At 40.6% G+C, this 527,360-nt stretch overlaps 35 protein-coding genes and 5 long non-coding RNA genes across 80 annotated transcripts in view; 26 read left to right on the top strand and 14 right to left on the bottom strand.

Moving 5' to 3' along the window:
* Positions 1-1,632: 1,632 nt before the first annotated feature.
* Positions 1,633-2,992, top strand: LOC110989070 (fatty acid-binding protein-like). Its single transcript, XM_022253179.2, has one exon. It carries the CDS (start codon positions 1,867-1,869, stop codon positions 2,281-2,283), a length of 417 nt encoding a protein of 138 aa, XP_022108871.2. The 5' UTR covers positions 1,633-1,866; the 3' UTR covers positions 2,284-2,992.
* A 1,130-nt stretch (positions 2,993-4,122) lies between these two features.
* On the top strand, positions 4,123-12,711 carry LOC110989058 (uncharacterized). Of its 3 annotated transcripts, none has more exons than XM_087141534.1 (6): positions 4,123-4,425; positions 5,948-6,048; positions 7,153-7,267; positions 7,743-9,055; positions 9,652-9,733; positions 10,846-12,711. In XM_087141534.1, exons 2-6 carry the CDS (start codon positions 5,964-5,966, stop codon positions 10,934-10,936), a joined length of 1,686 nt encoding a protein of 561 aa, XP_086997660.1. In that variant the 5' UTR covers positions 4,123-4,425; positions 5,948-5,963; the 3' UTR covers positions 10,937-12,711. The 3 variants fall into 3 exon arrangements, with proteins under 3 accessions (XP_086997660.1, XP_022108852.2, XP_022108850.2); XM_022253160.2 differs by having other exon boundaries at positions 5,934-6,048; XM_022253158.2 differs by having other exon boundaries at positions 5,923-6,048.
* Positions 11,248-25,144, bottom strand: stn1 (STN1 subunit of CST complex). Of its 3 annotated transcripts, none has more exons than XM_087141535.1 (10): positions 25,009-25,144; positions 23,631-24,176; positions 17,176-17,271; positions 16,764-16,829; positions 16,474-16,635; positions 16,132-16,292; positions 15,621-15,767; positions 15,179-15,298; positions 14,920-14,998; positions 11,248-14,581 (listed from the first exon to the last, which is right to left on the bottom strand). In XM_087141535.1, the coding sequence occupies exons 2-10, from the start codon at positions 24,142-24,144 to the stop codon at positions 14,421-14,423; spliced, it is 1,506 nt and encodes a 501-aa protein (XP_086997661.1). In that variant the 5' UTR covers positions 24,145-24,176; positions 25,009-25,144; the 3' UTR covers positions 11,248-14,420. The 3 variants fall into 3 exon arrangements, with proteins under 3 accessions (XP_086997661.1, XP_022108854.2, XP_086997662.1); XM_087141536.1 differs by having other exon boundaries at positions 14,441-14,581; positions 15,202-15,298; XM_022253162.2 differs by lacking the exons at positions 23,631-24,176; positions 25,009-25,144 and adding an exon at positions 17,891-18,210.
* On the top strand, positions 18,483-38,317 carry LOC110989057 (serine/threonine-protein kinase 36-like). 2 transcript variants are annotated; one of them, XM_022253157.2, is made up of 32 exons: positions 18,483-18,626; positions 19,621-19,856; positions 20,349-20,489; positions 20,637-20,714; positions 21,068-21,247; positions 21,571-21,729; positions 22,161-22,202; positions 22,479-22,572; positions 26,216-26,382; positions 26,767-27,084; positions 27,358-27,581; positions 27,666-27,765; positions 28,014-28,105; positions 28,218-28,323; positions 28,456-28,606; positions 28,793-28,926; positions 29,422-29,529; positions 29,642-29,740; positions 30,044-30,138; positions 30,435-30,498; positions 31,001-31,111; positions 31,465-31,601; positions 31,703-31,868; positions 32,107-32,210; positions 32,592-32,797; positions 33,379-33,452; positions 33,706-33,847; positions 34,228-34,412; positions 34,749-34,878; positions 35,078-35,150; positions 35,283-35,379; positions 35,850-38,317. In XM_022253157.2, the coding sequence occupies exons 2-32, from the start codon at positions 19,773-19,775 to the stop codon at positions 36,108-36,110; spliced, it is 4,122 nt and encodes a 1,373-aa protein (XP_022108849.2). In that variant the 5' UTR covers positions 18,483-18,626; positions 19,621-19,772; the 3' UTR covers positions 36,111-38,317. The 2 variants fall into 2 exon arrangements, with proteins under 2 accessions (XP_022108849.2, XP_022108847.2); XM_022253155.2 differs by having other exon boundaries at positions 18,491-18,647.
* On the bottom strand, positions 37,099-42,062 carry gosr1 (golgi SNAP receptor complex member 1). Of its 2 annotated transcripts, none has more exons than XM_022253166.2 (7): positions 41,582-42,062; positions 40,323-40,428; positions 39,686-39,776; positions 39,029-39,300; positions 38,878-38,907; positions 38,551-38,633; positions 37,099-38,099 (listed from the first exon to the last, which is right to left on the bottom strand). In XM_022253166.2, exons 1-7 carry the CDS (start codon positions 41,727-41,729, stop codon positions 37,975-37,977), a joined length of 855 nt encoding a protein of 284 aa, XP_022108858.2. In that variant the 5' UTR covers positions 41,730-42,062; the 3' UTR covers positions 37,099-37,974. The 2 variants fall into 2 exon arrangements, with proteins under 2 accessions (XP_022108858.2, XP_022108859.1); XM_022253167.2 differs by having other exon boundaries at positions 41,616-41,688.
* A 137-nt stretch (positions 42,063-42,199) lies between these two features.
* LOC110989083 (protein rolling stone-like) lies at positions 42,200-46,530 on the bottom strand. The gene is made up of 3 exons (XM_022253204.2): positions 46,166-46,530; positions 45,649-45,880; positions 42,200-45,447 (listed from the first exon to the last, which is right to left on the bottom strand). Exons 1-3 carry the CDS (start codon positions 46,250-46,252, stop codon positions 44,966-44,968), a joined length of 801 nt encoding a protein of 266 aa, XP_022108896.1. The 5' UTR covers positions 46,253-46,530; the 3' UTR covers positions 42,200-44,965.
* On the bottom strand, positions 42,874-43,269 carry LOC147798063 (C-type lectin domain family 4 member M-like). Its single transcript, XM_087141145.1, has one exon. It carries the CDS (start codon positions 43,267-43,269, stop codon positions 42,874-42,876), a length of 396 nt encoding a protein of 131 aa, XP_086997271.1.
* On the top strand, positions 45,265-58,843 carry LOC110989082 (glutathione hydrolase 1 proenzyme-like). 3 transcript variants are annotated; one of them, XM_022253202.2, is made up of 11 exons: positions 45,265-45,388; positions 51,516-51,734; positions 53,156-53,379; positions 53,605-53,797; positions 54,172-54,332; positions 54,420-54,566; positions 54,892-55,028; positions 55,232-55,416; positions 55,756-55,996; positions 56,265-56,378; positions 56,573-58,843. In XM_022253202.2, exons 1-11 carry the CDS (start codon positions 45,375-45,377, stop codon positions 56,717-56,719), a joined length of 1,782 nt encoding a protein of 593 aa, XP_022108894.2. In that variant the 5' UTR covers positions 45,265-45,374; the 3' UTR covers positions 56,720-58,843. The 3 variants fall into 3 exon arrangements, with proteins under 3 accessions (XP_022108894.2, XP_022108895.2, XP_022108893.2); XM_022253201.2 differs by lacking the exon at positions 45,265-45,388 and adding an exon at positions 48,633-49,146; XM_022253203.2 differs by lacking the exons at positions 45,265-45,388; positions 56,265-56,378 and adding an exon at positions 48,616-49,146.
* LOC110989081 (glutathione hydrolase 1 proenzyme-like) lies at positions 57,498-70,596 on the top strand. Of its 2 annotated transcripts, none has more exons than XM_087141533.1 (12): positions 57,498-57,584; positions 60,623-60,711; positions 62,418-62,636; positions 63,719-63,942; positions 64,184-64,376; positions 64,640-64,800; positions 64,970-65,116; positions 65,608-65,744; positions 66,053-66,237; positions 66,470-66,710; positions 67,601-67,714; positions 67,990-70,596. In XM_087141533.1, exons 2-12 carry the CDS (start codon positions 60,623-60,625, stop codon positions 68,134-68,136), a joined length of 1,857 nt encoding a protein of 618 aa, XP_086997659.1. In that variant the 5' UTR covers positions 57,498-57,584; the 3' UTR covers positions 68,137-70,596. The 2 variants fall into 2 exon arrangements, with proteins under 2 accessions (XP_086997659.1, XP_022108892.2); XM_022253200.2 differs by lacking the exon at positions 57,498-57,584 and adding an exon at positions 57,630-57,762.
* A 3,331-nt stretch (positions 70,597-73,927) lies between these two features.
* On the top strand, positions 73,928-81,462 carry LOC110989080 (glutathione hydrolase 1 proenzyme-like). Its single transcript, XM_022253194.2, has 11 exons — positions 73,928-74,347; positions 75,635-75,853; positions 76,302-76,525; positions 76,798-76,990; positions 77,267-77,427; positions 77,594-77,740; positions 78,268-78,404; positions 78,849-79,033; positions 79,249-79,489; positions 80,386-80,499; positions 80,894-81,462. Exons 1-11 carry the CDS (start codon positions 74,277-74,279, stop codon positions 81,038-81,040), a joined length of 1,839 nt encoding a protein of 612 aa, XP_022108886.2. The 5' UTR covers positions 73,928-74,276; the 3' UTR covers positions 81,041-81,462.
* Positions 81,463-81,608: 146 nt separating this feature from the next.
* Positions 81,609-88,034, top strand: LOC147798062 (uncharacterized). Of its 2 annotated transcripts, none has more exons than XM_087140916.1 (3): positions 81,609-82,306; positions 85,407-85,501; positions 87,637-88,034. In XM_087140916.1, the coding sequence occupies exons 1-3, from the start codon at positions 82,212-82,214 to the stop codon at positions 87,939-87,941; spliced, it is 495 nt and encodes a 164-aa protein (XP_086997042.1). In that variant the 5' UTR covers positions 81,609-82,211; the 3' UTR covers positions 87,942-88,034. The 2 variants fall into 2 exon arrangements, with proteins under 2 accessions (XP_086997042.1, XP_086997041.1); XM_087140915.1 differs by having other exon boundaries at positions 85,404-85,501.
* A 23,457-nt stretch (positions 88,035-111,491) lies between these two features.
* On the bottom strand, positions 111,492-158,489 carry LOC110976968 (uncharacterized). 6 transcript variants are annotated; one of them, XR_015426342.1, is made up of 12 exons: positions 158,413-158,489; positions 154,553-154,625; positions 153,080-153,189; positions 150,003-150,098; positions 143,264-143,455; positions 142,510-142,585; positions 138,170-138,239; positions 137,693-137,833; positions 135,376-135,536; positions 134,486-134,579; positions 124,850-124,909; positions 111,492-113,941 (listed from the first exon to the last, which is right to left on the bottom strand). It is a non-coding gene; the product is annotated as an uncharacterized LOC110976968 (long non-coding RNA). The 6 variants fall into 6 exon arrangements; XR_015426340.1 differs by having other exon boundaries at positions 143,264-143,413; XR_015426343.1 differs by having other exon boundaries at positions 137,715-137,833; positions 143,264-143,413.
* Positions 158,490-162,649: 4,160 nt separating this feature from the next.
* Positions 162,650-174,285, top strand: LOC110976947 (glutathione hydrolase 1 proenzyme-like). The gene is made up of 11 exons (XM_087140914.1): positions 162,650-162,890; positions 166,955-167,173; positions 167,607-167,830; positions 168,088-168,280; positions 168,555-168,715; positions 168,881-169,027; positions 169,508-169,644; positions 170,106-170,290; positions 170,490-170,730; positions 171,872-171,985; positions 172,242-174,285. Exons 1-11 carry the CDS (start codon positions 162,826-162,828, stop codon positions 172,386-172,388), a joined length of 1,833 nt encoding a protein of 610 aa, XP_086997040.1. The 5' UTR covers positions 162,650-162,825; the 3' UTR covers positions 172,389-174,285.
* A 1,398-nt stretch (positions 174,286-175,683) lies between these two features.
* On the top strand, positions 175,684-190,996 carry LOC110977001 (glutathione hydrolase 1 proenzyme-like). Of its 2 annotated transcripts, XM_087141557.1 has the most exons (12): positions 175,684-175,918; positions 178,542-178,626; positions 183,185-183,403; positions 185,263-185,486; positions 185,751-185,943; positions 186,222-186,382; positions 186,541-186,687; positions 187,105-187,241; positions 187,458-187,642; positions 187,793-188,033; positions 188,491-188,604; positions 188,819-190,996. In XM_087141557.1, exons 2-12 carry the CDS (start codon positions 178,562-178,564, stop codon positions 188,963-188,965), a joined length of 1,833 nt encoding a protein of 610 aa, XP_086997683.1. In that variant the 5' UTR covers positions 175,684-175,918; positions 178,542-178,561; the 3' UTR covers positions 188,966-190,996. The 2 variants fall into 2 exon arrangements, with proteins under 2 accessions (XP_086997683.1, XP_022086450.2); XM_022230758.2 differs by lacking the exons at positions 175,684-175,918; positions 178,542-178,626 and adding an exon at positions 180,278-180,434.
* A 2,760-nt stretch (positions 190,997-193,756) lies between these two features.
* On the top strand, positions 193,757-196,688 carry LOC110976924 (uncharacterized). 2 transcript variants are annotated; one of them, XM_087141561.1, is made up of 4 exons: positions 193,757-193,854; positions 194,666-194,737; positions 195,123-195,268; positions 195,476-196,688. In XM_087141561.1, exons 2-4 carry the CDS (start codon positions 194,701-194,703, stop codon positions 195,695-195,697), a joined length of 405 nt encoding a protein of 134 aa, XP_086997687.1. In that variant the 5' UTR covers positions 193,757-193,854; positions 194,666-194,700; the 3' UTR covers positions 195,698-196,688. The 2 variants fall into 2 exon arrangements, with proteins under 2 accessions (XP_086997687.1, XP_086997688.1); XM_087141562.1 differs by lacking the exon at positions 193,757-193,854 and having other exon boundaries at positions 194,614-194,737.
* A 1,702-nt stretch (positions 196,689-198,390) lies between these two features.
* On the top strand, positions 198,391-218,801 carry svop (SV2 related protein). Of its 2 annotated transcripts, none has more exons than XM_022230581.2 (17): positions 198,391-198,637; positions 200,916-201,015; positions 201,879-202,087; positions 203,357-203,442; positions 203,734-203,904; positions 210,221-210,345; positions 210,779-210,842; positions 211,240-211,365; positions 211,859-211,990; positions 212,149-212,225; positions 212,786-212,862; positions 213,455-213,559; positions 214,674-214,785; positions 215,478-215,559; positions 216,106-216,195; positions 216,508-216,621; positions 217,002-218,801. In XM_022230581.2, the coding sequence occupies exons 2-17, from the start codon at positions 200,963-200,965 to the stop codon at positions 217,056-217,058; spliced, it is 1,680 nt and encodes a 559-aa protein (XP_022086273.2). In that variant the 5' UTR covers positions 198,391-198,637; positions 200,916-200,962; the 3' UTR covers positions 217,059-218,801. The 2 variants fall into 2 exon arrangements, with proteins under 2 accessions (XP_022086273.2, XP_022086272.2); XM_022230580.2 differs by having other exon boundaries at positions 198,392-198,637; positions 200,961-201,015.
* A 209-nt stretch (positions 218,802-219,010) lies between these two features.
* LOC110976827 (putative transporter SVOPL) lies at positions 219,011-230,551 on the top strand. The gene is made up of 15 exons (XM_087141558.1): positions 219,011-220,887; positions 221,326-221,560; positions 221,715-221,923; positions 223,121-223,219; positions 223,565-223,636; positions 224,880-225,071; positions 226,393-226,518; positions 226,835-226,972; positions 227,340-227,413; positions 227,846-228,062; positions 228,214-228,346; positions 228,817-228,928; positions 229,205-229,376; positions 229,635-229,748; positions 229,951-230,551. The coding sequence occupies exons 2-15, from the start codon at positions 221,500-221,502 to the stop codon at positions 229,957-229,959; spliced, it is 1,728 nt and encodes a 575-aa protein (XP_086997684.1). The 5' UTR covers positions 219,011-220,887; positions 221,326-221,499; the 3' UTR covers positions 229,960-230,551.
* Positions 230,552-230,912: 361 nt separating this feature from the next.
* rad1 (RAD1 checkpoint DNA exonuclease) lies at positions 230,913-238,558 on the top strand. 3 transcript variants are annotated; one of them, XM_022230579.2, is made up of 8 exons: positions 230,913-231,128; positions 234,700-234,855; positions 235,290-235,381; positions 235,822-235,933; positions 236,047-236,169; positions 236,290-236,354; positions 236,548-236,692; positions 237,240-238,558. In XM_022230579.2, exons 1-8 carry the CDS (start codon positions 231,009-231,011, stop codon positions 237,273-237,275), a joined length of 849 nt encoding a protein of 282 aa, XP_022086271.2. In that variant the 5' UTR covers positions 230,913-231,008; the 3' UTR covers positions 237,276-238,558. The 3 variants fall into 3 exon arrangements, with proteins under 3 accessions (XP_022086271.2, XP_086997685.1, XP_086997686.1); XM_087141559.1 differs by having other exon boundaries at positions 230,915-231,128; positions 236,548-238,558; XM_087141560.1 differs by lacking the exon at positions 234,700-234,855 and having other exon boundaries at positions 230,915-231,128; positions 236,548-238,558.
* Positions 236,368-241,654, bottom strand: sgf29 (SAGA complex associated factor 29). 2 transcript variants are annotated; one of them, XM_022230576.2, is made up of 8 exons: positions 241,528-241,654; positions 240,860-241,059; positions 239,849-240,078; positions 239,296-239,490; positions 238,814-238,996; positions 238,570-238,663; positions 238,158-238,226; positions 236,368-237,727 (listed from the first exon to the last, which is right to left on the bottom strand). In XM_022230576.2, the coding sequence occupies exons 2-8, from the start codon at positions 241,025-241,027 to the stop codon at positions 237,611-237,613; spliced, it is 1,056 nt and encodes a 351-aa protein (XP_022086268.1). In that variant the 5' UTR covers positions 241,028-241,059; positions 241,528-241,654; the 3' UTR covers positions 236,368-237,610. The 2 variants fall into 2 exon arrangements, with proteins under 2 accessions (XP_022086268.1, XP_022086269.1); XM_022230577.2 differs by having other exon boundaries at positions 241,449-241,588.
* A 97-nt stretch (positions 241,655-241,751) lies between these two features.
* On the top strand, positions 241,752-256,499 carry LOC110976886 (TLC domain-containing protein 3A-like). The gene is made up of 5 exons (XM_022230578.2): positions 241,752-242,107; positions 245,731-245,817; positions 248,530-248,734; positions 248,887-248,982; positions 249,553-256,499. The coding sequence occupies exons 1-5, from the start codon at positions 241,941-241,943 to the stop codon at positions 249,862-249,864; spliced, it is 867 nt and encodes a 288-aa protein (XP_022086270.1). The 5' UTR covers positions 241,752-241,940; the 3' UTR covers positions 249,865-256,499.
* A 379-nt stretch (positions 256,500-256,878) lies between these two features.
* Positions 256,879-266,688, top strand: LOC110976999 (protein-lysine N-methyltransferase SMYD4-like). Of its 3 annotated transcripts, XM_087141381.1 has the most exons (18): positions 256,879-257,062; positions 258,046-258,202; positions 258,561-258,674; positions 258,870-258,993; positions 259,135-259,194; positions 259,368-259,419; positions 259,626-259,758; positions 260,412-260,536; positions 261,727-261,832; positions 261,943-262,185; positions 262,425-263,077; positions 263,294-263,367; positions 263,879-264,017; positions 264,304-264,412; positions 264,857-264,923; positions 265,080-265,193; positions 265,607-265,730; positions 266,200-266,688. In XM_087141381.1, exons 1-18 carry the CDS (start codon positions 256,926-256,928, stop codon positions 266,324-266,326), a joined length of 2,658 nt encoding a protein of 885 aa, XP_086997507.1. In that variant the 5' UTR covers positions 256,879-256,925; the 3' UTR covers positions 266,327-266,688. The 3 variants fall into 3 exon arrangements, 2 of the variants coding, with proteins under 2 accessions (XP_086997507.1, XP_086997508.1); XR_015426477.1 differs by lacking the exon at positions 264,304-264,412; XM_087141382.1 differs by lacking the exon at positions 258,046-258,202 and having other exon boundaries at positions 256,922-257,062.
* LOC147798061 (uncharacterized) lies at positions 258,971-266,679 on the bottom strand. The gene is made up of 3 exons (XR_015426478.1): positions 266,589-266,679; positions 262,399-262,545; positions 258,971-262,197 (listed from the first exon to the last, which is right to left on the bottom strand). It is a non-coding gene; the product is annotated as an uncharacterized LOC147798061 (long non-coding RNA).
* Positions 266,689-268,620: 1,932 nt separating the features above from the next.
* Positions 268,621-335,042, top strand: ttc28 (tetratricopeptide repeat domain 28). 4 transcript variants are annotated; one of them, XM_087140832.1, is made up of 17 exons: positions 268,621-268,812; positions 280,006-280,347; positions 304,823-304,970; positions 305,539-305,685; positions 314,461-314,586; positions 316,337-316,495; positions 318,394-321,210; positions 323,015-323,599; positions 323,786-324,024; positions 324,493-324,713; positions 325,100-325,466; positions 325,696-325,857; positions 326,371-326,605; positions 327,561-327,637; positions 328,607-328,718; positions 329,353-329,460; positions 330,433-335,042. In XM_087140832.1, exons 1-17 carry the CDS (start codon positions 268,780-268,782, stop codon positions 332,676-332,678), a joined length of 8,124 nt encoding a protein of 2,707 aa, XP_086996958.1. In that variant the 5' UTR covers positions 268,621-268,779; the 3' UTR covers positions 332,679-335,042. The 4 variants fall into 4 exon arrangements, with proteins under 4 accessions (XP_086996958.1, XP_022086206.2, XP_022086207.2 ...); XM_022230514.2 differs by having other exon boundaries at positions 268,622-268,812; positions 280,003-280,347; XM_022230515.2 differs by lacking the exons at positions 268,621-268,812; positions 280,006-280,347 and adding an exon at positions 287,222-287,630.
* An 8,497-nt stretch (positions 335,043-343,539) lies between these two features.
* On the bottom strand, positions 343,540-347,210 carry LOC147798060 (protein-tyrosine sulfotransferase 1-like). Of its 2 annotated transcripts, none has more exons than XM_087141430.1 (3): positions 347,069-347,210; positions 346,671-346,733; positions 343,540-345,401 (listed from the first exon to the last, which is right to left on the bottom strand). In XM_087141430.1, the coding sequence occupies exons 2-3, from the start codon at positions 346,703-346,705 to the stop codon at positions 345,095-345,097; spliced, it is 342 nt and encodes a 113-aa protein (XP_086997556.1). In that variant the 5' UTR covers positions 346,706-346,733; positions 347,069-347,210; the 3' UTR covers positions 343,540-345,094. The 2 variants fall into 2 exon arrangements, with proteins under 2 accessions (XP_086997556.1, XP_086997555.1); XM_087141429.1 differs by lacking the exons at positions 346,671-346,733; positions 347,069-347,210 and adding an exon at positions 345,578-346,645 and having other exon boundaries at positions 343,540-344,707; positions 345,073-345,401.
* A 154-nt stretch (positions 347,211-347,364) lies between these two features.
* LOC110976847 (lysosomal dipeptide transporter MFSD1-like) lies at positions 347,365-396,738 on the bottom strand. 4 transcript variants are annotated; one of them, XM_022230483.2, is made up of 13 exons: positions 396,516-396,738; positions 390,608-390,708; positions 367,124-367,233; positions 366,634-366,689; positions 359,343-359,486; positions 358,915-359,000; positions 358,428-358,583; positions 358,086-358,219; positions 357,499-357,613; positions 356,812-356,949; positions 356,331-356,473; positions 355,968-356,082; positions 347,365-350,098 (listed from the first exon to the last, which is right to left on the bottom strand). In XM_022230483.2, the coding sequence occupies exons 1-13, from the start codon at positions 396,529-396,531 to the stop codon at positions 349,934-349,936; spliced, it is 1,479 nt and encodes a 492-aa protein (XP_022086175.2). In that variant the 5' UTR covers positions 396,532-396,738; the 3' UTR covers positions 347,365-349,933. The 4 variants fall into 4 exon arrangements, 3 of the variants coding, with proteins under 3 accessions (XP_022086175.2, XP_022086173.2, XP_022086176.2); XM_022230481.2 differs by lacking the exon at positions 396,516-396,738 and adding an exon at positions 391,229-391,658; XM_022230484.2 differs by lacking the exons at positions 347,365-350,098; positions 396,516-396,738 and adding exons at positions 350,113-350,949; positions 391,229-391,661.
* Positions 396,739-397,964: 1,226 nt separating this feature from the next.
* LOC110976848 (lysosomal dipeptide transporter MFSD1-like) lies at positions 397,965-414,251 on the bottom strand. 3 transcript variants are annotated; one of them, XM_087140990.1, is made up of 14 exons: positions 411,247-414,251; positions 409,166-409,274; positions 407,934-408,034; positions 405,691-405,800; positions 404,810-404,865; positions 404,436-404,579; positions 404,084-404,169; positions 403,565-403,720; positions 403,236-403,369; positions 402,646-402,760; positions 401,978-402,115; positions 401,464-401,606; positions 401,102-401,216; positions 397,965-400,533 (listed from the first exon to the last, which is right to left on the bottom strand). In XM_087140990.1, the coding sequence occupies exons 2-14, from the start codon at positions 409,179-409,181 to the stop codon at positions 400,369-400,371; spliced, it is 1,479 nt and encodes a 492-aa protein (XP_086997116.1). In that variant the 5' UTR covers positions 409,182-409,274; positions 411,247-414,251; the 3' UTR covers positions 397,965-400,368. The 3 variants fall into 3 exon arrangements, 2 of the variants coding, with proteins under 2 accessions (XP_086997116.1, XP_022086177.2); XM_022230485.2 differs by lacking the exon at positions 411,247-414,251 and adding an exon at positions 411,105-411,240; XR_015426365.1 differs by lacking the exons at positions 397,965-400,533; positions 411,247-414,251 and adding an exon at positions 411,105-411,240 and having other exon boundaries at positions 401,464-401,578.
* A 144-nt stretch (positions 414,252-414,395) lies between these two features.
* On the bottom strand, positions 414,396-424,772 carry LOC147798059 (lysosomal dipeptide transporter MFSD1-like). Its single transcript, XM_087140989.1, has 13 exons — positions 424,584-424,772; positions 423,792-423,892; positions 421,062-421,171; positions 420,078-420,133; positions 419,700-419,843; positions 419,255-419,340; positions 418,508-418,663; positions 418,156-418,289; positions 417,515-417,629; positions 416,959-417,096; positions 416,501-416,643; positions 416,143-416,257; positions 414,396-415,646 (listed from the first exon to the last, which is right to left on the bottom strand). The coding sequence occupies exons 1-13, from the start codon at positions 424,597-424,599 to the stop codon at positions 415,464-415,466; spliced, it is 1,497 nt and encodes a 498-aa protein (XP_086997115.1). The 5' UTR covers positions 424,600-424,772; the 3' UTR covers positions 414,396-415,463.
* Positions 424,773-424,835: 63 nt separating this feature from the next.
* Positions 424,836-430,728, top strand: LOC147798058 (FAS-associated death domain protein-like). The gene is made up of 5 exons (XM_087140991.1): positions 424,836-424,974; positions 425,821-426,107; positions 426,758-426,820; positions 427,178-427,441; positions 427,916-430,728. Exons 2-5 carry the CDS (start codon positions 425,837-425,839, stop codon positions 427,924-427,926), a joined length of 609 nt encoding a protein of 202 aa, XP_086997117.1. The 5' UTR covers positions 424,836-424,974; positions 425,821-425,836; the 3' UTR covers positions 427,927-430,728.
* Positions 430,729-431,218: 490 nt separating this feature from the next.
* LOC110976849 (uncharacterized) lies at positions 431,219-438,727 on the top strand. Its single transcript, XM_022230488.2, has 5 exons — positions 431,219-431,351; positions 434,368-434,731; positions 435,268-435,327; positions 435,763-436,023; positions 437,290-438,727. The coding sequence occupies exons 2-5, from the start codon at positions 434,383-434,385 to the stop codon at positions 437,310-437,312; spliced, it is 693 nt and encodes a 230-aa protein (XP_022086180.2). The 5' UTR covers positions 431,219-431,351; positions 434,368-434,382; the 3' UTR covers positions 437,313-438,727.
* A 912-nt stretch (positions 438,728-439,639) lies between these two features.
* On the top strand, positions 439,640-451,780 carry LOC110976941 (uncharacterized). Of its 4 annotated transcripts, XM_022230668.2 has the most exons (6): positions 439,640-439,746; positions 441,329-441,378; positions 441,910-442,116; positions 444,025-444,096; positions 444,504-444,583; positions 445,180-451,780. In XM_022230668.2, the coding sequence occupies exons 4-6, from the start codon at positions 444,084-444,086 to the stop codon at positions 449,398-449,400; spliced, it is 4,314 nt and encodes a 1,437-aa protein (XP_022086360.2). In that variant the 5' UTR covers positions 439,640-439,746; positions 441,329-441,378; positions 441,910-442,116; positions 444,025-444,083; the 3' UTR covers positions 449,401-451,780. The 4 variants fall into 4 exon arrangements, with proteins under 4 accessions (XP_022086360.2, XP_022086362.2, XP_022086361.2 ...); XM_022230670.2 differs by lacking the exon at positions 441,329-441,378; XM_022230669.2 differs by lacking the exon at positions 441,910-442,116.
* Positions 451,781-452,100: 320 nt separating this feature from the next.
* mrm3 (mitochondrial rRNA methyltransferase 3) lies at positions 452,101-455,220 on the top strand. Its single transcript, XM_022230729.2, has 4 exons — positions 452,101-452,471; positions 452,829-453,070; positions 453,719-453,877; positions 454,385-455,220. The coding sequence occupies exons 1-4, from the start codon at positions 452,107-452,109 to the stop codon at positions 454,885-454,887; spliced, it is 1,269 nt and encodes a 422-aa protein (XP_022086421.2). The 5' UTR covers positions 452,101-452,106; the 3' UTR covers positions 454,888-455,220.
* Positions 455,221-455,528: 308 nt separating this feature from the next.
* LOC110976983 (fructose-bisphosphate aldolase C-like) lies at positions 455,529-467,636 on the top strand. Of its 2 annotated transcripts, none has more exons than XM_022230730.2 (8): positions 455,529-455,637; positions 462,136-462,283; positions 462,850-463,061; positions 463,532-463,750; positions 463,904-463,987; positions 464,287-464,461; positions 464,752-464,951; positions 465,730-467,636. In XM_022230730.2, exons 2-8 carry the CDS (start codon positions 462,181-462,183, stop codon positions 465,820-465,822), a joined length of 1,086 nt encoding a protein of 361 aa, XP_022086422.1. In that variant the 5' UTR covers positions 455,529-455,637; positions 462,136-462,180; the 3' UTR covers positions 465,823-467,636. The 2 variants fall into 2 exon arrangements, with proteins under 2 accessions (XP_022086422.1, XP_022086423.1); XM_022230731.2 differs by lacking the exon at positions 455,529-455,637 and adding an exon at positions 460,527-460,681.
* Positions 467,637-467,639: 3 nt separating this feature from the next.
* On the bottom strand, positions 467,640-470,757 carry LOC110976985 (macrophage migration inhibitory factor-like). Its single transcript, XM_022230737.2, has 4 exons — positions 469,691-470,757; positions 469,338-469,464; positions 468,859-469,040; positions 467,640-468,513 (listed from the first exon to the last, which is right to left on the bottom strand). The coding sequence occupies exons 2-4, from the start codon at positions 469,443-469,445 to the stop codon at positions 468,432-468,434; spliced, it is 372 nt and encodes a 123-aa protein (XP_022086429.2). The 5' UTR covers positions 469,446-469,464; positions 469,691-470,757; the 3' UTR covers positions 467,640-468,431.
* A 140-nt stretch (positions 470,758-470,897) lies between these two features.
* Positions 470,898-473,033, bottom strand: LOC110976984 (macrophage migration inhibitory factor-like). Its single transcript, XM_022230736.2, has 4 exons — positions 472,875-473,033; positions 472,512-472,638; positions 471,969-472,150; positions 470,898-471,374 (listed from the first exon to the last, which is right to left on the bottom strand). Exons 2-4 carry the CDS (start codon positions 472,617-472,619, stop codon positions 471,293-471,295), a joined length of 372 nt encoding a protein of 123 aa, XP_022086428.2. The 5' UTR covers positions 472,620-472,638; positions 472,875-473,033; the 3' UTR covers positions 470,898-471,292.
* A 498-nt stretch (positions 473,034-473,531) lies between these two features.
* On the top strand, positions 473,532-485,729 carry pisd (phosphatidylserine decarboxylase). Of its 4 annotated transcripts, none has more exons than XM_022230725.2 (8): positions 473,532-473,582; positions 474,926-475,028; positions 475,988-476,184; positions 480,651-480,887; positions 481,746-481,886; positions 482,415-482,559; positions 483,131-483,291; positions 483,780-485,729. In XM_022230725.2, the coding sequence occupies exons 1-8, from the start codon at positions 473,535-473,537 to the stop codon at positions 484,008-484,010; spliced, it is 1,263 nt and encodes a 420-aa protein (XP_022086417.2). In that variant the 5' UTR covers positions 473,532-473,534; the 3' UTR covers positions 484,011-485,729. The 4 variants fall into 4 exon arrangements, with proteins under 4 accessions (XP_022086417.2, XP_022086416.2, XP_022086419.2 ...); XM_022230724.2 differs by lacking the exon at positions 473,532-473,582 and adding an exon at positions 473,884-474,236; XM_022230727.2 differs by lacking the exon at positions 473,532-473,582 and adding an exon at positions 474,648-474,804.
* An 18,143-nt stretch (positions 485,730-503,872) lies between these two features.
* On the top strand, positions 503,873-505,829 carry LOC147798057 (uncharacterized). The gene is made up of 3 exons (XR_015426522.1): positions 503,873-503,949; positions 504,347-504,407; positions 505,207-505,829. It is a non-coding gene; the product is annotated as an uncharacterized LOC147798057 (long non-coding RNA).
* A 180-nt stretch (positions 505,830-506,009) lies between these two features.
* Positions 506,010-513,180, top strand: LOC147798056 (uncharacterized). The gene is made up of 5 exons (XR_015426577.1): positions 506,010-506,351; positions 506,721-506,786; positions 512,763-512,831; positions 512,952-513,019; positions 513,129-513,180. It is a non-coding gene; the product is annotated as an uncharacterized LOC147798056 (long non-coding RNA).
* A 1,763-nt stretch (positions 513,181-514,943) lies between these two features.
* On the top strand, positions 514,944-517,985 carry LOC147798055 (uncharacterized). 2 transcript variants are annotated; one of them, XR_015426560.1, is made up of 4 exons: positions 514,944-515,030; positions 515,422-515,493; positions 515,898-516,048; positions 516,409-517,985. It is a non-coding gene; the product is annotated as an uncharacterized LOC147798055 (long non-coding RNA). The 2 variants fall into 2 exon arrangements; XR_015426559.1 differs by having other exon boundaries at positions 516,404-517,985.
* Positions 517,986-518,884: 899 nt separating this feature from the next.
* On the top strand, positions 518,885-524,375 carry LOC147798054 (uncharacterized). The gene is made up of 3 exons (XM_087141550.1): positions 518,885-519,101; positions 519,505-519,642; positions 521,510-524,375. Exons 1-3 carry the CDS (start codon positions 518,938-518,940, stop codon positions 522,405-522,407), a joined length of 1,200 nt encoding a protein of 399 aa, XP_086997676.1. The 5' UTR covers positions 518,885-518,937; the 3' UTR covers positions 522,408-524,375.
* A 2,611-nt stretch (positions 524,376-526,986) lies between these two features.
* LOC110976870 (clathrin heavy chain 2-like) overlaps positions 526,987-527,360 on the bottom strand; it is a 25,639-nt gene continuing 25,265 nt past the window's right edge. Inside the window, exon 8 of the mRNA XM_022230525.2 lies at positions 526,987-527,360. This exon is cut by the window's right edge and continues 6,835 nt beyond it. The gene's annotated coding sequence lies outside the window, so the exon portion shown is untranslated.

Below are 527,360 nucleotides of genomic sequence, written 5' to 3'. Positions count from 1 at the left end.
AGCAACATGTAACCCTCATAGCACATTTTTCTTAGAGACTTACGTGTAGCACTAAGATAAGTAGGGTGCTTAGTTGTTTTGTGAATCTCAAGTTGAGAACCCCACTTAAGTTAGTTGGAGGCTTAGTGTTTATTTGCAACTTAAGTTTTTCTTAAGTTTAGGTTTTGTGAATACGGGCCCAGGTTTACAGCTTAGAATCCTGCTGCAGTTAACCTTTAGTGTCGCTCACCCAGTCTTCGGATTTGGGATGAGCTCATCAGATGAAATTAAATTCCTGTCAACAGGAAGTTAATTACAAGAAAAACTACATATCTATCATCTGAAGATTTATCATGGAAACTTTTATGACTTTTTTGTAATATCAACAAAATGGTAACGGTTCTGATAATGGCTTTGCTATGTTTTATGTGTTAAATGTTTTCGAAATTTGTTCCGTAGGGTTTCAAGTCATAGTTTGTCTGTAAATATTATGTACATGCATACACAATAAATCAGTGTTTCAAAAACATTCTCACTTGTTATTATCCTGAATTTTTTGTTCAACAGTCTCAGTATTTCTAAATTCTGCATAAAGCAACTTATTTTTTGTACATTTTATAACACTTACTAGTGTTTGACCCTTGTCCCCTGGCAGTGATCGAGGTCACTGAAGCACTACTTGATATAAATTAATTATCGGCCAATATGCTTTCTGTTGCTAATTTAGGGATCATTAAGTCTGGATTAGTGGACCATAATCCATTTACAACATGTTAACTACAGATAAGAAGGTGTTAAGTGTGTCTCTCTGTCCCCATAAATGTCGCATTGTTAATGAACGATCATACTTCATGACCTCTAACCCAGTGAACAAGAGATGGTCGCAGATCACCCCCCAGCACTTTTTAGCACGCGAAAAGTACGAAAGCTAGAAAGGCAATTGTTTATATTGCTTATTGTTGTAGATACTCAGAAATACACCGCATGAGCATAACAGTGGGCTGGGGCCAAGAACACTTTCCACGGAAGCACCAAATCGTCACTTGATGCGCTTGACCGTTTGCCTGACAAACGACCATCCCAATGTTCCATTGAGAACCGGATTTTTGTCGACGTAAGCAGGCTTTTAAGCATAGAACAAGGGAACAAGCATCCGTGCTCTCATGAGTGGTTGAGTGTACAATCAACAGTTCTGATTGACGAATTCTTGATAAATTGGTTACGGTAGGAAGAAAAGTTTGTGGTGTTGATTCTATCTAAGGTAGATAGCTCCTGCTAAAATATCTTCAAAAGTACACCAAAGCAGCCTTGGACAGTTTGTTGAAATAATATTCCAAATCAATTTTGTACAGCCGGTGAATGAGTCCTTTGTCAAAGGTAAAAAGAGAGATGAGTAGAATCAGAATGGGAGACTTGCATACGTCTTCAAAGTAGTGTTTTTAGCGCGAGTTACAAGGGAAATGTACCCATCCTGTGGGCCCATGTATCCTGTAAAACATATTTTCGGAGTCAGAAACAGATTTATGTGTCTGTGGTCAGAAACTTAGACAGTGTAACGTCATAATTTTGTATCCAACCTGTACAAGTACCGTTACTAGCAGACTGGTACAAGTTTAAGGGTGTGACCCGCGCAGATGCAGGTGAAAGGTACCACGGTCTTAATGGTTGGGTGCATCCATTCGGGTGCGACAAAACGATCACGACGTTAATGTTTACACAGCAAAATTGCATAACTGCTGCAAACTGTGGACTTTGCACATGTACATAGACACAACGTATATAAAAATAAGTCGATCGACCGCCAGGAGGCTCATTTTTCGTGTGTCAGACAGCTAAACCTGTACATTGTCGAATACACGATTCGCATCGAGTTAAAAATTATAAATCATGGCACCCATTGACCTGAACGGGACATGGAAACTCGTCAAAAACGAGAATCTTGATGCTTTTCTCAAGGCGATGAACCTCAACTTTGCCCTCCGTAAGATGGCAGCTGCCGCTACTCCGGTCCTGGAAATCACTCAAGATGGAGATGTCTTCAAAGTCGTCACCAAGGGAGTCAGGACAATTGAAGCTAATTTCACCGTGGGCCAGGAGTTCACTGAGAAGAACCCGCTCAACGAGAAGGAAATGAGCACCTATATGCCAGTTTGGGAGGGAAACAAACTACGAATCGATAACAAGAGCAACCCTGAGGCTATCGATGTTGTCCGTGAGTTGATTGATGGTCAACTTGTGCAGACACAAACCATCGGCACTGGAGACAAAGCTGTGGTTAGCAAGAGGATCTTCGCTAAGAAGTAGACGCTGGATGCAGCCGCTAAGGAAAGGTGCCGTTACAAGGGAGGAAATGGAACTACGATACAAGATTCAACCTCTTATGACTCACCAGTGCTGTCCCACAATCAATATCAATATAAATACACTGGCATGTAATACTTACTTGGCTGAAACGAAGGACTCATTTATCACAATGGTTTTCAGTTCATTTGATTTTACTCGTGTAGAATATTATATGGTCACAATCCAGGGCACGAGGTGTTATCAGGTTTACGTTACAATATACGGGTAGAGTTCCACATTCCCTGGCCCAATGACCCTCTTTGGTCGACGCGGTTAGCTCCACTGCGTTTTAACTTGTAATTAAAGACATTCGTTGTTCTGTTCGGTCCTGATGAAGCTCTTGTTGTGGTCTTTCACTGACAATTAGGTTATCCACAAGTATTCATACACCGACTGTACGGGGATGCTGCAGCATATTCCCTAGCCCATTTCATCATCAAATAAGCCTGTTCCTCTATTTACATCTCTTATTTTGCGTATTTGTACGATGTGAAATGCTTTTTTCTTAAGAATGAAGTTGATCTGTAGTGCGTAAGTTGCGAACTCTTGAACTTGTACTTATAGTACTGCTAACAGCTAAATGATGTCAAGTTTTAAATCTATGGGAAAACATGAAATAACAATGTAGAAGTAATTAAACATATTTCGATTAAATGTGAAAACCTTTAAACGTTATAGTATCAGCGTGTCATTGGTTGAAGTATCACGCGCTAAAAGTTATAACATAACTTTAAAGAGCGATACATGTACGTAGGAAAACAGGTGCGCGGTCCCTTATGCCACCTCCAATATTTACTTTGCAGTTTGGTGAAACGACCAATTCAAGGGGAATATCAATTGTGTGAAGACGTAGCAAGGATTTGGTGTCTTATATGTGTCAAGGACAAAGCCCCTCGCTTTAGAAAGCGTCGGACTCGGATCTGTCATCCCGCCCCTGAAAGATCCCGACCAATGGCTTATCAATCAGTCTTCTTAACCCCTTGAGAATCCCCCCCCGGAAAACAAGATTAATATCCCCCATGGTGGAAAGTTTCACACTTCGACGGTGTGGCCCAAAAAGTCTTATTTAATTATCCATAAAAACTTCACCAATCAAGACTTTTAGGGCCACACTGTAGAAGTTGTTTGTGTTCCAGTTCAGTTTCGTGGGTGGTGTTTTGACAGATGGATATACATCGAATCTGGTCTAAAGTTCCTTCCAACCGCTGCGAAGATGAAGACGGCAACCGTTTAGTTTGAGTTCCGGGAAAGGCGGTTGTAGACGCAATCCGCCTTGATTGAACATAAGCACCCCTCATCGGTTGGAAATTGCTACTGTACTTGGTCTGCAGTGTTCATTTTGTTGGTAGAAACGCGACCGCAACGCGTGCATTTCCAAAACTTTGGTGAACCTGCAAGTCAGTTCGTCCGACCTGCAGTGGTTCCGACCAAAATAGCCTCTGTTGCTAAGAAAATGCGCCCTCTCTTGGTCCAGCTTTGGGTTGATTGGACTGAAGGGGGTAGATGCCACTGAATTTTTTGTTTAAAAAATGTAGTGGGCCTATGCTTTATGTACACGAAACAGCAGCTTTTTCTTTATTTCCCCGACTCAACAGCAGAGCCTCCATCTTCAGCATTTTGGGCGGGCGGAGGGGGGGGGCGTTAGTGAAAGTTTATGTGGCAAACTCAAAAAAAAGGTATCCGACTGGGCCACACCCACTTTGCACTTAAACAAAACGCGCAGAGACTGAGGAGCGCCCTCTTGCTCGTTGATGTTGCAACATTAATGTTCTGCTACTAGTTGACATTTGGTTTGTTTTGACATAATCTGAAGGAGGCGGGTACCATACACAAACTTTGAACTGCTTTCGTAGTTTCAGGGCCCATCGAGCGAAACTGCAGCTCAGAATGATCTGGTACATGATCAAAGCCTCCATAGCTCTGCTTGTTGCCTTTTCTGAGGAATTCTGATTCTGTAAGCGAAGACAAGTTGAGTATTTTTGCCGAAACAAAAATAGATGGGCAACGGAGTGACAGGTAGCCTAGATGTTCTATATTTCACGGGAGAAAATATGAAATATTAGCATGGCGCCATCGGATATGAAATGCCATCTGGTGATATAGGTGAGTTACAGTACATATCTGGTACATATGCAGTATGTTCTTTGCCATATAACTAAACAGAACTGACTAGTATAGCCTGCCTACATGAAGGCCCCCTAAGGCTATTTGTATTCTAGTTATAACGTCAACAAAAGAGGTTGACAAGTTCGATTCCTGTTATTATAGATGCAAAAAGGGCTCAACGTTTATGACCTACTGTCGCACTTCTGCGGCATAGTGGCAACGTACATGTACATGTTTGTACTGAGTTCTGTGTAATAATGAAGAGCATAAACGACATCTCTGTTATGATGCTATCCACAACATCACTAATTTTCACAATGAAGAAATGCAATAGTATACATGTACTGTACCAGCCTCTATTTAAGATGGTAAACACAGAGATCATGTAGGCTCTAATGTTAGTAAGATTGTATGTAGTGGCTGTAAATGTCTCTGATGCAATATTATGTACAAGAAATTGATAATTTCAAACATACTGCATTTTACTTGATACATGTATTTACACCCAAAAGCTGAATAACATAAAGTATCATACTTGTAGATTTGGCATATCAATATCCTTTCTTTCCTTTAAAAACTTTGTTAGTCTGCCAAATTTATTTGATATTGACATGTTCTGGAAAATCTGCCCACAGTGCCTTAGTTATGTAGACAACTGTCAATGTGTTGCTTATGCCTTCCCAAAAGACAGTTTTAATCTCCTGCTTTGACATGATCCGTGGCAACTAGCTTTTTCACACCTTAATTTCATGAAGTATGTCACCATTGAAGACTAGCAGATGGGATTTGTGTTCATGAAATAAATTACTAGATTTATTTTGATTACAGTAACTTTTTCATAATTTGTACTTACCAAGAGAGTCTATGCTAAAGATAAGTCAAGAAGTTCAATATTCTATTAATCCAATCACAATCAAGTTTACTAAGTTTGAATGTATTCCCCTAAGCAGGAACTCTCTTACTTTGCTAAAAGGTATCTAAAATTAACAGAAACTGTACCTCTTTTTAAGCATGTTGCATTTGGAGGGTCTGACATTTCGATCCTAGCCGAATCTTTCTCAAAGGCAAAGGCCTTTGCCTTTGAGAAAGATCTAGGATCGAAACATCAGGCCCTCCATATTTTGTGATTTGTAATTTAGGCCACTGTAGTCAGCAAGCAGTTTGTAGCAGTTTTGTATTACACATCATGTTAGTATTTGTGACACTCAAAAAGTGTGATGGTCGAATAATGCAATTCTTCATTTTCCAAAATAAGTTTTTTAAGTACTGCAAAATCAACAGACATTCTTTGTTTTCTTTTGTTTCCTTTTTTATTTTTGATGCAAAATGAATAGGCGAATGAGAAACAAATGTAGATGGTTTAGTCACCAGAGCAAAAGATCAAAGTCTACACAGTTTTGTAATTTAAAGCCAACCTTGAAAGCTGACATGATGTTACACATAATAGGGGTGATGCTATTACATTTCTGCCTTCAAGTTAAGTTTACCTTCCAGTTCTTTAACAGTGATAACTTTCTAGACATCCAAACAGCAAGATGAATCAGTTTGGATGGGTCCCCAGCTTTGCAACACTTGTCATTACTGCCCTTCTACCAGTGCTGAATGCTGTCAATATCTCAGGTTGGTTAATAAAGTTCTGCTTCATAGAAAACCATGTATTTTGCTACATCTGTTAAATTTCACAAATGTCATTCACTGATGATGCGGGTAGAAGATTCAGAATCACTGAAGTGAGGCTTAACGAATGGGTCCATGATAAACTTAGATAGATTTCTGAGGGGAAAACAAAATTTTAGAAGAGATGGGAAACATGGCAAAATATAAAAATTTGCTCCATATTTGGAGATAAATGTAAAATACTGACCACTGTTCTGATGATTAAAGTCCAAATGACATAGCCTTTGAATCATTAGCATTTCTTCTAACCACAAGCATGATGATAACACATGCTTTACTAAGCATATGCAGACCTGCCAACCTAGCAGTACTCCTTCGTGAGGTCAGGCATTACCACACAATAGATTAAAAGGTATTTAAATAAGCCTTCACTTCATTGAAAATTTTAATTTATTGTGTGGTAATGCCTGACCTCAGGAAGGAATACGGCATGCTAATTGGCAGGTTAGATAGTATGCTTCCCCAGGCAAGACCAGTCTCTAACTTAACGCTTCTATTAAAGACTCAATTATGTCCCTACTAAGTCATCCAAAACAAAGAAGTTGCAAACCTGACACAGTGAAATTGGCATTAATTAATTAAAACCCTCCTTTGCTGAAACAGTCACAGCCAAAATTCCTTTCACTTGTCGCTCCTCAGTAACTAGACATATCGTAATGTTGTTTGACTGATTTTGACTGATATGACAACTTGGTGCAGATTGCATCTTTGGTAATAGGATATTAAATTCAGTATTACCTCCATATTACAAGATTATAGGGGATTTGTGGCCCATGTAAAATGTGAAAATTGATCAATTTACAGGTGCAGGGGAGGTACATGTATATAGCCAGAGGGAGGTAAAAGGTAAAGGGTTGGGAGAGGTTTGGGTAAGACGGACAGGATGGGGGAGCAGGTGGGAACAGGTTGAGGATCATTAATTTAGAAAGAAACCAGTTCATTAGCAACTTTTTATTTTCTAAATGTTTGACCGTGAAAAATGCTTGTAAACTTGCTAGTCTCAGGAAACATTCTGTAAACTTCAATCAACATCAACCTTTTGAACAGAACCAAATCGGACAACACAACTCTATGGACAAGATTTTCTAGTTGCTGTACCACTAACCACTGGTTTACCAGAAGAGGGGTCTTTCCTTCAAATCGCTTGTATTTCTTGTCTAAGGTAGGAAGCTATCATGTTTTTTATGAAAAGTATTTAGTTATTCTCTCGTTTTGAAATTTCAGAAATCAGTTTTGTAAAAAGGATTCAGACATGGAACACAAGTCACTCTAAATAAATTTCAAAAAAGGAATTTATTTCACAAAATGTCACCCAACCGGGGGTGAGATTAGAAGAAAATGTTAAATATTCATGAAATAATTACCAGAGGCTTAGAGGGCCCCAAAGCAGTGTAGAGTCTATGATATAAATTTGTGTTTGCTTCGAGACGCCCCTTAAAATATGAGTTTCTTACATTGTATTTCACTTTTTACATGTAAAAATGTCTCAATCGTATATTCAAGACTTTCAAGATGTTAGAAAAAATCCTGAAATTAGGAAACATCATGACAGATCCCAACCCTTCTAACTTACTATATGGCACTTTCACACATATTGACATATTGATAATATTTGATCATTTCTTTCATACTTCCAGTTCAACAACCACAGGAACCGGTACCATCAATCTTCTATCAGGAAACTTTTCGGACAGTTTCACCCTTGATGCTGCACCTCCAATCATTTCTCTTTCGCTACACATTTCTGCACTTGAACCTTTAGCAACTAACACCACTCCAGCTATATTCAACATCACTGCAGATGTCAACATAACGGTGTCAGTTATTGTCAAGGTCGGCGGAAGTCTGAGTGCCTTTACAGCAATCCCTAGTGCATCACTTGACAAGTATTATCTAGTAACTTCGCCGTATATGCACGAGGATCATTTGTCAGAGCTTACTGTTGTGGCTATTCAACCAGACACATCCTTTCAGTTTAGGCCAAACATTAATGTCACCGTTCGTGATCATGAGGATATTCCAGTGGACGCAAACTTCCACTTAGGAACTGGAGGATGGTTGGAGTACCAGACAAGAAGAAGCTTCATGGGGGGTCATTTCCATTCAGAAATGCCGATGCTAGGCATTGTGGGGACACATCTCACATCACATGAGCTTAGCTGGGTGCAGTCATTAGATCAGATGTTCCCCTTACCATCTTTGGGAACAAGATATACCGCAGTGCCTCTTAACTCCATGGACATCGGAAACATTTTCCTTGTAGTTGCTATCTGGAAAAACACTGACATTACTTGGTATTCAGGACGACACTCCACAGGAAACTATCAACATGGAAATACCACTCTCAACAATGGCCAGATTTATGAAATTGCTATTGGCAAGAACCAAATAGGATACATCTGGGGATCCAAACCATTTCTTTTGCTTCACTACATTGAACTAGGAAGCATTGTTTTAGACACTGCTCTGGTGACAGTGCCACCAGCAGAGCAGTTCACAAAACAGGCTTTTATATTCTCCACTATGTACACAAACTCTCCTGAAGTCAGCAACTACATCAGTGTAATGGCACCTTGTGAGTATTTTGATGAGATTTTACTTACACCAATACCCACCAAAGGTTCTGCTTTGAAATTTGCGGAACGACCTGCAATCATTGATGGAGACTTGTGTGGAGCCATCAGGCCCCTTGAATCTGGGGAATACATGATCCGACCAAGTCCAGATTTCCCAGATGCTGTTTACTCAGCTATATTATATGGCAACTCAGACCGTGGTGTCTTCTCTTACATTCTTGCCTCTGAACTTTACCAAGTCACCTGTAGTGTCAACAACTCACAGGTTCACCTATGTACTGAAGTGATCCGACCTTCTTTGACAACAACTGCTGCATCTACTATCGAGACTTCAACAGCGCCTAACAAAGACAAGAACATTAGCAGTGGTACAGGTATATTTTGTAGATATTCAAATCAATTGTAGAAAAAAAAACTGCACTCAATGGTTAAAAAATGAAAATGTCACTGTTATGACTGAACACTTAAATATAATTTCCATTCCAATGCTGGACAAGCATCATGGGTTCTCCTGACAGAGTGCACTTTACAAAGAATACTAAACACTTTCCACTAATGGAGAACAGTTGCTGAAATGTACTTCAATGTTTGCAGTGTTCATCTGAGTGGAACACACACCTGGGCTGTTTACAGTAAACTGAGCATTGATTAGACATACCGTATGGTCTACACCTTTCACACACATACATTAAAACTCTCATGAGACTGCTGAAATGTACCATCCAAAGTTCAACAAGCAGTGTGTTGGGGATTCTCTGTGACATTGGATTTTATAATACCCAGCCAACAATTAGTTTGTTGGCTGGGTATTTCATCTTTTACTCGTATTCTTCCTTGTAATTCAGGAGAAGCAATATGACTCACCAAGTGAGGTGCGTCTAACGTACAAAGCACAGATTAATTGTCAGGACAGCTGAGAAAAATCCTTGTGATTAAATAGAATTGTTTGAATCTTTTGTCATTTCTCTAGTAATAGGAGCCGTTCTTGCAGCACTCAGTGTCACAGTTGGATTGGCTATTGTTGGTTACTGTGTGTATCGCTACTTAAGAGTGTGAGTACTACTTATCAGCAAGTACTGTAACTGTATGCAGCTGCAGGTACATGTATAAATAATGGACAACCCTAAAATGTGATTCAGACAGTGACATTTCATTCCTTGCTTCAAACTTTGGTTTTCTCTTCACTTGTTCATATTAAAATATGAAGTCAACTTATCAGATTAGCCAATAAATTCAAATTAAAATGCAAGGTGCTTGAAGGAGATTAAGTTTGGAACACACCTTTGTGGTACAACTGACATATTTTCGTGAAACCTCCCCAAAAGTCAAGGCACATGTACATGTACACACATACATGTACATGTACTTGTTTCACTAGAATGGACAAAATTTGTCCTGTGGGTAAGAAACTCTGGGAAAATGCTCCCTTTTTTCCAACCATGATAACCACTTCAGACTGAATATTCCATGATTTTCTGGACTGTTCCTCTTCATGCTACCACAGATAACCTTGACCCAAAATGCCTCTGAAGCAAGCTGTTTTCAGGGTAGGGAAAATATTGTGTGGGCATGTGAAAGCCCACACAACATCATCTAACTCTACATGAGTAGATTCCTTTGTGCAAAGGCCCACTTTAGTTATATCATGAGGCACATCTATACAACCAGCCAATCTGAAGTGAGTGTAAACACAGTGTGAAGAGATGCACCTGTGCTGGATTTGTACAGTGAGAAGTGATATGGGAAGAATAACTCTAATCCCCTTTGAGTCTCAAATCAAAACCAGGCATCACTACGAACATCTAACAAAAGAAACACAGTTCACTAACAATGAACATCCATTGTCATTGCACCGTACCATGCTTCTTTTGTTAGATCTTTGTAGTGCATGCCTCATCTGGCAAGGTTACATTCTTTACAAAGCTAGTTTAGTCGACAGTATTTCTTAAAAACTTTCCACTTGACAGCATGTACCGCTAAACGTATTCTACACTTGAAAATAATGATCTTTTCATACAAAAGGTACTATAATTACTTGACATGGAGGTGTGTTATATTTTCCTCAGTTTGAAATAACAACTACATGTACATGTTACATTTGGCACAGACATGGTGAATAATTCTTGATTACTGACAATTTTTGTTGTTTTCTTCTTACTTTCAGTCACCATTGGAGACGCTTAGATGAATCAGAGTACATGGAGGACAATCCTCTTCGGATGCAGTCAATAACTGATGGTCAGTCTACCTTTTGAATCCAATTTCATCAGTAAGCATTTCTGGACTGAGTAACGAATGTTCCTGTATAGTTTATTTTAATTTTTAAACTCTCATAACTTTGGACTTTTAAAGTGTTCATTTTTAAGGAATTTGAGGAAAAACACCCAACGAGGTCTTTAACCCACATCTTTTCTCAAAAAGCCGACACTGTGCCATTGAATTTTTAAAAACATTTTTGGAGGGGGGCTGGGAGAGGTGGGTATGAGCTACACAGATCTTTGCCTCGGTGGAAACAAAATCATCTGAAAATTTGCAATTGAAAAGAAAGACTGGAGGAAATTTGGAATGTTGTCCAAGTGATTTATTTGTCAAAAGGTGGAAGTCCAGATATAAATCTTGAAAGATGAGCATAATGAGCTGTCCAACTTCACTGATGTCATATTATGCAGATGTTACTTCTACTCAGAGTTACGATTGATAGGAGTGATGTTCATTTGTTTTAGCATTTACAAACTGCTTCATCATTGATGATTGATGCATAATTGGTGTTTGATATGTGTAATTTGCTGTGTCTTTCTCTTTATTTAGCTTTTTATGCAAAAAGAATTTAGAATTTTTGCTTTTATTACAATTACAAATTATTGTCGCAACTGAAATGCTAATAGAGTGTTGACAAACAGAAATATTACTTTTGACTTGCCGTAACTTTAGGTATAGTATGCCTCATGGCTATTTCAGACTTTGAATGTATTTATTTTCAGTCTTTTTATGTCTTTCTATTCTGATGTTGACTTGTTAAATCTCAAATTTGTCAATTTTATATGGACAGTACTTTCCAAGGTGTTTTTAACGTCATGTTTTGTCTTTACTGTCATTTGTGCACTGTGCTATACAAAGTTGATACATGTATGTAAATTATACTTATATACGTGTACGTACTGTACTGTACATCCCACCAATGTTTATTATGCAAGAAGTGCACTGATATGCAATAATACTGATGATTTTTCTTTTAAAAAAATTATATATATGCTGATAAATAAATGAAATAGTTAACCTTTCTAAATATTTTAATTATAGGCAAAATAGGTTTATGGACTGCATGCAAGCATTGGTTTAATTACATTTTTAGTTGAGTGGAACTATTTGTCAATTCTATGACAGAAAAAAATACATGTATCCTTCATCCTACAAATACATCTGCAGTATTAACCATGAAACCAGTCATGCATTATTTAATATCTGGATGACAGCGACGGCAAAATGAAATTATTTCCTGGTGGATCAGTGAAGCAAGTCCATTTCTGCATTTTCCAAGTCACTGTGTGGTCTGGCATTCATGGCAGTAGTAATGATTAACAGCTGGGCTTGTCTAAGTTCATTATGAACACTGATGGTAGAAAACCACATGAGCTTGTTGTATGCACCATGATTTCAATAGGATCAGTACTTTACACAAAATAAATTAACTTGCAGCAATAATGGGCAGTCATTACATATTCATGACTACATTAAAGGTTGGATCCATATATGTAGCCAAGGGTTTGATTTTATTCTAGTAAATAAAATTGTAAACATTAAATTACACATGTACATGCATGTATATAGGTTTTACACTAAGCAGATTTCCAGTTTATACTTTTCCTGCATTGTCTTTTATTTCTCTTTCTCAAAGCATGATGCATTAACTACCATTTACACGTACTTCTGCAGTAAAGTCATGAAATAAACCATCCTTTGAAATTTGTAATATAACATAGAGATCATTGGGAAAGGAAGCTTGAAAATAAATCATGTTTGAAACAGGAAACCTGAGACAGGGAAAGTCCCTTTTTACCACCATCCACATGAAGATACGTGTGGGTCGAATATCAAGACCCAACCAAGGATGCTTCCAGGAAGGACTAATCTTAAAGTAAAGCTAGACACTGTCTCTCTGCTGGAAATTTGAAATGACAAATTTCTTCATGAAATCCGTTGTCCTGTTTAACCAGAGAAGCCCCAGGAGTTCTTCTCTAGCTTGGCCAAACATAACACAGCTTTGGATGCAAACTCTGCATCAAGAACCAACACTTAAGCCAACCACTTCAAAGAAGTTTGACTTTACAGCACAAAAAAAAAAGGTAACTGTGCCATATAAAACATTCTTTATGTGATTTCTTGTTGAACAGATCAGTTACCACACATACATGTACCATGATGAATATTGTTTATTTATACTGCATATGTAATTTGAACATTCACTGTATGCATAAATTTAACAGAATTCTAATTTCTTAACTTGGACCCAAAGCAAGCAGTACAGCTCGGTAAAAAGTGATAAATGTAACAAGTACATGCAATACACTTTTGTAGACATGATTGTTTAACATGATTGTTTAAACCACATGTTACCGGGAGATCAAACATAAAAGGAATGACATGTCTGTGTACATGTGTGGTTACTTTAAATCTATTGTATGTACATGCTCATTAACTCACAAGCAGTGTGCTCTCAAGTTTCTCATATATTTTTTCCTGAATTCAACATTAGCATTTCCTCTTCCTGAATCCTTATCTAAACTGTGCCATATGCGTGGCTATTTGTGACAATGTTACAGTGTTACACATTCCATCTAGCCCAGCTTCTGAAAATCAAGCTGTAATTCATTGCCTTGGAGTATATAATGTGTAAACACAATAAACATGATTGATTGCCTATTGCCTTACTGCATTGCCTTGAGGGGGCGATTCATGAGCCTTGTCAATGCGCCGTTCATACAGTACATGTAACTTTAGGAGTAATGTTCCAACCATGGTACATTGACACCGGAGTAGTGTGTAGCGGTGACATGTATTTGAAAATAGAGTGTCCAATAAAGTGAAAAACCAGGATGTCAAAGCTCGTTAGGATTTATGCATTTGTGTTTGAAACAAAAAATTTAAGATGTCAAAGATGGTGTAAGGTGTGTCCAAGAGACCGCTAGACCCCCACCTGCTTAAAACATTGACCCTTACTGCCCACTTGAAATACACTGCAATAGTGTGTAATGCATAAGTTACTCAAACACATGTTAACATTGCTTGATGACCTGTACAGCACAATCCTATCCAGGGTGGTGGTGGAAAGCACATAAATATTTTGAATAGAAATCGTTCCAAATTTGCAGGTTGTAAGAGAAAGCTAATCCTCTACGGAATAAACTTAAATAAACTTGATGTTTTGTACTCAGCACTGCACTACCAACAATCTACAGATAATTTCAAGGGTATTCCTATGGTCAAAAGTAGCAGGATTTTTTTAATGTGTCATATTATTTAAATTGTTTTGAATTGCACTAACCTCTTGATCTGGATGCTGACCAGGGTCAAATGACCATGATGAAGCATTCAGATGTGTTCTGACTTCACTCTGTGTGCTGTCCTCACTGTGTTAGTTACACTGACCCTTGGCCTTGTTGCTGACTTAGTTCAGAAGATCTCTTGACCTTGATTACTGACCAGAATCAACTGACTGCTTGACCTCGATGTTGACCTTGGTCAGTTGACCGGTATGAAATGTTTGGATGTTGCACTGATAACATCACTGTGTTCTTCCAGCCTCAACAAAGCCATTCGGACAGTATCCACCGAGACATTTTGGAAGTCACTATATTCATGTAGTCTGTCCATAACATGCATGTAATGACAGCCTCCTTCATCTGGGAATTAAGACATGAAATTGCAGTTTACAGTGCCTCTTCAAAACAAATGCACCTTCCCATGCACATATCAATTCCAAAATACAAATTTACACCCAACTACTGCGATATCAACTCTCACAAAACCTCTCAATGAATTTTCTTGTTTACCTTTTGCAAAACTATTCTGAAAAGCATGCAATGGAATGTGCGAATACAGGGTGTATGCTTCAAAAGCATGCCTCTTAAAGGTGACTCAGTTTCAAAAGAAAATTTCCAGGACAAAAATATAATAATTTTCATGAAACACATTGGTAAATAATGATGCTAAATGAAGACAAAAAATCATTCCATCTTACATCTGGAAAGATGACAGTCACTCCTCAAGATCTGTAGAATTGTTTTGTCCAGTCTTGAAGGTAAGTTGGTCCTTACCACCTGGAAATTTGAATAATTCAAACACCAAACTAGATTTTAGTACCATTACATATTACATTTGTTAATTATATCACAACTTTTTTGTGGACAGTGCCCACCTTGGTGACTTTAACGTATTTGTTCCAATGTTAAATCTAAGTCATATTGGTCATTTGAAGAGACATCTATTTGTGTTTCTACCTCGTACATATCATGAATCATACCACTCCGGTATACAGTGCCCTCTCTCTCCAACCTCAGCACTGCTTGCTTGATGATGTTACGGATTTGTTTGATAGGGGCGGAGCCACTGCCACCCTCCTAATGAGAAAACACATACAGCAAGGAACTGATCTTAAAACAAAAGTAGGAAAAACTTACTACAAGTGTATGTATCAAAAAGTTATGGTAAACTTTCCTCAACCGATGGAAAAGCAAAATTCATTATTCACACCAACCAAGGATCTCTACAGGAAAAGCTGAAGGTCCTATACTCTATATGACACTCACAGTCCAATTTGTTTGGCCTTGAAACAAGCAGTAAATGGCATCCCTGAATGTAACTAAGAGGTTGCTATCTGTCGATTTGCATGCCAATCAGGACAAGTCTGCAATCTGTGCTCTGTCCACAACATATACTCACATTTTTATATTCCAGGCATTGACATGAAGCTATAGCCATTACATCATCCAAAGTCTCCAATTCATTCAGATGAAAATTCTTTATTCCTGTGTGTCTGTCAGCAAGGTGATTTTGAAGATAATTTTGTAATCTGTCGATCAGTTGAGCCTGAAAAAAAGATAATAAAATTTATATTCATACTTCCAATATGGAAATGACCTCAGAGTTTAGTACACTTACACTGTATGGCAAGATCTAACAACAAAGTTATGAGAAAGCAAATAGCTCTAGAGTTTTAAAATCAAGTCATTTTTTCACGACAGAGTCCAACAGGATGAAAACTTTTCAGTGGTGGCTCATTAGGGATTTACGAAAGTTGCAAAGTAGTTTGAAAAAAGCTAGAACAGTTTTGTTACCAGCGAACCAACAGTTATTCAGAAACTAAAGGTGTTCAGTCACAATTGATTCAAGTTGGATTAGAACCCTAGTCCATTTGACTCTCAGACAGGGTTACTTACTGACTGTGACTTACCTCTCTCGTCAGTCCAGTCCTTTCTTCCTCATTTTGAACTTTCAACTCTTGCATCACATGGCTTGGAAGAACAAATGGAGGGTCATAGACATTCTCATAGATGTTTGGTAATTCTTCCATTCGATGGATCTCAATCCTGCAACATGGATCATCAATCTTTCCTGCAAACAAATTCAGAAAGTTACAGGTAAATTCAAAAGAAGTTTTCCTGACAACAATGGTAAAAGTACATGAAGTTTTTGTTTGAATGTTTTTAACTTTGATATCAACCATGTCAACAATAAATACTGAAAGAAGTGTGGATGTGTTTACCAACTTTTAAAGGAATAACTCTGAACTCACTGTAATAGGAAGCTGACACTTCCAGTCTATTGCGATAGCACTTCAAACGACCCCTGACATGAATCACATCACCCAGTTCAAGACATGACTCCTGAGTGTCATACTTGTATACTTTACTGAGGACGATATCACTCAATGATGTGCCATCACCATTCAGCATACCTGAATTCAATAAAATCACAAAAAAAAACCTGACCGTGCATAATTAAATTTTAATAATTAAATTTTAAAGAAAATAAAGTTTAGTGCATTCCATTAAAAGATAATTTGTTTTAACACCTGCAACTTACTTCTAGGTTCCCCGTTATTCTTTGATTTCCAACAGCAGCAGTTGATCACCCCTGTACCATCATCAACTGAGAGAGAAGAAAAGCATGTACATTGTACACAATAGTGCTTAAAATTCAAAGTTATCAACGACAGAATACAACTTGGTCACTGTTGTTGTCTGCCATTCTGGTCAAAATGAGTATATTTCTGTATTTTTACTTTTTTTGACAAATTTATGGGAAGTGAGGTACATGGACTGTTTGTTTTGAAAGCAAGCAACAAATTTGAACCACTGTTAAAAATGTATGTTGGCTTTTTTCTTTGGGTTAATAGAAAATGCACACTGTCTATGTGTGGGTGATATATATCAGGGGGGAGAAGGGAGCCTAAATAAAGTCCTGAAGAACAATGCTTGATACTTTATGAACTCACCTCCATAATAAAACATACTCGGTCGTTCCTCTACTCTTACCAACCATCCAATAACGTCAACTCTGTTTATAGGATGATTCTGGTATGCAAATGCCCCTACAAGTAGCAAACAGACAACGTGGCAAGAGAAAAATTAAATTTGCAGTTCACAATGAAATTATATAAGAAGTCAGTCGGAATAAAACTATTATCAATTTCCAATACTTCAGCAGTAAGCAGTTTAGGCTAGGATCAGAGTTACTGAAGCAAAAAGTTTATTATGTCAGGTGTGAGCTGCATAAACTTCGGGAAGGTTGAGAAATTTTCTACAGAGATTGGCCAACAATAGTTGGGCAGTACAGTATTTGGGCCTATAGTTGGGACAGACGCTATAGTTGGGGCGTAACAAATAGATGTAGCTAGCCTAACGTTACTTCGGAGAAAAGAAAATCACACTTACACCTAGCTCTATCTACTAAGTCGAGCGTTAGTATTCTTCTTTTTCGATTTTGGACGATCCCGTCCAAAATCGAAAAAGAGGATGACCGATCCCGTCCAAAATCGAAAAAGAGGAATAGGCCCTACAATTAACGCTCCACTTAGAGAGCTAACTTACACCATACAGTCAGTAACAACCAACAGAAAAGGCCAATAAACATCATCACAACGGGAATGATAATGGCGGTGATATGAACCAAAAATAGTTTCACAATCAATACAACTGAATGGAAACAACCTTCGTCAGTCGAATAATGCTTCAACTGCAGAATATCCGCAATGTACAGCTTGGCATACGATCGGTACACGGGATCCAAATGCCAAAATTGCTTGGGAAGAAATTCCACAACTCCACTTGAATCTGAACCCATTTGTCACACTTTTCCAACTTGAGTACTGTCTGTGTCTGGATAACATAAGGCAGCTTTTTGAAATATTATTTTTGTCCATCAAAAAAAAAACCAAAAGTGTCTTTTCACACGATCAGACTTAAGCTATAAAACGAACTTTCGCACTGCATGCGGAGATCAGAAATCATCATGATCGATCATGCATGCACAGAGGTCAGTCAGTGTTTTGATTTTCCCGCGAGGGTTATCCTCGATCGCAAAACAAAAAAAGAGATATGACATTATTTTCCTGCAAAAAGTTCTTTTTCATTTCAAATATAAAAAAAGAATTCAAAAAACGTGAATTTTTGTATTTTGTGCATTTCTTCAGTTATTGCAAAAGTTTCGTTGGACAAAATAATTTATATTTTTAGATGATTTCCGTAGTCTGGTTCTTTACTTACTCTAACGCTGAAAGAATCTATGTACGTGTAGTTACAGCCTTTGGTTACAGCAGTTAGGCGACAGACTAATTCCTGATTTGCTGGAGCGATGGCGCTAATGTTGCCGTTTTCGAAAGGACACATTCATGGCATTAGCTATTTCTCCAAAATTTGGTCTCCTGTCACTTTCAGCATGGTTGTGGTAAACGCTTTGATAAAAATTGTAATTATTTGCTTTCCAGTTTATTGGAGTATGCCCTGAAATTATCTAGAAAAATCAATAATGTGAATTGTTTTTAATTAAATTCGCCCACCATGTCCACTTTCCGGACAGTGCTGTGTCGTTACCATGATTACCCCCACAACTACCCACAGAACTGTAAGGTTTACACAAACCTTACCATGCTTACAGCATGTACAGATAGCATTGTACACCAGTTTGTAAAAATAGTGAAGAAAAGGCCAAACATGGCATACAATACTCAATACTACTACTACTACTACTAGGCCTACGCCTACCCCCAGATACTGTGGGGTCTGACGTCCATCCCGCTCCCACTAACCATTGCGGGAGCGGGGCAAACCTAGTAGTGGGGTGGACATCAGACCCCACAGTTCTGGGGGTAGACCTAGGGCCTACAACAAGCTTCATAATGGGTGTGATTGTCCAATCTGCACAGTCGCCTGATCGTTCTGTGCGATTGTTGAATTCTGCATGAAATCTCTGACTAGGCCTAGGCCTAACTTTACTTCCCTTTTTAGAAAAATCTTTCACAACCGCGTCGTGCAAAGATTGGGCGATTGATCATGCATATTACTTATTAGTGTTCAAGCCTAACAGATTAGCCCCATGAGTGTGGTCTCATTCATGCCATTGGCAGGTCTCCTGGCCAAACTCATCATCCTGCTCATCATTGGGCTAACATAAAATAGCATAGGCCCAAGGGCCTACAGTAGCCTAGGCTACATCATTAATTTGTCATATTTATTGTACTTTTGTAGGTTACCATAAACCTCGGTAAGTTTGATCATGAAGATTTAGGCCTAACATGCACAGTGCTCATCAGTAAAAGTCCTCAGATACACAGGTATGAGGGAATTGATTATGTTGATTTTGTCAGGTGTCTACTTGTAACATTTTTTCCTTCCTCTTCTTTATTTTATTGTGATATATTTGATGTTTTCTTATTTATCAGGACCATTTGTATCAAGCCAAGGCCTCAGGCTAAATATCAGATAACCAGCTGTCGTCACATCTGAGATCAGAAGCCACATCAGGCGGCCCTGCAAAAGTTGACTTCTTGGCAAATCTAGAGAAACGTCCGTCTGTTCCTCCGTTTTATAAAAGATGGATAACTACCATGTGCTTGAGATGATTGGAGAAGGCTCCTTTGGTAAAGTGTACAAAGGCAGAAAGAAATACACAGGCAAGGTACGTGTATGTTAACAGGTGCTATAGTCAACCAATGTAAGTGAATTACCACTCACTTAGTGTGCAATGCATATATTCTCATCTTATGATTTAAATTGCATTGGACCATTTCTGCAGCATGACACTAAAGAACACGCTTGTCGGCACTTTGATTGGGCATTGTAATCAAATAGAATATCATCAAGTTATCTATTCAGACTGTATTTAGTATTACATGTAATTGGACTGAACAGGTATCATGTATTTAGTTCTTAAAATGGAAAAAAACCTTATTTCTAGAAATGACGGTATGCTTTTGGGGAATAATTGTTTTAATTATAAGTTTCAATAGGAAGTCATCAGTGAAATAATTTAATAAAATTATCCACAACAGTCAGAAACTAAGCACATGTACGTAGGTCCATCTTATTTGGAGACTGTATGACATGTGAAGGCATCTAATATTTCATTAATCCAGCCAGTGCTGTAAACTAATCTTTCTTCTCGGAGTAGGTTGTAGCTTTAAAATTCATCCCCAAGCTGGGACGTAGTGAGAAGGACCTTGAGAATCTACGGAGAGAGATTGAGATAATGAGAGAGTTGCACAATGAAAATATCATTGAGATGTTGGACAGCTTTGAGACTGAAAAAGAGGTAAGTTTCAACCTGTACTAGTTTGCTTGTTATGTACATGTATATTAGGCAACATTGTCAATGCTTAGAATCACCTTCCTGCTCATAGGCAGTACAGCAGGAGATAGATTTTCAGTTATTATTCAGTTTGTTTATTTTCTATTTTAGGTGGTTGCTGTTACTGACTATGCTGAGGGAGAACTCTTTCAGATTCTTGAAGATGATGGCAGTTTACCAGAGCACCAGGTCAAATGATTGGCTATTGTTCTGTTCTACTTAATAAAAAAATGTAGCATCACATAGACTTTAGTTTGAAAAGGTTATTCTGAAATATTTAGTGGTGACTGGCTTTTGAAAGAGGGACTACAAACATGGTAATTTGAAGTGTGGGATTTATGATATTTTTGAGTAGAGCAAACACATACTTTTTTAATGGCACATGACTCTTTTGGTGTCAATTTGTTGTAAAAAATTGCCATTTTTTAGAAATGTTGCGATTTTCAAAGCTCTTGATATGAAAATTGTGCTGCTTTTTAAGGCAGTAAAGAAAGTTTCAAATCTACATCAAATGTCTAACCCCTTTTTGTCATCTTCAACAGGTACAAACGATTGCTGCACAGTTAGTATCTGCCTTACATTACTTGCATTCGCATAGAATCCTTCATCGAGACATGAAACCACAAAACATACTGCTAGGTAAAGGGGGCGTGGCTAAACTCTGTGATTTTGGCTTTGCACGAGCCATGAGCATCAACACATTGGTGCTTACATCCATCAAGGTAGGTCAATTATTGCTTTTGCAGAATTCAGTCTTGCCACTGGTGAATAATTGAGTGACACAGAGAAGTGATATAGTCCAGAGAATATTTGTAGTGATTTCTCCCAACTCAACATCAGCAATCTTAACCAACAAAACATATCTTAACTCCTCTGTAGACAACATACGACAGTCAAAGGTTATATAGATTTTCTGTTATTTGTTTTTAGATTAAGTCAACTCAAAAAACTATTTCTTTGATTAAACCACTTTGTTTTATTAACAAATACGCTCTTTCACAAATCAGATGACTTTGATGATGTGGAATCATCAATTATTTCACAGGGGACGCCATTGTACATGGCACCAGAATTAGTAGAGGAAAAACCCTATGACCACACAGCAGACCTCTGGTCCCTTGGCTGCATCCTCTATGAGTTGTTTGTTGGAACACCCCCATTCTACACAAATAGTATCTTCCAACTGGTCAGCCTGATCATTAAAGTAAGTTTGACATTGAAATGGAATGCCATAACATACTTTCATTGTGTCCACTTACTGGAAACTCATAGAAACCTTATTATATCAAAATATTCCACTGTGCAGGAAACCAATGGCAATGGTTTATGTATAAAATGAAAACATTCACAACTATGTGAGATATTTAACGGTCCATCAATACTCTGTGAAGTTAGGCTAAGATTAGAATAATATTTCTCCAGTTCAGTTAAGATCAATGTTTATATAAATGATAATGTAAAAGTAGCAAAGCTTGTTGATTATGAAATATATACAACAGTCAAATGCAACAAGTGTGATTATCATTTTATGGGACATATATGTATGTAATTACTATGTGAGGAATGCATTTTAAAGAAAAGATCCAAATCAATTATTTCAAATTCTTGGAACTAACAAACCAGTTATTTTTCTAGGATCCAGTAAAATGGCCAAAGAATATGAGTCCAGAATTCAAGGTTAGTATTCAGTCAATACATATCTAAAATACTTCATGAGATTGTTTTACTTTCGCAAAGTATCCGAGCACGTATTGGTACTTAATTTCTCTAACATCAAGCTCTATTCATGCTTAATAAGTGTTTCATGAGTTTATGACTTAACAGAGATTAATTATTACAGAGAAGTATTTTTGTGCTTTATTATGCAACACAGTACTAACTACATTTTGCACTTTACGATTGAGAAAAGTTTTTTCCTACATGTATGTCTAAGTTTTGCATATCTTTGTCCAGGATTTCCTGCAAGGTTTGCTGACTAAGAACCCAAGAGCTCGCTTATCCTGGCCACACCTCCTCCACCATCCATTTATAGCAGACAAAGTCCAAGGTAGGTGGATACTAAGGAAGACAGCATCCGTTTAATGGGTCATTAATTAAAATAACAAATTTGCAAGTAGGCTTTCCTGTCATGGTAAGTGGTGACATTCATGATACATGACAACCTTGAGAGCCAAGAATGTTTTAAGAGGAGAAGGTATTGTGTATGTGCTTGCTTACAAACATCATTGGTACTTTTGGTAGCACAGAACTCAGAGAATGCCTTGTTCCAAGGAGGACTGTAGTTCAGATAGATAAGTAGCTCAAAAGGTTTAAGAAAATTATCTTGTAATGCTAAATGAACTGTACATGTTGAAGTATTGATATGATATGAGGCTTAATTTGAAATGATTATTTAGTAAAATAACCGCTGGAATAAAACAAACAGTAACACAAAGAGAAGGAGCGTTTGATATTGTGTACTTGTGCAAAGTGTTTTGCAAAGCCGTCCACATCTTTGCAATATTGATTCATTTCCAACAGACAGTCTCCCTAGCAACCTTTGATCCTCTGCCAGACCCAGGATAGCCAACTTGTCAGACACTCTTTGTGGTTGTCTCTTAGTCAGTTCTTTGACATTGTGTAAAAGTTGCTTCTTGAGATTCAGAATCTCATAGCAGCTAGCTTGGGTCATACGTTGGTCAACTTCATCAAGTTTCTGTTCCATCAGAGTCACCTCTTTGCTGTTTGTAGCTTCGGCAGTTTTAAATGCCTTGAATCTGTCCTCATAAGCCTTCTTCAACTCTTGTTTCAGTTCTTGTGCTTCGTTCTTTATTTCCCAAATTTGGGCACCAGCCTTTCTGTCAATCTCTTTTCTTGTGTCATCAAACATTGCATCCAATTTCTTTCCTGATTTATCATTTTGTTGTATGGCTTTGTCAAGTTCTGCCTTGTTCTGTTCAGCCTTTGCAACCAGTTTTGCTACTTCTTGTTTACATTTCTCTAAAGCCTTTGGTAGATCAACCAGCACATGTGTTTTACTTCCATGGTCAAGAACAGAGCAAGTTGTGCATACCAACTGCTCACATGTGTCACAGTAGAAACTAAGGTTCTGATCGGGATGCTTACCACATTTTGGAACTTGTTCCCTCAGTTTACTCTTGTAAGCAACTTCACCTGTTTGCAGCTGAGCTAGCATATCAGTGTGGTGAGATTTCATGACTGTCATACGTTCATGTGCCCTGTGGCAGTCAGGACAAAGAAAATGATCACAATTCCTGCAGACTGAGATGGCTCCATTACCCTCATCACAACCTTGACATTTGATCTCTGACCCTTGACCCTCGTTAATGAGCCGTTCCATCATTGTGACCTCCTCTACCAGGGCAGTCAGTGTGAAGTTTGTTGGCAGGTCATCAAGAATTTTTCCCTTTAGCAAAGTCCCCTGCCGGCAGAGAGGGCAGTCAAGCGTCAGTCCACATTGCTTCTGTCCCTTCAACATGTCTTGTAGGCATGGCAAGCAAAAATTATGCAAACAGTCCAGAACTCTGGGCTGCTTGAAGCGAAGGGTACAAATGGAGCATTCTAAGTGATTCCCACTTATTTTCTCCAATAATGATTGAACTGTAACACTAGTAGCCATCTTGACAGAAACTAGTCGACAAACTTCACCACCTACAGAAAAAAGGAAAAAATTGACATGTTTACATTGGAATCTGCAGTGTTGGGAATGATGTCTCATGGTTTGTTTTCCAATTTAAATAAATTTTGGAAATATGTAAAAGCAAAACAAAAACAAGGCATAATGGCTAACTCATTGTTTAAGATATTACTTTGCGCAACTTGCATGAAGTTTTTCCAATATCATGAAGGAAATCCTGCCAAGAGATTGTGAATTTTCAATCGTTCAACTTTTGTTCATGGAACAAAACTGAGTACCTACAGCTGCAAACACCTCATAAAAAGTCATTGAAATGTACACTAAATGTACACTAAAATGCCTCGGTCTTCAAAATCCTTTGGACTTTCAAAAGAATGATTACTACTAATAATAACAATTCGAAATTTATAATGCACCATTTCCATAAAAATAATCAACGGCGCGGTACAGGAATAACTTAAGGAAATTAATGGATATTTAATTCAGTACTGAATGAATGTCACCACTCTAGTACCCAAACTGCTGTATGGGGATACGTCTGTCCTGCCAATGGGAAGAATTTTACCTAGACCTAATCCTGTTGGCATGGTGATGTCTCAATCTTTCCAGAGGACTAAACACCTCTAACCCTACCTGTGTTATAAAAGAGGTACATGTAATTACCAGACACATTGACACTAAAAATTACGAAAGCACAGCTAAACCTACATTAAACCTAAAAATAATAAACCTACTGGATGAAAACATTCCTCATTTCGACCAAGCTTGTGTCCTTTTCCATGACCTTGCTTGGTGGATTGTTTGTCGTAATATTCCTTATTTCCTCAGAGTGCTTGCTTAACTCACCTGAAATCTTGTGTTGCCCTCTGTGTGGAGGGGACTTGAGTGAATAATCATAAATTGTGTTAAAATGTACATTGTCACTGCTGTCGATGCCTTATGCAAGAACTTACAGGAATTGATCGCAGACTGTACATTCCCATTTCTATTTTTATCTAACAGGGTCAAAGGTCGGTCAGGCAGTATACATGGTTTATAGTCTCTGAAGAATGTATGAATTCAATGGACTGTGGTCAGAGTCCGTGCAGTGTGCAATGTTGCGTGTGACTTTTTGTTCCTTTTTTTGTTCATGCAACAAAAAATTGTTGGCACTTTAGTATATATGGACTCAGCACAGTTGGGGAAAGCTGTCTAGGTTGAGAAATGTGGTGGAGAGATACTGAAACCCCATTCTCAAACAAAAGAACTTTTTGGTGATCACATTCACGATTTGTCCATCCTTCTGCGTGATTACAGAATGAATGAAATCATTCAAATTAAGACAGTGGTGTTGGTAATTGTGTTTATTACTAGTGAAGCTAATTCACTTTTATAATTTGCCTTTACTATAGTATCACCCCCCACCCCCGTTGTAATACTTGTCATTAGCAAGCAAAAATCTAATGTTTGGAGGTAAATGAACCACTGGAATTTACTCTCAGAATCTGACTTTATATGCCAGGTAGAACTGTATCCTCACATGTGAAGAAGGGAAACATTGCAAAGCTGTATAATTAATTATAAAGATGAGCAAAGAAATTGACTGGAGCGGGATTTGAACCTGCGACTTCTGGATACCGTACTGGTGCTCTACCAACTGAACTATCCAGCCCTATTTTGGTGGCTCTTCCCATTTGTCAATATCTTTGTTCGGGGGCACTAGCCAGAAGCCATTAAACCTGAAACACCATGTAGCCAGGGATCACACCCCAGTAACACGATACAACCTAGGAAGTGGTGAACAGGGATCACTCGAAGAGGATATGGCTTTTTGAACATAAATTACGAAGCAAGCTTATTTAGGGAAACTGACTAGGTGCTAAAAAATGATTATAAAGATGAACAAAGAGATTGACTGGAACAGGATTTGAAGCTGCAACCTCCGGAATACCGTACTGGTGCTGTGTATAATTACATATATATCATTGCTTGATCTTTTCAAATGAATCTTAAATTCATTCTTTGTTGCGGTATACCAATGTATTTCCATGATCTACATTTGATTTTCTTCTAGTTTCTCCATCCTCAAGTTCGGAGCTTCCTGAGCAGCCATTTACTGAAGAACCAACTCCTCAGCAAAAAGCTGCCAGAGACAAAGCTTCTCGACAGAAGGCCAGTAATCTACCACCTGGGACTACCATCATGCGTAAACTGAAAGGAAGAGAACCACAGAAAGAAGAGGTACCCAGCCTGGCTTGTTATCTTGGTTTTACATCTGATTAAAGTTCAAGAGAAACTTGCTTTTACCCCAAAGTCATATTTGGATTGGTGTAGTTCAGTTGTTTTGTCATCATTTTATTTGAAGATGAGTAAAATATTGATAAATGGAATGTTACCATTTAGAATGATTGGCACAAGTCAAAAAGAGTAAGCTTGCAAGGATTAAACACCAAAACACACGTACATTAAAGGATTTATGCTACGCGATCTTGTACATAATCTTGTTTTTCTGGTCTGAAATAACACAGAAAATTGTCGGCGTATTAAATGCAAAACTAGAAGAAACTTTAGGAAATATGTAAAGGTTGGATTCAATTATAGTAATATTCAATTAATTTCCTGAAGTCTCCTCAAAAGCCTGAAGCCTGGACAAACAAGAAAACTGCTAGCAAGCCCAGCAAGGATTCTACCCCAGGTGCAGCAGGCAAGAGTGAACCATGGAATAGTCTTAAGGAGGTTGAACCTACACCTCGAGAGGATCGCATCACCAGGGACTATGCTCAGGAGTTCCCTAGCGTAGAGGTGGAGAGTAGAAAAGTGCTACGAAGGGAGGGTGGGGCTAAAGGCCAGGAGGGCGGAGCTAAAGGCCAGGAGGGCGGAGCTAAAGGCCAGGAGGGCGGTGTAAGGAAGAGCATTGAGCAGGTCAAGCTCACTGAGGAGGAGGTAATGCTCTAAAATGTCTTCTAGAGAATCTCCAGAGATTCCAACACCTTGCTGAGAAAATCAAAATACACAGAAAATTTCACTTGAAATATCATTGTTTGTGTTGAGTAATTCATGCTGTAACGTTGTTTAATCCAATGGGAAACTTTGTTAATAGGCATGGCAGGCACAGAAAAATCTATGACATTGATAAATTAATTTTTAAGTGGTTGATCATAAACTGGCCACCATTCTAAGATTTAATGAATTTATTATTTATTGAACTTTAATTAGGAATTGGATAGTGAAGACGAATGGGATACGTTGTGTGATGCAACAACTCCCGAGTCATGTGACCCAGACTCCGTCGCAGCCCTCCTACGAGATGAAGTATTTGTCTCAAAAGTCGCAGCTCGGCTGAAAGACACGTCAGAGCAAGTATTGGAAGGAATGCTTGAAGGTGCATCTCGACTGCGTCTGGTGTACCGAGTTGTCACTAATATACTGGAGTTCAGAGGGTAAGTTGCCTCTCCACAGTGTTGGTGTGAACTCTATTTAATGTTTAGAGTTGGTATATTTCAACATATCTGTCTGTTATACAGGGATCTGAATCTGTTGTCAGCTTTCTGTTCTGCCATTGATGTTCCTCATGGGCCTGTCAAGTTGTTGAGTCAGTTAAAGGACAAGCCAAATGTGAAAAAGGTATTTATCTGGGTGTATTTGTTAACTAGGGTGGTTGTTTGTTAAATAATGGATGACAAAAACATGATTCCAATTAATTTTGCAGTTTTTTCTTGCTTGTGCTCAAAATGCTTTTAGTGAAGGGTTCTTATAATGTGGTTTGTCAAAGGCAAATATTTCTGTAGACAAAATACCCTTGATTATCAGTAAATGACAACATTTTCTGCATTTATCTGTAATAGATAGATCTGTGCATGTATTTCTTTCAGCAACCTTGGTGTGTTCAAATCCTGATGGATTTGACAACTTCCATCACAGCATTCATGGTGTCAGAAGTTGGAACCAACCTGACGATAGACAGGTGAGTCATAGGTATACCATCAATTAACTGTCTGTCATTGTCAGTCAATCTTGTGGCATTCATTTTAAATTTGTGTCAATCAATAACATGTTAACAATGATTTTTGAAACAGGACAAAGAGCCTGATGGAAGTAGCTTTGTCTTACGCTGATTTGTTGCCATGGTTACTGCATGTTAAACAGGATGATACGCTTCAACTAAGAGCTCAAACAATTGTCGTAAGTACCCCAGCTCTTATAACTTTACAGTGGACATAGTACCCTCGTTTTAAAAACAAAATGTGTGAGTGTTTAAAAAATGTCCTTCCCGAAATCCTCAAGGAGTGTTAGCATTTTCTACTCTCTTCTCAGTGTTTCATCTACCAATGTGAAGCATTTGACCGAAGTCCTGCTGAATTCTCCACTGGGTTCTACAACAGTCTTGCCTCAGCTCATGCAGACATTGTCCCAGCACTGGTAGCTTGCTTGATGGAAGACGCTGTAGTCATGAAGAGACTACAAGGTAAAAACCAATCAGAACGGAGGATCAGACAGATGGAGATCTTCTTGAATTAAATTATTAGATTTTTGCCTGCAGAATTACAATTTATAATCGCCAGTTGCTACCTGACATTAACGAGTCCATTTATCTTCTTTGTAATTCTAAAATCCCCCTCAGTATGTATTACCATGTCTCACCCTCTGTCAGGGAGCCTACCTGATAGTAGATCAGATGAGGTAGCAGCCCGATGGGAGGAGTTATGTGGTATGGCTGTGGGAGGCTTAGCTGAATTGGTATTCCTGCCTCTAGGAGTTGACTGCTGTGTGCAAGGCAAGCGACAGGTACGTGATGGTCCGGAGTCATGGGTTAAATTCCTGCCCTAGTAATTCTGCAGCAGCTGCAGGGTTTGCAGCAACGGTAAGAGCAGCTGAAGAAATGGTAGGATAATGAGCAACAGTCAACAGCAACAGCAGCCAAAATGGCAAGCCAGCTTGGAAATAATGCACAGCCTTAGCAGCAACAAAAGTTGGATCCCAATAGCATCCTCTCCACACCTCACCGCTTGCAGACAAGACACACTATAAGCAGCTTCAACATTGAAACCTCTGCAGTCTCTTGACGACGGACAGAGGATACCGTCCTAAAACATTGAGTACCCTCGGGTACCACACATTACTCAAAGAGATATCCTAGCATGGTGCTACTGCAACCTCTGTAACACTTGCTACCTTCACTATGAAAAGCTTCAAAGCTCTGCAAAAATCTGTTTTCCTCAAGAAGCAAACGAATGAGTGTCCCCCTTACATAATCCCTGTTACTTGATGTCTGACTTTCAGATGGCAAAGTGTGTGGGAGCTCAGTTGTCTCTTACTAAACACAAGGAGTTAACACATAACTACATGAAGTTCCTGACAAGCCCTACCCTCTGTGAGAACGCACTGAAGGTACAGCTCCACCATTTGATATTAAGTAACCCATGTTTGACAAAGTTACTATCAATTTCCCGTTAACAGATTAATCAATATTGTCCTTGATATTGTCCCTCACACCTTGCAGACTGTTTACTTCACCTGCCAGGTCTCCAAGGAATTCTGTGAATATCTTGCTCTCAATCAGGATTACATCACCATCCTTCTCTGGATTCTACAAGGAAAGGTACCAACTATTCTGTTTTGACTGTCCAGGATCCTTGATGAACATTGTACAACTTTGTATTGGATCATGGCTATTGGATTTATGCATATACTATTGAGGGCAGTGTTTGCCTGAATTATGATTGTTAGGCAAGATTGATTCCTCGACTCCAAGCCCATGGACTTGATATTGTGACCTGAATATGCACTGGTTGTGTGCCTTTTTACAAATTCGTATCGTGTTTTTCTCCAGGATTGTTCATTTTTGTGATATATTCTGATTTCCATAACTTTAGTTGTTAATTATGGCATATCATAATTGCAGGTTGACATAGAAGACATGTATCAGAACACTGTCTACGAGATGACACTACAGACACTTGCTGTTATAATCACACAGTTGGGAGACATACCTCAGTGGTAAGTTATGCATTGAATGAATTCTGACACCATCTATAAGATACTGCTGTCCACAATCATATCATTGCTTGTGGTTGCCTTCCAAGACAAGCTTTTCTCACACAGGTCAAAATTGATTTTCAGGTTAGAACAAAGAGTTTCATGCTTGAGTTCATTTTGAAAAACTACTGAGATTGAGTTGGAAGATCTGAATTTTTCCTAGCAGTGAGTGCAAGAGGAAATAATTTTGAATTTACACAAATCCAAGTCTAGATGCTACGATGATGATATGTCTATTTTCTCAATTCTCTTGACAGCATGGTTCAGAGCAGCGTCATATTTGCTGCCATCCTTTTGGATTCTCAAGTTGCAAGTCAGACGGTAAAGACGTGTTTTTGTTTTTTCAGAACTTTGAGTAGCGTTTTGTAGAGTAAGGATTTCATTGTGATGTTGGGTTTTTCTAACGAATTAATTGTACTTTTTTCTACTTTGAAGTAATCATGAAAATGTGTCTAGTACTTTTGTAACCAGCGCTGTACGGTGCGACCAAAACAGTCGCATTTGCACCTAAAATGTACATGTATGTACAAAAATCAACCTGGCACCTGACTTTCTTTTCTAAGAGCCAGTGGCTCCTCATTTAGTTTTCTCCGTGCAGCACTTTTCATAACTACTGGTAATCCAAACCAGCCGGAGACAGCTTTATCAGAACTAGCTCTGGATTATTTAGACACTACCTCACTCTCTTGCCCCAAAAGAGAGCTGTAATACCAAACCAATAGCTACAGTACATAGTATGACACCAACTATTTTCTGAAAGTCGCTCAAAGACATATCTGCTAAAGTGATAGTCTTTTTTGTTTTCTGTTCTTTTTTACTTCAGACAGCTGCAGCTTTGCTAGTTAGCCAGCTGCTATACCATGGTATATCCATCGAGATGCCAACCAATGACTTGTTGGCTGCCGTACATTCAGCACTTACAGATCTCAGTCAGGTCAGTCCTCATCAGAGTGGACAGGTTTAATAATGATTTGTCCTTGTAAAAGTCTGTTGAAAGGAAGAATTACTGGAAGGACAGCTAGTTACCTTAAAAAAATGGAACAAATTCAAACTTTGCACAGAGGAACATAAATAATTTTCCAACAGGTTGCCTTAATGCAGGCAGAAACTTACATAATTATTTTGATGTGAATTCCCTGTTCTGCTTTCTAAAACTTTCTTGGCTGCTGCACAAAATTCTTCCATCCCTGCTCTTCTTGCAGGCCGAACTCTTGTTTCATCATGCATGAGAGACAATATTGAGAGGTAGTTCTTCAACCATTGACTGTTGCCTGTCTGTTGATCTAGATCTGTGTACGCTGCCCTTTTGACTACGGGGTACTAGACGGACTACTTCTCCTCTTATGCCAATTTCTTAGCGTAGGTCCCAGTGCTGTCAGCCGTCTGCTGATAGAGTCTGGTGTCTGGCAAATGCTGTGGCAGAGGTGAGTTTATAACTTTCAAAACATCCCTCCAAAACTTCATAAAGGCTGTTACCCGACAACTTTTCAAAATGAAACCTGATTTTTGTCTCTTTTTTTTTCAGACTCTTACAGACCTTAGGAGCCCTGCCATCCGATGATCTTCCTGTTGAAGATATGGAAGATGAGTTAGCAGACTGTGGACCTATTACCTCACAACCACAGTGGAATCTTGTCTCACCATCTGGTGTCATGGCTGCTTTGCAGATTGTCACCATAGTCTTCACACAGGTACAGTACAAGAACTTTGAAGGTTGTAAATTTTTAGATGTGTCCTTTAAAGTCCAGGTACTTCAGACAAATTCTTGTAAGAACTAGAATTTAGGCTCCATAAAAAGGTTAAAAGGGGCATTGTAAAACTTAAGCAATCTAGGTATTATGCTGCCCGTTTCTCTATAGTACTGAATATCTCTTGAAGTCGCTACATTTTTCAATACATCTCCTAAAAATTTTCCCCTTATTCTTTTAGGAGCCTTATCAGTGCGTTCCACTGCTCTGTAATGCTGATGGTGTTGTCATGCTAAGTCTGACTACACTTCTCTCCAGAGACTTCCTAGCCTCTCTGGCTGCAAGGTCAGTTTTCCAGACATTTTAACTTTAGTTATCAAATTTGAATAATATTCTAATATTACTCAGTACATGGAGTAAGGAGACCACTCGGTGACAAACGAACTTTGTGTTTTGATCGATTGTAAGCCATCAAATGGAGTCATGGTGACACTCCCTCTGTCACCCCTTCCAAACCCATACCAGGGGTGTCAAAAGAACCATGTCACATCTTGAGATCATTCAGGAAATCTCTGGCCAGGTGGATGTACATTTAGAGTGAATGACTTTGGGAGCCTACATGTAGGTGAATCATGTGGAATTGGAAGTGTAAAATAAAGACGGAGTGTAACCAACGTCTGAGCTGGGCATGTCAATTCCATTCTTGTATTTTGATTTGTTTTTCAGTGAGAGCAGTGAGCAGGACTTATCTTCAATGATCATAGACATCATTCTCAACGTATCCCAACTCCTTTGCTTCCCATTTGCATTGGACACTCATGAAATGTTAATGGAAGCCATTCAGTCTAGCTTACAGCAAAGCCACGTCTTGACAAGGCTCATCAACGCTTGTATGTTGTACCTCAAACCTGACGAGATGGAAGTACCATTAGGTGGGATATGCATTAACCTTAGCCTTTTAAAGCAATCAAAATCAAATGCCTGAGTTTAATAGCGTTTGTTGGATTCAGGACTGTAGCACAACCCAGCCAATACTGCCTTACATTACTACCTCCACTACTATTGACTCACACTGTTGCCTCGTAGTATTACCCTGCATAGTATAAGTCCACACAAGATTATGTTGTCTGGTTATATTGTACACAGTGTTGGATAGTGGTGGATTCCTGAAGGTTATGCATTATGAAGTCATTCAAATATCACCCCATGAAGCCATCAAGACGATTGGAATAAGTCCCTTGCCTTCTGTGATAGATTTCTTGTATTCTTTGAAAGGCAGTTATCCAAGACAAGGGACGAATGACTCCAGGTGTAATTAACCCTAACACTCCTCAGTCCTCCAACAGGTGAAGGATTGAGGAGGGTTAGGGTTTAGAAAGGTTTCAATTCAGTTGTTGAACTAAAGACCTTTGTATGTCCTGGTGAAATATTAAAGTCTTTAGTTGTTTCAGTTGGAATTCCTTGCCTTAACTGCAGTGTCAAACTATGTTTCGTTTGTTGTTTTGGCCCTCAGGACTATTGTCACGATTTGTTCTGAGCCATGACACCTTTGTCCTAGAGTTTGCAGGAGCAGTTACCCAGTTAAAGGTGAGTTTTTTTTGCCAGGAATAGCATTTATTTCAGTCTGAAATCTCACCTCAAAATCTCAGGCTAGAATACACAGGATATTCAAAGTGAATGTTTATAAGAGACCTGCAAAGAATTCAGAGCACCTGAATATTGTCCACTATCACTCCAATCAGGTTTTTGGTTCACAGTTTGAGTCTAGTCTTGAATCCTGTCAATCCCAGCAGACTATCCTACTCTTGTAAATCATCAACTTAAATCCCACAACCTGCAGGTTGCACCCTTCCTGAACTCCTTACTGGCCCCCGACAGTCCCCCTCAAGTCCAAGGTGATCTTCTTAGTATCTGCAGTCATCTTGCCAGGAGTTCAGCGGTGCATCTTATGATGTTGAAGCAGGTGCTCCAGGGAAATAAAGGTAGATTGTTACTCAATCACCAAGCATGATAACACAGAGAGGACTTTCAGTCCTTGGCCTTATTTCTGGGATCTTTCCATAAAGTTGTATTGATTTCAGCACATGCATAGTGTAACTAGTCTTATACACCAGAGCATTGGATTTACAATTAATATTGATCAATTGCTGCACATTGTTTTAAATGTCTTAGCTGGAAACTGCTCTAAAAATCTTCTTGGGGGGGGATATTTCCAACTTTGAAAATGTATTAAATAGCTGCTTTACTACACGTCAGAAATAAGACTTTTTTTCTCCTTTAAGCCACGAATACCAAGAATTTTGTTACATTACATTTTTAAGAAGTTGTGAGTGACCATTACCTGTCTTGATTTGGCTGGTAGGTGATTATGCTTATCTTCAGTATTTGCTAAGTAGCAAAGACATGACGGTACAGGCCCGTGCCTGTGGCATGCTGGGTAATCTCATGAGACATTCCAACGGGTTCTATGCTGTTCTTAAAAAGAGGGAAGAACTAGTGACTTCATTACTGGGGTGCTTGAGCAGCCAAGATACTGATGTCAAAAAGGTAAGCAATTCATTTCATGCTCACGACACAACTATATGTTGAAACCATTCCTTAAAAAGCGCCCTCTACAGGTCATGAACTATACATGTACCATTACTCAGAATTGCACCTGCTAGCTGGGAATCATTTTATGCATTACGGCAGACCTTTAGGTTATTTTCCTCTTCCACCGAGCAATAATTGTCCAGTCTTCAGCTGAGTGGTTCACCAACTCGTCTCACTCATATTAAAGTCTCAGAGCAAATCACGAGTTAATAGACTTGACTCGCAGGCTTACTCAGTTTGAGTCCAAGTCATGCACATGACTCTCTTGAGTTTTCCTGTTCTTGTCATCAGGCTGCCAGCTATGCAGTGGGCAATGCAGCATATCACAGTGCTGAGCTGTATGGCTCATTAGCTGATGGTATTCCATCCCTTGTCCAACTGCTCATGGATCCTCAAGGACGAACACGATGCAATGCAGCTGGTATGTCACCATTATCGGTAGTTTTCTCTTTTCTCAAAACTTTGCTCCGCTCTGTGGGATAGCTTGATCCCATGGGCCTTGTTAACATCACTAGATGTACCTGTCACACAGTCATTTTTCCAGCAACACAATTCATCGAATTCATGGCTTAGTATTATTTTCCCATTTTATCCAACATCTTCTACTTTCCTATCATCAGGTGCACTGGGCAACCTTGCCAGACATTCCTCCAAACTGTGCCCAGTACTCGCCAAGCACAAAGCACCAGAAAGGTATTCAAGTCACCTGACTTATTCAGAACTGACTTCATGCTTCATGCAACCAGCTTGTATCTGACATATTCCTGATCAATAATGGTCCTCTGTAGCTTCTTATCTGTTCTGCATTTTGGTTACTTTCTTCAGTTTGTTGGAGATAGCCTGCCATGACAATCAACACAGTGTGCAAGAGGTGTGTTTGCTGTCTCTACGCTCAATGGCCAGACATTCACAGCTTACACAGGTAGGAAATAGGGAAAAGAACACAACTCATGGAATGGGAACTAAAGTTATTGAATGCCCTTGTAGGATGTATCTTGAAAGGAGTAATGATTTGGAGAGTGGCAGTATTTCTTGTTGCCTTATGTGAGGTCAGTGTGTTCATCTTAACATCTTGGCTGAAACCTGTCCACCCCATGAGAGGCTCAGGAAGCGAGTAAGCCATGCTTCTTGTAATCAGTGCTATTTCAAGGGTCTTGGGTTCATGTTTGTCAAGTTCAACTTCAGTGAAGTTTAACTTGGGTATTTATTCAAATTCACATAATGAAATACAAATTTTAATTCATGTTTAAACTCGTACATGTATGTATAATTGGGTGGGTAGCGCACTTGAGTGATTGTCTAAGGGTCTTGGGTGCCACTCCAGTTCCAGCCAGATTTCGTTGCATGTTAAAAATGCACAATTGTCCTTTTTATCATCTTCACGCTGGCTAGGGTCTTATCAAGCAGCACGCTATTGAAAAACTGACCCATTTATCAGAGGAGATCCAGTCTGCCGGTCCCACAACACCAGGAAGCCTATCCTCAGCAAGGAGTGATAGACAGAACAGTGCCAGACTGCACAGCGCACGACAACAAAGTGCTCGACAAAACAGTGCAAGACAGAACAGTGCTAGGGGGAACAGTGCCTCTGTCATAGCACATCACTGCAACAAGTTGATTATGATGCTGAAGAGATCGGGGAGTGCCTTGTAGAAGGGGTGGGGGATTGCCGAGACTCTGCCCTCTTGTAGGCAGAAGTAACATACACCCTGTCTTAAGGATAGGCAAGGTATGATGGAGAAATGCCAAGTGAAACCGTGCTAGGCATGTAAGACAAGACTACAGGTAGCTGGTTGTAAAACTAGCTCCTCAGTCATAGCATATCACTGCAGTCTAGTTGTAATGATAAAGTGGTCAGGTATGGGTAAAGCATGAGAGGAGAGGGGGCGTGGCTCATGGGGGAGGGGAGTAGTGGGTCTGGAACAAGAGGTCAATATTTCTCCGGAAAACACACACATACAAGCAGGATTCCTGCTGGCAAATTTGAAACAGCAGCCAAAGTTCCAGCTAAATGTGCATTTTTGCAGCCACTTGCTCTTTTCCATGGAGTGCTAAAATAAACCTTTATTTGTCAACTGCTCAAATATTGCCAACAATTTTAAATGTTTGCCATATTGTGATAATGCCTACTGACAACTGAAACCCTGAAAAAGGGATCTTAGTGTGGCAGACATTTTAGCAAAGCCACACCTTGGCCTAAAAATTGCCAGCAGGTCCTGCATTCTCAAAAGTTTGCCAAAAGTCCAAAACGGAAAAAACTTCAAGCCAATCTTAGATAAGCTGATTGCGACAGTACTTATGCCTTGAGATAATGTAAATAATTACTGCAGTAGCTGCCTGATTGTATTTGTAAACTTGTGTGTGAGCTGTATTTTAATTTATTTACAGAAAGTCATTGTAATTGATTGTCTTCAGATAATCACCTTGTACTTTCCATTTTTTAAAAGTGCTTGGTATTGATAGAAAATATGTTTGTACTAACTTTTGTAAATATTCGCGTTAATGAAAAAGACTGTGAAGTGTATGTTATTTGTGACTCACATGGAATGATGATTTGCACAACATGATGATGTCACTTAAATCTACACAAGGGACTTGTGTTCGGATGAAACGATATCAAAGATGCAGATAGACACTCGTATAGAATGTATGCATGTAGTTCTTTTTTTGCCCAATACCTTACTTTTTACAAACATAATTACACTATGATTTCTGGTGATGTTGCATTTAGTAAATACACATGATCTTGCAACAAAATAACGGATAAATGTGTACAAGTTACTTTATTTACAATGATGACAATGACACTAACTGAATCGTGGAAATTGCTTTTTTAGCTTTTCATTCTTGTGAAGGGATAGTCCCTGAAATTCCCTCCAAGTACTGAAGTCTGGTGAGTTGAGTCAAGAGTATTGAGTCCGATGGAATATTTAGAAAATCTTAAGAAAACAATCGTCTCAATTGACACAATAAATGTGAATTATTTACATCTCTAGCAATAGCTATTGGTGAGTGGCATTCAGTTAGATGTTAAGAGGCAGGATTTGCTCTTACAAGTATATAACACATAAACTATGCTATACATGTAAATGATGATGGTTTTGCTGAAGATGTACCTCCAATGGTCAGGCTCATGCCAAACAGCTTATGGTTAATAGTCCAATGTGACTGCTAAACCAATTCTATGAGAAAATATGTCAAGCTATAACTTTTTCTGCCTTTTCTGCTGTTTTGAACGCTTTCAAACTTTACACCATGGAAAGCCTGAGCCTTTGCAGGTGCACACCCAATAAGAACTTGAAATCTGGAAATCAATTACATGTAAGTGTATCATAATTGCATGACACTGGCAGAATGGGAAACAGTGCAGAAGGCCAATGTGGTTATTTTCAATGAGTCCTTGCAGGCCACAGTCTGTTTATACCTTTCACCAAGACAAGACGTCTAGATCATACAGAAGCCTTCCTGAACCTCAAGATAGCTTTCAGTAGTTAGGTAAGAGTGTATGCTGCTCCATTTAACGGAATGCAAACCACAGAATAAATATGATACACACAGCAATGACGCCGGCTAGGATGAGGGAATCTCTTCTCTTCTTGAGGTTTATTCTTTGAACTAGGCTGTTGATAACTGGGAATCGATCTGGTTAAAAAAGGTTAAAGAAGGTGGCCAGTGGAGTAATTCTTGCCAGAAATTGGGGGGGGGGATGAAAATTTGAAAAGGGGAGGGTTTGACACCATATGACTCCATATAGAGGTTGATGTTCATGATATTGATGTACATTTGTAATACGTATTCAGAATGGTATACTTACAGTTAATTAAATGTTTTCCCAGTTTTGAGACTTGAGTGATATTGAATGCATTTTAGTTCATAGTCTGAAAAATTCTTCACAATCTGATTTAATTTTTTCTCACCACAAACGAAATGGGGGGGGGGTGATTCAATAGCCCCTCCTCATCCTCCAAGAGTATTTGGGGGGTATATTACCCCTTTTCCCCCTGGGATTTACGCCCACGAAGATAGCCACTAGAATTGGTAATCATATTTCTCCAGTGCTCAGAAGTAGTGGTTGCAATATTTCAAAGGATACTGGCCATGTTGGTCACACCGGTGGAGATTTTCTTCAGTGTACCTCGCTGTGACATCAGATTTTCCTTTGTTGCTATGGCAACTCTGAAAATACAAAATTCTCATATCTTGTTACAGGAATGGAGCTCTGGTTTACAGTCAAGTGTCAAATGATTGGTCTTCATATATTCAGAGGTAGGAGATAGCTACTGTACGTGTTTTGCTGTCACGTTAACATTGTTTCTTAGGAGCGACGTGTTTGCCCATGAAATCTGCATGAGATGTAGTAACAATGTTTATTGAAACAAAACAGACATGTATTTTTAAAAATACACTTTTTCAAACTTACCCTATTGTCTCATCTGCAATTCTGTCAGCACTAAAAACAAAATACAAAAAGAGGTTATTTCATTATTTATTCAGTATTAATAAAAAATTTATCATACTGAGAAGCTTGTTACAAACTTTCTGGACAGATGATGTCATCAGGCTCAACTCACTTTCTTATATGTTCGTTCTCTTTGAGGTACAGATCTGTTCTGCGGTTCAGACCCGATGAGTTCTTGTAGGAGTCAATCTCTCTTCGGACTGACCCAAGGAGATCTTCTCGTTCCCGGCAAGCCGAGATGTTGGCTTGGGTCTTCTTAAACTCATGACTGTAATCCTGTAGGATGTCTCGATGTCGTTGTAAGGTATGTAAGAGGGCTGCACTGGGGGCAGTGGATGACACATTGGTAGCATAGTCTGCCATTTTGTCATTGATGTCAGACAACTGTGGTTGAACAGAAAATATTAACCATAAAGATACAGCATATTTGCTTTCATCAGCCTTGTGTTGGTAATCTGTGATTGCTAACTGTTCACTTCAAATGTCACAATGAGTGTGGACTACAACCTGACTATAAGACCTGATAATGGCCTCGCAACTCTCGGTTTTTATTGGTTGAAATTTGCCATGGCATTTCTTTCCAGTAATTGACATGATGACTTTGTTAGAAATGCCATTCCTAACACATGTAAAATCCTGCATAATTCCACCTTACTGGAAATACGCAGTGCAATAGATTTTGGAACAGACAACCTATTGCTGGGTCAACCCGTCAAGGCAACAGCAGGATTTATGGGGGGGGGAGTAGTTGACAAAGTGATCCACTCACCCTTGACAGTAACCTCTCTATCTCCATGGCCATAGTATCAAACATTCTCTCACTGTTGGAAGCATTTAGAAGTGGTGAAGTGTCCGATGAGCTGTGCACGTGTAGGCAAAACTTATCAATTAGAGTTAATTATAAAAACAAAACATTATGTTTATAATGTCAAAAGGTTAAAAATCCATACATAAAGAGTTAATTTGGTGATGTGTTTTTTTTGTCTGATTGATGTCTGAATCCCAACCAGACATATGGGCGTAAGTCCTGACTTAATTTTTCAGCTTTTTCCAGGAAGACTACAGCAGGGTTTTCCTCACACAGTTTTTCATTAGCCTTGCAACTACATATTATGATAGACCTGTATGTACGGTTTTTGCATTTCTTATGCCTTAATGAGGAACCCTTGGTTCTGTAACCAGTAACTAAAAAACTTGTTTACAAATATGCATGTATAGTATTGTTAATCATATCTGGTAATGACACCAGAGGATTCCTCAAAAGTGCCCAAGGACTGTAGCTCATGAGCCTGAAGAAACCTGTAGAGAAGAGACAATAAGAGGAAGTAACTACTTCAGAGGTGGAAGGAAAATCCTAGAGGAATATTCTGGATAAAACCCAAGGACAATCCCTTTTTATAGTTTACCTCAGGTCTCTATCACTATGGGCACTGAAACTCGTTCCAAGTTTACTGAAAGACACCAACTTCAAGTCAATTTCATTTTCCACTTGTCTTGCCTGCTTACGCAGATCTGAAAAATGAAATTGAAAACCAGAAAAGTAATTTATTAGTTGATTAGTGTCAACGGATCATAGAAACTGGCCGCCATGACAATTTGGTTTAGCAATCCTAACTCCTTGAATTGAGCATTTATATGGTAATAGATCAGAGAGTCATTAGTGTCAGCTGCAGGCTGTTGAACAGAAAGTAATGTGTGATCGAATGACAATACATGCACTTTATTCCAAAAAATCACCTTATTTTAGTGTGTGAAGAAAATGCTAACAACTTCAAAAACATGATATCCATGGCATGTTTTTCCACAACAAATGTCACACCATCAGTCACTCATATCATTAGGGGTTTTCATCACTAAGGTCCCAACTTTCTCTGCAGACAAAACAAAGACTAAGATCCCTGCCCATGAAAAAGTGCCCTAGTAAGTACCTAGGCACACGCTGACAATAGAAATGCATGACAAGCTAGCCCAGGCTCTGGAAGCCTGAATTCGGATGCAGCCCAGGCCTAGTATGGACCACTCTCATTTTGCCCACAATTTGTAGAACTAGAAGTAGGCCCTAACGAATATGAAAAACTATCACCATGATTGGTCACCATTCAGGCATGTTGAGACCCAAAAATTGAAATTTGCCAATACCAAATTAACTACAATAGTGAAACAGAGACGTAGGCCCAGTTTTTTTGTCTACATCAGATTCTTTTTTTTTATATAGACTGATAGGCCGAGGCTACCGTGATAAAAGGCCTGTGTCGTGTGTGTAGCACCTTCCAGATTTAGGCTAATGACAATGAATGCACAAAAGGTTTACTTGAGCCTATCCTTGAGGAGGGAAGAAATACACTCTGAGATAGGCTCGAGTAAACCTTTTGTGCATTCATTGTCATTAAATCCAAATAACAAAATATGTCCTCAGGGAGGGCGCTCCTGGCAGGCCGTCTGTACCGTATACGGTACGGTCACGCACATTCCTGTGTCGTGTGCTGGTACTGGTAGGCCTAGTTGCGTGTACCTTCATGTCAACTTAAGTTCAAGACTTAACGTTAAGTCATTTACAGTTTTGCGAGAACCATTGAAACACCTTTCTGAAAATATAAGTACTGTATGTTCTACATAACCTAGGTAAACGTCATACAGCTGTGAAATTCAAAAGAACATTCCAAACCAGAACAGAAAGCGAAGTTCCAACGTGTCTTTACCTTCCCACTGATTGCCCGTCGCCATCTTGTTATAAATGTGCCGCCCTCTATCGGCTCCTGTGCATGCAGCGCGTTTTCAATAAATGTCGGCAGTGTTCCATGCTGTACACCCATCGTCTATCATTCCCATTTTAAAAAATGACGTGCGCGCAAAACGGACTTGTATTAAATTTAGCATTGAGAACTACTGTTATCAGACTTTGTGAAGGAATTTGTTCAAACCTGTTTTAAAACGACATATAAAAGAGTGTTGTTAGAGATTCCCCTCAAATTGAAAACACTTTTAAGGAAGTGATGACATTGAAGTTTTGCATTCAAGCAGCAACTTGAAGAATGTAAGAAATTTCATTCAATGTACATTGCATGGTCGTAGGAGACTAATTACCCCCACCCCTAAAAGAAAAGGAAACAAGTTCCTAGACTAAAAGTGAAACTTCAAATAAGCTGATATCTGTGATAACTGGTTTTCCCGCACATGTTCAAACTTTTTACGTCCAAAATCATATTGGTTTTAACTCCAAATTTGTTTCAAGAAGAAACGCGCGAATGCTGCAAGGAATTGAGGCATTGGTCATTTCAAGTGATTAGAGGTCAGTGTTTTTCAACATTTATCCATTTAATTTCGTCAAATTTCAAACAGATTTGTCTCACCCAATGATCATGTTTGTAATGTAAGGGTTGAATTAGTCTTTATTCGATCAATTTGAAAAATGTTTCAATCTTTTTTTCATCGCATGATGTACGTTTGTTTGTCGAAAGCCCACTGGATAGAGAACATTTGAACAATATATTTGACTTTTCATAATACGTAGGCCTACTTATTTCTTGCAAGAAATAAACAGTACATTCGTATACCGTTTCGTTTGCCTGTTTATGGACATTATTTCTTCCACTTGTTGTAGCGTATAATTGTCCGAGAAAAGAGCAGTAAATGTGAGACATAGAAAGAAAGCTTTTGATACTCACAAATATGAAGATTATGCATTATTTATCTCCGAAGGTCTTTTAAAATAAAAATTACGCAGTGTCTGCTCTGACATTGAAATTGCAAATTTACTTGAATAACATGATGATATAGTGTTAATTTTTAAGTTCACTTTTCACTTGTTTGTCATTGCGACACATGTTCCAATAGGTATTTACACATCTGTGGATGTATTTCTCAATGTCGATGAACATTCAGCAAAACACTGTTCTAAAGAAATGACCTGTCATTATGATATTCACTATTTGGCATCTCCAAGCGACAGTTTTAAGTTCAATTCAGCAAGTGCAGACCCGGTTGAATGGTCAGACACAGAGAAGGTAACGACCGAGCGCACCTAACGTCCCCCCAGCGACCCCTTTTGTTTATCATGACACAGTCTTCATCTACTCCTTGTTGCTCAGCATTCGGTTCGCTGTTTGCCCACATCCTGAAATGAGATTCCTCCTTTCCGACACTGCATTTCCACGAACCTTCATCTTCTGTGTCGCTACAGTTGATCCAAGCCAGCTTCTCTCCCCTTGCTTGTAAGATTCCGGCCATGAATTCATCTTCTTCTTTCGACCGTGGTGCAGCCAGCACACCGCCCATCTTACGGCAAGCCTCGTAGGCTCCAAACCAGTCGGATTGCTCGCTGGTGAGCAAGTAACATGAACCTCCCCATGACATCCAACCAGAGAGACATGCATTCTTGCCAGTAACCCCATGGACAGAAGGATAGCAAATCTTCATCTGACATTCAACAGTGAGAATAATGCTGATCAAAAAGAACAACGTTTGGCAAAGCATAATCAACGATATTATGTCCACTATATTCTGCAGTGACTCAACAGCAATACGTTCTTGAGATATGAAATAAATCTTTTTTGGAAGAGATGTGGTTCTTAGAAGAACCGGTGAGAGTTAACGCGACGTTTTGATACGGAGTTCTCTTCTGTCGTAGTTCAAAGCGCCAGGAAATACAGCTCGTTTAATTTTATCTTATAACCGGAACCCCAAGGAGTAACTCAGGATGAACTCGTTCAATTGTCACAATGTCTCTGCGTTGACGAGTTGACTATTCTCCATTATCACCAGCTTTCTCATCAGCATCCAGTATTTCCACTCTTCTTTCTCTTCAACTTATTCTGTTTTCGCTCTCGTCTCCCTTTCGTGAAGTGAAAAGCCAGTGGCTCTCCGTGTTCCAGCTATTCTCCGAGTGAGCATATTAATTATCCATTCCCTGGTGGTCACGGTTAAACAGACAATTCCCCCCCCCCCACGTTTAATATTTTATTTGAGCAAAGTGCTTGCTGAGTGGTTATTGTCAACCCTACACCTCCGCAAGGTTTACATTCAAGCACGAGCCGTAAAAGCTTCGCTGTTCCCGAGTAAACAGTGACTGATATTGTTGTGCCGTAATGAGCGCAGTTTTGAAAAGCTTGTTTTCAGACAGCGATCCTTGGGGTTTTATTACCACCTTGACAGGAGTACGGTAAATTTAGTGAGTTTCCACGCGATATCCCCAGGCAACCTCAATGGATGATAAAAGACCAATTCTCACAAAGGTCAATCCTATAGGCTGCTTTACACTGAGTTCGTGATTCTAATTAATGAGACTGAATTTAGTCAGTTGCCTGCATGACGTGTGGTGTGTTTTGTTATGCTATGGTTATGCTGAGAATTCATAATGGACGAATATTATGCAACGAAGTATCCATTTATTGATCACAAAATGGCAATCATTAAAAATGTTCACAAAAGTTATCGATTAATTCAGGCGACAAATATTGAGAAGATGTCTTGCCTATTCAAATAATTTCGTGTGTCGAGCCAAAATCTACGGAGATCTGGAGGTGCCGTCCAACGTGTTGAGTTCCTGACAGTATCATTCTAAGGATGACAACAGTCATGTTACAGGCAGGTTGTCAACATCCCTGAAGTAGGAAATTTACATCTTTTTTCACAGTCTTACCATGGTGACAACGTGACTAATGAAGACAGTTTCCTTGGTGATATCCTCAGAGTAGGATGTCGACACCCAAAGATAATGTATCGCTTACTTTCAGGATGTGTAAATTATCTACGGATGTCGATATCACATTGGCAGGATGTCACCACTCCGTGTTACATTACTTCAGAATGCCGTCATCCTGCGGTATATTATCTCACGATGTCGTCAGTTTACTTTCAGGATGTCGTTATTCCAGGATGTTGTCATCTAGCCTGCGACATGTTGTCATGTCATGAGAAATCATGTTTCAGACTCAAGCTTGAGAAATCGGACGACACTTCCAGAGCCCCGTAAAACTCAGCTCGGGGCCCAAAAGTAGTAATGCGATGTTTCAGCTTTGCTGAGGCCATATTGTGTGCTTTTCCACTTGTCTTACATGGGAGTGTCTATTATGCTTAGTTCGTCTGAGATCTGATCACCCCTACATTTCGTCCATACCCACACCCGGAATTTGTAAATGCACCAAAAGGCGCAATGCACGACAAAACCGAGGGCAATAGCCCCACAAATACCCCCTGCAGCAAGGCCAGGATCGTCGTCGTAATCTAAGAAAGGATAGATTGGCCCGGAGGGCGTCCTTCCCCCAGCTGCCCAGAAGATGAGAGTCATGACGATGTAGGAAATGGCGAAACCCAAAGGGTAGATGAAGTGAAGGAACCGCACAGGAATCGCCGTCAAGAACAGATCCAGTGTCGTGATGATGGCAGGTGTAGCATGGACGTTGAAGTTGCGAAAGCTTGGTGGATTCTGCTCTGGACTGTACAAGAAGCTCCAGTAAAGGATGGTGACAATGAGGTTGGTATCGATGGTTACATTGAAGAAAAACCACTGGATCTTGTGTCTTATGGCCATCACTGTCGGGAAAATAGTATTGATGCAAAACTTGATTTGAGACTGTGTCTTGTAAACTCTGATTCTATGAAAACGCATTATGGGTAAATGGAACTTCCATTGTCATAACCATTCAATTGTCTGATGCTCTTGTTACATTATTACAGTTGTGAATTTGGAAGGTTTTTAAAAACAAGTGTAAAACAAAATATAGACGTTGATACCTTCATGGTTTCGTGCACGCAAGATGATGCCATCGAGCCAAGCAACAAAGCCAGCAACCATTAGATAGATGAAGACAACTATAAATGCCAGCATGGTCAGATAAACAAAGGATTGACCTCCACGTAGTCTGACGTCATGGACCAGAACCATGATAAAGATACCCAGCACATAGAGAGCTACCAGGATACGGTACAACACGAACACGTAATGGAATCGGGGCCATTTTGTCCACTGCAAAAGATTGGTGATATGGAGTAAAACGGTGAATTCCTGGCAAAATAAATACCAGTTTGATCCATTGTGTAAAATCTCTTGAAGAACTTTTCTGGTACCTGCAGCAACAACTTGTACGAATGATTTTGGCTATGAGATACTCATAAGCCATCAAAACCTTCCATCTTGTCAACGACCTATACACGTAGTATTTTATCGTGTCATGGTGTTCTAGAGCAGCCTAATCTCCATCCTACAACCGATCATAGCTCATTGAAGGGACATAAAACCTCGTAAACTCACCTGCGCGGAGTAAAACACACTGGAATCCTTGGTCGTTAACCCAAAATCAGCGAGCTTCGGTCTATAACATCGATAGCCTATCGCCATTTTTATTGGTCTAATTAATTGAAGCTTCAACTAAAACTGCTCAAATGACAATGCAGACCAGTCCTTCACCTGACTTGATGTTTGCAGAAATCAGCCGCAATTTTGTTGGAACTTACCGTTGTACCGCACTGCAAAAATCTTGCATGCACAGAATTAACTCACGGTCAAGTAGACAGATAAACAACAATTACTGAAACATTAATAGAAATTTTTGACCCATATAAGCACGCTATGATATACTTTGATTGCTTGAATACAAGGCTTTTTTGGTGGCCAATCGTTAAATCCTTGATAGGAAAATCATTAAGATTGGAAAGATTGATGTTTACTTGCTACTTATCACAGCTGGGAATTGAACTTCGCTCATACCGTATCCACGCCCTTTGTGCCTGTTCATGAAATACCGGTGCCGCCGACGCATGCGATGCGAACCCGCCAGTACTATGATTACCCCCTCATGCGTCATGTTACAGTAATTTAACGTTGCCCCGAGCATCGAAAATATATCTGCCCTGCAAATTTGACTCGGAACGACCAGTTGACCCAGGCAAGCTGGATGGTCGACTGGTTTACGTCTGTATTACTAAGTAGGAGATCATGGGATCGAGTACCACGCGAGTATAGCTTGTGGGTTTTTCGCAAGCTTTTGGACAAACTAGTGTTATGAATATACGTCGGTGTACTATGTAAAATGTGTTAATTTTAAAAAAATCTAAAGAAAAGGATGTAACCATTCTTTTTAATGATATAAACATGGAAGGTCTTGGACAACGTCAGAATATCGCTCTCTGGACAGGTATAACTTGGTTTTTATGCATTTTGTAAACGTCCGATGAGTTTAAGACCGTTACCAGGAAAAGTAGGACAAACGACTGGAGTACGCGCGCGTGTTGGTTCACATCCTGCACTAATGTATGGAACTCTATATCTGCCGTCGCCCGTCGTGTGTCTTGCGTCGCCCGTCGTGCGTTGTCCGTCGCCCGTCGTGTGTCGCCCGTCGTCCGTGGTTTTTTTTTGTTACGATTGCGCAGTGGTATTGACCCTTGATCGTTTCACATGTACATGTCCTTGTTCGATCGATCCACCATGCACGACTGTTATTTTAGCAATAGAACTAGAAGATGTACATGTATTCAATTTTGCAGTTGAGCCAAACTCCAATTGAAAGAAGAAATAACATCCTGACATCGGTTAAGTGACGTGTATATGAAATAATACCATTTTTATTACATAAATAAACAAAATAGACTTTTGTTAGGATAGATTGTTTTTCTCGATAACTTAGTTATTCATAACTTTACTCATTAACGGTCTGACTTTAGGTCTATAGCCTATGTAACATTTCTGTCTGTCCCTGCACGATATCACACCGAACAGAATGTAAATAATAGATTATTTACAATGTTTGATTCCTTAATAGTTTTCATAAGAGACGAACTGATTCAACGTTATTTTGAGGGCGGGTATATCTATGATGAAATCTGCTGTATACTCCAATTTAGACATGACTTGAGTTGCAGGTAGGCTCACAGAAGTCTTTTAAACAGTAATGTTTCTTGTTAGCCCCATAAATAATGCTGATATGCTGGACAACTTGTTCTCATTGGTCTATCCATCATGACATACACACCCACAAAACCAACACGTCACATTTTCTGAAACTTAAACCAAGTGATAATTGCCCCCGAACAATACATTTAGTAAACGATTTGTTATCCATAGCACTGTCTAGTATTTCTGTATTTAAGGTGAAATTGAGAGGGCAAAATGGAATATGTGTATCGGTTGGCAGATTTCTTTCTAGAATTTGATGAAAACAAGTTGGCACATTTTTACAGTATGCAAATTAGAATTAGACTGTGGATAAGTTGGCCTGAACATTTTTGCTGAAAATGTTTTTCCCCAAAAAAACACTTGGTTGAATTCTCAGAAAGGAGACATTTTCTTGTCAAGGGGCAGGGGTAGTCTAGCATTATTGGCATTAATTATGGGACTAGTACTCAGTGCAGGTGGGATTTGTACTTGCCTTATTGGGAAAAGATCATTAAAAGTGAATGGAATCATCACATTGTTAATTCAATAATTGTGTTGAACCCTGGCTTTTGCAGGTCCTATGCAACCCATTTGTTGGGCGACGCACGACGGGCGACGGAAAATGGCATGTTTTGAACTGGTAAATGGCAGAATTGGGACACAACAAAAAGCAAAAGACGACGGGCGACGGCAGATATGGAATTCCATACTAATGCCTTTTACCCTCGTAGTAATGTGTACGTGACTTATTCACTTTGGAACTCACCGTGTACGCTAAGGGCTAGAAATGAGCCAAAGCTCAACTATGAGCTTTTATTGCAAAGATAATGTAGAGTGCGCTTTTGCAACCCTGACCCAGACACACATGGATCAAGTGTGTTGACTGTACATGTCATTGTAAACCGTATTAGGTGAAAAAAAATAAGAAAGGTGTGAATGGGATGACCTCCGCCGAGATTTTAACTTTTTATTATTGACTGAACAACACTGATAAACAACACATAGGCCTACAACGCTTGCTGTAAAACGGGGCTGTGGCCTCGTTGTGTTGACTGACGTCACGCTCACGCCCGAATAAGTCTGTCTTGGACCAAGCACTGCACAGCGTTACTGACTTCACATCTGGAGAACCTATTCCAGTGTCATCAGGTCCTTGGTAAAAGTGCATTTTTATTAATACCCAGCCTGGTTATTAATTCGCTCCTGGAACCAACTGGTGGTTGCAGTCGCGCAGCAGTACATTTGAGATTTGTTTCTCGATAAGTGAACTGCACAGTGTGCAATTGATCGAAGATGCCAGACGGTACCAGCTCGACCCAGCAGTTAGCCACTTTGGACATGGAACAGGTGCACATTAAAGAGTAAGAGAGACCACTCTTTGAGCAATTAATATGATACATTCGTGATGTTGTAACAAGTGAGATTCGAGACTTTGCATGATGTAGTCTATACCATGAGAGGTTTTTCGCGCACACCATGTGGAATCAATCTCTTCTAAATTAATGTGTTGGTTATAAAAAGAACCGATGAATGTGCTTGCAGGTTGTTTACAAGTCCGAGCAAGTCCAGAGTTCACCTAGATCTAAGAGAGCCGAGTCAGTTCAGTACTGTAGGATTTCAAAATCTGGTCAGCTCATATCATTGTCATACAATACCAGAATGAGGCTATTATTTCTCTTTTAAAAATCCGTCCCACCAGGATTTCGTTGCTTATCTTTGCGGCGGGGAAGGAGACTTTTTCAGATCAATTTAAACTTCAACTTATGGCCAGTCCACCGTTCTTACGATTATCAGCTAGATTATACAACGTAAACAGTGTTGATCACTCACTCCCACATACTTTCAGGGTATAGAGACAACTTCACAGAGGCAGGATAACGGGCGTTCGTGCACCGATTTCAGCCATTAAAACTGGAATATGTGGTCTCATAACTTCCCAAAATTAAATTCAATTAAGTCTATAAAAAATCAACGTGTGTTGAGAAAACTATAGTCATATCACACTAAATGTATGGGTCAAGTGATAGCGATAATTGTTCACTGCGTGGTCCGGCACTGAACAGTAACAAAATATCCCAGTATCAATAAAGTTGCTGCTCAAAATTCTGGTACACATTACCTATTAGCTGAAGACCCGAATTCAGGTGGCTGAACTGTTTAGCTTATAGGAATACTTGATCTATTAAATCCGTTATTCATTGCAATGATCTTGGTACATTAGAGTAGATGTGAGAGTTATTATGGTTCTGTAGGTTGTCCATGGGGATCGTCGTAGTGTGCATAAGCAGTGTTTAAATGCTGACTCTTACTTGAGTACGGTATTAACACAGCGCCGAAAGTCTACATTATCGTGGTGTCATAATGTTCCAGAAGTATTCCCAAATTTCCTTTAATTGCAGCGGAAATTCGTCTCCGCTAAATGGCTTTGCGTCCACTGACAAAATAATATTGTATTATGTTTTAAAATATTCAAACAAGCAAATAAATTCGAAGGTCACTAGAAGACCATCAACACTTCTTAAAGCACATGCACAAATACTTTTCCCACTGGCATCAAGTGGGAAGTTGAGTACTTGTTCTCACTCCGTTGGCGCTATATAAAGTGAAATTACGATCAAAGAAGAAACCATAGAAAGGCATTAAGTAATTGTCAAGTTCCACGAGTTTGCAGAAATTTTCTTGTTCATATTTATAAAGGAGAGTAGAAGCCTACCAAAAGTAAGTCGAGTACGACTATAAACATAAACACTACCAACCTGTTTTCTGCCACGTATTCCTTTTGTATGGATACCTACACCAATTCTTTACAAAAGCCATTCACCTATTCAACCAACAAAGGGCGTTGGAGGGTACTACTATTACTAAGGTTTCAGGCACTAACTTTTCCGCAAGGACGCGCGATAAGGCACAGGATGAATGGGTTTGTGGGTTACTGAGCAATGAACGGGGAATTCACGTTTAGCACAACACCGGAGTTCACCCAAACAATAGGAGGCTGTTTGTGGAAGGTCGAACTGCGGATTTGAGTTAAACAACTCAGGTTCTTTCTTACCATGCATGGCGTTTGTGCCATAGACGCTCTTATTTCTCTTGGCAAAAGAAAAGAAAATTACTGCATTGTACTTATTGACTGACACAGTGAATTATGAATTAAATAGGCTACACTAGGCTTGAAGGTTTATAGACATGTATATTGTAGCGTGTCCTACTGATCAGGGTTCGACGCTGGTATAGAATGACACACATCTCGCTGTTTTGGTCACGAAATCTCTGTTTTATTGCTGTAGCGTACACCACAATGTGCTCTTCAGGGACTGCGCAGGCGCGAGGCGGGAAAACCGCGGGCCGTTCGCATACCAGCGCGGGCAGCCAGCCAACTCCATGCGGGTCCGAGCTGGCGCCCCCACTGGCCGGACCCGCCGGCACTACAATATCACGGTCATGCATTGATCTTAATTTACACGCTCATCTGTCATAATTAAGGTCAGTTTATACTTCGGGCGAAAGCAAAAACAAACGCGACTTTGTGAGGGCAGATCAAAATATTCCCGTTGCAAATTTGTAAAAGTTGAACACATTTCAACTCGAGTGAAGTTTGATGCAAATTTTGTTGCGTCAAAGTCGCTTTAGTTTCGCATTCGCTTGAAGTATAAACTACCTTTTAAGAATTCCGAGACTGGCAGGGAAAAGTCTACAAATATGCGATTAATTCTTTCTGATTTTGTCTCAGAAAATCCAAGGTTTGGATCTGGCAAGTGGCCTTTGCCTTGTTGCTGATAGTGGCCGTGGGTGTCGGTGTGACCATGGGGTTATTGTATTATTACAAGGATGACAACGCTGTAACAGTCACTCCACAGCCATCACAACCACCTCCACAACCAACCGGCGAGTACCAATACGCCAAGGCTGCCGTGGCTGCTGATGCTGGCGAGTGCTCAGAGATTGGCCGGTGAGTCGGCTGGTGAACTGTCCTGTGTATACCTGTAGAAAAGCAGAGTGATGACGACGTGGATGTGACTTGGTTTCCCCGCGCATTTTCATACGTTTTCTGTTCAAATTCATTAGCGGTCATTTTCAAATTTGTCTCTAATATTCATGATCGCTCACATCCCTTTTTTGAATTTTGTCTCTGGTAGCACATGTTTGATCTTTATTCAAACGATGTCATGCACGTAGCACATGTTTGAACTTTATTCAAACGATGTCATGCACGAAGCACATGTTTGAACTTTATTCAAACGATGTCATGCACGTAGCACATGTTTGAACTTTATTCAAACGATGTCATGCACGAAGCACATGTTTGAACTTTATTCAAACGATGTCATGTACGTAGCACATGTTTGAACTTTATTCAAACGATGCCATACACGTACCACGCTTTTTCGTGAAAGATAATAGGATTTAGTCGTCCTCAGCTGCCAAATGAACAACAGAAGAAAGACTTCTGTCATGTCGGGCTTTCAATTTCATTTAAATTTCATTCAAATTAGTCGCCCGATTGTATATTTGCCTTTTTTACATTTCCATGTGTTCACTTATTTTTGAAACATATTTTTAGTTTACTTGCATTTAAGTTTTTAAGGTATGTCTTTTCCATACTTATTTCTATGTCCATTTTGTTCGACAATTTTATGCGCCAAGAAATAAGGGCTATGCAAACGCAAATGAAACTGTATTCTCTGTATTTCCATTTCATGAGAGAATAGAACAAAGGAGATAGATAATTGATCTTTGGAGTGACTAAATTCGTTGTAGCACGTTCTAGACGGCTTTGAAATTAACTGTTTATGAATTGGAAGGAAAAGAAGTTGAATATCATGCTCCTATGTTGAAACATGCGTGACGCGTTTAGCCAGTAAAATGGATGCTTCCAATGGAGGCATCATTTCAAAATTCTTATCGGGTGAGTATCGGACAGGGCTATCCGACCAATAAATAGTGGACCAATAACCACCCGATCACATTTCATTGTAGTCATCGGGTGGCTTATAGGATGGAATGAAGGGGGGTGGATTACTTTGGGGCCGGGAGGACAAGTGGCTAATCGGCGTTGACAGATGACAGCAGGTAGTACCCATTAGCCTGGTTTGGGTTTTAGGGAGTCTAGTAGGTTACTTTTCTTTTACAACTTGCTCCACTGAAACCACACAGCCTTGGGAGCAATACAATGTATCAGTCTAGGTATCGGATAGAATTGGCCACTTGAGAACAATTATCCCCATAGGCAACCGATAACGATACGAATTTTGAAATGGTGCCGGAGACCAGTTGAAGGAAAAAGTCTCATGTGGTAATGTGCTCAATATTTGGTTTTTCTCAGGACCTTTTTTCACAGAGCCAGCAATCATTGTTTTGTTTTGTTTTCAGAGATATCATGACTAGAGGAGGCTCAGCAGTAGACGCAGCTATTGCAGCCTTGCTGTGTGTCAGTCTTCATAACTGCCAAAGTATGGGCGTTGGAGGTGGATTTTTCATGGTACATTACAACGCTAGGACAGGAAACGCAGATGTGCTTGATGCAAGGGAGAGAGCTCCACTCGCTGCCTTCGAAACTCTGTATGAAAATGAAACAGACGATGCGTCTACCCTAGGTAAAGGCACACTTTCAATGTTTTTATTTCCAACAAAAACTGTCAGAGGCATTTAATGGGCAAAACAAAACGTTGAAATGTTATATAGTACATGCAGTACCCGGTAGTGCTCCTCACAGGATATATTTGAGGCTCGAAGTTTGAGTTGACCTATGTGTAGAACGTGCCATATATACTTAAACCCTTCTTGAGAGTGGGACAAAATGTCTTCGTTTCTGACTTCAGGTGGCTTAGCCATTGCTGTTCCTGGGGAGATAGCAGGTTACTGGACCGCTCATCAACGATACGGTGTGCTACCCTGGAGTGATTTATTTCAACCTTCCATCAAATTGGCGGAGGAGGGTCTGGTTGTAGGCGCGGCATTGGCTAGAGCTATAAGCGCTCGTGAAAGTGTTATCAAGGCGGATCCAAGCTTGAGGTGAGGCTAACTAATCGAGCTTCCAATTGATATCAATAATGCTAAGCATACGTTATCCTCTGTACATTGAACATTGGTATGGAATGAATAAGGAAATTAAGGTTTTTCTGGTTGCTCCATTGCGTGTTCATGAAGGGCGGAGCGGGGAAACGCAGGTCATACTTTATTGAGGAATAATGACAAAGCCAATTTGCACTTCCTACCCTTCTAAAAGCATGTAAAAAGGCCCCAAATGTAGCCTCGCTTCTCATAAAGGCAGTTAGGTTACGTGAAAATATTCTACACCCCCCAGCTGGATCAATACGGCCGCTGATGATAATAAAGTGGTGCAAAATGATTGATGTGCAGAGTTGCACTGATATTTAAAATTTCAGCGAAATACTTTTAAAATCAAACGGGGAGATACTACGAGAAGGAGACAGGATGACCAACCTCAAACTGGCCGAGACATTTAAGAAACTAGCAGAGGGTGGAGAAGATGTCTTCTATCGAGGAGATCTTGGTGATGACATCGTTGCCGACATCGCTGATAGAGGTGGGTGATTTATGTAATGTGTAGAACCTGACCTGACCTCGGGAAAATTCTAATCAATTGAACTAACTAATGTCTGACATAAAACAGGCGGTATCATTACAAAAGAAGATCTGAAGGAGTACAAAGTGAGACGAAAGGAACCTTTGATGGTTGAAATTGGCGATCTGAAGGTTTACACCCCTCCACCACCGTCTAGCGGCGCTGTTTATTCACTCATCATGAATATTCTGGAGGGTAAGTGAGCATATTGCTTCAGGTTGTATTTCAAATCGGACTTCATCTTGAATCTGCTTGACCTGAAAGTTCCAATGCTCAGGTTCGGACCTTTTCTTATGTAAAATAATAATCGCATGATCTCTTTTGCACCTTTGATAATTCTCGTCTGTTCCTATCGTGTGAATTTGTCTCACTGTGCTCCTATTTTTTGTCGATGAATAAGGGATCTTAAGTGACAGGTTTTTTTTCTTTTGGGACATAAACAAGAAGGCAAAGAAGCCAAATAACGCAAATACAACTTTAAATCTAAAGAGCCTAATCTTGCCATATTCTTTGATTCTAGGTTATGGCATTGGTCCAGATAGCATTGCTACCACTGAAGCTGAAATCTTGACAACTCATCGTATGGTAGAGGCTTTCAAGTTCGCGTATGCAGGTCGATCATTCCTTGGAGATGAAGACTACGTCGACGTCAGAGAAGTGAGTAGCGTTTGTGCATATATAGATCTGACGAAAATAATGCTTCGGCTAAAAACATACAGACTGACCATCCGTAGGCCTATATTTCGCTCTCGTATAGCTTTTACTCTTTGGTAATCCACCTCTGTGATTTTTTTACTTTATTGCCAAAATAATCTCACAAGCTTTTTCTCTTAAAAATTTATTGGTTTCTTGTGTCAAAGATCGTTGCCAACATGACGTTACAGTCTTATGCAGACTCCTTACGAGCCGCTATTAGCGACAACGAGTCTCACGATCCTTCTTACTATACTGCGTACTACAATCAGCCTGATAGCGGCACATCTCACCTGTCGGTCGTTGATACACATGGCAATGCTGTAGCTGTAACAAGTACCATAAACCTCTTGTAAGTACACATAAACACGACATGAAACTCCATTTAAACATACCACTAGTCATAAAGGCGCCGACCCCTGCTACATGTTTCCCTTCTACCTTCATCCAGGTACTGTTTGCTGTACTGACTGATCCGTCTTTCCTACTCGCTTAGTTTACGCCCTGTGCTTTATCAATATAGCTTTTGCGGGTTTGAATAATTGATTGATCCACTGATTGTGTGACAAACTTCATCATCCGTTGAATGGATTACCCAACCGACTGAACGACGAACAGATAAAACCCCCAATCACTAACACCTTTGACGTTGGCTTTGGTCTCTGCCACTATTTCGTTGCCCTTAATGCAGTTTTGGATCCAAAATTCGTGGAAATCGTACAGGAATTATCTTCAACAACGAGATGGATGATTTCTCCAGACCTGGTCAGCCGAACTTCTTTGGTTTTCCGCCGTCTGTGAGCAACTTCATCCGGCCAGGAAAACGACCAATGTCTTCCATGACTCCCACCATAGCAGTGGATCGTGACGGTGGAGTTAGACTGGTGGTGGGTGCATCAGGGGGTTCACGGATACCAAGTGGCATAGTCCAGGTATAAAAATCGGTGTAAAGTAGTTGTCTTCAGACATATATTGGTGTTGTGCAAGACAGGAAACTAGTCTATATATTTTTGTTGGTAAATTGTGCAGTGCCCTCTGTTGTTTGCTTATGGCGTTCAAAGTACGTTCGGGAAAAGTCAGTTCTTCGATGTGTGTAAAGTGTTACAAAGGTGAGAAATTGATGGAAAAGTTTGCCCTTTGAAAACAGTTCCAGGCATTACCCAAGATTCACAGATGTCCTTTTGATATTTGTGTCTGTAGATATCTGCGGATGCTTTGTGGTATGGACGGAATATTAAAGAATCAATCCAACGTAGGCGCATTCATCATCAATTTATCCCCAACAACGTCACCTATGAGCCAGGTTATGATCAGGTCAGAACGACTTCTAACTTGCTTTGGGGTGTAGTATGAAAACTGCATGAATTTCTTTGTTTTAAAGCCTGAAAGCCTTAAATTTGAGTTCTTAATTTTTGAAGGAAAGTGTTATTGTTCTAATCCTCCATCTTGCTAGCACCATTTTTGTGTTTTTTGTTAATAAGCCTAAAACCTTTTTTTTCTTTACTCAGGCAATTATCGACGGCTTGAGAGCAAAAGGAAACTACCCATACGAATCTACCCGTGGCTGTGTCGTACAAGGCATACTACGTGACAACCAGGGATTTTTGAACGCTTACAGTGACGACCGGAAAGGAGGCTACCCAGCTGGCATTTAGATTAGAATTTTATTGAGACCAACCTACCCTCTCCCCACCTAAAATGAGCAACAGTGCCACAAGTAGCTGTTCGTTCTTCCCAGATACAGGCCGTGTCCGTATCAGGATTCCAGAGCTACGGCTAGGTGTATTGTCTGCGCCTCTTCACGTACTTTCAATAGAGTGAAGACCTAGACCTAGCTCTAGACAACAGATTCGGATGCAGCCATAGTTTAAAAGGCAACAATGACCCCAGCATGTATTTAGAGTAAAAAAATTACGGTGGTTTACCTGTATTTGTTTAAGTTTGTTTTTCTAAGACGTTTCTGTGTTGGTACACGCTCGTGCCATAGTTCATGCACGGGTGATACGTACGCGTATCGCGCGTCGTCAACCATTGGCAGACGTTGAGACGTTTGGTTGATGGTGACAAACTGTTGTCTGTGTTATCTACCCCGAGCTGAAGTGCACCCCCAATCAGCGAAAGAAAGGCTGGTGATTACAAGCAGGTTCTTGCACGCGTCATACACGCGGACGCGCCACGATTTGCACGTCCCCGTGGATGATCGCTGAAGTTGTTCGTTACCTTCCGGTTTCATAGTTCCATGTAAAAGACGATCAATACGCATGTGCAGTGGGCGTGGTTTAAACTCAAGTGACGTCACACTTACGAACCGGATAGGCTTGTATACACGCACTGTCTTTTCATGACGTCGGTGGTTGTGGCTGGCCCAATGCATATGGCGGGGCTTTAGAGCTATATATATTTTGATAAAGCTATATACATGTACATGTATCGCTCTATGATATGTACGTATTAGTTTGGTGCCAACCATTATGTCTCTTTGGCTTTGTCTACTGATTATCTGTTTCCTGCGAAGGCTTGGTACGTCAGGCTTGTATTAACCTCTGTATATTTTCTTGACTGTAGGTCCACATGCTCCTTACGAATCATTCTAGCAGAGTAGAAGTAGACTAAGTGTATAAAGGTGAGAATTAGTTGGTCACTGCTTTTGTCCAGCAAGTACAAAAAAATCCACATAGACTGTTGTATAGTTCGACAGGTAAGTCTTTGTGAGTTTGTTTTAGTTTTGTCTTGTTTTTGTATTGTTTTGTTTCTATATGTGTTTAATTTCAAGTTTAAGTTTTCATGGAGGCTTCCCATTGACGTGATTGCTACACTGTATAAATATTGCACTGTTATGTCAAATATCTTGTCAGGGAAATTTGACTAGAATAATACGAATGTTTGCTGTAAACATATGAACCGAAATCTTGCAGACATTTTGTACTATATAGCCTGTACTAACTTAAAATGTAAGAGTAACTTGACACAAATCTTTTTTTACTTAATTGTTATTATTATTATAGGTGGTTTATTTCAAACACTTTTATTGTATCCCGGAGGATAAATTGCCATAGTACACTCAGCTTAACTATTCAATAAATAAAAAACAGAGCATTTAAAATTTAAAGTAGGCGCATCTCATCTAAACTAAGCACAAAACAACAATCAGAAAATGAAAATCAGTTAAGATGCAAACAGAAAATTGTACTGTTATAACCAATGCCCACAAAAACACAATCAATTGAAACTAACCCTTAACAGATTAATGATTCACCAGACATACAAAATATTGGATGGGACTATTCTTGTCACGGTTGGTCTTACATGCGAATGTGGGCAGTTTTATGGTATTAAGGGGAAAATTATTGTATGAATTTACAAATATATTTTCTAAAAACATTCTGAACCCACTAAATATTACTTCAGATTCTTTTCTTGGCCAGTTGTTCAAAGCTCCTAGGCGTTTTAGACCATTAGCATGTACTAACCAATATACATGTAGTTATTTTCAGTCTACCTACTTTGTTTTCTGTCCGCATTTGATGTTACCGACTGAATGCATTGACGCGTTCTTAGTTCGTGAGAAGCAGTGTTGGAGCGAAGGCTTCGATCCTGAACACAAAGCCTCTGACCCTAAAGGCCAAGGTTTGGACCCTCAAACGTTAACCCTCACTGTAATAAAACTTGGCCTCCAAAGAAGCCTAGCACAAAATAACATTTATTTTCTCCCAAATTACTAGAAGAATTGTTGTTTTGTTATCCGGTGGAAACTTAAACTAAAGAAACCCATAATTTGACCTACATTGTGATTAGAAAAAATCATTTCCGTGTGTGGGGAAGTATACTGCGAAGGCGATTGGCAGTCTTCAACAGATGTTTAATGTACGTGTATTCCATATAATTTAATTGGAAGTTAAAAATAATCTTATAGGCCTTATGGACGCAAGCACAATTATAATTATAATATATTATGTAAAGTGACTTCAGCTTTATTTGGGGGAAGCAGCAAAATGTTCTTTTAACCGTTCATATTGTAAATGCACAAGTGAACGAATTTAGGACGTTTCCCTTCTCGATGGCAAAACACGATTATCTTAAATACTGCAAAGCTGGCCCTAAGGTGTACACGTATGTTTGCAGAACAGCAGAATGTCAAACAAATTTACCTGGAAATTTAATAATTAGGGGGGTTTTAAGAGTAAGGCTCTAAAATTACAAGGCAATGATCCCTTAAGGCCAAGGCCCAGAAATCAAGCCTACGGCGGCCATAAGACCGAGGTTCAGCATTAAGGCACTATATCATTGGTGATATGTATCTTTCAGTGATCAAACTGCAAAGGATGAGCTTCAGTCAATCCGCCCCGAGCGGGACCAGAAAGGGCGCGTTTTTTTCTAGCAACGGATTGAGACTCTTGGGTGGGAGTTATTGGTCTCAATAATGAAGTTTAACACAATGGAGAGCAAAGGTGGGAACTGCATATCGCTGGTTAAAAGACGACTAGGATCACGGTGACGGCTTACGGTCACATAAAAATTCAGGATAGGAAATGGGCCTAAATGTTTTAAATCCATCATTAATGTGCAAACGAATTAGGATTAAGGTTTTCTTCTTGAGATGAAATCACAGCTTTGCTATTAATATGGAACTCCGCGCCAAACAAAGAAAAGTACACTTGAAAACAATGAAAAAATTGAAATGAAGTTAACCGAGACACAGCGGTGCATTGTAAGCTTTGTATTGAAACAAACTCAATGCAGTGACCCTTTATAACGATTGCCACGCCCTTTAGTGGTGCCATTATAGGCATGCGAAACTCACGTTCAGTAAGCAGCGCTCTAGTAATTCCGTTTCTGCTGTGGTTTTTGCACTCGACTCAATCAACATTCTGATTGAAGTTGAGTTGAGTTTTGCACACTCTGTTGCATTTCAGGCATGGGCGTGAATCCTGGGAGATTTACCCCTCCCCCCTTTGGAGGGGGGATGTGGGAACTGAATCACCCCCGCCCCACACACACACCCACACCCATACCTGTTTTACATACAAAGTGTGGACATTCCTTTGTTCTCCTGTGGTCCACACTACGCCATCGCACGCTACATTATGTGGACTCCTTTTGTGCAGATAGAAGTCCACACTATGTATGCCATGCCTGCACACCCACACTTTTTGTGGTGAGCAAAAAAATAAAAGCGGATGGCAAATTTTTTCAGACTTCCAACGACTACAATGCATTCAGTATCACTCAAAGAGGGCGAACATTATTTAAAAGCCATAAATATGGCATTCTGAATACATGTACATATTGCAGATGTACATTAATATCATGAACTTCGACCTCTATATACGTCAGAGTCATATTGTGCCACCCCTCCACCTGCTTTCACAGTTTCATGTCATGTCCCCTCCCCCACCTCTCCCCTTCTCCCATCCACCCACCCCCCTTAATTTCCAGCACAGATTTACATCACTGATTTCAGGTTATACTCGAGCTCTCTGTTGTGGGCTTCAAGGAAAGTCTAGTTAATCCGTGTACAGTGCAAACGGAAGTTGAATTGAGTGATCTTCATTTTATAGATGGGAAACGATTTCAACTTCAAGACATTCTCCAACCAAGAAAACGACAAATTAACCCTGGAGCTGACAGAAGAAGCGAACCTCAAAGGGTAAGATGGGTCACATAGCGTAATGACAGTCTGATTATCGTTTTCAATGAGTACACTTAGGCAGAGTATAACTGCCCTGGAAGTAATAGTGTGTATTTGAGATACAGAGTACTTTCAATAATATTTTCCGCACTCGAAAAGATACCAACAATTAATGAGGAGCCATGCAGGAGATTATCCGTTGTTCATCTAGTGAGTCGACAGAACAGACGACTAGTTGCAGCTCTTCATGCAGCTATCGAAAACTCTTGCAAACTATTTTGAAAGCATATAAACTGAAATTTTCTTAGACACAATTTCGGACACTTTTCAGTTTTAGAAAACTCTTTGCCACTCGTAGTTGGATGCATTGAAAAAAGTATTTTTAAACACTCACAATTATCCATGCTTTCCTTTCCCCTCTCCATGAAATTTGTTGCACAATATATTTTGAATGTTTCATGTTTGCATGAGTATGTGGATCCAACTCCGACGGCAGGTTTTGGGGACAAGGTACAATGAAATAATAAATTGAAAGCCGTTCCGCTTCCTTTTCCAAGTAAACATCACCGTTGGCCCTCGCTCGGAATGACGATATGATAGTTGCAGAGCGCCAATGGTTTTACTATACCAGAACAACCTTCAAAGTTAGACACACAAATTTAGATGCGTGGACTCAGGACAGAAACCGTTGAGATTGACCAGTGAATTTACGGAGTTCATATTGTAAAAGGATGATGTGTGATGAATAACCGAACCCAATTTGTTTGAATCATGGTTAGTCCACCATACTCGTAAATGCCCAATATAATTCACCCAGAAAGTCATGAGTTCTAGTCAGCCAGTAAATAGTATTAGTGGTATTTATTACACAGGGTCTATTTTGAGAATTAGGCTATGTGTAGTCCTAACTTGAGAAACAACGAGCCACACGAATGACTTAGGGGAAATCGGCAGTGAAAAACAGCCAGATGAGCGTGAAAGCGTTCTTATACTCCAATAATAGGCTTCTGCGTCAAAACGTTATGACGTCATTGAATCTCTTCCAATTTAGGCAGGTTGTCATGGTAGCAGTTTTCATTTTCCAACTTTGGCTAGATCAAAAATATGGATCTGTTTTTTTATTGCATTTATCATAAAGCTTTAAATCCCATTTGAAATCTTCGACGCGATGAAAACAAAATTGTATTCCTTCTTTGTTGAACTTGCATAGAAAATACCAAATTTGAAAATATTTAAACATTTCAAACATGCAAAGAACTCATTAGGGTAGTAAGGGAACCTGTCAATTTAAAGAATATGTCAATATTTAGACAGAAAGAAAAAAGTCGATAAAATGGAAGGAAGATGATTAAATAACAAGAAACAGATGAAACGTTTAGACCTACGAGAAAGGAATAATAGCAACTACGAAAATGAGAAGAGAATGAGCAAATGAGCAATGGAAACGGGTAAATAACTAACGTGGAATTAAACCCTTGGGCAGCCTTAATTGGGAACTGCCAATATTGTTGGCAAAGTTTTCACCTTCGGCTGTTGAAAACGTCTGCAAAAATATAATAAAACATAAATTTGTTAATGAAACATAAAATTTTGCTAGTGCTAGTAGTTGGTGGGTGAAACAACGGATAATGTGCTTTAAAGGGTCAAGAAGGTCGCCCCAAAATCAGCAACTTAACCGATTTTTTTGTGTGTTCTAAGTTGTCCATTTTCATATTTTGCTCTAGAAAAACCCAGGTTTTGAGATGGCAAGTGGTCTTTGCCTTGCTGCTGATAGTGGCCGTGGCTGTCAGTTTGATCATGGGGTTATTGTATTATTACAAGGATGGCAACGCTGTAACAGTCACTCCACAGCCATCACAACCACCTCCACAACCAACTGGCGAGTACCAATACGCCAAGGCTGCTGTGGCTGCTGATGCTGGCGAGTGCTCAGAGATCGGCCGGTGAGTCGGCTGGTGAACTGACCTTTTATTAACTAGTTTGTGTTCACCGTGGTACAGTACGTACATCTTAATACCTATGAAATTAACAACAGTTCGCTCGAAAGTCTTCAGATTTTCAGCAATAACTTACTGAACATGTGCAAAGTGATTAGAGTTTGTAAAGATGTTGACGGAGGCTTCTTGACGAAAGTGTTGAAAGAGAAGGCCATAAAATTGTGCAGTTTCCGCAAATGATAGATAAAAGCTCACCATACTTTGGACTCTTTTATTACACAAGAAGCTACCTGTTTTTATAGATGAGGACCCTAGACATACCGGTAAGATACAATGGGGGAGAAGTGCCATATACTATGGGAAAAATGTGTACATGGTCGGTCTTGAAAGTGCGTTTAAGACCGGTTCGGGAGAATGAACGCAGATAATGCCCTCGCCAGCGGCTCAGGCATCAGTCACGTCCGTTTCCTGATATGAGCCGGTCTGAAAACGATAGTTTAACAAGCACGTACTTATTCCCCTAAATACCACTTTAGTCTGAAACAAAGAAAACAATTGAAAGTTGTCTCGTATCCAGTGTCTGTGAGTGACTAGGAGAGGGTCCTATTTCCCAAGACCGAAGGAAATAGGACCCTCCTCTTGTCACTTACCGGTCAGAGTTTGGCCTGTCCATTATGTGTTTCCACTATCAATAGATTTTCAAAAATTCCACAAAACTGAGGGTTCATTGTAGTATCCCTTGACACAGTCTAATTTTGAGTTGCTATCCTCAACAAGGAAAAGAATTCTTGCAACAACGTTTTAAAATGTGTCGTAGAAACCTCCAGAGGGCATAACAACCAGTCAAACATTTTCAAGACTACTGACAGTACTGGCATAGTAACAGGCACTCGTCCCTGGTATTGATGCGCGCGTGCCGGGGAGAGAGGTATGTTGTAACGAATGTTATAATGTACGATCACGTACGTGTTGTGCGTGTTTGAATGGGGAAACTATCCGAGGTATTAAACCCCTGATAAGTGGACTTTTAAACTGCATCAATAACCGATCGTTACTTTTGGTATCCTGATAATGTTGAATATTTCAAGGGATATGCTGGCAAAGGGAGGCACTGCTGTAGACGCTGCGATAGCAGCGTATCTGTGTATTGGTCTTTATAACTACCAGAGTACTGGCATTGGCGGAGGCTTCATCATGTTATACTACAACGCCAAGACTAAAACCACTGAAGTGTTGGATGCAAAAGAGAAAGCGCCACTCGCTGCCTTCGAAACAATGTACGAACATGAGACAGAAGACGCCTCCATTACAGGTAAATAAGCTGTGTTGTAACTTCATCTATTTGATACTTGTAACTCATCCTTGTGGTCGCAAGTGATGATTTCACTGTTGGGAATGCATCTCAACAAACTTATGTCAACAGGAAATAATTATTGTATGCAGCTCACATACTTTTTAATTTTTTATTAATTTAACGGTGAAATTACAGAGCAATAGTTTGTCACAACTAATTCGTTCCATGTAACAGAGAAAATGGTTTCCCCTGACTTTAGGTGGCTTAGCCATTGCAGTTCCCGGGCAGCTAGCTGGTTACTGGACCGCTCATCAACGGTACGGTATGCTGCCCTGGAGTGATTTATTTCAACCTTCGATCAAATTGGCCGAGGAGGGAATAGTAGTTAGCAGAGAGCTGGCTCATATCATTAAAAAGAGAGAGATCTACATGAAGAACGATCCAAGTTTAGGGTAAGAGTCACCCGACATGAAAATTTTTTCCTTCAATTGTTTTTAGCAAGTCTGAATATTTTGATTATAGTTCAAACTGAATACACGTTCCTTTCAGGACCGTCTTCCATATGCACTTGGTTTTTGGAAAGCATATACTCAACAAGTACAGTATACTATATCTTGACTTTCTTTAGTGAATGTAAATTACCTAATAGCATTTTCATCCCCGATTTGCATCTTAGCGATTTAAAATTCAATTTTATGCCACTTTTTCTCCCCAGGGAAATATTTCTGAACTCAAAAGGGGAGATTTTAAAGGAAGGAGATACACTGGTCGATACGAAACTGGCTGACACTTACAAGAAACTAGCAGAGGGTGGAGAGAATGCTTTCTATAAAGGAGATCTTGCCGATGACATCGTGGCCGACATTGCCGATAGAGGTGACTAATGCAATCTGGAATAGGGCCCATGACTCTGGTCGTATGAATTGCTGTTCATTAAATTTGGAGTCATCATTTGAACAACCTGTATTCAAAACTGGACTCTGATCATTCCAATTTATCATTGTATGAGCAAACATCTGTGGTTTTACTGAACATTTCTTCCCAGGTGGTATCATCACAAAGGCAGATCTAGAAAGTTATCAAGTAAGACGGAGGGAACCTCTAATGTTTGAATTGGATGGTATGAAGGTGTACTCGCCTCCCCCACCAGGCAGTGGTGCCGTGTATGCACTCATAATGAACATTCTTGAGGGTAAATCCATTGATTTCGACGCCGAATTATCATAGTCCTGTCGAGTTATTCTGTTCAAATATCTCATATCAATCACATTCTCGATCTTATCTGCTACATCTCTTGTCATGATTAATCATTTCTTCGCAACTGTTCGTATGAGTCTTGTTTCGTTTCGTAACAAATATACACTAATATATATAATATGTCCTGTCCATTCTATCCCATTAAAATGTTGATGTGCGTTGTCCTTGTCTATCATACTGCTGTAACTTTTTGCCTTGTTTTTTGGCTCATCTCGTTTCTTCTTTTTAACGATCGTCATTGTTCGTTTTGTGTTATATCAAATTTCTTTAGTTGTACAATTTTGTTCTTTTCCGCTTATTTTGCAGCAATACCAATTACTTTCTCTTTTCAAGTGACACAACGTGCCTTTTCGTTTCGTCCGGACTCATTTTGATTCGAATTGGAATCGTGAAAACCATGAATTATGTGTAATCACATTTCTCTAGGTTATGGTATTGGTCCAGATAGCATTGCTACCACTGAAGCTGAGACCTTGACAACTCATCGTATGATAGAGGCCTTCAAATTCGCTTATGCAGGTCGATCATTACTTGGAGACGAAGACTACGTCGACGTCAAAGAAGTGAGTTACGGAAGTACTGAAGTGGGGTAGGAGTTTAACAAAATTGTGAAATCGAGTAAGGAACTAAAGTGCTTTACAGTGGCCAATTCGCGTATACATACTTTGGTGAAAGTGCACAACCTCTGAGAATCCTAAATCGGGGAATCTGAACAGGATTAGGCCTATCGCTGGCAGAATGTAATGTGATTTTTTTTCAAGGAGAATAACTTACCATACATTAATTAAATTTGACAGCTGTAGCTGCGTCAACAACGATCGCAATAATTGTAAGAATGATTCTGTAGCTTGTGGATCTCCTTCGTCTGCAGATTATTGCAAATATGACGTCACAGTCTTATGCAGACGCCTTACGAGCCGCTATTGATGACAACCAAACTAACGATCCCTCTTACTATACTGCCTACTACTATCAACCTGATGGCGGTACATCCCACCTGTCGATCGTTGATACACACGGCAATGCTGTTTCAGCTACGAGCTCCATTAACCTTTAGTAAGTATGAATACAGAAAAATTACCAAAATAGTTACATGTACCTATATGTAAATTACAATTATATATTAATTAATATACAATTACTTACAGATAATACATAATAATCTGCTCTAACTTTGGTTAGTTCCGCAAATAGTCACCAATTATAAGCAGTGAATACTAAAGTATGCTGGATCATTAGAATCAACTTGACCTGCCACTGACCCCCGACCTCTTACCCTTTTGTCCAGTTTTGGATCCAAAGTTCGTGGCAATCGGACAGGAATCCTCTTCAACGATGCCATGGATGATTTCTCAAAGCCCGGAGTACCAAACTCTTTCTGCCTTCCGCCGTCTGTTTCAAACTTCATCCGGCCAGGAAAACGACCAATGTCCTCCATGACACCAACCATAATGGTGGATCATGACGGTAAAATTAAACTTGTAGTTGGCGCGTCAGGAGCTACACATATCACCACCGGTGTGGCGCAGGTACACAAATCTAATAGCAATTTGTTTCAATCTAATTTTTTACTGAATGTCAAGGATCTTTTTAACGGCCTGCTAGCTTAAAAGCAAGATAAACTGAACGCTGATGTGCCATACTACTCAATAAGGCAGTGTAATATCGTGCAACGTGCTGATGTCAACATGAAGACCTTGGGAGTCACGAGGGGGTAGAGTCGCCTACCCCGGCAACAGAAAACATTAAAACATGCAAAAGAACGAGGGCCTTATGTTTTAATCTTTCTCAAAGGCAATAACCATTGAGAAAGATTCTGCTAGGATCGAAACGTCAGACCCTCCTTCTATTGTGGTTTGCATTTTCAGTCACTCTAGCCAGCAAGCAGTTTGCAGTAGTTTGTATCACAACGTGTACGTTCTGAAAGACAAAAAAAGGGAGGCGAGACATAAGAAAGAAGGTTAAAATAATCAGTTTGTTAAATAAAATCAAAATTAGTCTCTTGTGTTTATCATTTTGGCTGATGAGTGCTTTGTACACGCACGCGAAGAGTTTTCCCTTGAAAAAATTGGTATATCCGCCCCACCCCAAATCCCTGCGACGCTCATATTCAACAGTCATTCAATTCGACAGGTGAAGTGATTACTAGGGATAGATCGATGCATAATCACAGTACATGCTCGTAGCGGTGTTATGCATGAGGGAGTCGACATTTGGAGGAGTATCAACATAAATATGAATGTTTTAAATACTCAGTAATGTTAAAATCTAGAAATATGCCAACTGCCAAAGTATTGTAACAGCGGGAATTAAAATATATTGCATCCATCGTCAGCAGGTGTATTTAATGTTCCAGTGGTTTTAACGTCGACAAATGTTAATCGTCAAAACTGTCCTCTCATTGATTTTGTGTCAACAGGTAACCGTGGATACATTGTGGTATGGTGACAGCATAAAAAATGCGATCCAACGCAGGCGTTTTCATCATCAATTATTTCCAAATAACGTCACTTATGAAGCGGGTTTTAATCAGGTAAGGACGCCCTCAACAATCTATATATGATTTTTCGAAGTTGTACTTGGGCACATATGGAGCACATATTTTTTATTTTTGGTTTTTGTCTTTGTTTTTACCCTTTGGGGGGGTAGAGTAACTTTGTCTCTAGTTCTTTCGTTTCGTTTTAGTTTCTGATTTTGTTTTTTCATAAATATAGGTCACTGTAAAATTCTTTCGCTTATCTTTCAAACTGGTACGCTCCAAGCGTTTCTTTGCTATCATGATAATAATGTATTGGTGCCTGTTTTCAGGACGTCATCGATGGTTTGAGTGCAAAAGGCCACTATTCCAACGAGACCAAGAGAGTCTGCGTGGTGCAAGGCATAATGCGAGACGCACAGGGATTCTGGAGTGCCTACTGTGACAACCGGAAAGGAGGCTATCCAGCTGGTATATAAAGTTGACTTGGCACGACGAGGCCGCGCCACAGCAACAATTTTGATATTGATTGACAGAAAAAGTTGTTGGGGGTTGTTAATCTCGGTAGAGGGAACGGCCTCTTTTGGCGGGATTGGAGCTAATTAACGTTTAATTTTTTTTTCGTCCAAATGCAACGACTATTTATCGTATCCTACCCCTGTAGTACATGCTGAAAAACCTGCTTTAGTCACTTTACAGACAGGGCCTTCCCAGCCAGAAAATTTTTTTAAAAAGCCAGCCGGTCTCCAGCCAGCCTCCAGCCAATTCCCATAGGACTGTGTGCTAAGTGCCCCCTTGTGTACAATCTAATGGATTGTTTACAAAATGGTGCCTGGGGCAGACAGTGGAATGTTTCTTATCAGTGACAGCTGTCTGGAACTTGTCAGAGGCCTCTTTCGGCTGTCTCTGAAGTGTTATTTTGGTGGGGGGTGATGTGGTGGTGGTATGGCTTGGCTGGCGCGTGACGAGCCCCCCCCCCTCAAATAGGGATAGCCTGGGAAAACGCCCCCCACGGTACTGTGATGTACTTTTGGTGGTTTGTTAGAGCTGTAGAGGCTAGGGACAACCACTGAAGCATTAACATACCTTTAGGACGGACTCAGGGCTCTGCAACCCTGAAAAATGAAACGGACTCAACTGGCGAGTCCGCTCCCGAAACTTTGTGAGAAAAAATTCATACTGCGTCGCAGGGTTTTAAGGTATTAAAAAAAAAGGTATTATAAAAATACTTCCTAATTTTCGAGAACGTACGAAAAATATTGGTTTGAAAGAGAGATTATTATTATCATTGTTTTTTTTTGAAGTTTTTTCAAACTTTTTTCACTCGGAATCAACTGATGAATGAAGATCGGATTCCCAAAAAGATAAAGCAAGGGTTGTGGTTTTGCTGTGTCCTGGGACCACCTCCCACAACCTTCTGTCGGGGCACACGCCATGCCAGACACCCCCTCCCCGACACACCCCAGCGTGCTACTTCATGATGATAACTGTTCTGAATAAAAAATATCCGCCTCCGTACGGGCCAGTATAAAAAGAGGTTTAACATTATTAATCATATCAGGCTTTCCGTAACTTAAAGGTAAATCAGTATATCGTGCAGTTACTAGAAGATGCTAGTAACAAGTTAGAAGTAATAATGAAATCCTCAGGCTACAAGTGAATACCTCAGCTATGGAGAGTGGGTTAAGCAACATTGGTCCAACGAGCAAGCCATTTCTGTCCGCCCTAATGGATACATAGGGGCTCTACGTACCCAAGTCTTGTATCATGGAGAAATAAGGAACTGATGAGCAACCCGAGGGTTCTATAGATGGAAATTGGTTGGGTCCTTGCAAGTGGATAAATTTGCTGCGGGGACGTCCGGTCTTTGGGCGGCAAGCCTTATTTGCTATGGGCAGAGGCTACCGAGCAGGTACACATATATAGTGTAATCACGGTGCTGGGTGGATTGAACATAGCCTCAGTCCCCAAATGACGTTTACTGTCAAGATAATTGTAGGTCCAAACGAGATTTGGTTTCTTGACAGATTTGGTCAAATCTTCAGGCTGCCTGTGTTTGGTGACAGGGCCATCGGCTCCTGGCAGCTGTACGAGTAAAGTCATGAAAACCCACCGAGTTCCCAGATGATCAAAGGGATTGCCATATCTCCAGCAGGGAACGTGTGGGCAATATGGTTTATTCACAAAGTGAGCCGAAAAGCTGGCAAAGATGGCTCAATATCCGAATGGATCCAGGACGATGACCGGCTGGACTTGACAGATATTTCGGCGGGAAAGATTGGAGTTTACTATCGATCAGGAACGTACCGTGATGAGTATGAAACAACTTGGCTCACTGGTTTCTGGGATCATTTAAATCATCCTCAGACGTTTTGTTTCACTTTATATAAACTTTGAAGGTATTTAAGACCAGGGCCTTTACATATTATTTAGGGTGCAATTGTCCATTTATGTATGGATTAACGGAGTGTCGACTGAGCAAATCAAAATGCGCTGAAAGTCAATTTTCAAAGAACTTAATTTACACCATTTAGCGCCAAAACTCTCATCCTACCTTGAAACGTCTGATTGCTATGGAGGTGAAGGGATTTTTAAGGCTTACGTGAAAGACTTAAGGAAACAAATAGACTAGAATCTTAGACGCATCTACTTCAATGTAATAATTTAAGGGAAAAGACTTGGATACTGCTTTTGTAATTCAGTTCTAATTACGACAGTGGAACACGAGTACGACTTTCTATTAGTTTAAGTAAAAAGGGAAAATGTATTCTGTGGTGTTGTAATTAACTTGATGTTGTAATTAACAGGTATCAGTTATTGGAGTTTTGGAGAATCTAAACGCAAAAAGGGAATTGGAAGTAAAAAAAATGGATTGAGGGATTTTTCAACAAACTCTGTCGTTGATCGGTGTCTTATTAAAGGATAAGAGAAATTGAAAATATTTAGTTTACGTGAAGTATTTAAAAAAGATAAATGCGTTGCCATTTCAAAAATGATGTAAATTAATGTTAACACCATTATTTCTGACCCCAAAATGAATAAAAAGATCCTGTGTTAGTGGGGGATTGTCTGGCACACTTTGACCTTTGACTTAGAAATCGGAAAAGGCGCGGCAACTCTTATACTTCTGTGGCCAAATGAATTGCGAACACTTATTTGCTTGAGTAAGTTCAACTAACGTTTAGTTTTTATAAATGTCTTCATTTTTTGCAAGGGCCAGCAAAGCCTCCTTCTTGCAACCATAGTAAGCCGAACGCAAGACCGTTAGCGTGTGGCGTGTGCGCGCCCTCTCTAGTTCAGTACGGAAGAATTAAGTCAGACCTATGTCCTATCCCGACACACCGCAGCGCCGCCTACAGTCCATTGTCTAGGGATTATCTCGTATGACGCTCACTTGCGGACCTCGCAGTGGGCCAGTCAGTATTTTATTTAACTCATCGTCTATTTTTATCTTATTTCATTCTGTTGTGCAATAATTCCATAGGAAAGGTCAAACTGCCTGACTTTCCGACCCTACGATATTTCCATTCATCTTGTACCATAAATTTTAAACCCTACACCTCATTTTTATTCATGATCATAATTGTTATGCTTGTGCATATTCATGACCTTTTCCTATTTCTAGGTCAAAGGTAAAAGTGTGCCAGACAGTCCCCCCACTAATAACGCAGGATCTTTTTATTCATCCTGGGGTCACAATTAATGGCGTAATTATTAAATTTACCATGCTTTTGAAATGGTTACGTATTTATTATTTTGAAATACTTCATACGAACTAAATGTTTTCAATTTCTGTTACCCCATGAAGTTTAAATTCCTATATGTATCGGTCTCTCTGGTATTATAGCTCCTGAGGCCTGGGGTGCACCAAACGTGATCAACGCAAACGCAGGGGACGTATAATGGAGATCATAGACGCAACCAACCAAAACATACAACATGTGTGCGCTGCGCGTTCTAGATGTCTATTTCACTAGCCTCGCGCACATTGAGCAAGGTCACATGCTTGAGAACAAATAATTGACGTATATTAACAACTATAATACAGTTAGTGCTCTTATCTATCTTCTTGCCAGTTCTTATGCTCCTAACATTTTTATTGTTAAATAATTTACGTACATATTTTCAAACCTCGACTCCATGGGCTGCTTGCGCGTTCCTTCATAACCCCTGGTTGTGTAGAAAATGGCTATTCAGAATGAATAATATTTCATAAACGTGAAGTCCGTTGCACACGTATTACATGTAGTAACAAAAATTAACTTCACATAATTTTGTGAGTTCTCGTGCTCTATAAACTTTGTTTAATCAATGTTGTTATACAAATTGCACTCCATACCACGTGACCCACTTTTTAACTGTACATTCGTGCTTCAGTTCCAACTAATGGAACAGTCCAGTTTGGCGTAATGGTGTTTAAAAGCCCCATGGAGGAATCAAGTACTTGTTTCATATGCTAAATATACCATTGTTGAAATAATCCTTATTCTTGACAACCCTCTTCAGCCTACGAGGACTGAAGCTCAATAAGCTGAATGGTCATTTGTTATTGCCTTGCACCAAAATTTCGGGTCATTTCATACGTGGAGCAGTTCTTCCATTTTATGCTGGTTTCTTCGAGGCTGTTCGAGTTCGACAGGTAAGACTTTATGGTTTGGTTCTTTGGGTTTAAGTTTCAATTCGATTCTACCCATGGACGTGGGTCACCCAGGTGTTTTAGACTATGTATTTAGCCCGTACTAACCGACTTAGTTATTTTGCGGGCATGCATGTACCTAATTTGCTTTGTGTCCACATTTTTATGTTACTGACTACAGATGTGTTGTTGGTTTATGAGAAGTGTCTTTATACAAACGGTAAGTCCCCAATTCTTTTGAATGAGGCTTTCAAAGGTCAGTGATTTTTTAGACATAATGCTGAAAATTAGGAATACTTGATAGACTCGAATATAAAGCAACTGTAGAGTAGGCAAGAAAGTTTGACACTTTGACAGTGATCACAGTTTTGAGAAAATCTATTAAAGGGACATTGCATTGAATTGGTTCAATCCGCCCCGAATGGAAGTGCACCCCCAAGCGGCAAAAGAAAGACAGGAGGTTGTACCGTAGTCTGGATACCATATCCTTTGATTGTGACTACTCAATGAATCAAGGGTCCGGTATCACCCAATGTCCACGCCGGAGATGGCCGAAATATTCCGAAGTCTTCCCGTCTATATTGGTATGTTCGGATGTTTGCCATGGGCGCCGCCATCTTGTCTTTACAGGTTGCACTACACCAAATACGCGCCCATAAAAAAACAGTGCAAAGTCAGACCAAAATAGCGCCGCCTGTTGACTCTAGTGAAGAGTTTGGCCTCCGTTTTTACTGGAAATTCAAGATTATGGCCAGTAGATCACTTTTAGTTTCAATTTTCGTGGCTAACCCTAACAGTAAAGATTACAGCTACATATCACAGGAATGTACAACTTGTGTCTTTGGATAGGAGCTTATTGACTATTCTATCCTATAATAACTGGAAAATGGCCTGAAATTACCCCATTTTTGTAAAAAAAAAAAAAGAAGTTTTCTCCGGTCTCCGGGGTACAGAAGTTAGAAAGTTCCACTCCATGATCCCGTCCTTTCCTCCTCTTTCTGGTAACTTTTCTTTTTTGTGTCTTTGATTTTTCCTTTTGTTTACGGAATAAGATTGTCATTGCGCACAAACAGTTCCGCATTCAGTGGCAACAGACAAACTGTATTATCCTTCTTCAGAAAAACAAGAAAGTGAATTTAGTGTTTGGAATTGGATTCTCCGTGAAACGGTTATGTTAGTGGGCAAGTTGAAATACAGGCGAAAAAACACTCTTTCGATCAAATTAAACAGTTGCCACACCCTTCATTGTTCGGGAGCAACATTTAATAATTAGGTCGAGTTCTTGACACGGGTTTCGTGTTGTCGCGCTCGAGCGGCGGGATCACAACCTAAGAACACTGTCCTCGTCACAGGTTCACACACCACCCCCTCGTCTGGGTTTTACACGAACACATGGAAAAACTCGTAAGATTTGATTTTTGAAAAGCTGCAAAAATTATCGAAATGGCTGACAAAGCTGGAGAAAGTTTTGCAAAATTAACATTAATAATTTTCCATGACAGAAATTATTTTTTATGGAAAAGAAATTAGCCCAGTTATCTAAACATTAACTCTTGAAGAATGCACAAGGACGCCGCCATGTTGCATGTTGATTGCCACAAAATAACACGTAGCGATAACCCGGTTTTATGTTCCCGGCGTTCGGGCGGCCTACCGATGAACACCTACGTTAACAAGCTGCGCGAACTCCGGCTTGTAGAGCCATTGGGCATGCGAACCTCGCGTTCAGTAGGCGGCGCTCTATTAATTCCGGTTCTGCTGTGGTTTTTGCACAAAACTATTACATTCTGATACTGTTCGAAGTTGAGCTACGAGTTAGACACCGTGTTGCATTTCAGGTTTATCTCGAGCTCTCATCTGTTGTGGGCTTCAAGGAAGGCCAATAGTTAGTTTGTGTGCAGTGCAACAGACAAGTTGAATCCAGTGATTTTCATTGAAAGGGGAAACGTTTTGTACATCAAGACATTCTCCAACCAAGCTGAAATGGAAAACTGCAAATCAACGCTGGAGCTGACGGGCCCTGATGTAGAAAAAGCAAACGTGACCATCAAAGGGTAAGATGGGTCGCATAGCGTAATGTCTGATTATCGTTTTCAGTAAGTACGGTAAGGCAAAGTGCAACCGTCCTGGAAGTTGGAGATAATCTACAGAAACAGTGTGTAATTGAGGTACAGAGTACATTCAATCACACACTCGAAAAGGTGCCAACAGTTAATGAGGAGCCATGCAGGAGATAAGTGTTGATGTTCATCTAGTGAGTCAACAAAACAGAAGTCTAGTTGTAGATCTTCATGCAGCTACCGCAAACGCTTGTAAACTATTGTGAAAGCATAAAAGCATGTGAACGAACTTCTTTCGATATTTATTTCTATATTTGTTAAAGTCAAAATTTGCTACTGACAAGAAACAGGTGTGCTACTACTTTCCCAAATAGAATGAACAGAAATGCTGCAACTGCAGTTGACAAACACACCTTGAAAGACTCTGGAAGCATCATCGACAAGAAATTGCATTGACAGACCCAGCGGCGTATCCAGCGCTTGGTGTCGGGGGGGAATTCAAAAGCGAATGCGGCTTCAGGCTTATTCATCGCAATGTTGAGGGAGAAAAAAAATATCAAAAGCCTTACTCAAATATTGTTCAGGGACACCCCTGCTGACCTCTCCACTGCTGATGCGAATAAACAACAATGAATCAGCAGAGAATAGGAAAATGTGGGTTATTTTGTGAATAAATTTCCATTCTAAAATTGAGGCTTTCTTCCTGGGATGACATCTCAGTTTTACTTATGTTTATGGAAATACACGTACTCTTTAGGATAAAAACCAACAAGACGGTAAAATGCCCTTTGAAATAGTGAAACAGGAGTTGAAAATAAGGTTCATTTTGTGTAAAAACAAATTGATTGCAGCTACCCTAAAGAGATAAAGTTCAAGTGTGATTTGCAGAACTTTACTAAGGTGTCCAACAATTGCTATTACCGATTTGCTTGCCGTTTCTCAAGTTAGGACTACATCATTTTCAAAGTAGACCCAGTGTGATAAATACCACTTCCACACCATTGGATCAACTAGGCCTACTACCTCTTGGTGAATTCTATGGGGATTTACGAGTATTTTAGTGGTTGAACTGAGTGTATGGCAAGGGTTCAACACAAATTAAGTTTCTCTGTTAAGACATAAACTTCAAGTTTAATAGTAAACTTTTCGGTTACTGTACACTACTTTGTGTGGTGGTTGAAACAATGGGTGGGTACTTTAGAGTGTCAAAAACTAGGTCACCAAATGTCTGCATCGAATTTCTTGTTGTCGTAAGAAGTCCATTTTTATGTTTTGCTCTAGAAAATCCAAGGTTTTGAGATGGCAAGTGGCCTTTGCCTTGCTGCTGATAGTGGCCGTGGCTGCCAGTGTGACCATGGGGTTATTGTATTATTACAAGGATGACAACGCTGTAACAGTCACTCCACAGCCATCACAACCACCTCCACAGCCAACTGGCGAGTACCAATACGCCAAGGCTGCCGTGGCTGCTGATGCTGGCGAGTGCTCAGAGATTGGCCGGTGAGTTAGGTAGTGAACTGGACTCTCATATAGGCCTACTACCGTAGTTGCTGTTGAACCCCTCTCATGAAAAAAGTAGATACATCTTAATATCTGTGAAATAAGTAGTGACGGTGGTTTTTGACTTTGAATGGCCCTAATAATTAAAGAACATCTGAAAATAGTTATAGTTTGTATACTTTTTGCCAAAAATTTTTTGCAAGTGCTAATGAAAGAGAAGGGCAATCACATCGTGCAGTTTTCCCCAAATGATGGAGGAAAGCCCACCATACTTCGGGCTATTTACGGACACAAGAAGTTACCTATATTGCTATTGATGAAGACCTGAAACGTACTGGTGAGATGCTTTGAGGGCTACATCATATTCTTCTTGGTAAATTGGACTTATACTGCATCAATAACCGGTTATAATTTCTTTTGTTATTCTGATAATGTTGAATATTTTCAGGGATATGCTGGAAAAGGGAGGCACAGCCGTAGACGCAGCGATAGCAGCATTTCTTTGCGTTGGTCTTTATAACTACCACAGTGCCGGCATTGGCGGAGGCTTCTTCCTGTTATTCTACAACGCCAAGACTAAAACCATTGAAATGTTGGATGCGAGAGAGACAGCGCCACTCGCTGCCTTCGAAAAAATGTACGAAAATGAGACAGAAGACGCCTCCACTTCAGGTAAATGAGTTGTCTATAACGTTGTCCATTTTAGAGTATTTAGATCGTGGGCACTGTCTTCATTGTTCATATTGTTACGTGATTTCCATTTAGACCATAGCTAAGTACACTGAGTATGTGTGGACAATACTTCTAAACAAATTCATGTCAACAGGAAATATTGCATGTGATCGGCTCACATATCAGTTAATTTACGGTGAAAGTACCGAGCAACATTAATCACATTTTGTTTAGTTACATTAAAGAGAGAAAACGGCTTCCCCTGACTTTAGGTGGCTTATCCATTGCTGTTCCTGGGGAGATAGCAGGTTACTGGACCGCTCATCAACGATACGGTGTGCTACCCTGGAGTGATTTATTTCAACCTTCGATCAAATTGGCCGAGGAGGGAATATTGGTTAGCAGAGAGCTGGCTCGTGTCATTAAAATCAGAGAGAGTTACATGAAGAACGATCCAAGTTTAGGGTAAGACTCACAATATGGACAGGTTGTTTCCTACAGTTGTTTTAACTAGTCTAAATATTTTGACCATAGTTTCAAACTTGGTACAGGTTCCCTTAAAGGACCCTCTTTCATGTGTACTTGGTTTTGAAAAGCTTGTATTCTCAAGTACGTTGTACCATAAGGTGACTTTCTTCAGAGAACGGAAATTACCTCATAGCGTTTTTCATCCTCCTATTACCAATATCTACATAATTTCTTAAGCGGTTTAGATTTAATTTTATTCCACTTTTCCCCAAGGGAAATTTTTCTGAACTCAGAAGGGGAGATTCTGAAGGAAGGAGATACACTGGTCGACATCAAACTGGCTGAAACTTATAAGAAACTAGCAGAGGGTGGAGAGAATGCTTTCTATAAAGGAGATCTTGCCGATGACATCGTGGCCGACATTGCCGATAGAGGTGACTAATGCAATCTGGAGAAGGGCCATTGACACTGATTTTGTGTGAATTGTTATTCATGTGGAGTCGACATTTTGAACGACCTGCATTCAAATCCGGACCCTGTTCGTTAGAATTTATCATTGTTTCCGAAAACGACTGTGATTTTACTGAACTTTCTTCCTAGGTGGTATCATCACAAAGGCAGATCTAGAAAGTTATCAAGTAAGACGGAGGGAACCTCTAATGATTGAGTTGGATGGTATGAAGGTGTACTCGCCTCCCCCACCAGGCAGTGGTGCCGTGTATGCACTCATAATGAACATCCTCCAGGGTAAATATATCGATTTAGGCCTCGAATTATCATAGTGCTGTGATGTTATTGTATTGAAATTTAATATTAATTGTTAATCAATATCTTCTGTTGTTAAACAATATCTTCAAGTATCACATTTTACATCTTGTCTGCTGTATCTCTTGTCTCGGTTTATCATTTCGGTTCATCTGTTCATGTGTGTCTTGTTTCGTTGCATTAAAATGTACGTTTTTTAAATTTAAATCTCAAATAAATGTGTAAGTTTCCATTTCATCTCATTGAAATGTTGATGTGCGCTGTCCTCGTCTATCACACTGCTGTAACTTTTGGCCTTGTTTTTTGCCTCATCTCGTTTCTACTTTTTAACCATCGTCGTTGTTCGTTTTGTGTTATTTCAAATTTCTTTAAATGTACAATTTTGTTATTTTTCGCTCAATTTGCAGCAATACCAAGTACTTTCTCTTTTCGAGTGACACAAAGTGCCTTTTCGTTTCGTTTGGACTCATTTTAATTCGTATTGTAACCAATAATTATGCACTTTCTAGGTTATGGCATTGGTCCAGATAGCATTGCTACCACTGAAGCTGAAATCTTGACAACTCATCGTATGGTAGAGGCTTTCAAGTTCGGGTATGCAGGTCGATCATTTCTTGGGGATGAAGACTACGTTGATGTCAAAGAAGTGAGTTGCCATGGCGTAAAAAGATATGGGTGTAATCCAGTAAGGAACTGAAGTACTGACAAGAACTTTACTGACTTCTTATCCACCTTGAGCAAAAGCACCCCTCATTGGTTGAAAAGAAGTCGGTAATGATGCAACTGTAACGCGTGCATTCGTGAACCAGCGAAGTGCAGTTTGCACCACTGGAGCCTCTATCGGTAAAAGAAATTGCGCCTTCTCTTAGTCCAGTTCGTGGCCGGGGCTCATAGGCTATGAGAATCATAAAAAACAGGGAATCTGAAGTGGATTATTGGTGGCAAAGTGTGATTTAAGTTTCTTCCCAGGGCCGAGAATTACTGTATATTAATAAGATTTGACATGTACCTGAATCAACAATGGTAGCCCTGTTTGTTAGAACTCCTGCAAGCCATTAAACATTGGAGCTTCGGTTCCTGTGGTCTTCAGATCGTTGCAAACATGACGTCACAGTCTTATGCAGACTCCTTACGAGCCGCTATTGATGACAACATGTCTCACGATCCGTCTTACTATACTGCCTACTACAATCAGCCTGATGGCGGCACATCTCACCTGTCGGTCGTTGATACATACGGCAATGCTGTAGCTGCAACGAGCACCATAAACCTTTAGTAAGCATTTTAAAAACTATGAAAATAATTATATGTAGATTACAAATAATATTTATATATAATCACATGTAGAACAAAGTGAAATTACATGTTTAACCCTTTCGTTAGTTTGACAAATATTCACCGATTGTAAGCAGTGAAAACTAAAGGATACAGGATGATTAAAATCAACTTGACCTATGACTGACCCCCCGACCCCTGACCCTTTTATCCAGTTTTGGATCCAAAGTTCGTGGCAATCGGACAGGAATCCTCTTCAATGACGAGATGGATGATTTCTCAAAGCCCGGAGAACCAAACGCTTTCGGTGTCCCGCCGTCTGTTTCAAACTTCATCCGGCCAGGAAAACGACCAATGTCCTCCATGACACCCACCATAGTGGTGGATCGTGACGGCAAAGTGAAACTCCTGGTTGGTGCGTCAGGAGGTACGCGCATTACCACCGGTGTGGCGCAGGTACACAAATCTAATAGTGTTATCCACAGCCACGCAAGTACGATTCCACCTAGTTGACGCTGTATTATGGATCTTTTTACCTGGCATACTAGTATTAAAACAACATGAACTGAACGCTGAAATGTCGTGCACCACGTCGATGTTAACTTCAAAAGCATGGGTGTTGCAAGGGGGATAGGGTATGGGTGTAGGCGCTTGTTATCGCCCCTATCAGGAAAAAAATGAAAAAGGAAACAAAAGAAGGAGAGTCTTACGTTTCCATCCAAGCAGAATCTTTCTCAAAGGCAAACACGTGCTGAAAAATTCCCTTTTTACCTTTGAGAAAGAGTGTGGTAGGATCGAAACATCAGGCCCTCCATATTTTGTGATTTATATTTTAGGCCACTGTAGCTAGCAAGCAGTTTGCAGCAGTTTCGCATCACATACGTTCTGAAAGAAAAAAACGGGAAGCAAAGATATGAGAAAATAGGAAAGAGGATGAAAATCATCAATTGGCTAAGAAAAAAATCAAACTTAACCTCCTGTGTTTATCATTTTGGCTGATGAGTGCTTTGTACACGTATGCCGAAAGTTCCCCTGAAAAAATGGTATACCCCCCAAAAAAAGGCTCTGCGACGCTCATATTCACTAATCATTCACTTCAACAGGTGAAGTGACCACAAGGCGTGGATGCATAATCACAGTACATGCTCGTATCGCTGTTATGCATAAGGCAGTCGACTTCTGGAGGGGTATTGTTAAAATCTAGAAATATGTTAATTGCCAACGTATTGTAACAGCAGGAATTAAAATGTATTGCATCCATCGTCAGTAGGTGTATTTAATATCCAAGTGGTTTTAACTTCGACAAATGTAAATCGTCAAAACTGTCCTCTCATTGACTTTGTGGTCAACAGGTAACCGTGGATACATTGTGGTATGGTGACAGCATAAAAAATGCGATCCAACGCAGGCGTTTTCATCATCAGTTAGTTCCAAATAATGTCACTTATGAAGCAGGTTTTAAACAGGTAAGGACGCCCTCAACAATCTACGTATGATTTCTTGAAGTTGCACTTAGTGCATATAAGGAACACATATTGTTTTATTTTTGTTTTGTTTTTCTTTGTTTTCTGTTTTTGTTTGTTTGTTGGTTTGTTAGGGGTTGTTTGTTTGTTTTTTTGTTTGTTTGTTTGTTTGTTTGTTTGTTTGTTTGTTTGTTGGGTTGGTGGGTGTTTGTTTGTCTGTTTTTTAGAGTGGGGTAGGGTAAGTTTGTCTCTGGTTCGTTTGGTGTGTTTCGTTTTAATTTCTAATTTGATTGTTTTAAATATATTCCCCTGTAAAATTCTTTGGCTTATCTTTTAAACTGCCCCAAGCGTTTCTTTTTCATCACAATTATAATAATGTAATCTTGCTTGTGTTCAGGACGTCATTAATGGTTTGAGAGCAAAAGGCCATTATCCTTACGAGTCTACGAGAGGCTGCGTGGTGCAAGGCATAATGCGAGACGCACAGGGATTCTGGAGCGCTTACAGTGACGACCGGAAAGGAGGCTCTTCAGCTGGTATATAAAGTTGACTTGGGACGATGAGACCGCTCTATAGCAACAATTTTTATGTTTCAGTGATTTGACAAAGTTGATTGACATGTGAAACAGTTGTTGAGAACTTGTTATTCAACTGATTTTGCATAAAGAATAGTTCATATTTTTCGAAAAAGATCAGAAAAATAAATATGAATATTATTATCATTATTTTTTGCAGGTTTTTTTGTTTATTTTTTCACTCAAAATCAACTGATGAATGGGGTCAAATTATTTCCTGAAAGATAAAGCCAGTGTTCAAAGTGGTTTTGCTGTATCCTGGGATCACCTCCCAAAAATGCTGTCGGGGCACACACCATGCTAGACACGCCACTGCATTATGATAAATTTTTCTTCCTCTGTATAGGCCAGTAATTAAAACAGGTTTGAGTTGGTAACCAGTGAAAACAAATATGGATGAAGGAATTTCCAACAAGCGTCTTTTGTTACAATTGACTTATAAAATCGAAATCTCGATAAACATATGGTGTATGTGTGGTTACCGTTGGATGTAGTGCGCATCTATCGACATCATCAATCATTTTACATGATTTATCCGGCAATCGAGTAATCCATTACAAAAGATTCTACGCAAAAATAAAACATTCACTCTTCATCAGCCAGGTGCGGTCATTCCGCACATCTTCATTCAATGTAATAATCTTAAGAGATCGAAATTGCTGGGATACTGCTTTGGAATGCAGTTCTTTTTACAACAGTGGAACAACAGTCCCAATGAAAAACTTTCTGTTAATTCCAGGAAAAGCGGAAAATGTTGTATTCGATCAAAAGAGGGCGCTATTACATTTTCATTTACATGCTTTTGTTCATTAGAGGGCGCTATTCATTTTTTTACCAGAGTGCGCTAAATATTGATTCAAGAGAGGGCGCCATAATATTTTTCAATAGAGGGCGCAAAATATTTGTTACAGCGCCTACGCGCATAGTCTTGGTTTCAAGACGTTAGTGCTTGATATAGCGGACACAGTGCATAGTGCGCCCCCTAACGACTCAAGTGCGCCAGAGTAAGTAAAAACTAGTTGTGCGAGGGCGCTCTTCAACAGAAATAAAACATTTACTGATCACGGACGTCTTTGGCCAAGACTACTACGCGCAGCGCGCAAACGGAAAAAGAAATGTGGCGCTGGTGTACGTGTACACATGTGCATGCAATGCGCCGTGCCACCCTACCAGAAAACGAGACATGCGCGGCCGGCAATACAGTTGGGACGGGGCAAGAAGCTTGACAGCATGAGGTAAGCGCTCGTCTCTCTGTCTGACATGTCTGAATTTGAATTTGGCTTGTCTGTAAACATGGAAAATATACCCAAATCAGAAAGGGTCGATGCTCAGGGATTAGGCTATGTAAAAATTGGCGTACATGACTTTCTTATGTTGGCCTTTATCATCATGTGTTTTATTCCCCCGTGACGGTTGCAACAACGCGCATGATTGGCGCAATTAGCTAGCTTGTTCTTCCAGGTGGTGAGCAAACTTCATAAAAATGATAAACTGACTTAAAAACTCAGGCACATTTGCCTTGTAAGTAATCATCTTGTAAATTCTAGTTTGTCTAGCATTTCCATTGGTTGTAAGTGGTGGCAATGATCACAAATGTACATGTATTTATTTATTTATTTATTTTTTGATGACCAACAGCGGTTACGCCCAACTTACAGGCATCTGTAGCCCCCCTTATGCCCCTAACTGTTTTTGTGCCAATCATTTCTCATGTTTCTTGGAATTATTTTTTGTAAATTGTTGCTGATGGCCATCAACTATTTGGGGGTGGTGTTGCACTAAGCATATTGCTTTCAGCAAAAGGTGACTGAATCTGCATGCGTCAACATGTACATGTGCACATGGCACTGGTGCACGTAACATGTCGATCAAATGCATTGATTATGCCTAGTCCGAGTAACTTGGACTCTACAAATCGCCTTTTATAACATTTACCCTAACCCTACATAATACTACAAATTACTAGATGTAGTAAAATGTAGTATTCAACCCTGTCGCTTGTAAGAGGACATGACCTTATTGTTCTCTGAAGCCATAAGATACAATAGATACGACCATGTACATGTACCATACTGTGCTGTGGCACTATGAATGCATGGCTTTATTGTTCTCTTTACAAGTAATAATGGAAGTAACCGAGCCAGAAGTAGTAATTTGTAGTGTTAGGTCTTTCAGGCTCAGACTACTACTTGGTATTTTGTAATACGCTTAGCGGTTAGGGTTAAGACATAGTTTGGCAAAACATGTGGAGTCTAAATAACAGGACAATGTACCAGTAATATGTAGAAATGGATTATGGGAAGGCAAGACTCATGATTTGTCAAGATGGCTCGTGAGTTGATCATACACACGACGCAAGAATAAATGTGATTGTTGTTGATTGTAATTAATGAACCTCCCCAGATGTCTGTCATTCCCCACATCACCATCCAAACCTGTAGTGACGGTACGCATTGTTACCTTTCTTATCGGTTGTTGAATACATATCACTCAAAGTGTCGCTCATGCGCTGTTGTACCCGAATCAAAATCCTCCAAATTCACCTCCAAATGCCCCTGGCCTAGGATTAAGCGAGAATCGGAGATTCTAATAATGATGGTAATGTTTGCTCACGTTTGAGAAGAAAAGAGAATTTTTCCCTTCAAATCGGAAATACTCTTGTCTTTATCCGTGTCTTTTGTCATCTTCATGTAGCAATTCAAACTGTATGCTTATTAATGTATCTGAAGATTACGTCACGACCAAAGATGGTCACTATGCACTGGCCATGCGCCAAGCCAGCTGACAATTCACAAAGCAGTGTTGGTACACTCTGAATTGCGAAATGTCCGCTGTCCACTGAGGAATAACATTAAATGTCCTTTCATTGTTTTTAGAGAGAAGGAAGAAGTTTGAAAATCCAAACAACAGAAAGACGGACAAAAAATGAAGAAAATGGAAGTCTATCCCTTCTTTTATTTTTGGTTTTATTTCTTTAATAAAGTCACTGGTCTGTTCTCATTGCTAAAGTCAACTGTTAGATGAGAGATGGGTTTGCAGGTACACCATGGAATCAATCTCTTTCGGCAAGGTGTGGTTTTTAAAAGAAACGGTGAGTGTTAACTCGACATTTTAGACACGTGTGCTGTAGCCGTCCTCCAGAGAGAGAGTGCTGGACTGGAGTGGATAGCTGGTTATAAAGGTAATCCGGAAGCGGTGGAGCGTGGTAAGTGATTCGTGGGTTGAGTGACTCAGTGTGTGCGCTGTTGCATGAAGGTGTTGGATCCTGGAATTGGAGGGAAACCTTGGGTTTGGGTACAGGGGACCCTTACTCCGGGGGGGGGGGGAGATGGGGGTGGGTTCATGTGGAGAAGACCCTAACACCTGGGGTGGGGGCATGAGTTTTGGGTATAGGGGACCCTACTGCCCAGGAGTGGGTGTCTGCTTGGGTGCTAGTAGTGGGCACCAGATGTCGCTGAGCTTAAAACCGATTTCTTGGGGTACGATGTTGTGCTTGAAAATGGCTTCTTGGATTGTCCTTGGAAGCCAGTTCTGGATGGAAGTGAGGAGTTCTGCTTTGCTCCATTCGATGTGGTGGTCCGTGGAGTGTGCATGTTTAATGATGGCCGACTTGCCATATTCTCCTCGTCGGCCATGTGAGCGGTGTTCTTGGACTCTGGTGGGGAGGTCCCCTCCGCTTTCCCTGATGTATACTTGGCCGCGTTCACATGGAATGCGATATACACCTGGGCAACTACTGCGTGTGGGTGCTCGTCCTTGCAAGATTTTCCGGCACAACACCGTACCCCAAGACATCGGTTTTAAGCTCAGCGACATCTGGCGCCCACTACTAGCACCCAAGCAGACACCCACTCCTGGGCAGTAGAGTCCCCGAAACCCATGCCCCCCCACCCCAGGTGTTAGGATCTTCTCCACCCAAAGCCACCCCCGTCCTCTCCCCTTGGCATAAGGGTCCCCTATACCCGAACCCAAGGTTTCCCTCCAATTCCAGGATCCAACACCTTCATGCAACAGTGCACACACTGAGTCACTCAACCTGTGAATCCCGTTCCAAGCTCCACCGCTTCCAGATTACCTTTATAACCAGCTACATGTATCCACTCTAGTCCGGCTTATTACTCTCCAGAGGACGGCCTGAGCACACTGGCCAAAACGTCGAGTTAACACTCACCGGTTCTTTTAAGAACCGCACCTCGCCCAAAAGAGGTTGATTCCATGGTGTACCCACAAACCCATTTCTCATAACTCTTCCACTATGCAAAGCTTCAAATCTTACTCAACTGTCAGAGTTAGAAGTGAAAATTTTTTGGTCTCATTTTTGTTCTTCCAAAGAAGCCAGCACAAGAGAGACTCAAGTTCCAGTAAGGACTGTAGTGATGGCGCCTCTGACAGTGATGAGGAACAAGAGCAGTGGATGGAGACAACAGCAGGTAGACAAGCTGCCACTTTTCAGTCATGTTTGTTTAGAAATAAAATTTTCACTGATACCTTTGGCCCTTGCACTTCTTAACGTCGTAACCCTAAAAGAGCTGGGTTGTTTTAGACCATCACAACCAAGGGAAGGGGAAGGGTAATGCCCTTGAACTGGACTGTCCAGTTCCTGTCTGAGGTGGGCTTTCCTTCCCCCATCTCAAGAACTGGACTGTCCAGTTCCTGTCTGAGGTGGGCTTTCCTTCCCCCATCTCAAGAACTGGACTGTCCAGTTCCTGTCTGAGGTGCCCTGTTTAGGGCACTATCATGAGGTCTCCTTAATCTGAAAATAACCTAAGTGTGCATCATGTAACCACACTGTATTTGTCTCCTTCCTTCGAGATATCATTCATTTTACCGACATCAGCCCTACCATAAAGTGATTAACGACATAACGAAACATGGTGTCAGAATTTATGCGGACTTCCACGCAATCCACGGTTTGCTGGTCCCTTTATGCAGCATGTTTGAGGTCACTGACCCGACCTCACGACCTCAACGCGTTCTACCTCGACTCATGTACACATGGTGCCTGTTCACATGCAACTGCAATCGTCTATAAACTGGATGCTCTATCATTGGAACTGTCTTCCGTCGACTGCCTTCATAGATACTGTCAGAGCTTTCGTTTGCAAATTTACAACCGGACATTCACGCTCATTTCCTGTGCATTCCTACTCATTACCCGCACACTGTCGTAAAAGTTGGTACCTTAATCCTGCCCTAACTTACTCTTTATAATGGGTTTTGCGGTTTTTTGCCCTAAACGAGATCTGGGGGGGTTGGGTTGCAGGCTGTACATGGGCAGTAACCCACGTTATTTGCGGTCAGGTAATCGCCACTGTTGATTGGTTAACAAAGTGAAATGGGTACAGCAGCAGTGACCGGTCAATACAGAATGTTGTAAAGTCACCTCCATAGGATTGACGCAGCATTTCCTGGGGGCGGGCCTTAGACTAAAGTAATGTTGGAAAGTACTGTTGCCAATAATTTATTTTTCTCATTAACACAAATCCTGAGGGGGTAGGGTATGTATCTCCCCACCTTTTTGTGATAAGCAAAAAAGTTGATTTGTGAAACGATTTCAACAGGCCATTCTAGTGTACGATTTTGACGATTTTATGTACAATGTTTATCATGAACATTGCCCATAGTACATGGAGTGGCATTGATTTATAACACATACTCTTTCAAGACATGGTCAGTTTTCCTTTATAAACTGCTTTCCCTTTTCTCTTTGGCAACCGTTTAATAACAAACATCAACAATCGTACTGATACAAGATCGGATTCACTAATTAGCCTTGGATGACTGGTTGATAATACAATCGTGCCTGGTATTAATTTTGTTGATTAACTGCAAAACATGTTTCCTGTGTTGGCGAGTTGTACATGTGATAAATTCCAAATATTACTACGCAAAGAAAGAAATTAATTTAAACGAAGAAAGAAATATTTGACAGGAAACAGACTTTTAAAATAACCGTCTATCTACCGGTACATTGCACAGAAAAATCAAAATCAAACCCACATCTCATGAATTTGAATATAAGTGAAATTTTTCTTGTATCAATTATCTGAAAACCTGCAAAAGGCCGTCTAAAGGGTCTTTTTCCGTGGTACCCAAATATTTGAAATCTGTTGTGGACATAAATTCTATAAAGCTGTCTGGGCCTCAGTTATTCGTCCCCCAACTACATGTATGTATTGTATAGTAGGATATTTTAATGAAGTGTTCTGAATTAAGAGGGACTTATTTTATTCACAGAGCTACAAGAAAATCATTCCATTAGGATCTTGCAATAACGATTGAAGACTGTAATTACAAATTTGTTACATTTGTTACGTTTCTCAGGCTCTCATTCATCCTATGGTTTTCCCTATTGTACATCTCGTGATATTTGGTTTCCATTCATTCCAAAGACCTTATTTATGCAATCCATATGGGATTTTTCTTGCAAAACAATGTTCCGAAATTTATATTTGAAATAGGACTCAGTTGACAGAGTCACCAATTTTGATCTATGTGCAGAAATTGAGTCTTGCTTGAATTGTGGACAGTTTTAAGCCACGTTTTCCGTTTAATTGTGTTGAAGCATGGTTGCCGGTGAAAAAAGGGGATGCAAGTGGGCTGAGAAAGGGATCTGAATTGCCTCGCCGGATTGACCGTGTCAGACTGGGCTGGTTGCCGGTGAAAAAAGGGGATGCGAGTGGGCTGAGAAAGGGATGCGAAATGCCTCGCCGGATTGACCGTGTCAGAGGGGGCCGGTTGGCGGTGAAAAAAGGGGATGCGAGTAGGCTGAGAAAGGGATGCAAATTGCCTCGCCGGATTGACCGTGTCAGACAAAGCTGGTTGCCGGTGAAAAAAAGGGGATGTGAGTGGGCTGAGAAAGAGATCTGAATTGCCTCGCCGGATTAACCATGTCAGACAGAGCTGGTTACCGGTGAAAAGGGGGATGCGAGTGGGCTGAGAAAGGGATGCGAATTGCCTTGCTGGATGGACTGTGTCAGACAGAGCTGGTTGCCGGTGAAAAAGGGGACGCAAGTTTGGGGTGGAATTAGAACTACATGTACATGTAGGTATACGTGTGTCCTGAAACCTTCATAATCTATTCTTATCTCAATGGGAATCTATTCTTTATTTGTGATTAACCATACAACATGGTAAGCCAGTTTGCATTTTAGTTAAGTGAAAGAAATTTCTTATTATTGATAAAACATTCTGTCAATAGAAACAGTTTTTGAATTTTCATTCTATTTAGGGAGCGCATGTCTAATATGAGGTGACAATTCAGTTGAACCTATGGAACTACCCTTTTCGTCGTAAATATATCATTTCTACACATGAAAAATAATACTAAATATACCTCTGATATAAAGGAGATTTTGTGACGCTGCTGTAACATCTTAGATAAGAAGATGGTTTCAAAATGTCTGTAGTTGTAATCGCCAGCATGCACTTCAATGTTGTTACTGGGAAAACGATTTAATAAACTTTACTTAAAGTTTACCTTTGCCAAATACTGAAAATTATTGGTAACTGTTCCATCAATATAGAACAGTAAAAGTGAACACCTTAAACATTACGTTTTTATTTAATTTACATTTCCAAACTAAATTAAAAATTAAACAGAGTTTAAATTGATATTGCAATGAAAGTTAGCTAATTGTTTAACGTACAGTTCAGCTGATTTTTCTGTCACGGTCAACATTGTTAAATTATTTGTGATCTTTCAGATTCAAAATAAATGAAACTACCCTCCAGATAAATGAAATAGGAAATTGTCAGATTTGGAGATACAGTTGTGACATTTCATATAAATGACATGCAAAAACTTTCCAACGATAGCTGCACTGTGCTAACATCCCTGTTTTGTATTGGTCTTAAAAGTCCGTTCTTTTGATGACCATGCTTGAACTGCTAAATACGTGTAACATAATCATTGAACAATGACAGCAATGTTCATTTATGCTGTCTTTTTCACGTCTCTTACATCTTAGCTTGTGATTCAATTGTTACATGCGTACTGATATTCATACTTTTATTATCCTGCGTTGTTTTACAGGCTTAGCATATTTTTATTTCCGACAAGGAATTGTTGTAGTGTGTCCTATCAATACTCAACCCTCCAATCAGTACATGAGTTTGAAACAAGATGCAACACTACCTCTGTTTCTCTACCTATATTACAGGCGTCTCCAAAAAAAATGCCAAAATTCTTGTTCTCTCAACCAGTGATAGAAGTAAAGAAGACAATGCCAAAGCTCGTGTGGAGATGTAGACATACCCGTGGCTGTTCGCTTTGGATGAAGAATAGCTAACTCTGCATTCATCTCAGCTTTCACAGTGGCTGTTTGTCTTCTAGGGGCAAAGAAACCAAGCAATAGTTGTCGGAGATGCTCGATTATTCCCGTTGGGTTTTTCTTGTCCAACATGAAGCATTTCATAAGTGGAAACATGGAAATGCCGTGCAGAGTTAATCTTGACAATGTTATCATACAGAGAAAATCCATCTCTCGATTCTATCATCTTCAAGATAGAAATTATGTCGCCTTTCGTGAAGGCCATTCCAAGCAGCCACGTTTTCATTTGTTTCCCCTTTCTGCAGGCTACAGTCAGAAGGCTACGTAGTAAAAAATATTCTTTCTCACCAAAATTAATGTCGCGTGCAATGCCCATGACACTCTTTCTCTGCTGCCGTATTCTTTTGGCAATTTCTCTGGATCGACAGTCACAGTTTCGGGGATTGGGGTTGTTACATCTTTTTTTCAATACCGGTAACTGTCTTATGCAATGACTTAATTGCTTTTCCTCTCTGTGCCTCGCTTTCTGGTGTGATGTGGAAGTGCACCATTTCCAACTTGGAACTCTGTAGCTGTCAAGAATGGCTGGATTATGTTCTATTTCTGCAGGGGGATTGTTGTCGGAGAATTGTCTTGCAGGCTGCTCACCGTCATGTGCTTCTCCTGTCTGGAGGTGACTAGCTGCTCTTGCTGGCTGATCGCTGGCTACCTTCTTGTTGCTCGTTTTGTGTGTTAGGCGTAGTGTAATTTTCGGCTGGTCTATATATCATCCATAGGCCTGTCTCGTGGTCGCTATTAAAGTCTCTATCTGCTGGCTCATTTGAAAATGAAAGACGACTTATACATCTTGATTTTACAGCATTTCTACGTTGTTTAACGTCTTCTGACTCTGCAGCTCTGCTATCATTCCGGAGGGAATTACCTCCAAACAATAAAGTTAGAAAGGCTGCCGGCAAAATTGCTCGTCTTTGGTGTTCTTCTTGACTAAATAAAAATGTTCCCTTGCAACAAATCCTTGATTCTCAAAGTGTCAAATGGTTCCATCCTTGCTTTGCGTCGTGTTAGATCTTGATCAAAGAATGTGAGTGTGGATCCATTTATAGGCTCGGCATTGAAATTACTACACCAGTAATTCCAGTCGTCAAGGGAAAAGTAATGACATTTTCAAACAATTATGCCCATTGATCCGCTATAGGTTTTTCCCAGCTGAACTCAGTAACACGGACGACAGTCATTGTCGCAAACTAACCCTTTCCGAAGTGAGTGAATTCCACAAAGGAAACAGCTTTTGTTGAAGCATAAAGTATACAACATAATGAGATAAGGAACTAATAAAGTTGTCGTTATAATGTTCATAAATTTCTGTGATCACAGTTCGTAAATTTATAAATACAACCCAAAGAAAACAAACAGGATGAGTTGTGACAAACAAGATTTGGGCAATCAAACTGGTGAAAATGTCGGCAAAAAAACCCCACTGCATGAAGTTTATTTAACAGTAACTGTCCACACCCATGACGAAACATCATGCATTTACATTTTTTTGTAACCGACAGAAAACTGGAAGGTTAATGAGGAGAGGTTGAAACAGCTTTCTGATACCATCCTGGTCACCGACATAACTAATGTGCACTGTGAGCATGCATAAACACATGTACTGTATAGTGTGTTCAGCATACCCTGCGGTTTCAGCAGTCGCTGACTCCGAACTCCCCTGTGGCTGCCGAGTTAATTGAATGTGGTTTGGAGTAGATACTTGGGGTCTGACAGGGTTTGTGCACAAACCCCTTGTGCAAGGGGTGTTGGTGTAGAAGTACATTTATTAAGGTACCAACTTCTACGACAGTGTGCTGGTAATGTGTCTTTAGCCAACTGTAATTCCATACATTGTCACTGTATATTGTCACTGAAAAGGCGTGCAGGTACTTCAGTTATTAGCCGTGTTAGTTGTAATACTTACACTGTTGATGCTACAGATTGAGTGTCATTTTGAAGTTTCTTAACTCTAACATTGAAGTTTGCTGTATATTGACAAGTTTAGAACTGGCACTTTATCCGGAGGATGGCAACTCGCTCTAGATCTAAAGTGCCACTATCATGGCCATTAAATTTGCAAACAGATAACCTAAAATCAAGTTGAGAAAAATCAAACAATTTTGGGTCAGCTACAAGATTATAACTGGATTAGATGAGGAGACTGATACAGTACGTATAGCGCATTTTATCACTGCACTTGGTAGCAATGCCCTAGCTACATGCATCCATAATGGCCTTCACTACAAGAGTGATGATGACAAAAAAAGTTCAGTGTGATCCTTGATCGCTGGGAAAAGTACTGTGTTGGTCAGACAAATATTACTTGTGAACGATACAAATTCAATACACGTGTTCAGCAAAGTGAGTCGTTTAACAACTACTATGTATGCTTATGCAAACTGGCAGCGACATGTGGCTTTGGTCCACTTATGGATGACCTTGTCCGGGACCGAATTGTCTGTGACTTGACTGATAATGCCACCAAGAAAAAATTGCTTCAAGAAGCAAATTTGACTCTGTCAAAATGTCTGGACATATGTCACGCTGCCGAAGCCTCCAACTTAAGGCAACTTAAGGCAAAGTCAAACAACCACACTGCTGATGATCAAGTTCATAGTGTCAATAAAAAGAAAGTGTACAAACCAAAAAAAACCCTACAGAGACTAGTAACTGTCGCCACTGTAGACAGAGGCATGAATGGATCAAATCAAAGAGCCATGCTTTTGGAAAGAGTTTTGCAAAGTGTGGTAAATCTAATCATTTTGCTGAGAAATGTTGACAAAATAACTTAAGACAAGGAAAGTCAAGTAAAAAATGTGGATACAAATATAGATCAAAGGGCAGTGCACATGTTGTAAAAAGTGAAAGCTCATCTGAAGAGGAGTATGTTTGGCTCACCATGATTGATACCTGCACTCAGTGACAAAGTGATGTATCCGAATGAGAGTGCAAAACCGCAGCATGCACGCAAGGTATTCGCTCTGATGAAAATTAAAGGAAACTGTCAGGTGATTCCAATGCAAGTGGATTCAGATACCAAATGTGGTACCAGAGGTTTGTTGGCCCTCAGGTACTGAAATAAATAAAACTGGACAGAGGCTTGCCATGTACAACAGGGACACTATGTACCTGTTGTAGGTACTTGCAAACTGCACATACATGTGAGAAATCCTAAAAAATAGAATGAAACTTTCTTGTCCCATTCGTGGTTGTTAAAGGTGACAAACATCACCATTGCTAGGTTCAAGCACAGCACAGCAAATGAAGCTGATAGCAGTGAAGCATGAGAACATAGCAGTTGCTGATTCACATTCTTTCAAGACATGTATTCCGCCTACTGTGCACGTGACACAGACCGAACAATTCCATTCAAGAACTATGCATCAGTGGTCAAAGGATTGGGACACATGCCTGGCCAGGTATATCAACAGGTTGAGGCTGGTTCCCAGCCAGTAGTGATGGCTCCACATTGCATTCCTATCACTATTAAGCCTAAGCTTAAGCAAGAACTTGACAGACTCGAGGAACTTGTGCTGAAGAAGATCATAGGACCTACAGACTGGGTTTCAGCTTGGTAAATGTAGCCAAACCAAGTGGAAATCTTTGTGTCTGTATAAACCCACAGCACTTGAATACAGCTCTTAAACGCAAGCACTATCCCTTGCTAGTTATTGATGATGTTCTTCCAAAACTGGCAAAGGCCAAGATTTTCAGCAAAGCAGACTGCAAAGAAGGATTCCTGCAATGTGAGTTGGATAAGGAATCGTCTCATTTAACAACCTTCCAAACACCTTGGGGCAGATACCGGTGGTGTTGACTACCATTCTGACTCTCACCATTTCCTGAACTATTCCAGATGAGATTAGATCAATGCCTCGAAGGTCTCGCAGGCATTCACACTATATATCGCTGATGACATATTGACCACAGGCCAAGGTAGCACAGTTCATGACAGGAACATGACACAGTTTCTTGATGGCTGCAAACAAATGAAAATGAAAACTGAACAAAGCCAAGTTTGAATGCAAGTGCAATGAGGTGACAATCATTGGACACCGTCTCACATGCTCAGGACTTACATGTAAGCCAGATCCTAATAAGGTTGAGGCTATTATCCACATGGAACAGCCAACAGATGTGGAAGGAGTGCAGAGATTTGTGGGAATGGTAAAATACATGTATCTTGCCAAATTCCTACCGGATCTCTCTGACATCAGCGAGCCACTCAGACCACTAACACATTCATGTAAGGATGTGAAGTGGTGTTGGACTGAGGAACAATCCCAGGCGTTCATACCATAAACAGCGCCTGATAGCAGCACCAGTGCTCACATACATGTACTTCGACCCAAAGTAGCCACAGAGGGCCAAGGAGATGCTTCGGAGAGAGGATTCAGGTTTGTCTTACTCCAGAATGGCAAACCAATCACATATGCCAGCCAGAGCATTAACGCTGGCCAAAACCTGCTTATTCTCAGATTGAGAAAGAACTCCTCGCGCAAGTATTTTGACTGGAATGCAATCACGAGTATGTTTATGGTCGACAGATAATATTGTGGACTGACCATAAACCGTTGGTCTCCATATTGCGCAAACCACTCGCAAATGCTCCAAAACATGTTCAGTGCCTACTTCTCAGATTGCAGAGATTCACTGTTGACATCCGCTACAAACCTGGAAAAGACATGCATCTTGCCGACACTCTCTTGTGAGCATATCTTAAGAACACCAATCGTTCAGCCATTGAGGAAGAAGTCGAGAGTGTTCACTCAATCAACACGCTCTTGATTACTCACAAACCCATCAGCTAATCAAGCAAGCTACAGCTGAGGATGAGAGCCTGCAAACTGTCATACATTGCATCCTCAGTGGGTAGCCAGACAACAAGCAGTAAATTAAATACCCTTGACGGCACATGCATACTACAGTGTGAAGGATGAACTCTCATTCCAAGATGAAATCATCTTCTGTGGAGAATGTTGTGTGTTCCCAAGGCAGTACGACAACGTGTCTGCAAAAGACTGCATAGAGCACATACAGGCATCCAAGGAACATTGCGCATGGCAGGAGACACTGTGTGCAGGCGTAGCACATAGTGTGGACCTGTGCACAAAAGAAGTCCACATAATGTAGGGTGCGATGGCATAGCGTGGACTCGCACATGTCCACACAATGTTTCCCCCTCTGAAAAACAGTTTCAGAGGCATTTTGGGGTCAAGGTTATCCGTGGCAAAACGAAAAGGGACAGTCCAGGAAATCATCAAAAATCCAGCTCGAAGGAGTATCCTAGTTGGAGAAAAAGGAGCATTTTCCTCAATTTTCCTTAACCACATGTATGTAAAATGTGTGTGTGTACTGGCTGGGTATGATAAGCGATCTCACAGATTTCATCGCTGTTTGTGAGACATGCAACATACCAGGCTGAGCACACAAAAGAGACACTCATCAGTCACAACACACCCAAGTGACCCAACTACCCCTGGGAAAAGATTGGATTAGATCTGTTCACCCAGGACTCCAAGGATTATCTCCAAGCATTAAAACAGCTTGCCACATAGGAAACACCTGTCACAAAACCTACTGAGACAATCAGACGCAGTAACAGGGAGCGCAGACTACCAGGATATCTCAAAGACTACATTTACATGTATGTTAGATGTACATGTACTCATTGTGTACTATAAACAGAACTGGATGAGGACACTTTTCATTTGTTATACTGTCTAAGTGAATTTCTTTAGCTCATGGAACCCATAAACAATTTCGGCCACATGTTAGTTAAGTGTTGTTGATCATTGCTGTGTTAATCTACACGTACATTATGTACATGTATAAGGTTTTCACTCATACGTGTAGAAACTAATCTTTCTAAAGAAGAAAAGGTGTTATGATAGGGCCCTCTTTTGTTTTGTTAAGGGCAGTCGTTCTTGAGGTCTCTTTGTACAATGTAAGTCTGCATCATGTAATCAAACTGTATTTGTGTCCTTCCTTTGTCTGTGATGTTCATTTTACAAACATCAGCCCTACTTTACAGTGATTAACGACATAACTAAACAAGAAGGACCAAAAGGGTTACTGTCGTGATATCAGAATACATAAAAATGTTGAAGTCCCCCACCCCGGCTCCTTTAAGATGGAGTTGATCTATGCGAGGTTCTTCTAGAAATCCCTACTCATATGGTCACAGATTTCACTATTTGTACAAAATATATAGAAAGGAGTTACTGGGTACCATCTTTTGTTTGTGCATTTGCCAACTGGCTTAAGATAAACCAATCAACTGGCTTAGGCTGAGAGTAGTTCATAAGTGTGTGAGAAATGACTGCAGCCGCTTGCTTGTGGCTCTATAGTTATTGCCCTTACTTTTAGCCACAGCCGTACCTTTTGGACATTGGCATTTTCAAGAGGCAGTTCCCCAGAACATGTGTTTGCCAATTCAGACAGATTAGAACGACCTCTTTTTATCTTGACCAGGCACCAGATCTGGCATCACCTGCTAGAGTGAGGCGTTAGCAGTGTGGTTGGTCCCCTGCATGTGGGCTTATCTTCTGGCATCACTGCCCTGATAGAGTAAGGCGATAGCAGCGTGGTTGGTCCCCTGCCTGTGAGCTCATCTTCTGGCATCACTGCCCTGATACAGTAAGCTGTTTGTTTCCCAGCAGAATTATACTAAACATGATTTTGGTGTTCATGTTGATTTGATGAACCCATTTGTTCTTGTACATGGGCAATCTTGGAAAAAAGTTGGCCCGTAAATTCCCGAAATAAGTCATGGAAATCAGGAATACGCAACCTTGGGTTAATTTTGATGGGTTTACGGAATAATGATAAATAAAGGCTGTCCTTGTCAGTCCGTAGTAGTGGCTATAATAATAATAATAATGATGACATTTATAAAGCGCAAGGCTACAATGCCCTGGGAAAAAGCAACTGCAGGAAAGTAAACCAGGTGCTAAGACAAAATTAGCGGGAGCAAATGACCAAAACCTAGAGTGGAAACAGATGAGATTTAAGTGTACATTTGAACTGTTGTAGGGAGTTGCAGTTACGAATACCAAGAGGTAATGAGTTCCTGCATCTGGGTCCAGCAACAGAAAAAGGCCCTGTCTCCTACCTTTTTTAATGCACGTGGTATTTTTAGGTTGTGTTTTGAGCGGAAGTTACTTCAGTTAGGTTTGCTGAGATCAAGAGAGTTGATTGTGTATTAAGGATGTGTGCCAGTTAGAGCTTTATATACGTTGACGGCTGTTTTGAAGATTATGCGTTTTTGAACAGGTAACCAGTGTAGTTGTTGAAGTGGTGACAAATAGCAGTGTTGGGTTGTGTGAATATAATCCGGGCAATGTTGTTTTGAAGTTTCTGTAAACGACTAACGTCAGATTGCTTCATTCCATTAAAAGAGAGTTGCAGTGGTCAAGTCGTGACAGGACTAAGGCTCTGGCAGCAGCATGACACGTTTCTTGGTCAATATATTTCCGAATCTTAGATATATTTCGTATGTGGTAGTTGATGGATTTGGATATGGTGTTTACGTGGGGTGTCATTGACATTATACTGTCGAATGTGAGGCCTAGATTTCTTACTAATGGGGATGGTTTAATTGTACTGTTGTTGACAGTGAGGGTCAGGTGGTTCAAACGCTTGTGATGGTAAGCGGATGAGGCTATTGAGAATTCAGTTTTGTCATTGTTAAGTTGAAGTTTGTTTACAATCATCCAGGATTGAACATCTCTGATGCAGTTTGACAACGTAAACTGAGTGCATGTTGCATCATCAGGAGTCATCGGATCAAATTCCAAATAAATCTGAATGTTGTCAGCATAAATGTGATAATGGATGTCATGTTGACGTAAAATATTACTGACTGGGCTGATGTACATGGTAAACGCCAAAGAGCCAATGACTGAGCTCTGGGGGACTCCTAACAGGAGTATCCTTTCGTCAGAATCAACCCCAGCAACATGTACATAAGCCCGTCTTTCTTGGAAATAAGAAGCAAACAATTTAAGTGCTGTACCATTAATGCCAAACCTATGCTGAAAAGGACTCAGCATGATGTTGTGGTCAAGTGTGTCAGATGCAGCCGACAAATCTAACAGAATTAAGAGCACAGCTTTGTTACAATCTAGTGAGTGTAGTATATCATTGTGTACACACTGAAGTGCCGTCTCAGTACTATGCCCAGCCTTATATGCAGATTGGAAGGGATCAGCAAGGTGATGGTGGCTGATATGGTCGTTCAGCTGCTTGCACACAACTTTTTCAGTTAGCTTAGCCAAATAACGGAGATTTGAGATAAGACGATAGTTGTTGAGCTTATCTTTCTTTAGGGAGAGCTTCTTCAGGATGGGCGTAATCACACTGATGCGTAGTGACTCAGGGAAATGACCAGATGACAAAATGACATTGACAATCTCAGTTAGTTAAGGAAGAAAAACATGTCGGTGTTGTTTAAGCAACCAGGTTGGAACTGGGTCAAGCAGACACGATTTGGTGGCTGATTTTTGTATTATTTCAAGGAGATCAGTCTCAGCAATACGGTGAAATTCGGACAGGTGACAGTCGTGGTGTAACATTGTTCTTGTCTCCAAAGAATTGGCTGAAGTTGTTAGCAAGGGAGGATACCGAGTTGGATATTGAAAGGTATTTGCTTTAGGGCTGTTGTTAGTTCCTTGACGACTTTGAAGGCATCCTTGGTGTTGCAGTTCGCAAGGGAATCTCTGAAAAATTTATATTTGGCTTTAAGCAGTGCGTCACACATTGACCTTTTTGTAGCATTGTAAGCAGTACGGTCTGCTGGAGATTTTGTCTTGCGCCATTTATGCTCCGCACGTCGACGTTGGCATCTTGCGTCTTGGAACGATCCATTATACCACTTCGGCTTACAGCATCTGACTTTCTTTGTAACGGTCCAAGGGGCATGTACATGTATTACAACGACATCTGTGACAGCAGTATCATCAATGCCAATGATGAATTTTTCAATATTACATCCACCATAATTGTCATGAAGCAATTCTGAGTAAGGAACCACAAGTATGTAGGTGAAGGTCGTGGTCAATTAAGGAGGAAACTGGGCTCAGGAAAAGGTTGTAAAAATGAAATCTAAGGGACTGGAAGTGGTCAGGGCTGACCACACTATATCCTGGACTGACCACACTAACCGTCTGGAACTGCACAGATATTTTCTTAGAAATGAGATGGGAATAAGATGGGATATAAAGAGGAGGAGAGAGAGGGGAAGAGGGTCTTCGAGATTTTGACTTGCAATGTATCACATCTGCTAGCACTACTGTAGAAATAAATAAGTATACATATAGGTTAGCAGAGAAGCGTGATTGTGTGAGTTTGTCTGAAGTACAACGGTTTCGTCGTAAAGAAGATGAAACTACATTAAAATAATGAATATTCGAAAGTTTAGTGGACAGGTCACCTGCGACAGTTTCATGATCAGTGTTGCGGTAGTTTCGATATTTCGACGTCATAATTGAGGGTTCTGGCTTATCGAGTTGCAATGAGGCGGAAACAACACCATGATCAGATATGTCATTCATGTGGACATTGTGTGAGATAAGTAGTCCGTCCTCATCACACCTTATGATAAGCCAGTCTAGCATGTCTATGGTAGTCGTTCATACTGCCAAACAACTTTTCTCTGCAAAATGGCATGAAATGTCGAGGAAATTGTATTCTAGTCCTGAAAAATCCTGAAAAGGTTACTGAATTTGGTTTTTCAATTTCTGTGGGAAATCTTCTTGTGGCAGTCAGACCCCACCCAGCCTGGTACTCCCTGCACTGCCAAGCACTGTTTGATTTTTATGGATTTAACAGCGACCAAATGTGACAGGCTTTGCAAAAATGGCCCTTGAGCTTACATGTATGTGGGACAAAGTGATTTTAAGTGATGTCCATGGAACAAGAGGCATTTTAATAAGGATTAAATTTGTGTAGTTTTGACCTCTGACTCGCACTCTATTTCCAAGTAAAATTTAGAATATCTCTGGCAGCTGTATGGAATGGTCTTGCAGCTGTAGGGAGTGGTCTGGCAGCTGTAGGGAATGGTCTGGAATGGTCAGCGGATGAGGCTATTGAGAATTCAGTTTTGTCATTGTTAAGTTGAAGTTTGTTTATAATCATCCAGGATTGAACATCTCTGATGCAGTTTGACAACGTAAACTGAGTGCATGTTGCATCATCAGGAGTCATCGGATCAAATTCCAAATAAATCTGAATGTTGTCAGCATAAATGTGATAATGGATGTCATGTTGACGTAAAATATTACAGACTGGGCTGATGTACATGGTAAACGCCAAAGAGCCAATGACTGAGCTCTGGGGGACTCCTAACAGGAGTATCCTTTCGTCAGAATCAACCCCAGCAACATGTACATAAGCCCATCTTTCTTGGAAATAAGAAGCAAACAATTTAAGTGCTGTACCATTAATGCCAAACCTATGCTGGAAAGGACTCAGCATGATGTTGTGGTCAAGCAGCCGACAAATCTAACAGAATTAAGAGCACAGCTTTGTTACGATCTAGTGAGTGTAGTATATCATTGTGTACACACTGAAGTGCAGTCTCAGTACTATGCCCAGCCTTATATGCAGATTGGAAGGGATCGGCAAGGTGATGGTGGGTGATATGGTCGTTCAGCTGCTTGCACGCAACTTTTTCAGTTAGCTTAGCCAAATAACGGAGGTTTGAGATAAGACGATAGTTGTTGAGCTTATCTTTCTTTAGGGAGAGCTTCTTCAGGATGGGCGTAATCACACTGATGCCTAGTGACTCAGGGAAATGGCCAGATGACAAAATGACATTGACAATCTCAGTCAGTTAAGGAAGAAAAACATGTCGGTGTTGTTTAAGCAACCAGGTTGGAACTGGGTCAAGCAGACACGATTTGGTGGCTGATTTTTGTATTATTTCAAGGAGATCAGTCTCAGCAATACGGTGAAATTCGGACAGGGGACATTGTTTTTGTCTCCAAAGAATTGGCTGAAGTTGTTAGCAAGGGAGGATACTGAGTTGGATATTGAAAGGTATTTGCTTTAGGGCTGTTGTTAGTTCCTTGACGACTTTGAAGGCATCCTTGGTGTTGCAGTTCGCAAGGGAATCTCTGAAAAATTTATATTTGGCTTTAAGCAGTGCGTCACACATTGACCTTTTTGTAGCATTGTAAGTGGTACGGTCTGCTGGAGATTTTGTCTTGCGCCATTTATGCTCCGCACGTCGACGTTGGCATCTTGCGTCTTGGAACGATCCATTATACCACTTCGGCTTACAGCATCTGACTTTCTTTGTAACAGTCCAAGGGGCATGTACATGTATTACAACGACATCTGTGACAGCAGTATCATCAATGCCAATGATGAATTTTTCAATATTACATCCACCATAATTGTCATGAAGCAATTCTGAGTAAGGAACCACAAGTATGTAGGGGAAGGTCGTGGTCAATTAAGGAGGAAACTGGGCTCAGGAAAAGGTTGTAAAAATGAAATCTAAGGGACTGGAAGTGGTCAGGGCTGACCACACTATATCCTGGACTGACCACACTAACCTTCTGGAACTGCACAGATATTTTCTTAGAAATGAGATGGGAATAAGATGGGTAATAAAGAGGAGGAGAGAGAGGGGAAGAGGGTCTTTGAGATTTGACTTGCTGTGTATCACATCTGCTAGCACTACTGTAGAAATAAATAAGTATACATGTAGTTTAGCAGAGAAGTGTGATCGTGTGAGTTTGTCTGAAGTACAACGGTTTCGTCGTAAAGAAGACGAAACTACATTAAAATAATGAATATTCGAAAGTTTAGTGGACAGGTCACCTGCGACAGTTTCATGATCAGTGTTGCGGTAGTTTCGATATTTCGACGTCATAGTAATTGAGGGTTCTGGCTTATCGAGTTGCAATGAGGCGGAAACAACACCATGATCAGATATGTCATTCATGTGGACATTGTGTGAGATAAGTAGTCGGTCCTCATCACACCTTATGATAAGCCAGTCTAGCATGTCTATGGTAGTCGTTCATACTGCCAAACAACTTTTCTCTGCAAAATGGCATGAAATGTCGAGGAAATTGTATTCTAGTCCTGAAAAATCCTGAAAAGGTTACTGAATTTGGTTTTTCAATTTCTGTGGGAAATCTTCTTGTGGCAGTCAGACCCCACCCAGCCTGGTACTCCCTGCACTGCCAAGCACTGTTTGATTTTTATGGATTTAACAGCGACCAAATGTGACAGGCTTTGCAAAAATGGCCCTTGAGCTTACATGTATGTGGGACAAAGTGATTTTAAGTGATGTCCATGGAACAAGAGGCATTTTAATAAGGATTAAATTTGTGTAGTTTTGACCTCTGACTCGCACTCTATTTCCAAGTAAAATTTAGAATATCTCTGGCAGCTGTATGGAATGGTCTTGCAGCTGTAGGGAATGGTCGGGCAGCTGTAGGGAGTGGTCTGGCAGCTGTAGGGAATGGTCAGACAGCTGTATGGAATGGTCTGGCAGCTGTATGGAATGGTCTGGCAGCTGCATGGAATGGTCGGGCAGCTGTAGGGAATGGTCTGGCAGCTGTAGGGAATAGTCTGGCAGCTGTAGGGAATGGTCGGGCAGCTGTAGGGAATGGTCTGACAGCTGTAGGGAATGGTCTGACAGCTGTAGGGAATGGTCTGGCAGCTCTATGGAATAGTCTGGCAGCTCTATGGAATGGTCGGGCAGCTGTAGGGAATGGTCTGGCAGCTGTAGGGAATGGTCTGGCAGCTGTAGGGAATGGTCTGGCAGCTGTAGGGAATGGTCTGGCAGCTCTAGGGAATGGTCTGGCAGCTGTAGGGAATGGTCTGACAGCTGTAGGGAATGGTCTGGCAGCTGTAGGGAATGGTCTGGCAGCTGTAGGGAATGGTCTGGCAGCTGTAGGGAGTGGTCGGGCAGCTCTATGGAATGGTCTGGCAGCTGTAGGGAATGGTCTGGCAGCTGTAGGGAGTGGTCGGGCAGCTCTATGGAATGGTCTGGCAGCTGTAGGGAATGGTCTGGCAGCTGTAGGGAATGGTCTGGCAGCTGTAGGGAGTGGTCGGGCAGCTCTATGGAATGGTCTGGCAGCTGTAGGGAGTGGTCGGGCAGCTCTAGGGAATGGTCTGGCAGCTATTTGGAATGGTCTGGCAGCTGTAGGGAATGGTCTGGCAGCTGTAGGGAATGGTCTGACAGCTGTAGGGAATGGTCTGGCAGCTGTAGGGAATGGTCTGGCAGCTGTAGGGAATGGTCTGGCAGCTGTAGGGAATGGTCTGGCAGCTGTAGGGAATGGTCTGACAGCTGTAGGGAATGGTCTGGCAGCTGTAGGGAATGGTCTGGCAGCTGTAGGGAATGGTCTGGCAGCTGTAGGGAGTGGTCGGGCAGCTCTATGGAATGGTCTGGCAGCTGTAGGGAATGGTCTGGCAGCTGTAGGGAATGGTCTGGCAGCTGTAGGGAATGGTCTGGCAGCTCTAGGGAATGGTCTGGCAGCTGTAGGGAATGGTCTGACAGCTGTAGGGAATGGTCTGGCAGCTGTAGGGAGTGGTCTGGCAGCTGTATGGAATGGTCTGGCAGCTGTAGGGAATGGTCTGACAGCTGTAGGGAATGGTCTGGCAGCTGTAGGGAATGGTCTGGCAGCTGCATGGAATGGTCTGGCAGCTGTAGGGAATGGTCTGGCAGCTGTAGGGAATGGTCGGGCAGCTCTATGGAATGGTCTGGCAGCTGTAGGGAATGGTCTGGCAGCTGTAGGGAATGGTCTGGCAGCTGTAGGGAATGGTCTGGCAGCTGTAGGGAATGGTCTGGCAGCTGTAGGGAATGGTCTGGCAGCTGTAGGGAATGGTCTGGCAGCTGTAGGGAATGGTCTGTTACCTACAGATGTATAGCATGACTGCAAGGGCCTTTTTGTACAGAGTGGGTCAGATGCTAATGGACTGAAATCTGGATGATTTGCTCACTTTGACAAAGCATACCCTCTACTCTGTGATTGAAATACCTTAAAGGTAACCTTTTCATGTTTTTTTTCCTTCTTAGATATGGAAAGACCTTGTCGCCCGTTGAAGGTTTTGCAATAGCTGCCTACGTTGACACCGGCTAACGTATCCCGCATCATGGTGTGAGTTGAAGGACCAGTGATGCATAGCTGCAGACATAAGTTATGTCATCAGTAGCACAGGTAAGAGTCATGTGCTGTATGTGATGGCTTTCAAAAAGGTTGTATCTGGGAAAGGGGGCTATGCCCCCCCCCAAAAAAGTCAGCCAAGAGGTAATGAAGTTTCCTTTTAAATAGCCCAATATGTTGCCAAACCCATCAAAAAAATTCAAAAGCAAAACAAATCCGGTCCCCTCTCTGAAATTTGGGTCCGGGATCTCCCTTTGGCTTTTGGTTAGCATAAAAACAATTCTTACACGGGGCAACCCTGACCTTGGGATGGCTGTGTATCCTAGCAAGACGGTAGGGACGAGATTCGCTCGTCACCCAGTGCCCAAACGACGCTGGGAAGGGCTCATGGCTTTGCACTGTGATTGGTTACATTGTGCATGACCTGTGACCACAAGGTTATCACTTCCTGTTATTGAAGCATTAAATTTTTTGGTTCAGGCAAAAGTGTCGGCTATATGATAAAAACAAGGCCTTGGTACAATCACAGTGTGGTATTGAAGTATCACTGATCACATGTCCTTTGGCAATATTTTTCAAATTGTTATCTTGATCAATTTTTGGATGAACGAATAAAGTGTAGTAAAAATATTTTCAGCAGTGAGGAAAAAAATAAAAAAATATTGAACTGACAACTGTCGCTTGTATTTCAATGCGCCTGGCAGAAATCTACCCACAATGCTCTGCATGTTGTTAGCTGTGATCCCGTGTGACATATTTCCTTCACTCAAATCTGTGCAAGGCCCTGAGCCCTTCCCAGCGCCCTGTTCGGGTGCTGAGTGACAAGCAAAGGGTCAAGATAAAGATTCAACTCTTGTAACCAGGGCAAGCTCATTGAATGCACCAACTGGACTGGAATTGTTCTCATTTCCTGGCCTAAGTTTCCTTTTCCTTGCTGTTTCATTACAAATTACCAAAGATCAATGGTCAGCATTTCCTGAGAAATGTTCAAGGAGTAAATTTGGGTTTCAGAGTTTTGATAAAAAACTCCTAAATGAAGCATCTTCCCCGTTGGCAGAATGAATTGCCAAAAGATTGAGGTTACAGCACCCTCAGTTGTCCAGAAAGGCATGGTGTCACTTTTTAATTCACTTCATCCAAAAGCAAAGTTAAAATTTTCAAAATTACGATGTGCAGTGTTAGTTTAGTCCATCAGAAGTCTTATGAGTAACAGAGTCTTTACTTCATGGTTCATTTTCTGACTAGAAAATGGTTGAAAAAAATGATAGACTTAGAGGAACTTAGGTCGAGTTCGGGTGGCCTACTCTTAATACCAGGCAGCCTGTTCTTGTCCTCGTGCTCAAACGGCAGGAACGGGACCCAAGAATACTGTTCTCAGAACAGGATCATACACCACCACTTCATAGGGTTGGCTGATTTAAATCACCTTGTTTAAATCACTACATGTAATTTTAAGTGCAATTAAATTGAATGATTTTTTTAAAAATCACTGATTTAAATCAACATGTTTATTTTTTTAAGGCAAAAATGTTTCAGTTTGTAAGTTCTTTTCGACTGATTGGTTTCTTTATGCAGGTTTAGCACATTTTAAAAAACAAATTCCTCCCTCTGTGAGCCTTTCAGTTCCCATTATTGATAAAAATTATGAATGCACATGTGTTACTCACAGTTACTCACACCATGCTGAACCCAACAAGGTTATGCAGGATTTACATGTAAAATACCGTACACTTACAGTGTACTCACTTTTACACATGTATCTTGATGCTGAAACAGTAATTCAGAGGATAAACGTTTTATTGGATGGACAAAAACTGAAAGTGAATGCCTAGAGAATGTGGCATATGCTCATGCTGATATTATGCAACAAGCAGAGTTCATTTAGGCTGCCCTCTTGTTTCAGTGCCTCACAGTCTTCAAAACATAGCATCTGTGTGTGTTCAGTACACCCCAGCCCTGTTAAGGGTCTAACCAGGCAGAGTTCATTTAGGCTGCCCTCGTGTTTCAGTGCCTCACAGTCTGCATGACATTGCATCTGATTGTGTTCAGTACACCCCAGCCCAGTTAAGGGTCTAACCAGGCAGAGTTCATTTAGGCTGCCCTCGTGTTTCAGTGCCTCACAGTCTGCATCACATTGCATCTGATTGCGTTCAGCACACCCTAGCCCAGTTAAGGGTGTAACACTGCTCATACTGGTGGAACCTTGCATTTGTAGTTGGTTACTCGCGTTACATGGTGACGTAATTTGCGTTACACTTTTTGACATGTTTGATGACATTTTTTTAAACTGAAGACACTGTTTATTTTGGCAAATATCTTGTTTACAGAATCAAGGTCTGATAAGTTTAGAAAATTATCAAAGGCAACAAATTACTTGTCGTAATTTATTCAGAATGAGAAAAATTTGTTGTTTTGGTAACACGCGATATGACCAAAATGCTTAATTCTTTGTGTGATGATGAAATATTTTGGGAGGTGATGTGGAAATTTCCTCTGAAGAGACTGAAGTGCATGTACGTGCAGACCCGATTTGCTTCTCTAAATTGAATTAATAGAAGTGCTAGCATTTTATTTCTACGTCAGAAATACAAATTTAGTTAAGCATATATTTTAGCAGTTTGGATGTCTAAAAACACCTGTTCAGCGTTTATAGCTGTATTTCAATGGTCTCCAGGGGGTTTGGGTTAATAAAGAGATTAATATAGAGGCATATATGTAGCCTTTTGGTGCAGAATGGGTCACAAATATTATCGTACTGAGAGTACAGTTGTTAATGGACTGAGATCTGGATGATGGAGAGTATGAAAACATACTCTGTGATTTAAAAACCTTAAAGGTAACCTTTTCTCGTTATTTTTTGTCATTTTTTCCTTCATAGATTTGGGAAGACCTTGTCTCCAGTTGAAGGTGGTGCAATATAGCTGCCTACATTGAAAGTGGTTAATGTGTCCCGCATCATGGTGTGAGTTGAAGGACCAGTGATGCATAGCTGCAGACATAAGTTATGTCATCAGTAGCACAGGTAAGAGTCATGTGTTGCATATGATGGCTTTTAGCAAGGGTGTATCTGGGAAAGGGGGCTATGCCCCCCCCCAAACAAGGCAGCCAAGAGGTAATGAAGTTTCCTTTCAAACTGTGTATAAATAGCCCAATATGTTGTCAAACTGCTCAAAAAAATTTCAAAAGCAAACAAATCCACTCCCCACTCTGGATCCCCCCTTGGCTTTTGGTTAGCAAAAACAATTCTTACATGAGGCAACCGTGACCTTGGGATGGCTGTGTATGTGCTTTGTCAAGCAAGGTGGTGGGGACGAGATTCGCTCGTTACCCAGCACCTGAACAGGGTGCCAGGAAGGGCTGATGGCTTTACACTGTGATTGGCAACATTGTGCAATAACGTTACCACGTGGTTATATTATTTAGTTCGGGCAAAAGTGTCAGCTATATGATAAAAGCAAGGCCTTGGTATAATCACAGAGTGGTATTGAAGTATCATCGATCACATGTCTTTTGCAAATCGTTATCTTGATCAATTTTGGGTGAACGAATAAAGTGTAGTGAAAATATTTTCAGCAATGAGGAAGAAAAAGAAAAAAGTATTGAATTGATAAACTGTCACTCGTATTCCAACACATTGAACGAGCTCACATGCCTGGCTGAAATTTACCCAAAATACTCTGCATGTCATTAGATCCCGTGTGACATATTTCCTTCACTAAAATCTGTGCAAGGCTATGAGCCCTTCCCAGCACTCTGTTTGGGCACTAGGCGACGAGCAAAGGGACAAGATAAAGATTGAACCCTTGTAACTAGGGCAAGCTTGTTGAATGCACCCACTTTACTGGAATTGTTCTCATTTCCTGGCCTCAGTTTCCTTTTCCTGGCTGTTTCATCACAAATTACCAAAGATCAATGGTCAACATTTCCTGAGAAATATTCAAGGAGTAAATTTGGGTTTTAGAGTTTTGATAGAAAAACTCATCAAAGAAGCATCTTCCCTGTTGGCATAATTAATTGCCTACATCACAGAGATTACAGCACCCTCAGTTGTCCAGAAAGGCACAATGTCACTTTTCAATTCACTTCATCCAAAAGGAATGTTGAAGTTTTCAAGTTTACAATGTGCAGTGTTAATTTAGTCCGTCCGGAGTCTTATAATGAGTAACAGAGTCGTTGCTTCATGGTTCATTTTCTGACTAGAAATGGTTGAAAAAACTGATAGATTTTGAGGAACTGACATGTAGGTCGAGTTCAGGCGGCCTACTCTTGATGGGCAACCTGCTGTTATTCTCGTGCTCGAACGGCAGGAATACAATGCGAGAATACTGTTCCCAGAACAGGATCATCATACACCACCTCCGTGCAGGGTTTGCTGATTTAAATCACTGATTTTACTCGGGATTTAAATCAAATGATTTTTTAAAAGATCACTGATTTAAATCGACATATTCTTCTTCTTTTTTTAAGACAAAAATGTTTCAATTTTTAAATTCTTTTCAACTGATTGGTTTCTTTGTGCAGGTGTTGCACATTTTAAACAATAAATCCCCCCTCAGTGAGCCTTTCAGTTCCCAGTATTGATAAAAATTATGAATGCACATGTGTTACACACAGTCTGGGTTGGCAGGAGTTTTTGTTTAATTCAATCTATTTGTTTTGATTTAAATCAGCTTTTTGGATTCAGTGAATGAAGGATTTATAATCATGATTTAATTTCACCCACTGCAGAGTTTGACACGATGAAATATCAGTGTGCATCACGTACATCACCATTTTGTTTCAGCATGTACACGCATTTTGAGATTAGAAACGTTTGGTCATTATGCAGTAAAACTAAAATCAGTAATAACTTGCTCTTAATAAAGTGATTTTTTAATCAAGCGTAAGCCATTGCTCTATTGATCACAAAGGAGCTGGATCATATGCTTCATATCAGAGCAAAGTAAAATACCAGAATTTTGTACCTACATGTACACGTACATATAGCATGGAAAATAAATACATGTTCATGTGGTTGATGGCATGTTTGTCACTTACATGTTGTTATTTGATTACATGTACCCTGTAAAGAAATTTTTGTGAACTCTAGTTTTGTCAAAACTAATAGAGTTCAGTTTACAACCTGGTTATCCTTGGTGCATATACCATACCTGTACCATACCTGAAGGAAGTGTCTTTAGCAGGTACATGCACCTGCACTGGTAGGTGCAACACGTGTACTGCATGCATTGCACTGGGTTTAGAAAATATTCATGGTGGTTTGTGAATTTAGTCAATTACTTGATTAACATTTCTTAATTCAAATCCAAATTTGTTTAATTTGGTAGCAAAAGAGATAAATGATTGAAAATTAATACACATGCAGCTAAATTTCTTGCTTTGGAAAAGATAATTTAGCCAACTTGTCTCCAGTTTTCATAAAAATAGAAAGAATCTGACTGAAATAAAAAAGTCATAAAAATCCAATTTTAAAGTTTTTGTCAAAAAATAAAATCCCCATTCCTGCAGGCTCCTCATCCGGGTTTTACAGGAACGGACGAAAAAACTCCTGAGAGTTTGGTTTTTGAACTATCGCACAAAACAGCGAGATGGCTTACAAAGCCGCAGACAATGGAAAGTTTTGCAAAATTAACATTACTAATTTTCCATGAGACAGAAATGAATGTTTCTTTTTCAAAAGAAAAAATTCAAGACAGTTATCCATACATTAACCATCGGAGAACCTACATGGACGCCGCCATGGTGTACATGTATGTTGCTTACCACTAACTACCAGCAATAATCGGTTGTGTGTTCCCCTGCGTTCGAGCGGACAAGCCGCGAACAACAAATCAAGCTGTTTGTGAACATATGAGAGCAATCCGCTTGAACTCGGCCTAGTAGGCAGACTAGTACTGTTTTGTATGAAATGAGGTGTAAAATTAAGGACTGTACAAAGATACTTGAATGTTTTTGCTGTAACTCATTCTTTTGTGTTTAATTTCATCCCAGACATTGTTGGCATGGCAGCTGTGCGTAAGAACCAGATCTACAGTGCCAATGAGAAGAGCACCCTCGCCTCCTTCAACAAGGACCCGGCGAAGCAAGATGGAAGACAAAATCCAATAGGATTTCCTAGAGATGATCCACAAGCATGTCAAGGGGAGAGTAGATGCCGGTTCTCACCTCAATGAAGAGGAAGAGTTTCTAAGACTGCGTGAGGGATCCTCGTCGGAATCCTAGGCATTGATTCACAAAAAGGCAAGGAAAAGGACTCGATCTTCTCAGACATGTCAGAGATGTACATGTAGTTCTTTGCTTCCACCGTAGTTCTTGATGGAGCAAGTCTGTCTGCATTTGTACACTACTCAAAAGGATCAAAGAATCAGAATTTTAAAAAAAGGATTCACATTTTAACAAATATGAGTTTCCTTTAATTTGGTTAAGTTCTGGCAACAAAAGTCTAATGCCAATTTCTCTACAGAGAACTGATGTCCCATGACATTGAAAACACTTTGGTCAGCACCTTGTCGAGGTCTCCTACACAGCCCTAAAAATGATGAGAGTGGAGTTTTTGGAGAATTAGAATTTAAGAATTAGGATGATGTCCTGATAATTTGAGGGCACTATTTATGATTCAGAATGATATACTGGTAATTTGAGGGCGCTATTTGTAATTTAAAATGATATATTGATAAGGTGAGGGCACTATTTATGAGTTGGAATGATATCCCGATCGAGTGAGGGCGCTATTTTTGATTTAGAATGATGTACTGAAAATTTGAGGGCGCTATTTGTAATTTAGAATGATATACTGATAAGGTGAGGGCGCTATTTATGAGTTGGAATGATATCCTGATAATGTGAGGGCGCTATTTATGAGTTGGAATGATATCCTGATAATGTGAGGGCGCTATTTATGAGTTGGAATGATGTCCTGATAATGTGAGGGCGCTATTTGTGATTTAGAATGATATACTGATAATTTGAGGGCGCTATTTATGAATTGGAATATCCTGATAATGTGAGGGCGCTGTGTATGAGTTAGAATGATATCCTGATAATATGAGGGCGCTATTTGTGATTTAGAATGATATACTAATAATGTGAGGGTGCTGTGTATGAGTTGGAATGATACCCTGATAATATGAGGGTGCTATTTGTAATTTAAAATGATATCCTGATAATGTGAGGGCGCTATTTGTGATTTAGAATGATATCCTGATAATATGAGGGCCCTGTATTTCATTCTGAAATTAATACAACTGAGAAATGAAGCACTTCCAAGATAAGATATGCATCGCAATGTATCACATGCAAATGTATAAAACATTTTTCAATTACTTACAAAAAGAACGACTAATATATTTCCTAGTTATTTGTGAACCAAAGCAGTTCATTTCTGACCAATGGACCCTCCGTTGCCGATAAAATGGCGCTCTCTTTTGGTCAAGCTCGGGGCTTAGTGGACTCTGAAACACATGATGCATTATCTCTCATTGTACCAATGAAGTAAACACCAGGCTGAAACTTTAGGAGACAAAAAATGTCTGATCCTTTAAATTGTTTTGAGTAGTGTATCGGTAAGCAGTACAATGCCACTGTAGTGAACAAGGCAGGTCCATACACAATGCTTGGTGTAGCATACCTCCCCAACTGTTCTGATTTAATTGCGTAAATATTTCAAAGGCCTAAAAATTGATCTCTCTGTAAAAAAGGAGAAAAAAAATTCCCTTGCAAGAGGGCGCTGCTTGCTGTGTCGTAAAAATGGCAGTTCTAATTTTCAGTGTCGAATCTTAGCTTTCTAGTCATCACCATCAGTCTTAAATTTGCTTCTTTAATTTTAAAGCAATTTTCAATGTTCAGTAAAAGTGCATGGAAAATTTGGGAGCCAAGGGCCCTGGTCTGTATGTCCAATTGTTCAGCACAGTGGCATTGTACTGTATTCATGACATCAGGGGTACTTTTGTACATTCAGTTTGGTCAGACACAGTCGATCAGATTGCTTTGAAACAAAAACTACTGTGCACAAATTAGTTTATATCTTTAATGTATCGTAATGCATCTACTTTGTATTCACGCACATTTAAAACATGTGTACGTAGGTTTTTAAGATGCTCTTCTCCAAAAATTCCTATGATGTATTTGAAAGGGACTATCATCAGTGTATGAAACTATTCCAATTGAATTCTTTTAAAAATTGAAAGGTAAATTATTCACATCTGTTTCCCATCCAGGCAGCCAAAATACTGGCACTGTTCAGTCAACCTAGTTGCCATTCTGAACCTCACTTTAACAAGTTTTTCCTTTGACAAAACTCTATGTGCATTATGTACATGTAGTTTCCAAGTTGCACATGCACATTGTCCGAGCACTGGAAAAAGTCTTTTACTTGAAATTATCACAAAACTGCAAGTCACAGATTGTTGGCTCAGTGCTAAAAGTCATTTTACTGTCAAAATGTAATTTTTGAAAATACGGCCTTACTCTCGACATAAAAAAATTTAACATTTAGTCATAAAACTAGTTTTCCTTGCAGCTGACATATGTAAATTTCAACCAATTTTCATTCTCAAATTGATGTTTACAACAGTATTTTTCACAAAGTACTTTTCAGCACTGACACAAAATTTGTTTCGTTTGAAAATATTGCCCTCCAAAAATGCCTTTGTATGTGAAATAGTCGCCACTCACTGCTGTAACCAGTTAATTTCTATTTGCAAGTGAAATAAATGTTTATTTATTTAAACTAACAGAACAAGTTTTGTTTGTATAATCGTTTCTGAAATGTATTGCTTTGCCACTTAATCATTCCCCAGTCTCAACCATTTCACATTGCCAGAGTTACATCTGTTTCCCATCTTTAGATTTTACATTACAGCTTCATCCTAAGCCCTGCCAGTCTTAAACATCTTCCAAGCTCCTTATAAAGTTCCCCCTTAGAGCCTTTTAGTCTTAGTCCCACAAGGGCTACAATAAACCAACTGGCAATATGGAACATTAAGAAGCTATGTCCTTCATAAACCCTATGAGATCCTTGGAGCTTTAATACTGATAGTCCCAAGCCCTCAGCTATCCACTCTACCCTTCCTATCAGCTCTCAGACTTCCAGCCCCTAGGCCTTCCACCCTTGCCCATCTCCAGTACAGAGTTTGGCTGAAAAATATTCTAAGTCCAAACAATGGAAGGTTTAACATTTAGAAACGAACACATTTCTTCAAGAAAGTGCCGTGGCATAGCGGTTAAGGACACTAACTGCAATGCACAAGGACCTGGGTTCAATCCCAGGTGGGCATGCACAATTTTGTTAAAAAACTTAGTATATAAAAAAAAAAAAAAAAAAAACCTCCTTTTCCGGGAACCCCGGGATTTGAACCGGGGTCCCCTGGCCTGGCAGCCAGCAAGCTAACCACCAGGCCGTAGGCCTCTTGATAGAAATAAATTCGGAACTTATATTTAAAGGTTAGGATTGCGCAATTTCAAAAAAGGTCAGAGGGCACAGCTCATTTGCATGTATTTGAATAACAAAGGCAGAATATTTGAATATACCAAAAGACAGAATACACAAAATATTCAGGATCTGCATATTCATCAGTATTAGTCATAGATTCGTAATATATTTACAAGCCTTCCTATATTCAAACCTCTTCAAAATATCCATTTCTACATGTAAAATATGTTTTTCACAACAAATTCAACTATTTGAGATTCTGCTATGGCTGAAATTTCAGGGTGTCAAAGTTTGGTTTTTTTTTACTTTTTTCAGCATTGGTAGCAAGCCTCCAAGTCTATCTTGCTAGATACTTTCTAGGAACATGATGGGCATTACAAGTACATGTACCTGCTTATTTTGAATAAGAAGTTCCTACAATCCAATGAAAATTATGCATAAAATCTTGAAAATTTGGGAAAAAATAAAAAGCAATAAATGGTACAAAATCAGTTAATTCCTCCAGGGTTCTCAAGAATTTTGGAGTCCTATTTCACTTCTTAATTAGCGATTACTTTTTGCAATCATGAACAGTACGTATGATGGACATTTTCAAATGTCTCCACTTGAGTGAACAATTTGTCTTATGCTTTGTAATTTTTATTTATTCAGATATGACATTAAGAAAAAGTAACTTAAAATATGCTTGATTTCTTTCTCTCTAGACAAAAACACAACCTGTAAAGTAGTTCTAAAATATGGGTTTGTTGTGTAAAAAAAGTTGTACATGTTCAACTAAAAAAATCTACTCATATTCCCTGCTCCAAAAAGCCTAAAACTGTTCCTAACACGACAAAAAGCCTGAAACTATGTTTACCATCCAAAGATAATCTCTACACTTTTTTTCTGAAAATCTAATCCTTGAGCGTTGTAGCATCTGGTCTGTGCTGTCTAGGATTGTCGAGGGATGCCCCGGCTAAGACCACAGCAGACGGGAACCACTTCGGCCTCGCTTCTGATTTTTGCCTACAGGAACAAGAAAAAAAGAAAGAGTGTGTCAGGATGTATTACATACATGTAGGCCAGTGGATGTTTAGTCGTCGGCAAATTTAACTAACAGTATTAAGTAGGCTACGAGTAGACAGCGCCCTCTGTCCTACATAATTAAGCCCATAAAGATCATCAGATTATCACAAAATTCAAACTATGTTTGGTAGTCTGGTGAATAGCATGCACATCTAAAACCACAACATACACTCCCAGCTGGCTGAGTGCAATCCAAAGCTGTCATCCTTTCTCATCCCAGAAAATGAAGAATGTTTATGGTTATTTTTAAATTGACTCCAACATTTCAGAACAGAGTGTTACTTTTTCATGTTACTATTTGTAGCTTTGGAAATGTTTTTTAATAAAGGGAAAGAAAACTGAAATTATGAGAAGTCACAATGATTTTGTTCGTGCAGACCCATGTGTGAATTTTTATGTCAGGAAAAAAAGATACTGTGCATGTGTCCAGCAAAATTATTTTAGTAACATTTGCCAACGGCTACATTCCACTGTCATTACATTAGATTATTGAGAAAACTGAATGACAAGATTAAGGAATCGCTGAAATGTTTTTCAATAAAGTGCTCCCACCTCATTAAAGGTAGCTGCAATCAATTTCTTTGAATGCACCTTTGTGTCTCAGGTAATCTTCTCAATTTTAATTTTACTATTTCACAGGGTATTTTACCACCTATTTTGGTTTTTATGCTAATGACGAGTATCTCTATATTAACCCTAACAGTTCCAAATCCTCCAATTTCAATACGATTTTACATACACCCTAGGGGGTTAGGGTTAATGAGCAGAACTGTGATATCATCACAGGATGAAAACCTAAATGCTTTGTACACAAATCCTGCAATTTTGTAGATGTTACTGGACTCCATTTTCCCTTCTTTGTCGATTTATTGTTTATGTGCATAGCAACAAGGAAGTATAAATCCTTTCGCCTCAGAAAAGTTTTCAGTGGGTAAACTCTGCATCCACAGTTTGAAACACCTACATGTATGTGTTCTGTAGATGACTTCAAGCAACAGCACCCTCAGTTGTCGAGGGAAACATGAATAACTTCAACCATTAGGCCGTCAGCTGAGACTTAGGAACAGGCTGTAAAAATGGATTCCGTTTCAGCAATGCTGGGAATACTTTCTGAATGCATAAATGTGAGGTTCTGTACATCCCAAACGTTATTCAAAAGTTCTCCAAAAAATCCTGCAGTTTTTTTTAGTAATACCATTTCAAAGTTTGCCATAGTCTTGTGCATGTATGCTAAAATCCTCCCCCACATAAGTGTGGATTGGGTCTCTTAGTGATAGTTACTCAATGATAATTTCTCATGTGCCTATTACAATTCGCTGAAAAGACTTGATTATGCATGCTGCCCCCTGACCCACCACAATGCAATGTGGTCCTGCTGCCATGTTCAACCTTCTTTTTGAAGTGGAGAAGTTCCCGGGAGTCAAAGTGGGGAAGGATGGGCGGGAGCAGCTGGAAAAAGTAAGTATCACTAGGAGACCTGACCCACACTTATGTGGGGGAGGAGTCGATCTCCTGCGTTCACATAACCCTGTCCAGCCTACATACGCAGAGTAGCACCGTACCTCGGAGGACGGTCAGCGACGGGAGAGTAATTACAAGAGAACATAGGCGGGCGCTACTCAAGCGAACACTCACTATTTTAGAGCAAAGGAATAGCATCTACGATAAGGAATTCTTTGTTCGGTGAGGGACAGCACTGGATGCTGTCCCAATCACTGAGCGTAGGGTTGCTGCGCCGTGAGTCGTCTCACTCCGCAGGACATCCTTCAGGTAGCACTCGGTGAAGGTGGAAGGAGATTTCCAACAAGCCTCCTTGCAAATGTCCGCCAAGGAGAAACCTCTGAAGAACGACCAGGACGCAGAGGCGGCCCGAACATCATGGGCTCTGTGTCCTTCGCCGCTGGATGAAAGGGTTTTGTGGTTGTGATGAAAAGTCTGGAACCAGTCTCACAGGAAAGCTTGGTCCTCGCGAGATACCATTTAAGGGTACAAACCAGACACCATTTCTTGTTGGAGCTATCTGCCAAAAGAGAGGTTATGTCAGGGACGAAAATGTCCGGAGGCCAGAAGACAGGCGTCTGGTTCTTTGTCAGGAATTTGATGGCTCGGATAAGACAAACTCCGTGCGGCTCCCAGCGTATGTTACCTTCAGCAGTTGACAGGGCATACAGTTCACTGCCACGTCTGGAGGTAACGACCACCAGGAGGAATGCCAGCTTGATGCAAAGATGGAGATCAGATGCATCGGACAGCGGTTCGAGAACGGGCAAGACGTTGCCAAGGTCCCAGGAAAGAACAAGGCGTTTGACGTGAGGACGCTCGACAAACATTCCCCGAAGTAGATGGTGGATGGCAGTGATAAATTGTTGATCCATCGTTGAACCCTGAATAAACAGCTGCCAGGGCCGACCGGTAGTTGCGGATAGTAGTAGATCTGGAGGCCCCGAATCAAAGAGATACATGAAAAAGTCTGCAACTGAGCTTACAGAAGCTTCGGTCGGAGAAACATCGTGGTCGTCACACCATCTAGCAAAATGGTGTATTCATCTGGTGTAAATTTTGCATGTTGAGAGTTGTCGGCCCCGTGCCGCCATGGACGCAGCATCTGCAGAAAGGCCTGACGTTCTGAGTGATCATTGGACAACACGTCAAGTGAAGATCGTTCGGGGCTGGATGGAGGATTCCTGACCTGGGTTGACAAAGAATATCCTGCCTGTGAGGAAGGATCAGTGGTCAACAAACCAGGAGCCTTGTGAGTCTCGGGAACCACGGTTGTCAAGGCCAGAACGGGGCAATGAGGAGAATCCGGTATGGTTCTTGTTCTTGGATAAGACTTGGGGAATGAGGGATATTGGAGGAAAGGCGAACACCAGACGGCCGGACCAATTCACCTGAAGAGCATCCGTCGCCCAAGCTTGTGGGTGTGGAAACCTGGAGCAAACATCGCTGATGCGAAGAGGTTGACATGGGGGCACTTGATCTCTGTGAAGATTTGGGTGACCAGACTCGGATGTAGAGTCCACTCCGTAGGGTGGACAGCACCCCGAGAGAGAGTGTCTGCTATGTTGTTGGACATTCACAGTATGTGAACGGTCTGGAGAGTGATCCCTTGATCGATTGCCCACATGAAGATCTGCCACGTAAGGACACACAGCTGGGAGGAGCGAGTAGCACCTTGGTGGGTTTATGTCCGCTACCACTGTGGAGTTGTTGCTCTGGATTCAAATCCAGAGACCCACTAAGTCCTGCTGGAAGTGACGAAGGGCATTGAATACTGCCTGAAGTTCCAGCAGAAGATGTGTTTGTTGCGGAAAAATACAGACATCGCGCTGTCGTAAGTAGGCGGCAAGAGTCTTCATGATCCTGGTGAAAACCCTTGGTGATGTTGAGAGACCGAAAGAAAGGGCCCGAAACTGAAAGGTTTGGTCGCAGTACTTGAGGCGGAGATACTTGCGGTGTTGCTTGTGTATCGGGATATGAAGATATGCATCCTGTAGATCTATTGAGGTGGCCCAGCACAGAACAGGTAGAGAGGGTAGGACCACTCTCAGAGTCTCCATTCAAAACCGCCTTGGCCTCATGAACTTATTGAGTGGTTTCAGGTTGATTATTGGTCGCCATTTTCTCCGGGTCTTTTTTGGGTGCGAGGAAAAAGGACGAAAGGAAGCCAGTGGATAGCTGGTTCGGATGCACCAGTGTGACGGCTCATTTGCGTACAACGCTGCAATCTCCTCCCCCAGAGCCAGGCACTTGAGTGTGTCACATGGAGGAGGTGTGGAGTGGAAGACCATCCTGGACGGCGGGGAGCTTGTGAACTCGACAGAGTAGCCATGAGCAATGGTGGAGAGGACCCAGCTGTCCGCGGTGATTTCCCGCCAGAACCCGATGAATTGCCCAGGCGGCCGCCGACGGGTTTGGGATCGGCGGCCGCCAAAGGCAAACGAAGTAGTCACCGACGCCGTCCCCCGATAGGACCGGAGAACTTCATGAAGAACCCCGGTCGGGAGGGCACGGCTAAAAACTTTTGGGAGTCGATGTAGGAGGGGCTCGCTGCGGGGCTGATGAATGAGTAGCCATCCAGAGTGGACGGCAAAAGGGACGAGCAGCCGGTGGTGCCTGATTCGCTCATCTTCTTGGCCACGGTGGAGGCTGACGGTGCTGGAGGTGCAGGTTCAGGAAGTGAGATTTTCTTAGCAGTCTCCATACGTTTTACCTCTGACTCAAGGACTTCGGTGAACTTCCCAGCAAAGAGATCGTCCCCCAGAAGGGGGAGGCCCATAAGCCTATTCTTGACGGACCCATAGGGGATATCCATGGCGTCTACCGCGTTGGATCTGCGGGTACAAGAGGCCAGAATGGAAATGCGAGTGAACTGTTTGAAGATCAAATTAAGTTCCTCATCAAGGCCTCGTAAAGCTAGGGCCGCAAATCTGGAGAGACTGGAGAGTCTTCTTCACAGGCCTAGGCAATATACTCTGACAGAAGGACAAGAAAGGCCGAACATCAGAAGCCAAAGCAGGACGCCATATCAACGCAACAGAGGGACAGGTGAAGGGTAGCTTTGTCCTTATCCCAGAAGGTTTTTGCCTTGCTAAACTCAAACGAGATCTTGTCTCTGGCAGCGTCAGGAATATCTGGGGTTGACAGGAAGCGAGAGACATCCTCCCGAGGAAACCGGTAATAAGATGAAGCTCTGGGCAGGAATGCGTCCCAGCGTTTATTCTTCACCAGGGCAGTCATCATTTCCACACAAGAACGGTCCAGGGAATCTCTGGAAAGACAGCTCAGCTGACTCAAGGCATGAAGGGTGGCACTAGAATGAAGTTTTTTATCTGTCAGCATAGGATCCGATGACGGGAGCCCAAGAACATGGATCATGTCACATTGAAGGAGGCAGACGCGGCCTTCCGATTGAGTCAGACCAGCCACTGAGTCGATGTCATCATCCTCAGAAGAGTAGGGTTGAAAGCCAAGTTCGGAGGGAGGCAGATCGCCTTGAGTCTAGGCTTGGTTCGGCACCGGAACTTGTTGGGGAGACAGATCTGGACGGACAGAAGTCACCCCGGACTCAGAAGGAGGCAGAACGGCTGGGAGAGGATCCGGATCAGGCGCCGTCGCTGCTGGCTGAGGCTTAGAGTCTATCTTACGGGTGAGTGACGAGAAGGCCTCCAAAAGAGACTGGAGAATCGCCATCCATGGAGGCGGATCCGGCTGGGAATGGCGTCTCTTCTTGACCTTGGACGAGGAAGGCCTCCAAAAGAGACTGGAGAGTCGCCATCCATGGAGGCGGATCCGGCTGGGAATGGCATCTCTTCTTCCGAGCAGATGTCGCCCGGTGAAAGGCCCGGGGCAGATGGCAGACCGTCGCCCCGCAGGCCCTGAAGAGCCATCGGTCAGTAGAGCCGTCCAGGGATGCAGTAGGTAGGAATGCCCGGAACCTGAAGCATAAAAGGGACGGCTCATTTCTCCCAACGATAGTGATCAAAGTCATTGAAGCTCAACCTGATGAATAGGTGTAGCCTCGGGGCCCGCCACCTCGGGCCCCTGGAGTGCTTGGCCGTGCCACCGGGAGTGGGTATAGAAGACGATGCAAGAAGACCAGCAGGCTTGGCTCGGTGGTGGGTAGGTGGGTGGTAGTCATCAGTGATCAAGGGCTTTATTACGGAACCACACCCTCAGCCCGATCAATCCTGGTAGTGGTCATCAGAGATCAAAGGCTTCGCGGTACTTCGGTCCGCCTGATCTATAGAGGCTGCTTTGATCCAGGAGTTGCAGTACTCTGGTTCTCTCTAGTCAAGGAGGTTATCTGATCAGGTTTCGCGGTACTCCTGATCGTGACAATTCAGGCCCGGGGTGCCTCAGCCCCGGCCTACTCGGGTGTCTCCTGGTCAAGGCCGCTAATCGGAAAACGCAAAACCGCACCACAGGGAAGCGGGCAGCTCACCAAGCCCCGCTCTGTGTCCACACCTGAACTGCATTGGGCCATTATTGTTTGAACGCACGCACCACATAGTGAGCAAAGGGCCCTCCAACCCTTTAATGGCCATACCCACATAACACATCACGGTAGGTCACAACCCAACCAATATATGATGCACAAAGAAGGGGAACAGAAAAGACCGCAAGAAAACATAGCATGTAAGAAACGAAATAAGAAAATAAGCACTGTTACCAACAGACAAGAAAACACTCTTTATTTCATAACAGGAATCAAGTCAATTCAATAGCACGAAAGGTATTTGAGGAGTCATAAAAGACACATCCGTAAACTAAAGGCACTGAGAAAAGAAGGATGAACATGGCGGCGGGCCCGCATTGCATTGTGGGGGGTCAGGGGGCAGCATGCATAATCAAGTCTTTTCAGCGAATTGTAATAGGCACATGGGAAATTTGCATATGTAGGCTGGAAGGGGTAGGCTTTGTTTGGGCTCTTCCAACTTCAAAATTAGAGAACTGCGATTATGTCAATCCTTCACTGTTATAAATTTTGATTTGTATTATGAATATATGCGACAAATTAAGAAAAGACAGCTCATGATTTTTGTCAGGTGACACCACAGAAAGACTTTATTATCTTTTTCCCAAATATTTTTGATCTGGTAGACAACACCATTGTTCTTCTGGTCTCAAAATATTTCACAATCTGGGCTGTTTTCCAACACTCAACTTCGTCTCCGTCTCAGGCTTTGTGCCTGAAACCAATCCCCGATTGTGAGCCTGAAGCATTTAAATCAAATTGGATTGCAAGTTATTGCTCTCTTGCATCTTATAGTGTTTTGTACCACTATTAGACTAATTGGTGCGTTTACAGCTTCAAAGTCAGGTAGTAAAAAAAACAGTTGAAGCCTGAGACAGAGCCGAAGTTGAGTATTGGAAAACGGCCCTGGCTTACTAGAATAAAAAAATAAAATACCAAAGGAGAGTTAGTTTTGTTCAATACAGATACCGGTGGGCTATGATATCCAACATGGAGAAGAAAATGTAATAAGTTGCTGACAGCAGTGGAAATGTATGCACTGAACTTCACTCAATGTACTCATAATGCAATTAAGTTTCTGAGGCCCCGTTTGTTAGAGCCAAACATTCTGTGCTAAAAATGACATCCAATTCCAAATCAAATGACTAATTCAGACTTTGGTGTGATTATCTGGAACGGGCCATACTATGAAACAAGGAATTTAGAAAAATGTCCCAAAAAGGTTAATCTCACTGGTTAGTTAAATTGAGTATCAAAAGAGCACATTTAATTTAGATGTAATGCTATTTTTATAAATAAAATTGCACAATGCAAAGGTAAAGGAAACAACTCTAATGATGAACAGGACAGCTACGAAATCTAGATGCTTTGTGCTTCCTTGAAAAGACAGCACTGAAGAGAGCTGCAAATTGGAACCTGGAGCATTTTCTCATTACTATCAATCAAAAATCATCAAGTACAGAGTCATTTTGTCCTTAAACAGTGTATGAAGAGGTGGGAGCATCTGTACCAGTTTCCAAGTCAGACGTGTCGGTTCATGAATCATTTTCTGAAGTGTCCAGAGATTCGGCCACACCTCTTGATGACAATGTGGAGGAGTTGACAATCTCACACTTGTTTCCCCAGAAAATTTGTCGGAGCTCAGGATAATCTCTTTTTAGCCACTTCTGTATTAGAAAAATAGTTAAAATTAGGTGGGTGAATATTTGAAGAAAACAAGAGTTACTATGGAATGACTGGAGCAGAAGAAAGAATGAATTGATGAGATAGATCATGCTCATTTTAACTTCTATTGATGTCCATGTATAAATATTCTTAGCTTAAGAGTAGGCATCAGACACTGCCTATGCAACACCTTCTCTTTACAAATGCAATATCAATACATGTACAGTAGTTGTTGATTTGAACATTTTATAAAGAGTCAATTTTGTGAGCACTGGGCAATTTGAATATTGTCAACCAATCATACCGGTGCGATTGAAGGTCAGTTTCGTCATGCTTCTTGATCACTGTCCCAAAACAGAGTTTTGAATGAAATATAACAATGATTTCCTTCACTATTGTCAGCATTATTCACCAGAATTACGAACACGACCTTCATTTTTAAAGGAGCCTATCATTATGATAATGGGCACTGAAAGACACGAGGCCAAAATTGTTTCATTTTCCCCCAAATAAAGGAGATATTTTAACCCAAGTAAAAATAGGAACACACATCAATCAAATATTGTCTACGGCTTACCCTTCAGGGTCCTTGCTTTTCCTTGTCAGGAACTGAGTGTATGATTTGTAACAAGAGGTGCGATATTGAACCTCCAGAGCGACAATCTTTGTCCCACATGTGTATCAAAACATTCTCGTCTCTTTTGCTCTCTACTGCTTGACGAAGCATTCCTGGAAAAGAAAGTAAAGAGAAATTTGAACCATCTTGCTTGTGCGCTTTTTCTTATAATCATTTTGTTAAATGCTATTTGTTGCCAGACATTTTTGGAATGATTGTCTGCGCTGTCTCAGTTATCAGTCCAAATAAAGGCTGCTGCTTAATGTGGATCCTTCATCAGGGCTCTTTGTGTACTCTGTCAATGCTCGAGTCCTGGATGAATATATAAAACAGCTTTCAAATTTTCAAAAGTTTCACCCACTGACATCCGCTACATTTCATGAGCTGAATTCCACCAGCACGTTCATCACCTGTGGGACCAGCCATTCCAAGGACGCCATTTCAAAGGAATTTGCGGGTGTCAGTGGGTGAAGCTTTTTCTATATACGTATCCATATCCAGGAGGGGCCTTGTTTATGGGTCTACTGCTTCATGCTGCCAGCTCTGGAGAGATTGAGTCACACTTCAGCATGGGGATTTGTATTGTTATGTCAGTAGATTTATAGCAACTTTGCAAACCTGTGGCAGTAATGTGCATGCTCTTGCCTTATTTGCATATTTCACGGGAAAGGTCCACTCGTTGAGTCCAAGTTACTAGGAATAGCTTCAACGGTGACCATGATTGGCTCAAATTAAAATACTAACATAGACCTACATTTGTAAATTACTATTAAATTTCGAGAACTACTTCAATCCACATGCCCTTGCCTGATTTTTTGTAATGCAGCTTACCTCCACCAGAAATTTCTGCCTGTAACAGCTTATCCTTGACACGTTTCCCACGTCGAGTGACGAACTGCTCAACTTTCCTCCGTGATACATTTACGTTAACATACAAGCAACACGCCAGACATGCCAGAGTCATGAGAGTCTTGAAGATCTTCCAGAAGAAAAATCTTGATCCAGCCCAGAGTTTTTTAGGGCAAGAAGATGAAGCTTCAGAGGGGGAATCTTCATGTAACTTTTGTTTTCTAGCAGCATTCAGGTGATTTAAACAACTCCGGTAGCGTGTCTCATGAAAACCAATGTACATGTCCCTTGCACGCGGTTGGTTCGGTGATTTCGCGATCTCTGCCTTATAAATCAAGCCACTCTTTGGCACACGAAGTGAACTTTCTCCATGGGATATTTGTAAGTGCTTTTACTTTTTCAAATGTGACCGATTCTACATGCAATAGACACCTGAAATTCATCAATGTTGACGTTGAGGCACATGCCATCCGCATCACGGGACGTCTCCATGTTTACGGCTTTGTGTCACGACCCATGACCTTCGTTCTGGTCTTGGATTGGACAATTTGCATCATGTGGTCAGATTACATCATTCACGAACAATTTTTAAACGTGGCGAATTTTGTACATAGAGCTTCCCCAATGGCTAAACAGTTCGCTCTTTCAACCCAAATTATTTTTAAAAACTGCAGGATAACATGTGGAGAACTTTTACAATTGTCACTGCTAGTTATTTGTGCACTCGATTCTGTTCAGAAAATCTATTCCCCCAGTTGCTGGAATGAAATAAAAGAATCTAAGGGTTCAGCTAACGGCTATTTTTAAAAACAAGTTGTTTTCAATATATTTGATAAATAGAATTGCAGAGGGGTTTTCTTACAATTAAAGAAGATACAAAGGTGTAGAAAATTTGTGTTTAAGAAAAATTCATCGTAGCTATGCATTTAAAAAGAGGTCCTTGGGACTTGGCCGATTACCTTGTATTATCGGGAGAGAACACAGGATGGGGACCTAACAATTCCCTTGTTATATTAAAGACAAAATTTGTATTGACTGTGTAGTCATGACTGAGGTTGGACTAATTTGTCTGAACCCAAACAGCTCCGGGGGGGGGGGGGCAGTTAGAATCTGCCCCTCCTTATCTTCCAATATCCTCACAGTGCATTTTTAAAACACCAAACCTTAAGGAAATTTTCTAGTAATATCTTTTAGTCATTTTGATCCCAATTTGGTTAATATCAGACATGTTCCTTTCTCGTGCTACACCTATTTTTTCAAAAGAGCTCATCAGCCCAAAATGCCAACTTTTCCAAATGATGTGAATGCAAGCTGAAACAAACATGGCCTTAAATGACAGCAACAATAAAGCCATACCTCGGATGAAATTGACATTTCCTCTCTCTCTTCTGATCATAATGAACGTGTCTACATGCATGTCAAGTCGAAGAAAGATCGGCCATAGAAAGCCGAGTTCAAAATGGGAAGTGGGGATGAAATGGTCTGAAAAAATGTTCTGTTCAATTGTCTGGGGAAAAACAGCTATTTTAGGGCTAAATAATTTTTTCAATTGCCCAATTTTTCGAAAGATTTTCTCACAGCACCTTTGCCTATGAATTCAGTGTTGCTCATTTCTCTATTAAAACACATCAGAAGAAATAAAAAACCAACATAAAAGTCCCAACATACATGTAAAATATGCAATCTGTTCATTACTTCTGACATATTCCCGAGGTTTGTGAAAGAATCTATCACTACTTACCCACACATCTTCATCAAGAAAATTGATTCTTCAAGATGGCGGATCTTTGTGATTGCAGCACTGAAAGAAGGGAATAACAAATTTTGTAAAATCTTCAGCAATTTGATGCAATGATTTGATGTTTGTAAGTAACTCCAGAAACACGACACATGGCTCACACAAACATCTTCCAATTTACCCTGCTGTGTGTGACTACTATGCATGATATAACTGAGACTAGAATTAGGATTGGTCCCTCCCCCCCTGGATGGTGGCAGGCTCATGCCCATCTGCTTCTTTTGTAACTAGAGCCAGAGCTAGGATTAAGCCTGGATGGTGTCAGGCTCAAGATAAACTCAAGCCTGGTAAGAGGCTCAAGAGCCAGGACTGGTCACTCAAGCCTGGATGGTGTCAGGCTCAAGATAAACTCAAGCCTGGTAAGAGGCTCAAGAGCCAGGACTGGGTCACTCAAGCCTGGATGGTGTCAGGCTCAAGTTAAACTCAAGCCTGGTAAGAGGCTCAAGAGCCAAGACTGGTCACTCAAGCCTGGATGGTGTCAGGCTCAAGATAAACTCAAGCCTGGTAAGAGGCTCAAGAGCCAGGACTGGGTCACTCAAGCCTGGATGGTGTCAGGCTCAAGATAAACTCAAGCCTGGTAAGAGGCTCAAGAGCCAGGACTGGTCACTCAAGCCTGGATGGTGTCAGGCTCAAGATAAACTCAAGCCTGGTAAGAGGCTCAACAGCTAGGATTGGTCACTCAAGCCCTGATGGTGTCAGACTCAAGATAAACTCAACCCTAGTAAGAGGCTCAAGAGCCAGGACTGGTCACTCAAGCCTGGATGGTGTCAGGCTCAAGATAAACTCAAGCCTGGTAAGAGGCTCAAGAGCCAGGACTGGTCACTCAAGCCTGGATGGTGTCAGGCTCAAGATAAACTCAAGCCTGGTAAGAGGCTCAAGAGCCAGGACTGGGTCACTCAAGCCTGGATGGTGTCAGGCTCAAGTTAAACTCAAGCCTGGCAAGAGGCTCAAGAGCCAGGACTGGTCACTCAAGCCAGGATGGCTTCAGGCTCAAGATAAACTCAAGCCTGGTAGGAGGCTCAAGAGCCAGGACTGGTCACTCAAGCCTGGATGGTGTCAGGCTCAAGATAAACTCAACCCTAGTAAGAGGCTCAACAGCTAGGACTGGTCACTCAAGCCCTGATGGTGTCAGGCTCAAGATAAACTCAAGCCTGGTAAGAGGTTTAAGAACTAGGACAGGTCACTCAAGCCTGGATGGTGTCAGGCTCAAGATAAATTCAAGCCTGGTAAGAGGCTCAAGAGCTAGGACTGGTCACTCAAGCCTTGACGGTGTCAGGCTCAAGATAAACTCAAGCCTGGTAAGAGGCTCAACAGCTAGGACTGGTCACTCAAGCCAGGACGGTGTCAAGCTCAAGATAAACTCAACCCTAGTAAGAGGCTCAACAGCTAGGACTGGTCACTCAAGCCTGGACGGTGTTAGGCTCAAGATAAACTCAAGCCTGGTAAGAGGCTCAAGAACTAGGACTGGTCACTCAAGCCAGGATGGCGTCAGGCTCAAGATAAACTCAAGCCTGGTAGGAGGCTCAAGAGCCAGGACTGGTCACTCAAGCCTGGATGGCGTCAGGCTGAAGATAAACTCAACCCTAGTAAGAGGCTCAACAGCTAGGACTGGTCACTCAAGCCCTGATGGTGTCAGGCTCAAGATAAACTCAAGCCTGGTAGGAGGCTCAAGAGCCAGGACTGGTCACTCAAACCTGGATGGTGTCAGGCTCAAGATAAACTCAAGCCTAGTAAGAGGCTCAACACCTAGGACTGGTCACTCAAGCCTTGATGGTGTCAGGCTCAAGATAAACTCAAGCCTGGTAAGAGGCTCAACAGCTAGGACTGGTCACTCAAGCCAGGACGGTGTCAGGCTCAAGATAAACTCAACCCTAGTAAGAGGCTCAAGAACAAGGACTGGTCACTCAAGCCCTGATGGTGTCAGGCTCAAGATAAACTCAAGCCTGGTAAGAGGCTCAACAGCTAGGACTGGTCACTCAAGCCCTGATGGTGTCAGGCTCAAGATAAACTCAAGCCTGGTAAATAAGAGGCTTAAGAACTAGGACTGGTCACTCATCAAGCCTGGATGGTGTCAGGCTCAAGTTAAACTCAAGCCTGGCAAGAGGCTCAAGAGCCAGGACTGGTCACTCAAGCCAGGATGGCGTCAGGCTCAAGATAAAATCAAGCCCAGTAGGAGGCTCAAGAGCCAGGACTGGTCACTCAAGCCTGGACGGTGTCAGGCTCAAGATAAACTCAACCCTAGTAAGTGGCTCAAGAGCTAGGACTGGTCACTCAAGCCTTGATGGTGTCAGGCTCAAGATAAATTCAAGCCTGGTAAGAGGCTCAAGAGCCAGGACTGGTCACTCAAGCCTGGATGGCGTCAGGCTGAAGATAAACTCAACCCTAGTAAGAGGCTCAAGAACAAGGACTGGTCACTCAAGCCAGGATGGTGTCAGGCTCAAGATAAACTCAACCCTAGTAAGAGGCTCAACAGCTAGGACTGGTCACTCAAGCCCTGATGGTGTCAGGCTCAAGTTAAACTCAAGCCTGGTAAGAGGCTCAAGAGCCAGGACTGGTCACTCAAGCCTTGACGGTGTCAGGCTCAAGATAAACTCAAGCCTGGTAAGAGGCTCAAGAGCCAGGACTGGTCACTCAAGCCTGGATGGTGTCAGGCTCAAGTTAAACTCAAGCCTGGTAAGAGGCTCAAGAGCCAGGACTGGTCACTCAAGCCTGGACGGTGTCAGGCTCAAGATAAACTCAACCCTAGTAAGTGGCTCAAGAGCTAGGACTGGTCACTCAAGCCTTGATGGTGTCAGGCTCAAGATAAATTCAAGCCTGGTAAGAGGCTCAAGAGCCAGGACTGGTCACTCAAGCCTGGATGGCGTCAGCCTGAAGATAAACTCAAGCCTGGTAAGAGGCTCAAGAACAAGGACTGGTCACTCAAGCCAGGATGGTGTCAGGCTCAAGATAAACTCAACCCTAGTAAGAGGCTCAACAGCTAGGACTGGTCACTCAAGCCCTGATGGTGTCAGGCTCAAGATAAACTCAAGCCTGGTAAGAGGTTTAAGAACTAGGACTGGTCACTCAAGCCTGGATGGTGTCAGGCTCTAGATAAACTCAAGCCTGGTAAGAGGCTCAAGAGCCAGGACTGGGTCACTCAAGCCTGGATGGTGTCAGGCTCAAGATAAACTCAAGCCTGGTAAGAGGCTCAAGAGCCAGGACTGGTCACTCAAGCCTGGATGGTGTCAGGCTCAAGATAAACTCAAGCCTGGTAAGAGGCTCAACAGCTAGGATTGGTCACTCAAGCCCTGATGGTTTCACGCTCAAGATAAACTCAACCCTAGTAAGTGGCTCAACAGCTAGGATTGGTCACTCAAGCCCTGATGGTGTCAGACTCAAGATAAACTCAAGCCTGGTAAGAGGCTCAAGAGCCAGGACTGGTCACTCAAGCCCTGATGGTGTCAGGCTCAAGATAAACTCAAGCCTAGTAAGAGGCTCAACACCTAGGACTGGTCACTCAAGCCTTGATGGTGTCAGGCTCAAGATAAACTCAAGCCTGGTAAGAGGCTCAACAGCTAGGACTGGTCACTCAAGCCAGGACGGTGTCAGGCTCAAGATAAACTCAACCCTAGTAAGAGGCTCAAGAACAAGGACTGGTCACTCAAGCCCTGATGGTGTCAGGCTCAAGATAAACTCAAGCCTGGTAAGAGGCTCAACAGCTAGGACTGGTCACTCAAGCCCTGATGGTGTCAGGCTCAAGATAAACTCAAGCCTGGTAAATAAGAGGCTTAAGAACTAGGACTGGTCACTCATCAAGCCTGGATGGTGTCAGGCTCAAGTTAAACTCAAGCCTGGCAAGAGGCTCAAGAGCCAGGACTGGTCACTCAAGCCAGGATGGCGTCAGGCTCAAGATAAAATCAAGCCCAGTAGGAGGCTCAAGAGCCAGGACTGGTCACTCAAGCCTGGACGGTGTCAGGCTCAAGATAAACTCAACCCTAGTAAGTGGCTCAAGAGCTAGGACTGGTCACTCAAGCCTTGATGGTGTCAGGCTCAAGATAAATTCAAGCCTGGTAAGAGGCTCAAGAGCCAGGACTGGTCACTCAAGCCTGGATGGCGTCAGGCTGAAGATAAACTCAACCCTAGTAAGAGGCTCAAGAACAAGGACTGGTCACTCAAGCCAGGATGGTGTCAGGCTCAAGATAAACTCAACCCTAGTAAGAGGCTCAACAGCTAGGACTGGTCACTCAAGCCCTGATGGTGTCAGGCTCAAGTTAAACTCAAGCCTGGTAAGAGGCTCAAGAGCCAGGACTGGTCACTCAAGCCTTGACGGTGTCAGGCTCAAGATAAACTCAAGCCTGGTAAGAGGCTCAAGAGCCAGGACTGGTCACTCAAGCCTGGATGGTGTCAGGCTCAAGTTAAACTCAAGCCTGGTAAGAGGCTCAAGAGCCAGGATTGGTCACTCAAGCCTGGACGGTGTCAGGCTCAAGATAAACTCAACCCTAGTAAGTGGCTCAAGAGCTAGGACTGGTCACTCAAGCCTTGATGGTGTCAGGCTCAAGATAAATTCAAGCCTGGTAAGAGGCTCAAGAGCCAGGACTGGTCACTCAAGCCTGGATGGCGTCAGGCTGAAGATAAACTCAACCCTAGTAAGAGGCTCAAGAACAAGGACTGGTCACTCAAGCCAGGATGGTGTCAGGCTCAAGATAAACTCAACCCTAGTAAGAGGCTCAACAGCTAGGACTGGTCACTCAAGCCCTGATGGTGTCAGGCTCAAGATAAACTCAAGCCTGGTAAGAGGTTTAAGAACTAGGACTGGTCACTCAAGCCTGGATGGTGTCAGGCTCTAGATAAACTCAAGCCTGGTAAGAGGCTCAAGAGCCAGGACTGGGTCACTCAAGCCTGGATGGTGTCAGGCTCAAGATAAACTCAAGCCTGGTAAGAGGCTCAAGAGCCAGGACTGGTCACTCAAGCCTGGATGGTGTCAGGCTCAAGATAAACTCAAGCCTGGTAAGAGGCTCAACAGCTAGGATTGGTCACTCAAGCCCTGATGGTGTCAGACTCAAGATAAACTCAAGCCTGGTAAGAGGCTCAAGAGCCAGGACTGGTCACTCAAGCCCTGATGGTGTCAGGCTCAAGATAAACTCAAGCCTGGTAAGAGGCTCAAGAGCCAGGACTGGTCACTCAAGCCTGGATGGTGTCAGGCTCAAGATAAACTCAAGCCTGGTAAGAGGCTCAAGAGCCAGGACTGGTCACTCAAGCCCGGACGGTGTCAGGCTCAAGTTAAACTCAAGCCTGGTAAGAGGCTCAAGAGCCAGGACTGGTCACTCAAGCCTGGATGGTGTCAGGCTCAAGATAAACTCAACCCTGGTAAGAGGCTCAAGAGCTAGGACTGGTCACTCAAGACTTGATGGTGTCAGGCTCAAGATAAACTCAAGCCTGGTAAGAGGCTCAACAGCTAGGACTGGTCACTCAAGCCAGGACGGTGTCAGGCTCAAGATAAACTCAAGCCTGGTAAGAGGCTCAAGAGCTAGGACTGGTCACTCAAGCCCTGATGGTGTCAGGCTCAAGATAAACTCAAGCCTGGTAAGAGGCTCAAGAGCCAGGACTGGTCACTCAAGCCTGGATGGTGTCAGGCTCAAGTTAAACTCAAGCCTGGTAAGAGGCTCAAGAGCCAGGACTGGTCACTCAAGCCTTGACGGTGTCAGGCTCAAGATAAACTCAAGCCTGGTAAGAGGCTCAAGAGCCAGGACTGGTCACTCAAGCCTGGATGGTGTCAGGCTCAAGTTAAACTCAAGCCTGGTAAGAGGCTCAAGAGCCAGGACTGGTCACTCAAGCCTTGACGGTGTCAGGCTCAAGATAAACTCAAGCCTGGTAAGAGGCTCAAGAGCCAGGACTGGTCACTCAAGCCTGGATGGTGTCAGGCTCAAGTTAAACTCAAGCCTGGTAAGAGGCTCAAGAGCCAGGACTGGTCACTCAAGCCTGGACGGTGTCAGGCTCAAGATAAACTCAACCCTAGTAAGTGGCTCAAGAGCTAGGACTGGTCACTCAAGCCTTGATGGTGTCAGGCTCAAGATAAATTCAAGCCTGGTAAGAGGCTCAAGAGCCAGGACTGGTCACTCAAGCCTGGATGGTGTCAGGCTCAAGTTAAACTCAAGCCTGGTAAGAGGCTCAAGAGCCAGGACTGGTCACTCAAGCCTGGACGGTGTCAGGCTCAAGATAAACTCAACCCTAGTAAGTGGCTCAAGAGCTAGGACTGGTCACTCAAGCCTTGATGGTGTCAGGCTCAAGATAAATTCAAGCCTGGTAAGAGGCTCAAGAGCCAGGACTGGTCACTCAAGCCTGGATGGCGTCAGGCTGAAGATAAACTCAACCCTAGTAAGAGGCTCAAGAACAAGGACTGGTCACTCAAGCCAGGATGGTGTCAGGCTCAAGATAAACTCAACCCTAGTAAGAGGCTCAACAGCTAGGACTGGTCACTCAAGCCCTGATGGTGTCAGGCTCAAGTTAAACTCAAGCCTGGTAAGAGGCTCAAGAGCCAGGACTGGTCACTCAAGCCTTGACGGTGTCAGGCTCAAGATAAACTCAAGCCTGGTAAGAGGCTCAAGAGCCAGGACTGGTCACTCAAGCCTGGATGGTGTCAGGCTCAAGTTAAACTCAAGCCTGGTAAGAGGCTCAAGAGCCAGGACTGGTCACTCAAGCCTGGACGGTGTCAGGCTCAAGATAAACTCAACCCTAGTAAGTGGCTCAAGAGCTAGGACTGGTCACTCAAGCCTTGATGGTGTTAGGCTCAAGATAAATTCAAGCCTGGTAAGAGGCTCAAGAGCCAGGACTGGTCACTCAAGCCTGGATGGCGTCAGGCTGAAGATAAACTCAACCCTAGTAAGAGGCTCAAGAACAAGGACTGGTCACTCAAGCCAGGATGGTGTCAGGCTCAAGATAAACTCAACCCTAGTAAGAGGCTCAACAGCTAGGACTGGTCACTCAAGCCCTGATGGTGTCAGGCTCAAGATAAACTCAAGCCTGGTAAGAGGTTTAAGAACTAGGACTGGTCACTCAAGCCTGGATAGTGTCAGGCTCTAGATAAACTCAAGCCTGGTAGGAGGCTCAAGAGCCAGGACTGGTCACTCAAGCCTGGATGGTGTCAGACTCAAGATAAACTCAAGCCTGGTAAGAGGCTCCAGAACTGGGACTTGTCACTCAAGCCAGGATGGCATCAGGCTCAAGATAAACTCAAGCCTGGTAGGAGGCTCAAGAGCCAGGACTGGTCACTCAAACCTGGATGGTGTAAGGCTCAAGATAAACGCAAGCCTAGTAAGAGGCTCAACACCTAGGACTGGTCACTCAAGCCTTGACGGTGTCAGGCTCAAGATAAACTCAAGCCTGGTAAGAGGCTCAACAGCTAGGACTGGTCACTCAAGCCAGGACGGTGTCAGACTCAAGATAAACTCAACCCTAGTAAGAGGCTCAAGAACAAGGACTGGTCACTCAAGCCCTGATGGTGTCAGGCTCAAGATAAACTCAAGCCTGGTAAGAGGCTCAACAGCTAGGACTGGTCACTCAAGCCCTGATGGTGTCAGGCTCAAGATAAACTCAAGCCTGGTAAATGAGAGGCTTAAGAACTAGGACTGGTCACTCATCAAGCCTGGATGGTGTCAGGCTCAAGTTAAACTCAAGCCTGGCAAGAGGCTCAAGAGCCAGGACTGGTCACTCAAGCCTGGATGGTGTCAGGCTCAAGATAAACTCAAGCCTGGTAAGAGGCTCAAGAACTAGGACTGGTCACTCAAACCTGGATGGTGTCAGGCTCGATGAGCAAGTTCCGCCTGGTAAGAGGCTCTTTAAGGCTTACACCTAAAGAGAGTCACAAGCTAGGACTGGTCACTGAAGCCTGGATGGTTTGAGGCTCAAGTCAACCTGCTTGTTCATGTTGATGAGACCAGAGCAAGAATTGGCTACTCAATCCTCAATCCTTTCAGGCTTATGTCTACCTGCTTCTTTTGTTGCTAGAGCCAGAACTAGGATTGGTCACTCAAGCCTGTTTGGTTAGATGCTCACATTCACTTGCTGGTTCATGTTTCTGAGACCAAAGCAAGGATTGGTTGCAGCCTGGGTGGTTTGAAGCTCAAGTCCATCAGCTGGTTCATGCTGACAAGCTCAGACCAAGCATTGGTCACTCAATTCTAGCAGGTTCGAGGCCCAAGTCCGGCCACCGGCTGGTTCACATTGCTGAGAGAAGACCCAGGCTTAGTCATTCAAGCCTGAACAGTCTGAGGATGAAGTCCAGCAGTTTCTGAAATTAGAGCTAGAGTTGGTCACTCAATCCTGGACAGTTTGAAGCTCAAGTCTACCTGCTTGTTCATTTTGCTCTGACTGAAGCAAGGATTGGTCACTCAATCCTAGATGGTTTGAGGCTCAAGTCCACCTGCTGTTTCATGTTGCTGAGACTAACACAAGGGTTGGTCACTCAAGCAGGATTGTTTGAGGCTCAAATTCACTTAAGCAGCTCAAGAGCTCGGACTAGTCACTCAAGTCTTAATTGTGTGAGGCTGAAATCCAGCCATTACCAAGATTAGAAATCTCAAACTCTCAAAGTGGTGATAATCCAGCGTTGTTTTGAAACCGTATACCAGGGTTTGGGGCATTGAGAGCAAGCAGATTACCACCGGGGACAAAAGCGCTCCACCACCGCAGCGACGAGCCACACAGCACCGCTGCACACTAATCTGGCCCCCATCGAAAACAGGTTAGCAGTGCACTAAGCCAGGTTCGTGAACAAAAGACAGTTATACAACACTCCACAATCTGGGCTCTGTTTACAAAGCTGCTGGCCTGGCTGAAATACTTGGGCGTCAATGAAGGTCACCTGTCAACTTAGAGTGGTGCCTAAAGATTACTTGGTGCAGCTATAAACAACCATTAAATAAAATAATGAATTTTTGAAGGATTTTGAAAACGGAAAAAACGACAGTCATGCCGGCCCAGCATCATCAACATTGAAAAATGCCCCGGCATGAAGTGGTTAAAAGCACCCGGCAGCATGTGGTTAAAGTTTGACGCTCATGTCCACCCACTGGTTTACACTGGATCCATGAACAAGCTTGCCTCAATCCAAGCTTGTATTGAAAGTGGAATGGATGGGGCTTTTTACTGCAATACTAACAGAAATGTAACATACAGTGTACATGTACAATGTAGATGATCACTCTTCTATTCAGAGATTCATGATAACTTGAAATAAAAAACAGAACCTCAAAAAGCAACAACAGTGAACCCTGGTTCAGGAAGATGAATGTGGAATACAACACTTTGCTGTAAAACAACCAGATAAAATGTGCCAGAAATATTGAAATACAACTTCAGCAGTGAAAGATCGAGCTCATCTTCTTCTTTGACTGAAACATGTCAGTATCTCTCTGGTTTTGAATTCAATGAGGTCAAAATGTTTTAACATTGCCAACCTTTTTTACACTCTCAAATAAACCAGTTTAAGATCTGAAATGCACACCTAACTTCCTTATGGTTTAAAGATGTAGGCTAAGGTGGGTACACTTTAGGACAAGTTGGAGTGATGACTTTGGTTAACGATAGCTTAATCAACATCACCTGAATGATGGATGGTTTGGAACATCTAGTCAATGAACTGATCTGCGTACGAAATCCAAGACTTCGATGCCCCTTCCAAAAGTTTTCCATAACCCTGAATTGGAAAGAAAAGATCAGGATATAATATTTTTACTAGTGACAGCAAAAGGATCAATAGATATTTCTATAGGATCAATCAACTGATAGCAGAACAGGATGGAACAATCGCACAGATCCATCAATCACACCAAAACAATGTCTGTCCATGTACAAGACGCTGGTGCAATCAGACGAGGCCTCCGAAAAATAAAATCACAAAACGTGAGACAGTGCAGTGGTTGACATCCAAGAATCGGATATTCCCTAACTCAAGACTCATTTTTGCTCATAGTCTCCAGTAGAGTGCGTGAGAAGAAAGCAAGCTAGGGTTGATGCAGAAGTGGTCTTTTGACAACCCAAAGGCTGCTTCATGTACTTCAGGTGAATGCAATAGCAAAGTAAATTAGACACCAAAAACAGAGGCATTTGCCCCCCCCCCAAAAAAGATATCGAGAAAGAAAAAAAGATTAGACTTGGTCAGTGTTAACCACTTGCTGCCGGGGAGCCCGTATTCTTGAAATGCACAGCTGGGGTGCCCAAAATCGGACAAACGGACGTAGGCCTTGTTACAAAAGACCGTACCCGTAACAAAAGACCAGGCTGCTGAAAATTTTTAAATTTTGAAAACAGAAAAAAATGAACAATACTCCATCCCAGCAGAATCAATATTTACAAATGCCCCCGGCCCAAAGTGGTTAGCTATGACCAAACCCTACTGAGTGTTCTCCACTGGAAAATGAGGGCATCCAAAGTGCCCCCCCCCCACAAAGTGAAACCCACCGACGAAAGTAAGTAAAAGTGAAAATTCTCACCCTAGCTGTTACCCTCAATTAACTTCCAGGGTGCATTTCAGTGATGTGTTGTGATATCAACAGGTGCCATAGGGTGTCAGCATCAGGACATTCACTAGTACTGCAGGCAGAGAGACGAGTCAGGATACTCAATCATGTCACACTACAGTCAGGCATCAGCGCTGTGAATGTAACAAAAAATTCAACATGATTAACCATTGCTGAATAGAACAATCATACTGAGCCTGGTATTACCGAGGCTCAAGATATCCTACGAAGTCAAATCTCCCTAAGTGACTCTGACTGGAGAGACAGGAAAGCTAGATGCTGCCGTTTTGTGGAACACATTGTGAATGTTGCCTCAAGAGTGCCTGAAATTTGAAGTACATTTGTATAAGCATCTTGGAGGGGTCACTCTGCAGCCAGCAAGAACTTGAACAAATCTGCACAAATCTGGAGCATGGTTGGTACATGAACTACGCGTAGCACTACAGTTGCATCAGTGAAGATGAAGAACAATGGTGGTGCTCTCTCAAGTGTGAAATTACAAATTCCCACATGTATGTACATACTGCACCTGCCGCTAGAGGACTGGTGAGGGGAAAGATGTGTGCAGGGCTTCCTCGGCCGCTTCAAATGTAAAGCATCCTATCTCACTGGTCTTAATGACTATGTACATGTACCCACCGGTATGGCCAATACATATGTGACCAGGCACTTTTAGTGCACTGCCCCTTTATTATTTAGGTCACCACTGGTTGCCCTAACGACAGCCCCCGACTGAGGGTCTTGGGTCCACCAGTGTGGTCTGTGTAATGAACCTTGAGCCACTTTCCCGCTCTTCCAGTTCCTGTGCAGCCTCATCATTTGTAGCAATTTCCCCATCCTTGTGAAGTACTAAATTCCCCTTTTCTTTTCCTCGTTGCCGGTCTGCATCTTACAAGCGTGTCCTTTAATTACTTTATTACTTGAGAATGATTTGTATTGTGTATGTTTATTGCCGAGGCAAATTTGACCGTCATAATCTTGACATTCCCAAAAGCTTTCTTTGAAACTACTGGGCCCAGCCCACTTAGGATCCAAAAGATTTTGTGAGAGAGTTCAGTTAATTGTATTTTGTTAATTTCTTGTTTCTCAAATGATTCCTCATTGTTAGTTTAGCTTGCTACTTCTAATCTATGCTGCTAGACTTGGTTTAACTTTACTTACTTGTTTGTAGTTCTCCATCTTTATTTGTGTATTTATCTACAGGCAGTTCAAATGCATAGCGGACTCTATTATTGACAGAATATGAGTGCTCATGTCAATTACTTTGCCTGATGTTTTAGCCAACTTGGAAACTTTCCTGTAAGATATGTACTGTGTATATAGTAGGTTGACCACACTTCAGGCTCCTTGCATAGTGGTTTCCTTGGAATATGTGATAAGACCACACTGTAGGTACACCAGCCAGTACAGTCATGAGGACCGGCCAGGAATGTGGTTGAGTGTAAGTGTAGCTGGTATGTCAGTAATTGACTTAGCCACATCACACCACTCTGTGGAAGTTTATTGATATGATGCTGTGTGAGAAGGACTGTGTACAGCTTCAGTAATCACTAAGATGTGATCAGTGCACCAACCATACACCAACCTACACATACCAATGTCCTCTGGTGGGGCTATTCCCTAGATCATTAGTATGTTTAGGATTTTGGCCTACTATTTATTGTTCAGGACACTGGCCAGCAATCTTACTGCTCTGCTTTGACTGCTGCGAATATTTAATCAGGTGGATTAGGAAGCAAGTTACCCTTGAGGAAGTGTTCTTTACTCTGTTAGTTTAGTTCCCTGACTAGGAATCTGTATTCTTGACAAAAGAATTTGAGAAGTTTCAGGACTTGATTTAAGGGTTTATTTAGTTCAACTTGACTGAATTTTGTGTTTAATAGTTTCCTTTTTAGCTTTTGCTTGTTTCCACATACTATCTAGGTAATTTGACATTTACTTATTAATTTTACTTCTGTGTTTTTGTTGTAGCTTGCCCATCAACCCTTTTTTTCCATCAAATAAACTTGTAAAGGAACTCCTGCATCACACTTACAAAATTTAAAAGCAGAAATTTAAAAGGGAAAATTGATATCCCCATTCTGAGGCACTCATGGAATGGTTCTGTTTCGCACTGTCCTGAGTGGCAAAGAAGGTCACAAAATGCAAGATTTAAGGAAATGAAATTTGAGTGAATGTTCAAAGAGTGAAAAAAGAAATTATTTCCAGTCACTTTGATCATAGTAATTCATCTTTTTTTTTCACAAGTTAAAACAATATTGGGCCAGAAATAAAGGAAAGACAAGCTTGCCTTGGGCTTGACTTGAACTGACTTGGATGGAGCTCCTTGATGTCGGAGAGGTTAACATCCTGGTGGTCACAAAAGGGAAGGGTGGTTGTTGGAGAGATGAATTGGATGGCTCCATCAAGGTAGACCTATGGACATCTTGTCCTGTGTATTGACAAAGCACAGGAAATATAAGGTGAAAGTTATGAGTTGAAGACAAAGCAACTTTGGGGCATTCCACCCACTTCCCAACTCAAATGAAACTACGAAGCAAGTTCTTTGAACTTTTAAAGTCATTTTTGCTTGTTTAATATCTGAGAATCAATCATTTCATAAAAATTTAAGATTAATGAAGATAAAATCCTAAAAACCCTATCGAACTCTTCTAAAATGAAATTCCAGCAGTTCAGTTCTGTGGAAATCTTCTCTCCCATTCCAAGCGAAGTTACAAATTGGACAAGTCATCTCTTTGTTATTATTAATATTTTCATTTGCAACTACATGTCTTTTGGTAATAGACACCTCAAAAATGCCCAAGGCACTGCACTGTAGCTCGCAAGTCTGGAGAAACCTGTAGAGAGGAGACAATAAGAAGCAGTTACAGGTCTAGAGGTGGAAGGAAAACCCCAGAGGAATTTTTTCGGGTAAACCCATGGAATCAGCTAGGGACTGAAAACCCAATCCACATGTGGATCAAGCCTGGAATCGAACCCGGACTGCAGAGGTAGAAGGCGAGGAAAGAACTTGACAATTCACCATTTATATTTTCTCTGATAAATGTATGTCAGCTCGTTATCATAATCAGAATGACTTATCACATTACGAATTTCTCCCATTTAAACGAATCCGAGTTAGACCTCTCTAACTCGGAAAGAACACATCCATTCTGAAATGACAGCTTTCCCCAGTGGACAATTTTTATTGCCCCCTTGTGGTGATAAACCAGTGGTCCTATGCTTTTGACCTCTGCCAAAGGTACCAGTCCTTGGTACAAAGTGAATGACAGATTTATGTCATCCTTTGCTGGTTGTGGTCATTCATTGCTGGATTGATCGCTGGCTTGATGCTCAGTCAGTGCGTAGTGATATGAAAATCAAAAAATAAGAATTTAGAGTTCATTGTTTGGTGCACGTATAAAAAAGCAATTTGTAACAAAGTAATCATTTGCAGTCAGAAAATCAACGAGATAATTGTGTCATCAGTTAAAATGAAACATTTTGAGGCCTTTTTTCCTTTCATGATGGAGTCTCCAAGAGTAAATTGGCTGCCATATAAGGGCCAGGTTAAGGTGATTTCCTCATCTTCATCATCCATCATTATACTGCTTTGGTGCAGTTCTCAAAATGTTCAGTTTCTAAAGAAGGCAAAATGACAGGAAAATTCTCAGTTGGAAGTCGCGTCCAGGCATTCGATGAGTTGGGAAGATGGTGTGCAGCTAAAGTAGTCAAAGATGAAGAATGGTCATACCTAGCGAGTTTTATTGGATATACTGGGCATGATATCTGGGTGGATGAACATTCCGTAAGACATCCAGTACCTCCCTATGAAGAGTATCATCAGAGACGTAAGTAACATGCTCATCTTCCATTTTAACATTCAGTTGTTGGTCTACCGGTACATCCGAAAGAAATATGATTTAAAAATTAATATGTGTTTCCAAAAGATACCGGTACTTGTACAAAGAATTAATGAATAAATAACAAATTTGTTATTTCCTTGTAAATGCACTGTACATGTTTCTGAAAAAAACCCACTTAGGAAGGATTAGTAAATCGGAATATTTGCGGTAGGCAAGTTTTCTGTGGTACATGTAAAAAATTGTTACCTGTTGATGTAATGAAAGGCCATAAAACCCTAGAAAGATATTTGAAAAGTCGTCCCGTCTTCATAAATCACAGACTTCTACCTTTGAATATTTTACAGTTTCACATGGGTGAGCATTACAGCCAACAAATATCATATATCTTTGTTACAGAAAACCGCAGGCAAGCCACAAAAAAAATCACTGTCACAAAAGTGTAAAAGGAAGCAGTACACTTTTTGAGAGCAAGGGGACCAGGTTGAAACAAGTGATGGACACAATGGCACTATTCTAACAGTGGATCCCTTCAAAAGGACCTTTGTCCTGCAAGATGGAACTGCAGTAAACCTTGAAAACATTTCCTTTTTCAGGTAAAGATTACTCAGATAAATGTTTTAGGGTTTCCTACATACATCTTGGTCATGCATTTTTTAAGCTTCTCATTCCTAAAAAATCCTGGAAAAGTCATGAAATGTAGTTTTCTGTGGAAACCCAGTTTTCACAACCAGGAGAGCAATTTGATAACAAGGTGACTCTAGTGTTTGATTTAATTTAACTATTTGGATATGTTTTCTGTTATCTTTATATTAGGCCTAGTTAACGAAATCTGTTTGGACTCTATACACAGAAGTAATCTGCAAATGCATTTTTAATACATTTAAAAACTCAGAATGCAATTTGTTGTTGATTTTTGTCATGACTCCTAAATATTGACTAGTTTGTTGATGTTTATATTGTGTTTTGGGATTTCCTTTAACAGAAAGTACTGATTCCAATGAACAACCAATGAAAAAGAGGAAAACGAAAAAGCAACATAAAAAAGTATTATGAGATTAATGTAGAGAAAATATAAGTCTTAAAGTGCTGTTGACTGTACAGGATATTGAAAGAAACGTGCATTCATCTACATGTATTTGCTAATAAGTCATATAAATATGGTTTTACTTTAAGAGTGAAGAAACAAATGGTTCCCCAGTCGTCCTGCCACTATCCCATGATGAACCACCCACACTAAGGGCCAGGCAATATAAAGTACCATATCCTTGTCAACGAACAAGCAGTAATCAATTCAAAGAAAATGCCAGATATTATAAGAGAGGCCATACACCAGAGATATCCAGTTATGGAATAGAACTTACTAAACTTAACAAACTATTCGGGAAAAATTAATCAGCAACCAACATATTGTGACAAACACTTCAGTAAAAAAATTCCGTATGACAAGCCTCAGTAAAAAAACAGAGAAGGATAAAAGGTAAATCAGGACAATCTGTTAAAATGCTCAATATTATGCATTATGTGTGACAGTGATTGTCATCCGAACTACCTCAGATTGGTTATGGTTATATAACTTGTTTGTTCTAGTATTAATTAAGATAATTCAGGTGTGTTGTTTGTGTATTGTGCTTCAATTTTGTATAGCCATGTTCTTTTTTTGTCAGTTTTTGTTAGTTGAAGGCGCTATATAAAACTGGTTATTATTATTATGTTCTCGTGTTTCTTGATTAATTATACTGATGTGCTACAGAAACTGTTTCTGTGACAAAATTTTTAATAGTTCACCAATTTATATACATCTTACAAAGACAACACACTTTGTTTTCTTAAACTGGTATTACTATAGTAGTAAAAGTGTTCGGAGTCTTTTGTCAGTTCTACATGCCTAAACAGTGGCGTAACTACAGGGGGGCACAGGGGTGCACGTCCCCCCCCCAACAGAGGCCCGTGCTCCGGGTGCAACCCCCCCTTTGAAGTTTTGAAATAAATAATATATATACCTAGTTCAATTATTTTCAGTGCCCCCTGAAAAAAATTGTGCACCCCCAGGTGCCCCCTCAGCTGTGGCACCCTAGTTACGCCACTGTAACTAAATGAAGTTCATTATTCCCTAGTTGTAATTTATTTCCAATTTGGTAAAACTGTCAAATAGGACTCACATTTGCTGTATGGTTTTGCATCCTCAATTAAGTGTGTTTATATCACATCTCTGATTTTGTAAATATTAGTGAAGCTATACTACCCACTTTTATTCTTTCAAAATAAAAAAAATTAGTTGAATTTGAGTAAAATACTTGTTTATTTTGTGGTTTTATGGAGTCGAATCAACATTGGTGTGTTATTCGAAAAATGCAGCATCAAAAATCTATACAAACATGAAAGAATTGTTGAGACCATTTGAAATATACAAGGGCAAATGAACACCATCCCACTCCATCCCCACAAACACCTTGAATAAAATAGATTATTGAAAGTGTAAATACAAAGGAAAAGGAACATGTTCATACCTTGTAGAAACCTATAAACTTGTACATAATAGACCTATATTTTTCAGAACCCAGCAAAAAGTACTTGGGACAATGTATGTAGCATCCCTACTCGAGATGGGATCCCAGAACACACAGGCAGTACTTCTACAAAGTGTATTTGCATTGTACATGTACATGTACAATGTACGTGTATTTCCACAAGTGTTGTGTACACATGTACTGGTAAACTCTTTTACTGTGTACATGTAAATGTAGGCCACTTTTTCCCCCTTATTATAATTTTCTGTGACCAGTTTGTGTAAAATACTCCCAGAGGAGCCATTCACTGCAGCTAGAACTTATCTGGCCCATGGTTGACCTGTGGTTCTGTGGCATAGTCATTGGTGGGGCAATGCCAAGTCAATAGACTGACCACCTGTACAGGCAAGTCTGGATTGGTTAGATGTTGAGTGATTGGATAGATACCTATATCCCCAAGGAGACATGCTGTCATTAATCTTTTCTTCGAAAAGGATGTGGAGATTTGAAAGATTTTTAAATGGGAGAAATTCGTAATGATACTTCTGGTGTATAGTCTAGTTTGGCTTGTATCACTATGCATGAATGCCATCGGTGTGCTGAAAGTACTAACTCAGAGATGCCAAAAGGTCTGCTACCAAAAAAAATCTTTTAATCCTGGAAAATAGCATCAAAGCGCACAACTGCGTGCAGTGAGCGGAGTGCATTAAACAACAAGGGTCATTTCCATTACAACTGTGTCAAGTTCCACTTACCTTTCACGTTTGATTCGAAGGCTTTAAGCTGACTGTTCTGTCTAAAATTCTACATATTTCCATATTTTGACAAAATCTGTTGAATGAAGCACAGGTATGTCATGAAAGTTTTAACTCCAAATTGTGTACGGTTACGTTGTACCATGGTTGTAGACATCAATTGACAGTGACTGCGCAGCCTGCAAAAACACACGTGCACGACCTTGGTGTAGTTGGTTCCCGACTTTTGTACATGTACAATATTCCTATTCATACAACCACTGTGATCAGGAACCACTGACTGACATGATAGACTTGAATTCAAGGCCGTGTGATAAATGTGCTAAATGCCCACAAAAGGTGCACAGGGCAGTGCAGTGAAGCAAGCACAAATCGACTCACGCCCTCACAAGGTGTGTGTTCAGACAGTTCACTGCGCTGGGCTGGGCTGGGCTGGGTACGCATGGCACTGCTGAATCACCAGTCGTTTCGAGGATCATGCAGACAAAGGCACAACCATGTATTTAAGGCTACTACAGGACAAGAGCTGTACACATGCATTGCGTGTGTGACCATCATTGAAATGGAATTTATAGGTGAACATCAACACATTCCCATAAGTTTGTGTTTTCTTTTCTGTTTTGAGTCAGAAGGGAAATTTTCGGAGGTCTATTTAAAAAAAGGGAAATCCTGACAAAACCAGAAAAGTGGCATCTCTGACAATTACATCATCAATTCTGCTAATCTGCAAACGCCTACAAAGAGAATGACGTACCACTGTACCGGTGTCGGCAGACCCTAGTCATGCAGTATTCTGTGCACGGCTGATTCTGCAGCCCCTGGGGTGGTTCCTACACAGCCTTGTTCTCAGGTCAACTGTATCATCAGCCTGGGATGAGCTCCATGCACATCCCTTCTTCAGTTTCTGGGCAAGGAAACACCAGGGAAATTTTTCCTACCAGGGTTGCTATGGGAAACCAATCAATGCCATCTTTCAGTCAACTTTATTCAATGAAAAAATGAACACAAAGTCTTAACGACACACCTATGATTGTTATCATACTTGAAAGTCATTAGTTCAAGTAATATCCCATGATCTCTTGCTGGCTTGAGTGTCTATATATATAAAATGTTCAATTTCTGTTTCCTGACATTTTTGCCTTTTTTTTTTTGCAAAATTTGCATGTTAAGGTCAAAAGACAAAACGGTCTCCGGTTTCTGGTCAGGGGCTGGCTCAAAAGTGGTGGGACAACACCTTTTTAGGCCCTCATGTTTTCCTAGAAATGGTGTACATGTATGAGCAACAAATAAAGTGCGACTGCATGCACAGGTACTGTCACTACCAACAATGAAATAGCAGAGGTGGCAGCAAGTCATTTTTTGCAAGTCCAAGTCATTAGGTCCAGTCACAAGTCATTAGGTCCAGTCACAAGTCATAAAGTCCAGTCACAAGTCATTAGGTCCAGTCACAAGTCATTAGGTCCAGTCACAAGTCATTAGGGTCCAGTCACAAGTCAAGTCACAAGTCTCTTTGTCTAAGTACAAGTCAGCTGCACATTTTGTTGTCCAGCTGTAAGTGTGTCAGCGTGCCACTTCCTAAAGCTGTGGATACGGCACAAGTTCACCATGCATTTTGAACAGCCAAACGTCTGCACTGCGTGACCGCCTTCTGTTGTTCTCCTCTGTTGTTTACACACATATGCGTTTTCTGTCTCCAAACTGCACAAGATATATAGTGGCCAGGGTACGCATCTTTGGCAATAACCATTGTGATGGGTGGTTTCAAGTTGAGTCCAACTGATGTTCTCTTACGTGACGTGTGGCCATCAACCAACTGGTGGACTATCGCCAGCTTGAAGGCCTTCAGCGACCACGTACGTCTCTGCTTGTTGAGAGGTCTAGTTGATAACTCCCACAGAATGTAGGCATTCACAAGTGCCTGTATAATAAGCCCGGTACTGGTTGCTGTGGTCTACTCCACCATATTTTAATTGTAGCTGGTAACAACTTATGGAATGCTGATTATCTCATCTTTACAGAACTTTGTTCATGGCTTCTGGATATCCTGACCATCCAGGCCGCGACAAATCACCTGTCCAATAGCCCAGGGCAATCAAACTTTCCTTTAGGCAATTAAAATTCTACCTAGGTGTGCCCGTTAGGGCAACTCTAGAAAAGCTGATGTCCTTCTGTCTTCACAAAATATCTTTCAATAACTTTTTCTCGGGTTAAAATGCTTGTTTTTGTATGTCTTGCACTAACATTTGCAATTTTTGGAAAGAAACTTACATTATTTTCACAAGTTGTCATTTACGTTTCACTGTCACAGAGGTGAAAACACGTACCCACAGCTCAATGCATTAAAACGAAGCTGCTCTGGTTCCCGCCACGCCGCACCCATGCAAAGAAATGACCAGAACCAGTCTATACATGTACTGTACGTTCCGGTCAATTACTCTACATTGGCCATACATGCCCGCAACCCTAAAGCCATCGTTAAAAAAAATTGATGTTGCAAGAAGTTTTCTGTCAGTTCCTTCACAGAACTTGGTCTCTTATTTATGTACATGTATGTATTTTCTGTGTTCATGAGTTTAATTTGAGTTTGTTTTGCTCATACTTGAAGCGAGCGTCTTTCAACAAATTTCCTGCCGCGGCACAAGGTTTTTTGCCCACTGGTTTGGATGCCTCACGCACACTTACCACATGATGCACGCAGAGTGCGCCTGGAAACTTCTAGACAGGACTCTGCACAGGAGCGGTACCAGTGTCATGGCTATTGTCAGGTGGGCCAGGGAACAAACACCTCCTTTGTGTCCTGCTGGTGTGACCGGGCAGCCTTGTTAGGAAAGCACTCTCCGCCATCAAATGATGGGAGGACCTATCAAAGCTTGTTCCCTCAACACCTGACCAGGTTACCGCACCTGGTGAAGGCACTTCCCTCTGTGGCAGAAAAATCTGAGAAACACTAATCTTTGGATCGTGGAACGTTTGGACATTGACCGATATACTAGCCTCCCAGACAGCGATTTTAGACCCCCCCCCGTGAATAGCTGTCATTGCACAAGGACTCGGAAGATACAACATTGATGTCACTGCACTATTAAGCGAAACAAGGCTTCTTGGCGAGGGATCTCTAGTCGCAAATGACGGAGGGTACACCTTCCTCTGGAAGGGGTTGCCAACTGGGTCCTGGAGGATGTAGGGGGGTTGGTTTTGCTGTTAAATCCTCTCTGCTTTGTCAATTCTCTGAGACACCTGTTGGTGCTAAAGAATGACTCATGATGCTCTGCATCCCACTGTCCATGGCAAACCACATGACCATCATCAGTGTCTATGTGCCTACCCTGTTAGCCAGTGATGAAGCGAAGGATGAATTCTATGGATCCCTGGTCCACATTCTTCGCTCTATCCCACACGCCGACAAGATCCTTCTGATGATGGGGGACTTCAATGCCCACGTTGGCTCCAAATCCGAAGTCTAATCGACTCATTGGAAACCATGGCACTGGGAACATGAGCGAAAATGGCCTACGCCTGCCGACAATGTGCACAGAGCACCAACTATGCATCACCAATACATTGTTTCAACTACCTTACATGTATAAAGGCACATGGATGCATCCTTGATCTTGTCAATGGCATACACTGGACTACGTTATCGTACGTCATAGAGACTGTCCAGATGTTCAGCTCACCAAGGTATTGCGCGGAGCTGAATGCTGGACGGACCACCGCTTGCTCCATTTCAAGATGGAGGTTACATTACATCACCTGCACCAAAAGACCAAAGCGCTCAGCAAAATCAGTGTTGCAGCTTTCCAAGACCCTGTAAAGAAACGGAAGTTTCAGAACACACTTTCTCAACACTTTAGTGTCCCAATATTGGACGCCAACCTCGACCACCTCAGCCAAGACCACACTGACCAATCTTGGAACCGATCCATCTCCTTGATATATTCATCTGCCCTAAAATGCTTGGTTAAGACCTCTCACTGCAAACATGACTGGCTTGACGAATCAGCAGCCACTATTCAGCCACTGCTGTCCAGAAATATTGCTGCTCATAACTCGTATCTCTCCTATCTGACTCCCCAATGACACCGTGCCTGAAAAGATCTGCAAACAAAGGCTCAACATGCTTTGTGAAAGATTAAGAATGACTGGTGGATGAAAAAGGCTGCAAAAATTCAATCTTCAACGATGCCATTGAATCCATTCATGGTCCGCATTCAGCCTCGTGGCCCCTGTTTGTTCTTCAGAACTCATCTGTGACACCAAGGGTTTCTGTGATAAATGGGAGAGCACTGTAAAGAGCTATTAAACTGCTCTTGGCCTGTGGATGAAAGTCTCCTGAATCAACTTCCTTCACTCCCAACTATCCCTGAGCTGGATGATGTCCTGTTACTGCCAGAGGTCAGGCACTCTGTCAAGCATTTGAAGAACAGGAAATCACCTGGATCACATGGGGTGCCTGGTGAAGCTTTTCAAGTATGGTGGTGAGCAGCTTTTACGTCGTCTTCACCAATTCCTCCAACAATGCTGACTGAATATTCCCCGACGATGGAAATATGCAAATATATAAACGATCTACAAAAGAAAGGGTGACAGATCAATCCGTGGAAATAGCCATGACATCTCCCTGCTGGACACCATGATCATGCTATCCAGACTCCTTCATGAATTTGTTGGACGGATGCTGCCTGAAGCACAAAGTGGCTTTCAAGCAAACAGAAGCAGTACTGACATGATTTCTGTCTCACAACTCTTCCTTGAAAAGTGCAGGGAGCAACAAAACAAACTTTATGTTGCATTTATCGACGTAGCCAAGGCTTTTGATACCATTTATCAGTCTCTCCTGTGGAGAGTTCTGGAGAAATTTAGCTGTCCCCCAAACCTATCTCTCCATCCTCCAACAACTCCATGATGGTATGGTGGCATGGATCTTGATTGGTGGTGGAGTCTCCGAGCCCTCTGAAGTGAATGCTGGTGTCAAACCGGGATGCATTTTGGCCCCTGTCATCTTCAATATCTTCCACACTGGGGTAACTCTCCTAGTCATGCAGCAAGATAAACCACGAGGATGGCATAGCGATCCAACGCTGACCCAATGATGGGCTCTTCAACCGGAGAAGTAATCCACCGTGTGTGTTTAGATACTACAAAACTTTTTCCCAAATGTAAGCTTTGAATTTGAAACTCACAGGATCGACTGGAGTGACAAAAATGCTTTTCCTGTTGGTTCTGATGCTAGATCAGTTTTAAGCAATTCCCAATGGCGCAAGAAACGTTTTCACAAATAAACAGTAACCACGCAAGAGATTCATTCCTTTGCCAGAACTATTATAACAAGCTGATATTACCATGAAGTATTTCTTGATTTTGGGAAAAAATAGGTCATATATCAGAATTTCAGTAAATTAAATCACCACCAGCTGTCAACATGTAACAATCGGGGTGCTCCCTAATTCATAGAGGTATGGCCCCACTACAAATTGGTACCACCAGCCATGAAAGGACGCACATGTGGGGAAAGTAATGGAGGGTGGATGTCGTCGTCTGTCAAGACAGACTGCCACACACATTATTCAACCGTAACCGATCGAAAACACATTAAAATTATGCAGTAGCAAGTTTGGCAGCTTTTGGACTTTGTATTATACCAAATAAAAAACTTTTCCTTTTGCCGATGCACAGGTCTACGGTGACATGGGCGCTGACCAGAAACCAAAGATTTGGGGGGGGGGCGTAAGGGGAGTTTCCTGACAACAAATGCCTGGAGAGAGCCAGTCACAATAGCAGGTTTTCCCCAATGGTTGCATATTTCTGTATTTCAGCACTCGCAACATTTATGTACATACATGTACACTGGCATGCAGGTTGTAGCTTGAACATAACAGGAGAGCACTTCACATGTGCATGTACAGTACACGTCTTTACAAAGTTGTTGGTCCCCTCTGCAGTCAGAATTTACCAGTCAGTTAATTTAGGCTGAGAGAAGGTTTACAGGTACACCATGTGTGGAATCAGTAAAAACCGGGTGGTTCTGACACTATACACGCACCCACACACACCACAGGCAAGCCACGTGCTCGCGCTTATGAATGAGTCTGAACATGGCATCGGAAGAGATCGACAATTTTTTTCCATCATAAAGGTAGAACAATCTAAACAAGCTTTATGCTGATTATTGACAATAACAATGATTACGTGTAGGTCAACCCTTACATACCTTCAAGCAGAAATCTGTTATGTTTAGTTTCATTCTGGATGATATCGTGAGCAAGCAGGGCAAGCCCCAAAACGATTATACATCAACCTCACCCCCATGAACTACCTCGTGCAAGAGTGGGTGCAATATGGCGGCTAACGATCACCATGGGAACGAGGTTGATTACATGTATGATCGATCGCTGGTGAACAAGTATGGCTCCTTGTGTGCATTTTGTTACAAGTTGATAGCTACGGTGCTGTAGTTCATTATTTATAAGTAAGGGAACCTGCCTGCTGGCGTTGATACGTTCCGAACCGTAGCCCCAGCGTGTACTTTACTGCAGTGTATTTTCTATTTTAGAATGGTTTATGGGGGAAAAGACTGAATTTTAGCTCAGACTTTACTGTCACACATTTCTCGGGATCTAGATTACACAAGTGATGAATTAAGTAATGCAAAGCTTGATTTGCACCGCCAGGCCGTGCTTGAAAAAATGGGTTGGGATTTCAGAAAACGGGCCGTTCAAAACATGGCTGCACAGCTAACTAGCTACATTAAAACGCTGGTGGGTACACCATGTGTAGAATCAATCTGTTCTATAAGAACGGCGGTTCTGACAGAGAGAAGGTTTGTGGGTACACCATGAGTAGAATCGATCTCTTCTAAAACGGTGGTTCTTGCTGAGAGAATATGCGGGTAAACCATGAGTTAAATAAATTTCTTCTATAGAGGTTCAGCACGGTACCCATCTTTCTGATAACTGCTTGTCTTACAGAGAGACAGTACAAAAGGTCTACTTGTGTGTATCCCTGTGGAACAAAAGCTCTTACCAGAAAAATGGCTGCCGTGCAAAATCTCTATAAGAGTGATGGTACTGAGAATTTCTGAGTATGAACTTGATGTTTCCACCAGGATGCTCTTGTTGTCTCCCCTTAGGAGTTCCCACTCACTGGTCCTTGTTAGAACCCGCCACTCCTATAGAAGAGATTGATTCCACATGGTATACCCACAAACCTAATTCTCTCAGCCTAGCCTCCGTCACGCAAAGTTTCAAATCTTACAGTCAGAATTGCTCTCTGATGGTCTTCACAGACTCCATACTGGCATTCACGAAGAACAGAATGTTGAGAATTCAAGGCATGGCAGAAATGCAAAACCATCATGGAAACACTGCAAACGTGACAGGAACTTACTGGGCACTTTAATACTGACCATAGTTATCTCTTCCGTATCACAAAGACAAATTGCATTTAATCCTGAATAATCAACGTCATCTTCAATGCTTGAAAAGACAACTTACAGTCACTGCAGAAGTTTGACTTCTCCTGGACGGACAGCACATGTTCCTTCCCCTCTCACTACCATCTCTGCTTCTTTCCACTTGCCAACAAGTGCCCTAACAATAAAATAGGCCTGTGCCGGTTACCCGGGTACCCACACGTCGCTTTCAAAACCCGGTTCCATTTTTCCGGGCCGGGTACCCGTAAAAAAGTAAATAAATTAGGAACAAACATTCATGTATAAAATGTCTGTGAAATTTCTTACTGAAGGACAGACTTCATGGAAAACCACCGTGCCAATGAAAACCCAGTCCCGCGGTCATAAATGAAACTTGAATTCGGAGATCGACAGCTAATTTTGTTACCCACTCCGCCCATTGTACCGCAAGTCATTTCCCTAGTTCCGGAATTTCCTAGTTCACAATAGCGAAAAAAAAAATTCATCGGCGATAGGTCACTCGCTACGTGTGATTTTAAATATTTCTTTCAATTGAACAGTCATATAAACCTTTGCAACTAATGTCTGCTTAATCAAAATGACTTTTTTAGAGTTTCCGTTTTGTTAATTTACCGAAAACTGCAAGCTTTTCCCCCACTCTCAGATCGCGCGGCGTTACCACGCAAAGTCGATGCGAACTCAACTACACGAGCGCAGCAGAAATGTATGTGATGTAATGGGTTCGTCAACTGTGCCACGCGGGGAGGGTAACGTTGATAGCTCACTGTACAGTTGAAAAGTCGAGTCAAACCTTACGCAATTTCTACCTTTTTAATTCATTGGAATTCTTATTTTTCATCTAATTTTCTCAAAATTTAAAAGATTCTCTATTAGAAAAGCAACTTTTTACAATGGTTTTGGCTGAAAATGGATTTTTCGTTTGATAACTTTTAATTTGTGAAGACATTTTTGTCTCGATCCTAAACCGATCCAGAACTAGAAAAGGTGTCATTGTCACTTTCGTTGATCGATCCTGTGAGTCCAAATATAAAAGCTTAGATTAAAAAAAATTGAAGTATATCCAAAACACAAAGTTGACTTCTGACCATATTTCACTCGAATTTGAGGATTTTTTAGCCGCAGTCTTACTGAATAATTTTCGCGATCCGGAACTAGGAAAATGACTGTACCAAACCTATATGAACAAGAGACCAAAGGAGTTTTGTCTTATGAGGGGGAAACGCTGTTGATGTACACTTGCATGACTGTATTTGTAACTATCAAACCCTGTTGGTCTGAATAACTTTTGTGCAGAATAAGTAGTGCTTACTTTTTGAATTAAGAGTATTTTTGTCAAATAAAACAACATGAATGAAAATTACATGTACTTTATGTCGGGATTGACGACGAAGCAAGAGCGGACTGTGTAATATTCCAGCGGTAATGGGACTCCACACGGCGTGCAGTAAGTAGTGATCACGCACAAATTGTGCGGTTGATCGGCCTCTTTTTATAATCAAAGCACTTAAATGTGCGCTACAAACCCAAAGAGTCAGAGAACCAGTTTAGTTGACTTTTATACCAAGAAATATTCCATTTCAAAATTATTTTTAAATTACAGCAACTTGAATTTCCTCAGTGATTCAGCGGAACTCAGTGTGGATGAGGAATTGACCAAGAAAGCTGGAATGATGTTTTCTGTATGTACTAAAGCATTTCAAATTCAAACATTTTTTCATTCGAAAAAAGGAAATGTTGACAGGTGCAAGTCATAATACAGTCAGCCAATCAAATGTCACTTGTCGAAGTACTTATACATTAAAATCTCGACAACTGAACCTCAGGGGAATGGAGTTATCCTGAAAAAGTATTCATTAAACTAAACCACTTCATCGTGGTACGTACCTTCGTGTGGCAAAACTTTCGTATCGCTTAGTCATTTAACAACGTGAAGCGCTGCTATTTTTTTCACTTGGGCTTCCCTATGTGTACTCACATGACCTTTCTTTTTTACGGTCACATGGCCGCTGCAGTGTCAGCGATTGAACTACCTGAAGGGGACTACAATTGGGCCCGCATTGCAATGAGGTTAGTTTCAGCATCTTGAAAGCCAGGATTACACAGTTGCAGCTACGTTGAGTTATGCAACCTCGTCAGAAAAGAAATGAACTCGCGATGACTCCTAACCCTATATAGACTTCCGATACTTTCAACGCCATTTGAAGCATTTTGGTGGCATTTTTTTTGAATCAGAAACTTCAAAATAAGTGGATATAATGGTGTGGGCATTGTTCGAGTTACGGTGGTATTTTTGTACATAAAACTTTAAGCCTTTTAACGTGTGACGTACATAGCACTGATCTGCTCTGCACGTGACATGACCAGCGCGCACCATTTGTGCACGCCACATGCGTCCGCGTGTACGTGGTCATGCAGCATCCGGGACATTTCCTTTGAGCGTTTGCAGGTGTGTATATCATGTAGGTGGTTTGCAGCTCTGTTCTCTTTTCTGACGTTCCCCGTGAAGATTTGTCTTTCTGTTTCATACACCCACAAAAAATTTGCAAACTGAAGGTAACAATTTCGTTTGATAAAAAGGTAGGAGAAATTAGCTCCGACGTTTAGAACAATGTTCTGCTTGCTTCGTATGCACCAAAAAGAACCGTGTTTTGGGTACATGATCCACCGGGTCGCACACAATGCCATTTGTTATTAGGCGATCTCTTTTCCGGTTACCCGATGTTAACAAAAAACGGGTACCCGGTTCTAAAAATACCCGCAAATGCACACCCCTACAATTAAAAAGGAAAATTGGACTGGAGAAATAGAAAGACCCATTTCTATCAATTAGCAGGAGTGATTCCAAAGCAGTTATTACATAATTAAAACAAGCACAATATTAACTAGAAACCCTGCCAGACACATCATCAGACTGCATCATTTGTCAAAGTGGCTTGCCTGCCCAGTGTAACAAGATCCAACAGGCATGACAGGTCAACTCTCCCCAAGGTCAAACAGTCTGGGAGTATGTGGTTGCCAGTCACCACAAGATCCAACAGTGGCACTGTTCAATGGGACTAGCTCCCACTTTCTCAAAATGGCCAGTGCATCTGGCAGAGTTAGGGTTAAGTTCAGTGTACGCAAAGTGATGGTTTTTACCTTTTTTCTGTCTTTTTCCCATTCTGGAGGATATAAGATGCAGGCCCTTTGGATTCCACAATGTGACTGTCATCTTGCCTGGTCCTTCATCAATGCTCCAAGGGGGGGTACTATTATGGCAACAAGGGGATTGGTGTGTGGAGAAGAAATAATCATAAAATGGTTAAAATAATAATAACATTAATTATGAAAAACCATCTTTGTGCAAAACAAATATTTGGTTTCATTCCTAATATTTTTAAGGAGCTGGGTATAAACACTTTTCAAACTGAAGCTAATTTTGGCTTTCATTGGTAACCCCAAGACAGGATTACTGTCGGTTATGTTCTCAGCCAGAAAACAATTGTCATCATGTCTACAAAATGTATAACATCCGTCACTGTGCAATGTGTCTTTAATGTTTAGTTCAATTCTCTAAACCACAACAGATATAAGTCTTTCACAAGCTAAATTTGAATAAAATCTGGCACACTGAGTTCTTTAAATTCACATGAACATAACAATTTGAATTGTCCATACTTAAGTCACTGTTACTATACCTCGTGATTCGGGGCAAGCTTTTCCTTAATTTAGAGATGGCTTGCAACAATAACTGTTATCGATGGACAAGAAGGGCACAAAGGAACCAGTCCATTCCAGAGACAGTGGTCGTTATGTGAAAGTTTGCTCTGAATCACGAGGTATAGCAACAGCGTCTTTAGTCTGGGGAATTCAAATTATGTTAATGTGCAATCAGATAACTCAGCGTACCAGATTTTATTCAAATTTAACTCGCAAATGGCTTATTAACACAGAACCATACAATTTTTGACTGGTTGCACCAAGTATATGTAGCAACTTCAACTTTTGTTTAAATACAGAAAGGTATTCAATTTAGGCCCATGCCTGATCTTCCTGACCCAAGTGGGGTGGAGAAAGGCTACTTCCCCCTCCCCAACACACACACAATGATAAGATTCCTGCTTGCCATCCCATGCAGCCCCCCTCCCCTTATGCCTGACCCTCCTGACCCAAGAGGGGTAGGGAAAGGTTATTGCCCCTCTCAACCACCACACACAATGATAAGATTCCCACTTGACACCCCATGCAGCCCCCCCTCCCCTTATGCCTGACCCTCCTGACCCAAGAGGGGTAGGGAAAGGTTATTGCCCCTCTCAACCACCACACACAATGATAAGATTCCTGCTTGCCATCCCATGCAGCCCCCCTCCCCTTATGCCTGACCTTCCTGACCCAAGAGCGGTAGGGAAAGGTTATTGCCCCTCTCAACCACCACACACAATGACAAGATTCCCACTTGACACCCCATGCAGCCTCCCTCCCCCTCTTTTTTCCCTTTCATGGGTGAAGCGTGAAGCCACCACAGCTGCCTCGTTGCAATTAAATAAGAAGGGTTAGCAGGTGTCAAGTATGTGTCCTCAGCCTCATATCATGTCTCGACTTACATGCCTCCATCATCTAGTCATGTCTTACCTTAATGAGACGTATGTTCATTACACAGCTGCAAGTTCTGTGCACAGGTGGAGTCCACCATCAATGTTTGCCTCTGTGCAGAAAAAGTATATGATGTTTTCAATTATCAAATGTAAACTCCAAGAATGGCACGCTACGAAGGAAAAGAAACTTAAACTAAATAAAGAATCTTCAAGGGAAAAGTTGCAAAGACCTGAATTATTCAGGACTCGGACACCATTTCTATATCAAAACCAAAACTATTATCAACACCCCCCCAGAAAAAAACAAGGCGTAAACCGAAAAATTGAAACAGGCCAGAAAACCAAGCACAACAAATTCTAACTACAAGTTAAACCATAAAAAGAGCGGGGGGGGGCTGTGGAATCTCCCTACAACATATTTTCCAGTTTCTCTGCCATGGTTTTTTTTACAAGCTGAACCTTTAGGCATTTTTCAGTAACTCTTTGTGGTCATTTTGAAATCAATTCTGTGAATATCAAACATGCTGTACTTGGGCAGTGCCCACATTTCCAAGACAGCTAGATTAGCTCAAAATTTAAACTTCTCCACTACCATGCTCAATGCAAGAGGCCAGCACATACATATATATGGTCTTGAACATCAAATAACCACAACAACAAAACCATATCTGTACACTGAATTGAGTTCATGCAGTTTTAAAATAAATGCGGTGTGCATTAATTAACATTCTCTGAGATCACCACAGCTGCTGGTGCATGGATTTGTAATGTGTTCATTACCAGTAAAGATCTTGAGCAAATCACTGTAGAATGGTATCGAGATGACAAATTTTTAAATAATTCACCAACATGTGGCATGTGGTCAGAGAATTTCAGTTTGGGCAAATGAATTAACATGATAAACTGCAGGGTGAATTAATCAAAAAGGCAATTAAAAAATGTGTGTATGTTGCTCATACCATTCACAGCCGGGGAGGTTTTTGTCAAATGTTTAATTTTTAAGCCTTTCTCCTTTGAGTAAAAACGACTGCGGTTACACCATGGATCAATATCTTTCTTGAGTATGTGTGGTTCTGAGAAGAACCGGGGAGCAAATCACTGTAGAACGGTGTCGAGATGACAAATCCCTGGTTCTTCTCAAAACCGCACATATGAGATTGATCCATGGTTTAACTGCAATCGTTTTTTACTCATATAGTTCTTTAACCATGAAAACCTTCAAGTCTTATCTTCCTCTTCTTGTTTCCAGTTTTGGAGTAGGGCCAAGGATACAAAGGTACACGTACCAATAGTCCACTAGACTGGCTCTAGTAGAGTGCACTTGTAAGTTGTGTCCTGAACACTCGTACGTGTCATTAAAAATTATCCCTTTATATTGCATCGGAATATTATCATTAAAGATTTTTAAACTGGTAATTTTAACTTCATGGAAGCACACCATTTATGGGAAAAGATTATCAATCTACTTAGCCTGCCGGCTTTCGATTTTTAAGTTTTTATAGAAGTGACCATGAGTTCTAAAATGCTTATTTGACAAAAAAGAAACTCAGTGCATTTAGCTTTATTTTCAAGCTGCCAAAAATGTACTGAATAAATATTTATTTCCTTTAAGTCCCCAAAAAGTGACCTTATTCCACAGACGATGAACTATTACAGTTTTCTCAATCTTTCGATTGTAAATTCCATCAAAAATTGGACTACTTTCACCCGCACAGAACCACTTGTGCCTATTTGTGCAATTGTTGATGAACATTCCAAAAGCTACATTCTTCCTAAGTGTATGACTGCTACCAGCCTCAACACATGGCCATTAGTCTTGTTCTAAGGCGCAGATGGAAAATTTTGAGAATTGCTCTTTTGACCTTCAATTCACTCAGCAGGTTGAGTAGAATTTCTTTCCAATATGGAAAAAATGAAGGATGAAAAGTAGTCAAAGATTTGTGTTTGGCAGAGTGAATAACGGTTATTATGGTGCGTATCTCACAGACTCGAACATGAAGCATCCACAAAGAAATGCTTGCAATCGGCCCACAAGCCACATGTCCGTGCACCAACAGAGAGCAGTGGATGCATGCAGGACTATTAGAAACATGCACGAACACTGATTTCCACCCCGACCATCCTAGCTGATGCCATTGCCAATCTCGCCAGCTTCTCTTTCTTATGAATGGTTTAAGTTTAGTTGGCAAACCCTGGAAATTTTTAACTTTAAATAACTTTAGATCGCTGGTTTTACGGGAGATTACACTGCCAAGCTTTGTGGGATTTGGGGAATTTTCCAAAGCTGGCATCATTGAAAAATTTTTAAATGCTTGGACAATTACTTGCATTTCCAGTTTTTCATTTATATAACGGGTTTTGCCCTTACCCAATGTATATTAATAAGCACTGTATGCTCAGTGCTTATCCGAGAGCTTGCGGAAAAACCTCACAAGATTACTTGGGTGGGACTCAAACCCACGACCTCCTGCATACATACAGTGCTTATTAATATACGTTGGGTAAGGGCAAAACCTGTTGTATAAATTAACATCTCCCCAATGCAAAAATACATCTTGAAAATAGTTCACGGTACCCGCTACTTCACCTGACTCGGACCGGCCAGCCGACCCAAGCAAGCTCAACGGTCGAGTGGTAAGACATCTGCACTAGTAAGCAGGAGGTCGTGGGTTCGAGTCCCACCCGAGTAAGCTTGTGAGGTTTTTTCTGCAAGCTCTCGGACACGCACTGAGCATACAGTGCTTATTAATATATACGTTGGGTAAGGGCAAACCCGTTATATAAATTAACATCTCCCCAATGCAAAAATACATCTTGAAAACTGTTTTTATTGTAAAGGAAGAATTAATGTCGGGCTAAAGGCTGCATTATTTAGTTTTTTTTTTCCAGTTCTGAACAAATTTTTGTAACATGTGACAAAGTAGGAGGACTTTTCCCCCACAGTTTGCTTCGATTCTTGAAGATTAAACCTGGTCCAACGAAAGATTTTTTTTTTTGGAAGAAATAAATGCTTCAAGGAATGAGTTTCTAACATTTGTCAATCCTTCCGATGTTACAATTGAGTTTCCAAAAAAGAATACAGGGTAATCAGTGACAAGAAATTTCATTGCAAGGAATTTGGCTTGCAGGAAAACTCAGTATAGTGTGGGACTGGGAAATAATCATAGCACACAAGCAGTGAAATTTTGAGCATGCTTGATGGAAAGGTTGCAAGGTTGCGAGTTTTGTCAAAAAGTAAGAATTTCCCACAGACCACTGCACTACTTTTGCCCCTTTGAGTTTCGAATGTGAAATACAGAATAGCCACCAATTGACCAATCAGAGAGATGAATCAAGGCTCACATGACTCAGTGACATCATCCAAACCACGAGAATGTACTATGTAGGCCTTGGCCTATAAGCCTTATCGTAAATACTGCATGGGTGATTTTGCACAATAGAATGGCATTGCGGGAAGGAAAAAGGGGCAAAGTTTGCTGCATGCAGTATTTGCGATAAGGCTTATACTTATATACTAGGCACGGGCCAATGAAAGGTTGTGTTGAAATTTCAGATATTGTGAAATTTGACAAACTGCAGGTCTAAAATTGCTTTAAGTTAGTGAAACAGCGGACGACAAATCAAAATGCGCCACGTTAGGGTGGGTAGGGCCTACATATAATATGGTGCAAGGATGGGGCTATCAAATGCAACATGTTCAACTAAGCTTCAGCAAGCATGCTTAGGCCCCTAGGTCCAGTTCGAACTTGCTCGTTCAGATTCGAGGTGAACAAAATACCCAACAGAAGTAAAGAAATGCTAAAACTAACAGTAATCTCTCGTATCGTGCATTGAACAAACACTGGGCACAAATTTTGAATGAACTGTCTCCTTATTTAACACAAAAGATGAAGTTACCTTTCATTTGCTGGCTGTACTTTGCACGCACGTGGGCATCATCACGCGAGCGCGAATGTTAAGCAATATCAGTTATGGCGCCCGCTATGGTTGCACTACATCAAGTACGCGCCCGGCCCATAGGGGTCAAGACCAGTAAATAAGTTGCTACAGACAACAGTGATAAATATCCCCATTTCAGAAAATCAGGAAAAATACAAGTTTCACAGGTGTTCAAGACACGTATCAAATTAAAGCTCACTTCCTCATCTTTCATTTTCCTTTCAAGTTTTAGTGGCTTTACCAGAGAAAATCACCCCTCAAAACAGTCAGGAGGCCCATCGCCATTTTAGAAATTGATGCCTACACTCCATGGCAAAATAGGGCAATTTGGAGGGCCCTGTTTGATCCAATACTTTCAGAAATACAAGCTGATAGTCCTGCCCCTGCATTTCATCTACATTCTTAACAAGCCAACCTGTCCACGTGCCACGAAAGGCTCTAATAGCAGAGAATTTGGCAGCCTACAAATCGTGATTCGGTCCGCGCATGGCAATTTTGGACCTATTTACTGGCCTGCAACCATAATACAGAAAACAGTGCAAAATCGGACTGAAATAGTGCCGCCTGTTGACTCTCGTGAAGAGGTTGTTTTTTTTCACTGGAAATTCAAGATTATGGCTGGAAGATTTTTTTTTCTTATCAATTTTATGGGGGTTAGCCACAAGTTTTTTTATTCGTTTTTCCCCAAAGATACCCCAAAATAACAGTAAAACTATGCGCCCATCAGCTCTGAATGTAGCCAAAATAGGCCCGCAAAGTTGGGGCTTCAGTTGTGAAAGAAATACCCCGAACTGGAAACTATCAGTCCCAAATTTGGGATTTATCGAAATATTTTCATGATCCCTCCTGATTATGGTATGGGATCACAAAATATTAATGAACTCCCCTGCAAAAATACAACCACATCATGGTGGAATTAATGCACCACCGTGATGATGACTGCACACACTGATCTCCATTATAATGGAGATCAATGATGGGTGCACTTCAGCGCGCACTCGCCTTTGTGGTGTATAAAACTGGATCTCGAGATTTCTACGCTCGAGCTCACTGTTTTGTGGACTCTGGGTGGGAGTATTTACAGTACGAGCTGCCATAATCGGGACGGATCATATAAATAACTATTCAAATCACAAATTTGGGAAATACTGTAACTTCCAAATTGGGTTATTTTGCTAAACGGCAACACCTACAACTTTTGGGCCTATTTTGCACAGATTTCGGGCGGGCGCTAAATGAGCGCATAAATTGACTAAAAATTTGGAGTATATTTGGGAAAGGGGAATAAAGACATAGATTTTTTTTAATGTGGCTGACACTTTTTAAAGTTGAGAAGAAAACCGCAAATGAACATCAGGTGGTCAGAAAGTACAAAACCAACCAAACAACAACTCAGTAGTCAATGTGCATGTACATGTATATGTACAATGTGCATGTACATGTATATGCCGTGTAAATGCATGCTGAAGTATAATACGGCCTGCCTTTGTCTGGTACAGTCAACAGATATCCAAGGTGGGAAAGGGTTGAACGCATGTACAACGTGTAGGGGACTGACATAATCTGGAATTTCGGTGAAAAACCGGAGCACAACCTCTTCCTGAGATTCACCAGAGGGCGCCATTTCGATCTGATTTTGCACTGTTTTCAATAGGTGGGTATTGGTGTGGTGCAACCCACAGATTGGTGACCTTTGGCCTGCCTTGTAAAACGACAAGAATATAATATCAAATCGGTGCTCTGAAATATGTGATTGCCGCAAGCTTTCGGTAACTGAGTACCTTCTTCAGGGCAAGCATATTCAGTTAGCACTGATTTGATAGTATTCTTGTCGTTATTCTGATCACGGTGTTCCGCAGCCCCTTCCATATTTCTCTCAGCATGACGGTTCGTAAGTGACTTCGTCACAAAAGCGCACGCGCCACAATTTTCAGGCTTCCATTGGACGATCGTTGAATACGCGCGTTAACCACGCCCACTGGACACTCACTGCACATAGAGCTACATGCGTTGATCTCCGTTTACATGGAGCCGTGGAACCGGCCGTTATCGTGCAACTTTAGGATCGACCAATTGGAGCCTGCAAATCCTGGTGCGTCCGCCTTTGTGACAAAGTCACCTACGAACCGGATGAGCAGTGCTCATGCAGTGGGCGTGGTTTAAACTGAAGAGACGTCACGCTTACGAACCACGTAGTCGCCGTTGCTGCAGTTGCAGTGCGCACTGTACATGTACGCACAGCTCTAAGAATACAATGTATTTCAGATTTGATTAATTCTGGATTAGTCCTGTTTTTAGTAACATAGTATATCATTACAACCTTTGTATTGTTTCGGCAGGCCATTCATAGCTTCCGATACCAGTTGGCCTGCACATTCATATTCTGGCTAATTCTTGGAGAATTGCCTGTTAGTAAGCCATTGAACGGTTCCAATTACATGTAATAATGTATTATGATTGTATAAATTATCACTGCGTGTAATTTTTTATAAATAATTGATATGCAATACGTATACATTTACTTCTCTGTTTTTGCAAGGTTTTTTAAAGTTAATTTTCAGGCTGGAATGAACTGGAAAATAAAAGGGTCGAATCTCGAGCCAGTGTCCTTGTTACTATTGCTGTGTCCCGGGATCACCTCCCACAACTTGCTGTCCAGGCACACGCCGGACACCTCCAGGGCACTCCCCCCCCCGTGTGCCGCTACATAATAATTACTTGATAGACTCGAAAATAAAGCAACTGTAAAGTAGGTAAGGAATTTTGACACAGTTTTGAGTTTACACTGAACTTATTAATTTGATCGTGTTCAACTTGCCCGCTAACCTTAAATCGAACCATTTGATTTTAGCAAACACAGTGCTAGCAGGTGCTTGGAAAATCCCAATAGATTGGTGAGTCGGTTGTTAAATCGGGTAATTCTTGTAAGTCAGTACATGTACATAAATTGCCAAAGCTGATGAAAACGTGATACTAAGTTTTAAGTAAATTAACTGAACAACAGAGAGCGCTGTTGCTGTGATGTTGCTCAGGGAAGCCGCGGGGCTGAGTTCGCGCGGCTTGTTCTTGTATGTTCACGAACAGGAACGATTTGTTGTTCGTGGGCCGGCCGCTCAAATGTTGGGGCTGGTAGTTAGTGGCAAGCAACATGCAACATGGCGGCGGCCGTACTTCATTCCTCAGTTATTGTTTGGATAACTGGGCTGAATTCCTTTCAATTTAAATAGGAACATTCATTCCTCTGTTATGGAATTTAAAAATAATTAATGTTAATTTTGCAAAACTGCCCATTGTCTGTGGCTTTGGCAGCCATCTGTCTACTTTTTGCATCTATTCAAAAATCAAAATCTTACGAGTTTTCCGTGTGTTCCTGTAAAACCCTGACAAGGAGGTGGTGTGTAATCTCTTTCCGAGAACAGTGTTCTTGAATCGTGTTCCCGCTGATCGAGCGTGAGAACAAGAAACCCGTGTCAAGAACAGGCCGCCCGAACTCAACCGCTTCAGCCAATACGCACCGACTGGGACCAAGAAAGGGCCCAATTTTCTAGCAACGGATGCTCATTTAGATCTCCACCAATGAAGTCTTATGAAATGCAGATAAAAGGTACAACTGTACTTCGCTGGTTCACAAATGATAACGAAGTGAATGCGTTTGCGATGGCGTCGTTTACAACGAACACGCCCCAACCAACATGGCTCTTCTCAACCGATGCGGGGATGCTTTTGCTCGAGGCAGGTAGACCTTTCGGTCAACAAGAGTGAGAAATTATTGCTCGTTGGATCATTGCTATGTACTTACACATTATTGAACCACCATAGAAAAGAAAATTTAGGACAGCAAATAGGCCCAAATATTTAAAATCCATCATTAATGTGCAAACGAATGAATGTTACGGTTTTCCTCTTCAGATGAAATCACAGCTTTGCTTTAATATGGAACTACTGAGCCAAAACAACAAAATATACACGTGAAAATAGTGAAACAAAAATTGAAATGAATTTAAGTGAGACACAACGGTGCATTGTAAAGGTTTATATTGAAACAAATTCAATGCAGTAACCCTTTAAAACGGTTGCCACGCCCTTCGTACTTGATAAGCACCATTTAGTGGTGCCATTGTAGGCATGCGCACCTCGCGTTCAGTGGGTGGCGCTCTTGTATCCGTGGTTCTGCTGTGGTTTTTGCACTCGACTGAATTAACATTTTGATACTGTTTGAAGTTGGCTGTGTTAAACCTCCTGTTGCAGTTCAGGTTATACTTTTCTCGAGCTCTGTATTGTGGGCTTCAAGGAAGACCTAGTTAGTCCGTTTACAGCGTGTACAGCATCAAAAACATTTTGTATATCAAGACATTCTCCTACCAAGCTGAAATGGAAAACGGCAAATCAACGCTGGAGCTGACAGGCCTTGATGTAGAAAAATCAAACGTGAAAGGGTAAGATGGGTCGCATAGCCCAAAAATAGTTTGATTGTCGTTTTCAGTAAGCACAGTAAGGCAAAGTGCAACCGTCCTGGAAGTTGGAGTTAATCTACAGAAACAGTGTGTAATTGAAGTACAGAGAGTACAGAGTACATTCAATCATGAAAATGCCGCACTCGAAAAGATACCAACAGTTAATGAGGAGCCATGCAGGAGATTAGAAGTGGTTCATCTAGTGAGTCAACAGAACAGAGAACTAATTGTTGTAGGTCTTCATGCAGCTTTCGAAAACCTTTGCTAACTATTCTGAAAGCATATAAACGTGCCAAGGGTCTTCTTTTAATAGTTATTCCTATTCCTCTCAAAACTCAAACTAGCTGCTGCAACAGTACAGTATTGTAATTGACAAGAAACAGGTGTGCTACTACTTTCCCAAATAGAATGAACAGAAATGCTGCAACTGCAGTTGACAAAACACACCTTGAAAGACTCTGGAAGCATCATCGACAAGAAATTGCATTGACAGACCCAGCGGCGTATCCAGCGCTTGGTGTCGGGGGGAGGGGGCAATTTAAAAGCGAATGCGGCTTCAGGCTCTTTCATCGTAATGTTTGGGGAGAAACATTTTTAGTGGTTAACTTCATTCAAACAAACTGGGTGTATGCAAGGGTCATTCATCATACATCCAGTCCCTCTTTTACGACATAAACTCAACGTTTTACTGGTCAAGCGTTACGGTTTCCGTTCTATCTGAATCCACTTTGTGTATGCCTTTGGTTTGTTCTGGGAAGAGTAAAAACCAGTGGCGCTCTGCGGCAACTGTAATATGGCCATACCGTGCGAAGGCTAACAGTGATGTTTAGTTGGAAAAGGAAGCAAAACGGCTTTAAATTTCTTACTTCATTGTATCTTGTCACAAAAACCTGTCCTTCCAGTGAACGAATGGCGTCAAAGTTGTATCCACATCCAATACAAATATTCTTCAAACATATATACTGCATAACAAATGTTATGAAAAAGCAAGATTGATGAGGGTAGGCAAGCGGGGCAGTTTTGCATCAATTACTTCGTCGTCGATGAATACCCTTTCACTTCCAGACACTCATTAGGAACTTGGAAATAAAGTGCAAACTATCTAAACCACCTTCGCAGCAAATTGACGTTTACAGCCATAACGTGATAGATGATACAGTTTTGAATTACAGGAGAGTCATTACACGAACATTGGATCACTTTGTGGCGTATTAAGTTTTGAGTACAATCAGGATTGGTAATTGCATAACCTTAATTTCATGGGTTTACGACGGATTGTTGTCTTAAGCAGTCTGTTGTTGATATTCAGGCCCTTGAAAAACTACATAAAGCAGCATCTGGATGACTTATCTTGTCTAACTGTAAAGGCCTGGATGAATGCGATTTTCTGATTTGTGTATCATTAGATATCGACATTTGAACTTTTGACAAGCCAATATTTACATACATACCAGAAGGTTGAAAGAAATGCGTTGGGTATACGTTGTGTTGACCTCATACCCTTAAAGGGCTGGGATTCCACCCTCACCCCCGAATTAGGCCACCCCATGCCCGATTTTTTTTTTAAACTTGGCAAAAGTAGCAAATATGGAGTTTCAACTCAATCAGTCATTATGGTTTTATCATTAAAAGCCTCATGCGTGCCCACCTGCGTACATTCATTACCACCATGGAAAAAAATACACATGTTTAAGCGTAAAAAATAAGACAGCGTAATACTGTGGCCCATCCGACGAAGGTGAGGGCGCCCTCCTCCTCGAGGGGCGGCGCGACGGACATCACGTACCGGAGAGTCCCTGAGCGGCTAGGGACAAATCCATTGGGACCGAAGCATACCGTCCCCCAAGAAAGTTCAATGATCTCTGGTCTTCGTTGAGATGATGCCTAATCTGATTGGCCGAAACTTAATGACGTAACCAGGACAGACCTGACTTTAAATAAGCTTCGCCTGGACACCTGACTTATATACAACAATCAAAGTGGCTGGTTGATTCATCAATACTCCTTCAATCACACTTAACCAATACACCGGTACAGGGCGTTCTCAATGGGAAGACTGTGTGACTAGACCTTGCCCGGAGCAATGATCCCCACGATAACCCGTGTGCATCCAGTGCCACCGGGACCTGAATAAGTCAATGGCTGAGTTCGGGCGGCTTGTTCCCGTTTGTTCACGAACAGGGTTTGTAGCTCTATGGTTATTCGTGGGTCGGCCGCTCGAACGCCGGGAAGAAACAAACAACATGCAACATGGCGGCGTCCATGTACGTTTCTCGAGAGTTAAGTTTTGGATGGGTTGAATTCTTTTCTATATGAACAGGAACATTCCTTTCTGTGTTTGGGAAAATAAGTAACGTTAATGTTGCAAAACTTCCCATTGTCTACATGGTCAATGGCTTTGGAAGCCCCCTCTCCACTTTTGCAGCTGTTCAAAAATCAAAATCTCACGAGTTTTTCCGTGTATTCCTGTAAAGCCCTGACGAGGAGATGGTGTATGATCCTGTTCCGAGAACAGTGTTCTTAAGTCGTGTTCCCGCCGTTTGAGCGCGAGAACAAGAAACCCGTGTCAAGAACAGACCGCCCTAACTCGACCACAAGGGCTATCTCAGGGCTAGTACACCACTCACAACTTGCGCTGCGAGATAGCAATCCACCGTTAATCGCGCGGCTCAGTTGTTCTGCTCAAACCACATTCCAGTTTGTTGTAGAAGGACGAAACCAAATTTAAGGTTCTGCCATATCGTGCTCCCGTCGCGCCTTATATAGCCTTCGCGCTGCTGTGACCACGCCCGCGTACGCGCTCACGTGACCAAGCAGTGACTTTCGCTGCTCTATCGCACTATGCACAAGGCGCAGCCTATGCGCCGCGCTCGCTTAATATACAGTTCTAGTTATGCGCGCCTAGCATCTGCCTCTGTTACTGGGCAGAGTGCCATCTATAATTTCCGCTGTGCGCCATGCCTAGCACCCTCTGTCGCGTCACAATACTTACAAATAGGGCAATTGGCGGGAAAATGTACCAACCTCATAACATAAGGCCCCTTAATTTAAGCCCCTTTTCGAATAATCTAATTGGATTATTTTAAGAGTCCCTTACTAAGGTATTTTATTCTTTTTATGCTAAAAGTAATAATCAGTTAATAGCTTCATCATGAAAGTCAAATTCAACCTGGTGTTTAAGCATTACTCTGTTCAGCGTCTTGTTTACTTCCATGCCGCTATTACTTTTTATTCAAGATTTTCATAACAATCATGTACTTTCCACTTGTTGAAACAGATTTGCCTGACCGCCCAGAAAGTCTTCCTATTTGCTTTCTCATTGTTTTTTTATCCATACTCCTGTCCATATTTGTCACTCCACTTCTTACTGGTGGCTTCTCAAGCCTTTTTAAAACTAAGCTAGATGAATGGCATTGTCATCTAAAAATGGACTCTTCTTCATCCGACAAAATTATTATCCTCTGCTTCTATATCGAATTCCAAATCACAATCTCCCAGATCCTGTTATTTTCATCAATGAAGCATAAATTCATCTTTATACTCATAGATTCCCGATTAAAATCTCTGTTTTTGAAATCTGGTTCAGAATTATCCACGTCAGCATTTTCAGAGTGAACTTCTTCCTGATCATCATCGAATTCGTTCATCTGAGATTTGTCTTGTGCGTGTGTATTTTCTACATGCCTCATAACGTTACATCTGTGCCTAAAGCTTTTGCCACACCACTACGATAAAATAAGCAATAAAATTAGCAAAATAGCATTAGAAAATGAGAAGCAACTGAGCACTGGAAAAAACAACGAATCAGCAAATCTCAACCCTCTGATAGCCTTTCAAGTTGGGAACTTATTGTAAAATATTTATTATCAAAGTTTCCACTTGTGGGCTTGAACACCTCTGAAAACAACGACATGAAACTTGGCCAACACTGGTAGTTGATAGTCGAAACAATGGATGGGTGCTTTGGAGTGTCAAAAACTTGGTCAAGGCATGTCTGCATCGAATTTTCTGTTGCTCTAAGAAGTCCATTTTTATGTTTGCTCTAGAAAATCCAAGGTTTTGAGATGGCAAGTGGCATTTGCCTTGCTGCTGATAGTGGCCGTGGCTGTCAGTGTGACCATGGGGTTATTGTATTATTACAAGGATGGCAACGCTGTAACAGTCACTCCACTGCCATCACAACCACCTCCACAACCAACTGGCGAGTACCAATACGCCAAGGCTGCTGTGGCTGCTGATGCTGGCGAGTGCTCAGAGATTGGCCGGTGAGTTAGGTAGTGAACTGGACTTTCATAAACTACTTGGTGTTAATCATGAAACAAAGTAGGTACATCTTAATATCTGTGAAATAAGTAGTAGTGGTTTTCACCAGTAACTATAAATGGCACTCGTAATGAACATGTGAAAAATAAGTATAGTTTGTATACGGTTTGGCGAAAATTTCTTGTAAGTTCAGACAGAGAAGGGCCATCAAATCGTGTACCGGTAGTTTCCCCAAATGATGGAGGAAAGCCCACCATACTTCAGGCTATTTAAGGACACAAGAAGTTACCTATATTGCTATTGGTGAAGACCTGAAACGTACTGGTGAGATGCTTTGAGGGCTACATCATATTCTTCTTGATAAATTGGACTTATACTGCATCAATAACCGGTTATTATTTCTTTTGTTATTCTGATATTGTTGAATATTTTCAGGGATATGTTGGAAAAGGGAGGCACAGCCGTAGACGCTGCGATAGCAGCATTTCTGTGCGTTGGTCTTTATAACTACCACAGTGCCGGCATTGGCGGAGGCTTCTTCCTGTTATTCTACAACGCCAAGACTAAAACCATTGAAATGTTGGATGCGAGAGAGAAAGCGCCACTCGCTGCCTTCGAAAAAATGTACGAAAATGAGACAGAAGACGCCTCCACTTCAGGTAAATGAGTTGTCTATAACGTTGTCCATTTTGAGAGTATTTAGATCGTGGGCACTGTCTTCATTGTTCGTGCTGTTTCGTGATTTCCATTTAGACCATAGCTAAGTACACTGAGTATGCGTGGACAATACTTCTAACAAATTCATGTCAACAGGAAATACTGCATGTGATCGGCTCACATAGCAGTTAATTTACGGTGAAAGTACTGAGCAACATCAATCACATTAAACAGAGAAAACGGCTTCCCCTGACTTTAGGTGGCTTATCCATTGCTGTTCCTGGGGAGATTGCAGGTTACTGGACCGCTCATCAACGATACGGTGTGCTACCCTGGAGTGATTTATTTCAACCTTCGATCAAATTGGCCGAGGAGGGAATATTGGTTAGCAGAGAGCTGGCTCGTGTCATTAAAATCAGAGAGAGTTACATGAAGAACGATCCAAGTTTAGGGTAAGACTCACAATATGGACAGGTTGTTTCCTACAGTTGTTTTTAGCAAGTCAAAATATCTTGAAGATTGTTTCAAACAGAATACAGGTTCTCTTTCAGGGCCCTCTTTCATGTGCTCTTGGATTGAAAAGCATGAACTCTAAAGTACAGTGTACCAAAAAGTGACTTTCTCCAGTACACGTAAATCACCTCATAACATTTTCATCCCCGTTTACCAATTTCAACATAATTTCCTAAGCGGTTCAATTCAACTTTTATTCCACTTTTTCTCAAGGGAAATTTTTCTGAACTCAGAAGGGGAGATTCTGAAGGAAGGAGATACACTGGTCGACATCAAACTGGCTGAAACTTATAAGAAACTAGCAGAGGGTGGAGAGAATGCTTTCTATAAAGGAGATCTTGCCGATGACATCGTGGCCGACATTGCCGATAGAGGTGACTAATGCAATCTGGAGTAGAGCCCTTGACACTGATTTTGTATGGATTGTTATTCATTTGTAGTCGATGTTTGAACAACCTGTGTTCAAATCCGGACCCTGATCGTTAAAATTTATCATTGTATCTGAAAACGACTGTGATTTTACTGAACTTTCTTCCTAGGTGGTATCATTACAAAGGCAGATCTAGAAAATTATCAAGTACGACGGAAGGAACCATTGATGTTTGAGTTGGATGGTATGAAGGTGTACTCGCCTCCCCCACCAGGCAGTGGTGCCGTGTATGCACTCATAATGAACATCCTCCAGGGTAAATCTATTGGTTTAGGCGTCAAATTATCATAGACCAGTCACGTTATTCTGTTAAAATTTCTCCTAATTAATTAATGTTATTCAATATCTTCAAGTGTAACCTTCTCTATCTTGTTTACTATATCTCTTTTCTCGATTTATCATTTCTTCTCAACTGTTCATATGTCTTGTTTCTTTTTATGTAAGTCTCAAGTAATGTGCAGTTTTCCATTTCATCTCATTGAGATGTTGATGTGTCATCGTCTATCACACTGCTGTAACTTTTGGCCTTGTTTTGTGCCTCATATTGTTTCTACTTTTTAACTAACGTCACTCTCCGTTTCGTGTTATTTCAAACTTGTGTAAGTATACAGTCTTTTTTTCGCTCAAGTTGCAGCAATACCAATTACTTTCTCTTTTCGAGTGACACAAAGTGCCTTTTCGTTTCGTTTGGACTCATTTTAATTTGTATTGTAACCAATATTTATGCATTTTCTAGGTTATGGCATTGGTCCAGATAGCATTACTACAACTGAAGCTGAAATCTTGACAACTCATCGTATGGTAGAGGCTTTCAAGTTCGCGTATGCAGGTCGATCATTTCTTGGAGATGAGGACTACGTTGATGTCAAAGAAGTGAGTTGCCATGGTGTAAAAAGATATGGGTGAAGTAGAGTATACAAAGTGTGGTACAGTTGCCAAAAAGGGTACATCCTAACTTTATTAATTTTTTATCCGCCTTGAACAGAAGCACCCGTCATCAGCTGAAAAGAGGTTGGTATGATGCAACTATAACGCGTGCAGAGTCATTCGTGAACCAGCGAAGTGCAGTTCACACCATTGGAGCCTGTGTCGCTAAAAGAAATTGCGCCTTCTCCTGGTCCAGCTTGGGGCTCATAGGCTACGAGAATCATAAAAAAACAGGGAATCTGAAGAGGATTATTGGTGGCAAAGTGTGATATGAGTTTCTTCCCAGGGCCGAGAATTACCGTATATTAATAAGATTTGACATGTACCTGAATCAACAATGGTCGCCCTGTTTGATAGAATTCCTGTAAGCCATTAAACGTTGGAGCTTCGGTTTCTTTGGTCTCCAGGTCGTTGCAAACATGACGTCACAGTCTTATGCAGACTCCTTACGAGCCGCTATTGATGACAACATGTCTCACGATCCTTCTTACTATACTGCCTACTACAATCAGCCTGATGGCGGCACATCTCACCTGTCGGTCGTTGATACATACGGCAATGCTGTAGCTGCGACAAGCACCATAAACCTTTAGTAAGTAAAAAAAACAATATGTAAATTACAAAGAATATATATTTATATGCAATCACATTTGGAACAAAGGGAAATTACATCTGTGTATACCTTTCGTTACTTCGCCAAATAGTCACGGATTATAAGCTGTGAAAACTAAAGAATACTAGATCATTAGAATCAATTTGACCTATCACTGACCCCTGACCATTTTGTCCAGTTTTGGATCCAAAGTTCGTGGCAATCGGACAGGAATCCTCTTCAACGATCTAATGGATGATTTCTCAAAGCCCGGAGAACCGAACGCTTTCGGCGTCCCGCCCTCCGTTTCAAATTTCATCCGGCCAGGAAAACGACCAATGTCCTCCATGACACCCACCATAGTTTTGGATCATGAAGGCAAAGTTAAACTTGTGGTTGGTGCATCCGGAGGTACACGCATTACCACTGGTGTGGCGCAGGTACACAAATTTATCTTCCATAATTCCGCGAGTGCGATTTCACAGAGTTTACTACATAAACCTTTTCCCAGTGATGTCACGATCGTGCTGGACTAATGATGTGTTATGATGGTAATGAGTGCATAGTGTTGTGATAGTAAGCTACTTAATAGATTTATTTAAACTAGTCTAAGCATGCGGTATTCGCACGTGCGCTTGCACGTGGTTGAAGCTGCCCATAGGAATATATGCGATCACCGTGGCCGAGGCGGTCCACACGTGGTGGTATTGTTTACATTTAGCGCAATCTAGGTGAAAAGGGTCTGTAGTGTGGAACTTTTTACCTGCCATAGGCTTGCTAGTTTCAAAGCGTCATGAACTGAACGCTAAAATGTCGTGCACCACGCCGATGTTAACTTCAAAAGCATGGGTGTCGTGAGGGAGGTGGGGTGTAGGCGCTTGCTCACCCCTTAAAAATGGGGGAAACGGAACAAAAACAAAAGAAGTAAATCCTGACGTTTTGATCTCAGCAAAATCTTTCGCAAGGCAAAACCGTGCCGAAGTCCCTTTTTTTTTTGCCTTTGAGAAAGAGTGTGCTGAGTTCATACCTTAAAGTCCTCCTTCTTCTGTGATTTCAATTTTTAGGCCACTGTAGCCAGCAAGCAGTTTGCAGCAGTTTTGAATCACATATGTTTTGAAAGGAAAAAGTAAGCAACAGATGACAAAAATGAGAAAGAAGGTGAAAAACACCAATTTGTTGAATAAGATCAAAACTAACATCCTATGTTTATCACGCGGAAAGTTTCCCCTTGAAAAAATTGGTATACCCTCCCAAAGTCCCTGTGATGCTCATATTCAATAGTCATTAACTTCAACAGGAGAAGTGACCACAATGATGGATGCATAATCACAGTACATGCTCTTACCAGTGTTATGCATAAAGCAGTAGACTTTTGCAGTGGTATTAACAGAAATATGAATATTATTAGATACTATGTAATGCTAAAATCTAGTGAATATGTTAACAGCTAACGTTCTGTAACAGCAGGAATTAGAATATATTGTATCCATTGTCAGCAGATGTATTTAAGTGTCCCTGTGGTTTTAACATCTGTAAACATTAAGTGTTAATATTGTCTTCGAAATCCCTTTCGGTCAACAGGTATCCGTAGATGCATTGTGGTATGGTGACAGCATAAAAGATGCGATCCAACGCAGGCGTTTCCATCATCAGTTGGTTCCAAATAATGTCACCTATGAAGCAGGTTTTAATCAGGTAAGGACGCCCTCAACAATCTATTCATGATTTTAGGCGAATCACACTTATGAAGCATGAATTTTGTTTGTTTTTTGTTTGTTTGTTGGGTTGTTTTGATTTATATATATAGGCCTATAGGCCTATATATATATATATTTTTTGTTACGGTAACTCTACAATCTTTCATGTTAATAACAGAGCAATATCTTTCAAGTTGTACGCTCCAAAGTTTTCTTTGCCATCATGATAATAAAGTGATCTCGCCTGTGTTCAGGACGTCATCGATGGTTTGAGAGCAAAAGGTCATTACCCTTACGAGTCTACCAGAGGCTGCGTGGTACAAGGCATAATGCGAGACGCGCATGGATTCTGGAGAGCTTACAGTGACGACCGGAAAGGAGGCTACCCAGCCGGGATTTGAAAATCGATCCGGGACGACGAGACTGCATGCGACATGGCAACAATTAGTTTGTATGTTTCAGATGTTTGACATAGTTGACTGACAGGAAAAAAGAAACCTCCAATAAAGCTGTTGGGGGTTTGTTAATCAAATTTTACCTTTAAAACAAATCTGTTCCGAAAAATTACAAAATTTGAAGCAGCAGAAATATAAATGGTTGGAAACATGATAACCAATGACAATATCGAATAAACACTTCCAGGAACAGATCTGGGACGGTGGGGGTAGATCCCCCTCCCCCACTCCGCTCTGAAACCAAAAGAAAAGGTGGAAATGAAGAAAAGAATAATAAAAAAAACTGAAGTAAGTACACAATAAATTGTAAACAATGCATGTCATGTATAATGTTTCATCATCGTTTCCGCTTGTTCTCATATGTTGATACATTTAATTAATAAAATCTCCGGCCTGGCCCTACCCTGGAAAAATTCCCAGATCCGCCCCTTCAGCAATCTTCTTGAGTGTCTCGCTTTTGTAGACTTTAAATTTCAATAAAATCTGGTACTCTGACATACGTTTTTTAAATTCACGTGAACACAAGAATTTGAATTGGCACTGTTGCTATACCGCATGATTCGGACAAGCCTTTGCTTAGTTACATAAGAGACGCCTTGCCTTCATACACTGTTCTCAATGATAAGAAGGGCACAAAGGAACCAGTCCATTCCAGAGATTTTGGTCGCTAAGCAAAAGCTTGCCCCGAATCACGAGGTATAGCAACAGTGTCATTAGTCTGGGGAATTCCAATTGTTATGTTTATGTACAATCAGATAGCTCAGGTATCAGATTATATTCAAATTTAACTCGCATGAAAGGCTTATTGGGCGTGTCTGCTGTATGCCCAAACTGTATAAAGATTATAAGCACTAATAAATAATGCATTATTCCTGATAAATGTATATTTATAATACCATTGTCTGGTCTTTTATTTCGTTTGAGCGTTCATTTGGGTTTTCTCATGAACCTTGGAGTCATGTGACTTAAGCCGCGGATTTTCAAACTAAAGATACCGTTTATCTGTTGGAAAGACCGTAAGTTTGAGTTTACTGTTTTATACGATATGTGTCATTTTGTTTACTAAATAGCAGCTACATTAGCTCCTTATTTGTCCTGATAAGACCATTACAAGCATTAAAAAAACGAATACTGATTTAATTACTGGCGTTGATGCATTGATCTGAGATTAGGATTCGTTTGGGATACTTCTAGAACTGTAACGTTTATTTTACTTAATTAAAAATATCAATGTACAACATTCTATAGTTTTTTATTGTGCCACCTATCTCTGCCATCACAGCTATTTGTGCAAGAAAATTTCATACATGCCATCTTAATGACGTTCGATATCATTTGGGGAGGTTCATGCACCTTATAGCCTCATGAAAATGGTGAAATTCATGAGTATTTTGCCTATCCACACTACAGAAAATCAGCAGCATGCATGTACTCTCAATAACTGTCAGATGTGTGACAGCTTGATCAATCGCAACTCAGCTCCCATCTTTCCTTTTGTTTTTCTGACCCCAACAAAAAGAAAGCTGAGGTAAGATTGGACAACAGAATGGATGCAATTTGGGCCAATCACAGTGCGGCTGTCATCTCTGGGTGACAAGTAATTCTTCGAGTTCATTTTTGGATTGTTTTGCTCAGATTGCTGGATTAGTGGCTAAATTCGATTACAAAGAGACTTTAATTAACAGACCAATTTCATCTCTTAGATCAGTCAGTGGAATTTAACTTCAAGTTCATTCATTCTAATTTAACAGTGTTCATTGTGTAAATAATTGTAGATGCTTTTGTCAATAATATCTTTAAATATTTAAGAAGAAAGAGGATGCATTAAATACGTTGGAAATAACTTCTGACAGATCCTGGCATAAATTATTGAAGTGTTTAAGACGTTTCAGGTGGGGAAAACCAATTCCCCAACAACTACCCCTGTATCCTGGGGAAACTGTGTCATTTTGGGGACCGTTTGGGAAAAGATTTTTCCGTTTCGTACCCAGCTTTGTAATTCATGAAACGGATCCTTTCATTGTAATTTAAAATTTATTCGCACTTCATTTGACAAGTTTTTGATAGGCCTATAAACTTGCTCTCTGGCCATGTAGGGTAGGTATTCGTTGGAGTTGCATAGGAGACGGCTGTTGGTTCGAGACTTGGTCCATCGGCGCAAGGTCTCCGATCCGTGCAAGGCCTTCCGCGTTCTTTTGTGTTAAAGCAGCCACTGTGTCCACGCTGCTGCCGAACGCTCAGTGTCGCTGACGCGTACCACCGTACACCATGCGTCCTTTAGTTGCCACTTGGCCGCGTCTGTTGTGACTCGTCCCTCTGGACAAGCCGTTGGACAAGTCTGGCTGAAGTCTTGTGGCAGCAGACAAGCCTGCTTGGTGAGTAACAGCGATATTTCGAGCTCACAAACAGCAGAATGGCTGAGTGTCAACCATCAAAAACGATTGCTAAGTATATTTCAAAAGTTGTTATACGTCGGATAATGCGAATGTTTTTGGCTCAATCCATGCAGTGGTTCACCTTTGCGCTCAAAATTTTTTACCCCAGATTGTCACGAATTTCGAGAACCATTATGACTTGCTCTCTGTTTTGGTCTCTTTCTACATCTTTTTGCAGAAAACTTGAACTATAGCATGGTGGCACAAGCGTAATGTAGGGGCGACGCCACACAAAGTTTATCTCACAATTACATCCTTATAAACGCATAGACCTCCAGGTCCTATTCAAAACTACAAGGGTTTTTCTTGATCTCGGCGGCACCCGACTATAATCAAACCTATGGGCAAATTTACTCCTCGGTATAGGGAATTTACGCACAGTTGAAGAATTCCAGTCATAAAATTGTACGAAGCCATTTTTCGATTGTATAAGAAATCCTCTCTTTACTTAATATGTTCCTCCGGGTTTCGAAACAATGAGGTTGCAACATTTGAATAGAAGATATAGTAATACTGAAGAGCAAAAAAGTGAACGTATTTTGGGAGCACATAAAAACATTATTACTGGCAATGTAAGTGCGTTGCGCGTAATGCGCAATGAACGCGCTGTCATCTACCGTTTCGCCCATTGTTTGCCCATACTTTTCACAATTACGGTTATACGCGCAGGACAATACGGGCGTTTCATAATAGTGCGCTACCAAGAGTTTGCAACGCGTTGGCCAATCACAATGCACGAAATCTGTCAAGCCCTGCAATGCGCGTTTAGCCTGTTAGAAAGGCGCACTATTATGAATCACCCATATTGTGTTAACAACTTGTGCACCGCCATTATTGCTGTACTGGCGCTATGCGATCTTTGATGCTGCCCCTGTGTCTACGGACATCAACATCCTGCTCATCGTGGTCACGGCACCGGTCACTTTGGCGTTTGGCAGTATTTTCTATCCATGTTTCAACTTGCTGTCCAACACAAATTGAACCATTTGCTTTGAGCGACGAGAGTACTACCATCTGCAGGCGCTTTGAAAATCCCTATAGGTTGGTGAGCTAGTTGTTAAACCGCGAAATTTGCGTAAACTCCCCCTTTCTCTGGGCCACAGGTGCACACCGCATCTACCAAGTGATTGGTGTACTACTGAATGGATAAAGCTGGCCCATTCAACTTCATTTAAGAGTAGCAGCAGTGAAAATTATTGTAAACAGACTTTTTCTACAAGCAACTTCATTGTCTTATGCCATTTATGAGAACTGTTTGGCTGAGTTCGGGCGGCTTGTTATCGTATGTTCACGAACAGCTGGATTTGTTGTTCGTGGGTCGGCCGCTCGAACACCGCGAACAAACAACCGGTTATTGGTGGTAATTAGAGGCAAGCAACGTTATTCGAGAGTTGATGTTTGAATGGACCGAATTCTTTTCTATTGAAACAGGAACATTCATTGATGTGGTATGGAAAGTAATAATGTTAATTTGGCAAAACTTCCCATTGCCTGCGGCTTTGGAAGCCCTCTCTCTACTTTTTGCAGCTGTCCAAAATTCAAATCTCACGAGTTTCTCCGTGTTTCCAGTAAAACCCTGACGAGGAGGTGGTGTGTGATCCTATTCCTAGAACAGTTATTTATGTGTCGTGTTCCCGCCGTTCGAACGCGAGAACAAGAAACCCGTGTCCAGAACAGGCCGCCCGAACTTGACCTTTAAGGTTAGGTTAAGTATAAGGCTAAGTGTCTGAACAACTGAGGGCGCTTTACTGTGATGTTAGAGGAAGAGTAGCACGGAATTGTCTAGTTGGGTAAAAATACTCACCTGCCATATCATTAGAATTATATGGGAGAAGAGACTCACTTTGTATTATTGTCCTACATTATATTGTCTAAATCTCCCTGAAGAAAAAATAGAGCGTTCTTCCCCTGTTAAAATATCAACGAACCCCATTACACCTTCAGCCTATAGAAATAAAATATGCTTTGTGTGGTCAACAAAGCGTATAGTCACTGAAAACATTTCTCTGAAAGTATTGCTGGCTGAATAATTGCTATGCATGCACCCATAAGGCAGTGAATCACTATAAAACCAAGCAGGCAATCATTTTTCAACATCACTTATGCTCAAACGAATGAATATTAAGGTTTTTTCACAGCTCGGCTCATTTATAAGGAAACAAAGTCCAAAAAGTGCACTTGAAAAGGAGGTTAAGCGAGACACAGAGGGCATTTGTGAAAGTTTGTATTTAAAAACATTCATTGCAGTTACCCTTTAAAGACCGTGTATATAGGATTTGCAAGATCCCAAAAACGGGACAGTTGATTATCTTGAAATTTCTTAGTGTGAAGTAAGTACATAATAATGTCAGATAATCTGTGAATCTTTCCGCCAGGAATGCTGTCATTTTCAAGAAAAGAGAAATTTCATATTTTTTTTCCAAAGTTTGTCCGTCCTGTGGCAAATACAATTCGTTCAAGTTTAACGGGCGCAACAAAAATTGAACTTTTGGAAGAGTCTATTTTCTCGGATAAGGTACAAGCTGCCAACGCGCCTTCGGTACGCCTAAACAGCGTTATTAACTAATAAAATAAATATGTAACCATAACTAACAGCCTAAAAGAGAATTTGGAATGGTATGAAATTTGAGTTTGTTTATGAAACTGTGGAATTTACCTCACGTGAATATATCATCGTGACATAACCCCTTAAGATGATGGTACGGTCCAAATAGATCATGGTCGCTCCTTCAGAGCTCCCCGGTTTTCTCGAACAAAATGTCCAACTTTGAGACATTTAGCTTTCTGTTTTCCAATCACAGTAACTCTCATGCCCAAATGCAAGGATAGTTGCCACATTTGTTGATTTATAAAGTGTCTATGATGGGCACTGACGGTATGTGGCAGGCTACGTGTGAAGAACCATGGAGGAAGAAACACAAAAAGCGAACAACCCGGTCGATCGTTCTGTGCATAGTACGTTTTGGTCGCGCAGTGACCTGTGGTTACTGCAGTCAACTCACTGCACGGTGACATTGTGTTTATTCGACAAAATTTTCAGCGTTGCATTGCTGAAGAAGGAACACAAAGTTGAAGCTAAATTTGCAAACCACTGTCACTGCTCAATGCCATTGAAAAAAATGCATTTTTGAGGGCCACAGTCTGTTTTCTCCAGATCGACTTCGCCTGTGCACTATCATGGTACCCAGGAACGCCCTGTGGCCCATGGAGTTTTGCGAGACAAATTTCCCGAGCTGGGCTTCGAGTGTTAAAAATTAACAGCATTTTTTTCAATTTTCCTCAAAGCCGTGAACTCCAAAAATAAAACGGGTCCTTGAAATAATACACGAAGTAAATCATAAACCCCCAAATTGGTAAATTTTGACTAATTGCACTACATGCAAATCCTATACAGTGCTTGCCGCACCCTTTGTGGGCAAAGTAAAGCCATTGGGCAGTGTTCACCTGTCCTTCTGTATAGGTGACGCTCTGGTAGCGTTTTTGCACTCGACTGATTAAATATCCCAGCACTGTTAGAAATTGAGCTACGGGTTAGTCACCGTGTTGCATTTTGGGTTACTCTTCTCGAGCGCCCTGTTGTGGACTGTAAAGAGCAATTAAGTTAGTTCGTGTACAGTCCAAAAGATTGGCTGAATCAGTGATCTTTTTTGTTTTGTATATCAAGACATTGTCCAGTCAGCTGAAATGGAAAACGGCAAATCAACCCAGGAGCTGACAGGCCTTGACGTGGAAGAAGCAACCATCAAAGGGTAAGATCGGTCACATAGCGTAATATAGTTTGATTATCGTTTTCAGTAAGCCTAGGCCTACGCTCAGGGAAAGTGTCTTGATACTAGTAGCTTAATCTGTAATCTATAGAAACGGTAAATTTTGAGGTAGGCTCTACGGAGTATTCTAAGTCTTTTTAAAAATGGGGGAAAATACGCATTTGAAAAGATATCAGCAGTTAATGAGGAGTTATTGGAAGATTCGTAAGTTGTTCATCTAGTGAGTTAACAGAACGTCAACAGAATAAAAAGCCATTTCTGAACTCTTAATGCTGAAAAGATATACTAAAGATGCCATGGATCTTATTTCAATACTCATTCCTATGCCGTTGGAAGGAATTACACAACAGCTGTGAAAACAGTACTGTATTTGACCAAAAAACAGATATGCCGTGACATTCGCAAAAGGAATGAATGGAAATTCTCTCTCATTTTTATTGTAGTCCTTTTACAGTTAACAGCGGCCAATAATCTGTCCATCAACTATTGGTTGTCGGAAATGTTCTCCCATGGCCACGCAACACGAATCCTATTTCCGTTGTCCAGTATTTATTGTTTCTCTCTGGTGAAATATTTTATGTAGATATTTGTCCCTTCATACTAAGTCAGATAACAAGACACCTTGAAAGACCCTGGATGCATCATCGACAGACCTATTATTCACACAAAATACTTAAGAGCAGAATTTCAGGTATGATTTGTAAGCTTCACTTCCAACAGGTGTCACCGTCATCCATTATAAAAGTCTTCGTTAAATGCAGCTACGCGTTCACGCTCAAGTTATGATAACACGTCATTCTCAGGCTACAAATAGACCCAGTTGAGAATACTTCCAGTTTTATTGGGTAATGAATGCTACTTTCAGACTATTTTATAGGCTAGCTACTACTTGTTACTTTCTTGATGAGTTCTATAGGACCGATTTATGAGTACTATTGTTTAATCATTCCAACAAAGAGGGTGTATGTCGCAAGTGGTGCAAGTCACTTATCCAATCCCCTTTTACAATATAAACCCCCGTTTTGCAAAGTCAGACTTCATGGTTTCCACAGTCTGAATCTATTTGTATTTGTCTAACTTTGTGTAGACCTATTCAAGGATTTTTTCTGAGTGTAGTAAAAAAAGGGGGGGAAGTGGCGCCCTGCAGCTATAATATGACCTGTGGTAAATTCCTCTCACCTTTCTAAATCGTTCATGTTGGGAATCAGGTCATGAAAACCCTTGCCAAAGGAACCAAATTGAACTTTGAAATGACCTCTCCTAACTTTTTTCCAATCTGATACTTCACAAATTTGCAGGTGGTTTTCCACTTGTTACTAAGTAACCTTTCCCCATACAGTTTAGAGCTTTTCAGCTGAAGGCTTAACCTATAGGACCAGATCTCTCTCCCTACGATAAGCTGTTTCCTAAACTGTTCCACTCAACAGCCTGCGACTCGTTTATTACTTGTCCAACTTCCTGCTTTTTGTCATTGCGTCGGTGTATTTGAGTACTGACAGTGGTTATTAGAGAGTTGAACAATATTTAAACAGCATACAACAATTGCTGTTGGTGGCGATATTTAGTGAAAGATCGTGTCTCTATGCCAACGACCGATAATTGGACTCTGTTCTCACAGATCAGATATTGCAGACGATTGCACAATTCAACAAGATCCTAATAAACCTCAGGCTGATTGATTCAGGTTTGCAAAAGATGTCTAAGTTAGAGTATAACAGCGACTTGGAGACTGGGGCCAGAGAAAACGATTATCTCATCTTTTCTGAAGAGAAACGCGAAGTTACTACCTTGTAAGTTCTTAACTTTAGGGTCACAGTAAAGACAAGTCTTTTATAATTTGAACAATGTATACATGTATATGTATTTGTCAGTGTGAAAAATTGCAGCGTGCCAGCATTGGCTTGGTCAATGACGCTGCTGTTCCAAATTGAACCTTGTACCTGAGTACTCAAAAGCCTGTTCAAACACGAACTGAAATAACATTTTAGCGCGTGAACTGTGCATGGGCCTGTGAAATTCAAACCATGATTTTCAATTTATGTCAATATGATCAAAACGCTGAGTCACCGTGATTCGCATAAAATAATAACCTGGGTTGAGCGAAATGCGTGGTGGTTGAATGTCGGCGATCGTAGCCAGTCACGTTTTCAGTCGTTGGTCATTGGCTGAATATTTAAACAAGTTGGTTTAACGAGCAGCTGTGGTCATGGATTCTGATCTTGGCTTTGACTTCAGAAACATTATGTGGACTAAAAGACTCCACAGTAGCTGAATGTAATCTCCCCAGTGTATCTCCCAGTTGGGGTCATGTCAAGCGAAGAAACGGCTGCTATTTGTGCGCACACTGTGGTTTATACACAATGGTTATGCAGCACGACAGTATAGGCTAGAGGATTTCTGGATGAAAAGAGGATTACTGGGTGTATATTGTACAGAGATTAGAAATACGAGTTTATTTATTATTGTGATAAACACGGTGTGGTGGGGTGATTACATACTGAAAGTACTAAGGTTTATTTCTTTATCATCTCTTACTGATGGTCCTATTATGATGGTACAGAACAGTACAACCCGTAAGCACTTTTCACGTCCTTGCACTCCTGAAGATGACCAGAGCACACTGGTCGAAACGTCGAGTACACACTCACGGGTTCTTTTCAGAACCATGCCTCTTCCAAAAAGAGATCTGTTCACACACAAGCCCTCTCTCTATACAGTTCACATCATGCAAATGTTTTAAACATTTTTAAAGAGATCGTTTCAATATTCCCGTAATATTGAGAAAATGTTCTCAAAGAATGGTATTGTTATCGTTAAAATTGTTATTAGGCCATACAGGAGAAAAAGTGCCGGAAAAAGAGTTAAAGTGGCGGATGACCCTCTTACGCACCCGCCCATTGTTTCACCCACCAAACCAGCGCTGGCCAAGGTTTCGTGTCGATGTTTATGACGTGGAAACTTGCTACAGATATTTTACAATTACTAAAATTTCTTAAAGCTGCTCGAGGGTTGGAATTAAGATTTGAAGTCGCTTATTTATCCATTCCTTGCTCTTTTCAACATTCATTTGCTAGCTTATCCGCCACCATTACAAAAGCTGAAAAGACACTTGTAGTTATGGTTATGAAAAAGGCTCATGTGCTGGAGGGATTATGATTAATGTTCTCCTGTGGTCAATTTTAGCTTAAATTTTAAGTTTCAAGTATTTCACTATTTCCTAGCCATTCAAAGGTTTTAAAAATCGTATTAGATTTCTGTGAAAGGACGGTGAAGTACTTTTCTCATATATCCACGTCCACTGCTTGAATCAAGCAATGGGGTAGCACTTCCCGTTAGCAAACAAATTTGGTTTTGAAAATATGGTAAAAAAATCAGAATAAAAACAATACCTGGACAGTTGCTGCGATAATGTTTTCTAGCCAACATACTGTTGGGCCAAATCACTGCATTAATTAATAAATATGGCTTGACAAACGACAACAGAGTCTTCAAGCAGGGAGCTTGAATCATATCGTAGGTACATTCAAAGTAATTTGAAGATTGCGAGGAACCATGCATCAACACGGTGACTGTCGCCATCCCGACTCGATCAGGTTGCTTTCATTCATTCATAATTCCTCCACCGTCCACGAAGTAAAAACATTAAATTTGTAAAGAATCTGCTTTTAATTTAATGAACAGTATTCAAAAACACTTCGAATTTTTTTACAATTCGAAACAGTCATTGCATGTCAAAAACTTTATGGTTTCAACAAAGAATCAACTAATAATGCCCAATTAAAAAAATCCCAAGGAAAATATTTATTCATAGTGGTGGCAGCCGAATCTCTTTTTATTTAACTCAACACGTAGTAGCGACATAACATTATTCAGCTTTTCTCAAAACAAAGCAAATCAGGTATGGGGAAACGAGGGGATCGGCCAACATTAATTCTATGAGGTCACAGAGTTTTGATGCATGAAATTAATGTATACCCAACACATCGTTGGCTAATAGCGTGATTTCTTTCAATCTTATCGGATATATGTAAATATTGGCTAGTCAGAAGTTCACCTTTAAGGTTGGGCACTTGACACAGGCCTTTCAAAGAAATTTGTTGTGCCGAATATTTTGGAATTTTATGTTTGTATGTGTGATGTTGATCCACTGTGAAGCCATGCGTTTACTGAATTGGCAGGTTTTTGTGACAAAGTACACGGACAATGTAGTATGAAAAGTCGTTCCTCTTCCTCTTCTGAGAAAACATCAACAACAATGAAGTAATGGATTCAAAGCCGTTTCCATTTTCCATTGTAAACCTCATTGCTGGTCTTTGCATGGAAAAATGCCCGGTCGGGGGGAGTTGCCCCCCCCCCGCTGGATAGGCCATTGGTATTACGTTTGTATGATGTAAGTTTTTCGAATGTTAAATAAGCATACTTCAAAGTTTAAAGCCTTTGATAAGAAAAGTGTTTGTACTATGTTTTATAAACATCCCTAAAATATTTTTAAGATGTTTTGTAAACTTGTTATATGATCTTTCAATTATTTTTGCTCTAGAAAATCCAAGGTTTTGAGATGGCAAGTGGCCTTTGCCTTGCTGCTGATAGTGGCCGTGGCTGCCAGTGTGACCATGGGGTTATTGTATTATTACAAGGATGACAACGATGTAACAGTCACACCACAGCCATCACAACCACCTCCACAACCAAGTGGCCAGTACCAATACGCCAAGGCTGCCGTGGCTGCTGATGCTGGCAAGTGCTCGGAGATTGGCCGGTGAGTCGGCTAGTGTACTGGCCTTTCTCGAGCTAAGTGATGTTAACCATTATGAAGTAGGCCTAAATACAACTAAATATCCGTGACATAAATGTGTTGGCCCCGAAGAGTTCGGAAGAGAATAAAAATATGCTTGGTCGTTCTTAAACCTGCGTTTAAGACCGGCTCAGGAAAATTGACAAGACTAATGCTCTCGCCTGCGGCTTGGACATTTTCGGTGTTCGTTCGCCTGAGCACTGGCCAAGCACATATTTATTCCGATTTATAAATACCTTTTTATTCAGAGCGTCAAAAGAAGTCAAAATATGATTAAATTCCAACGGTTTTGTTCTAAAACTTTACTTTCATTTTCCCGAACACCCCCGGCCATTTTATGGTATATTCCTAGTGAAAGTTGTCCAATGGAATCCTGTCGATGAACTTGGCGCGCGCGTTGTGCGTCACGTGCATACAGAGTCCTAACCAATCCTAACCAGCGTGTGATTTACGCAGCAGGCAGTATCACTTGTCAGCTGGCATTATCAAATGTTTATACACGTATACGGTCACGTGACGCGTTTCCACCAATAGGAAGAGAAAAAATTATGAATGAAGGGAATAAATATGTGCTTGGTCGGTCTTAAACTTGCGTTTCAGACCGGCTCAGGAGAATGGACACGACTAAGGCCGCAGGCGAGGTTCGCACAAATTGCCTTGGCGGCAAGAGCCATTGAAAATGTACAGCGGTGTGATTTTGATCATTTTTCTCAGGTTTTCTGCCTTTGTTCAGTTTTGCACTCAGTTTCTAATCTAAGTGGGATTTTTAGTGCTATGTTAAAAGACTGTACAATCGTGATTTTTTTCTGTGCGCAAGAGATTAGATTAGAAACTAATAGCAAAACGATTTAAATGGGGTTGTTTGAAGAGAAATTTGAACAAAGCCAGAAAACCTGAGAGAATATGATTAAAATTGCCCCCCTGTACATTTTCAATGGCCCTTGCCGCCAAGACCATTTGTGCGCATATGTGCACAATTATGCACTTATTAGTGAAAAGGTCTTTTATCAGCATTCTCATTCACAAATATCGTTTTGGTCAGAGAGTTAAAGGAAGTCAGTATATCATAAATTTCCAAAGATTTTGCTCAAGAATTTTACTTCCACCCCAGTCCATTTTATGGTATATTCCTTGTGCAAGTAGTCCTGAAGAATCTTCTTTTATGGGCATGGCGTACGCGTGGCTAGTTCTACGTGACGCAGCGCACAGAGACTCTTGACCAATAGGAATGGACGAAACTGTCTCGTATCCAGGTGCCCAAGTGTTTTTACGAGCGTTTCTACGCAGCCGGCATTATCAAAGCGGGAATTATCAGATTTTTACGTTTCGTGACCACGTTTCATGTTGTTTAAAAAGGGAAACTGTCTAAGGTAGTCATGCATAGTTTCTGATGAACGTGTTAAAGATAATTGTAGCGAACCAGCGTGCCCCGGGAATCCTAAAAAGTATCCTCTTTATGTTAATTACCTCCGAGACGCGTATTGGAAGGATGAGGGCGCCCTTACTCAGGTACGGTTCCCTACATTTATTGTGTGTAAAAATTCTTAGCGTTTTTGTAAAGGTTTTGGCGGAAGTTTCTTTCAAATGTTGTAAGAGAAGGGCAATAAAATCGTGTATCCCCCCCCCATGATTGATAAAAGCCCACCATATGGTGCTCCATTTAAGTACACAAGAAATTACACAGTAACTTCGAGGAAGACCTAAGACATCAGATGCGATGAGGGAGACATCATCAACTTCCTGTTGAGTTGGGCTTAAATTAAACTGCATCAATAACCAATTTTTCTGTCTTTGATGATCCTAATAATGTTGATTATTTCCAGGGATATGCTGGAAAAGGGAGGCACAGCCGTAGACGCTGCGATAGCAGCATTTCTGTGCGTTGGTCTTTATAACTGCCACAGTGCCGGCATTGGCGGAGGCTTCTTCCTGTTATTCTACAACGCTAAGGCCGGTACTGTAGAAATGTTGGATGCGAGAGAGACAGCGCCACTCGCTGCCTTCGAAAAAATGTACGAAAATGAGACAGAAGACGCCTCCACTTCAGGTATCCATGTCTTTAGCGTTGTCCATTTGAGAGTATTTAGATTGTGGGCACTGTCTTCACTGTTGACGCGTGAATTTCATTTGACATTGGGCAAGTAAATTGATCCTGTGTAAACAAATACTTCTCAGCACACTCGTGTCATCGTGAAATATTGCTTGCGATCTGCCCACAGTTTATTTTGATTGACAATAAAGATGCTCAACGACCTTTTCTCGCAGCTAAGTGACATTTAACTATAAAAACAACCTTTCCCCGTAATTTTAGGTGGCTTATCCATTGCTGTTCCTGGGGAGATAGCAGGTTACTGGACCGCTCATCAACGATACGGTGTGCTACCCTGGACTGATTTATTTCAACCTTCGATCAAGTTGGCTGAGGAGGGAATAGTGGTTAGCAGTGCGCTCGCTTATGCAATTAAAGTCAGAGAGAGCTACATGAAGAACGATCCAAGCTTAGGGTGAGACTCGTAATATGAACTTTTTTCCATCAGTTGTGTTTAGCAAGTCTGAATATTTTGACCATAGTTTCAAACTGGGTACAGGTTCCCTTTCAGGACCCTCTTTCATGTGCACTTGGTTTTGAAAAGCTTGTATTCTCAAGTACGTTGTACAATAAAGTGACTTTTTTCAGTGAACGGAAATTACGTCATAACATTTTTCACCACCCCCCGATTACCAATATCTACATAATTTCCTAAGCGGTTCAGATTCAATTTTATTCCACTTTTTTTTCAAGGGAAATTTTTCTGAACTCAGAAGGGGAGATTCTGAAGGAAGGAGATACACTGGTCAATATCAAACTGGCGGAAACTTACAAGAAACTAGCAGAGGGTGGAGAGAATGCTTTCTATAAAGGAGATCTTGCCGATGACATCGTGGCCGACATTGCCGATAGAGGTGACTAATGCAATCTGGAGTAGAGCCCTTGACACTGATTTTGTATGGATTGTTATTCATTTGTAGTCGATGTTTGAACAACCTGTGTTCAAAACTAATTGTCGAATTTATCATTGTGTCTTAAAACGACTGTGGTTTTACCGAACATTTCCTCTCAGGTGGTATCATCACAAAGGCAGATCTGGAAAATTATCTGGTAAAACGGAAGGAACCTCTAATGATTGAGTTGGATGGTATGAAGGTGTACTCGCCTCCCCCACCAGGCAGTGGTGCTGTGTCTTCGCTGATATTGAACATAGTCGATGGTAAATCTATTGATTTAGGCGTCGAGTTATCATAGTGCTGTCGTGATATTCCGTCGAAATTTTTTGTATTAATGTTATGCAACATCTCCAATTATCACATTATCCATCTTCTCTGCTATGTCTCTCGCCTTGATTAATCATTTTCCTCAACTGTTCATATGAGTCTTGTTTCGTTTTGTAAAAAAAGATACATTCTGACCTTTCATCTTAATCTCAAATGTGTAGTTTTCCATTTCATCTCATTCAAATTTTGATGTCTATCCACTTTTTAAGTGTCGTTGATCCTCGTTTCATTTAATTCTAGCTTCTTTGTAAGTAGCAGAGTCTTGTTCTTTTCCATTCATATTTAGCTATTATAATACTCATTACCGTACAGTAATCGTTAAACCAATAATTATGTATAATGACATTTTCTAGGATATGGCATTGGTCCAGATAGCATTGCAACCATTGACGCTGAAATCTTGACAACTCATCGTATGGTAGAGGCTTTCAAGTTCGCGTATGCAGGTCGATCGTTTCTTGGAGATGAAGACTACGTTGATGTCAAAGAAGTGAGTTGCCATGGTGTAAAAAGATTGGGTGAAGTAGAGTAAGGAACTGAAGTGCGCCATTGTTGCCAAAACACTGAATTTCTTTCCAGGGATTACACTAAGTAAATTTGACATTCCTCGGGATGTCCCTGCATCAACCTTTTACTGTTGGGTCGCCTTTGTGATTGTTGGTATCCCCGTAAGCCATTAAACAAATAGGACTTCTCTCGTCTTCAGATTGTTGCCAACATGACGTCACAGGCTTATGCAGACTCCTTACGAGCCGCTATTGATGACAACATGTCTCACGATCCCTCTTACTATACTGCTTACTACAATCAGCCTGATAGCGGCACATCCCACCTGTCGGTCGTTGATACACACGGCAATGCAGTAGCTGCTACGAGCACCATTAATCTTTAGTAAGCAATTTTGATAGATAAAACAAATTGAAATTAGATCCGTTCAATTACACCTTATTTTTTTCACCAATTATAAGCAGTAAAAACTAAAGGGTACTGAATCACCAGAATCAACTTGACTTACCACTGACCCCTGACCCATTTGTCCAGTTTTGGAGCCAAAGTTCGTGGCAATCGTACAGGAATCCTCTTCAACGACGAGATGGATGACTTCTCAAAGCCCGGAGAACCAAACGCTTATGGCCTCCCACCGTCTGTTTCAAACTTCATCCGGCCAGGAAAACGACCAATGTCCTCCATGACACCCACCATAGTGGTGGATCGTGACGGCAAAGTGAAACTCGTGGTTGGTGCATCAGGAGGCTCACGAATAACCACCGGTGTGGCGCAGGTAAAAAAAAAATGAATTATTTGCAAACTAAACGTGTAAATGATATGTTATGGCCATATTATGATACTTTACTCTTGCGTGTGGATCTTTGATACCTGGCCTATCAGTTTCCAAAGCAACGTGAACAAAAACGCTGAAATGTCAACCTCATGCACTACTCTGATATTAATTTCAAACGCATGGGTGTCGCCAAGGGGTAAAGAGTGCTCCCCCCAGAGAACTTTAATACATAAATAGGAAAAGAAGCGAGAGTTAAGAAAAAAGACAGGAAAGGGGGTGAAAATCATCACTTTGCTTGAAAAAAAAATTAACTTAACCTCTTCAAGCAGATACTTGTTTATTTTTATTAATTATTCATCAGTTCGTATTCGCCGTCAGATGTATAGTAAAAAGTTTCATCGGTTTTAACGTCAATAAATTTAGAAAATTGTCCCTGCATTGACTTTGTGGTCAACAGGTAACCGTGGATACATTGTGGTATGGTGACAGCATAAAAGATGCGATCCAACGCAGGCGTTTTCATCATCAGTTAGTTCCCAATAATGTCACCTATGAAGCAGGTTTTAATCAGGTAAGGACGCCTTCAACGATCTGCTCATGCTTCTTTCACGAAGTTTTAAGGAGTAGGCCTAACACAATTGTATTTTTGTTTTGCTTATTGTTGTTGTATGGCGCACTCTGAAATTCTTTCTCGTACTTAAGAGTAAACAGCTTTCAGGCTGTAGGCTTACGCCCCAAGCGTTTCTTTAACACCATAATAACAATGTGTTCTTGCCTGTGTTCAGGACGTTATTGATGGTTTGAAAGCAAAAGGCCACTATCCTTACGAGTCTACTGGTAACTGCGTAGTGCAAGGAATACTGCGAGACGCACAGGGTTTCTGGAGCGCTTACAGTGACGACCGGAAAGGAGGCCATCCAGCTGGCATTTAAAATGTTGATATGCGGTGCTAAGCACAGCGAGACGATGGCATAACAACTATTTCATGTCAGTGTTTGATAATTTGTATGTGATCCCAAGTCACTCAGATTTTCGTCATAATGAACTTAGGCATGGCCACATCGCATCAAAGGGAAAGTTAATCCACGCTGAATAGAGGTTTTAGGGGCCTATTCTATGGTTTAAACAAATAAAATTTTAATGTCACGCTGTTGTTGGCACGGTAAAGCAGCTTTTGAAACAAACGGCGAACGATAAACTTGGAAAGTTGTTTTTTAAACAGATGACGTTTTGAAACTCGTAGATGATACAGGGTGAGGATTTATTCCAATAACACATTGAGTAAATTCAGAATTTATTAATAGATTCACAAAAGCAAATACATGTAACGAAAGTTTCACATTTGTTGATTAGAACGAATATTTTCTTGGAAATATTTTCTTAGTATTGCACTTGCAATCATTATTAATTAACAATTGTTGACCACTGTGGTGTGGGATATGACGTTTCGAACACCTTCGGGCACGCATAGCGGGGCGCTATGTGTCCATCGGGTGTTCAAAAATGTCATATTTCACAACACAGCGTTTAACAGTTGTTAAATTTCGCCCTGTCATGTGATCGTTCTGAGTCAATAAACGGACAGCATCCAAGACAGAGGTATGACAATGTAAACTGTTGCACATTATATCCTATATAGGCCTATTAGCAGTATATTGCTTAACTGACCGTTTCGAAAGTTGTGAATCTTTTTTCAGCGAAGTGGTATGTTAACCTAGGGAGGCTAGTCCTGTTGTTTGCGAGTTCACCATGAAAGTCATCTTTTTAAAAAGATATTTTGGCACGTAATAGCCAGTGGTGAAGAAGGTCCTCAGTTTTGAACAGTAGTGCTGTCAAGTTCGTCTTTATGAACTGTTCCTTGAAAAGGAATCCGCCCATAATTTTTTCTGTTCTGTTTTCCAGCTGAGAGTGACAGCGAAATGCAACAGAAACTCCTCGAAATCGAATGTTACCTCATACTTTGTTGTTTTAACAAATGTCTTCTTGTCCGAAGTGCCTCTTTTCACAAGTGCCTTTTACTGATGTCATGCCGATGTAACTACTTATGCCTCCTGCAAAAGTGCCGCCTGTTGTCTAACACTGTCCTCCTTGGGTACATATTTAAGTCCACACCCAAAATACGACCTTTCTGTGACACTGTTGGGGATAATATGAATGTCGGAGGAGCGATTACTCCATTTTGTGTCCTACTGTCTGGACTTTTGTTGCAGTCCTCTTTACAGACTTGTATCACCGAGATAGGCATAGTAGAGAGTGTGAAAACTCTGGCGTCCGATTGGTGACCTCTAACGTGATGTTATTCATCCTTGATGAGCTGCACTGGCGAGCAGTTCGACAACATATTCACCGAAAGCTTGCTCTTTTGGCGTTCAAGGTAGTCCGTAATAAATGATGGCACCAACACACATCTCTGAACGTTTACAGGGCCATAAACCCAATCGTGCACGATGCTCATTTTATCACCTTCTCGGTCAATCCAGTCTAAGTAGGACCATCTTCTATGGCGACGATTTTTCGCGGAATTGTCAATGATACAGCACACTTTACCTGTAAACATTCGATACACAGGTTTTAATCTTTCTACGAAAGCTTAAAGACCCATCTTTTTAAACCAATATTTGAAAATACAGCATGACACTGTCAGTTTAGTATATTTATTTTGGCGAATTATCTTGTGTCCGTCGGTTGGTCGGTCAGCTCAGGCGGCCTGTAGGTCTTTTAGTCAGCGGCTCTTTTCTCCGTTTTGGCTGTGTTGGGTAGGTTGAATATAATAATTATTACTATTCTGGCGTTTTTTCTGAAAGTATGATTTGGATGTAGTTAGTATATTAATTTAAAGCATTGATTTTGTAATCATATCCGGCTTGCAAATTTAACCTTCTTTTACATTACGTTGCTTATATATGTAAACTATTTGTGTAAAGAGCCTTGTGATTTAATAAATTAATATAAGGCGATATAAACTGACTTTTCTGGGTCTTAATTTTAACCCTTCATTCGGGTGCACAGCCTTCGATCGATTCACCATCAGGCACAGTTTTGTCATTCATGCAGTCGGCAGTAGCGTTGGATTCTGCACGCTCTCGTCACTGGATTTGACTGTGTATTATTGCAGATAGTCATACCAATTAGAAAACATTGTTATTGTTGTTATTGACCACACAAATGATGATCACTGATCTTAATATTTTTGTTACATGGATATAAAGTAGGGTTGGAACGCTCACCAACTATTACGGAATATTTCGTTTGGAAAATAGCAACACTGGAATTCTACATGAGAAGTACTGAGCGGTAAGTTTGAGTTTCATTAATTCAGTTATTTATCTGTTTCTTAAAATCTTCTGAACTGTGGGAATTTATGATAAAATTAAAGACGGTTCCAATTAGATATGACGATTTGAAAAATATACAAAGTGAAATGAAAAGCGAAATCGAAAGAGAAAATGTGAAATTCAATGAATATCATTGCAAAGCAAATTTGAAAATACAAGAAGCAAAGACATATATGAAATTAATAAGATATAAAAAATGCGAATAAAAATGTAAGTAAAACTAATTAATAATGAAAAAGAGACCAAAAGATTTTGAAAGGAGTTATTTTTTTCCATTTTACTTGACAAAGGTTGATATCATAGAATTTTTTAAAGAGAGCCGCAGAATATAAGGTTGATTGCGTAGCGATGAAAAAAAAAGAACTTATACTCGTTAATGACTAGACTTTTTCAACTCAGGCGGCTGACGCTATTACATGTAACTTGTTTTCAGGAGATGTTCATAATACCTGTGGATTTGAAGAAAGTTTTCATCAGAGAATTTCTGTACTTCAGTGAATATAGAATGACTTCACATACGTAATTTGAGAAGGATTAGTACAAGCAATGATTATCCACAGTTCTTATAGTGGTCGTGGTTGGTGTTAGACTACGTCAATGTTGCAGGAGCGGATCCCAGGGGTGGGAGCTGGGGGTAAAAACCCCCTCCCCGCTCGGAGACCCCAAAAACAGGTAAACAAAATGGGGGAAATAATTTTTAAACAATTACTGAAGTAAATTTAAAATCAAGAGAGCATTCTGCAGGTTCTTCTTATGTGCACAAGGTGAATTTTACAAATAGGAGACTTTTTAGTCTGAATCTCCTGCCAGCCCGCCCCCCCCCATATTCCTAAATCCGCCCCTGCAGTTGGTAATAGAACAATGCTGACTTTCGAACTTTATTAACGCTATAGTGTTCCGGTGTTCACCCCAGTTGCTATGGCACACAAGTAGTTTTTGTACTTTGGACTTGTACTGTCCTTCAACTCGTGACTGATAAATACTGAACATCGTGTTGGCAAAGATACTTCAAGAGCTCTCTATCTGCTGACACAGCTCGTGAACCATTGATATTTACCCAGACTTCAGGGTTTTTCAGCTCCATTTGGATTAATATGTTTCCATAAAATATCGCAATTGGACGGAGATTTAAAAATTACATTCTGTATATTTCGGCTATATTCGTCAACAGTTTGTATTTTTTTTCTTAAAATGATTCCTTCCAAATGAGCGAAATAATTACGTCACTCTATTTTATTCACTCTCCTTTTGAGAACCACTTCCACAGCATTAAGACATCCACTATGTAGTCTACTCTCGTTAGAACAGAGCTGTATCAAACACTTTACTTTGTCATAAGAGGAATCACAAACAACGAAAAACATAACAATTAAAGGAAGCGTGATTCTCGAAATCTGTTCTTTATAATAGTATTTGTTATAACAGTGTCCTTTCAGTTTCGAGAAGAACGATTTCATTTTATTTTTGAAGCCGCGAATGAGTCAGCGAGAATGTGCAATTATTTCAGGTGCTGATCAGTGTGTGAGTAATATTTGGAGAGAATTTGACTCCCTTCAGGCACAGTTTCATCTCGCCCCTTTTTAAACCAACAATTTGCTTTTTACCTTCTTTCAGAAGGGTAGATTATTTATGATATCCACTGAACTAAAACCTTGTCAATGTATAAAGCGCCGCATACTTTATCTTTACGGTCTTAAAGTTTTTAAAATCTGACCCTGAAGATATACTAATCTGTATCTTCAAACGTCTAAACCTTAAATCGCTACCCCGACATTCAGCAAGAGTGGCACTTCTGAATTTCATGAAACTGATATCAAAATATGCGTCAAACATGTCCACAGACTCACACCGAAACGTTTTTTTGTGTGTGTGTGTAGATTTTTGAATAATGAGCTGCTCAACCCAAGGTGTATGTAAGAACCCACTTACAGTGAGCTGTGAATGATGTTTCGCGTACTAAAAAGATTGAATGTAGTCCCATAAACAGATATCAGAGAAAATAGGTTATCAACGAATCCGAAAACCAAACGAAAATAGAATTGGACAGTTCTTTTGTTAGTTGTGGAAAAGAGGAGCCTAAAAGATTCTCTTGCCGTATTCAGAATCTCCTGGTCTGGGAACCAGACATTATTCCAACAAGCAAGCGCCGCTCGATGTGCATTTTAACTTAAAATCACATTCCTACGCCGTGCCGTGGCGATTTGACGATGAGAACACGCAAAACAAATCATTAAGTTTATCACCGTGCTATAATTTCAATAGGCTATAAACGTTAAATGGGCGTTACTATTATGCATAAATGAACAACGCTTCATGGTACTGATTTGTTTGGCTCTGTGGTCACGTGTTCCCAGAGATCTGATTGAATTTGGGTTCGATAGGGCGTATATTTTATACCCGTACCGGTAGTTCGAGTCGTTGGTCTGTACAGACAAAGGCGAGCTGCAGAGAGACCAGGTTTTGACGAGTTCTCACCGTTATTGGAGCGGGTAGGCCTGTTGATTTATTAAACGAATATTCGTTTAAATTCATTGAGGAAATTGTCAAGTTTGTTTCGGGAATTCGGATTTGTTTTTGGCGTATGCAAACTCAATGAAGGATTTCTCCTATTGTTTTTAGCAAGTATTTTGTATTCAAGTAAACGCTGAAATTTGATGTCGATCTTCAATGACTACATGGGACTCTCATTAAAGAGAACACAACTCCAATACGAGAAGAGTGTTTTAACCTAAAAATGTATGCGGGGAAATTTCAAAGATTAACTACAGCAAAAAATCATCAATTATATGGTTTACATGGTGGACATAGCAATGAGACGAACGTCTGTTGTAGCACCATTTGAGTCTCTTTTGTGAGTGGTGAGATTCTTAGGAGAAATAGTGGACTAATTGAACGTATTTGACAGCGAAGAACTAAGCATCCTGCCTGAAACGTTAGGTCCAAACTATGAAGATGGAAACTGCTTTTGGTTCTCAGATTTTTTCCTTCTAGTCTGTGTGCTGTAGTGCTCGTACTCGTATTTGAGTATTTTTCTGCACTCTCTGCACTCGTACTATAGGAACTCATGGAAAAGTACTCGTACTGATCTTTCTCGTCATTCGAGTCAACAACAAAAAGCTAATAGAATAGTTTATCAACTGAGTCTGCACTGTTTAGTTTCAAAGTGTGTCTATTTTGTGCCATGAGCCGGTGGGGCTATTTGTAGTAATTACTTATCAGTTCTTCGTTTTACTTTGATATCATCAAGGTATAGCGTCTCGGTTCCTACTGCATACCTGACGCTGTATTCTTTTTAATAGTGGTATTGACGATACAAAGGAGCGAAAACCACAATGAAGTCTTTATTCTTGCTGATCGTTCTCCTAAGTGGTAAGTTATAATGTTGCTACTGTTTGGTTTTGGGCAAGAAAAATCCTATCCGTGCTTTGCTTTCTCTCTTACAGGCAAACAGAAGTGGCCGGCAAATTCCGATATTGGAAAATGATACAAAGAAATATACAGTAGTTCGAATACATCCGGTAGAGATTTGATAATGAAAAGATCGATATTGTCCCTTTTTCACTGTCAAGGCAAACCTTTCATGGACTCTCTTCAATTTATACATGTCTTCCATTCCACATGTTGCCACCTTTTCAGTTAAATTCTGGTTTTCCTCCCGAGCGCCTTTAATGCCACTCTGTGAGTTTATTCAACTGGAAATCGAACTTGTTTTAGATAAAAAAAAATCTACCTAGCTTCCGTTTGATGCATTCAGTTTGCACCCACATCGCCTTTGGTGCGGTCAAGTGCTACATATGCACCCCTTCACAAGACGGTTGTACGGGCACCAAGGAAAAGCCGTTCGACGGAGCCGCTCACGCTGACTGGCTGAAGTCATGTACCAGCGGACAAACCTGCTTGGTGAATACCAGCGATGTTTAAGCTTACATACAGCAAAATGGTTTAGTTTCTACCAAGGGTATATGCAAACGTTTTGGGCTTTAACCATGTAGTCGTTCAAACCTAAGTTTGAAATTCTTTACTGCCAATTGCCAGGCATTTTGATAACACAGCAGAACCATTTGTGACTTATACTTTGTCTTGGTGTCTTTCTACATCTTTTTGCAGAAAACCTTGGACAACAATAACCAGGTGACACGAGCTTGTAATAATAAGGACAAATGTAGGGACGACGCCACTCAAAGTTACTATCACAGTTGTTTTAACAACGTCTGCACCACCGAATATTGCTGTACTGGCGAGGGTTGTAATGCTGCCCCTATGTCTACGGACATCAACATCCTGCTCATCTTCGTCACGGCACTGCTCACTTGGGCGTTCGGCAAATAAACGACAAATTTCGCCAGCTTCTTTTCCTTTCAGTGAAAAGTTAACATTGCAATTCACTAACCGCACTGCATTCCCAGTCCACTAATTATTTTCAATGTAAATGCTAATTTCCCACTCACAAAAACGGGAAACAAAAATGTCTTGTTTTTCGTGGTGAAATGATTGATTTGAAAACTAGGACGTTTATTATTTACAAAACATTTTTTGTCGCCTGCTACACTTACGTTTGTTATGTATGTTTGTTACAAACACAACATTTAGCTATTACCAAGATGCTTAAACTCCAAAGAAAGTTGATACGTGCTTGAATCAAGAAGCCTGATAATAACCCTGTGAAGGTTGCATGTCAGGAGGACATTTTGCAAAAATATACACACTCAGGTAAACGCGGAGTAGCTTTTAAATTATGATCAAACGAATGCAAGAAGTATTTAGGGAAGCCCATGTGGAGCAGTTTCATCAAAGAAAACGTTAGCATTCTGTATAAAATTATTTCCTGACATTTCCACAAGCAGATAGCATTCAAATTACCATGTAATTCCTTTGCCTGTATCGTTGAACATAAATAAATTATTACTTTGTTAAAGTCGAACTGGCAGCCGTTATGTGTTGTCAGAATGAAGACTTCTGGTCATAAAAAAATCTATATTGGACTTCAACCATTCATTAATTTCATAGCAAATAGCGAAGGACGGATCAAGTGGATTTGGCAGAGCAGTTTTTGTACGCGGGAAGCAAAAAATTGAGAATTTCTATGTTACTGGGGGGTCTGTTCTGAGTTGTAATGCTGTATATTTGGGACTTTTCGCATACTTTGTAAGAAAAGGAATTATAATTTTAATGCAAAATCTTAAATTACATTCAGCTTCATTGTAAAGATATCGCAGGCAGTTCCCATCGGTTTTAACACGTTGACCAACTGAATATTTTTTTTAAATGTTTTGTTTCGTGACATGAAAAAATAGAATAATAATTTCATTGGAAAAAACGAGGAAGTGGATGAAAAAGTACCCATTTGCTTGAAAGCATCTTGGAATTACCCCTTTCCCACTTCCACTGTGAATGGTTTGTTCATCTGTTGCTGATGAGTGCCCCCACCTTTCCATCCAAGGGAAAAGTCAAAGCAACGGCCACGCCTCCTTTCTCTTCCCCCTCCAAAAATTAGTCGTCACTGTGTACCATAACGTACAATAACTGAGAAGACGCGAAGTCGTGTATATGGGCATGCACTCATTCAAATTACCCCGAACAATTTTTAGAAAAACGATGATTTTTTTAGAGTGAAGACAATAACTGTAAATGTCAGGGATATTATTATTCGGGTGCATCGCATCAAGCAGCTATGTGTTTTGTGGTGCAAAGGTTGCAGGTCGATAATTAGCCCGTTACAATCTCCCCCCAAAAGTCCTACAAATAGGTTTTTAACGCTGAAAGTAGACGGGCACTGTACGTGCGATGAGAATTGTCAAGAGAGGTGATATGACGGTTTTGTTTGCTTGTTTGTTTGGAATAAAACTTTGTGCTCATTAGCATGGTCGCATGACTGACTGGCATTTCATGTTCGCTCATAGTTCAAGTGTGGCAACCGGTAATCTTGAGAGCAAGCCGGGTGTTGTTAATCTAATCTTTACATTACAATCAAAGTTGTTGACTGTTGTTTTCGTTTGACTTTAGAGCTCTAAATATAGATGTTATGACGGAGAATAAGTCGAGACAAGTGTTTACGACAGTTAGTTATAAAAAACATTTCATATTTCTGTATCGTTTCTGTATTCGGCAAACATCCATCTTCGATCAACTTCGCCGAATTCACATTCGCGACGTCAACATTGAACGCCAAACATTGACCGTTCCACCGTCATATAAAAGCAGAATCGGGAATCAAATCAAATCAACCATCAAGCTAGTGCTCATCAAATATTGCTTCAGTAGATCATAAAACAACCTTTTCCACGCAATCATAGATGCAGAATTCAATGAGGCTGGTGCATTCAAAATTGTATAAATGTCAAACTCTTCAGTGTCATCTGAGGTCTGAAATGACATCCGCTGTCCATGTAAAAGTCGAAAGGCCAATCTTAAGTGTCTCTCAAATCAGGTGTCATGCACAGATTTGGGCGGGTGCGTGCGTGGAGTGTGATAACCGGGCTCCCATAATTCCTGAACAGTCACTCTTGGATGTTGCAAGTGACAATGACCTCCCCGATGATGGTGGTGATGAGAAAGAGGAAGATCGAAACTTAAGTTTGGTTCCTTGACTGTGAAAGTAAAGCGAGGAGCAGACATCACCTTTAAGTGTGATTGAAATATTTTGAAAAATGAATTCACTTCAATTTCCGTATAAAAATTATTCCCTCCCAAAGATTTTAAGAGTGGTTAGTTTACCGTTTGAGCCGATGTTCATGCGTACATTTTCAAGTTATCCAACGGGCGTCTTTAATGATCCATACCAACAAACTTTATAAAATTTGGAGATGCAAACACAAACAAATTTGACCTCTCCACCCTAAAAGCTATAAGAATAAACGGAGTTTGCTTCGTTCTTAGTTTCATACCGCAAAAAAACAATCTGAGGCACTTTCAAGGGCACGCGCAATCGGAAATAAAAAAGGATTCGGGCAGCAGCACCCCTCCTCTGAAAATGGAATGCGCCGTCTCATAAGAATATCGAACTATTGGAGCGCAAATCGCATCCAATAGTGTGCACAAAACGGCACCGCCGAGACCCGCCGCGGTTGATGGGTGCTAGGCTATGTAGCTTCTGCATACAGTCCTTTCCCCCGCTTGACATTGTGACATTTCTAATTTCGAATGCCTTCCATGCAAATGGCATTATTTCTAGATTTGAACATGTAGACTTCATGGCTTTAGATTCGGATCTTCTTGTAAAGTGGAACACCGATTAAGACAAGGACTGGAAGATCTGATGATATGGTGTCGGTGAGTGTAATTGATTAGGTTACTAATTTAAATATTCGTCTGGTTTTACAGTGACGGCTCCATGAGGATCGCTTCCGTGTGTCATTTCGTCGTTTCTGGTGTATTACCTCAACCAAAAAAAATGTTGTGCTTATTTGAAAATTATTGATTGTTCGTGCAGTTAGATTATAAACTATAAAGCATCAAGCGTCTTGACATTTTGGTTTTACATTCGGTCTATTGCTTGTTTTGCTTTCAAAGATGATTACGTTTGCTTTACTGTCGCTCGACTTACTTGTCAATCGTAAACAACATCACCAACATTTATCGTCATTATGATAGCTGGCAGGTCTCAAAATTCCAGGGTCGTTGTACTTTATTTGATATACCCTTATTTGAAAACTAGACAGGCATTTTAACTTCTTTCCTTTGAAATTACACTGTACCCCGCTATAATTAAAGAAGGTTGATATTTATCCAATTCAAGTGCTTGTTCAGTATAGTACGCTGGCTACCTGACACATTCATTAGTGCTCCGACCAGAAAATGGCGACTGTCGTGAGTGTTGTATGTGCAGGGCAGGTAACGAGTAATCACCCGCGGCTAAGTGAGACATTTATTATGCACGCCTCGCTAATGTTATTAATTTACTGCACGCATTTCTAGTGGGTGTAATTTAAAGGTGGCGAGCACCGTTTGCATTTGCTGTAATTCGTAAAAATTGGCCGATTTGGGAGTTTGCCATTTTGGGTAACACTCTGTTGACTTGTTTCTTTTCTTTCTTTCTTTTTTTTCTTCTTTTTTTTTTTTTTGTGTTCACTGCTTCGAGAAAAATCAAGAGAAATGCTGACTGTTTAAACACTAAAAGCGCAGCTGTCCGTGTAATATGTCTTGAAAATACCAATGGACCATAAGATGTTCCTAAGCAGGCCCTGCAGTTATGCATACGCGATCTGCAAATGAAAGATGCCCCCAAGATAAAGTGCTTTTTTACACGGCTTTGAGCACCCGTGGTCGGCAAATCTACCTCCACGTTTGTGTCCTTTTCCTTCAACAATGAAACACACTGGATTCGTCGAACCATATCGCACAGCAAAGTGATCACATCATGGCGCGGGGACTTGGGTGCAAACAGCACCGTGACGCGCATGACATGTCTCGTTCACGTCACATTAACGTCGATAAATATAAATAGTGTCAACATGTACGCCGACGGTGCACATCATAATAAACACTTTGTCTACGGATATGGAGTAACAGCCTTTGCATTGTGGGTAAAAAAGTTAAGAAAAACGGGAATAAAGGTTTCGTTACGGAGTTTCTGCAGGGGAGAGGCCGTTATTGCCGAGTATAATAGGTTTGGGACCTACCATTATCTGAAGGGTGACGGTGAAATGATGATATTTTCGCACGATTTAAAAAACTCCGTTTTCATGACAAGAATTTAACTTCAAACCAATCCAAATTCTGATTTAGCCTATCAATTGCAGTTTTATATCTATTTGTAAGTTGATGTGTTCGGGCTTACCGACGGCATGAATGATGAATTCGAGAGTGGTGATTTTTGTTTCTGTTTGTTTGTTTGTTTGTTTGTTGGGTTGTTTGTTTGTTTGTTTGTTTAAATTTTTATCTGTTTGTTTGTTTGCTGGTTGGGTTGTTAGGGTGCTTGTTTGTTTTATTTTTTGTTTGTTTGTTTGTTTGTTTGTTTGTTTGTTTGTTTGTTTGTTTGTTTGTTTTTTATATGCTACCTTAAACTACTGGATCAATAGGTCATTTAGCCTTTATATTTGTTAACAGTTAATATCTAAGCCGAGTCAACTAGCTGCTGTGAATAAGTAATGAGATACACTGGAATTTCCTCCTTTTTGACTCCACGGTTATGTAATTTTAATTGTTTGAAAGTTTCGTTTGTTTAAAATAGCTTCCAAAACTGACCGTTGAAACGTGTAATGCTGTTGAATCGCCGGCGGGAAAAATGGGTGGGCACGCGTACGTGTTAGGATCTCTATGACCCCTTTACCCCCCCCCCCGCCACACAACCACACCTCTCGAAGAATGATATCTGCACCAACTTGATTCCTTTTTTTATTTGCCCCAAATTTAATCCTGAAATGGCCATAACATATTTTGCTTTTATTGTCCATTAAAAAAATGTTTCCACCCCAGATACCACAGGGAATTTCTCCTCAGATTATTTCCAGCGCGATGAGTACATTACTAAATATATGCAGGCCTGGTTATTTGTCCATGCTGGGGGGGGTGCCTGAACTTTTACTGTATTCACCACGATGTATTCCAGGGCTCTTGAGACTTTTTGCTGTTTTCCTCTTACATGGTTTAACAGACATGAGTACTTCCGTCGACGACAGCAGTGAGATACGACACGCTGGTGGCGAACCGTAAGCTGTTTTTGATTTGTTTTATTTATTTTCCTTGCTTTAACTCGATTTTAGCTCTTGTTTTCAACTTTGTATTTATAATGTTTTGCAGGTTTAACAGATTACTTTTGAAGATAATATGTGACCCACCATCCCAAAACCAGGCTGAAATCCGTATTTGTGATGTTGGACAATTTCTCTCCTTCAGGTTTTTTTAGACCTTAAAGTGATTCATCTTAAATTGAAATTTCTGTCTGCATTAAACTTCTTAAGTGACGGGTAGTGATAGCTGTAAAACTCCCATGAAAATCTGAAGAGTGGAAGTTCCACCATTTTAGGGTTATGAAGTTACCTACTTCAGCCTGGTTTTGGGATGGTGGGTCACATATTTCCATTTTACAATGATCACCCCAGCTGTAAAGCTCATCGCCAATTTGAAAAGTGATGCAGATACGCCAATGCAAAATAGAGCCACTATTAAAGCTCCGTTTTATCCAACTTTGTCAGAAATACAAGCCAGCAGTCCTGTTGGTTGTTTCCACCCCACTATTTTACAACCAAAACATACTATAAAAGTGGCATACCGCCCTCATGTGAACTGGCCATCTGTACCGTTATCTTGCTCTAACGGCGGCTGTTAGGCACTTTCCGTAGATGCAATGCTATTGTGTTTTTTTCACGCGCACGCGCACGGACATATTTCACACACAAAGTCATAGTACCAGTACTAATAGTAGGCCTAGGCTATGAGGTGTCTAGAGATACGTCAAGAAATGCCATTTTCTGAGGTGCCAAAATGAAATTGAACCATAAAAGGACAAGGTCCATTATGTTTTGGATCATATTTGCCACTGTGTAAAATCAGTCATGAATTTCATCGGCAGAGTGGTGAAATTTCGCCGTGGAGCATCGGGTGCTAGTGATGGCGGCACAGATCGGGAAAGTTACGAAGATGTTGACCTTGGCACCGCAGGAACGGATAGTGGCTCAACGGGGAGATCGCGCCAACATACGGCCGAGCTGGCAGGCGGATTCGGTAGCATTGTTGGTGGAGTTGGAGAGGTGGATGTGGACGCTTTGGGGTTATGTGAAGGTTGGTGATTTTTTTGGCGGTATAACGCGTGATGATATGGAAAGAATTCCATTTACACGGACACTGTTTTATGTTTGACAACCTGTGTAGGCCTTTGCAAAAAGGCCAAGTTGCAACTTGACATGTTAGAAGACTGACTGGTCAGAAAAACTTGTGAAGTATTTTGTAGTTGAATTGCTCCGCATTCCCCAGTTAAGTTAGACTTCTTAGAATATTTTATTGCTTTAAGATGGCTAGTAAGTTTACTGCAGGGAAAATACACTACACGTACATGTACACTTACTTAGCCCAGGTTGGACGTTGTAACGTAGTACATGTATCGTCAGGGAGTCCACCTGGGCTAATGTTCACTTTGCGAATATGACAGGAAATATGCTTGCTCTTTGATTCCATAGACTACAATGAAAATCCTGATTTTACTTTTTACATTACATGCAAGATGACAAACGACGTGTTCTTGCTTAGTGTATGCTTGCTACATGTACAGTGTGCTAGGGTTGTAGAATTTCAAGAATTGTCTTCATCACAACTAGAGCTGTCCTCTTCAATGTCTGACAGTCATGACCTTGGCTCCACAGCTTTGTTTTCCTCTGTCGATCATTTCACCCACACTTTTTGTTGGTTTCATGACAAATACCACAAATGAAATTTGAGAAATTCACGTAGCCTTTTATGATCACAAAAGAAATCCGTGTCCCATGCCAAAACTTTCTGTATTTTAATTAGCAGAATAATCCATTACTGTCATCAGATATGGAAACTGAATTATGATGCAACAGTATAAATAAATACTGTACATGTACATGTACTACTTGATTAATCTACTGCCTTGCCGTGACACATGTAACTACAGTAGTTGTGTGTTGCTGTGCTCGCAGCTTGGGCATTGTGCACTAAAATCGAGTAATCATGCATAGATCGGGTAATTGTGCAAACCTGTATCGACCGATTGTGTCCAACGTACATGTACATGCATTATCAGTGTGATGCTTTGGAGCAACATATTTAATATTGATAAAGCTTTTTTTTTGGCCAGTCATACCTTCCTTCTTAGCATGTAATTTAAATCCATACAGAAATGCACTCAGTAAGGTCCAAATCATGTCAGTTTTCATATGGCAAGGCTGTAGCCACTTGCTGTGTCTAGTCTCTTTACAAGAAAGACAAGCCAGGGAAAATATTAAAACTTTCGGAAAAATTACATGTAGAATGGATGGAGAGGTTTAGTATGGTATCCTGACTCATGTGATATCATTTGTTGAACCCTAGATGAGTTCACTGTGGAGCAGGCAGTAGAAGCCATTGGTTTTGGATGGTTCCAGGTTAAACTCTCAGCACTTGTTGGATTCTGCTGGGTATGTGGTCAGATTTCATTCAACCTTCGTTCACTAATACATGTACATTCATGCTTTAATTATATTTTCTCTTTCTTTTCCAATGAAGTACATTCACACTTTCAAGCACAAATAAGGGGTTAATTCATTTGGAAATGGATTTATGTTATGCGGTTTATATCTTTCAGAATCAAACATCAATTTTTTCTTTGAGGATTCTCAGAGAAAGTTATTGATTTTCTGCATAGAGTTCCTAAGATGGTGAATTGTTAGACTGATTTGTGTGAGAAATGAACTTGAATATTTCTGTAGATGGCCGATGCAATCGAGATGATGTTGTTGAGTATCATTTCTCCGGAGCTGAGATGTTTGTGGCATCTTGAGCGTTGGCAGGAAGCGCTAATCACGACTGTGGTCTTCATTGGGATGTTCACTAGTTCCACACTGTGGGGAAAGATGTGTGACAAGTACGGTAGAAGAACCGTAAGTACACACTGTATGCTCCTTATCTGTGTGTAGGTTCTTTTTCTACCTTCAGGGAAAATCGGGGGAATTTTGATTCCATCCTGGGGTGTTTGAAATACTCGGCGGAATGATTGGAGGAGGTGCATGTAGTTTGGAAGGCAACATTTATGTTTTGGTGCTTGTTTGTAAGAGTGCTGATCTAATAAAACGAGAAGGTATTTGAGCACTTTTAGAATAAAATACCAGTGGAGAAGTGCCTCTCGGATAAATTCCTACAGAATGACAGCCTGGTGGCCTTTCCGTAACCCTTTTTCATTTGCACAGTGATGTCATCAAGCGACCCATTCATGTATGTGCAGGCTGTGCAGTGTGTATACTTCTACACCATTTTGTAAAACTTTTTATGCTGTATTTTATAGGTAAAAATCAATTTTGAAATATTGATCCATCTTCAAGGCTAGAAATGTTGAATCACTGCAAAGTATGGCACACAATGTAATATTCAAAATGCATTGTGCATTACTGATGAGTATCTTTTGTGATTGGGGACGTAAGCATTCCTTAGTAGCAAACTGAATATCTAATAATGGTGGAATGGGTCAATTCTTAGATCTATATTTTCAAACAGCTTGGCGATTTCATCTCTTTTCCTCAATTTTATTCCTGTGGCTTTTGTCTTCTTTTTCCCTCTAAATATTTCATATTTCTCCCTTTTTTAGGGTGGGGCAGTTGCCCCCCTCCTTCCTAGTACTCACCCCTACAGACGGAGGTCTGTAGGGGTGGAGTGGTACTTCTTATTCAGTACAAAACAGAACCAGTATTTTCCACGCTGTCAGGGCTACAAGATTTTCATCATCCGAACCAAAACCAAATTAAGCAATTTTGAAGCCAACCAGGCTTCTTCATAGTGCAGCTTAAGTGAAAAATTGTTTAACCTTTAAAAACTTGCTTGACAAATCAGGTTACCAGCCAAAACTTCTTGTAATTTATATTGTTTTGGAATGGTATTTACCTGTCTTTTGGTTAGCATGACAATCACACAGAGTTGGAGCTGGTAACCATTGTTTATTAAGCAAGGTTTTTTGTGCTTAAGCAAATTCTGTGCTCAAGCAGCTCTATGAAATTTGCCCCAGTCCAGACTTACAAGCTTTGTGGGGGAATGATGTTGACTTTGGCATACGATTTAATTAAGCAGAAACTACGAAATCACTGCAGTCTGTCATACAAAAAAAGAGTTGTTTTTCCACATTTGAAAAGCTCAGCATGCAGAGTGCAATGATGCATGCAGCTGTCTAGACATGTTCATGGATGTATTGCGTATAATTGCAGCATGTACAGTACCACCAAAATCTTTCAGACGGGAATGTTTTGGTACTTAACCCTAACCCCCCAAGGGTTGCTGGCCTTAACCTTCCCCATTCACACAAAGGGGTTTCTTCACAGAGGACGTTGGACTTAAATGTAGTTTTTCTGAGGTATGCCAAACGCAATACAAAAGCCAGCTGTCTGGGCCTACCAGACCTATCCCCACCGAATTAAACACTTTACTACTGTTTAATTCTGTGTGGTTGGGGAAGGATAGGGTTAAAATCTGTTGTGCATACGTGTACATGTACATGTGCGTACATCTACATGTACATGTACATGATTTGATTTCCACAATGAGCAGGTGCAATGAGCAGGTGCATGTACATAGGAATGAAAGCCTTGACATAACATGGTGCAAGTATTCACCTACATGTAGGTGGTCTGGATATAGGCACAGTAACAGAGGCAAACAGTGTTTTCAAGAAATCAATATTTCAGTCTCAGTGAATTATTTATTCCAAAATTTTGGACGCGAGATTTGCCGTGCAGCAAATGCATTTAGGTTTGTGTGACAAAAAAATGTATTGTGTAGCAGTCCGTTAGTTTTGTACAGCAACTTTCAACTTCAGATTTAAAACTCTTCATTTTTCTGTTTTGTTCGTACATGTAGGTAGTAGCCTATATGAATTGACCCAAAGTATTGAAAAGTGACAAGATACATGTATTAGCCATGATTACCACTAAATCTACAAATCAAGTTAACAGGCACACTGTCATCTAAAACTGGCATCCTGTGTATTTTATTTCAGTTGTCTATAAACGGTCTATTCACAAATGCAAAGTTTGTTGAGTAGCATGATTGACTAATAAATATACCATTACTGCAATAAGCAATCAATTTTTATGAATGATAAATTATAGTAAATAATAAACTACCGCTAGTAAGCTTAACACAAATCAAATGTTAGAAAGAATTTCACTGATCTTTTCGATGATTGCATCAAAAAGTTACATTTTTGTTGTAACCAGATGTTCAACTGTATCTTTTAAATTGAATCTGGCACTGCACAGTGTCGTTCAAAGTTAACACTCTAATAACCTGTGGCCGATTCTCGATTAAAAATAATTATCAATTATTTTTGTGATATGCCCCCCCCCAGTTGATAGTGTTCCCCCCCCCCCCCACCCAAAGCTGGTGACAGGCTGGTAAAAGATACGGGATTGAAAAAGAAATTAAAGAGGATGAAACTCACCAAAGTGCTTGAAAGAACTTCAGAACTTGCCTTCTTCAACCGTTCAATTGGTCCTATTCCACTGCTCATCATGTTTTTGCTTCTGCTGCTTGCTTTCCCCTTCGCCAAAGTCCCCTCCCCCCTTAATCCTGGCAACACCTGTAATTGAAAGTGTCAACTTTGTGTCTGCTGAACTCTGGGTACATTGAAGCAGATTATCCTCTTCTCTTTACAGGTGGTTCTTATTTTTCCAGCAAATACATGTAATATTACAAAAACTTGAGAGCTGTCAAAACTTTGTTTTATACCAGAAATCATTGTCTCATTTTGAATCTTGGAGGCGAAATTTTGCTTTGGAAGTAAGAGTGATGAATGAAAATATTTAACATTTAAATGGTCACTTTGTTGGACTAGAGAAAATTAATGGAGATTATACGAAGCTTGAAAGAAAAGTGTAAAATTAATTTTTGTCACCAAAGTCTCGCCTTCATTGAGACTGTTTCTATTCAATCACTAAATGGAGAGTTCACAATTCTGTGGAGATTATAGATTGTGAAATATATCGGTTGAAAAGTCTTGGACCCTAGCCTTTCATCTATCAGGGATTTGGCCAAGCAGGAAAGTTGCCATGGTAACTGGAAAGTTGCCATGGTAACTGAAAGTTGCCATGGTAACTGAAATTGAAGATAAAGGTTGTGGGATTAGATGGTCAGCCTTGACTTCACTTGGTTAATGATGACTGTTGGCATGCATTATGATAATTATAAGTGTGATGTGGTTTCTTTAGTACAGTGTTCACGAGATGATCAATGAATTTCATGCGACGAACATTGCTGATAAACAGAAATGATCCCATCAGCAGGATGTATCTTTTGCAAATCACTTTTTATGGAGTTCAATTATTGAAATGATTGTATCATTTTACAATCAAAGTAGTTGCACATGTGTGTATCTGGTCAAATTGACTCAATTTTCCACTGGTTATGAATATTAATGAAAGTGCTTGAGTTCCTTAAATACATCCATGAATATCTTCAAAGATTTTCAAACAAATGTTATTTCTCTGTTGTGAAATAATTTGTCAGTGTAAATTATCTTTGTTCCTTTGTGAACATCTGTTTTGACCAACTTTCAGTTCACATGACTTTTTGTTCAGGGTGAAGAACCTTTGAAAAGCTAAAAAAAATACTAGCATCTGACATGGCCCCGGAAACACACACCCAAGTACTGTATATTTATACATGTACACATCGCTCACGTCTGCCTCTATGTCATCATATCAGCCATGCAGCATGTGTTAGATCTTACCGACTGCTGTTGGATGGTGTTAGTTACAGATATACATGTAAATTTATCTCTTCATTGAGCTTTTATTTTTAATTCAAATAAAACATGGTTGATATGGGAATTACAAGAATCAGTCATATTTTATTCAATGTTTATCAAAAGATCCCAGTAACACTGTTTTCGAAATGAATTCTAATTAATTACGTTTGCAAATCATTTTTCACAGAGCAAGCACAAATTGAGGAATCATTTTATCAAAATTAACATCAATGGCTCTGCTCAAATGTTGACTTGTGTTATACAATGCTTTTAGTTGTCTGGTTGCAATACTGTAATGGGCTCCTTTTTTAAACTGTAGTCACAGCTACAAGTATTTCATAATGTGCATTCCAAAGCTAAAATACATTATTCCTTCACTAGTTTACAAACTATATGAACTATATATTATACTTACTGTGGTTATATAAATTATGCTAAGCAATATTGGTAAGCTCAATGTCATTATTGAATCCTAATATGTGCATTATTCCGGTATGCATTGCGAACTTAATAAACTGAATAAGACTAGCGCAGGAATATTGCGTTCATGTGGAGTACACACTGGAATGCATTAGGCATTTACTATGCTCTCGTCTGTCATCGCATCTACTTATAATACAGGAAGTGGTGTCTATCCACCCAGTGACTGCCTGCTAAGGAATTTTTGTGAGCTGGACCATGGGTCATGCCAGAGACCATTACAATAATGTGACAAGTCTTGATTTATTGGACTTTCTTTCAAAGAGAACTCTTCAATGCAGGTGGATTTGGAAAATTTTTTTTTTACTGCAGGTGAAGACACAGAGTTTTTGCGAGGACTGTTTTTAGAATTGCATTACAGCAGTGCAATGAGCGCTTGTAATTCAGATTCAATTTTATTTAACAAGATTTTACTGGTAGCAAGCTTCACATATTGCAGTTTTGTGAGCCATGAATCTCATTTATGTATACATGTAGGTATGTTTAGTTAATGTGCATTGAAAAAAATTATTGCCAGAATTTTCTGAGTAGAAAATTAGGGTGAGACATTTACACATTTAAATGTTTAAATGAAAAAGTTCCAAATCAGTTTACAGATTTTCCCAAACGTTTAAACAGAACCGCCCCGTTTAGAGGTTTGATGTTTTGATTTGACGTTATTAATGTAAACCATGTCTGTGAAATATCATCCGATTTTTAGAGCACTTTACTACTCAGTCATATCAAAAGAATACCATGATATTCATCAACGGAACTTTGTTTCAACTATTTACATTCTATACAATTTGTTGTGTTTAAAGTTTTCAATGACATCGTAGTGAGGGTGGGACATTTCACGTTTTGCCAGTTAACCTTGGATTTTCTCACCCGAAAATGTTGGGGCAAATTCTTCAACCTTCCAATTGTGTTTTGACCCAACAAAACATGAAACCTTAATGACAGAAAGAATTCTTAAACAAGTGCACAGGTCCTGCCTGGAACAAATAAGGCAAATGAGGTGTGTGTGTACACGTCATCCAGCATCAAGTGGTTACACGTTTAAACAGTATGATAAAGTTTTCTTAACATTTTTCAAATTAATCGTAGACTCCCTGCCTTAGTAGAAAACATCTAGATATTCAAAAAATATATGAATTTCATCTTCACTCATAATTGTTCAGTAATACTGAAACTAGCTCAGCATTGTCTGTACTTGGTTTTAGTGACACACACAAATGCATACGGATGTGTTGATCCCTGCATTATAGTTTCCAAAACACACTTTTACACTTCAGCTATTTTCACATAAAGACCAGCGGCAGGTTTTTATGGCATGCCTGTACTGCAAGAGTTGCAGGTGGGGTTGGTCTGATGAATTTTTTAATTTGAAGCAGAGAACATTGTGGTCGAATTGAAAACTTCATTAATAAAGCCTAGTAGTTAAGATGAATTTCTGGGTCATTCCATGAGGTTAGAGCACAATTTGTGACGGTGTCAATTGTTACATGGTCTCCGTAAATATGAACAGTTATTTCCCTTCATGTGGATTCCACATTGACATTGTTATACATGTACATCTTGCTAGGCTGAATACAGAGGTGTGTGTTATTATTCCAAAGTAAATGACCTACTCTACAGGTCATGACAGGTGGTGAAAGCTACCAATGTAACAAGGACACTGTCACAAATTGTGCCCCAACCTAATGGAATGACCCATATTAACTATGTACATGTACCTTTGACATTTCTGTGCCTTAGAACAGATTGTGCTGTAAGCCATACATGTATACTGAGTTTTGTCGTAAAGGAAACCAGGCTCAGGAATGAACTTTGATCAGATCCTTGAAGAGAATGAGATGGAATTCAAATCAACAGATATTAAAAGATTGATCGATTTTCTTACCTGTCTTTTTATTGAAATGTCTGTGCGACTCAAGTTATGTAATAATGAATATCAAATTCTAATTATTTTAATTAAACAATTTTTCTGTTTGTTTTCTTTTGTTAAGGGCCTGATTTTCTGTACTTTGTGGCTGTTCTATCACGGTTTATTGAGCAGCTTTTCTCCTACTTACGTATGGATTCTCATCTTAAGATGTTTGGTTGGCTTTGGTATCGGCGGTGTCCCTCAGTCGTAAGTCTTACAACGATAGCACTTCAAACAAGATTAGTCTTAATTCAAGACCATTTTTGTTGCTTACTGTTGGCTTTTCTTTTACTGTTAATAATCTACACTTAGTATATGAACTCTGTGGAGATATTTTTGCATTGGTGAAAAATATGAAACATGCTTTTATTTCACTGCTTTGGAGTGATTGGTCTGCACTGAACTATCAGTTGACAGAGAGTGCCTGTAAACTCAGTATTATATTAAGTCACAAATATTTCCAGTTTGGCATTCCATACCTTTCCATCACTGAGTACATTAATATTTTAAGTCTCAAATATTTCTAGTTTGGCATTCCATACCTTTCCATCACTGAGTACTTTGTAAGTGATCTTTTCTCATACTCTCTGATACAGTGCCGAGTTAAAGAGTTCAGACTTGCTTGGTTTTTTCCCAACAGAATAACACTATATACGGAGTTTCTGCCCTCCAAAACCAGAGGCATGTGTGTGGTGTTCACTGCTGTAAGTTACTCATATTTCACCTGTCTTTTGTCCATCAAATGTTTCAAACAACAGAGTTTTGGACTTTCACTAAACATTTGGACTTGCTTCACTGAAATAGTGTCCTTGGAGACTTGCAAGAAGCCACTGATGAATGTAATGGCAGCAAAAACGTTAAAGTCGAGTTGATCCTGAGTCAAACTTTTTACAGATAATTTTAGGTTTTAAATTAAGGACAAAATCTGCTGGGTCTTGGACTATGAAACGTGTCGAAAAGACCTGGCTTGAAGAGTCATTCCAGAGTTTGCAAAGTATCATGAAACTGGATTTCAGGACTTGGTTAATTCTTTGAAAAAGAAAGCAGAGTACCTTTATCTTGAACTAGGATCCATTTCATCTTTTTTCTCCACACCTTCAGGTTTTTTGGGCATTGGGGACTGTACTAGAGGTCCTCCTGGCTCTTGTTGTCATGCCAACACTTGGATGGAATTATCTTCTCCTTTTCTCGGCCATTCCTGTTTTAATCTTCGTGTTGAGTTGTAAGGTATGATACACTACTTGATTTTGGTCAAACTGTTTCATGATCATAAATGACAGCTAAAATGTCATAGGCTTCATGTTTTGAAAACTGTGACCGGCTCCAAAATGAGTTACATACACATTTGAATTGGTTACATTATAAGCTTTAACTTCGTGTAGGTTTGAACCCTGTGGCATTTTGCAATCCGGAGATATACTGATTTTTGCATAATCATATCATACACATTAACAGAAGTGCTCTCAGAGATAAAGCCCTTTAAACCTCAGGAAGTGGAAAGAGAAATCAGCCAAGAAGAAAGTCTCTTGAATGTCCATAGCAACAGTTATGTTTCTCATATGAATCGTGAAAGTATTGATATAATAGAAGTCAGTGAACCAAGAAGTAAAAACCACCCTCTCCACATAGAAAAGCTCTTAGCGTGGAATAGCACAGCGTCCCTTAATACCAGTTTTTGCAGAGCGGGTCACAGTTGGGCTTTTTGATTTCATCATTTTAGTGGTTACCGGAGAGCGCCCGGTACTACGTAGCATGTGGTAACCAGCAGAAGGCACATGATATTCTCAAAGCGATAGCCGTAGCAAATAATAAGCCCATGCCACTAGGTAAACTCAAGATTGAAGATGTTCCGGTAAGTATACAAAGATGAATTTTTTTTTCCTCTGAAATGATTTTAGTTTATTCCAACCCAAGAATTTGGGTGAGATGCCTATATGCAGGTTTTACAGCCTTATGGAGGTTTTCTTTTAACTTAACACAATTTTTTACAAATCATAATTTCTCCATCAGGTCAGTAGAGGTTCCTACGCTGATCTGTTCAAAAACAAGGAGATGGGAATTACGACGATTCTCCTTCTCTTCATATGGTTTGTTTTATTATGTCGCATCACTCTCGTCTTGAGAATATAAAAATCTAAAGACTTAAAAGCAGAATGAGAATTGAAAAATGCTGAAAAGCTGAAACTAGATTGCAGCTTGGTTGAACATACAATGTGGTTGTGGTTAGCATGATGCATCACGGGCCAAGCGCTTTATATTTCAGCACGCACCAAATTCGCCTTTTTCTTCACCCAAAGTTCTTGATTGATTTTACATATTCATAAGAACAGGTGCAGTGATGTTTCCATGTGTTTCATCATTGTCTTGTGGCAGAAGAGAAGTTGGAATGGTACCGTACAGGATGTTAGAAATTTGATTGAATTTCCTTTTTTATCATTTTCTTTCCTATAATTTCCTGCATTTTCAACAGTCCATACTGTGGTCATACAATTTGGGGCCTGCAGGGAACATTTTCCAGTTTTCTTTAAAGGTCAGATATCTTATCCGATACATGTACATCTACATCAAGCCAAGTTACCTTGAACCCCATCTGTGTGTGGTGTTTGTTGTCTAGCTATAATTTCCATTTTTTCCCTCCATTGCTCAGGTTTGCCAATGCCTTTGCCTACTACGGGATTGTCCTGCTAAGCACAGAGCTCTTTGCATCAGGAAGCACATGTTCTTGTAAGTTCAAAGGAATTTTTTCGCCCCAGAATTGTTTCTTACACACTAATGACAAACTAGTTAGACAACTGTAAATATAAATTCTTGTTATTTTGTCTGTATTGTAAATACGTGTGTATGTTTGTTTTTAATTGATTTTATGAAACCAAACCTGTAAATGGCCATTTGCTCGCTGATGGTCTTGTTAGAAGTAAATAAATTTAACTGGAGACTTTAACCATCTCAGAGTCATGTGTTTGGTTGGCAAATACAGTCAAACCTCGTTAATAAGAGGTCCTTCAGACTTTTCAGATTACCTTGTTATAAGAGGAACATTGTATTATCAATAATGTAAACAATAAAGAACAAATGATTAGGACGTAAAAATGTCATTGTTATAAGCAGAATGTCGCACTAACAGGGCTCTTCTTAACGAGGTTTGACTGTAATTGTGTATATCTTAAATGTCTCTTCCTCATTCCCAGCCAAGAGAATTCAAGTTATACAGTGCACATGTGTTTTGGGATCCAGATACTTTGATCGAAGCATAATCAATTTGTTCGTTCATTGACAGGGTTTTCAATAATGATTTATCTTCTTACGTATCTCTCAGTTGGAAGCCCTTCCCAGAGTCAGTTGGAATGCTATGATGCTTGTCAATCTCTTACCACCAGTGACTATGTACTTCTCTTATGGACTACGTTTGCTGAGTTTCCAGGTGGGTCTTTGTTCTGTCAACTCTACAACTTGTCTTCATTGAGATCTTGTGATGGCAGGGAGGCTACAAATGTAACATAGTTTGAGGGTGAATGGTCAACTTTGGCTCACCAAGGCATCAAAAGTGGACAAATTACGAATTCCCAGTACCTTGGGGAGCTAATATCAACTACCCACCCAAAATAAACAATGTTTATTTTTTTATTTTATCTTACCTTAGACGTATTGCTATTAATATTTCAAGAGCAAAGGAAACGCATCATGCACGCTTGCCATCATCTGTTAACCAAATGCTGCCAGGTCTAAATTGGAGTTGCATGACGAGTTCCCATGGGATTTTCAAGATTTTCCGTTTAGTCAAAATTTTCAAAACTTCATTTACTGGATGTTTAAACCCATATGAATGACTGTCTGGTGGCTATTCTAATCTGACAGACAACATCTATTGATGCCCGAGTATTTTAGCCAGGCCAGCCACCTTGTAAAGAGAGCCCAGGTTGTGTGGTGTTGCGTAATTTTCTTTTGTTCCTGAAACTGGCCCAGTACATTCCTGGTATCGTTTCAAATGTGACCAGATTAGCATGCAGCGGTATTGTATCGCTCATCCGCTCGCACTGAATGCCACAAATAGTGGTATACTGTTTCAAAACAATGACAAATTACGTCCGTTATTGACAATTGAAAAAATGTTGGCAATTCCCAGCAGGCCTGGTCTTTTGTTTGGAGTATGGTCTTTTGCACAAGGCCCAGCGCCTTTGTCCAATTTTGTGCACCTCTGCTATGGGTACAAACCTAAGGTCTCCAGTACCGGGCATCCTGGTGCAAAGTGGTTCATATGCTGTGTGCATATGACCTAGCTAAGGAATGTACAGTTCAAGCACTTATTTGACTGGTAACCAGATCCTTGTAAGCATGTAGATTAACAGCAAAAGTAACAACTTGTAACATTGAATGGTCCAATGAGAGTTCAGCTCTAGCTCATGACTATGCATAAGGTAGGGCAATGTACTATCCTGTCAACTGTATTGTCAAATTTAAGGTGCCGATATTGTTTCTTCTGTTGAATTTTTTTCATTGTTTCATCCTTCACAGTTTTTCCCTTGCTCTCGTTACAGGTATTATTCTCACATTTGTCATCATCGAGAAACTTGGCAGGAAGAAAACAATGGGAATTGAATTCCTTTGCTTTGCCATTTTCATGTTCCTCCTGTTTATTTGTACATCAACGTAAGTTGGACAACTATTTGTATAACTGAGATTATATTACATCCTGAACTGCTTGTTAAGTTTACCTGCAGTCTTCCTGAATGTTTTGAATCCACCAGCATGCAGTAATCCAATGGTACATTCTCTGAATTCGTTCAGAGTATTGAGTCCCAAATGAGAACATAGATGGTTTCTACCAAACACTGTCAGTTGAGTTTAGATTGAGGATAGGTCAAACTGTCTGTGAAGCTAAATTGTGCATAACTCTCAACCCGTAGGGTTTGTGAAAAGTAATGATTGAATGGAACTGACAGGATAAAAGTACATTTGTGTGGAACGTCTCATGATAAATTCCTTTAGCCTTCACTGATTACCTTGTTGTCAGGAACCATGTCATGGATGGAAATGAAAAATATAAAGACTAAGGACCTGAAAGATTTCCTTTTGATTGTTAGCAGGATGTTGTATTGAAAGTGTTTTATTCTCAGGATTTGATAGTTCAGTTGTATTCAGCTTCTCAGGGTTAACCCTAACCCCTAGGATGTATGTAAAATCACATTGAAATTGGAGTACTCGGGACTGTTAGGGCTATCCCAGCTGTCCTATATCCTTCAAATTCCTTCATGTCCAACTATCCTAGAGGATTAAGGGTAACTCTGTCAGTGTGTGGTCCGACCTCTTAATACCTCAGTGATTTCATTTTTTGTTTGAAGGACGTTACTGACTGTCTTCCTGTTTGCAGCAAGAGGATTTATATCCGGTGCATTCCAGGCAGCTTATGTCTACACACCTGAGGTAATTGATTGACCTGCAGACTGGGAGGGGTGACATTTCCTGCCCAACCACTCCCCCCTCCCCCCCTCTTCCCCCTCCCCTCAAATAACCCTTACAATGTCCCCTGCTTTCAGTTTTATTCGGAGATATGAACATTAATCCTTGAAATTGGGGAAAACCTGGATATAATTTTTGTTTTTTCCTCTTAAGGAAAAGTTAAGAACTTTGATGGGCCTAAAAGAGAAAGTGGTCAGCCTGTTATATATTTTGACTTATGGCTCAACAGTGTCTCTACTGGATGATGGGCTATGGTGACTTTGTAAACGTGTCAACTGGAAATAGGTAGAGCTAATTATCCCTGAATTCTGAAAATTCATCAGTGAAGAATCAGAGAAAAGGTTGTTTTCATGAAATCCTGGAAACTCTGAATAATTGGGAAAAGATAATTTTCCTTTTTTAAATTCTTGAGTCGTATGGGATATACGACTGCTATTCTCTCTGCGGAAGAGATCAGAAAGAGACCTGCCCTTGGGAGGAGATTTTAGATTTGTTGTTGTTGCCTTGTAGGTTTATCCAACTGCTACAAGAGCTCTAGGTGTTGGCTCATGTAGTGCCATGGCTCGGATTGGAGCTCTGCTGACTCCATTTGTTGCTCAGGTAAGCCTTGTTAACATCACTTGACCTTTGCAATAGAGTATTCAGGAAGTGGTCTTATCGTTGGGTTGGGTTTGGTTTAGTTTTGGTTTTAGTTCTGGTTCAATTCCACTCTTTTTTTTTCTTGAAATGGAATGTTCCTTCTGTGTCTTTCACTTCATGAAATCATTCTTGTCAATGAAGCCAAAAACATTCCGATAAAAATATGATTTGTTCTATGGTGTCAAACTGGATAACGGTTTACTTTGGACTCCTTAGAAAACCCCTCTAAGGCCTCAGTCTGTATTGACTAGTGCCCTCTCTCGTTGATTGTAGGTCATGCTGGGTGTGTCTCCTCGTCTAGCCCTCTCCTTTTATGGGGGTGTGGCTCTTGTTGCAGTGTTGGCCTGTTTGCTGCTTCCAATCGAGACCAAAGGAAGAGAAATGCAGGTAAGGAAGAAATAATAGCTTAGCATTGAAGCTATGTATTAAGTTGTTGTAACCATAAACCATAAACTCTGAGTACAGCCTAGACGGTGCATATCACATAATGCACATTCTCCTGCACTCAGAATGGTATACATTGTAATACACATGCATAAACACTATTGACGGATTCCAAGGGGACTAAACATGCACAAAATGGGCATTGCTTTTTTATTTGAGCGGAATAAGTAGCTTGTGTTGAGTCCAGGACTTATTTAGATGTGCATGGATATACCCTGAAGAAACTGGAGAGCGCCCTCTGGTGGTCTAATTGAGATTAAGGTTACAGGGGAAACAATGTAACTATCACTAAAAAAAAATCACTGCCTTTCCTTGTTTTTCAGACCGTTGTCACCAAATCCAAACCAACGAATACAACCGAAGCAGGTGTGGCAAGGTGATGCTTTGTGCAATAAAAAAATCATCTGTGTGTCAGTTCAGGACAAGTCCTTCCCAGTTGTCCAAGATAAGGTTCTATACTGACTTTGGTGTCAAAGAAGTCATGTTTTCAGGAATACTAACAGCCTGAACGGATAACAAATCTTTGGGTCATGACCAATTTGTCCTATGAATTAGATTTTATTGGTTACTTTTCCAAAAGGGACACTCTTGTGTTCCCAAAGTATTAATGCCGAGTTTTAGAGTTGTTGTCTGAGGAAGTCAGAACTTAGAAGTGCTGCCATCTTGGGCCAGTATTCCAACTGCTTTGGTGAATTGGTACAGCTGTTGCCTGTATTATTGCTGTCTTTCTGATTTTATTACATTTATTCATATGAGACTGTGTTTAAATCATATTTGTGGCTATGCTTCTACCATGGACACAATTTATGATAAGCCAGTTTGGAGTATTACCATATTTGGAAGGCCTATTACGTCACAAAGTTTGTGCGTTCTGACCAATCACAAGGCTTGTTCTAGCAGCTTGCAATAGATTGTATAGGTGTTTCCATGTTACGGGTAGCTTTTCTTAAACGTTGCAGCATATGGAACAAAAAAACTAATGAAAAATTCCAATTGCAAAAATTTGATTGCCTGTGCAAAAACCTGACAAACTAAAAGTTCTTAAACACGTTTGTATGCATTGGATTTAAAATTTGTTGTTGCCAACTTGAGATATTTAAAGTTGAATTCGGACAATAATTGCCGCAGTAGTAGGGATGGGCTTTATGCCCATTATGTGGTAATACTCCAGACTGATCATGTCTCAGTGCATTACTCGTTACAAATAAACTGTATTGCACGAGACTCTAGAAATCTCTGTAAAAGTTGAGTCTTGTTTTCTTTTCTGTAACAATCCATGATGAGATTTTGCACTGGAGGTTGATACATTCCTTATTTAAGCTCCCTTAGTGTGTAAAATCGAAGCATTTAGGAACTTAATTAGGTTTTTTGTAAGTGCAATATTATTGTGTCATTAGGGTGTCTAGTATTGGCTATCATTAATGAATATTGTTTATGTACTTAGTAATAAACTAATATGAAACATGAATAAGGTACAGGGATATTACTTTTAAAATGAAATGAAGTGGTGTAAATATGAATATTTAAGGTTATAATTGCAAGGTAGAATGTGTATGGTATATATTTGTACGTTAAATTGAGCTTGGAATGGCTTCCTTACGATAATATTCACATTGACGAGCTTCTTTCAAGTAATAATTCCACAATTTTATTTATCTGTTTCTGTCTTTCATTAACAGTTGCTGACTGTTCAGGCTTACCCTTGTAGTTCCCTTTACAGTAAATTGGCCAATGCATTTGTCAATAACTTCTCAAGCCCAGAATAGACACCTTGTGCAGAAAATTTTAAATTCACCATTGTTGTTTTTATCATTAAAATTTTAGTTGTCATGTACCAAATACTGGGGAAATCTGAGTCTTATAACTCAATTATTTTTAAATGCCCTAAGAATTAATAATTACACTGACAGGCAGTCTAAATGTATTGAGTTAATGCATTATTTTTTTTTGCCACAAAGAATTTCAGTTATCAGCTTCTATAGTACCAGTATATTTTTGATACTTGACAGGCTTCAGATCTGTTTTAATTAATCCGCCTTACCAAATGTGATTTTGTTAATGTACTCCTTTGCTGATTTCTTTGAAGTGTCCACAATAAACAATTTAGATTGTTTGTCACAAAACCTTATCTCAATTTTTTGGATTTTCTTCAGTGGATGCAAAGAAGTGCATGTACTTGTTTTTTTTATGTCAGAAAGCTTTGGTAGTGTTTTTATTTTGCCCATTGATTTTTTGGCAATTATCAGTGAAAGTTGAGTGAGAAATTTCTGTTGTTGATTAAATGTAATTTAATGTTCCGAAGCTTTGATACTAACATATTTTTCCACAGAGCTCTATTCTAGGACCACTGCTGTTTTCTATTTATGTTAATTTTAGGCCTTCATCGGTTAGGAACAGTATGGGCATGTTAGCAGACAATACAACTCTCACAGTTAATGGGCAAATAACTCTAGAAGTCGAACAAAGTTATCTGTTGCCTTGATACAGATTTCTGGTTGATTGAAGGCAAATCATCATTTTAAATTAAGATAAAATTAATTTGATGATCACAGAATCTATGTTCTTAAAACAATTTATAAAACTAATCGTCAGAATATAATGATGAGATCAAATGAGATCTGTAGACAATTGCAAGGTGGTGAGTGACAAATTCAATTGGATATGATCTGTGGGTGAAACCTTATATCTTGGCTGACTGTCGTATTACATTACAGTGTATTTATCTTACCTCACTTTGATTACTGTTGGCACATTTGATCTTAAAAGATTCAGCCTGCACACAGGCAAGTCGTACAAACTTCAAAACATGCTTTCTGGTTAATTCTTAGTATGATATCCCTTCAATTATATTTGAGTACGCTTGGCTGGATGCCACTACCAAAACAATTTGTTACCTACAAGTCGTCGTTTAATGCACAAATGTATCAACAATCTTGCTACTACAATCTAACAAAAAAATTCCATCATAAAACGTGTATCTGACATGTATCATTGCTCCATCATACAAGCAACTTAGGATGCCCTGTTCATTACTAATTACATATCACTGTCCTTTTGTTGGGACTACTTTCTGGAATATCGTAGATAAACCAGATCAGCATCAATAGATCGTTTGTAAATCAGTGTTGAAAGGAACTTTTATAAATTTAGACATGGTCACTGGCATGACTGACTTGATTGTTTCAGACGACAGTTCCACATCAGACGGCACTGACAAACTTCATGTCTACTGACATGAATGTAGGACTTGGCTATGAAGTAGACCATCTGGCATCATAATGCTGAAGATGATACATTCAACTTCAACTGTAGTCAGTTTTTTTCATCTATTACAGAGTCAGTTAAATTAATTTCCAGTGTGATTCTTTGATGCTCTTTTATAGTTATTTCTTGCTCAAAGAAATCACGAAATTAAGATTTTAAGATTGTCTTTACTAGTGTGGAAAAATTAACAATTCCAAGTGTATGAATATGATATTCCTCGGAGTTTGCCAAATTTAAAAAGTTACATGTAGGTACGTGTATATTTAAATTTGTTAAATTTGATACCACTTCATTGTCAAGCAGCCCATTATTAGTAAGCCAGTAGCTGCACTTTTGGTCATGACAGAAAATAACCACTGCGCCATCCTTGCTTTGAATATAAGCTTGTTTGCTGGTTATGTCTGACATCCCTGGTGTTTTTGCTGGTACTCTGCTCACTCTCATGCTGTGGTGACCGATGTGTAAATATGCTGGTAGGACTCAACCGCATTGGAGAGATTATCTCCTCATATGGCAAGCCAATAAGATTCGGTCAGTCAATGCCATCTAGTCAGATAGGTTTCTGTGTATCCTGTAATCAGTCATGACTGTCGATTATCATTAATTCAAACCAAACAATTATCTGCAGATGACATTGAAATTTTGTTTGCAGCTTGTGTATAAATATATGCAGTCACGTCGATGAAATATTCTGTTCGAATGAATGACCATATGCTGCAGCATTGAATTGCCTAGACTATATCACATGATCATTTTGCATTTGTAAGTAGTTAGTACACGTAGTACTCTTACAACTTCTAGTGCTTTGTATACTACGATGAAAACACTCGATATCAAGTGTATCGTCCATAGGCTCTCGGTGTCAGCAGTTTTTGGGATCTAAATGAGATGTGATTGATTGTGACCGAAGTCATCATAGGATATACTAAACACTTAGAGCACAGGGTAAGTTGAAGTAATAATCTATCATTTTCTAAACGTTAACAAGCAATTATTGTAAAAAGGTCAATTGGTCCATGCAATCTGCACCTTTTTTGCACGTTGAAGGCTGAGTGAACTAGGTTTCTAGTCAAATAAGTTTCTCTCTCTCTGTGGTCGCTTTGTTAAATTGTGTGAAGTGAACAGCAGAATTAGGACCTCTGAGTCCTTCATGTTCTTTGTAATTTCCTTGTTAACTAATATGGCTAATGTCAGCTTAACGTTCTATATTGTCCATGCTGAATCACTATAGGTGTAATTTATTAGATTATAGAAGTGGATGAGACATGAATACCCAAGAAATGTCAAATGATCACATTACTACGTAGGACGAAAGCCAGTATTAAGCATCTGCAAAGCACCTGTAAATTTTGCAATGGAATGTACATTCATTCTTTCCTACAGGTGAAACTGCATGGATTGTATTAGACTCTGCCTCCAGATATAGCTTAATGCAGCCTGAGAGCCGTGAACTCCTCTCATCAGTTGTAGTTGTGCTTTGTTTACAACACAAATGCATCAGACTTTCTTGCTCAAAGTGGCTTGAATTGAGGCTACATATAAGTTTGTGTTCATACCATGGCCAGTGAATCATCAGCAAGATTAAGAGGAAAAAAAGATGAGAAAGTACCTCTGAAAAGTAAGACAAGTTGTAGAAATTGAAATGAATGATATATGATTTTATTCTTAGCTATGGATTCATGACTATGATTACGATTGATAAAGAAAGTACAGATTTGAAAAAGATCTGTTAAGCTTGGTCAGACTTGATATAAAAACTTATCAAAATACAGAATCAACCGCCACTACCCCGAGTCTGGCTGGTCCGTTGGAAGAGGCAGAAACAGCCTTAGGCATGCTGGAATATGGGTCAAATTCAACACCCAAGACGGCCACAGAAACAGAGACTGATTCTGGAGACTACTCCGTTAATGATGCCATTGATGCTATAGGAGTTGGCTGTTTACAAATCACAATTCTCATCACATCTTTTCTTGCTATGGTAGGTGAGCTCTAATGCTTAGAATATAATAAAATGTCAGCGTAGAACCATTATTTTATTTGAATTTTTTCCAAGGCAGACCTTTCATGTGACCCCCACAAAACCACTTTCATTCCCCTTCCACAACCTGTATTGATTTTTACTAATCTTCATTACAAAATATTCAAATTGTCTGACAGAGAGGTCTTCAATAAGGAACATTTTGTGCATACAGTATATTAAAGTCTTCCATCGAGCCACACCCAACCTGGTTTGATGTGTTCATTCAAGCATCACAGTGACCATACGTTTGGTAACTGTATATGTCAGCCTGCCGAGGATAACAGGATTTTGCATTTAATTTACATAGAAATTGAAATATGTGTAAATTTCTGGGAAATTATAGGGAATGTTTAATCATTCACACAAATATTGAGTGGCACAGAGACAACTGAAGGAATCGCTCCTTAAAATCTTGACTTTTCTATGTCACTTGGCTTTGCTTTGTGAAATGGAAAAGTCCAGCTTTTACCCTGCATTCATATTTCTCCCGTTCATAATTTAAAGCCACTCAAAATTTGTTTCATGTAACTGACATGCAGATCCTATCATTCGATTTTTAAAAATTAATCTATTATGATTTCAAATCACTCAAAGATTTAGAACTAATTTGAGTTTTATTCAATTTAAATAAACTTAATGTTTTGAGTACTCCTCAAACTCGTGGAACCAAAAATGGTTTTCCACGGCAACAGTTATAATCGACAGGTTTTGGCTGTCACACCTTTAACTTTATGCCCTTTAATTTGTGAAAGTAAATGTCCTTTATGTGTCAATGTTGTACCTGGGAAAGTCATGTCAGCATGCATGCATATGACACACCGAATAAGAATCCTTTGAATGATATGATAAAACTATAGAATGGTAAATTCCATTCGCTATGAGTGAATGGGTTTTTAAGCCCAGGCTTGAATGGCAACAAATATGCCTGTCATGTGAGATGAGTTCCACTAATCATATGACAAGGATCTGTGTGTCAGTAATATTAAATGTAATAGAGTAAATTCTCTTAAAATAAAAGCTGGAAAAAAGTAAGTTTCATTATCACTGTTGGAAGAACATGTGGGATTGGTTTGGACAAATTTTGCTTAATAGCAGAAGGAAGAACATCTTATCAATGTTTAGGTTTTCAATTTTCTTCCCCTTTTTGCTCAACAGCTTGCTGTGTTTGCGCAGATACTCCTGTCTACAACAATTAATGAAATCTTAAGGTGTACTCTGAAATTAAGCGATGATAAAGTTGCACTTATCTCAACAGTAAGTCTATTTTTACAGTTGCTTCAATATACGTGTATATCTGCTTGCAATTGGAACATTTTACTATACTAAACTATCTGTATAAAGGGCCTCAAAGTTAAGGAAAAAAGGACCAGAAAGTGGCCAATTGGCCGCATTGACACTAGTTTACACTCCCGGTTGACTTATGTTGAATTTGGGAAGTTTGAAAGTTTGCATTAGAAATTACTCTTTGCTTTTTAAGCAAACAAAATTAGTCAGAATTTCTCACCCTGTGATCTTCAATTCAGTTAATGTATTTTAAAGCTGTCAACATTTTGTTTTGAATGCTGACTTTTTTTTGCAAATGCTGATTTTTCTGACTAGATGCTGTTTGTTGGTGAGCTACTTGGTACATACCCGATCAGCAAATTCCTGGATCACTTTGGAAGGAGACCAGTAAGTCAACCCAGCATGATGAAGATTTTCCTGAGGTTTAAATTAATTTATGTTTATGCATGTGGATGCCTCCCTATTGGATCTGCCGATAGCTTAATGGGCCTTTAGCTTAATGCCTCGCCCCCAAGAGTGCATCACCAACCTATGTTTAGCAACAAAGATTTTTGCAGCTTACATGCTGTTAATATTCCTCTCATCTACAGGGGTTGATCTTGATCACCAGCTTATTGTTGTTAATATTCCTCTCATCTACAGGGGTTGATCTTGATAACCAGCTTATTGTTGTTAATATTCCTCTCATCTACAGGGGTTGATCTTGATAACCAGCTTATTGTTGTTAATATTCCTCTCATCCACAGGGGTTGATCTTGATAACCAGCTTATTGTTGTTAATATTCCTCTCATCTACAGAGGTTGATCTTGATAACCAGCTTATTGTTGTTAATATTCCTCTCATCTACAGAGGTTGATCTTGATCACCAGCTTATTGTTGTTAATATTCCTCTCATCCACAGGGGTTAATCTTGATAACCAGCTTATTGTTGTTAATATTCCTCTCATCCACAGGGGTTGATCTTGATCACCAGCTTATTGTTGTTAATATTCCTCTCATCTACAGGGGTTGATCTTGATAACCAGCTTATTGTTGTTAATATTCCTCTCATCCACAGGGGTTGATCTTGATCACCAGCTTATTGTTGTTAATATTCCTCTCATCCACAGGGGTTGATCTTGATCACCAGCTTATTGTTGTTAATATTCCTCTCATCTACAGGGGTTGATCTTGATAACCAGCTTATTGTTGTTAATATTCCTCTCATCTACAGGGGTTGATCTTGATCACCAGCTTATTGTTGTTAATATTCCTCTCATCTACAGGGGTTGATCTTGATAACCAGCTTATTGTTGTTAATATTCCTCTCATCCACAGGGGTTGATCTTGATCACCAGCTTATTGTTGTTAATATTCCTCTCATCCACAGGGGTTGATCTTGATAACCAGCTTATTGTTGTTAATATTCCTCTCATCCACAGGGGTTGATCTTGATCACCAGCTTATTGTTGTTAATATTCCTCTCATCTACAGGGGTTGATCTTGATAACCAGCTTATTGTTGTTAATATTCCTCTCATCCACAGGGGTTGATCTTGATAACCAGCTTATTGTTGTTAATATTCCTCTCATCTACAGGGGTTGATCTTGATCACCAGCTTATTGTTGTTAATATTCCTCTCATCTACAGGGGTTGATCTTGATAACCAGCTTATTGTTGTTCTACTCATCAATCCTCTCAGTCGCACCAAACTACGTCTGGGTCTTAATACTTCGGTTAATCACTGGAATGTTTGTTGTTGGTGTTCAGTCTTCCTTTATGCTGTATCTAGGAGAGATTGCACCTTCTAGCTTTAGAGCACTCTTCGTTCTTGGACAAGTGGTAAGAATTGGATAGAAAGTCCTTAAATAAAGAGATTGAAACATTTAAACAAATAACTTTTATTTTGATTTCCAGGAAGGCATAGGTAAAGTCAAGCACACAACGGGGGACTCAAATCATAGAAAGTCATGTTTAACATTAACAATTTACCACTTAAAAGCTGCATTTTTTTGTTAATTTGAAAAGGCTTGAATTTTCATCAATATAAAAAAGCAAAGTGTTTTAGTGACAAAAATACTTGCTAGTATTGAGGTAGTATTGTTTCTAATAACATCAATAGAGTTTGTTGTGAACAACATTGGAAAAAATGTCAGTAAAGATAAAATGTTTGACATAGAACATGGTAGTCATAAACCTCAGTGACTTTTTTTCTAGACAAGTTTTTTCAGAACATGTTTATAGAACTAGGTATTGCAATGGTATCTTTTGTGGGCATGCTGGGTTATGTGTTTTATCTGCAGACAAAATGCATCACAAAGGCAAAGCGTCAACACACCTGTGTACATCTGTGCAGATTCTTCCTATTTTCATAATTTATGTCAGTTTATTCCAAATGCTTGGAATGATGCATGTATCTGGTCTTTGTGGATTGTAAAAATAAATGGCCCATGACTTAACAGTCATGCAGGTCCTGCATATAGGCAGTTTGGATGGACAGATATGTCAGTGTACCAAATGAAAGATTCTGTGAACAGGACCTTTGACACAGTTCTCAGTGCTTGTAAGAAGACCCAAAATATATATTTGGATTATTCTATGAATATGGTGTCAGGTGATTTTGTGTCCCTCTCACATCTGGCATATGGTTTTTATCTTGCATTATCAAATCTGATTGGTCGATTCATGACAACAAACAGTGTGATACATAACACAGTCCATGTCAAACCATGCAATGCACTGTTCTAACTCCATGACATGCACTATTTTTATGCTAAAAGCAAAAAGCACAACTGCAAAATTTACTGTAACATCTGTACTGTGCATCATGTTTGCTTGAAGATAAATTCATTATCACGCTTGCACTTCTGGAACACAGAATAATGTAGAGCTACTTTCTTTCATTCAACTTAATCATAAATTGAAATCTCTCTTTCACACACAGTCATCCAAATAATAGCTGATAAATAACCATCAAAACTAACAATTTACAAGCTTTAAATCAATCTGTTTCTTTGTGTCTCTCTTCCAAACTAAATATTTTCTCTTAATATCTTTTTTTTTGAGCTTTCGTGCTTTTGGTACTTGTAATCATCCGTTGTCTCATTAGCAGAAATGAATGGTATCTCAGAGTCATTTTACCCTTGGTTTTTCTTCTGGACAGCTTTTCTTTGGTATCGGCAGTGTCTATATTGCCACGTTAGGTTATCTTGTTCTCCCAGCTCTGGGTTGGAGAGTCCAATGTCTCTTTGCTGCTCTGCCAATCCTACCAGTCATGATTGCATCCTGGGTAAGTTATATCTGAAATCCTCATTCCCTTTGTTCCATTCTTTATTGGATCATACATAAGTCTTTATAATTTAATTTTCACAAATGATAACTCTTTTTAATATGATATCTCTTAAAGAATGGATGAAATGCATTTCTGACTTAATAATTTGGAATATTTCTGTAAACATAAGGACCATGAAAAATTGACTTAAGACAAAGTCATAGAAATACTTCTCATGGGTTTTTTAAAGGTGTTATTTCGTGTGTGTGTTTTTTCTTTTTGGAGATGGGAAGAGAGCGCAGCAGAAATGCAATGTGATATGTTTTCTCTACAGTATTTTCCGGAATCTCCGCGATATTTTGCCTTGACTGGCAGCATAAAATCAGCCGTTGAAACCATGAAGAAAATTGCAGCTGGAAACAAGAAAGAATTACCTGAAGGGAAGTTGATACAAGCCACTATCAGTGACAAGGTGAGTGGTAGATAGAGTGACACATTGGAAGATACATGAAGATGAGAAACAAAAAAAGAATGAAAATTAATAATAATAAATACAGCATTTATGATGCGCACATCTGGAAAGTACCTTTCAAAGGCACAGGTCTGGGAAAGTTAAAGATGGAAAGCAAGATTGAAAAGATGTGTTTCGAATGGAGCTTGAAGTGTGAGGGATTCGTTTCATCCCTCAAGTCTTCTGACAAGGAATTCCAGAGATAAAATTCACCTATAAACGGCAGGTTTGACGTAATTTAACATTATGACAGTTGTTTGCATCCACACTGATAAAGAACTCTTTTTGAAGGGTAATAAATTAGAATTTGTTTCCCCACAATTTTTAGGAGGAGAGAAGTTCTGTTTTTCAGCTTTTGAGCCCAGAACTGAGCAGACAGACTCTGATGTTATGGTTGATATGGTAAGAGAGTCTCATAGCATGGCTGTTAATAGGGGTAACCGAGTGATTATTTATTGTTAGAGATCACAGTATAAAGCATGGCTTTGCAACGGAACTGTGACCATAGGATGGATTGAAAATGACTGGATTTCTATATTATGTCTGGCATGTTGTTTTTACCAGGAAAGTATTCAGACAAGGAAAGATACATACATGAAATTAGTTATCTGTGCATTTAACATATGCAGTGTTTATATAAAACATGCTTTGTTTTTGTTAGCAGCTGAACATCATGTAACTTGTTAAAGGTCAATTGAGCCACCTACCTTGATACTGAGAGCCACAATATAAACTGTTTATCATAGCAAGTGTCCTAATTATTGCAACAAAACTATGAAACAGACATCAGCAACTCTTACATATCTCATTGTTCCTTTTATTAACTTGCTTCAGGTTCTGTGTGTATTTCTGCTACCTGGGCATCGCTTTATCCAGCGGCCGATTGATTCGTATCACCTCCCCACTTCCACCCAGCGCAGAAAACGAGTCGTTAGCTCATGATCTCAACCTCAATCGAAACTCAACACTCTTTATTCCACCCGAGTCAGCAGATGATAGCACCGACAATTCTGAGACTGATATCGCTGCACTTAATGTTGAAGATACTTTGGTAACAGAATTGGACGTTACTGTCTGATATTACTTAATAATAAAAAAATCAAAAAGCATCTGTTCTTTTTATGTTTTCCTCAAAAACATCAAGTTTGTATTTTGCTTTTAATAGAGGACTTTGTGACATGAGTTATCTTGGTTTTATTTAGCTGGATCCCTCTCATCCACAAATGACTTCCCCGACTTGTGCTGAGGAGGACATGGAACCAGTCGAATGTGAAGTGGTTGTGTCAAACTCAGAATATATTGATTCTGTGGTTGCTTCCATCGGGGACTTCATGGGTAGGATGCTAAATTTATGTTTTTTCATGTCATTCTTTACTAAAAATTTGATTTAAATTAACCATTTTATCTTTTTTCTCTTTCAGTAGCATGAATTTGTCTCATCAATTATCATCCTTTATCGCTACCGTGCTACATGTAAAATTTATCCTGTTTTCCACGTTTATATTACCCACTAATCAACTTTGAACTATGACTCAACATTGATCAAGTTGAAAGAAATATGGAAGGGCTGCTTACCCTGAAGAGGGTACTCAGTTACTGAAAGCTCGGCAATCACATATTCCAGAGCACTGATGTTATATTATATTCTTGTCAATATATTCATCAAGTTGATATACTTACTGATATATAAAATTGCAAATTGATACATAAAATTTTATTATGACACATATGAGTACTTTTCACCTACAATCAGGTTGACATTATTCCTAGATCTGATTTCTGTTCCATTTTATTTCCTTGTCCAGGGGCGCCTTGTATTGTGGTCCTTGTTTACACTTTTGGTCGGAAGGGAGGCATGAGCATTTCTCTCATTCTTGCCGCTTCCTTCATGCTCTGCATTATCGTCACTCTCGGCCAGTAAGTCCAACATTTCTTTGCACATTAATCAGAGGGCTGTGCTTTTATCCATCCCACTCAATGTCTATTTTAAACAGGATGCTAAATGAGTCAGGCATCAAAACAAAGACCTCAATTGGTTTTCTCTAATTCAAACTGAAAAAAAGGTCTGACAAAGACTTCTTTTATGTGATCCACTTATATACATGTATCTTAATATCTTTCCCAGTATAAAGCACCAGGGGTGTGTTAGAAATTGTAATAAGTTGTATCAGTAAAGTTTCCTTTATCTGTTAGGATTCCACCTTTAGCTTTCCTCTTTCTGGCTCGTGCTTTGACCATGGGAACATATGGTGGATTGTTTCTCTATACATTGGAGGCTTATCCAACATCTACCAGATCCATTGCCTTGGCAACTGGACAATTCTTTGCCAAAGTGGCTGGTGCACTTACGCCTTTTGTGGCAGAGGTGAGCAAGTTGAATATTTATACAAGACAAATTGCAAAAACAGAATTTTTAATTATGAATTCCATATCAATGAATGCTGTCATAAAATGGAAGAGTAATGTCCAAATACTTTAGAAGTATCAGGAAATTTTAAAGTATTCCCTTCCACCATAACTCCATCTTCAGGAAATAATTCTCATTGAAGATACTCTTCTTGTAAGCTTTAAAATGAACTTTTTCTTGAATTTGTTGATTTTGTTTTATTTTTGTTCGTTTCAGAGCCTCATCAAGCGATATCCTGTTGATGCCATTCTTATCTATTTCTTTGTCTGCATCACTGGGTCCATTACATTGTGCTTACTCCCTCTGGAAACACAAGGCATGGGGTTAAAGGTCAGATGTTTTCACAGTTGTTCTATTTGTTCAGATTACAATAAAACGTGGTGGATAAAAAGATAAAAGCAAAAACATAATTCAATCAAACGATATGATTTATTTTGGTACAGGACATTTAGTTTTCAAAATGGTATTTCTAACAGTAGTTTAGTTTTTTTATTTGCATATTCATTCACAGTGCCGTCTCTTTTTTCCACAGGATTCTTGACGAACAAGGAAACAAATGCAGAGAAATGTCTTCGTTTTGTGTCATTTATTATAGAAGCCATTTGAATGAAGTTTTGCTTGGCTTGTTATATAATAAACAATAAGCACAAAAACAGCAACATTTGAAGGATCTAGAAATTTCTGTGCACAAATCAGTGCAACGTTGAAATATTGCAGGATGTAAGAAGCGTAAGTAGTGAAGTATTTACTGCAAGACAAATGAATCTGTAAGTGACAACATTGAAAGCAATTTGTAATCCTTTGCTTGTACGATTTAAGAAGTATTTGTAGCTTGCATATTCAGAGTATTTGGAAAATTAAATTAACATATTTTTGAAGATATTTTGTAATTTGTAGGTGATTTTGTTTTTAAGAGGTATGTCTGGTTGTGAGCATGCTGTAATTAATAAATGCACAATTGATATATTTTAAAGGTTTAAAAAAGTATCCAGTAAAGTTTTAATAGACAGATCTATATGCAGATCCTGTTTGGAACTGAAATGAAAAAGAATTAATGTTTTGTTGCACCAAATATTATATATTTAGGGTCATACGGAACAAATTATAATAAATATGTTCATTCTGAAAACAAATTACTTGTATTGGGAATTTGTTGAGTCCAAGTATAGTACTGGTATATGGGCACACAGTAAAATGGCCAAAAAACATCAAATCAAGAACATCTTGGGAAAATCTTCAAGTTAAAAATTTGATCAGTCTTTTCCATGTTTCATGATAGTGAAGTTTTTGTTTAGGTTGGGACAGAGATGCATTTTTTTACTTTCCTTTTTGGTTGTAGTTGGGTGAGAGTTAAATACTAATCCTGAAAAACTTAAAGGTCAAAATATATCTGGTTTGATGTCAACCGCAACATAACATAGCAGGTCCGCTGAATTCCAAACTTTTAACCAATCAATGCAATATCTTGAAGCTGCTCATTCAGATGTGAGCGGCGCCCTCTGTTGAGCAAGGAAAACAAAATGGCAGCTCCCGTAAGATAAGAGCGCGTATTTAAATCATCGTCTGAACGTAACAAAATTGAGGGCTTGAATGATGACTTTATCAACGCAGCAAAGTGAAGAGGATTCGCAGTTTATTCTTGTGGCGAAGGCAGACAATGCAAGGAATGTGTCAAACGTCCTAAAGGCGGTTCATTTTAAGGATAAAGAGGTACATACATGTATTTAGCACTGCATAGGCCTAACCTACATACGTTGTACTAAATCATGGAGCGTTGACCGATCCCGTCCAAAATCGAAAAAGTGGAATACTAATGCTCCACTGATCTACCTCCATGCTCCACTTAATTAATTAATTGAGCTAGGCCTAACGTAACTTAGCTACTTTTTCCACCTTGTCCGTATCAACTGTGGACATTGTGCAGTGACTGATGCACTGAGTCTAAGTCATCATCAGATCATAAGACCGATTAAAATTAATTCCTTGTTTATCAATATCATCACTCAAAGGTATATTTTGGGGCCAGGAGGACCTTTGATATTCCATATTCCAATGCAGAATAAATTGCAGAATACCCGCCACCCCACATGATCAACCTCATAGTCATAGCCAGGTACAAGTCAAAGTGTTACACTCTTCTTAATTAATTAAGGGATTTTTACCTTGTATCCACGTAACCAGTCATTCCAGGGGTCGTTTTTTGGAGTGGTGAGATATTCTGCAATTACTCCTCAATATTTGATATTTCAAACTAGTATTTTCCTGTATGTCCAGACTTTTCAGTAAACTAAAACTTTGCTAACATCCTTTAGGCCCCTACACATGTACATTACTTGGTTCCGATATTATTGCGGTATTGGAAATTTTGAATTTTGCATTGCCAGTGAGTTTATAATCGGCAACATTCACCCAAGACATACTATGGCCTGAGGATAAGTTTTATGAAAACAGAGAAAAATTCTGCATGTTTCCTTAAATTTTGATAATTTCAATAAAACTAAAAGATGTGAATTTTCCGAAATTTATAAATCCTCCTTGACCATGTCTGTCATTACATGTACTTAATGTCTGTCTCTTTAACAGTTATTTCTAATGCCACCCTGCCCTTGCTGGGTTCCTATGTCAATTTCAAAATGGCCAAAGGTGTCTAAATCCTGTAAAGGAAAATTTAACTGCAAAAATGCCCATTTTTTTCAGAGTCAAAATAAGGGCTTCCGCGTTGAAACACCTTTACTTTTTGCATGCGTAAAGTGCGTGCCCCAACTCCATTACAATAGACTTGTATCAATCATACTTTTACCCTCCACGCCCAAGGCATTGAGCGAATAATTACATCGGCATTATTGTTGCAGTTTTTTGCTTTTCTTATACAATTTGAAGAATTTTGCAACGGATATTAAGAATTTGTAGCATAAATTTTGAATAAAATAGTTCAGGTTTAATGAGATGGTTATAACTCTCGGAGAATTAGAACTAAGAAAGGAGATGTCTTTAACAATTGTTTCAGACATCGATAAGAGAATGAGTCCTCCAAGAAAATGAAATCTGTAATACCCACATATTTATTATTCCTTTGGTAAAACACCAATTTAAGTAATAAGATGAATGTCAAAGTTGTTGCTACATTTAAAAAATGAAGTCATTCCTTTCCGGATGAATAAGGGAATGATGACAAAATGCAATTGTTCCCATCTTGTTCTCTCAGCATTGGGCATCTTGAAGGAGAAGACTGGAAAAATGGAGTCAATTACATGGAAAATGGAACATTATCACAAAATGAGGCTAATTTGTTTCCTCTGAAAAAAAATCATTCTTTTTATCTTTATTTATTCATAAACAAAGGCCATCATAGAAATTATTTTTCTTGATACTGACATAATTCAGACTACACCTGTACTTGCATACGGTGTTCATACAGATTTTCTGAGCCATCGTAGAGGAAAAGAAATTGAACCACAAACAAGATGTTATGAATCAAGTTAAAAAGTAAGAGTTTAAAACAATAGCAAGGATAGGATAATTCAGGAAGATGAGCAAGCAATCTTTATTTTAGTTCGGAAATGTGACAACTACTGCAGTAATACAGTAACCCATCCTACCTACAATTTTGTAATACTTGAGTGTTCCGTAACAGCATGTTCAGATCAATCAGTCATGGTTGAGGACAAGACTAGAGAATTAAACAACAAAAACACGACCATTTCTGTGGTGCAGACACATCTGCAAAGTTGAAAAGGGCCGGAAATTTGTTTAAAAATTGGAAATATCAAAAGAAGTCGGGGCGGTAAGGAAAATCCAGTCAGGCAGTGATGCTAAACAAGGAATTAATTCTTCTTGGCCTAACATTGGCACAGCACCCCATACTCCTTCTAGTGGGTATGTCATGTTCCCAGTTTCAAAAGAAACAAAGAGTTTTTTTTTAGCCGTCATCCCGTCACACAGTACTTCTTGTTGGCACTAAATTTAATACCATATTAGGGAGGCTGAAAAATTTTCAATTATTTTTTCTGTTTTATTTGTGAAGTTTATTTATAGTGAAGAGGGTGTCATAAGAAGTCTTTTGATATAAATGTGGATTCCATCGGACTCTGCAAAGCAAAGAAAAACCAATTTGAAGCGGGAATGTTTTGAGATGTTTTTTGTACACATGTAATGCAAAGCAAACTGTGATTATTTTGTACACAAAATGAGAGTGGATTTTAAGTCATAAGCTCAAAATTCATACTTCTGTAAAATCTTTGTTCTTATTTGTGCCTGATTTCAATGAATCAAATGCTGGCTTCTCTTCAAATTTCAAAACATTTGCTATTGGAAATTGAATAGAGAAGCTACAGCATGCAAAAAACATGCATTTTAATCAAGATTTTTTTCCCAAATAAACAGCGCCCTCATTAATTTATTCATGTCCCTAACCATATTCTTGAAAAAATGTGCCAGAGTCACACATTACAAAAAGAACATGAACAAAGAACTGAAGTGACATATTGTGCAATTTAATTTGAAATTTGGTTCAGAACATCTAAGGACTGTTTTAGATAGGGAAAAAAATTGTAATTTGACAGTGTAGCCTGGCTGGAAGTCTGTACTGCAATCACGTGCTCTCTTCGCTTATCATCCAGTGAGGGAGAGTGGCAGATGATGCTCTCAAGGCCAGCTCAGTAACCACTGAGCCCTGTGCTCACTCGATTTCAGTGGGGGAATAGAGAAATTAGATAATGTTGTTTAGTGCTGGCTGGTTAAATGAAGTTAAGTTAAATTGAAATACAATTAAAAAACAAGCAATAAGAACAAGAAATTTATTTCAAACTTTTTATAACACCTCACCCACAGATTTTGTATCTTCGATGTCCAAAGTGTGTCATGTGGCGCTGGCTACATGTAGTTTTGCTATTTTTGTACCACCATTTCAAAAAGACTATACATATGAAGCCTTCCTCTGAAAAAGGACTGTACCTGTAGCAACCAAAGAACTATACCCGTAGCAACCAAAGAACTATATCCACAGCAACCAAAGAACTACAGGAACGAAACCATGAATAGTACCCAGGCATGTATTCTGGCTCACAGCATGAACCTGTGGGTGAAGTTTGATAAAAGAAATACTGACTGCTTCATCTCTTGGTACAGTAAAATTAGTCTGCCTTGGTGTTCCAGAGAGTGTTCTGTTTTCCTTCGGCTTCGCCTGGGGAAAAAAGAATGCTCCATGGATCTCCTTGGGAGGCTAGTTCAACTGTACATCTTGAAGCAGTCAATATTTTTATACCATATTTTACTGAACCAGCTAGCAACAGTCTTTGCCAGTGAAAATGGACTCAAAGTGACTGTGGAGGATTCCAAGAGTGTTCAGGCAAATGCTTTCATTCAAGCTGGAATCTTCCAGGAATACGTCATCCAAGAGCAGTCTGCTACATTCATGGTCAACCTCACAATCTTACTGGTAAGAAAACTGATACTAGTGAAAGGATATGCAGATGTGTGATCTTTTTTTTAAAACCTAACTCTGAACCACTAACCCCTGTCTGCCTTACCAGATATTTTTCTTGAGTCATTAAAATGCAAAAGTTTGCATTAAGCCAGTGGCACTTTCTTTAATGCTGGTAAGGACTGCAGGATGCCAGCTGTGTGCAATAGAAGTAGCTACATGTATATTCATTGACCTCCAGGCTTTGAAAATGTGCTGTTGGGGTTTAGTTGAAACTGTTAGCAATCCATGTATGTGATGTACAATCCAGCTAAGAACACCCTGCACCATTGCCAGTGGTTTTTGACTTACACTTGTATCACCTGTCTGAGATGTACATGGAGAAAATGGATCATTCTCTTTTTTGGACCAGCCAATCGATTGTATTTCCTGTTCATCTTTTTTAACAGGAATGTTTGACCATATTTGGAACAGGAACACCTGGAGTGACTCCTGCATTGAAGATGTGTTACGGTGGCTATGGCACGCCATTACTTCTCTTGTAAGGCATTGAGAGAAACCAAGTCGTTGATGGTCACATTTGAATATTATACATAGCACTATGCTCAATAATGTGAATAATGAATCCTATTTGTGGTGGTAGACCCTTGGAGTTTGTATGCTTAAATTGTTTTTTGAAAGTTTTATACATTTGAAGACAGTAGTCGTGGTTTAATTCTCAATAGTGGCACAAAGATTTTCTGAAGTAGTCTTTCTGAAGCACAGAGATTCTTGGAAATTGCTGTTGATGTAAATGGTTGTGTAACGTCACCTCAGGTCAGCTTTTCTCTTTAAAATTCCAGTGTCCTTAATAATACTGAGAAGATTCCTGTGAGCAACTGCTCTCTGATTATCTTACAAACAGCTACCATTGAATACTGATAGAAGGTGGTTGTCATGGAAATTTCCTATTTCTCGTGTTGCTTTTGATCTCAATCTTAGATTGGAAGAGAATGGAGTGGTGACTGATTGTAGCATCAAAACCTTGGAACCGGAGGAAACGCTAGACTTCAACTTCAGCGGCGCAAATGTCATCAATAAAATTATCATGAAGGTAGGAGCAAGATGTCAGAATACCTTCGTCAGAACTGGTGGAAATCCATAACATGGCTGTCACTGGAAGATATTTTTCCTAATGATGGAGATTAAATGCATGCTTTTTTTCAGTCGGAGTGTTTGAAGGACGCTTTCCAGGAATTAGACATGACTAGTGAGGTCCTAGAGATTCTGATGTCACCTGACAAGCCTTACTTCAGACTCTCGACATTTGGTAACGCGGGCAGTGCCCATGTAAGTTTCTTTAGTCAGTATTTAAGGAAGATACACATTTATCTCATCATTGGTAGCTTGGTAATCCTTGTGTAAGATTTATCAATTATTCACAGTTTTGTTCTCTTTTTTTCATTTCAGTCAGATTTCCCCAAAGACTCTGACCTTGTGGAATCCTTCCAATGTACACAGACACAATCAAACAGGTGAAGTTGAAAATGAGTAATAAAAGTGTTCATTTATTGTACATTTAGGACAATTTACAAGGTTTTAAATGACTTCTGATTCCGGCTATTGAAACAAGTTACATTTGATATTCCCGAACAGACCAAATACTGCCCTCTACAACTCATGCATGAAGCCATTGGCCATAATATTTGCTTGCCTTCCATTTGATAGGTACAAGTTAGTCCTGCTCAAACCAACAATTAAAGCCCTCATGTCATCAACCAAGGTCTCCATCAGAACAGATAATCGTGGTTTCCTGTCTCTGCAATACATGATCCGTAACGAGGATGGCCAGATATGTTTTGTAGAATATTATGTAAGTAGGCTTGGTCAGAGACTGGCTAGAGCTGAACGTCCACTTGATCCAAATTTTTTCCAAGCAGTGTTGTATACGATCCCTTTCAGTTTCAAAGAGTTTACACATAAGCAAGTCAAAGATTTTACACACCTGGGATATTTTGGGTACACGTCAGAAGGGTTGAATGATACAACTTCCAGATACATACTGATTCATTATAGCCTCCGAGAGTTCAACATGAAATGGCTTACATACTGAACAGTGCTGTTTTTTTTCATTAAGGTCTTGAGAAGATCAGTATGTCCAGTCAGTGATGACACCCATTAGTCACACTGCCTTTGGCTGTTGCTAGCTTCAAAACATTTTGAACCACTTAGCCAGGCACTCACTGTTGTTCTATATTTGTGGCTTTGATACAAACACAAAAAGAACACTGATCTAGTCACAGCCTCCTATAACCACCAGTGGCATATCACAATGAATCCAGAACCTAGGAATTCCAAAGTGGCAACAACGATTTTTTTCATTTCTTGACTTGATATTTGTGATTGTTTTTCTTCTCTAGTGTGCCCCTGATGAAGAACAAGAGGACTACGACTGAGACTTTGATATCTTCCTCATTGCCTTCATCTTGGTCAAAATGGCTTAGTAATTGGCCTTGTCTACTGGTCACAAGGTTAATTACATGTATACTTTGATGGTTGTCTGTACGTGAGAGGAGATGCGACCTTCAAGTACTGCAGTGGTCAAGCAACTTGGTGGTCAGAGTTCACATGCACAATTGACCACAACAGAAGAGTGACCATTCTAAATGGTGGCCGGAGTCCAGGTGTACAAATGTCCACTGGTCACCACTGGTACCACCTTCAGCTAAGTTGCCATTGTCGAAGTTGTAGCACTTGACAGGCATTTTGTCCAGACGTGGGTCAGCATTATTCATCGCCGTCGTGGTTCTTTGACCTGTACAACATACCGTTGGGCCACTTTGAGGGCAGGTGAATAGCCATCAGCATAGGAGTTATCCTCAAACAACACGTTGTAATCATCCATGGGCTGAAATAAAGACATACAGTTAACCATCACTGTACATCAAAGCAGTGCAATCATGCCTGTTTAGATAGTTTTACTTAAGTCCAAATACCGTCAATAGCCTGTGTTTCTGGATACCATGAGCTGGCTACGGAAGATTTCAGAAATTGGAATGCTAGAAACATTCTGCAGAAAATGCCACCTGCTCCGAATAGAAACACTGATTACTCCTAGCAAGCACAGCCTAGGAGCACCTGTTCTACCATAAGACCCAATAGGAACTCCACCGGTTTCCAGTCTGAATGAATCTTCTTTAAATGAAATGTTTACAGACTACTGAAATTCATGCTGTGCTTGGAGGTGCCAAATGCATTCTTTCCTAAAAGACCGACTTTTCTGAATTCGTCCCTATTTGTCATCATTTCAATGAGTTTTCTACCATACTAATGCTTACCCCTTCGGGGGGTGCATCAATGAGCGCTCTGTAGAAGCATGTCGTTTGTGGATACAGGGCCATCACCAACTAGAAGAAGAAAACAAATCAGACATTCATGTTATCAATCAACGTGCAATTCCTGAAACCCAGACAGATTATGAAGTTTGCTACTCAACTTAAAGATTGAGATTTCAGATTTCTCGTATGTTTCAGAGTACTCAAAGTGAGGTGGAGTGAATCCTTTATTCACGTTTAATGACTGAACTGTTGGCTAGAGATGGTATCAGGGCATTTATTAGGTACAATGTAAATCAAAGTTAAGATGGGAAGTCATCAAAATTTTCTCTGTTTTAACATTATTTTCAAGTGCCAATAAAACATTTCTAAGAGGAAAACTTGCTTGCAGTTCTGAGTTCAAATTGGAACCCACCGTGCCCTTCTTGAAAAGTGCCTCAGGGTTGGTCTCTGGGTTTGCTTTCATCAGCGGCAACGGAACAATCCTCCTCTTGGACAACAAGTGACGTCTGGGAGTAAAAGTACATTGAAGATTACCAAGAACATATTAATGAACCTCAGTAATGGTTGATTACGACAAATTAAAACCCTCCCCCCAAAATAAAAAGTCGATAGTTCTCCATCTTGAAATTGTGCCCTTAGAAAGTCCCACTTCTTACTCTTTTCCTTCTTCATCGATGTCATCCACTTCATATTTATTGGTAGCAGGGTTGAATGATACCACTTCAGCTAGAATCCAGTTCTCATCACCATCGATACCTTTGACCCGAGCAGCAACCTTGTCCCCAGGTTTGGCGAGGTAGTTATTCTCTGCTGGGACGGCACCACACAGTGCTGGTGGACTGCAGGGATGGCAAATATGAAAAATAATCGAAATTACCTCCCAAATTGACAGTATTTGCAAGTATTTACAACCACTGATGTTGCAATACAAATGCTTACAAAATGCCGTCTATAAAAGACAACAATTATTGGAATAAGCAGTAAAAGAAAACGTTAAAGATTTATATCAAAGAAAGGCTTAAGAACATGGTCCACACTTCAGTGTTATCTGTAACATCCACAGCCAATAAATTCTGAGATGTAGTCTGTAGATTTCTCAGGCTCAAGACCTCTTATGACCATGTGGTAATGTATCTACCTTTCCCCTGGTCGACCAATCCACAACGGTAATGTTAAAGCTGCTTGTTGTAACATAGTCATCAGTACTCCTCTTCTCATCGTCTTCCTCGGCCCATCAGCGTCTGTATACAATCCAGCATTCTTGGCCTGTAGACGCTGCTCATTTCGTACCGCTTTGATGTCGGCTATTTTTTTCAAGGCCTTTCGAAGTATCCTGTGATTTGATGAATAAAAAACTGGCTGAACCGATTTTGGAAAATAGTACAAAATTGGAAGTTCAGCTTTGACAGTTTAAACTCGTTTTCAAATGGAAAACTTTGAATCAGAATGGTTCAAACAGAAGACAATTTTTTCTTTGGAATAATCGTCAAACAGAAATACTAGTTCTATTCTTGAGTGAAAGATGTTTGAATTTAGGATCAACTCATTTAATGATTTTGCACAGCATTAATTGATCCTGGTTGTAGCAAAAGGTGGTATTTTTGTCAAGGGCTATAGACAGTCACAAGTATGAACAGGTGGCAAGAATGTCCTAGCCATAGCCGTAATGTCAGAGTCGAACAAAGCCATACTCTGCCTCGCTCTCTGCCTCTGTTACAGCCGACTGATACAACGTTCTCAGTTTGGACTTGAAATATGGCGAGATCTTCCCCTCCGAGTGCATGCGCTCATGAGTCTTGTTGATGGTCTGAAGTGTCTGTTCGCTTTTCGCCCTCTCCATTTGAGTTTCTTTGACCAATCGGTGTAGTTCTTTCAGCATGTCTTGGATAGAGGCACCTGCATCTGTGATAGCCGCATGGGCCTGCAATTCACAGCAAATTCAAATCATGTTTAGTTGAGCTGAACCTAGCAAGATGTCACACTGACCCAATCCTATGAACCTGTTGATCTTGGCAGAGAACGAAAGACCTTTTGTCCAAAATGCTGCGTACTACTACAATAAGTAGGCTTCATGGATAGATTAAAGTTCTTGGATGAAAATAGCAATAGCAAAACATTTCATTTCTCCTAACTCTACAACACCATGCACTACTTTTGAAGAACCTCGGCACCAAGGTCATGGTGGTATGGTGTTGAGTAACTAATGCCCATCTACAGCACTGTCCCAACTATAGTTGGGCTGGACCCAGCTACATATATGTATATACATAGAGTTGACACTGATACTATAGCTGGGATGTAATAAGTGCACTGTGTCGCAGTCAGATGTCAGTGATCAGGCATGCAACTTGGACTTTGACAAAAAATGAGGAAATTCCAATCTTCACAAGGCTTTGAACAATGTTTTTCAATTTTCAACTGCATGAGTGTGAAGTGAAAAATGAGAAAATCAGCTGCTCCGAGGAAAAGTTGCATGCTTGATTGACTTGGCATTCTAACACCACAACAAAAGGTAACGAGACAGTACTCCCAGAACTGTTGAGCTCGACATCTGCCCTGCTTGTGGGAGCAGAACGGACGTTGGACTCCACAGTTCTGAGGGGTACAGACACAGTGGATTGGTCAGGATCACAGATTGTCTTGTTTCATTATCTTCATCCCAACATCTTGTCTTCTTGTATCATTCTCCATGCTGTCCTTACTTGAGCAGCAGGTGATGCAGCAGCACCCTGTGCAGACCCTGTCGTCTTCTCTGCTGCAGCTGCTGTTGTTGTTGCAGATGTCATATTCTTGTCAGCAGAGCTTGATGCAGGAGCAGTACTAGTAGATCCTCCGGAGGTAGTAGATGGAGCAGACTTGGCACGCCTCATGCCTATCTATATGATCTGCTGCCGACTGATTCCTGAATGGATACAAATTTGTCTGTAGGCCCAATGTGTGTGACCATACAGTCGCCAGGTCCCTAATTTCACCACTTGTCAAGTCTGATTGGTTTTTGCAGTAGGCCTAGGTCTAAGACTTACATGGAAAAATAAGGGACCTAGCGACTATCACGTTATTTCAAAAATAGCAAAAATGTTTTAAAATTGTCCACACATTATGATAACATGCATATGACATAATGAAAATATTTTTGAAGCGCATTATACTGCAACTTAAACTCAAAGTTGCAAACCAAAAACTAAAACACATATGGCGCATCAATTAATTTAGTAAAATTCCTCAACAATGCAGAGCATTGCCACTGATTGCTGACCACTTGGAATTTTTATTTTTAATGAAAACAATTACCCCATAAAGCGTTGCCACTGTAACAACAGATCTGATACTGGGTCTATAAATAAACTGGTAAATGGGAAAAAAAGCTCACCAGTCGACAAATGGTTTAAAATTTCAAAATGACGGAAATTAAGGCCTGTGCTTTTCCATTCTTTGTTTAGATGATGATCAGCACTATACGCATGAAGTGCATGTAGACAGATAACCAGTTGCTATCGTATAACTCCCGTATGACAGATACGTTCAGATAGACAAAAACGAGTCCAGGTACTCGATGCCTGAATATTTTCAACCTCGTAAGAAAGCGAACGATTTCACGATGGATTTACTCAGTAAACACAATTTCCTGTAGTAAACGTCGACAATTGCATTACTGGGGACGAGATTCATGTGGTCCAACATTAACTAAGTGTCGTTAACTCGCTAAGCGCTTTGCGCGTTCGCAAAATTTCTTGTTGAATTCTTATTTCCTGACCTATCCGTGCAGCACTTCCCCATATCCAAATGCACGTGAACGACGACATTCGGGTAACATTCAAGATGGGGCTGCTACTAGCAAGTGTTGGCTCCGCGTTTTTCCCGCTTGTTTACTTCACTTTACGGCAAGTTCTGAAGAAACGGACAGCGCATCTTGCCAATTCTGCTGAACTGGTTTCTGTGGTGGCGATGAGGTTGGTTATTGACTGGATTTGGGGGGATGATTTGGGGGTGAAACAGTGAAAGGGGGGAACGCTGAATTGCCGTTGCAGAAGTGTAGACTAGATAGAATGTGAGCACGGGAGTTCGTGAGCTTTACATGCATGATGCCTGGATGTTCATGGTTGACGAGGAAGGATCCAGAACTAAGTATTTTATGGGGGGGGGCAAACATGGCAAACATTTTGAGAATTTGTAAAATGTAACCTTGCCATACCTGCTGAGCACCACGGGCTGTTATCTTAATGTTTGCTACCTCTCTCTGCCTACGCATGATGGACAAAAGTGCCTAGGATACTGTTTTACCATTAATGTTTTAACAAATTGTTGGGTGGGCATGGTGGGTGTCATTTCATTCATGTCAGTATTTTGTATGTTAATTTTTTAATTTTTTATTTCAGATTTGTTTGCCCCCCAAATTGCATGTTTTTCCATTTTTCTGTGTAGGTGCTTTCTGTGATTTTCTGTGCATGTCTACAGACCTACATGCACTTCTCCATTTGTTATGCTTGTACATGTAATGATGTACATGTTGCCTAACGTCCGTTACCGTCAGACCGTGTAGCTGCCAGGTTCCTTACATGTATTTTGCCATTTACTACGAAAACCAATCAGAATTGACAATAAGTGGTAAAATTGGGCACCTGGTAACTACAGTATATGGTCAGGGACGGCAGAGATCTTTCAAGTAAACCCAGTCCCCCGTTGTGACGTTCTTTCTAACGTTTTTGTATTTCCAATCTTTAAGGTCATGATAATTTTGTTACAGATACATTGTTGGTACATGTGCATTTTATTTTGAAAAGGACGGACACAAAGAGGAAAACAATGTTAGTAAAATATTTTGATGTACCGGTTGTCACACACATCAGTTTTGTTCGAGCGGAGATCTAATTTTTAAAATTTATGTCGGTGATTTAACCCATTTTGCAAGTACTAGCTAAAAGTTAATATGAGTTGAGTGAAGAAAAAGGAATACATGTGTGCATTCCCTGCCGTGGAAACAGTTTATGAACTTTATCAGACATATACATGAATTGGTTAAAAATATAAAATCCGTATTATATTGCGTTTGCCACATATTTTGGTGGTGCAACACAGGTACATCATGTAGTTCCGTTAAGGGTAAAATTACAAATCAAATACATGTAGTATTACTTTTGTGCATCAGGTTTCATGTCTAGAATTCATGATGTTTATGCGCAGCGCCTTTCTTCTAAACATGGATCGTTTTGATTTGATGTGTTGATAATCATGCTCAATGATTAAAGATTGAAGAATGTACATGTAATAGGTGAGCAGTTTTGCACTCTTTTCTTCATTGGTTCGATAAATGAAAATCACCTCTCAGTTATTGATGATTTATAAACAACAGCATAAGGAAATTACTGGAGTTAGAACAAAGTATACACATATTGACAGGGTTTTAAAATTGTGTCTATGTCGAGGTTATTATTAATTCATAAACCTTACGAGACTGAACACTGATAGTCACGTCCATTCTGCTAAGCCGGTCTTAAACATTGACTCCCTTATTAATGCTAACAGTCCCAAATCCTCTAATTTCAATATGATTTTACATACACCCTAGGGAATTAGGGTTCAAGCTCAGGGTGGGTATGTTGCATTGGATGATGATGATAGGGTGTTTTCATCACAAGGTGCCTGCGTACGGTGCATGACACGTGTGGATGCACGCAAGTCAAATCGTCTCGTGTTTGCTTAAAATTGTAAAATCATTTCTACCGTACATGCATGACTGTGCAAATTTGAAAAGAGAGACATGTACGACCCTCAATATGACAAGTATATGTACACTATACATGTACATGTGTCTTTAGTGTTTATTAATGATGTTTTTTTCTGATATACATGTAAGCCATACTCCTTTTCAAAAGTATTGCTTGCCAGCAATTTTGGACTAACTATGCATTGTTCAGCTTTTCCTTCCCTTTCCCCCAAGAGTCTACTCAATATTAAAACAAAAGTCACTTCATTATCAACTTCACAGAAAATAATGTCAGTAGACCGTATTCACAGCTTCCCCAATTTCTGTTGTATTCCTGAACGTACAGTATAAATTTTAAACCTGTAATGGGATGGTACCAGGTTATTTGGGGTTCGGAATGAAATCGTAGAATATAATCTGATTCTTTGAATATAACGTTTTCCAATAAATACACTTCCTTGGGGAATTCGACTGAAATTGGGGCACGCCGTGAATACAGTCAATTGCGCCCATTCTTTCATTTTTTTGAATGGGACAGGTTTCACAGTGAATTGAATTGTCTTTAAGCATGCAAGGAACAGTAACATACAATGCGAGTAGAGTGTCCCATGAAAAGAATAGAAACAGAAATTTGTGAATATTGGTTTAGTTTGGTTTCCTTTTGTTGGATGTACAGTACATGTACATGTAAGTCAACCCTCTGTGTATGCACACATGACCTTTCGCTCCAGGAAATACCAATTTCATTTATACATGTACATTGTACATACATGTACATTTGGGATGGTGTGTGGTGATGAGGTGAGTTTGCATTCACATGTGCACCCTGTCCACACTTACATGTAATTTAAAGAATAATTAACCTTAACCCTGACCCTCCTCAATCCTTCACCTGTTGGAGGACTGAGGAGTGTTAGGGTTAATATTCCTGAATCCTCCTGTTTTGATATGATTTTGCACTCACCCTAAGGAGTTAGGGTTAATGAGTACAGTGAAAGACTTAAAAGTGTTTGAACATGTAATGTACATGTACTGGAAATATGTACTGTACCTGTTGCTGTTTCTAATTGACTGTGCATGTCGAGATAGTCTGGTACCGTGTTAAGCAACTTCTTGCCTGGAATTTAGAGTGCCCTGTGTGATGCTGTTTTCTTAGGATCATGGACAAATATTTCATGGGCTGAAAAAAATGGTCAGTGGGCATGTGAAACCATACCCATGATCCTCGGACACAAAACTGGGGTGAAACCCCCATGTGACCATCGACTGGGACTTATGTTTTCATGAGTTTGTGTTTAACCCTACCCGCCAAGCATATCATTTGGCTTACAGTACTCAGTGCTACAAAATACTAAGTAATAACCTTAGCCTGAAGGACCTAGTGCTACAGATTACTACTTCTGGCTAGGTTGCTTCCATTGTTACTTGTACAGAGAACATTAAAGCCATGCATTCATAGTGCCACAGCACAATATAGTACATTGTCCTATCCATTGTATTTATGGCTTCAGAGAACAATAAGGTCATGTCCTCTTACAAGCGACAGCGCTGATTACTACATTTTACTACAAATAGTAATTTGTAGTATTATGTAGGGTTAGGGTTAAACTGCGTGTACATGTCACACAGTTGCTTTTATGGGAGTCTTTTACAACTAAAATTCCCAAACAATACTTGTACTTGTCTTTCCTGTTGGTTTATAATAAAGACAAACCAGCCCTTCCATGATGACAAATTCAACAGCAATCAGAAAAACATATGCTATGCAGACACCTGCCTTACGAAAGCATATCAAGGAATTCACACATTTTACAATACACTATCTGGTCACAAAGCTGACATAATATTGATTTATTGATTATTTATTAGGTTGACATCGTTGCTGCAAGCGGTGATGTCATCTCTGGCTGGCTTCATAGCTATTTGCTCATGCAACACTGACCTGGTAAATGATAGGTAAGTACAACCTTTAATCTGAGTAAAAGTCTTCATTTCAGCAGAGTAGAGCTGACAAAAATTCCTCTTGGTTTTCACAAAGTAAACCCAGGCAGATGTACATATGTATGTCACAGAAAAATTCAGGTCATTTGCATGATTGATAAGCCTACTAGTACACATGTACATTATGTCAAATTGCTCTATTTTTGGCATCTTCTCCTGTTGCTCATAGATTCAAGATGGGAATCAATGAGCCGGTTCAGAATTTTAAAAGCCAAGGTCTTTCGGGAACAAAGTACATGTGTGAGTCAGCATATCACTGTCCTGATAGGACAGACTACTGTGCGCGTGTAGCTGTTCCCGAATAGCCTTGTACTGGGCATGTGCTATTGGAATACCCAACTGCCACATTGTCATTTATCTTTCATGGTTATGGTCACATGCTGGTCCCTGATTAAGTTTCCTGGAAGGACTCCCCAAAAGTTCAAGGTTCATACATTGATTCACTTACACTAGGCTCTTTGTCAGCTCATTCCTATTTGTCCTTTGTGGCATACACAATACATGATGTTGTGACCCTACCTACTGTAGGACCTGGGAGACTTTAGTCTTAAACTGAAATGGATCAGAAAGTAGAAACTGGCTTCACATGACCGCCAGGAATAACAGGAATAGTGGAATGACTACATGTACCGGTAATTCCCCCCCCCTAAAAAAAGTTATGTCTTTTAAATAATAATTCCAATGCATAATTGTAGGAAAGAATATTCAACTTAAATATAAACTTCCCCAAACTGAAATGTTTTACACTTGCACTTTGAAAGACTTACATGTTCATGCGTAATTTTGGGTGTGCACCATTTTTGTTCCATTCTGTCTTGGGACCTTGTAGTCAGAGATGTATAATCTAAACATGACCCCTCATCTAAATCCAACCCATCCATTTTGGTATTTACATGTGAGGACACTACATGTACAGTCAAGTATGAAAGGTCAAGTGTATTTCTGTCAAGCACTGAGGGAGATGTGAAGCTTGTACACACGTAATTCTTTGGCTCCGGTGAAGACAAGAGTCAGAAATTCTGTTGCAACCAAACCAACCCACACAGTTTTGCATTTTCAATGCTCCCTTTACAATTAAATTATGCAGGTGGTGCATAACAGTACCGCCAGCAGCACTGCAGCATCATTATTTCATAAGGCCTGGGGGTAAAATGTGTGTGGCCACTCATCCACAGTACTGAGATGTACTAGCTCAGTGTGCTGCATCATTGAAGCACAGAGGCCGTTGGACTTCTACTTAATTGTCCCATTCTGACCTTTGTTGGAACTCGAGAGACTTACACATACTGGAGATACGGACATGTACTTTGACAAATGAATGAATGTGCTTTCAACTACCGTACATCTGTCCAAGTTAATGAACTTTGTGAATTCACAAAACAGACCAGGGATACATCATGTATGTGTCTGATATTATTTATGAAATTGTGGTTTGCGAGAAAAACAATTGAAGTTTTCGTTTTTTTCGGTAGTTGCACCAAGCAAAGTCACTAGTTGTAGAAATGTGTTAGTCATATTTTTCTATTTTGCCTGGGATTCCAAAAGACGTCATTTTCCTGTTTTACTTTTCCCCTCTACGATGACATCATGTGGAAATACTTTTGGGACAGAATTTGTCATGTGTGTACCGTTCGTTCGTTTTGACTTATCTGATAAATATGTTGTTACTCTGATACTGCCTTCTACTAAATCTACTTTTATTTCCTCTGAACTCCTTCAATAAAATAAGTCCCTGGTGACTACTGCATCCACATTGCTCATCCCAGTTTCCATGACGCCCAAGACTTTTTTCTTAGAGAGTAATCAGTCTCCCTGCTGAGTCAGACACCTATCATTCATCACATACTGCCAATGTAGGGCATGATTCATGGACGGTGGCGGACGCCTGCCTAATGTACTGTACATGGTGGCTCTATATATTAATGAATCACCTACCGTACTTCCCCATCAGTAGAGGCATGAAATTTAACAATATGCCCTGAAAATCATCATATTATGTACCACCTGACACTAATGCACCATCTTGTCTAATGTATGTTTTCCTCCGGGCTGAACTTTGTAAGTTCAGTGAAATACCGATATGTACAACAGGGTTTGGATTTACAATGTAGGAACACTTGGGTCCTTTTGTGGCAGTCCAAAAAAAATAATTCTTCTTGGTGTTTAGCAGGCCAGACTAAATTGATTGATTACTTTTCTTTTGTGAGCATTGTCTGATCAAAGCCCGGGACAATTGCTGCATTTCCTCTTTGCTGGACAGTTGATGGAGAGGTGAACCCTTTGTGCCTGACTCAGACGAGCCAACATGGCCAAGGAGATGTTAATGAAGCTTGTCTGTAGGTTCACTAAAACAATGGCAGTTGGAAAGCGGCATATCTGTTATATCCATTGCCTTCCCGAAACATTGAGTCTCACTTACAAAACAGATCTTTGACACATTCATGCATCAATTATCATTTCAAATATTTTAATATTTCTCAGCATTTGAAATGCATTGCAAAGTGTTTATTTCACGACCGAGGATGGGTACCCAAAAAAATCAAAAGATGGAAGTAATTGAAATTGACGAATGTTTTATCGACATTTCTCCTAACTTGAACGTACTAGACTTAAATTTAAATTGAAAAGAATTTAAATTTGTTATTTTTGTTCTCTTTATGTACACAGACACTGGATTATCAATGCCTACACTCACTTCGGCCTGCCCTACATGCTCTATGACATCGTGGCAATGTGTGAGGCCTTCCGTCAAGAGAACAAACATCTTTTACAATCATCACTCCTTACGGCAGTTGTGGAATTTGTGAAAGATCACTGGCTGATGATACTTCATCACTTAGGTCTTGCCTGTATATGTCTACCCATTCTCCTGGTGAGTCATTTCAATTACGTGTAGTTTGTTTATTGTTGAATTGAAAAATGTTTAACAATATGGGAATACTTGTATAATTGCCCAATGCATTTTTAATGAAGTCAACTTTGGATAGAAAGTCAAACCAAAATGCCTCCTCTGTTCCTTTGCAGTTTTTCCGTAATGACAAAGGCGATTTTTTCATTGGCTGTATGTTTATGACTGAAGTCAGCACACCCTTTGTCAGCTTAAGGGCAATTATGAGAAAGGTAAGCTGCTTATCTAGGAAAAATACTGTTTTAGGCTTTTATGTACAGTGTAAGATACATCTAAGTCACACTGAAGTTGGTCTAAAGTAGTGGAGATCTGTCTTTCTACTCTTGAGTCCTGGCTATTTTGTTGTTGACATTAATATAAAGGTTTTGGGATTTTTCTATTGGGAATTTAATGAAAAGACACCCTGAATCCACAAGTGCACCTCTGGTGTAACCGACTTAACCCTGACCATGCTGAAGCCAATAAGATTATGCAGGATTTCAATGGTCCCTAAGGGGTTAACCATGCTGAACCCAACAAGGTTATGCAGGATTTCAATGGTCCCTAGGGGGTTAACCATGCTGAAGCCAACAAGGTTATGCAGGATTTCAATGGTCCCTAGGGGGTTAACCATGCTGAAGCCAACAAGGTTATGCAGGATTTCAATGGTCCCTAGGGGGTTAACCATGCTGAACCCAACAAGGTTAACCGACTTTCATGTTGCTGTTGAATTATGTTCACTTAGCAGGAATCAGGTGTTAAGGGATCTCACCTTTTTGGTTTTCTGTGTTTTTCTTTGACAGATCAAATGGGACAAGCAGTACCCCAATTTGTTCCTCTTTGTCAGCGTGATGCTTCTGGTGACGTTCTTTGTGTTCCGTATCCTAAACTTCCCTTTCATGTACTGGATCTACGGCCGTTCCATCGGCGTGTCCGTCTGGGAGGTTCCTGGGCGGATATTTGTCAAATGTAACGTCATCTCGGGACTCATCTTCCTCTTCCAGTGTTACTGGTTCTTGCTGATTCTGCAAGCAGGCGGAAGGATGTTGAGCAAGATGTCAAGCAAACCGCCCAGTCATCTGGAGACCAACGGCGTGATGCACAAAGCACACTGAGATCCATCAGCAGTGCAGGCGTGTTATAGTGTCAGTTCTTACAGGGTGAGTGCCGTGCATCTTGCCAACTGTTTCACTTCACAAGCTGCAGCTAAAGTGTATGAATGTTTCCTGTTCCCACTGGTTTCATGTAAACTTGTAAAATTTGCCTCAAAGGAAAGTACTTGGCTTTCCAACTTTGATCTGCTCATGCCAGACCAGTCTGTCAGCACACAGTTATTGCAACATCCTATGAGAGCAGTTACGTTGTAATATAGGGGGTTTCTGTACTAGTTTTTATGTCTCAGCTGAGAGGTCTGCTTTAATGGCTCGGTCAACATTGTACTTTCTGGTGGTAAGAGGGAGAAAGTTACTGTAGGGGGAGGGCATGTCATGTCCATGCCTTTTAGGTACACATTCTTGTTGATGTGCAAGTGAACCTGTTAACATAAACCAATATCATTCAGCTCTCTGAACTGGTCTCTCAAAAGGCCCCTTAACAGCCCATTATTGGCTATTTTGATTCCGCAAACAGCTTTTGAATTTTGAAAAGGAGCTTGACAACATCCTTGATAACCAGATGCTAATCAAGCCGCTTTATTTTACGTCAGTTGCAATCAGGACATTAGTGATTTTCACCAGTGATCCCTTAATCACATTCGTTGTCAATTCCTGCACTTGTAAGATCTTAGACACCAGTTCCAAAGTTCGTTGACTGCACATGTCATCAGCATCAGATGCCAGTGATTAGTACATTGACCCACGAAAATGTATATTCTTAAAAGCATGGTATTACATTTGGGAAGCTTTTCCAGTCATTTGAGGAAGATCGCAATATTACATGTGTGTGGATTTGTTTATGCAAATAAAGTAGCGTTTACCATAGCAGGGCCATTTACTGTTAACGAATTGTAAGTTTCAATCCTTGTTCTATTGACAAGGAGGAGAGACTACTGTCCAAGTCTGGTCGCATGATGCCAGCATGCCTGATGGGAATTTTGCTTGACCTACACCGGTACATGTAGAGACATCACTTGTCATCAGACTGATAAGAATTTGTTGGGGGAGGGGCTTTTATCACCTGCATACATGTGTTGGACAACTGTATTAAAAAGAAGAGGTGTTAATATGTGGACACATTATGGCTGTCAGTGCAAGAGCACCCTTCTTCCTGTGAGACTGTGAAAGGTTCTATTTTTGGAAAACACAGACATTATATGAAAACAAAGTCACAAAGAACGTTTTTTAAAAAACACTAATATATTGCACATGTGAATTGTCACCTGTTGAACGACGGTAAGTTGAAATGGTTTCTTCATTTTGTGTTCTTGATACTACTTGTGCCAAGTTGTGTGTGTATTTCAGTGTATCTGAGATACTTCCTTTATTCTTCTCTTTCTATTGCTAAAATAATAGAGAAAGGATATCCCTTTTTTTTCCCTCAGTAAATATCCTCTTCTTCCTTTTGGTTGTAAATTGAATCCAAGAGGTGAGACCATGGAGAACAAACAGAAGACTTACAATAAAAACATTGCATGTGGTGCATTGTTGGTACACCTGCAATGATTGCATGTGGTGCATTGTTGGTACACCTGCAATGATTTTTACATAGGGGTACATGTAATTCCAGAAATTAGGGAACCAAAAGTGTGACATTTTTGTGTCCTTGTTACATCTGACCTTTGTTAATTGACATGGAAATGTCACTGAAATTGATTTCAAACTATTACTATTTTTTTTGCAGGTAATTTGCATTAATTCATCACTCTTGGTAATTAGACAATGTGTTTAGAACTTACAAAATCAAGTCAGATGTAACAGGGACATGAAAAAAATGGATCCCTTATTTCTGGAATTCCCCATAGATGTGGTTTTCGTGTTTTCCTCTGTTTCCCCACATTTTTCATAGATCAGGAATATACATGTACTTGTAGTTTCATTCTTTACCCCATATGTGTATTTGTACATTTGATCCACGTTCATGTCTCTTGAATCAATTGTTAAAAAGTGTGTAATGCACACTCCTTAGGGGTGGATCCAGGAATTTTTCTAGGGGGGAGGGGTTCAGGCTGTCGATTTTCTTATAATGTCTCATTCTTTGCTGACAAGCAGAACAATGATGAGACATATGATGTTATATGATATTGTTTACAATGGTATTGTTGCATTTAGTGGTACTTCAGTTATTTTGCATTATTTTCCCCATTTTTTTCTTTTGTTGTTTTTTTTTAAGAGGGGTTTTTATTTTCCCCTGATGGCTTCCCCAACCGGATGGTTTGATGGCTTTAGTATTTTACATCCAGGCTTTGATGGCTGAGTTTTGTTCTATACAGAGAATGTGTCCTTGAGTTGATTGTGTTGCATTTGGCAGAATGTCCATGATGACATGTACATGTAGAAGTAAGAACCGTATGTTACAATAATTTGTGCTGGAAAATGAAACATTTCTGAACTTTGGTCAGGTTTTGTTTAATCAACGTCTTATCAAGGGAGGTTTTCATGGCCAAAAGAGCATGTTAAATTACTAAACAAAATAGATAATAATAAGGCTGTGCCGAATAACCGAATATTTGATCTATTATCGAATATTATTTTTTGAATTTGACTATTCAAATGCAAAACTCATGAAAAGGAAGGGAGAATTTCCTTTTGTTTTAAATGAGAAAAATTGCACAATGGAGGCATGTTTCAAGCAGATTCAAATGAAGAGTGACAGAAACCTTACAATGATTCAAAAATTATTTATTAAAAAATTTAAAAGGAATATACATTTTCAACAGGACAAGAAGTATTGTCCGTCTCTTAAAATTTGCTAAATCGTGGCTGGAGATACTTCTAGATGTGAGAAGCTCTTAAAGTGATTATAATGTACAATTAACAATTGTGTGCATTATTGCAGCTGATTTTGTATGTGGTTTGTTCCTCAACAAATTGCCAGTCGGTACGACTGAATATTCGGATATTCGATCAAATTGAAGATCGAATATTCGAATATCAAATTATCTGAAATGACTCAGTCCTAGCTAATAATCCATTAGTGAGCACATATAGGATCTCCACAGTTGAGACAGAAACAGAAAGCGAAGGTACCAGTTGAAAGAGATAACATTTTTTTTGGGGGGGAAGGATTAGGTACATTATCTGAGTGCTGAAGTACTTATGCAAGTATGGCTTACACAGTCCAGTGTGGTTTTGTTCAGAATGTATCATCAAGTCAACCAAGAAAACTTTTTAGCAACTTACCCTGGAGACATATCTTGATGTACATTAAAGGATAAAAAGCATTTTAAGTAATTTCATTTCTCATTCAAAAGATTTTGCGTCTCGCATATTTGTTTTTGTTTTTTGGGGTTTTTTTTAATTCTTTCGTGAACAAATCTGAAGTGCGGATTGCCGTTAGAGATAAGGCATTATTGGCTAAGCCAGAGGCATTTTTAATATCAAATTTGATTTAACTCAATTGGAAAGAAAATAAAGTAGAAATCAATCCAATAAACATGCGCATAGAGTCACCTTATATCATTGCATTCCATGTCCATCATGCTTTGTAAAGTATGCAAAACAACCACATCACAACATCTTTCACTCTTTGCATGTCTGTATGGCATACTCACTGATGGTTTTAATGTTTGGCTTGCTGTTACATTTTGTAAGACATCATTTGCTGGTGCTAGCAAACTAGCAAACGTAAACTGGAAGGTCAGGTTCCATGGAGATATTTTGTTAAAATTACAACCTTTAAAATTGACTCTCATTGAGCAACCTTTATCTCTCTGCCTGCGTCAGTTAACATCCCAAACATGATTCAGGCAGATGTCTTGTTTAGTGGGGGGAAATTTCTATTCCAGTTCTGAGTACAATTTTGTGACTTGAGAAATCTCAGTAAAGAGACATGGGCCCAGTTGAGATAGGATTCTTGTGAAAGGGACACACATGGTTACTGTCACATTCTTGAGTATCTACCCAGAATTTTTTTGTAATATTTAAGACTTTCATATTAGCTAGAAGCCATTGTTCTTGGATGCAAAGTCGGTGTGCTTTGACATTTGGACTTGTATGAAATCCATCGTCTTACAAGAACTCACCTACATGTACATATAAATTTCATATTGCATTCTCTTTTTCCTGTATTCTGAGAATAATCGGCATTTATTTAACATTAGACCAATTGTGCCCGCTAAGTCACATGACCTACATGTATAGAGAGTATTTAATATCAAGAAACGCGTCATCCACTGAAAGCAAAGTGTTTCATAAGTATCATTTACCAAAAATAAAGCCGACGGTAGATACCATACTCAGACTACTGATGTGCTGGGCACTACACCATAAATCAGCTTATATTGTTGGTAAACAACACTCAAACGTACTTTCTGTGGAAGTGATACCCACTGAAGAAATCAGTTTAATAGTGGTAATTTCAGTTATAGACATTTATGAAAGATGTCCCTGCATAGTTTGGGAAACGGAAATCTGGGCAAAAATCTTGGCTTCCAAAGTAATACAGAACTTACCAATAGTAATTCTTCTGATGCATGGATTGTATCTCATGGATATTGACAGTATTGAAGGCACTTTTGGTCAGGTATTTATTCAGAAGTCTGAAATGTTGCATTGTACCTTAGGGTTTCATCTCGGATTGAAATATATGCCAGTCTCTTCCCAGCCGGATTTAAAAACTACTGGTACTCTCCTGAAATCCCTTGGTGGTATCTGAGGAAAAAATGTCCTCTGCACCCAGTCTTTTGGAAGGAAATGTGTAAATGAAGGGAAGCAAATGTAAAAAATGGGGGTTGTAAATTTTGAGCAAGTAAAAACCACCTGACCAAATTGGTGTTTGCTTGTCCTCAGGATACTGAGACACTGTTTCACCTCAGAGAGTGTAAAATTGAAGAAAGCTAACCCAGTTTGCCTTCTACTACAAACTGAGTCATATTTTCACCCTCATATTTACTCACTGAATGGACATTGTAAAGATACTGGAAGGCTCAGGCTAACTGCTTCCAGGTTGAAGCATATTCAACTTACAAGTTTCTTAATAAATTAAAGCCTTACCTGGGATACATGTACCTCATTTTGTGGACCTAGTTGGTACATTTTTATAATTTGCACCAATCAAACTAAAAATACAACTGACACATTCACATAATTAGAGGAAATTATTACTTTTTGCATTATTTTTGTAAGATACCGGTATTTAAAAGCTTTTACTCAGTATTTATAGGACGTGTTAATATGTATGCAGTGTATTTTGTTATTATGAGCAGATGTAATTAGTAGTTTATTTATGTGGTCACTCTTCATTTTTTTTAGAAGAAAAAGTAAACCAAAAGGTTTTAAGATTTATGTAAAATTCTTCCTGTTTCAATATAGGTTGTTAGCTTTACATTAGCCTTAATCCTTGCCTACAAAATACTGGTTTTTATTTTCCAGTGAGTGATAGCTTTGAACGAGAGCTCAAATACATGTCAAGTTTATTCTTTTTAATGATGAACTTGTTAATATTTGAAATCGATACCAGGAAATTTGTTTTGATTAAAGCCAACATGTACATTATATCATATCTCAATTTGTAATCTTTATTCACTCCTGAGTTTTTTGGTTATCACACTGTCTACTTTAATAGCTGATATTTAATCAACTCTTCCTATGTGATAACTACATGTAAATGCCTTTTGTCAAACATGCTGTGACACTTCATAATTTTATTCCCTCTTGCATATTGATAGACATTTTCCTTGGATGTTCTCAGATTAATCAAGTGTAAGATATTGATCCCAGATGGGTGGAAACATTCAGCCTTGATTTGAAGGGCTTATTGAAATCCTGGCCAACGATTTCCTCCAGTTCTTTGACAATTATTCAAGGGTCAATTCTTATGTCTGAATTCTTTAAAACTTGTAATAGACACAAAGTTCATTTCTTGTGCACTTTAATATTTTTGTCTTCAAGACTGTCTTTAGTTAGTCACTAGGAGGACATCATTTAGAGAACTTTTGAGCTAAAAGCTGCTTTGGGCCTACCATATCCTATGAACAAATTAACTATCAAATATCATGCACTGTAAATAATTCAAATGTAGTTGCGATTCCTGGCAGGTTGTATGATTCTTAACGGTTACCATGTCAACCATAAATCTTTCATTGTGCACCTATGGTAGTTGAAAATGCCTGCTGGCTCAGGCTTCATTTAATGTGCTAATTCATAGAAAGCCGTGTCTAAATGTCAAGGCTGTGGCTTTAAGTAACACATGCTTCTATTAGAAGCCACTGACTAATGGCAGTCGCCACTTTTCATCAACAAATACCACTCTTAGCCATAGGCACAGTCAAATTTACTTATGGTGTGATTGTTATTGCTTGCTAAGCTAAGTCACATATTAGCTCTGTGTTGTAATCAGCAAATTGGCATCTGATGAGCCACATGTTAAGTGGTTAACAGTAATTTAATTTGTTCAATCTTTAGTTCCTAAGTTTTATATACTTGAAGGTGAAATGTCTAAAGTTAATGTGGCTTGACTAGCTGCCCTCAAATAATGTGTCACTCCACTGTTGAATGAAATGTTTTGAAAATTGCAGACTTTTTGAAAGTTTCCCTTTTGTAATTGTCTGTATTCTCAGAAAGCAAATAAAACAGTGAGCAGTGAAATCTCTAAATTGTTGCCCATTGTAATGATTTTGGAGCACAGTATTTGGCAAAATGTTGACAGATTAAAACGCAAATTGTTTTTACCCACAGTTCGTTCTGTCGTTGAAGGGCATGCTGCTGGTATCTTTATGAATCTTGTGCCTACATGTAGGTAAAGGGACTGGATCATGATTATTGCAAACAATCCCTGGTAAACTTGCTAAATTTGATGTGGCACAGGGTGGGACACTAACAAGTTATGAAAAGAGATCTGAAAAAAAAACCCTCCCCCCAAATGGGATGGTCTGGTACGTGTATTCTTGTGGAAACTCCTATTCTTTGAGTACCCCCGCCCCCCCCCATCCCACGAGAAAGCTTTGTGGCGCCCTCTATTGATTAACACTGAAACGTAAATATGGCCAAATTCCTTGGGAAGACTACATCATTTGGACGGGATGGAAACTTTTGAATGGGAAAACTTTCTGAAAGTGGCTTACAGGGATTGGTGTAATGTGCAGTCCTTGAATAAATTTAGACGAGCTCCTTCAAATGCAGAACGTGTATCGTTGTGCATTGGACTTGCAATTTGGAGGTAGGCCCAAGTCAGTTTCCTAGGCCTAATGTGTTGTTACTCCACTGCAGTGATTTGAACTGCATGTGTTTCGTGAAGAAAATGGAGAAATCATCGGACAGATTAACTTTTGAAAGAATTTCACAAACGAACTCCGCTTTAGATCCTTTGCACAAATCCTACAAGACTTGTCCGAAAACTTCCTAGTGTATTCTGAGTGAATGCTTCAATCTTTTCAGTACTAATTTTGACTGAGGCCTAATTTGACGGCATTTTATTGGTAATTTATTCATGACTTTTAAGTTCTGGCATTGTCAGACATGCATCTGCAGATGGCCAATTACAAATGATGTCACTTCCTACATACAGGCTACAGATTGCCGCATTCATCGGCCATTTTTTACTCCAGTTTTCTTCGGTTGCCCCGTACTTCCAGCATATTTGGATCAGCACCTGCATGTGCACGAGTTTAGAATATTTTGCACACTGCGTATACAGGCACCTGATAGCATTGTATACGCGGTTGCAATTTGCCAACAAAGATGGCGTCCAATGATAGAGATCTACAGTCATAAGTTACCATGGTCACTTCAGAGAAAAACTTGTGGCATCTGTATGGGGAATTCTTTCCAAAACTTTAGTCATTGACCTTAGTTTTGTTTACAAACATTGATTACGGAAACGTTGTATCCTGACTAAGCGGTTGTGAATGAAGCCTGAAATGGCGCTTGTGACAAAGCAGCAGAAAGGTCCGTTAAATATGAGTCCTTCACCCAAAATTTAATAAGAATTTTTCTCCTCAGTGAGTTCAGGAGTGCAGGGGGAGAATGGGACATACCTGTATTCGTCTTTATTATGAGAAAGAAATTTCAATCTAGATAACCCCAAATTAACATGTCCAACTACCACTAGCATCTCCCTGGCCTTTTTCATATTCTCCTGGTCAATCATGGCACTCATTCTCATGAAGCTTTTCAATGTGGTAATGCCTGTGGCTTTTCTAGTGATAAGAATGTGTGCAGGTTGATCAAGAGATGTGTTGAGCAGAGCTACATGGAGACAAGTGGCAAGTCGGATGAAGTGAGCAGATCATGGAGAGAAAAGGGAAATGAATTGTTTAAAGAGAGACATTATAATGAAGCTCTTTTGTGTTACACCCAGGTAAGGACATAGAATAAATCCTTTCCCCACCAGTTTCTTAACAATTACATGTACATGTATTTTCAACATCAACGACAATGAATTTTGAAAAATGGGAGAGCTTTGAAAAATGTTTTGCCCTTGAAAGTTGTCACAAGCACCAAGCCTAATAGTTTGAGTAACTGCAATCGTAATGCTTATTGCATCCTAAAAAATTCATGGTCACCATCTTGCCAGGTCAACTGACTAGTTAAATTTAGATATAGATACAGTTAGATGCCCAGTGTATGAAATTTATCACAATTTTCACATCTTTTCGATGGAATTCATCAAATGGTCTGAAGTCTGGTTGAGATTGTTTTCATATATTTCCTCCTAGAGTGTTTTGACAGCGTCATGCAACATTGACAATGCTGATACATCCAACCGTGTAGAGTTGGCGATGGCATTTGGAAACCGTTCTGCTACCCTGTATCATCTAGACCAATATGAGGTAGGTTGATGTAGGATGAGGGAGTCGAGTCCATTCATAATGATGCTTTCTGTCATTAAAATGTGATTGTGATGAATACAATCTACTACGTCAAGCAACATCAGGATTGGGATTTGGGGAGATTTTAGATTTCGATAATGGAAGAGACTTTAATAACTGAGTGGATGATGTAAGGCTATTTGTATTTTGTCATAGTTGGCCCTTCAAGAGTGTGACCAAGCCATAAGTCATGGCTATCCTAGAGCTTCACTCCATAAGCTTCTACAGAGGAAAGGACTATGTCTCATGGAAATGGGTCAGCAACACTTAGCTACAATAGGTACAATTTATTACATTTGAGTCATCTGAAAACTTGACATAGTAAAAGGTCCAAACACCCTTATTGATGTCTTGTAATTTTTCAAAGAAAGTTTCTGAGAAAACTTGAATTGACCGTTGCCTTCTTCATTTTGTTTTGTAGTTTTGAGAGAAGCACTCTTGGCCTTGGATGAAGCAGTCAATTTGAGCTTAGAGAGGAAAGGTTAGTGTATGGTGTGTTTGTCAGTCTTGCTACATGTATCTGTCCGTTTGTCTGTTCAGCGACACATTATTAGTTGTCACAAATACATTTAACTAAAGTTCACCTTAGATGATTTGTTTTTGTCTACAACATCTCTCAGTTAGGATAATGAATTTGCTAATCTTTCTTTTCAGAATCACTGAAGTCTGAAATAGAGAAACTTCTTAACAACTGCACTCATCCAAGGTAGAGTGCAAATCTTGTGATTGTCAAACGCAAACATTTTCCCCAATTTTTGCAACTTTCCATTCTCTTTGAAAATTTTAATTAATTAATTAATTGTGCAATACTTTTAGACATTTTAAAAAACCTCAAGTCACTTTTAGAAATTCAGTTCCTCAAACATGTCTTCCAAAATTTCATACAAGTGAATGAGATATCCTTTGTTTCAGTGTAAGTGAGAATACAAGTGTCTCCATCAAACCTACTAAGCCAGAAGACCTGAGACAGTCATCAGACAAACTAGCTAGTGCATCAAGGTCTCTAGGACTACGGTTTAACCTGGACAGAGGCAGGTACTTGGTGGTAAGAATCTATCTGGTTGCTTTTCTTCTGATGAATCTGGAGTTAAGACTTATCTAAATATGGAATCATACCCTTCATTTCCATGTTGATCATGTTCAGTTCTAAGGAGAAAAGTGCTAAGCCAGGTACCAAGTTTATTTCCAAATAATGAACTTGTTTGGAGTGGAGTCAAGTTCTAAGGGGAAAAGTGCTGAGCTAAGTACCAAGTTTATTGCCAAATAATGAACTTGTTTGGAGTGGAGTCAATTTCGAGGAGAAGAGTGCTGAGCTATTGCCAAACAATGAACTTAATTTGAGTGAACAAAGTTCAAGAACATGGATTCATTGGAAGGTACATTCATAAAGGTAAGATTACAAAAAAATTCAGACTGTCGCATGTTGCATAAAATATTAAGGTTTTAAGACAAAAGTATTTAAAAATAAATTGGCTGAGTACATTTCCTCCTTTATATAGAACTTAATATTTTAGTCAAAGGTATTTGGCAATGACACTTGATAGAGAGCAGCGTGCATTCTCAATTTGAACTGATAGCACTCCTAATCAAAGGCTCCTCACATTCCAAGATTCTCCTGGATTGAATCAGACATGTTTGAAACTTTGAAATCTCACCACTGATCATACCCATTGTGGAATCTTTTCTTTTTCTGGTCAGGCAGATTTGCCGGTCAATGCAGGTGAACTACTCATCAAGGAGATCCCATATGCAGTCATCCTGTTACCAGAATACCGTAAAACCCATTGCCATTACTGCTGTAGAAGAACGCTCAACCCTGTACCGTAAGTTGTCTCTGGTTAGATCAAGGTAGAAGAACGCTCAACCCTGTACCGTAAGTTGTCTCTGGTTAGATCAAGGTAGAAGAATGCTCAACCCTGTACTGTAAGTTGTCTCTGGTTAGATCAAGGTAGAAGAACGCTCAACCCTGTACCGTAAGTTGTCTCTGGTTAGATCAAGGTAGAAGAACGCTCAACCCTGTACCGTAAGTTGTCTCTGGTTAGATCAAGGTAGAAGAATGCTCAGCCCTGTACTGTAAGTTGTCTCTGGTTAGATCAAGGTAGAAGAACGCTCAACCCTGTACCGTAAGTTGTCTCTGGTTAGATCAAGGTAGAAGAACGTTCAACCCTGTACCGTAAGTTGTCTCTGGTTAGATCAAGGTAGAAGAATGCTCAACCCTGTACCGTAAGTTGTCTCTGGTTAGATCAAGGTAGAAGAATGCTCAACCCTGTACCGTAAGTTGTCTCTGGTTAGATCAAGGTAGAAGAATGCTCAACCCTGTACCGTAAGTTGTCTCTGGTTAGATCAAGGTAGAAGAATGCTCAACCCTGTACTGTAAGTTGTCTCTGGTTAGATCAAGGTAGAAGAACGTTCAACCCTGTACCGTAAGTTGTCTCTGGTTAGATCAAGGTAGAAGAATGCTCAACCCTGTACTGTAAGTTGTCTCTGGTTAGATCAAGGTAGAAGAACGTTCAACCCTGTACCGTAAGTTGTCTCTGGTTAGATCAAGGTAGAAGAATGCTCAACCCTGTACCGTAAGTTGTCTCTGGTTAGATCAAGGTAGAAGAATGCTCAACCCTGTACCGTAAGTTGTCTCTGGTTAGATCAAGGTAGAAGAATGCTCAACCCTGTACCGTAAGTTGTCTCTGGTTAGATCAAGGTAGAAGAATGCTCAACCCTGTACCGTAAGTTGTCTCTGGTTAGATCAAGGTCCATCCCTAAGGAAGGGATTTTTAGGTGTAGGAACCCTGTTTAGTACTGTGGTCCCTCATGCCCAAAGCTGGCAACAGGGCTGGTTAGATCAGCTGTTTTGTTCAATATTATTTATCTTGGATATGATAGACTGACTTTCTTAAGCTAGAAACTCCAAGCTGTATTAACCATATGCTTCCATGGAGCCCAGTCTGGGGCACTTAGGCTTTATACAGTTGAAAAACGCCATAGCATCTACAGAAATGCCTATTCATTATTTCAGCTGTCCACAGTGTACTGATGTCCAGTACTGTAGTGACCAGTGCATGCGGTCAGCCCAGGAATCACACCACTGGCTGGAGTGTGGTCTTTGGGATGGCCTGAACATGGTGAGTATAGCTAAAGTTTGCTCTCCGATATGACAAAGCTGATAATTGGGTGACCTACGTAGTTGGTCAGTCAAAAAATGCATACCCCTTCTTTTTCTTTGGTCCTGCAGTTGGGCACCCAAGCTTGGCTGAGCCTGCGTCTGCTGCTTCAAGCAAAGTCCTGGCATAATGCCAAGTACATTGCAGAAATGGCTTCATCTAGGGTGTATGAGAATGAAGTAGAGAGGACTGATGGATCCTCGCCCGCAGGGTGTGGTCAAGATGGCTGCTATCACGGTGACTACCAAGCAGTCTATCACCTTGTGCCTCATGCCAAGAACCACTCGGAAGAGCAGTTATTCAACATGACAATGGTATGTTTACATCTGCAACAAATTAATAGTCACCAACCATCAGCAAAAGACATCACATCTTTTCAACCCAAACAGTGCTTACGACTAGTCATATTGGTTTGAGTACACCTTGGTATAGGGAGGCAGGGCAGATTGAAAGGGCTCAAATGTCCACTGGTTTCCATGAGGAAACAAATATACAAAATCCTCTGTTCAGTTCACAGTGATTATTACCAATTCATCTCCCCCCATGTCCGTAGACCGCCCTCCTGCTTTCAAAATGTATCCAGAAGAAGTTGGATCACTCCAGAGAATGGATGCAACACACTGACACCAGCCAAGTGTCATCAACAGTCACAGCATTCCGTGAACTAGGAAACACTGAGGAGAACAAGCCAACCGATGTCAACGAATCACAGAATGAAGAAAGTGCAAAACATTTATCATCATGTTGCAAACAGTCCAAGCTTAGCAAAGATTCTCAAGACTGTATGTGTAAAAGGGAAGAGAAATGTGCTTGTGGTAATCCTAGCCATAATTGGCTTAATGAACAAGATCCATCAATGGTTCATGTGATCGCTGCATTTCTTTTGAGACACTTGCAACAGTTGACGTGTAATTCACATGCAGTAACGACCATCCAGAAAACAGAAGATCTGAACTCTCTCTCAAACATGGACAAAGAGCTGAAACCAACCAACTCAAGACTCAGAAACTCTCATGCCAGTGTCCGTTCTGGAACAACAAATCGATCAGTGGAAGTTGACCCACCAGTAAACACAAGGGTGGACAAATGGTGTGATAGAGAGCAAGACACCATGGTAGATACAACCAAGCAGGCTCGACTGGCGACTGCCGTGTATCCGACGGCTAGCCTACTGAATCATTCCTGTCAACCCAATACTATAGCAAGGTGAATTGTCCTCTCCTTGCCGCATTTTGTTCATATTTGTTGAAGCTGCAAGTTCCTGTACAATTCTCTAGAATCTTAATAATTTTAAGTAGCTAATAGATTTCATGTAGGACCTGCTATTGCTGATGAATGCATGCGCACAAGTTCCAGGCAAGGGCACGATAATCAGATCTTTCTGCGCTATATCTGTTGATATATTTTTTTTTCATTTGATAGCTTTGATGGTGCCATCTTGACCATGAGGGCCACAAGAGACATCCAGCCAGGAGAAGAGATTCTCCATTGCTATGGTAACAGCATCAACACATCTGCCACATCTTGTTTCAAAATACATTCTCACCTATCCTTGTCTCAAAAGTCTTTTTGTGGAATTTGTTCTCGATGAAATGGTCAAAACCCTCATGAAAATGTTAAATCATAAGTAATCAAATACATTAGAGATGAAAGTATTTTAATACTAGTTTATATCCTTCTCCGATACAATGTTATCTGAGTTTGCTCAGTACTTTCCAGGAATTCTTGTGAAAAAAACTCCAGGAGATTATCCAGATTGGACTTGAATTCTCAGAATTCTCATTGGACTTGAATTCTCAGAATTCTCATTGGACTTGAATTCTCAGAATTCTCATTGGACTTGAATTCTCAGAATTCTCATTGGACTTGAATTCTCAGAATTCTCATTGGACTTGAATTCTCATTTCTGAGTGCCGATATCATACCATTCTACTACCTGGAAAGAAAATTACACATGCCAAAGCATGAGTTGTAGTAACTCACAGATATTTTGTATTTCCTCATTAGGACCACATGCCAAGCACATGAGCAGAGACGAGAGACAGAAGGCTTTGCAAGAGCAATATTTCTTTACTTGCACCTGCCATGCATGCACTGTGACACCTGTAGATGAAATGGAGACATGTGACTGGTCCAACTCATTTGCGTTAGTACTCATGCTCAATTAATCACCATACATTTATTTTACTTGCACTATTTCAGGTCTGCTGTTCTCAAAAGGGAAATTGATTTCTATTTTTAGGTCAGCTGTAGTAGCCAGCAAGCAGTTTGCAGCAGTTTTGTATCACAAAAGAAATATTTAGTGGTTTCGCCCCATGCATGCAACCTCCAGATCCAGTTAAGCAGAAGGGACCACTTTGTTGTTCTCATACCCAGTAGTTAGGCCCCACGAATTTCAATAATTGTGTGAAGTGTTTTTTACCTGAAAACAGGTGTTGCAAGTGTAGCCATCCCTTAATGCAACGAGAAGGCAAAAGAAAAGTTGGTGTTTGCATCAACCCAGACTGCAGACATAAACAGAGCCTGAGAGACGTATTAAAGGTTGGATACGGTCCCATTATAGACTTTTTAATTTCGTAAGAGCAGTGGCGTAGCTAGGGCTAAATCTCCGGAGGACCCCATTGTTGTAATGAGTCACTAAATTTGATGACTCGAGTCGAGTCATTTTGATATTGTGACTCGAGTCATTAGGTCAAGAAGTTGAGTCAAATCACTTTGTGTAGTAGAGTCAAGTCAAGTACTGAACTCGAGTCAATTTGAGTCACAAATTTTTGAACAAAATACATTAAAAACACAACTACATGTAAGTCACTTTTGGTATTTTTATTGTCATTTAGACATACTGAAAAAATTTAGGATGACAGGTATCTAGCCTGAAATTGCATGACACTTTGGTTTTTAAGGACAGTGTTGAAACAACCATTGTGTAGGTTTCTACCATGACTTTATTATGTTCGACCCTTTCACTTTTCACTTGTTGAACAGGAGAAAGAGAGGGCAGGCAACTTGTTCAAATTATCTCAGCATTTCCTGGAATGTAAACATATTGAAGGTGAGTGACTTGCAGAAAGCATCTTCCAAAGTGTTGTTGGGTGAGATGAGTGTGAACTCTCCAACTGAAAATGCTCACAAAATTGAGCGTGTGAATGAGTTCTGTTTTACACTGATTATGTTGGCTGATAACCATTCAATTTCTTTTGATGGATAGAGTGTCTTGGCATCTTACATCAGTGTTACAATGTCCAACGAGATATTCTGTACAAGCATCACAAGGCATTGGCTGAGACTCAGGATTTCCTGGCAAAATGTTACTCTTGTATGGGTAGGTAGATGGAATGTGGATTGTCTTTGATAAAATCACATTCTGACACCCATAATTGTCCAATTGATAGTGAGTGGGGTTTGGAAACAACACTATTGTCATTATTTTCCTAATTAACAGTAGCTCGGTGGCTGTTTCATCAAAATTTGAAAAAGAAAGTGACACTGTGTCATTGTGTTTTCACGTCATGTGTGGCGCACGCACTGCAGAATTATGGACAGTTAGTTTACAAGATTTTTTAAAACTTTACCAAGTTACACTGTCAAAAAGGTCCGAACAAATTCCCCTATCCTGTTTTTGTGAGGTAGGTAACTTGTTTTCTCTTCACGGCCACTGGCACATTTTCTAAGATGAATCATGAGCTTCTCCCATTTTTTTACAGTCAACAAATCTTTTCTTTTTCAAACTTACAGGTGATTATAAAACAGCAGGAAAGTATCTGCGATTGAGCATAGCGACCGTGGAGAAGCAGTACGGGCAAGACAGCATTGAATTGGCCAATGAATTGCATAAACTAGCTCAGGTTTTATTCAATGGGTATGTGTGGATATCATCCAAGATGAAGTATCCTTCCCATTGTTGCCAAGTATTTTTGTCCATATACCCAGCAAGAAATGAGACCGAGGGGTACCCCCCCAACATGTCCAATCCCTATACACATTCCAGACTATTGTTACTTAACACATCCCCCAAGATGTCTGAAAGGAATTCCCCAGATTCCTGCGAGACAATGACCAACACAAAGCAGGGGGGGGTTCTCTCCGTCTCATACCTTGCTGCATATGTTTGTCCAAGTGTATAGTGAGAGTGGTTTTTCTTCACTTCTGGTGTCAATTGTAGTCTGATTGCTTTCCATTTTTATTTTTAACTGATACTAAAGCTATTTCTTGAAAGACAAATACCAATGAATCTATTTGAGTACATTTGGAAACTTTCCTCAATTTTTAGTCTTTAAGAGTAAAAGGAATCCAGTCCAAACAAACAGTGTATTGGTTTTCCATTACAGAGGTGAGGTACAAGACACCCTTGTTATCTTGGATCGTGCCATCAAGCTCTTAGTGCTGCACTATGGACCAAACCACCGTGATGTGCAAGAATTGAGTCGAATGAAAACTTGTTTACCATCCCTTTGAACATTGCTCAACTGTCGGAAACTTGAGGAGGTGGAGACAATATTTATCCACCACTACACTATTAATTTCAAAAAAAATTGTATTAAATCCAACTATTTTAGCTATTGTGGTTGTGACCTAATCAGAGTTATCCAAAACTGACTTCAAATTGAAATTATGTCAAGCAGGTATTTAATTCACATTTTTTTAATGGCACTCCTGTACACTTTAAATATATCACATTGTGTTTATTAAGCTATCCAAGTTTTGATTTTCAACTTACATGATTGTTCTTCAGTGGAAACTGAGATGGAATGTTAAAGTTTGTTTTGAAGACCAAATAAACACATTTTGGACTTGCCATTGAGGCCCTGTGAATGAAATTTCTGACGGTGTATAACTTTATTTCTGATACAATATGCTTATGCTTATTTTTGTTTTAATATATTGTGACGTGACAGAGGGCGCTAGTCACTAGGCGCGGTGCAAAATTATAGATGGCGCTCTGCCCAGTAACGTAACGGAGGCAGACGATAGGCGCTCATAGCTGTGTGTTAAGCAAGCGCGGCGCATAGGCTCCGCCTTGTGCGTTGTGCGATAGGGCAGTGGAAGTCACTGCTTAGTCACGTGAGCGCGAGCATGGGCGTGGTCAGAGCAGCGCGAAAAGCTAAAGGCGCGCGTAGGCTAGGCTAGGCCGCGCCTAGTCGTCCTGATCAAGGTCTGATCCTGAGTTAAGGGTCGAGAATCCTGTGCAAGGGTTAAAGTCACCTAGTACCTAGCCTAGTGTGACTCGACTGTGCCTGAGTCCCAGTGGTGCGTGTGCCGTTGAGGGGCTCGCTCGGTAGGTTGAGGGGCTGATTGGTGGTGCGGGTATAGTTCCTGATAGGACCTTGCGGTCGATGCAAGGGCGGATTGCTATCTCGTGATGTGAATTGCGTGTAGCGCAGCCCTGACAATAAGCCCCGTAGACTTGCTGAAAGTCCCTGATTCGACACTGGATGCCCACAATTAATTGTGGTGTTCGCTGCTCTGGGCGAAGTCCGGTCACGTATAATCACGCAGTCTCCCCGTCAATAGCGCCCTCTACTGGTGTATTGGTTGAGTGTACGTGTGTTGATGAATAAACCAGACGCTTGTTAATTGCTGTATATAAGTCAGGGGTCCAGGCGAAGTTTATTTCAAGTCATGTCTGTCTGGGTTACGTCATTAAGTTTCGACCAATCAGATTAGCCATCATCTCGACGAAGACCAACTTTTTGGGGGACAGTATACTTCGGTCCCAACGGACTCGTCCCTAGCCCTTGCCGCGTGCCGTCCGACGCAGCGCGCCTCGAGGAGGAGGGTGCCCTCGCCTTCGTCGGAGGGGCGCAGCGCCACAATATTTGCAATGCGAAACACAGTAATGAAGAACTGGATGGATCCATGTTATTGAATGTTGTTCTGTTCAGTCTTCCCCCAACCCTAACTGATGAAGCATAAAAACACAAATGGCAATTTGTATGGGTGTAGAATTACTGCAGATTTTGACACACTTGCCATGATCTTGTAGGTCATGTCAAGCTAAAAAGGTTAACCTCCATCAAAGTCTAATATGTAATAAAATAAAAATATGTTAAAATACAATAAAATCTAATAAAAATACACTTAAAAAGATGAGAATTTTTTTATATTTTGTATGACTTGTCTTGAAAAACATTTCTTTGGATGATTTTTTTTATTTTTCGGGGGGGGTCTGTTTTTCATGTATTTTTCCCTCTTTTCCCGTTCTGCTGAGCATTAAAATGACGCCCGTTTTGATACTTTCTGATTTTCTGCACAGCTGATTGGTTATAGTTTCCAACCGTTTGTTTTCATTGGTTATTGCACAAATCTTTGGGGAAAAAATCCCAAATGACACTTGACTGTTCGATCTAGTGATGAGATAAAGTTATGCAGTTGTTTACTAACTTTTCATTCTTGTTTGCATGGGTCAGGGCCTATCTGGCTGGAATAGCGGATTTTGGGAATAGCGCCCCTTGTAGCCCGCATTCAACACCTTTGTGTACAGGTGTTGCATTCAACACGGCAGACGCTTTCACTTGACACAACGCTTCGGTAGTCACTTCTACCGGAATACCAATAGCTACTTTCAGTTAATGGTTATCTGTGCATTTAAAGATTGCTTGAAGGAATGCAAATTTGTGATATTACGCACAACTGTGCAGATTTTTCAAGAAACAGGGGTATGATACATATTTGCAATCGAAAATTTCACCAAGAAAGGGTTTGAAAGCGTAAAAAGTTTTCGGTTCCGGAGGGGGGAAGGTTGCGCTACCAAAACCGGCTGTTCCATTCTGTGAGCAAAATGGCGGCGGGTTTGACGCATTTCAGGCGGATTATACGGCGCAATTTCTGCGGATTTACTATCAATGTGGTGCCTGCATGCGGATGCTGAAAGAGAAAACTAGGAGTGGTACTCTGCTGGAAGAAGTACCATGGAGAAGTCGGTTGGCAAGGGGAAGGATAAGGTAGGTTTGGTGGCCGAATTTGTCAAGAAGTCGAGGGCAAATTTTGACTTGACAACTGCATAGGCCGTCAATGCGTGTGGTGGCGGTTGGTAGCGTGTTGTGTACACAGCACGCTGTATTGTGGTGCGTGTTATCGTTTACTGGTGTTATCTGCTGTCGTTGGAATGGTATCGTGCTAAAACCGCACTTATTGATACCGGCTCTGTCCTTATTTATTTGATTTCAAAATGTTGAAAATTTGTTCCAGTGTTTGTTCTGCAAATTAGGTCTAGGCCTAATTGTTTTTATTGGTAAAATTCGCTGCAAAAAATTACGCAAAATTGATTTAGCCGACTTGTCTGGAAAAAATTTTGAAGGTAGTTAACTAGCTTCAAAAGAGTAGGCCTAAGGCCGTGTAATAAAATATGGGGTTATCACAGTATCCAATAATTTGTGATAAGAACCTTGACACAAATTCAAGACTGAATGTGCAGTTGGGAGGAAAACATTTTTACTAAAACGAAAATTCAAGATTTTTACTCAGTTGAACCATGGAGGTTGGAAGGCCTAGGCAAGGCAACTTTTGTTCACATCCACCAAAGTGACAACTGACAGAAAACTGGTCGAAGGTTATGGTCAGAACAAGTAACATTTGTTTTCTAGTGCATGTGCAGGTTTAACTCCACAGCCAGATATTTGACAACTTGTATTAGTTGTTGCAACAGACATGAATCTAGAGTATGTATGTGTCATACAGCGTATTGCAGTGCTTTCCAGATCCTTGACACCAGTCATGCCGGTACTCGGTGTTTTTCTTTCTTCTGAGACACAAATCACTTAAACACAAACAAGAGTGTCTCTGTCATCATTTACGTGTATCTTTTAGGGAGTGTACATAGTTAATTCTATGGTTTTGGTTTTTGGCTGACTCTCTTTTGGGGCTCTGACTGAGGAAAGAAAAAAGATGTTTTTGTGCCACCGACCCTGTCTGGAATTTCCCACCAAAGAAAAAAAGATAATCTGAAGAAATTTGCCAGGAAAGCAAGAAATGTTTTATCCACTTTTTCTCCTGACCATGTGAACCTTCCTCAGAGGTCAGAAAAATATGAGAACCCTCTAGAATGAATGTATGGATGCCTTCAGCAGGATTCAAAATAAAGTACCAAAATACCATTGGCATCTGTAATTGGTATGGTAGATCTGGCCTGGTGCTGGATATAGAGAATCTTACGAGCCACAGCAAAATTTAGAGAAGTATGCGTGTGGTCGTGCTTTAGGCCTGTACATTTTAATCAATTGTTTTGGTTTAATTTTAATTCCCTCTTTTGTGAATCACTCTAAAATTCACGTCCACTCAGATGTTATCCTTTTGACATTCTCTGAAGTCCTGAATTTTTGTTTGGGGGGGATGGGAGGAGGGGTAATCTCATCGAGGCATCCAGTACAGACCTCTCGTTTTATACACTTGTACTGGGCGATCGCAGTACAGTGAGCCTATATACATGTAAGACTGAGATACAGTATCATTTTTATGGCTTTGGGTCTGGATCCTGGTACACTGAAAAGCCATTGAGTAATTTGTCACAGATGCTTGACTAACTCATGACGGGGTTATGTTTGGACTTTCGGAATCATTTAATGCACATGTCAGTGTTTGTGATGGTTATTGTGTTACGTAAAAGCAACAGATGCAGAAGCCTTGCAAAGCTTTCCCTCCTATGAAGGATAAAAACCTCTCTTTTTCCAGACCTTTCCATACATGTACATGTTGAACAGGCTCACATGGAAGCTCCTTGTACTCTTACATGTACTTGCTTGAAATTAAAAAAAATCAATCAGATCCCCATGCCCATTGATTAAACCGCCCTTTACCCCCAACAAGAACTTCCAAATCCCCCAAATATCCTTGTTTCAACCCCAAACATTCCTTCACATTTCCAAATTCCCTTTTAAACCCTGTCCCTTTTTTCACCCTGTCCCTGCACAAAAGGCTCTCAGCCTGTTAAGCATTAGCTGTATTTATTTCCTAGCCGTTGTCATTGTGTTTGACCACAAGGTTTTCAGTTCAGGGATAATAGGATGGTTTAGAGTGATATTTTGTCTTGGCAGCAACCGTTGGGACCTTTTGTTTGGCCCAAGCAGCTTTCTGTCTGTGGGGTGAATAATCCGGCTTCGACCCAGGCACGGCGGTACCAGTTTTTGTTGTGTCAATATTTTACAAATGAAAGGAACTTCAGAGGGGATTGGACATTGCTGTTGGCAGACAACCTTGGTCAGTTTCTGAAATACTTCGACACTAATAGGGTTAAGTCTGACTGGTGAACTACATGTACTAAAATACCAGTAGGGTAAATATCTACATTTAAATTATTTGTTGGTTTTGAAAAGACACACTGGATCTAAGATTTGAAAAAAATTCTTTGAAAAAAAGAGATATAAAAGTCAAAGAACCTTTTGAACTTTGAAAATTTTCTTTGCATGTGTATATTAAATAGTGGCAGTCCTATTATCCTGGAAGACACAATACTGAAAGTGAAAGAATTCCAATTTTTTGGTTTTACCATCCATACTGTAAGGTACATGTACTTATGCCCTTGCATACACTTGTACTGTGCATACTTAACCAGTGCTCCACCTTTCAAATTCATTCCTTTTCATTCCTTTTTCTGTTGTGATGTCATCAAAGCATTTTCAACCCAGCTACATGTAGTTGTGTGTTATATAGAAAAGGAATTTGTACACCGTACTGGTACTTCCGTGCCAGTCGGCACCGACCTACAAAAATTAACTTTTATGAGAATTGTAACCATAATGACAGATGAACCAATGGAGAAGTGCACGCTCACAATATTCCCCTCCCATTGCTTTTCAAGTCTGGCTCTCTACCACACCAATTACTGTCCTGACCTATAGTCCATACAGACACACAAAGAACAACTTGCATGCCCTCAGAGCCTCTTCCAAGCGTGAAAATAGCAAAGCTGTCACAAAAGTTCCAAGAGGTTAGCCATCTTTGCATAGGGTGAGAGAATTGTACTCCTCAGGTGTTTTCAATTACTGTCTATTCAGCTGGAAAACAAAAATGTCTGCTTACTATGGAGGCCAAGTTTCACCAGCAATTATTTGTTGACCACTTAATAAGTTTCCATGGTAGCTTAAAGTTGCATGAAATATATCCTAAATACTAGGCCAAAGTGACCAATAGTTGACCTGAATGGTCTGTGATCCAAGTTGGAGTGCAAAGAGAAAATCCACAGGGGCAGAATATCCTATGGCCCATTTCAGATCATGGTCATGAGCATAAAATGCTATCTTGTAGAAAGCAAGTTAGAAATCCAGCACCTTGCTCAAGCAAACAGAACCTGATGATTTTTTTGTCAGATTTTGGAGTGGCCCCTAGGCAGATTCAAATCAAGGCAATTAATCAACAGCTTACATGTACAAGTTTTTCTCATGTCCATCCTTGACCACAGTGCTTCATAATGAAACACCTGCATTCCACCTGTAGTCTGTGATAAGGACACTTGTTAGCTGTGATTAATAACATGTCATAGTTTGACAGGCAGAGACATCTTGGAATGGGGGAGGGGAGTTGAGCCATCTTGATTAATTTGAGATCATGGTCATTAGATTTCACTCATGTGCATACCGGTATGAAGGAAACGTTGCTCAGATAACCCATGCATGAGTTCCTTCCTCCATGGATAATGCCAATGACACTGAAAATAAAACCAAACCAAGATTGACAACATACGGTACATGTACATTCCTCTGTAACTTCTATTCTGTTACCCATCTACAGGCTAGTGTAGTGTCAGTGTAACGAATACACATCCATTTCTTTGGATCAGTCTACAGCGAGTGAGTACATGTATCCTCTGCTGTGCAGCTACAATGTATTTTGCTTGTCGGTAGTGAGTAAGTTTCATATTTCCCACTTGTCAAGTTTGTTTAAATTTGAAGGGAATGGTAAGAGTGTTTTGAATGGTGAATATGTGACTTCTCTCATTTCATGTCATGACCTCTGCTGGTAGCAGTGCTGATATCATGACTGATATCATGATACCGATAGCTCTGGGATGTGAATGCTGCTTTATGAGGTTTGTTCCAATACTGTACAGCAATTCTTGACTGAAAACAGCACTTGCAAGTCATACTTTGTACACCTAAAATTTTGGTGTTTATTCTCGGGGCATCTTCGTACCATTTTTGTCAGGTTAATGTTCCCATGCTCTGGGTGTCATTTGTGTCATTTCTCTCTGATCATTTGAGCAGGTTCTTCCTCGCTTTTTCACAATTTCTTGAGATTGTTTGAAGGCCAGTCAATCATGAACACCAGATGGAGCAATAAACATCCCTCATTAAAACAGCCATCCAGTCATAACATTGTCTGCCACCTCTGATCACAGTATGAATGCCCTCAATGCCAGTTCACATGTGGTCAGTGTTGCAAACATGTTGGATAGTTTCCTCTCAAGTCTACTGTTGGCATTTCGACCCAGTCTGTGTCCACACCAACCTGGTCTCTTGAATGAGCACAGGAGGCTGCTTCAACTTCAGCATGAATGGTTATGATTCATCCATTAACTGAGGAATTGTAATGTTGTAAAGTACATGTACAGTGTACATGTAGTTCACCTGACAGCTTGGGTGTGTAATGTGGATCAAGATTGTTGACACTGGTCCCTCCATTATCTCAAGGGTAGAGCGCTGTATTTGCTACAATTACTGGTAAGTAGTCTGTGGACAGGGTAAAAGATCCCTTCCATGGATTATGTCTTTTGTGTGAAAAGTGACACTGGTACAAGCCAAACATTTTTGTTTGCCAAATAATGATGCCAAGTCTTGCAAAGGAAAGCTGATTTCCCATAAAATCCTCCATTGGTGGATTGTTTGTACAAATGTATTTAGAAGTGTAATTTGCTGTGTACTTGTAAAAAAAAATCACAGTGTGCAGCGAATGTGACAGGGTGCATGTTAAGTACCGGTAACAGTAGCTCAGTTGGTTCTACCATCCTAAATTCATCAGAATTCTGCAAAATAGATTTATATATATTTTAGATTCAGGGTAATTATATTCAGTTACGTTGTACTTATGTACGTAATGTACATGTACATGTGCCTTTTGAGTGTGAATTAAAGCTGTGAACTATGGAACACATTGTTCAAATGTAGAAGAAGAAAATTTCCTGAGCAACCTGTTATAATCATTTCATAGCAACCACAGGTGCTTAACCTATTGAGATTACTGAATGATTATGTTCAAAAGTTCAAAGAATTTTAGTATCAGTTAATGTTTTATGTACATGTTAGGGATCATTCTCATTCCCATTTTGTCCTTGATATAATTAACTTTAATTCCATATTAATAACTTATTACATGTGTATCGAGTGGGAACACATAGAAGAGGACAAAAATGTAAGAAACATTGTGTAAAAAAGAAACTTTGTTGCCAGCAGGATTGGCTGTGAGTTGACAATGGTGTCAAATATTTGCATTTGTGTATTTTTTTGCTTGTAAGATACATACTTCAATGTTGATATGGCTGCTTCACCACACAACCTATATACACTCCAAATGCCTGTGACACCACAGTTAATGTTTAACACAAATCGCACCTGAGCCTATTTGAATTGTGTAATTTGTGTATTACAAATTGTTGAGCTACATTTTTGGCTCTCTTTTTGACAGGTGATGGGTCCTTCAACCCAGTTTAGTTTCCATGCAAGTATATCTGTACTCTGTACCTATTCAGTCCTGTTGCTCTCCTGCGTTAGTGGCACTGTTGTTTTTGCCCTTGAAGTGCTCTGGCCAATGAGTGTTTTCACAGCTTCCTCATTGCATAAGCTGATAAAACATCCAGCAATCCAGCCACTGAATTGACAGGGTTCCAACCCTTTTTCTTCTCTCACTTTGCTGACAGGGAGGACTGTATTTTGATTGGGTCAACTTTTTAAGTGACGAAAGATTGCTGTCACATTATAATGTGACAGATGCAACATAGATGTACATGTAGGTCCAAACCAGCTCTGTGATCGTAGATCACAGCTGGTAAGACGTATTTTCATGGAAAATTGAGGACGATATTTGCCACATTGAAATGTACATGAAGTCATTATTTTACACTTTCTACTCGCCAACATAAGTATTACAAGATAATGTTGGAAAAAATCTTAAAAGCTTTAAATCACACCCCACAATATAAAACTTTCAAAAGTAATCCAAAACCAGAATAAAAGAAATAAGCCAGTGAGTTGCTAGTGATAAATTGTTTAATCATGGTATAAGTGACATGCAGTTGTAAATTTTCAGCGCATTTTCATAAACCAGTCTTGTTTTAGAAATACAATTTTTGCTTGTTTCCCCTACTTAAGTACTAGTCTCCTCTCCAGCAGCCCTCCACAGCCTTTGTTTTCTCCTCAGCTCCAGACATGTCACATCTCACCTCATAAATTTATCAAGCTGGGTGTAGGGGACACAGCAGGAAGCCAGGAACACTGAAAAATGTGGGCCTACAGCCATACCAATGCTACATGTACATGTATACTACAACTTACCACCTACATGTACATGCACATTTATGTATACCTGTTGGTTGTGTGCAAATTGTGGTTGCATGGCCTGGGGACATATGTTCTGGTAGGTAGACATGTAGTCATATGGTATGTGATGCCCTTCCCAGTCAGACCCAATCCAGCAAGTGAAATAATACATTGTTGTTGACCAGCATTTACACATCACTAAGCCCTGTGGTATGTTCATTGTCACGTTTTTCTGCCTAGCGTACTTGCACTCCATACAGAATAGGTATGCAGTGTGCCCATTCCCAACCATTTGTGCCTGATATCTCCCAGTGATGGATCATTTGTGTTCAGAAATCTGACACATGCAGTACTGTAGTTTTTTCAGTGTCCACCCAGATGTCTTTCAACTGTACAGATCCAGTGGATTTATTGAACCATGTGCACCGGCACAGCCCATTGACAATTTCAATGTGGTAGGCATGACCTCTTTAGCAGTCTAGTCTTACATGCAGTTTGATTTAAGAATTTCAATCTTGGCAGATTTTTAAGAGATGTGACACCAGAGGACCATATTTAAGTACACGCACTGAGTTCATTATCATGACAGACAATAAAATTGTCCTGTTTAATGAAGATTAGCCATGTACAGTACAATGTTGAATACACATGTACTGTATAAGTGTACAATGTACATGTATAACTTACATGTCGATATGTGTTAAGTACAGTGTACATGTACAAGAAAATCCTACACAAAATAGCAGTTATTGAGTCTGTTTTAAAGTCAAGTTCAGGCTCAGAGCCTGTGTAAAATTATGGAACATGTAGATACATCAGTCGAAGAAATAAGTTGAAAGAAGTTCTGAGTCCTGTCACAAAAGAGTTTACAGCACTCTGGTCACAAGAACCAGCACTGTTTACAACATACGTGTAGGTTTCTAACTGACACCATGTACTTAGGGTGCCCCTACTCCCCTAGAGATTAGTCTGAATTATTCCACTGAAGTGGAAACTTGAAAAGCACAGAGGGGTAGCATTTCTGGCTGGCAGCACAGCTACCTCTGATCCTCAGTCCCATGAGGACTTTCTGTTTATACTTCCCAAGCAGCTGACATTGGTAATCTGCTCCAAATTACTCAAACATTCCAAAAAATTGGTCTTGGTGATAATTTGCTTTGTGACATGTGTCTCCATTAGTGTAGAATGAGCTACATGTAGTATGATCATGAAATGTGTATGGGTTTGAATTCGTTCGAATGACTACAAAAGTTTTCTCAATTCTTATAGCAAAGATTGGTTTTTCCAGGGAAGTACTTTGTTGTGATAATGGGCATTGGTCTGGCTTCTTGAGGCATGTCATTTAAGCTTAGAGTAAAACCATACTACTTCCTGGAGCATTCTTGTTGAGGAATTCCATCCATAGTTGCTCATATGAACTAAAGAAGATTTGACAAAGATGATTCCGCTATGACGGCTTCAATTTTCATCATGTCTGAAGGTGGAGCACCAGTCAGAGGTTAATAACCAAAAGATTCCATATTGCTATCCTCCCACTAGGACATAACCCGGTCAGTGGCCCCCATTCGACAAGAGGTTCAAGGTTATCCAGGGAGATTTTTCTGTTGGTTAGTCATGCGGGAATGACAAATTTATCGTCAGATGAAATTCCTGAATCAGCTTCTTGGTGGTGGGATTTGTTTGAAGACTGCTTTTTACAGCTCATGGTTTGGCTTGAGGTCATCAACTGTGTTGGTCCTTACAGTACATCTGTGGGGTTCTGTGATTCACCTGTTGTACAGGTGTATTGTTTTTTATTTCACCAAGCCCCCAAAATCTTTTCTTTCTAGAAATTCTGTTTAAATTTCCAAGGCTCAAAATAACCAGTTGTAGAAGGCACTGTCTGCAAAAGAAAACCAACAGACCCTGGCAACAGAAAAATCCGATAAGTTCTTGAATCCAACAGAAGGTAACAAGAATCCTGCCCAGCCTAGTAGCTTTTTTTCAAAAGAAAATGTCTTTTCTTTGCTCAGATGAAGCAAATTTTATCCCGTGTGAATTTTTTTATTTTTATTTATTTATAACCAAACTCTCGCAACCAGTTTAAGTCGTCGAATTGTGGTTTGATTTACATATTAAAAAAATTGGAAATATAAAATCATAGGCCTTGATTGAAAGAAAGAAAAAAAATGAAAAAGGAAAATTTTAAAAAGACTGAAAAAAGAAGAAAAAGGAATGAACATTAAAACAGAGAATGCACTATAACGTAAAAAAATTTACAATAAATCAAGTTGAGCCCTGAGTTATTTCTTTTTACAAATCTGCTGTACTCCACAATAACAATATAAATACTTCAAATAGGATGATAAAGTGAATTTGAAAGCAAGTGGATTTGAATAGTTTTCCTATCAAATACTCCTATTTTTTCCTATTGAAAAACACTGGATGTGAACCTCACCCCCCACCTCCACAAACACCCACAGAAATGGCCCACCATTTGTTATTGTCCAGCTCAGCTGAGTTAAATTAAGTATCAATCAATAAACATTTTCTTAGTGCGCTTTGCATCTTTAAGTTTCCTGCCTGTATTAAAGAGATAAGTTGGTATTTTGGTAAAATAAAGAAGAAGACTTACAAGAGTTGGCATGTTTCCTACATTGACAGGCATGTGGGATATTAGCATTGCGTCCTTAATCATTCTATCCATCTCATGTTTTTACTGTTAGCCTGCTCATGTCATTGCCTTCTTTTTAAGCCATAAACCTCAAGTATTCCTGAAAGAGCACACCCCCCATCCTCCCATTGAAACAGTTTTTAGTCCTCCTTTCAGCCCCTTACATAAGAGTGACAGTTAAGTGTCTGCACCCAAACAGGTCCTATTGAAAACCAGGACAAAACCTTTATTGACAAGGCCGATTCATTTACATGAATACAGGGAGGGTCAGAAGCCTAGTGGTGACAAGTGAGGGAGTATGGTTAAGCTTATCAGTAGTGGGGGGGGGTACTTGAATGTTCCAGGGGTTTGTCATGTTGGCAAACAGAATGCTGAGCTACTTTGGCAAAGCTGCCTCCAGACCATATTAAGTTTGGCTGAGACAAGGCTAAGTTTGGCAGAAAAGTTACTGGATGTAGAGGTTCTGCATGGCAGCCATATTCCTGGGAACTGCTTTTGGTTCATAGGGATAGTAAAAAAGGTCTGCTCATGTATATCCCTGTAGAACAAAAGCTCTTACCGAAAAATGGCTGCCATGCAGAACTTTTATAATGTACTGTAGCACAAACTACAAAGGTAGTGGTTAAGCGTTGGTGTACAATGTAAACAGCACAAAGCTACAGGCAGCATACTGTACATGTACATGTACTCGCATTTATTTTCTAAGTGCGTGATTCAGGAAACTAAAAGGCAATGCAAGGACAATTCCATGGAAAGTCGAGGCGTCATTGTCAAACAGGATAAAAGATATTTGACTGCTTTGAAACCAGAAATGTAACTGCTGTGTTCCTACTGGTACGGCAGTACTGAATAATTCCAATAGCAAGGACTGCCATTCTGCTATGAGGTTCTGACCGACATTTACTTTGTGAGCAAGGATTCTTTGGTATGAAAATAGGTTAATGAAGGCTGGTAGACCAACAAGAAACCAGTAAAATGGGACAATACCGGGTACCTATTTTTAACTCCGTGGCCAAATGTATCAAGAACTTTAAATCCCACCAGAGCACTGTTTATAAGAAGAATAATAAAAATGTTTGTTTAAAAACCGCTTTCCATACTGAGTATCTCAAAGTGCTTGATACAGTATGGATTGAAAGCAAAATAGAAAAATCAATACATACTACCCAATTATATCAGCAGTTTAAACCTAGTTAAAATACTGATTGAAAGTTTTCAGGTGCCTTGTAAAACCATTGTTTGATTCACACTGAAAAGTTGTCTTTAGTAGTTTTCTTGAAATTACCAAATTATTCAAAAAGTCAGGCCAAAGCCTTTGAAAGCTTTTTTTTTTATTTGTTCAACAAAACATAAGCTTTAATAACTGCTGTTGGGGGGGAGGGAATAAAACCTGCGTACATGCAGAATGCGAAACCAAAAAAAATTGAAAATTGTGGTTATTGTACTATTTGCAGACACTGGGGTGAAAGAATGTATTGCCTTGGGGTTTGTTCACCTTTCATAGGAGCAGTCGTGGTTTGGTGACCCTCTGTTCAGGTGAAAAGGGCCAACTTGATGTCACGGAGAAGTTTGAAATTAAAAACGTCGTATTCTATTTTATTCCTGTTACGACATACTCGTTTTTACGCTGTGTGTCTATGCATCACTGGATTTGAGTCTGCTGGTCTCTGTGGTATTGTGTGTGGAATGCATCCAAATTGGCACTGAGGTTTTGAGGGAAAGTTAAACTTGCATGATCTTTGAAGGGGGGGGTTAACAAAGAGTGGTACCAGTACATGTAGGCCTACATAATTCAAGAGGTTGAATCTTACAATATACAGTACATGCACCATTGTACATGTACTTTGAACTGTTGACTTACATGCAGGAAACTTTTTTGGGCAAAGACAGAAGCTCAAGTAAATGCTCTGACAGTGAAAAGAAAAATATGAAGCAAACACTTTGGCTTGTGTCTGTGTACCAGTACATATACATGTAGTTAATGCAGTAAATTTATTTGTCTTCTCTTCACACAGAAGCCCCCTGTGAAAGATTCCTACTTCAGTGGACAGGCCACCAGAAGTAAAGAATCCACCACCCTACCGGTGGGTTCCAATCCCACTAGTGCCACAACAGGAGATGCAATGCCCCTGGAAGACAAGCGTCAGCTCTTCCAAGAGAAGGTTCGACTCAGCAATGAAGCATGCCAGAACTCGGACTTTGAGCGAGCGATTCGTCTCTACACAGAAGCGTTGGTCTTGGATCCAGCCAATCATATTCTGTACAGCAATCGGTCAGCAGCACATATGAAACTGAAGCAATATGAGAAAGCATTACACGATGCTGCTAAGGCCAGAGAACTCAACCCAAAGTGGTCTAAGGTGAGTTTTGTGCCCGACAAATTTCCTTTTTTATTTATTTTGTGAATCGATTTGTAAAATTGAGCAAGTTCTAGTATGGCCTCCGCTGTCATTTAGGTTAAGGCATAGAGCAGATCTGGAAAGTCACATTAACACAAGCCTGAATGAATTATTGTCCAATAAAATAAAAGCTCACCAAGAAACTGATCCACAAAATGAATTTTGTCAGGTTACTCCTCAGGCTAGACAGGCTAGCTGCTTACCAGTAGAACAGACTGGTCATGTGTAGCCTGTGTTAACTGTTAAATTGACATAGAAGTTGGAGTGTGTCACTGAACAGAATGTACAATTACATGTAGAGTAAGCATAGTTTTGTCACCCATTATTGTTTGTACATTTGCACCCTTCACCGATTGAATCTCCATTTTCACGTTGGAATTCTCAACTTACATGCCACGGAATTCCCCTAAGAAAAGTCTCCAATAGAACATGCACTACACTTTTGACCTCATGTTTTATGTGCATGGCTGGATTAGCATCAACACCCTAACTAGAGATGGAGAAAAAACATTTCCCCATGTGGTCTTGGAACCAGGAAAGAAGGAAAAAACCCAAAGTTATTCTTGTACACTTTATTTGACCTTCAGAGACTCAGGATGGTCCATTGTCAAAAAAATGAGTGACTTTTCAGGTAGTTGAAGCCTGTGGTTTTTCATTAGAATGCTCCAGCAACTGCTTTGAAAAGACCTTTTGCAAAAGCAGCTTGGGTCCACCTGTCAAAAGCTGTTTATCCTATGGGATTCAGGTCAGCGTGGATGGTTTTTTTTTTTCGCAATTTGGGATTTGCTGTGAACTTTGATTCAGAGTGTGCCCCTTCCTTTTGCGTTCCATTCCAGTGTAGTGACTTCTCTTGTATTGTGTTGTATTGTTACGTTCTCCAAAGTGCCTATAACATGATTAAAATTACGAGTTGGTATGAGGAATGCGACTGTTTTTCCAACCTGTACCTGTTTACATAGTGGACTACTCTGTCTGTTTTGGTATTTAACATCAGAATCTCATGGTTAAAATGTGGTAAATTTCATAGAAGTGGTCTTTAAAATAATTCAGTTGTGATACCCATAAATGTTCTTGACAAAAATATAGAGTATACATGTATATGAATTAAAATTGTGAAAATTTGGGTAAAATGGTTATTAGAAATGAAATAAAGCATGGCATGCCAGTGCCGTGTATGTTTAATGCCTTTTGGGGGTCAGTTGAAGGTTTCAAAAATAACCAATGCCATCTTTCTGCCCTTTTCTAACAACCAGCATGCATGCAAACATGTGCACAAATGATGTGCATTCATGCTGTATTGCACGTACACCAGGCTCATTCTAAGGGTGTTAAGGGTTGTTTAGTTCAAACCAGTAATAAATTTTGATAATATTATAAGATCACCACCGGTACAAATGCCACTTTCTAAAAGGGTCACCGGCAAGATCAGTTTCAAGTGCAAATCATCTTGTTTGCACATAGCCTCACCCCAGTAATGCACTTACCCCATCATGTGCACCTTTCTGTAGTGGATGTTTATCAGGGTAGGTATACTGTATATGTGCTATCGTTGTGTTCCTACTTTTACTCATTCAGGAGAAATCTTGCACATGTACCGGTACCTATAGTCCATACATGTTCAAGCCCTTTCACTGTCATCCAAGCAACTCATTTCCACTGCTTGTCATTCAGTTTACTTTTTTTTTCTAGATTTGTGCGTGCTGTTAACCGTTGGAAACATTTCCATCTCATTGGGTGTTTCTGTTAGGAACTGTTCCAAATTCTCCAAACCTGTACAGACAACCAACAGGACAATTTTCCCTGTACATGTCTGTACAATGTACCTAAACTTATGGGAATCATGCCCAGTGTAAAGTTATAGCGGCTTGACCCTTGTGGTACTTTTCTCAGTCTTGCAAATTCCTCCAAACCCTAGAGTGCTTTGTGACAATTAGGGTGTAAGAACCATGTAAAATTCTATTTCATATTGGAAGCCAACAAATTCTCATAATTGATGCTTGGCCGCTGACACCAATTCCAAGTCAGAATTGTTTGTATGGTAGGCATTTATTTCAGCTTGTATTTGGAATCCAAACCCTTCTGAATTCAGGCTCCATGGCATGGATATTACCTGGTAGTATTACACAAGCAACCCTGGAACTTATAATTTATTCATTTCTTCATTTGATTGTAAAAACATGTTTGGTCTGATCCACTGATAAGTTCACAGAGAAAATATACCGTCTCACTAACAAAACTGCAAGACATGTTTTCGTGGGGATATGAACACAAATTCTCATTCGACAAAACAAATTAATACACACATGTACTTGTTTCTATTCTGTGTTTTTAATTTTCCAACATATTTTTTTCTTTAGTACCAGTAAATTGTTTTGTTTGATTTTTTTGTGCACCATATCATTTTGAAAAAAAACCCAAAACAGAATTAGAATTGGTTGCTACATGTAGCTTGAGTCACATCTCCAGGAAAGAAAAAACAGATGGTGGCCTTTTGAATGTGCGTAAGCTGAGTTTTAGATCCAAGGACCAGACAGCTCCATTCAGCCTTGATGGTAGTGTAAAGTAAAGTCCTGCTTGAACTAATCCCATAAATGCTATGTTTTATTCCTACTGTATACATGTATGATGACATAACCAGTGGAACTTCTTTCCTTGAGGCGAGTGTTTCTTTTTCTGGTAGGCTTGGTGTGTGCCATGAAAGAAGTTACTTATACTTATTCACTCAGACAATTGGTGCACTCCCAGGAAATGTTTCCTAATCAGGTGGGCCACTGTAGTCATTGTATTCAGCTGTGATGTTTGCTGCCCAAGGACCATTTTTCCCAAGAATTTCTCTATTAGTTACAAAATATTACTGATAAATTAGTCAATACCTTTTTTCTATTTTTCACACCTGTACATGTAACTGATGTCAATGAATGTGACTGATTGCTCATTCCACAAGCACCTTACACATGTACAAGTACCATAGGAAGAATACACCAATACTTGTCGCATCTACTGTACATGTACATGTGTACTTTGTCTCACATGCACATTGCACTGTTCTATATGAATGTACTTATGCAGCCAACAAAAATGATTTTCGTTTTGGTGAAAGGGTTCATGTGTAGATGTAATCATGCTCATTTTCTTTTAAAAGAAACAGTTTCATGTACATGCACAGTACCGCAATGTACGTATTATTGAGCTTCTGTATTACACAATAAATAAATAAATCTTTAATCTCAAACCACCAGTATACTTGCAGATTCTTGAAATATCTTAGAGATAAAACCCAGGCTACTTTCAAAAAATCTTGATCAGTTTAAGGTACATGTACATGTAGTTGAATTTACTCGATCCCCATGACTTTCCTTATTTCAGAAGTCCTGAACCAGTGATATTTACTGGTATTTATCCAGTGACCTTGTTCAAACCCTTGTTCCTTCAACCATTTGGCCCCATCCCAATAAATCGAAGTGGTCATAGCAGTGGGAATGATTTGACAGGCTTCCCATATAGCATTGGAGCTCATGATATATGATATGTAGCTTAGGACTGGTGTAATTTATAGCTTTCAGTTCAACCTTGTGTGCCTTCAGTGAGCCTGGAGTTTGCTGCTCACTGCCTCATAATTGTACCAAGGAACTCTTGCCCAGGTGATTTGGGAAGTTGGCTTTAGTTTGTCAACTGAGGGCCTCCTAACTGTTCATTGTGAAAAGCAACTTTGGAGTCTGCAGGGTGCAGTGTCCCAATTCAAGGAAAATTCTCCACCAGGCTGAGGTGCACAAAAAGTACCCCCCAGGGATTGTTTCGAAAAGACGGGTCTGTTTGGGCCCAGAAATGGTAGAATTGTGTCAGTATGGCCCAGGATCCTCTCTGTAGATTCAGGGGCACCCATCTGGGGGCAAAGCAGACAAAAATAGGATTGAAAATTAGTCAGAAGAGCCCCAGGAAGGTGGAGGATGTCATTTGAAAAATGGCTGCTGGGAGGGCTTGGCAACATTCACTTTTGGGGGGGTGAGTTTGTTTTGGGCGGATAATTAAAAAATTTATTGGTTAACCAACTAAAAATTGAAAATCAAATGAAATATGAAGGACCAAACAACACATTGTTTTTTGTTTGAAAGGCCTCAGGGACTTCAGTTGCCTGCCATGGGGCTCCAAACTTGGTTGATTTTACTCTAATTTCAATGGAGCTTGAATTGGTTCAGTGCACCCTGCAATTGCTGCATTGTGTGGTTGTAGATGAACTTGAATTTCTGCTTCTTGGTCAATAAAACATCACAGTGTCATACCATGATACTGTTATAAACATGCTTGTGTGGAGGGATGTTTCCAATATCAAGGGCATTACCATTCTGCATGTATAATAACTTCAAACGCAACGAAAGTGGAATGAAACATTGTCAGAGTTTTCTAAATGCATTCATGCATTCCTGTGTACAGAAGACTGTTTTCTCTACATGTATATTGCTAGAGAAAGTTATTGGCTCAGAATATTTGGGTTTAAGGAATTTTTCCCCCACCCAAAGTGCTTTATGGATAATTGTCTAGTTTTAATACAAGGAAGTCAGTGTTTCTGCGTTTAAAATGAGCGACTGCCCAACTGGACCCAAAAACGAAATATCTCTTGTGTGTTGATCAACACTTCCACAATAACCCAGCAGTTCCCACCCTGCAGCCAACTAATCTACTTTTCACATTAACACCTTGTTACTCCATTCACTGATTAGGTGTTAATCTGATTGATCAGCCCAGGGCTTGAGTCAAGTAATTGGGGGTAATGGAGTCAAGTTAACTGTTATGTGTTAAGTGTTGGCTGGCTGACACTATCAGCCCCCAGGCCCAAGATCAGGATGGAGTATACTATACTAGAGAAACTGTCAGGTGTTGTTTGCCTATTGCTGGATTACTAGGTTGGTTTGTCTGATGGTCTGATCATGGTCTGATGAAGTCTTGGGCTTGTTCTTTGAACTTTGATGGATGCTATTATTTATGATAATGGTCACAAGTTTTGTTTTGTCAGAGTTAGTCTTCAAGTTTATTGTGTGCTCTTCACCTTTTCACCATCTTCCCCCTTCCAAAATATTTTCCTGTGTGATTATATACATGTACTTTTCTGTTTCATGTCCGTTCTAATTTCTTGTTTAGGTGTCCTCTCATATTAAGAATGCTTGTAACGGTAACTTTCTGCAGGAATTAAGTTTGGCATAGCCATTAACAGGCGTAAAAGTTTTGTTGTCCAGAGGTAAGAAGGGAGTCCCTCGAAGCTCCACATCTGCCATCCGAAATTAATTAACTTCCTTTTCTGTATGTTTGCAGATCTTCTGTAACGTTTGTACCCCCTTCCTATTGAGCCTAACTGCTTGTAATCAGTTTATATACACAGCACAGCCTTTTTTTCAGACACCTTTGTGTTGCAATTGTTTGCTGAGTGTCAGTAACCAGATTTTGTATATTTTGCCTGAGTGTGCTAAAAGGTGCCGCTGGCTCTGCATTGTGCACCTGAGAAAACTCAGCCCATTATAGGATCTTGCAAAGGGTGGTGTTTCCAGTTCCAGTGGATATGTCCGGTCAGATATCATGCATGAAGGAAAAATGGTCATAATACAAGAACCTTGAAGGAGCAGACGTTGCTCCCAAGCTCTCTTGTCACTAGCCACTGGCGAGTAAAGTCTACTTGAATTTTGGGCAATGTTGTTCAGGAGTTTGCTCTACATACTTACGAGAAAACTGAGATCTCAGAGATTGAGGGAACTTTTTTTCTGTTGTTTTGAACTTTTGAATGCTCTTTTATTGTATTTTACTGGATTGCCTGCAGTTGTGGGCAACACAAACAGGGTATTTTTTTCTCGCTTGAAGCATTTCCAACTTGGCACTGTGCCAGTAATATTACCATCAAGTGTCTACAGCAACATGTCTCCCTTCCGCCAACTTTCCTAGTCTACCAGAATTCAGCTTTCATGCTTGAATTGGAATTCTAGTGATGTGCATTTCTAATTTTATGGTTGATTTGAAACTGCAGATGTATGAATGTTGATGGTGTCTTCATTAATGAGGACATGATTGTTTGGCCTAGCATATGTTTTGAACACTGCATCATTTTGCATGTATACTTGTATGTACATGTACTGTAGAGCCAGTGTCTGTTTTTATGCAGCAAGCATGAATGAAACGTTGCGAATCTCAGACATACTTGTACATGTACCTGTAGACTGATCTCAGGGGTAGGTCCTGAGAACCAGGAGATCAAACCCTTAAATAACCAGACAGGTCAAGCCATGTTACTGGCTCTTGACCCTCTCCTTTCCCCCTCTGCCCAGTCTCTGTTTCCCTTGCATAAACATTTATCCAACTTGGAATAATATGAAAACAGGTGATATTGCTAACTCACCATGATTTAGTAAGCTGATGATACAATTATTACCTTAATTCAAAACTTTTTGTGCAGTTAGTGAATTTAGAGTAGACATTTGACCAACAAAACCAATTTTTAATATGCCGATGTTTAAAGGCACACACACCCGTGCTCTAGAAATTGCAGGATTAATTTAATAAAGGCATACCTTAGCTCTTCACCGTTACACATTTCAGTCATGGAAACAAAATATTTCAATCATCTTTGTTAGAAGGTTGATTGCTGATTTTCAAAGCAGCATATCCTGTGACTCCTGTCGCTTGACCCTGCTATTATGGAAGAAAAAATCACTCTTCAACCGCAGAAGTAAATATGTTTACAGTGGTACTAGACTCCAACAGCTCATGTTGACTCAATCTTATGCTGCAATCAACCCGGACTTGATCCGCAGTGAGATTAGCATGACAAATACCACGGCCATGCTCGTCAAAAGTCCACTTGTACCAGGAGTCTATCATGGCGGCTCAACAAACCCTTTTGTTTCTGCACTCTGATCGACATCACATCTCATCTAAACTGAACGAAGTTGTCGACAGGAAGTGGAAATGTGCTGTAGTGCATCGCTGCATGGGACTAATTTTTGGTGGAAGTTCATGAGCGCACGCATTTTGCGGATGAAAGTTTAATTATGCCAGTAATTCTATCCCTTGGAGTCAATTGGGGCATGGTGTACACAGTTACTGAAGGCTAATGTTACCCTGCCATGGCAGCCAGTGATGTGAAGAGTGGTATGGAGAGACAGACTAATCCCTCTGGAGAGACTTCAAGAGGTACGCCATGCCAAGAACAAGACCAAGAAGATTACCTGGCAATCTTCAGACCATTTATCGAGAAAGGAAAGGTTGGTTCATCTTTTGTAATCTAAAGTGAAGTTTCAGTTTCAACTTTCACCAATGCTGTTTCCTTTCGATTCCTTCCCAATGCAACTTTACACGAGACATTTTTCACTGGCTTCCAGCAGGCAACCTAAATCACTAAAAAGGGAACAGTACAATTTTTGGACGGTTCTGTGCTTGGGAACTACACTCCTCATATCATGTATTGATAGCTTCCCCCCCCTTCTGTTGGAGTCAGTCACCTAGCAATGCGTTGGCAGGTTTAGCACGAGCATTGCTTCACGTGTTGGGTGATAAATGGTTAAGAGGAATATTTTTAGAAGGGGAAATTGACTGTGAATGTGTTCATCCAGGGTTTGTATATATAAAGTCTGTGACATTTAAAGCCACAATAACAGTAGCGCGTTTCTGCTTTAAACATGTACCGGTACCTACTTTGAAGTATTCTCAATTGCCATGATGTCTTTTATCAGAATTTCTAATCTAATGATTTAATGATTCCATATGCAACCTGACATGAAGCAGTTCATAGAAAAATTCCACTAATATGTTGAAACTAAATATTTGTGTGATTGTAAAAAATCTGAGTTTTATTACAGTCTTATTAACCCTAACAGTCCCAAATCCTCCAATTTCAATACGATTTTACTTACATCTTAGGGGGTTAGGGGTAAAATGGAAAATGTTTGTATGGTCCTCCAAGTTTTCTTGATACAGAATGCTAATGAGGTGATAAACCTTGCTAAGAATTCTACAAGTGTACATGTAACTGGCTGTTCTTGCTGGCATTCAGCAGAAATGATTTGTGTTACGCTTCAGTTTTTTTCTTCTGTTTCGTTTTGTTCGGATGGTGTCCTTAATACTAGCAAAGGCATTCCATTGGTTAGATAAACATGAACATTAATCAAGACTCCCTTTTTGAGATGTACTGATTTATCATGTCTGTAGTCTGCATTGAGGACCAAAGGCATTGGTCTGTTGTACTTTGCCCCAGAGCACCTACCATGGATCAACATGACAACATCACTCTGTCAACCACTGCTGTTTTCACATGCTATTGAAATAACAGGTGTCTCGTTTGCTTTGCTTTTTTCATGAACTGGTGTAATAGCTCTCAACCTAATTTTGTGCGTGGTGGTCATCATATTTGGCTCATATAAAATACAGGCCATCCCTTGATCACCATAACAACATTGGATGACTTAGAACTGGCCAAGTGCCTACAGCTTTGACCTTTACAACTCTTCAGCATGTTTTCAAATCTTGCTGTGTTACCAGATTCTTGGATAGAGATAAGAAATTAGATCAGTCTATAAATTTTATGACCATGGCATCCTGATTTGCTCTGCATGAAGTCATTTATTTGGAGGTGTAGTGATTGTAAAGCATTTTTTGGATGTGTGTAATTAGAGCATGACCCTGTTTGCAGTAATGGAGGTTTGGTAGAAACCCCTGTAAGGCTCGCACCTGTGCAAATGATACCATAATTTATTGATTTTAGGAGTCAAATTTCTGAATGTTCATTCACTATTTTGTCACATATCATGATTAACCCTAACCCCCTAGGCTCCTGCAGTAGAAAGCATACTGAACCTCACAAAATCCAACAGGTTCATGTACTTGTCTATGTACTTGTACATGCAGGTTACTGTACAAAACCTGATAAACTCCAACAGAATGAGCCAGTTGGAGTTTGAGTGATATGGTGTGGATGGGTCTATGCAGTATAGGATGACTTGAACTGAACAGTACCAAACCTGACAAAATCAAGCATAGTCCAACAATTGGTACAGCAAGCCAGACACTGCACACAGTGACCCATGTGCGTCCCAACTCACGCAGAATTCAACACCATCTCCCTGGGCCTTTCATCCCAAGTCTCACAAAATTCAACAAGTTCCTCAGGTACGGTACCAAACCTGCCAAAACCTCACAAAACCTGCTGTTGGAGTATGGCAGGTTTTGGGCAGTTAGGGTTAAAAAGTAAAATGTACCTGTGTACCTGTGTTATGTGCAGGTTAGGTTTGGACAGGGGACGTTTTGCATATTCCAACCATTTACGTAAATAAACAATTGGTGACAGTCAGCACCTGATCCAAACGCGATGATGTCTAAGATAAAAAGCAGAGTTTGCATTTAATTCTCTCCTCTGAAGTCAGGGCCCAGTCATTGCCATACATGAATACTTGTCAATGTGACACTTTGTTTCGTAAAGATGCCATTTCTACAATCTACCTAGGTAACAAGCAGTATACCCATTTTATCTGGGGGGACATTGTTTGTAAAGATCGTACACATCTTATCAATATGAAGATATTACGTGTACATGTGGTGAACTTGTCAAGGAGTTTTTAATTTAGCTGTGGTCACAATTATTCCCCCTCCCCCTAAAAAAAGTTCTGATCTCTGCTTCAAAATTTAAGTAATTTTGACTAAATTATAGGTACTGTGGGCCTGCACTTAATACAATGTACATGTAGGTACTGTGGGCCTGCACTTGCCCAGTTTAAGTTTGACTAAATAGGTACTGTGGGCCTGCACTTGCCTGGTTAAGTTTGACTAAATAGGTACTGTGGGCCTGCACTTGCCTGGTTAAGTTTGACTAAATAGGTACTGTGGCCCTCTCACTTTTTACCATCAAGAATTTTAAATGAGGGAAGATTATCTGCAATTATCTTGAGTACAGTAAGATAATGATAATGTGATGATAGAAAGCTTCCCATTGAAATGTTAAGTATGTAATACATGTAGGGAATATTATGTAATAATTACCTTGACAAGGACAAATGCCATTAGCTCACCACAGTGATCCCAGCTGTTGGGGATGGATATGCAGCATGATGGCGTGTGAGTTTGTTTGAATAGGTACTGCCTGTCCATACTCTTTGTACTTTGCAGTGGGCCTGCTGTACCCAATCAAACAAAATCACACAGGTAAAGACCTGTTGGAGTTTGTGTGATTGGGTACTGTTGCAGCAAGAGTACTGTTGGAGTTTGTGTGATTGGGTACTGTAAGGTAGGAGTTCGATTTCAAGGTGTTGGAGTTTGTGTGATTAGGGAGGGCTACCACCAACAGTGCTTGGGCAGTTAGGGTTAATGCTGCTTTGAATTTAAAGTGACAGAACATTGTCTGTTGCCTCTTTTCCACTTTGGTTTTAACAAGCTGAAATAAATTGCCATTCCTTTTGATAAGCAGCAATTTAAATGCTATACAAAATAATTAGACCATACATGAATGTAAAGCTTATAATCTGTTCACATTTTTTTTAACTACAGGTTATCACCAGTTCATCAGACTGCATATTAGTGCAGTCTTCTTGCAATACAAAGAATCTTTCTATCTTTCAGAAGTTTTGATTAATGAGAACTGTAAACAATGGAATGGTATTTGTTGTGGTTTTAATATCTCTGTAATGGGGCCAGGGTCCATAGCATAGAATAGTTCTGATTTAACAATTTCCAAATTTTTGTCGTAAAAATGTTGGTAGACAGTGCAAATTGGGGAAAATTATCTCAGTTTCAGTGATAACTTCTGTTTTTCTTTGCAGTTACAAAGGAGCCACTGTCGATACAGTTCTTCACCTTTTGGCCATTAATAATAAAATAATGGACTTGAAAATAGAGTGACTTGTGTTTCTCTTCATAGGTGGTGTTCTGTAAATTTGGGTTTTACTGATAGGATTAGTAAGGAGATGACAGAGACTGAGGTGGGTCTACTCTTACAGGCATTAATTTGATCTGTCAGGTTTTTGTAGAGTGGAACTCTATCAGGAACCCAAACACTGTCCTCAAATTAACTTCTGTAACATCAGAAGTTTACAAATTATGTCGGAATCAATCAATTCACCATAAAAGCATTGATGAAAACAGAAAAATTCGGGGAAAGAAATTCAGGACCTGGAGGAGATTCATGGGAACAGATTGGGTAGACAAAAACAGTTATTATTTCCCACTTGTTCTGGTCGTACATTTTCGTGTTTTCCCATTGAGCGAGTGAGCCACACACTTCAGTGTTTCTGTGATCCAGACCAGTTGTCAGACACCTGCTTTGTTTTGTTGGTGTTGCACAGTTAAGGCCTACATGCACCTTTCACCCAAACCCCATAAACCCTTACAAAGATGTTCCACATCATGAGTAGATGACAAACACTGATAACACCCAGTTTACTGCAGCTTCTGTTTGTCCATTGTTAAAAATTTGATGATGATGCAAAAAAACAGCAATTTATTCAAAGAATGGCTTGTCTTCTGTTTGTAGACGAGTCAACTGCAGACTCTTATGAACAAATCTACAAGGACAGAGGATGCAAAATGGCCATGTCCCTTCCCCACGACACACTTGGGTGACCATTGACCTTGGTACAATTTACTGGTTCAGTATATGTTGTACAGCACATGCATGTGTTGTAATATGATTTGTGTATGTACATGTAGGTCTGTACATTTAACTTGCTTTCTACAAAATGCCCTATTTTGACTCGTATGTACCTTGTAGCTGCAAAAACCAGCCAGTGTCTTATGGCTTCAACAGGGAAGCAGCATTGTGGAACTTGGAAAGAATTGACCCCATTGCCAATTTGCACAGGTTTCATCATTACACATTGTTTTTTGTCTTTTTTCCTGCCTCTTAGTAGGATTATTTCAAGAAGTCTCTCTCCTGAAGACACGAGGCCGTTTTCCAATACTCAACTTCGGCTCCATCTCAGGCTTCAACTTTTATCAGTCTACTAGTGCCACAGAACATCAAATAAGATGCAAGAAGGCCAAAAATTACAGTAATCCAATGTAATTTAAATGCTTCAGGCCCACAATCGGGAAATGGATTTGGGAACGAAGCCGTAGACGGAGACAAAGTTGAGTATTGGAAAATGACCCAAGATGGATAAGTTAGATTGTGGAATGACTGTTGGCAAACAGGCCGTCCGTTTTTTCTCATACTGACATGCCTACATGTAGGCCTACATATACATGTAGGTACAACTTCACCCCACTAAGATCTGCAGATCCACCTGACCCATGTATTTGCCTTGTAATCCCTAAATAGTGTTTGGACAACCTCCCATGCAGTGAAGTTGATGGATTAACAAAATATTGTGTTTGTTTGAGCACTGTGATTCTGCATGCACAGTCTACATGTACCCATGTTGACAAAATGGTAACTGAATTTATTTTGTTTCTTAAAGCATTAAAACAAATGTGGTCGTGTCATTATACAGTGCTTGAATAATTTCCAGTCTCAAAGGTTATTATCGCTGTTTTCATTTTAGGTATTCGATATCATGCTATGTTTGAGTGATCTTAAAGACCAACTCCAACTGTGTTGAAAGTTTTGAAAATAAACTCTTATTGCGTTTAGTGTTTGATAAATGATATATTCATTACCAAATTTTGCTGAAACTTTTGAATGTTGTCTTTGAGTTTTATGAAAAATTTCCACAATCTGACCACTTTTGGCACTCTTGAGAAACAAAATTTGTATGATGTAATACTGGATAAAACATTGAAACTGGTATCTGTGGCACGACTGGCTGCGCTACGAACGTACATATACATGAAAATGGAGCTACATGTGCGTGCACCGCATGTCAGGGATCGATCTGTGTGCAGGTTCTACTGTGCTGCATTATCTCTTTTCAGTCGAGGGTTTGTGCTCTTTTCTTCATGACTTACAATAATGCCCAAATCATGCGTCTTGCTGGACGTACTAGAAATTCTGCAAAAGAACCGGGATTGAAATTCTTCGAGTTTCCGAAGAATGAGAGTATTCTTCAAGTTTGTGCTGTCGTCCGCAGCTATGCGTGCTATGGATGCATATAGCACGCACACTGTGGTATTTCCTCTTCAACGGTAATACACCACAGAAATCAATATTCATTAGATGCTAATGAATCGTGACAACATGTCCATTTTTTTAACTACAGACTGGACTCTAAGGAAAAATAGGTACAAAAACCTGTGGTTTATTAACAAAAACGTGTGTTGCAAGGGAGATGTTGATATGTGCCAGTTTTATTAGGCTCGGTTCTTCTGAATTGGATTCAGTATGAGAAAAATCAACATAGTTGGAGCTGGTCTTTAAACTGTTGACTAGAGAGAGATGTGAGCCTGCTACCACTGTGATCTTCAGTGTGAACAGCAAGCAGTCAAACAATGAGCAGGGTACCTCACATTCCAGACTGTTTAATTCTTTCATTTATTTCTTTTTTTTACCGACATTCTTTTTTCCCATTGTGTTCAACAAGTCATATTAATTTTAAGATTCAGTCAAAATCATATCAAGCGTTTAACAGAATATGACACATCATGTTTCACCGGCTGATATCTTTTGTCACGTTTTCTTATTGACTCAGTACACATCCATACCATAAATATCTTATTTGACTTCATTTACATTATTTTTATTTACATGTTCTTTAGTTTTGACCTGTTAATAAACTTGTGAGCAATCGCAGTCAGAGTCACAATAATCCAACTGATTAAAATCACCATCGTTTCAGGTTTTTTCAAAAGTGTATGGGCTACTGTCGATATTTACTTGTTCATTATCATTTAGGAGTTTTTAAGCAATGCAGATGAAATCAGGGAGCCCTCTGTTGACACAGACCTTTCCACTTGGCTCCGTCTGGCAAATTGAAAGACTGCCCTCATTCAGTGAAAATGGTCTTCAAGAATTTAGACTGCAACCATCCACCACTGGGTGACTGTTACTGCACTCATGGATAATGTGTGTGCTATTCCTCCTTTAGTGAAATTGTTCAGTCATGCCTATAATTTATATCGCTGTAAAAATAATATTAGAATCAAAAGACACGGGTAACAGTGAATTTATGGGTTCCTTGTACATGCACCTTACCCCCTTAGTTGTAGAGTGGAGATACAATGTACCATATTTTAGACAGTTCAATGTCAGTTGAATTAACACCTAAATGCATTTAGAAGATAAATGCTAACCTTTTCTGATTTTTTCAGAATTTTCTACTGTTTGTTAGGTTTTTACAACCGTGACTACTGTGTTTTTCTATGTTTTACAGTTTGTCACATTGTATCATATTTTGTTACATTCTGGAATTGTTGACCTTAAAAGAATACATTGTTTGATGAGTTAATTTTGAATTGAAATCACACAGTTTATCGTTATCAAATTGAAAAACTGTAAAATACATGTAGCTGTTTCTTAAACTTTCAAAAGTTGTTGGATTTTTTTAACAAATGTTGTAAATGATACTATTTGGTGGTTAAACATCCTTTATGTCTGTTATAAAGCTTGCAGTGCAAGGCCAAGGATTTTTTTAAAATTTCAAAACCAGTATGCTCCCATCGACTATAACAAATTTAGACTTGTTTGCCATATTTTTCTTTTCATTGGCATTTTCATGCTCAGCCTCACCCTCCACAGCCTCCTTATACCCAGTGAATTTTTATTCTTTTCAGTAAATGTGCACATACTGTACATGCAGTTGGTAAACCTTTCAACACCCTTATCAGACAATCCCAATTGTAAAAAAAAAAGAACTCTAACCTTGCCATAAATGAACAGCTTCATTGATGAAAGCACTGAGCACAGCTCTGGATTTTACTGGTGGTAAATAAATCAAGACAATATCAAAACCAATACAGGCATCTGTGATTACAGAAATTTTCCACTGAATTTACAAGGTACTGTGCATCTTCATATACAGTCGACTGCCGTTAATATAGAGGCCTCGGGACTTACTTCACTACATGTATCTCATGTTATCCGGAATGTCGTCTTAACTGGAAGGTATTTTCCCACTCGTATGTGTCGTTTGTCGATGGTACTGCTCTTGAAGGGTAATGAATTTGCTTTCAACAGTTTGAACATGTTCTTTATGAAAGTGTAATGCTCATAGTACATGTACATGTATGTAGATTGAATGAAGAGTTGTAATAATGTAATTGAGAAGAATGAAGCAAAAAAATGAATAAAACACAACTGGGGAAGCGAACTCTCTTCACCAATCACTGTCAAAGCATAGAGGTAAAAGTCAAAGTAAATGTATCCTGCACGGCGTGGTCACTGTTATGAGAGAATGCGCACAGAAGTATATTAACATTTTAGTTGGTGATTGACTAAACAGACGCAAAGTATGTACAAAGTATGTTCCCATTTATGGGTAGGAGAAGAACAGATTTTAATGACAAATGAATTTTACGTTAGTTTATAAGTTGGGTTGGGCATCGGTTGGGGAGTTTGTAATGAGTTTATTCTCATCGGGCCATCTAGTGGCCTGGAAATAAAAAATGCCCATGTTGGTAATGTTCGTTCCGACTGAACGGCATGAAAATGCCCACCAAAAAACTTCTGATTACTTGGGAATCAAAAATGCCCCAAAACCACTGTCATGGATTAGCGAGCATTATCACTGCGCTGAGTAACAGCACCTCTATTGAATGGGATCGTTGATTGACGATTTGTTTTCAAAATGCTTGTGCTAAATAGAGAGATAACAAAATCTGCACTCAACCGGGCTGGAAAAAGCACTCACCTTAACCAAAATCTTGTATTACCCAAGCTCGTATTAAAGATTTCTTTCCTCATAGGAATGTACGAAATATGTTCATCTTAAACGGAATCTCGTCTTATCCGAGCTCATGTTACTGAAAGTTGACTGTATACAGTACTTCAGCCTCAGAATCAGTAGTCTTTAAAATCACCAATAAATTTGTCATTAATTTCAAGTAACATTTTTGAAGTACAGTCACAGCTTGGTTGTAAGATCTTTATATAAAGCATTGAGTTGTCTGAAAAATATTAAAAACTGTACCTCTTATCTTTCAACTTGTATTATTTTCCTTACAACAATATGAGAATTATACTACACTTTTTATAGTTCTAAAAACAGGCCAACCTCTGGAAATTTGACAGTTTTTTTGGAACCACTGTACCTTCAACCACAGCACAAGGAGTTGCAGCATCAGCCATTTATCTAAGCCTCCATAAGCCAGTGGTCATCTCTGTATTCAATCCATCCACTCCTCATACTCAAGCCGTCAAGTGCTGACGGCCCTCCTCTCTTTCCTTCTGCCACTCCTCTGATAGATCCTCTGACTGACTAGTCAAGATGAACAAGATGTCAAGAAGACATCACCACAACTAAAGGGTACTTCATCACTGGCAATCCCAAATAACCAGGAACCACCAACTCACAATTCCATGCATCGCTCGTCATCTTGAGAGATGCACTTCATGCAACACATGTAGCTTATAAGCTGTTTTTGTCAAGTGCCCCCCATTTTTTTTCTTAAATTTGTGAGCTTTGCAGCTGTATGCATTCGTTCAGTTTAAAGCAGTTTTATAAAATGTTAACAATTCCATTCACCAGTTAGCCTGTCAATTGGATATTCGTGAACTCCATTAAAATTGAATTCACCTTTGAGCACAGTGGCCTGATCTGCCAAAAGTATTGCCCATACTGGTACATGTACATGCCTATGGTTAATGTACATGTACATTTTATCTGCATATTATCAGAAGGCCAAAATGGTATGAGCTGTTAAACCTTTCTGTGTGTGTACCATTTAAATACATTTTGCTTTGTTAGACAAGAAAATATTCCTTTTATTTTCTCTCCTTTTTACCTCACATCCTTTTTTGTTGTGCACGATACAAACTGTAATAAAGACTGGTTACTAAGCGTCAAGGGGCCTGTGTTCTATTTTTTGGTACATGTACATCGGCATTCTTGTTGCTTGAAGGCAAGATAGCATTACTGGAGCTTGGAATCAGGATGCATGATACTCCTAGGGGCATCATCATTCAGGAGATTGTGCAGCTCATCTCCAGAGATCTCCGACAGTAATGGAAATAGCCACTTGTGCCACAACATGTCAAACTGACAAACAGCTTGAGTTTTCTTCAGCTTGGGGATTGAACCACTCTACTTGCTTTCCTTGTGGCAGTATGGACATGCACTCTATCTTTTTCATTCTTGTTTCATTTGCTGATGAATTTTTCCTCAAATGGATGAGTTAATTATTGCAATATTTGTACTACTGTAGACTCTCACTTTTAGACCAAGTTTGCCTTCACTAGAATTTGTATTTTTCTTCCTTTATGTAAATATACCCTATGTGTGTATGCATATACATGTACTTGTACTTACATGTAATGCCTAACTCAATTGTGGCTGTTTTTTAGTGTTAGATATAGTATGGCTATTATTGATATAACAGAATTATTTTTACAGCATTGGCAGAAGGGCATTCGGTCAGTTTTGTTTTTAGCAACTCAAATGATCTAATTATTCCCATCTGCTAGGTAATACAAGTTTGAATGCCTTGTTTTGTGATCTACCGTACTTTAGGAAACCAAATTATGTTGATGCCTGCATGTGTCTTTACCCTCAACTTCCTATTCCCCCACCCGGCTCCCCACCTCATCACCTCACAGCCCCTTCAGCTGTTCCCTTTCTCTTAAGACATCCTTCAACCCCAGACAACATCCCCAAGCAATCACTATCGGTGTCAAGACATCGAAGAGGATATCCTGAGGCATTGAATCACAATATCGGGCATTCTCCCTGCAACCATCAGTCTAAAAAATTCCTCTCACAAAACACTATCAATGTCAGTGAACTTCTTACATTTTGCTTGTTCCATCTCAGACAGGACATAAATAATTGGAGATTTTCAAAGTAATCTGGCTAGATCTTGTAGCCAGGTTGGCAGTGATCTGCAAGTCACTTATATTTAAGATCACAGATCCAGACAAATCTGTCTGTAATGGAAGTTTACGCTTTGCTAAAGGGTATCACGTGTACAACATGCTGTCCCTTAAATTTTCATCAGCGGGACTTTGTCATTAAAATCATACCCTCTAGGAGGTGACTCACAAGAAACTGGAATGGCTTCCAGAATGTGCTATGAGGAGTAAAGACAGCCTGTATTATTCCATTTTTTTCATGTACAGTACCTTTTGAGTTCCGACTTTCTCCGTCTTGTGCACAATTTTAATTGGATTTTTTTTCACTATGACAGTGTCTTTACCAGGCACTTTCTTTAATCTCTTATTCTCCTCTTTATTTTCTTTACCAAGGGAAAGAAATACTTAATCTGACCTGTTCATAATAGATTTTGACTTTTAATTTGAAGTATGGGTCTTGTCTTTGCCTGAGCTTCCTGTCCTAAACAGTCAAAGCAGTCTGCTCTTGTTGTCCGTAACTTGGAATGAATGGGCAATTGATCTCAAAGTGGTACCTAACAGGTGAATGCCAAAAAAGTCCTTCTTGTTTTATGTTTCAGGCAAGAGGTTGGTAATGATAGTAACTACATTACATGCCTCAGTTAGTTTAGCATGTTATAGGGAAGATTGCTAAAATTGCCCCAAAAGTTAGAAGTCTTACTTTTCTCAAGTTTTACTTCTAAAGCAACTTGTCTTGGGGTGAAGTGCTTAGGGTGCTATTAACCTGTACCAAAAAACCTCAAGTTTAGAAGTTCACTAGTTCACCCCATTATCAACAGGTGAAGTTTTAATGTTGGCATCAAGTTTGATGCCCAACCCAAAGCAAGACAAAAGTTTAAGGGTCATTTGACAGGTGTCAAAGGTGAAGTCATGCCGCACTCACGAAAATAACTTGCCTCTCATCCAAGCAGAGAAGGAATGTAGAGTTAAAAGACGAACAACCATAGACTGTCAACCATATGTTCTTGTTATAATGATCTGAGCCATGATTTCCAGTGATAAATGTCCTCAGTTGCAAGTCGTTCAGCACATGATTGAACTGTGCTCTTTTTCACCATGCAGTTGATGTCTTCCTCCTGTGGCCCTCATTGTCACGCACCAAGCACTGTATCTCATGGTGGATAAGAGTGTACCAGCAAAGTTCAACATGTCGCATCAATTTTATTGAAAGCATCTCTCTGTGCATGTATACGTGTAGCACCTGCCTATCAACGCTACATGGAGACATACTGATCAGTTTTGTCAATCTTTAAGCTGTGTTGTATAAATGTCTTTGCCATCTGCAAAGTCACTGGTACAGTTAGATTGGTTGGTGATGGAATTCATCTGCATAATTTCTGTAGATTAATCACCCTTCACCATGAAGACACAACAGCAAGAATCCAATAAGAACTTTATTCAATTAAAGTCATCGCTGCATCCCATCTGAATGTGGGTTGCCAACTGTTCCGTCATCTAATGTTATTTTTGGTTACCAATAGAGTTTCCCTGATGTTACCATCACCAGATTTTTTGTCAGCTTGTTATTTTTTTTCCTGACCTGATTAATACCTTCCACATCTGATCAATACTTTGCCACTTGGTTCAATAAATGATCATCTGATCATACAGCCATTGAAGCCAAACCACCCTTGTACAAGATTTCATAAATAGTGTAATATTAATATCCCCAGACAGTGTACTGTTCTTCCATGCAGTGACAGAGATTCATTCCACTATGTGCGGATTTTTTTACTCCTTACACACTCCACACCTGTCAGTGGTCGGTGAATAATGATGAGATATTGGGCCTGCCGGCATGTAGTGGGTTTGCCATACAATGTGACTGTATTGTGTCTGTCAAATGAAGCGCTCAGTGTATTGAGGAGAGCCTGTACTGACTAGTTCAACCAATCCTAACAGGCCGGATGTGTAATTATTACATCTCCGTTTTACACCTGCTGTGATTACTTAGCCACTTCGTGTGGATGGATCTCTATGGTAATGAGCTCAGGGTTGGTCTGATAAACTATCTTGCAGGAATTCAATATTTCTGGGTCAGCCAAGTACACGTAGGTCAGGATGGTAATAATGCTAGCTGTTTGTCAGTTTATTCAAGGCTACCAGACAGTGATGGGAGACGGTCCTCCAACCCGTCCTATTGTCATTCTGTGTCACCTCACTGACAATGATTTTCATTGAGTGCCCTGTAGCGTAGGATTGATTGTGCCGACTGCAGGACTCGCGACTTGCTGACTGATAAAGCAGCATGTTGGATCTCACAACAAGCCAGTCATCCCTCTTCAGTCCCGGCCTGTTTCTGCTTGTGGAGTGCATACTTGAAGCGGGCCGTGTGTGCATGAACGTATACATGTTTGCTGACAATCCTACAGTACATGTATGCCTTGCAGGTTCTGGGCATGCACTTGACTGCTGTCGATGGACATTGGATTTGTGGGTGTAAACCCCTGGCTACAAGCTACACGTACACAAAGTCCACTTTACTGTGGTGGTTGAGGCACTACTTTTATTTGTTCTACCACTGCTTTTATTTTTTTTCCTCAGCGTTCTTTGCCACATGATTGCCGAGAATGTTGTTGCAGTTTAAGAAAACTTCGTGTGTCAGAAATGTGTTGATCTTCTGTGTTGAACGAAGTTCACTATTCCTCTTCTGTGTGTACAGAAACAGAGTACACCTGGAATGGTGCCTGTATGACATGACATCAATGTTGCAAGGGCTCAGCAGGTCATTTTTTTTCTTGAAAAAGTGAATTGTCATTGATGGGGAAAGTGTGTGGCTGTGACTAAATTCACTAGAGAAAAAGAAAGAAATTTATGGTGATGGTTCATCGTGGAAAATGATTTTCTTGACAACTGTGGAAGAAATTCAGTTCTGTGGTACTTCCTGAAAAATTGCTGGTTGTTCACCCTCATGTTCATGGCCCAGTTCACGAGTTATTGTACTTTTCTCATTTGTACTTACTGACGTCATTCTTGATCGGGGATTCAGGACTACTTGAGGACATCAGACAAGACCAGAGCTATTTTCTCTAACTCTAAGACAAGCATAGGAATTTTTCAACAGCAATGCCGAGTCTGTCAGCCAGTGGGATTGGTCCTCCTAGTCACCTTGTAATGGATGCGTGAAGTCACTGCTATTACTGAGGCACACGTGCAAGGCATGTCATCAATATCGATGGAGAATTTATGACCGGTGTCCCAGCTTGCTGTTTGTGAGGGTGCTTTCGTGATTCCTTGGTTTATTGTGGATGACAAAATGACCTGTGGCAGCTGGATCAGGAAGGAGCCGTTTGCTGGCGTCTTGAGACACCAACTTGTGTGGATTTCAAGTTATTTCAGGGTACTATCTCATCCAAAAGATATGAAACCTTTTGGGTGTCTAGCAGAATGTTGACGGTGCATAAATCATTCATTTCAATACAGTGACTTTTCTTACCTGGATGTAGGCATAAGGCTCTTGGTTTCAGATGCTGCAGGGGGTAACGTCTTTTCATTTTGGTCGCAAGAGATTTCTACCGAAATTTGTCTTAGCTTTTGACTCGGCTTCATGCATCATCAGGCTGACAAAAACTCACTTTGCAGCCCAATTCTTGTGATGATTCTCTACAGTGATAATTTTCCAAGATGTGTTGTTTGCCGTCACTTTGCAAAAAAGGAAAGTAGAACTGCACTGATGTGGAAATCATGAAGAAGTAATGATAATAAATTGGAAATACAGTGCAAGGTGACAGGCTCCAGGATAAGGACTTGTTATCTGTGATTGGTGGCCGAGAATGATGAAATGGCAGCCTAAAAAAAAGGTGAGTAAATGAACAGATTGATAACAGATTGATAACACATTGATAACAGATTGATAAATCATTGACATTGTCATTTCCTTCAAGTGTGTACATGTATAATGTATGTTTGTGGTTGATCATGATATGATGTGGCTCTGAAATGCAGAAGATGAAAACTATCGCCAAGACAAGAAAGGGCATTTTTTCTATTAGCATTCCTTTTTGCTACATTTAAATTCTGTTTACTTGGTGATTTTTTCTTTTATTCAGAATCCAATTTCATTGCGCTGCTGAGTATTACTTTGTACTAACAAATTTACAACGTAAATTTGTGTACTTTCATGAACATGCTATTTCAGCAGTTTTATTAACAGGAAAGAAGTTTGTGAAGAGCAAAAGCTTCTTTTCTGCATTCTGTGGTTAAAAGATTGAGGAAACTCATGCCTTAGCAATTATTACCAATCCACAAAGCCTAGTTGCTTGACAAATTTTTCTTTGAGCTAACTTTTCGTGTTGCTTCTGCTAAGGAAACGACATTTTTAACTGAGAGGTTCTTTAGAATTCTGGTGATCGCAGTCATTGATCTGTTTTCCACAGAAGGTGATATCCCACCGTTTCAAATCAATGAGTGTTGTCTGTCCCTCTGTATTACTGGCTGCATTGAAGATGCACCTCATACCTTGAGGTTAAGCCCCTTCACATAGCCGAAGGTCTCCTCTCCTTTTAATCACCTGCTGTGAAGCCAATGAACTGATGAGGACAACCAGGCTATTGGACTGCATTTTTCATCTTGTATTTCCTTTTTTCTTTTCTTGCAGAAGAATATGGATACTCTTGTGATACATGTAAATGTTCTAAACATGTCTTCCAAACATGCCGTAATTGGCAGAGTACCCCGCCCACACACCCACCCATGTTTACCTCATCAACATGTGGTTAATTCCAGAAATTAGGTGTCCATTTTTGTGTGTTTGTCCCTGTCACATCTGACATATGATTTTGTAAGTTCAGAACACATTTTCTAATTTCCAAGTGTGATGAATTAATGCAAATTACCTGCCAACCAAATAGAGTTTGAAATCAATTCCGGTAATATTTCCATGTCAAAAACAAAGGTCAGATGTAACAGGGACACCAAAATGTCACACTTTTGGTCTCCTGATTTTTAAAATTACCCATACACGTGTATGGTAGCACATTCACTCCCATTCCGTCCTTTGTGTGTACAATGTACTTAAAAAGTCGATGGTTTCCTCAAATATTCACCTTTCTTTTGCTACAGAAAATGCTAACTCAAAAATGCCTCTAGAAAATGGTTTTCCAGAAAAAAGGGGTAACCTTGTGTGATCTTGCTTTGGTCATCCAAGGTGGCACAACCCGCATTAGGTACAAAGTAGTTCAAAGGTTATGAGAGGTCACATCCAAGCCAACTTTATAAATGTACATGTATAACTTGTGTTTTTATAGTATGACTGAAGAGCATACTAAAAGCCCCAGAGGAATGCTAACTACTCTGTATATTGATTTGCTTGCTAAAACTGGTTTGGAGTGAACTTGCTTGGACCCTGCTTGGACTAACACCCAACAGTGCCTGCATTATACACAGGCCACTCTCTGAGAGAAACTACTTCAGTCAGCCAGTCAGGACAGTTTTGTATTACAACCTGCTGTGAAACATCAGGTTTGGATTTCACGCTGAGTTCACAAGAGCCTCTTTGGCATCCAAACAAACTGTAGAATTGTCTTACAGCCTACATGTACATTCCTTATTTTTTGCTTTCCTTGCTTTGACTGTCAATACTAGTAGGACTAGCCAAAAAAGAAACCCAAAACCTGAGTGGCATTTTATTATAAGAGTGAAAAAGTTTTTTCCCCCAAATGTTAAGACACTGAAATTCATGCAGCAAATGGTTTGAGGCATCATATGTCAGGACTTTAGACTGTTACACCAAACATGTGTTTTGCGACATTTTGTTCATTTTGCCTGTGGATGAAATAACTGTTTTTGTGTGTGCAGTGAGAAGTATAGACCGTCCAGCCAGATAGTGTTCCCTGTCATTGCACTCTACAAAAATCTCGACCTTTCATTCAGAAAATGGCAAAATGCTGTGGGCAAAGAGACAGCTTTGATTCCAGAAATTTCTTTATGCCTGTCATTCAGAAGAATTCCCAAATGGTATGTGATGGAGATGCATGTAGATTTCCATGTCTACCTGTGTGATGTGTTTTGGAAGGTTTGCCCTTTAGTTTGTGGATTATCTTGTTCAAACTTTATTTTTGGCTCAGATGACAACCAGTTGAGGGCACTCATCATCCTGCTCAGTTGAGCCAAAGGAAAACATACCGTTCTTTTGTCAGTAAATGGTGTGGAACATACCACTTAGTATCCATAAATTCAAAGCATCTTCACATGTGGAGAATTCACCACAAACTGTGCCACATCCAGCCCATAGTAGTCTGTCATTTTGACTGCATAAAGTACGCACACTTTCATTGATGCCAATGACAATGGCAAATTTTTACAAAGCATGTATCCTAATACATGTGATATTGCTCACAATCATGTACAGGTTGAAGTCTAGCAGTCTGCAAAAAATGCTAACAAACAGGTTACTAATCGCAATATAATTGATTCTGTCACCATAAACCAGTGGCTGAGATAATTTATTGACACCTTTGTTTTTTGGCTGTCATTCTGTTTGCTATCCTCCTGCAGGCCTACTACCGGCAAGGTACTGCTTTACAATGTCTTGGTCGCCATGCTGATGCCTTAGCTGCCTTCTCATCTGGCTTGGCTCAAGACCCTAAGAGTCTTCAGCTCCTTGCTGGATTAGCAGAGGCTGCCCTCAAATCACCGCTCAAAGGTAGTACCTTAAGATTATTTATTCCGAAATGTTCACAAAGTCTGTTTTGTTTAAATCACAGACCTCAAACCTGATGTTATCATTATGTATCTGAGCATTGATTACTGTGTACACTGTCAAGTGACCCGCTTATAGCTCAGGTTTACACCCAGACGGAACCGCTTTAGCGCATATACATGTACAGTATCTCTGTATTGCCTTGTAATGAATGATCACAGAGTACACTGCACTTAAGCCTTGGATGCAACATTTGATGGAATGCACGCTGTGTCTATGTCATACAGAGGTGACTGGCCTCAACTTCATTTTAGTGGGCAGAAAACTTTCAAAAAAAATTTCGCATGAAAAGACAAATTTTACGTACAGTACATGTTATTCTAACAATTTTAATATCAAGCTGTTTATGCTCGTTTTTATCTCCATGTGTAATCTTTAGTGATGTAAGTGACTTAATGGAATTACATGTATAAATCAGTGTGGACAATTTCGGAAACACTTTTTTGTGCCCATAAGGTGGAAATTTGTAAGTAATGATCTACCTGTATTCTACCTGTTTCTTGTCATATAGATACATTTGAACCCACCTATCGGCAGCTGCAATCTATGAAACTAGACAAGAGTCCTTTTGTAATCATCTCTGTAATTGGTCAAGAGCTGCTGGCTGCTGGCTATCATGCTTCCTCATTGGTCGTCTTAGAATCTGCCCTCAAAATTGGTAAGTCTTCTGGAAATGCCATGTATATAAATGTAGTTGCATCACTTCTAGATTTTAATCCTGAGAAATGACTCATTCCGAAATTGTATAGTTTTTCCCAAGATTGAACTGCATGGCAGGTTGACATGTAGCTTTTGAAAAAGATTTTGCCTGAATCAAAGTACAGTAGAATGCTGTGCTTTTTTTAACATTGAATTTCAGGTTATTCCTAAGCTGGTAAAGTCAGGTTTATCAAAGATAAATCTAATTCTATCAACACTCGGATTTCTCTTTAATTTTTAAAACTAAGTCAACTACAGTTTCATTTACTTTTAAAGATAATATGAACTTAACGATCTACATAATTTCAAAATGCATTAATCACAGTTACAAGAATGCCTTCTCAACTCCGTTTCTTAAAAGGCAATCGTTTAAATTGAGATGAATAGGCTCTTTGTAAAATTGTCTTATACCTGGCTAGGTAGAATTACCAGATGGAATTTTTTCAGTTCTCGGCAGTTTGAGTTTATTTACTCAATTATGCATCTACTTATGTCTTAAGCAGGGCAAGATAAAATGCTCAACATGAATGACATTGGTTTAGATAGCTTAACCCTAAAAGAGCTGGGTTATTTTGGTCCATTTTACAGCTTAGGGGAGGGAGGGGGAGATTTAGGAATCCTGCTCCCCTAAGAACTCAACTGTGCTACGCCCAATTTTCTTAAAACCTGACATGCATACTGTACAGAAACTCCTTATCATTTCAAATGTGAAGTTTGAAATCAATCAGACGTACGGTATCGTTTGTTGTTACGGTCCTTTGAAGTTCATAGCTACGTACATGCCAGTACACGTGCATTGAGCACTGCAGTGGGAAAAGTATCCATTATTGGCAGACCTGTCTCGGAAAAACATGCGCTGTGCAGGAACAGCATGTTCAATCTTTGCAAAAATGGTGTCAAAATGACCGCAAAGAGTTACTCTAAAAGCTCCTAAAGGCTCAACTCCTGAGAAAAATGTACTGCAGCAATATCAGTAAAAACGTTGAGGCTCTTTCAGGGTTAAAATCATTCTACACAGCTAGAGATAGTCTTCAGGTATTTATTTTCTCATTGCATGTCCAAGTTTAGTGTTGGTTTTCAATTGTGCATTTGTGTAGCTGGTTAGTTGTTGCTTTGCATATTGCAGGACGTTGTAGATTACAACTTAGATCGTTCCAATCCCCGGTGGGGAAGATGTCACAGCAGTTTTCATAACTTCCTCTGTCATCAGGTTGAGGATAAACCCAGTTTCTGTACTGGATCTCCATGGAACCATCGTAACATCTCCATGTACCTATGAAAAAGTTTGAAAACTAGAGTGGAAATTTGTACAAGCTTTCAACTTTTTTATGGATTGGGATAAAATTGGCAGACACATGTCACCCTTTCTAATCAGACTCTAAACTTCATATTCTAACCCACCTTCCTTCTCGATATCGTTGCAATTGATCCAAAACCTGGATGGTAGTAGTTGCAAAAGGAAACACGTTTCCTCATCAGACTGTGGTGTAACCAAGACACTTCCCATCTTGATACACCCCTCTTTGGCTTGAAACCATGTTAGAGGCTTCATGATGGCTTTGGAGCACTTTCCCTCCCACAGAAACCAAAGAGGAGGACACACCCATCTACGACTACCGGTAGTGTAGGCCTTACATATCTCATTACCACCAGTGCATCCAGTCAGTAGATTGAGACTAAGTAAGCCAAAGATGAGTAATTGAGATGGTATCATTTTCAGAACCTATGAGAGAAGTGTCTTTCAGTGAAAGGATCTCAAAGCACAGCGTGCTGCACAAACATGCCCTGGACAGTTTGTATCGTTTGATAATAACCACAGCAAACCCAACACTGAGAATTCTTAAAAGCAGTTTGAGTGACAATGAAATACTGATAAGACGGATGCCAATTATAATAAAAAGAACCCATGATTATCAGTTCCTTACAAACCACCAAAGCTGCTGTACAGATGAAGCTGTTTCCATGACAACGATGAAAGGAACATACTGTTTGCAAGTCAGCCATATTAATTGAATTCATCAAACCACTTTCAGAGGCAATATCCATGAAAAATCCCATAGTAACGTACCGCTTTTTCCAACCTATTACATGTATATTGCCAAATGATGTCACAGATCCTTTTCGCAAGGTCCAAGTGAAGGCGTAGTGAGGTGTTGATAACACATTGCCAAGGCATAAACCTTATACATTATTGTTTAGTATTCAACATCTCATAAGTGTCATACCTGTACATGTGCAGGTACATTATGGACTGAGTGCTCACAATGTTTATTTACCTTTCTGATTTCTGATGAACAGTTCAGTTTTCCCCTTGTGTCTTTCCTTTTTTCTTCTTTCTCTTTCATGTTTGGAACATATCAAGGTACATACACACTGTATCTAATCATCACAAGGGTGATTTTACTGTAACTCACACTACATTGTGCTTTTCTTTTATCTGTGTATGGAATCAAGACGAGATTTTTTCCAAGAGAATCTTTTTAAACACAGTGAGAAACCTATGAAAAAAGAAATCAGCATTAACTCTGTGGCATATTGTGATCAGTTTAATATTGGTAATTCACGTGACAAAAAGATCATGACAAAAACGTAAAATTCTTTGATTTGAAAGTGTCTTCATACCGTTCATTATAGTCAGAACCGTTGTTTTGCTCTTATGACATGAAAGTTCCAAGCTATCATGATCTTTATTTAAAAACACTGATAAAATTTCTAGACGTGAATTCTGGTAACTTGCATTTTCTGTTGCCCACTTTACATTATGTCCATGCATGTGACCCTTCTAAAGGGAAAATGACTTTGCAACAAAAGTCAATCATATTATATTCATGTACACTTGCACACGAAACAAAGCCACAAAGATGAATTAAAAAACGAGCATTCATTGTTACATCTACATTTCTCATGGTCAAAACGAGGTGCCTAACGAGGCCATAAATTACCATGAAAATCCATGATCATTGACATTAAACAATATTTTTACCAAAAACCTCTAATCTCCATACCAAATTTTTTGTTTTTTGGCCTGTAGTTCTGAATTTCCACTTTATGTCTCTTATAAAGTTATCTCCACCTTTCTCTGAAATCGTCAGCAGTCCAAATGAGTTGTTTTTACAGTTGTAGGGTTCAAATCCTGTCACAGGTGATCTGATGTCATTTTACGTGGATAGTTTAGATTGTGCTTTGATCTGTTGGGTGATTGCAGCTTTGCATATTGAAAGACGTTGCTTATCACACTGTTGATCATTCCATTGCCCAGCAACATTTACATATACTTCACTACAATTCTCATTACCTCCAGAGGTATCAGATTGGGGCCACTGTACATCAGTTGAGCAATTTCTGTAATCCACTTCTTTCTTGAACACATTCAGCATATTATGAATTATGGAGTGTACCCAGTACATGTACAAACCAGTTACTATATCACTTTTTCATCATTGTCACCATAAGGAGCTATACATACAATGTATACTGTAAAGATGGTGACCCCTGGCTCTTTAAAATCACAAATGACGAGCAACGAAACAGTGGAATCGAGAGTGTTGAATTTCTTTTGGATTTTTTTTTATATTTAAACTATTTATAGCTTTTTATATTACTCCATATTTAATATTTACAATATTTATTATAAAGGAAAAGTGAGTATCACTGCAATCAACCGTTCTTTCTGTTACTTCTTTTGCAAAAGAAATCTTCCAAACTTCTTCTTTCTCAAATTTCTTCAAAGTAAGTCCTTATTGATGCCAGTATTCACAAATAGGTGATACCTCAGTTTCCCAACAGTATTAAGCACGTAAGGTTGGCCATGGGTAGTCTTCCCGCCAGTGGGCAGCGGGTACCGGACCTTGCTCAGTTAAGTTTACCTCAAATAACTTTTCAAAACTTCAGTGTAACCTGAGGTATGAGAATGGCCATCTAAAATGAAATAAATTAACCAGAAATTCTGGCAATTTTCAGGGCCTACAAACGACATATTGAACTTTCTCCTTTTTTTAGCAAAAGATAAGCTTTCTCAATTTTCATTTGCTTTCTTTTCATCTCAGGCAAAGTTGGTACTGGTAAATTCAACACTCGGCACAACAGACACTCTTTGGAATTTGGATGTTACTCCAGTGACGTTCATTGTCGTTCTAACACTTAAACTCACACACTCTCAACTCATGGTATCTACCAATTAATTAACAGATCAACACAGACAGACTATGTGCTGAACATAACAAACAATGATAGAAACATGTCGAACAATAACCATGACCGTGGAGTGACATAATCGCCTTAGCAACCAGCAGCCCATCCCATGATTGCAGTAAAATGCCCGGCAAGGAAAATTATGGACAGTAGGATCGTAGAACAGGAAAATAAAATGTATTTCATTGATCTCTGGCCACTGACGCGAGAAGCAAAACATTTCACATAAGGGAGACCTACATGTATAGAAACAAGTGATGGGTTGCACAAATTGTTATCAAACTGACCCCAAATCCGCATTTTATCATTTTAAGAGGTTTTTGACCAGAACACTTACCTGTAACTACATCACATCTTATTGGCAGACACCCTTAGATGGTAGGACCCCTTTGATTTCATACCACATTTGCTGTTTTTTTGGGGGGGTGGAGGCCTGTAGTTCTAAAGATTGACAAAAAATTTTGTCGTTAAGCTATATCCACCTCTCCATGGAAATTCTAGGATTAAATTTTCTTCAATACCTTTACTTAGGTCTTCAAGCAAGGCAAGATAGAGCTGTCTGAGCGAGTCTCTTTTTTTGCAGTTGTGGGTTCGAATCCTGTCATGTAATCCAAAGTTGTTTATATGCTGTATCTCGTCCCGTTGTCTGTCAAGCTTACATAGTGCAGTTGTTGTGTAGGCTGGTGGCAACTTTGCATATTGAACGACGTTGCCAATCACACTGCAGATCATTCCATTCCCCAGCACCAAACACCTCAACACAGTTCTCGTTACCTCCCGAGTTATCAGGTTGGGGCCATTGTCTATTAGTCGACCATTTCCTGTACTGCACTTCATCAAGACCATCGTGACACTCCCAAGTACCTGTTAAATTAAATGAAATCAATTAATTCAATAGTTACCTAAAAGAAACGTGTTTCAAATTTGAATCACTGTTGTCAAACAAATGTCAACCTTTCCAGTCAGAATCTAAACTTCATACTTCAACCCACCTTCTTTTCTGATATCATTGCAATCGATCCAGAAGTTAGATGGCAGTAGTTGCACTAAGAAATATGTTTCCTCATCAGACTGTGGTGTAACCAAGACACTTCCCATCTTGATACACCCTTCTTTGGCTTGAAACCACGTTACAGGCTTCATGATAGCTTTGTAGCATTTTCCCTCCCACAGGAACCAAGGAGGAGGACACACCCATCTACGACTACCGGTAGTGTAGGCCTTACATATCTCATTACCACCAGTGTATCCAGTCAGTAGATTGAGACTTAACAAGCCCAAGATGAACAATTCAGATGGTATCATTTTCAGAACCTGTCCGTGTAGTGTCTCGCAATGAAATAATATTTCAGGCACTGCTTGTTGCTGAATTATTCCTGTTGCATTGTATGAATGATCAGTATCCACAGCAACCTGACAGTAAGGATCCCTAATGTGACTTATGGGAGATGTCACCATGAAAAGTAAACCATTATTGCCAGATCCCCATAATCCAATTCAACAATGACGATTCTTAAAAGCACATCAAAGTGAATAATTGTGACATTTGACAGATACGTGTAAGTGTTAAGGAAAATAACCAGTGGTTTCCACTTCATCACACAGAACCTTGAAGCTGTTTCCTTGGCAATGATGGAAGGACTGCTCTTTTAGCTGCATGTCTGCCATATCTGCCCTGAGCTAGACCAAACCAGAGCACAGTTTTTCCAAGCTGCCAATGCTCCTTTTGTTGGAAATGTGCTTTGCTTGTTCACAGTCAATTACTTGTACAGTACATATTTGAAATGCACGCGTGACAGTGGCATCACTACCATTAAAAACAAACATTCAGTGCCAACATGGCTCTTTTCGACCAATGAAGGGTCCTTCTGCTCAAAAAAGATTGCATCTAATGTATCAAACCACTTTCAGAGCCGATGTCTGAGTAAAACCCCACTGAAAATGATAACCTATTCACCTTAGGCCTTTTCACTCTCAGGGTTGACGCAGGGTTGACCCACGGTTGAAAACTGGTGACAATTTACACTTGAAAATGTTCAACCCTGCTCCAACCCTGCATCAACCCCGAGGTCGATATCAACCCTTGAACTCAACCCTGCTCCGGACCAGGGTTGAGAATTTTCAACCTGGATAGAAAATTTTTCGTACTCATTTCTGTTATATAGATTATGGAGTGTACATGTACATATTCACATTTATGATTTGTGATTCAATAGGTTTTCCTCTCTCTTTTTTTTCCCATTTTTTCCTTCCTCCTCTTTTTGGTCTTCAACAAGGAAGATACATTGTAGAGTCATCAGAAAGATGATTCTACAGTAACTCCTGTTGCATTTAATGGCAATTTGACTTTAACTTAAAGGCTGATATGCAATCAGTTTAAATCAGTAACTCACACAACAAAAAAGGACATGAGAAAAATGTAAAAATATTTGATTTGAAAGTCTCCTCCTAGTCATAAATGTGCATTGTATCGCTAGCAAAAACTTGGTAATGTCCTTATGACATGAAAGTCATAAACTATGATCATTATTTCGATAGGACAGATAACAATTTTAGAGACACAAATTTTGGTAATACACATTAATTAGATTAATGGATGCTTGTGTCATATTATGTCAAAGCTTGTGATCTGTGAAGAAAAAACCAACTGTACAGCAAAATTCAATCATATCTTGTGCTTTGGTGCACAGTTACCAATAAAACAGCAAAAAGTGCATTAAAACAAAACATTCTTACTATATCACTTTTTCATTATTAAAATGAAGTGCCACACAGGGCCCAAACTGACCCCAAATCCCCAATTTTTTATCACTTAGAGTTTTTTTTACTAGAAACACCTGTGCATATTTCTCATATTAAGCTATGTCCACCTGTCCATGGATTTGCTAGTGAAATAATTTTCTTCAATAACTTTACTCTTGTCTTCAAGCAAATTATTAGATAGAGCAGTCTGAATGAGTCTCATTTTTTGCAGTTGTGTGGTTCAAGTCCACCAGTCTGTCAAGTTTTAGGTTATGCAGTTGTGCTGAGTGGTTGCGGCTTTGCATATTGCAAAACGTTGCCAGTCACATTGTATATCATTCCATAGTCCAACACCAAACACCTCACCACAATTCTCATTTCCTCCCAAGTTGTCAGGTTGGGACTCCTGCACATTAATTAACCAATTCCTGTACTTCACTTCATCGGGACCATCGTGACACTCCCAAATACCTATCAAAATTAAATTACATTGCATTAATTCAATAGTTGTCACCTAAAAAAATGTGTGTGTGTTTCAATTTTGAATTACAGTCAGATGTCACCAATCTGTATCAGAACTTCATATTCTAACCCACCTTCCTTCTCGATATCGTTGCAATTGATCCAAAACCTGGATGGTAGTAGTTGCATTAGGAAACATGTTTCCTCATCAGACTGTGGTGTAACCAAGACACTTCCCATCTTGATGCACTCCTCTTTGGCTTGAAACCATGTTAGAGGCTTCATGATGGCTTTGTAGCATTTTCCCTCCCACAGAAACCAAGGAGGAGGACACACCCATCTACGACCAGTGTAGGCCTTACATATCTCATTACCACCATTGCATCTAGTCATCAGATTGAGACTTAGCAATCTTAAGATAAACATTTTCGATGGTTTCATTTTCAGAACCTGTCTGTGTAGTGTCTTGCAATAAAATGATCCCGAAGCACTGCTCGTTGCATAAACATACCCAAGACAGTTTGTATTGATTCATACATGTAGTAACCACAACCCAACACAAAGGATTCTTGATTGCAATTTTAATGACTGTGAAATATCAGTCAATCATGAGAAACATTTGGCTTGGTCACCAGTTCCTCTCAAAGTACAAAGCTGTCGCACAATGGGAGCTCTAATGAACATACTGTTTGCTGCATGTCTGTCATATTGTATCAGTGACTGTGAAAAAACTGATTGAAATCTGATCACTTGTGTGCTTTGCATTTTCTCAAATGATGCCACCGGTCCTTTTCATAAGCTCCAAGAAGTAAGGTGACTGTAATTTGTCAATATTGAGTTCTATCGTTAGCACACATTGTCAAAGCATATATGTACATGGACATCTTATAGAGTGTCTTTAAATTTTGCTGTAATAGTCACAACCAGTCAAAAGTTCCCCCCACTTCTCCCTCCACAGTGTGCATGTATGCACATACATGTATCATGTCATTTGACTGATTGGACAACTTGGTGCAGATTGTGTTATTTCAAAAGCACTAGTGAAATTTTAGAGATTCGAGATTCTTCATCAGGAGGTCAAACTGAGTGATACATCAAAACACAAAAGAGTTTGGTTTGCTCTTTCTTATGGAAACTATAACAAATGTTACTGGGACAAATGACCATGACCTTCACAATTGAAATGTTGCCATCCAAGGTCATGTCAACTAAGAGCAGTGAATGAATTTGGTATCTCACATACTTAAGAGAGTTCCTAAGAGGCACTCTCATTATGGTGAGGTAGCAGATCATTTATGATATTATCAAATGTTGTGCTTTTTTTTATCTTGTATCTTAGGAACATGCAGTCTAAAGCTGAGAGGATCGGTGTTTTCAGCCCTGAGCAGTGCCCATTGGGGTTTAGCAAACACAGACAAGGCTGTGGCTTACATGCAACAAGATCTGGCCGTTGCAAAATCACTAGGTTGGTGTTCACCCGTTGAAGTTGTCCAGTTCACAGTCCTCATCCCTAACGTGTGTCAAAAAAAGAAATGAAAGTGTTGAGGGTCTGGAATAGGGCTGAAATGCAGAAATGAGCAAGAGATTGTGGAAAACTGGAAAAGTTGGTAAAGGATGGGTAAAGGGATAAACAAAATTAACCCTAACACTCCTCAATCCTTCACCTGTTGGAGGACTGAGGAGTGTTAGGGTTATTACATGCTTTTTGTCAGTTTTCTTTCACATTTGTTTGTGGCTCATCCCTCTTTATTGGAGGAATTGCTTCCCTGTTTTTATGCTAAAGTGCAGTGGAACATAAGTCACTTGATTTCACCTCTAGTTGACATTCCAAACAGGTATTTTTTCACCTTGCATTAAAAGTTTTCCTTCTGAATGAGTAAGTAGGACAAGATTTACGGCAGTTTCCTGTGAAAGTGAAAATGTGTCCATTTAGCTCAGATTTAAAGCCATTAAGAGTGACTGGAGCCATTGAAGAGTGTATGGCTAAGACCTTTGATGGATGTAAGTGAGCCCTAGAGGCCCTAATGGGTGCTAAGGGGGGTGTTGAAGGGATGCTAGGCTGCCCCATTGAGGTAATCAGCCTGGTCTAGTGGCTCAGAGCTTGACCTCTCTGAAGGAATGTGATCTAGATTCCTTTTTTCAGTAGAAAGTGAAACCGTTTGTAATCAGGAGTATTCAGAAAATGATAACTTGCTGTGAACAGTTATTTGGGCATTACTTGCGTGCACTAATTATTACTGTTATTGCAACTACAGTTTTACACATTTTTACCCTGAACATCTTTGGTAAAGCTGACGTGAAGGCAGTCAGATTTTAAAACTAAGTTAACTAAAGATTTGAAATGGTGGGAGGTTGTTTGTTTGGTTTTTTTTTTTAGATTTTATGTTCATAGTTATTTACGTTTTCTTTTCTCATACTTTTGGAAATACAGAACCTTTTTTCTACAAAAGTATTTTACTGTAATAAATTTCAAATGAAGTTGAATTCTTTTGGAGGAGCATCAGCATGAATTAAAATCTGAAATAAAGTTCCTTCCTCAAATCAGTGATACTTACTCCTAGGTGGGAAAATGACCCCTTGATGGGCACAATATTTATTTGTTGATGTTTTCTGGTATCTGTCAATCCACACATTAATCAGTGGTCAGTTCCTTGGCCAGTCCAGCCTCCTCAGTGTGACCTTAGAATGACCTCGTTTTACTCTTCCCATCTTGCCCCTAGTTTTGTTTATATAGTGGTTTCTCTTTTTGGCCAAACAAAACTTGTGACTTGGTCTGAGAACAAAAGGTTGATTTCATGCAGGTAGATTATACAGAGAACTATATATAGGTCTATGTGCTGGCACATAAACATTCACCAGGATAATTTGCCATAAAAAGTCGTGTGTGGTAAATGATGCCATGCTACTTTTGTTTCAAGAAAACTAGCTTCATCAACTCTATTAATGTTACCGTAGTTGAGCTGTCAGTCTTTAATGCATTAAAATAATGTAAGACTAGATGTTAAATTTTTTGCTGGTTTGGGAGGGTCTTCAAGACGATAAAAAATGCTTGCAAAGTTGGTCATTTTTCCTCACTTCTTTGTAGTCAGTACAAATTTTGCCAAAGTAGTCAATTTGTTTTATTTTCAACCCTAACAGTCAGGTGAAGGATCGAGGACTGTTACGGTTAATTGTCCAAATTGAAGATAATATTACTGTCGTATTTTGCTTTGCAGGTGATCAAGTTGGTGAGTGTAGGGCCCATGGTAACCTGGGAGCGGCATTCTTCTCCAAGGGGAATTACAAAGAAGCATTGACTCATCATCGATTCCAACTGGTGCTAGCTATGAAACAAAAGGATAGGAATACAGCCGCTTCAGCTCTTAGCAGTCTAGGTAGGAGTCACTGTCAAATTACTTCCCCTCCCTGCTTATTCCCCTCCCTCCCCCATCACAGTCCCCTCAGCTCTAAGCAATCTAGGCAGGAATCACTCTTCAAAATTACATCCCTTCCCTGTCTTGTCCCTTACCTCCCCCATCACAGTTCCCTCAGCTCTAAGCAATCTACATGTAGGTAGGAATCACTATCCAAGATTACATCCCTTCCCTGCCTGGTCCCCCCTCCCCCCATACACATACCCACACACTACACAGCACAGCTCACCCTTTGTAATCAAATGTGTGGTAGCCCAGCCTGTTAATGTTTTGTTATTAATAGTGCATTCCCATATGGAAGGGAAAGTCAAGGAAAACTAAAATCTGAACAATTTTACATTTATAGTGGACTTTGCATTTTTCCCTTTAATGCTATTTAATAGTTCATTTCTTGTGATTTCTGTGATTGATGCGATTTTATTTTTGTAAATACCAGTTTCTCGGTCACAGTTCACACTTGCAACGGCTGTCAGCAGGTGTTTTCTATGCACCTGTCTGCAGGGGTCATGCCAGGTTAACTCAGTTTAACCCCTCAGACCTAGCTGTATACTTAGACTAGTATGGAATGGGATCAACGCCTACCATTAGTAACCATCAGTCAAGCATCTTGATAGCTAAAAATTTAATAAAGAAACCCAAGTCAGGACTTGAAGTTTCAAATTGTCATGTAATTTTTAAAAAGATCTCACTTGGCCTTATTCAAACAGTTTTTTTTCTGTATTTGTAGTTCCCTTGCAGTCTTTGAAATTGTGCTGAAGTGTTTCATAATGATAAAGTATTCTCAAATCAAACTGTAACATTTCCGCCCTTTGAAAAATTTGTTTTCTTCACTCAAAAAATATTTATGGTTCAAACTGTATTTTCGGACAGAATGTTAAGAGAAGCTTTATTCGCTTAGAATATTTATGTGCAAAGTAGTCATAGTTGAAAGTTTCAAAATATCTTGTTTAAACAGTGGATTGTAAAACACAAATAAAATCTTGGAAAGATGTATTCAGTCCTGAAATTTGACCCATTTTCAGATAAAAATCGTAAATCTGTCTGCAGGGCCTATATTTGAGCTTCTTTCAGCATGCGTGAAGATCCTGTTTCAGTCTTATTATCCTGTATGATATTAGCAATGCATGGCTCGTGCTTGCAATATTCCCCTGGGTGGTCAATTGGGTTATGTTACCCTCTCAATATTCAGGGATTGTAGGTCGGTCAATATTTGTCCAGTGAATCATTCTAAGACCAGATTTCAGAGAATGTGATATTTTTTTAGAAATTGGTTGGCATTGAGAGAATTAATGCCATATTTTTTTCATCGTTGTTGGTTTGGTTTTTACTCCTCAAATTTATAGAAATATTGAAAAGATGAATGTGATTTTGATGATAAGGATGAATACATGCAGAAATAAAGTTGAAATCAGTTTGCCCAGGACAGAAACATGTGGAATGTTTGCTGAACAAATACTCATACTCTTCACGTAGGACTATTGAAAACTCTTCTGCTTATTTAAAAATCCACCAAATTTCTAGAAATCTACAGCTTCAGTGTGTTTATTGACATGTATGCATAAACACAGCTGCTATGATAGAACGATAACAAGAAATATATCAGCCAGGTTCCATTAAAATTGTACAAAATGCTTCTAGGCATGGCACAGATAAGATCAAAGCACATGGCTAATTAAATGGTCTTGGAGGTTTCTCATGTTGTTATTATTTCAGTAATTGTAATTTGAGTTTGTTGTGTATTCTTGCAGACAAAACATTGTCATAACGGCGTATTCTAATTTTCTGAACATGCTAACTTTTATATACCTTTGTCATTGCTGATAACAATTGATACTGTTCTATTTTTCTTCTTCCCACAGGGCATGTGTACTCCGCTATTGGTGATTACCCAAATGCCCTGGCCAGCCATAAACAGTGTGTTCTCCTTGCCAAGCAACTCAATGATAAACACTTTGAAGCTCGAGAAGTTGGCAATGTTGGAGCAGTGTATCTAGCGCTGGGGGAGTTTGATAATGCTTTGGATTGTCATAAGGAGCATCTGGAGATTGCCAAGCAGTTGGACAATGGCAACGAAGAGGCTCGTGCTTACAGCAATCTGGGCAGTGCTTACCATTACAAGAGTGACTACGAGAAAGCGGCAGAGTTTCATGACAAGGTGCTGGCCATTGCTAAGAACTCTCAGGATCGGACGGTAGAGGCTAGGGCTTATGCTGGGCTTGGACATGCAGCGCGATGTAGCGGAGACCTTGAGAAGGCTAAATACTGCCACGAACAGCAGTTAAATATTGCTCTAAGCACCAAGGACAAAGCCATGGAGGGGAGAGCATGTTCCAACCTTGGTATCATCCACCAATCACAGGGACAATTTGAAACTGCCCTTAAGCTCCATAAAGCACATCTGATGATTGTAACGGAGCTGACTGACCGGACAGGACAAGGCAGGGCGTACGGTAACATGGGTAATGCATACAGCGCTCTTGGGCAGCCAGAGCAGGCAGTCAAATACCACAAGCAGGAACTGGTGATATCACGAGAGGTCAATGACCGGGCCTCTGAAGCCTGTACCCATGGCAACCTAGCTGTCGCCTACCAAGCCTTAGGAATGCATGAGAAGGCACAGGAGCATTATCTGAGCCACTCCAAGATCGCCGGTGAGCTCAAAGACAAAGTCAGTGAAGCTCGCGCTCTCAGTAACTTGGGAAACTATCACAGTTCCAGAGGAGAGTTCCGACAGGCTTTGCCTTACTATGAGCAATATCTGAAACTCACTAAGGGTCTAAATGACCCGTTAGGCCAAGGTAAAGCCTATCATAACTTAGGCTATGCCCACTACTCACTGGGTAACTACAAAGAGGCCGTTCACTACTACGAGAAGGATCTAGTCCTAGCACGGGATCAGAAGGATAAAGTGAATCTTGGCAGGGCCTATTGCAACCTGGGTCTGGCTTATAGAACGTTGGGCAATTTCAAACGAGCCAGTGAGTGTCAGAAATGCTTCCTCACAATCGCACATCATATGAAGAATGCAGGAGGCAAATTCCGCGCTCTAGGAAATCTGGGTGATATATGTATGGCCCAGAAGGACACTGACGGCGCTATTAAATTTTACGAACAGCAACTTCAACTTGCAAAGCAAGTGAGTAACAAGACTTTAGAAGCGTGTGCATATGGTGCTCTAGGCTCAGCCTTTCGAAAAATTAAGATCTACGACAAGGCTTTAGCGTATCACACGCAAGAGCTTCAGTTGTGTGAAGAGATGAATGATTTGAAGGGGGAATGCAAGGCTCATAGTCATCTTGGTGCTGTCCATACTTCATTAGGAAAATACTTGGATGCCTTCAAGTGTTATGAGGAACAATTGAAACGTGCTAACGAGCTACGAGACAGCGCTCTTCAAGCTCAAGCCTTTGGCAATCTGGGCATCTCCAAGATGAACATGAATCTCTTTGAGGATGCTCTGGGGTACTTTGAGGAGCAACTTGCAACCCTGGAGCAGCTTGTAGGGAACAGTGTCTTGAATGACAGGGGCAGAGCTTTTGGGAATCTTGCTGAATGTTACGAAGCGTTGGGGGATTACGATGAAGCTGTCAGAAACTATGACCAATACCTTGCAATTGCGCAAAAAGTCAAGAATGTTAAGGAACAGGATAGGGCCTACCGTGGATTAGGCAATGTCCACCGTGCCATGGGTAACTTACAGCAGGCCTTGTTTTGCTTTGAGAAGCGTCTTGTCGTTGCACATGAGACGGAGGATGAGTCAACCCAGGCTTCAGCGTATGGTGAGCTCGGCTGCCTGCATAGCATCATGGGAAATTTCGAACAGGCTATCTCCTGCTTAGATAATCAGCTGAAGCTTGCTCAAGAAATGCGTGATAAGTCAGGCCAAGCCGATGCAGCTTGTGGACTAGGAGGTGTCTATCAACAAATGGGCGAATATGAAAAGGCCTTGGAGTTCCATCAGATGGACCTGAACATTGCCGAGGAGACTGAGAATCTATCCTGCCAGGGAAGGGCTTTTGGGAATCTTGGAGTGACTCACGAATCCCTCGGTAATTACCAGAAGGCTATCATGTACCAGGAGCAACATCTCAGCATTGCAGCGCAGGTCAACGACCGCGTGGCCAAAGCCCTCGCATACAGCAGCCTTGGCCGTGTGCATCACGCACTTGGGAACTTCTCCCAAGCTGTTGCTTACCTGACCCAGGGCCTACAGATAGCTGATCAGCTGGGCAGGAAGGAAGATGAAGCTAAGATCAGGCATCGACTGGGACTGGCTCAGTGGTCCAACGGCAATTTGGATGAGGCCCAACGACAGCTCTACCGCGCAGCTGACCTCTTTGAATCCATCTGGCGAGAGACTCAAGTCGGCAGCGAGTATAAGATCTCACTGCTAGAATCACAATCAGCCTCTTACCAATCACTTCAGAAAGTCCTGGTTGCTATGGACAGACAAGATGAAGCCCTGGCCGTAGCTGAGAGGAGTCGAACCAGAGCTTTTGTGGACCTTCTCCTGGGTCGACAATCTGGAGATGGTTCAGATTCTGTTGATGTGATGGACACAGTCTTGATGACAGTTGATGAGATCCTGGAGTTAGTCAGCATGCAGAATGCTAATGTGTTGTATTATTCCATAGCATCTGGACATCTCTACAGCTGGCTTATCACACCATCAGATGGTAGTACAAAGTTTTTGGTTTTTTATACTTTCTGTGAACTCCTTTTGTACAATATTATACAAAGTATCAGTGCACTGCTGGTGTGGGTTGGAAAATAGTGTTGTACATGTATTTGAGTCCCTGCAAGTCCTGTAAGTCCATCACAAGTCATCCAGTCGTCCAACACGTACACCAATTTACAAGTTGTTCAGATGAGCTGTGACAAAAGCATTCTTTGGTCATTGTTCACGTATGTTTGGTCGCCATAGACCGTGCATGCATTTAGTTTGTGTATTCGCGCATGCGCAATAGTGACATCATGGTCGTCGGCCTGAAAAAATTATTCTAGCAGACGACGTATATCGGTGGTGACCCATGTGTGGGATTGTACTGCCATTTCCCTTGAAGACCTTGTGTGTGAATAAATTGCCACGAGTCTATCAAATGGTGATATTTAATAGCTTCTGGGGAAAAAGATTGCCGGAAAAAATCAAAGAAAGTGGAAAATGTCAATTTTTCACCAAAGTATGATTATGAAATATTTTCATTTTGTTACCTACATGTAGCTTTGTGTCTAATTTTCTCAATTTTGCCGAGTTTACCCTCAAATAACTTTGATGCTACATGAAAGACTAGTAACTCTAATGTACAAAAAAGGTTATTACTGCTAAGAAGAAAACCATTTTTACATTCACTTCATTTTTCATTGGGACCCATTTTCTTCATTTTCCGTGTTTTTCGCCATACTTAGTACCCAATTTTCACACTTTTGTCCAATTCCCCTCAGATCATCGGTGATACTGTCTAGAAGATTGATATTTTTTGTATCTATCAATTAATTTTTTTCAAGAGCGAGAGCCATTTGTCTGAAATGCAGTTGGTTTATCATGTGGTATTCAAATTTCTGTTCTGAGTTTGGCAGCGGTCAAAAATTGCAATGTCCCGATTGTAGGCATGTTGAACACGTACGTACATGGGCCTGGATACGAGTGCGTTTGGGTACAAGTTGGCCTACTGCATTGCACGAATATGTACAATCATGTAAAGTTGCCAGACTAAAAGGCATATACAAAAACTTTCTGATTTCCTCCATACGGTTTCCTTCTTGTATGATGCTTGCTCAATAGAGCGTTCATGATATTCCTCACCATTCACAAGTAGAAAAATGTCAGGGAAAACTCGGCAAAACTGAAAAAATTCCCTCTAAAATGTTGGCTTCACTTCAAACGTCTGACTCTGTTACTTTGGAGGTACGTTAAAGAAAGACAGGCAAAATTTTTGCAGATAAAGGATTTTTATTGTGTGCAAGTTATCTAAAGGGACATTGAGTGCTTAAATACTAATCGGTATGGAAATAAGGGGCAAACCACTTTTTCTGAGCTTGATGCTGATTGATTTCTTTTGGGGTCCACCTGTCCGAGTCAAGAGCAATTTTATTGGCTTCTGGCTACAGTACACGTGCGCACAAAATAAGTGAGGGGCATAAACATACGTGTGTTTACCCTGTTACTTATGACTGGCCTTTTGAAGGGACTTGTGACTGGACTTGAGAAGGGACTTTTGACTGGACTTGTGAAAAGACTTGTAGACTTGAATACTACACTCTTGGAAAAGAGACTGCAAGTTTGAGTTTAGCAAATATACGTGTGTGTATTCTCACATAACATCCCAACAGTGTTCATTGAAGAAATGCAAACTCTACATTCAGCAAGTGTGTTTAACTTTTGTTCCAGTGTGGGATTTTTATTTCCGTGTCCCATAGAGGAGGTGGTTAAGATAGAATTCAGTTTTTCAGATCATGATAAAGTTTGATTTCTTCCCACAGGAATTCTGAAGTTCAATGATTGCAACCTGAATCAGCTTGACAGGTCCTTAGAGGAAGATGATGCATCAACTTGCTCCGAGTCTACTCTGACAAACAGCACCCTGAATGTCACGACATCGGCACACCTTGATCAGTGCATTATGCATGCCAGGGAGGCTCTAGGTGTAGATGCTCAGCATAGCAGTTATCGCAGCAATGGTGACATCACCAGTGAGACAGAGAGCGAAGCTGATGAGCTCCTACAACAACACCTGGAAGAGCTAAATGCCAAACTGATTGGTGGTGGCAGCGACAGTAATGGCCAGCATCAGAGACTCACCAGTCGCAACCACGCTATCAACAGCAGCACACGTAGCGTGGCCAGCATGATGAGTCAGCTCAGCCTTAACGGCAGCATCATGAACAACTCATCTCTGGTTAATGCCGTCACAAATAAATCCATCAAGCAGAAGCAGCTGAAATCTTGGTCAGGAAGACCTCCGCTAAGAGTGCTGTATGACCTTCTGATAGCTCCTATGGAGGATGTCCTACGGCAGCCAAATGGACCCAACACTCCAGCAACAGATTTGGTCTTGGTATTAGAAGGTATGTTAATATAACCAGCTGAATAATTTTGCCACATCTTTGCAAATCAGTGTGAACGATTTTTGGTTTCCTGTCCCCTTTTGTTTGTCTGCTTTTTATGAAAAGTTCATTTCGGCAATTTGGTATCTGAAAATAAGGCTTGTTTCTCAACAAAAGAATTTCTTCCCCCGATCTTTTATTTTGCAGGTGACCTCTATCTAGTCCCATTTCCAGTCCTGAAAGGTGCCTTAATGACAGAATGCCTTCAGGATAGGTTCAACTTAAGAGTTGTACCATCACTAAGAACACTCAACACGAATCGATACTGGGAACAACGCACAACATCCCACAGCGGCATGGTACCAGCGGTGATTGTAGCTAATCCAGAGATGCCTCTAAGCATCACAGAGCGATGGGGATGGGGTAATTTACCCAACGCTGAACAGGTTGGTGCAACTTAGTGGATAATTGACTAACTTGACTTAAAACCAAATGATGTCTGGCTCAGAAATGTCTCTGATTGTGCACTTAGTTGAGTTTCTCGCTGCTTGAGTATTGAGAACACGGTCTGAGCCTACCAAGTCTTCTTGTTTCAGAGCTGACAACTAGAGCCAAACATTCAACACATTCTACGTATTCTTTATTTCAGTTTTCAAATAGCTAAATCATGTGATAGTCATTTATATCTCCTTGGTTATTAATTTTTATTTACTTTTGAAATGGACTAGGTCCAATTTCACAGAACTGAAAAGCAGAAAATAGTTCTCTGATGAATTGATGCATTTGCAGTAAATGAAATTTTGACTGGAACTGTGTACTCAGCAGATCCTTGAATTCTCTGGCGTCCTGAGATCCATCAAAACAAAAGTGGAAAACTTCCCAATGTGTCTGAATTAATTTGATTTGATTTTCAGGAGGCACATTTAATATCGGACATCATGGGAGTCACACCTTTGACAGGCCCTTCTGCCACTAAGGAAGCCCTACGCAAGTCCATCGCTAATGCCGAGTGTCTTCACTTTGCCACATCCGTGTCATGGAAGCTGTCAGCTCTCATCTTGTCTCCTGGACATATACCACAGAAAAAGGGTCCACCGTCACCAGTCAGGCAGAGAAGCTTATCACCGACAAATGGGTAAGACTGTGTCCAAAAGTTGTGGCTATGGCAGGAATGACGTGCAGTTATGGAAAGTCAGTGGCTAGTGGCTGTGGTCACTTTCTATAGACTTGGATGTTACGTTCAGCCACAGCTGGTTGGTTTAGACACGTCCTAATACAGAATTTGTGTTATTTGCAGACATTTACTCACTACTTTGCATGCCCACCTGTATATTTGGAGATATATGTTATATAAGAAAGACATTTGTACACATTCAGTGGAAAATTTTGTGCAAACACTTTGCATCTTTCATACAGATGAAGCAGTCTGTGCACCTAATGTGACATTCCTTGGCTGAAAAGGCCACAAATTTTATATCACAGTTCATTTTGCTTATCATTTCTTAATTTCCCTTTTCACAGAGAAAATGGTGCCCTGGAGCATGTAGACTTGACAGATAGCGAAGAGAGTGATCTAGACAGCAACCCAGACACCCCAGCCCTCTCCGAGTTCCTCTTAACGGCCGCCGACATCCTAGACCTCCAGCTGACCGCTAAACTGGTCATCCTGTCTTGCTACGCCAGTGAGACACGCTCAGGCCGCGTCACAGCTGACGGCATCGTGAGTCTGGCTAGAGCCTTCCTAGCGGCTGGTGCTCAGAGTGTGTTAGTTCCTCTGTGGTACGTCCCAGAGCCGGCTAATAAGATCTTTATGAAGGGGTTGTATGAATCTCTCTTGTTGGGAACCAAGGCCAGCGTGGCTGTTGGGAATGCCATGCATACTGTACAGGTAAGAAGGCCAAAGACTGCGAATCTTTATCTCTTCCATATGCCATGTTACACATTTCCTCAGACTTTTTGTGAAGATCTGTAATGATAGAAGGTCCGAGGGATACAGTTGATGGCTACATTTAGCACCTTTTTTTTCGGATAAACTGGACAGAGTCGATTAAAATTAAGCATCTATGCTTAAAATTGCATATGGTTCTTTAACCTCTGACATTTTGACCCATGACCAGGGGTTCAAGCAGTTTGCCCATCCATCTAATTGGTCTGGTTTTATGCTTCTGGGCTGTGATGTCCGACTGAGCAACAAGAGCGCCATGTTTGGTAACGCCATAGGAGATCTCCTGACCACGCCCACCAAGTGTCGAGAAGCACTCAGGGTGTTACTACATCTGGTGAGTTTGTTCCGTCAAAACAGAAAAGGGTAATTCCTGAAATTAGGGGTTCTTTTTTTTCTTGCCCCTTTCACATCTGACATACGATGTTGTAAGTTCAAAACACATTTTGTAATTTCCAAGATTGATGAATTAATGCAAATGACCTGTCAAACAAAAAGTAATAGTTTGAAATCGATTCCGGTGTCAACTAACAAAGGTCAGATGTAACAGGGATACAAAAAGTCTCACTTTGGACCCTTAATTCCTGAAATTACCCAAATGAATTTTTATTGTCAGAAATGATGTCCTGTCCATTCTATTTGCCAAAGATCAGATTTGAGGTTGCTTGGTAAACAGATTTTCTTAGTTGAAGCATAAACCAGAATACTATCCCAAGACTTTACAATTTGCTTCTTTTGCTCAGCATATAAATTCATCTGACAATCTTTTGCCCCCCTCCTGTCTCATTGAATTTGGTCCATGTCTACATAACCGATCTTTATTTCCTTCCTCGTGGTTGATTGAATCCAGATTGAGAAGTCCCTTCAGCGTATCCACCGGGGTCCTAAGAACCCCATCTACACTACTCAGCAGAGCATCTTGAAGAAGGTCGGACCCGTCAGAGGATGGCAGGAACTCCTGAAAGCCGTGGGTTTCCGATTTGAGGAACAACCAGCTAAGGGAATACCTCCATCAGTCTTCTTCCCACTGGCTGACCCTGGAGAGAGACTTTTACAAGCCAGTGCTAGCCTTCAAGCATTGCTTGGTAAGAAAAGAGACACAAATGCTGTGTGATATGCCAACCTGATATATCAGGTCATCATATGTTCAGTCTTGTTTTCAGGATTCTTGATTCTTGACTTCAGATCTATTTCTCACTGTACGAAAATATCAAACTATGTACATGTAGCTGATATAAAGAGTTTGTTCATTGGGTTCAAAATTTTTATGCTTATACAGTTGAGCTGTGATAATAAGACGGTTCCAGCTGCCATTCCCCATTCTCGCCAATTGCCGATTTAATTGTAATTTTGGCTACTATTCCATTGACGAGAAAAAGTGGCGATTATTTTTCAAATTTAGACAAACCTTACCACTCGCTCATCACCGAAATTTCATTTTTTAATTTCCAACTTTCATGAACAATTCCCATTGGCATTTGTTGTCGCAGTGGTGAAAACATGTGCACAAAGCTCAGTGCATTAAAAGAAGCTACTCTGGTTCCCGCCGCGCCGCGCACAAGCAACAGAACGCGTGATGGAAATGTAGCAACCAGAGCCAGTCTAAACATGTACTGTACATTCCAATCGATTACACGACATCAGCCGTACACACATATCGCATGCAACCCTAAAGCTGCAGGTCGAAAAAATATTGATGTTGCAAGAGGTTTTCTGCAAGTTAATTCACAGAACTTGGTCTCTTATTTATGTATTTTCTGTGTTCATGAGTTGAATTTGAGGTTGTTTTACTCATACTTGAAGCTAACGTGTTGCAACAAATTCCTGCCGTGGCACAAGGTTTAAATTGTTTAAATTGTACTGTAAACGTCATGCTAAAGAAATGGCCCACGTTGGACAGAATAACTCGGTAGAATGTCTGATTCTTTTAGTTTGAAACATTGAAACGTTTGGATGACGAACCATTCATTGACGGTCATTGGTACACATTGAGTCCAACATTTATTTCTGGTTGGGACATCTTGTTTGGATGTTTTTCAGGTTTGTCTCAGAATACTTTGATAGCCTTGTCCAAGCTCCTGTCATTCTGTGATGCTGCTCAAGAAATCATCATCATGGTAAGTCCTTAGTTTCTTTTTGGTGCTAGACAATTCAGTTTTTCAAACAGTACATTATCATCTTCAGAGAACAATATAGAACTCTCGGTTTTATTCAACAGATTCCTCTTCATATTTTTGTTCCTTTATACACTCATCAACTATCCTTCAAGCTTGATATTTCAGATCAAATTCCAGTAAAAAAAGTCTGTCTTTCCTTGATAGCTACGCATACTGATCGCTAAGGTGCACCAAATGAAAGGGTCTAGTGTCCGGACCCAAGGCAGTGAACCGACTGATAGTGTTCATATACCAGATAAAGTACAATCACCACAGACTGTGGAACTACAAATGGTAGATAAACTGTGTGACTGCACAAAGTTAACCCCACCCTCAGAGTAGCTCATAACCACTTTTTTGTGTTGGTTTGCTGTACAGTGGGCAATTTGTTCACGGTTTTACTTGTTGATCGTTGTCTGAATGGATCTCTTTCATTAGACGTCACCTTTGTTTGAAAATTGCAACTGCGTATACAACACCATCAGGTGCGTGGGTGCGCACATTGTGCAAAATGTTCTGATCCGAATATGTTCAAAATATGGTGCAGCCGATAGGCGTCACCAAAATCGAAGTAAAAAATGCCAGCGCAAGTGGCAATCGGTAGGAAGTGACGTCATTTGAGAGAGACCTTTTAGTATGTCAGTCACACATACTGTATATGACCTCTGACCTCCCTGTACTTTATTTATAATCCTGCATTGCCAGGAATATTCCGAATGTGTGCTTCAAAAGACTTTGTCTCCGTTCAGGAGACTGTAGTGATATAACAACCCTAATGCAGAGCTTCAATAGTGTGTGAGATTTGCCAGAAGTAGCATGACGTGTTGCCAGTGTTGTTTTTGAAGCAAACCTTCACTGCACGTTTTCACCTTGTCCACCATCAAACAAATTTCCATCATTTTAATCGGACGCTGTGTTGTTACTGTACAGCTCCAGCAAGTAGTGGCTAAGTACACCCGAGACAGAGAGGGCGCTATTCAGGTGCCAGTCAATGTCAAGCTATGGAGAACACCAGGTTGTCATGAATTACTGGCTTCACTTGGTAAGCACCAGACAAGTCTGTCATAAATCACACAATTTGTCGTATGACACCACAGTTAAAGATACTTCAGTATAGTAATGTACATTTTAACGTATGGTGGATTCTCGTTATTACGAGGGCCTTGGGACTTACTAAATTAGCTCGTATTATCCAGACCTCGTTTTATGCAAAAGCTGTTGTCCTGCTTGATGTATGAATCACTAATGGACCGTAGGTAACAACCGACATCGTATTAATACTGAAGCAATATTTTCCTTGAATGTGCACACTTCAGTCGGGACTGGCAAAATATGCTCATTTAAACCAGAGTCTCCTCTTACCCAAGCTCGTATTACCAAGAGTTGACTGTATTCTGATTGGCAAATTTAAGTCCATCCTAAACTCTGTGAACATTTCGCCTATTTGGTGACCTTCAGTGTCGCCAGTTTTTATTTTTTCTCACCGTAAGATTTGACTTAAAAATTAACTGTATTCTTAACGCTATCCTTTTGGACTCAGTTGTGGGCTAATAAAGATTATTGCTCCATTGCACCAATTCCTAGCGTGATATTCCAGAACAGGCTAAAATTTTGCACCATTCAGTCTATTTTGTTGTCTCCTGAGATGGGTGTTTTGTCTTCCATTTTCTTGTCAGGTTTTGACCTGATTGACGTTGGCAAGGAGGAGGTGCAGCTTATCACCAGCAAGCAAGTCAGCCGACGAATGTTGCACTACACACTGCAGGCTCTACTGGCAGTATTTGGTCAGTTCATCCCAAATAGAAGAAAGAAAAGATAAATAGGATCACTGCTCACTACTGATTTGAGTTACCTGATATATGCACACTTAACAAGTTTTTGAGAACCTATGTTTTTGGTCCTGACAGAGTCTTTCTCAAATTTTGCCGCATTATATTTACCTGGCTTAACTTCATGTGTGTCCGAATTGTGATGGATTATAACCACTGTGAGAAATCTCAGCTGAAATATTTATAGGAGTTGATCAGCTATGCTAATAAAATAAGAAGTCTTTAACCATATCTCGCCGAGGAGCCCGTTTTCGGGTACCTTGGGTTTGTATGCATAGCCGGGGTGCCTAAAATCGGATAAAAAAGCTGGGCCTTGTAGCAGAAGACCGTACTCGAAACAAAAGACAGAGCTGCTGGGAAATGCCAACATAATTTTCAGTTGTCAATAGCGGAGGAAATCCGTCATTGTTTTGAAGATTATACCATTGTTTGTGGCATTCAGTGCAAGTGGATTACCACCAGGGACAAAAGTGCCCCAGCACTCTAGAGATGAGCGATACAATACCGCTTCTCGCTAATCTGGCCCGTATTGAAAAGATGCCAGAAGCGCACTGTGCCAGCTTCGGGAACAAAAGAAACTTATGTAACACCGCACAATCTGGACTCTTTTTACAATGGGGCAGGCCTGGCTGAAATACTCTGGTATCAACAGATTTTTTCTGTCTAATTAGAGTAGCCACCAAACATTCCGTGGGATTTAGGCTTTTAGGGGGAAAAAATAAGATATTTTGATGATTTTTGAAAACCAAGGATATTGAGAAAATGCCTGTATGTAGGCACTACATTTTTAAAAGCACCGGGCAGGAAATGGTTAATTCAGTGTCTAATATTCAGGTCCATGTGCAGTCAATCACATTGACTGTATCAGATGAGGATTACTATCTTTGAAGTATCTCTGACTTTCTGATATGTTGGTTTTGTTCCCAGATCCTGCCTCTGCCCCCAAGTCTCTGCCCCTTGAGAGCTTCTCTTCCATGGAGAGTCTCTGCTCCTCTCAGTCAGGAGCATCTGGGATGTCACTCTCTGCTGTCTCAGTATCTTCTCTTGTCTCCTGCCACTCCTTGAAATCCAACGTGGACCTTTCTCAGCCCGTGGAGGTCTCTCTGGGTAAGAGTCACAAGAGAGGAAAGCGCCGCAACAACCGGCAGTTTGGGGTGACGTCTACACCTATCTCTGCTGAGATGACGCGCAGTGGCTTTGCCTATAGTGGAGAGAACTCCTACGCCTCATTGGTCGCCAATGGGATTTCACCAGTCTCACGGAACACCCAAGGTGCCAGTCCTGCCCCTTCGTCGGAATCCTCAGAGTCAACCCCACCGGTTACGAGTCCAACCACCGTAGGGCCTACTCAAGGTGGTGTCAGGAATCAAACGCCTTCCCGGCAAGAAATCCCAGAGGCAAGTCTATTCTCAGCGGACGGTGATCTGACAATGGCTCCTGAGGTCCTGGCATTACTGAACAGTCTCAACAACGACCCAGATGACACAATGGTCAACCAAGATGGGATTGTGAACATCCCCAACAGGGAAAGTCCTCTCTTGTCATCTTCATCTTCTAGGACTAAGAAGTCGTCTAGTTCCAGGGAGTCGCTTCTTGGCAGCCAAGACTCCCTTTCCATGGGAATGGTCAACCCTGCATTTGTGGACGATACTGTGGAATTCATAACAAGATCCATTCCTATGTCATCTTCCTCAAGCACTGATGTCAGATACAGTCGAGGTAGCAGCAGTGTGATGAGCACCAACACTGAGCATAAACCCAGGAGGGATTCAAACCAGTCACGATCAAGGTCTGTGTCTCCAGGTGATGTCTTCCTGCCTGATACTGCATCTCCAAAATGCAGTCTTTATGCTGGCTCACCTAGACAAAGCCCAGCTAGATTAGAGCCGGGAGTGACCAGTCCTCCTCGAGGGGGCAGCCCAAGCGCTAAGCTGTTACGTCGGACTAGTCGGTCCTCACCGGCTCCATCCCACTCAGACCAGGGATCTGAATCAAGGGGTACACCATCACCTCATGAAGCCATTGCCATGAAGGTCCTACATGACACCATGAAGCACATGACTGCCGTGGAAAGCATGCAGAGGTTTTCCCGGATGAAACAAGGTAAGCCTCAACCATCAAACCAAATGACTGAGACCATGGTATCAACACAGACTGAATCATCCAACGAGCAGGGAACTAGAGGACCATGGAAGGTTGTTGACAGCAAAACTAGTCCTGTGAGTGGACTTTTCACTAGCTCTACCTCTGAAACCCCATCAGGTGGGTCTCAACAAGGTTCTCAACAAAACCCTGGTCAGGGTTTTGCCAACAGAAGGCAACCTAGCCCAACGGGTAGGAAGCAGCCACCAGCCCTGCATCCCAAACAAGGAACATTAACAAATAGTACCTCAAGAAGCAATCCTCACCTGAGCCAGATCACCCCACCTCCAGAAGGAAGCAGCAACCGCCTTGAAGCCATCAACGCCCAGAGAATCCAATCCTTGAGAACCGAAGTTGCTCAGGAAGAAAGTTTTGATGCTTCACGGCAGATGCTGGGATCACATTGTGAACCTAGAGCGAGGACTTCTTCCTCAAGCTCAACCACGTCCACCTTGCCTCACACTAGACCAATCCAGTATGTCCCACCTGCAGATGTTGGCAAGCCTCAAGTCATCTCTACCCCAAACCAGTTGTATTCAAACTCTAACCATGTCAAATCTTACCCAGTCACAAATTCAGTCCCTCCTGACGTAAAGCAAAAACCACACTCCAAAAACAGTCAGTTCACAAACCCGAGCAACTCGACAAGGACTCCAAGAGATGCTGGGAGTCATGACCGAACTCCAGCTACCCAACCACCCAGCTATCATCTCAACCGTCCAGAAAGCTCTCAGAGCACAACCAGTAGCATGTATTCCTCAACCTCATCCATACCTAGCGTAATTCATGTCCAGACTGGCAATAGCCCTGACCATGAGGGTACTGTCTACCCACAGAAGATGGTAAACCACGTCGATCACAGTAATCACGTCACTCAGCAGGGATTCCACCCAGGGGAGCATCCAGCAAGTAAGGTGCAAATATCACAGACCAATGGTGGGGTAGCAGGTAAAGTACCGAGGGGTAGGGTACCAAGCAACGAGGGAACACTTCCGGTTACAAAGAAAGTTTATTATTCCTCGCCATGTTGAGTGTTTTCAAACAATCGTCATTCCACTGTGTGGTTTCTAGTCAGACATTTTCACTATTGAATAATTCAGCAGATGTTCATTCATCAGTATGTACAAACTACACTCAGCTGCTTATACAAAGAGACTGCCACCTAAGGTTATTCATCGTATTCTAGTTTCACTGGAACGTTACCAAACTTTTGTTTTAAACAGCCTTTTGAATTTTTTTTCCACATCTTAAAGAGATTAGAAATATTGGCCTAGAAGCAGACAGTCTGTGTATAGGAAATCATTCCTCAACTGTTTTCCACCTGAAATAAGTTATAATGTGGCACTTTTTTGTTTCAGCAGATATCTGTGCTTCCCTGTAATTGCTGACTTTATCAACTCAATTATGTCATTTTTGTGTAAAATGATACCATCTTTTCAGCTAAGATAAAATATGTACATGTAGTGTCCTGCATTTTGAAGCCAGGAGGTATTGACATTTTGTCTACTGAAGCAGATCTCGTTTCTGAAGAACTACTGGCACTGTGCATAGGTGTCAAGAAATTTTCTGGGCCAGTTTTTACAACTGTTTCAAATTCCCTGACATAGATTTCCTTTTTGATAAGACATGGTTCCTACAAGCACACAGTCTCACCGTTTTTGTTTTTAAATTTGATTTTACATCATTTTCTGCTGTGCCAAATCCTGTTAAAGGTAAACACAACAATTGAAAGCACGTTACTTTTTGACAACGTTGGTAACATTTTTACCAACTTACGGTCGAGTTAGGGCGCCATGTTCTTAACACAGGTTTCTTGTTCTCACGCTCGAACGGTGGGAACATGACTCAAGAACACTGTTCTCGGAACAGGATCACACACCACCTCGTCAGGGTTTTACAGGAACACACGGAAAAACTCGTGAGATTTTGATTTTTGAACAGCAGCAAAAAATAGAGAAATGGTTTACTAAGTTGGAGACAGTAGGATGTTTTGCAAAATTAACAGTATTTTTCACAACACAGAAGTGAATGTTCCTGTTTAAATATAAAAGAATTCAGCCCAGTTGTCCAAGCATTAACTCTTGAATAGTTTACTACAACATGGACGCCGCCATGTTGCTTGTCACTAAACTAGGCCTACCAGCGGCGTTCGAGCGGCCAACCCAAGAATGACAAATCGAGCTGTTTGTGAACATACGAGAACAAGCCGCCCAAACTCGGCCTACATATATGTCCTCCGCACCCACTTTGTTGCATTTGACCAACCACCTCTTTTTACAGAGTGGTTAGACTTATTGCTGTTGTAGTTCAGACTGGCTCTCAGACTTCTCACCAGTCCAAAAAGGAATAAGATATCAGAAAGACTGGTTGAACATGACCTTGACAACGCTTGAACGTTTTCTCATTGAATCTTTCACATCAAAAAATTTCAACTTGAAGTTAAGTGCTCACTCAGAAATATGCACATTTTTTTCAGGTATTTCTTCTTTGAGCATGTAAATGAAGAGGAATGAGGTCTCTAGGTCTTTGTTCAGTCTCAACTCCGTCATAAAAATTGCACATTTTCTGTGACAAAATTGAGTCCACATGCTGTAGATAAAACGTATGTAAAAGCATACTGGGACATTCGGGGATCATTTCAAAACCTGAGTTTTCCCATTTGTCTGGAGCATTGAAAACCTCGATTTGTGTTGACAAATAATTTTCATTTTATAATGCAAATGGCCCTTCCTGGTAACTTTATTATGTTTTGAATTCTAAATATAATGTAGTTGAACTGCCCTTTTTAGATACCCATATCTGCACACTAATACTTTTTATGTTACACTTGTTCATAACGTCAGATTTCTACGAGTTGACTTTTGAGTACAAATTCAAATGAAGAAATTTTGACGTACTGTGCATTCACACAGTCTAGCCCCCCCCCCAAAAAAACTACAGGTTCAATCTTTAACAATTCGGACTCCCTTTAAATGACCAGCTAAGTACTACTCAATGCATATCCGCACATTTCAATGAACAGAGCCCTCTATAGATCTACCAAGTATGGATTGGGTTCAATGTTTGATTGATTCCTATATTCTGTAATTTACCATGTCACTTCATATTTAATACAGTGACAGGCATTGTATTCGTTTGCACAAAGGAGTGTCTTCCTCTATGTTTTACCTGTACAGAAGATTTATTCTTTGTAATATATATTTATGAATCTGTTACTGCTGTTATGTATGAGCTTACGTATACACATAAGGCATTTTAAAAGTCAATTTTGTGTAATATTTTGCGGATTTTTTGGATAAATGTTCTGTTAATAATAAGTGGATTTAACACTAAATCATGTTACAAATCTGCTCCTTGTACTGATAAATAAAGCAATGAAACTGCAAAGAAAATAATTGCATTTTGTTATTGGTTACACTAACACTGACGAGGCTTTCTTTTCACGTAAGGGACACAACGTTAACCCCTTGCATTTTTCACCACATTCCACTAACAAGGTTAACCCCTTGCATTTTTATCAAAATCCCACTCACAAGACTAACCCCTTGCATTTTCCACCCGATCCCAGTCACAAGACTAACGCCTTGCATTTTTCACCCAATTCCAATCACAAGACTAACCCCTTGTATTTTCCTCCAAATCCCACTCACAAGACTAACCCCTTGCATTTTTCACCCAATTCCACTCACAAGACTAACCCCTTGCATTTTTCACCCAATTCCACTCACAAGACTAACCCCTTGTATTTTCCTCCAAATCCCAGTCACAAGACTAACCCCTTGCATTTTTCACCCAATCGCAGTCACAAGACTAACCCCTTGCATTTTCCACCCAATCCCAGTCACAAGACTAACCCCTTGCAGTTTTCACCTAATCCCAGTCACAAGACTAACCCCTTGCATTTTTCACCAAATCCCACTCACAAGACTAACCCCTTGCATTTTTCACCCAATCCCAGTCACAAGACTAACCCCTTGCATTTTCCACCCAATCCCAGTCACAAGACTAACCCCTTGTATTTTCCTCCAAATCCCACTCACAAGACTAACCCCTTGCACTTTTCACCCAATCCCAGTCACAGGGCTAACCCCTTGTATTTTCCTCCAAATCCCACTCACAAGACTAACCCCTTGCATTTTCCACCCAATTCCACTCACAAGACTAACCCCTTGCATTTTTCACCCAATTCCACTGACAAGGTTAACCCCTTCCATTTTTATCAAAATCCCACTCACAAGACTAACCCCTTGCACTTTTCACCCAATCCCAGTCACAGGGCTAACCCCTTGTATTTTCCTCCAAATCCCACTCACAAGACTAACCCCTTGCATTTTCCACCCAATCCCAGTCACAAGACTAACCCCTTGCATTTTTCACCCAATTCCACTGACAAGGTTAACCCCTTCCATTTTTATCAAAATCCCAGTCACAAGACTAACCCCTTGCATTTTTCACCCAATCCCACTCACAAGACTAACCCCTTGCATTTTTCACCAAATCCCACTCACAAGACTAACCCCTTGCAGTTTTCACCTAATCCCTGTCACAAAGCAAACCCCTTGTATTTTCCTCCAAATCCCACTCACAAGACTAACCCCTTGCATTTTCCACCCGATCCCAGTCACAAGACTAACGCCTTGCATTTTTCACCCAATTCCAATCACAAGACTAACCCCTTGTATTTTCCTCCAAATCCCACTCACAAGACTAACCCCTTGCATTTTTCACCAAATCCCACTCACAAGACTAACCCTTTACTTTTTTATTGATATTCTTGTCACAAGGTTAATCCCTTGCATTTTTTTCAAAATTCTAGTCACAAGCATTTTTGTCGAAATTCCAGTCACAAGGTTAACCCCTTGCATTTTTATCGGAACTCCAATCACGAGGTTAACCCCTTGCATTTTTATCGAAATTCCAGTCACAAGGTTCACCCCTTGCATTTTTATCGAAATTCCCCTCACAAGGTCAACCCTTGCATTTTTATCGAAATTCCAGTCACAAGGTTAACCCTTGCAATTTTATCGAAATTCCAGAAACAAGGTTCACCCCTTGCATTTTTATCGAAATTCCAATCACGAGGTTAACCCCTTGCATTTTTATCGAAATTCCAGTCAAAAGGCTAACCCCTTGCATTTTTTTTGAAATTTCAGTCACAAGGTTAACCCCTTGCATTTTTATCGAAATTCCAGTCACAAGGTTAACGCCTTGCATTTTTATCGAAATTCCCCTCACAAGGTCAACCCTTGCAATTTTATCGAAATTCCAGAAACAAGGTTCACCCCTTGCATTTTTATCGAAATTCCAATCACGAGGTTAACCCCTTGCATTTTTATCGAAATTCCAGTCAAAAGGCTAACCCCTTGCATTTTTTTTGAAATTTCAGTCACAAGGTCAACCCTTGCAATTTTATCGAAATTCCAGAAACAAGGTTCACCCCTTGCATTTTTATCAAAATTCCAATCACGAGGTTAACCCCTTGCATTTTTATCGAAATTCCAGTCAAAAGGCTAACCCCTTGCATTTTTTTTGAAATTTCAGTCACAAGGTTAACCCCTTGCATTTTTATCGAAATTCCAGTCACAAGGTTAACGCCTTGCATTTTTATCGAAATTCCCCTCACAAGGTCAACCCTTGCATTTTTATCGAAATTCCAGTCACAAGGTTAACCCCTTGCATTTTTATCGAAATTCCAGAAACAAGGTTCACCCCTTGCATTTTTATTGAAATTCCAATCACGAGGTTAACCCCTTGCATTTTTATCGAAATTCCAATCACGAGGTTAACCCCTTGCATTTTTATCGAAATTCCAGTCACAAGGTTAACCCTTGCATTTTTATCGGAACTCCAATCACGAGGTTCACCCCTTGCATTTTTATCGAAATTCCAGTCACAAGGTTAACCCCTTCCTTTTTTATCGGAACTCCAATCACGAGGTTAACCCCTTGCATTTTTATCGGAACTCCAATCACGAGGTTAACCCCTTGCATTTTTATCAAAATTTCAGACACAAGGTTAACCCCTTCAGTGTTTTTCCAAATTCCAGAAATAAGGTTAACCCTTGCATTTTTATCCAAGTTCCAGTCACAAATGCTGTGGGTTAACCTGGTGACTAGAATTCCAGCAAAAATACAAGGGATAAACCTTGCTGAAAATACAAGGGGTTAATCTTATGAATGGAATTTGGGCAAAAATGCAAGGAGTGAACGTAGAACTTCAGTAAAAATTGAAGGGTTAAACCTTTGGACTAGCAAAAATGCAAAGGGCACATTTGTGACTAAAATTAGAGTAAAAATGCAAGGGGTTAACCTTCTGGTTGAAATTGGGGCAAAAATGCAAGGAGTTTACCTCCTGAATGGGATTCGGGCAAAAATGCAAGGAGTGAACCTTGTCATTGGAATTTGTGTTAAAACTTGAGGGGTAAACCTTGTGACTGGAACTAGGGGATAACTACAAGGGATTAACCTGCCGAGAAGAATTTGGGCAAAAATGTAAGGTGAAAACCTTCTGACTGGGATTTGGGCAAAATGCAAGGGGTTAAGCTTGTAACTAGAACTCGGGTAAAAATACAAGGGGTTAACCACCTGGTTTGAATTTGGGTAAAAATGAAAGGGGTTAACCTTCTGACCGGGATACAGGCACAAATGCAAGGACTCAACCTTGTTTATGAAATTGGCGTGAAAATGCAAGGCATTAACCTTCTGACATGAAATTCAAGTTAAAATGGAAGTGTTAAATTTGTGACTGGATTTTGGGAAAAATGCAAGGAGTTAACCTTGTGACTGAAACATGGGCGACAATGCCAAGGGTTAACCTTCTGATTCGGATTCGGGCAAAAAAGCCAGGAGTGAACCTTGACATTGGAATTTGGGCCAGAATGCAAGGTGTTAACCTTGTGACTGGTATTCAAGTAAAAAATGGAAGGGTTAGATTTGTGACCGGAATTTGTTAACATGTTGATTGGAACTTGCATAAAATACAAATGGAATTTCGGCAAAATGCAAGGGTTTAACTTTGGTGAAAAAATGCAAGGTATTAACCTTGTGACTGAAATTTGGGCAAAAATGCAAAGAATGAACCTTGAGACTGGAATTTGGGCAAAAATGCAAGGTATTAACCTTACCAGAACTCAGGCAAAAATGCAAGGGGTTAACCTTGTGATTCGAATTTGGGCAAAAATGCAAGGAGTGAACCTTCTGGTTTGAATTTGGGGAAAAATGCAAGGGGTTAACACCTTGTGACTGGAACATGGGTAAAAATACTAGGGGTTTACCTTCTGACTGGGATTTGGGGAAAAATGCAGGGAGTAAACCTATTGACTAGAATTCCTGAAAAAATGCAAGGGTTTAACCTTGGTGAAAAATACAAGGGGTTACTCTTAAGAATGGAATTTTTTAACAAAAATGCAAGGTGTTAACCTTGTGACATCAATTTTGGCAAAAATGCAAGGTGTTAACCTTGTGACTGAAACATGAGCGACAATGCCAGGGATTAACCTTCTGATTCGGATTCGGGCAAAAAAGCCAGGAGTGAACCTTGACATTGGAATTTGGGCCAGAATGCAAGGTGTTAACCTTGTGACTGGTATTCAAGTAAAAAATGGAAGGGTTAGATTTGTGACCGGAATTTGGACAAAAATGCAAAGGGTTAACATGTTGATTGGAACTTGCATAAAATACAAATGGTTAACCTTCTGACAGGAATTTGAGCAAAAATGCAAGGAGTAAACCTTCTGACTGAGGTTAGGCCAAAAATGCAGAGGGTGAACCTTGTGACTGGAATTTGGGCAAAAATGGAAGGTGTTAACCTTGTGACTGGGATTCGGGCAAAAATGCAAGGAGTTTAACTTGTCATTGGAATTTGGGAAAAAATGTGAGGGGTTAACCTTGTGACTAGATTTGGGCAAAAATGCAAAGAATGAACCTTGAGACTGGAATTTGGGCAAAAATGCAAGGTATTAACCTTACCAGAACTCAGGTAAAAATACAAGGGGTTAACCTTCTGGTTGGAATTTGGACAAAAATGGAAAGGGTTAACCTGTTGACTGGAACTCGCGTAAAAAGTACAAGGGTTTATCTTCTGAGAGGAATTTGAGCAAAAATGCAAGGAGTAAACCGTCTGACTGGGATTTAGGCAAAATTGCAAGGGGTTAAGCTTCAGACAGCATTTGGGTGTAAAAATGGCAAAGGTTAACCTTGTGACTGGAATTTAAGTAAAAATGGAAAGGTTGAACCTTTTGACTCGGAAAAATGCAAAGGTTTAACCTTCGATCTGACTGGGTTTTGGGCAACAATGCATGGACTGAACCATGTGATGGGAATTTGGGCAAAAATGGAAAAGGTTAACACATTGTGACTGGAACTCGGGTAAAAATACAAGGGGTTAACCTTCTGGTTGGAATTGAGGCAAAAAAGCAAGGGGTTAACCCCATGAATGAAATTTGGTGAAAATGCAAGGTGTAAACCTTGTGGCTGAAACATGGGCAACAATGCATGGAGTGAACCTTGTGATGGGAATTTGGGCAAAAATGGAAAAGGTTAACGCCTAGCGACTGGAACTCGCACAAATATACAAGGGGTTAACCTTCTGACATTGTTGAGGGCAAAAATGCAAAGGAGTAAACCTTGTGACTGGATTTGGGCAAAAATGCAAGGAGTGAACCTTGAGACTGGAATTTGGGCAAAAATGCAAGGTATTAACCTTACCAGAACTCAGGTAAAAATACAAGGGGTTAACCTTCTGGTTGGAAATTGGACAAAATGGAAAGGGTTAACCTGTTGACTGGAACTCACGTAAAAGTACAAGGGTTTATCTTCTGAGAGGAATTTGAGCAAAAATGCAAGGAGTAAACCTTGTGACTGGATTTGGGCAAAAATGCAAGAAGTGGACCTCGTGAATGGAATTGGCAGGGGTTGACCTGACAACTAGAATTTCAGTAAAAATGCAAGGGTTTAACCTTAGTGAAATATACACAGGGTTAACATTATAAATGAAATTTTGACAAACATGCAAGGTGTTAACCTTGTGACTGGGATTTGGGCCAAAAATGCAAGGGGTTAACCTTGAGACTGGAATTTGGGCAAAGAGGCAAGGTGTTAACCTTACCAGAACTCAGGTAAAAATCAGGGGTTAACCTTCTGGTTGGAATTGGACAAAATGGAAACGGTTAACCTGTTGACTGGAACTCGCGTAAAAGTACAAGGGTTTACCTTCTGAGAGGAATTTTGGCAAAAATGCATGGAGTAAACCTTCTGACTGGGATTTAGGCAAAATTGCAAGGGGTTAAGCTACAGACAGCATTTGGGTTAAAATGGCAAAGGTTAACCTTGTGACTGGAATTTAAGTAAAAATGGAAGGGTTTAACCTTTTGACTAGGAAAAATGCAAAGGGTTAATCTTTGATCTGACTGGGTTTTCGGCAAAAATGGAAAAGGTTAACACCTTGTGACTGGAACTCGGGTAAAAATACAAGGGGTTAACCTTCTGGTTGGAATTGAGGCAAAAATGCAAGGGGTTAACCTTGTGATTGGAATTTGGGAAAAATGCAAGAAGTGGACCTCATGAATGGAATTTACAGGGGTTGACCTGACAACTAGAATTTCAGTAAAAATGCAAGGGTTTAACCTTGGTGAAAAATACACAGGGTTAACATTATGAATGAAATTTTGACAAACATGCAAGGTGTTTACCTTGTAACTAGGATTTGGGCCAAAAAAATCAAAGGGTTAACCTTGTGACTGGAACTTGGGGAAAAATGCAAGGGGCTAATCTTCTGAGAGGACTTTGGGCAAAAATGCAAGGAGTAAACCTTCTGACTGGGTTTTGGGCAAAAATGCAGAGGGTGAACCTTGTGATTGGAACTCCGGTAAAAATACAAGGGGTTAACCTTCTGGTTGCAATTGAGGCAAAAATGCAAGGGCTTCACCTTGTGATTGGATTTCCGGCAAATATGCAAGGGGTTAACCTTATGACTAGAATTTCAGTAAAAATGCAAGGGTTTAACCTCGGTGAAAAACACAAGGGGTTATTTTTCTGACTAGAATTTGGCCAAAAAATGCAAAGGTTTAACCTTCCGACTGGGTTTTGCACAAAAATGCATGGAGTGAACCTTGTGATGGGAATTTGGGCAAAAATGGAAAAGGTTAATGCCTTGTGACTGGAACTCGCGCAAATATACAAGGGGTTAACCTTCTGACATTGTTGTGGGCAAAAATGCAAAGGAGTTAACCTTGTAACTGGATTTGGGCGAAATGGCAACGGTTAACCTTGTGACTAGAATTTCAGTAAAAATGCAAGGGTTTAACCTTTTGACCAGGAAAAATGGATGGGGTAACCTTCTGACTGAGTTTTAGGCAAAAATGCATGGAGTGGACCTTGTGATTGGAATTTGGGAAAAAATGCAAGAAGTGAACCTTGTGATTGGAATTTGGGCAAAAATGCAAGGGGTTAACCTTCTGACTAGGATTGGTCAAAATGCTAGGAGTAAACCTTTTGATAAGCATTTTGGCCAAAATGCAAGGGGTTAACCTTGTGACTGGAACTCAGGTTAAAACACAAGGGTTTAACCTTGGTGAAAAATACATGGGGTTAACCATATGAAAAGAATTATGGGAAAAATCCAAGGTGTTAACCCTGTGACTGAAATTTGGGTAAAAATGCAAGGAGTGAACCTTGTGACTCGAACTCGGTTAAAAAATACAAGGGATTAACCTTCTGGTTGGAATTTGGGCAAATATGAAAGGGGTTAACTTTCTGACTGGGACGCAGGCCAAAATGCAAGGACTGAACCTTATGTATGGAATTGGCATAAAAAAGCAAGACGTTAACCTTGTGACTGGAATTCAATTAAAAATGGAAGGGTTAAATATGTGACTGGAATTTGGACAAAAATGCAAACTGTTAACATGTTGACTGGAACTTGCATAAAAATACAAGGGGTTAACCTGAGAGAAATTCGGGCGAAAATGCAAGGAGTAAACCTTCTGACTGGGATTTGGGCAAAATTGCAAGGGGTTAAGATTCAGACTGCATTTTTGCTGAAAATGCACAGGTCACCTTGTGACTAGAATTTAAGTACAAATGGAAGGGTTTAATCTTTTGACTAGAAAAAATGCAAGGGGTTAAGCTTCAGACTGCAATTTGGGTGAAATGGCAACGGTTAACCTTGTGACTAGAATTTCAGTAAAAATGCAAGGGTTTAACCTTTTGACTAGGAAAAATGGATGGGGCTAACCTTCTGACTGGGATTTGGGCAAAAATTCAAGGAGTGAACCTTCTGGTTGGAATTTGGGGAAAAATGCAGGGAGTAAAGCTATTGACTGCAATTCCTGAAAAAAATGCAAGGGTTTAACCTTGGTGAAAAATACATGGGGTTACTTTTAAGAATGGAATTTTGACAAAAATGCAATGTGACTGGAACTTGGGCAAATATGCAAGGGTTAACTTTATGACTCAAATATGGAGAAAAATTAATTTGTTACCCTTGTGACAGTAATTTTGGCAAAAATGCAAGGGGTAAACCTTGTTACTCGAACTTCAGTAAAAAAAACAAGGGGGTAACTTTGGTGAAAAATACAGCAGGTTAACCTTATAACTGATATTTGGGCAAAAATGCAAGGGATTAACCTTGTGACTGGGATTTTGGCAAAAGTGCAAGGAGTGAACCTTATGAATGGAATTTTGTCAACAATGCAAGGTGTTAAAAACTGTGAGGCTACTTTGCAAAAGTGAGCGAACAAAACTACAAGGGGTAAATCTGGGAGTGGGAATCAGTTTAGAAATGCAAGCCTGGGGTTAACCGTTTGACTGGAATTTGGTTAAAAGTGCAAGGGGTTAAATGGATGTTCCCCAGCAAATTAAAAAGAAAAGACAAGAGGTAAAATACAAACAAAAATTATTTCTTCTGCATTATTTTTATCCTTTTGTCCTCCCAGTAAAACAGTGACATGCATTGTTCATGAGGCCACAGATATTAAATACCCATTAGAAAAGAAATACTGGAAATAAAAATTAAAACAAAATAAAATTGCAAGAACAGGCTTTTATGAGTAAATTAATAAACAATATAATTAGATTAAAAGAGTTACAAATGAAATAAATCCAGTACCATTAACCACTTCATGCCGGGGCATTTTTCAATGTTGATGATGCTGGGCCGGCGACGATCATTTTTTTCGTTTTCAAAATCCTTAAAAAATTCATCATTTCGTTTAACGGTCGTTTATAGCCACACGAAGTAATCTTTAGGCACTACTCTAAGTTGACAGGTGACCTTCATTAACACCCGAGTATTTCAGTCAGGCCTGCAGCCTTGTTAAAAAGAGCCCAGATTCTGAGGTGTTATGTAACTTTCTTTTGTTCATGAACCTGGCTCAGTGCACTGCTGACCTCTTTTCAATAGGGGCCAGATTAGCGTGCAGCAGTGCTGTGTGGCTCATCGCTGCGGTGGTGTAGCGCTTTTGTCCCCGGTGATAATCCGCTCGCTCTCAATGCCCCAAACCCTGGTATAGGGTTTCAAAACAAGGCTGAATTGTCCCCACTTTTGAGAGTAAAAATGTCGGTAATGCCCAGCAGCCTGGTCTTTTGTTCGGAGTACGGTCTTTTGTTACAGGACCCTGTTTCCTTTGTCTGAGTTCGGAGACCCCGGCCACGCATATAAACCATATGTCTCTGGTTCCGGAGTCCCCGGCAGGAAGTGGTTAATAGGACAAGACATATAGAGAATGGCATATCGGTCAATAAAGCTATGTAAAAGAAAAAAATAAGTCAAAAATGTTAACTCAATTAGTTGGAAAACTACTGACAATGGAAATCTTTACGAATAAGATAACCACTGCAGAAAACAGAAGAAATTTCCAATTACAAAGAAAACAGTTAAGGGGTTTGCCTAGTGTCAAAAAGCGCTTTCAGTACATGGATTCAGAAAAAAAACTAGTTAAGTTCTTCAACTTTAGTAACAATAATAAAAAAGAAACAGTGATACTTGGGGACAAAATTGTGGAAAAGAAACATTTGTAAACATGTACCGGCTTCATAGCCAAATTTATGGAGGAACACGTAACCTGGCAAAGAGAAAAAGATGAGAGTAAACGTAAATAAACGGTAACCACAAAGTAACTCTTGGCACAATTTGTGCCACACAAGTACAGAATTCAGGTGTTGAAGAAATAACACAAAACTTGAATTCTAAGTTATGTATCCTCCTTCCTCTTAAAAAACCAAAAAGGAACATAAAACAAAAACCTTTAATTTGACCAAGTTTATGTGAATATGCAGATGTTATCTTACCTGAACATGCTCTCAAACCATAAAATCACTTTAGAATAAGTAAATTCTGAAAACGACATCTGCAGAAAATTATCGATTGCCATGACAAAAAAATTTGAACCCTGGAAAGAAGCTGATATGAGTTTGACATCAAATTCACCTTGCATTGTTTTGTAACATGGCTACTTGTATGCCAACTGTGCTTCAACGACTCCTTCCATGGGATGATTGACTTTACCAAACTGAAGGGCTTGTAAGTTGGTCTTGTCCCCCATCCTGAACTCTTTCTTCCCCCTGTCTGTTGGATCCATCCCACGGCGACCCTCTTCATAGTTGGGATACTTGGCATGCGGGTCATACCCTAGTCTGTACAGCATAGGCGCTATAGTGTCTATGTCTGCCAAGACGTCTACTGGGATATGCCCCACCCACTTCGTCAAGGCTCCTTTGTTGATGGGCTTGATCACTTGATCAGTTGATCTCTCCTTCCTGAAGATCAAAACAAGAAATAATTTTTTTTAGTGATACAAATTTCTGGATATATCAGCAGACTGCCTTTTGCCGAGTCATGGTGATCTAACTTTCCATAATGAGCAATAAGCATAAACCAGTATAAACGAAATTAAAGATTTCTTCATTTAATAGAGCCAAAGACACATTCTCACTTAGAGAGAGAAATGCCTCCAGGTTTGCCAACAGCATCTTCATGATGAAGTACTGCATCACTCCAAGGAATATCTAAGAAATTCAAGATTGTCCGCATCCATTGCTCTGAATGAAGCACAAGTTGTTCATAGTGCACAGGCAAACAAACATGTGGCCCTTCTTCTAAACACTGAATGTACATCTTTTCAATGGAACGGTTCCATTTAGTCAAGCAATCACGATAGCTGGTAATGTTATACCCAGTGATACCAACATGCCTCGAGATGATGGAATGAACAGTGGCTCTTCCATCTCGTATCATCAATAGATACTTTCCATTCGGGAAGACACTATGCAAGTAGGATAACGAGGAGAGTGTAAACGGGTCTTTATTGCATAATCGCTTGGCTGGTTCCCCGTGTTTAGCCATGACCTCCAACACAAACGCAGCCACAGCATCATTCATTACTTCGTCATCAATACCAGCCTCCAGCAATCGATCTCGCTCACGTTGGTTGTTCATCCACTTGGCACGGCTTCGCATCAAATCTGGAATAACACGCGTCTCCTCTCCACACCTCACATCTGGATGGGCATCCAGTAACGCTCGCATCAAAGTTGTGCCACTGCGTGGAACTCCACCAACAAAAATCAATGGTGAATTCCTGTCGTAGGAATACTCCTTCTGATTCCGATCAAAGACAATATGCAGTGTTTCCTTCTGCGTATAATACACTTTGTCTTGGACTGAAATTATTCCACGCACAACACACGCAGTAAGGACCACCAACACAATCAAACGTGTCAACCGTCGTTTAGCAATACGGTCCAGCACACACTTAGCCATTGCACCAATCAATATTATTTGATTTTAAGGTTTAGCAGTCAAACTCAAGTGAAAATGTCTCAGCTTGGTCCACGCCAAAATCAGGACAATCATCAATCATGCAAACTTCCAAATGTCTGTATTCAGCATGAACAATCAATCTCAGGCAATGAAGCCAGTTTCCTGATGAATAAGCAAGACCATTCACCAGAATGCAATGAACGTCACATCTGAGCATGACAGTACCAAGGGACCACTATTCAAAATTGATATTTATAAATATTTACCTTCTGCAAATTTTCCAGTCGTTAATTTCTGACATATCTTCTTAACGCACATCTCCACTGCAGCTGTAGATAAAACACACACAAACCACAAAAACAGTTATATGCGTGTCTATGAAATGAAACTAATTTGAAGTAAACAAACAGACAGAGCATGGTAAATTTCATGCGTACACACAAGAGTTATAATGCCACAACTGAGCAAATACTGACGTCGTTAAACCTCACTGTGTACATGAAACTCTATAGCTTGTTAATATTCACATTAACAAAAGTTACAGGAACAGCTGAGGGTATCATTTTCGATTGAGCAATGTACACACTCTGCCAAAATAAAATCATTTTCCTGTAAAACATACAAGAGAATGATGTCTTAAGTTTCGAATATCCTTTGTACTTACCAGACGAAAAGGAAATAATGTACTTGCATACAAAATCAGGCACACTTGAAAATGTTGTTATGTCACAACTACAGTTTCTGGAGCAAGCTGTATATGCATTTCGGTAAGTCTGCAGGAAGATACAGCGATCCTTGCCCGGAGGGGTTGGTAACATTTTGGTATCAAAGTGCTTAGGAACAATACTTCCAAATCTTGCCACATTTTCGCCATGCAGTTCACTAACATGTTCCATACTGACACAAATAACCATATAAAAATAAACAATACATGTATTAACAGGTGATGACAATTAAAAGTGATTTTAGTTGTAATTTTTGTTTCATGCATTTTATGACAGCTCAATGCCTCAATCTCAAAACATTAAAAGAAAAATCCTATATGTTTACATTTTGAGTACATGTTTTCATTCAATGATCACGTAACTTGTAGACGTAAGCCATGAAGTTGCAACATACAACCAATTGAACACAACATGGTTCCTCAGTACTAGTCAGATACATGCTGTCCATGTACTTAACTTGATTTCTGACATGCATGGGGGTGAAATGGGGGCCATTTTGTATCCCACATTCCTACAGCTAAAGGCTCTTAATATTTTTTCGGAATACTTCACATCCAGTGTTGGAGTAAGTCCATCATACTGGTACCTCCTTTCAGGAGTCCCTTCATAAGGCCAATCATAAGTAACAGGATGGAGTGAACAATAACAAAAGAACGCTTTTATAGTCACAGCTCATTTGAATAGCTTATAAACTTGTGACGGACTTGCAGGGGCAGTGATGGACTCATATGAAATGCTATTCACATCACAGTCACTTAGATTCTGGTACCCAATATGGTTTGCAGAGGTTGATGGGAATAGGGGTAATTCCAGAAATTAGGGATCCAAAAGTGTGACATTTTTGTGTCCCTGTTACATCTGACCTTTGTTAATTGACACGGAAATGTCACTGAAATTGATTTCAAACTATTACTATTTGTTTGGCAGGTAATTTGCATTAATTTATCACCCTTGGAAATTAGAAAATGTGTTCTGAACTTACAAAATCATATGTCAGATGTGACAGGGACACACAAAAATGGAAACCTAATTTCTGGAATTACGCATATACTAAATCTGCAAAGGTAGACTTGTGTCTTGTAATTACCTTATTTATCAAGCTGAAATGTTAAATTCTGATCAGATTGACAACACAGCGATTAAATTCCTTCAAAATCCTTTTCAAGCAAAACCTGGAATACCCTGGGTTAGATCTCATGGCTTCAGACACAACGTCAAGCATGCTTTACACTAATGCGGCCAATCTTTACCATCATTCTGTACGTATCCATATACATCACAAACACTGACTTTGCTTCTTTAAGGGCAAAATGTCCAAGATGAAAATGGCAGATCCAAAACGAAACATTTTTATGTGGTTTTTGGGAGGGATGGGCAATTTTTAATGGGGGGTAAACCTTCTATGGTCTTTCTGAGGAGAGAGAGGCTACGTTTTTGGAGTCCTTACGTGCTTCAAGAAGGAAAAGAAATGTTAAAAAAATCATTTTTCTCTTTAACCACTTGCTGCTGGGTGGATTTTTCTTGAGCAAGACAAGATGCCGGGTCCTTTTCAAGATTTTCCGTTTTCAAAATTCTTCAAAAATTCATCATTTCATTTAATGGCCGTTTATACCAAACTAAAGAATTCTTTGGGCACTACTCTAAAGCTGACAGGTAAAATTCATTGACTCCTGAATATTTCAGCCAGGCCTACAGCCTTGGAAAAAGAGACCAGATTGTGCAGTGTTACATAAGAAACCGGCACAGTGCATAGCTGACCTCTTTTCAATAGGGGCCAGATTAGCGTGCAGCTGTGCTGTGTGGCTCATCGCTGTGGTTGTGGAGAGCTCACTCTAAATGCCTCAAACTGTGGTATACTGTTTCAAAACAAGGCTGGATTATCTACACTATTGACAACAAAAAAAATTTTGGTTATGCCCAACAGCTCAGTCTTTTGTGCTGAGCCCGATCTTTTGTTATAAGACCAAGCTCTGCATATAAAGCCTATGTACTCGAAAACGGGTCGCCCGACAGGGAGTGGTTAAATTTCAAAAAGCAAAAAAACTTGCCAAGGTCTTCATTGGCCACCTGGATCTACCAATGATATGTAGTCAAGACATACGCAGCAAGGTATGAGACGGAGAGAACCCCCCCTGCTTTGTGTTGGTCATTGTCTCGCAGGAATCTGGGGAATTCCTTTCACACATCGTGGGGGGGATGTGTTGAGTAACAATAGTCTGGAATGTGTATAGGGATTGGACATTTTGGGGGGGTACCCCTCGGTCTCATTTCTCGCTGGGTGTAAGTCAAGAATGCAAATCTAGGACACTCTAGTCAAGGTAACAATGTTTTTCGCACAATGTATACGTCCATTTATAAAGTAAAAGAAAATGAATAGGATACCCAAACCAGCAAATTGCACTTTCTCTGCAAAGCTGGTTGAATTTTTAGTTAAAACAAAAAGAGCAGAGCATTTTACAAAGACACGACAATTGCCTGTAATACTACATGAAGTTTTTGATTAATCAATCTCCAACCATTTAACCTGCTATCCTCTTCATACTAACACTAGCATCCCTCTATCAAAAATAGAAGCACATGAAACAAGGCAACATTTGGCAAATATAGGCAACTTGACAGACACCCTTCCAAGGTTCCAGCAGTATTTCAGTATATTTGTGGCCTGTTTTGTGAAAACAATTCACAAGTGGACATTTTTAATTTCAGATCTTTCAAAGAGTCTAGTACAATGGAAACAAAATTTTTGCAGAACAAGTCCCATTGATACAGAATTGACTGTTGCCAATCTAGACTGGAGGCTGCAGTCATTTTAGTTGCGTGGGCCGTCCAAGATCAGGTGAATGCAGCAGAGGTTTTGCCTCATTCATGGCCAAAGTACTATTCCCAGAACCGTCGTCAGTGGCTACACTCGGCATCAACAATGCCATGCCCTCCCTCCGTTCACGACGATTCTGGTTTAGGATACACCCCTGAGGAAAAAAGGCAGAAGAAGCGTAAACTGTACAGAGCAGGAGAGTGGCAAAGTTCCAAAAAATCCAACGGGATTTTCCATTCTAGTAAGAAAACACTCACCTCCGTTTACCTACATTTGCATATCAGCGCGCATGAGCGTCAAACCTCGCTGAAAAAGGTCGCCCAAGCCAGCCACACCCTCCGCGCTCACTGCATGTCCCCCATAACTGAGTCGAACTAAGACTCGTCCTAATTTGTTTTTGTTTTTTTGAGGTCTCTTGATTTTATTTATTTGGAATAGGGAGGGATGGTAAACAGAGGTGAGTGTTTTCTTACTAGAATGGAAAATCCCGTTAGATTTTTGGAATTCCATTACAGAAAACATCTCACCTTTGTTTACCTACATTTGCAGAATAGCACCGTTAAGTAACAATTTGGGAGGGAAGGGACATGCAGGGTAACAAAGGTCTAAACTGAGCCCATTCAAATATGAAAAAGGCTGTTTAGACATACTCGGAAGCTGCCTATCTAGTTGTGAGAAATGGTAACTTTCTGGGATGTACAGGCTGCTGATCAGCCGACCTGCTTGAGGGTTTTCCTACTCACAACACCCTCTGCTTGAACCACATCCTTCAGGTAGCATGAACTGAAGGTGATTAAATTCTCTCTGCGGGTCGTTTTCATTATGCCTGAAACAGAAACTCCAAGCTGGTGGGCAGAGGACGTTGATGCGCTGCTTGTCTCCTGGGCACCTCATTTCGATCCTCAATATCGAGAGGGCTTACACGTATTATTGCCTCCGAACTCATTTGAGGGATTGTGGTCACAGAGTTGTGATGAACGACTGCTTGATGTCACCTCGTAGGGTCTGCAAACAAGCAAAGAAATGTGTGGAAGCTCTTGAATGGGGCACCACCATAAATCCCCCCCATTGTTGAAATCACTGTCAACCTGGGATGATGGTACATATATCTAAGGAACAGAAACCGGTTAAATGATCTGTGGAAAGAAACCCCATGTTACTGAGGCATATGACTCTGGGTTGCCAGTAAAGGTGGACTGGTTCGGTGGACTAGGCACAGAATTGGCCTCCTCGTGAAATTGTTCGGGCAGCCATCAAAAATACCGCTTTAAAGGTTGGTTGATGAGCATACGAGCCTGTTGGATCAATGTGAGACTTGGGATACAACGATGCCCTGATCCCCCTCAATGTTTGTAGGGGAAAAACCCTGATGACAGGTGAAGCTGAAGAATGGGGATCAATAGCCGTCGTCTTGTACTACTTAGGAAAGTGGAGAAGACAGCTACCATAAGCCTGCCTGAAGGGCTCCACCGGTGTTGAGCTACCTAGGCAGAATCTACTTCCCAAAGTTCAGTTACTCTGAGGGAGACTATGACAGCATCCAAGCACACAAATGAAGGGAGGCTCTATCCAGATGAGCCATTGGAGACTAAGGTTGGTTCAGGAGGTCTCAGCAGTTGAGGAGCCCGACTGGAGAATGAATAAATTATGCATGTAGGCCTATGAGGCAAGGGAACAGAGGCTGTTGTGGCCAAAATGAAGCAAAGCAAGCATTCTGGATAATTCTCTCTCTCATGAGTAATTTGACGTATTCATTATAACAGAAAGAGGAGGTGAAGGTATGAATTCCCCTCACTGAGGTTGAGCGAAAATGAAGGGATCAAACTGTGGAACATCCTTGATAACACTGTTTCCCACAAATAACTGGAAGTACCCCTTATTGAATCCCCCTCACTGTGGTTGAGCAAAAATGAAGAGATAAAACTATGGGACATCCCTAAAACCTCTGTCTCTAACAAGCAAATGGCACGAGTTTCCCTAACTGAGATTGAGCGACAAATGAAGGGATCAATCTTTGGGAATGAAGTTTCCCTGTGGTGAGGCCCCAACGGAAGAAGTCTTCCTCTGACCAGTGGTTGGCTTGAAGAGAGAAACAATACCAAAATGACAAAGGTCCATCCTGTCTGCAGTCTAGAGGCAGAAGGCCTCAAGTAACGTGGTCTGGCAGAACTTGTTATCCAACAGAACAACAGGCTACAGCCATAGCTGTAGAAGGGCCAAGACCACTACGCCTCAAATACAACCTCACAAAATACTGGAAGGGCAAGGAGGCAAACTGAGATGGCACCCAGGCTGTTATGAAAATGTCTGTGGTCGTCATCTCAAGAGGGCGCTAACTTTGATATTGCCACCCCCCCCTTTACATTGTATAAAATAAGTAGTTATAATGAATGGCTGTTAAAAAATAAACCAGTAAGGAAGGCTTGGGCTTTTACGAAGTACCTATTATAGACTGTGCTGTTGAATGGGCACTGTTGATTCCAACACTGATCACAAGGAACCCTAAACTACCTGTGCTAGATGCATCTTGTATGCACCTGTTTTATGGAATGTATGGCATGAAATGGGATGATGACAACCAAGACTCATGAAGGTTTTTTATTACCTTTGCCTTAAGCAACCTAACTATACAGTTGACCATGCTTAGGAATTACAAGCAACTGAAGTCCTAATGTACAACTTGCGCCAGTCAGGTAACCACTATGGGAACCCAAGGAGAAAGAGGTCAACCCAGGTCACACATACATGAACATATAGTGTCTAATCTCATGGAAGCTGAGAAGTAGACGGAAACCTAGAGCTGTGCTAATGAAATTTGTGGGAACATCCTCACCAAGGAAACCACCTGGAATAACAAATATGAATGCAGGGAAAGGGGGCAAATCCTGTGAATGAACCTGTACAACTGCAACATGGACATGTTGGGGAAGTACAGGAAGACTAGCATAACACCTAGACATCCAAAGGCTATCATAACTAAAGTACAGTGCAAAGGCAGCCAGTTCATAACACAGAAATAAAGTGGGAGGCAAATGGTAACCAAAAGGGGGATGCTGCAGGTCCTGCATTATGCACCACTGCGACATGAATGGCGTACTTGTACCTTGTTCAAAAAACCCACTGAGCACAAGGCGCCTATCCAAAGACTATACAATTCTTTGTAGGGGAGGCGATGCAGAGCAAGGGCTAAAGCTGCGATAAGGAAAGTGATTATAACTCAAAACAAGGGTGCGCAAGCTAAGGCACTCTACCTGAGCATGACAAAACTTGCATCCCATGCGGCGCGCTGGTCAAAATAGCTCCTGGAGCAGCCCTATTGGGGGGACGCAAAATGCAAGAGTGCCAAGTTCTGAGAAAGTGAATGCACAAACATGCACCCACGCAATGCACCCGAATTTAACATACATGCATGGAAGGCACCAAAAGATTGTGCATGAAACACACTGAAAAGGTGCAGCGAAATATACTCAAGAATGGTCTGCCCATGTCAAGTCACTGAATGCACACAGGAACCCTGCCGGAGGACCTTGAACTGGAGGGTCCAACTCAAACCCAAAAGTGACACCACGGAGTAGGGAAACGCAGTGCTGTGAGTTAAATTTGAGAATGGCAGTCCCTATAGACTGAAGCTCTAAGGGCAAACGTAAGGCAAAGGTGACTATTAAATGACAACAGCTTCAGTGGAATTAGAACTATTACAGCTGCAGAAGATTGAATAATTGTTCAAACCTGAAGTAGTCTTGAGACTGTACATGCATGTAGTGTATCGGGACCCACATGACCGTGTCAAGTTCTGATGCCAAGAACTAGGTAACAAGTGAGTACAGGACATAAATGTATCAAGCGGAATACAAAAACATTCCATGCAGTTAGAGAGGGTAGCTAGGCCTATTGACCCAAAAACACAAAGACACATTGATTACTGAGAATAGAACAGCTCCACAAAGGTTGAGAAGAACATCGGTCAACGAGGGAGAACGGGATCTAATCCCCATGACACAATCAAAAATCTATTTGAGGTAAGCCTACATGCACAAGTGCCAAAATCCCGACAATCACCTGACGATAAGACAGGACATGTAAATAAGGCACGATCAGAAAAAAAGAAGTTGACATAATTGAAGCTTACCGACATGTACTTCTGTCATCACTGTAAGTGATAGATTAACCAGCTAAGAAAAAAGGAGGCCATGGATAAATGACAGGAGAAAGGGCTCTGACCAATGACCCCCAAGTGTCAACGGGGGAAACGGACGTTGATTCGACCATGATCCAACGAGTGGGAGCGCGGGCGTGAACAGGTGCGAACATCGCGCTGAAGTCCCGTTCGGTGGTAGGCCTAATGCTGGGACGGACAGGTAGCATGGTATGGCAGTCGGCAGAACGACGCCGAGAAATGGTTCCACAATTCGGAGAGACAGTTACATTGTGGGCTATTGGAAAGGGTGGAGGAATCCGCCGGAGAAAACGAGAATAGTTCTCGGGTAACACTGCTGAAAAATCTGCATGCTCGTAGTACCGACGCGCTAGAGTCATTTGAAGAGTAGGACCAAGCACTTGGATGAGAACGAGGTTGAAGCTGTTGCGTCTAATCTGTATCTGCAATAAAAAGGTTGTCTTCCGCGTGGCTGAAAATGTGCTGCCGACTTGAGACAGTGGTGATGCCCCAGGCCTCTGTGACCAAGCGGGGGTGGCCAGACGTTCAGATGACTGTTCTGCATGGAGCGCCGGGCCTCGCTGTTCCGCACACACCTGGACGTTAGACTCCGCTGCTGCCATGTGCTCACGAAGGCTACCGAAGGTGTGCGGAACCTTCCGGTGAGAAGCCCTGTTAGGTGCCGGTCGCGGGCTCGGCCCCGGGGGAATTTCCACTCGTAGAACACGGCAGAGTAAACTCGGTCGACACGGTGGAAATGACATGCTTGGAGGGCTGATCAGGCTTGGAGGAACCGGGGGATTTGCCCGGAACGTGGCTTGAACTATAGGTAGAACTTCCAGTCCTGTGTCAGGTTTTGGCGGTCTCTGCCATTTTTACATAGAAAATAGCAAGGTTGGGTGTAAACGTGAAACTCTATTGTATACTAAATTCACACGATGTTGCCTACACACGTCACTGAAAAAAAAACTAGGCCGAGTCTTAGTTGTACGCAGCCTTTTGTGGGGGACATACATGTACAGTGGGCACAGAGGGTGTGGCTTGGGCGACCTTTTTCAGTGAGGTTTGATGTGCATGCACGCTGATATGCAAATGTAGGTAAAGAGAGGTGAGATGTTTTCTGTAATGGAACTTTGTTATCAATATGGGCAATTCGCAAGAGAGTTTACAATGCAGTGGCCGATCACAATGCGCAAAATCTGTCGACCCAATGCATGTTTGGAAAGAGTCAACCAAATTTCGTGCATTGTGATTGACCAATGCGTTGCAAACTCTTGGAGGTGCACTTCTGTGAATCGCCTGTATTGGCAGTTCCATTATATATTGTGGGTCTGATAACGGAAGAAACATTGTATGTTCTCTCATGTAAAAAGTTGCAGAACAGAGGGAATATTCAAAATGAAATCTTAAAAATGCTCTCCACATGCAACGATTGAAACAGTCCCTTAAACTGCTGTTTTCCGCTTTGAACTGTGCTTTACTACATGTATGTCAGTCACATTACAACTGATGAAAAAATGGAATAAATATCCTTCAATTGCTGTTTTTCAAATTGCTCCCCTCAAATGTATCTTTTAATTGCGACAAATGACAGCACCGTTCAAGACGCAGGTTTCAGGTATACGCTCTCTACATGTAATGACCAAAAGAGTAATTTGATAACAGCATTTCCATCTTTGAATTAAATCCCACGTTGGAAACTCTACATACTAGTGCAAAAACCATGTTACAAAATCAAGAAAATGTATGACTGAGCCAAACATCAATGCTTTGGCAGCCCTACACAGATCCACCATCCCCTGGAAGAGATTTGAAGGTTTTGTAAACGAAGTTTGAAAATGTTGCTAGATCTCAGATTAGAACGTACCTTTCTTTTGTCTGAAAGGTTGAGCAGAATTGCCGTGACAACACAGCACAGCGTGTTGGCAAACAGGAAGATCATAACGTATTTCCAACGTTTCATTAACTCATCATGAGGCAAGCTGGTGGAGAAAAAAACCAACAAAATCACTTGATTCTCAACATGCTGAACACAGAATCAGGCTAGATTAGCATCACTGTGGTGTCATAAAATGGGATTAATACTTGATTATCAAAGACATGTCCCACAATAATGCTGACCTAACTCCAAAAATAGTACATTACAGAAAAACGGCTGAGATTATCACAATGAACATTAGGCATTTATATCCACTTACTTTGCATACGAGGAAGGGGGCATTGTACTTACGGTGTGTTTTTGTTTCCAAGTATAGCACCAATCACATTGTTGCAAATACCTACGCCTATCATCTGAGCAGATGTTGCAAATCCCATCGCCATGCCAACAGTTTCCTGGGTGACTACAAGAGGAATGGATGACCACAGAGTTGCCTATTTATAGAGTATTACAATGAGATACAGATGAAAAGAAACATTATTTGAATTTGCACTCCAATATCCAAACATAAGAGGAAGATGGCTGTTATGGTTTGTGGCATGCAATCTGATTCACAGTGCTTCAAATCCACAAGCTACTAACATTGCTGTGTCTTTGGGCAAGCCACTTTACTCCTTTTCACTTCTCTCCTCAAGAAGTACCAGTGGATGCCATCCACAGCTGTAAATAACCTGCAGTGGCCTGGCCAGCTTAAATTCCCAGCCTGTGGGACCATATTGGCCATATTAATACTTCTAAAGTTGCCCTAAGTACCAGTATAAGCAATTCTTACTGAAGCAATGGAGTAGGTGAAGCCAAGCCACAGTGTGGATACCAGCGGGTAGATGTGGGTAAAAGCAAGCAAGCCAAAGACTGGGATGGTAGCGACGGAGCAAAACAAAGCCAAGAGACCGCGCATTCCAATGATGTCCTACATGGTGAACACAGCACATATGGAGGTACATGTATTAATCAAAAGTTTCAAGTTATTTTGGCAAAACAGTCCTTAATTAAGTAAATCAAAACTGAGAAGATTCAGAAGTCAAGGAATGCCTTTGTCATGATTCCTTAAGACTGGATAACGTGATATTGACTCAAGATGACTTTATACTAACTGCTAAGTTTAGGAATTGGAAATCTTTTACAGGCATGTCTTTTTTCACTTGTTTGTTCAAGCGCCAGGAATATGATCATGTAAAAAAAGGACAAGTTTATGTACCTTTTGATTTGTCCACTGTTGAATTGAATTGAATTTTCTCCATGCCTAAAAATCTTTTTAAAAAATTGGCCAACTTATTTGGAAAGATTCTGATAGATTCAGGACTGATCAATTCAACCATGACAACTTTTATGAGGCTGAAGGTTCTAATTTTAAGCATGAAACAGGTTCCCTTGTTTACTGCAAAAAGGTCGATTTTGGAAGATTTGTTTCCCCTCAAAATGCCCGGCAGTAAGGGCCGCATCAAGAATGGATACTCACAATCAAGGCACCTAGAAGCACACACAGAACCAAAGAAACATCATACACTGCTCCCACCAGGTAGCTGGGTACCAGGGACTCCTCCTTGAAACCATACTTATCATGAATAAATTTACTACAAACCAAACAAACAAGAAAAACAAATGAAGACATCAGCACAATCAAAGCTGCGTTTGAGGTTTTGAAACTAGTAGGTTTCAATTTTAACATTCTTTCAGTGATAAACGTGAGTTACATGAATTTTGTGACCCACTTGTTTGGTAAAAATTTTCTATGAAACTTTCAAATACTTTACCATGCTTTTTCAGGTTTTATTGATACGAATACAGGATGAAGACAAATTCAGCAGTTAGTGGGTTGAGTTGAAAGGCAGACTGAAATGCTAATTTAAAGATAAGACTGTCATTTTTACAACAAGGTATTTTTAAATACAACAACTCAATTCAACTTTCTCATTTGGAAACGGTATGACATAAAAGATGACACAATATTCACTTTCATAAACTTGCTTTCCAGGGTTGTCTGTTTCTAGGGAAATACCTAGCACAGGTTAAAGATCTTTCCTTCACAGATTTACACATTTATACCTTGCATCTGCCATAAAAGGAAAAACTCCATTGTAGAAGAACATGATGGTCAAGACAACCAGCCAATAGGACGAGTTGAAGTAGCGAATGTCACTGAAACGAAGTTTCTTTGAGCTCTGCTTCACATTCGACTCCTGGATTGAGAAAAATTTGGAATCAATGTCAACCAATTACGATTCCATGTCTAGTTTTTGGAGGGGGTATAATATTTTTAATTCATACCTCTTCTGAATAATCGTCAAATGTGGGAAATGTTTGGGAACTTTCTTTAAAAATGGGAAATCTCAGACAAGGAAATGAATACGTTCCTGAGAACTATTCACACTAGTTTCCGATTCCTACCTGTCCAAGTTGGCGAACTCCATAGATATCCAGAATGCTTGTTACAATAGCTGAGGTAAACCCAAGAGCACAAAGGAAGGCACCTCCCCACAGCACCCAGGTCAACCCAACTTTATCCTCAATGGATTTGGTCAACAAGAAGTTTAGAACACTTCCCTAACAAAGCACAAATGTAAAAGACCAGAGTCGAACTGTCAGACAAAATGGTTTAAAATGGTTTAAGAAGCTCTACATTTGGAGATTTGTGGCACTGTTGGCGTGAGTTTACTTGGGCTTTTGGTTTAAACTTGAAAGATTCTACTGATGGCCAAAAAATGGTAGAACTGAAAATCTACCAGTATGTTAGCATGATCTTGCATGATTTACAACTTCATGGAGTTGAGAAGCATGAGAACCTGTTGAGAAGATTGATTTTGTTTTTAGCTGATACTGATGTTTGCAAATGACAAATGACATCTTCAGTAAATAAAAAGTGACCTGCACATACCAGCCTTACGAAAGTCAACGTGACCCCAAAAGCAAAAGCCAACTCCTTGTCTTTGAACCAGTAAGCTGTTATACGATTCCGAACAACTGGATAAAGATAAAATGATGAAAGGTAACATCTTCATTCCTTCAAATGAGGAAGTGCTTTTACCTCACAAATATTCAGCATAAATATGTACATGTACACTGTGATTCTGAAAATACATGTAGTTATTACATAACAGCAACCTGCACATACAAGCTTTATATACATGTATGTAATACTACTTTGGATAAATTTGCATCGCTTTGGCTAAATTTCTCATATGTCCTAAATTAATGGCAGCAACAACAAATGACAAAACCACTGGGTTAAAATTACAATTACTTGAAAATTAAAAAAAAATCAGACATCTATTCAACTGACAAAAGTATTAAATTGAAAGTTACTTATCAGGGAGCCATTTCCAGATCCAAATATCAGTCGACCAATGAGCATCATCGGAAGCATGGCCTTTGTGCCTTTCAGCATGGCCCCACCAGCAAATGTACTTGAGCCAATCAAACACAGACCGGAAAAAAGAAACAATCCGACTGAATGGAGAGGAAAAGATAACAGGAAGATACATTAGTAACACTGGAAAGAAACTACCCAATCAGCAAAATATGAAATACATACATATATATGTCCCTATGCAGCTTGGCAAATTTACCAGCCACATAAATGCACGGTACATTCAATAATTGTGTGCTGCTTACATTCAGCTGCTTGTTCGTGAGCTAATTTCTCCCCCCACCTAGAGTAGGTTGGCTCTACTACTGCATACCTACCAGATTACCAATACATATGCATTATTTCCTAGTCCATTACTTCCATTTGCTAAATTCTCGATCACCAGCAGTGCGCGCTCACTCGCTTGACTCCAGCAAAGGCGGCCATCATGTTCTTCCTCTTTTTCGACACGCAAAGAAGTGCGCTGAGGCCGCAAGGGAAGGGGGGAGGGAGATTGGTAATCTGGTAGGTATGCAGTAGTAGACTCAACCCACTCTAGGTAGGGGGGGAGAGTCTACTGCCTGTAACCTACGCAGATTACCAATACATATGCAGAGTAGCACCAGAGGACGGCGGGAAGGCAGGAGCGCACTGACAACCGTGAACCCCAGGAGAAGTCACGTACAGCCTGCAATGAACAAAAGTGAGGAATTAGTAAAGGACTGCAAGAGGTAAGCACAAAGAACAATTCACCATGTAAATGTCTTGAGTGCACCCACTTGCAGGGGGAGAGACGGCCGTAACTGGAGCTACTGAGATCCCGTCCTGAGCACGGCCAGTCCATGAGAATGACCCCCCCTATAAAACATCACTGAGATAACAAGAGGTAAATGTAGCGGGGGATTTCCAACAAGCGGCTTTACAAATGTCTGAAATCAGGACGCCTTTGTAATAAGCCCATGAGGAGGAGACTGCCCCAACATCGTGAGCACGTATGTGGCATCGACTTTGGTCATCAGAAGCAGTGGGCCAATCTGAATTTGCAAACTTAATAGCGGAAACTACCCACCTGGCAATAGTGCCTCTGGAGGCTGCACAGTGAGGCTTAGTAGATGTAATGAGTAATTGAGTTACTTGCCCTCGGATGTCCTAATAGTCCGTTGGAGATACCATTTGAGTGTCCGGACAGGACACCAGAGTTTGTCAGAGGTAGATGAGGCTAACGACCCGATGGATGGAACAAAGATGTCCGTTGGTTGAAATGAGGGTGTTTTGTTCTTGGTAAGAAAGCCAATCTCTGGAATTAGACTAACACCAAAGGCTCCCATCAAATATGACCATCAACAGTGGACAGTGCTTTAATTTCGCAGCCTCGACCTGCAGTAACAATGGCTAAAAGGAAGGCCAGCTTCATACACAAATGAAGAAGGGTAGCTTGTCCCGCCAGTTCGCAAGGGGGGCTAGCCAAAAGTCGAAGGACATCCCCCAGATTCCATGAAGGAACAAGTCGTCGGATTGGGGGACGTTCAATAAACATGCCTCAAAGAAGGTAATGGATTGCAGAGTTGTTAGAGATAGAGGATCCATCGGGAAAGCCACCGTGGATAGCCGCCGAAGCCGAACGGTAGTTCCTGATTGTTGAAACGAGGAGGCCAGACCAGAAGAGATGCAAGAAAAACTCTGTTACGAGAGAAAGAGTTGCTTCGGTCGGATTCGCAGAATGGTGCTTACACCAGGAGTTGAAATGTCGAATGCGGCTGTCATAGATCTTTCTTGCTGACAGCCGTTTATCTTTTGCAGCGAGGGCGGCAGCGTCTTGAGAAAGCCCTGCCTGCTGGAAGGATCGTTGGACAATATCCAACACGTTAGGTGTAGGTGAAGAGGATCCAGATGGAGATGGTGAGAGCCGGCTTGGAAAAGCAGGTCATGACACTGAGGGAGCAACAGGGGAATGTCGACTAGCAGCCTCACGACGTGGGGAAACCATGGCTGTCTCGGCCAGAATGGGGTGATGAGAAGAATTCGGCAATGTTCTTTATCTTCGACAGGACCCTTGGTATCAGCGAAATGGGGGGAAAAGCGTAGGCTAGGAGACCTTCCCACGAGATATGCAGAGCATTGGTCGCCCAAGCCTGAGGATGCGGAAATCGAGTGCAGAATGTTGGGAGTTGAGCATTCAGATGAGAGGCAAAAAGGTCTACTTGCAGTCTGTCGGTTTCTTGAACAAGAGCACGGACCACGTATGGCTGAAGAGTCCATTCTGTCAGCCAAACCTTGCCCCGGGAGAGAGCATCAGCCAGATTGTTCTGTAACCAGGGGATGTGCTCAGCAAGTACCAGGACAGAATGACTGATGGACCTCTGAAATAGATCCCAGGCCACTTAGCAAAGGGTCGGTGAGTGAGTGCCCCCTTGGCAGTTGATGTAGGCGACAGCTACAGCATTGTCTGACCAAACTAGAACTGTCTTGTTTGTCAGGAGCGGTCCGAAGTGACGTAGAGCATTGAAGATAGCCTGCAGCTCGAGAACGTTTATGTGGGAGTCTTGCATGGCTGATATGGCGGCAGACTGGCTCCCCACCTGTAGGTCAAAGCGTCTGTAGTTAGTACCACGTCATGACCCGGAGGGGCAAAGTGAAGGCCAGTTGTGAGGGTGGCCTTGGAGGGCCACCACGTCAGGAGATTGCTTAGGAAAACTGGAACAAGGAGGGCCAGTGAATCTGTGTGTGGTCTGAAGTGAGAAAGGAGCTGGAGTTGGAAAGGTCTCATGTGAAGTCGACACCAAGGGACAAGATCGACAAGACTGGCCATGAGACCGAGAAGCTGAAGCCAAGCTCAGGCATTTATTTGTTAACCAACTTGAAATAGAGCAACACACTTTATCTGATTGTCCACGTGGGCATTCAAAGGAAAAACCATGCCACGACAGAGATCAGGAACATCCCCGAGAAACGTGGGCATCTGTGACGGAGCTATCCTTGACTTGTCATGATTAACCACTACCAGCCGGGGACTCCAAAATCGGAGCCGTATGGTTTATATGTGTGGCCGGGGTCTCCGAACTGGGACAAAGGAAACAGGGCCCTGTAACAAAAGACCGTACTCTGAACAAAAGACCAGGCTGCTGGGCATTACCGACATTTTTACTCTCAAAAGTGGGGACAATTCAGCCTTGTTTTGAAACCCTATACCAGGGTTTGGGGCATTGAGAGCGAGCGGATTACCACCGGGGACAAAAGCGCTACACCACCGCAGCGATGAGCCACACAGCACCGCTGCACGCTAATCTGGCCCCTATTGAAAAGAGGTCAGCAGTGCACTGAGCCAGGTTCGTGAACAAAAACAGTTGTATAACACCGCACAATCTGGGCTCTGTTTACAAGGCTGCAGGCCTGGCTGAAATATTCGGGCGTCAATGAAGGTCACCTGTCAACTTAGAGCAGTGCCTAAAGATTACTCCGTGCAGCTATAAACGACTGTTAAATGGAATGATGAATTGTTGAAGGATTTTGAAAACGGAAAAAATGATAGTCATGCCGGCCCAGCATCCTCAACGTTTAAAAATGCACCGGCACGAAGTGGTTAATTAGGAATCAGAGACAAGTTGTAAGAGCGCAAACTGTCGTGGTGGCCGAAATAGTCTCGACTCTTGATCGACCCAGGATTAACCAGTCGTGCAGGTACTGAAAGATGAGAACATCCAAACGACGAAGATAAGGCCCCACCGCTTGCACCACTCTGGTGAACACTCACGGTGCGGTGAAAAGCCAAAACAGGAGAGCGCAAAACTTGTAGGTCTGATCTCAATACAAGAAGCATAGAAATCGGCGATCGTCAGGATGAATAGATACGTGAAGATAGGCATCCTTGAGGTCTATGGAGGAAGCCTGTGCCGGAATGGAAATTGAGTGAAGAACTGTGCGAAGTGTCTCCATCCGGAAGCGCTTGGGGCGAATGAACTGATTGAGCGGCCTTAGGTTGAGAATAGACCCTATTCGGGGCGTCTCCAATTTCAGTCACATTCCCCAACGTAGCATATTTATTTGAAAATGTTAAATTCAAAGAACCAGACTATATTCTACGTTTTCATTCCAACCCCCTGGTACCATCCCATTATGGGTTTAAAATTTATACTGTACGTTCAGGAATATGACTGAAATTGGGGGCATGGAGTGATGGAACTGGAACGATAGCCCGTTTCTGTAGTAGGGTTGCGATTTCTGCCTCGCGTTTGGACTGATTTATGGGTATTTGAGTCGGCCGCAGAACTGTTTTGGAGGGAGAGGCACTCGTGAACTCGAGACGATAACCGTAAAGTAGAGTATTGAAAACCCATCTGCCCGATGTTATCTCCCCCCAGAACCCTGTTAGAAGATGGCCACCAACGGGTTCGAGATTGATGACCGAAGGAGGGGTAAAGTAGTCGGCTACGCTGACCCCTGAAAGACTGCGGGGGCGGCGGGCGACACCATGCTGGGCACTGGAGGAAGCTGGGGCTGAGTAGCATGTCTGTTCCCAGGCAGGTTGCAAAGGTCAACGAGCTTGCCTAGGAGGCCCTGCAGGACGGCGCGTTAGAGGAGCAGAAAGATGTGGAGGTCTCGGGGGAGCCGAACGAGAAACACGGGGGCGAGAGTCGGTTGGCTGACAAAAGGAGATCTTCCGAACATTATCAATCTGCTTGACCTCACTTTCGAGGAGAGAAGTAACTGGCCCGCAAAGATATCTTTAGCAAACAGAGGGAGGCTCTTGAGGGCAGAATTAACTGACTCGTGCACGAGGGGGAAGTCTTCCAATGTGGGGAATATTCATAGCAAGAATAGGCGATTCCCTACGGGAGGCCGTAGCTCGAAGAGATACCCAGGCAAACAGCTCGAGCCCCGTGAGCAAGGTATCGTCGAGACAGTGAAAGGCCATAGTCACAAACTCAGGAGAAATATCAGAGCCCTCCTCACATGCCCGGGACAAAAATTCAGTGAGGAGGAGAAGAAAGGATACCCGAGTGAGCAGCACAGTCAATATCTTTTAAAGCTGACTCCATCCACTGAAGATTCCTATCTTGGAATACGTTGGAAAACTTGCCCCAGTTCGAAAAAATCTTTTCTCTGGCTGCGTCTGGAAACTCTGGCACCGAGAGATAGTGATCATAATCACCCGACGGGGACTTGAGAAAGTGGCGTGGACGGTAGTCTTAACTCCAGCGCTTGGCCTTAGCCAGTTTATCCACAGCATCTATGCAAGAGCAGTCAAGGGGAAACTCCAGGAAGAGAAGAGAAGATGACGACTCTCCCGGCAAACAACGCTTGAATGGAACCCCCCTGAATGGAATTCCCTGACTCAGACTGCCGAGAAGATGGTTGGTCGAAAGGAGGCTTGGGCTGCGTGTCCGAAGGAAGCCAGTCAGAGACAGCTGGTGAAGCAAGCCTAAATGTTCAGGGGGAGACGGTCCAGCAGGAGGAGGTGTCCGCAAGGCTACCACAGGATCCGACCCAGGTACAGAAACCGAAAGCAAACCCTGGGCGGGCCGAGAACGGGATGAACCCGCTAATTTCTTGGTCACCGAACCCGAACGAGAAGCCATAACCGAGGGTAGGTGAGAGGGGTAAAAAATTTCTGAGAGCAAGAAATATAAAGCCTGTTCAGCCGCAGCCTATTTAAGCACACAAGAAACCATCAACGTAAGGGTATACCAACTGCTCCCCAGACTAAGTGACGTAAAATGTGCAGTGGGAGGAGCCACACCTACACACCGTGTCAAGAGGAACGATCTGAACTACAGTGCACGCAACCAGCAAGGCAGTCCTATACCGTAGATAGGCAATCTGGCCTACTAGCAACACTCAACAGTGGGTGGGATTGAGCACGCCCCGGACTAAGGGCCGGGCGGATGGACTGAGCGGGCAGAGATGTGGAGGAAAGCCCGTAGGCGAGTGCAATGGCAGGGACAGCCAAACAATACCACGACCGCTTGTGGAACCCTGCAGTAAGGCGTTGCCAGACTGGACGGCAAGCCAAAGCAAGTAGCCCGTGCCACCTGTTTGGCGGATTCGCTTACGCCCCAGACGGCAGTAGAGGAGCCGGTAGGTTGCTGGGTGCTAGATGACGGCCCGCAGAGAGCACCTAAGATGCTAAGATATCCCAACTGGCATGACCAGACGGTAAGCCGAGTTACGCCCGCTGAAAAGCCATTGCAACTATAAGCCACTCAGTAGCGCTCTCGTGGGCAGACTCCGCCATGCCCCAGAAGGCCAGTAGGGGGTGCGTGGACGGGCCAAACACGCTCGAAGAAGCAGATCGACCGGATGTATCACCCCGTATCAGGGGACTGGCTGACAGACTGCTGCGAGTAGTGAAGAAACTCGAAGAGCAAACTCGCAATGTGGGTATCCTACGGTCGTACCCCGAACCGACAGGAAGGAAATAGTAAAACTACGCACTGTCCTATTTCCAAGGTTAGAAAGGACCGAAAACGCCGCACAACTTTCCTTACCAACCAAGTAATCCTGGGCCCACGAACGGGCAAATACTGTACTCCGAGTGGGGTTAGAAGCACAACCCTGACACTTTCCCTCTCTAGAGCTAATCTAAAAAAGAGAGAAAAGCACAGCCAAAGAAAATGCTGAAATTTCCGGCAAAACCCAACAGGAATAAGAACAAAGAAATTCAGAAAAACGAGACAACCGCTCTCAAGAAACAAAAAGCCACAACTGCAGGCAAAGCTAATCAACATGATCAAGGTACATGTAAATACAAACAAGAAATAACAAACAGAATAAAAAAAGGGAAACGAATATAATTTATTCTGAATCCCAAAATATATACAAGAATAAACAGTGCCACCTAGGCGGAGTCTGAAAGGTCAACCAAAACAGTCACAGGGCTGAAAGGAACGGAAAAATTAAGAATAAATAATGTCTTAAGGTTCACAAGAGCAAGAATGAACAGATAAACAAGGTGATCGAGAAATGACACCGAAACCACAGGTTGCAAAGGAAAAACTCTCAAAATTTCAGCCTAGCGCCGGACAAAAACTCGTCTGATAGTAACTGCGCTAAGAAAAAGAGGAAAAACATGGCGGCCGCCTTCGCACAAGTCAAACGAATGAGGGTGCTGCTGGTGATCAAGAATTTAGTAAATGGAAGTAATGGACTAGGAAATAATGCATACATATTGGTAATCTGCATAGACTGCAGGCACGTACACTACACAAATTCAAATTTATGGAAGTCACAGAGATATGTACATGTACTTACCTTGATTTCCAAGTTTGTCAATCAAGAACCCTGCTGCAATCACAACAATGGCATTTCTGTCCGATCGAAAAAAGAGAAGAAAAGAACAGACCACAATAAAGACTGGTAGAGATGTATGTACATTGTACAGTATGTTGACAGTGTATTTGTCATTTTAAAGTACATGTATTTTCCTACACATGTCCATGTCCCGGTACATGGACACGAACATGTCCATGCAACATCTTATTAGATCAAAAAGCTCAGCTTACAAATGAACTTTTTCCTGTTTTTGCTCTAGAAAAACTGTTCAACTCCCTTCGTAAAAGTTCCCTGTCACAAATTATGTGTTTCTCCAGCACATGATATCTCGATCCATATTGACACCAATGCAATAACCTTTTACCAACAATATTTTAACAGAAGACAATTTTTTTCGGGGGATGAATCACTTTTCAAAATGCTTAATAAAGGACTGCGCATACAAGTATGGATAATTGAAAAAACTTACGTCCATGCATAGATTGCATAGAGCAGATTGTACTGGTTAGGCGTCATGCCTAGTCCTTCAACACAGTCACTGCTATTGCCATATGTGGTTGCATTAATGCACGTTATGTTCTGTGGAGTATAAAAAATTAATATTTGTTGGTTACTGCTGGGTTGGGTTGAATTGGGTTGGTTGGGCAGGATTGAGCTGGATTGGGTTGGGCAGGATTGAGCTGGATTGGGTTGGGCAGGATTGAGCTGGATTGGGTTGGACTGGATTGGGTTGGACTGGATTGGGTTGGGCTGGATTGGGTTGGGCAGGATTGAGCTGGATTGGGTTGCGGGTGGATTGGGTTGCGGCTGGATTGGGTTGGGCTGGATTGGGTTGGGCAGGATTGGGTTGGGCTGGATTGGGTTGGTTGGGCAGGATTGAGCTGGATTGGGTTGGGCAGGATTGAGCTGGATTGGGTTGGACTGGATTGGGTTGGACTGGATTGGGTTGAGTTGGGTTGGATTGGGTTGAGTTGGGTTGGATTGGGCTGGATTGGGCTGGATTGGGCTGGATTGGGTTGGACTGGATTGGGTTGGACTGGATTGGGTTGAGTTGGGTTGGATTGGGTTGAGTTGGGTTGGATTGGGCTGGATTGGGCTGGATTGGGCTGGATTGGGTTGGACTGGATTGGGTTGGACTGGATTGGGTTGGACTGGATTGGGTTGGACTGGATTGGGTTGAGTTGGGTTGGATTGGGTTGAGTTGGGTTGGATTGGGCTGGATTGGGCTGGATTGGGCTGGATTGGGTTGGACTGGATTGGGTTGGACTGGATTGGGTTGGACTGGATTGGGTTGGACTGGATTGGGTTGAGTTGGGTTGGATTGGGTTGAGTTGGGTTGGATTGGGCTGGATTGGGCTGGATTGGGTTGGGTTGGATTGGGCTGGATTGGGTTGAGTTGGGTTGGATTGGGCTGGATTGGGTTGGGCTGGATTGGGTTGAGTTCAGTTAAGTTGGATTAGGTTGCAGAGGTTGCCAAAACCATCATGTGTCATAATGTGTTAATTACATGCCGTGAATTCACATTTACCAGAAAACCCAATTTCAGCAGCCCGAACTCAGGTTTTCTGGCAGGTCGAACACGATCCCGAGGATCTCTTATCAGCTACTGTTATCGCCCTCGGGGGATTTTGTTACAAGCTTGGCACGTAACTGCAGATGGGGTTTGACCTTGGCTTGACCGTGCCTGGCGAGTGGGTTTTGCCTATAGTTTTCTCAACACATGTCCAGTTGCATACTATGCTCAAAACTAGTGTAGCAGATCCATTTTGACCAGTTATGAAATTTTCCCCTGTTGATTGGTCAAATCGGTGCTCAAACGCCCGAGTTGTGTTAAATCTTTGAGTTGTAGAGTCGTTTGTGTGGGCCACAAATTACTCAGCATGCATGGGTGAAAGCCGCCTTGCAAGTGCATGAATAACAGGGAGCCAGGTTGGCAAGGTAGTTCTTTCCTCGCCTTCCACCTCTGTGGTCCCGGGTTCAATTCCCGGCCTGGTCCACATGTGAATTGGGTTTTCAGTCCCTACCTGACCCTATGAGTTTTATCCAGAATACTCCCCTCCTCTAAAAACTGTAACTGCTCTTACTGTCTCCCTTTACTGATGTTGGTGAATGTGTGTCGTTTGGCAACTGCCCGAGGCGTCCTTGTATGCCATCGGTTCAACCATGTTTAAATGTATTCCTTGTTCCATGCTTAATGTCTTCATTGTACAGCGCATTTGAACATATCTGTATGAAATTTGCGCTTTATAAATGAATAAATTATTAGCTGTTTCGGCAAGCTGCCGAAACAGATTTTGTTTTCGTTAAAGTTTGGGGTTTTTTTTTTTTCTTGTTATTTTTCAGACTATTTCCCCATAGGGTTTGTACACGCTTTCTTCCGCCAGTCGACTTTGGTAGTTATTTATCTGATTGACTTCAAATTTTGCAGACCTTCAGCCAATCATCCAAGGATGGTCCTAGAAGAAAATCATCATGATGACGTCATTAGTGTATTTATTATTGATTTTTGAATAATTAAGTTTTCCCATAGACTTTGTACACAGATTGCACACACTTTTCGGACTGTCCTATATCAGGCTATGAGGGCGCTATTGCAGAATAACTGTTACACCTGCCTGGGGTTTCAATTTTCAACATGCTGTCCTATATTGAACCATAGATGGTGTTGTTGCACAACATAGGGTTTGTACACACAACTGTCCAGCATAATGCGTGAGCAGTCCTCAACTTCGACCAAGAATTACGACCAGAACGAAAGAGAAATCAGGCTAAATTTTCCCTTCCGTTCAATTGCAAATATACCCAAGAGTCCAAATATCAAATAATATTCCATAAGGTTTTTCCAGTTTAGACAAAAATCCCGTGACATGAAATTGAAGGAGCAGTTTTCCTTAACACGCGTTTCTAGCCCATTTGACTTTGTACACGTTTTCAAGCCAGAATTTTAGTAACTTTGCAATGTTTGATCATTTCCAAAGTGATAGCCAACCAGGGTTCTGCCCAGGACGGTTTTAGTGCCGGCAGGACTATCTAAGAAAATGTTTGGAATCTAAAAGCCCCCAGATGGCCGGAAACAGCACTTTCTGGGTGTTTTCAGCTGTGTATACACAGCCTAGAATTAGAGATCCCATGTCTGAAATTTCTGAAATTTAATAAAAAAATTGAAAATTTGTAATTTTGGTCAACTAGGATGAGGTGATAATTTTAGACAGGCAATTGAATTAGAAAAAAAGAGTAGAAATAAATATTGATTTTATTCTGTAAATCCCTTAAATATTGAATTAATTTCTATCTCTATGATGCCCATAATTTTTCATTGCTATTCAAATCATTTTTCATTTTTTTTGTGTGTTGAAAATAAGGCGAAACATGCAAAATCTTGGCGGAATATTTTCCTTATTTTCTTTGTACGAAAGTTCGTACAGTATGCATATGGGATAACGACATTCATAATGTGTGCAGGGATTTTCTGAACAGTCATTTTAAAGTCTACATGAACATAATGTAGATTGGCCATTTGCTTTTCTGACACATCTGGCCATGTGTCACGTGCATACTGAGCGCGTGTATCTTGCCATATGGAACTCGTTTACGGAAAAGGCAAAATCATGCTGTTACTTTTGAATAAAAAAATTGCGGAGTTAATATTTTCACCGTGGGATAAACAACAATTAACGAATGTGGTGCGATCGTTGGTTTAAATCGCAGTGATCGTTTTATGCAACATCGAGCAGAAAATACATGCACCGAATGTTGCTAACCGTGGTCGGCGCGACAAAAAACAGTCACGGTCGATTGTCAGTTTTGCGAGTACATGAAAAATTGTTTTTCTGCCAGATTTTTAAGTGTTTAAACAAAGTGTGAAAGGGGTCATTTGCAATTTTGTCTTTCTGAAAGTTAAGCCAAATTTTCTTTTCAAGTTGTGTAACTGGGTAAAATGCGGAACTGGACAAACAATACTGTACATCATGGAGAGGGGGTTTTCCGATCTTCGCGCACTGAGAGCGTTGCATATGCAAGCCTATGTGTGGCCTTCCAACCAATGGAAAGGTTCGTTACGCACTATGTACACGTGCATTGTGCGTAACAAAGCCTCCTATTGGTTCATGTTAATATTTGGTCCAGATATGTTGCATATGCACGTACGTGGGTGCGCAGACGATATGCATGGCAATGCAAAGTGAAATTTACGAAGAAATTTTACAGTTTCTTCACGATCTTCATATCTTCACGATCGATCCCTCGACCAAGATGCTATTTTATTTGGGTTCTTATCGGGAATACGTGCCGGTCGGAAAAGTTGATTTGGCAGATTGTGGCGGTCGGCAATTCTGCGTGCCGGTCGTGCCCGACCGGCGCCGACCGGCAGCGGCAGATCCCTGGCCAACAAAGACCCTGATGCAAGATTTATTGCAAAGGGATGACATCATGATGACATCATCAACCCCCTTTTTTTATATTCATTTTTGAATATTTAATTTTTCCCCATAGGCTTTGTACATGTTTTTCTACTTAACACTGGAGAATGAGTTGTCCTTTACTTCGGCTCAAGATTACTATAAGAACGAAGGAGAAATCGGGTACTTTACGCTCTGTTATTTTATTTGAAATATGCCTAAGAATCCGAATATGAAGTAATATTTCATAAACATTGTTCAGTTAAAGTGCAAATCACGTGACATGAACTTAAAGGAGCAGTGTTTCTGCAAACGAGTGGACGGCCCATTGACTTTATATACAGATTTCAAGGAACGATATTAGTCACTAAATGAAGTTCGACCTTTTTGTCAGTTGCATCAAGGATTGACCCAAGCTAACACATAATGTAGGTATTTTGACATAAATTATGACGTCATTAGTTTATTATTGATTTTTAATAATCAATATTTGCCCATAGACTTTGCACACGTTTTTTCCTCTATAGACTTTGCACATAGATTTTAAGGTTTATTTTTCCAACTTAGCAATATTATATATGCATGGAACTTACATTGAAGGAACAATCATGAAGCAAAGAGGGGTCTCAGAACTTGTTCAATGTTGTAACGATATATCATGTGACATGTCACATGACACTAAAGGTGTAATCTTTAAAGTACTATAACTTCTAAAGTACATGTCTGATTGTGCTGAAACTTTGTCTATAACTTTAAAGCGAAGTGTTCTAGAGGAAAAGTGACCTCATGTTATGATAATATCATGTGACACTTTTTCATGGCCCATATCTCTTGAAATGCAACGCAATAGGGTTGAAACCTTGCATATAACTTCTGGACAAAGTGTTTTAGAGGACTGTTGGCCTGATGGCGATGATATCACGTGACACTATAGGCACCATCTTTAAAGTTCTTTATCTCCTGAAGTACACATCCAAGCGTGTTGTAACTTTGCATGTAACTGGAAAACGAAGTATTTTAAAGCAATCATCATGTGACAGGTCACGTGCCATTAAGAGTTATCCATTGCATGCACATCTGATCAGAATGGAATGTGCAACCTTTAAAAGATATTGTTCTTTTTTCACTATAGTTGCATCAAGGATGGACTCAAATGGTGATATGGTACAGTTAAAATGATGTCATGATGACATCGATGAATTTATTATTAATTTTTGGTTAGTCTTTCAAATTGACTTTCTACACAGATACAGCCAATATAGCCAATATTTTGGCAACTCAGCTGTATTCCATGAAACTGTAATATTATCAAATCAAATCTATTTTGTAAAAATTCTTCTTTTATAATACGATTTGACTAAAACAGCCTGTGTTTGTTCACAACCACCACCTCTAGTTATTATTATTAGTAGTAGTCTAAACTTCAGGTATGCCATAGGTGTTTCACATGATACATCAAAAAATGAAACTGAAGTATATGAAAAATTGATGCTTGACTGGCTGTGTTCACATGCTGACTTAAAATCATTCACAAATCCTCTCTGAATCTCATAATCATAGGTAACTGATCACGAAGTTGAAGTCAGACTTTATTTTCTCGCGGATGTAGATCGTGCTGACGTTGCCAAAAACATGTGCATAGGGTACATGTATGTGAATAAAGGATCAAAGTACAGTAACTTCGTTGTCGGAATTCTGCTCCCATATTGGGAGAGTGGATCATAGTACGCACTAAACTTCATTGTCGGAATTCTGCCCCCTTATTGGGAGGGCAAATAGTAAACGTACATACTGAACTTCGTTGTCGGAATTCTGCCCCCTTAGTGGGAGGGTGGATCATAGTACACACTAAACTTTGTTGTCGGAATTCTGTCCCCTTATTAGGAGGGCAGATCATTGTATGCACTAAACTTTGTTGCCAGAATTCTGCCCTTTTATTGAGAGGGCAAATCAACGTATGTACTGAACTTCGTTGTCGGAATTCTGCTCCTTACTGGGAGAGCGGATCAAAGTGTGCACTAAACTTTGCCGTCAGATTTCTGCTCCAAAAGTGAGAAGGCAGATAAGGGTATGCACTAAATTTCACTGTCCGAACACTTCAACAAAACGATCTCCACAGAGATTACTCAATGTTTTGTCTATTCATGGAGGAAGAAAAACATTCCTCCATGGTCTATTTCATACATATTAAATGCCTTTGTGAGTTATCACAAGTTGTTAGACACAAACAATATTAAGAAATTTTGGGAGCTTATTTTACACGAACCTCTATAATTCAATACCCTTTTTATTTATTAACATTGAGCTGCTGTGTAATCACCCACGGACACCTTGTAAAGTCCACAAACAAAGCAATCCATTTTGTTTAAAAGGCCTACGTTTTATTTTATTTTATTTTCATTCCCACTGACGTGCATTGTCAGAGGCTTAATCTTTAAGTCTGCATCCACATATCTATAGGTTCAACATCACACCATTTATCGTGTACATGTACATGTGACAGATAAAAGGCATCATGCTCAGCGAACACAGTCAACTTTACTTACTTTACTTCCCCTTGACCTGGTTCTACTAGATACCCCTTCTGTTTTAGGCTATGCAAATGAGTGCATGCGAATACAAATATGGCAAATTGTTTTGGCCAATAAAGGTTAACCTCGTGAGTGAAAGGATGGTGACATAACTCAAATTATGGTAGGTAAATAAAGGGAAAGGCCCAAAGAAGAGGAGGGGGGGATTTTCTTGGCGGGAATATCTGGGAACGTCATTCTGCCACAGTCACTCGAAAGAGGTGGAGGTGATTTTAGAACGAAGTTTACATTTGAAGAAAGATCTTTTTTGGAATATATTTTGCTAATATTTTCACTTGCCATGTACCATACACGAGTTACTCGGCAGCGTTGCTGCCCAAGCCTCTTTACAATGGAAACTGGATCTCAGCCTGCCCCGAAAAGGCAGAAGCAACAAGCAACACAACGGCCTGCACAGCGTCATTGTACGGGCCGTTTGCAGCATGCCGTTCATGTTGCTGACGAAGGTGGCCCCTCCGCCTCATCCGACATGTCTCCACCGCCCACCAGTGCAGAACCAGCCATCTCGACAACAGGCCTTCTCTCCAGAATTGGGGCTGGCTATGGCACCCCAGCTGTTGGTGTCGAGAGGACCAAAGGAGCTGTTCCTCCACAGGTGATTGCGATGTCGGCGGGGTCAAGTGCGGTGAGGGCGAGCCCTGCCATCTACACGCCAGCGTCACTCAGCGCCATTCCCGTGGGCCAATCTGCCTTGTCTGCGGCACCATCAACCACCATGACAACCATGATGTATAACACCGGTATGGACGTGTCAGCTGGTAGTGCTGTTCCAGGACTGCCAAATGGCTTGCCAGCTTCTGGATTTGCTGTAGGCTCCACTGTACCAAGCGCTTGGGCCGCCAGCGGGGCATCGACAGCTTTGGAGCGTCATGCACATCAGCATCGTGCCGTCCCCTGGCCAGCTGTACATGTAGTCACACCTGGGGTGCATGGGGTCACCATCTCTACGCCCACACAGCATGTGCTGTCTCATGGTGACGTTGTTAACCCAGTAGGCCCACTGGGGATGTTTCCCAATGTCTTGGTCGGGGGTGAGTCTAATACTACCCAGGCTGGTGACACTGCCCATGTCAGTTCGGGGGTTGATTCTTCTTCCCTGTTTACTCGCCCTGAGCCCTTGGTTTATACTAGTGTAAGCACTCCCTTAGGTTTTCCTGTCCCCTTCGCATTAAAGGAAAAGATCTGGCAGGGGAGTTACGTTGATGACCTAGCTGTATTATCCAATGAGTTTTCCGCTGAGCAGTCGAACAGTAATCTTTCATTGGCACTGGAAGGTGGTTCCCTGGTGATCAAAAACCTGGGGCCACCCGCAAGGAGATTGAGAGCTCGGCAGTCTGCCTTTCACACATACATGGCAATGTATTTGGCGAAACATACTCATAGAGTTGCTGAGTTGCTCAAATACTCCAAAATTATTCAGACTGCCTCACTTTAGATTTGGAGTTAGATTTGGAGTTGTGGCTTACCGTGGCAGCCTCCGGGCTGACTCTGCCATTTCAGGCAACGAGTAGACAACCAGCGTCACAACCCGCCTTGTGCGCTGCCGGGCATAATGCAAGGGCCAGGCACTGTTTCGTATTCAATTCATTTCAAGGTTGCCATTTTCCCGATTACAAGTATTCATGTCATAGATGCCTACACTACAGTCATGGCACGACACACTCTCCGTCCTCTACCCACTTTGCAATGTTCCCCAATTGGCTTACATGTAGTTCCAAAACAAGAACCCAATTCACCTTTCTTTTCCAGAAGGTGAATCTATCAATGATTTTATTGATCAGAAGCTTTGTGCAGTTCACTACGCCTCTTTCGATCGGGCAGTAGAATTGGTAGAAAAAAATTGGGCGTGGTGCGTGGCTCGCAAAAGCTGATATAAAATCTGCATTTTGCTTATTGCCAGTTTCTCCTTTAGATACTTGCTATATATTTTATTATGATCTGTGTTTGCCCATGGGTTGCAGTATTTCTTGTGCACTGTTTGAGAAATTTAGGACATTTTTGGAATTTCAAGTTAAGTCAATTTCTGGTTCAGCAAATGTTACCCACTATTTAGATGGCTTCCTGTTAGTTGGCTCTAGTGCAAATGACTGCATGCAGCTGTTGCATTCTTTTCAATGGGTTTGTGCGAAGTTGGTGAGAAAATGGTGGGGCCTATACAGGTCATTACTTATTTGGGATTGGAGATTGATACCCAGCAGGAACAAGAGTGCATGAGTGCACGACCGAATGATAAAGTGCATGCTACGTCTGAGCACATTCGTACAGTTTTGGGCAAATGCAAGATTTGCCTTCAAGGTGTTCAGTCCCTCTTGGGTTCACTCAATTTCCTCTGCAGGGTGGTTCCCCCGGGCCGTGCGTTCTTGCGGTGTTTAACAGTATTCTCTCAAGGTTTACACTGCCCACATCACACTGTCCGCATTTCTCACAGTGCCCACTGTGATTTGCTCATGTGGCTAGAGTTTGTTACTAGTTACAATGGATATTCAGTATTTTCTAAGAGTGATTGGCAATCTAATGATGCTCTTGATCTTGTTACTGATGCAGCAGGTAGTATTGGTTTTGGGGCTTATTTTCAGGGGAAGTGGACCCGGATCCAGGGCCACTGGCCTGCAGATTGGTCCCAAAACCCTCCTTCCATTGCCTTTTTGGAGTTTTTCCCGATATTGGTTGGGTTGCTTTGTTGCGCCCTGCTGCTGGCTGGTTGCAAGGTGTGTTTTCACACTGAAAATGTTACTTTTATGCACATCATTAACAAGAAGTCCTCCCCTTGTCCTCGGATCATGCAACTTGTACGCCCCTTTGTCTTGAAGTGCCTCCATTTTAATATTTCATTTAAGGCAGTGCATGTTCCAGGTCAGCTTAATGATATCGCTGATGCCTTATCCCGCTTTCAGATGACCCGTTTTCGCCAAAAGGCTCCCGGCGCCGAGTTGGCTATAACTCCAATGCCGGTCCCACCTCAGGTAGTTTATTAGATGGTGAGGTGGATCACCTGCTCCCTGCTGCCATAGCTCAAAACTCCCACAAGACTTATGAAACAGGCTGGAGGGCTTTCTGTTTTTTTCGGCAACAGCCACTTTAGGGCGTGCCCCCCACTGTGGTCAAGGATGTCTGCCGCTTTGTAACGTGGTTGTCTGTGCGCCAGTTGGCCCCAGCTACCATTGTAACATACGTTGCAGGCGTTGGCTATTTCCACAAAATTCGAGGGCAAGCTGATCCCAATCGGCATTTTTTTATCACCAAATTGCTGGGGGGCTTGCGCCAGGACAATCCGTGTACAGACATGCGACTTCCCATTTCCTTGCCATTTTTGGGGAATTTAACAGGGGTTTGGGAAACGATTTGTGCATCCACATATAAGGCCTCTATGTTCAAAGCAGTCTTTTTGAGTGCATTGTTTGGTTTAATGCGCGCATAGGGGAGTTCACGGTGCATTCCAGACAACGGGTGCAGAGGTCTATGTTGACAGAACAGGATATACAATTCTGCTACTCGGGTGCATCACTATCATCCATAATCGTTTTCTTTTGGCACTCTAAGAACAACCAGCGGGGCCCTCCCCAATCCATTCGCTCGATGTCTTCACCACATTCAGCTCTCTGTCCCGTACAGGCTCTGTCAGATTGTATTGCATCTGTAGTTTATTTCTATCATTTTGATGGTTCCCCGTTGACACAGTACCAATTTAATATGGTCCTGCGAAGGGCAGTGCAATTTTTGGGGCTTTCCCGGCAAGGTGTAAAGGGGCATTCATTTCGTATTGGTGCGGCATCCTCGTCCTCCCAATGTGGGATATCAGACAGAGACATTCATGACATGATACGTTGGCATTCAGAAGCATTCCATTCTTATACTCATCCTGCACCAGCTTGCCAGCTGATCACAACATCAAAATTTGTTCTTTAAAATCTGTGCACCAGCTTATAAAAAAGGCCTCCATTAGTTGCCTTCTAGCTTTTTGGTGTTTTTTGTTTTTCAAATCATTCCATTCAATCAATATGTACTTTTCTATGAGAGGAGACTACACTTCAAACTCAATAGAGCCGCACCTGGAGCAAAGTCTAGTATTAAACAGGGAAGCGGCTGCAGCCGCATACCACACCTGTAATTTTTATTCAGTGTACACCTGTAATTACTGGGACCTTTGCATTGAATGGAAATCTGGGGCAACCTAGAGAGTTCGTTGATCCCCTGATACTTTGTAAATGGTTTTTTTTTTCATCAAAACACTCCTTTGCTTGAGTACCCTGGGTAACCTCCGAGGAGCGGAGCTCGAGGCCGTGGACAGGGCTTATGCAATGCGTTTTTTGTGGGCCCAGAGCGTGATGAATGCAGGCCATCGACATGGTGTGCGCGCCATTGTTTACGGCCCTGCTGGGCTGGGAACACGTGGGCAGCACAGCAGCACCACCTATTTGGGGTATAGACGGGCCATTGTTCAGTGTAATTGGTTATTTGTTTCGTCGAAAAACAGCGTTTTCTGTGGCACTGGGTATATATTTGTCTGGCCGCTTCCTGGCCCTTCAGTTGCATTACACGATGTCTTCCAGCGACGAGAAAACTTTGACCGCAACTAGTGGTTCAGATTTCACGTCGGAATCTGAACATAGTTCAGAAAATGTAACTGGTGACAGCAATTCTAAGGGCAACCACCGTTAGCGAGGCCTGCCAAGGTCAAGACTTCGTCCATTCAATGGACGGCTGATGACAACTTCCCCCGTCGACACGGCTCTCAAGGCACAGCGGGTGTTCAAGTACAAGAACTGGACAAGAACAGCACCCCTTTCAAAATCTTTGAGCAGTTTTTCACCCAAGAACTGACATTGCACATTGCCAACGAGACCAACCGCTATGCCACTGAACACCCAAAAAGTCAACCAGAAGCAAGTCCAAGTCACATGCGAATCTGGTTCGACACAACACCAGACGAGATGTCAGTGTTCCTGTCCATGATGATAGTCATGGGACTGATTCCGAAACCTGACTTGAAGTCCTACTGGACGAGAGACTCAATACTTAAGACTCCGTTTTTTCCTGAAACCATAACCCGCGACAGATTTATGGACTTGCTGGCCTATCTGCATTTCGTCGATAACAGCCGTGCAGATGCGACTGATCAACTCTACAAGTTCCGCCCAATAGATGAACTGACCAAGAAGTTCAAGTCCATCTACATTCCATCAAGCAAGATTACTACCGACGAGTCCCTTTGGAAATTCAAAGGGAGACTGAAGTTCGAGCAGTACAACCCCAAGAAGCATGCAAGGTTTAGCATCAAGGTGTATCGAGTCTGCCAGAGCACGGGTGTTGCCGCTGGATACACCTGGAACTTCAAGATTTACACCAGTCAAGACCAGACTGCTGGCCTGGCAAGCACGAAACTCGTACTTGATTTGAACGCCGATCTTCTTGGCAAAGGGTACACCATTTTCCTGGACAACTGGTTCAGCAGCCCAGAACTGTACCTGAAACTAGACGATCAGAAGACCAACGTTGTCGGGACGGTGAGAAGCAATCATCAAGACATGCCCAAGGACTTGAAACTTGAGAGAGGTGATGTTGTTCACCGCTCCAGCAACAAAGGCTTGCTTGCCTTGGTCTGGCGAGACAAAAAAGATGTCCATATGCTGTCCACGCTGCACACAGCCAAGATGGCCGACACCGGCAAGCGGAACAATGACGGCATCGCTTTGGAGAAACCCAAGTGTGTACTCGACTACAACGAGGGGATGAACGGTGTGGACATTGCAGACTAGCTGGCATTGTCACACCGTTCAGTAAGAAAATCAATCAAATGGTATAAGAAACTGTTCTTTTTTTTGCTTGATGTTGCTCTTGTAAACTCTTATCTTGTGTATAGGAAATTGCTGGCACTGACAGTTTTTGACATTTAGACACATGTTGGTGAGTGAAATTTTAGAGTTGCGTTCACCAAATTTGCCAGTGTATCGATCTAGAGATAGACCATCCCGTCTTCCTGGTCCTGGTCTTCCTGGTAGACTGATAGGAAGACATTTTGCTGTAGAAATTCCCCCAACTGGAACACGAACTACATTATACAGACATTGTGATGTTTGTTCTAGAAATGGTAAAAGAAAAGAGACCAAAGTGATGTGTGAAATTTGTAAAGTGCCCCTTTGCGCTGTTCCTTGTTTCAAGGAATATCACACTTGAATAATTGCTTATCTGTGCAAAGTTTCCGGTATTCCAGGACATCATAAATGAAATAGTACATGAAATTTTATGTTTGTTCTAGAAATGGTAAAAGAAAAGTGACTAAACTGATGTCTGAAATTAGCCAAGTTCCACTTTTCGCTGCTCCTTGTTTCAAGGTTTATCACACTTGAATCAATTGCTTATTTATGTAAAGTTTCCTGTATTCCAAGAAATAGTACATGAATTTTGAGGCAAATCCTTTAAGGTTTATTATACTTGAATCAATTACTTATTCATATACAATTTTGGCGAACTTCTTCACAAGAATTTTCTCCTGTGTCAAGACATCGTATAATGCAATTACTCTCCATTTTCTTTCCTTTTTTTGGCTAAAGTTTTTTACAACAGTTTCCACTTATTTGAATACATCGTGTAATGCAACTACTCTCTCTTTTTTGGCTAAGTTTTTTACTGGAAGGTTCCTTTTTTTAATAAAATTAAAGAAAGATAAAATGATTGTAAATATGAGAAGAGAGAAAAAAAAAGAAATGACAAGTCGTCGAGAGAAGACGAAAAGTGAGAAATTTGTCTTGTGTTTTCTTGTGTCTGTTTATTTTATAATTATGGGAGGGATTAGTTTGGAAAGATAGTTTTCATGGGAAGGTTCAAACTTAGAAGGGGCTGTTTATATATATCATTACATACGGAAAGGGGATTTGAATAGAACTTGCAAAAAAAAATTAGAAATGTTCAAGAAAATTATGAGCGAACTTTACGCAAAATAAAAACATTAGGGGAATTTTACGGGAAATCTTCACTGGGTATTAGCTGAAATAAAAATTTGTGAAGCGCGTTCAATGTACATGTACAAGTTGGGGCCGGGCATTGATGCTCGGCATGCGTGGACTACTGGGAAGTGGGCACATGAGCCACAGTGCCCGCTAAAAGCAAGCATAGACTGTGTGAACTTAGCGGACGCTGCACTCTCCGCTGTGACCAAGTGTCCTTGGGTAGTAGGTGTTGCCGTGTGGGCAAGGCAAGTGCTGGGTACCCAAATACCCCAGCAGGCTTCATGACTACAGAGAGCAGGGCTGTGTGCAGTGTGCAACCCAGCAAACTTGGCAGATAGGCCTGGTGGCCAATGTAGCCGTCTGCGGTGGCCGTTAGCAAACTTCAGAAAATAAACCCGGCAGCCAGGTGGGCTGCAGTAAAAATATCTCGACATGAAGGAGTTAATTAAAGCCACAATTATCAAATGCTCAATATACTGTAACATGACAAAGGAACGTTTGAGTACTTGCGGGCTAATGCAGAGGGCGCGCAAGGTGTTCCCCTGAAGCTTGCAGAAGGACCGCCTGGGGTACCCTGATTGGCTACTGGTGGTACTTCGAGCTATAATCGCCTATGACGTCCGCAAAGCAGGCATAAAAGAGGCGCAGAGATGGCCAGAAAGGCACTTCGCTGCTGAGAAGCACGAGCCTAGCTTGGAAGCTTATGCACTACTGGAAAGCATCTGCTGGAAAGCATCTGCCGAAAGAAGTGGGTTCTAACACGTGCAGTATTAAAGCACTTATCGTAATAGTGTGATATTCATGCATTGTGCCTTGTGAGTCTGGGACTGCTGGTTTTCAACTCAGCGATACCGTGCCCCAGTACAGTAGCCATTGCATTGATTCGACACAACGTGATAGCTTGTGTGTGTTGAAACGTCTGAAATCAGTCTGTGGGCTTTATGGCTGCTCAATCGTACATTTAACCCTACAAAGATCACCCTCTGTTGAGATTTATAGACAAGGCTCTAGCCTGATAAAACCATACATGTACATATACATAATTATCGGGTTCTGTAGACTCCATTCTAGTAGTTATTTGACATTAGAAATCACTCGCCACAGTTACTAGCAACCACAGCTAATAGAGTACCCTATGTACACCATGTACCACCTTGTGGCGGTTGTGGAAAAGTAGATCCGGCAGAAGGTAGGACTGGCCACCCACAGTGTGTTGATGGTTGGCGTAATTGTCAGTACTGTAAATAAGGACGCTTTCCCTGGGGTATGTAGAGATATCTGAATATTCATATCTGTGCATAATGTGTACAGCGCATGCGCGCTGAGGATGTCAGCCCATGTGGGCACCCTTACGGAATAAACCTCCAGCCATGACCAGTCCTCACAAGCCGCCTCCTAGTCTACCTTTATTCCACTATCACAACAGGGTATAGATTAACATTGAGATCCTGTTTGCAGAGAGGGCTAGAGAGAAATTTGCCTCACGATGTACTTTCGATGAAGGAAGTTCACAAAAGAAAACCATGAAGTTTTCTGGGGGTTTCATATGTGAAAAATTGACACTTGTTTCAAGTGGCATTTGGAGGGCTTTCCATGACATCTACAAGAAACCAGGTATCATTTTTGAAAAGAATTGATCAGATATATAGATCGTGGGTGTGGGCACAATTGACCGCAGGGTGCATCATGATATTCTGAATGGCCACCACTGGGCCCTTTGCGTGCGTGGTGTCAACATAGCAGTCCGTTTGCAGTACCGTAGAATGTGCCGCAGGCTGTACACTGGCGGATATGGACTGTCTTTTGTGTTGGCATGTGATCGTGGTTAGAACAAGGTGCCTTTTTTCCCAAAGAAATATTGAAAGTTTGAGAACCTTTCTCCTCTTTCGGATTTGAATTTCAAAACGTACATGTACATGTATGTACATTTAAATACAAATTTATGTGGTTTGAGAGAGATTTGCAGGTACATGTACATGTTATGTATATGACATGTATTCGGGAACTTAAATACAGACTTCATCATGTTATGATACAATTTCATGCCCTGCATCCAATCTTAACATGCCTGACCTCCATACTGTTGTTTTCCAAATGTTTCCAAAGTTTGAGAGATTATGGAAATTGTAATAATATTGAGAACACCAAACCCTTAATTATCAGGATACCCCCCCAAAAAAGGGTTTTTTGGCAGGGGGTTGACCTTATACATTTACCAGTAAGTTTAGTCATGGTTAAGTGGAAGTTCCTCTGCTCAATATTTTCAGTTTTTCTCACCATTTATTCATAATTGTGATTGACTGGGACAGTGCATGTTAGTTAATTTAAAAATTTTTCCCCTTAATTCTTCATGACAAACATGTTTAGAAATTCTGTTAAAACTTACATTCATAATGAAATGAAACACTTGATGCACATGCATCAGAAGATACTTCCTATCTGTGTAATGCACCGCAGTGCACTGAGGAGTTGGAAAGTTGCTTAATATTCAACTCCAACATTAACTTTGTTTTGCTTTACCACATTAAATGACAATGACTTAATAGATCCTTTTTGAGGAGGCAATTCACTTAAAATTTTGAAAAATAGATCTTACATGTACATGTAGATGTAGCAACAATTGCAAATGAAAGATACATATGTATACATGTACATGCCCATTCAAAGTCATTGTACAAAAGCTTTTGCAACAAAAACATTTAAAAAAATGAAAGAAACAACTCATTGGAATACCACTTAGTTTCTTTTAAATCTGTCATTTTTCCATTCAATTGGGGACTCTGAACAAGAGGACAATAGGGTCCCCGATTCACATACGTGTAACGTCCCAGATTGACAACTGTGAACAAAACATATGGGTGGTCTTCTAAACAGTTCAAACGAAAGAGGAACTATAAGGGGTCCCCAGTTGCAGGCAAACATACACTTGGGTGGGGTGGGATGGGGTGGGATGTGTTAGGTTGGATTGTGTGGGTTGGGTCATTACTCGGACACTCTCGATAGAAACGACATTAAATTGATTGTACACGGACCATCGGTACCGATGGTCCGTGTACAAACCAGAATGGACCAATAAGGAAACAGCGCCCATGGCTTGTGTATTGCCAGAACGTAGCCAATAAGAGTGCACATGCTCACCTTGCTCCACGCCCACAGTGGCCTTCAAGATCCAGAATCACAAGCACACAAAAAGCGGGATGCTGACCACAGGGTTTTACGAGCGCTGTGACTGCATGTGGTTTGTGAATTACCACTGCACTGACCTTCAAGGTGGTGACTGGGTTTGTCAAGCACCCAAATATTAAAACATAAAGTCAGCAATAGTAAGGAAAAAGAAAGAATAGTGCAGTGGGGAAAATTTGCAAACTGCCTGGTGGAAGTCGTAGCAAAACGGAATAGAGTAGTGCACACTTATTAAATTGGCTTTAAGGCAACGATATTGAAAACTCAGCTCCCCGAGAATATATGCCTTCGTGGGCTTTCAACTTTTGAACTGGACAGTGTATTGTATGACGGAATTGAACCATTGCAAACTAGGTATACTCTGTTGATTCCACTGGGCAACTCAATATGAGAATCCAGAAAGACTGATAAAAATCATGATGATTTAAAATTTCGTTCTTTATTCGGAACATCTTCGGGGACATCTTTAGATGGCTTTCATTAGTCTTTTGTTTTTCATTCTGTTGAGACATCTGAATATTATCAGTTGATCACCTACTGGTTTCCACTAGGCACGTACTAAGCTAATTATACACATGTCCATGTACTGTACAAGTGTGTAATCACTAGTAAAAATTGTCCTGAAGACAGTGCTGAAATAATGAAGTCAATGTGAACTGCTTTACCAAAATGTCCCCGGTGTTTTTCATGTGTATGAGCTGATTTTTTGTGAGGGTTCCATGGCCCCGTTTTGTTCCGGCCTGTCCATCGTATTCCTGTATTTTAATGGGGCTGGATCCGCCCGTCGAGAATACCCACTTGGCTGTTTCCTTCACGGAGAATGGACCTATGTACTGATCTCTATGATGACGTTTATACTCTGTTTACGTGTACATGTGTGCTTTCCTATGGTGCCCAGTGGACTGTGCCCCCAACCTCCCCCGCTTGGAGGGACAAGTGGGAAGCGAGAAGGGAAAAGGGGGTGCAGGAGCGAATTTGCATGTGGGAAGTATTCAGTATTGTCGAGAAAAAAGCGGGGTTCAATAACGGAAAAGAGGGGTGCGAAAAGGGAAAAGGGGATGCAGGAACGAATTTGCAGTGTGCGGGAGTATTCAATTTTGTGGAGACAAAAGCGCGTGTGAGAACGGAAAAGAGGGGTGCAAGAAGGGAAAAGAGGGGTGCGAGAAGGTAATACCGGGGAACAGGAGCGAATTTCGAGGGTGCAGAGTATTCAGTTTTGTCGAGTCAAAAGAGGGGTGCAAGAAGGGAAAAGTGGGGTGCAAGAAGGAAAAAGGGGGGTGAGAGAAGGGAAAAGTGGGGTACGAAAAGAAAAAAGGGGGCAAGGGAGCGAATTTGCAGTGTGGGGAGCACTCAGTTTTGTCGAGTCAAAAGCGGAGTGCGAGAGCGGAAAAGAGGGGTGCGGTGTGAAAAGGGAAAAGTGGGGTGCGAGAAGGGAAAAGAGAGGTGCAGACGTGGATTTGCAGTGTGGGGTGTCAGTTTTGTCAAGTCAAAAGCAGAGTGCGAGAAGGGAAAAGAGGGGTGCAAGAAATAAAAGTGGGGTGCGAGAAGGGAAAAGAGGGGTGAGAGAAGGGAAAACTGGGTGCGAAAAGAAAAAAAGGGGGCAAGGGAGTGAATTTGCAGTGTGGGGAGCACTCAGTTTTGTCGAGTCAAAAGCAGAGTGCCAGAAGGAAAAAGAGGGGTGCGAAAAGGGAAAAATGGGTGCAGGAAGGGAAAAGTGGGGTGTAAAGAGAAAAAAAGTGGGGCATGGAAGCAAATTTGCAGTGTGTTGACCCTTCAGTTTTGTCGAGTAAAAAGCGGTTTGCCAGAAGGGAAAAGAGGGGTGTGAGAAGGGAAAAGTTGGGTGCGAGAAGGGAAAAGAGGGGTGCGAAAACGTAATAGCGCGGAACAGAAGCGAATTTCGAGGGTGCAGAGTTTGCAGGTTTGTCGAGGCAAAAGAGGGGTGCGAGAAGGGAAAAGAGGGGTGCGAGAAGGGAAAAGTGGGGTGCGAGGAGGGAAAAGAGAGGTGCGGACGTGGATTGGCAGTGTGGGGAGTATTCAGTTTTGTCGAGTCAAAAGCGGGGTGCCAGAACGGAAAAGAGGGGTGCGAGAAGGGAAAAGTGGGGTGCGAGAAGCGAAAAAAGAGGTGCGGACGTGGATTTGCAGTGTGGGGAGTATTCAGTTTTTCGAGTCAAAAGCGGAGTGCGAGAGCGGAAAAGAGAGGTGCAAAAAGGAAATAGTGGAGTGCAAGAAGGGAAAACGAGAGGGGTGTGAAAAGGAAAAAGTGGGGTGCGAGAAGGGAAAAGAGGGTTGCAAAAAGATTTTTAAAAGGGGCAAGGGAGTGAATTTGTGGTGTGTTGAGCCTTCAGTTTTGTCGAGTCAAAAGAGGGGTGCGAGAAGGGAAAAGAGGGGTGCAAAAGGAAAAGATGGGGTGCGAGAAGAGAAAAGTGGGGTGCGAAAAGAAAAAAGGGGGCAAGGGAGCAGGAACAAATTTGCAGTGTGCGGGGGTATTCAGTTTTGTCGAGTCAAAAGTGGAGTTCGAGAGCGGAAAAAAGGGGTGCGAGAAATAACAGTGGGGTGCGAAAAGGGAAAAGAGGGGTGCAAGAAGGGAAAAGAGGGGTGCGAGAAGGTAAATATGGGGAACAGGACCAAATTTCCAGTGTGCAGAGTAATCAGTTTTGTCGAGTCAAAAGGGGGGGCGAGAACGGAAAAGAGGGGTGCGAGAAGGGAAAAGAGGGGTGCGAGAAGGGAAAAGGGGGTGCGAGAAGGGAAAAGGGGGATGCGAGAAGGGAAAAGAGGGGTGCGAGAAGGGAAAAGAGGGGTGCGAGAAGGTAATAGCGGGGAACAGGAGCGAATTTCGAAGGTGCAGAGTATTCAGTTTTGTCGAGTCAAAAGAGGGGTGCGAGAAGGGAAAAGTGGGGTGCGAGAAGGGAAAAGAGAGGTGCGGATGTGGATTTGCAGTGTGGGGAGTATTCAGTTTTGTCGAGTCAAAAGCGGGGTGCGAAAACGGAAAAGAGGGGTGCGAGAAGGGAAAAGAGGGGTGCGACAAGGGAAAAGAGGGGTGCGAGAAGGGAAAAGAGGGGTGCGAGAAGGGAAAAGTGGGGTGCGAGAAGGGAAAAGAGAGGTGCAGACGTGGATTGGCAGTGTGGGGAGTATTCAGTTTTGTCGAGTCAAAAGCGGGGTGCCAGAAGGGAAAAGAAAGGTGCGAAAAGGGAAAAGAGAGGTGCGGACGTGGATTTGCAGTGTGGGGAGAATTCAGTTTTGTCGAGTCAAAAGCGGAGTGCGAGAGCGGAAAAGAGAGGTGCAAAAAGGAAATAGTGGAGTGCAAGAAGGGAAAACGAGAGGGGTGTGAAAAGGAAAAAGTGGGGTGCGAGAAGGGTAAAGAGTGGTGCAAAAAGATTTTAAAAAGGAGCAAGGGAGTGAATTTGTGGTGTGTTGAGCCTTCAGTTTTGTCGAGTCAAAAGAGGGGTGCGAGAAGGGAAAAGTGGGGTGCGAGCAAAAAACAGTGGGGCACGGGAGTGAGAGTCAAAAGCGGGTTGCGAGAAGGGAAAAGAGGGGTGCGAGAAGGGAAAAGTGGGGTGCGAGAAGGGAAAAGAGAGGGGCGGACGTGGATTGGCAGTGTGGGGAGTATTCAGTTTTGTCGAGTCAAAAGAGGGGTGCCAGAACGGAAAAGAGGGGTGCGAGAAGGGAAAAGTGGGGTGTGAGAAGGGAAAAGAGAGGTGCGGACGTGGATTTGCAGTGTGGGGAGTATTCAGTTTTTCGAGTCAAAAGCGGAGTGCGAGAGCGGAAAAGAGAGGTGCAAAAAGGAAATAGTGGAGTGCAAGAAGGGAAAACGAGAGGGGTGTGAAAAGGAAAAAGTGGGGTGCGAGAGGGGAAAAGAGGGTTGCAAAAAGATTTTTAAAAGGGGCAAGGGAGTGAATTTGTGGTGTGTTGAGACTTCAGTTTTGTCGAGTCAAAAGAGGGGTGCGAGAAGGGAAAAGAGGGGTGCAAAAGGAAAAGATGGGGTGCGAGAAGAGAAAAGTGGGGTGCGAAAAGAAAAAGGGGGGCAAGGGAGCAGGAACAAATTTGCAGTGTGCGGGGGTATTCAGTTTTGTCGAGTCAAAAGTGGAGTTCGAGAGCGGAAAAGGGGGTGCGAGAAATAACAGTGGGGTGCGAGAAGGGAAAAGAGGGGTGCAAGAAGGGAAAAGAGGGGTGCGAGAAGGTAAATATGGGGTACAGGAACAAATTTCCAGTGTGCAGAGTAATCAGTTTTGTCGAGTCAAAAGGGGGGGCGAGAACGGAAAAGAGGGGTGCGAGAAGGGAAAAGTTGGGTGCAAAGAGAAAAAAAGTGGGGCATGGAAGCAAATTTGCAGTGTGTTGACCCTTCAGTTTTGTCGAGTAAAAAGCGGGTAGCGAGAAGGGAAAAGTTGGGTGCGAGAAGGGAAAAGAGGGGTGCGAGAAGGTAATAGCGGGGAACAGGAACGAATTTCGAGGGTGCAGAGTATTCAGTTTTGTCGAGTCAAAAGAGGGGTGCAAGAACGGAAAAGAGGGATGCGAGAAGGGAAAAGTGGGGTGCGAGAAGGGAAAAGGGGGTGAGAGAAGGGAAAAGAGAGGTGCGGACGTGGATTTGCAGTGTGGGGAGTATTCAGTTTTGTCGAGTCAAAAGGGGGGGGCGAGAACGGAAAAGAGGGGTGCGAGAAGGGAAAAGAGGGGAGCGAAAAAAAAAAAAAGTGAGGCACGAGAGCGAATTGGCGGTGTATTGAGCCTTCAGTTTTGTCAAGTCAAAAGCGGGGTGCGTAAAGGGAAAAAAGGGGTGCGTGAAGGGAAAAGAGGGGTGCGAGAAGGGAAACATTGGGTGTGAGAAGGGAAAAGTGGGGTGCGAGAATGGAAAAGTGGGGTGCGCGAGAAGGGAAAATCGCCAGAAAGGGAAGTGTGTGCGAGAAGGCAAAAGTGGAGCGTGAGAAGGGAAAAGTGGGATGCGGGCACGAATTTGTAGTGTCTTGAGTCTTGTTAAGTCAAAAGCGGGGTGCGAGAGCGGAAGGTAAGGGGTGCGGGCGCAATTTGCAGCGTGTTGTGTCTTCACGTTTGTCAAGAAAAAGAACAATTAAAGGGACTGCATGCGGTACTATCTTTTAAGCGGATGGTTGTTGGTCTGTCAGTTAGTCATTTTTCTTTGCTTTGTTGGATCGTCACTTTCGTTGTTGCGACTTAATGTTACCCAAATGCATACCCAGAACATCAATCCTTTAGTTTTCAGCAGCTATAGCTTTTTTTTGTTTTTTTTGTATGTTTGTTTGTTTGTTTGTTTTTTTTGTTTGTAGTTTTCCTTTTCTTCCTCTGGCAATGCACGCCACTCCTCCCAAATGTTTTGATTTGCAGCTGTAAAATTCAAAGTACTCGCTGGAGCTTGTTACAAAATAAAAAAGCAGACCGAGTACATGTATTTTGATAACGGCGACTTTAAGCCTTGGTCTTGAGATTTTGTTTTATTGGATTGACATGTTACGGGTTCACATTTATAAGACGGGAAACAGCACTTTTCAAGCATCATCGTCAATGTCAAATGGATTTCTTAATGAACTAAAATTCATCGCCAGATTGTTGCTCGATCAAACTTCAATGTTACTATATTTTAGAATCACATTTTTATGACAGGTGTACGTGTATTACCGTCTGTCACGGGACAAAGCTTTCATGTAATTGCCAGATTTGATAATATGACTCTGAACATTAAGGTTTTATTCAGTCAGAAACTTTTCGAACGGACCCCAACCCTTGTTTTTTCTTCGGTTATCTTGTCCCAGAAAACGATGAGCTTTCTCAAACTGAATAAAAACTGTATTATTTTTCTCTGTAAGCTCCGACTGCACATTTTAGAACACTGGTTTCTTGTGTTGTCTACATGTACATGTACACTATTTATTATACAGGCAGTAGACCTCTACATAATTTGGGAAGTATAACCTGCAGATAGCTTTCCCAGACGAATATGATAATGCACATGCCCAATGCCCAACCACCGGTTTGAAAAGCTTGGAACTTAAAGGTCAATCAGTGGTCAATCACAAAACAACATGCTCTCACAGCGCTCATAAAACCTTGTGGTCAGCCACTGTTTATGTGCTTGTAATTCTCGAGTGGGAAGGGCAACGGGTGTGGAGCATGCAAGGTGAGCATGTGCGCTCTAATTGGCTACGTTCTGGCAGTACACAAGCCATGGGTGCTGTTTCCTGATTGGTCCATTCTGGTTTGTACACGGACCATCGGTACCGATGGTCCGTGTACAATCAATTTAATGTCGCTTCTATCGAGAGTGTCCGAGTAATGGTTGAGCTGGGTTGGGTAGGGTAGGGCTGGGTTGGGTTGCATTTGGTTTGGGTTTGGGTTGGGTTGGGTTGGGTTCAGTGGGATTGGGTTACATGTACATGTAGGTTGGGTTGAGTTGGCTTTGCTTGGGTTAGGTAAGGTTTCAGTTAGTCCAAGTTGCAATAAATATGCATATGTAATTATGTATGACTTATGTAAGGTTGAGTTGCATTTGGTTTGGGTTCCATTGGGTTGGGTTGGGTTCAGTTGGATTGGGTTACATGTACATGTAGGTTAGGTTGAGTTGGCTTGGGTTGGGTTAGGTAAGGTTTCAATTAGTCCAAGTTGCAATAAATATGCACATATAATTATGTATGACTGTTCCAGTGTGATCTATGACCGTGGTATAACAAATAAGTGTTACCTGCTGTGATGGGGTCAAAGGATTTTTTGCATGCCTGAAATGTGCTTTAATTGCCCCCTTGGGTATACAAAACACGATGGACCCTTACACATGCACTAGGCAACGTTTGCTAACTGTTTCTCTCAGTTACACCAGTGCACAAGCACTTACCCCTTGAAAGACTGCTTGAAGAACGCTAGGCATGTCAAAGCAGAAGGCTGTTCCAAATGTTAACATGCAGTTGAAGAATAATACCACAAAACGGTAGTAAGCTGCAAACAATCACATTACAAATGAAGATATCAACTAAGGTACCACTGCTATTGTTTACAGCGCAAGTCAACATCATCGCATGTATCGGTAATTACCGAATAAATCTGTTAATCCTCTTAAAAGAAAAATCCTAAGCTAAGAATGAGAGGAAAAAGGAAACTTCTTTTATGAAAAGTTTGACCTTGAGAAAACAAAAAATACATGTAACGTACTGGAACAATTTAACATGGTTTATAATTAGGGAAGAGTTGCATATACAGAAGCCAGGAATAATTACCTACAACTAGCGACCTATGAGTATATATGCTGTCAGAAAGCAAAAACGTGTCCGGAAAAGTTCAATTTAGAAAGGAAAAACCGAGTTGTTTACTTAAAAAATATTTTATTCAGACCAGTCTTATAGGGTTCGTGCACAGGCTCTCAAGTGGCATCCATGTGGAGCTCTTTCCTTTGATTTAATTTATGAAGGAATATGTGTTGAGACTGTATTACTTCATCGGGAACAGAAACAAAATGCACCTTGCAAAATATCCTGGCTGGGATTCCATCCCATGACAGCATGCTCTACGGCCACAGGTCAAGCTAACTTGACATGACAGCACGTTCTCCAGCCACAGGTCAAGGCTAACTTGACATGACAGCACGTTCTCCAGCCACAGGTCAAGGTTAACTTGACACGACATCATGCTCTACAGCCATGACAGCCACAGGTCAAGGTTAACTTGATGACATCTTGCTCTCCAGCCACGTCCAGGTCAACCTGACATGACAGCATGCTCTACAGCCACAGGTCAAGGTTAACCTGACATGACAGCATGCTCTACAGCCACAAGTCAAGATAACTTGGTGACATCTTGCTCTCCAGCCACAGGTCAAGGTTAATCTGACATGACAGCATGCCGGCGGGCCAAGCATGGCAGCATGCAGAACTCAAAAGCGGACTCGATTGAGCATAATGCCGCGCGCGCCGATTTTTATGGCGCCCTCTTGTGACTTCTTTTCACTTATCGTCTGCTCGTCTATGATCTACCCGGTACCCAATTAAATGGTCGAGTTCGGGCAGCCTGTTCTTGACACAGTTTTCTTGTTCTCGCGCTTGAACGGTGGGAACACGACCCAGGAACACTGTTCCCGAAACAGGATTACACACCACCCCCTCGTCGGGGCTTTACAGGAACACACGGAAAAACTCGGGATATTTTTATTTTTAAACAGCTGTAAGAAATAGCCAGATGGCTTACAAAGCCGGAGACAATGGGGAGTTTTGCAAAATGAACAATATTAATTTTCCACAATACAGAAATAAATGTTCCTTTTTAAACAGAAAAGAATTCAGGCCAGTTACCCAAGCATTAACCCTTGAAAAACGTAACGGACGCCGCCATTTACTCTGCAAGTTTCACGTTCCCGGCGTTCGAGCGGGCACTGAACCCAAGAATAACGTATCGAGCAATTCGTGAACATACGAGAACAAGACGCCCTAACTCAGCAATACGTGGAAGGTACCAGGTAGACGAGTAGTCGATAGGTGAAATGAAGTCACAAGAGGACGCTATAGAAATCGGCGCAAGCTACATTATAATAAAAAAAACTTTGACTTACAACGCCTTTGTATGAAATAGAAGCCAACAAGAGAGCCGAATACAAATGCTTGGCTCGCTTCTGTTGACGCCAGGGAGAACAAAGGCCGGGCAAGCTTTTTTTATTCGGCTCGATAAAAAGGCCGCTAGTGGATTCACTAATCTCTATAAGCTGATTGAGGGCATTGGGAGTCCAGATTTTATTTATATACATCCGTGGATCTGCCGTCTTGGGCATCTCCTACAAACCGAGGCGTGACCTTTGTTTGCAAAATAGTAATTGTAATTTTAAATGAATATTCAAAATTGACTCCAGGATGCAAAAATAGGAAGCGAAACAGGCCATGGGAACGTTGTAGCGCTGGGGTTCGCTTCAGTGACGTCAGCTTATTGTTTCTTCAGTTTTGTTATGAAGTCTTTCACAGGTGTTCTTATTCCCTTCTAGTTCCAATGCATCGAGCGAGGGGAGCTATTATCAACGATGACCATACAAGCACTTGAGTAGTATGTATGTACGTCGTGTCACGTGGTACATGTAGGTTACCGGGGTTACACAGGTCATACAGTGCAGGTTATTGTTTTCCTAGCTCCGGAAAAGCACCGCTGCTATAAATACGCGTGCAGCTAGCATTCCCAAAACATAGGCGAACAAATTTTATAACTTCTAAATAATGTCATAAAAATCATTACTTTGGCAATATTTGTTTTTCGTTGTGAAAATATCAAATAGTGTCAATTATCTCAACATCATTTTTAGGCGCATTCGTATAATGTTACGTTTCTGTGCTTTACATAATGTTTCTATGCTGTGATTAAAATGTCATTTCAAAATGTTTTTCTAACAACATCGGCGCGACCTGCAAAAAAATATTATCACAAAATTATGTGTTTGCTGAGATACTTCACTCCACTCATACTCTCGCGCCTTTTCTGTAAAGGTATGCAGAAGACCAGCCATCTCCGCAAAGCCTCTGATGTACTTTCGGTAATAGGCCTAAAGGCCGAGGAAGCTTCTCACGTCCCTTGTACACTTAAGCACAGGCCCTCACCTTTCCTGGGTCAGTGGCCACCCCTTCTGCGACACGATGTGCCCAAGGTAGCCAACGGACTTCTGGAATAGTTGGCATTTACTTGGCTTGACCTTAAGCCCTGCCTGTCTCAAGCTCTCTAGTATCACTCTCAGACGCTGTGCTGTCTCACCAAAGACGATCACGTCGTATCTAAATATGTCAGCAGGATTTCCGACTGTAGCCCCGTCATAACTTTCTTAATAAGTCTTTCAAAGGTTACACAGGCCAAAGGGCATGCATTTTCATCTGTGCAGCCCATTTCTCACCACAAATGTGGATTTCTGACTGGCCTCGTCAAGAAGCGCAACCTGCCAATAGCCTAAAGTGAGGTCTGGCGTCACAAACGACTTGGCTCCTCTCAATGCTCCTCTCAATTGGCTCGTCGATGCGTGGAACTGGGTACGCACCTTTAATGGTGACGGCGTTTAACTTTCTGTCATCTACACAGAAACGCTTCGTCCCATCTTTCTTCGTCACAAGGGTGACAATGGCCGCCCAAGGACTGTCCGAGGGTTCTATCACCTCTCGTTCCTCCAGGTCAGCGACCTGCCTCTGGATTTCTTGCTGGTTAGCAAAAGATTGGCGTCTGCGCTTCTCTTTTACTAGTCTTGCAGCACCAGTTGTGATCTCATGCTTAGCAACATCAGTTCTGCCAAAGTCATGGTCACAAGAGGAGAAAACATCTTGGAAGTCTACCAAACGGTTCTCTACTTCTCCGTGGTACTGCACCTGTAGAGTAGAAACACTACTACTTGACAGGTCTTGCAAATACTCTGGCAAGCCCTGCCTTAATTCTGTGGGCTTGTCCATTTTACTATGGACTGCCTCGGGTTCTACCGTAGTGACCATGCCCACAACGGTCCCTTGCCTGGCAACTCTTTTGCCTTTTCCTGGATTAAATACCCGCAAAGGAACAGTCTCGTTCCCTGTCTCTACCAGCGACCTGGCGCCAGTACTAAGCCTCTCTTGGCCAAATTTCAACCTCCTTGGAGAGGCTCTACTACAGCTTGACTTTCCGACCCGTGCTCTTTCCGAGGTAGCTTGCCTGGCACCACAGCCTCATACCTGTAGTATCCTGCACTCTTACACGTCCACTCCAGACCACCATAACTATACCCAGCAACGGTACCCTTATTAGAATGTCCTTGTAGCTCTTCTGGATCCTAATGGCCCCTTCTGCTAGACATCAATCATGTTACCCCATTAGACCTAGCCCCCCATGTGAAGAGTGTACATGTATATAATATTCATGTAGTTGTACTCCTGCATCTGACACACAATAAACCAAGCAACCATCAGAACAACTCAAGCTTGTGTCGGGCACACAATACTACAATGCCCAGGAGGGATCATTGTGGTTTCTGTTACCACTGCTCTCCCTTCAAAGGGCTCTCAGGTACTGTTAGTGCACTTCACTCTCCAATCCATTCACCTGAGCCCGAAAGAAAGGACTAAAATTCATCTAGCACATTTAATAAGCTTCGTTGGGGTGTGCGTTCCCCAAACTCTGAGTTGGAGTTGGCAGTGGGAGAGTGAACAGCTGGGTGCCAAGGGTAGAGAAGACCCATAGGGTAACTAAGGGGGAACCTAACTGGGGAGTCCTAGATATAGGAGACCCATTGGACTGGGCTGTGAGGATGGGGCGCCAGATATCGCTGATGCTGAAGCCGATGTCTTGGGGAACTGTGTCATGCTTGATGATTTCCATGGGTTCTCTGATGCGGCGGGGATACCATCGTTCGATGCTGGTGATGAGTTCAGCTTGGCTCCAGTTGATCTGATGGTCTTCAGTGTGGGAGTGCTTGATTATCGACGACTTTTCAAGCTCTCCCTTTCTGCCATGAGCTTTGTGCTCGTTGAGTCGGTTAAGGAGGTCCCTGCCCGCTTCGCCGATGTACACTTTGCCACATTGGCAAGGAATTCTGTACACCCCTGGTCTGTGCTGGGGGTGTACAGAGTACCAGGATCCAGTGCAGCATCCACTGTTTCCACCTTCACTATTCCCGCCTCAACGCTTCACCGAGCTAATCCCTACATCATATTGCAAATACAATATCTAACAAAAGAAAAGTATATTAAATAAGTTCAGTTCCTTGGATCTTACCGGTAATTCCTTGTGTCCTCACATGCTCATTGTTGTGTCAGTCTACTGGGTCACGAAATCAGTTACAAATCGGTGGTGTAGGCTATTTCCGCCAAAACGACCCCTAACCCCCGAACCTTAGATTGCTCGTCAAACTCAAGGGCCAAGGCAGATAGTTTAGGTAAAGGTCAGGTGACTTTCCCCACAGTTGAAAATAGTTCGCCAAGACTAGTGGGACTTAACCCTGAGAAACAGGAAGGTTTAAGTATTGTCACGGTAGTGTAACAGCATGAGCAAACAGAGCCCTCCAAGTATGGAGCTTGAGCCGCAAATGCTTAAAGTAAAAACCCAGTTTTGCAGTGGGAGAAAGATCTCACGGTAAAGAAATTATAAACTGCCATGGGAGGTCAGAAAACTTCCTCAGAAGGAAGTCAGTGCACATCCGACAGAAAAGGGTGTGCATAGGTAGGTAAACGAGTGGATTCAGAGATTGAATTCGGGTTGCCAGCAGTGAGTTCTGGCTATGTCTCTCAATTGGATGAGTAAAATGATTGCAGTTGCACCATGTATCAATCTCTTTCTTGAGTATGTGTGGTTCAGTGAAGAACCGGGGAATAACTCCACGTTTCGAACAGTGTACTCCGGCCGTTTTCAGGAGACTACAGGATTCTGACTGGGAGAACCAGAACCTGAATTGCTCGCAGACTCGCAGCGGCAGCGCACACAAAAGGGGCGGTCACACACGGTGCTGTAAACGCGATTTGGGCCTCTAGACTGACTTCACCGCATGGCACAATCTAGACAAAAAATAAACTTGCACCAGTCTCGCGCTGCTTTAAACATGATACATTTACATGGGGAATTAAGCACACATTAATACGCAGTGATCTCGTGCATTCTCTGCGCCTATACAAAGATAAAAACGGTGTCATAATTTAACTAAAACCTATAGTGTATAAGCCATTTCGTCACACTTGTCATCTAAACCCACAATGCATTAATTGCGAACGTCGAAAAAGTTTATTACAAATAAGTCTTGTTAGAAATGTTACTCCACCTGCAACACTGCTTACCTTTTGATGCATCCATCTTCACTTGCTACCACCCCAGATTAGTTCTTTGTGAGGCCCTATGTCTCTTAAGAGATAGTCTAAGCAAAACATATGCCACAGATGCTAACAAATATGGGAAACCCTAGCAGAATGTAGACGTAGGCCTACATAACTTCCTGTTTACTCACGAAAATTATCCACCATGTCCATCACGCGAGACTTAACACGTACAGTGTATGCTCACCGAGCGCTCGAGCACAGCCCGTGTGTCCGTTTAGTTTAATATATGTACATGGAATTGTATGGGGCGGTGCATGACCGGGGTAGCCATAATCTGGTCCTGTCTTCTGCGACTAAGGCTTCACCGCGTGTTGCTAATGCAACATAAACCGTTGAAAATATTTCTTATTGGGGTTTTCCTGATGAAGACATACCCCTCACAAATATTTGTAGTGGACGTTAGTAATGACACACATGATAAAGCCAAAAGTAGAAGAGTTTTTTTAAGTGATATTGAGCAATTTCATGCAACATCGTCATTAGAAGCCAGTGTCGATCCTTAACATATCATAAAAAGATTTTTTTCGACTTCATTAAGCCCTATTAAATTCTACACTATTCGAATATCAACTGAACTTTCGGTAGCAGAATATCCCGCCAGCCACCTCTCCCACATCGTAGCCGGCTACGATGTCGCGCTTGACGGCTCACACTAAATACGCACAGGGCTACGATGTCGCGCTTGCCCGCTCTCACACAAAATACACACAGGGATTTACCTACGTGACCTGATCATAATAGGTCACAAAATGTTTGTGTTAGAACTGCCCACGTTCGACTTGCCCCTTTTTAAATGGGCGGCTGAACTCATCAAAGAGTCCATTAGACTTACTGCTGTATTCGTAACTTTAATAGGAGAGTGTTTTACAAGGGAAATAAAGTTATTTGAGTTTTCCCGCCGTTCCCTTTCATTCACCGTTGCCTCGCTTTCAGACTGCCACCTTTGCAGTTTGGACATGTTTGCGATGCATCACCACGGCCACTTTGACATCATAGCCAACGATTTAAAGGATGCAGCATTCGAGTGGCGAGTCATTCTGCAATTACTTCAATCGCTGTGACAAATAATATCACAGCGAACCAGGTTTTTAAGTTCGTGAATCTGGCTTTAAAACCCTTCTAAGCTAATAACCATCAAGAAGACCTTTAGTTCAACGCTGGCTTTATAATTATGTGTTTCACATTCTAGTGAAAACCTTGGGGTTGCAAGATTATATTGATTTGTTTTATAGGAAGAGAGGAAATAAAGGAATGTTCACTGCTAGAAAGGTTACTACATATTTGATTACTAAAGATCACTGACTGACAGAACAATGCATCAGACGTCTTGTTTCCATCACAAAAGCTCACAGACGCTCCAGCGTACGACCCTGAACTGTAAGCAAAACTAGTGTTCAAATTCAGTGGACGTACTGGATTCAGTGGTGTTTGTTTTTATTTTTTCATTATTTACTTTTTACAATTACACACATTTTAAGAATTGCTACAAAGTTGATAACCAGAAGTTTGTTAAGGTTTAAATCAGAGGCATAACGTACTCATTTCTTTTTGGAGCCATCTGTCTCTAATGATTGTAATCTTTTAATTATTTTCCTCTTCGTCATTCAGCTGAACCAGTCCCTCAAATTTATTGGTATGATTAGGCAAAACTCTATATTCAAGGCTTATTTTTTACTTTCATGCGATATCCTGATGAGTTTCATTATCCTTAAAATGTAGATAACTTGACAGAAACTCCTTATAGTTGTCAAAAAGTCTTTCTTGATTGGCCAGAGGGTCTTTCTGTTTGCCTTTTGCCCGGCTTGATCTTCATCCATGCCTTCGTTGACGTACTCGTCATGTTTCATCCCTTGTCTCCCTATTCGTTTCTCTGGCTTCAGCCAGCCAATCTTGGTAGGTGGCATTGTCTTCCAATTCTGAACTGTATTCATCCGAGGTTTCGTCATCATCCTCCTCAACAGGTTCCGAATCATCGTCAACTTCATTCATGTCTGATTCCTCCTCAGCGTGGGTATTTTCCATGTGCCTCTCTAGATTAGACTTCGTCCAAACCATTTTTCACACTGATGACAAGCATAGGTCTTGACTACAGAAATAACATTTATTTATGTAGGATGACCTTTAAATGGCATGAAACAAGGGAAATCGTTCAATATATAATAAAAAATACACGTGTATATGTATTTCACCGTTTGTGATTTGCTTATTTTATTGCTCTTTTACTCATTTCATTGCTCTTACTTATCTGCATTGCTCTTTTTCTCATTTGCCTTGCTCTTTCATACATTTGCTTTGTTTTTTTACTCATGTCATGGTTCACTTTTCATTTTCATTCTGCTCTTTTCATTGTTCTTTTTATTGTTCATTTACAGTTAAACTCAACGTGATCGCATTTCTTTAAAAGATTGAACGCGAGTTGACTGAGCTGCAACTCATACCTGTGTGGCCAAATGAATTACAAAAAATGATGATAGATAGATGTATTTCGGAAAGCAAGGAAAATGTCAGTGATTTACCCAATGATACGGTTGTGAATCCCATCAGGCCAATTCATATGATGTGTTACTGGGGTAACCCGCATTACTGTAGAAAAAGGTTCTTGCGGTGCTCCCTAAATTTCACATAAAAAACCCTTCCAAACTGCTTAGTACTTCCCAAAAATATCACCTTATATAACCAATCTCACCTTAATTAATGTATATTAATTGCCTGACACAATAAAGGGCACATGAGAGATGATCATCTGAGTTTTCAGTGAAACTAAAACAGCACATTTACCTGTAAAGATATGACAGGTACTGTCTTGTATGCCTTGCAACCGCATGGGCTGAGAGCTCTAAACGGGTAACATGTAGTTCATGCAAAGTACAAAAATTGACCAAATCGAATCTAAGCAAAACTTTGACTACAATCACTTTATAAAGAATTATCCCTAATCACAATAAACATAATGGTTCATAAAAATTTCACTCTACTGTTCCCTTTTCCTAACTAAGAAATTAACTGAGCTGCCTGTACAAAACCAACAATATTTTTGCCAACTAAATTAAGATCAGTGAAGTCTCTTTTCAAGTTAAAGAGTAGATAATCTCCACTCAAGTCGCATTAACTAATTACAGTAGCGGAAGTAAAGCGGAAAGAGTCAGACGAAGGAATATGGAAGAAAGAACAAAAACCCACAACTAGTCATCCATTACACTTATTTGCTTGTCTGTTTTGACAGTCTTTACTACCCTAACACTATACAGTAAATGTGGTACGTACCCCAAATCCTACACCCATTTACCAACCACATCTACCGTGTCTCTAAATCCCCCTCCAAAAATAAATCTGTCATCATGATAAATCAGTAAGGGTATAAATTGGGGTTCCACAGTTAAGTGCGTAAGCACTCCAAATTCAACCACAGCCTTTGTCTGAGCGGGAAGGCTCAATGCGCACGGCCATCCTTTTGACGCTCTGCGATGAGACACACTGAACTTGCCATGCAAATCTCTCTAGGGCTCATTTTCATTTTCAATTCATCTGTAATCTGATTACATGTAGTTGGTTGTAATCCACTCAAAATCCGATCAGTGTTGGAAACGTGACAAGTCGACACCCTTGCAAGGTTCCAGCAGTATTTTAGTATTTTTGTGGCCAGGCCTGTTCTGTGAAAACGATTCACAAGCGGACATTTTTGAGTTACAGGTATTTCAAAGAGTCTTGAACGAAGAGTTTTGTACAATGGAAACAACATTATCGCAGAACAAGTCACATTTACTAAAAAATTGACTGTTGACTTAAAACACATGTTTGAGGATGGAGGCTGCAGTCATTTCAATTCTTTGGGCCGTGAAAGATCAGGCGAACGCAGCAGAGGTTTTGCCTCGTTCATGGCCAAGGGACTATTACCGGAACCGTCGTCAGTGGCTACACTCGGCATCAACAATGCCATGCCCTCCCTTCGTTCATGACGATTCTGGTTTAGGATACACCCCTGAGGAAAAAAGACAGAAGAAGCGTAAACTGTACACAGCAGGAGAGTGGCAAAGCTTTGTTATCAATATGAGCATTTCACAATAGTGCATCTCCAACAGTTTGCAATGCAGTGGCCAATCACAATGCGCGAAATCTGTCGACCCATCGCGCGTTTGGAAAGGGTCGACCAAATTTCGTACATTATGATTGGCCTCTGTGTTGCAAGCTCTTGTAGGCGCACTATTGTGAATCGCCAGCATTGTAGTCGCAAGCATTGAACATTGTATGTTCTTTCATGTAAAGTTGTGGAACAGAGTGAATATTCAAAGTGAAATCTTAAATACGCTCTCCACATGCAACGACTGAAAGAGTAATTTGATAACAGCTTTTCAATCGTTGAATTTAATCCCAAGTTGGAAACTACATACTAAGGCAAAAAAACTATGTTACAAGATATACAAAACACTGGATTGAGGCCAACATCAATCATTTGGCAGCCTTCACAGATCTATGCATCCCTTGGAAGAGATTTGAAGGTTATGTAAATGAAGTTTGAAAATGTTGCTAGATCTCACATTAGAACGTACCTTTCTTTTGTCTGAAAGGTTGAGCAGAATCGCCGTGACAACACAGCACAGCGTGTTGGCAAAAAGGAAGATCATAACGTATTTCCAACGTTTCATTAACTCATCATGAGGCAAGCTGGTGGAGAAAAAACCAACAAAATCACTTGATTCTCAACACGCTGAACACAGAATCAGGCTAGATTAGCATCACTGTGGTGTCATAAAATGGGATTAATACTTGATTATCAAAGACATGTCCCACAATAATGCTGACCTAACTCCAAAAGTATTACATTACAGAAAAACGGCTGAGATTATCACAATGAACATTAGGCATTTATATCCACTTACTTTGCATATGAGGAAGGGGGCATTGTACTTACGGTGTGTTTTTGTTTCCAAGTATAGCACCAATCACTTTGTTGCAAATACCTACGCCTATCATCTGAAAAAATGATGCAAATCCCATCGCCGTGCCAACGGTTGCCTGGGTGACAACTAGAGGAATGGATGGCCATAGACTTGCCTATTTATTAGTATTATAACAAGATATTGATGAAAAGTTATTTGAATTTGCACTCCGATATCCAAGCATAAGAGGAAGATGGCTGTTATGGTTTGTGGCACGCAATCTGATTCACAGTGCTTCAAATCCACAAGCTACCAATATTGCTGTGTCCTTGGGCAAGTCACTTTACTCATGTTCACTACTCACAAGAAGTACAAATGGGTGCCAGCTTTAGCTGTGGAGCCATATGCAGTGGACCAGCTTCCCAGGGGGAAGAAAAAAGTCTTAATCATTTTGTGTCAAGGAAACCAGAGATACACACCAGCCTGTGGAGCCATATTGGCCTTGGAAAGAATTCTAAAGTTGCCACATGTATAAGTAATACTTACCACAGCAAAGGAGTAGGTGAAGCCAAGCCACAGTGTGGAGACCAGCGGATGCACGTGGGTAAAAGCAAGCAAGCCAAAGACTGGGACGGTAGCGACGGAGCAAAACAAAGCCAACAGACCACGCATTCCAATGATGTCCTAATATGGTAACACAGCACATAAGAGGAATCAATCGACAGTTTCAAACTGTTTTGTCAAAACTGTCATTAACTAAATCAAAATTGACAAGTTCAAAAGTAAAGGAATGCCTCTGTCACGACCTTAAGACTGGATAACTTGAAATTGACTGGAGACGAATTGATTCTACTGCTAAGTTTAGGAACTGTAAAACTTTACAGGCATGTCTTTTTTCACTTCTTCGTTCAAGCGCCAGGAATATGATTGTGAAAAGAAAAAGAACAATTTTATGTACTTTTTGCGTTGTCCACTGTTTTACTAAATTTCTAGAAGCCTAAAAAATCTGAAAGGTCAACCGACTCATTTGGAAAGATTTTGATAAATTTAGGACTGGCTAGTCCAGTCATTACAACGTTACACAAGGTTGAAGGTTCCAATTTTAAGAAAAAAAAACAGGTTCCTTTGGTTTACTGCAAAAAGGCCGATTTTTAAAGATTTTTTTCCGCTCAAAATGCCCAGCAGTAAGGGCCGCACTAAGAATGGATACTCACAATCAAGGCACCTAGAAACGCACACAGAACCAAAGAAACATCATACACTGCTCCTGCCAGATAGCCGGGTAACGGGGAATCCTCTTTGTAACCATACTTGTCACGAATAAATTTACTTCAAAGCAAACACAAAAAAAAAAATCACGAAAACTTAAAAAGGACATCAAAGGGCAATTCAAGGCAAGGGATGGATAATAATTACGATCTAATCACAGGGTGAATTCCAATCTGATACCCAAGGTGGTATGGATATGCACTACAAGCATGGATAGCAACAGAAATCCAATTCTGCAGTAAGTGCTTGGGTCTGAAAGGCAGCTATTGAAGAGAGATACATTACACACTGGAATGGATCACATAAAGCTTTAACTTACGATGAATGATTGCTAATTTTATTAATAGATATCTCAATGGTGGATTCAACTATCATTTGAAAAAAATAACCTTTCAAGAATTTTCTCAGAGAGGATTAATAGGATAGTCTTTAATAATCAAACAACTCTGTCTATACAGGAAATGCATACGGCTATTTGTGCACGGTATACCTAGCAAGGGTTGAAGCATTTTTATTTGTGGAAAAAAATTTATACCTAGCATCTGCCACAAAAGGGAAAACTCCATTGTAGAAGAACATGATTGTCATGACAACCAGCCAAAAGGACGAGTTGAAGTTGCGAATGTCACTGAAACTGAGCTTCTTTGAGATCTCCTTTACATTTGACTCCTGAATTGAAAAGGTTTTGAATCAAAATCAAAACGTCACAATTGTAAATCCAATGTTTGGAAGGGGGGCAACAGTTTAAAATTACCTTGTCACGATATGGCTGTTTGGAAAATTGGAGGAAAGTTTATAATTCCCATGAAGGGGAGGCAATTGATAAATTCCATAGAAATGTCCACAACGGTTTTGGATTCTTACCTGCCCCAGTTGGCGAACACCGTAGATATCCAAAATGCTTGTTACAATAGCTGAGGCAACCCCCAGAGCACACAGGAAGGCACCTCCCCACAGGACCCACGTCAAACCAACTTTATCCTCAATGGATTTGGTCAAGAAGAAGTTTAGAATACTTCCCTTAACAAAACAGAAATGAAAAAGTTGAGGTGTTAGACAAATACTAGGTTTAGATTTTAAAAGACTGAGGAGATTTGTGACATTGTTGGTAAAAGTTCACCTCTCGGGGTAACTATCGAGTTACACTTCAAAAAGTCTAAAGTTTGCAGAAGTTGGTAAAATGGAATTTTTTTGGAAACAAGAACATCTTACGAAATTTGAAACATTTATTAAATTTTTTTAGGGGGTTTTGCGAGACGAGGAGGGTGAAAGTTAAGAAGTTAGAGTTAATGTACATGCATGTTGATGTTTGCACCAGTTTTCACTCGATAACTGGAGGACTGAACAGAAATCTTTATGACAAAACCTCAAGGCTGCACATACCAGCCTTGAGAAAGTCAACGTAATCCCAAAAGCAAACGCCAACTCCTTGTCTTTGAACCAGTAGGCTGTAATACGCTCCTGCAAAACTGGATAGAGACAAAAGGTTGGAAAGATAATATCTTGCATTCCTTAAAATTTTAAATTGACTTTACCTCATAAATACTTGACGTATTTGTGAGTTCAGGTAAAGAGCATCTCTAAACTCCACTTGGGATAAAATTGTGGATAAAACTGTCAAATGTAATGAAAAGCAAGTAAAAACAAATCATAAAAAAATAAGTTGTATTAATAATTATTTGAAAATTTATCAGACATCTATTGAACTTGACAAAAGTATTAAATTGAAAGTTACTTGACAGGGAGCCATTTCCAGATCCAAAAATCAGTCGACCAATGAGCATGATGGGAAACATGGCCTTTGTGCCCTTAAGCATGGCCCCGCCAGCGAATGCACTTGAGCCAATCAAACACAAACCGGAAAAAAGAAACAATCCGACTGAATGGAAAGGAAAAGATGGCAGGAAAAAGAGACATTAGTAACGCTGGAAAGAAACCTGACTGAATCAGAGACAAGTTATGTACATTGTGTTTCTCAGTAAATTTACCGGTCATACAAATGGACATTCAACAGTTGTGTGTATATATCAGCTGCGTGTTTTGTGAGCGAATTGACAAAATTGTTGTAATCGGTTTTTTATTATGGAAGTCGCAGTGACATTTACTCACCTCGATTTCCAAGTTTGTCAATTAAGAACCCTGCTGCAATCACAACACTGGCATTTCTGTCCAAAGAATGAGTCGCAGTGGAGAAAATGCGAAAACAATTTGGCACAATAAAAACGGGTAAATGTACAATGTACTGCGCACGTACATGTCAAGCTACAAACAGTAGCTTTGACATAACCTGAATAACTAAAAGGTTTATATTGGCAACTTATTACATAAACCCTCATGCCACAGGTGAACTGGTTTTAACAAGTGTGATTCCAACTTACCCCATACTATTTACTTGGGGTTTTTTTCTGTTTTTCAATCAGTAAACACTGTGTCAATTCCTCGATGACGTGAATGATGTCAGTCACCTTTCAAAAGTGGGGGAGGTCGGATATAACCTTGACAAAGAACTAATTTGAGTTTGGAGCGCGAAGCCCTAACAGTATGGGGTTCAAGGCTCGTTTAAGGGCCATGGGATATTTTAGATTCTATTTGGTGCGAACTGAGGCAGTGTCTGACTACTTTATTTTTTTAGCAACTGCTTTGCACGATTTATTGCATTTTTCAAATTTTATGTAAAACATGAATCAAATGTAGGATTTCCCCCTCCATTTTTGTTTTATCTAGAGTAAAAATAAAGTGGGTGGGGGATGTCACCGCCGTCCCCCACCTATGGATGCCCATGCCGAAGTCCTAACAAAAACCCTCAGTATGATATCAAATTATCGACAACTGATCATCAACCGTGTTGATCCAATGATCCCAAGATGACATGCTTAGGGGGAGGAATCACTCAGTGTTCAAACCTATCATTGACACAATAATAATATTGTGATTAAAAAATATTGTATGGAAGGCCTGTGATACATTTAAGGACAACTGAATAAACTTACGTCCATGCATAGATTGCATAGAGGAGATTGTATTGGTCAGATGTCATGTCTAATCCTTCAACACAGTCACTTCTGTTGCTGTATGTGGTCGCATTAATGCACGTTATGTTCTGTGGAGTATAAAAAAATGATTGTTGTCTGGCTCGGGCAGGCTGGGGTTTGGCTAGGCTCGGCCAGGCTGGGGCTGCGCAGACCAAGGAACTAAGTTTTCTTGAATAGTAGTAGTGGGTGCCCAGTTTGGCACAATTTGACCTTTGGGTTACAAATAGGAAAAGGTCACATGAATATGCCTTAAGCATAATAACTATGATCATATCGATATGAATAGGAATGAGGTGTAGGGTAAAATTTATGGCACAAGTTGACCGAGGAATGAATAAAATGAATGATGAAACCTCGGATGAAGATAGTTCAGAATTGGAAGACGATGCCACCTACCAAGAAGCCAGAGAAAAATAGAGAGACGTGGGATGGAAAACATTGACATTGTGGATGATCTCGAAGAAAAACTTGATAAAGGCATAAAAGTCAACAAAGCCCTGAATAGAGTTTTAGCTAAACATTCTAATATATTTGAGGGACTGTTTCAGCTAAATGGCGAAGAGGCAAATAACTAAAAGATTGCTATCATTGGAGAGAGATGGTTCCGAAAAGAAATGAGTAGATGTAATGCCTCTGATTTAAAATTAACCAAACTTCCGGTAACCGACTTTGTAGTAATTCTTAACATTAACATAAATGTAGAAAATCAGTGATGAAAATGAGAAATAAAAACAGTACTGAAACCATTATGTGAAGTCCACTGCATTTTTGTGTGTGTTCTTACTAACTGGTATGACTATCGAATAATGATTCTCGGGTCGGATACAGGCCAGGAACTTCTGCACAATATTCTGCAGCACGACGGATAAATTTACCCCTTTGCTACGTGTTAAAAATCCCAAACTGACGTTATGCCGCCCCCTGAGAAATCATAACTTTTATGAACTTTGCATTTAGGCTCCACAATAAAGATTAACGGTAATGCTCTTCTCTGTTTGAATTTGTAAAAACTATATACATTTAGGCATACAGCGTAACGAGGCATAAAACTATAACATTAAAAATTCAGCCAGAGCAAAAACCATAACAAACATTAACAGAGTAACGGGACATAATTAAAAACATTAGTTCGAAAGATTCATTCAGTCACAGCCAAGTCATACATGTACATGTAGAGGGTAATGGCACAAAAAACACTAGTCAAGGATAAAGAAATTCAACCAGGGTCAGCAGGGCCTTCTTCCTGTATCGATCAGATTATCTCCGTGGCCATAGTAAGCCCAACGCAAGACCGTTAGCAGTGCGCGTCCTCTCTAGTTTAATAATTTTTATTTAATAATTCATGAGACCTTTTCCTACTTTTAACCCAAAGGTCAAACTGTACCAAACAGCCCCACCCCACTACTCATAAGTCAATTCAAATTCCCAAATGTATGGGAGCCTTAGGATTTCTATGTAAATCTTATCAACAGGGATCCTGTTCTCAACCATGAATTATTCGGCCTCACATAAAGTACCAAAGTGCTCATTAGGTAAAAGACAAATTCAGTTTTCTGTACGTGGGTATGATTTGCCAGATGTGTTTCCATGCTTTCAACCGGAACGTCATGCGTATATCCCCAAGCATCAACTCAGTCTTCACTTTCAAACGAATTTTGTCCACCTCTGTGTCAGCCACATTTTTGACAAACACTTACCTGTGACACACGCACAGACCATTATGCAGGGGAAATGCAAAAACACAGAACACAAAGCAAATCATTAATCAGCATCAGAAAGCATCTGGTGGAGACTTCTCAGGGTATAAAATGCCAGCAGAGAGATGGCTAACCAGGTAGCTTGTATGAAACATTCAAGTAAGCCTATCATGTTGTACCCAGGCCATGTGACGTGACTTTGCAAAACCCGCGAACTGTGATGTAAAATGTACGTGCATTATGCTTAGTAGTACGGTCATTAAGCCGCTATAACATGCCGTTGCCAGTATGGACGAGGACCACTAACTGTTGTTTTGACTCCGTTACAACAAAATTAATCGGCAACAATGCAGACGCAAGGATACACATGAAAAACAAAAGATTATAATGAGAACAGGGTGCCTTTATCCCGTTACACCTAAAAATTGCCACACTATCCACTAGAATGGGCACCAATGGTTACCAATGAGTCTTGCCAGTGCGTGGTTGGACATGCACACTTACCCCTTGTAAGACCTCTTGGAGAACGCTGGGCATGTCAAAGCAGAAGTACGTCCCAAATGTTATCATACAGTTGAAGAGGAGTACCACAAAGCGGAAGTATGCTACAGACAATCACATGAAAATGTTCTCAGATACATACTTTCCTCAAAAGAAAAAGGGTCTTTCTATAAATTTGGGATCGAATTTTTTCTTGTCCCTGTTACATCTAGCGTATGATTTTTTTGTTTGTTCTTTTGTCTGGGTCAGTACAGCCACTCTCAAGTCAGTGACAGAGTGGTCGTGGAGATTAAAATGTTGGGATACTGACTTTTCTACATCCTGGTGTCGAATGTCAAATTTGTGGCCATTGATCCGTTGCCGTAGTGACTGACCAGTTTGACCAATGTACTGTACTCAGAAGCAGAGGAACAAAAGATAATCCACAGACTGGACTGCATTGACGCTGGACTTAACAGAGATCGTGGTTTCACGTCCCACTACTGCCCTTAGTGATGACTCACGCCCCTTTGTTTGGACATGCTTGAGTGCTTCACTGCCTTACTATATACCTGTGTTGATGATGTGTTATTTCACCACATCTGATGAAGTAGTTGTTACTACGAAAGCTTATGAGATTTATCTACTCAGTCTTTAAGTGCTACTTAAACCCTCACTACTATTATCCGTAAGGAAATACGCGTTGCAGCTACGCTTATATATGCAATATTACACTATATTCGCCTTCCGTTTTGGGGTGCGTTGCGTACACGACGCGTTCATGCGTTTCACAAAAAAAATCAACTCCATACATACATAACACGCGTGCTTGCGTTTGGCCATCAACATCATTGTACCCATTAGCGATTCTACCGATAGGCCTATATGAACCATTCTCTCTTCACCTCAAGGAGATCAGAAACTAGTGTCGATCCATTAACCTATTCGTTCTTAAGTGTGTTCAGATTGTATGTGTCTTGAATAAACTATCTTGAACTCGAAAATGACGTTTCAGCTGTCATTGCCGAAGTGCTTTTCCATGAAATGAAATAAGAGATGTCAAATATCCTGCCATATATCCTTTATGACACACGTGTGATTTATGCCAGTCTCGTATCTACATCTGTTGTCTGCGATAAATGTACTGTGAAGTCTTCATTGATGTGTGCAAATATTCATATATCATATTTTAAATTTGCGCACTTTCAGAGTTTGCACTAGCCACCACCAACATACACACTAATAGTGTCGCTTACTTTTAGATGCATCCATTTTTCACTCGCCACGGTAAATTCCTCATAAGGTCCTTGATCTATGTCAATTAGAGATGGTCCAACCAAACCACAAGGCAGAGATGCTCATAAACTAGTGAAAATTAAAGAGCAGAATGCGGATACAACACAACATTGAAACATCACCGCATGGAAATAGTCAAATGACATGTAAGCATCTTCCGTAAGAAACAATTACAAGACTAACGTCATCAAAGGAGTATCTGGATCACTGGCAGAAAAGTACGCTAACCCCATAAACGTGATTCATACTCCCCAACCTGCTTAATTGACAAACTTTGTTTTCCTCAACCTTCCTCATTTGCATATCTCTTTTACTCACTTCTTTGCTCATTTTACACATTTCAATGCTCTTTTTGCTCTTTTCGTTGTTCATTTTGCTCTTTTCATTGTTCATTCACAGTTAAACTTGCGTCCAATCTTTTAAAGGAACGCAATCACGTGGAGTGATGGAATTAGTAAAAGAGCAATGGAATGAGTAAACGAGCAATGCAAATGAGTAAAAGAGCAATGAAATGGGTGCATGTAGTGCCTCTGATATATAATTCAACAAACCTATGGTCATCGATCTTCTGGTAATTCTTAAAATAAGTATAATTGTAAAAATGTCAATGTTGAAACAAGAGAATCAAAAACACTACTTAAACCAGTATGTGAAGTCTACTGAATTTGTTTTGTATTATGTGACTATCGCGTAATAATTCTCGGGTCGGATACCGGCTGGGAACTTTTGCACATTAATCTATGGCACAAACGTTAACATTACCCCTTTGCTACGTGATAAAAATACGATCTGGCGTCGTGCTGCCCAGAGAATTTATCGTTTTATTACAATGATCGATGTATTTTACATTTACTCCACACTAAAGATTAATAGTAAAGCTCCGCTCTGTTTGACTTCATAAAAACCGTATACATTTATTAGGTAACGGGATGTAAAACACCAGTTCGAAAAATTAGAAATTCAGCTAGAGCAAAAACCACATACACGTACAGGACAACAGGACCGTTTTATGCATTATATGTTTATTTCAAAGGGAAACCACCATGCCCGATTGAAAAGCACGTCCATACCTTGAACACAAGTACATAAATCCTACAATTTTTTTATTCGCACGCTCCATACCGTCTTGTATTGTTGGCATAGAGTTAGAAAATAAAATATGTTAGCCTATACAGAAATATAAAAGAATTCACAAGAATACTGTAATTAATCACAAGTACGTCTCTCACTTGTTGGTTTCCCCTGCTAGACATTGTACAGGCCGGCTCCTCAAATTATGCTAATGAGGCTGAGTTCGAGCTGAAACCAGCGTTTTGATTGGTCGAGAGGCTCGAGAAAACCACCGAAAAGGGGCGTGGTTATCTCCATACAGACTGGGTGCACTACTCACAGTAACACGTAAACAGTTCTTTCAATTCGATAAATTCTGATAAACCATTTCTACCTCCACTCATACTCAACAACTTCGCAAGAAAATTCTTATTCTAGGCGTATTTAAAAGAATTTGACATTGTGTACCTTTAACAAAACTATCGGAAAATTAGGCCCACGTAGAATTTCATTTGAACTTTGAAGTGGGTACGAGAACTCAAGATTTATGAAGGGAGTATTGAGAGTTGATGAAATTTCTCTTATTGTCAAATATGAGGTAAAAATATTGCTCCTCTATGGCATAGAGCAAAGCCCAAGAAATGAAAAATCAAAATGTAAAACGTTAGGGTCCTTAGTGCAATCTCGAACCACACGACGCTGTTCGTCAGTTTGCTGAATGTGAAAACAAGATCACTATTTTTTTCTGAGCTTGAATATTAGCATGGAATAATTATCGATAATAATCATGATAAAATTGAAACTTTTAAATCGACAATGTTATTAGCCTCTAAAACTTGTTTTCCATACCTTGAACCATCAAATTTTCTGAAATTTTTAACCGAATTGGAGCAATGTCGCATTTGCTGCTTCCCAGGTGGATAAATGCCCAGCTCGTATCACTTGAGACAGATTTCCGTGACTAGTGCACAACTGTAACAATTTCACTAACCTGTACGGCGAGTGTGGAAGCGTATATATCCGCCCCTAGTCTTGGTTCCAGACCTTCCAGTAGTTATATTCCGCAACACGAACCACACACGTACACTGTTAGAGAACGCTATCACCACACGAATCGTAACGTTTCGTGAGGTGATAGCGCCCTGTACATGTACGTGTACACGTTACATACATGTATTGTACATGTACGTACAGCACGTGCGATGGTTCCCAGTGTCATGGAACAACTGGAAGGTCTTGGAACCAAGACTAAACCTGCCCGAGTAGAAGTGCACCCTCAAGCGACAAAACAAAGACGAGTAGAAGTGCACCCTCAAGCGACAAAAGAAATACAGTTGGTAGTAAGTTTTCCAAGTGGGGTCTTGCATACGTTTTGCGTGTACGCAAAGACCTAACCTCGTACCAATAGGTACGATCTTGCTGCGCCATGTTGGTTCCCACGATACCTTGCGCGGTATAATTTCAATATCTTACTATTATTTGGGATATTAAATTAGATATTTAGTCAGTGTGTTTACGCGCGACGCAGATTTACGCGCTTGCATGACATGCAGCAGAATTCAGGGGCGCGAGCGAGCAGCTTTGAAATACGCGTGCGATTTACTTTACGTTTATACGTGATTCATTTTCGAATTCTACGCAACCAGAGGCTCAGTAGTGAGAGAACGCGCACGCAGCCCATGGAACTTCCTATTGTCTCCAGATTTGTGAGCCATCTCGCTATCTTTTGCGACTGTTCGAAAATTAAACTCTCGCGAGTTCTTCCGTGTGTTCCTGTAAAACCCTAACGAGGAGGTGGTGTGTGATCCTGTTCCAGGAACAGTGTTCAAGTCTTGGGTTGCGTTTCCGCTGTTCGAGCGCGAGAACAAGAAAACTGTGTTAAGAACTGGCCGCCCGAACTCGACCCTGGAATAAATTGTTACGTGTAAGAAAAAAGCCAAAGAAATGACACTTTGAAATGAAATAGAACATAACTTTTTTCTTGAGAAAAGAAGAAAATTGACGCACTTCCCGAAGTTAAATGTTACTGTGTTAAGTCGACGGTTTGCCTCCTCCCCCATCGAAAAAGATTCTGGCAACGCCCAGGCATATTTTTAGCCAATTATGTGTTACTATTTAGGACCAAAACTCGATGTTGATTTCAACAGCCAAGAAGAAAAATGAAGGGAAGGTGAAAGGGAAACAACTTTACGCAATTTTTCATCAACTGGATTGAAATCCCCAGGCTCTTTGACCTCACATCCATGCGTTCACTCGTCACAAACCACCCATACAGCGCAGGGCGCTGTGAAGGGGAAATACATGACACATTTTTTGTCGAGAACTTATTGGATGCAGTTTACTCTAACCATCTGAACACGGGTCGACACTTCCGGCTCGGTGAGCCTGACACGTGTTCACCTATACTATATTTGGAGATAAGGGCACTAACCTGAAAGGCTTTGAGCGGCCAAAGCTGTGCAGTATTTCATGCGTTGCGTTTCTAAAAGTACTGCTTCTGATCTCCATTTTTAAGTACTACGAATTAATAAATTTCAACTGATGAAAGTTCAAATGTAACTTTCAAGTCTGCTTGCTTCTGCTTGGCACTTGGAAAATGTAGGAAGGAATTTTTAAAAGCGTACCCCTCATCTGAATGTGGAAATTCACACAACAAAATAAGACGTCGTTTTCTTTTGTGTTGGAAAATAAGCTTTGTTGAAAAGTAACATCCCTTTTTGTTCCAGTTAGCGATCTCAAACCAAACCTCAATACATTTCACCCTAAAGACACATTTGACTTATGTAACTATTGAAATATTCGCTGCGGCGGGATTTCAATTTGACACCGCGGCAAGATCTTATAACTCGCCGCGGCGAGATACTAACTCGGAAAAAAACTTTTTGCAAGTGGCCCTTATACCCTTCCGAACGTGAGACTGTTGTTTATCCTCCACGTACGGTGTTCTATAGCCAACAATATTGCGTCGCGCCTTTATGTGTCGTCGCCTCGTTTTTATTAGGTTGTATTTAATGGGTCGCGTTGTGCGTGCCGTTGCGTCGACGTCGCGTCGGCCATCGCGTTGCCTGTCATTGTATGGTTTTAATACAGTGCAGGTTAGGCCATGATGTCCTACCGTCACGCTGTTGCGTCCTGCCGTTGCGTCGTGTCGTGGTTCGTTTCATCGTGACACCGTGGCTTACTTTTTCTAAAAATCGCTTGCGATTATCACGGCCAATAGAGGGCGTATGTCACAAGTCTTGGAAAAAAAATGTGCGTGCAAGGGTGAAGCTAAAAGCCAGGCATGCATGGATTGGGGCCAATGAGATGTGATCGAGTATCGCCTCTGAGGGCGCCCCCTATTTCCATCATCAGTAATGAGGAGGCAACTGCGAGAGCATGCACGACGCGAAGGGGTCGACGGCACGCGACCCGACGGAGTCGTAGCGGCGCGTGGCGCGGGCGTCGGCACGACGCGACTCAATTTTGTCGGTAAGTGTTCTACAAGTGTAACAATGGCTGTTGCATATATTTCCTACGTCATTAATTCCGTGAATAATAACTTTCACAATAACTCCGAATGGAAGGTGTTGGCCTATTTTTCAACTTCTGTACAAAATATTTCTTCTACATAGTTTAAATTTGGCTAAGAGCAGAACGTCTTCAGCACATAAGCGAATTTCCCCCCTCGGCCATACGTTTCGTGAATTACAGGACACACACGCAACAGCCGTTGTCACACCGAAAAAAGTTTTGACGCACGTTTAGCGCGTGAGCGGAACCCGTCCTTGAGCAACCTGCTCGTGAGTGTGGTGACAATTAAGTTGAGCATGTCAAGAAGGGAAATACACAGTTTTTCATGCACTGAAGCCTAGAAAATAATATAAATAGGCCCACATTCTTAATTTCGCATGAATGCACGTATGTGATGTGATCTACAAAATCATTCACAAGTCCCCTCACAAAATTTCAAACAATGGAAAAACAGGCCTTAGAGATTTTTTTATAATCTGATGTTGAACTGCCTTTTGTCATTAATTCTCAATTGTCACTTATAAATTTTGTTGTTTTATACCTAAACATTTACAATCTTCCATATTTTTTGTACAAGCCCAACAAATAAATGGATCTTCCTGAAGATCTAAAAAGAGAAGAAAAAGATCAAATGCAAAGAAATGATTTATTTCTTCTGTTCTACAACAAAAACCTAGACATCAATCTTCCAGTAGGCTCTGGAAATTAAACTATCATTGGAATATGCAACAATAAGAGAATAAATATGTGCTTGGAGAATGGACATGATTAATGCCCTAGCTGTAGGTGAGGGCATAATGAGCGTTCGTAAACCTGAGCAAGGTCTTAAATGTTAGTTTAAGACTAGCCAAGCACATACTTATTCCCATTCATGAATACCTTTTAGTCAGTGAGTCAAAAGAAGTCAACATACCATGGATTTTCAATGACTTTGTTCTCAAATTTTACTTTCATTTTCCCGAACAACTCCGCCCATTTTATGGTATATTCTGTTTGAAAGTTGTCTAATAGAATCCCCTTCATTGAACTTGGCGCGCACGTGGCACATCCCATGCACATCCCATGCACACAGACTTCTGATCAATCAGACCCAATTAAATTGTCTCATATCCAGCACGATAAAACAGGCATTATCACTTCTCAGTGGGCATTATCAAATAATAATACATGGTCACATGACGTGTTTCGACCAATAGGAATAGAAAAACTGTCCAAGGCAATTATGAATATCAAATAAATATTTATGAAAACTAAAAAAATATGCCTGGGTACATATATAAATGTATGAAAGCAAACACAAACACCTGTTTGGGCCCCTCCTTTTAATTAATGCCAACTCCACCCTCATATTTCAGCAGTACCCTGACTAATCCACAACCTCTTCACCCAAGTAAATGAAAAGGAATAAATAAGTTCGTTTGTCTACAGAGCTTTTTCGTGCGGTGTCCACGTCTTACTTGTCTGGAAGAAGCTTCTTGCACGATTTGAACAAATTTTTTCCATCTCACGAACATTTCTCCAACTTCATCTCCTCCTTTGGCTGCAAGACTTCAAGCCTGGCTTCAACACCTCTTGCTCGTAAGGGTTCATCATATACTACAGCAAAAATCTGAGTTGAGGTCACTTGAAATGTTTCAACCTCACAAATGGGCCTGGAGGCCAAGCCGCCGACCAACCTGAAGTTCAAGAGACAGCCTAAGATGTGACCATGCTGGGATCTTGCATTTCCTTCTTGATAACATCAGGTGGATGTAGTAGAGGCTCGGAGTCAATGGCAGACCAGGGACTTTGACCTGAATCCTCATCAGACACTATGCTCTCCGTCAACAGTGCCACGCGTTCCCTACGCTGACGACGACTCTGGTTCAGGACAAACCCCTGGGAAGGGAAAAAAACACAACAAAGTCAAAAAGTACAGGACGTGAGATATCCTCATCAATTGGAATTGCCATTACCATGGCTCAGATAAAAAAATAGAATGGGAAATTATGGAACAGGGTAAAATGTCCATATGAAATCTTTAATATACTCTCTCATCTCCATTATGCATTAAATAATGCACAAAAATAAAATAATGTAAGGTCCTCTTGTAAGATTAAGTCATATTTTATAAAGAACACGCGCTTATGACGCAAAAGAACTCAATGGCGATCTTTACATTAGATCCAACGTAGGAACTCCATACACTAAAGCAAAGTAACCAAAACAAACAAGTAAAAAATAGCTTGTAACAGAAAGACAACAGGTATCATGAAATCTTCCATCTATTGTAAATACTGACACTTGCCACAGCCTTACACAGTCCCAGTATCGACAGCAATAGTTCTTTTTGTTTGGTGTAAATGGAGTTTGCCAGAGTAAAATTGGAACATACCTTTCTTTTGTCTGAAAGGTTGAGCAGAATCGCCGTGACAACACAGCACAGCGTGTTGGCAAACAGGAAGATCATGACGTATTTCCAACGTTTCATTAACTCATCATGAGGCAAGCTGGTGGAGAAAAAAAAATGAAATCTCTTGATTCTGAACACAGAATCAGGCAATAATCATTAGCATTATGGTAACTTCAAGAAAAGAAGACAAGTACTCAATTATCAAATACATGTAGCATAACAGTGCTGACACAACTCCCAAAATAATATACCACAGAAAAATAGTGCAGAGGGTTGCCACAGAGATATTACATTTCCACCCATTTTGTAGGGATAAGAAGGAAGGCGGCATTCTACTTACGGTGTGTTTTTGTTGCCAAGTATAGCACCAATCACTTGGTTACAAATACCTATGCCTATCATCTGAACAGATGTTGCAAATCCCATCGCTGTGCCAACGGTTGCCTGGGTGACCACAAGGGGAATGGATGGCCATAGACTTGCCTATTTATAGAGTATTCCAACCAGAAGTGGATGAAAAGTACCATCACTTGAATTTGCACTCCGACTTCCAAACATAAGAGGAAGACGACTGTTATGGTTTGCTATGTGCGATCTGATTCAGAGCGCTTCGAATCCACCTAATGCCAACACTGCTGTGTCCCTTGGCAAGCCATTTTACTCCAATGCACTTCTCTGCTCAAGGAATATAAATGGTACCAAGAAAAGAAGAGAAATTCTTAATCATAATGCATCACAAAAACGAGAGATTAAAAACAGCCTGAGAGACCATACTGGCCTAAAGGCAACTTCACTTACGGCAGCAAAGGAGTAGGTGAAGCCAAGCCAGAGTGTGGAGACCAGCGGGTAGACGTGGGTAAAAGCAAGCAAGCCAAAGACTGGGATGGTAGCGACGGAGCAAAACAAAGCCAAGAGACCACGCATTCCAATGATGTCCTAACGGGAAAACACAGATCATCTGAAGTATGACTTATAAATGAGAATTTACATGTTGTATGGTATTTAGGCGGAGAAGTTATGGAAGAAATCACAACTCACTTTGCAAATCACAAGTAATGGAATGAACAGTGGGAAAGAGTTGCCGTTTCCACTTTTCTTTTGAGAACCTTCAATCTTGACTTGAAATGGAACAACCTGTGATTGAATCTGCACTCATGACAACTCTTTCATACAGTGAGAAATTCTTGCTTGAAAAGTCCATCAATTCACTTAATAAATTTATTTATGATGTTGCATGAGGTTTAAGATCTAAAAAATACAAAGAATTTTTAAATACAAAGATTGTGCCTTTGATACTAGAAAGCGGTGAATTTTGAAGGAAGTTACGAAAGCTGAATGGAGAATGGATACTCACAATCAAGGCACCAAGGAACGGAGACAAAACCAGAGAAACATCGTACACTGCTCCTGCTAGGTAACCGGGTACCGGGGACTCCTCCTTGAAACCATATTTGTCACGAATAAATTTACTGCAAACCAAACACAAAACACGACATTTTTAGTTATGAATTTTTTTTTACGTTTCTTTCATGATTTTACTCCCAGTGAGGACTACCCGGAAGGTGAAAGCAGAATAACATATTTTAGAAAATACAGGAATTTTCTCTTTGACGTTTTGCGTGTAATCTTAGCCCAAACCTTCATACTAAAAAGATTTTGTGGGGTGGGCCAGCACAAGTTTGAATATGTAAGATTGGTGTATGTATCCGTGACTGAAAATTGCTTTTTGCATTTTGTGTGGACCCTGTTGTGTTTGTTAAACCATTGATTTGAAAGGCAGATTGAGAACTCACACACTGACATCAAATGCTAATTTAAAGATAAGACTATATACATGTACAACAACTCAATTCAACTTTCTCATTTGGAAACGGTATGACGTAAAAGATGACGCAATATTCACTTTCATAAACTTGCTTTTCAGGATTGTCTGCTTATAGGGAAATACCTAGCACAGGTCAAAGACCTTTCCTTCACAGATTTACACATTTGTACCTTGCATCTGCCACAAAAGGAAAAACTCCATTGTAGAAGAACATGATGGTCAAGACAACCAGCCAATAGGACGAGTTGAAGTAGCGAATGTCACTGAAACGAAGTTTCTTTGAGCTCTGCTTTACATTCGACTCCTGGATTAAGAAAAATTTGGAATCAAAATCAATCAATTAGTATTGATTACCATGCCTATTTTTTGGAGGAGGTATTAAAAAAATAAAAATTCATATCTCCTTTGAATAATGATCAAATGTAGGGAAATTTTTGGAAATTTCCTTTTAAAAATGGGAAATCTCAGACGAGGAAATGAATACAGTCCTGAGAACTATTCACACTAGTTACCGATTCCTACCTGCCCCAGTTGGCGAACTCCATAGATATCCAGAATGCTTGTTACAATAGCTGAGGCAAACCCAAGAGCACAAAGGATGGCACCTCCCCACAGCACCCAGGTCAAACCAACTTTATCCTCAATGGATTTGGTCAAGAAAAAGTTTAGAACACTTCCCTGAACAAACCACAAATGTAAGAGACAAGGCTTGAAGTGTGCCAGACAAAATGGTTATTGTTTTAGAAGACTTATGTGTACATGTACATTAGCAGATTGGTGGCATTGTTGGTAGGAGTCCAGTTGGTTTATTCTAAGATTCTACTGATGGCAAAAATAGAATAACTGGAAAACTTGACAATGTTCAGATGATACTGCCTGATATGAAAACTTCAATAAGATACCAGTTAATAATTCAAAAGGGAATTAGAGAGATAGAATGTTGAGAGTCTGTTGTGAAGTTCATCTTGATCTTTCATGTTCCCAAAAGTTTTCTGATGTTACCATTGACAACTAAGTTTAACCGCCAATAATACATGTATCACACTTTTTCTCATTAGTTGCTTATTAATTCTCTATTCACAATATGCAGTATGTCAATGTACATTTACATATTTATTATTTATTAAAATGTCCATGATATCTCAACTATTGTCGTCAATGTCAATGTCCACATGAGTAAATAAATGAATAAATAAAAGTTTTCCCTTAACAAAAACTGGAAGATTAAAAGCAAAAATCTTCATGACACAGAAGGAAACCTGCACATACCAGCCTTGAGAAAGTCAACGTGATCCCAAAAGCAAAAGCCAACTCCTTGTCTTTGAACCAGTAAGCTGTTATACGATTCTGAACAACTGGATAAAGAAAACATGTTCATAAAGTAAAACCTTCATTCCTTCAACTGTGAAAGTGCGTTTACCTCACAAATATTCAGCATACATGTACATAGACATGTACAATGTAAATGTAGACCTGTGTGAATTCTGAAAAATAGTTTTACATAAAAAGCGACCTGAACATATCAGCTTTATATAACATTAATTTGGAAAAATAAAGCTTTGGAAAAATTTGCATAGCCTTGGATCAATTTATCATATGTTCTGAATTAATGGTAGCAACAACAAAAGACAAAACAGGCTAAAATTATAATATGAATATTTAATAAATCAGACAATCCAATGACCTTGACAAAATTATCAAAATGATAACTTACTTGTCAGGGAGCCATTTCCAGATCCAAAAATCAGTCGGCCAACAAGCATGATGGGAAACATGGCCTTTGTGCCCTTCAACATGGCCCCACCAGCAAATGTACTTGAGCCAATCAAACACAGACCGGAAAAAAGAAACAATCCGACTGAATGGAAAGGAAAAGATAACAGGAAGATACTTTAGTAACACTGGAAAGAAACTACCCAGTCAGCAAAATATGAAATACATACATATATATGTCCCTATGAAGCTTGGCAAATTTACCAGCCACATAAATGCACGGTACATTCAATAATTGTGTGCTGCTTACATGCAGCTGCATGTTTGTGAGCTAATTTACACAAATTGTCAGATTTATGGAAGTCACAGAGATATGCACCTCGATTTCCAAGTTTGTCAATCAAGAACCCTGCTGCAATCACAACAACGGCATTTCTGTCCGATGAAAAAAAGAGATGAAAAGAACAGACCACAATAAAGCCTGGTAGAGATGTATGTACGTTGTACAGTATTGACAGTGCATTGGTCATTTTAAAGTAGTTGCATACACTTGTCCATGTACATGTAACACAAATACACCATAGCTACATGTACATGTAACACAAATACACCGTAACTACATGTACATGTAACACAAATATACCGTAGCTACATGTACATGTAACACAAATACACCATAGCTACATGTACATGTAACACAAATACACCATAGCTACATGTACATGTAACACAAATACACCGTAACTACATGTACATGTAACACAAATATACCGTAGCTACATGTACATGTAACACAAATACACCATAGCTACATGTACATGTAACACAAATACACCATAGCTACATGTACATGTAACACAAATACACCACAGCTACATGTACATGTAACACAAATACACCGTAACTACATGTACATGTAACACAAATATCCCGTAACTACATGTACATGTAACACAAATACACCGTAGTTACATGTACATGTAACACAAATACACCATAGCTACATGTACATGTAACACAAATACACCATAGCTACATGTACATGTAACACAAATACACCATAGCTACATGTACATGTAACACAAATACACCATAGCTACATGTACATGTAACACAAATACACCATAGCTACATGTACATGTAACACAAATACACCATAGCTACATGTACATGTAACACAAATATACCGTAACTACATGTAACAGTTTCTACAGCAACATCTTATTACATCAAAAAGTTCAGCTTACAAATGAATTTTTTCCTGTTTTTGCTGTGGAAAAACTGTACAATTCCCTTCATAAAAAGTTCTCTGTTACAAATTATCTCCTGCATATCTCCATCCATATAAATTTAATAAACTTACGTCCATGCATAGATTGCATAGAGGAGATTGTATTGGTCAGGTGTCATGTCTAATCCTTCAACGCAGTCACTGCTATTGCCATATGTGGTCGCATTAATGCACGTTATGTTCTGTGGAGTATAAAAAATTGATATTTGTTGGTAAATGGGCTGGGTTTGGTTGGGCTGGGTTATGCGTGTAAATTGGGTTGGGTTGGGTTGGGTTGGAGTGAGTTTGTTTCTGCATTCAATTGGGGACCTTGAACAATAGAGGACAATAAGGTCCCCGATTGACAGAGGGTCCCCGATTGACAACTGTGTACAAAACATATGGGTGATCTTCTAAAAAAGTTAAAGTACAAACAAAAGAGGAACAATAGGGGGTCCCCAGTTGCAGGCAAATACACACTTACATGGGTTGGGCTGGGTTGGAGTGGGTTGGGCTGGGTTGGGTTGGAGTGGGTTGGAGTGGGTTGGGTTGGAGTGGAGTGGATTGGGCTGGGTTGGAGTGGGTTTGGTTGGGCTTAGTTGGGTTGGGCTGGGTTGGCTTTGGTTGATAGGCCACGTTGGGTAGGATATGGATGGGAGAAGTTTTGTGCTAGGAACAAGGTTTTCTTGGAAGGTCATTTCAAATTCCTTCTATCCTTAGAATATCTATCTTATCTTGTTGAAAGGAACACAGTGCTCACCCACACATTCATCAGGTCCACATATACATGTACAATTGTAAGGCACTAGAATGCTCAATAAGTAAATGCCTAATTCAGTTTTCTATGTGTATGATTGCCAGAATATTGTCTGGTCTGTGTCTCTGAGAATCAAATCCTCACTTGCAAACTGTTCTGCTCAACCTTGAGAAATTAACAAAATATCCATTGAACTAGGCACCAATGAGTATTGTTATACCATGGTCACTGATAGAAAAGTTTTACTGGTAACAAATTGATCACGTGATATGCAACAAGCACACATCTTCAAATGCAACGGCAATGTTGCCAGGCTCAAAAATGGTAAATACAGTAACGGTAATCTTTCCCACAGTCGATGTGTCACGTCCACTGGGCAGTAATAACCTTGAGTACAAGGATGGATAGCTGCATTGGTGTTACACTTCGGTTATTGTAGAAGATGTGCTCTGTGGGAGACATGGATTGAAGCACAAGTGTTAAATGTGTTGTACATGTACTCTCTTTGCTCTGACCAAGAGCCACGGGTTACTAGACTTAGTTTATGCACCCAGGCAAGCTACCGGTGTGCTTGTGGAATACGAGTATGCTCCCAAAATACTTCTGCTTCCAATTACATGCCTCTCAAAAGACTCAAAAATAGGGTCGGTGGGTCTGAAAAATTGGGGGGGGGCAAATTCTGTGCTGATTAAATGGCATGAATGGGACGGAAGCTACCAGAAATTGTCAAAGAAAGTGAAAAAAATTGCCTCAATCAGTATAATATGTACAGCCAACAATTCTTAAAAATAATGATAAAATCACACCACTATGCCTATGCACAATGCTAGTCAGGTAATCATGGCAATACAGTAGTCAACGATGTCCTTAAATTGAGTTGTAAGATACATGATGAACCTAAAGGGGTGGGTGATAAACCTTGTACTGCGGCAGGAAATTTTGTGGAAACACACTTGCTTGAGGAAGAAGAAAAAGAAAAAAACTTACATACCGGTGCATACGTATACATGTAGGCCTAGATAAGAGATCAAGTTACATGTATGTGAATTAACTTGCAGAAATCTTCTTGAAATGTTTTCGTCTTTTTTTTTTTTGGACGTGCAGTTGTAGAGCTGTGTGCAAATCAGTGTAATGTAACGACGCTGGCTAGGATGCATAAACCCATCATGCCTTCTTTGGCAATGTCATGGCGCAGCAGGAACCAGTGTATTACGTTTTCACCACCACGACAGTGAAACGCGAAGGGAACTTGTGAAAATAACTGAAGTTTCTTTTCAAGTTACAAATGTAAGTAGGCAAACATATAAATACAAGCATTTTGATGCGAAAAAAGCTATTGAGAGGTGTTTTGTGAAAACAGGAAACTCAACAGGATTTCATTTTCTATTTTTTAAAATTTCTTCTTAAATTTGTGTTTCTAACTTGCTGATAAAAAACTTAGGGTCACGCTGAAAAATTAGGGTCAGTCAGGGAGCAGAACTATTTATTGGAGGGCCTTAATGTTTCTGCTGTAACTGCTATTGTTGTTTACATGAACACTCATGCTGTCCCTCCCCATCTGCTCTTCAATATTTTTCAACACAATTTCATATACATGTATATGCTGTCTTGAAATTCAACCAGCAGACAAAAATCCAGGCACTTGATGAATTCCAGGTTTCTATGTAAACCAGTTTGTTATAAATCCTCGATCTCTCCCTCTTAGCTTTCCCTCAAAAGAAAAGTTCAGCAAAGGACACCACAATCCATAATTTTCCACGAAAATTCACATCTAAATTGCTGTTTCAATTTGTCTAAGTTGCAATACATATGTATATAATTTCATACGACCGTTCCAGTGTAATCTATAGTATGACCATGGTATAACAAAACAGGTGTTACCTGCTGTGATGGGGTCAAAGGGTTTTGTACATGTACACTCTTCGGGACAAATGGCGCCCTCTGCATTGCGTCAAATGTCCTTTAATTGCCCCCTTGGGTATACAAAACACCATGGACCCTTACACATGCACTAGGCAACGTTTGTTAAATGTTTCTCTCAGTTACACCAGTGCACAAGCACTTACCCCTTGTAAGACTGCTTGAAGAACGCTAGGCATGTCAAAGCAGAAGTACGTTCCAAATGTCAACATGCAGTTGAAGAATAATACCACAAAACGGTAGTAAGCTGCAAACAATCACATTACAAATGAAGATATCAACTAAGGTACCACTGCTATTGTTTACAGCGCAAGTCAACATCATCGCATGTATCGGTAATTACCGAATAAATCTGTTAATCCTCTTAAAAGAAAAATCCTTAAAAGAAAAAAAGATACCTTCTTCCATGAAAAGATTGACTGAGAAAAAAAATGGAAAAAGCGTGCAATGTCTGACGCCATTTCCATTAAAACGAAAGTGAAGAGAAATATATCCTATTTAAATTGAAATTTGATTGAGACTGTATTGCTTTATTGGGAACGGAAAAAAAATCTGCACCTTGCAAAATTTCCTGGCTGGGATTCCATCCCAAAATGTCCTGGCTAGGATTCCATTCTGTGACAGCATGCTCTCCAGCCACAGGTCAAGCTTGGCAAGCACTGGCTGCTTCATGCTTGCCAAATTTTACTATTCCTTCCTCAAAGATTTTACACACCTTACTGTCAGTTTTGAAGGCACTCTCTTCCATTCCAGTGGCAAGAATGGGAGAATACAGCAGTTATCTCAGTAAGTACTAGCAGTTTGCAATAGGCCTAGGTGCACCCTCCTTTCCCGCACAATTACAAAGACACGTAAACACAACAGAAATAGATCGGGAAATAATCCACGTGTCAAGGTCTTATCAAATATCAGAAATGTTACAACACAACAATGCTTACTTTTTGATGCATCCATCTTCACTTGCTGTCACCACAGATGAGTTCCTTGTTAGACCCTCTGTCTCTCAACAAATAGTCCAACCAAAAAAGCAGGGCACAGATGCCGACAAATGTGGCAAAAAACAGCAGAATGTGGATATAACTTCGTGTTTATAATCAAGACAATAGTTTACTAGCGGAGTCCACCGCGCAACACACTGCGCGCACTGGACCCATTCCGGTGTGAAACCATCGTAAGAAGTTTAGAACAGCGCCCTCTATTGGGCAATAAGCCATAGAAAGACAGGAACTGAGGAAGCGCAGCATCTGATCTGATGAGATCCTTATTCCATCCTGTCCACGATCCAGCGAAGTACATGTATTGATAATACTGGACTCTCTTTTACTTGCTGTAAGTACAAAACTTTGTTTATTTTTTATCAGCCACACATATGCAATATACTTACCATTTATTAATAAATGAAGCATCTATGATCTAGACTTCCTCCATGCGCACGTACGGACTAGACACGACGATATGACATGTACAGTACATGTAGCCTCTGTAGGCGCATGGAGGAAGGAACACAGGCATTACTTAGGCCTAGGCCTGTATCCAAAACAGGTGGCCGATTTCACCTTGATCCAGATCAGATAGATTTGATTTAAATCACCAACTGAAATTGCGATGTAACATGGTTACTTGGGAAAAATCACCGATTTAAAGCAATGGAGAGCAGTGAGTGGATCTAGCATGTTTAGAAGGGAAGGATTAGCCTTGATCCAATTGGAAGCTTGATTTTTCCAGACATGGTTGCCTGAGTGATAGTATTACTATTAGTGATCGGCCTACTCCATATTTGAATTCATAATCTTAATTGTATCCAGTCCACACAGCTCAGGTATGGTATGTTGAGAACAACTATCATTTTATCCGTTTTCTAGACAATTTAAACCCAGTTAATTTTTGTATTTAGTCTGTATAGTAAAACATTTTTCCCGAATGAAAAACTTTCAATTCACACATAGCTTTGAGAAGAAAAATGCCAAAGTGATGATTGATCATCGACTGTAATTTTATGTGGGTGCATAGTTTCATTCAAGAGTTTCACAACGAGAAACTTGGGTGTGCGAATATTTGAATGCACGAATTTACAGGTAAAGTACTCTACAATATACAAGTGTGTTCCTAGTTTTTCATATACGTTTACATATTTTTATTCATCCCAATTTAATGACTTTCCTTCATTTACTCAAGGACAACTGCATTAGTTATGTCTCAAAATATGGCATCACATGAACAGTTCTTCCGTCTGGTAGCAGAACGACTTCATGCTCACTGGGAGCCACTGGCGACACATCTAGGACTTTCCAACGACCGAATAACCAGCATAAAACAAGACCAACCTGACACCGAGGAACAGATTTTTGTTATGCTTATGACATGGAAACAATCAAATCAGCCAGGAAATGCCATCCTGCAAACATTAGCAAGAGCATTGGGAAATTGCGGCAGGCGAGATATGGAAGCGGAAATCTTACAAGGTATATGCACAATACCTTTTTATTTAAACTGTTCCTTCCAGGTACTCTGCTTCCATTTGATACCTGAGTTTTCAAACATGGCTTGTACTTGCGTCAAGGGCTTCACTATATTAACCTCATAGTTTACATCTTATTGTGTTGTAGTGGCCAAAATGTGTCACCTGCCTCCCAAAACCATCCTTTAGTTGCAAAAAGTATCTTACAGTAACAGTACCGTAGGTTGAAGTATCATTGTATCATGTTCATTTCCATTTCTGGCTGCTTGGGTTAAAGATCTCCCATGACACAGCTAGAAATTTTGTATAGCTGCCTCCATTTGTGTTCTCATACTATAAACAGAAAGTTAGTGCTCGACAAGGACTCCATTAATTACTTCATCAACCTAAAGTCCCTCATTCTCCAAGACCCTGAAACCTCCATCAGAAGGTTTGCGGATTAAGAAGGGTTCCAGTAGGCAGAATCCACCTGCTGTTGTTCTACATAGGGCTTTTGCTCCTTGAAAGGTTGAGGTTTGGAGATTGACCCTTTGACTTTCTGCACAGCAAAGGATATTGAAGATTCAGGAAATTTTGTAGCAAAACTTGAAGGCAAGAAGAGGCTATTATCAGAAAGTCTCTTGCTACATGTATGTCTGACTTCTTTGCAAATAGGTACCTTCCTACGACCTGAAGATTCACCACAAAGTCCCAAAAGTACAAGTGGAAAACTTGTCAGTAAGTGAACTCTCCTTTTTTTTTAAGAGTTAGTGTCCTCCATCAAAATGTATATGTACATACCAAGTTTTCCAAAATTAGTTCAATATGTTCCTTGACATTGCACTATCTTCTTAACATCTTCCTCCTTGCTCCTTTCAGAACAAATTTCCAGACCAGACATTATCCATCAAGACTCTCTCTCTAGGTCATGTATAGGATTAAAATTTCCTTATGTGAAAATGCTCTTAAAAGTTTCCATAATGATGGAGAATTTATGTGCTATAGCCCCATCCACCCAAGGTTGTAATATTGATGTTTTCACTCCTGTCCACGGAAGCTGTAAGTAATCACGCCTTTTATTTTTTCCTTGTCCAGCCATTCCTGACGTTCTCACTGAAGTGAAACTTCGTAAACTCTCCGATCATCTGGCAGGGGAGTGGCAGTCATTGGCCACCTTCCTGGGCGTATCTTCCGAGATGGTGGGCAAGATCAGACGTGACTACCGTGGCATCCAGGAGCAGGTTTTCCAGATGTTGATGAAATGGAAAAATGCCCAGACGCACAAGGATCCACTGGGGTGCTTAGTCACAGCTTTGCGAGACGTCGGACGGCGCGACTTGGCCGAACAACTGATGTTTGGTGAGTCCCACTCGTTTTTGTTTTATTCATTTATTTATTACACGTACATTTCCTTACCCATCATAAACCGAAATGGTGTGAGCTGTTTCCAACTCAGGCGTGCATAACAAGTTGCTTGTGAAGACTTAGAAAAATAAGTAAAATGCTCAGTTAAATGATCGTTCATGAAAAAGACTGCGAAGATTAATACTTCAAGATACAGATTTACACAACTAAGTCTGAACCTTTCCACATAAATGTAGGTATGGCAATTACTGATTTACTAGGTAGGAAAAATGCAGCAAAAAGTTTTGGGAGAAAAATTTGAAAATTTTGTGCTAGTTCTAATTTATCAGGGCAAAGTTCTGCATTTAGTACATTTAGTGGTCCATATAAAATTTATATTCATTTAAAGAACTTCCCCACCAAAGCATTTGACTCCTAATGTCAGTCCTGAGTTGGTTCATTTTAGCTTTCCATTATTTTGCATTACAGATGCGATATGATGCCAAAAGGTTGAACAGAATAGAACCGATGTTGAGGAATACCAGAATATGGACATTGGACTTAACACACCAGGACACCAGGTTGAGTTTTTCATAATAATATTGTCCTGTGCCTTGTTGATTGTCTCCATGGAAGAGGGGATTTTGCTCACGTTTAAAAGGGCAAGTGCAATGAGGACTTTGACTTGTAGTGCCTAAAGCACATGTTTTCTAGAAGAGAAAAGCGTAACCCAGATTGGTCACCTAGTGACATACATGTAATGATATCGCCCAAGCTCCAAGAGTTGGATTTGTACATTTTTTAAGCATTTTCATGCCTGGATATTAATGGTGAACTTTTTCAGCGAGTCACAAAAACAGCAAGTCTGGTCCAAGCCAATGTGGCTCATCAGGCCGGTGTTTGTCTCCAGTTTCCTTGGCATGAAACAACCGAACTGAATATTTCTCTTCCCCCCTGGATGGGATGCCAGTCCATCGCAGGTTGCTTCCCCAACTGATGCTGATACCCATTTATTCTGCCAAGTGGAGAGAGGCAAGCACGGGTGAAGTGGCTTGCCAAGGGCCACAACATTCTGCCAGCAGCTGGATTCGAACCTCCAACCCTTTGATTGGAAGCCACAGAGCCAAACCACTTGGCTACATGTCCCCCTCAAGAGTCATAAACGATCTGTAAACAAATCATGTTTTTTTCTGTAACTTTGTATGAAAAGATGTAACTGTTACTCTATCAGCTTTGTTTATATTGTGACATTATGCTTTACCGCAGGATTTTACAATCTGTTTTGATACAGGTATGAAAGTTGTCCAAGGCCAAGCAAAGAAAATTTTTATGTTTCTGGTTACCCAACCCCACAAGGAAATTCACACAAAATTTATATATCTTTTTATTTGAAAACTTGGAAACTTAAAATACCAATCCAGAACATGTCTTTGTGGGGATTTTCTTTTCTTTCCTTCTTGTGTTTATTTGTTTAAGCTTGTCACCTTAAAAACGCACCCTGCTCTTGTGTGTTTATCCCCACAGCCACTTTTGTCTAAATCTAGCTTCCCCCAATCCTTCAACCAGTAATTGTACAGTACAGATTTGTAGTACTTACCCAAACATTTTGATAGTGTCATCATTGCCTCTTGGGAACTGTTTCAAATGTTCATAGAGAAATTAATCAACTGTCCACCCAAATATATTTGCCAAACGAAAAATTAGAGGAAACAAAAAAGAGTCCAGCCACTTGCCCCCTCATTATTTTTCCATGTGGTCGGAAACACATCTGTTTTGTCCCTTTGTTTTTAGCCTAAACTGCTGTGTCTGGCAGTAGAGCTGTTGTGACATGAGTGTCTCAATTGTTGGACCCAAAACGGTGGAATATGAGTCAGTAGACATGGACAATCAGCACAAAATGGCTGCATGCTGTACTGCACACATAATGAACAGCCATTTTGGTTCCAAAGTTGGCGCCACTCTCTGGATGTACATGTACAGCTCTGATGACTATGACATGACGCTGCCATTCTCCTGTCATCTGTACACTGTCATAACATTCACATACCATGTGACTAGACTACACCTTGTAATCCTTGTAATTAAACCTTGGTGCCAAGGTTTTGGAGTTGTGGGAATGTACAATGGACGTGAAACAAGTGGAGACTGCAATTTGCTGACCAGTTGAGTTTGTCATTAAAATCCTAACCAACTAGAATGAGTGGAAATCACAATGACAATGGTAGATTGACGATTCTTTGTTTTCACTTCTGTTGCGCTCAAAAGTAGTTTCTAACCTTGAAAGAAAAGTGTACACTCTTATGGAAGAATTTGTTCATACCGTGTCTTAACTGTTTCTTTGAGCATTGGTGCAAAATGACGATGATTTCCTTTGCGATGTTTCTATTTTATCGCATAAAAACTGATGAAATTGTCAAGTTAAAAGAAAAACATAATTTACTTGAGCAAATACTTTATTATTTTTGAAATAATGGTTTTTTTTTGTAAAATCACTGTGTTGAGTATGTATGATGAGAATATGTTATCCTTTGTCTTACTACTCCTGTTTGTCAAACTGTAGGCATGTAGACTTTTTCTGATACATAAACCACAGAGTGAACCATTAGACCTACTTATATTTATCAGAGGTGAGGGTGCTGTTAGCTAATGCACATGTATTATTCCCTAATAAACATAACTGCTAACTTAATATGTGCCCAGTTGGATGGACATTTGCATGGAGAGCACATAACAGAAAGTTCATGCATAGACATTGTGGGTTGGATGGGCTCCAGAGAGATTTAGTTATTGAAAAAAAAAACAAAAGGGAAAGAAAAGGAAACAAGTGGATTTAACTTGCCAGTTTGTTTGACATTGCTTCAGAACTGATCCTTTCCACTTTGACATTGCTTCAGAACTGATCCTTTCCACTTTGATATTGCTTCAGAACTGATCCTTTCCACTTTGACATTGCTTCAGAACTGATCCTTTCCACTTTGACATTGCTTCAGAACTGATCCTTTCCACTTTGACATTGCTTCAGAACTGATCCTTTCCACGGTTGATAGCCTGTCAGCACTCCCCCAGCAACTCCCTCTTCAAGTTTGATTTTTTTCTGCTTCTCTCTTCCTTATTATAAGTTACTTCTAAGTACTTGTGATAAGTTAACTATGATAAGTTACTTACTCCAGTTGGGTACAGTAAATTGAGTAAGTGTTATAAACAGCAAACTTCAAGGAGTTTTATGATGGCAATGGTCAATTGGCAACTCAAAAAATGAATTGAGATTAAAATAACATTCACAAACTTTCTTAAGAATCCAATTATTTTGTCAATTCTGTGTAATTTATCAAAGCCATTGTGAGAAAGATTTTGATTAAAATTTATTTTTGAATAAGGGGGGCATTTGAATGATAGATACGATTGAGTGAAGATTATTGTGTGAATTTTCTTTTGTTGCAGTTGCTATAGGTAACATAAAGATATTTAATTTCTTGTTCTGAGATTTTTAACTGACTCATTATATTTGTTGAGGAGAAGTGCATATTGTGCTTTATACCGACAGGTGTTTTTTTAAATTTAGTATAATATAACAACCTTTTGCAATATTTCATTGGAAGTAATTACTAAAATTTGCTTTGAGCGGACTTGGGCACATGATGCTGACATTGTTTAAATTTTTCTGTTTTGGATTTGGTAGTTTTGTGCGGCAATGTAAGTTATTTACCAGGAAAAAAAATATATGTGTAAGTTTTCAAGTCGAAGCGTCTGGCGCTGAGCTGGCGTTGCAATTTCATGAGGGCGCTATTCAGGTTTACATTTAGTCGAGTCGCGGAGAGTCCAGTCGCGCGAGCTCCCGCGGCCCGGGGAAATCCCTAAAAGTACTATAAAATTTTCTAGGCCCAATTTCCGGCGTATCATTGGCGTTGTTCATCTCCACGGAACGGTAAGAGGCTAGAGGACGATTATACAAACATCTTTATTATTAAACTCTGTTCTCAAGCTGTATTTCTGAGAAGTTTGGCGTGCTGAATGTTCTTGCCACATGCTTTTCCATTTTCTTCGCTCATTTTTTTCTTACAATAGGCTAGTAGAATTAGCCCCACTAGTGTGGCACGGACTCTCGCTCCCGATCCAAGGATGGATCGGGAGTGAGAGTCCGTGCCACACTAGTGGGCTAGCTGGTAGTGGGCCTGCTACGATGAGAAAACAAAATGAACAAAGGAATGATTGGGTCTAGAGCTGTCACTACTCAGACCCAGTAGTAGTAGGCAGTATGTAGGCCCATTTCACTTTGGGGACCCCAGATTTTGTCAATTTATTCTTGCAAACCTGGTCTGTCCCCACCCAAAATAACACAGGTCAACTTGGTCCGTAACCAACTCGGTCCGAGTCAACTCGGTCCGAGTCAACTCGGTCCCAAGTCAACTCGGTCCCAAATCTACTCGGTCCCATTTAAGAGTTGCAACCAAGAACACTACTTTCCAAGCACGCCATAAATGTGACTGACTCAATCCATTGTCGAAGGGCCAGAGCCCTGTAATTGAGAAAACCAAGCATAGTAATATGCCATTCGAATGCACTGGATTTTTGCTTTTTATTAACCACGGGTCTATTCAGAGCACGCTGCAAATTAATGATGAGAACTTTTTCGGAAAGACATGTAATTCTTTGTAAAGCAGTTCCTGTTTAATTTTAGAACTTTGAACCTTGTTTTAAAGGAATTGGTATATCAAAATAAGAAAATAAATTGAAACTGTCAACTGACAAAAAGCATTATTATGAAATGCCGATCATGTCCTGTAATTCAGTTGTTGGTTTTACCTTCATTATAATTATATAATGTTTGGTCTTCACCTTTATCACGTTCAGTAATAAACGAAACTGGGGGCGAATGAGACGCAACATCGTTTGAAAGGGAAACCTTTTATGGTTTAATGCATCAAATTATCATGACTTGCAGTGCAAATCTCAATTGTATACATGATTTGCATTAGTTCCAAAGTTCACATAATGATTATAACAAACAGGAAATAAGATACAGTGGAAAACACACATTTAAAACAATACAAAATTACTAAGTAACAACTGAAAATTGATAATTTCTTCAATCTGATACTGTGAAAAGCCAAGACAGAAGTCTTTTCCTTCCACCCTGATTCTTTCAAAATGCAAAGAGAAATCTTATTTCGACCACATTGCGGACATTGCCGATGTCATCGGGCATTTTGTGCAGTTGTGGGTGAAGTGACCCGACCATCATGTACCGCCCATTGAAATAATTAATGATCTCCAACATTGACTTGGGACCGAGATAACCTGGGACCGAGTTGACTCGGGACTGAGTTGACTTGGGACCGAGTTGGTTACGGACCGAGTTGACCATAAAGCCTTCACCGTGCTGACCGCATTGTTTTGGAAATTTCGAATCGAAAATTGTGAGAAAATGTGACTTTCTTACCTATAAAGCAGCCATGCAAATTTTAATCCACCATGTGTCATGTGTTGAAACACAGTTTCTGCTCATATAATATCCCTCAAAACCATACCCTCTGTTCACACCGTTAACCCTGCTGTCAGTTAATGACCCCGATGTCACACTCATCTACCAAGCTGAATCCATCAGAAGTTAAAATGTAGGTCCGCTTCTGTTACAGGAATGGGGTAAGATGTCTCAATGCTATTTCATACCTGTGATCCCTATTTTTAGGATGCCTCCTATAGAGTACTAAAGTGTGACATCATTTAGAACCAGTAAATGCCGCACAAAAGAATGGAGTATGCACGGGGATTGGTTCATGCATTGGTTCTTGTGCTAATGCCTTTTACACACAAGATTGGGCATGTGACGTCACTCTGTACTCTGTATGCCTACATGTTGTTTTTGAATGGATCCAGAAAATTACAAAAGATAAAGTACATGTATATGTGTATTATTTTTTTGAAAAACAGCCAGCATATTGCTTTGAAATCGAATAATCGCTTAGACCAGCCTTTCATGAACTGATGATGAGTTTTTACTGCAGTGTACACGTATGGTTTGTGGTAGGATAGAAGGACCGTGTTTATTTCACATTGATCTGGATCATGATCAGTGATCTGTCATTGGTTTACAGATGCCAAAACTCACCTAATGGATGGTGGGAACCAGCGTGAGGATCACTGATCTAGATCACATGGATCTGGATCACGATCAGTGATCTGTCATTGGTTTACAGATGCTAAAACTCACCTAATGGATGGTGGGAACCAGCGTGAGGATCACTGATCTAGATCACATGGATCTGGATCCCGATCAGTGATCTGTCATTGGTTAACAGATGCCAAAACTCACCTAATGGATGGTGGGAACCAGCGTGAGGATCACTGATCTAGATCACATGGATCTGGATCATGATCAGTGATCTGTCATTGGTTTACGGATGCCAAAACTCAGTGCAAACAAGTGTTAGGATTTCTGATCGCGATCCAGATCCATGTGGAACAAACAGGTCCCATGGGGGGTTGTATGCCGTATCACACACTTGCTACATTCAATTGCAAGAAAGTGTAAATCATAATCTGACCATATGCTTATGCATCAATGATCCCCCGTTTTATCCAACCATGCACTGCGATAAACACTGTGATACATTGTACATCACCGTCACATATACATACATCTATTCCCTCGTTGGATTTTTTTTAGGAGGGAAAAGGGTAAAAATTGCACTGCCGGTGCATTGGAATTCTGTTTCATAAAATGAGTCCATGATAATATCAAGATTATATTCAGAGTCAGTTTTCCACTGCCGAAAAGCAGCATGTTATTTGCAACAGTTGTGGCCAAGGCAGTTTGTGTTCTTAAGTTTGGTTGAGAGGTTTCCAATATTTTAAGATAATTAAGAAACCACAGTGAAATATTTAAAAGTCCTGCTCACTGAAAGATAAGCTATGAAAGTTTTCTTTTGCCTCATAGGTAGATCTCCAGCACCATTATGGCCAGCTCTATGGAAACTGCAGACTTGAGTATTCTTTCTGTTGACTGTAGTGACGGAGACAACCCCTACATTAATCTGTATGCCTGTAAACCAGAGGAAGTCTTCCGATTGGTGGCTAAACGACTTGATGCCCACTGGGAGCCCATAGCAACATCTCTTAGCATCTTAAATGAGGACATTGTAACCATCAAGAAAGAATACACAGAGCTAGATGAGCAGATCTTTCAGATGTTTGTGAAGTGGAAATCTGCCAGTGGTGTAAAAACCACTGAGGAAATTTTGAAGGTGTTAACAACTGCCCTTTGGAATAATGGCAGAAGAGATTTAGCTTCAGAACTTGAAACAGGTAAGCAGAGAAACTGATAAGAGCCATCCTGTTTTTGTTCCTGTGGTTTCTTTTTATTTTCAAGGACATATAAAGCATTTTCTTTCCCAGAGACCCGAGTGCAAACAAACTGAAAAGGGCTCTATATTAGACTATGTACTGAGTTGTCACAGGTTTGTGTGTGCAGGCAGGGCATACATAGCATGGACCTCTGCACAAAAGAAGTCCACATAATGTAGGGTGCGATGGCGTTGTGTGGACTCACACACGTCCACACAATGTTTTACCCTCTCTGAAAAACAGTTTCAGAGGCATTTTTGGGTTAAGGCTATTTGTGGCAAAATGAAGAGGAACAGTCCAGGGAATCATCATCAAAAATCCAGCTCGAAGGAGTTATCTTAGTGGGAGAAAAAGGAGCATTTTCCTCAAGTTTCCTTAACCACAGGAGAACAAAGGAATGGCCACACTTTGTATGTTAAACAGGTAGGTGTGTGTTTGTGTGTGGTGAAGAGAACATTTTGGTGGTGTCCAACTCTCGTTACTCTCTTCTTGTAAAGGTAAATGGCAAAAGCCTTCTGAGCCCGTTATACAGACTATGTCAAGTGGAAAACCTCAAGGTAAGTGTGTTCGTTAAGTCGCAAGCCAAAACTTAAAGTCATGTTTGAGTCAGTAGCAAATGAACAACTGCTCTTTATTTTTGAAGACAAATGATTTCAGGCCCAATGAATTCATGTACATGTGACCTGCGATCTGTGCTTGGTCCAAGTTTGAGGGGCATAAAATGCTGTTTTGTGGATCAAGGCACAAAATCATCATTTGGTAACGTAATCAGCATTTTAAGTTTTTAGGTTTTATAGTTTGCGTATGTAGCACAGATGAATTCTACTTTCATATCTGTAGCTGAATACTTCAATCACATTTTGATTCTCCTTTGGCATGTGTAAGCAAAACCTGTTGAATATTTGGGGTTTGTTCTGTTCATGGTTTTATTTAGTTGTACGTTTTAGTTGTGTGTCCCGGATAATTACTGTGGCAATCTCAACCTGACGCAGGTAATCCAAGTGTGGGCGAACAAGTGCTGCGAACGTTGTCAAAGAAAGTTGCAGGAGACATGGAGACGCTGGCCACGTGGCTTGATGTGCCCTGTGAACGCGTCGATAAAATCAAGGAAAAGTATCGGAAGGTGAATGAGCAGACTTTCCAGATGTTGGTATGGTGGCAACGGAATAACCCAAATGTCAACCACCTGGCCTTACTGGAAATTGCACTGAAGAAAACAGGCAGGCGAGACCTAGCATCCGACTTGAAGAATGGTTGGTGAAATTCTTGGAGCATTTTTTTTCTTTGTTCTAGGACTATTTCTAGTCCTTGTAACCTGTGGTGTCTTTTTTCATTAGGGATTCATCGAACCAAGCATTCTTGGCCAAAATTGACCAGACACTGCCTTTTACTGTGTACAGTTACTTTACAAATTGTTGGCACAAGGGTTGTGCATGGTGCAAAGTTACAGCAAGTTTGATGAAGTCAGCTGTGGGAACTGTTATTGTCGTGGTACTGCCCTTGTGCTAAGGACATTGCTTTAATGCTTCTTCTACCGATGGGATGTAGTAACTTCATTGACAAAGTGGGGTGGACCTTAAGTTTACCAATCCCTGTAACATAAGGATCGTGAACCTGTTTCTTTCACATAGATCCAATTCTCTGTCAGTAATCCTTCATTGATTCACTGGTACCAGAACCTGCCCAGTGGATGGAGCGAACCAGCCCCGGGATCTCTGATGAAGATCCAGATCTGTGTGAAATAAACAGGCCCTGTAAGATCCAGGAACTTAGCGATTAACTAAAGTATGTCACACACTGTTTTTTGACTGTTGAGATTCTTCCATGGTTAGTATGGAGCGCCTGAGGCAACAAATTCAATGTGATGAATTCTACGTGGATGAGCATTGTGCCACTGCAGTATCATGTATTTCTCTCACTCTAATAGCTTGAGACTTTGCATGGGGGACAGATACAAATTAGAAAGTTCTAAGCGACAATAAATGTGACCCACCATCCCAAAACCCAGCTGAAGTAGGTAACTTCATAAGGAATTGTTCAACATCACAAATACTGACTTCAGCCTGGTTTGGGGATGGTGAGTCACATAAGACAAATTCAGAAAAGGAAAGAAGTAGTTAGAGAAACAAATGGAAGCCCTACATTTTGGTCGTTCCCATCTCACTATCATCTGAGGCTATTCTGAGCAAAACATACAGGGGACCATTTGAACCAATCTGCACTTGCATTTGACATTACAACCCTTGGAACATGGTTACTATCGGTAGTGTTGTAGTCAAGACCTGTTCAGACTATCACTAGACCTCCCATCATGAATGATATTAAATGACCTGCAACATTCCTTTGTAGTTATCCGTGCTGTAACTTGTGTCTAGTCTCACATTTGGTGTGTGATGTGCCCAACTGCAGAGTGCAACAGTGACCACGAGCCGAGAAGTTTAGGTTCATAAAGATGGATTACTGTGTTTTATTGAATATTTCATGCCAACCTTTTACTTTTTCATTTATTTGCCATGTAGGAACCCTGATGAGAGACAATTAGACACCAAGACCAACACGGAAGGTTGCCTTTTCTTTCCTCCACCATTCAGACTTTCAAACCAAATCTGTAAAGAAAGTCTAGATATAATCACTGATTTTATGGAATTTAAACCTTATTGATCATTCTTTGGTAGGTTATTTACCATTTCATCCATCTTGGTAGACCAACGCGTAGTCTTTAAAAAAGACAAGTATTTTCTTCAGTTCGTAGCTATTGCTGGAAAATATTTTACTTTTTTCTATTATCATTACGTTTATTTCCTACAATCATGGCATCATTTTACTGTTAAAAAATTTTACAATAAAAATGTTACTGAATATGCTGCAGTGTTAAAGTCTTCCTGAAGACAAGTACACTCCAAATTCTTGATTCTTTTTACTTAATTCTTAAAGTGTTATGTGCTGCCAGAAAATTTAGTCAGTACTTGTACAAATCCTGCCTTTGCACTACAGACACTAATAATTATAAAGAGACTGACAAGACAGAAAGAAGGGAAGAATTTCATACAGTGTGGCAATTTTTACTGTTTTACAAATAATTGTCTATGCAAAGTGCACACCATTCAGTGCTCCTTTTGCATATGGATTCAGCAAAATGCATAAATGTTGGTTACCACACAGAATCAGGGTGGTAATAGTTCAATAAACTTAACTTTGTAAGTAAATAATTGATACCGCAATATCCACCAGATACCTAGCATCAAATATGTAAACCATACTGATCTGATCTGTTCCATGAATTTATACTGTGTTTTGTTGTTTTTTTTACTGGAATTAAGTTTGTAGATGGAAATGTTTGTAAAGAAAATGAAGTGTTTGTAAAGTACTAAATCTGTGTGTTTTTAGCTGGAAAATGACATCACTCTTCCAAAGAGTTGTAAACTACTTAAACATGGTTTAGTTCGACCCTGTAAAAAAAAAAGCAAAGGCACAACTGGAAGGTACCAAAATGAGTACATTGAATGCAGCAACTTCGTGATAAGAAATGAGGCTCAATATGTAGAGATGCTTCTCAAGTAATTTTCAACTTTTGGGAGTGTTTAAGGAACCAAAGCAACATAAACACATTTGAAGGTTCTGTAAATTGGTGCTTGACTGCCCAACAAGAAAGTGTCTTGCCAGTTGTTTCCTTTCAGCCTCTTTTAAAGAAAATTATTTGATTCCTTCAAACATTCCTAGCGATATATACTAATATACTGATAAAAAAGTAACAACCATTAACATTTTAATTCACATGGTTTTAGCTTTTTAAATGTGAAACTGGTACATTGTTGTGTTTTCTGTAAAATAAGGAAGTATTGTATTTTATGGCTTTATAATAAAACTTAATACTTTATGAATTTTGACTTCATGACTTTTTTTCTGCCAAGGTAATGGGACATTTAATAAAAAAAGAAACCATTTTCTTTCACAAGGCGTATTTGTAAGTTTGTGTGTTTTTACTTTGGTGCTGTTTGCTTTCAATCAGAGGATCAACCTTGAAATTGAATATGGTTCCAGCCAGATATGCCTATCATATATCGAATCAATATCAGAATACATGAACCATAATCCTGACTTTGGCAAATATTGCTGTTGTTTTGCATTGCAAAATCTTTGAGAGTGCTTTGTAACTCCTGCAAGTGTCTTGCTGCTTCATTACCTTACAAAACGAGAGTAAGGATTTGCGGGTACATGGGCCCTATCTCTTCAAGAAGAGGTGAGGTTCTGAGCAGAAGTGGTGAGTGTCAACTTGACATTTCGACCAGGATTTTCTGGCCGATCTCAGGAGAATGTGCCGGACTGGTGTATGGAGCTGGGTAATGAAAGAGGCCAGATTTGATGAAGCGTGGACTACGGGATGCTAGAAGTTGTTGGCTTGCTGGGGCATGGTCACTAAAGCATGGAGGTCTTGGGTCCTGTGGAGGTAAATTATGCCCCCCCCAGAAGTATTAATGGCCTCAAGTTTAATGCACACCCCGTCATTCAGTATCTTTAATAAATCTTGTAATTAATATTCATATAAGAAACTTTTAAATAAATATTAATCAGGGAAATTTGGACCATTTTAGTGCAAGCTTAGAGCCAAGAATGTTACTCACACATCCAGCATTAAAGAACTGAAAAACAAAAGTTTCTACTATTATATTTTGTTTTGACAAGGTCGAAGTTCAATATAGATCCCTTGTAACATAAGTTTCGTTTTAACTTTACCTAATGCATCATTCATAGTATGCAAATTAAAGATAATCAATACACCACAAATAGGCTGGCACTATTAGTGTCACATGCACACATGCAGCACAGTTTCATGCGAACAGTACATTGATCCTCACGTCTAGGTATCAGACCAATAACCGCTAGCGGAAGATTTCAAAAGAAATTGCGTGAAGAGTTCTAGCTAACTATCGGGAAGAAATCCTTGGAATAGTCAACAGTTTCCTTTTTACAAAAAGGTACTTGCACAAGTCTATCTTTGGTACTTTTGTAATGTTTTATATTTATATCTTTATGATTCTTAGCTTTGTTTATAAATACTAAAAAACAGGTGTTGAGCTGTCATCATGGCATCATGGATGTAGGCTGTGCACATCCGAAGGGCAATTCGTCCATTTCCGACATTCAGCTGTGGTCGATGCTCACACTGAATTCAAGACAGTATCAAGTGCACTGTAGGCAAAAATGTAATATATAATCAGTGCCCTGAATTATGGCAATTACATGCTTCAGAGCACTGATTATATTAGGCCTAATAAGTATTATATTTTTGTGTCGGCCTATACTCTGATCACTGTGCACTGCTTTGCAGCCCTTTTTCTAGCCCCCATGTGGCAGGGACTCTCGCTACTGCTCCATCCTTTAGCCACACATCCGTATACGCAATTTGCGTGTCGCCATAGTGAAAAAGTTCGGCGCACCCTTTTATAATTGGAGGTGCAATTTTTTTTGCACACAGAGATGATCCTTAGCGTCTCCGCTTTTTTTCTTACCACCATTTATTGAATGATTTCACTCACGTTGTAGTATTTTCCAGTCATTTTGCCTTCACCCATTCAATCTCACAGTCACCATCTTTTAAATAAGGTCGTTGAACATTATGTCTCTTGACCCCTCATCTCGACGGATGTTCCATGTCAAGACATATCTAATCTGCTGCCCAAGATTTGGGAGAGTCCATGATGTAGTGTCTTATCACTCAGTGCGTGTATTAGACATATTTTAAATAAGAGCCTCTACAGCCTTACGTGTAGGGCTAGCCAATCTGCCTTCAGTACACACCCCATTTTAGTCATTTTAATCTTCTAAAACTGCTCAGCCCCCTCAAAACAAAGGAAACTTTCGGGAAGAATTTAGACAGCAGTTGGCAGGTACATGTAGGCCCCAGGACTCCGAGCGGAACAAAAGAGCTCATGTTTTTTGGGTACTCACTGCATAGGCGCGCATTTATAATGGAGATCAATGGCGCAGAGCAGGGCATAACAATTTATTCCTAAATGTATGGTCTTTGCGTACACCATGTACACGCAGAACGCAGGCAGGAACCCACTTGGAAAACTGAGTACCATCTGTCTGTCTTTTGCCCCTTGGGGGTGCACGTCAACGCGGGGCGGATACGGACACCAGTAATTATTCCCTACAGTATAATATTAGCCATCAAAACACAAAATCATGAGAGAAAAATTCAATTTAGGATGGAAAAATATGAGTCATTTAGACCTACGCAGAACATTGAATCAGAACTCATTTACTTAGAAAACAGAATATTTCAGACCAGTCTCATAGGGTTTGTGCATGGGGTATGAAGTGGCGTCCGTGTACTATGAAACTCTTTCCCTTTTTGGAAATTTTGAATTGTAAATTGTGAGAAAATTTGACTTTCTTGCCGATAGACCGAACAGATTTTCCAATCAGTCATGACAGTAAGGCACTTAAACCTGTAAACGTGCATGACAAGGCCGTATGTACATGTACGGTACATGTACAATGTACTGGGTCCTGGCCGATTGATCGTGATTTCTTTTGATCATGTTTATCTAGGAAGTCCGGGGATATGTGACCCACCATCCCAAAGCCAGGCTGAAGTACAGGTAGGTAACTTCAAAACCTATAATAGTGGAACTTGCACTGTTCAGATTTTCACAGCTGTCACTACCCGTAAGAAGCTTTCTGCAGACAGAAATTTCGATTTTACAGGGATCCCTTTAAAATGTAAAAAAAGCTTAAGGAGAGGAATTGTCCAACACCACAAATACCGACTTCAGCCTGGTTTTGGGATTGTGGGTCACATGTTATCAGACACCCACTGGATCTGATGAGCTGAAATTGCATCAGTATGTCGACTACTTACGCTACTAACTATCCCCCAGTTCTCTATTTCTAGAAAATACGCCTTTTCCTCGTTTGGAGAAGAAAATGTTACCCGTTCGACCCGAAAGAATTTTGGCTAGACTTGCACAAATGATGGCTGTTTTGTGTCATGTCACAGAGAGCAAGCCACGCTACATGCTCAACAATTCGCCGCAAGGGGTATTTGACTGGACAGGGAAGTAGCCAATGGCATTGCGTATTAGCTGCGACACAAAACCTCCGTAATTTTCCACAACTACTTGGATCAACAGGTACTCTCATGGATCTGAAGGAAATCAGTATGTGCTGAAGTCTGGGGACAAACTACATGTAGACAGGCTCTCTGTACGGGCTACCATCACTTAAATATACAAAGGAGTCTGTGTAATGTCCAAGTCAGGCCAGAATTCGTCCGGAGTGGCATGAGTGGCGAAAAAACCAACTAAAGGCAACATTTTTTTCCTCCAAACGAGGAAAAGGTGAGTTTTGTGCAAATAGCAACCTGGGGGATACATGTAGTGAGCAACGCAAGTAGTGAACATCCGGTGCAATTTCAACTCACAAGGTCCAGCGGCTGCCTAATAACATCCCCAGACATCCTGGATAAACTTGATAGAAGGAAATCACTATCAATCGGGACAGGGCCCAGTATATGACAAAGGATTACATGTACATGTAGGGCCCTGTTTACAGGTCTATAAGGCACTAGACCTACTCCATAGTACAAAGTACTAGGCCTGGTGCCTTACTGTCCAGGAAGTACTTGTAAATCAGCCAGGCAAATTTGAATCCACCATGTGTCACGTGTCTCCTCATAATTTCCCTCAAAACTCAAAACCCTGCCCTCTTTTCACAACATCAGTCTTACAGTTATTGAGCATGATGTCATGGTCATACATGTCATAGTCATCTACATGTACCATACCAAGGTGAATCCAAAAGTTAGGTCTCCCCTCTCTTAAGGAACAGGGTCCCCACATGTACAGTTCCCTCCCTCTTACCATATTTGTCGGCTTATCTTCCTCCTTGCCCTATTGCTTATTCGCACTGAAAAGGTTTGTCAGTGACAGTGTTGACCCCCAGAACTGATGGATTTGTCGTCTGTCACGTTCCTCACATCACATGTTTGTGGATGCGTGACGGACAGCAAACCTCACAGTTTCGGGGGGGGTGACATTATCAGTGTCAGTCATCAAGTTGACCTACAGCTTAGGCTGATACGGGTAACTGCCTGGTCACTCTACGCAGTCAGTCAATTCTGCATAAAATCTCCAACTTTACTTCTCCTTTTAGAAACAATCTTTCAAAACCAACAACAGCAAATAAGAAGAGGTGATTAGCTGATGGTGGGATTATCAACAAATCATGCAGTAAGATCTACTGATCATGCAGTAAGATCTACTGATCATGCAAAGATCAAGCAATTACACACATCAACTGATCGCACCCAACACAGCCATGGACAGCCATGACAGTCCAAACTCAAAATGCCTTGCCTGGGTTGGACATCTTCATTACATTGCGACTGACATCCAGAATATCAATTCACCCTGCCATAGCAACTTTTTTCAGTACTTTTTTTTACAGTTTACCGATGGAGGTAGGCTGGGCTGAAATTTCATTCACAAATTTCTTATGTCTCGATTATCGTAACTCACATAAGTATGTAAATATATGCAAATAAAGTGTTGCAAAAAGGTTCGCTTTGATAGGATAACGTGATACCTTGGACATCAGTCGTAACACAATGAAGACTTGGCTTCCAACATGGGCTACAGAATGCCATGCGTCAATCATGCCAGTGATGCTTCCAAGCTTGCACATGGGCCTAGAACCACTTATGATGAAAACACAAACGCAGATATTTGACATGTACAAATAGTTTGATAATGTTATTTTAACTAGAATTGTCCGTTACGCCGTCATGACTGTACAAACAGCTCACTCATTTCCTGGTAATACTGCTATGACGGGCATACAGTGACATTCCTTTAACATGTACATACCATCACATTTAATTTCACACAGATCTAGATCATGATCGGTGATCAATCGTTGGTTTGTGGACACCAAAACCTGCCTAATGGATGGTGTGAACCAGCGTTAGGATCACTGATCACGATTCAGGTCCATGTGAAACAAACAGGCCCACTGTCTCTTCTGTTACCGCCTGCATCTAGAAATCTTGCATGCTGTTGGCTGTTGTTACAACTGCATGCATTGACATGGAGACCAGACTTCCAAGAGGCCTTGGAAAGTGTGTAGATGTGTGATATAGACCTTGGGGTCTGTGGTTAGAGAGGCGCATAACATGTACACTGTACTAGGTTTAGAACAGGACATCACAATGTATTGGAGTGATTCATTCCTTTGTATATTCTGTGCAGAGTCGCATCCCGGGCGGGCGGACTTTCAGGCACTAATACTGTGCACCACAACGTCAAGGATGGAATCCCCAGGTACAGGAAGAATCTGACTGTGGGCATTGTAAAATAAATTAAGTGGTACCATGCAGATATGTCTATGCTGTGCTGAACATTAATTGGAGAGTTAATTCTTTATAGTTATACTACATGTACATGTACGTGCCACAACTTCCAACATTTCATAAAACATGAAAACATAAATATGCAAGGCAGTTAGATGGTGTTAAACCGACCAATTAAATGCATTGCACAAGGGAGTCGAAAAATGAAAACACCCAACCTCTACCTGTGTACCGTCCCCTTCTAGAAGTCAGGTTTGCCAAAACATGACGTTGAGAAAGTAAAGTTTAATATTTAGATTGAGTGTACATGTAGTTCACATCTACAGTCCAGTCTACCTCGGTGTTTTTACAAGTAGCATTTTTTCTTTACTTTGGCAGCTGTTTTTCGTGGATCAACAATTGTCACCACAGCTTTGATTCATAGCTCTTCCCCACCTGGATTCGTTGCTGACGAAAAGGTAATGCTGCATCAGAAAATGAGTAATAGCCACATCCATTTATTTCAAGGTGTATTTTGCGTTGGGGAGATGTTAATTTATACAACGGGTTTTGTGAATTTTTTTCACAAACTCTCGGACAAGCACTGAGCATACAGTCTTTATCAATATATACATTGGGTAAGGGCAAAACCCGTTATATAAATTTACATCCATTTATTTTTAGTACCTTTTCACAAAGATCATAGCACTTGAAGCTAACATTATTCACCCCTGCCTGTCGGGTCAATCAAATATCCGACAAATCTCCTCAGTGCCTTGGGGAGTATACAGCATGATGCTACTTTTAACACTGTGAATTCAAATCCAGTAGCCAGCTTAGTTGTCACATGACCCCTTTGTTATTTAAGCCAACTCAATGCCATCGTTGTTTTTTCAGGAGACATTTTTTGTCATTGTTGTATGGCAGCATCTGTATTCCAGCATTAGTTGCAAGATCAAAACAGTCTCACCGTGTTTTATAGTGCAGTTTCTCGTTGGGGCTGATTTCATGTCAGGTTTAAATATTTTCCCTTCAACTGAGTTTTGAGACACGTTCTACCTTTGTTTGTGCCTAGGATTTGTCGCCCAGCGGAGGCATCAAAGCTCACAATGGTTGCGTGGTGAGGGAAAAAGATCAGATCATTCTCTTGAAGAGAGTCTACACCTCGCCAAGTAGACGCTCCTCCAGAGTCCGTCGGAAAGGCTGTGTTGTCTTGCCCAGGTCAAAGGTCAAGCATAGGTACTCTGACCCTGTGGTGTATCCCCATGCAGCGATGCGGACTACCGCTGAATTCAACAGAAGTTACCCGATGTCTGCTGGCAACACACCAGTCAGAACTGGAAAACGAGATACCAGTGAAGACAGAAACCATCTGCCCACCACTCGCAAGGAGCCGTCGACCCCCAACATTCCAACCATCCCCATTAGTCCAGCCACACCTGACCTGACCCCACATGGCTTAACGCTCTCTGATAATGTCACAGAGTCTGACTTCTTCACACCAGATGGAACTCCGAAGCGCCGGTTGGTGGTAAGGCTGTCCGAGACACCAGAAATAAGAAAGAAGCTCGCAGAAATTGGCACGCCACTATTCTCTCCACATGCAGAGTACAGCGACGACCTTTTGAAAGGAGAGGAGGCTCTTCCACATGTGAACCTTGCAAGTCGAAGTATACCACATACTGATCATTGTGAAGCTCGGACTAACATCTCACAACAGGTTGAGAATAATCATAATGCTGCAGACTTAACATTTGATGAGGAAAGAACACCTCTACAAACATGGCGTCCTGCTACAATCAGGGAAAGTCACCTGGAATGTGTCTTAGATTCAGCGGAAATACTTGAGGATGAGATGTCCGTCATTTCTACCTCCTCATCAAACACTCTCGACATCGTGTTTGATAATTACCAATCTGTCCTTAACAGTAGGGCCAGTAGCCCTCAGCCAGATACAGAATCAATTGATAGCTGTGATGAACTCAAGGGCATCAGAGATCTTGGCGATGAAGTGATGTGTATTAGTCCCCTCCCATTTCAAACTCCAGACACCGCCCATGAGGATGGAGAGTCTGACGACCTTAATTTATATCCTCCAGAATTCTTGCCATCAGCATCAGATGAAGCACCAGATGATTTCGAGGTTGTACAAAACTATTCGTCTACCATTGAGAGTCCCTCTTTCATCGGTGCTGGCAGTCCTGTGTCTTCGCAAAGTCCTTTACCCATCATGGATGGAGATCTTGGCAAAAGGAACCAACACGACACCAGCCCGTCTTTGGTTTTACACCAGACACTACACAAAATGAACTGCACATCTCCAGTTAATGGCATAAGAGGCAGACAGGTACTACGTGTGTCATTATCACCCCAAACTTTTGGGCCCTACAACTGTTTTGACTTGAAGGCATCTGAAAAGTCAGACTTACAGGATGACGTCTGCATTGTGAACATCACTCCTAGTCACAAGGTGGATACCAACAAAGGGAAGGAACCTTCACCGACGTATGCAACACAGGCAAACTTTGAGTCTCCAGGTTCCCCAGGGAGTACATCTTTTGTAAGCACACATGCTGAGTCTGAGTATCACACACCACGTGCTTCGTCTTTGCAGTCTTTGCTCAAGAACAATTATTACTCTACATCGCCCGCCACAAGTGCATCCTCCAAAATCTTCTTGAACCAACAAGATGACTTTCAAGATTTTTCAGACTTTGACTTTGCAAGTGCCCAGGGTGCTCTCCTAACTCAGGCCTTCAGTCCTGTTGTAGTCACTGAGAAACTGTCTCAAACAAGCCTGGTAAATGTCTCAGCCAAGTCCTCAAGTGCCGAAAGCTGCTCACGGGTGAAAAGTCCCCTGTCACACTTTGGTGTGAATCCATCACTTGTCCAAAATTCATCTGTGCATCAGTCTTCTGCTTCCAAGAATGCAAAGCTGACCACCAAAGAGAAAGGAAAATGTAGAAATTGGACTGAAATGCTTGAAGACGACACTTCGTACCATGAAGAGTCCACCCAGGGTGGCATTGGCACCCGTTCTGAGGATTCATGTACTTCCACTCCCAATTTCCTCAGGGACGAGTGCTGTAAGCTGTCCACGGGAAAAGAAACAGACAGGGCAGTGCAGCGGAGGAGTTCATTGAGAATTGCTAAGAGGATGTCACTGCTGACGCTGGAAGCTCAGTCAAAACAAAGTGATGGAGATGAAGATGATTCAATGCCAGTCTCAGGATCAGGACCTCCCAAAATGTCTAAGGCAGTGCAAAAGCAAAGTGAGAGCAGTGTCCACGGGAGGGAGACAGTTCCTAAGAGAAAGAGAGGTCGCCCTCCTCTAAATAAATCAAGAGTGAGATGCCAAACTTCTGGTGGACCTCATGTAGTTCTTGACAAGTGTGCTGTGAGAGTGGAGAATTCCTCCACCTTCTCAGGTTTAGATGAAGAAAGTGATGAGATGAGCTCTCAAGAGCCTGCATCAATCATCCCTTCTGAAGGGCAACTCCACTCTAGCACATACGGCACCATCACACAGGTGAATTCTAAAACGAAGCCAAAGGCAGGGAAAAGATCGAAGCAATTGAGACGTCGGTCTGCACGACTGAACCCCATCGTGCTGCCATTGAGCAGTAAAAGGCCAAGTGCTATCATATCTAATGCAACAAGTGTAAGCAAGCAAGCCCTTGCAGAGTCCAGGTTAGGCAACATTACTGAGCCTCCATCGTTGTCTAGTTGCTCTGAGTCTGTTTCTACAGAGGAGGACTTTCAGTACCAGTTTGGTGATCATTCAGATTCTTTACAAGCAGAGTGTGAGACCAAGAGACAGTACAAGCTACCAAGGCGACGATCAGCAAGACTCAATTCTGTTGGCTTACCAGTGACCAGGGAAAACCCCATTGTCATTTCATCAGAACCTATGACCTCCGAGTCTCATGACTTAGGCCCTGCCTCATCAAACTCGAAATCTGCTGCCCCGAAAGGTGTTTCAGGAGAAACCGCTCAAGATGTGGAAAGTTCCAATTGTTCCCTGGTTGAACCAGCTCGTGGAAGTGCAGACACTGAATTGATATCAATCTCTGAATGCATCGCTCCATTCGGAGAAGGGAAGAAAAGGGGCAGCAGTAAGAGACGGAGACGATCAACCCGCTTACTCAAGCTATCCTTGATGAGTCTAGATGAGGAACAGCCAGCATCAGACCAGACTTTGCAGGAGGAGACTAGTGTCTCATCCGGTCCTGAAAAGGGAAGCACAGACAGTGGACAAGACGGTCCCCTTTCAGGCAGTGATCAAGAGAGTTCTGTCCAAGAGAAGGAAAGAGAATGTACCTCCTCTCTTGACAAAAACCAAGAAACTAAAGTATTAAATAACATGTATTCTTGTGGTACAGCCTCATCCGGTTCTCCTGGTGTAATGCTTGTTGATATTAATGCACATGCTGACTTAGCTGGGGATCCATTAGACGGATCAGACTTGTTGGAAAATGCCACTGCAGTGTCTGCAGAGGGTGCTACTGCTGTGAGAAGACCACGACGAAGAAAATCTGTGCACAGCTATTCAGAGAAGACCAAGGAATCCAAACCCAAGAAGCAGAACGATAAGACAGATGAGGAGGCAGTGAAGGAACTGTACCTGAAGCGAGGCGAATGCAAGGTGCTCAAGCCCAGCAACCTAGAGACAATCTTTGAAGAGCTTCACTTTAATAAGAGAGGCAGTCCTCTCTACACAGCCTCCAGAAAGTGCAAAAGGGCTGTTCACTTTCCAGAGCACCCATGGCTGCCTCGGAAGAAGAAGAAAACAGCAAAGAACAGCAGTAGTCGGTCTAAGGGCAAGAAGAAAACATCGAAAGATCCTAACATTGATATGAAACTGGAAGCTTTATTAGCTGAATTGACACCTGCTTCAAGTCCTACCTCTGAGCTCCAGGCTGATAATGTAACCTTGTTGTGCTGTGGTGCGAGCCATGCAGACTTGAGCACTTCACAGAGTGTAAGTAACTGTCCAGCCAGTGCTTGGTCCGAAAATTCCTCCTCAGATTTGGCAGTCTCTAACATTCACATGAGCAATGTTGGGCTCCTCCTACAAACAGCGAAGCCGACCCCGAAGACAATCAGAAAAAATGGCGAAGTTGAATTAGAGGCGGATGAGCTTGTACTCCGAAAGCCAAACAGGGACACGCCATTTAAAGGGTCAGCTTCCTCTGGAAAGTATGGTGCGATGTTGAACAGACTTCTAAAGAACAATGTAATCAGCCATGAGGAATCTCAAGTCGGTGAAGTTTGTGGTGAATCCATGCAAGACTGAATCTCAGTGATTTGCTGTATTTATATTAGTTGAAATGCCAATGGCTCTACGCATATGTTATCAAGATTGCTTTGCAATCGAACAACGAGAACAAATTTCTGAGAGATTGTCCCATGCCAAATGTATCAAAAGATGATGCTGTTTCCACTAGTGTTCTCCATTTTTGCTACAGCCCTCCTCAAGTTATGTTCTCAATGCCTAACTTTGATTTTCAGCTCCTGTTTGTGGGGGTCTGAATAATACACACGTGCCGTTAGAGATGCCATAGAACTTAGGGCATCTGCAGTTAATTCTGTTTGTGTCACTCTTGACCGACCCTTATTTTGGGCTCCAACTGAGAAATAAATACTCTTTATGCTGCCAACCCTGTCTGGAAATTTCTACCAAAAAAAAAGAGAGAGAAAGATTACAAACTTAACCATTTTGTGCCGGGGGACCCAGTATCGGGTACCTTATGTTTGTACGCATAGCTGGGAGCCCGAAATCGGACAAAGGAGCCAGGTCTTGTAACAACAGACCGCACTCCGAACAAAAGACTGAGCTGCTGGCACTTGAAGATTATTTTATTTATCAGTAGCGGAGGTAATTTATCCTTTTTTGAAACACTGTACAACTTTTTGTGGCACTCAATGCGCAGGATTACAACCACGGACGAAAGCTCTCCAGTGCTGCAGTGATTAGTATAACACAATACTGCTGCACGTTAATCTTGCCCCATTGAAAAGAGGTCAGCAGCAAACTGCTGAAGGTTCAAAAACAAAAAAAATGCAACACCACACAATCTGGGCTCTCTTTACAAGGCAGCAGGCCTGGCTGAAATACACCGGAGTCAGTAGATGTTGCCTGTTTAATTCGAGTAGCCACCAGGCAGTCATTTGTGTGGGTGTAAACGTCCAGTAAATGAAGTAATGAATTTTTGAAGAATTTTGCAAATGGAAAATCATTAAAAATGCTTGTATTTGTGCACGGCCATTTTAATTGAACCCGGCAGCAAGTGGTTAAGAATATCAGGGAACAAGCAAGAAATTTCACCCCCAACTGACCACCCCTCCTTCAAGGCAAAACCATGAGAAGCATAAAATTAACTACAGGTGCTCTTATGTGATGGCTGATACATTGCATTATTTGAGCACAATGTGACCTGGAAATCAATGAATAGCCATTTTATGCTGTGCCCGCACTGCTAGACTGTGCCAGGCAAGAACACAAAGTCTATGGGAAGTTGCTGCATCCACGAATCAGTGACTTACCATTGCTATGCATGTTCTCTCTAGCCATAGCCATGTCATTTGGACTCAGCCTTGTAACCATATCAATTAGGATGTGTTCTTACTTGATGATCTTAGGGATGAAGTTGTATAATTTTTCACAGATAATAGCTATTTTTTGACCTATTTATTAACCACAAAAAGTTGAAAAAGGTTTTCCAGATTTGAGTTCAGTTTGACTCTTTTCAAAGTGATTCAGTGTTTTATGTTTGGAAGAGGCCTAGCTTTTCAAAGATGCTATGATTCAAACATGACTGTGTAAGTGGGAAGTCAAAGATATTGTCCGTGTTTTTTTTTCCAATTCAGAGTTGTATTCAAGAAAGAATTGCATGTTCAGCAGGCCCAGCTTTTCAGTGGATACTGTGACCAGTTTTCAGATGTGCATGTATTTTGCTGTTCTTTTATTTGGTTTCTTCTCAGCAACTGTTACATCTTGTAGGGCAAGGCCTGTGGGTCAGTGAATTTGAGCCTGTGGCAGGTTACTCATGCTAGAATACACACCAAAGATTTGGCTGTATATCTGTTTCAAATTCATTTACAATTGAAGAGAAAGGTCTGATGGAATTGAAATGTGAAGCCAAACATTCACTCATGCTTTCAAAACCGACATTACAATACATATAACACTATATTTTTCTCTAAATTTAATGTACAGTCTAAAGGTAAACAAACTGATTACACCTGTGTATTAATAATAATTTCACATTTCGGTTACAAAAATGTAGTCCTGTTTGAGTTGTAAATTATAAAAAAATATCTATTTATAGATTGATATCAAAGATACGAGAGAGTTGATTGTTCATTGTTTACAGCCCAATAGTGTACATACATGAGGGAGAGTGGTGTTGCTTTATCATTGGGCAAATGGGATCCAAACATTGGGGGCAGTGTCTCTTGAAAACCTTGCCACAAAGTTACCAGAAATAATGAAGGGGGAACATTGTCCAGGTATAATGCCTTTGTCCTTAAGTCTTTGTCCAACCAACTTTGTTCATGTTTTGTGACCCTGCAAGTTTATGCAAGATGTGTGAACATACAGAATGTAAATCGCGGAAAATGTGTGCTTCTTAAATTCAACTTGTACAAATAAACAGAGTACATATTTACTTGTATATGGTGCTTGTTGGTGAGATTAATGTCTCAAACTGTTGCTAGGAATCTGTGGTGAACAATAATTAGACTCGAATTGGCCCACCCACTCCTTATGCATTTGCTGCTCATCATCACTTCCTGAAGTGTTTCCCAATTCGTGGGAGAAATCATATTCTGAACCCAGAATTTTAAAATGGAATGGACTTGGCTGGCCCCGCAATTTTTCTTCCATTGTCAATGTGTTTTCCACTTTTTCAGTGGTTTTTTCGCATAATGGTCTCATCTTGTCCCCGCCCCTTTAACTTTCAAATATAGGTCTAGCGCCCCCACTTCCAGAGTTTTCAATATGGCGGCGCCCAAGAGAAGTCTCATGCTTGTTTTGGCGAAGCTTTCTATCCCACAGAATACATGTCTGCGTCGATCTATTCCCATGTCGCCGAATAGGAGCTTTGCAGTCACATCGGTCGACATGATTAGAGGATTCCGAGGATCTGATATCAAAGCTGGGCCAAAAAATCGGAAGTCAAACCAGCGCAACGCAATTGACACGATTGAACACGTTGAATTAAGCGAGGACGTGGACGGCAACCTTCGAAACACCTCTGTGAGGAATTTGCCGAAGCAGAGCCCAATGAAAAGTTCTGTTGCTGCTGAAGGCGATGTTTCAAAATTAAACTACGAGAAGGCTGGAGTAGATGACAAACGAATTGGGTAAGAACCTACTAGGCCTAGGATTTTCTAACTTTAACTGACATTAATTGACAATGACTGAGTTTTACAACATGTAGTTAAGTAGTTTGATTCAGGCCTACCAATTACCATGCCTACATGTTTTTCCATGTGATTTCACCTTTTTTCTTACTTTCCCCTCTGTCACCCTGGTCATCAATGCCTACCTAGCCCTTTTTAAAATGAATTTGTAGTCATTGTGTTCTCTCTTGCCACGTGCCATGCTAAAATGATGCTTGCACTGGTCACTTGGGTTGATTTGCATATGACTGATATTTTGGGGAAGGGGTGTTCCTATCTCCTCTCACTTATAAATTGTTCCTGTTTAACTATCTACAGGCGCCTTATGATGCTTGCCAAGTCACGTAAGCTGCGTGACCAAAAAGGAAGAGTGATGCTAGAAGGGAGACGACTCATAACCGATGCTATTGAATCGGGGCTCCAAGCACACACAATATTCTTCAGTCGGCTGGAGAACTTACAAGGCATACCAGTCAACAAGACCCGAGCAACTCTGGTTAAAGTTCCCTTCAAGGATATCACCATGTGGTCTGATGTGGTGACCACACAAGGAGTTATTGGTGAGTGTGACCAGAGGAAATGTCTCCCATCACCTTAAATGGTTCATGGTTCAAGCTAATGTGTATAAAATGTAATGGGTTAGTGGGTTATTGAACAGGAACCCATCGTAATGAGCCAGTTCAATATTCCAACAGGGCATGCCCAAAGTAAAGTGCATCCAAGGTCTGCTCTATCAGCATGGTTCTGTGTGGTTTTCGTTTGGCGTGTGTGTTTTGTTTCCGAATCAGACCTTCCTTGTTTTGAAATATTGAAGTGGCTCATTGATGGTCCTACACCTATGGTTATGCATAAATAGATCTGGGGGGGGCTTCAGCTGTGCACTAAATGGAACTACCATCGATATGATGAAAAATAAGTACCAAAAAAAACCCTGCACGAAGATTGCGCCGTCCATCTGTTCATCTATAGTTAAACAATTACATTGATTTCTGGTGGATCAAAGATGAGGCCGAACCTGTGAGCGCAAGTGGTCTCTCAGCAACAGTGAATACAATAGTTTCGCCCATCAACCCCCCCATTTCCTGAAAGCTAGGTCCGCCCCTATTATGTACCATTAATTTGACCCCCACCCACCCCACGTCATAGTCATACAGTGGATTGATTTTGTTTTCAAAGAGAGATTTCTCACATTTTTCTCCTCCACACAGGTGTTTTTCAGAAGCCAACCTTCACTAGTATGCACCAGTCAGAGTCATTGATCCTTCCCTTGACATTGATCTGTGACAACATCAGGGAACCTGGAAACTTAGGCACAATCCTTCGTTCAGCCGTGGCAGCCCAGTGCGAGAAAATTCTCCTGACCAAAGGTTTGTTTAAATAAAAAGTTCCCCGCAAAAAAAGTTGCATTTCAAGTCTCTGGGAGTTCTCTTTGTCCATCATTGTTTATTTTTTTGCTTTTGTCTCTTTATACCAAAGGAATAAAACTTAGCATCCCGAATTCTCATTCATAAATAATATGTTGGAAACATTTCTGACAATTTCACTGTTCATGCCATTATTACACATGTCCAGTTCACTTGATCATGTCCACTTGAAATATACACTGCTCATAAAGTTAAGGACCACTTCTTAATTTGTGTATACTTTTTTATACGAGATATTTTACCACTAAATATGTGCATTTGGTGTTTTGAAACAATCTCAACATTTTTTATTCCAATGAGAACACCGTCTAGACAAACAAAAAAATGAAAGAACTAGACCCCACTCATTGCTTGAAAAAAAATTACAAGCTGAGAAAAAGGTGGTCCTTAACTTTTTTGGGTAGTGTACTTCCTAAAAGTCCTTTGACTTCTGACCTTTTACCTCAATAGGATGTGTTGACCTCTGGGAGCCCAAGGTGCTGCGTTCGGGAGCAGGAGCCCATTTCTGCGTGCCAATCATTGCAAACATTCCATGGAAGGAGATGCCAAATTATGTGGATGAAAATGTCACCGTCCATGTTGCAGAAAATAATGTTTCTGTCGAGGAGCTTCCAGAGAGTAACACACCAAGAAGGTTCCATTATCCAGGGAAACCTCATGGACATGAACATGAAGAATGGAATCAAGATCTCAGCGATGACGCTGATCTTTCTGATCAAGTTTTGGAATCCAGAATCTATCATGAGGTAGACTGGAGAGTCAGATCGGCATTGGTCATTGGTGGAGAAACCGAGGGTTTGAGTGACCGCGCACTGGAAATGTGTGACAGGTCATCAGGTTATCGAGTACACATACCCATGCCTGGGTTAATGGAGAGCCTCAACTCGGCCATTTCTGCTAGCGTCATAATTTTTGAGGCTCTGAGACAAAATATGACATTAGAAAAATCCTGACAATATACCAGACAACCTTAAACCACCGAGGTTGTCAGAAGAGTACTTTCCTGATCCTAAAATGTGTCCATCCAAAACTACTCATTCAGTCACTGGCAACAACATACATATAGGCAGGTTGTAGAAATTCAATAATGCAGCATTTATACAATCCTTAAATTTAGCCCTTCAGATTTTTCCAATATATATGAAGTAACCCATTGGTAATTTAAATTTTTCCTTTTAAAGGGAAGTCATATTTTTGCTTAAGTTACATGACTCTTTCATGAATGTAATAAAGTATTTGTTTTGATTATTATCAAAACCCCCGTTTGCTTAAACTGTTTCTTTTTTATATCAAACATGTTTCAGATTGTCCATGTCCATATTTTTAAATAGAAGCTGGATTACTGTTTTATAAAAATGTCATTGCAGTTCGTTTCATAATTCAGTTTTATATTCTATTCAGTTTTTATCATGATTTAGTCGATATCAAAAGCCATCGGATTGATTCAATCATTCGTGCATGTGAAACTTGAAAAGGGGTCGCTCCTGTCTGCTTGATTGCATTTTTACTTTGCTGTGTCCGAAGGTTGATGCATGCCACGGCCAGCACTCTTGCAGACGACAGAATTTCAACCGTATTTATATTGTAAAGGGCGCCCTCTGCCGCTTCTGTTGATTCCTTGCACATGCGTATTTAATAATACATGAGAATCTCTTTTGCTCTGCCGTTCGAGCGACGAGGATCAATCTTGGATCACTTGGCCCGTAAGTGTTGGCTTTTTTCTGTATCTGTGCATTTATTGTAGAAGTTGAAGGCACAGAAATGGAGGAGATTCGATTTTTTTGTGCAAAGTGTCAGTTGATGTTAAAATTATTGTGGGAAAAAAAGGTATTTTGCTTTGTCAGAAGTTGTCGTCACAGCTCATTATTTTGCGAAATGCGAGTGTCTACGTGCTTGAATGCGGGTATCCAGGACCCGCAGGGCAAGGCACATCAGAAGTGCAAAGGTCATCATGAATGCTGCCGTTTACATACGGCTTGCTCCATTTTCTCTTATTTTCTCGTTTATTTGAAAGGGCTGCAATACTCGGAATTTTCTACCAATTGGATATGCTTGAAATTGCATCATAGCCAGTTTTAAATCAAGATACAATTTTTGTAGCTTGCTATTTGTATTTCAACAGTGTGCATGACAATTGACGTGCTAAAGTCCAAACTGTAAATTTCGGCTGAGCCTAGTCGGAGCATGGAGGAACTTGGACCCAAAAGATTACCTTTTTTAACATTTTGGATATAGTCGGGCAATGGTAGGGTCCAAGTACCTTCCATAGACTTTTGCCTCCATTAATTCATTTCACTTAAAATAGCTCGTACCCCGAATCAAAATCCTCTAAATTCACCTCCCAAATGGCTCCAAAATGGTCCTTAATTAAACTGTCTAATGCGCCCAGCTGAGGATCAAGTGATAATTGGAGATTCCAATAATGATAATATGGTTTACTCATTTATGGAAAGAAAAGAGAAAATTTTCCTTCAAATCGGAAACGCTCACTGACGAGTTCAAAGATGCTATCTTTCCTCAAATAGTATTTTGAACTATATGTTGCATGATGTCCTGTTGACAACGTCACGGTGCGCCGGCCTAGCGGACCATTCAGAGAATTCATGCTGCATTGGCACACGAGCGCCAATGACTGTTTCCTGAGCACCGTAATGTTCAGTGAACAGTTTTGATTTGGTCACAGCCACCAAACTATAGGCTGAGCCTATAATTTATGCTGTACACCCTTTAAACCAGTCATTGTCACAGTTGGACACCCAGGAACTTCTGTACATTATTGAGTAGCACGAAGGGTAAATTTGCGGCATATTGAAAGTCCATAGTGACATCATGCCGACCGTAAGAATGCCAGTGTTCCATCAACAGGTTAATCTGTTGTAAAGAACTAGAGTTAAGGCTAAAGTCATTGCTTATTTGTTACATGGTTATATTTTCAGAGAAATTCTCTGGAAACAACTGCTTTTAATTCAAATATTATTTCAGAAAAAAAATTTATAGGTTTTTGTTTTTATTTAAAACTTCACTCTCCAGAATGTAACTAATGAGATCAGTAAATAGAATTTAGAATACATTAATAAATCCCTGTCATCTGATTGGTGGATCATTGATCACATTATTGAATTTGTTCTGTTCAGTAATACCCATTGAATAGAACTTCACTTGACTGGTTCCATCTCCATTTCATATACATTGTATCTCATTCCCAGTAAGAAAGGAAATATGGAGACAGAAACCAGTCTCACATGACTACTACTGGTGTAGTAGGTGTGGCAGTTTGAAAGTTAGCCATTGGTGTGTTTGATCATAACATAACATGAGGACAACAAAAACCCCTCAAGTAGCATATTGGCTGGACCGTGTACCATATAAGGCATGGGAAATAATGGAGTACGGTCCTGGTTGGAAAGGTTTGAAAAACCTAGGAATATCCTGAAATTTTTTTTCTTCAATTTGTCACTTTCAATTATTGTTGAAAATTTGTACAGTGACTATAAAAGGCATTGCCTAAATGCCTATGAGCTTGGATACAGGTAAATAAGTAGGGTACGTGTCATCCAATCTTTTTTTTTGAGTCCTAACAATCCTTGACTGTGCCAGTCAGGCTCTGTGGTCTGTTTAAGTTATCTTTTGTATCTGCTGGAACTGAATAGCATTACCCTATGTCTGAAGGTAAAGTGAGGGATTTTGACAGTATCAATGATGGTTTCAGTTGTCTGAGTAAATATACTAAGAGTTCAATCTGTCAGTCACCATCCTTGCTCAGCAGCAGCATTTACAAACTTTGGCTGTAATCCTGAACATTTGGTGAGAATAAAATTATATTCAACAAGGCATAAAGAGGTGACCACAAAATGTGCATTTACATGTATCAACAAGTTCCGCTGATACATGTATTTAAAATTTTTCAGCAATAATGACACCTCAAAATTTTGAATTGATTGAGAATGGACCAATTTGGCATTTGGAGCATTATTAATAAAACTTTAAATGCTAATCTTGACACATTGGTACTTTTTGTGTAGATGACTATTCTTTAATTCAGCTGCGTTTGATAAATATGATCCCATTCCAGCTTTTTGTCTTGTGCCATGTAAGGTTAAAATCCCTTTTTTGTTGACCGATTTCAAGGTATGTAATAAAATAGCATTTTCACTCGTTGAATCAGTTCACATGTTTAACAGAAGCTTGTACATCTGATTTATCTCTAATTTTGAAATTTCATTCCTAAGATCCAACTGTTGCACTAGTTGGACCATTTCTCAGGGTCTTAGAATTCAGTCAACTTTGTCACACATTCAGTTTTAGCATTATGCATAACCTATAGCAAAATTCCATTTCCTTTTCACTAAACCTTGTGTGTGCTTTGTGGCCTAGACACAGGACCGCTTGCCTGTCTGTGATGATTTGTATTATATTAGTTATTACACCTTTTGATCAGCGGTATCCCAGCTCCATGTCTGTGGATGTGTGCGCCTTATACATGCACCTGCACCTACGTGTATTACAGTATAGGATATGACCCGATGTGTGACTGATACTGTGATACTTAGCATCATGCAATGATATGGAGCGATATGGATGCCACGCATAGCAAGGAAGTCAAATACAGTATTTTCATGTATGTATGTAACCTTTTTAATTAAGATAGTGAGGCACCGCTACACTCGACTTAATAAGGAAATTTGTGAATTTAAAGATTCCCCTGACATTTGTCCATTGACATGTATGCTCCATATTTTTCATGATAATGTGTACAAAGCCCTTTATTGCTTCAGTGTTATTTTGCGTGCATTTTCTCTTTAAACTTTTTTTTTTCCATCTGTAAAATGAAGCTCCAACAATCCCGGGGTTGTTCAAATCCAACATGCATACTTGCCGTCTAAATATATGATTGGTTCTTTTCTCTTTTCCTATTAATCTAATGATTAGATTAATGTTTTCAATTGTCTGTACATGTATATTAGACAATATGATGCAATGACATGAACGCAGCAGATGTGATCTGGTAGTGTCGCATCTTGCCACATCACTCTGTCCACCTGTCCCAAGGATCGGCAAAAACAAATTTGGACACGCAGTTTTTGTTTGTTCAAAATTATTATTATTTTTTTTTACATGCTCAACACTTGTGAATACCGGTTGATCTTCACATTTCTCTCCAAAAGACTGGGTGCAGTGGAAATGTGGCCTACATAGCACCAACTAATGTCAGTGTACAATTTTGTCCCAGGAGAGGGGCGCATCTTTGATTCCTGGATGGAACCTTGGTTAATGGTCTTCAAATGTTACACAGTGTGTGTATGTGGCCATGTCGGTTATTATTTTCATTCCGTGTTTGTTTTGTGGAGTCATATCTACACCTAGTTCACAGCTGTTGCAGACTGACTTACAACATGTACAATATATGGCAAAGTTCTCCTAAGAGGTATTATTCGTGGACTATGGTCTCATTTGTAAATTTCATATTGAATGCATGTACCATGAAATTATTAACCAATCAGTGTGAACAAAATGGAATAAGAACAATCCTGGATGGTTTCTCTTTATAAATTGTTACATACTGTGCGTGTATGTGTACACAAGGCGCTGTGTCGCCAAATTACTGTGCTGCTCGGGTACATGTGGTGTACATGTCAGTGAAGGGCAGTAAATAGCATCCCTTATGCCAGTACATAATGTGAAGATAGGTAATGTACACGTGTGCTGTACATGTTCATGCACTCACTGCATGCTGCAATATCCATGTTAGGGCCGAGTCCCAGAAGAAGGTCAAGTTATGCACTGCCTTAAAGAGACTGCATGGACCAGGAAAAATCACCACAGAAAAATGTGTGTACAGTTCTAAATATTAAGAATAGTAGTAAATAAATGTTGTCATTTTATCACGTAGTGATTGTGATGTATACTCCTTGGGTTTATTGGCTGTGCTGATAATAGATCTGTGTTCAATTTTCAGATTTTTTAGAATGGCCAAACCCTTAAGATTGATTAATTTCTCCCAATTCCTATGCGGTCTAAATTCTTCTTAATTTGCCATACTATCCTGGACTACAGAACTGTCACAGTTGGCCCAGTCTCTTTGAAATGAAATTTTTCATGGGGTGGGATTTCATAGCACTTGGGGAGAGCATTTCACTGCATAGTGTTTGAAGTTTGCAGATTCAGGAATTCTTCTGACTGAATAGCAATAAAGGTCTTTGTCTCTCGGTCTTTTCAAACTGGGAACCATTATGCTAAGCTACCTGACTACTATTGTGCTGTGACCTTGCTCCATTCCAGGTAGAACAGCTTATCACAAACTATCTTCCTGTTTGTTGAAGCGCAGTTGTTGGTTTTAGAATATGACCTTTTCCCACCCACAATTCTCTCACATAGTGACTCTGCAATATACCACAATCCACTCCTTTCTCAAACAAACTGTATCATTGGCCAAGCCTGTTGCTGTTTACTGCACAAAGGTGGCTCAAAGTAAGCGTCCATGTGATTGGCTACTTTCCAGAGGCGTGGCAGGGTTTGGGTCAGGAAATCATGGATATTCATAAGGACCCTACACAGCTGAGCATCAGCATAAAACCTACCATTCATTTTTTCTGTACATGCACAATACATGCAGAGTATAAAAACTTTACTGCAGACGTGGCATAGCCATCCTTGGTGGTATTGTGTAGTGAGGGCAAGGCTTTTTAACTAGCACAAGTCATAGTGTGTAACAGGAAATCCATACGGTATTCAGTTTTTTTCTGTGAGGTGAGTCTTCGACTTGTATCTCATACATGTACTTCCTTGTATAAAGTTTTATTTAATACATATATGTACTCTGTACATTTTGGTTACCTGTGCTGCAGTATTTTGGGGAATTTATAGTACACTGCTTAGTCAGGTGTCAGATTTGCTGCAGTGTTTTGGGGGATTTATAGTACACCACCCAGTCAAGTGTCAGATTTTGCTGCAGTATTTTGGGGAATTTATAGTACATCCCGTAATCAGGTGTCAGACTTTACTGCAGTATTTTAAGGGACTTATAGTACTCCACCTTGTCAGGTGTCGGATTTTTTGGTCTACTTATCCGTTTACTGAAACATTGAAAAGAAATATTTACAAGTACAGGTAGTTCTTGGTTGTCAAAAGACAATTCAACAAATTTACACCTGAAGAAATGTGTCATGCTGGAGGAAAATATATGCATGTACCAAAACGTTTGATTCTCGCAGACCCATGTAAACTACAAATCTGCATAAAAATGAGATAAGATGACAAATGAAAGTACCGAGTCATCGTAAATTGCAGAGTCATTACTGTCACACAGTGACTGGTCCTCTCTTGATATCTGACAGCATCACAATTTTTGTCCAGTAGGCTTTAGTCTGAGGAAGTGTTCAGGGTTTAACGATGCTGGTACCTTCATCTGTATACAGTCAGTCTTTCGTAGTTCAGCTTCCGGTTATTTCTCTCCACTTCCTACAAGAACTAACCAGCATATGTTTTTTGCCTTTGATTCTTATCATAAAATGTACATACATGTACAAGTACAGTCAAACCTCGTTAATAAGGGGCCCTTCGGACTTGGCATATTACCTTGTTATAACAGGAACCTTGTATTATCAGGAATGAAAACAATGATAAACAAAGGATTGGGAACTAAAATTTTCCTTGTTATAAACAGACTCTTGTATTAACAGTGCTCTTATTAACGAGGTTCGACTGTACTTGCATACATGGACGTCATTTATGGATGCTCTTAACTTCCTTGGTACATGGACTGTCCGACTTTCTCAGATACTGTAGAGACAGACTGGCAGTACATGAGAACACTTTTTACCTGATTAGTTTAAATACATTTAAAAAAGAAAAGGGGCTGTGTATGTGAGTGCCACATTTCCTATCAACACGTGGTTGAGATCTTCGTCACTGGGACTTGTCAGAGGCCAGATTGGCCAGGGTGCATCACGGTCAGTGCAATGTCAGAAGCAACAGGTACAGGTGCCAGACCCACAGGTGCAGTGTCATGAAGTGGCTGAGAAAATAACATTGCTAAGTAGATGTTTGTGCTTAGCAGAAAACCAGCTGGTATTTTATGGTATGGTATTGTGGCTCGAAACCAATTTTTGCTATGTACATGTATGTGCTCAGTAGTTCTTCTGAAATTGCTCATGATCTCTGTCTTTACTCACAGGCTCCTTTCATCAAATCCTCTCCCGCAGATTTCTTTGTCATCTTGAAAGCAAGACCAGTCTCATCCGATCAAAATGGCACCGTACCTGACCCCTGAGCTGAAGAGAGAACTGGTGGAGACAGCCAACAAGATCATTGCCCCAGGAAAGGGCATCTTGGCAGCCGATGAGAGTACAGGTGAGTCCGTTTTACCCCCATCAGAAACTGTGGATGGCCATGGGTCACTTACCAAGGACAGCTAAATGACGATGCCCCTCCCCCGCACCTTTTCAGATCTCAGACCCTGTCAGGGCTTCATTTTTAGCACCATATTCTGTTTGAGACATTTACTGTGGCAGCCAAATGATAACCTTTCAAACTTTAGATGTCAAGTGCTTCTCTGGAAGAACAGGGAGTTGTATTGAGCTCCAATTCTGGTACTAAACTTGTAAAATTGGGGCTTGAAATCCAAGATAAATGCCAAGTCGAGACTTGTAAACCAGCGCAGTGTGAGTCCAGTAGTACAGTGCACATGTAACCAATAGACTCCTTCCAGCTGGTCCTGGGTAATGGTCCCTTTAACAAGAAACCATTGAAAAAGCATGAAGTGCAATCTCCAAAATGAGTGTAGCCAGACTCATGCAGTTTAAAGGCAGTCTGGGTGCAGAGGGATGGTATCTGTTCAGCCTGTTTCATTATTTTGCCATTTTACTACCAATATTTTATGTGCAGTTAGGCGCAAACTCCATACCTTTCATTATCAGGAACCATGGGTAAGCGCCTGGCCAACATCGGTGTGGAGAACACGGAAGAGAATCGCCGTCTGTACCGTCAGCTTCTGTTCACTACGGACCCTGCCATCGGTAACAACATCAGCGGGGTGATCCTGTTCCATGAGACCCTCTACCAGAAGGCAGATGATGGAACACCCTTTGTTGAGCTCATCAAGCAGAGGGGCATTGTTCCTGGCATCAAGGTTGGTCTTTTCATGCTGTTTTTGATTTTAGTATCCAGAATTTTTGGCTTGAAGTTTGATTAAGCTGTACCTCTATATAGTCTTTTAATTAATAGAATTACAGATTTTTATTGTAATCATATCGTAATTATTGGAGTATTGTTTGCACGAGCGATCTGCAGAAAGGTGAAACTGTAAGTTACCCTGTGAAAAATAATTATTAATAATGTGGCAAAAAAAAACTAAATCAGTAACAAAGTACTTGTTAGTCTTGTTTGAGATGTAGTCATGTTTGTGGTTGAGGGAAGCCTTTTGGATTTTGCTGAAGGTTGCTTCCACAAAACAGGCAAAGAGAGTCCTGACTTTAGAGGAAAGTTCTTGTTAAATCTCAAAAAACTTAATTATGGGCTTAGTCACATTTATACCAAATTCAGTGTCCTTGATTGCACGCAGATGTTGACCCATTGTTAACCTGTTTCCAAATTCCTAAGGTTGACAAGGGCGTGGTGCCCCTGGCTGGATTCAACGGGGGCGAGTGCACCACCCAAGGCTTGGATGATTTGGGCACACGCTGTGCCCAGTACTATAAGGATGGGGCCCGCTTTGCGAAATGGCGTTGTGTACTGAAGATCACCGACCTGACCCCATCGGATGTAGCCATGAGGGAGAACGCTAACGTCCTGGCTCGCTACGCAAGCATCTGTCAGCAGGTACGATGAACAGATTCAACCTTGAACTCATGTTCTCTTTACCCAAACCCTCCCAGGATCAGTAAGTAGCGTAGAATGAGAGGTAGACCCTCATGTGAGTGGCTGTGACCTGCGATTGTCTCTCTTCCTGATCTTTTTGTTCTCACCTTGCAGAATGGTCTGGTGCCCATCGTGGAACCCGAGGTCCTCTCTGATGGTTCACACGACTTGGCCAGATGTCAGTTTGTCACAGAGAAGGTCAGTTTCTCCTTGTCTGGCATCCGTACTTCAATAACTCCAAACAAATGGTGTTTGGAGCTTTTGAACATCTACCAACTGACAGAATTCATTTTGCAGCCTGTCTCCTTTGCTTTGATATCAGGCTGTATCAGATTTTCTTGGCCACGGCAGGCAATATTACAGAACTCTATAGGAAATGGCTGACTAACTACAGGCTAGCGGCTTGCATAGTCTAACATATTGTTTCTAGCCACATCCAGATCATTTGTATCATCTCATGGGTCTCTTTACCTGTTCGTTAATGGTTCTTCTCTTAGGTACTGTCCCACACCTACAAGGCTCTGATTGATAATCACGTCTTCTTGGAGGGCACTTTACTCAAGCCCAACATGGTGATGGCAGGGCAGAGCTGCCTCACCAAGTACACTCCAGAACAAGTGGGCCAGGCCACGGTGATCACTCTGCAGAGGACTGTACCCCCAGCCATGCCAGGTGACTAGGCTCAGTCATTTGTAGGTCACAGGTCACGTGTCAGGTCATAGGTCGTGGTTTAATATATTACGGTAAAAGAAGGATTAGTGGAAATGACTTTTTGAGGAAGAAGTTTTGATTTTAAGTGGAGCTGTAATCGAGTCAAGTCAGGTTGCAAGTAGTGTAAGAGGAACAGTGATAAACCAATGCATTTGTTGCAGTTCATTTGAGTCGCTTGTCACTTGCCCTGTCAAGGTTCATGGGGTGAAGTCATACCAGAATCACAAGATGTTTCTTTTCCCACAATGTAGGCGTGTGCTTCCTGTCTGGTGGCCAGTCAGAGGAGGAGGCGTCATGCAACTTGAACGCCATCAATGCTTACCCCGGCAAGAAGCCTTGGGCACTGACCTTCTCCTACGGCCGAGCTCTGCAAGCTAGCGTGCTCAAGGCTTGGGGAGGCAAGGCGGAGAATGTCAAGGCAGGACAGGACGAACTGCTCAAGCGTGCACAAGTGAGGCCTAGAACTTGTAGTGTGTCCTTGATTCGCAAGATTTCTTGGGCAAAGACATGTCTGATTTTGTGGACCACAACTGAACAGACTTGAATTGTCCGTACTTAATCTTTTGCCTGAGAGCTCCCATAGAATGTGTATGATTTAACTCCCTCACTCAGCTGTGGGCTCCATAACAAGTATATATGCCCCCTTCCCTACTTTTTGACCTGGGGGATTACCAATATAATAATCACCCCTCGCCTCTAATTGAAGTGGGACCTTGGACCATGTGCTGTGTCACGCTCTCCTCAAGAATGACCTTTCAGAAATCATCCTTTCCACATGTGACAAGAAATGTCTGCCCATGGTAGACACAAACTCAACCCCACTCACCCTCCCTACCAACGCCCCTCGATGATTGGAGTCCATCTCAAGTACCCTCCAGCTGATATATAGAAATAAGCCTTGCCACGAGAGCAAAATGTACACCCATGGATTCAAACCCATGACCTTTTGGTGACAAGTCGTACTTTGTTTTACACAATCTCTAAGGCTTGTTAAATTTGATTTCAATCAATACATAAATTGCCATATATAGCTTACTGGTTCACTTCTGGTAAATTCTGACACACCCTGTTGTTATCTATTACAAAGCGAATCTATTTCAAATCAAGAGGTTTTTCTCATTGACAATTTGAAGTCAGCCCTGGTGGGGTGTTAACCAGGGCCACTCCTGAAATAAGAGGCAATTAATCTGTGCCCGTCTGACTCCATTAATGGATGTTTTCTTCTGCAGGCTAATGGCTTAGCTGCACAGGGAAAATATGGAGGCGGAGCCACTGGGGCTGCAGGAGGGCAGTCTCTGTTTGTAGCTGACCACCAATACTAAACAGCGCCCTCTTGTGGTTAGGTTCAGAAGACAACCATCATCACAACAGGTGAAACACATCATGCTAAACGGTGCATTTCTGCTCAAATATATCTCTAAAGCCCAGTCAAGGCGTGAGAATTTCAACTCATTTCACACCATGTACATGTAACATGCAGGGTTCCAGTTGACTGAGAAAAATGCGCTGCTTCTATTTGAAGTGCACTCTTTAGCGTTATCTTGCCTCCAATTACTAATGAGTGTCCTAATCCTTGCTTTGAGTAATAAAGAATAATAAAATGGTAAACATGTCAAGTTGTGCACTTCCTGTGATCAAAATAGTAATATAGGATGAGCGTGAAATAACTCTCTCGTGTTGTGAACTCAAAGTGGATTGGAATAGCAGCCCTGAGATAGCCTCATATAAAGGTTGGTAAAATAGCCCCCTCTTGTGGTAAGTTTGCTGATGTGCAGAAAACTGAACTTTAGATTACGGTTGTGATTACCCTTCTCATTATGATTTTGTACAAATTTAATAGAAAAATATGTATTACGAGTCTAAAATTCTTGCAGTTGGGGTTTAGCAAACAAGAGGTGAAGTATTTTCTGTTTAACGATCACCAGTGGAAGGTTAGAGTAGAAGTCAGACAAGTCTGTTAGCTTATTGAAACATCAAGACTCTGTTTTCTTAATTTCAATCTTGTGGCTAGAACTTTGCCAGCATTTTATTTCCCCTGTACACTGTATTTTCAAAAGTCTCAACACTGCCACGTTAAGTCAACAATTTTGGGGAGCTTCATCCAGGAGATGTTACTGAAGTGTTCAGAATTGATTGCAGTTCAGAGGGACTACACTGATGTTGCAGGGACTATCAAATGTTTTTCTCATTGATATTCATGTTTTCTGTTTTACTTGATAATTTACTGGCACAAGCAGCACCAACCACAAGTGGACATTTTCTGTGATGTAGAGATTGAAATGATAATGATGTATATTGTTTGATCATGCCACTTGGACGATTCTTAAGTTTATTTAAAAATTTGTCTCCACCAGCTGCATTCAGATATGGATTAGTTTATCTTAACAAAGTCCCTGCTTTTGATGAGTTCCAAATATTTGTATCCACTCAGTAAAAATTTACAGTTACAATTATTTTTAACAAGAAATCCAAATTATCTTAGAGTCAGTAATCCCGTATATTTTTCTGCATTCTTGGCTTTTTCTTTGAAATATTCATGAATCGAAAAAAAATGTCATAGTTGAGTCAGCTGTGTTGATGTTCAGTAATGGAGGAAATCTGTCAGCAATTTAGTCTGCCAATAAATGTTCCCTTGTTAAAATGCTCAATTCCTAAACCTTCAGAAATAATGTGTGACATTGGTTGTGGTAGACTCACTTGTTACCTAATAATCTTGAAGTACTACCAAAACCATTTGCTATAGATTTGTATAAATTTTTGTATAGATATTCCCGCTGAAATTTACTTTTTTTCCTAAAACAGAGAGAACCGATTTTATTTAGAAGAACTGAGGGAAGGAATTATAATTTTTTTATTTTGAATATGGACATTTATTTGCAAATATATAAAACGATCATCTTAAAAGTTGGCCGATACATGAAACAAGCCAACGATTTTACTTTTTGTCATGTCATTGACACTGATTGCAATTGCCTCTCGGTGGACTTTCAGATGGGCAAAGATTATCTATTCTTTATATTCCCCATCCAGATTTTGCATGTTTCATAGCTGGTTACTGCTTGCATTTGGATTGTTCATAGTTCAATATTCTTTCGGGAAAAACTGCTAATAATATACCAATAATCATTAAACCACACAGTTCGTGAGCTGTCTCCATTTTATTTCTATCCGATTATTCACAATACTAAATTGTCTGCAAGCACGTTTTACAAACTAAAAATGTATTGCTCTATTTGTAATGCACTAAAGCAACATTTAGTCTTATCCCTCAGACAGCAACTCATGACAGTAAATTTGCACAAACAAGATAACATTCGCGTTCTTATCTATCAGACAGCAACTCATGACGGTAATTTCCACAAAAAAGTAACATTCATGTTTTGATTGCAGCAAACAGTGCTTACAGGTCAGTGACCTCAGAAGGCTGGTGTCATATGTTTAATTTCTGCAAGAAAGATAATCATGGTCCATGGAACAGTTCCGGCATTGTTTTGTTAACCGATATTTAAAAGAAAAGTACTGATAAAGAGAAAGAGTATGCAACTCTTTGTTATTGTAACAATTTGGTAATTCTTAATCTGCCACTCGTACCAGTGAAACATTAATGTATTGCCAGTCCTCAACATTTTATGCAAAATAAAACATCAATTTTGCAAGAAACCTACAGCAGAAGCGAGTTACTACAAGCTTTAGACATTTTATAAAAACGTCAATTTCTCACAGCATCTACATCTTAAAAGTCATTAATGTTTGTTTGGTTTTTTCTTATATAATTTCAAGAAATTGAAGTTTGGTTAAAAGCTCATTCATCTGCTCCAAGCGCGAATACCATTGAAAAATGTTTTTGATGGGAAGACACCATCCTTTCCACTGAGCCAACCTATTCTAAATCTTGTTGAATAACATCAACCATAGTTGGACAAGAACGTCTTCACTCTGAATGCCGCTGGCTAATAAGCTTTCCAAAAATCCCAACATGAGTTGGCTCCTTCTGATGGAAGGACACAATGATCCTATCAAAATAAAACCATAAAGATCGATGAAAATGAATTCATAAACAGATACAAAAAGCAAAGTTTGGACTGATGCAAGTCTATGTTTCATACAAAACAACATGAAACTGATTCCACCGGGCCATACGCGGTTTGAAACCAAGTTGAATTTCTTGGCAATCAATCAACCATTATCTTCCTTTTCTTAAGGCGACTCACAGAAGAAATTTAAAATTCAGTACAGATCTTATTTAAATGTTAGGATGCAAAGCTTCTCTTGAACTTCGTAAACGTTTTCAGCCCAAATCATTATTTGGCCTGTGATGTGGAGACTCGAGAGAAAAAGAGGGATTTCATTGTTTTTACCTGCCGTGGTCAGTGATGCCAAGCTTGTCAGAGAGGAAAGACGTGAGAGATGCCACCCACTTCTCCCTCATGGCGTCGGTGAAATAGTCCGGGTTGTTTCCGTGTATCTCCGTTACAGCCACTGGCTCCATCGACCCAGCTTTCATCATGATCTGGTCAGGGTTAACCTGGATGGTCACTCTCTGTGAAATCATATCACATTGAGTACGAAGTAATGTTAACAATGAGTACTGCTTCAAGCTGCTCAAGATTTCTTAAAAGAAGGAGAGAAACCAAGTGGAACATTATACATGAAATCGACAAGCATGATAGTAAAGGCATTATTTTGATAAGTCCAAAGTTTTCACTTGCATGTGAAATATTTGAGAACAGAAGCTCAACAGAAACTGGTTTGGGACTCAAGTTTTTGAATTCTTTGCAATTAAAGCCTTCCAAAATGGAATTAAAAAGACCCCCCCCAGGATGATGCATTTACTCACCCTTTCAGGTCGGTCGATAATGCTCGCCAGCAGTTGAGAGAACTCCTTGAGAAAGGACTCGTCCACTTTAGCCTTGGGGACACTGGTGCTTAGCTCGCAGAAAGGCATGTTGAATTTTTAGGGTCTCCTACAAACGGAAATTAAAAGCATTCACTTCCTGTAAACTTTTTTCAATACAACCAAGTCTCTACCGTCACAGCCATAATAGCTAGGCTGAAAAATAAGAACCTCACCAAACTGTATTCACGTTTCAAAGCACAAAAAGAAAGCCGCGCTAAACAGTTCAGCAGTAACATGATACAAGAAATTTAAAAAGGTGATTTTTGTTTTACATGATTACATTGAAAACATACCTGCAAACGAATCTTATTGCGTAGGTATGAACTACTCAACAATCATGTGATCGTGAACTGAAATCCTTCCTTTTATACCAACACAAGTGAGGTACATTGTTCAAAGGGTAGAAACGAGTGCGACGTTTTGGGCCCTCGGCACACCGTGCTTCGAATGCATTGCACTCTAGTGTATCCGGGTTGGATTTTGAGAAAGAAGGTGGTTCCAACTCAAAGGTCAGACTGAGTATGAACCACCTATTTGGTACATTGTATGGAATTCTGGATATCGATATAAGGATCATTATAATGATAATAGCGAAATGCGAGCCCTAAAATCAGGAACATAAAGGTGCATTGAAGACTATGAATGACCCAGCAAATCCTTTTTTCGATATCATTGAATAAAATTCAAAGTTTAGCAGGATCCTGTCCAGTTTCCAAGTAAATAAAATTGTAATTGCGTTTTCGTCGAGCTTGTGCAGTGGGCGGGACTATCAGGTGAAACAGAAGGGGGAACTATTCAAAAGAGTTAAACTTTGACGTCACACTTCCCATCAGGTCCTGACACCTTCGCTTTCAGAATTACATGAAGTCCGAGCATTTGACCCTATGAAGTCACCTTCTAGTTCTAAAGCGTTGGGTCCAGCTAGATGAAGTAGGCCTAAGAACGTCCATAATATCACAAGATCGTGACCAGGGGAGTGGCATGATTTTTCTAGACCCCTATTCACATGGTCATGGCTTACATGGAGCGATTAAAAGACCCCTTGTAACCATGGAGATCTGTCATGGTCCGTGTATGTACCGTCCATTCATGTTTGTGCCATTACACACGATATCAGACCATTCGTAACAGTAAGTTTTCTGCAAGCGCATTTTACAAAACTAACAATTGCTCTCTTTGTAATGCACTAAACAACGTGGGTTATCTGTCAGACAGCAACTCATGAGTAAATTTCCACAAACAAGATAACATTCATGTTCGTACCTGTCAGACAGCAAACGGCGGTAAAGTTCCACAAACAAGATAACATTCATGTTTCTAATACAGCAAATAGTGCATAGGTTATCAGTGACGTCTGAAGGAAGTTGTTATTTGTTTAATTTCTGCAAGAAAGATAAAGTCCATGTTGGTCATTCTTGGAAGCTGTGCAGAGAGCACTGATGGCATTGTTTCGTTAACTGATGTGTAAAAGAAACCGATAAAGACAGACACAGCCCAGGGTTCTTGGTTATTCTAATGCTTGTGTAGTTTTAATAATCTGCTACTTGTACCAGTGACACATTAAATCATTGTCAACATTTTACGCAAAAATTTAATTAAATTTTGGAAGAAACCTATAGCTGAATCGAGTTACTAACAGCTTTAAATATGCTTACAAAAATACCAATTTATAATAGCATCTACATTTTTAAAGTCACCAATGTTGTTTTTTCCCTTGTATTATAATTTCAAGAAATTCAATTTTTGTTGGAAACCCCATTAATCTGTTCAAAGCATTAAAAACACCGCAGAAAAATAGAACAGGTTAATGGCAAAATACCATCCTTTTCCACTGTTCCGACCATTCTAAATCGTCCGTTTCGAATACCATTAACTATAGTTGGAAAGGAATGTCTTCACTTTGGCTTCATCTGGCTAACAAGCTTTCCAAAAATCCCAACGTGAGTTGGCTCCTTGTGATGGAAGGACACAATGATCCTGTCGATAAAAAAAACCATAAAGATCGATGAAAATAAAATTATTAATAAAGTGACAGAAAAAGTTCGGACTGATGCAAGTCTATGTTTCAAACACAACTTTGAAACCACTTCCGTGTACGCGGTATGAAACCAGTGTTGTAGTCGAGACCGTCACAAGACCAGATACGAGACCAGACGCAAGACCATGGACAAGACCAGTCAGAAGTAACAGGGCGAGCAATAACAAAGGAATGTTTTGTTGCAGTTCATTTGAATAGATTGTGACTTCAATTCAGACTGGAGGTCTTATGTTGGCCTTGTGCTGGTCTTGTGAAGGTCTTACTGGTCTTGACTACAACACCGTTTGAAACCAAGTTGAATTTCTTTGCAGTCAACAGTCACCGCAGACAGCCAATATCTTCATTTTCTTAAAGAAACACATAGACAGAGTTTGAAAAAACAGATGTGATTGTAAAGTTAGGATGTCAAGCTCCACTTCGTAAAAGTTTTCATCCAATATTAAAAAAAGGTTACATTTTAAAGAAATGCTTTTGCTATTTTTTGGTCTTTGATGTGGAGACTCGAGAGAAAAAGAGGGATTTCACAGTTTTACCTGCCGTGGTCAGTGATGCCTAGCTTCTCAGAGAGGAAAGACGTGAGAGATACCACCCACTTCTCCCTCATGGCGTCGGTGAAATAGTCCGGGTTGTATCCATGTATCTCTGCAATAGCCGATGGCTCCATCGACCCAGCTCGTATTATAATCTGGTCAGGGTTAACCTGGATGGTCACTCCCTGTGAAATCATATCAAATTGGGAACGAAATGATGTTGAAAATGAGTCCCGCTTCAAGCTAGCTGCCCAATATTTCTTTCTTCAGAAGGAAAGAAATTAAGTGACACATATACATGTACGAAATCGAAAGGCACGACGGAAAAGACATCATTTTGATAAGTCCAAAGTTTTCAATAGTTTGCGAAAAATTTGAGAATAGAAGCACACTGTAACTGGTCTGAGGCTAACGTTTTTGAATTCTTTGCAATTAAAGCCTTCCAAAATTACATTAAAACGATACCCCCCCCCCAAAAAAAGAAAACTGAAAAAAAAACTGAAAAAAGAAAAAAGTGAAACCTGTACTGATGATAGGCCTACTTACCTTTTCGGGGCCGTCAACAATGTTCGCCACGAGTTGGGAAAATTCCTTGACGAAGGACTCGTCCACTTTAGCCTTGGGGACACTGGTGTTTAGCTCGCAGAAAGGCATACTGATTTTTTAGGGTCTCCTACAAACAAAAGTTAAAAGCATTCACTTCCTGTAAACTTTTTCCAATACAACCAAGTCTCTACCGTCACAGGCATAATGTTATACTGAAAAATTAGAACCCCACCAAACTGCATTCACGTTTCAATGCACAACAAGCCGCGCTTGTTCAAGCAGTTCAGCAGTAACATGATACAAGAAATCTTAAATGTTGAGTTTTGTTTTAAATTATTACATTGAGAACACAAGAAAACATACCTGCAAACGAATCTTACTGCGTAGGAATGAACTCCTCAACAATCATGTGATCACGAATTAAATCTGCTTCTCCTTTTAACACAAGTGAGGTGCTGTTACCCGGATGTTTTATGTATTAAGACCAGCAACTGCGACGTGTCATTCCCGTAGCGCACGCTGAATATCCGGGTAGGATGCTGAGAAAGCGGCACCTCCAACTCAGAGGTCAAAGTATAAGCCACCTGTTGCGGGTAAATTGAGATTCCGGATATTGATATAGGGATAGCAATAATGAAAATAGCGACATAATAAGAGCCCTCAAACCAGGAACACAGAGGTGCATTGAAGAAAAGAATGACCCAGCATTATCCCCTTTTCTCGATATCTCGAATAACATTCAAAGTTAAGCAGGATCCTGTTGAGTTTGCAAATAAGAAATAAATGAGTCTAGACCACACAATTGCGTGTCCTTCAAGTGGGTGGGGCTTTGAGGAGAATAAGAAGAGGGACTCTTCAAAAGAGTTAAACTATATGACGTCACACTTTCCAAAAACCGTCGCCTTCAGAATTTGTCCGAGCATTTGATTCTATGAAGTCACCCTCTAAAGCATTTTAAAGCTGGTCCAGCAAGACTTGTCAATAATATTGTCAGATTGTGACTCGATTATGATGTACGTTTGAATGTGTATGTTCATGGAGGAAGGAACTGTTTTCCTTCCCGGCTCCATGGTATGTTCAAGTGGCAATTTTTCTGGACTCCGATACATTTTAATAATGTTGATGGCATGCATAGAGCAATTAAAGACCCGTTGTAACCATTGAGATCGATCATGGTGTGTGGGTAAATGGTCCGTGGTGTATGCATCGTTCATTCGTTTTTCGTAGCCGTTACACAGGGTACAGTCCCGGACTGACCCCGGCCCGGGCCCCGCTATTATGATCTCATTGTGAACCCGGATTCAACTTGAAAATGGATGGTGTGACGTAGTACACTGTTGTACACCATGTACAGTGTACAGCGCGCAGTGTTTACACACGAGCGGAGTTCACCCTAGCTTTGACTACCGATCTCCGAAACACCACTGCATCAGTAATAAATCTGTAATCCTCTCAATAAATAACGATCTTATATAACAATATCCCCTCCAAATTATACAGAGTACTAAGCACTAAATTCAGCTGTGGCCCGGGCACGCGGCCTGCCCCAAGCATATTGCCAGGGGACGCATTGAGTCGAGCATCGATTGCAAATGCCATGAACTGTACTAGTGGAGACCCGGCTTTCGGATCATGCAGATTGCGGAAGGACAGTAAAAATCTCTGAGTATGAAAGGGCAAACTTTGGCTTTTCAAGGAAGGAGGGGGCGAGGGGTGACGGCCGGGGTGAGTTTTCCACTGAACTTTCTTTGTTCAAGTCGGCGCGTCCCTCCCTCCCGGCCTCCCGTGATTTGTTTGTCTTTAGTTATTTTTTTTTACACAACCGTCTGGGGATTCAGCATTTAGTGTTATGTATACAGTAAATGCTTTCATTACTTGCAGTCTTAGGCTGCTGGAGAGGGGATTATAGTCTTCACGGCTCATGGAAGCATTTTCCCAAAGAAATGTCAGACTTGAGTCGCGTTAGCCTTTTTGTTTCTTCGACGCCGTATCGATGCGTTGTATAAAAATTGTCCCACCCTTTTTTCTTTTCTGACTGGAAACTTCGTTTCTCCAGCTGCTTAAGAGTTCAGTTTAAAAATTCAGTAAAATCCGTTAGTTGTTTGTCTGTCTGTTTGAAAGGACACCCGTGAAACGACTCGGAAGTCAAAGTTCAAAATGCGTAAAGGAGGTTTTGTCACTTTTTTATAAAAATGAAAAAAAAAAGGAAGTTGAGGGCGCATCGCAGCAGTATTAGTCTGGTTGAAAGTTCCTTCGGTCTGGTTCCTAACCACACGTGACTGTAAAGTGCAAGGTTCGCAGCGTCCAATTTTGTTGTGTGATTTCGTAACATAAACGTGTACGAGCGTCCACCCCCAACACAACTCGATCACGGGCACGTTAATAAATTTAAGCCAAATTGCCTTTTCTTCCAGATTAGGATGGAGACGAAATGTCATATTTGTCATAAGCCTTCCAGCAGTACAGGATCATTTTCAGAACAGGTTGTGAGAACCTATTCAAGCGAAGGCAGCCAAGGTAAATACTCGCCACTTGTCTAAGACATGATGTAACAAGTACCATGATTGCGATTACGCATTCACGGCAATTTTACACAAAACGATAGAGTGTAGCATTGAAAGATGTTCATGACGATCTAAGACGATGTCATGGTAGGCCTACGGTGGATTGTTTGCTTCCTCAGTTTACTTAGCTGAGCTAATTGCCTGTTCCCTAGTCATGTTAGTTCCAAGAAACAAAAAAATGAACTGCAGCTGTGCTTAATCATGTGAATTAAAGTTTAATTGTTGGCATGTTGATTGTGCCTCCCTGCTGGGGGGGCTGGGGGAGAGAAAGAAGCATGCCATGGTAGACAATGAACCCTGGAGTTCAAGGGATGGGGTACCCCCCAGAACTATCGGCCGTTCTGGGGGTAGGGGGGGGAGCAACAGGCGTGACAATGTTTGATTTTTACGCAGTCAGTCGATCTGAAGGCATGATTTTCCAAGAAATGCGGCATCAGCTAGTTGGCTTCTCTTTCTTGTTTCCGGTTGTTCACCATCAACAAACCGTCGATGTTATACCCCAACTACAGTGTCTGTCGGGTTAGTCCCAACTGTAGTTGGGACTGATGTTACAGATGGAGCATAACATCAACGCATGATAGTAACGTTTAACAACTTTAAAATGTCCAAAGTGCAGCATAAATCAGCTGAAGAGGCACAGAACTGTGATATTTGGGCTAAAAAAAGAATTTTTGTTTGTGTTTGTGTGGAATGGTGTGATACTGAGAAGTAATGTACAACAAATGGCTGTGCATGATGCAGAAAACGAGTTGAGGTACCAGTATATTGAGAACAGAATATAAGTGGGCATGTCATTACACTGTTGCAGTTATGAGGTGGGAGACATAAGTTTTGGGGAATTCTGCAAATGCACCCAAATCTGTGAGTTTGAACAAAATATTTATGAGAATTTTTCTGAAATATTATCCTCAGTTCCAAAGGTGTCCTGGATGCGTCGCATAACAAAAGGCTTTGTGAACTACGGCAGAAATCTGAAGTGGGTACCGATTCCCTTAGGGGTAGGGTTTGCCTATATCTGCTACCAACAATATGGTCACATCAAGAAGAGAGAACGCCGGAGAGAGCTATCATCCAATGACATAGCGGATCGTTTGGCTACACAATGGCAGGTGATTACAGATATTCTGTTTTCTTTAGGTTTTCTTTTCTGAACATAGCTTTGTACGGAGGCAGTGTTGGAGATGGAATAAAAACCGAAAAAAAAAAAGAAAATTAGATTCACATTTCAACTGAGGTTATCCATTGTCATGTCTCATTGGCTCAGAAACTTGAGAGATACTGACACATTTCACCTTTTGGTGATTCTGTGAACAGTTTCGTTATTTTTGTTTTTTCAATATACTTCAACAGTAATCACAAGTTTGGCAAAAAATATAAGAATTGACCTAAATTGTTTTTTTAAATTTGGCCTCCCCTTAAAAAGAAGTTAATGATCGCATAATCTAATAATAAAAAGTGTAGCCATAGTTTTGGTTAGTTATTTCCCTATTTTGAAAGAATTTTATATTTTGTCTTGGAAAATTAATTCCAACAGAAGAGTTCTCTTTACTCTGTCTAGTTCCAAGTATTTTTAAGAGCTCACAGGCATATTGCTCTATGAAGTCAACATGTAGACCACAAATATCATCCAGTCACACTGAGGTCAATAGAGGGCTCTGTAACCATTTCTGTTGGCCTTGACCTGAAGCTGTCACAATATGTGCTGAACAGCATGTGCATTGCATCCTACAAGGTTGAAGAAATGACATAAATGATGGGAAAGAAAAACCACACAAGCATGTTTTACTGTGATTCATTTTAAAAATGAATCTATTGGTCTGAATTCCACTCACCCTTAAATGTCATGCAACCAGCTTTGCTGTGAAGTGACAGTACAATTTCACACACCATGTGTTAATGGCTGAGATTTCTCATCAGTTTGTGGTAAGGTCGGGAAATAGGATGCCCCTTTAAGTACCAAGAAAGGTGTAATGCTCAAGTGCCAGATGGTCATCAGGGCCAGTTTACCCATTGATAAATCTTTGGTCCTAGTTTCCCTGCTTGAAATGTGGGTGCTGAGGGCAACACCCCATTAAGTTGACCTTTTTCAAGGAGTGATATTTCTTTCTATAAGAAATCGAAATTTCTTAATGTATGTCATCTGCAACGTGTAGTTGTATTGATCAAAGGATTTACTCAATTAAAGTAACAGGATTATGTATTTGACAAATACATGTAAGTTCAGATGGTACATATACATGTCTAAGCTCAAATATTTGTCGGAGAACTGAGTTGGAACCGTGGGGACAGAGAGAGAGTTCATCTTATGAGACCTGTTTTTTTTTTTATCCGAAATTTTGTGTAGTATTTTGTTAAGGTGAATACTTGTTCATCTGATTAGACCCATTTTTTTAAAACCGAAAATTATGTGTAGTATTTTGTTAGGGTGAATACGTGTAATCAAACAGGATTATTTTCCTCACCAGCTTCCTGTTTGACTGAAAGAAGCTTTTCATAAGGCAGGTTCTTAAATGAGATACTTTCGATCTAATGTTCTCAACCAACTTTCGTTTGCCCTCTTCAGCATCTTTTTGAGAGTAGATTCCACCTTTTATTGATGATGAACTTTGTTTGTCTAATAACAAGTTTTATCCACAATATCTGAGAAGCTTTTGCTTCAATGCATAAAAGTTGAGGTTTCATTCTCCTAGCCACAGGAATTTGTGTCCAGTGGGGAACCCTATACTTCAGAAAGGGACAGCCTTTGGTTCTGAAAGCCTCGGAAAATTTTTTTTTTAGAAGAAGCATATAATATTGTTTATTTGATTGAGTTCCTGTAGAAAATGATACAGATTTCGAACCAAACACTCAAGGTAATTTTTGGCTGAGATTTTTTGAAGTTAATAAAAATCCACAATGTCATTTTTGCATTTTTGTTTGGTACATCGTGGAGCATTTTTTTTTTCATGAATCACAATGTCTTATATTCAAGTGTGATGAAATAAAGTTTGCATAGTTTTTTCTGTTTTAGTGTGTTTATTTCACCCACTGAGCCTATTCCCGTCAGATCAACAGCATTACTTGAAAAAAAATGTTTACCCTGTTAATACAAGATAATCTCAAACAGTGCAAGGACTTTGATATAAATTGACCTGAATATTTAACCTTGTTGACACTTCCCCAATTATTTTTCCTGTAATTTGATAAAATAATTCCAATAATTGAATCTTTGAAACATGCCGGGGTATCTAGATGGCCGATGCTTTTATCTGTCAGTACTCCAAGCCCCCCCCCCCTTGAAAATTCAGAATTTTTTGTTGATGAATTAAAAGGGATTTTCATTTAAAGTTAAACACAGCCCTCCTCCACTTCCAAGAAATTTGGCTTCCAACTAGTAGATCTTGTACATGAATCGGTTTGCAATTTTGCTTGTTTTTGAGGTGTTTTGTCTTGTTTTCTTCACTTGTTCCTCCTCCCTTTGCTTCCACCGTAACGCCCACCCCTCATTCGAACTCCCAGGGCGCACGCAGGACTGATGCAAGTTTAAGTTCTCGTCTGCCTTGCACAACGTACAGACTGATAACGTGTAGTTCGAGTAAACATGGTCATGTAAACAAAACTTAACAATCCCGACTTTTGTTTGCCCCGATTTCATCATTCCTTTGTTGATGCTTTCTCGTGCTCAAAGTACAGACATTTAGTTGCCTGGTCGCGTTATTTGGGGTTACACGTGTGTGACTGATCTGTATGATTTTCCATGATAAACATCGCCTGATTTCGTTGCCGGTTGCCGAGGGCTTGGTCAAAGCGTGTAAGCGTAATATATACGCTAACGGACCGTCGCATGTCGGATGTTACCATATCATCCTTCACATTATGAATGTTTTCATGTTGTGTTACCCGAAGTTGCCTAAAGGACAGGAAAGTGGAACCTGCGATACAAGCTCTTTGTGTGTGATTCACTGAGAGGCTCAATATGGCGATCGAATCTCTCCTCATGATCAGCCAGTTTCCTATGCTCTTGTCTGTCTTCGTGCTGCTAGAGCTCTGGTATTTCATCTACACCAATCTCTGTCCCTTCTTGGATCGCATACCATATTTTCAGAGGCTGAACCCGTGCAACGCCTGTCTGCGAATCGGGTTCCATCTCTTGCCGCTTGCACGGTTTCTTGCTTTGCCGTCTGACGGAGACCCCGCTGCTTTGGGCGAGCGAGACCCTTTCGCTGGGGAGATTGAAGTCGAGGATTTCAGTGTCGGGTGGTTGTTCAAAGGCGACACGGATGAAACTGAAAGTAGTGATGAGAGTAAAAATATTGCCGTGGTGTCCAGTGAAGTGGATGGATGGCGTAAACATTCAGTGAGTTTCCTTTTCTGTGCCATCAGATTCTCGTGCCCGTAAAAGGTCTCGCAAACCGTAAACAATGGTAAATCGAGAGAGCTCCTGGGGACAACTTTGCACATATAGTGAATTTCAATATTAAATGTCCTTTTTAAAAATTGTATGAGTATCAAATCTTCTTTCACTAACTCTCTTTAGAATGTTAGGCATGCTGTTCTTGATGATTTAATACAACAAATTTTAAAATGACATTTAGTTATCATTTTTTCATTTTTTTCTGAAAAAGTTACTGTTTACATTAAATTGCTTCTGCTATTAAGCTGCTATTAAATTTTTGGAAGCACAACCCACAGGAATGTAAAGGCCAAGCATATTGAATGTCTTTTTTTAAGGAGGTGTGGTTCTCTATATTTATTTTCAAAATGGCTTCCACATCTGGTTCTTATTCATACTGATGCTTCCACTGTTCAAATGAACTAAAATAGAGATATTTTGAACTAGACAATCAACTATATTTACAATGGGTTTAGGTTTAGTACACCTGTAGCTAAGTTTCACTAATTTGTGACGAAAGAAACTATTTCTCTGTTATTTCTCCTTTTGCATTCACAGGACTTACATGTACATGTATTTTCATATGGAAAAAGAAACATGTAATAGGTTTCCCAGCCATCCTGCAAATCAGGAAAAATGCTGGAAAATAAATTGCCCTTTTCCAGTCATGGAATTTGAGAAAAATACCTCAAATCAGGAAAAAAGTTGGGGAATTAGTTTGGTCTGAAAGAGCTGCCCAGTCTGTCATATGTTGTTCACATGTGACACATCTTCAACAACATTATGAATGTGTCAAAGTGGAAGGGGGGGGGCAAAATAATTGTCATGAAATTCTGAAAATTGAACAGGGAAAACTCAGGATTGAATCAGGAAATTTTGTTTCCATGAAATACTGGGAACTTTTGTACTTGTATAAAAAAATTACAGTGGTTAATTTCTTAGACAAGTTATTGGCTAAAAAGAGCCATGCTGGTGGAGAGTGTTCATTTCGTTGGTAGCAGCAGGTTCGTAACACATGCATCTCATAGTTGTTTGTGAACCAGCGAAGTGGAGTTCCTACCAAAGGAGCCTCCATTCCGAGGAAAATCGCACCCTCGCTTGGTCCCTTTCAGGGCCCATAGCGGTACAAGTCATTACAACTGACAGTAACATCTTGCCAACACTCTGTTGAAAACACCCTTTTTATTACTTGATTTCTAACAGATAAATATTTACAAGGCCTTGCCACTTCGCTTTGTATCTCGTCTTTGGGGCCAAGTCAACAGCGTAGATGTACCTTATGGTCTTCGTAAGCCAATCTATAGCCTGTACACACGGCTCTTTAATTGCGACCTGTCGGAGGCATTGGTAGAGGATCTGACGACCTATCAAAACCTGAGTGCCTTCTTCCGGCGAGAGTTGAAGCCTACAGCCAGGCCACTTGACAAGTCCAAGTCTCTGGTAGGTACTCCTGTTGGTGAAGTGCAGACAGTTTTAAACTTCAACCCTCATCAGATATCCCAGGGCATTCTAGGCATAATGTTATGCTTGCCTTTGGGTTATTCTATAACTTTGGTATTCAATTGTTTTTGGCCCCTGTTGCATCTGATCTATGATTTTGCAAGTTTAAAAAACATTCTTCAATTAAAAAAATGATAACATGTACAATAATGCAAATTACCTGGCAAATAAATGTAGACACTTGTTTGGTACTGTTGAGTGCAGATGTTACCACTTTACTCAAACCACATGTCATTCCACATATCTGTAAGGACAGTCAAATGTTACTGATTCTATGTTATGCCAGTATGGACTAACAGCAGCCTGATTCAACATCTGATCAAATCGTTAGTCAAACCCTGGCAGTTATAAATAGATGGATGCCAAAATTCATTTGCCCCCCCCCATTTATGAAATCAGTAATTTCCAAGTCGAATCACACAGGTCAGGTGTAACAGGTGGACACAACAGTGTTACTTTGGACCCTGAATTTGTAGATTGACCGTTATAAAGTTCTGCTTTCCAAAGACCAAAGCGCCGTTATATTGGTCAATCAAAAGAATTAGTGAAGCATGCAAAACTTGTTAACCTTTCAACCCCACCAGGTACCCTGGACGCCACCTAGACACAATGTTTTTCTTGCTTTTACAGTTACACCTCTAAAGACCATAGGTCTTAATTTTGCTCACTCATAAAAGGTATGCCTACAAACTTCGAACAATAGGTGAGGGTAAAGTTAAAAATTAACCCTTGGAGAAGACAACAACGAACTTCCTATTTAGATACATGATGTTGTGTGATTTGAATGACACTTTGCAGGTGAGTCCGTGTGATGGAAAAGTACTGCACTTTGGCAAGGTTGAACGGGGCTGGATGGAGCAAGTCAAAGGCGTCACGTACACACTGCAAGGGTTCCTAGGACCAAAGACGGCCAATCAACAGGAAGGAGAAGTCAAGCAGGTGAAAAATAATAATGAGTCCCAAAGCAAGAGTTCATTTCTGCTGTTAAGTCTGCTATTGAGAATGTTCAACCAACTGCAGCGGAATTCAAAATCATCCTTGCGTGAAAGGCTTGATAAAGCTTAGGGGATGCAGCTAGCAAAAAATACTGGGAAAATTGAGCACAGAACCACTGACATGAATAGATTTGATGGATGTATAGATTTCATGTAGATGTATGTATGTAACTATGCCCAGTAAATAGCTGAAACGTTTTTTGAAAGTTCGGCAACTATCAGGTCTACCAAAAGGCTTGATTATCAGTGTATTGTGTATATATCCAATTCTTATGTGTGTAGTTTCATGTAATGATGTTGATAATCAGCTTAAGGTTTTATTACATCAACCTGAATATCAAACAGACTATGTGGGCCTTGAAATTCACTATTACATATTGCAAGCTGTCTGTTTAGAAAAAAAAAGAGGAAATAGTGAGCTGACTTTGTAACATTGTGAGTGATCATTGCATCGGTTCTGTCATTTCAACAGGTCTCTAATGACCACTTCCAAAGCCGTTTGACCACCAAAGCCGGCAACAGGTTGTACCAGTGTATCCTGTACCTAGCACCCGGCGACTATCATCGCTTCCATTCACCTGCCGATTGGACAATCAAACACAGGAGACATTTCCCTGGTAAGGTCATTACCTGTACCTAACCTTAAGACATATAAATAGCGTGTTGAATGTCCTGGCCTTGGTTGACTTTTGTCATTAGGAGACAATACTATCAACGGTTGCTGTGCTGAGCTGGTACGTCCATGGTTGAATGATTGAGGATCATATTGCATTGCTTGGTCATTCAGCATTTGTAATTCTGCAATATGTGGTCCACAAATAGTCCAACCATTAGTTTGAAACTGATTTAGTAGGGTTAGCTAACCCCGGAATACCTGTTTCAGACCCATATTTACATTGCGTTACTTTACATTATATTTTCGCCTTTAAATTAAGTATGCAACCCCATTGACCACTTATCCAGAAAGCTAATTTTGTCATCGCTAAATTAAATACTAGTCCTTAATCAGTCAAGCTTGACTAAAGCATCGTGTTGCTGGTACCAAATGCAAGCTTACAAAATGAGCTTTCAATTACGTGTTAAGTGTACGTTTAAGGAAAACGTTATTGAGCAGTTCATGGCCAATTAAAATTGTCTCATTTTTGAATGCACACTGTATTGTGATTCTTATTCATTTTAATACTACAGGTCTTCTCTTCTCGGTCAATCCTGGCATTGCTCGCTGGATCCGTGGTCTGTTTTCTCTGAACGAGCGAGTAGTACTATGTGGTGAATGGGAGCATGGCTTTTTCTCCATGACCGCCGTGGGCGCCACTAATGTAGGATCCATCAATATTTACTTCGATGAGGTACATGTCTCTCATCATTCAGCTACACCAAATAAGATTCATCAATTGATAAATCATGATTGGAAGACCTACTATGGATAATGTAAAGTCAAGCAACGTTAACCCTAATTACCCTGGTTTCATCAAAGGACAACGGACCGTTGATTGTATCAGAGTTTGTGGAAGAGATAAACAAATGAAGAAATTCCTTTGGGTAGACACTCAGACTTGTGATATTATGGTGTAGATGCAGAATTTGTACATTCATTGGACATATCTGTTGTGATGTTATTAACTAAAAAACTTGAAGCATGAATAAAACCATTTAAGAACTGCTAATGTGAACTTGTTGCAGCATTTTTTGCTCAGGGATCTTAGTAATAGAAAATTGTAAGGTGTCTGTTATTCTGAAAGACTTGTGTGATCTCAAGCAACAGCATTAAGCCTTTACATTGCAGAGGGAAGCGTAGAGGGTCTAAACTGAAGTTTTAACTGCTTTTTTCATCCAGGAACTTCGCACCAACAAAAAGGGCAAGTTTAAACAAGGCGAGTACCGGGACCATGACTATACCACCGTCACCAGAGACTCTGCAGGTATCAGGGTTGCTAAGGGTGACAGCATCGGGGAGTTCAACCTCGGTTCAACTATTGTTCTCATCTTCGAGGCACCAAAGGATTTTGACTTCTCCTTCAGGCCTGGGGACAAAGTTCGTCTCAATGCAGGCATTGGGACATTATGACGCTAATCAGTTCGGTATTAGGGTTTGACCTCGTCCAGGGTTGTTTATTTATGAACCTGACTCTGTCAAAATTCATCAAGTCTAGGTCTTGTATGTTTTGATGGATATGGGACTTGGACATCTGTACCGTTATGTACTTTACCACAGGGCTTGATGCCTGTTCTTATCTGTAAAGTGCCTGTGGGTTATTGTGTTGAACGAGGACTGTTCAGGATGGTCACAAGCAAGGATTGTGGATATTTGCAGAAGGTACCACAAGGAACGGGGGTTCTAGATGGTTCCATGCAAAGATGGAGGGGACGGTTTTCAGGAGAGTTCTTAGCCAAGTGTCAAGGAAATAAAGGGGAATTGAGAGGATTTCTCGTATGTTCTTTGTTTGAATTACAGAATTCCAACTCATTGAAAAGAAGACAGTTCTGTAGATTGGAATTAAAAGAATGTACTCAAAATTATTTTGACGTAATGCTGGCTCATGTTTCTTTAAAGAAAGAATCATGACTGAAATAAAATTCACCTAGTTATTTGGCTGTTTGTTTATGCCTTGGAGTGTAAATATGCTGCAATAAAGTTGTGCTAAGTGCTAATATTTTGGAAAGGATATTTTGACTTGTTACTGAGGTAAAAAGTGTGACAGAGATGATGTTTTGAATCTACTGGACGGCTCTCAATTTGTCCTGAATTGGCCATGCGTACAGTGATTACATTCTCTCATGGTTTTAACATGTTTCGAGTAGAGACAACAATTGTATCAATTCATCCACATCTGACATGTAGATATCAGTTCTAGTAGTCCAGTGGGCTCAGGACATTGATGAAGTGAAAAAACTTTTAAAATCTCAGTTTCGAGCTTTCACTTTCTTAGCACATTCATGTTTTACGGAAAATGCAACCCTGGAGTTTGGTTAACAACTCAACCATGCTTTTGGTTTTCTGTCACCATTACATATTAAACTACATTTGTCACAAAAGATCACCTTCAGAATAATTTTAGCACCGTCGGTACATGAACATCTGGTTTGCCCTGCTCAAATTACCAAAACTGTTACCTGTGTGTAGTTCTTACCAAATGCTTTCAGTAGTACTTATTCTTTTTTGCCCATCAGTTGTCATAACAAAGAATATTCACGAGTAAAGTCTGTACTTGATAGCTGACAGGAAAAAAAGATTGTATAGTACTAAAGGTTTTAGTATTGAATAATCTGTATTGGCTGAAAAGTAGAACAACAAAACGTATCATGTATCCACAACATATTTGACTGTTTGGAAAACATTAATGAAAAGTCATCAAATTATGGCACAGTGGTTTCCAAAATGAATGTGAAGAGAGAGTTTTTTTTTTATAAATTTCCACGCATTTACCCTTAGGGCCTAAAAACTCATTTGGAAACCATCGGGGGTGGAAGTCTTCGATGATACATTTTCTAGTTCATTGTTGATACAAAATTCAGTATCTGTGGTATAGGAGAGTAATGTTATTCTTCACTCCCAAGTGGACTGCTTAGACATGCACAGGGTCACTGAGATGAAATAAAAATACAAGCAATCCAAAATTAATCATAAACTTTCTATACTCGGGGTATTTTAAGATGAGTAAAGAACTATGCCGAGTTTGGTGATTGGCCAGTTTCTATAAGATATTTTCCTTCTTGTGAATATTAGCCGGTTGGAGCAGCCAAAAATAAAATTCGACAATCAGGGTAGTGGTTGTTAAAATAAGAATTTTTGGTATCATTGTTTTCTTCGTAAAATATTATTATTCAGAGCAGAGGGTATATAATTCAACAAATTAAAACAAAAGTAGGCCCAACTGGCCTAACGGAGTCTCTATGAAAATTTGCTCGAGGTTGGGATGACGTCACCGATTCTTGATTCTTCTATCTCTGATTGGTCAACTGGTGGCTATTCCATATTTCACACTCGCCGAAACTCAAGGGGCAGAAATAGTGTTGTGGTCTATGGAGAAAATCTGAATTATTGACTAAACTCTTAACCTTTATATCAAAATGTGCCTAAAATTTCACTGTTCATGCACTATGAATATCTCACACTCTGTACCGAAAAGGTTTCAGTTATTTTTGCTTTGTTGCAGCAAGAAGAAGGAAAACATGCAAATCCCTGTACAAAATGAATGGAGTGTTGCCCCTTTGCCAAGACGTGAGTGCAATACACGGAACAACCACCAATCGCGAGAATCCAATCACAATCGAATTTCAACTGCGCAATGGCTGGTTTCCGCCGCAATGAATTCGAACTTCGAGTGAATGCTGGAACGGGAACCAGTTTAACTGTATAACAATGAAATCAACACGTGGGGTGACGCGCATTCATAATTTCGCGGGCGTTGAAGTAGGAGCTTTTCTCTACGCCATCTCGAAAAAGTAAGTTTTCTGTTTTTTTAGGGAAATTTAGCTGTTTTGACCCTCATAGTTAGAAGTGACATAGTTTACAGTTTAAAGAGTAAACTTACTCAATTAAAGGTCGGAACACTGCCCTTTTTAAGCACGAAATTAAATTCCGAATGTCGGACCCGTCCATTTCATGTAGGCTATAACTTGAAAGTTTGGGGTTCAGTACCATTAGCACCCTGTTCCTTAATAAGGAAACAAAGTTCACTTTCTCAAACTTACTAACATTTTGACTTTAAGGAACCATTACTCATTCCTAATGGGCCTAGTTTAGGTAAAGTTTTACAATATTTAAGCAAGAAAACTTCAAATTCCTAACCCGAGTTTTGCAAAAGACAACCACTCGGTCGAATCACCTCGTTTTCTTTTTCGTGTGGTTACCCGACTCGGGCTTTTTGGATTCATAGAAACAAATCTCCATCTAGGTCAAGGAACCAGACTACATGTGCTTATTTGTCATTCAGGGTGCACCACTACAAATAATTCCCACAGACAGCAGTGATAAATCCCCATACTTCACAAATATTGTAAAAATAATCACAACTCTCACAGGTGTTCAGGCTGCACAGAAAAATGATGTTCCACATGTCCTCTTTCATTTTCCTGTCAATTTTCGGGGGGTTGACTTATGATTTTTTGAGAAATTTTCACCAGAAGTAGGCCAACCCAAAATGAAAAAACTGTCCTTGTCCAGAAAAAAGCCATTTTGAAAACCTTCCCTCTGCAAAATGGCTCAAATAGTGCCACTTTTGGACCCAATTGCATCCAAATTACTCAGAATTGGAAGCCCTGAATCCGGCCCAGAGGTTCAGTCTCATATTTCTTCAATTCCCCAATTCCTTGGCTCGCAGGACCCTCTAATCTAGATTTTTTTGAGTGTACAACTTTTATTAGTAAGCTTGGCGGACATATTTCTGGCCTAAATACAAGGGTGTACCCTTCACAGCTCCTTGCAGTACGCTGCCGTTTTACCTAAAATTTTATATCGACCCGAAATGTCTCATTTAGGGCGCCACCATTGGCAAGAAAAGAAGAGGCACGTAGAGATACATGTATATGCTGTAACTGGCTTTGATTTGTTTCCGTGCTTGATTCTTTACAGCAGAAAATACGAAGTACATTAGGGTATTAAAATACATACAGTATGTTTACTGAACCACTTGTGTCGGTGAGAGACAAGTTTACGTTAGTACTTTAGCTTATGAAGCTACCGGTAGCTTGAGTTTTCCTTCCCATGCTTAAGCTACATGTATAGCAGAAATGCGCAAGAGTTCAGTGCTGTTCCAGCTCATTCATAGTCTTACTGCCCATACGCCGATCACATTCTCAGCTGGAAACCAAGAGTAACTCATGATTATTCAAAATATATCCAGGGCAACAACCCAATCAAAAGTTCCCTATTAGTACACGGTCTTCGTAAAAAGAACATCCCCTAAGCGCAGTAGACTTCTCAACCAGAAATTCGTTTTCAAATACGGAGAGACTGGCACATCCATTAATATGAAGGGATGTCCAAGTTCGTCGTGTGACAAGCACGGAAAACGGAGACGGCCACCACTGAATGTAATAATTCCTAGCTGGTGTGTTTGGTTGTCCACAGTCAAAGGTGGTTTTCATTAGGTTTTTGGTGGATGTTTTCCAGAGAAAGTGTAATAGTAACACCAGAAGTGTAATTCGAGATAAATTATTTCCAGAAATGAAAATAGGGTGTGGGTCGAAATGTCAAAAATTGTCCTCCAGTGTCTAGAATTTTTTGTAGACACTTTGAAAACTAGAAATAAAGAAAACAATCCTCAGCCACGTACATAAACCTCAACATTCATAAATTTATATATTCAAATTGATAACATTTACTTGAATATGTAAATGTAATTATTTCAAAATTGAGCCCCTCTGGAAACTGTCAGAGGAGTAAAAGGAAATTCACTTTACATTCACAGTGACGATTTACACAGTGAGCAACAATATTTCCTGCTCAGTCATAGTGTAGCAATGGAAAGTTCATTAAAAAGGAATTTTCATCAGTTGGTTCATAGGTCTGCTTTTTAACATTTCTGTGTCAACAGTCGGACAAATGCTGGGAAACTGCAAAATGAAAAATTAAACTGGATTACGGCCCCTTTTTTACCCCTTATCTAACAGAGCCTAAGGTAAATTCAGCAGAATTTTAATTGTTACTGTTATTATTCCAGGATCTGCGTGACATTCTTACTGATGTTTTTGATTGGAAACAGATATTTACTTTTCAAATTTGCAATTTGCATGCTTTCACTTCTGGCCCTTTTCCGAAGCATTCGTAACAAGGCGTCTTTGTGGTGGTTTGTAGCGCTGAAGTACATTTTAGTGGTCATGTCATTCAGTTTTTCTAGCCCTTGTTGTGTGAAGTATGCAATGGGGCCATATTTTAGCAACAACTCTGGAACGTGTGCCACTAAAACATGAATGTAGATGTACATGTACGGTGTCACCGTTACAAATGACTGTAATTACTTCTTACATCTACTTTGAAAGAGCTGTACATCAGAAGGGGTTAAGCTGCTATGGTCACTCCAGAGGGAAATGCAGAATTTTCATCCCACAGAAACTGAGTATCTTGAGTACTACACAAAATATGAGTTGCATCTTGAAAGAGAGCAAATACATTGATATTCTGACAGAGCAGGCGTTTCTCTATCTTGGCCTGTAAGTGTATGCCACTTGAGTTTATTTGAGCATTGGCCGACATAAAATGAAAACTGGGAATTCCAACTTTAGTAAGAAACTCCTCGAGTCTGACACAGCTTCTGCATTTTTTCCTGTCAAAAACAGCCATGGTGTTTTTGGTTATTTCATCAGCCTTTCTGAGATCTTGTTAAACAACACATCAGTAATACAGAGAAACAAGTGAAGGGTGTCCACAATTATTTCTTGTACAGGAATTGATGGGAAAACTGGAATGTGGGAACAGTTGAATTTAACAGATTTTGGTCAGTTAAGAGCACTTGATAATTTCTTGTGTAGTTTTGCATTCCTGGCTGGATCACACATGGACCATTCAGTGGCTGTTTCGTAAAACTTCTTTGACGGGCACTTGCAGTAAACACATGAGTATGTGGCAGAAACTTATAATCTCCCCCTAGACAATATACAATACAGTATGTTTTACCATCAACTACTAACTGTTCGAAACTTTCAGTCTGAGATCGGATATCGGCTTAATGCTTTATATCTTTTGGAGTCCTGAAAAACTGAAAGAAGGTAATTTCCACCAATTGTTCCAGTCGGCTTTCCCTCTTCAATAATTGTGAATATAAAGTTCACAATGTGGATATTTCTACCTATCCACGCAGCAACCCCTGACAGTTTAACCTGTATTTCATTAGTTACAAGAAATGCTTGTGAATGCAGGTACTCAGCTATTTTATGAATGAGAACACAAATATTCCTCTGGTAGCCCACTGAACCTTCTGTGGGGGTACTCTTTATGTCATCCACAGGAATTTTCTTGACAAATTGCTTTAATTTATGCAAAGATGGTAAGCTATCACAAGCAACAGAAAGCTTTTGCTAGGCCTGGTCCAAAATGCAGAACCTGTCTTTCACATAACAAGACGCTTAATCTGGTCAGGGCAATTAGTAAAGCCACCCGGTGAAAGCAAATTTGTGTCTTGCAAACTACCTGTTTTAAGATTTCTCACAGTTACCTTTTCAGCTTCCAGGCCACAGAATTTAAGAAATTCCAATGCATTTGCACAGTCGTCAGACAAGGCTGCCTTTAGTCTGTACTTGTGGGGTCTGCTGTATGAGTGTAATGGATTAAGCTGTGATCTCCTGTATTTCCTGACAAATTGCCGCACCACAGTTTCTTTGTGTTTATGTGCTGATTTCTTTCCTTTTGATGCGTGAGAGTCTTCTTTCCTTGGACTGTGGTTTTCAGCGAACTTAGTATGAAGAATCTTGAACTTCCATATGCTGTTAGCAGCAATCTACTTCTTGAATTTTTCCGTCTGTCGTCCACCATTTTTTTGAATGGCGAAGCTGAATAAGAAATCTTCCTACTTTTACTCGCACTTGATGGGCCAGCCGTGGTGATAGTCTTAAATGCAACCTATAATGTTGGCAAATTGCCTTTAAAAATGTATTCTGTCGCTTCTTTTGTAGCCTTTGAAATTGATTGGTTTACAATAACATCATGCAGGAAAGTTAGTTCCACCTCTGTGAATGCAACAGGGCTGGAGTCAGACATCAAAGGCGCTCGTTTCTAATTGCAGGTTACTTGCTTCAGTTGATGCTTTGTAGCTTCTGCTCGAACAAAAGAGAATAAAACATAGTATCCTGGTGAAGTGTGCATCTCCCTTCTGCAGATGTCAAATTCAACAACAGATCTGTGTTTCCATAGTGCAACTCTCAGTGAGCCTGAGATGATCTATGTGTCATTTCCTTGTCCGTCAATTCGCTGCATCCAAGTGGATCCAAATATGTTGGTTAGCTCATGGTTTCTGTGGCATTTGGGAGAGCTACACTGTCCAATGTCAAATGTAGCCAGTATCACATCTTGTTCGACATCCCTTCGTATGTTTACCCTCGGCGATGCTCTTCTGCTTCCTTTAAGAGACCTTTTAATGTCACAAAGCATTTGATGAATGAACAGCTTCTTTCTTTCATTCACTGAGGATATACTTACTGGATTATATGTGGGGTCTGTGTGACAAGACGTTCTTTTGAAATCCACCCATTCAATTTAGGTGGCCACCCAGAATAGGTGACATACACTCTTGATTCTTCCTCCTTTAAGATCTGAAAAATAAGCATTCAAGAACCAGTATCTTGCAAAAAATAATAAATTTGGAAATTCATAATGATTGTCAAAGATTCTAATTACAGTGTCTTAAAAAATGTTCCACTGTCTATGTCCCCAGTATCTAAGTATAAAATATGAAACTGGAGGATTTTCTGTCATCCAGTCCTACATTTTGACACGATTTTCATATGGTAGACATGATGAAAAGTAAACAGAAATAGGTTGACAGGCACAATAAAAACAAGCTTTGTTTTCAGGTAATGTCTTAATATATAGAACCATAGTGACCACAAAAATGCTAGGCCTACTAGGCCTTGGCCCTATTTCAAGTTTTAGACATAAAAAAAATCAGTTTCATTGGATTTGGCTTTTCAAAAGCCTGAATGAATTTTTGATAGGCTTAACATTTCTTTTATTTCAAAAATTGTCACTTTGCACTCATATTTCTGTCACTAGCAGTGAGTATGGAAACCCTCTGATGTAAATGGTATCACCCATTGAAATGTCAAGAAAAGCTGTTGCAGCCTGCCTACCTCTTCATGTAAATACAGAAGTTTAAAGACAGATTTACAAACTTACCTCCACCTTGAAAAGATCACCTTCATGCCAGATTGATTCTCAAGTATTGCTTTTACATAAGTACTTCCGGGGAATGTTCGGATTATTCAGAGTAGCATAAAAATGTGGAGGGTTTTTAATGATTGTACTTTGAGGTCTCTGGAGAATATGCGACATGACTTTTATACATGGCAAGCGATACAAACCGCGCGACGATCGCCCGTGCGCCCGTTCCTGATTGGCTGGAAGTGCGTGTCCATAGAAACTCTGTAATGTGATATACAGTGCCCTCTGTCGGTTTAAGATTCAAAAATAGGACAATCGATTCAATATGTTCCCTGAAAAACCAAAAGCCCTGTTCTCGTTTCTTTCTGATATGAAAGAGGACATCACCAACAACTTGTTTCGATAAGTCATTTCAAAAAAGTAGAATTTGTTCCCCTTATCATAGGAATAGGGTGCTAAAAGTAATGAACCCCCACAAAATGGCTTTTCAACCCTTCGTGTAAAAGGAAGACTTAAGGAAGCAAAAGGTAATTTGGGAAGTATGATTTAACATTTTAATTTGAAATTGGATACATTTTTTAACATGTCCCCAATATAGTCTTGATTTGTTTAGACTGAAAAAAGTCAGTTTGTGGCCCAAAATATAGAAAATTATACATATTTTGCACTCGAAGAACTGCAAGACCCTACTTCTCATGTCTTGCAGGTTCTTAATTGTTAATAAGCCTTATCGCAAATACTGCATGGGTAGTGATTTTGCACAATGGTAAAAAGGCATTGTGGGAAGGCCATTTCGTTCCCACAATGCCTTTTTACCATTGTCCAAAATCACTACCCATGCAGTATTTGCGATAAGGCTTTTATGGATTAGTGATGCTATGGAATTTTGAATGCAGCCCTGACTATGTCCTCTGTTTTTTGACAAAACCACTTTCTCAATCAACTCTTCCCCCAAAAAGCAATAAGCTTTATTGGTAAATCATGTGAGTAATGGTAGAAAGGCATTGTGGGCTGGGAAAAGGGGCAAATATTGCCTCTTTTTCCTTCCCACAAATCGTTTCTACCATTGTGTAAAATCTCCCATGTGGTATTAGCAATAACGCTTATCATCTTTACTGTATCTCTTGAAATCCCATGTCTAATGGTTTTTTTGACTGTGTAACCAACTGCTCGTGGCAAAATTCAGAGCCTTTATCCTGCCTCTCCTCACAAAATGATCTGCCCATCTACGTATTGTGGCCATTTACATGATACGACACATATTGCACATGCACAACGTCACAAATATCCGGTACTGGTTCGACCATTTACAAGTGTGTGCATGCCCTGCCATTCTCTCCCATTTCCAATCAGAAAACCGCTGATAGACTTTACAACAGGTAGCAAAATTAGGGACTTGGCAACTATGCCTTCACAGACTTTATGCGTGAAAGCAGATACAGTGAAATTTGCAAGTCGGGTAGGCTCATTGTCAGTTAGTGACCATGCCAAAAACAGTCACTACCGGTCCAAGATCATATATAACGTACTTCCCAAGCTACCTTTGCTTCCTTAGAAAGTCTCCCTTTCACACACAAGGGTTGAGAGTAGTGGCCTAGTCAGGATCTTGCTAGTGGGGAGGCACAAAGTGGGCACAAGCATCTAATGGGGGGGGGCAGCAGCTTTCAGTGGTGTGGTTTTTTGGGGGGCAAGTTTTTGTGGAATAGCCTTATTCAATATCCTTTCATTCATTTTTTTCAGTGGGGGGGGACACCTGGGGCACGTGGAATTTGTGGGGGGGGATGTGCCACGTCACTGGTGAGAAGCCATTTTGTGGAGGACTTTGGAAGAAAATGTGAAATTTTATTGTTGGCAGTTGAATACTTGAGTAATGATTGCCCAGAAGTACACAAAACCTCTCAAGCTCCAGAAATTTATGAAGCTGTTGACTTTTAAGATAAAAATGGTATGGAGTGCAAAGTCCTGTCCCAGAGTCCTATAAGTAGAGCTACCGAAGATTGGAGAAAAATGGTTAAAAAAGCTTTGTTATTTTGTTATTTACAGAAAATTCCTGTACACCTTGATTTGAATCGGCAAGGAAAGCTGGAACCAACACTCGCACATAGGCCTACAGCTCACAGGAAGAATGGAGCAGTGAAGATGCCCGCATACTCCAACCTAATGCGACATGATCCATTTGAACTCGAAGCAAAATAATAGACCTGCAGTTAGACAAGATCATGTATCAATCAACTTGCCGTTATCCAGGGTTAGCCTGCCACATGAAACAAATTGAACGTTATGTATATTTCTAAAATGCAAGCCAATTGCGCTTTCTTTCTGACATATGCATCTACATGTATTGATCCATTATGCTATAGTATTAAACAGTATTTGCAGATCATTTCCTCAAAGCGATGAAAACAATTCTGTTAACCACTATCCATTAACCATATGAACCTCAACCAACCCCCAACCATCAGCAGTAAATAACCCCTTTAACCAGTAACCATTTACGATAAGAATGTCAACCAAACCCTAAATGATCGTTAACCACAGTTAGGCCTAACCTCATGAACCTCAACTAATTCCAAACAATTAACAGTAAATAACAATCCTATTTACCATAAGAACCTAAACTAACCCCCAACCATTAACAAACAATGCGTAACCACTAGCCATTAGCCTATTACCAATTACCCATTTCCTAATTAATCAAAATGAGGAATGTGATCTGTCTAAATGCTGTAAAATACTTTGAAAAAATAAAGTGTTGCTGATGTACTTCACTGCATTCAATGTGCTCTTTTGTGTTCAAAAATCAACAGCACATTTCTCAATTGGCCTTGAATCAAAATTTTCAAAAATATTTTTTTAAAAACGTTGTAAATGCCCCAACTAGGCATTTTTTGGGAAAAGTTTCTTCTAGTGCTACCTTGGCCCAAATGAGAATCAGTTTAACTGTGCAGGTTCCCTGGATAAAATAAAGGCATAGTCTTCAACAAAGGAGGGAAATCAACATTAACCTCTGTTGCAGTGAACTATAAGTCTAACTTTGACTTTGAGAATTGAGAAGGGAGGAATTTGTGGACATGACACGAGCCACAGTGTTTGAAAGAAACAGCTCTCTTGGAGAACTTGAAAGACTAATATTAGTGAGGAAGAGGTTGCAAGGATTCTTAATGACGCACTGGAAGGAAATTGGCTCATGTCTGGTATCCATCTAGCAGAAGCTATGCTCATTCAACCTCAAGGAATGGCCATACCAGTGAGTATTACTTAGTTACAACTATTCTATCATTTTTATAACTCTTCAAACACAGATTCTGTATTTTGAGTGGCCTAGAGCTAGTCACATGGCATTTGCCATATATATTCTGTCTTGTAATTTTCACAGCCAAAAGAACAGCACATGTACCTGGAAATCTGAAATGCTGCACCTATATAGCAACCAAACCATGACCACAGGTATTATAATTATGTTCATGCATACTGATGTGTGTTGCACATTACACACATTTTACTACAGAGAGGTACCTGTGAGTTAACCTGTTTCATGAACAGGTAGTTTGGATAGGAGCTGGTAATTGTTCGACCAATATCTTTTTCAGATAAACATTGTTTAATATTGAGATCAAATAAATCATTTAAATCAATCAGAATCTGTGGTGGAGGTGTTATAAACAATATTGACTGCTTTATTTTCAACATTTTGTGGTGTATTAAACTGGCCTCCGAAGTTATCGATGCCTAGGGCCCCCCCATTCAAAAATAACAGCCATGTGATGATGAAGAAGATAAAATTAAAAACTGAAAAAACCCAATTACATGGTTTTATTTGACATTTTCCCCAACATAACTTCTATTCACGCAGTGCGTGTACCAAAGAAAGAAACCACCATTAAGTTCAATTGTCCAACTGCGAAGTTCAAGTGCTGAATATTCTAACACTGAAGATGTCACGAGAACTTGACAAATATTGAGCTGTAGGGATTTCAAGATTTCTGTGGCTAGATATCTAGCTGGTTTTTCCTTTTTAACACTGAAATGTGCTTGAAGCACCCAAAATGTATCGTTTACTTGTTTGGACCAATCCCCATCAACTGTACTATTGAGAAAATGTTTTATGATTACTTCCCTTGATTCCCCAAGGGGGTAAGTTCCTTACTTTCTAATTAATGTCTGATAAAATAAAAGGAATCCTTCTCATTTCTATAGGAACCACACTCTGGTACGACGAGTGAGCTGAAACAGTGGACTGATGAAGAAACAAAAGTTTGGTACAAGGTATGTTATCTTCAAAAATTGTTGTTTTGTTTGTTTTGTTTTACAAAATACTTCATTGATTCCCCAGAGGGTAAATTTCTTACTTTTTAATTCATGTCTGATAAAGTAAAAGGAATTCTCTTCATTTCTTCAGGAACCACGCTCTACTTTGGCGAGACCTGAAACAGTGGACTAATGAAGAAAATGAAAGTCTGGTGCAAGGTAAGTAATCACACCAAAAACCCTGGTTTACAAATTCTTCCTTGATTTTTCAATTGGGTAAATTTCTTTCTAATTAATGTCTGATAAAGTAAAAGGAATTCTTTGTATTTCTATAGGAATCACACTCTACAATGACAAGCAAGCTAAAACAGAGGAGATGAAGAAATGAAAGTTTGGTACAAGGTATGTTATCACACCAAAAACCCTGGTTTACAAATTCTTGATTTCCTAATTGGATAAATTTCTAACTTTCTAATTATTGTCTGATATAGTAAAAGGATTTCTTTTTATTTCTACAGGAACCACACTGTCACTATGATGAGCGAGCTGAAATAGTGGAGATGGAGAAAATGGAGGTTTGGTACAATGTAAGTTGTCAGCAAAATCTGTTTTTTACCATAGAGGAAGGACACAGCAGGAGTTGCTACTCAGGCACTTCAAAATGTTCAATGATGGTCGCAGCCGAGTCTGATGAATAATAGAGAACATTCCAAAAATGCCCGATTAGTGCCGGACCAGCAGGGCCACCAGTACCATTTCCTAGCGATACTTGTAGTTTTTTGCTTGCAATTAAATACAAATTATACAAAAAATCCCTGATATTAGACCTACTTTTGCCATTGTAACTAAACCTTTTAAATTTGCTTCATTATCCATGGAAGGTTTGTAAGTCTCCTGCATTCACATACCCCTGCCCAGCCTACATATGCAAATTTCCCAAAATTCTGATCCACCCCCATGGATGGCGATGCTCCAGTCTTGGAGGCCTTCACCTCTCTCGCTTGCAAGATAGACTCTAAGCCTCAGCCAGCTGTGACAGCACCTGACCCGGATTGCCTCCTGGTCGTCCCTCCTCCCTCACAGAGGGCCTTTTCGGAGATTGAGGTGATCTCTATTCTCCAACTAGAACCACCTCAGCGGAACCAGGTGCGGGAGCAAGCCCCGCCTCATGGTGACTAGCTCCACTCCGGAACACGGCTTGGCTCTTCCTTCTGCTGGTCTTCGGCCTGTCTCCTCCGAGGATAATGACATCGACTTGGTGGCTGGTCTGACTCAGCCTGAGGGCCGCCACTGCCCTCTTGAGTGCGACATGATCCACGTCCTTGGGCTCCCGTCGTCAGATCCCACACCAACTGAACAGGGACATTATTCGTTTAAGCACCACCCTTAACGCCTTGATTCAGCTGAATCCATCGTCTCAGAGATTCCCCCAGACCTTTCCTGTGTGGAGATGATGAATACCCTTGTGAAGGCTAGGCGCTGGTGTGCGGTTCCTCCCAGAGCCATGTCCTATTACCGCTTTCCTCAAGAGGATGCATCTCGCTTCTTGTCAACCCTCAGATTATTCCTGACGCCGCCAGAGACAAGATCTTGCCCGATGCCGGCAAACGCAATACCTTCCAGGACAAGGACAAGGCCAACTTTGAAGCAGTTCTATGTTGCTTAGATATAGCGTCCTGCTTCCGCCTCCTATTGGAGTATATTGCCCGAGCCTGTGAAGAAGACTCTCCAGTCTCCCAAGACTTTGCAGCCATAGCTCTGCGAGGGCTCGATGAGGGACTCAACTTGGTCTTCGAGCAACTCAATTGTATGTCCCTCCTGGCCACTTCTAGCCACAGAGCCAATACAGTGGATGCTATGAATATCCCCTTCAAATATGTCAGGAACAAACTCGTGGATCTCCCGCCCATTGGGGACGATTTCTTCGTCGGGAAGTTCACCAAGATCCTCGAGTCAGAGGTGAAGTGTATGGAGACTGCCAAGAAGATCTTGCTTCATAAACCTGCAGCTCCTTCCCGTCGGCAGCCTTCACCACCACCGTGACGAGGGGTGTATCCGCCCCCATCTGCAGGCCGCTCTTTTAGTCGTCCGCCCTGGGCAGCTACTCGGCCATTGCACCCCGGGCGAGCTATACAACCGCTCTTAGAAGACTCCAACCATGCTTCACCGGCCGTGGGTTCTCACTCTGTGCCCGACTTCTGTTTGCCTTCAGTGGCCGCAAATCTTGAACCTGTCGGGGGCTGTCTCGGCAGTTTCATTGGGTTCTGGCAGGAAATCACCGCAGACAGCTGGGTCCTCTCCACCATTGCCCATGGTGACTCCCTTGAGTTCACAAGCCCCCGCTGTCCGGAATATCTTCCCTTCCACTCCTCCCCCATGCGACATACATATCCAAGTGCCTGGCTCTGGAAGAGATTTCAGCATTACTATGTTGTCACGAAGTGAGATTAATTTGTTAAAGAGAAATAACTCTTGAGTCTATTTATGCATGGGAGCCAAACATAAGATAACTTGAGTGTGCATTGACAGTGTTTCCATGTAGTATTTTTGTTTAAATTAGATGGGAAGAATTGACAAACCCCATTGGATAGCGCGACTCTTGCTTGAGTACGTCCTTTCTTATGAGGTCACCAGGGTCACACAACAAAAGGATTGAGGGTGCCCCAGGTAGAAATTTGGCTGGGTTTTATAAAATTTTTGGGGGTAAAGGGCACTTGCGTCGGAGAGTCCGAGGGAGGGCACGTCTTGCCAGCCTCGATGATTTTGCTGTGAGTTTGAAACTGCGAGAATCTAGCCAGTTGTGCTGAAGAACTTAATGATTGGAAGCTAGTTTATCAGTGAAGATAAGTTCCGTTAATGATGGGAAGCTAGTGTATCGGTGAAGATAAGTTCCGACCGATACCTGGGGCGAAAAAAAAAAACTACTCAAGACGCAAGATTTCCCAAGAACCAGGTGTCTACGCAACCTGTAAGTTTATTTTAAAATAGAGTAAATTTTGCAGTTACATGTATTTACATTAAGATAAGTGTTTACTGGAGTAATGAAAATGTATTATAGAGCTTGGATTTATGGTTGCATTGATCACTTTTAAAGATTAGCTGTGTCAAGATATGGAGTGGTCATTATTTTGTAAATAGTTTTGATAATGGTTGCAACCACTAAAAATAACTTGTATAATTATACCCTTTGACGTGGTCGAACATTTGTACTAGATGGGTGTTTAGAAAAGGTTTGCATTTCATTTACATAGGGTTCTACTGTGGGTATTGGACTAGCAGTCTGATCCAAGGGCTGGCCAGAGACTCAAACAACTCGAGACTCGGGGTCAAGTCAAGACCGCTGTACGAGAGAGTCAGGCCGGTGCCCTGAAGGCTACTCTGCGGTGAGACAGCCCGAGAGTTCCTGGCCAAAACGTAAACCATTCATCGCTGCAGTGACAAAAGGATCCTTTAGAATGTTTACGTTAAATTTAAGTTGTGCACCTCCTGTGTTGAAAACCCCCAAAGTCCTGGGTGTATTTCATATCGTGCGAGATCAACAAAACTGTAAATAGTTTTTTTTTTAAAATAATCAATTTGTAAATTAGTCTCCATAAAACAGAAGATCTTGTATCTGGTGTCTTATTTTGCTGGAGAGTGCAAAATAACTGCCGAAGGTTATGTCCTCGGGGTAACCCGGGATGTGACATGTGAACGCGCCATCACGCTGGTGTGTCCAAACCAGTTATCCACCGGCTTCCTCTCATCATTTTTCCCAAGAAAACACCCAAGAAAGAACTAGGAAAATGGTGACCGATAATCAACTTCAAACTGCTCAACAAGACTTTTGAATGGAGACCCTGACCCCTACCGGTCCCGTGATGGGCCACCTCCATAGATCTACGGGACGCTTATCTCCATATCCCGATACACGAACCGTACCGCAAGTTACTCTGCTTGAATACTGCGGCCAAATCTACCAGTTTCAGGCTCTTCCATTCGGCCTCGCAACCTCACCAAGGGTCTTTATCAGGATTGCCAAGACTCTCGCAGCCCACTTATGACAGCGCGATGCCCTCATTTTTCAATATCTGGACAACTGGCTGATCGTTGGTCGCTCCCCCAACGAGGCAAGAGCCTGCACTTCTCTCACCCTCGACGTCTTGACACGCCTAGGGTTCCTCACTAACCACGACAAGTTGGCCCTCGATCCATCACAACGGCCGACCTACCTCGGCCGCAAACCAGGACTGGCCGACACGACATGACGAGATGACCCAATCTCACGTCAGAGCCCATGATGTTCGGGCCGCCTCCGCATCCTGGTCATACTTTAAAAGTGTTTCCCTGGCAGATATCTGCTATGCAGCTTGCTAGAGATTCCCGTCCACCTGCACCAAGTGCTATCTGAAGGATGTCCTGCGGAGCGAGGCGGCTTATGGCGTAGTGACCCTTGCACTCGGCAGTTGGGACAGCATCCAGTGCTGTCCCAGACTGAACAATGAATTCTTCCTCATAGATTCCTCTTTCTTATGGTGAGTGTTCGCTTGGGCGACACCTGCTTATGTTCTCTGGAAACTACTCTCTTGGTGCCACTCTGCGTATGTAGGCTGTGCGGGGTATGTAAACACAGGAGACTCCTCCCCCACATTAGTGTGGGTCAGGTCTCCTAGTGATACATACCCCTGCCCCGCCGCTCCCGTCTGTCCTTCCCCACTTTGGCTCCGGGGATTTCTCCGCTTCTACAAGAAGGACGAACATGGTGGCGGGACGTACCGCAGTGAATTGTGGAGGGTCATGGGGCAGCATGCATAATCAAGTCCTTCACCAAATGGTAATACGCACATGGGTAATTTGCATATGTAGGCTGGGCAAGTATCACCAGGAAACCCGCCCCACACTAATGTGGGAGAGGATTTTATTCTCCTTGCAATACATCAGTTTTTGAAGCCTTGATATGAATTTGGCCAAGACTGGCCAACAAAATGTTCCCTACTACTGGAAAGCTTAGTTCATTAGGAACAAAATGCACTATTTCATCAGTGAAATCTCATAAAATATGCTTTTGTACGAATGACATTATAAAATTTATTCAAACAAAACACAAAATCTTGTAAACAATCTGATTATTTATTCCCAAAATAACTCCAGAAGAAAGAGCTCATTAAGGGCAATGGCTGCTTATATAGATTTTGGGCACACAGCGTAATGCAAGCAACTGCGCAAGCATTAAATTTGATGTTGTCATGAGATCATACCAAGCACCAACAAAGTCATGAATATTCAATTTTCTATTTCCAGTACACAAAGTTTTTAAGGATGCAGATTACCAGCAAAAAATTGCAGTGGTGATCATGAGGTACAAAGGGGAGTGGTGGTTGTGAAATAAATGGTGCGAAGCAAGCGCTGGCTAGCTATGGACATACCAGGCATGCCAGAAAGTGGTAATTGGCCAGATGTTACACCCCTGGCAGTTCAAACTCCTGTGTCCTTCCTCTATTCTTCCTTGATTCCCAAGTTGGTAGATTTCTTACTTTCTAATTAATGTCTGATAAAGTAAAAGGAATTCATTTTCATTTCTACAGGAACCGCATTCTACTCTGAAACGGTGGAGATGAAGAAAATGAAAGTTTGGTATAAGGTAAGTTGTCACTGAAAAACTTTTTTTAACCACTTCCTGCCGGGGCAGTTATCAATGTTGATGATGCTGGGCCCGGGATATTTATCATTTTTTTCTGGTTTTTAAAATTCTTTAAAAATTCCTATCTTTATTTACTGGACACTTACAAGCATGTGAAGGACTATCTTGTGTCCACTCTTGCTTGACAGACAAAATCTATTGACGCCCGAGTATTTCAGCCAGGCTTGCAGCCTTGTAAAAAAGAGCCCACATTATGTGGTGTTATATAACTTTCTTCATCACTGGGGTGGTGGAGCGCTTTTGTCCCTGGTGGTAGTCCACTCGCTCTCAATGCCCCAAACCCCGATATACTGTTTCAAAATAAGGCTGGATTATCTCCACTTTTGAGAGCGAAAAAATGTTGGTAATGCCCATCAGCCTGGTCTTTTGTTCCGAGAACGTTTTTCTTTGTTACAAGGCCCTCTTCCCTTTATCCAAGTTTGGAGACCTCGGCCGCGCATATAAAGCAAACGTGTCCGGATCCGAAATCCCCGGCAAGAAGCGGTTAAAACCAATTTAACCATAACGCCGTTTGCCTTTTTCACCCTTAAGTTCATATTTCTCATTGTTTGATTAATTTTGCTTGATTTTGTTTCAGCATCTGCTCAGAAGGTGTGACCATCCAAGTAGAGGCCGGGGGACAAGATTGCATGTTCATAAGGTGAGGTAACCATTTCTTTCAGGCGTGAACATGCACAAGACCCCCGGATCGCAGGATTCATCCAAGATGGTGAAAACAGTATGCGAGACAGGTCATCCCAAGTAAAGGCCGGGTAATTCACGAATTGCATGTTCATAAGGTGAGGTAACCATTTCTTACAGGCGTGAACATGCACAAGAACCCCGGATCATAGCAACCAGGCTTGGTAAAGTAACCCTTTGTTTTCCAAGCTAACTTGAAATGCTCTTTTTCCAGTTAGCTTCTGGACCATCCAGGGAAATTGTCTTGAAATCTCTTTTTGAGTATTTTTCCAAATTTTGTTGCTAGTTTGACACCTTTACTCAACGGGAAAAATTTTAAAAAATGGTTGATTCTTTGGTTCATGTAAATAGATTTTGAAAACTTTGTGTGGAATTGGAAACTTTGGAATTTTCTGAAGTTGATCAAGGTTAATTGTTAGAGAAATGGATCACTTTCAAGTCAGTTTAATATTTTCCCAGAATGGTTCAGCTGCATGTTGTGATTGTGCGGGGTGGTGGTCTCTCACAGGTCATCGGCTCAAATTGAGCATATTTCCTAAAAGTCCAATTCTATAAGGACTATGGGATCAGCTATATCCCGATGTCCTCAAGACGGGTGAAGGGATCTTCTATATCCCTATATCCCCAACGCAAGACCAGCAGGACTATGGGATCTGCTATATCCCTTTGTCCATCCGGGGGCGGATCTTGGGTGCCAATCAAAGGGGGACAACTATAACTCAGCTCCTTGGGGAGCTTGCATATTAATATTTATCTGACGCATCATATGCCACAATTTTCTCTTTGAGAGAAAAGCAATACGTCGATTGTCATGACAACGGCATCAAACATCTCAATGGGGTATGAAAATGAATCAAACCGTGATGGTCAACTAGTAAAAATTAAGAGTACCGTAAGGTTAGGGAACTTCCCCTGGATCCGTCCCTGCTGCAAGGCTCCACAGCGGTCATCTGTAGGGCTTAGGTAACTCCCCTTCAGGGACTTTTTTCTTAGTAGTGAAACCTGAAAGTTTCACTATAGGATTTTTTTCCTTTAGTCTCGGTCGGATCTGTTATATCCCTCTGAGAAGTGCAGAGACTATGGGATCTCCTATATCCCGATGTCGTTAGGGCTTAGGTGGGTGCGGAGATCGATATGAAATTGGAACTCGCTCCAGTTGGAGTCCTGGGGGGTTTCAATGCGAGTTGTGCGGAAGGGGCTAGGCAATTCGTGAGTCTAGCCCTACCAACGTTTCTGCTAGCCAAAAAAGATGCAGGTAGTTGTGTCCCTCGCGTTGAGGGCCGCGGACCTTTTCCATAGGGGCGTGGCCCTGTTATCATTGGGGTTAGCAAGACGCTGGTACGTCCTCTCACCTTCCCGGGGGTGAGGGGGCGCGCGTGAGTAGGCAAGGGCACTCTCCTTCGGGAGGGCGGACCGGACAGTGGCAGATGGTGCCCCTGCGGCCACAGGGTAGTACCAGTCTGTCCAGCGATGGGCCCGCTAATTGCCGAAAGCGTGCGGGGCTGGTATCCTGGGACCTTCACGTGGTGGCCCTGTTTTCACTAACCTTACCAGGATAATCATCGTGCTGCAGTTTCAAAGGTGAGCATGTGACTACTCGACAGTGGAACTTATCGAGACAACTTTGTTTATTCTTATGCTTATCAAGAATTTTTTCCAAATAAAGACTCCCTGACAGAGTTGGAATAAAGTCACCATGTGGAAGTGACCTTTTTTGCCCATCACAATACTGGAACACCACTTACTGTTTGCCTCATTGCATATGAGACTGACTGGAAAGTTCAAAACCTATTCCAAAATTTTAAAAAATTGCAATCTATATAGAAAACCCCTGAAAATTATGATTGATTCTCAAACTTTTTTTTCATGTTGAAATATCTTATGTAAAACCATAGTCAAGTTCAAGTAAGTAAATGTGTTGATCTTTAAATGTGCTTCACTTCAATAGTTTCTTTTTTGTTGTTTTTCATTATGACAGGTAATGAACTCTGAAGTGATGCACGAGGGACATGATGATCAGATCCATTACCTGCTTACTGGTATGTCATTTTGCCTTTGCAAACTGCTACTCGATCACAGCACCAACAGATGCATTGGTGGCATCTTGCTCCCTCATCCCCTCTCAAACCTCAATCACTATGCCAGCTATTGCCCTCGTTTTGTTGATTGTGGACTAAATTCTGCCTTGGATTTTGCGCAGACTTTCCCCTACATTTCCTGAAACATAAAATGAAGTCATATTCTGCACCAGTCTTGTTTAGCATCGGCAATGTTTACCAAATCATTTCATCATTGTGCACCCAGAAATATTTGCCATTTTCAGCCCAGCATATAGCGCACGCCCTGTCATACTCGCTCACTTCCGATCAGAAAACCGATCAGATGTCTTTTCGATAGGTGGCGAAATTAGGGACCTGGTGACGACACCATCACTGACGTTATGCATGAAACCAGATATACATTTCATACAGTGAAATTCATTAGTCAGGCTCATTGTCAGTTTGTCACCATTTGTTGGGCCAATACTACTGGTCCAAGGTCATATAAAAGTACTTCCCAGATCACCTTTGTTTACCTAGGAAGGGTTGAGAACCCATTTTGTGGAGGACTTTGGAAGAAAATTTGAAATTTTAACCTTTCAGCAGTTGAATACTTGCAGTTTCCTACAAGTAAGGATTGCCCAAAAGTAGACAAAGCCTCTCAAGCTCTGGAAAGTTATGAAGCTGTTGACAGTCAAGATAAAAATGGGAGGAGCGTAAAGTCCTGATCCCTGAGTCCCTCAGAGCTACCGAGGATTGGGGAATGTGAATTAACAAGTTTAGTTTTGTTGTGTTACAGATGATTCCTGGACACCTCGACTGAATCAGCAAGGAAGGCTGGAACCAACACTTGCACATACAGCTCACAGGGAGAATGGAGCAGTGAAGATGCCCGCAATACTCAAACCTAATTGGACATGATTCTACCATTTGAACTGCAAGTGAAACAATGGACCTACAGTCAGACAAGATCATGTATCAATCAACTTGCCATTATCCAGGGTTGGCCTGCCACATGGAACAAATCAAACGCGACAATTGTCTATTCCTAAATACAAGGCAAATGTGCTTTCTGATATGTTGACTCGCTGTGTATCAATTGAGCATCATGCTAGTAACAGTATTCTCAGATCATTTCCTCACAGCTATGAAAACACTCCTGTCAACCATTATCCATTAACCATATAGACCTCAATTAACCAATTCAACCCCCAACCATTAACAATACAGAACAACCCCATTAACCAGTAACCATTTCAACCTCAACTAACTCCCAACCATTAACAATCCCATTTACTGTATGAACCTCGACCAACCTCTCGCCATTAACAAGTAATATGTAACCCCGAGCCATTTCCCTTCAATTAAACCATTTATCAGTTACCCATTTCCTAATTGAAATGAGGAATGTGATCTGTTGAAATACTGATACAGACTTTAATAAAAATGCACGCTGCCTATGTACTTCACTGCAGTATACGCGCATGATGTGCTCTTTTGTGTTCAAAAATCAACAGCACATTTCCTAAAGTTGTTGTGAATCAAAATTTCAAAAAAGTTTTTAAAATCCCTTTAAATGCCCAACTGGGCATTTTTTGGGTAAAGTTTCTCTGAAGTCCATTCTTGGCCCAAGTGAGAATCAGTTTAACTGTGCAGGCTCCCTGGATAATATGAAGGCATAGTATTCAACAAACGAGGCCAATCAACATTAACCTCTGTCGCAGTGGACCCTGTGTTTTGACATTAAGAACATAAAGGGAGGATATCATGGACATGACACAAACTACAGTGTTTGAAAAGAGACAGCTGTCTTGGAGAAAATGAAAGAACAAGATCAGTGAGGAAGAGATCTCAAGGATTCTGAATGATGTACTTGAAGGATATTGCCTGGAGTCAGTCCTGCTTGAAGCTATTGTTGCTCAACTTCAAGGAATATCCATAGAGGTAAGTAGTGCTCATTGACAAATATGCAGTCTTTTTATGCCACTTCACCCACAGATTCTGTATTTTTTGAGCAGCTAAGAACTTTAGCGACCAAACTGTCAGGCCTGTAGCAACTAAGAAACTGTACACATGACCACAGGTATTATGTACAGATTTCAAGAATTCTGTGCCTAGATTATCTAGCTGTTTTTTCCTTTGTAACATTGAGATGTGCTTGAAGCACCCAAAATGTACCGTTTACTTGCTTGGATCACCGTCATACTCTTGAGACGGTGTTTTACAAATACCTTCCTTAATTACCCAAGTGGGTGAATTCCTTACTTTCTAATTAATGTCTGATAAAATAAAAGGAATGTTTTATTTCTATAGGAACCACACTCTACTATGACGAGTGAGCTGAAACAGTGGACTGATGAAATACAAGTTTGGTAGTAGGTAAGTTATCATCCCAAAACCCTATTTTACAAGTACTTTCTTGATTCCCAAGTGAGTAAATTTCTCAGTCAACGGCACTCTACCTAACGAAACAGTCACTACATATGCAAAATTCCCATGCGCTTATTATTCATTCGCTGAAAAGATTTGATCACCCATGGTGCACCCTGACCTCTCACAATGCAGTGCGGCCTTGCCACCATGATTGTCCTTCTTTTCTCAGCGCCGTAGTGTAACTGACATGTCTTTTGAGGCATCTTTGATTTATCGAGCTTCCATTTTCGCTACACAGTTCTGTCGATTTGATCAACTCTCCTTCCTTTGTAAATAAAGTAATAAAGAGTGTTCTTTTTTGTGTATTTTTGTGTTCACCACCATGATCTGGCAAGGACCTTGTCTCCTTGGTCAATTTCTGGCCTAGTGAGCCAGCCGGGACTCCCAGAGAGTACCCCATCAGACATCTCTGGGGCACGTCATGCCATCATCGTAAGATACGTCACACCTTTTGTCCGACATGGCCCAGAGGAATCCACGCAGCGTATCAGCGAGCGCCCATCCCTGGCTCCGGCTTTCAATTGGATATCACCGGGTCATTGGACCTCATTTCTCCTGGTCCCTCTGCCCAGAATTCTGCAGCCCCTGTTAATAACTTCAACTGGAACTGATCCTCGGGGGTTCCGTGGCCCTGGCTGCCACCAGCATTGGACCTCATTTCTTCTGGTCCCTCTGCCCAGAATTCTGCAGATCCCGTTGACCTCAACCGGGAACGCACCCGGGTGTTTCGCCTCTCGCGGCCCCGTCTGCCACCTCTGCTTCCGGGCCACCCGCCACCCGGGCTTCAAGCCACCGCAGCCCATCCTTGACTTGGGCTTTCAACTAGACGTCATCAAGCCTCTTCTCTACTTGTCCCTCAGTCCGTAATTCTGCAGTTCCCGTTAACCTCGACTGGGAATTCACCTTAGGCATTTCGCTCCAGCCTGACGGTCCTCCACTCAACTACCCGCTAATCTATGGGTACCCTTGGCTTTTGACTATAGCACAGCCTTACTTCAGTTGAAGCAAAGTCATCGTGTCTTTGGTTGAAGGTGACACCGATTTTATGGCGTCCTCACCGACTATGACATATTCCAGATTCTGGCTCCTCCATCAACCTCTCTTCCGGAGGAATACACCGACCTCGCCCATGCCAGTCAACCAACCGCCCCACTTCTTGAGATGCTCTTGCTATGGGTCTCGCATTCGTGAAGTAGGCTCTTTGCCTTAATAGCGGACCGCTCCCCCTTGTAAGGCTGGAGTGGCCCTGGACAATGTCTCCTTGTCACCTTCCCTTTATCAAGGGCCTTTGAACAGAACGTCTTGGAGACAACTACTCTGTTGAACACAGTGGAACACTGTTATAACAGGGTCCTTGGACCTTTACAATTTTTTTATGTTATCAGCTATGGAAAATAAATGAATAAAAGAAAAATTCTTAGTCATAAATATGACCTTGTGTTATAAATTATTAATATTACAAATGGTCGTCCTGTCTGTCTTCGATTATGCATGTATTGTGAGAGTCCTTCGGGTGCCCTCCCCAATGAACATGAGCCACTGCCCCATTTTTCCAGGCGGCTGTTCCATGCAAATGCGACCTAGCTAGCCTCCGACATATCTACGGCATGGGCATCCAGATGTAATCCACTTTCTGGGCCAACTTACCGGATTATTGCCCCGATGAAGACGGCATCGCACACAGACCCAATCCTGAGTCTCAGTCACAGCCTTCTGGAGCTACTCTGGCTACCATCGGTAGGCCCAGGCCACGGGGAAGTGAGTCCATGCTTTACCTGGTGATCTCTAATGACCGCTACAAGTCTAAACCTACCCGCATTCAAGACTGTTACCAGGCACCCAGACAGGAACGAACAAGTAACGTTTTCCAGGCAGTCTTCCGATCTTTTTCATTTCTGTCACTGTACATTTGTCATCGTGACGCAGACCTACCACTACATCTCTCCAGTCTGCATCCGAACCTAACGTTCTTCTAGCTGTTGGGATTTTCACACACCCCTTGGCACCCCATTATCTGGGGTTTCCCCAAGGGGCCCTGCGGGAGAAATTTTGCGAATCTATTTCCACTGCGTCTCACGACGTACAATCCTGTGATCAGCAGAACAACCATTTTGTGGCCCCCACTTACGTGGCCCCCACGTGAGCACGGATTCTGCCGTGCAGCCCTGCCATAATGCACACTGTCCAAACATGTGTTCACTTCAAAGTGGGTGTGTCCAAAATCTGTTTATGGAAATGGAATTTTTTTTTTCTTTGCCCACAGAGATTTTCTTTGAGCGTAAATTACTAGCAATTTCGCCCAGTCAAGGTTAACAAGTAATCTTCATGGAGTGAGTTGCTCATTCTGTTATTCATATCACAAACGTCATGGGACCTGACTCCTCTACGCCAGCCATTTATTTTTCACGCATGTGTGAAAATGAGCAAAGTTTTCCGTCGCAGTTGGGACCCCGGCGGTGATGCCGGCAGCCGCGCTGGGTACGGAACACGGCTTACCTTCATTTTGACATGAACGTCCATGGCAGGACCATGATTGCTGTTGGCCATTGTAGTTTTGCATTAATTAACTTAGTTCACCTTTGTGTTAGCCCTGGCCCAGCTTTGGAATGCAGGGGTGTGCATGAGTGCATCCTTGGCACTCGCTGAATGTGGGTGTGAATGTATATAGGTTGAATGTGCCATCCTGACAGAGTTGTTGGCATGAGAGTGGCATGGCGTAGTTTGATTATTTTCTATTGTAGATGGTCTTTATATGATGTACATGGATCGGCGGATCCCTGATGTTGTAGGCAGCCCAGTTAATCTGTGAAGCCTGGAGAGAGTCTTTAGCTGCCGGGAATCCCATTGGCAGAGTGAAGCCTCGCTGTTCCCCAACCTGTGTAGATGAAACTACAGGGGGCTCTCCACAGTGTCGTCCTGCTCTTGTGATCCAACTAGCCTTGGCGATCTGGACGATGGGTGTGGAACTACCGTAACTGTGAGGAGCACCACTACAAATCTCCCCCAAATAATTTCTTATTGTTGTATAACATTCTGATGATTTTATGATTTCCTTTGTGGTTGGCCTTATCTTGTGAATATAATTGAAAGTTCAAGATATTTGATTTATTTGGTTTGTTGCACCTGTTTAAAAGTCATACGTCATGGGAAATTTACTGATTTTTGCTGTATAAGTGTCACCCTTGTGGTAAACTACTTGTGGTATTGTGATATTTTTGGTTATATACGTGTAAATTGTTTGACTTATTTGACTTGTCTGGATATTAAGTAAGGAATTGCAGTTTGAAGTAAACCTGGCTAATGTACTATATATCCTCCGCAGTGCGGATGGATTGTATGGTTAGGCGTTTTAACATTGAACCTTGAGAATTGACCGGCAATTAAGGATTCTAGAACTATTTTATACGACAAAAAGTTGTACAAGAAACTGACAGTTTTATAACGTGAATTGATGATTGAGCACTGAAAATATTGAGTAATTTGTATAAAGGAATTTGACCTTGTAAAATGAGAATTGGTCAGGAAATTTAATTGTAAGATAAATCTAGCCTGATTGATGAATTCGCCGTTTTATGGTCATGGGCCAAGTTCTGCATTGAGGGACATTTTGACTATCTGCTATTTATCTAGGATCCTTCAAACTGAGGAGATTTCCCCTGCAATTTCAAGTTGTCCATAATTATTGTTTTGAATAAATTTAGATGTAAATATTGTAAATATTAAAATGTTGTGTGAAGTGATCTTCTTGCTAGAGTTCCCACAGACTGTGACACCAACTTTATCTGGGTTACATGAAGTCTTTGTCTCAGTCCCTGACCTATTTCATTTCTTCCCCTCTTATCGAGGAAAATTCCTTTGATGGGAAAGGAGAGTTCTCCTTGCTGCCCAGACCTTCACTACAGTCATGTTAGAGACTCTGACTGATAATGTCATCTCCGTCTTTGAGTCCATCTTGCGGCTTTCTTACCTCTTTTTTTTTACACTTCCAACCAAAGCCACATTAATGGAAAGGACAAGGGATCATGCAGTTGACCTGCAGGCAGTCCACATGGCAGGGTCCAATGACGTAGTGACGGGACGCACTCTCCCTGGGATGCAACCTCACATCGATTTTTTCGCCTCTCTGAACAACGAACAACGATCCTCCTCTTCGGCTGGACTTTCTAGCAATGCTACAGCCATGGCCGCATGGGACGTCATCTGCCCAACTTTCAAAATTTGTGACAGCAGATTTTAGCATTGTGTTATGTACATCGATAGTCAGGCTTTGGTTCCAGCTAATGCTGCTGCGAGTGCTATAACAGACTTCCTTATGTACTTCTTTCACTCAGAGCTACAAGTACAGTCAAATCTCAGTAGTAAGAGGTCCTTCGGACCTGGCAAATTACCTTCTTATAACAGGAACCTTGCATTATCAGGAATGAAAACAATGACTTACAAAGGATTGGGACCTAAAATTGTCCTTGTTATAAGCAGAATCTTGTATTAACAAGGCTCGACTGTATCTACAACTCATATCTACAGGTCAGCCCTAGCTGCCAGATACTGTGGTTTAAAGATCGATTAACTGCCCTTAACCCCAACAGTCCCAAATCCTCCAATTTCAATATGATTTTACATACACCCTAGGGGGTGTTAGGGTTAAATTAATAACATGACATTCCATCACCCTTTGCATGATATGCTTATCCAGTGTCCCCTTGTTGGGATATTGGTCTGGTCATAAGACCTAAGCTAGGTTCTCTAGATGCTTTCCGGTCCTTCCTTTGAACCCTAAATAATACCTGCCTAACACACACCTGTGTCAGGTTGGCCTTTCTCTTGAAAATGGTTACGTTTTGAGGAGGCAGCAATTACAGGCGCTCCCCATTGCCAAAGGCCGTCGATGTTGGGAGCTGAATGGTGTTCACTTCATTCCCTTCAGTCGGCTTCCTGACGAAAGATCAGACTCCCTCACCTGATCCGTCCGATATCCTTACACTCTCTGCCTCGTTACATCCTGGAGACGATGCAAATAAACTTGGGGGCCTGTTCATGTCCTGAAGTGGTACCTGACTAAAAGGATAGCATGAAAGGGACGATAGTAACCCCATCACTTATCACTTTCATGAGACCACACCGTCCAGCGGTGTCAGCACACTATTATCTGCTGGACGGCTTCAGCCATTAGATTTGCTAATCCAGTCTGACCGTTAAGATCTGACAAACATAGTCAACACTACATCAGGGTTGATGACGTAAGAGCAGGATCTGCATCTTGGTCTTACTCTCGAGATGGTTCCATTGCAGAAATCTGCAAAGCGGCATGTTGGAAGTCTCCTCCTACCTCCTGCTACTTGAGGGATGTCCTGCAGAGTGACATCGCAGATGGCAGGACAATCCTACTGTCTGCAGCGCAGAGGTCAAAGGGACCTCCTGAAAAACGGACGACAAATCATTATGAAGTTCCATTTCTTAAATTTTTACATTTCTCCTTGTTTATATATAAAAGTGTATTCTCGGCATTATATGCCATTGCCAACCCCCCACCTAGACAGGTGCTACTCTGCATATGTAGTGACTGTTTGGGTAGGTAGATTGCCGTAGACTCCTTCCCACATTAAGTGTTGGTCGGGCCTACAAGAGAATTCCTACCCAAACAGTCCTCTCCAGCCTGTTGTCCCCACTCTGGCTCCAACCTTTTCAAGTCGCTTTCAAGAAGGACAATCACGGCAGTGAGGCCACGCTGCATTGTGGGAGGTCAGGGTGCACAAAGGGTGATCAAATCTTTTCAGCGAATGAATAATACGCGCATTGGAAATTTACATATGTAGTGACTGTTTTGGTAGGTATTCTCTAGTAGACCCAACCCACACTTAATGTGGGGAAGGACTTTCCAATTAATGTCAGGTAAAATAAAAGGAATTCTCTTCATTACTACAGGAACCAAACTCTACTGTGACGAGTGAGCTGAAAGAGTGGAGATGAAGAGGGACAAATGTTTGATACAAGGTCAGTTGTCAACTAAAAACCCTGTTTTACAAGTATTTCCTCGATTCCCAAGTAGGTAAATTTTTTACTGTCCCATTAATGGCTGGTTATAGTAAAAGGAATTCATTTTTATTTCTACAGGAACCACATTCTACTATGACGAGTGAGCTGAAACAGTGGAGATGAAGAAAATGAAAGTTTGGTATAAGGTAAATTGTCAAAAACCTTGTTTTACAAATTCTTCTTGATTCCCAAGTGAGTACATTTCTTTCTAATTAATGTCTGATGAAGTAAAAGGAATTCTTTTCATTTCTACAGGAGCCACACTCTACTATGACGAGCGAGCTGAAACAGTGGAGATGAAGATCTGAACGGTTGGTACAAGGTAAATTATCACCAAAAACCCTGTTTTAAAGACACATTTCAACCCTCACACCATTTGGTATCCTTTGACTCTTCCAATTTTTCAGTGTTTGATTAATTTTTCTTGATTTTGTTTCAGCAACTGCTCAGAAGGTGTGACCATCCAAGTAGAGGCCGGGGGACAAGATTGCATGTTCACTAAGGTGAGGTAACCATTTCTTACAGGCGTGAACATGCACAAGACCCCCGGATCGCAGGATTCATCTGACTTGGACAAGGGCATTGTTGCCGAAAATGGTACAACAGGAGGACGGGTCATCACAAGTAGAGGCCGGGGAATTCACGACTTGCATGTTCAGAAGGTGAGGTAACCATTTCTTACAGGCGTGAACATGCACAAGAACCCCGGATCATAGCAACCAGGCTTGGTAAAGTAACACTTCATTTTCATATCCAAGCAAACTTGACACACTCCAACGGTTCAAGTTTGCTTCTGAACCATTCAGGGAAATTGTCTTGAAATCTCTTTTTGAGTATTTTTCCAAAGTTTGTTGCTAGTTTGACACCTTTACTCAACGGGAAAAATTTTTAAAAATGGTAGATTCTTTGGTTCATGTAAATAGATTTTGAAAACTTTGTGTGGAATTGGAAACTTTGGAATTTTCTGAAGTTGATCAAGGTTAATTGTTAGAGAAATGGATCACTTTCAAGTCAGTTTAATATTTTCCCAGAATGGTTCAGCTGCATGTTGTGATTGTGCGGGGGTGGTGGTCTCTCACAGGTCATCGGCTCAAATTGAGCATATTTCCTAAAAGTCCAATTCTATAAGGACTATGGGATCAGCTATATCCCGATGTCCTCAAGACGGGTGATGGGATCTTCTATATCCCTATATCCCCAACGCAAGACCAGCAGGACTATGGGATCTGCTATATCCCTTTGTCCATCCGGGGGCGGATCTTGGGTGCCAATCAAAGGGGGGACAACTATAACTCAGCTCCTTGGGGAGCTTGCATATTAATATTTATCTGACGCATCATATGCCACAATTTTCTCTTTCAGAGCAAAGCAATACGTCGATTGTCATGACAACGGCATCAAACATCTCAATGGGGTATGAAAATGAATCAAACCGTGATGGTCAACTAGTAAAAATTAAGAGTACCGTAAGGTTAGGGAACTTGCCCCTGGATCCGTCCCTGCTGCAAGGCTCCACCAGCGGTCATCTGTAGGGCTTAGGTAACTCCCCTTCAGGGACTTTTTTCTTAGTAGTGAAACCTGAAAGTTTCACAATAGGATTTTTTTCCTTTAGTCTCGGTCGGATCTGTTGTATCCCTCTGAGAAGTGCAGAGACTATGGGATCTCCTATATCCCGATGTCGTTAGGGCTTAGGTGGGTGCGGAGATCGATATGAAATTGGAACTCGCTCCAGTTGGAGTCCTGGGGGGTTTCAATGCGAGTTGTGCGGAAGGGGCTAGGCAATTCGTGAGTCTAGCCCTACCAACGTTTCTGCTAGCCAAAAAAGATGCAGGTAGTTGTGTCCCTCGCGTTGAGGGCCGCGGACCTTTTCCATAGGGGCGTGGCCCTGTTATCATTGGGGTTAGCAAGACGCTGGTACGTCCTCTCACCTTCCCGGGGGTGAGGGGGCGCGCGTGAGTAGGCAAGGGCACTCTCCTTCGGGAGGGCGGACCGGACAGTGGCAGATGGTGCCCCTGCGGCCACAGGGTAGTACCAGTCTGTCCAGCGATGGGCCCGCTAATTGCCGAAAGCGTGCGGGGCTGGTATCCTGGGACCTTCACGTGGTGGCCCTGTTTTCACTAACCTTACCAGGATAATCACTTCACTGCAGCTTCAAAGGTGAGCATAGGACTAGCCCTATTCAACAGTTTTATCACATAAAGACAAAAATATATTTATCATTTCCAAGTCCATCCCAGAGTATGAATAGAAAGTCAGCCATGTGAAATCACTATTTGTCACCCAACAACCCTGCTGAATGCTGACTGAAAAGTTCACATTTTACTCAAATGTTAAACCTAACAGTCCCAAATCCTCCAATTTCAATATGATTTTACACACAACCTGGGGGTTAGGGTTAAAATATCAGCATATCTAGAAAGAACCTAAGAGAAGACCTAAAGAAAGGGAATAGGTGAAGAATTTTCTGCGTTCAAAGTTTAGCAATAAAATTTGTTGAATTGAAATATTTTCCTTTTGTTTCTTTTTCTTTGTCTTTTCCCTATGGCAGGTAATGAAGAACTCTGAAGTGATACACAGGGACCTGTCTGATGTGATGATTGAATCCCCTGGTTACATATCGGTAAATTATGTTGCCATCAAGTACTGCAACTAGATCACAGAAATGACAGATGTACTGGTGCTGTCTTATTCTCTCAACCTTCAATAATTATGCCACCTAGGCTCCTACACCCCCCATTTTGCTCACTGTGGACTCAATTTTACCTTGAAGTTTGCACATATGTTCCCCGCCTTTCTGTGAAACTCAAAGTATTTAATCATTGTGTACCCTGAACTATTTACACTTTTTTATGGGGCAAGCAATTGTCTGAAGTATCAAAGTTTTAACAACTTGCTAAAAAGGCAACGGATAAAGATCCAAATCTACATCCCTTCAATTTAAGCTCTGGATCAGAAGCCAGATCACTTAGACAGGTGCATTTCTTCCCCGGTCGTGTAAGATTTTCTTTTGATCATTTTTGGAAGGTGGCTGTTTATAATGAAGATGGCCGAAGACCGTCGACTGTGAGTCTATCTTTTGGGTGAGGCACCTGGAGGCCAGATACATATACTGACTGATGAGGTCCGTCATCGCCATGGTAACACCGAGACAACGGCTTCCAGAGTGGATTCAGTGGTATGTATATTTTTGTAATATATAAGGAGTTTTAGGAAGAGTGAAAAAAGTAAACTTGCTTCTCAACCTCCTTGATTTCTTTTGTCCTCAGTGCTTGCCTTTTTTTGGGGGGGGTTAAATTATGGAGGCACTTGGACATTTTTCTGGCAACCTGTGCTAGATGGAGTCTCTTCATTCTGGGATAAAATTGTCGTGGCCCAAAAAGCTGCCTTCATTTAAAAGGAAAAAAAGGGGAACAAGAAAGTTTTTAATATGTTGCAAGAGTTTAGAGCCTGTTTAAATCGAAAAGTAACTTGTAATATAATTGTAAATTGCTGTAGTGAATTGTTCTTTTTTTTTCTTGGTATTTTGTCAGTTCAGGGGTGCCAATTAAAGAAAGGGCATGGATGCTGTGGAGTGGGTGGAGCATATGCTGGATGATGAACACGTTCACTGATGACATCTCCATGGCAACACACATGAAGTAAAGACACCTACTTTGAGGTACACAAGGCAGCTTGATTGGACTGTCAAAAATGCTGCTCAAAGTGCTATTTCAAGATTTGATTGGAGGTTGGCAACTTTGGTCGTTAAAAACTCTTCTCTACAACTGAATGGTCTCCACATGGGTCTCCAGAATTGCATACATTCCTCTGTCTGTTTAAATACCAGGTTAAATGCACTTGTATATTTTATTCCCAAAGTTGAATTTGTAACCATGTTCTAGATTCTTGAAAACATTGCTTTGACCTTGAGACTTGCATCTTTTAGGCATTTCTGTACATCCAAAAAATCCTGCCATGAACAAGACAGGAAAAAAATGGCCTCTCCCTAAAAAAAAGCAGTTAGAAACCGTCAAAGTCATGATGTGGCAGTAGTTCTGTGGCACTCATTCTTAACAAATTATGCTCTGAATTTCTCTGCAGTTTCAAAATGATGTAAGCTAGGAAAAGTAGTTGTGAGAATTTAATGATTATTCCCTGTGATTGTTAATTAAGCGGCATAATTCATTAGATTTCAAAGTGATGGGTATCAACAATACTCTTACATCATCGAACTATCCTGTAAAAGTCAAGATGTTTTCAGCATAAAACGTCCCTGCAGCAATTGTAATTGATACGATAATCTTGTGTCAAAACGACTATCCTACTGTTTACCCTTTTATTGTTTACTTTTAGCACATGCTTTGGTGAAGACCAAAATTTAGACCAAAGTTGCTTCATATGAACCAGTTTTAGTGGAAGTTTTAAACAATTTCAGTTCTCTCCATTTATGCCTTGTCCGTATCATTTTCAAGCACTGAATATTTGTAATGTGTGAGTTTAATAATGCTGCATTGCAGCATTAGAGCGATGCTTATTTTCATAACAAAATTGAAAGACTAAATCTGTAGAATGAGTGGCAAAAAACAAGTTTCTATTTCCAAAAAACGAATTTGCATTTCCAATTCTATGCCATTCCTGGATTGGATTGAGTTGAAAATGACTGTTATGGACGAATAATTTTTTTTGAATGGTCTGAAAGTGAAATCAATATTTTGGGCAAGTGACCCAACTTTGTTATAACTAAAGCAATCTCTTCAGTGAAAGAAGTGCATAAACCTATGCTAAGTTGGAAAAGGCCAGCATGCAATACTTGAGCATGTGCGTCACTTTGATGCTACAAACGCTTTGCAAAGTAGTCAAGCCAAAGTAAAGCTCTTGTGTTAAAAGTTTCTTAGCAGTTTTATGGACGCATAATCTGTACGTAGTTTAATAAGACAGGAAACCTCTTGCAGGACGATGAATGAACTTATGTTACTGGAATCTTTTCCCTTTGCTGAAGTGTTAAAAGTTGATGATGAATGTTTATTTTATATTATTTAATTCGTATTTTTTTTCATGTTTAATTTGAAGTACCCAGTTTAATGGCGTGAAGTGCAGTTAATAAATTCTCAGCGATGTCTTTTACTCACAGTATCAATTTGTTACGTTTTCTTTTCTTACCGTGTCTCTCGGTTTTTAGTGGGCTTACTGCAAACTGTTTTTTATCCCTTGGGAGTGAATCTACCACGAATTTTCCTAGTGCTATATTGCGGCCGTAAATTTCTGTAAGCTGAGGCTGGGGTAATTTTATAAGTAGGGGCTGGTTGCAGAGTAAAATGAGTTTTGCTTGGATATCAATTGAGGCTTCTTGGAACTGGGCCAATATGTGACCTGTTACAACAAAATAAGAGTGAAGTCGCATCTCGCTCTTTCCTATTTGAGGGTTTCAAAGTCGTAATGAAGCAGAAGTTATTTTTGACGTTTTGTAACATTTGGAAAGAGTAACCCTTCTATTATAATTCCAAATATTTCACAGGAACATATATTTAACGTCATTTTCTCACCATTTTTGACAATAGCATAATTCGTACCTATAGTATGAAATAGTATGCCGCGAACAAAGATACAAAGCTAGGAGAAAAGAATAAGTTATAGTTTTACCCTATGTGTTCCATGGATACCGCATGAAATTTCTTTTTCTGCTGAATTAAAAAAACCAATATCTGAATTTTTCAAAATTCTGATTTTACGCTCATTTTTTGGTGACAGGTCACATATAAATTCTAGCTTCTATGTGTAATAATAGTTTCTAATCCATGCCATCCTCCGACTGTGATCGCGTCTAATGTGAAATTCTGTGCATACTTCAAATGTTTTCAGTCTAATTTTAGATGGAAAAGTGGCCGAGCGCCCTCTGTTGCACGGGGCTTGGCGGTGGTCTTCGAACTTTGTACCAAGTTTTTAGTCGGGCATCCTTATGTCGTCTGCAGCAATCACACGTCCATTTTGAACTGCTGCAAGATATAATGACGACAGGGAGCCAATCTTCAAACAGCGTTAGTTTTCAGCGAAGTCTCTGAGCGGTGAAAAAGCCTTCATTTCCACCATGAAGTCAGTTTTTATTGTAATTATTGTGGCCATAATCGCGTACTTTCTGTTCAGGCCTACGACATTCACCGTGCAAAATGACATTTTCGTGTATAAATTGCCGGAAGACGTGTATGAATTTATGTCGGATCTCAAGAGGACAATCGAGAAACACTCAATTGGGTGAGTTCGTCTGTTTAATTTTATTATAGGAGCGCGTCAGAAGGGACAGTGTTCATTCCTCAAAATTGGCAATCATTACTTTGAGAACACTTCTGTTCTTTGTTTCACTCAATTTTCAGCTCTGTTCAGTTTGTAAGCCTTGTTCTTCAGCGCTTTGGAGCCTCAATCAGTCAACCACTTTATGTTAACATGGTTAAGTCATTTTGTGAAGTTCTTAAAAAAAAGTATAATTTTTGCCTTTGGCAGTTGAAGAGAAGGGTAGTTCTCTGATATTTCGAGTGGTGAATACTAGGCCTAATACTAATAGAAAAGATTTGAAAATGCCAGAAGTTCGACATTCTGGAAATCAGGGAAAACATAAACTCATGTCTTTTCTTCTGTTCTGTACATCCTGTATCTTCAGAGGGAAATGTACCTTGATGAAACAACGAACAAGGAAGGATGGTATGAGAGAAAAGTTGTATCTGGTGGAGAAGGCGGTAGCACTGTTTTGGGATTATGAACTTCCACTTAACATGGAAATACGCTTGACATTGACAAAGTGAGTTTTTAATGCCGAACAAGTTGTATCTCAGTCATTCTACAATGCATGCAGTCAAACCTCATTAATAAGAGGTCCTTTGGACTTGGACAAATTACCTTGTTATAACAGGAACTTTGTAATTATTAAAAACGATGAAAAACAAGAAAGATTGGGCTTAAAAATTGCCTTGTTATAAGCATAATCTTACATGTATATAAACCATGCTCTTTTTAATGAGGTTTGACTGTTAAGGGGAGATTTAATTTTTAAGTCTGGTGCATGGATCCGCTGATCTTTGTGATTCCGAACTGGAAAGAAAAACAAAAGTTTTATTTTGAGAAGTCCTGGATCCACCGACCAACAATTTACCAATATTGATGTAAAAAAAAAAAAATTGCTCTGCTGTCCGACTGACGGCAAACCTCCGATTTCAGTTTTGTGAGGTTTGGGTTTTTTTTGGCCTCAAACTGTTCTTAAAAAATCCAAGCACCAACTTATCAAAAGTGCTCACCTTACCAAACTACTCCCTGAAAATTGTATCCACCCATATGTTTGTTTAAAAGATTTAGTGCAAAGAAACTTACACTTAAAGCTTATAATTGCTCAGTGTGAAATGTGACAAAATCCAAAAGTAGTGATTTTCCCGGCCAGTTTTGGAAAATGTGTACATGTAAGTGAATTAGTAATCGAAGCATTTGCTTTCAAGGAAAATAGAACGAACCTTCAACCCCCCGTTTCTATTTAACAAATACAAATTCGTATAGAGTCAGCTTTCAATTTCCTGATATTGCACCGGTTTAGTATATTGACATTCCTTTTTTGTGCAAAATCGAATGCACCTCTGCAATCCTACTGTACCTTCATTTTAACTTGAACTCAATCTATTTCGCAAAATGTGCAGGCAAGTTCGCACTAAGTGTTATTTAAGGTATGTGTGGTCAAGAATTGAAATTGTCTGTGTGCCAACAGAAGTTATATTCTTTAGAATTGTTTAGTTGAATGGTTAAATGTTTGAATATTCATGGCTGAAATAGACCATTCATGTTGTCTATGGAAACATACCGACTATTGTACGATTCCTATACAAACACCGACGCTGAGGTAACTTTTTCTGATCGTGCTACGTTTTTGCCACAATCACATAAAAGTTCACACATGGCCTTCTGGCAATGGCTGAACAAGAAGATGCAGAAAAATCACAGACTCTAATTAGTGTACAGTTTGATAACAAACACTACAAGTATAAACCTTCATGAAAAACATTACATTCATTATAAAAGTGGTGTCATGATTTCTGTTACCCTCAGTATTCCAATCAAATTAAATGCACATTTTTAAGGTTTACGATAAAAGACAGACTTTCGGTGAATAAGATTACACATTGGTTACAATTGGCAACGAATACATCAAATTGAAACCCCAATCATTTATTTGTAACCTCTTTAATGCAACGTAACGCACACTCATTTATATGAAAGATATATATATTTATATCAAACTCCACGCCAAATTGAATTTTGATTTTACAAATTAAACAGGGCATTTTCCAAAAATGGCCAGGAAAACCTATATTAATTTCTACTAGTATTTCCTTCAGATTTAGTGAACAAAAAGTAATGTGTGTGCAACTGATGGATTTAGTCACACACAGAAGTATGCTGAGAGAAGTCCGACTTTTGTAGGATTAATACAGAAACCAATTTGTCTCTTAACAGTCTATAATCCTCCTGAGGCTGTCAGTTTGGTATAGAGTTTACTCTATTTCATAATTGGCTGTGATTGTCTTATGCCCATATGTAGCCTCCATCACGAGATTAATAAACTGCAGGTTTTTTTGGTAAAGCTCTTTGCTCATGCCCGTGTATAAATCTACTCACTTTTCCAGACCAAGTGAAGAGCTGCGATACAACTTCAACTTCGCTCGTGGTTATCTGCTTAAAGTTAGCAGCAGAATCACCTTTGAAAGGCGTGAGGGTAGGGTACTGCCCGGGACGTTCTTGACGGAGAATCTTACAGTCACATGCCCCTGGCTGGCACAGGCTGTTGTTTCCAAGAGTCTTGAAGAGTCGCACAAGGACACCTTGATCAGCTTGAGGAATGGGTTGGAGGGGATGCCGTTACCCAAGGACAAGACAAACAAGATGAGGGAAGAGATGGAAGACAGACAGGAAGAAAGGAAGATGAGAACTGAGAAGAATAAAGAGGAGGGAACATCTGACAAGAAGGACAAACCGAGGAAGAAAGATGAAGCAAAGAAGCCATCAGATGGACAAGAGAAAAATATATCAAAGAAAGAGAAACGGGCAACTGCTGATAAGGATAAGGAGAAGCCACAAAGTGAAGACGCAAAGCAAAAGACAGTGGAAAAGGGAAAGATGAAAGATTCTCAAGCAGAGAAGCAAGCACCTACAGGCAAGCAGCCGACTGCAGATAAGAAAGCAGAGCGGGGAACATCCCAGGATGCAAAGGAAAAACCCAAACAAGCAAAGAAGGATGAAAAGGTGAAGACTACTGAGACGAGGAAGGAGGAACGCCAAGCTGAGAATGTCAAAAGAGAGGAGGATGGTGCGAAGGAGATAAAAGATGCTGAAGAGGCAAAGAGAGAAAGAAAAATTGAACGCAATGAGCAGGTTACGAAGAAGACCTCCGATAGTGGAAAGGAGGGTGCAATGGGAGAGAAGTCAGTGGAATCAGAAAACAGGAAAGCGCCAAAGGAGGAGAGAGAGAAGATTGTAAACTCAGGAAAATCTGAGCAGAAGCAAAAAGCAAAGACTGGAGGTTAAAGGTCAGGGATCAGTGTCCAAGTGGAAAATTGAACCTAGTGCTATAAAAGAATGCCTTTTTTGAAAGATTCATTCGTAACTAGCAAATAAAAGGTAATTTGGATAATACAAAAATAGCTAAACATGCACATTGTGTACCACTGTGAACACAAGTTCTGAAATTGATGCATGACTTGCAATAAATTTTTAAAATGAAACTTCATTGGAACCAGTGAGGCAGATCAGTTGAAACAAGCCTGTTATAGGATAGTGCTTTCCGACTTGTTCTCGTTCAGGCAAATTAACAAACAAGGAAAGAAATATAAAAATATTGTAAATTGTAACAATCGATGCCCAGTATTTCACTATATTTAACGATGCAATTACTTATGTGTGAATTGAAAAATAATTTATTAATTCAATGAGTGATTTTTGAAAAAATGTCTGAGAGGCTTTGAAGATCTTCTTTATAAGCAGTATTGCTCAATATAGATTTGTTTTTTATAGCAATCTGATACAGATGCTGTTAGCCTCTTTTAATTTGTATTCAACTGCAAATGGTATTCTAGAGGATCAGTGAGTTTTTCAATCATTTGGAATTCTTGCAATTGGAAATGCATCTCCACTGCTGATCATATAAAACAAGCAAGCAATGCTGTCATTTTGCATGGCCCTCTGGATGCCGATTATCACAACTCATTATTCTGTTATTTCACACGCTCTGTTAAGCATACAACAATATAGAATGTACCACCATTATCTGGGGAGTAGCTTGCAATGGACTTACATCCCTCTCCAGGGGCATTAGAAATATCAACAGTCACTTTATGCTACCAAAACAGGATATTCATTCTGGTCTGGTGGGCCACATTGCCTTGTGATAGATTTTACTTACTATGGTGACACTTTGGTGCTCCACAAGTGCTCTTGAGGTGCAAGCTTTTTACTTTGAGCACGAGGTATACATGTACATGTAGCTCAACAAATACTCCGTTGCTTTTTAACAGCACGCATGTGCAATTCAGTTACACTCAAACCACCCTAGTCGGCCTATTCGTTGAAATTGTGTACAGTTATTTTCATGTGAATGTTCCCTCTGTAATGAGAAATAAAATTGACTGTTGATTACCAGTGGTTCAACCATATTCTTAGGCCTGGCCCCAAATGGTTGACATCGTTTGGGCAGTGTTAGTTGAGCTACAGTTATGTCGTTGCTTGAACCTTGCCCTCTTGTGACTCGGTCAATCATTGTGCTTTAAAGAAGTCACATCAGTGATTTAGATCTGTTAACAATTAGCATTGGTTATTTATATGGGCAACACTTCAGTTGTCTTGGAGGATTAGAAATAAGGACATTCTAGGAATGTTAAACATGTACATGTAATTAGAACAAATAAGCATAGATTTCCTTGTTGAATTCATAGTGTGCTTAGTGTATTTTTAGTAAGACAAAGTATTTTCAGTGATTGAGAACAAATTCTATCGTAATTTATAGTGTTTCATAGTACTTTATAAAGCGATGAAATGAGACTTGGAATTAATCATGTCATCATTGCTGAGAAATTTTTTAAGTTTTAAATGTTTATGAATCATGGAAATGTATGTTTAAATTATTTACGTTTGATATCAAACCTGTTGACTGAAATTTGGTGAAAAGTTTGAAGATGTCATTGGCATACATGTACATGTAGTCAAATTTTCGTAAATTATGCAACTTGCACCTAAGGTGTAAACATAATCATGTAATGGATATCGAGTGTGCTTGCAGTTTCTGATATGACATGACTCATTATATTTTTAAAAATAATTGCAGATATAGATCTGAGTCTGTAAAGTTTACATTACCGAGACTTATGTTTTGTGGTCCATAGTTTGCAGTGTTTGTAATTACCAGAATTACTATGTAATTGCCTGAATGAAATGTTTCATTGAAGTTTCAACAGAAATAAATACTTTAAAATGTTTTAAAAATTACCTTTGCTGAGAGAATACCCAGGCGTTGATGATGTTGAATTTGTGCCAGTTTTCAATTTGGCCAGGCATTTAGTTCTTATTAAAGCAATTTGATGTTTCAGAAAAAAGGAACTTGCATTTACCACCTCATCTGTTTCTCTTAAACTTTTAACAGCGTTCAAGGCTAACCCCTGTTCATCTTTTCCCCCTAATGCAAGACTCGGCCCATTGACATGTTTTTCTTGAACAAAGTAAAGAAAATGTTGGCAAGGGATCTGTCTTGCCTTTTGGGTAAAATTTGACGTTAAAAAATGACAAGAAATTAGTCTTAGATATTGGGTAAAATTTGAAATAAAAAATGACAAGGAATTAGTCTTAGATTTTGTGTAAAATTTGGGCATTATGAGTGAAATTTGGGTAGAAAAGATAACAAGGGGTTAGTCTTGCATTTTGAGTAAAAAAGATGACAAGGGGTTAGTCTTGCATTTTGAGTAAAAAAGATGACAAGGGGTAAGTCTTGCATTTTGAGTAAAATTTGGGTAGAAAAGATGACAAGGGGTTAGTCTTGCATTTTGAGTAAAAAAGATGACAAGGGGTAAGTCTTGCATTTTGGGTAAAATTTGGGTAGAAAAGATGACAAGGGGTTAGTCTTGCATTTTGGGTAAAATTTGGGTAGAAAAAATGACAAGGGGTTAGTCTTGCATTTAGAGTAAACTTTGGGTAGAAAAGATGACAAGGGGTTAGTCTTGCATTTAGAGTAAAATTTGGGTAGAAAAGATGACAAGGGGTTAGTCTTGCATTTTGGGTAAAATTTGGGTAGAAAAGATGACAAGGGGTTAGTCCGCCATTTTGGGTAGAAAAGATGACAAGGGGTTAGTCTTGCATTTTGGGTAAAATTTGGGTAGAAAAGATGACAAGGGGTTAGTCTTGCATTTTGGGTAGAAAAGATGACAAGGGGTTAGTCTTGCATTTAGAGTAAACTTTGGGTAGAAAAGATGACAAGGGGTTAGTCTTGCATTTTGGGTAGAAAAGATGACAAGGGGTTAGTCTTGCATTTTGGGTAGAAAAGATGACAAGGGGTTAGTCTTGCATTTTGGGTAAAAAAGATGACAAGGGGTTAGTCTTGCATTTTGGGTAGAAAAGATGACAAGGGGTTAGTCTTGCATTTTGGGTAGAAAAGATGACAAGGCGTTAGTCTTGCATTTTGGGTAAAAAAGATGACAAGGGGTTAGTCTTGCATTTAGAGTAAAATTTGGGTAGAAAAGATGACAAGGGGTTAGTCTTGCATTTTGGGTAGAAAAGATGACAAGGGGTTAGTCTTGCATTTTGGGTAAAAAAGATGACAAGGGGTTAGTCTTTCATTTTGGGTAGAAAAGATGACAAGGGGTTAGTCTTGCATTTTGGGTAGAAAAGATGACAAGGGGTTAGTCTTGCATTTAGAGTAAACTTTGGGTAGAAAAGATGACATGGGGTTAGTCTTGCATTTTGGGTAAAAAAGATGACAAGGGGTTAGTCTTGCATTTTGGGTAAAATTTGGGTAGAAAAGATGACAAGGGGTTAGTCTTGCATTTTGGGTAGAAAAGATGACAAGGGGTTAGACTTGCACTTTGGGTAAAATCTGAAGAAAAATGACTAGGGGTTAGTCTTGCATTTTGGGTAAAAAAGATGACAAGGGGTTAGTCTTGCATTTTGGGTAAAATTTGGGTAGAAAAGATGACAAGGGGTTAGTCTTGCATTTTCGGTAGAAAAGATGACAAGGGGTTAGTCTTGCATTTTGAGTAAAATTTGGGTAGAAAAGATGACAAGGGGTTAGTCTTGCATTTTGGGTAGAAAAGATGACAAGGGGTTAGTCTTGCATTTAGAGTAAAATTTGGGTAGAAAAGATGACAAGGGGTTAGTCTTGCATTTTGGGTAGAAAAGATGACAAGGGGTTAGTCTTGCATTTTGGGTAAAAAAGATGACAAGGGGTTAGTCTTTCATTTTGGGTAGAAAAGATGACAAGGGGTTAGTCTTGCATTTTGGGTAGAAAAGATGACAAGGGGTTAGTCTTGCATTTTGAGTAAAATTTGGGTAGAAAAGATGACAAGGGGTTAGTCTTGCATTTTGGGTAGAAAAGATGACAAGGGGTTAGTCTTGCATTTTGAGTAAAAAAGATGACAAGGGGTTAGTCTTGTATTTTGGGTAGAAAAGATGACAAGGGGTTAGTCTTGCATTTTGGGTGAAATTTGGGTAGAAAAGATGACAAGGGGTTAGTCTTGCATTTTGGGTAGAAAAGATGACAAGGGGTTAGTCTTGCATTTTGGGTGAAATTTGGGTAGAAAAGATGACAAGGGGTTAGTTAGGAGTGAAGTTTTTTAGTTTGAACAAACAATCAGCATAAAAAGGAGAGAAGGCGTACACCTTACATTTTGAAAAAAAAAAGAGGAAACTTCCAATTATTTCATGAAAGCATGACGAAAGGCAAGCTCCTAGTGATGCTGTATTTCATAAATTTTACTGTTCCAGTATACTGTGTGATGTGATTTAGTTCCAAGTCCAACAAACCAAAGTAAGGTCTGAATCTTTGAGGACTTCATCTTAACCCACAGTCACTCTACATTTCCGCAGTTAACACAAGCAACACAAGACAACTTTATTGGAACAAATCTCCACTTCTTTCCTAGTTCCATGTTTATTGTGTCATTTACACCTTGTACACTAAGTCCCAAAGTCAATATTCTGGCTAGATGATACTGGAACCTATTCAGTCCAACTGATTTCACCTACAAAGGTCCAACTAATGAGCAGCATATTCACTTCCATACCGCAACAAAATTGAAACATTATTTCAAAGATAAAGGTCAGCATGTCTCAAGGTTCATCAAGCAGCGTCCAAAATTAAACAGGGTCATTCTATAAATTGCGGGTCCGATTTTTTTTGGTGTCCCTGTCACATCTCACATGATTTTTTCTGTAAGTTCATAACACATTTTTTGATTTCCAAGAATGACAAATCAATGCAAATTACCTGCCAAACAAGTG

The sequence above is a fragment of the Acanthaster planci genome, linkage group LG09 (assembly GCF_054643075.1).
Source record: "Acanthaster planci isolate LZ-2023a linkage group LG09, COTS_SCS, whole genome shotgun sequence".
Lineage (NCBI taxonomy): Eukaryota > Metazoa > Echinodermata > Asteroidea > Valvatida > Acanthasteridae > Acanthaster > Acanthaster planci.
The sequence above is the reverse complement of the archived record's forward strand: the minus strand, read 5'-3'. Positions and strand labels throughout refer to the sequence as shown.

Coding starts and splice junctions, on each gene's coding strand:
- LOC147798059 (XM_087140989.1), bottom strand. Junction 419,341..419,699: donor TGGAAATGGCTCCCTGACAA/GTAAGTTATCAT, acceptor TTCTTTATCCAG/TTGTTCAGAATCGTATAACA. Junction 417,630..418,155: donor CCTTTTGTGGCAGATGCAAG/GTACAAATGTGT, acceptor TTTGGTTTGCAG/TAAATTTATTCGTGACAAAT.
- LOC110976985 (XM_022230737.2), bottom strand. CDS start 469,445: ATGCCTTTCTGCGAGCTAAGCACCAGTGTCCCCAAGGCTAAAGTGGAC. Junction 469,041..469,337: donor TTATCGACCGACCTGAAAGG/GTGAGTAAATGC, acceptor ATGATTTCACAG/AGAGTGACCATCCAGGTTAA. Junction 468,514..468,858: donor GGCATCACTGACCACGGCAG/GTAAAAACAATG, acceptor TTATTTTGATAG/GATCATTGTGTCCTTCCATC.
- sgf29 (XM_022230576.2), bottom strand. CDS start 241,027: ATGAGGCGTGCCAAGTCTGCTCCATCTACTACCTCCGGAGGATCTACT. Junction 240,079..240,859: donor CTGCATCACCTGCTGCTCAA/GTAAGGACAGCA, acceptor TGTGAATTGCAG/GCCCATGCGGCTATCACAGA. Junction 237,728..238,157: donor TTGATGCACCCCCCGAAGGG/GTAAGCATTAGT, acceptor TCTTTATTTCAG/CCCATGGATGATTACAACGT.
- gosr1 (XM_022253166.2), bottom strand. CDS start 41,729: ATGGGTGTACAGCATGGAACACTGCCGACATTTATTGAAAACGCGCTG. Junction 38,908..39,028: donor GAGAACGAACATATAAGAAA/GTGAGTTGAGCC, acceptor TTTTGTTTTTAG/TGCTGACAGAATTGCAGATG. Junction 38,100..38,550: donor CGGTGTGACCAACATGGCCA/GTATCCTTTGAA, acceptor TTTTTTAACCAG/ATCGATTCCCAGTTATCAAC.
- LOC110989057 (XM_022253157.2), top strand. CDS start 19,773: ATGGATAACTACCATGTGCTTGAGATGATTGGAGAAGGCTCCTTTGGT. Junction 27,582..27,665: donor AATATACTGGAGTTCAGAGG/GTAAGTTGCCTC, acceptor TCTGTTATACAG/GGATCTGAATCTGTTGTCAG. Junction 33,453..33,705: donor GAGCAGTTACCCAGTTAAAG/GTGAGTTTTTTT, acceptor CACAACCTGCAG/GTTGCACCCTTCCTGAACTC.
- LOC110976999 (XM_087141381.1), top strand. CDS start 256,926: ATGGAAACTTTTGAATGGGAAAACTTTCTGAAAGTGGCTTACAGGGAT. Junction 258,994..259,134: donor GCAACACTTAGCTACAATAG/GTACAATTTATT, acceptor TTTGTTTTGTAG/TTTTGAGAGAAGCACTCTTG. Junction 264,924..265,079: donor GGAATGTAAACATATTGAAG/GTGAGTGACTTG, acceptor TTTGATGGATAG/AGTGTCTTGGCATCTTACAT.
- stn1 (XM_087141535.1), bottom strand. CDS start 24,144: ATGGCTACTAGTGTTACAGTTCAATCATTATTGGAGAAAATAAGTGGG. Junction 16,830..17,175: donor GAGTATGTTTTATTATGGAG/GTGAGTTCATAA, acceptor CTTCTCTCTCAG/TTGATGATGGTACAGGGGTG. Junction 15,299..15,620: donor AATGCCTGGAATATAAAAAT/GTGAGTATATGT, acceptor TTTTCTCATTAG/GAGGGTGGCAGTGGCTCCGC.
- LOC110976848 (XM_087140990.1), bottom strand. Junction 403,721..404,083: donor CGTTGACTTTCTCAAGGCTG/GTATGTGCAGCC, acceptor TGTTTTGTTAAG/GGAAGTATTCTAAACTTCTT. Junction 402,761..403,235: donor CCTTTTGTGGCAGATGCTAG/GTATAAATTTTT, acceptor TTTGCTTTGAAG/TAAATTTATTCGTGACAAGT.
- LOC110989070 (XM_022253179.2), top strand. CDS start 1,867: ATGGCACCCATTGACCTGAACGGGACATGGAAACTCGTCAAAAACGAG.
- LOC110976941 (XM_022230671.2), top strand. Junction 444,584..445,179: donor GATTCGTTGCTGACGAAAAG/GTAATGCTGCAT, acceptor GTTTGTGCCTAG/GATTTGTCGCCCAGCGGAGG.
- rad1 (XM_087141559.1), top strand. CDS start 231,009: ATGATGACTTTATCAACGCAGCAAAGTGAAGAGGATTCGCAGTTTATT. Junction 231,129..234,699: donor TTCATTTTAAGGATAAAGAG/GTACATACATGT, acceptor TTACTGAACCAG/CTAGCAACAGTCTTTGCCAG. Junction 235,382..235,821: donor GGCACGCCATTACTTCTCTT/GTAAGGCATTGA, acceptor TCTCAATCTTAG/ATTGGAAGAGAATGGAGTGG.
- LOC147798062 (XM_087140915.1), top strand. CDS start 82,212: ATGTGCATGCAATGCGCCGTGCCACCCTACCAGAAAACGAGACATGCG. Junction 82,307..85,403: donor AAGAAGCTTGACAGCATGAG/GTAAGCGCTCGT, acceptor GTTCTTCCAAAG/AAGCCAGCACAAGAGAGACT. Junction 85,502..87,636: donor GTGGATGGAGACAACAGCAG/GTAGACAAGCTG, acceptor ATTGTGTTGAAG/CATGGTTGCCGGTGAAAAAA.
- LOC110976984 (XM_022230736.2), bottom strand. CDS start 472,619: ATGCCTTTCTGCGAGCTAAACACCAGTGTCCCCAAGGCTAAAGTGGAC. Junction 472,151..472,511: donor TTGTTGACGGCCCCGAAAAG/GTAAGTAGGCCT, acceptor ATGATTTCACAG/GGAGTGACCATCCAGGTTAA. Junction 471,375..471,968: donor GGCATCACTGACCACGGCAG/GTAAAACTGTGA, acceptor TTTTATCGACAG/GATCATTGTGTCCTTCCATC.
- LOC110976947 (XM_087140914.1), top strand. CDS start 162,826: ATGGAAAACGGCAAATCAACGCTGGAGCTGACAGGCCTTGATGTAGAA. Junction 167,174..167,606: donor GAGTGCTCAGAGATTGGCCG/GTGAGTTAGGTA, acceptor GAATATTTTCAG/GGATATGTTGGAAAAGGGAG. Junction 169,645..170,105: donor ACTACGTTGATGTCAAAGAA/GTGAGTTGCCAT, acceptor TTTGGTCTCCAG/GTCGTTGCAAACATGACGTC.
- LOC110976886 (XM_022230578.2), top strand. CDS start 241,941: ATGCACGTGAACGACGACATTCGGGTAACATTCAAGATGGGGCTGCTA. Junction 242,108..245,730: donor GTTTCTGTGGTGGCGATGAG/GTTGGTTATTGA, acceptor ATTATTTATTAG/GTTGACATCGTTGCTGCAAG. Junction 248,983..249,552: donor TAAGGGCAATTATGAGAAAG/GTAAGCTGCTTA, acceptor TTTCTTTGACAG/ATCAAATGGGACAAGCAGTA.
- pisd (XM_022230722.2), top strand. CDS start 479,031: ATGGCGATCGAATCTCTCCTCATGATCAGCCAGTTTCCTATGCTCTTG. Junction 481,887..482,414: donor AGGAAGGAGAAGTCAAGCAG/GTGAAAAATAAT, acceptor TCATTTCAACAG/GTCTCTAATGACCACTTCCA. Junction 483,292..483,779: donor TCAATATTTACTTCGATGAG/GTACATGTCTCT, acceptor TTTTTCATCCAG/GAACTTCGCACCAACAAAAA.
- LOC147798054 (XM_087141550.1), top strand. CDS start 518,938: ATGAAGTCAGTTTTTATTGTAATTATTGTGGCCATAATCGCGTACTTT. Junction 519,102..519,504: donor ATCGAGAAACACTCAATTGG/GTGAGTTCGTCT, acceptor CTGTATCTTCAG/AGGGAAATGTACCTTGATGA. Junction 519,643..521,509: donor ATACGCTTGACATTGACAAA/GTGAGTTTTTAA, acceptor TCACTTTTCCAG/ACCAAGTGAAGAGCTGCGAT.
- svop (XM_022230581.2), top strand. CDS start 200,963: ATGAGTACTTCCGTCGACGACAGCAGTGAGATACGACACGCTGGTGGC. Junction 201,016..201,878: donor CGACACGCTGGTGGCGAACC/GTAAGCTGTTTT, acceptor TTTCATCGGCAG/AGTGGTGAAATTTCGCCGTG. Junction 210,346..210,778: donor ATCGGCGGTGTCCCTCAGTC/GTAAGTCTTACA, acceptor TTTTCCCAACAG/AATAACACTATATACGGAGT.
- LOC110989058 (XM_087141534.1), top strand. CDS start 5,964: ATGAATCAGTTTGGATGGGTCCCCAGCTTTGCAACACTTGTCATTACT. Junction 7,268..7,742: donor GCTTGTATTTCTTGTCTAAG/GTAGGAAGCTAT, acceptor TCATACTTCCAG/TTCAACAACCACAGGAACCG. Junction 9,734..10,845: donor GTGTATCGCTACTTAAGAGT/GTGAGTACTACT, acceptor TCTTACTTTCAG/TCACCATTGGAGACGCTTAG.
- LOC147798058 (XM_087140991.1), top strand. CDS start 425,837: ATGTCTCAAAATATGGCATCACATGAACAGTTCTTCCGTCTGGTAGCA. Junction 426,108..426,757: donor GGAAGCGGAAATCTTACAAG/GTATATGCACAA, acceptor CTTTGCAAATAG/GTACCTTCCTACGACCTGAA. Junction 426,821..427,177: donor TACAAGTGGAAAACTTGTCA/GTAAGTGAACTC, acceptor TTCCTTGTCCAG/CCATTCCTGACGTTCTCACT.
- LOC110976849 (XM_022230488.2), top strand. CDS start 434,383: ATGGCCAGCTCTATGGAAACTGCAGACTTGAGTATTCTTTCTGTTGAC. Junction 434,732..435,267: donor AGCTTCAGAACTTGAAACAG/GTAAGCAGAGAA, acceptor CTTCTTGTAAAG/GTAAATGGCAAAAGCCTTCT. Junction 436,024..437,289: donor AGCATCCGACTTGAAGAATG/GTTGGTGAAATT, acceptor TTTGCCATGTAG/GAACCCTGATGAGAGACAAT.
- LOC110989083 (XM_022253204.2), bottom strand. CDS start 46,252: ATGGCGATAGGCTATCGATGTTATAGACCGAAGCTCGCTGATTTTGGG. Junction 45,881..46,165: donor GTGTGTTTTACTCCGCGCAG/GTGAGTTTACGA, acceptor AATCTTTTGCAG/TGGACAAAATGGCCCCGATT. Junction 45,448..45,648: donor GCGTGCACGAAACCATGAAG/GTATCAACGTCT, acceptor TTTTCCCGACAG/TGATGGCCATAAGACACAAG.
- LOC110989080 (XM_022253194.2), top strand. CDS start 74,277: ATGGAAAACTGCAAATCAACGCTGGAGCTGACGGGCCCTGATGTAGAA. Junction 74,348..75,634: donor GCAAACGTGACCATCAAAGG/GTAAGATGGGTC, acceptor GTTTTGCTCTAG/AAAATCCAAGGTTTTGAGAT. Junction 78,405..78,848: donor ACTACGTTGATGTCAAAGAA/GTGAGTTGCCAT, acceptor TGTGGTCTTCAG/ATCGTTGCAAACATGACGTC.
- LOC110976983 (XM_022230730.2), top strand. CDS start 462,181: ATGGCACCGTACCTGACCCCTGAGCTGAAGAGAGAACTGGTGGAGACA. Junction 462,284..462,849: donor GGCAGCCGATGAGAGTACAG/GTGAGTCCGTTT, acceptor TTTCATTATCAG/GAACCATGGGTAAGCGCCTG. Junction 463,988..464,286: donor GTCAGTTTGTCACAGAGAAG/GTCAGTTTCTCC, acceptor TTCTTCTCTTAG/GTACTGTCCCACACCTACAA.
- LOC110989081 (XM_087141533.1), top strand. CDS start 60,623: ATGGGAAACGATTTCAACTTCAAGACATTCTCCAACCAAGAAAACGAC. Junction 63,943..64,183: donor AGAAGACGCCTCCATTACAG/GTAAATAAGCTG, acceptor CCCTGACTTTAG/GTGGCTTAGCCATTGCAGTT. Junction 64,801..64,969: donor GGCCGACATTGCCGATAGAG/GTGACTAATGCA, acceptor ATTTCTTCCCAG/GTGGTATCATCACAAAGGCA.
- LOC147798060 (XM_087141429.1), bottom strand. CDS start 346,404: ATGGCTAAGTGTGTGCTGGACCGTATTGCTAAACGACGGTTGACACGT. Junction 345,402..345,577: donor GGAGGCATTTCTCTCTCTAA/GTGAGAATGTGT, acceptor TTTGATCTTCAG/GAAGGAGAGATCAACTGATC.
- ttc28 (XM_022230514.2), top strand. CDS start 268,780: ATGGAGAAGTCGGTTGGCAAGGGGAAGGATAAG. Junction 325,858..326,370: donor TCAGGGTGTTACTACATCTG/GTGAGTTTGTTC, acceptor GATTGAATCCAG/ATTGAGAAGTCCCTTCAGCG. Junction 329,461..330,432: donor GGCTCTACTGGCAGTATTTG/GTCAGTTCATCC, acceptor TTTTGTTCCCAG/ATCCTGCCTCTGCCCCCAAG.
- LOC110977001 (XM_022230758.2), top strand. CDS start 180,340: ATGTCTAAGTTAGAGTATAACAGCGACTTGGAGACTGGGGCCAGAGAA. Junction 180,435..183,184: donor AAACGCGAAGTTACTACCTT/GTAAGTTCTTAA, acceptor TTTTTGCTCTAG/AAAATCCAAGGTTTTGAGAT. Junction 185,487..185,750: donor AGAAGACGCCTCCACTTCAG/GTATCCATGTCT, acceptor CCGTAATTTTAG/GTGGCTTATCCATTGCTGTT.
- LOC110976847 (XM_022230481.2), bottom strand. CDS start 391,262: ATGGGATGGAATCCCAGCCAGGATATTTTGCAAG. Junction 366,690..367,123: donor TATGCAATCTATGCATGGAC/GTAAGTTTTTTC, acceptor TCGATCGGACAG/AAATGCCATTGTTGTGATTG. Junction 356,950..357,498: donor TGCTTCTAGGTGCCTTGATT/GTGAGTATCCAT, acceptor TTCACCATGTAG/GACATCATTGGAATGCGCGG.
- mrm3 (XM_022230729.2), top strand. CDS start 452,107: ATGGCGGCGCCCAAGAGAAGTCTCATGCTTGTTTTGGCGAAGCTTTCT. Junction 453,071..453,718: donor GACCACACAAGGAGTTATTG/GTGAGTGTGACC, acceptor TCCTCCACACAG/GTGTTTTTCAGAAGCCAACC. Junction 453,878..454,384: donor GAAAATTCTCCTGACCAAAG/GTTTGTTTAAAT, acceptor TTACCTCAATAG/GATGTGTTGACCTCTGGGAG.
- LOC147798063 (XM_087141145.1), bottom strand. CDS start 43,269: ATGTCATGGGGAGGTTCATGTTACTTGCTCACCAGCGAGCAATCCGAC.
- LOC110976924 (XM_087141561.1), top strand. CDS start 194,701: ATGAAGTCTTTATTCTTGCTGATCGTTCTCCTAAGTG. Junction 194,738..195,122: donor GCTGATCGTTCTCCTAAGTG/GTAAGTTATAAT, acceptor TGATGCATTCAG/TTTGCACCCACATCGCCTTT. Junction 195,269..195,475: donor CCAGCGGACAAACCTGCTTG/GTGAATACCAGC, acceptor ATCTTTTTGCAG/AAAACCTTGGACAACAATAA.
- LOC110976827 (XM_087141558.1), top strand. CDS start 221,500: ATGGCCAGTGAATCATCAGCAAGATTAAGAGGAAAAAAAGATGAGAAA. Junction 226,519..226,834: donor CAGTCATGATTGCATCCTGG/GTAAGTTATATC, acceptor TTTTCTCTACAG/TATTTTCCGGAATCTCCGCG. Junction 228,347..228,816: donor TTCCATCGGGGACTTCATGG/GTAGGATGCTAA, acceptor TTCCTTGTCCAG/GGGCGCCTTGTATTGTGGTC.
- LOC110989082 (XM_022253201.2), top strand. CDS start 49,079: ATGCCAGACGGTACCAGCTCGACCCAGCAGTTAGCCACTTTGGACATG. Junction 49,147..51,515: donor GAACAGGTGCACATTAAAGA/GTAAGAGAGACC, acceptor ATTTTGTCTCAG/AAAATCCAAGGTTTGGATCT. Junction 54,333..54,419: donor TGCCGACATCGCTGATAGAG/GTGGGTGATTTA, acceptor GACATAAAACAG/GCGGTATCATTACAAAAGAA.